The 575,806-nt window shown below is 33.2% G+C and overlaps 1 protein-coding gene across 1 annotated transcript; it reads right to left on the bottom strand.

Annotated features, from left to right (window-relative positions):
• Window positions 1-273,417: 273,417 nt before the first annotated feature.
• LOC114332900 (N-acetylgalactosamine kinase) lies at window positions 273,418-562,095 on the bottom strand. Its single transcript, XM_050661397.1, has 8 exons — window positions 561,852-562,095; window positions 542,027-542,194; window positions 528,886-529,087; window positions 473,121-473,229; window positions 377,458-377,615; window positions 317,085-317,340; window positions 279,716-279,860; window positions 273,418-275,784 (listed from the first exon to the last, which is right to left on the bottom strand). Exons 1-8 carry the CDS (start codon window positions 561,974-561,976, stop codon window positions 275,571-275,573), a joined length of 1,377 nt encoding a protein of 458 aa, XP_050517354.1. The 5' UTR covers window positions 561,977-562,095; the 3' UTR covers window positions 273,418-275,570.
• Window positions 562,096-575,806: the final 13,711 nt, after the last annotated feature.

Below are 575,806 nucleotides of genomic sequence, written 5' to 3'. Positions count from 1 at the left end.
GTTAGTTTTGTATAGAAAAATCAATGTTTTTCGATATACTCATTTAGGATTCACTCAATGTTTGCCGTAGAAAAAATTTTTTCAAACCAGGTTCTTGAGAATTAAATAGCCTACAATTTTATATTAAAACATTTTTTTCGTGTCTCTGATGCTAATCTTTCTATTCTGAAGAAAATTGAATTTTTTACCAAACTACAAAAATTCGTTATTCGCTTTTAACTCCAATTTTTTTAAAACTGATCTTTCAAAGCCAGTCAAACTTCTAGAATATATTAACAGTACATAAATAAATAAGAATGAATAAGGCCAATCACTAAAAATACCGCTAACTTACATTATTATGCTTCCAATTGGATTTCTCTTTTTTTTTTTCAAAAAAATATATTGATTTTTTAAACGTCACTTTTTATTTTTTATCTTAGAAACTTTGGTAAAAAATAATTTTGTAGGTTTTTACACGATCTTTAAGCCTATTAATAATAATTTTTTTAAATCCTCAGTCGCAAAAACCGGTGACTTTGAAAGGGTTGGTAACACATTCGCGGTCATGACTGCATATGAAGTCATTTACTCCATAAGAATACGTGTATAAAATGACAGCGCGTCCGCAAATGTGGTAAAGGTGGTTTTGAATATTATTGCAAGTTTTAATTGTCAATAGCTCACTCAATTTTTTTCGTAGAAAAAATTTTTGCAAACCGAATTGTTGAGAATGAAATAAGCTACAATTTCCTATTTAAGCATGTTTTCGTATCTCTGATGCTAATCTTGCTATTCTGAAGAAAGGGCCATTTTTTCAAAACTACAAAAAATAGTAATTCGCTTTAAACTCCATTTTTTTTAAAAACTAATTACTCTAAGCCAGTAAAACTTCTAGAACCTGTTAATAATACATAGATAAAAAGACCAAGTAAGGACTGACATTCTTTTCATTATGTCACTTAATTTTTGAGCTATAGACTCTTTTCTTATTTCTGGAGATAGATATTTTTAAGTAATTTAAATTAGTTTAAACGCGTTGTCCTTGAAAAATGTATAGTTTTCCCGTCTTTTGACTTTGAAACTACAATATATAGCATTTGACAAAGAAGAGCCAACATATAATAAAGTATAGCTCGATTACTATTGGGCTTAAAGAGAATTAAAAAAAAAAACGTTTTTGTTTATTTTTTCAAAAGGTACATTTTTGTTAGGTAAATTTTTTTGATATTTTGGAGTTATTAGCAGAAAACTTATTAAAAACATTGATTTTTTCGATATAAAACTAACTTTTTCGATAGCGAATAAATCTAAAACTATCAATTTAATCAAAAAAATGTATAGAACGTTTTTTGCTTAGAATGAACGTTTTTACCAACTTTTGCGATTAAAATATAATAAAAAATTTGCACCCCCGAGATGGGGTGGCAACCCCATTGGTAAAAGCACCTTTCGGCATGATATAGATTTTGATCCTTGGACTATCCACTACTTATTCTCAAATTTTCAAGAAAATCGATCCATTCTGTAAAAATTGCGACGTTTTGTCCTATTTTACGCTTCATTATTTGGACTATAAGCGATTTATCCTTTTTGAAATTGGGGCCAAAGAAATTGGTCTTAAGGTCAACGAAGATGAGATCAAGGACATGGTAGTTAGTAAAAATCCAAGACAAAGAGTCAGACAAAACAGTTAAATTTAATTTGCTATTAAAGCAAATTTGAGGTTTTTAAATTTTTATATTATGTGGCTGCATATTATAAAGATTTTACTTCTAAGCGATTTATCCTTTTTGAGATTGGGGCCAGAGAAATTGGCCTTAAGGTCAACGAAGATGAGACCAAGTACATGGTAGTTAGTAAAAATCCAAGACAAAGAATCAGACAAAACATTTCGAAAAATTATTACAATTTCTAAGTTGTCAAAGAATTCAAATACTTAAGGGCAGTGATAACAGCCAAAACAATGATTAAAAAAGAGTCGAAGCTAGAATCATTTCAGGAAATATTATGAAAATTACTTAAATGAAAATTACTGTAATTTGCCACCTAATAACATTTTGAAGTAAGACGTGGACCCTAAACCAGTAAAAGACAAAATTACTAATGTTAGAGCGGAAAATCCACCAGACTACCTTTGGGCCTTATAGAGATAATACAACAAAAGAGTAGAGACAAAGGCATAACCAGGAACTTCACTCTATGAAGATGAAACAATAGTACAATACATCAAAGCACATGTATTAAACGGACAGTACATAACACTGAGAGCAAATGATGAAAGACTACTAAATATAACCTTCTGGGAAAGGCTCGAAGGTATAAGGTCAGCTGGACGCCTACGAAAGAGGTGCAAGGATGCAGTAACGAAGATGTGGGTAAAACAACAATGATAAATTATTGCGCAAGACTGCCAAGAGTCACGTAGCGTTGCAGAGCTTTGAAAGAATAAGAAGTAGCATATGAAGGTCAATTTGTTGGGGTTTGTGTCTTAGAGATAACGAAGATTGCCGAGGTCTTAGCTATGTTAAAACTCTGAGAAATACCCGCAGTTACTTTATATCACATCCCAATAACAGAACATCCCAATAGATCCTACTCCTATGTCAACGTTAGTGACCTATATAGGACCTTAACTACCATTGGGGCAACCAGGGCAATGCCCAGGGGCCCCCGGCCAAGAGCGCCCCGTAGGAGCCATCTTTTGGTTGGCCGTGCATATATTGTAACGAGGTCAAATAAACTTTTTAAAGTACTTTCAGTCAAGTTCTACTTCGAGTTGTCCGATTGTAATAACTACACGGCATATTAATTCTAACTTCAATGATCGATTCTAACTTGTTTCACATGCACGATTATAAAATTTTTTTTCTCAAAATCTCTTCATGAAGTCATCTCATTTTCTTCGCTTTCAAACCACAACGCAGCTCCGTCTTTTAGATGGATTTTTATAATTTCTCTGCAGTCTTCGAAGTTCTTCATATGTTGGAATTTGTTTTTTAAGATTTTAATGAAATGTATTGGATGTCGTTTTCCAATATTCCCGCCAAATTGGATTCTGCTCTCATTAGAGCTGTATACAATTACTTCCCGACGGTCTCCTCCTTTTTTACATTTTCCTATTTCCTTCAATAATTTTTCTTCCACTTTTCCAATTTCCTGTATCTTCTCAGCAATCTGGTTTACCTCTTACTACATTTTCTCTGCATAAACCTTCATATATTCATATTTTTCCAACTCCCAGCAAACAATATCGTTCGTTGGGAGGCACTGAATTCCTCATACCAATCTGAAAGATGTTCCTCGAAAATGACTCTAAAACCTCTCAATCCAACACGCTGGGCTGGAAAATTTGATGCAGTCAATACATTGAAACACAGATTTTGAGATGTTTTGAAGTGCCTTCAAGTCTAGTTCTGATAAGTAACAAAAGAAATGAAAGAGACGAAGCAGCACAACTGAAAAAAAAAGAAACTAGAATCATTCAAATTTGTTTTGTTACTAGTTGTGCAAAATAAAATCTTTGAAATCCTCAACACAGTCTCGAAAACACTGCAATCAAAATCTTTGGACCTTTTAACAGCTTACAATTTACTTGAAGAGAACCTCTTAAAACTAACTCAAATGAGAGGACAATTTGAAGCCGTCTTTGAAGTGACTTCAAATATGTGTCAACGTTGGGGAATACCAGTAAGGTTCGCTCCAATTAGAATGCAGAAGACGAAAAAACATTTCGATGAACTGTGCGAAGATAAAAGACTTCAAGATCCTAAGTCATGGTTTAGAGTAACCATGTTTTACTCAATGATCGACACATTATGCCATCAGCTAGACACTGATGCAGGAACGAGCAACACTCATGCAGGCCTTTCAAGGAATGAAAGCAGTATTAGATACGAATTGTTCAATCTAATTTTATTTTGAATGCAAACACACAACAAGAACAAGACGTTCAAAACGAAGCAATAAACTTCGTAAAAGGTTTTCCAGATGATTCCAGATGATTCCAGATGAGAGATGGGGGGTTTACCCCCCTTCCTCTAAGGGGTAAACCCTCGAGACCACCTGGTAGGGCGACCTCAGATCACGTTTGCCCCGGGGCCCCCAACATCCTACTTACGGCCCTGGACCTGTAGCTAACGAAAGGGGGTGTTGGCGACTTTCCAGCCCCATAAAGCTAAAACAGAGCGGCTAAAGTATGATAACCCTAGCAGAAGAGTCTCTGTCCCTCCAAATTGGAACTTGAGAGCTTTTAAGTTCAATTTGTGATGTTCCTGGTTTGTCTGTTTGTGGCTGTCAGTTTGTTGGTTTTTTTTTGGCTCTTTTTTGTCCTGTTCTTGCATTAGAAGTTATTTATATTACACAAACAGTTGTTTTACAAGTAATTTAGTAATTTTATATTGGAGTTTGAAATTTTGCCATTAATTTACATACGAAAGTAACCTCTTTCACACAGTTAGGGTATGGTTTTGTTAAGTTTCCGATAAGAGAAACAAACGACGAAAAGAAAATATTTTATAAATTTTTTCTGGAATATGCCTGGATTTACTAATCACTAATGATATTAAAAGAATTTATTAAGCTACTTCAAATGTAGCCGGGATTTTGCACCAAACGTCACCATTCTTCATAACGTCAAATTTGTTAATATAATAAGTGATCGGAGAAGTAGTCAATATCTGTCACTTGGTGTTGGATGGAATAAATTTTCGACTTATTTCGTATTGGGACCGTGTAAGTTCCGCAAAGCGACACCTGGTTTCTACGCTCTGCAACATTATTCGCACTTTTAATTATATTGGCCAATTATATTAGTCCTCGTTACTGGATAAATGTCAAGTCCATAGTCCAAAAAAATAATAAGAAGAAAAAATAAGATATAATATTTAGGTTATGTTATTAAAACGTAAACAATTGTATGTAGTAAATAAGATTAGTTATTAAAATGCAGTACTATAAGCAAAATAAAATTAATTAAATTTACCTTTATACAGGGTGTCCCGAAAAGATTGGTCATAAATTATACCACAGATTCTGGGGTCAAAAATAGGTTGATTGAACCCCACTTACCTATATACAATAATGCACACAAAAAAAGTTACAGCCCTTTGAAGTTACAAAATGAAAATCGATTTTTTTTCATATATCGAAAACTCTCAGAGATTTTTTATTGGAAATGGACTTGTGGCATTTTTAAGGCAGCAACATCTTAAAAAAAAATTAGGTAAAATTTGTGCACCCCATAAAAATTTTATGGGGGTTTTGTTCCCTTAAACCCCCCCAAACTTTTGTGTTCGTTCCAATTAAATTATTATTGTGGCACCATTAGTTGAACACATTATTTTTAAAACTTTTTTGCCTCTTAGTACTTTTTCGATAAGCCAGTGTTTATGGAGATATTTTGAATATTTGTCGATTCCACCACATATGGTTAAGTACGATTATAGAGACCTGTTAATAATCTGAAAATTTATTTATAATTTACATTTTTAGTTATATTTTGAAAAAGAAGCTACATCTCGATAAAAGGTGACTTATGAAAAAAAGACTAAGAGGCAAAAGTTAAAAACACTGTGTTTAACTAACGGTACCACAATAACAGATTAATTGGAACGTACACAAACATTTGGGGGGTTTAAAGGAACAAAACCCCCATAAATTTTTTACGTAAATGTATTGAAACAGAAGCCGCATCTCAATAAAAACTGGCTTATCGAAAAAATAATAAGAGGCAAAAAAGTTTTAAAAACGTTGTGTTTAACTAATGGTACCACAATAATGAATTAATTGGAACGTACAAAAAAGTTTGGGGGGGTTTAAGGGAACAAAATCCCTATAAATTTTTTATGGGGTGGACAAATTTTACTATAATTTGGCTTTAAGATGTTCCTGCCATAAGAATGATACATGTCCATTTTCAAAAAAAAACTCTAATAGTTTTCGATATACTGAAAAAAATCGATTTTGATTTTGTAACTTCAAAGGGCTGTAACTTTTTTTATGAGCACATTTGTACTAAGGTAAGTTAGGTTCAATCGAACTATTTTTGACCCCAAAATGTGTGGTATAATTTATGACCAATCTTTTCGGGACACCCTGTATAATAATTGCATATCGTATCAATATTGTGGAGCAATATATAATTTTTCTTCTTCAATGACAGTAGGTATGAAATATACGTCAATTTGACAATTTCAATTGACAATATGAATTACTTAAGAAAGTTGCAATATTTCTCCACTATTCGCGCACGATCGTTTCTCGTATCCCCTCCAAGTACTTGCACACCGCGAATACTTTACGTGATAACGCACGGGTAAAGGCAGAAACACAGTGTAAAGAGGAAAAGTAAAACTTCTTCCATGTCGGCACTTTGATCTCAAGAAGTAATACCGGCAGTACGCAATTGGTAATTCACCAGTGGTGGATGCGGGTTTTCCCTGTTAAAATCCGTACGTTTCTATGCGACTATGTAGCAATGCGAGAGTGGGGCAAAAGCGACTGCGAACATTGCGCGGTCGCCATGCGTGACTAAAGATTTTACTTCCAATTTTTCGGAGAGTGGTTCTACTGTCTCTCTTTATACTGTGGCAGAAGCATATTTGTCTGACGTGATGCAACGCGATGCAATGCAGCGATTCTGGCATACAGTTTCACACGTAAGTGGTTATATTTACGTCGGGTTGCATCGGGTAGCATGGCATGCGGTAAATATAGTTACTTACATACATGCAAAACTGTAAGCCAGATATCCGTAGCATCGGGCTGCATTTCGTCGCCTTGCATCGGGTCAGACAAATATGTTTTTGCCTTAAAGAACCATGGATTCAACTGTAGTTACTTCCACATTTGACATGCATGAAATTGATTTAGTAACAATTATTAGATATTTTGCACAAAATATGGTATAAACAAATATTTTTAATAGATTGATGGATTCGACCGTTACTTGATGGAAGTTCATTTTATCTGACAATATAACACTGAAAACGTTTGTTTTCTATACTTCCACAAGAGTTATTTATGAAACAGTTCGTGAAGTATGCTTTTTGCAAACGCACGCGATGTTTAGAGCACGAGCGACAACGGAGCGAGTGCTACACATCGCGTAAGTTCGCAGAAAGTACTTCACGCACAGTTTCATACAATATTTTATCTACGATAAACAAATCAAAAAATTGTAACTCTTCGTCACTGGAATTCATTTCTATTCTACAATTTTTAGAACTTTGATGTTTAAAAATTCTAATTTCTTTCAAATCACAAAACTGTCAAAATTTTTGTTGTAATTTATTGCTCATTATGTCATCACCATGACAACGCGAAAGTTGAGGATATTTGATTATATGAAAGTGTGTCAAAAACAGTGCGAAAAAGTAAATCCCATTTAAAATACAGTGCTACTTCACGCACACTTTAAACCGTTCACGAACTGCTATCTATAATGACAACTTTCACAAACTAAAAAATTATACATAATAAGACATAGAGTAGATAAAATTTATTATTACTATGTGACAACAGCTGTTTCGGCAGAGTGTTTTTCTCAAGTGATTTAGTTTACTATGGGTTTGCCTTTTTAAAGTATTTAACTGAAGAGGTTGAGGAGTAAGGAGCTGTTTGTCTCGAGTTGGTCATTCAGAATTATATCTGTATTTTTTAATTTATTAATTTCCATAGATTCTAATAAAGATAGCTTAAGGCCTTTATTTTGAACATGCAGAATTTGAAACTCTTCATTAAAAGAATTATTATGATCTAGAAGGTAAAGTGCGTACTTATAAGTGTCTGTTTTTCTATTGTTGAAAGCCATGTTGTGTTCTGCTATCCGTTTGTCAAAGGATCTGCCAGTTTGACCGATGTAAGTTTTCGGACAGTCACCACAAGTTAGTTTGTAGACACCACTCTGTAGTTGTTTTCTCTTTCGGCTCTTATTGTTCTTAATATATTTGCTCAAGTTGTTGTTAGTTCTGAAAGCTGGTGTTATTCCTTTCTTTTTATGTATCTGGCCATATTTGTTGTTATCTTGCCAGTGGCCAGTATATGTGATAGAGCAGAAGGTACTGGGTTCTTTCTGCGGTGGTGGATAGACTAATTTCAGGTCTTTCTTATGGAGTTTTTTAACGAACAAACAGTTAATATAATTTTAAACCAAAACTCCATAATAAAGCTCTGAAATTAGTCTATGCACCACCACAGAAAGAACCCAGTATCTTCTGCTCTATCACATGTACTGGCAAGATAACAACAAAAATAGCCAGATACATAAAAAAGAAAGGAATAACATCAGCTTTCAGAACTAACAACAACTTAAGCAAATATATTAAGAACAATAAGTGCCGAAAGAGAAAACAACTACAGAGTGGTGTCTACAAACTAACTTGTGGTGACTGTCCGAAAACTTACATCGGTCAAACTGGCAGAACCTTTGACAAACGGATAACAGAACACAAAAGGGCTTTAAACAATAGAAAAACAGACACTTCTACATACGCACCTCACCTTTTAGATCATTAATGAAGAGTTTCAAATTCTGCATATTCAAAATAAAGGCCTTAAGCTCTCTTTATTAAAATCTATGGAAATTAATAAATTAAAAAATACAGATATAATTCTGAATGACCAACTCGAGACAAACAGCTCCCCACTTCTCAACCTCTTCAGTTAAAGACTTTAAAAAGGCATAATCAACTATTTTAAATGGGAAATAAGCCACAATTTTACCAAAAAAATGATTTTATTAACGTTTCGACGCTTAAGTCGGGTGTCGTTGTCAAAATACAAAATAATACTAAATTAAACAATAATGTTGCTTAGTAAAAAATTAATCTAATAATTTATTTAATCTGACTCATTTATATCGGCAATTCAGACATGTATTATACATTTTAAAGAAGAAGACTAAAATAATATTGCCAATATTGATGAGTTGCTTTCCTGGGACGACTTTACTAAAAGATAGTTCATTTGGTTACATGAAATCAAATGAAATTCAGAACAACTTTAAAAAGGCAAACCCATAGTAAACTAAATCACTTGAGAAAGGCACTCTGCCGAAACGGCTGTAGTCACATAGTTATAATAAATTTTGTGGAAGTATAGAAAATAAACGTTTTCAGTGTTTTACTGTCAAATATTTAATACGCGTATTATGAAGGAACTACAATCAAAAACGTTGAAATTCTGTTTGATAGGTTTTTCCTGCAATAGTTATTGCTCAAATATTTGCTTCAGAAGTGTTGAGTGATGGGATTTACGTTCAACGTGAAATATGTCCGCCGCTCATCCAATTGAAAAACGTGGGGTTAAACGCAGTTCCATTTCACTTTAGTGTTTCTCAAGTTGACAGGATATAAACGTCAACCTGCCCTATTTTTTACCAATACAGATAGAGCGCGTCGGAAAAAATTTCTCACGTCCTACTTCGTTTTAGCGGGTAATTTTATGTGACTGTTTTTCTGTACACGTAGCAGAAAGCAGGTTACAAGGGTGTGTAAAGGAATAATCGTGTTACATAGGTAGATAAAATGTTATAGCAAATCGATTTAAATACAAAAATTAATTAAGAGTAAACAGTAGCGATCAACAGGTAGCAACAAAATATAACTTTGGGAGATAGTATCATAAACTTTGGCAACAGTGGTAATCTTTAACATTATCTAAGATTAATATTTTGACAATATCATAGTCGCGCTAAATGGAAGTAATAGAAAACGATTTTATTGAAATACCTAATGAAAATACCTAATTAAACATGAAATATCTAATAATAAATCAATAATAAATAATCATTTTTTGTTGTGAAGCGAAAAAATTTCGATTTTCGCAAAAAATCCTCCTAAAACTTTATATAAGTACTCGCATTAGAATTCGAAATATTTTTACGTAAAATATTCTTACCTACCTACATATAACTAAAACTCACAATTAACAAAAATCTATTCTTTCAAAGAGGCCAAGAACTTATAAAACAACAACAAATATATAATAAATTAACTATCAATAAACAATACTTTCCTATGAAACAACAAAAAGGAATTCTTAAATTAACACACTACTGCACTGAAGAGATATCGATAAAGATGACAGAACAGATTAGAGAAAATCTGACGCAGGTTTTTCAAAATGAGAGTGATAATTTCTCTATGTTGCCTAATTAGTTATTTAGTTATAATATTATCCTCGATTTCTTGTTAGAAATAAAAAATTTTAGTAGTTCCAACATTACACAAAATCTAGGCATGGGATAAAAAAGTTTATTTGAAGAAAGTTTATTTTTTTTAATTCTTAATGGCGGTACAGGCTCCTTTTTTCAATATTTTATTTAGTTATAGAGTAATTTCCACGTACTAACATATTTCTGAAATTGGGCTCTGTACCGCCATTCTTTATTATATTACGAATATGTGTGCCAAATATCTCGACAAAATATTCAAAATTAGAGCCGCAATGTTGGAACGCGTTTGTTGCTACCTGTTGATCGCTACTGTAGCCTCTTAATTAAATTTAATTAAAGACTATTTATATTTTATTTAGATTCAGAGGCACATAATCTGCAGACAGCGCTGTTTCTGGTATAACCGTCGTCAGTATAGATGCCTTCCCACCTCTGAATCAACATAAAACCAAATTGATTTAAGGGAAAAGGAGCAAAATGCAAAATTTTGACGCCTGTCAAAATTTTCAATGCATTTGAAATGTAATTATTTTTTTAGAATTCTGAGAAAACTAATGCGTATTTTTGAAAAGTTGAAATGGAGAATGAAAGATTACTTTATTTCCGAGGGCTGAAAGACCCTTAGAATGAATAAAAAGTTTCTTTTGAATGATATATTTGAAATAAAAATCACACTACATTTTCTCTTAGATTTTCACCTCTGTAACTGATTAACATAAACATCATAGAAGTTTTCAGGGACTTTAGGCCCTCGATAATATCGTAATCTTTCATTCTGCCTTTAAATATTTTAAAAATACTTATTGGTTTTCTCAGGATTAAAAAAAAATGAATCTCATTTGAATAGCATTGAAGCCGAAAGTATGTACCGATCCCCTTAAGAGAAATTTCAAAGATAAATGGAAATCCCCTTTGGAGACACTGCAGCGACATCTAAGGAAATAGTCTGTAGCTAAGGTAAAAAGAAACGGAGTAAGCACGCATACCTGTCTGACACCAATAAGTACCTACGTCACATTGCTCACTGTTGATCCCAGTGTGTGTCACATTCCACCGCCGAAACTAAGAAGAAGTTATTCTCTTCTCAGAGAATATCGAAAAATCGAGGCTAACCATCAACTACCCATACACCATGATAAGCTTGATATCGAAATGAACAGACTGCGCTCCAGATATCCCCCATTGTTAAGGGCCACCTCCCTACATCAGGAACATTTCGACCTCACCAACACTTGGAGAAGACAATGGGAGAGCGACTCACCATAGGAATCACACCAAATGGCCTGTATCGATCAGAAACCTCCAGGCTTTGAACTGCCCGCAATACATGGACGGCGCTGAACAGAATAAGAACAGGTACCGGTAGATGTGCTGACAGCTTGCATAGATGGGGAAAGGCCCTTACTCCTGAGTGTGACTGTGGTGCGCAACGGTAGACCGTCCGCCACATTATTGAGGAATACCTCCGAAGGCGGTACCCTGGAGTTTTCGATGAGTTCCTGAATGAGACCGAAAATGTTTTACATTATATTAATACATTAGGGGCCGGTTGTTCGAACGCTAATCAACAATGATCATTATCAAATAATTAATTACTGTCAATGTCAACTTTGTTTGGGTTGTTAAAAAGTCTGTGGAGTCTATAATCAATTAATATAACAATAATTATTAACATAATTAATAATAAATCTCATAATTGTAATTAATTTTGTTTTCAGCAACCCAAACAAAGTAGACATTGACAGTTTTGGTGACAGTAATTAAATATTTGATAATGATCATTGTTGATTAGCGTTCGAACAACCGGCCCTAAATGTTCGTTTGTGATACTTCATGTAATGTTTTATATACTTTTTAAATTATGTGTTCTTATTATATCTATGCCATACGATAAATAAATAAAAATTTTGAAATGTGGAAAAACAGCAAATCAGTTAGTGACTTCAGGATTCAGTACTCAACAACGAGCTAATATTCAAGCAGTGTTGCCAACCTGAGGAAATCAAATAGCAGCAAAAAGAACTTAAAAAAAGCAGAAAACAGTAAAATATTAATTCAAAACATCAAATCTTTTTTCCGACAGAACATTGATAGAATTAATAAACAGTTTTACAATTAGTGTTAGACTTACTGCAAATTGCTTTTATTTCACTAATTTCTGGGAATTACAAAGGTAATAAAATTAAAATTAGAAAATTTTAAACAAAACTGTTTTGTTCATTTTATTGCAATGTTAAAATTATTACAACTACTTGTATTCGGTTAACATTTTCAATTTTGGGCCCTTCAACGTTTTCGGGCTCATTTTTTAAATTAAATTCGTACATGCTTTTATCAGATTTTTTCATATGCACCTCAGTTGCGTTAAATGCAAAATATTCCTCTACTTCTGCATTCGTGTACAAAGTGTTTAATAATAGTTGTAGTGGACTTTTTATTTTTTAAATTTGTTTTCATTATATTTTATGACTGAAAAAACCTTTCAACGTCAGCGCTGCTCTGGGTTTCTTGTGTTGTATTTGTGTCTTTATATGATTTAAACTTTTTTATGAATTAAAAATGAAACTAATTAACATATAAACTGCTCGTCAAAAGTTAGGGATACCTATAGAATATGGAAAATTATGCTCATTTTCATATTTGATTTTTTCGTGAACAGATTAACGGATTCCGCTAATTTTTTTTATTATTTTAGATTTTTCTTTAGTGTTTACACAGTTGGGCAAAGTTTGATTCAATTTTCTTTTTTGAACTTATACCGGGTGGAAGAAAAGATATGTTTTTCTGATGTTAATTTAAGACACCCTGTAGGGAGGACACTGGTTTACAGACATACCTGGATAAAAAAATACCATGCACAAGGACAGGCAGGCTGCGTGAAGTAGTCCAGAAAGCCACTGCGCATCCGCTAGGAAAAATATTCTAATTCGGATTTTTTGCACAGTTTCGGGATTTTGCCTTAAAGTCGCCGGTTTACGAAATAACGAATTTATTCCTTTCATTTGCACCATACTGCATACACATGCAACGGTGGAAAATAGTGTCGCGCACGCTTGAGTAGCAATTAAAAAACAAAGGAGTTTTGAAAATTGTATTGCAAAAAACTCTTCGGGATTTCATCAATCGATGTTTAAAGAATATCTACCTACCTTGACAACATTCAAATTTTCAGTTTTTCACATAGTTTTTGAAGGTTAAAAATGGCCGATTTCGCAATTTTTCAATTTTTAATCGCTTATATGTCAAAAACTATTAACTTTAGAGAAAAGTCACTAAAGACCTTTTCTGTTTGGAATGATCCAAAAAACCGAAAAAAATTTTGTTCCATGCAAAAAAAATAATTTTAGGAAAAAAACAAAAAAAAAAACGTTTAAAAAATTTTTGACCAACTTTTGGTCCTGGCAACATGCAAATTTGTTAAAAGGGGTCCTTTTGAGTAAGATTGTGCAAAAAATCCGAATTAGAATATTTTTCCTAGCGGATGCGCAGTGGCTTTCTGGACTAAAGTGTGAAGGCACAAGGGAGCCATTCCTTAATATTCGACAACTCATTGAGAAAGCACGAGAATTCAAAATACCGATGATCATCTGCTTTTTGGATTATCAGAAGGCATTTGACTGTGTAAACTGGACAGTTTTATGGAAAGTTCTACATGAGATAGGGGGTTCCTAATCATCTCTCAGCTCTGGTGAAAAGCCTATATGAGAACAGTGAAATCAGAATAAGGATAGAAAATCATAAGTCCGATCCTTTTAAAATATGTAGGGGAGTCCGACAAGGATATATTATATCTCCAAGTCTTTTTAATTTCTATGGGGAATATATAATGAGAAGAGCACTCGACAAATGGAATGGCGGAAAGAAGATCTCAAATCTCAGATATGCAGATGATACAACATTAATAAGTGCATCCGAAGAGGAAATGTCCAGCATGCTGCAGCTAGTGGAAGCCCAAAGCAATAGATGTGGTCTCAAGATCAATAAACAAAAAACAAAAATTATGATAGTAGATTATTCAAATTCACTTCAGACAACAGGAGCCTTAGACTAGTTTGAAGTGGTTAACGAGTTCAATTATCTAGGATCCTACATCAGTAATACAGGATCTTGTGAAACAGAAATACGTAGGAGAATAGGCATGGCCAAAAACGCTATGAGTCGATTATCGAAAATCTGGAAAGATCGCTCTTGGTCGAAGAACACCAAAATAAGATTAGTACGTGCCTTAATTTTTTCCATATTTAATTACGGATCCGAAACATGGACAATGAAATCAGACGACAGAAAAAGGATTGACGCCTTTGAAATGTGGTGCTGGAGAAGAATGCTTCGGATCTCATGGACGGAACACAGAACAATAATTCAATCCTCCAAGAGCTTAATATTCAGACTCGACTTTCTTCTATTTGCCTCTCCACAGTCTTAAAATTTTTCGGCCATATTGTAAGAAGAAGTGATGATAATCTTGAGAGACTTATAATTTCGGGAAACGTTGAAGGGCGCAGAAGTAGAGGTTGCTCACCTACTCGATGGACGGATCAAGTACAGAAAGCCAGTGGAAAAACATTCTCTGAATCCATGAGGGAAGCTCAGGACAGAAGCCGATGGAAAGAGATAGTTGCTCGTATTATAGGGAATCACGACACTCAGCAATGAGGAAACGACTGACGAGGAGGAGTAGGGAGGACGAGGTACACATGTGACTATATATCGGAATTATATTGTAGTCTTATGTTTTGTGAACATTATGTTTTTTGAATGTCCCTAATATCATTAGAAGCAAAGAAAATAGACAGTGTTATTCTCTAACATGTCGTGTTTTAACTAAAACAAAACTAAATTAACAATAGACAATAACAGTTAAAAACCTTTAAAAATAGAAAAGCACATAACGTTAACAATTCTGGTTGACACTTTACAGGAGTTATTTGTCGATCAAGTGAGAGGTATGCACAGCGCAGCATAAGAGAGACGAGATTGTTTAATGGAGGCTCTGTGATGTTTTGGGGTGGAATTTTCTTGAGAGGATGTACTGATTTGGTATCTACGTGGAAGCTTTTTAATTAGCGAGAGGTACTTTGCACAGATTTTCTTTATTTGAACACTTTGTTCCTTTCGCAGTATATATAGGAAATAATTTCATCTTAGTGTATGACATACCCTCCTCACGTATCGCATGTCATCAGTTAAAACACATATATTAAAGAGTAAAAACGTCTAGTTTCTTTCTTATAAATGATATGAGAGAAACTGAAAAAATAAAATGTTCACAAAACATAAGACTACAATACTATTTCGATGCATACTCACATTACATACCTTGTCCTCACCACAAAGGGTCTCAAACGTAATATAAGAAAAATATTTCTTTTCTTGCTCCCGGTATGAGTACAAAAAAGAAGTTTGAGTAAACCTTTGCTCAACAGTGTAAATACCAGAGAAAAGTCTAAAATATTAAAAAAAGCGGAAAAATTCAACTATGAAAATGAGCATAATTTTAGTTGATACGTTACGAAACCATGATGTTCTTTTGACTATCTGTCCATATATTTTGCACTGAATAATTAGATGGATGACTTCATAGAATAGAATATAATAAAAATATGCTTTATTGTCATGAAAAATTGAACAATTTTATCGACAAAGCTTATAAAAAGTCAAGAAAACAAAACAATCACAATCCAATTTACTAAAATTACGTAAATCGTCAACATTTTACAATAATAATAATAATAATGAAGTTAAACAGAAATAATCAATTCCAAAATTTAAATAAATTACAAACATAGTCTACCTAGTAATTAATAAGTTTAAAAGTAAAGCTGCTGCATGTGACACCCAAATAGACAACAAGGGTACTGCAACTTCTTAGTTATTGATTAAGAAAATCTTCTACTGAATAATATGGTCTTTCAGATAGGTAGGCTTTTGTCAGTTTAGGGAATTTGGGGAAAGATGCTGCAGATTTAAGGTGTAGAGGGAGATGGTTGTAATTTTTTTTTGCGGAATATAATATAGATTTCTTTACTAACTCAGAGGACGTAGTCGGTAAATAGACATCAAACGTAGAATTTCTCGTGAAGTAGTCATAATAATTATTAGGTCTTGGTGGAAAAACATGTAGATGTTTACGAATTATGCAAGCAGTTTCTAAGATATACAAAGATGGAAGGGTTAAACTTCCGTGTTCTTTGAAGAAACTTCTGCAATGTGTTGTTCTTCTGATGCCAAACATATATTTGAAAATAACATCGAATTGGGCAGCTGTACCAGAACCCCAAAAAGAAAGACCATAACGAAGATGTGACTCGAACAAAGAAAAATATGTTATTTTGGAAGATGCTAAATTTAGTTCATTCGAAACAGATCTTATAGCATAGCAACCTGAGGATAGTTTCTTCCTTAACAAATCGATATGGTGGGACCACTTAAGGTTGCTGTCTAAAAAAATCCCAAGAAATTTTACAGAATCAACGGTACTGATCTGGGTGTTATTAAGAGTAAGAGGTAAGTTTTGAAGAGCTCCTTTATAAGATCCTACTGTTTTATTTACGTTAAACGAGAGTAAGTTAAAGTCAGACCATGTTTTTATTGTAAGTAGATCAGAAGTTATACATAGTAGCATGAAGAGTTGCAATATTTGAGTTGCTCCAAGTGATACTGGTATCATCAGCCAAAAGAAAAATTTTTCCATCGATTTTTAAACTAGTGATGTCATTAATAAAGATATTGAAAAGTAGAGGACCCAATACTGAACCTTGAGGTACCCCACATACAATGATTTTGAGACTAGAGTCTGTATCATTTGCTCTAATCAGTTGTTTCCTATCATCCAAGTAATATTGTAACCAATCTAAAGAAATACCTCAAATTCCGTAGAAATTTAGTTTTTTATCAAAATGTTGTGATTTACACAATCAAGAGCTTTGGCGTAGTCACAAAAACGGTGGCAGTGTGAAGATTATTGTTCAGTGTTTGATAAACCTCATGTAGTACAGAAAACATGGCATCAGTGGTGCATTTATTATTAATTTCGTACCATTCTGGGTTTTGCATCACACAGGAAAATACTCCAATTTTCATATTTTTACGAGTTTCACTACTTTGGGTGGCTTTTTTAGACGTTTTACTTACGTACTTATTTATCATTCTGTTTAGGTTTACTTTCTCAATAGCTGCGTGAGTATGTTGCCACTTTCCTTTAAGTTTTCTTGTCCCTTCAATCAAGTATGTTCACTCACAAAACAATTTAGGTTTTATTTCATAATAAATATAGTTATTTTCCTAACAAGTGCAGAAAGTCATACATTTCCGCACGCGACTGCAGTTTGCCGAACGACGCGAAGCGGGAGTTGGGCAAGCAGTCGAGTGCGGAAAAGTATGACTTTCTGAAAGAGTTAGGAACAATATATACAAATACAATATATGTTTTCTATGAGTCTTTAAAAAATGACCAAATCTTAATCAATATCTAATATGAAAATACATACACAAATTAATTCTTTGACAAGGTTGTCAATACTAAACTTTCAGCATAATTGGTTAGCATGACGACGATCTTGGTTTCCATGACGACGATTCAAAACCACTGTTATTGTCTACTCATTTGACTTTCGAATATTATGTCAAAATAATCTTATTTCATCGAATTGTCGCGTAAATTTCATTAAAACATGAACATAATAAGATACATTTGAAATAAATTGGTAAATAATATCTAAATATCAAATTATTGTATTATAATTATTTTAAGGCCATATTAAAATATCTAAATGCAGTGCGGAAAAGTAATGCGGAAAAGTAAAACGCGTGCGGAAAAGAAAAACATGTGCGGAAAAGTAAAACGCGTCCGGAAAAGTAAAACGCGTGCGGAAAAGTAAAACTTTCTAAACTAAAACGCGTGCGCGAAAGTAGACATTTTTGCACGCTTGTAGAAAAAATTGATTATCGTTTATGTTTTTATATGTTTAAAATGTTTATTTAAATTGAAAACGTAGCTTCTAACATTAGGCCAGGGTAATAAGACAAAAATATACCCTGTTCGTGACAGTTCAGCAGCCAGGGTACTGAAGCGTTTTTTCGACAGGTAATACCTATAGGAACAAATTGTAACTATTTCCTGCGTAGGATCTGGCGGTCATTTTTATTTATAAACAATTAACTGTCAAAAAATGACATTTTCCCTTTTTTTTAATCAACGGAAAACAATAAAAATTTATGATTTTTTTAGTACAAATATCTTCGAGATTATGGAAAAAGCTTTAAAATGACGTTTAACAGAGTTTGATATACTCATTTATTGTTAACATAATTGCGAAAAGGTCGGAATTGCAAAAGAAATATTTTTGCAGTAACTGTTGTAAAAATTAGTCTACAGCTTTGAATTTTTTGTCAAATGAGGGTTCTTTGGTGCTTAATATGTGATAAAAATTTGAAAGCGATTCATTTAATTGTTTAAATTTTATTCAAATTGTTTATCCCAGAGAGCATTTTTTTGCAATAACATAAGTCAGAAAAAAATGACGTAATAACCATTCCACAGGTGTCAAATGAAAGATCATGAGCTACATTTTCAACATGGTTTAAAAAAGTGAATAAAAATTCATTTATTAGTAATAAATAGTTATGAAAAATATCGTCAATTTTTCTTTATAAACTTTTTGAATAACTTTTTCCAAAAAAATTAACTTTTTTACCCTGTGTTAAGTGTACAACTACCAAGTAATATTATTTATATCATAATTGATAAAAAATTGTAATAAATATATTATATAATTTCTTATATAACAAAATGAAAAGTTTTTAAGGAAAGATTTACGATACTTTTGCATAATAATTTATTACTAATAAATGCATTTTCTATTCACTTTTTTTAAACCAAGTTGAAAATATAGCTCATGCTCTTTCATTTGACACCTGTGGAATGGTTCTAACATTATTTTTTTCTGACTTATGTTATTGCAAAAAAATGCTCTCTGGGAAAAACAATTTGAATAAAATTTAAACAATTAAGTGAATCGCTTTGAAATTTTTATCACATATTAAGCACCAAAGAACCCTTATTTGACAAAAATTTTAAAGCTGTGCACTAACTTTTACAACAGTTATTGCGAAAATATTTTTTTTTGCAATTCCGACCTTTTTTCGCAATTATATTAACAATAAATAAATATATCAAAAGACTAAGTTGCGGTGGGAGATGGATATGTCGAAAATGTTTACCTGGGCCAGAGAAAAGCAGCCTATGCAGTCTCTGATGAACCTCTAAAAAGAGGTGAAATCGTCGATAAGAGTGCTGGCTGCACTCTCTGATCTGAGTAAAAATTAAGACAGTTTTGGTTTCGCACCGCAACTGAATGAATAAAAATGGTATACATTTTTATTATGAATATATCAAACTTTGTAATAAGTGATTTTAAAGATTTTTCCATAATCTCGAAGATATTTGTACCAAAAAAACCATAAGTTTCCCTGTTTTCCATTGATTTGAAAAAAAAAGTGTAAAATGTCATGTTTTGACACTTAATGGTTTATGAATAAAAATGGCCACCAGATACTACGCAGGAAATAGTTACAATTTGCTCTTATAGGTATTACCTGTCGAAAAAACGCTTCAGTACCCTGGCTGTTCAAGTGTCATGGAAATAACCTTATTTAGCCCAGGAACTGAAGCTTTTCACCTCGCAATTTTTACAGAATGGGTCGATTTGCTTGAAAATTTAAAGATAAGTAGTGGATGGTCCAAGGATCAAAATTTATATGATGACAAAAGGCGCTTTTACGATGGGGGTGGTTGCCACCCCATCTAGAGGGTGAAAAATTTTTATTACATTTTGACCGCAAAAGTTGATAAAGACGTTCATTTTAAGCAAAAAATGTTCTATACATTTTTTTGATAGAATTAATAGTTTTCGATTTATTCGCTATCGAAAGTGTTAGTTTTATATCGAAAAAATCAATGTTTTTCGATATTATACTCATTTACGATTCACTCAATTTTTGTCGTAGAAAAAAGTTTTTTAAACCAAATTTTCAAGAATTAAATAACCTATAATTTCATATTTAAACATTTTTTCGTATCTCTGATGCTAATCTTTCTATTCTGAAGAAAATGGCGTTTTTTACAAAACTACAAAAATTCGTTATTCGTTGTTAACTCCAGTTTTTTTAAAAACTAATCATTATAAGCCAGACAAACTTCTGAAATCTATTAAAAATGCATAAATAAAGAAGAATAGATAAGGCCAAGGACTAAAAACATCGCTAACTTACATTATTATGCTTCCAATTGGAATTCTCCTTTTTTTTTTTTCAAAAAAATATATTGATTTTTTAACCGTAGCTTTTTTATTTTTTACTCTAGAAAGTTTATTAAAAAAGAATTTTGTAGGTTTTTATAAGTTCTATAAGGATATTAATAATAAATCCTTTTAAAATACTCAGTCGCAAAAACAGGTGACTTTGAAAGGGTTGGTAAAGGTGGTTTTTGCATGTTATTATAAGTTTTAACTGTCAATAGCTCACTCAATTTTTACCATGAAAAATTTTTTTTACACCGTCTTCTTGAAAGTTAAATAATCTACAATTTTTTATTAAAATATTTTTTTGTATCTCTGATGATAATCTTTCTATTATGAAGAAAAAAGCATTTTTTGCCAAACTACAAAAATTCGTTATTCGCTTTTAACTCCATTTTTTTTAAAACTAATTATTATAAGCCGGTCAAACCTCTTGAACCTATTAATAATACATAAATAAAGAAGACCAAATAAGGTCAATGAGTAATTTTAATTTAGGTGGTGAGTAGGGTGAAGTTTCCGATCACTTTTTCGCTGAAAAAAATAGGGACTGACATTCTTTTTATTATAAGTCACTTAATTTTTGAGCTAGAGACTACTTTTTTATTTCAGGAGATAGATATTTCTAAATGCTTCAAATTAGTTTAAACAAGTTATCCTCGAAAAATGCATAGTTTTCTCGTTTTTTGACTTTGAAAATACAATATTTAGCATTTGACGAGGAAGAGCTAATATATAATAAAGTATAGCTCGATTACTATTGGTCTTAAAGAAAATTAAAAAAACCGTTTTGTTTATTTTTTTAAAGGTACATTTTTGTTAAGTAAAGTTCTTTTGATAAAACGAAAACTTTTTGAGTTATTAGCAGAAAACTGACTAAAAACATTGATTTTTTCGCTATAAAACTAAGACTTTCGATAGCGAATAAATCGAAAACTATTAATTTAATATAAAAAATGTATAGAACGTTTTTGGCTTAGAATTAATGTTTTTAACAACTTTGGCGGACAAAATAAAATAAAAACTTTCCACCCTCGACATGGGGTGGCAACCACCCCCACGGTTAAAGCGCCTTTCGGCCTTATATAGATTTTGATCCTTGGACTATCCACTACTTATTCTCAAATTTTCAAGCAAATCGATCCATTCTGTAAAAATTGCGAGGTTTTGTTCTATTTTAAGCTTCATTACTTGGACTAATTACCCTGGACTACATGTGTTTTCCTTAGCTGCACACAGATGCTCTTAGTATTTCCATATTCGGCGTTCATGTTAAATGTAACAGCGTATTAAGAACCTTTATCACGTTCTAAAACTGTTGATGCACTCGCGTATTTCCCAAAGGGCCTATTCTCTGTGATGTATGATGCCGTTATAGCAGTCGAGTGCATATTATTTCCGGAAAATGTTTTCCGTCAGTGTTACAATATTAAATTGATAATTCAAACGTGTTTTCGGTACTATAAAGCTATTTTAAAATAACTGTAGTAGTAAAACGAAAAGAATATACAGGCAATAATGATAGTGAGCAGTGGCGACCGGTCGGGATCGACAGGGTCGGCAGGGCCGACCCACACATTTATAGACACATTATAGTTTTTTTTAACATTTAATTTAATCAGAATTGATGATATTTGTTTCTGTGAAATAAAAAAAAAATTGTGAGATAATACAGACTAAATTTTATTCATGGGCTTTAAAAGAATTCGACCAATTCGAGCGTGAAGTGATCCCTGCGCGTAAAAAGACACTTTTCAAATGATCCCAGATCCCAGCAGCCATGCATCCGATTGCGATTGTGTGAATTCTTATTATAAGACCCGTTTCGGCAAGCCGATCCGAGATTGACGATTTACATGTTAAGAATCTACGGAATATTAGTCGATAGGCAACCAATTATACATTTCACCCGTATTCACTTGAATGGCAAGTCCCGCAAATTTCAATCTGCCGATCGGTGATGATCGGCAGACGGCAGCAGAGCAGCAAGGCACGTAAAATAGCTACAGTCCGTCTAATTTACTTACCGTTGCACGTCATTATCTACGCCAGAGATCTAAGTTAACATAGTTGACAAAGTATAAAAAAAATCCTGAATCCATTTTAAATTAAATATATCACATAAATATTGTAAACGTGGATTATACAAGAAAATAAAATTAACATTCAATGTAAATAAATAAAAACTTTAGAAATAGAGAACAAGAATTAAGTTATAATCTTACGTTAAAATAAATAATAAAAACAGTAAATATAATAAAACAAATACTTATAGTAAAGAATATAAACAAATATGAAGTGTCATCACCGCAACTGTCAAATAAATGTTACCAATTTATTCTAAAATGTGACATTCGATCGATTACAGTTACAGTGTGTTTCGAGTAAACGTGCTTCATAAAAACGCTTTATAATCCATTTATACAAATTAAATGAAACATATTATTGTGTATTTCTTTAGGTTAACATTAATAGGAATCTTCAAATATTATGTCTACGCGTAATATGTATAGTGGCTGTAATTCCAGTATACTAGACAAACAGATTCTAAAAAAGAACACACCTCCCGCCTAAATATTTCGTGTTGGTATCATGTGACATCACAAGCTATGACGCGGATGACGTGCAACGGAAGTAAATTAGACGAAGTATATGTAGGTGCCTTGCCAGTGCGCGCGGAATGAAATTATGAAAATAATAGTTTTACGTCGTTTTTGATATTGTAATTTTTTTAAGTTTTTCAAGTTGTAACAAAAATAAAAAAATAAAAATTTACTATGAGGATTGAATCCTTTTAATTAGATGTTATACCTATCTGAAGAGACAAAAAACCTTGTCGACCCTGTCTCTAAAGCCACGAGCCGCCACTGATAGTGAGTGTTTATAGTGAGTGATAAAAAAAGAGTTAAACACCTATGGTAGGTGAGCCCAAGTGGGTATTTTGCGCGTTACTCGAGCGCATCAGAAAATCACATGTGCACAAACCTTGTACTCTTTAATATACTTCTACCATATATGGATTATTAATACAGGGGCTTGATTTGAGGGCAGATTAAGACAAGGTCAGTTAATTACATGAAGAAAAATGTATATTTCAATAATCTGACGATTTGAGCAGGGGCGTAAAGAAATGGGCGAATCACAAAGTTGTATAAAGAACGTCGTCTTGAAATACTCGAGCGCGACTAATTTATTTTATTTTGAACGAAATCCTTGAAGGATTACGGAAAATATTTTACCTGACTAAACTAAAACAACATACCTGTGTAGGGTGTGCCAAAAGTACGATCGAATATTTCGATAGATTGAAAAACTGAAAAATTCGTAACAAAATAAGTTATCAATCAAGTAGCACTGAAAACGACAGTAAATATCGTACCCATACCACCAGATTGACAACAGGTCAACCTCCCGTGATTTTGAAAAATTATAAATCATAGAGGATACGGAACGAAATTAAGATGAGGGAATTTTAAATAATTCAGGTGCCATCTGCTCAGCGTGGTAAAAGTTCCAACGAGAATAATTTAATTCATACAAAATAATAAATTATACAGGATGCCGAGACGAAATTAAGATGAGGGAATTTTAAATAATTCACGTCCCATCTGCTCAGCGTGGTAAAATTTCCAACTAGAATAATTTCGTCTCGGCATCCTGTATGATTTATAATTTTTGAAAATCACGGGAGGTTATAACCAGAGAAAGTTCCACCTGTTGTCAATCTAGTGGTATGGGAGCGATATTTATTGTCGTTTTCTGTGCTACTTGATTGATAACTTATTTTGTTTCTCGATAGATGTCTCTAGTACATCCGCGGCATTTTTTTTCTTTGCAATTCGGAACGGCCCAAAGCGAAGTACCTGGTTAAATCAGAGAGAAGAGGATATGGGACTAGTGATGAGGGGAAAAAGTTCCACGAAACCGGTATAGACTCTTCCTGCACTCTCCTATTTAACTAGAGTATAATGCTGCTGCATTTTCGGATTCCAAAGAAATTGAAAATGTTTATACATTTTTGAAAAATACGTGTTCAATAATTTCATAAATCTATCGAATGACACCAGACACGACCTCCCACTCTGGAGGGTCGTATTTGGAGAGGGGTAACTTTAAAATCATAAATAGGAGCCCCCATTTTTTATTTCAGAATTGGATTCCTTACGTAAAAATAAATAATTTTATTCGAGTTATTATTTCGAATTGTGGATAGATGGCGCTATAATAGGAAAAAAGAAATTTTTGAAAATTGGTACCCGCCCCCCCCCCCTCAAAATTGGAAAACAGCTTAATTTCTTTTGGCCTTAGGACCTGAATTCCAGAGTTTCAACTACTTATAGTATACTACAAAGAATACTAAAGCAATTCGGGTTAAATTTGTTGCTTTCTACGTGGTAGTTAGTTAATATTCTGGAATTCAGAGCTTTCTAGCATTATTGCTGCAAATTGGTTTCGTTGCTTCCTTTTGCCTTTCTTTTGCTTGATCATTTTCCAAGTTTATTTTACATTTTGTAAGTTGGCTGCATCGTACTGTAGAAGACCCATAGTCGTTACAAACTGAGGATTTATTTATTGCTGTAAAATCGGTTAAGATGTAAATGAAATGATGAAATTGGTGGGATTTAAGAGGTAGTTATTGTGCATTTTTGATATACAATTTTAAGAATTTACGCACCATTGGCGCGTATACGGGTAATGTGACCCTTAGGTGCGTCAAAGCTGTATATAAAATTCTTAATTTTATGTCAAAAAATGCACAAAACTACCTCTTACAACCCACCAAATTTCATTTACATATCTCAATCAGTTTTAGAGCAATAAATAAGTCGTCAGCTTTTAAGAAATATTTCAACACCCCTATCTCGGAAACGAGCCATTTGCGGACATACATTTATAAAGCAAACTGCCATTGTTCCTGCCTGTTTAAACCAACGACGCTTGGCCGTGTAAACCAAAAAGGTAGACGGATTACTGGGTTTCAGAGGAATACTCTGGCCCTGGGCTCGAGCGAGTTCGCTCGCCCCGAACTCTACCTAGTGTTCACATACGGTTACAAGAACAAGTGCGAGTAAGGGGGCCAAACTAACTGCGAAAAAGGCTTTCAACGAGGGACCCACCAGCAGCAGGGTAAACTGCACCCATCAGGTAATTATAGTCACTGTCTTACGCCGGAAAAGCACGGAGGGGTGGACAAGCCACCTTTATCCCTGGGGTTTACCCCCCAGAACACCTTGAGGCTGAGGTGCCCTCCGATCGCTCGACTTGCATCCTCACCCATTTGTAATGCCTTCTTCTGTAAGGTCAGTCAGCTCCACCCGGTCGCTTCGTCCTCGGACGACGACCTCGACAAGCGTTGCCACCACCACCACCACCACTACAGCCACCACTACTGCCAACCAGTTCTCTTCCTTACATCAGGAAGGCACTGTACCCCCATCCAGAGGTTACAACCGGCTCACGGCGGAGCTAGACCTCGAGACGCTTAGCGCGGAGATGGAAATCGTCCGCAACAAGTATCGCGAGGCCTACCTTCGCGTCGAGCAGGACGACGCCTCCAACCCCCTTCTGCAGCGATATGCTAACGATTTTCCGCCTCTAAGAACACCAGCACAGGCTGGTCCTCAGCGACAGAGCGCTCGGAATATTCACGGTGCCATACCAAAAGTCCCAACTCAACCTTCAAAACAAGCACCCAAACAATCGAAACAACAATCTTCTCAACAGCAACCCTCCTCTCAACCACAAGCAACCATCAGCACTGAAAACAATCCTGAACCGAACGATTTCGTCTTCCAAAGAAGACAAATAAGACAAATGTCTTACGCCAATGCCGCAGCCAATCCACGCCCCAAAACCCAAGCCAGAAATCAAAACGTCATCAACGCCATAAACGATCCCACACTGTCCGAATATCTAATCAAAGATCTCCCAAAAGATCTTTGTAACAAACGTACCTTCTTTCGGCAAATAAATGCCACCACTCTTTTGTCCAACAAAATTCACTCTTGTAAAGTTCTCTCACATGGAATCGCACATCTTCGACTTTTTAATCCTATAAATGCAGGGGATATCGAGAAAGCTATCCACACAGCAACTGGCCAAACCATGGTTACGGTCCATAGCCGTAGCAGAAATGCAAACACTTCCGCTAAAGAGCCTACCTATCTCCTCTGCATTACCGGAATCGACGTAGATTACTCCGAGCAGGAGGTCACCGACTTGCTCACAGAACAGCAATTCCCGGTCGAAAGACTGTGGAGAGTCAAAGCCTATAAAACAGGCAAAGACTCTAAAGTGATCAAGGTGGTGACCAAATCCTTGGAGAGATTTACGTCAGCACTGAGCCGAGGCATAACTCTAGATGGCGAAATCTACAATGCCGAACTCCCTCATGGCTCCGACCCTACAATCCCCACCCCAAAATATTGCAGCAAATGTTGCATCAACGGACATTCCATCGACGAATGCCCTCAAAAAGCATTCGTCTGCCCCCACTGCGGCGGTAACCACAAGTCCAGCGCCTGCACCAAACAGCAGGCACCCAAATGCCCGAATTGCGGCGGTGACCACCCCGCATACTCAAACAAGTGTCCACAAAGACACACCATCCCCTCCGCCCAACACGAAATACAGCCACTTACGATCGAAAGATCATTCCCCCCTTTCGAACTCCCTACTGAAACAAAGAACATCTTGTCTATTCAGACTGCTCTGTTGCTTAACTTGTTGCCTGAACTTCGCGAGCATATCGCTGCAATCACGGCTAATCTGATTAGCCAAGTCTACGACCACTCCACAGTGGTCCACGGGTACGGGAGCAATGTCACGGTGACATTCCGCCCCAACCACTAAACACCCTCCCTTTATGGATTTCACCCTAGGCACAGTCAACTGTCAGGGTCTCTCCAAAAAGAGACCCCTCATCAAGAATATCCTGTCGAAGCATAACATCCAGATCCTCGCACTCACAGATACTCTGTCGAAAAACGATCCACACTTCGCAGGATATTCGATCATCCATCGAAGCCGCTGTCAGGTTTCACGTGGGAATGGTATTCTCGTGAAACACGGAATACCGCACAACATACACACATTCCCACAAAATTTTCGTCCACCTGATGTGGACTTCCTGGCAATTGACGTGCACATCCCCAATAACGAAACCCTCACGATAGTCTCTTACTACAAACACCCGGATCAACCACTCAACAGGCATTTGCTAGAGTACTTTTCAAGGCTCGGCAAGGCTGTGTTGATGGGCGATCTAAATTGTAGACACACACAGTTTGGTGATCATCGTCAAAACCCAGAAGGCATCCGCCTCACGGATTATCTACTAGACCTTCCTATTTCAAGAATCACCAACACTGAATTCACGTTTTTGAACGCCAATGGGGCTTCTATTGTCGACCACATCCTAGTTACTAGTAACATTCTGGATCGGTTCGGGGATAGATGCCACATAGGTGATTCGATAACGTCAGACCACGTACCTCTTCTTGTCGACACCGACATACTCATTCCAAAACAACCAAACCCTCCAAGATCTATAAGAGACTATCGTCACGCTAACTGGACTGAATTCCAAAACTTCATCACACAAAATCTCCCTATGTTAGGCGAACTCGATACTAACGACAGTATCGACACCAGTGCAACCGATATCGAGAACCTCATCACTGAGGCGATCACGCACGCAATTCCACTCAAACAAATAACTTATACATCACCGGCACTTCCACAATACATCATTGCCAAAATTCAACAAAAACGACGTCTTCTACGTCAATACAAGGCCAACAGAAACCCACTTATCAAAACAGAGTACAACCGGATCTGTGCCAGGATAAAGAGGGAGATATCTGTCCTAACGGCTCGCCGGTGGGAAGATGCTACCTCAAAACTGGACTACAGAGACGGAGGTAAATTCTGGCAAAAATTCAAAGTCCTAACAAAACAAAAATTATCTCAACCATCTCATCTGTTGGTCAACAATCACATAGTCAATTCCCCAGAAGGGAAAGCCGAAGCATTCAGAAATTCGCTTCAAAACAATTTTCAAACGCCAGATAACCCGAACTTTGATCGCATATTTAAATTCAACACAGAATACATTGTAAATGTTACTCTCAACCACTACATTCCAGTCTATGATCCTATCATGGACCCCCTCACAGACAGGGAAACGGAGAGCTTTTGCCAAATCGGCAAAAACAGCGCTCCCGGACCTGATGGCATCAATCGAAGGTGCCTCAAAAAACTTCCAGAGAGTATCATCCCTCTTCTAACTAAAATATTCAATGCATGTCTCAAAAACAGCCACTTTCCTACTCCTTGGAAAGTGGCCAACACCATCATGCTTTTGAAAAAAGGCAAACCCCCAACCGACGTGGAATCCTACAGACCAATTTCATTAATAAATACTCTGGGTAAGGTTCTTGAGCTAATCCTAAAAGAGAGGCTCAATAACTTTCTCGAAAACCACAATATCATACCAAAATTCCAATATGGATTCCAGTCAGGAAAATCTACTAAACATGCATTAATAGACTTCACCACCAAAGTCACTCAAACCATCAACGATGGTTCATTCGCCATAGCCACATTTCTGGATGTGCAGAAGGCTTTCGATCAGGTCTGGCACGACGGGCTTGTTCGGAAACTTCTGGACATCGGGCTTCCATTGCAATTTACCAAAATTGTACACTCCTACCTCCACAATCGTACTGTCAGAGTGAAAATATGCGATCAAAAGTCTACCCCCTTCACTCCACAAGCTGGAGTTCCCCAGGGTTCAGTCCTAGCGCCGCTGTTGTACATCATCTACAACAGCGATATCACTAACCAAAATATCCCAGGTACTCGGCTGTTCCTCTATGCAGACGACACGACTCTGCTCTCAACTACCTCTCGATACAACCCAAGACTCCTCTTCAGAAGAGCCCAGGCTCTGTTGGACGGCGTCGGCGAATGGTGTTGTAAGTGGAGAGTCACGCTCAACGCGAACAAAACAACAACAATTGTGTTTCGCGCCCCTTCTGTGTCAAATAGAATCATCCGCAATGAAGACGACCAATATCCTCTGAGTTTGTTGGGAGAAAGGCTTGTTGTTAGCCCGACTGTGAACTACTTGGGAGTACTGTTTACCAGGACTCTCAACTGGGACGCAGATCTAAAGGCAACTTTAGATAGGGTAAGGAACAGGGCCAGACTTCTCAACGCTCTCTCGGGAAAAATTGGCAAGACACACAAGAAGACTCTCATTCACACTTACAAGACCTTTATTCGACCCGTCATGGAGTACAAATCATGTATCTACTCTCTTTGCTCAAGACAAAAACAAGAGAGGTTGTTGAGGACAGAGCGCAGAGTCTTGCGTAGATGTAACTATGAGCACTGGCGATATCCCTCAAACGAAATCCATAACATCTCGAACATCCCCAAAATCACCGAGAGAATAAACTCTCTAAACAGGAACTTCACAATCAAAGTAATCAACGGCCCCCATTCCGACACACAAGAATCTCTCAAATGTTCCTGTTCATCTTCCGGCCACGTACTCTACCGAAAGCCCAAACGCAAAAAGATTCACGTACCGTCCGCTCTAATGCAAACATGCATTGACGAACTCCCGGTAGAGTACGAAAACATCCTTGAGGCTACCCCGTTAGCCTACCGTACCCACCTCTAACATTTCCTCTTCCTTACCCCGAACAGGGAGAAGTTGGTTTTTTGCGGTTTCCCAACTTCATTGCACAATTATACCTGTTCGTCCCAAGAAAATAGCCGCAACTATTTTCTCCACTCGAACGCTCACTGTCCACGCTGCGCTCAAAGCCACCTCCTGACCGCCCACGAGGGACGCAGGTTCGCCTGTCGTTGTACAATGGTTTCTAGGGAGACTGGTCGAGAGCAAAGCACGGACAGTACACGTAAATGTCTATGGAACCAACAACAATCCATCAAACTTTCTTCTCTGTTGACTTCTTAGCCTCTGGACACCACCGTCCGGCATAACCAAGGATCCAAGAACACCAGGACACGGCGCTTGCCCCAGTGTGCTTTTTCGGACTGTTTGCTTTTGCTGCCAACTCTAAACATTCACCACAAACCCTGAAGAGGACAAAATCCTAAACGGGGAATCACATTGTACGCATTTCTTCTTAACATTATCAAGACAAGCAAATCAAAACAATGTAGTTAGTTAGTTAGTTAGTTGTTCCTTCGTGCAGAATTAACCCTTAAAGTTTGCCATACTTATTTAAAAACACCCTGTATTGATAACATACAGGGCTAGTTGTTAAAGCACCTAACTTTTTTATTATCCAACATAAATGAATGAATTAAAAAACACAATGTTACAAAAACATGAGGCTATAGTTGGGTTTTAATTTCAGTATTTTATAAATGCCAGAATATTCTACAGGGTGACGCGAACTTTGAAAAAAAATCACGATTTGATTGGTGCACCCAGTTATACAATGACAATTTAATTTACCTGTCTACTAACAATATTGTTACAGCGATATTGTTAAAGAATAACGCCATAACATGTTAAAAAAATCACTTAAATCGGACAACAAGTTTAGGATATTTAAGACATTAAAAATGACCCATTTTTATATAGTATAGACCTGGATCCCGCGTAAGAAAAAAAGTTGATTAATAGCAAGCTGAAAATTTGTTAATAGCTTAACGGTGTCTAGTCGGACAAACATTGATGCACGGGAACACTGAAACAGGGGAAGTTTTAACGGTGGAGCATGATAAACGTGTCGTCCTGACAACTTTATGATGGTGAAAAATAGCAAGTTGTTTTTAAGTTTACTCAATAGCCAACGTTATATAATATATGAAAAAATGTTTGGCCGACAAAAAGGTTGGGCATTTTAACGAGTCCGACACGTAGAACATGTCACATCACAGGAACTATGTTGGTGATGAATAGCAGTCTGATTTTTGCATAAGAGTTTAATGAAAGGTTAAAAAAGCAATTGGAAGTTCTGTCGGACAAAATGAATGGCAAATTTTCCTAGTCGGACATTCTAAACATGTAAGATGTAGACAAAAATGTTGGTGATAAATAGCAAGCTAATTTTGATTTGTTTATGTACAAATTATATTTTGTAACGCAAAAAGTTATATGTCGGACAAAAAGTTTGGGCAAATCGAAGGAAACAAATAAAAAACATTTTTCCAGAATGACTTAGTCACATAATGATAAAGCTATTTTAGTTGTATATTATTATTTATATTCACATATTTGCATGTGCATATACATATATACATGCACACTCCAAAAACAGTGAGGTAAGTATCAATGCATGTATATATTGCAAAACAATTATTTTTTTGGGTGGAGTTTATTCTAGATATTCTCAAAATGACAATAAAAAATGTTAAAGAACATGTGAAAGCAATCTCTTAGGGTTTTCTAATTAGGCGCATCAGAAAGTACGGAAAATTTCCTACAAAAAACGTTGTATACATTTTTTTCCATACTCAAATCTTAACCCTGTAAACGACATTGAAGAATGTGAAGAGTCTAAAACTTCGGTGCTTATAAGAATAGACGTAAATATGACACATTATGCTTAGAAGTATGTATTAGAAGGCTGCATTTGTCAGTGTGACACTTTGTGCCATACAAAGTAGTATTTGAAAGTACATGGTCTCTGAGTTTCTGTTTGCCACATGTGTGTTGGAAATTAAAATTTATATTAACTATGGAGTGTTTTTGTGTCTATTTTTGAGTGTCAACAGTTTAAATTTTAAGTCGCCAAATCAAAAGTGAAACCACTCAACGGAACATTTTTTGAGTAATTTTCGAACATTTTACAAAGTTAGTAAAATACTTGGTCATCAATTCAATGAGGATCAGTTGCCAGATAATTGTGAAAGTTCTATTGAATATCATTCTTCGTGCTATAATGCTTTGCTTGATTGAAAAGGGGTACCTAAATAAATTATTACTAAAATTGTATAACGTAATTTTTCTCAACTTTCTACAAATGAAATAATAATGTAATTAATATGTCACATGGCAAGAAATAATTTGCTGCCAAAATAAATCGATTAGTTTAAATTTGAAGTTACGATTGCAATTTATTATGAATTATTGTCAAAAGTGACAGTTTTTCTTAAATGGAAATGTATTCATAGACATAAGGGTAGACAGGGAATACAGTGCAAAAAGTCGATAGGTGGTCTATCTATCTCTTTTAACCAAGCGATCCCGCGCATGTGGCAGACAAAGATAGCTAGACCACTCAATCCATAATATAATTTGCCTGATCTACTATAAATGTATTACAATGAGGTATCTAAATGATGTTCACATAAATCGAAAGATATCGATTGTAATTGATTGCAGGTACTTTTGACATAGAATAATCACCCCTTATTAAAATTTCAAAAATTATTTTTTTAAATTGTCCGACTACAAAATCTACCCCTTATTTTTTTCCGACAACAGTCATTCTTGGTAAGGAATAACTTACTTAATTAAATTTCGTCTTTGTCGGAAAGCTATTTATCACCAGCATTTTTGTCTATATCTTACCTGTTTAGAATGTCCGACTACGAAAACTTCCCATTCATTTTGTCGGACAGAACTTCCAATTGCTTTTTTAACCTTTCATTAAACTCTCATGCAAAAATCAGACTGCTATTCATCACCAACATAATTCCTGTGATGTAACATGTTCTACGTATCGGACTCGTTAAAATGCCCAACATTTTTGTCGGACAAACATTTTCGCATATATTACATAACGTTGGCTATCGAATAAACTTAAAAACAACTTGCTATTTTTCACAATCATAAACTTGTCAGGACGACACCTTTATCATGCTCCATAGTTAGAACTTCCCCTGTTCCAGTGTTCCCGTGCATCAAAGTTTGTCCGACTAGACACCGTTAAGCTATTAACAAATTTTCAGCTTGCTATTATTCAACTTTTCTTTCTTACGCGGGATCCAGGTCTAGTATCTTTATATTGTATCTGTATAATAAGGCGAAAGATTATATATCTCAGCATTTCACTTTTGTCAAGAGAAACGTTAGGCTCATCCACCTTCTAATTAATTGTGTTGAATTAAACTTCCAGCGTTATTTGAAATGTAAATTGCAGAGGCTGGAATATCTAATCACGGAAAGTCACAGTTCTTGAATACAGATTTTCGCTCAACTAAAAATCGTCAAATTTCAGCATCTTATATTTCAAGTGAAGCTAAAAATGGAAAGCAACATTTTATAAAATGGAAAGCTTTATTTAATTAAGTAAGTATGATAGAAAGCATGTTTGAAAAATAATTATATTTTAATTAAAATATGTTAATTAGAGTTTTTGGCGGGGATCTTGAATAAATATCTAATCAAACGAAAAAATATTCCAGAAGATTGGAGCTTAGCGTGTATAATAGGGTGGGTTGAAAAACAATAATGTTTCATTTTTTAATCGCTATACCGCGGAAAACTTGCCTTTGGGGTATATAAATAAAATGCAAAGTAAAATAAAGTTATATATTGAACCCCCAGCTAGCGCATCATACTTAAAATTTAGTTTTTTTTTTCAGAAATCAAGACTTTTTCAATTATTTTTACAATCTTTAGCCAATAATATTTAAACGTGCTATAGTGAAAACTGTTTAGTTAATAGTTTAAAAAATAGGAAATAAATTTGTAACAGACAATATCTTTTAATTTGCGGTAGCGCAAAATACTACAAAATTGTTAAAATTCACATATTAGCACCTTAAAAGAAGGTGTGGTCTAGTATGTTGTGTTGGCTATTATTAGCACAATCCATTTTTTGTTCTTTTACTTTACACTTCATTTAATTGGAATAGAATTATTATAGTGTGCTTAAAGTTATAAAGGATATAAATAAAACAACTTATAATTTTAATAACAGGTTTAATTGAAACAAAAAGGAAACCAAAATGTAGCCAAACAATGTCAACAAATTAAATGAACTTTTGACTTTAGGAAGAGTCTTTTACTCATTATTTCTGAGTGGGTACCTTGAAGCTGCGATTGCTGTCACTTTTGGCAAAACTTTTGCATCTAAGTTCTGGATGCTACGGCAGATCTTATGAAACCATCTCGTTCCTAACCACTAGGAGGACTAGTTAATCGCAATCTATTGAGTAAAGATGAATAGTATCTTCTAAAGATAAGTTGTGCGATGAAGTCAGGCAACTGCCCTGTGGACTTATCCTGTTCGAGAACCGGGTACACTTTCCCACTCTCGATGGTTGACTACAGCTAACAGAGTTTTGAGACTGCATGTAAGTGTGGAAACTTCTTGAGTTGAACATACATTGTTAGTATCCTCATTTTTAAATCATACATGCCTGTATGGTTCAAAATAAACTACAGCAAATACATTACAGATGGACCTGAACACGTTTTTGAGGCTATCAAATCAACCAGATTTCTACCAGAGAATTTGACTAAAATAGTTGATCCTGTAATCGAAGGAAATCTCACCCAAAAAATTTGATACTGAGTATGATAGTGGATGAAAGGAAACACATAAGATAATTAGGATTCCGAAGAATAATCAAAGCAAGGATGTTACCTACAGAAACAGAAACAATTAGGGTTTTTCGATCTCCAAAAATCACCTTTCACGCGACTGACTCTACTGAATTATTTGATTGGAACACCACTGAAATTACACCATCATCACTGTTACGGATAGTCTCTAATGATGAAGTTTGGGCTAAAATCACTGCTGGTGAAACACCCGAGGATTGGAACATTAAAAAATTTCCACGTCATACTCAAGCCGTGGAACGCTGCGTCAAGTTAGTGACTGAAGCATCTAAAAAAGTCGTCGGTGCTAAGTAATGAGATGGTTTCATAAGATCTGCCGTAGCATCCAGAGCTTCGATTCCAAAGTTTGACAGCAATCGCAGCTTCAACTTACCCACTCAGAAATAGTGAGTAAAAGACTCTTTCTAAAGTCAAAATTTCATTTAATTTGTTGACGTTGTTTGGCTATAATTTGGTTTCTTTTTTGTTTCAATTAAACATGTTATTAAAATTATAAGTTGTTTTATTTATATCCTTTATAACTTTAAACACACTATAATAATTATATTCCAAATAAATGAAGTGTAAAATAAAAGAACAAAAAATAGATTATGCTAATAACACCCAACATAACATACTAGACCACACCTTCTTTTAAGGTGCTTATATGTGAATTTTAACAATTATTTGTATTTTGCGCTACCGCAAATTAAATGATTGTGTCTGTTTCAAACTAATTTCCTATTTTTTAAACTATTAACTAAACAGTTTTCACTATAGCACGTTCAAATATTATTGGCTAAAGATTGTAAAAATTATTGAAAAATGTCTTGATTTCTGAAAAAAACTAAATTTTAAGTGTGATGCGCTAGATGGGAGTTCAATATATAACTATATTTTATTTTGCATTTTACTTATATACCCCAAAGGCAAGTTTTTCGCGGTATAGCGATTAAAAAATGAAACATTATTGTTTTTCGACCCACCCTAGTGTATAAGCTCTATAAACAAAAAAGGAGACAAAAAGAAATGTGAAAACTACAGAGATTTAGGTATTATTAGCTCATTGGGGCAGAGCCTATTTTACTTGAGATCAGGCCGGAGGCACTACACAATTTTAGGGCCCCTAAATATATAATTTAATAATAATAACTGTTTTAAATATCGATATTAAATATTTAATAGGAATATAGTTGCATAAAAAAATAAAATTTTTATTAACAATAAATAAAATTTATATTTAAACAATTAAACACTGTTTAAGTGGATAGACGCAAACTTTCGGCTTCAATGCCATTTAAATGCATTCGATTTTTTTTTCGAAGGCTGAGAAAACTAATAAGTATTTTTGAAAAATTTAAACGTCTCGTCCTGGAAATCTAAAGTGAAAAACGTGAAAAATTTACCTCTCATAAAAATCAAAAATTAAGTGGTATCAACAAATAATAAAATATTAAAAGTAAGATAAGTAGCAAAAGGAAAGTGCAGTGTAAAACACAACGCAAAAGCCTTCAGAAAAACTGTAAGTTAATGCATGCCTAGATTAATATTCATAAAATGAAAAATCCAGTACCTAATATTTAAGAGGAAACAGTAGCGATCAACAGGTAGTGAAAACGCGTTCCAAGATTGCGGCTGTAATTTTGAATATTTTTTCAAGATATTTGGCACACGTATTCGTAATATAATAAAGAATGGCGGTACAGAGCCCAATTTGAAAAATATATTAATATGTGGAAATTACTCTGTAATTAAATACAATATTAAAAAAACGACCCTGTACCGCCATTAAGAAGAACAAAAAAATACACTTCCTTCAAATAAATTTTTTTATCCGATGCCTAGATTTTGTGTCATTTTGGAACTACTAATGAAATAAAAAATTTTAGTAGTTCCAAAATGGCACAAAATCTAGGCATCGGATAAAAAAGTTTATTTGAAGAAAGTGTATTTTTTTGTTCTTCTTAATGGCGGCACAGGCTCGTTTTTTAATATTGTACTTAATTACAGAGTAATTTTCACATATTAATATATTTTTCAAATTGGGCCCTGTGCCGCCATTCTTTATTATATTACGAATACGTGTGCCAAATATCTCGAAAAATTATTCAAAATTACAGCCTTCATTCAAAATTGGAACGCGTTTTGGCTACCTGTTGATCGCTACTGTTTCCTCTTAAGGATATAAGCAAAAACTAATTAAAATAAACCACGAACAAAAAACTTGTCGAGAATAGATTAAGACCAGCCATTTAGCAAAATTAAACATAAAAGTCAGGGACGGCTTTGGAAAATTTAATCAGGCGGAAGATAAATTAAATTAAAGTTGGTAGGTAGTGTTTTATCGGAACCGTCGAGGTGGAAGGCACTGCCTGATGCCAACTTTAAATAAAATAATTTCGTCCATGATCAGGTTGAACAACAGAGGACTTAGGGAATCTCCCTGTCTTATCCCATTGCCAGCTTCAATTGGGTCAGTTAGCTCTTCATCTACTTTTACTTTTATTGTGTTGTTCTGGTAGATATTTTCGATGGTTTTAATTATTTCTAGAGGTACCTCTCTTGCGTACAATAAATGGAAAACGTCCTTTAATTTGACCCTGTCAAATGCCTTCTTAAGGTCCACGAAACATAAGTATGCCGGTTTGTTGTATTCTAACGATTTTTCTTGAATCTGCCTCATTATAAATATGGCGTCGGTGCATGATCTTCCCGACCTAAAACCTTGTTGTTCTTCTGCTAATGTTATAATTTTATTCAGTTTGTTTGTTATCACTTTGGTTGTTAATTTTAGTGTTGTATTTAATAAATTAATTCCTCTGTAATTCTCCGGGTTCGGTAATCAAATTTTAACTAGTAATATTCAATCTTAATTTCATTTAATTTATTCTTGTCTTCTGCTGCTAAGAATGGCAGACGTGGCAAATTTTGATTTTCCTTCTTGATGATTGATATGTATCTTTATCTTATAGTTTTTGGGAATAAAACCACTTTTCTCCCTCCGGAAGCTTCAAGCATCCTCAAATCGTCAGCGATACAACAAAGAGGACCATGTCATCTGAACTGCAACCACATCACCAAGACTGCAACGACCAACATCCGTAGGCCTAGTGGAATACAGCATTTAGAACCACAGCGCCAGTTGCAGAAACAGCAGTACCATTCGACATCAAGAAGTTTCCAGCAAACCAATACCACAAGTCATGCATAAGTATAATCCAGAAATTGTTAGTTTTTGGCAAAAATTTGAATATATTTTTTAATGGATTTAATAAGTCACCTTTTTATTATATTTTTATGAACAAAAAACATGATTAGTTAAAAATATTGTTTTGTTTGCTTCATTCCGAATTTTCATAGTTCATTTCTAAGATTAGGACAAGACAAACACACACCTGAGTGACTGAGCTAAGCTAAGGGTGTAGCGATGGCTATCTTGGATGATTGGTTTAATATTTTCGAATATTATTTAAATTAGCTGGGGTAGTCCAACGCCTTTTTTCGTTTCACTGGCGCCCAACGTGGGGCAGTGAAAACAGGAACGTTACAACATAAATGCAAAAAGTGCCGTTAAAATTGAGAATAAAATTTCAGACCCACTTTGTGTACAAAAAATTTGAAGCAATGATCTTTATCTTCAACTCTATTCAAAATTTCTATTGAGAAAGCATTAGGTACACTACTGGAGAAGAATAGCACAAGGATGGCAATAGAACTTGGGAACAAGTACATAACAAATCTTTTCTTCGCAGATCAAGTGATTATGGCAAACGATGGGAAGACATGGATTATGTGATTCAAAAGTTAATCCAAGCATAAAAAAATTGGGGGCTCTCGATCAACATTGACAAAACGGAATATCTTAGAATAAGGACGGAAGAAAGAGACCCACAACACTCTCTATTAGAGGACATAAAAAATACGAAGAATATAAATACTTAGGAACAGTAATAGCAGAAGAAGGAAAATTGAAACATGACATTCAGCAGCAAATATAACAGGTCCAAAATGTGGTACAAATACTTAAGTCATTGCTTTGGCGTCCTAAAATTAGTTTACGAATAATAAAAAATACAAGATCCTTTGTAAAATGTATATTTAATAAACCCCAATAAGGGTTACGTCACAAAACAAAACGTTTTCAGATTAATAGGTAATCCATCATCAGTGTTAAGCCAATAGCATACATGCGTGAGCCATACTTGTGGTGAGCCATACATGTGGTGGCTCACGCATGCATCCTATTGGCTTAACACTGGTGATGGATTACCTATTAATCCGAAAACGTTTTGTGTTGTGATATAACCCTCATTAAGGTCTTTTAAATATACGTTTTACAAAGGATCTTGTATTTTTTGTGATTTATGGTATACAGCCAGCTAAAAGAATTTTATTTTTCTCGTGGATTTTTAGTTTACGAATAAAAATGACAATAAATAAATGACAAACTGTTCAAAGATGTACAATTATAAGATAATTTAATCTAATTTCCCTGAAGCAAAGCAAAGCCTACTACTAAAAATTTCCAATACTCTCGTATAAAACCATTCCCTCATCCTATAAAAGAAAAACGTAGATAAAATCCCTTTTTCCTGCATAATGAAAAAACCGTCCTTACCAGAAATACGCCAAAATTTCAGGGTCCAATTATGACCACCCTCATAATATATCTTGCGTTCTGCTCTGCGATGACCTTCTAATCGCATAATATATGAAAAGGTCCTTCCACTCCCTTATGTTCCTGTATTGTTCGCATTGTGGACCTCTTTCTCTGCTATTCAAACCTCTCGGCTGAAAGGACTCTGTGTATTTTTGCCAAAAAGTTCCTCATTATTGTTAGTTAACGATGATATCGATGGTCTGAAGTATTTATAAATAGAGTTAACCAAATCGAGGTACTCCAAAACACTCGTGAAATATAAAAAAAGCGTGGCACTTGAGTAGTAGTACTGAAAGAAGTAAATACTTCTTGTAATTCGATTCTTTTCTATTAGATTCGATTCGTGCAAAAACATCATACCGACCGATAAGAAGTATTCACTTTAAGAAAGTTTCACTATATTTATCGGAAAAACTGAACAAGTCAAACCCTATAGGGTTAAAACCACAGTGAAGGTAGTCACTAAGTGATAATTTGGAAACTATTTTCAATTTTAGTATAAAACATGTTTTGCTCCATATTTCTTGAAACAACTGAACAAGTCAACCCTCACAGCGTTAAAGCCACAACAAATCGAGTCAATAAAATAAAATTCGGGGTCTATACTTAGTTTTATCATAAAAACATGTGTCGCACTAGATTTTTTGGAAACATTGAACATATCAACCCCTAGAGGGATGAAACTACCACACCAAGCCACTCAATAAATGAAAATTTGTAATCCATATTTAGTTTTAATATAAAATAATGTTTTGTTCTCTAGTTTAAAAAAACTGAACAAATAAACCATAAAAGTTGAAACTAGCCCGAACTCAGTCAGTAATATAAAATTCGTCAACTATATTTGTATAGTCGGTTCGCTAAACTCAGACACAAGTGGCTAGTAATTTTAGCAAGTAATTTTGCCACGTTGGTAAAATTGTCAAAAAAAAAGAATTACAAAATAGTTAATAATTACTAAATAGATAAAAAAGGGTTCAATTACTAAATAGTTAGTAATTTTGAGAATTTTGGCAAAATTGACAAAAAACAAAAAAATTACCTACTAAAATCGTTAGCCAGTTGTGTCTGAGTTTAGCGAACCGACTATACTTAACTTTACCATAAAAATATATGTCGCACTATATTTTTTTAGAAAATCTGAACAAATCAACCCCTATACTGTTAAAACCACCCCAAAGCCAGTTAAGAATAGAAAATTCGCAATCTATATTTAGTTTAGTATAAAAACATGTGTCGCACTATATTTTTTGGAAAAACTGAACAAATCAGCTAGACTTTTGAAGCTATTTCTGCAATGATTTAGCAACACCTTTACAAACTCTCATTTTAAAGGTTTTTCATTACTTTCTCACTAAAATTGTGTCACTTTTCCATATCCTTTTTCGCTCACGCGTCTGGCGCTACTTCAGTCGTGCTTAGCTTAGATCGAACTTAATATTAAACGAACCATAGTAGTACCAGGCTATCCGGAATGTTCGTTACGTTTTGGAATAGAAAAAACATCAAGTACATGAAAAAGATTTTATTATACAGGGTGTCCAGAAACTCTACCGACAAACGCAGACAGGAGATTCTTCAGATAATTTTAAGACAATTTAGCCCAATTCACCTAGTCGGAAAATGCTTCCTAAGGGAGCTAGATCTCTTTGAAAAAATTGAAAATTTTTTTTCAAAAAAATAAGGTGTATCTTACCAACATAAAACAAGAGTAACTTTTAATACTAGAATACCTCATAACTTAATAATCTAGAGTCAAAAATGTTTAAAAATTAAAGACAAGCATGTTACGCGATAAAATAACCGATGACCTACCCAAAACAGACGCATATGACCCTTAATAAAAATTCGCAATGAATGAAATCGATTCATCTCTGAAATATAAATAAACCTACGAGATTTCGGATTTCTAAATAGTTTGTTTTTAATTTTTTTTGGAAATTCAAATAAAGAAAAATTTTCAAATCGATTTTTCTAGAAAACGGTGTAACCTGTCGACTTAAAACAAGAGAACCTTTTAGTTGTAGAATACCTCACAATTTAATAGTGCAGAGTCAAAAATGCTTAAAAATTAAAGATAAAAAGTTATGCGATAAAAATAACTGTTGCCCTACCCAAAACGGACGCCTATGATCGTTACTAGAAATTCGCAATGCATGAAATCGACTTATCTCTGGAAGATAAATGTGTGTACCAATTTTTGTTTTTCTCAATAGAAGCGTTCTGGAGTTATTTAAGAAAAATTAATTACAAGACACCATCTTCAAAGAGCTCTAGCTCCCTTAAGTTGTGCTCACAACGAGGCGCTGACACTCGCTCCCTGGTATCCCTCGTACTGCTCGTATCATATTATCGATCGCCAGATGCATTATTTTAAATGCGAGCATTCACCAAAATGAAGAGTAGGAACTAAGCTCTAGGCACATTTTAAACAACTGTTGTAAAATAACGAAAACCGACAGTGATTTCACGCTAGCACTGTTGGACAACTACTGAACGGAGTAATGCCACGATGCTAAAATTGCCGCGCTAGCTCCGCCCCTAGCGGCTACATATGAGAACGTATAATACAAAATTGTAAATATATGAATAAATATTATATTAGTGAAACCAAGATAAAAATAACACCTGGTGTATATAAGGATAGCTACGTTGTACGTTTTTATAATTTCAAAGTTTAAAATTTTCAGAAGCAATTCTAATTACTTGATTTTCAGAATCCGTTAACCATTTCAGCAACGAAATTGGATTATCAACATATTCACACTAATGCAGTCACTATGTTTTACTCGTTTCCCGGGAAATGGATTTTCCAGTTAAATTTTGTGGTCGTTCGTTTCCTCTTCATGTAACCGACGATAATGAAGTGAAATAATATTTTTTTTGAAATTATTATATGTACTTTTATTCACTTGGAATATTAGACTGGCATAGGGATGGAATACCAATTAGAACACCATAAAAATAATTAAAAAGTGATGGTAGAGATGGAAAATAAAATTCACGTAAATAATTTTTAGTTATGACTGAAGATACGTCGTATGCCGTACCACCTGTATAATTGTTGCTGTACACTGTACATGACATAATTAGGACATTTGAAATAACTGCGATTGGTAAAGGGCATTATGGTATTGTTGATTATGAAGGCTTTGACTTCTTGGGATGTTGGATTGACCAGTTGGAATTCCCGAGTGTCACTTTGAGGAACTTGTTCATTTGGACAGTATAGTAATCACTGTAGTCAAAAGGTTTATCATCGTACACATGTGTTCAATGAATACTTTCATCATTTGTTTCAGTTCGAAGATATCAACTTTGGATTCGTGTGATACCTGGCTTTGAAGTTGCTGCGAATTTGTGCTAGTGGTCTAAGAGCTAGCAACGTTTTCGAGAAAGTATGCTTCCTTGAACAAAGTTATAACCAATATTCTATGAAAATCGTAATAAGTACAGCTCCCTGTATAAATAAAAATAAGCACAACAGCAATGGTTTATTGGTGCCATATTTTTTTGTTGATTGTCAAAATTTATTAAAATGGTTGATATTGCTAATTTTCTTTATATCGAATACAGGGTGAGTCAAAACGCAGGGAACATTATTTTCTCAGTAATTTTAAATAGAACACCTTAATTAATAACTTGCTCTGAAAAACGAAAATATCTCGAAAACGAACAAATTTAGATATAGAGAATATTATACAAAAATTAAAGTACGGTAATGGTCCTTTTCGATAGTGATATAAAATACAGGGTGTTCCATTTAAAATTTCTGAGAAAAGAATGTACTTGCGTTTTGACTCACCCCGTATTCGATATAAAGAAAATTAGCAATATCAAAAATTCTTCACAATCAACAAAAAATATGGCACCAATAAACCATTGCTGTTGTGCTTATTTTTATTTATACAGGGAGCTGAACTTTTTACGATTTTCATAGAAAATTGGTTATTACTTTGTAAAAGCCCCTATATATTGTAAAATACCTTTATATTTTTGTGATAGGGAAGTTAAGAGCATTTCGAATATAAAATAAAATATAGGGTGTTCCATTAAAAAAACAAAAGTTTGGTCTGCCAATTTGTTATCGAACACCCTGTAACATTCTAACTAATTTTGTAATGTGAAGCTCAAAGTTCGCTACAATTTTTGTTATTAACTTTTATTGCTATACAGGGTGGGGCAGATAAAGGGCCTATTAGAAATATCTCGAGAACTAAAGCTAAGAGAATCTTGAAAATTGGAATACAGGGGTTTTGAGGTATGAACTATTTAATGAAAATATTTTCTTCTCTTTGCTACTTCCGGTTATACCGGAAGTTGATTGTAACTTCGTTTTTTTAAATGGGACACCCTATACATTTTTACATTTTTTGATTCTCCTCGATTTCTTCTTTCTCAAAATATAAGGTTCTGTAATATTATACAGGGTAGGTTAAAAGATAATTACGTTTTTTTATTAATTTCGTAGCAACATTAACGCCCTGTAGGATTGTAGTAGATTGGTATACTACATTCGCTCTCGCGAGATTTTTTTTGAGACATTCGGAATAGGAAACGTACAACACAAAAATTCCTACCACACACTATTAACTGCTAAAATCAACTCAAATCAACTTAATCTTTCATTAAAAAAAGAAGAATTATTAGAAATAGTGGGAGTGTCTACTAATCTCATAAAATTTTGTGAAGTTTATTTCTACAAAATATTTTTATTTTGTACAATAAATAATTTTCTAATTTGCTATCAATACATTATAATGGTTTAAATAAATAAATATTGATTGGCGTAAGGTTTATGTTATTTTTATGTATGTTTACTATTAATAATATTGGATATGAGTAGGTGCGTTGGTTTTGTAGTAATTTCCAGTCACTTCTGACAACTGAATTTTTCAAAAAAGAAATTACTAACGTCAGTGTCAAAAAAAATCTCGCGAGAGCGAATGTAGTATATAATAAACTCTATTAATGTTCAAATGATTTTTAATATAGTCTACTATTGTTAAGAGTTATTGGTATAGTTAAACTTTTCAGTTTAGTATACAGGGTTGGTCGAAACTCGGAATGAGTATTTTCTGAGTTTTCTTAAATGAAACACCCTGTATTTTAGTATTGTAATGAAATGTTATTTTATAATACTTTTTAATTTCTTAAGCATTCCCTATACCTAACTTCTTCAATTTGTGAGTTATTGGTGATTAAAGCAAAACATTAATTGCAACACAAAATAGGTGAAATTGTATTAGGTTGGCTGTAAAAATATTCAGTAACAAATAATTTTTTGGAAATAAATACATATTATTCTATACTGATACTTAAAATTGCCAATAGTGGTTGAGGTATCAAAATACCATCGAAGTTAAGATTGTTGGTGCGATTAACAATTAAGCACAAACTAAAGCAGTTAGGTATAGGGAATGCTTAAGAAGTAAAAAGTACCATGAAATATCATTTCATTACAATACTAAAATATAGGGTGTTCCATTTAAGAAAACTCAGAAAATACTCATTCCGAGTTTCGACCCACCCTGTATACTAAAATTAAAAATTTAGCTACACTAATAATTAAAAAAAATACACTACACTATAATATACACTATAATATATAAATACACTACATTAGCTACACTAATAATTGTTAACAATAGTAGACTATATTAAAAATCATCTGAACATAAATAGAGTTTATTATGTCAAACTACTACAATCCTACAGGGTGGGAATATTGCTACGAAATTAATAAGAAAACATAATTATCTTTTAACCTACCCTGTATATTATTACAAAACCTTATATTTTAAGAAAGAAAAAATCGAGGAGAATCCAAAAATGTAAAAATATACAGGGTGTCCCATTTAAAAAAACGAAGTTATAAGCAACTTCCGGTATAACCGGAAGTACCAAATAGATGAAAATATTTTCATTAAATAGATCAGTTTTCAAAACCCCCGTATTCCAATTTTCATAATTCAATTGTCTTTAGTTCTCGAGATATTTCTAATAGGCCCTTTATCTGCCTCACCCTATATATTACTATAGCGGATCTACTGAACTTTATCACACTAATCAATCACCCTGTATTTTGAATTTAAAATTATTTTAAGACGAAAAATTTTTTTATCATTACATTTTAAATCACAGAAATGCCTGGCAATTATAATTCATATTTCTAATAATTTTTAAGAAGTAATGACAAAAAAATTTTTCGTCTTAAAATAATTTTAAATTCGATATATTTACCTGTACAAGCGTGCTGCGCAGTAATGAACGCAACCTGTATAGGGAACCTACGGTGTTCGAGGAAGCATAGGGAATAATATATTTTTAAAGAACCAGTTGTCTTAAAATACTTGTTTTTCCGATGTTGCTAGCTCTTGGTCCATAGGGTGTGCGTGTTGTTTGTTTGATGTTATAGTCTGAGAGCTAGTGAACCCTCCGACTAACGGTCGTCCTGTAAGGCTAGAAATTTGTCTAGTGATAATTCATAGCACACCAAGGCTAAAAACCGTGACCTGGCAGGCATCAGCCGTGCACGTGTATCTACCAGGTGAATCGAAAAGTGCAAATTTAGGGGGTAAAATAAACTTTCTCCTGTAAAGTTTAAATTTAAGTATGTGTTTGAGTAAGTCATTTAGAAGAAATGTGTACAATGACAGGCGATTCTGAAGAGCATAAGACCTTGCCAGGCGAGGGGAAAGATTATGGGTTTTTCCTAAAATTATTTTTTTTGCATGGAACAGTTTTTTTAGGTTTTTTGAATCATTCCAAACAGAAAACGTCTTTGGTGATTTTTCTCTTAAGTTAATAGTCTTTGTTATATAAGCGATTAAAAATTTTGAAAATTGCGAAATCGGCCATTTCATAGAAAAATTTCAATGTTACCAAGGTAGGTAGATATTCTTTAAACATTGATTGATGAAATCCCAAAGAGTTTTTTGCAATGGAATATCGAAAACCCCTTTGTTTTTTAATTGCTAATCAAGCGGGCGCGACACTATATATAGTATAAGTGAGGACGTTTGAGTTTGCATAAATTCATTATTTCGACAAAGGGCAAATTTAAAGAGAAATCCTCAAACAGGTCGATTTTTATTCTTAAATTAGGAATTTTTGGCATATATATAATACTAGTGACGTCATCCGTCTAGGCGTGATGACGTAATCGATGATTTTTTTAAATGAGAGTAGGGGTTGTGTGATAGCTCATTTGAAAGGTTATTTAATTTTCTATTCAGTAATATAGACATTAACATAATTATTTATACAGGGTGTACAAAAAAGAAATTTTTATTAAATTAATTTAGACAAAAAGGAGAAAAAAATTGTTTGTACATCCTGTATAAATAATTATATTAAAGTTTATATTACTGAATAGAGAATTAAATAACCTTTCAAATGAGCAATCACGCAACCCCTACTCTCGTTTAAAAAAATCATCGATTACGTCATCACGCCCAGATGGATGATGTCACTAGTAATATATATATGCCAAAAAGACCTAATTTAAAAATAAAAATCAACCTGTCTGAGGATTTCTCAGAATTTGCCCATTCTCGAGATAATGAATTTATGCAAACTCAAACGTCCTCATTTTTTATACTAGTGTCGCGCCCGCTTGATTAGCAACTAAAAAACAAAGGGGTTTTCGATATTGTATTGCAAAAAGCTCTTCGGGATTTCATCAATCAATGTTTAAAGAATATCTACCTTCCTTGGCAACATTGAAATTTTTAGTTAAATGTCCGATTTAGGGTTAAAAATGGCCGATTTCGCAATTTTCAAAATTTTTAATCGCTTATATAACAAAAACTATTAACCTAAGAGAAAAGTCACTAAAGACCTGTTCTGTTTGAAATGATTCAAAAAAGGTAATTTTAGGAAAACCCCTAATTTTTCCCCTCGCCTGGCAAGGTCTTATGCTCTTCAGAATTGTCTGTCATTGTACACATTTCTTCTAAATGACTTACTCAAACACATACTTAAATTTAAACGTTACAGGAGAAAGTTTATTTTACCCCCTAAATTTGCACTTTTCGATTCACCTGGTAGATACACGTGCACGGCTGATGCCTACCAGGTCATGGTTTTTAGCCTTGGTGTGCTATGAATTATCACTAGAAAATTTCTAGCCTTACAGGACGACCGTTAGTCGGAGGGTTCACTAGCTCTTAGACTACATAAATATGTCACGTGTGTATCATATTGTTAGAGTTTACTTGCTTTGAACAAAGCGTCGGATATTTTTTCTGATGTAATTCTCAGTGGAAAAGTGTTGAACGAATTACCTCTCAAATGCATAAAACTTATAAAGTTTATATTCAATTCCATACTAAACTTAGGTTACTTTCCCGATCAATGGAAAGTATCTCAGATAATAACAATTCTAAATCAACCTCTTGCCAATAACGACTAAAGTTTTCGAAAAATTATTAGTAAAAACTCGAACCTTGGATCACAAATCTAATTCCAGACCACAAGTTTAGATTTCTGTCTCATCACTCAACAATCCAACAAGTTCACAGAGTGGTAAAACATATAAATACTGATTTTGAGTCCAAGAGGTACTGTTCAGCGGCATTTCTTGACGTTAGGCAGGCATTTGACAAGGTGTGGCATGAAGGCCTCCTAAACAAGGTAAAAAATCATTACCGCACAGCTTTTACATTCTTTTTGAGTCATGTTTGTCAGGTAGGTGTTATTTTATTAAATATCAAGATACAACTTCCAAACTCTATTCTATCAAAGCTAGCGTGCCACAGGGTAGCGTGCTGGGACCTACCTTGTATCTCTTGTTTACCGCAGATATACCTTCATCTCTTAAGGAACCGCTAGAGGAGAGACCACCTACAGAAGAAATGATGCTAGGAACATTTGTCGACGATACTGCAATCCTAGCCTCACATACTGACCCTATTTATGCATCGCATCTACTCCAAGCGTATCTAGACAGAATACAAGATTGGTTTTTGGAATGGAAAATTAAAGTCAATGAAGGAAAATATATTCATGTTACATTTACAACACGAAGAGGAACCTGTCCTCCTTTAACTTTAAACAGTCATCAATTGCCATCAGCTAACGAGGTAAAATATCTTGGTATTCATTTGGGCAGAAGTCTCACATGGAGGAAGCATATCTGGACCAAGCGAAAGCAACTAGGTCTCCAATTCAGAAATATGTATTGGTTAATGGGTCGTTCGTCAAGACTGTCTAAGGCAATACTTATGCCAATCTGGACATACCTAAGGGTTAGAACTATGGGGAACAGAAAGTCACTCCAACATCGAAATCATTCAACGCCTTCTATCAAAAACCCTCATAACCATCACTAATGCACCTTGGTACATCAACAATATAATTATTCATTGAGACCTTAATTTGGATATGGTACAAGAACTCGTCAAAAAAGTAGCGCTGCATACATTGCCAAGTTGGGGATCATGAAAACCAGTTTGCAGTTGACCTCCTAGACAATTCCCAAGAACAACGTAGTTTAAAGAGGTTCAAACCACTGGACTTAACCATTTAGAGTAAACTTGTGAACTAATCAGTTAGTAGTTATAAAATGTAATTATTTCTTATACAACTCTATAAAAATTGTACTTTGATTTTACCAGTGGGTAAAATCTTTCTTGTCATTAGTCAATGTCATTACTTTTGTTAATTGTTGACACTCAACAGATTGCAAACAACTTTTAAAATAACTTCCTCAGTCCATAGGTCCAGCCAGCTGGACAATGTTTACTAATTTATTATACGGTGAATATTCGGGTTGGGCATCGCTGCGTCCTATATTGCAGCATATTGGACTTCCTATTTATCAGTCAAATTTACTCATTTGAAAAATTCGAAAACAGCGCCTACCTCGGTCGTTTGTTGTTACATGTGGTGAAACTTTTTAACCCTTAACTACAGACATCCCAATATTATCACGTAACTACAGACTCCCGGTATTTTTTACCGGTCATTATAAAATAGAGTCAAAATATAAAGTTAATAATAAAAAACAAAAACGTTTTGCATTATGTGTTTTTATGGAGTCTCTAGATATGGGAAAAATGGTATAATGAGTGATTTTAATAATATAATACAAGATTTTTGAAGAATAATCTATTAAACCAGAATTTTGGTAACATTTTTGGTCTATTGAAACAAACGGCCAAAAATGCTATGGACAAAAATTTAAACTTTTTTTTAACAAATAAACGTAACATAGAATCACAAAGGAAATATAAAATAGCATCCACGAAAATTTTTACATCCATGAAAAAAAATCTGCAAGTGGTAAAATTGTAATAAAATTAAATGGCAATTCCATTTTTGCAAAGTGGCCTCAAAATTTTTATCTTCAAATTTAACCTTCATTGAAGGTCCAGGATGTCTTCCACAGTCCATTTCTTTACTTTTTCCCCAAAAACACAAAAAAATAATGTAAACATTTTAGATTTACAAATATAGTACTTATATAAAAATACTCCCTTAACACAGACATCCGGTAATTTTTACCGGTTAAGATTTTTGATGTGTACCAGAAAAGAAAATATTGACAATACACAATACACGCTTTGACTAGCATTGTTATACAAACTGCCCGAGAGGTACAGAGACACATGAACTTGTAAGGTGTGAGGTTACCACGAAATCCACATTTTGGGAATGCCCGCCGGTAAAAAATACCGGATGTCTGTAGTTAAGGGTTAAGTTATGATGGTGGCTCCACAAAAATACAGTAAGTTGTAGTGCTTTTCTGTACTTTAAAGTATTGATTGTTTTTAATGTACGTTACTTGATGTTTGGACGTATTTGTGGTAAATATATATTTGAAAATAATTACAACTGAACACGCTAGCGGTCCTCTAAACTTTTTGTCCAGCATTTTGGACATTGGGACTTAGTTAGCCAAATATGTTACCATACTCACATTTTTTAAGTTTAGTTACAGATAGTAAACGGATATTGATGGAAAGTGCATTGGAGGCTATTTTGACAGATAACGATTGTTTCGTCAGTGAAGATAACGATAATGATTAAAGGAAATGGATTTACAGGAATTTAAGCTGTATGTTGGAAGGTCACTAGGTCTAGGTGGTAAGCCTGCAAGTGGGAGACAAGCTAGTGCGTCTATTTCAAGAAAACCGGAGACATCTGAAGATGAAGTGCCCGTAATTCCTGTAAAAAGATCTACAGTTTTCCAGTTACCGCCTATAGATGTAAGAAAAACCAGTTATGACCATTTGCCAATAGGCTCTGTCAGCAATAGAAATTCTTTTAGCGTTTCCTAAACCTCTTGAATGCACTAAGAAGACGAGATTCTTTTGTACAAAATGCAAAATGTATATGTGTATTTCTTCTGAACCAGAATGTTTTTTCAAATTCATACTTAAATTAAATGAAAGCTAAGTCCTGATGTCCATTATGCTGGACCTGTCATATTATTTCTGCCAAATAGTCTTTTTATAGTTTTTATAGATTTTCGTTTATTGTTTTCACAAATGAGGAGAGAAAATAGAAAATATTGTTAAAATAATAAAAACTTTTTTCTTGGGGCTGAATAGGATAAAAAAAACCAATATATTATATAAATTTTTTATTTATAACAGTTTTTAATTATGAAAATTTTAACTCGCTCTAGATTTATGGAAACTATATTTTAAAAGCCCTTTATCATGGTTGCAAACATAATTACAAAGTTTATAAATAAACAAACATTCAACTCCATGCAGGAATTTATCCCAGAGGCATAAAACGTTGTGTTTAATTAGCTGTTTTCGAATGACTATCCAGAATGCCAATAAGTTTTCAATGTTACATACGTGGTGTTTGTTTTGAAAACTTTTAATTACGCTTTAATTAGGTACTGTATCTATTATGTAAAACTACTCTCCTGGTGGGTAATGGATAGATTGAGTACAGTAGAGTATCCAAATTGTAGACACTAAATTCTGAAATATAAAAATTTAAAACAACACTGTTGCCTGGTTGGTATTTGGTTCTTGTACATCCCTTCTGAATATTTAAATGTTTCCTTACGTATCCGCGTATGTTATGCACATACTATAATTTCAAAATTCGATTAACCGATTTCCATTATCGGTTTTCTCCTCTATTCCCTCCTTTTCCGTGATTTGTTAATGTCCTATACCAGGGGTCACCAATTAGCGGACAGCGGTCCGCGTCCGGACCGTGGGCTAGTTTTGTGCGGACCGTCAATAAATTCAGAATATACCTAGTGTTTGACAATTTTGAAAATGTTTGGCCATGAAATTGTGTACTATGTTTGGCTCAACTTATGTGTGCGAAGCCGCTTTATCAAGAAGAACTTTATTAAAAATCGGTGCAGATCTCAGCTAACAGATGAATATCTCAACTCCCTAATGAGAATCAGTTGCACTAAACTGACTCCAAAGACAGGTTGTACATAAAAAAATGTCATTTTTCTCTCTGATAATTTAATTTTGTAAAAAGTTCCCTTATTGTTATAAGTACTAATCATTAATTTTGAAATTAAGTAAACTGTAATATAAAATTGTCATGTGCATTTTTTATATTCATTTCCTCTCTACTATATTTTAAGTGGGAGTACTTTTCAGATGTGCATTTAATTAAAATAATTTTCAAATTTAAGTTTGCAACAAACACTTTGCATTGACACGAATGTAGAAAAGATAACATGTTAATTAGCATTTTGTCCTATGATTATTTATTTTAAATTCCTCAGTTTCCTTTCTACAAATTTGAAGACGTCTAAAAACTTCATTAGCATTCAGAATATAAATCCGTAACTTTTAAAATATTCTCAGTAACAATTTACAATACTGTTGTTTTCAAAATATACTGACTATTTCACTCATCTTAAAATTTTCACATAATCTGACCAATCACAAACCAAAGACAGCTTGTGTTATCGCGAAAACACCAACTGTCTTTCAATTCTGATTGGTCTATCAGCTTCGTGTTTTCAACGACGTAACCATGGATACCGATCGCAAAGCAAAGTTTGACGTTTGCCAAAAAAATTATTGTAGCTGTATACGTCAAAATGAGTCGTTTCGGTGGTACTTAAAACGAAGTTATAAACCAAAACATTGAAGAAAATATACCGAGTAACACAAGAAAATCTAAATCTTATATATGGAGACAATTTATGATGTTCTGTGTGGATCGCAACTACAAATTAGATGCAGAAAATAACAACGAAAGACTAGCATTCATTCTAAAAGACTGGGCCTTCAACTATTTATTGTTATAGGTAACAAATAATTATAACAAATTATTTATAGTTATAATAAATATTTCATGATTATGACTAATTGTGAATTATTCAAAAAATGGGTATATTTGGGTTACCTAGATCAAATGTATTATTATTAAATTCCTTCCTCTCATTCTACTGAATTTTTGACCTATCACTTTGTTCGTGAAATAGTCTAATAAAATACCACTCGTGATTTAATTTATCTTATAAGTCTGTCTTTTATTTCTAAACTCAACTGAGTTGCTTAAAGAAAACACCACTCGTCCTACGGACTCGTGGTGTTTTCAAGCAACTCAGTTTTGTTTAGAAGTAAATCGACAGACTTATCGAAAAAATTGAATCACTAGTGGTATTACTATTGATAATAACATCAAAACAATGAATTTATATTTTATTTATTTTACCAGGAAAACTTACAGGAAAATATATAGTAACCAAAAAACAATCAGATATTATTAGTTTTCCTTTCCATATTAGTCCATGTGTGAGGCCACTTTCGTATAAAAAATGTTTCTGATTCGATTTCTTTGAGGATTCCTGTTCAAAAATGTCCCTTTTAAACAAATCAGAAGGGTGACACATTTTTTTAAGCAAATTCAAAATTACTTTTTTGCCTCGAAAAATGTATTTTTAGGTTTCTTGGGTAATTGTAAACAAAAAAGGTCTCTTGTCATATTTCTGAAAAGTTGATTGTTTTCGATTTATAAGCGATTTAAAATCTGAAAAATGCAAAATTATGCATTTGCGATGCTTGAAAACTCTTAAGTTTTAATAAAGTGACAGATATTTTTTGTTTAAGATGACCCAAAAATGATAAAAAACATTTTTTCGGGGACAAGAAAGGTGATGTCTTGAATTTGTTAAAAAAAATGTTATAAGTATATTCAAATGGGAAATAAGCCACAATTTTACCTAAAAATGATTTTATTAACGTTTCGACGCCCAAGTCGGGTGTCGTTGTCAAAATACAAAAAAATGACAATTTTGACAACGACACCCGACTTGGGCGTCGAAACGTTAATAAAATCATTTTTAGGTAAAATTGTGGCTTATTTCCCATTTGAATATACTTATTATAAAAATGCCACAAGAAAATAGCTTCAGAACAACAAAAAAAAATGTTAAACAATTTCTGCCCAAAAATTTCGCCCGGCACCCTTCTGATTTGTTTATAGGGGATATTTTTAACAAGAATCCGCAAAGAAGCCGAATAAGAACAGCCAGACACAGGCAGGTTTTCGAAGCGGACCCCCATGGAAACTAATTGGTGACCTCTGTCCTATACTATCATTACCAGAGAACGGCAGTTCTCGCCAGTGGCGCACACCTACACCCCCTACACGCGACACTATATATACACGAAATTTTCGATTTTCTAAATCTGACTGAATTGAAAATTGGGCCCATTTTCATCCATTTTGGTCCAAGGTTGTGGATTTTACGGCCCTTCCTATTTAGGGTGTGTTTTTCGTTCTCGTCCCCAAAACTCCCAAAAACTTCGAAAATTTAACTCCGACTTTTACGGATTCTAATAGAAGCAATCATTACCTTTCCAACGCATGTCTAAGTTTAAAAATCGGTTATACCGTGCAAAAGTTAGCGAGCTCAGAAATATGAGTCAATTTTTATTTAAAAACGGGAAAATGTTTATGGATATGTATGTAATGTGTAATGTATGTATGTGTGTGGAAAAGTTAAACCGGTCTGAATTTTTTTTCTGTGTTTAAAGAGGGGGTGAGGGCCGATTCAAAACCGGTGTAGTTTGTGAGTTTTGACTACCCATAAACCAGCTATAGGACTTGGTAAGTAGTACAAAACGGCATATTTTTGGCGGTATATTATTAGTCCAGGGTAATAAGGTTTTTTCCATGACACTCTAGCAGCCAGGGTACTGAAGCGTTTTTTCGACAGATAATACCTATAAGAGCAAATTGTAACTATTTCCTGAGTAGGATCTGGCGGCCATTTTTATTTATAAACAATTAAGTGTTAAAAAATGGCATCTTTCCCCTTTTTTTTTTCAAATCAATGGAAAACAGTGAAAGTTATGGTTGTTTTAGTACAAATATCTTTGAGATTATGGAAAAAGCTTTAAAATGACGTATTACGAAGTTTGATATACTCATTTATTGTTAATATAATTGCGAAAAAAGGTTGGAATTGCAAAAAAAAATTAATTTCGCAATATCTATTGTAACAATTAGTGTACAGCTTTGAAATTTTTGTCACGTAAGGGTTCTTAATATGTGATAAAAATTTCAAAGCGATTCATTCAATTGTTTAAATTTTATTGAAATTGTTTATTCCAGAGAGCATTTTTTTGCAATAACATAAGTCAGAAGAAAATAACGTTAGTACCAATTCACAGGTGTCAAATGAAAGAGCATGAAGCTATATTTTTAACTTGGTTTAAAAAAAGCAAATAAAAAATGCATTTATTAGTAATAAATAATTATGCAAAAGTATCGTAAATCTTTCCATATAAACTTTTTATTTTGTTATATAAGAAATTATATATATTTATTACAATTTTTTATCAATTATGATATAAATAACATTACTTGGTAGTTGTGCACTTAAAACAGGGTAAAAAAGTTAATTTTTTTGGAAAAAGTTATTCAAAAAGTTTATAAGGAAAGATTTACGATACTTTTGCACAATTATTTATTACTAATAAATGCATTTTTATTCACTTTTTTTAAACCAAGTTGAAAATATAGTTCATGCTCTTCCATTTGACACCTGTGGAATGGTTCTAACGTCATTTTTTTCTGACTTATGCTAGTGAAAAAAAAATGCTCACTGAGATAAACAATTCGAATAAAATTTAAACAATTGAATGAATCGCTTTGAAATTTTTATCACATATTAAGCACCAAAGAACCCCCATTTGACAAAACTTTTAAACCTGTACACTAATTTTTACAGCAGTTATTGCGAAAATAATTTTTTTTGCAATTCCGACCTTTTTTCGCAATTATATTAACAATAAATGAGTATATCAAACTTTGTAATATGTCATTTTAAAGCTTTTTCCATAATCTCAAAGATATTTGTACTAAAAAAATCATATATTTCACTGTTTTCCATTGATTTGAAAAAAAAAAAAGGAAAAATGCCATTTTTTGACAGTTAATTGTTTATAAATAAAAATGGCTGCCAGATCCTACGCAGGAAATAGTTACAATTTGTTCCTATAGGTATTACTTGTCGAAAAAACGCTTCAGTACCCTGACTGCTCGAGTGTCACGAACAGGGTATATTTTTGTCTTATTACCCTTGCCTATATATCTTCGGTTCAAGAAGAGGCAAAAGAACAGTAAATACACCAAATCAATAGCTTTGAGTTAACCTTTCAAATGGTGTTCAAGCTGTCAGGATCAGACATACAAACGGCTCAGTATAGCCGAAAAACCGAAAAACTTAACTTTGAAAATTTTGGTTTTTCGACAATTACTCAAAATTTCAACCTACGAATTAGGCCAATAACTGAGCTTTTCTAGAATGACTCTAGACGAATCTAACGGTGTATACCTTATATCCAGAAAAATTCTAGTTTTAAAGTTATAGGCTTTATAAATATGATCAAATCTAGTTCTTATGGGAAAACGGTTTTTCAAGCTCAATAATTCCTGTAATAGCTTCAGTTATCATACTTGGACTTAGATGCATAAGATACTACTTGTCAATACGTTTTAAACTCATGTTTAGTGAACAAAATCGGTTAATCCGTTTAGAAGTTATTAAGCTACAAAATTATAATCCAATTAACGAGTATTCCCTAAATGGTTTATGTAGTTGTAGTGGTTACAACGCTAATTTGATCTGGCAACGGGAAATCCGAGTTCAGTTACCGGCCATCCCAATATTTTTTCAATCTATTTCGAATAGAAAAGAACCTAATGTACATTCGGTGGACACTAGATCATTTGGGAGATAATGCGACAAATGCGACCATTTATAAAGCTTAACGGGTAATCGAGAAACATTGCATTCAACTTTATACATTTAATTTATAAATAACTTTGAAAAACTCCGGATACAAGAATAAAAATTCATAAACGCCGTAAAAATGAGTGGCGCATGCAATATTCCAGCTACAAAAGATCTGATATGAATATTACGTGGCGTGAAAATGTATTTTCATTTTGATGCAAAACAAAATTCTAGTTTTATTTTCAAAGATTTTTTCATAATATTTGCTAAATTTGAATTAAACGCGCCACAAAAGAGTTTCAAAATTCAAACTGTATCAAAGTTACTCTTTTGTGGCACGTTTTACTTCAAATTGGGCAAATATTATGAAAAAATCTTTTAAAATAAAAGTAGAATTTTGTTTTGCATCAAAATGAAAATATATTTTCGCGCCACGTAATATTCATATCAGATTTTTTGTAGCTGGAATATTGTATGCGTCACTCATTTTTACGGCGTTTAGCGGTTTTTTATTCTTGTTTCCTATTTTACACCACCCTGTATACACAAGTAATGAAATCACGAGCAGAAGTGTCACTTGATAACACAGTTGTATATTACAAACTTTTTTGTTTCCTTTCGTAAAACCTTTTTTGTGTTACATGTCGATTTCAATAAGAAATTCTCGAAATCCGTCTAGATAATAATATATCTCTACGAAAAATCCAGGGTCTAAGACTAAAAAAAGGAAAATATAAAAAGATATTTTTGCACAAAAGAAACTTCTGACTGATGATTCAACGGACATGTCATCCTCTTTTATTTACTTTGAAAGTGTCATATTTCTTTTCCTTTTGAGGCATGGCCCACTTAGAAGAATTAATACTCTCATATTAGTTTTATTCGTGAGGTATTTGTTTTTGTGTAGAAACGTCGTCAATACGGGTAGGACTGATAGATGAATCAAGTAGCAAGCAGTAAGATAGGAACCGTGTGAAAACACATACTTCATACATCATACTCATTAATCTTAACTTCAATAAACCAAACAAGTAGTTGGACTTCGTAAGTCCTAGGTTTTCATCCCAAGGGATCGAAAGTAGAACAAAAACAAGGGAGATATACAACAATGTACAAACTACAGAGCTATAAAACTGCTTAGCCGCACCATGAAAATATGGGAAAGAGTAATTGATAGACGGATACATGAAGAGACCGAAATTTCCGAGAATCAATTTGGCTTTGTGCAGGGTAGATCAACAACAGATGAAATTTTCATTATAAGGCAGTTGATGGAAAAATACAGGAGTAAAGAAACAAACGCTCATATGGTATTCATTGATCTTGAGAAAGCATATGATAGAGTTCCTCGAGAGATTCTGTGGTGGGCGCTCAATAAGAAAGGAGTCCCTGGTGAATATATAAAGATTGTGAGGGATATGTATGAGGGGGTAACGACTAGTGTTAGGACAGGTGTGATAGAGACTGATAAATTTCATGTGAAAGTAGGATTGCATCAAGGCTCTGTGCTTAGTCCGTATTTATTCTCATTAGTTTTGGACCAGATAACAGCGAAACTACAGCACTATTCCATGGTGCTTAATGTATGCTGATCATGTCGTGTTAGTAGGAAATAGTGAAAGAGACTTAGAACAAAAACTGGAACTGTGGAGACAAGCTCTAAAGGAAAAATATTTAAAACTTAGTAGGACAAAAACAGAGTATTTGGAATGTTTATTTAAAGATGGAGCTACTACAAATAAAATGGTATCTTTGGATGGTGAAATGATTGTGAAAAGCAATAGTTTTAAGTACGTAGGATCGGTATTACAGAGTAATGGAGAAATAGATGTAGATGAACGCAGTAGAATTAGGGCTGGATGGATGAAGTGGAAAGAAGCGACTGGTGTGTTGTGTGATAGAAAAATTCCAGTGAAGCTGAAGGGAAAATTCTATAAAACAGCCATAAGACCGGCTATGATGTACGGGACTGAATGTTGGGCAGTGAAAAAGAAAGAGGAACAACGAATGCATGTGGCGGAAATGAGAATGCTTAGATGGATGAGTGGAGTGACAAAGAAGGATAAAATTAGAAATATGTATATATATATATATATATATATATATATATATATATATATATATATATATATATGAGGAAGTCTAGGTGTGGCACCATTTGATGCCAAAATGAGAGAGCATAGGTTCAGATGGTTTGGTCATGTTCAACGTCGAGACGTTAATCACCCAATACGAAGAATAGCTGAAGTGCAGATTCCTGGAAGGAGTAGGAGAGGAAGACCAAAGAAGACGTGGGTGGAGACGATTAGGCAGGACATGTTGGTAAAAGGGATTAATATTGATATGACCCAAGATAGAATTGTGTGGAGAAATGCAATTAGGGAAGCCGACCCCGCATAGGGATAAGGCAGAGAGAATGATGATCGAAAGTAGAACCGGAAGTCGATATTTGAATTATAGGGCTTTTCATTCACAGTCATTTGTTACGAGCTTCTGTCATGACATATGAGCTCGAAACAAATGACAATCGATGAAAAGCCCTATTCGTGTAACTTTGTGTCGACTGATATACGATTTCACTAATTTTGAGTCATATTTACTAAACTTTCGGCCAGGATTATTTAAACGGAAATGGCTTCAAAACCGGAACTAAAGATTCAAACTCGACTTTTCAACACGCTTCTATTGATGTGTCACATGTACTATTTCTGCGACTATAATATGGCACTTCCGGTTAAAACATTTTAACTGGAAATTATATAAAAACCAAAAGTATACAGTTGTTCTCATCTTGCTAAGGCCCGTCGAATGATATATTTCTTATACTATTTTGGTGACTTTAAAACAGTACTTCCGGTTGCACTTCTAAAACCGGAAATTGACCTACTGACCCACTTAATTAGTGGAAGAATTAATAGTCTCTCTCGTATTAGTTTTATTCGTGAAATATAAAAACGTCGTCAACACGAATATATCTGATAGATTAAATTCAAGCAGTAAGATATAGACCATATGAAACCATATACCTACTTCATTAATCTTACGGAAACATCAGAATTGCTTGGGTAGCTTCATTACGGTATCCTGAACGGTTGAAATCCTATATCAGAAAATACTTACGACTATTGTGATTTATTTCCGCACCAAACAATGGAGACTCACCTGAAACAAATAACCTATCTTAAAAACCGATATTTATTAAAATTGTTACATATTACAAATATTTACACATTTTTCAATACATAAAAAATAATTCAACTAATTGTTAATACTTATCAATAGGAAATGTTGAAAACAATTACTGTGTTACTAGAAAATCGCATTTTCAACAATTTTAGTTTCTACAGTTTTTGTCGAAAAGTTGAAAATGGCGGAGATATTGAGCAAAAACGGTTCTCGTTTAAAATCAAGATGGCGGCTGACGAAACTGCGGAATTCAGTCGAGATTTTAAACTTACACTACTATTGACTTCCCCTAAAGATTAGAGAAATAAAATTTGGGGCAGCTCCTAATGCAAGGTTAGGCCTGTTATTCGTCTAACCCGACTGGACTATAATGTTCAGATTCGTTTCAAAATATCAGTTTCCATTTTGTTTAGCCAACTCATTTCTGTTTTCTAAACCAAATCTATTTCCCCTAAATAAATAACACATACAATACAATTTTACCACATACGCCAAATTCTTACTTTTGGAAAAACAGACCGAGCTACCAAAGATGCAGCAGGTTTATCGTTCTGTAACAATAATTATAACTTACAGTAAAACTCATTTGAAGCGTCTGGAGTTCTGATGTAATCCTCTCAAACTGAAATTCAATGATAATATATATTTGTAATGAAAAATAGATTAAATCTTAAATGAGTTACAGTAAGAAAGTAATCAAAATCTAGACACAGAAACAAGTTTTGATAAAAACTCGTTTTTACCACTAAATGAAAAAAGGGAACAAATATTTTGCGACCACTATATTCTTCGTCTTTCTAGATCTCTAATACTGTAAATTTGTGTTGATTATTAAATGTTTGTGGTACATCATCAGAGTACGTACAAGTAACAAAATTAAAAGTAAAAGATACCGAAAAATTATTCATTGAGTCTCTCTCTCCTGTCGTTTCCCCATTACTGAGGATCGTGATTTCTTCCAATATTCCTAACAATGTTTCTCCATTGATCTCTATCTTCAGCTGCTCTAAGAGCTTCGCAGAATGAGTTTCCAGCTGAATTCTTTATTTGGTCGGACCATCTAGTTGGTGATCGTCCTCTTGATCTTCTCCCGGAACGTTTCCAGAAACGATTAATCTCTCCAAACTGTCGTCACCTCTGCGAACCACGTGACCAAAGAATTGCAGAATTCGTTGCAGACATATTGTGGACAGCCTTTTTTTAATATTGAGTTGGTTTAGAATGGAAACGTTTGTCCTATGAGCTGTCCAAGTTATGCGCAGCATTCTTCTCCAGCGCCACATCTCAAAGGCATCAATTTTTTGGCGTTCGCATGCGCGAAGAGTCCAAGTCTCTGTTCCGTATAGAAATATTGAGAATACAAGGGCATTCACCAGTCTCATTTTGATATTTTGAGAGATAGATCTGTCTTTCCAAACTTTTGTTAGGCGACTCATAGCATTTTTTGCCATACCAATAAGTTACCATCGTTACTTATACTAGACCCGAGATAGACAAAGGTGTTTACTATCTGGTATTCCTCTAATATGTTAGTCAGTTGAATAGTGTCAAATCTGTCGACAACCATTATTTTTGTCTTAGCTTTATTGATTTTCAGACCAACTTTATTGCTTTCATAGTCAACTCTTCGCAGAAGATCAAACATTTCTTGCCCATTTGCTGCTATAAGTGTAGTGTCATCAGCAAATCTTAAATTGGAGATTCTCCTACCAGCTACTGTCACTCCACCGGCCCATCCTTCTAAAACCATCCTCATGACATGTTCACCATAAATGTTAAATAAGTCAGGTGACAACACGCATCCTTGTCTAACACCTCTCTCGGTCTTGAATTGGTTTGAGAACTTCTGATCTAGTCGTACTGTCGCTATATTAGACTGGTACAGATTTTTAATAAGTGTCACTAGGTGCATTGTTGCGCCCATTTCTATTAAAATTGACCACAGATTTATCCAGCTTACACAATCAAATGCCTTTTGGTAGTCAACGAAGCATAATATAATAATAGGTACTTGAAATTCTCTAGACTTTTCAATGAGTTGTCTCAGGTTCAGGATTTGTTCCCTTGTACCTTTACCCTTTACAAACCCCGCTTGTTCCTGAGGTATTTGGTAATGTAGATAGGTTTTTAATCTGTTTTTGATGATATGCCACAAGATTTTATTGGCATGTGTTATTAGTGACAGTGTGCGGTAGTTTTCACATCTGGTAGTAGTTCTTTTTTTGTGTAGTGGGATATAAATTGAGGTACACCAATCAGATGGCCATTTTCCTGAATTCCAAACAGCGACACAGATAGAATGGATGATATGTAATCCTTGGTCACCTAGTAACTGTAGTATTTCACATGGTATTGAATCAATGCCTGGGGATTTATTTCTCTTTAGTGATTTAATTGCATCTTTGACTTCAGCGAGTAAGACAGTAGGTTCTCTAGGGTAGTCAGAAGGCCACTGATTTTCTGCTGATACCTCGTTATTTTTATATAGCTCGCCACAGTAGTTTCGCCGTGTTTCCAATATTTCATCAGTATCGGTCTTTAAATTACCTTCCCTACCTATTACAGACCACGTTTGAGGTTTAAATTATCTGGTAAGGAGAAGCTCAGGTCAATAAAAATACTGGTTTTTTCTTCTTCTTCTTAGCCTTTATCGTCCTTGTTTGGACGTAGACCTCTCACAACTTCAACTTTGGACATAGACCCCTTGCATCGGTCTCTATCCTGAGCAATATATTTTCAATTTTTTCAGGCTACTCCTTTAATATCATCAACCCATCTCATTTGTGGTTTTCCTCTCGGTCGTTTACTTTCATAAGGTTTTCTGTATTGTATTGTTGCATTTCAACGCATAGTGATGTTGATTATAGTTACTTTCGAGTATTCCTTACAAATCGTTACTTTTGTATCAAGTAATTATTTAAAGTATTCGTTACTTTGATTACTTTTGTATTTGAGTACCGGTATTCATATTCAGAATCGCATTTCTCAGTACATATTTTATATTAGTATTAGTAGGATACTTTGATTACTATGATTACTATTGTATTTGAGTACGGGTAATCATATCGAGAATCGCATTTCTCAGTATTTCGTATAAGTATAAGATCCGATATAAGGACCTTGACCGATCTATTTAATGGATAGAAATTAAATGATATGTAATTGTTCTGTCATTGCTGCTCCATAATATCAGTAATCTCGAGTAATCTGTTTGCATCAATTAAGTGTCAAAAACAAACCCTTGAAACTCTAGGTGACGTACCTTAGCAGTAACCCTGCTAATACCCCGAAATAAGAAAATCTGGCCCTTAATTTATTGATTTTAACATAAAAAAAGTAAAATCCTGTATAAAAGGTATATTCAAAAAACCCTCAAAGGATTTTACTGTTTTTTGTATTACATGGTATACAGCCAACTACAGGAAAACTTTTTCCTTGTGAATTTTTGATTTTAACATTTTTGTGCATTTTTCGATGCGTTTTATACACTTTAAAATGTAATAATGCATTTCCACCTATTCTTTATTGTATACTTTTTACCAGACGCCATCCTAATCCTAAATACAATGCAAAAAGATGCAAGTCTCTATGTACCTACATACTATATTTAAAAATATATTTATTCCTGTGTTTTTAGTGTTAAATTCCCTGGTCTAATAAAAACAATGCCATACGTACATGTAAAATTAAAGTTGATGATCATAGTCTAGAAATATTATTATTTCTACACATTTTCAGGTCAATCTAAGCTATTTTTTTTCTAGGCCTGATAAGAACAGTGTGTATTTATTATGAAAATCTAATGTGTTGCATTTTTATTTTCAAAAGAACTAACATCTGTGAAATTCTGTGAATTATCTACCTCGAAAAATCGTATAGACATCTGTTTCTGGGTGCATGCTTTGTCAAATGATATACCTCCCTCTGCTTCAGCTTCTTCTCAGCGCCCTGTAATCCTATAAAACTCTTCATAGCCTTCGCCCTTCATAGATAAAATTTTATGTAACTTTTTAGGCAAGTGAGTAGATACAATATGTACTCAAAAAAATCAAAATAGGTATCTACTCACTTTGATACGTTTGGTACGAATTAACGAAGTAATCAAAGTAACGATTTACCTCTGTATAGTAATCGTTACTTTCGGTATTCGTAAGTAACGAGTAACGAGTACTTTGTAACGAATAGTTACTTTTTCAACATCACTACCAATGCAGTGCTCTTTGTCTAGCAGTGTGGCCTGCGAAGCTCCTATTTAAGTTTGGCAATTTTTGTTGTTATGTCCTCGACTTTTTTTTGAGCTTGTGATGGGTAGTTCTTATAAGACGACAGACCCAGTAAAACACAGGTTAAAACAAAATAAATATATTCGATGTAATTTTATTTCTTTAGCATTTTCACAGGTTTTTACTAAAGAATCGAATGATAGTAATCTATCTCCTATTAGGTGTAACCGTGTCGGTGCATCCTTACGGCAAGTCGAATTTACAGTGGATCATGTCAAACAACACTTAATGAAACTTCGCATATCCGCTTCACCTGGTTAGATGGTTTAACACCAAAACTATTAAAAAGATGCGCAGGCACACTTGCAATACCTTTAACGTTAATTATGCAGACTTCTTTTATCCAGAATTCTTTACCCCCTAATTGGAAATTAGTATCGGTCACTCCTATTTTTAAAAAAGGCAACAAACTCGATCCAAACAATTATCGTCCGATTAGCTTACTACCAGTATTTAGCAAAGTCATGAAAGCCATTATTTCCGAGGAGATGACTAAATTCCTTCTCCAAGAAAATGTTATTCCAACACAACAACATGGATTTGTTTCTGGTCGCTCTACTCTAACCAATCTCCTACATTGTGTTAACGACTGGACGTCATCTATTAACAGTTCACAGCCGGTCGACGTTGTTTATCTAGATTTCTCTAAAGCCTTTGACCGTGTTCCTAAGCGCAGACTTCTACATAAGCTAGAACATTTCGGAGTTCGCGGTACTTTATTATGTTGGATTTATGATTTCCTGACAGATCGACATTACAAAGTTAGAGTTGGCGAATCTTTCTCACAGGACAGGTTAGTGGAAAGTGGAGTACCGCAGGGTTCTGTCCTTGGACCTCTGCTTTTTACAGTTTATACCAGCGATGTTCCTTCCTATGTTTCAAGCAAAATATCGTTATATGCTGATGACACAAAAATATATGCCAATCCTATCACAAACCAGTTATCCCTCCAAAGAGACTTGGACTCTATTTTTACTTGGTGTTCCCAGTGGTTACTACCCTTAAACACGGAAAAATGTGTAGTGCTTAGAATTGGTAAAAACAATCCACTTGTACCGTACTTTGTTAACGGACAACCATTAGATTCAGTATTCTCGTATAACGACCTCGGTGTTATCGTAAACAGCAGCCTAACGTGGTCCGACCATATTCAGTCTATTTGTAAACGTGCGAACTCCAGACTATATCTTATTCGGAGGTGTTTTTCGAGAGCTTCAATGCAGTCATTCTGTAAACTTTACAGTATTTACATAAGACCGATTCTTGAATATGCTGGCCCAACGTGGTATCCTGATTTGGTTAGAGACAAAATTTTGTTGGAAAACGTCCAAAGAAAAGCCACTCGAATTCCATTGGGACTGAGAAGACCTTCCTATGAAGAAAGTCTCAGTATGGCCCACCTAACTTCTTTTGGACTTCGCCGACAACGTGGCGACTTAATAACCACATTTAAAATATTAAAATTTAATTTCGGAAATCTCGACGAAATTTTTACAATCAATCAAGATGAACGCCTTAGAGGTCACCAATTTAAACTGAAAAAAGAGAACTTTTGTAGGAGACCAAGACATAATTTTTTACCAAATAGAGTTTTCGATATTTGGAATAACCTGGATGATAACATTGTCTCAGCCCCCTCTAACAACACATTTAAAAACAGACTTGACAGTTTTCTGTTATAGTTGAAATATTTTTTTTATGTAAACCCAAATTGTGTCTTTCTTTTTGTTGTTGTTGTTGTTTTTTATATTGTATTTACTAGTAGGTTACTTATGTAATTTCTTTGTTTTTGGGCATAATAGGGACTTGTCCCTCTGCCCTTGTTTATGTATAATAATAATAATAATAATTATTTACAGATCAAAAGGAAATAAAAATAAAATATATTTCTGTTTGTCACCGAGTCGCAGCGAAGTCCTCCTCCGTATAGACGTCTGTAAAAGAAGAGCAAAATTAAAAATAATATGAAATATTAGAGAGTTATCAAGTAACCCTAGGAGAATACGGTAACGCTATTTTACTGTATACTTTACATGTTATTTATAACGTTACCGTATTCTCATAGAGTTACTTGATAACTCTCGATTCTCACACCTCAGCGCAGTGTAAGTTTGCAAAACAGTCACGCAATTAAAATACACACACCCAAACTTATATGGAATCATCTGATAATTCTTACTATTTCGCGCGAATTTAAAAAACGAACACACAATGTCAAACAATATTTATTTTAAAACAATTTAATAACAAATATATTATAACAACTGAATAACACAATAGAGTATTTAAGAAACCAATTGAACGTAGTTGTTTCAAAGCCGTAGTATAAAAAATTTTAATTTAAAATGAATAATGTTTAAACTGTTTTTATTTATTTTTTTTTTGTATTTTGTGGTAGTCAGTGTTATCACTTCTAGTCCTTATGCAAGCTTCAGTTTGCGTGGGCACGCTCCTAATCAAATTATCAACATTTTATTGTGGTAGGTTGCTCCATCCTTTAATAGCAGCTTGTACTAACCGTGCCGTGTTTCGTGGATTATCCCGGCGAGCTCTAATTTTTTTTAAGCATATCCCACAAATACTCTATAGGGTTAAGCTCGGGTGAGCAAGCAGGACACTCCAAACAAGGGACACCTTCTACTTCAACGATGTCTGTAGTCACTCTCATGGTATATAGAGGTCCATTATCGTGCAATAAAATTAAATTTTCTTCTGTTGCACATCTCCAGAACCTGACTACAGGTTATCAATATACCTGTGAGCAGTTAAAGTTAATTGGATGAATATTAAAAGGAGTTTTTTTACGGATCACAATTCCTCTCCAGAACATTACACTTCCCCTTGTATATTTGTAAACAGCTCTGACAGTTTTCATTCTTGCTTGTCTTTGTGGACCTCTAAGTACACGATTTCATGGGTCATCTGATTTTACACAAATCCTGACTTTTTTTTGAAAATAGCACATTTTGTCCATTCCCAATGTTCCAGTTTTGGTGATGTAGACACCAATTTAGGCCGTCAATTTTGTGCTGTCTGAATAACTCGGAAACCCATAACTGTCTCCTACTGTATACTTCTTGGTACGAACTCTTCTTTTTATCGTTTCAACTGAATCAGTTACACATGTAGCTTCCAAAAGCTGCCTTTGGAGCTGCAGGTGAGAAATGGTTGGGTATCTTTCAGCTGATTGGACAATTAAACGATCTTGCAGAGCCGTTATTACTTTTGGCGACTTTCCCTTGCTTTATTTTTTAGCTTTCCTAGTTCCTGTTACCTAGCATAGGTTTTGGACAGGACGCCCTGTATTACGCTTAGCTCTACAGCTATGTCCCTCTGAGAACATTACTTTCTCCACAAGGCCAATAATCTTTCCTCGTTGTAAGTTCTATAACCCCACATCAGGCATATTTTTGTTTTTGGACGCAAAATATAGTTTATTTATTTTCGTTCAATTTGCAATTGAAGCAAATAACCTCTACCATACCGAGCTGTATTATCCGATTGTCTTATATATTTGTTTATTTTCAATAAAAACCTTTATGTTGGCCTGTCTTAGCTTGCGAGATCACGTCACCACGGTGCCTCGGTACTCAGGTCGGCCTGCCTAGCTCACCTCGCTTGGCTGGTAGTGAAGCCCAGAGCTGTCGCTTCAAGACTGGAGAATCTCTGCTTCTGGCCTCCCTAAATATCCCTCTACCTGTGTTGTTTCGGAGAAGTGGAAATAAGTGGGTGAAATTTCTTTTGTATATTTTCTAATTTTTGTATGTTTAAATTCTTAAAAAAATAATTCTTCTTTGGATCTTCTTCTTGAGCCTGTTTGCATCCACTCCTGGCCAAAGGCCTCCCCGTCAGTTTTCCACTCTTCTCTGTTTTGTGCTATTTGGTACCAGTTTCTCCCCACTTTTACCTTTATGTCGTTTAGTCATAGTTTTTTTGGTGTTCTTCTTCTACGATTGTGTTCGCGTGGTCTCCAATATACAATGTTTCTCGTGCACTTGTCGTTGTTTTGCCGTGCATTGTGTCTTACTCAGTTCCATTTCTTTTGCGCAATTCTTCCAATTACATCTTCCATCTTCGTCCTGCTTCACACGTCCTCGTTTCGTATATGTTCTCTCAGAGATACTCCCAACATAGCTGGTTTGATCGAAACAACCTGTACGTGCCCACTGTTGGACATAGGTCTCCCTCAGCTCTTTCGATCTGTCTCGATGGTGCTAGAAAGGTCACCAATGGAGACCCTGCAAACGACAGCCAGATGGTTGGTGGAAAGCGAGTCGTTTGTTCGAAGCTAGCTTTTGGAACGTGGAATGAGGCCAATAGAATTAATAGGTAAAGATAAGGCAATTAGGGTTATAAGGGGAAAATTACGAAACCTTAGAAACGGAAACAGTTAAGGAAAGATAATTAGGTTCTAAGACCAAATACAAGAAAAGATATGAACAGTTAATTAGTAAAAATTAAATGTTTTCAACACACTACATAAAGAAATAATAAATATTCAGTGACAGTCGTCCACCTACTTACCTACAAAACTTATTCTGCGTGATATTTCTCCTGGTCGAAGATAGTACAGTGATAAGTTATGTTATAGCAAATATTTAGAGGTTATCTCTTATCAGGAAACTTATTAGGAGTAGATAAATAAAAATCGTGAAATAAACAAAAAACAATATATTGAACCGATAGTTCACCAGAAGGGTAAATCCCAAAAAACAAGTAATAAACAGGAAACTATATACACAAATCAAAACTGCACCAACAATTAATGTGTGCTTGGGTACATGTAGAAATAAACAATAAATATGATCAAAGAAATACAAGTATCATATGGTAAAATCATGCACAATTAAAAGTACAGTAAAGAGAGCCTGGTAATGCTGTTAAATGTACTAAGACGTACCCAGGAGCTGATATAGGCTCAGATCATAATCCGGTAGTTACTGTGATAGAGGTGAGACCAAAAAAGATAAGGAGACCACAAAGAAAGACACTAGATTTAGTTAAACTTAGAAACAAAAATATACAACAAGAAACAGGAGAAAAAATAAATGAAAACCTCAGTTCAGTACAACAACAAATTAACGATACAGATAACGTTAACCAAAAATTAAAGTACATAAATACAGCTATACAAACAGCAGGAAAGAGACATCTGACAAAAGCGACAACAAAGAACAAGGGGTGGATGACACAGGACATACTAGACTTGATGGAACAAAGAAGAGATATGAAGAATTACCTGGACAAATACAAAGAAATAAACAAACACATAAAAAAGAGAATAAAAGAAGCCAAAGAGGCGTGGATTAAAGAACAGTGTGAAGAAATGGAAACCTATGAGAAAAAGTACGATGCGTTCAATATGCACAAAAAAGTAAAAGAGATAACAGGAAGCATAAAGAAATGCCAAATAGGTAAACTTAAAGACAAAGATGGAAACCTTATTGTAGATCTAGAGAATAAAATAAAAAGATGGACAGAATACCTGAATGAATTATTTGAAGACGATAGAAACAACTTAACTCAGATAATCAATGCAACTGGGCCAGACATATTGAAAGAAGAAGTAGAATACGCAATAAGAAACGCTAAAAATGGAAAAGCAAACGGACCTGATGAAATCCCTACAGAACTGCTGAAGCTTTTGAATGTTCAATCCGTAACCATAATATTGCATATATTCAATACAATATACAGTACTGGTATAATACCACAAGAATGGTTGCTGTCTACGTTTGTCACCATACCGAAGAAAACTAAGGCAGTGCAATGTTCAGATCATCGAACAATCTCCTTGATGAGTCACCTGCTTAAAATATTTCTTAGAGTCATCCACAACCGAATCTATCAAAAACTAGACATCGATATTAACGATACACAGATGGGATTCAGAAAAGGATTAGGTACAAGGGATGCTCTCTTTGCCCTGAACGTTCTAACACAGAGATGCCTAGATGTTAACCAAGAGGTACACGCCTGCTTTATAGACTTTGAAAAGGCCTTTGACAAAGTACGCCACAGTAAACTCAAAGAAATCCTGGAGAGTAAGAACATTGACACCAGAGACATACAAATAATATTAAATCTGTACTGGAATCAGCGAGCTAATATAAAAATAGAAGACCAAACATCGGACGAAATAGAAATACGTAGAGGGGTACGACAGGGTTGTATATTGTCACCGCTCTTGTTTAATATCTACAGCGAACAAATATGCCAAGAAGCTCTCTCATATGCAAACGAAGGGATAATAGTCAATGGAGAAGTTATCAATAACATTCGATATGCTGACGATACTGTGATAATGGCAAGAACAGCGGAAGATCTACAACATCTAGTTGAAAGTATGAATGAGATATGTAATAACTACGGCATAAGGATGAACGTCAAAAAAACCAAATATATGACCTTCAGTAAGAATCCAATAAATGACACTAGTATCACAATAAACGGTACCCAACTTGAAAAAGTAAACGAATACAAATACTTGGGAACCCTTATCAATGAAACAGGTGACCAAAATCACGAGATAAAAAGACGTATTGAAATTGCCAGGTCTACTTTTATAAAAATGAAAAAATTATTTTGTAATCGTGATATTAGTATTCATCTACGAACTAGAATGTTAAAATGCTATATATTCAGTACTTTGCTCTACGGTGTTGCGTCATGGACTCTTAAACAGAGGAATATTAAAAATCTTGAAAGCTTTGAGATGTGGTGCTACCACCGTATACTAAGAACAAGTTGGGTGGATAAAATTACAAATGAAGAAGTAATACGCAGAATAAATAACAAGCCAGAAGTTCTACTGAATATAAAAAAGAGAAAACTTGAATACTTAGGCCACCTGATGAGGGGACAAAAGTACACATTCCTACAAAACATAATGCAAGGAAAAATCCAAGGACGAAGAAATCCAGGCCGTAGAAGAATGTCCTGGATGAGAAATTTGAGAGAGTGGTTTGGCTGTACCACTAACGAATTGTTCAAAACAGCAGTAAACAAAATTAGAATCGCCCTAATGATATCCAATCTCCGATAGGAGAGGCACTCAAAGAAGAAGGTCATTAATTAAAAAAAATTCAATCAAGCATCTATCATAAAAGATACTCTCTTTGCTGTTTTAGGGCTTATCTCGAGATAACTAATATTATAAATTTAACGATGGATAGAAAATATAAAGAATAAATATATAATAAAATTAAATGCAAACCATAGAAAGTTAACAAAAGCTTATAGTTCAAAATTTAAAAACCACACGCACTCGGTTTTTTAAAGTAAGCCATTCGCACAGCTTTTAATTAAATAGTGAATGTGTGTAATTAATGTTTGACAATGAAAAGTTCTTATTTAATGAAAAAAAAGTTCTATTAATAAAATCGCTGTCCTTTAGTGAACTAGATTACATCGGTGGTTAGCCTTAACCACAGATGAAGAAAGGTTTGAGGTAGACACTCCTTAGATTAGCTCTACTTTTGGAGATAATTGGATGTATGTTTGTATTTCACCTACCCTTTTTAAAATTTATCTGGAACAAGCACTCAAGCTGTGGAAAAGAAAATGTAATGGCATGGGAATCCCTCTCAATGACGACACAGCACTATACACTTTATGTTTCGCTGATGACCAAATTCTGATTGCTCAAGATCATGACGACTTAAGTTACATGACGCGGAAGCTAATAGAAGAATATAACAAATGGGGCCTCGAAGTCAACATTAAGAAAACTGAAGCCATGTGTATTGGAGGAACAAAGCAGTCCATTACATTAGACGATGAGGTAGAAATTAAACACTGCGATGAATACAAATAACTGGGCATGAAGATAACTCAAGATGGAACACTCGATGCTGCCATAAAAGACAGAAGCATACAGGGTAGAAAAGCCATATCCATGATGAACGGCATTCTGTGGGACCAGACAATATCTAAAGCGAACAAACAGCTCATATACAATAGCATACTTAAAACTATAATCACATATGGCAGTGAAGTTTGGCCACTAAGAGCGCAGAAAATATTACTAGTAACATAAATGGACTTTTGGAGAAGAGCAGCAGGCAAATCAAGAAGAGATCGGATACCGAACGAGAGAATACGAGAAATGATAGAAGTAACACATACAATAATTGATGACATAAAAACAAAACAACTGGTATGGTACGGCCATGTACAGAGAATGCCAGATGACAGGATCCCTAAACAGATTTTGGCATGGACACCACAAGGAAGAAGAAAAAGAAGAAGGCCGAGAAGAAGCTGGAGGGAGGGAATTGAAAAAGAACTAGAGGAAAGAGAAAGCCCTCCAGGTCTATGGTTAAACAGAGAAGAATGGCGGTTAGGAGCCGGAAGGCGTCGGAGAACGCTGTAAACCGATAGTAGTAGTAGAGTTGCCTCTTAAATTGCACTGAATCTAACTTTACTTTAACTAGTAATCAAGCACTGAAGTTACTTATATTGTATATTGGACCTAATCGGATGTTAGATCTAAATACAGAAAGGTATGAGTGAATACACACTCGATAAGATATTAGAGTGAATTATTCTCACTCACAAGATATATTGTAGATAAGATATTAGATACGAGAGACACACGTCTGCACTCGAAGATACTCAGCCACCAAGTCCTCTCCTATTCGCAATCTTTTCGATGCTTTTTCTTTAAAAAAGTGGGGATATATCCCCTCTCAAAAAAATAAAACTTTGCTTTCGCACAAACCAGGCTATTTCTCGGTAATCTAAACAATATAACGGAACATAAAAAAAATTGCCGAAAAAGCAGAAGACGGTAAGTTATTGAGTAAAAAGGTTTCCTTTGAAATCGAAAGTAAACGGAAAATAGCAATAAAACATTGCAATACACATTCCCGCTTTGAATAGAGTGGAGTACCTAACGGGATTTTAGTTGACTGGTAAAAGTTTTTAACACTATTTTGGTAAAGAGATTTTATTACTATATTTCCTAACGTTATAGAAACGGGACTAGTTTTATGATGCGAATACTCGTAGTTTAAATTTGTCTTTATGCAGAAAAATTCTAACAATACTAGTTTGTTAGGGTCTCTATTAGCGTTTGTCATAACGACAACGAAATGTGCAAGAACCGCTAGCTCCTGACCGTTATGATAACAAAATTAGCCAATGGTAGTTATTTACGGATACGGCCGTAGGCTTACCCGTAATGAGTGCTAGTGGGCTTAAAAAATTAATCCAAAAGGTATATTAATTATTTACTAATCCTATTATATAAAAAATTTGTTGCAATGCTTCAGATCGTCGGTCCATCCGGTTGGTGGACGTCCTCTGCTCCGTAGTGCTTCTTCTCGTGGCCTCCACTCAACAATACGTTTTGTCTATCGGTTGTCTTACAATCTGGCGACGTGTCCTGCCCAATTCCACTTTAGCGACGAGATTTTTTCGACAGCGTCTGCTGTTTTTGTTCTACGACGTACTTCTTCGTTTGAGATTCGGTCTCTCATGGAGTCACCCAACATCTGGCCCTCCATAGCCCTCTGACTTACACGAATCCAGTTCCCTACCTTATTTGGATATGAACTCAAAATTACTATATGTAGACAAAAATATTATTCTTCCATTAAATTACCTAGGTGGTATATTGACTGATAACAAACTTAATGCTCACCTGTTTATTAAAATAAACCTAATTATTCATTATAATTGAAAATATTATTAAATCTTTAATCTTCAATATTGTACTTTATTGTTGAATAATGCAAATAAATTGAGTATTAATTAAAACCAAATAATAAAATATTTATCCATCTGTGAACATATTATTTGACCAACTTTACTAAATATTGGTTTTGCGTATCTCTGCAGTGCATTTACAGAACCCTCTTTTTGTTGATTAAAACAATTATTGCAGTAGATTTGATGAAATTAACATTATATTATTATTACTATTTCCTGGAAGCAAAATCATTAAATCCGCAATATTAATACTGAAATACGGCACCATAATTAATTAAATCCGACAAATTTATTTTGAGAGATTTAGGAAATTAATAAAAAAGCTTTTAATGAAATCATGAACGATAATAGGCTATTGATTAGGTTCAAAAAAGAGAGCTAAAAGGAACTACAACGTTAACGGGATTTTATTGTCTCGTATGGTCAATGGACTTCTAAATTTGAAAAAACCGAGGAGTGCTACCATTTAAATGGGTGCGTTTTTGAGAAAGGGGTGAATTAGTCCCTAGGCACACGGTGAATTAGGGTGAGTTCTATGCACTTTTGGTACAAAGACGTCTACAAAAAAATTGTTCCTGGTTAAATATACTATTGAAATTTCACATTTTGAAGTCAAAAATGTTTTTAGTTACAAAAATATATTCAAAAGAAAAGCAAAAAAAAATACGAAAGAAAGCAATTTTGTTTTTTGCCCCATAACTTTTTTTCACTTCTTCAGCGAAAACTAACTTCCATTCTTCCTCTTTAAAATGAAGTTTAGTAAAAATGTCTAGGATTTATAGTTTCCGAAATAGCATTTTTCAAAATTCGCCACTCACAGCATTTTTGTGTCATTTTCCCCATTTTAGGCATAAAGCCTTTTTCCATATTTCCTCCAATTTAATTGCAACCTGTTCGGCAATACCAGAAAATTCTGGCTCTTTCTTGCTGAGTTTTTTATCCTCTTGCAACCACAAAACTTCATCGCTTGTTTGTATTTCGGTAAAACATTTTCAGGTATATTTGGTGGTTGCCCAAAAATTGGGCGGTCCACAGCATAGAAATAGAAATAGAAATAGAAATATTTATTCATCCTTTTAAGACATTTTTACAAATGTATAGGACAGGTCATATACAGTAATATAACTGTTACAAGCTAACATTGTTTAGCTACACAATTTTTTATAGGTACCTAACACCTAACACATATTATAAAATAACATATTTAGACTAACATTTTTAGACATTTTAGACTTTGTATACACAAAACAATTTATACATAAAAAATAAAATAGTGTAAAATAGTTTATAGGCTATCGTCAACGAATTCTTTAACGGACTAGTAGCATTTGGCTAATAATAAATTTTTGATTTTATTTTTGTACCTGTTAAAACTAGCAATCTCCTGCATTTCATCGGGAAGTTTATTGTACAATTTCATTCCCATAAATTTAAAACTATTTTCTAATCTTGATGTTTTAAACTGGGGTATTCGGAGCTTATTACAATTTCTTGTATGGTAATCATGTCGATGAGCATTAGTTTCAAATTGATTGAAATTTTCTTTGACAAACAGAAGAGTGTGGTAAATGTACAGACTATAGAATGACATGATTTTGTATTTTATAAACGTTGGTTTACAAGTTTCCCGAAATTTTAGCCCGAATATTTTTCGAATAATTTTTTTCTGAGTTACAAAAATTTTAGGGCTGTCAATAGAATTTCCCCATAGTAGTATGTTGTAACTCATATGACTGTAAACAAGGCCGTAATAGATATTGATCAGTGCTGATATCGGCATAGTATCTTTTATTCTAGAAATAGCATAAAACGATTTATTTAATTTTGTATTTATTGTATTGACTTGTTCAGTCCATCTCAAACGGCAATCTATATTTAAACCTAAAAATGTTTTTGTTGTAACTGACGAAATAAGTATATTGTCAAATTTAAATGATAATGAGTATACATTGCTAAGAACATTTTGGGAATGAAAATATAAAAATTGAGTTTTATCAACGTTTACTATTAATCCATTTGCTTTGGACCAATCTACAAATGACCCAAAAACACCGTTGGATAATAATATAAGTTCCTCTTTACTAGGCGCAGAGATCGCTAGTGCAGTATCATCTGCGTAAATAGTAATAACTCGAGATTTAATGTAATCAGGAAGATCATTCATAAAAAGAATAAATATAAGCGGTCCTAAAACAGATCCTTGAGGGACTCCTTTATCAATATTGAAAACTGTCGAAGCACAATTCTGATATGAAACTAACATTTTTCTATTGCTCAAATAGTCTACTATCCAGTCCAAGAAATCTCCTCTGAAACCTAGGTTGTAAAATTTATTTTTAATAAAGTTAAAATCCAGACAATCAAAGGCACGGGACAAATCAAAAAAGAGACCTGCCACATGCCTTCCCCTGTCAAGATCTGTATATATTGTTAAGATATGTAAAATTTGAATTAATATGGTTTCGATCTTAATATTTTAGAAAAGTTAAAACATATAATAAAAATATACCAAAATTCATTTCGAAGAAATGAAAGTCAATTATCTTTGGATGGCCGTAGGTAAACAAAATTTAAATAGGGATTAAGTATTTTCTTTGTACAGTTAGTATGATAAGAAAGTGGTTATGTGTTTGGACAATGAGACCGGGTTTCCCAAATGGACTTTTGCGGCGAGGGAACAATTGTATTTAGAAATTTAAATGAATGTAATCTTTGTTTAGATATTAAGAAAGGAAAAAAAAACCGATTGGCATGTAATTAGTTTTAGGAAATTTCTAATGGTAGGGAAAATTGGTGTTTGTTATCTGAAAGGTAGATGGGGATAAAATTGAGGAACTCGGATTGGTGAAGAAGGAAAAAGGAGGGGCTAGGTATGAAGAATGGGAGTTTAGCGAAATGTTAGAGGGTGGAAGAAGAGTCAGTTGTTAAATGATCGTTAAGTCGACTAGTGGTGATCTCTAAGAGTCTCCTGAAATAGTAAGGCAGATAAGTGAATAGTTGTGAGTTTGTTGAAATAAGTGTCCTGACGGAAGCTCATCACGTAAAGCATTGTAAGTTGTATTGTTCTACTTATATTCCAAGAGTCACCGTTGCATGCCGGAACGAGAAATAGATTCAGTTTATCGAGAGGAGAAAAGGCTAGCATTGTTTTTTGAAAGATACGTGCATCTGTAGGGGGTCATTAATGACAATAGGCTTGCAATAATTTGTTGTGAGATTGCTGACTACATAGGGGGCTGCTAAGAGTAAATTGTAGGCGACCAGAGACAAGAATTTGGACAACTCATCATCCGAGAGACAGTTTTATTTTTTTTGTAGAATTATTCATAACGCAAATTTCAATAAGTACTTTAGATAGTGGTAGGGTTATTTCAATAATCAGAATAGGAGATATTATTTTTAGAGGATATTTTGAGGGTGAATTTATTTCAATAGATGCTTTTATACCATATATGTGTTTTATTCCGTTAATCTTTGACCTTATTTATCATATGTAAAGCAAAGGAGATATTGAAGCACGAGAATATAAAACCCTGAGATTAGAGCATTAAATAGTGTGATTAAATCATAAGTGCATCATTAAAATTAAATTTAATTAATTAGTTAATTATCTAATCAATTGCTTTGAGCACACCGATCTTTGAATATCACATTAACTGGAGCCCAGAACGTGGTGGCTTAAAAATATCGCAGCTTTGCATTTGATGGTAGGGAAAGAGATAAGGAATAACTACAGGTGATCCAGAGATAATTTGACAATTTTTCCAGGTGTAAAAATAATTTTGATTTATGGATTGATCGTAGGTATTTGATATTTACTGCCATTGAATTATTTGATATTTTTTTACCAATCGTACATTTGATATTTATTTTGAAATTTACTGATTGCATATTTGATATTTGTGGCGAAAATTTATTAAATTTGGGGAGAAATATTTGTCGTGTTCTGCAACTTATAGAGTGTTGTAAAATTTCACATTTGGCGGGGACAAAGAAAACAGTAACGAAAAGAAACAACATGTCGACCACAAGGAGGCAAAGCAAAATGCAAGAAAACAGAGAAGAGGAAAAAATTGTTGAAGAAGGATTGGATAATGAAGGAGATACAACGATTATGGAGAGAAAAGAACAGGAATTAACAGGAATAGAGAAACTATTGCAACTGATGCAACTCCAGTCACAACAAATGGATAGAAATCAACAGGAAACAAAAAGGACAATGCAAGAAAATCAACAGGAATCAAAACGAGCCATGGAAGAAACACAAAGAGAAATATCACAGAGAATAGAACAGAAATTGGAAGAGAATGATGGCAAATTGGAAAAGCGTTTGGAAAAATATGAAAATGAAATGAAAGCCTGTTTAGAAAAAGTTAGAGAAGAAACAGAAAGGAAACTGGAGATGCAACGAGAAGAAATAGAAACTAAAATGAAGGATATTAAGAATGTGCAGAAGATGGAATTAGAACAGTTAGAAAGCAAATTTGAAAATGCAATACAAGAAGACAGGCGAGAAATAGAAGAAAAATTTAAGCAAAACGAAAAACAAATTGCGGAACTCAAGAATCAACAGAATTGTGGAGAAAGAAGGGAAATGATTATCCATGGTACAAGCGACGCGAAAATACAATTTGGCGGGGATATTAGAAAAACACACCCAGTACCATTTGTTAAAAATTTGAGAACCAAATTGCAACATATTAGATATTTTGACGACTGCAAAGAAACAATTAGAAACCATCTGAAAGAAGGAGCAGCGTTATGGTATGAAAGTAAAGAAGATGAGTTTGAAAATTGGACAGATTTCGAAAATAAATTTCTCAACTATTTCTGGGGGAAAGTTAAACAGAGGGAAATCAACCAAGAGCTACAGAATGGAAGATATCACGAGAAAATGGGAATATCGGAGGAAAGATATGCTTTGCAGATATATAACAATTCCAAATATCTAGACTACAAATACTCTACCGAACAACTGGTAGAAATGATAAGCAGACATTTCGAAAAAACGCTGGAGGACCACGTGATTTTGAGAAACTATCAAGATATTGATAGTTTGTGCCAATTCCTTCAAGTAAGGGAAGCAAAACGAAGAGAAATGCGAAACAGAAGACAACATGAACAATATAATGGACCGGCAAGAAGGTATCAATCAAATTATGACCAGAGAAACCGACATGCCCAATCAACAAACGAAGATAGGCCGAGAGAATACCAAAATTACAATAGACAACAAAATTATGATAACAGGAATCACGCAAAAAATAGAACATATGAAAATCACAACAGAAACAGAGATGCACAAAATCCTCCGACTAGGAATACGAACGAACAAAGGGACGGTAGAAACAATCAGAATTTCCAACGACAAAATAGAAGGGAGATGAATCATGTAACAATAGAAAACGAGGAAGAAGATATATGCAATGAATCCAGACAGGATTTTCAATAAAGCATCCACTGAACAAACATAAACAACTCTCCGGTATATTTTGTCATCCGAGAGAGTTTATACAATTGGCGGGAAATGAAAGACAAAGTTCTAATTCCAATTTAATATTCTTAGATGCATTTATAAAACATAAAGCGATTAAAATTTTGATTGATTCTGGATCGGAGATATCGTTAATCAATAAGAAACTAGTAAAAGAATTAAATTTGGACAGATTTGTGTATAAAATTCCTAGGGTTGCTTTAGTGGGTGCAAACAACAAAAAATTGACGACAGTAAATGAAGGTTTGGGAGTGCGGATCAGAGTGGGAGACAAATACTATATTATGCAATGTGTGGTGATCGAAGATTTAAACCATGATATGATAGCGGGAATTGATGAATTGAGTGAAAAACATATCACCATAAATTTTTCGGAGAATAAACTGGAAATCAGAGCAGAACCAGACAACATAGAAGAAGAAACGGAAATAGAGAGGAAAATAATTGTTGAAAAGATAAATGAACAGGAAAAACATAAAGAAATCAATATGACTGTAGAGGAAAAACCGAAAGTACAAGAAAAAAATCAACCAGAAAGAAAAAAGAAGGAAGAAAAAGAAGAAGAGTTCAAAAAGAAAGAAGGAAAACACGGTGGATACAAGAGAAAGACAGGAAATCGAAGATACGGAAGAATTGTCGGCAATCGACGATAAAACAGAAAGGAAGCAGGAAGAAAAGGAAGTTCTCATAAGAGAAATGAAAGCAGTAGAAACATGGTGCTCGGGATACCAAATGGAAATTGAAGATAAAAAAAACAGAAGAAGAAATAAAGGATGAGGACAGAGAAGAAATGGCAATAATGGACGAGAATCCAGAATTTTATGAAGAAATATTATGGACAGTGAACACATGCGAACAAAATGAGGATGAAAGAAAATTAAAATGTGGAGAAAACATGGAAAAGGAAGTAGAGAAGATTCTAGAAAATTATGGAGATTTGATTAATGAAGAAAGCCGAGTGGCTAAAAATTATGAACATTCTTTTAAAGTTAAAAACTTAGAAAATTTTAAATCCAAGACATATCCAATCCCGTATAAATACAGGCAAAGCGTCGGACAGGAGATTGAAAAAATGATCGAAGACAAGGTGATAGAAAGATGTGACTCTCCATATATCAACCCGATAGTATGCGTTAAAAAATCGAGTGGTGATTTGCGATTATGTTTAGATGCAAGAAACATTAATTCACACACAATCGCGCAATACGAAGCGCCTTTGAACATCGAAGCCATATTTGGACGAATCACAGGGTCACACATTTTTTCCAAAATCGATTTGAAACATAGTTTTTGGTTAATACCTTTGGCAGAGAAATGTCGAAATTATACCGCTTTTTCGATCGACGGAGTGGTATACCGATTTAGGGTGGTACCATTTGGCCTACAGAGTGCATGCGCTGCTTTGGTTCGCGCATTGAACACAATCTTAAATAGGCATGAAGAATTTGTTGTACATTACATAGATGATTTATTAATTTTCTCACCAGATATAACAAGCCATCTACGACATATTCACACTGTGCTAGAAGAACTGGATCAAGCGGGATTGAAATTAAATATTCAAAAGTGTCAGTTTTTCCAAAAGGAAATACTGTATTTAGGATTCAAATTAGACACAAAAGGGATTAGTCTTGCAGAAGATAGAATCGAAATTATAAATAACTACGCTAGGCCAACCAATTTAAAAACATTGCGGGGATTTTTGGGAATGGTAAACTATTTCAAAAAACTAATACCAGACATCAGCACAAAAGAAATACCGTTGATAGCATTACTTAAGAAAAATGTTAGGTGGAAATGGGGAACGGAACAAGAAATGGCTTTCAAAAATTTAAAAGGAGCTTTCTCCACAGCTGTAAGAGTACACCACCCAAGATATGATCAACCTTTCATTCTCCGGACCGATGCTTCCATAACAAAATTCGCAGGGGTGTTATCACAGATCCAAGACGATGTAGAGGCGCCAATCTGTTTTGTCTCCCGTGTAACCAAAACATATGAGAGAAAGTACAGCGTTACTGAATTAGAGTTCGCCAGTGTGTTATTTTGTGTAAATAAATTACGGTTTTACCTACTAGGGGCAAAATTCACCGTTGAAACAGACCATGCAGCTTTGGTACATATAATGAAAAATAGGCTGGTAAATAATAGAATTCATAGGGGCATTCTTTTACTTCAAGAGTATGATTTTGAATTTAAATATATCAAAGGAACTGACAATATCTTGGCTGAAGGACGAGAGCGTTGACGAGAGATGAACAATTCCGCAAAGAGGACCACAAAACTCTCCACGTTGGCATGAACATAATGAGAGAAGAAGCAGGCTTATTTTCTTTGGCTCAGATCAGGGAAAATCAGGAACAACTGGATGAAAGAGAAAAGCAAAGGGCCGAACAAGAAGATAACTTATATTTTAAGAGGGTCGATGGTAAAGAACTATATGTAATCACGGAACAGATGGCAAAAGAAGTTTTAGCAAAATTACACTGTGACAACGGACACATTGGAAGCAGGAAGGTGTGGCTTATGTTCAGGGAGAACTACATTTGTCGACAGGACTATACAATAGCCAAAGAGATGACTCGAAATTGCGAGACATGCCAAAAGTGTAAAAGTAAGAATTTCAAAAACGAAAACATCACAAAAAACGTCATAGCTCGGAAGAAACTGGATATTGTCGCCATTGATATGTTGAGCGATTTAATAACAACAACACAGAGGAATAAACACATATTAGTTATGGTGGATGTTTTCTCAAAGTATTTAAAACTGTACCCATGTAGAACCACAAAAGGAGCTGAAATACTTCGGAAGATAGACGATTTTATCGAAACAGTGGGAAGACCAGACAATATTTTGTTGGACAATGCGACATACTTTAGGAATGACCGTTTTAAAGGGGAATTAAGAGAGAGAGGCATAAATACAAAATTTGTAAGCATCCGACATCCACAGAGCAACCCATCAGAGCGTTTTATACAAGAAGTCACAAAATTTCTAAGAATTGCTGCGGAAGAACATCATCGACATTGGGACAGAAAAGTGTTTGAAATAGAGACGTATTTGAACTGTGCACCAAATACGGTTACCAAGGAGACGCCTTTATATGTAATGAAAGGAACAATGCCTACGAGACCGTGGGAAGACACCGCCCCCAGACAATACGAAGAAGTGATCGAGGTGGTTCAACGAAGATTGAGACGAAGTGGAGAGAAATATCTCCAAAGGCAAGAGAGGACCCGAAGAAGAAGGCCGGTTACATTCCAGAAAGGGGATAAAGTTTTAGTGAGGGCACTGAGGGTGTCCAATTTACAAAATGGTATTTGTGCTAAATTGATGCCGGTATTTGAAGGTCCATATAGGGTCAATACGGAAAATGGGGTAAATAGTTATGAATTAGCGCATATAGAGACAGGCAAGATACGGGGTATTTTTAACATTCACGACATTTATAAGTATCATGAGTAGAGTTTGGTAACATAATGGAATAATTTGATCCTAAAAAAACTTGTGTCATTTAAATAAATAACAGAGTTTTTCGGCAAATCAAATGGCGGGGAGTTGTTAAGATATGTAAAATTTGAATTAATATGGTTTCGATCTTAATATTTTAGAAAAGTTAAAACATATAATAAAAATATACCAAAATTCATTTCGAAGAAATGAAAGTCAATTATCTTTGGATGGCCGTAGGTAAACAAAATTTAAATAGGGATTAAGTATTTTCTTTGTACAGTTAGTATGATAAGAAAGTGGTTATGTGTTTGGACAATGAGACCGGGTTTCCCAAATGGACTTTTGCGGCGAGGGAACAATTGTATTTAGAAATTTAAATGAATGTAATCTTTGTTTAGATATTAAGAAAGGAAAAAAAAACCGATTGGCATGTAATTAGTTTTAGGAAATTTCTAATGGTAGGGAAAATTGGTGTTTGTTATCTGAAAGGTAGATGGGGATAAAATTGAGGAACTCGGATTGGTGAAGAAGGAAAAAGGAGGGGCTAGGTATGAAGAATGGGAGTTTAGCGAAATGTTAGAGGGTGGAAGAAGAGTCAGTTGTTAAATGATCGTTAAGTCGACTAGTGGTGATCTCTAAGAGTCTCCTGAAATAGTAAGGCAGATAAGTGAATAGTTGTGAGTTTGTTGAAATAAGTGTCCTGACGGAAGCTCATCACGTAAAGCATTGTAAGTTATATTGTTCTACTTATATTCCAAGAGTCACCGTTGCATGCCGGAACGAGAAATAGATTCAGTTTATCGAGAGGAGAAAAGGCTAGCATTGTTTTTTGAAAGATACGTGCATCTGTAGGGGGTCATTAATGACAATAGGCTTGCAATAATTTGTTGCGAGATTGCTGACTACATAGGGGGCTGCTAAGAGTAAATTGTAGGCGACCAGAGACAAGAATTTGGACAACTCATCATCCGAGAGACAGTTTTATTTTTTTTGTAGAATTATTCATAACGCAAATTTCAATAAGTACTTTAGATAGTGGTAGGGTTATTTCAATAATCAGAATAGGAGATATTATTTTTAGAGGATATTTTGAGGGTAAATTTATTTCAATAGATGCTTTTATACCATATATGTGTTTTATTCCGTTAATCTTTGACCTTATTTATCATATGTAAAGCAAAGGAGATATTGAAGCACGAGAATATAAAACCCTGAGATTAGAGCATTAAATAGTGTGATTAAATCATAAGTGCATCATTAAAATTAAATTTAATTAATTAGTTAATTATCTAATCAATTGCTTTGAGCACACCGATCTTTGAATATCACATTAATATATAATTAAAAAAATGACATGCAGCAGTCAACGTTGACTTCTTTGACCTAAACCCATGTTGATGCGGGGATATAATATCGAATTTGTCGAGAAAACAAACCATTTTATTATATACAACCTTTTCAAAAATTTTTGATAAAACGCTCAGCACTGCTACCGGTCTATAATTCGAAATCAATCCTGGATCATTTTTTTTGTGTATAGGAATAACTCTTGCGCTTTTAAGTGCGTCAGGAAATTTGCCATTAGTAACCGATAAATTAATTAAGTAGCTCAAAGGAGCAGGTAGAGAAAATATTCCCGATTTTACGACTTTTGTGGATATGTTGTCCAAACCAGTACTGGACTTGTTTTTAAGATTTATAATTGCGTCTTCAACGTCTTGATATGTAACGGGTGTAAAGAAAAAAGTTTTGTCCGAAATTTTAGAACAAGTACATTTTGTAGATCTAGACAAGCCAAAATATGATTCAAGATTATTTTCAGTTACAGTTGCAAAATATTCAGCAAAAACATTAGCGATATCCTCAGAAGATGTAATATCGCCACCGTCAGAGCTGAGAGTTATATTACATTTTTTTTGTTTTCTACCTGTTGCTTTATTTACCAAATTCCATGTTGTTTTAGATGTGTTATCTGATTGTATGATAAGCTGTTCATTAAATTGCTTTTTTGCATTTTTAATAAGTTTATTATAATTTCTTTTGGCTTCTTTATATGCCTTTTGAGAATTATTACTTTGAAGTTTTTTAGATAACCAATATACATTTTTTATATGACGACCGGCTTTCTTTACTTCTGCGGTTACCCATTTATTTTTACGGTTTTTAGTACTACTTCTCTGTGTTTTTACAGGACAATAAACATTCATGTTAAAAGAAATTATATCTACAAACTCGTTCATGGCCAAATTAATGTCATTTTGACTATACACTTCATCAAAATTAAGTAAAGACAATGCATTTTGAAACTGAAATAAGCAATGATCTGATAAATCGCGATAACAATGTATCCTTCTTTCTGTTTATGAAAATTTACATTATTGGATTCAATTGTAAGTGTAAAAATTTTATGATCGCTGAAATGACCCTCGTATACATTAGATTTACAAATATCAATATTAACATTTGTTAACATGTAGTCAATTTTAGTGGATGATGTATGTCCTAATTTATTTGTGAAAATCCTCGTAGGGTCCACAGAAGTAATTTTCAAGTTATAACTAACTATAACATCAAGTAAGATTTGTTTCTGCACAGAATTTGACAAATAATCAACATTTAAATCTCCGCATACGAAAAGGTCTTGATAAGAATTGCTACAAAATTCCAAAATATGTTGTAATTTAATAAAAAATTGATCAACGTTACCTCCTGCAGGCCTATAAATGCTTATCACACACACTTTGCGATTTGAACTCACAAAAGTTATGGCACAACACTCACAAATCATTTCTTCACTAAAACGAGATATATCTACCGGTTGATATTTAAGACCACTTTTCACATAAATACAGCTTCCTCCATGAATATAGGTTGTCCGACAATAATATGAAGCGTTTACGTAGTCATCAAGAACCATATATTGCATATTATCTTCTGAACACCAGTGTTCGGCTATACTTAAAATATTAGGTGATTCCTTCAATACCAATAGTTCCAAATTTATCATTTTGTTTGTAAGACATTGTGCATTAAGCTGCACTATCTTTAAGAAAGTTTGATTGTTATTGGAAAGAGTCTCTCGTGGATTTAAACTTCCAAAAAAGAATTAGGTTGTCCCTGTTGCACATATGTTTTGTCAATCTGATCCCCTAGAAACCGTTTACCTAATCTAAAATTAAATCGTTCAAACGAAACGTTTTTTGGCCAAAAGGCAACGTCATATATTTGTTCTTTTAGCTCTGGTTCAATTCCTATCATGAACGATTTATTGTCTTTTCTATTACTAAGTGTGGGAAGTGATTTTATTTGCGGATCAGTGGAGTTTGCATGTTTCTGAAGAAATATCTTAACGTCTTCTGTAGTTATAGAGTCAGGAATATTGGATATGTATAACCATATTTTACGGTTTTTATTTTCTTCTTTGCCATAAAACATTTCGTCCCCGTCTCCAGTACCAAATTTTCTTTTGTGCTTCCTGATAACTTTGCGGAAACCATCGCTGTCCACATTGCTGTTGCCTGGAACACCGGGAATAGATCTTAAATTATTATCTTCAGAATTTGTCGGATTTTGTCCTAAATTCTGATAGAATTCAAGCACACATTTTGTCTCGGCTTCTTCCACCGCTCGCGCTAATTTTTGATGAGAAACTGTTAAGTTCTTCCCCCCTTCCCTTGATGAGTTAGATCTCTTTGCAACATTGCTGTACGTTTCAACATTGTCGAATCGTTGGTCAGGTTTGGAAACGATATTATTATCAGTTCTAATTGTTTTGGAATTCCCTGCTTTTTGTTTGTTGTTAGTAGATACACTCATTAAATTGTGATTAGCTTCTTTCGTGTTTGTGTTTTTGTTGACCAACCTATCTTTACTTGAAAAAGATTGAATATCGGAATCCACTTTCTTCATTAATTCAATTTGTTTATTTAAAATAATAATTTTATCTCTCAGTTCATGTATTAGGCAGTCTTTTTGTTTAATTATGTAGATAAAATTTTTTGGATCAATCTTACCGCCAGCAGTCTCCTCCATTGCGTCGAAGAATACAGCTTCCGGTATATCACATTGGTCACATTTAAAATCACTGACTGGATGATTTTCGTCAACGTTAGCACATTTAAAATGGATAAATGTATTACATCCAATACATTTAATACCATTCACACATTTTCTGTTACACTTATAACATTTTAGATTCGTATTCGCTGTAAGCTCACTAAATACGTTTGAACTGCTTGCCATGCTGCCGACTACTATCTTGATTCTATTCCCCATGGTCCTGATTTATCTATTTTAAAAATCTTTAATTTATAAACAACAATAATAAGAAAGTAAGGCATCGCACCAAACATAAGTGAAAATTACACGCACGGATTCACGAAGCTGGACATTTCAAAGGGGTTGGGGAGACTGAAAAAACAAATAAAACTTTAAATACCGTTTAAGTTTTTATTTTACATTTGAAGTTTTTTTTTAAATGATCTTAAATCGAGTTAGCACATATTTTATTAAGGTCGTTGGGGGGCGGGACAGAAAATTCGCTCAGAAAAAAAATAAAAATACTATTATGCTGAAAAATAACACTAGCAACTTTTTCACGCTATTAGATATAACATTTCCAACTTTTATTTTTTCGATGTACCCTAATGCCTATACCTATATCCCAGTAGAAAAAAGTTACGGGGCAAAAAACAAAATTGTTATCTTCCGTGTTTCTTTCTTGTTTTTCTTTTGTATATATTTTTGTAAAAAAAATAATGTTTGACTTTAAAATATGATGTTTTGATAGTAAATTTAACCTGGAACTGCTTTCCTGTGGACGTGTTTGTACCAAAAGTGCATATAACTTATCCTAATTCGCCCTGTGCCTAGGGACTAATTCACCCCTTTCTCAAAAACGCACCCCTTTAAATGGTAGCACTCAGCGATTTTTTCTTATTTAGAGGTCCGTTGACTATATGAAACAATATAACCCCATTAACGTTGTAGTTCATTTCTAAAATGCATAATCAATAGCCTAAAAATGTAGAAGTAAAAAAAAATACAACGAAAACAAACTGAAAGAAATAGAAGAAAAATTAAAAAAAGAAATAAGATAATTCTACCAGGAAGCCAAAAAATATAAAGAGGATATCAGAAAAACAACCCATACCTACATGAAAAATGATAAAGGGATACTGCTAACTGAGCCAAACAAAATAATGAGAAACTGGCAAAACCATTTCATAGAACTGCTAAAGAAGAGCGAAGTACAAAGAGAAACAAACCATGAAATTTAAGATGATCAGGTAGTAATAGAAATACCCAAAGAACAAGAAATAAAGAACGAAATAAAAAGCATCAAAAATAACAAAAGCCAAGAAATAACAGAAATATCGGCCGAAATGATAAAATTAGGAGGGAAAAGACTACAAAAAGAGATATACTTACTTACTTAATCAGTAGACTTATTTGTACCTTTCGGTGTTGGGTCGTTTATAATACAATTCATTAAATTACAGTAATTTACAACCTTCTGAGCTATCCTAGCTCTTAATGAGCTCTCTCCATTTCTTCATATTGGATGCCATCTGTGTTGCTTCCTGCCAAGCCTTACCCTTACTCTGTAGTATCTGCGAGATGTCACTATTCCATTCTTTAATGGGCCGTCCTCTTCAGTTCTTCCCTATTGGTTTTGCTTCCCACACTCTTTTTATTTGTCTATTATTGTCCATCCGGGTTAGATGTCCGAACCATGCCATTTTTTTCTCCATGATTGAGTCGAGTATCAGTTTGATTTTGTGTCTTTCTCTTATTTCTTCATTTCTGATTCTATCAGTTCTTTTTACTCCGATCGTTCTTCTGAGGTATTTCATCTCTGCTGCCTGAATTCTGCTCTGCTGTGTTTTGTTTAATATCAAATTTTTTGCTCCATATGTCACCGTAGGTCTATATATTGTTTTTTAGATTGTCATCTTGGTCTTTGTTGATATTTTGTATTATTAAGGAACGTTCTATTTCAGCGTTTCCCAAATGGTGGGTCGCGACCCGGTACCGGGCCATAAAAGCAAGATGCCGGATCGCCTGGCCTTGCCGTTTCACATCTTGCTTTTTAAGTGTCAACATGAAAAACGGCTGAAGAAATATTTAATCTGATTGATAGCTACATTAATGACAATGGAATTGAATGGAATAAATGTGTGGGACTAAATAGCGATGGAGCACGGGCAATGCCAGGCGCTCGTACTGGACTTTTCTCGTACCGAAGATCAAAGCCGTAGCACCAGAATATGTTTGGGTGCATTGTAGCTTCCACAGAGAGGCATTAGCTGTCAAAAAATGCCACTGCTTTTAACCGAATCTATGCAAGAGTGTGTAAAAATAAACTTCATAAAATGTCGCCCACTGAATTCAAGAGTACATAATATCTATTCTTTGCTTTATGTAAATAAATGGAAAATGAACATGAACATCTTTTATACTGCGAAGTGCGTTGGCATGTTTTCCACGAAGATAATGTTTTAAAAGGAATTGATGCAAGAAATTTGAATATTCTTAGAAAAAGTCCACCAATGGCTAGGGATGCAATATTTCAATTAAAGGACAGTTTTCATGATGTCAATTGGTTAATCAAGGTAGCATATCTTTGTGATATTTTTAACTTCTTAACATAACAATGTAAATATGACATTACAAGGTAGCAACATAACTGTATTTAAAGTACAAGAGAAGGTGGAAGCTGCAACAAAAACACTTAATTTGTATACACACGTTGCTCGGAAGCAGAAAATTACAAAGGATTACAAACAGGACTGCAAAAAGAGTATAACGTGAATTCATTGCTGGATGAGATTTTGGCGGCTTTCAGGGAACACCTGCTAGGACTAGAGGCAAATCTGAAGGAATATTTTCCCCCCACCCACACCAACAAAGCATGGATAAGGAATCCATTTACAATGGACGTAGAATTCGAGAAGGGATTTCAGGATTTAGATATTGAGTCAGTAGTTGAACTATCGTGTGATAGGGCACTCAGACATATTTGACAAAATACCACTGCTACTGAGCAGTTTGACTACCCAGTTTTAGCAGAAAAAGCGACAAAGTTTCTAATTCCTTTTGTTACGACCTATAAGTGTGGGGCAGGGTTTTCAATACTGGTTTTCCTCAAAAATAAATATAGGTACCGTTTGGAAGTCGAAACGAGTCTGAAGATAAAATTATCATCTTTTCCTCCATACGTGAAGATTTTAATTAACCAAAAACAACTACATACTTCTCATTAATAAAGTATTTGATTTTTATTTTGTTTAATTAAATTTTTGTTTAATCTAATGATTCTTTATTAAAATATATAACACTGTAATAAATATTTAAATATGTTTTTTTGTACCCACACAACAGAGTATGCAAAAAATTTGTGGGCAACGAAGGATAAGCACAAAAATAACCGGGCCATGGAGAAATAAGTTTGGGAAAGGCTGTTCTATTTAGTTCTTGGAATAGTTTTCCTGTGTTTTCCATTCTATTGTTAAGATCGTCCTCGATGTCTCCTTTGTTGTTGATTACTGTTCCTAAGTATTTGTATGAATTTGTCTGTATTATTTTTTGTTGATCTACCATTGCTTCTATTTGATCTTCCGTCCCTTGTTCCCTTGTTCTAATATCTTCATTATCTGAGTCTTCCCTTTTTTTTACGTTTAAGTTGTATTTGCTTGCTTCTAGGTTCCATTTCTCTAAGTTGTATTTCAGTTTTTCTGCTGTTTTCGCAATTAATACTATGTAGTCTGCAAATATACACATCTCAGCGTTTATCATTTGCATTCTGTTCCAACCGATGCAGTATCTTTTGAAAGTTTTCTTACATTCTTTCACTATCTCATCTATTACATTTTTCAATAGCACTGGGCTGAGATTTTCCCCTTGTCTAACTCCTTGGCTTTACCACATGACCTGATAAAAAGATTATGGGAAGAAGAAAATATGACAGAAGAGTGGACGAAAGCAAGGATATGCCCTATACGTAAAAAAGATGATAGAATAGTTTACAAAATCTTGGCACAAAGTACATATAAGAAAAAGGCTAAATAAATATTTGGAAAAAATATTGGGAGAATACCAGGCAGGCTTTAGAAACAACAGATCAATGACGGACCAAATACTTGCATTAAAAGAAATACAGACTACCTGTTACGAGCAAAAACGAGTACGATAATATGCTTTGTTCATCCACTTTAAGCAGGCCTACGACACAGTAAACAGACAGCAGATGAACGGACTGATGAACCAATTAGGGATACCAAGTAAAATTGTGAGGATGGGAAAGATGACGATGGAAAACACAACAAACTAAATAGCATGGAAAGGCTATACATCCAAAAAGTTTAAAACCAAGGAAGGATTATGACAAGGAAACCCACTATTATCAACTGCATTTAATCTGATATTGGCAGGAATAATCAGGAAAAGCAGAATAAACATGCAAGGGAGATATTTTTAGTATTATGCCTTTCGTGGATATTTGTGCCAAAGTCGCACTTAAGGAGCCAAAGTTGCCAAAGAGCCGGCTTTGGAGCGGCACTTTGCCGACCACTATTCTATACCATCAAATGGACCAAAATTTTGTTTTGTTTTTGTCGGCCCCTGTAATTAATCATTTTACCCATACAGAAACTACTAAAATTATATCTTTGCTAATCACAAACAAGTCTACAATTGATACTAACCAGATCCGCACAATTTTAATTAGAATAATGACAGGGAGTCCAACAGAACTCAAAGCACAAAGTGCTCTTTTAATCTGATCGATTGATTAGGATAAAATACAAAATTAAGCTCTCATGTAAATGAATCGGAAAAATAAAACTATGTGCGTAATTTCAAAAGCTCATTTCCCTAATCTCACCGTTGTGCATACATAATTAGCTGAAGGGTTAATGGAAATGCTGTGTCCATATATTCAACCCTTCTTTGTTCTGACTGTTAATTTGATATTTGGTTTAGTCCAGAAAGCCACTGCGCATCCGCTAGGAAAAATATTCTAATTCGGATTTTTTGCACAATCTTACTCAAAAAGGACCCCTGTTAACAAATTTGCATGTTGCCAGGACCAAAAGTTGGTAAAAAATTTTTTAAACGTTTTTTTTTGTTTTTTTCCTAAAATTATTTTTTTTGCATGGAACAAATTTTTTTTAAGTTTTTTGGATCATTCCAAACAGAAAAGGTCTTTGGTGATTTTTCTCTAAAGTTGACAGTTTTTGACATATAAGCGATTAAAAATTGAAAAATTGCGAAATGGCCCATTTTTAACTCTCAAAAACTATGTGAAAATGTAAAAATTTGAATGTTGCCAAGGTAGGTAGATATTCTTTAAACATCGATTGATGAAATCCCGAAGAGTTTTTGCAATACAGTATCAAAAACCCCTTTGTTTTTTAATTGTCAATCAAGCGTGCGCGACACTATTTTCCACCGTTGCATGTGTATGCAGTAGGGTGCAAATGAAAGGAATAAATTCGTTATTTCGTAAACCGGCTACTTTAAGGATACCGAAATCCTGAATCCCGAAACAGGTCGATTTTTATTTTTAAGTTATGATATTGTGACATATATGGTATACTAGTGACGTCATCCACCTGGGCGTGATGACGTAATCGATGACTTTTTAAATAAGAATAGGGGTCGTGTGCTAGCTCATTTGAAAGGTTCTTCAATTCTCTATTCAGTAATATAAACATTTACATATTTATTTATACAGGGTGTCCAAAAAAATTTTATTAAATTAAATTATTTGACAAAAAAGAAGTAGAAGGAGAATTATATTGGCGTCAAACAGCGACAGCTTGCATAAATGGAAAATCAACAGAAATATGCAAAATACAAAGAGGCGTCAGGCAGGGTTGTATACTGTCCCCACTGTTGTTCAATTTGTATTCAGATAGAATATTTAAGGAAGCGCTGCATACTTTGGAATGGGGTGTGAAGGTTAATGGAATTCTGATAAATACAATCAGATATGCAGACGATACAGTTATTTTAAGTGATGATATAAATGGATTCCAACACCTTTTAAATGCCATTGACACAGTGGGAAGAGAGTTTGGCCTAAATATAAACTGTTCAAAAACAAAGTACATGGTATTTAGCCGTTTGGCCCATCAAGATTCACGGTTATATGTTGATGGTCATATGATTCAAAGAGTACCCAGTTTTAAATATCTTGGTTGCCATATTACTGAACAACTAGATCCAGATAAAGAGATAAAATGTAGAATCGAGATAGCCCGCACGACATTTTTAAAAATGAGGTCATTCTTCTGTAATGATACCTTGCAACTTCAACTTCGAAAGCGCATGATTAAATGCTACATTTGGTCAGTCCTCTTGTATGGTGTCGAAGCATGGACATTAAAAATATCCACCATTAACCGTTTGGAGGCCTTTGAAATGTGGCTGCACAGACGTATTCTAAAAATACCATGGACGGCTATGCTGACAAATGTGGCAGTCCTTAAGAGAGCAAATGCTACCCGCGAGCTGCTTGATAACATCAAATATAGAAAGATGGCCTATTTTGGACACGTAGTAAGGGGAGACCGGTATTATATTCTTCAACTTATTATGATGGGTAAAATCGAAGGACGCAGAGGAATTGGTAGAAAGCAGGCCTCTTGGTTGAAGAATATCCGGGAGTGGACAGGAATAAACAAAGCAGAACACCTATTTAGAATAGCTCGAGACAGAGACAGTTTCGCCATGTTAATCGCCAACGTCAAGGGGACTTGATAGGGCACGTTAAGAAGAAGAAGGAGACCCTGTATAAATAATTATGTACATGTTTATATTACTGAATAGAGAATTGAAGAACCTTTCAAATGAGCCAGCACACGACCCGTATTCTCATTTAAAAAAATCATCGATTACGTCATCACACCCAGATGGATGACGTCACTAGTATACTATATATTCCACAATATCATAACTTAAAAATAAAAACCGACCTGTTTTGGGATTTTTCCTTAAAGTCACCGGTTTACGAAATAACGAATTGATTCCTTTCATTTGCACCATACTGTATACACATGCAACGGTGGAAAATAGTGTCGCGCATGCTTGATTGTCAATTAAAAAACAAAGGGGTTTTTGATATTGTATTGCAAAAAACTCTTCGGGATTTTAGCAATCGATGTTTAAATGATATCTACCTACTTTGGCAACATTCAAATTTTCAGTTTTTCACATAGTTTTTGAGGGTAAAAATGGCCGATTTCGCAATTTTTCAATTTTTAATCGCTGATATGTCAAAAACTATCAACTTTAGAGAAAAGTTACTAAAGACCTTTTCTGTTTGGAATGATCCAAAAAACCTAAAAAAATTTTGTTCCATGCAAAAAAATAATTTTAGGAAAAAAACAAAAAAAAAACCTTTAAAAAACTTTTGACCAACTTTTGGTCCTGGCAACATGCAAATTTTTTAAAAGGGGTCCTTTTTGATTAATATTGTGCAAAAAATCCGAATTAGAATATTTTTCCTAGCGGATGCGCAGTGGCTTTCTGGACTAGTTAGCTTTGAGTATTTCCATAGTTTTTGCTTTCTCTATTTTTTTAATCGATGTGTGAGACAGGGCAACGCTCTGGTTACAGCCAATTGAATTTCAACTCAATCTCAATCTCAATGTGATGACCTATTTATTACCTTACAACCCACGTACCACGTGTGGGAGTCATATGTTGCCCTAAGGCCATATCCATAGGTATTATATCCATCCTATGTATTTTATAATGTATCTATTTATGTATGACATTTAGTTTATTTTTAAAAGGTTTTAACCGCTGTATTTCTGAATGGCTTTGCATGTTCTTGTAACACTGATGATGTTCTTTTTACAGAGCGAAAACATTTTGTTGTGTCATTTGTGGCCCATTTAAATGGTTTTTAAATAAATATACCTTTTACCAAGAAAAATGTTTCATTTTTACTTGAAATTAATGGTATACAGCCAGCTACAGGAAATTCATCTTTGTAGATATCTTTATATATTTTTTCCTTATTTGGTGGAATATTTATATACAGTATGGTGCAAATGTCTGGAATTAAGTCGATATTCTGTAAACCAGCGACTTTAAGGGAAACTCCCGAAACAAGTCGATTTTTATTTTTAAATTACGATATTTTGGCATATATTTCATAGGAATGACGTCATCCATATGGACGTGATGACGTAATCGATGAGTTTTTTAAATTAGACTAGTGGTCGTGTGATAGCTCATTTGAAGAAGTATGCACGTACGCTAATATTGTAGAGGGCGCCACAGTCGAGGCCTCAAAAAAAGTAGTTCCGATGGCGGACAGTTAATCTCAGGATTGGGATTTCGGAAGCAAAAAAATCGTACGGCATTTAAAAAAGGAAGGTTTCTTACGTGACAATTTACCACCTTTAGTGAAAAATTCCGCAAAAAAAAGATTTTACGACAATTTGAAAAAATTTTGTGAAAAAATCGCCCGTTTTTCTTCAGTTTTTCATGGTTAAAAAATGTTTATTTTTTATTTTTTGGTCAAATTGTGGTAAATAATCACGTAAGAAAACTCCCTCTTTCAAATGCAGTACGACTTTTTGTTTCAGATATTCCAATTCTGAGATTAACTGTCCGCCATCATTTTTCGAGGCCCCGACTTTTGCGCCCTCTACAATATTACCGTACGTGCATAAATGAAAAAAGATATACTTTCGTACTCTCTAAGAGTTATATATTAATAAGTAAAAAGTTTTATTTGATCTTTAATAAAGGTTATGAGAAAAAAATTCTTGAAAAAAATGATTATTTTTGGTCTTCTAAAGTGTACTACATAATACCTTAAATTCAATGTTCAAACCAGCTCCCGCCCACCACCTGCCTCTTGGAAGTTTGAACATTTAATTTAAGCAAAAAGCAATGTTTATTTATGAAATAAACCTTTTTCTGGTTTGTGACAGCAGAAAAATATATTTTAAATTAAATAAATTAAATACATTCTTCTTTTTTTTGTCAAATAATTTAATTAAAATATTTTGGATACCCTGTATAAACAATTATGTAACTGTTTATACTAGTGAATACATAATTGAATACCCTTTCAAATGAGCTATCACACGACCGCCAGTCTTATGTAAAAAAATCATCGATTACGTCATTACGTCCATATGAATGACGTCACTCGTTTGAAATATATGCCAAAATATCGTAATTTAAAAGTAAAAATCTACCTGTTTCGGGATTTTTCCCTTAACTCGCCGGTTTACGAAATATCGAATTTTGTTCCAGATATTTGGACCATACTGTATTTATATAACGCATAACATATCCATAAATTGAAATCATTGAATATGATGAAGATAAAATCCATCGTTACAAAGATGTCTGCGAGATGTTCGCGTTCCTTATATTTTCACAAAATTTTTTAGATTTTCTAATACCAATGTGCTGTTTTTTTTCGATTTTCTTATCACGTGATAAAACATGATATCACACCTCCCTTTAAAATATGTATATAAAGACTCCGATTTAGTTTAAAATCTAATAAATACAATAAACACTACTGACGACAAAAACTACCTTGTTAAATGTAGAGCTTTTATTTTATGTATAATTCCGGATAGTCCTGTCACCAGGGGGGGGGGTACAACGGCCTCCTTAATTCAGATGGACTTACCCAAGTTTTTTTTATGTATTTTGATCCGTAGAACACGAATTTTTTGGTTAACAGTTGATCCGGATGTCGATAAGATTGTTATAAACGAAGAACTTGAGGAATTACATAACAGCGACTTTTCGCAAAACAAAACATTTTTTTTGTATTTTTTGGATGATTCTCAGCAAAAAATTGTCTTACAAGTTTTTTCGTAGGGTGAATAGTTTTCGAGATAAATGCGGTTGAGCTTTCAAAAAATCGAAAAAGTGCAATTTTTGAACTCGAATAACTTTTGACTAAAAAATAAAATAACAATTCTGCTTACTGCATTTGAAAGTTCAAGTCAAATTCTATCGGTTTTGGTTATTTCCATTGCTAAAGATTAAGTTTGTATTTGTTAAACAAAGCCATAAACACATATGTGTTTCCCGTGCCCAATGCATGCGTTTTAATGTACGTATCTACGTAGACATTGTCTGTATGGGCGCCTACTCGTTGGATTTCAAATGAGAAATGCGTTGAAAATATCATTCAATCACTATGTGTTTATATCTTTGTTTGACAATAAAAAAAATTAATTTTTAGCAATGAAAGTAATCAAAGCCGATAGAATTTGACTTGAACTTTCAAATGCGGTAAGCAGAATTGCTATTTTATTTTTCAATCAAAAGTTGTTCGGGTTCAAAAATTGTAATTTTTCGATTTTTTGAAAGTTCAACCGCGTTTATGTCGAAAACTATGAATTCTACGAAAAAACTTGTAAAAACATTTTTTGCTTAGAATGACCCAAAAAATACAAAAAAAAATGTTTGGTTTTGCGAAAAATCGCTGTTATGTGATTCCTCAAGTTCTTTGTTTATAACAACCTTATCGACATCCGGATCAACTGTTACCCAAAAAATTCGTGTTCTACGGGTCAAAATACATAAAAAAAACTTGGGTAAGTCCATCTGAATTAAGGAGGCCGTTGTACCCCCACTGGCGACAGGGCAAAGACTTTTTATATATTAATTAAAAATATAGATATTTTATTTTTTAGTTTGTGCAAAATATTGTACAGAAAATATTTCTATATCAATTGATATTATATACATAAACGACAAGCTTTCAAGCTACATAAAATAGTTTATTTTTTATTTTTGCCATTGTTAGTTTATATGTTTTGATTAATTGATACAATGGCCTTATTGTGTTCTATGATTCGGAAATGAAATTCTGTTTGAATAACCAACATATATCAAAATTAGAATAATAATTTGTAAAGCTGTTGTTTTTAAATAACAAATAAAAAAATAATGACAGAACGAGTCTATTTACTTTTTTTATCCAGTAACTAGTACCGAATACCACAAAAGGGAACAATAAAATAACTCATATTAGACAGATACAACAAACAATGACCTTCCATCCTTAAATGCATCCCAGTTCTCAATATTACCTTTTTGTCTTTGAGTGCCAGAATCCTCGTATTATTGCGCACACCTATATTACTATAGGTTGTATACTTTCACCTATATTATTTAACTTATATTCAGAGGACATATTTAGTGAAGCCTTGGAAAATTGCGAACATGGAATACTTCTAAATGGAGAACGCCTAAACAACATCCGCTATGCAGAAGACACCGTTATTTTTGCAGAGAGTTTGAACAGTTTACAGCAACTAATAAACAAAGTCTTCTTCTTCTTCTTCCTTCTTGTATGTAGGCTTTAAAGCCTGTTTCTTCTTCAATATTATTCTCCTAAATTGTTTAGGTTATCGCACCACCTTTTTCTTGGTCTGCCAATACTTCTTCGTCCATTTGGTGACTTATCTCATGCTATTCGTACTATTCTATCCTCTGCCATTCTACTAATGTGTTCGTTCCACTCCTGTTTCCGTTTTGTCACCCATCCATTTATGTCTTCTATATTGCATGATCTTCTTATGTTTTCGCTCCTCTCCCTATCCAACAGACTTTTCCCTGATATTCGTCGGAATATTTTCATCTCTGTTGTTTCTAGTAGTCGTCTCGTTTTAGATGTGTCAGGCCTTGTCTCCGCCGTGTATGTTAATATAGGTCTAATTGCTGCTTTATAGATTCTTGGTTTTGTGTCTTGTCTTAAGTGTTTTTTCTTCCAGATTGTGTCATTAAGAGATCCCGTCGCTTTACTTTCTTCTAAGCTTTGTTGTCGTACTTCCTCTTAAACATCTCCGTAACTGGTTATATCTATTCCCAGATACCTAAACCTTGCTTCCTGCTTTATTATTTTCCCATCAATTTCGATTTTACAACGTAGTGGGTATTTAGATGTTGTCATACATTTGGATTTTTCTGCTGATATTATCATATTGTATTTCTTGGCTGTTGTATTAAAGATGTGTGTTAATCTTTGGAGATCGTCTTCTGTCTCGGCGATTAATGCGGCGTCGTCTGCATAACACAATACTTTGATTTCTTTATTCCCCATTCTGTAACCATGACCTTTACCTACTGCTTCTATTATTTCGTCCATTATTATATTAAAGAGCAGTGGGCTTAATGAGTCACCTTGTCTGACTCTACTTTGTACTGGTATAAACTGCGTTAGTTTTCCATTTATCTTTGCCTGTATTCGATTATGAAAGTAGATGTTTTCGATGGTTTGTATAATATTGATTGGTATGTTTCTTCTATACAGTAAATGTAAGACGTCTTCGACTTGGATGCGATCGAAAGCCTTTGTCAGGTCTATAAAACATAGATATGCTGGTTTATTGTACTCAATGGCCTTTTCTGTGATTTGTCTCCTTGTCTGAATCCTTGTTGTTCATCTGATAAAGTTGTTAATTTATTGATTTTGTTGGTTAGGACTTTTGTGGTTAGCTTAAGTGCGGTGTTTAGTAGATTTATACCTCTATAATTGTTGGGGTTTTCTTTGTCTCCTTTTTTGAACATTGGTATCATTATGCTGTTTCTCCATGCGTCTGGTATCTTGCAGTGCAATGTTAGTTTTTGTATAAGTTTTGTCATCTCTAGGGTTATACTTTCTTCTCCGTATTTTAGAAGCTCGTTGGTTATTCCGTCTGGTCCTGGTGACTTCCTATTTTTGAGTGAATTTATGGCTACCCCTACTTCCTGAAAACTGATTTCAATTTCGTGTCTTAATTCAGGTAGGTTATTATTTTGATTATGATTTTCCTTTCCTTTAAACAGTTCCGTCAAGTATCTTTCCCATTCGTTTGCTGATATGTTATTGTATTCCTTCAATTCTGCCATTTCTTTCCGTTGGTTTCTTATGAATCTCCATATTTGTTTTTGTGTTCCGTAGAAGTCGCTTTCCATCCTTTTTGTAAACTGTTCCCAGTGTTCATTTTTTGTTCTTCTTACCAATTGCTTTGTTTCATTTCGTATTCTTCTATAGGTGTCTCTGGATTCTGAAGTGTTCGATGTTTTATACTTCATGTAGGCGTCTCTCTTCTCTTTACATTTCTCTTTTATTTCTTTTCTGAACCATGGTGTATTGTTGCTGTTTCTTTTGTTCAGTATGACTTTGCGTTTTCCTAGAGCTTCTGTTGCTGCCTCTTCAATATTGTTTTTAATTTTCTCCCATCTCGCGTTTATATCTTCGATGTCGTCTATCTGCTTCAGCTGTATTTTCTGTGAAAATGTTTTGGTGTTAGTTTCATTCTTATTTTTGCTACGACTAATTTGCGTTCACTCTCTGCGTCTGCCGAGTTTAAAGTTCGAATATCTATAATCTGCTCTGGGTGGATTTTTCTATTAGTGACTATAAAATCAATCATAGATTTGTGCCCCCTGGAGTTTTCAAAGGTATATTTATACTGCAGCTTATGGTCGAATAATGTATTATTGATTCGCAGTTCGTTAAAAGCACAGAGATTAGCCATGAGTTCTCCATTTGAGTTGACATGGTTTTCATTGAATCTTTGTTTTACTCCTGGAACTGTTTCATTTCCGATTCGTGCATTAAAATCCCCCATAAGAATTAAGTGTTCTTCATGAGGTATGTCGTCCAGGATGGTTTGCAACTGTTCGTAGAATGCCTCTCGTTCCTTCTTAGGTTTGCAGTCCTCGGAGCTATAGATAGATAATACATTTAATTTTTGGTAGTCCATTGTGATGTTCATATGTATTATTCTTTCGGAGATGTAACGGCAGTTACTTATGTTGTCTTTAAATTTTTTATGGAGAAGTATACCTACGCCTGCTCGTGCTCGTTCTTCTTTCTTCACTCTACTATATGCTAAAATATATTGGTTATAGTCTCTTTGACCTTTACCTTTCTTCTTGGTTTCTTGGATTGCACAAATGTCTATGTTTTTGTTTATCAGTTCTTCGATTATCTCTTGGTCTTTGTTGTTGAAAGAAGTTATGTTCCATGTTGCTAGTCTGATTGTTGGCTTCTTTTTCCTTCTCGTTTTCCTTTTCTTTGCGTGGTTCGTCATCTTAGGTTCTGTCGGGTTCCGAGGCTTTATATCGGTTCTTTGAGCCTTGTTTTCTTTTATAATGGGTAGGATGCTAACCTGGCCCATCAACCCTCCTCTTTTTTCCGGGCTTGGGACCGGCTGTGAGTGTGAACGTGACTTATGAGCTACTCAATCCACTCAGTCTTCGCGCTCACAACCCCCAGGCAAAGTAAATGAAAGATTTGGACTTCAAGTAAATATATCAAAAACTAAATTTATGATCATCAGCAAAAATAAAATTAGAGACGCCCAACTACTTATCAATAATACACCAGTGGACCGAGTAAAACAGTATAACTAACTTGGAACAATAGTAAACGAACAATGGGATCACTCACAAGAAATAAAATGTAGAATAGAGGGCTAGGAGTGCATTCAATAACATGGCCAAACTCTTTAAAAGCCACAACCTTAATCTGGAGATAAAAGTAAGGCCCCTACGATGTTATATCTTCTCAATATTGTATTACGGAGTTGAATCCTGGACACTCACTGAAGCAATGCAGAAAAAACTTGAAGTCTTCGAGATGTGGCTATACAGGCGAATCCTAAGGATATCATGGACAGACAAGATAACCAACGAGACCGTATTACGAAGAGTGGTCAAAGAAAAAGAGGTAATGTATACCATTAAACGGGGAAAGTTAGAATATCTCGGACACATAATGAGAAACGGCACTAAATACAGATTACTGAAGCTAATCCTTCAAGGTAAAGTATTCGGAAAGCGAGGAATTGGGAGAAGAAGAATATCATGGTTAAATAACCTGAGGAAATGGTTCTGCACAACAACAACTAATCTATTTAAAGCATCAGTTAATAAAATAATTATAGTCAGAATGATCGCCAATATTCGAAAAATAGGCACTAAAAGAAGAAGACTGCGCACACCCATACGCATCTTTGATTTTTTAGTTAGACTATTCGTTATTCGTTATCACCATTCTGTGAGTAAATGACTCAAACAGAGGTCCATGGAAGCGGGGGAAGCACCGCTTCCCTATACTTCCATATAAGAAAATACATATATTATTAATTAGTATTTAATTATCAACAATGTTTCCCTAATCTAAGTAATCTATTATGTAACTAATAGGCATTGAAACATTATTAAAATTTGATCGCATACTAACGGTCTCAAATAAGCACACAATTCAACGATTCAGTCCGGTCCTGACGGAAGCGCATCTCAAAATCGCTGCTTGTCATGCATTTGTGCCGTTCAAAAATTGGTCAGGGTTTAATAACCTCACTTCCGATTCGAAAATGAGATGCGGAGTCTGTTACTGCTGCTATAAGGGGTAGGTATTTAGGTACAAATGGCTCGATTTCAATTTTTTGCTTAATATTTTTACTATTTTATTTGACATTTTGAGATTTTTCCTTTTACTGATATTTTATAGTACCTACGACATTTTACAGACGAAGTCAAGTGACATTGCATTTTGTATAAGACAATTTGATGACTTATGATGATTAAAAAAATGAGCTGTTTAAAAATATTTGGGATAAAGCTGAAAATATGGGCTTCGAACCTAAAAGAAAAATAATGATGATTGATATTGTCGGCGAAAGAGAGACCTATCGACGATTATACATCGAAATTTTTGATAATATTCTACAACAAATGAATTATCACTTTAAAAATTTTAAAGAACTAAAATATGTAGAATTATGTAATTTTAATATGTCTAATTATAATTCATTAAAATCTCCCACAGAGGTATGTACCTATTTAATTCAGTACGATTAAATTATGATTTTTCTTGATAATCTAACTTTGCATTCTCAGTTAGATGTCATTTATAAAACACCTGAAATTAGTGATAAAGAAATACTTAGGAATCGGTTGAATTTTTTGAATACTACTGGTTTAAATCAGTCTCTATGTGAAGTGGGCAAGTTGTGTGAGTTAAGCAGTAGGTACTAACTATCCTAGCTGCAAGTGCATCAGTTGAACGAAGTTTTTCAGTATTAAAACGCATCAAAAGTTTTACAATAAATTTTACAAGTGAAGACAGATTTTCCAAGTTAGCCCTATTATCCACTGAAAAAGAGTGCATTTATTAAACAATTATCAGAAAATCCAAAATTTTACGACGATGTAATCGACAAAAAATTTGCATTGGTTGATAAGAGAATAGGACTCAAGTATAAGTAAATAAGTGTCATATTGTTGAAAGTTGTGTGTTATGGAAGGTGATTCGAAATCGGAATATAAAAACAATTTTGAATAGAACTCTTCTTTTTAAGTTTAAAGAAACCAAGCCTGGAGCAGGGACTCGGCCCTGAGCAAGCAGTACAGATCGATGATAATTCACTAGATATACGATATACTAAGTCACTAGAGTCACTAACCTGCAATGATCGGGGTAGGATTTCGTTTGTGAGTCCTTGTATCCAGGACGTCTCACATAAGCACTTTGCTGATAGAGAGCCCATATAGAGACCCCCGATAGCGCATCAGAGTGCTATCGGAGGGGAAGTGGATAGTATGAAGCATTGGGGCGGGATGGAGTGACGCCCGCTTATAAGAGTAAATCCTCCTTGCCTCAATAAATTTGTATCACCCGAATCTCATTCTTAAGGCGTGTGCATGTCTCTCATACTGGGTTAAACACTATACCTATTTTTTGTAGTTCTTGTTTTTAGTCGATATAAGTTAACAGGTAATACATTAGGTATACACCTATTAAGTAGGTATATGTTTTGATCTCGACCCTCGTAAGAAAATATTTGTTAAACCCTTATTGAATCGCTTCCTCTTCCGAAAATGTCATCGCACGCCACTGGACTCAAAACTATAAATAAAGGGAATTTTGATACACTGCATAATAAATAGGTATATGTTTTACAGGAACCAACAGGCAACTTAACCAATTTTTAGCTTATATTAATTCATTCCATTGTCACATTGAGTTTACAATAGAAACAGAACAGAATCAATCCATAAATATTCTAGATTAAAAAATTGTCAGACTTGAAAACAAACGTGAGTTATCCGAATTTCATAAACCTACCTATAATGGCACTATACAAAATTCATAATCTCATCCTACGCAAAATAAATTGGCAGCCTACAATCATGGTACATGGATACAGAAATTTCTATGTCAAAAAATATCTTCAAAATAAAATTGAACATCATTAAGCAAACAGCAGTAAACAATAGATACAAAGAACAAATGATAAATAAAATGTTAAACCAAAAACTGCATAAGAAATCCCTGAAATTAAAAAAAAACTTAAGAAAATATATTAAGGGGATGGGTACGTATTTTCGGCTGCAATACTGTTCAAATGGGGATTCATTTTTTTCGAATCCTGAGAAAACTAATAAGTATTTTTGAAAAATTTAAACGCAGAATGAAAGATTGCGTTATTATCGATGGCCGAAAGTCCCTGAAAACTTCTATAATGTTTATTTTAATAAGTTACTAAGTTTAATAAGTTAGGGGTGAAAAACTAAGAGACAATTTAGTGCGATTTTTAATTTCAAATATCTCATTCAAAATAAACTTTTTATTTATTCTAAGGGACTTTTAAATTTTTCAAAAATATTTATTGATTTTTTTAGGATTCGAAAAAAAAATGAACACAATCCGTGGTAATATTTTCCAAGTCTATCTTTGTCTTACAACGCACTTGGTCGAATAGAATATTGTCAGTGAGACAGTGACAATCAGTGACAATTTTAAATATTTGACATGGCATCGGGAATATTTTAAGTTGTTGATTAAATAATATTGGTACCTATATAGTGTATTTGATAAAAATAATTGATTTAAGACCTGAACTTAATAAAAAGTTATTTATTGTGTATTATTTGTGGAAGATCCAAGCAGATAATACATCAGGATAATATATTCTGTGATCCAAGTATTTTGTCGTTAAAGATGTTCAAAATTGTAAGCGGTCCCTTGTAACAATATATTATTAAAAAATCACCTTTAACACTTTTCCTCTTTTCTCGATTTAGTATTAGTTTTGTTGTACATATAAATTATTACAATCAATGAATACATAGTTATTGAAAAAATTATCACATTTCATCATCATTCCCTTTGCTTCATACCTATGCGGGGTCGGCGTCCCTAATTGCATTTCTCCACACAATTCTATTTTGGGTCATACCAATGTTACTCCCCTTATTCAGTTAAATGATATGAAGTGTTCCATTGGTGGTTAACGGAAAAATTAACTTAAATTAAAATAAGTGCAAAACAACGAACAATAATATGTTTATTTATTTTTGGTTAAAAAAAGACGTGCTTATATCTCGTAAGAGGGTTTGCTATTGTTTGGGCCCAGCGAGGGTTGTATGACCGACCGATGACTGCTGGGGTTGTCTATAGACTGATGTGGTTCACCCAAAAACACATGTCTGTGGTTTTACGTTGAAGACTAATTTATCGACATAAAGAGGCTGGCCATTTTATCTGGTGTTCTAAAAGCTGAAAACACTTCTGTAGTTTTAAGAAGCGTCTTCGAATGCATTTAAAAAGTGATGTATTGACATAAGGTCTTGTGACATAAGGTAACTATTTACTGGGGAATTTGTTTCCCAGAAAAAACATTAATTTTATACAATCTGGTTTTGTAGTTTAGGAGCGAAACACATGTAAATTTTAAATGACCCATATTATTTTCGTTTAGAAAAGAAAGTTAATATTTAAAATTAGCAATTAAAAAAATAATAATCGAAGCGTGTCGCTATATGAAGTGTAGTTGCATAGTAAAATTACATCATTTAATAAAGGAACTCTGCAGAAACAGCTGTTGTGACATTATTTTGTAATAAATTTTATGGAAATACTGAAATCAATAGTTTTCAGTGTTTTTTGTTAGGTATGTAAAATTAATATATTGTTCATTTGTAATTATTATCTAAAAAAAGGCAATAAATTATTTTAAATTAAAACTGCACCGTAGAGTTTTTCCTTCTCAGACAGAAAGCAACAGCGTAACATAAAATCCCAGAGCATACGGCGAAACCTTTTTTTCTGAGCTTAGTAATATATTGTTGGCTGGACTAGACTCCATAGGGGCCCAAATTTAATAATAAAGGGATCCATATCGAGCCCTTTCTTGTAATTTATTAGTTTAATATGTAATCAACAGATTTACATATAACCGACCGTAATATGGTAAATGTTAAATTGGTTTAAGAAATTTTAAATATTTATGTATATATAAGTAATAGTAATATATCCTAAAATAAAAATGTGTGTACCATTTTTATTCGTCTTAGTAATATATCCCTTGATAGTTTGACCTAATGCGTAAATGTTTGGATCGAACACCCCAAAATACTGTTGTATAATTTTTATGGGAAAATTTTAGAAAATATAATTATATCAGAAACCACGAGATCATAGATTTTCATCGCCCTGTATATGACCAAAAATTGTAAATATTATAATTTAGTTAATAAACAGTGTTTTCGCGGAAAGTGAAATCGTTCAGGTAGTTTGTTAATGGGTCTCGGAACGGACTCAAACAATAGTGCGGGAAGATTAGAAAGTACATTTTATTTCGCGTTGGAATCGACAATAGGACATTTGTAAATGACTCGTAGAAGGAGAGACAGTAAACAAATTTATTGAGTTTAGAATATAAGGCTTTTTGTTTAGCATTTTGAAACAACGAAATATAATTTGGTAACTCCTAGAATTTAACAAAATAGAACAGTTGTATACAAAATAAATGGTTTCTTAAGAAATGAAAATATGGGTGTAGTGGGTAGAGAGGATGTTTGTGATTGGCGGAGAAAGATGGATGGAAAGGATGAGAGTGTTGAGTCTGAGTTTGAGGAGAGAAAAGATGGTCACTGTGTAATGAATATCGGAAGAGTACAGTCTAGTTTTTAAAAAGCGAGAAGTCGGTGTAAAGTGGTGAAATTGGCCTTTGCGAGCAGATCGTGGTGAAACGAAATCGTTGACCGAGTTGAGAAGTTAATTTTCCTTGTGTCCGAGAAGATTCCTGTTTTATGTCTAGAACGAGTAGCCGGTGGGTATCAATTTGCACATGATATCGAGCAGAGAGGAAACTGAATAGAGATTTCGAACGAGTCCCGTTTTTGTTTGTTGGTGAAGCAGTTTGGACGAGAAGGACCTTTCGCTACATTCTAGGAGCACGTGTGGGAGAATCGAGGACTACGCAATCCAGGAAGAAGAAGTAAAGAAGAAACCAAAGGTTAGTCAGAACTTTTGTGAAACGGAGAGAGTTTGTTTTATATCCACACCATATTTGTTTATTTTTGATTGAGCAGTTCTATAACATAATTTAGTCATTCCAAAATTTAAAGAAGAATTAAGTAATCAATTCCAAAGGAGAACAGTAAATTTTAGTATTTTTTGTAAAAATAGTCTAACGAATTATTTAAATAAAATTTTTGGTAAAACAAAGGAGATATCAGAATTAAAGCTTAATTTATTAGATGAGAAATAGTTGCAAAAGAAGTAAATTTTAGTATAATTTTTATATCTTATATTTATGGTATGTTGGATAAATAAAAAATATTTATAACATTTATATGATATCGAGTGTGTTTAATTTCCCTGTTTTCTCCCTGGATGAAGTAAACAACTAGAGATACCTAGAAGCCACAAACCGAAGGTAAGGCTTTAAAATTAAAATTGCCCTGAAAATAAAATTTATTAGAAAATTTAATTTAGTTTTAAAATCCACAAGGAAAAATGTCCTGTAGCTGACTGTAGATGGCTGTATAATTTAATTTTGGTATTGTTTTACATAAGTAATAATTAAAATAATTAGGTAATTAATCAAAATAAGAGTTGCCTGATCAATCTCATAACAAGAGAGAAATACAGATTATAACAATACGCTTAAATTTTAAATGTTTATAAGCTAAAATGCCAATCTTTCTTCAAACTGTTTTTTCATAACAAAGGATACTGCACACGTCTTATGGAAAATATAATGTCACTCAGATGAAATAAAATTTACATGAATGGATTTGTCCCGAAATATCAATCATTTGGTACCATTGCGCCAACTCTGAATTTTGCTTAATTAGGGCGGTAATTGTAATTAAAGTTTATCTAAATCGTATTTTAAAGTCCATAAATAATATTGGGAGAATGACCAATCAACAAGAAGAACTAGTAATTACAGTGGCACAAACAAGAATAGAACAAGTAAAAGAATATATATATCTAGGACAAATCACTAGATTAAATAGAGAAAATCAGACCGAAGAAATAAAGAGAAGAATAAGGTTGGCCTGGGCATCATTCGGAAAACTGTCTTATATTCTAAAGAACAGAAAATACCCGCAATACCTAAAAACAAAAGTCTTCAATCAATGTATACTCCCTGTTTTAATATATGGCTCTCAGACATGGACGTTTACAAAAGAGAATATGGAAAAAATAGCAAAGACAGAAAGAGCCATGGAAAGACAAATGCTGAACACTAAATTATCAGACAGGAAAAGAAACGAATGGATCCGTAACAAAACAAACGTGAAAGACGTCTCTACCCAAGTAGCAAAGCTTAAATGGAAGTTCGGCGGACACAGCCTACGGCAGAAGGATGAAAGATGGACTAAGATGGTAATACATTGGAGACCATGGAACCACAAACGAAAAAGGGGAAGGCCACAGATGCGATGGTCAGATGACATGAAGAAATACACTGGGTCGAAATGGATGCAAATTGCCCAAGATAGAGAGGCATGGAAGAAGGAAGAGGAGGCCTATATCCAAGGATGGATGTTTAGGGCTGATTAGAAATAATATTAGTTGTCCATAAATAATAAATAAATTTGTCATAAATAATATTAGTCTAGCGGTTATTGAACACAGTCTCTTCACCATTAGCTTAAACCGATTAGAGGCGGTACAACTGACCAAATTATACCTACTTTATTCTCAATAATAATAGGATAAGATAAGAGTAAGTCAACGTGGAATGAAGTAAACACTTCTGTTGTATGTAGGCATATGAATTTATTAAAAATCCTTAAAATTTATTCACAAGGGAGTGGAAGTACAAAACGTTTTCGGTCAAACTGACCATCATCAGTGTAAACGTCCAGTGTAAAAGTAATTGACCCTAGCCACTTCAATAGGTATAAAAACCTCTAAATTAAATTATTGTTACATTTTATATTAAAAAGCGGTCGACAAGAATCGATGTCTTAAGATTTTACAGATCACATGTGAATGTATTTCATCCTTGCTCGAAAATTGCACAAGGTAAGTACTTGTGTTCAAGTGAGAGGTTACCAACCAACTGAGTTGTAAAAAGGTAAAAGGTAAGAAATAAATTAGAACAGTAACGGATTAAGCCAACACGGGGTCTATAGCAAATGAAAGTGAATGGTTCTTGGTTTGCTTAAGAACTGGTTCGTTACAAAAAGACCTCGTTTGGCGCCAAATAGAAAGTTGTAAAATCATTTTTGCAAAAGTTATTAACAATTTATTAAATTTTTACCTTTCACTAATGTTTATTGATAAAGTAAGCTCCAATTCTTTCGTGAATCATCTCATTTTAAAGCTAACTTAATAAACTAATGGGTTCTTTTTCAGTTTTTTGCTAAAATGTGTTAACTTATAGACGTTAATTATTAAAATCGGATATTTTTCATTTAAATTGTCAATAAATAAATAAATTGGGAAAAAATTGGACAGATTTATATAAATTCTGTCATTCTATCCATATAGAAATTAAAAGAATTGTTAGATATAGTAATTACACTGAGTGTCATAAAAACCGTGTATTTTTATTAATTTCTTTGGGCTATTTCACGTAATACCGAGATATGTTTTATTTTTACATAAGTTATTAACGTTTAACTGACTTAAGTTTTATAAGAAACAAATAAGTATAACAAGATTTATAAAACCTTGTTTAAATTGTTTTATATGCACTATTATAATGTGGTTATCTTAAAATTTTGTTTTTAATGTTTTGCTTCTTACTGACAGGCAAAAAATAGCAAAAATGTGCATTTTTGACATCCAATTGTTGATAACTAATATGAGTGTTTTTTACTACTCAAAATATTAAAAAAAACTTGCCGTCGGTATAACAGCTTGTCTTGCAACCAGATGCAGAAGAGTACTCAATTACTTTTAATGGAAAATAAACCACAATTTTACCAAAAAAATGATTTTCGGGTTTCGTTGTCAAAATACAAAATACTACTTTGGGCTTCGAAACGTTAATAAAATCATTTTTTTGGTAAAATTGTGGCTTATTTCCCATTAAAAGTAATTGATTAAAAAAATACCACAAGAAAATAGCTTCAGAACAACATGCAGAACAGTACCATAAATGTTTAACACTTTTTAGCTCTTTCTTTAAGTGAAATTTAAAATTATTTACCACCAATAACTTACAACCACGTCCACTAATTACGAAATCAGTTACAAAATTTCAGCCATTTTATCAAAATTTATTTGGATTTTCTCTAGTAACTCTTTCAACAATACATAAATGATGAATACCTTTTACACCACCTTCAAAGAGTGTAATTTATATAGGTACGTACCTGGAATACCGATATTATATTACGAACATCGTAAAAACTACTTAGAAAATGAAAGTTACAAATTCACCGGTAGTTGATGGGATATCGAAAATTTATCTGAGGGCCAGAGTTGCCAGTTGGCCTGTAATTAGGATGGGGTATTAAAATAGTTACAAATTCACCGGGACCCAGTTGCGGGTTCCTGAGTTATCCAGGTAGCACAAGATTGATCGCCCAAATTAGTGTCTTTAACACCAAAACTGACAAGCAAAAATTGAAACTAGCAGATCTGATCACAGAAAGTGTCACGTTTTGGGGAGGCGTTATGCCCGGTAAAAAAACTGCTGTAATTTCTATGCAACGAACTTTAACATCTCCCAGGTATACTCATTAGGCGGTACAATCTGTAGTTATGCTCTCAAGTGGTGCAAGGGGAGAAAATTTAACTTTCATGCATGATAATGCATCTCCACATACCAGGAGAGTGACTACAGTCCTTGAAGCAGAATATATTACTGTTCTGGAGTAGCTTGCTTGCTCACCCGACCTTAATCCTTTTGAGCATTTGTGGAATATGATTAAAAGAAGAATTCAAGCTTGTCAAGATTATCTACAAAACACTGAACAGTTAGTTCAAGCTTCTCTTGAAGAATGGAAAAACCTACCACAACCAAACGTTGACAATTTGATTTAATTTTATGTATTCGCGATTAAAGTTATCATCAATATCACACAGCCAAATCTGTCCACTATCGGACATAGGTCTCCTCAAGATGTCTCTACTCTTCATAACTCCATTATTCCGAATTATGTCTCTCAAAGTTAGGCCAAGCATGGATCTTTCCATTTTGCATTGTGTTACTTTTAATTTTATTATTGATGCTTTAATCGATGTCAGTGTTTTAGCTCCATAAGTGAGCACTGGGAGTACGCACAGGTTAAATGCTTATCTTTTTAGATTTATTGGGATGTGTTACACTGCCCATCCTGAACCTATTCTTTTAGATAATTCACATGTTTGGTTGTCTCTACCTATTTGTATTTCGTGGCCCAGATAGATGTATTTGTCAATTGTCTCGATATGCCAGTTTTCTAGTTTCAATAGTCCGCTAGGTATTAAATTGTTTATCATTTTAGTTTTCCCAAAGTTTACTTCCAACCCTACCTTTTGGGAAACTCGTTGTAGTTCTTGCAGTATTTCATGGCATTTATTTAAGTCATCGGTTATTAGAACTATGTCATCTGCAAATCGTACGTGGCTCAGCCTTTCGCCATTGACATTGAAACCTTTGTTTTCCCATTCTAATAATTCTGATTATAGTGATTAAAAGGCGTTAACCTTTAACTACCCGCGCATCAAGTTATAACATAACTACACGCGTGGCGTACTTTATACGCCACAAGGAATACACTTAAAAACAGCGGATTTGTTTATTTTTTTTTTTTTTTGAAAAAATACACTAGTTGTTTGTTATAAACCTTATTCGGCATGGGTCATATAAAGTCACCGTTAATATACAAAACAGACGCTAAGAAAGACGAAACGAATGCATCCCCTGACCATATGTTTTTGGAGTGTCAGTTTAACAAACTGCAGTCCTCATAAATTAATTACCATATCAGACCATTATGTCAACAACTCACTAATGCAGTCAAGGGTATTTTCTTAAAACTGCCAAAGTATACGCCAGACCTAAATGATTTATTGTCATCTGGTCAGGGGGAAGAAACATCAGCAAATTATCGTTGTGGTTTTCTTTTTAGTCACGACACAGCGGGTGAATGAATCACACACAAATCTTTCGGCCCTTTTTCGAGAGAGACCTAAGCGCAAATACCTTTTGTTGCGAAAATAAATAAATATTTACGTTCGTTTTATTATATTCATTTCAATTAATTCCAGCAACACACCTACCGGAATAGATAGATGGCGTTATAATCGGAAAAAACCATTGTTGGAAATGGAAAATTAAATTAAAAAATGAAAAGTCCTCACTTAAATGGAAAACTTTACTAAACTTTTTTTGGTTTTAGGACCTACTCTTCACAACCCAATAGGTCCCCATAACGCTCGAGTAACTGCACATTTAGTATACTTTTCTCCCCTACTATAAATTTGGTTGAGTGTATCCTTTTTCGAACTGTAAACATTTTATTATATCACTGTAACAATAAAATATTAATGACTCTCTGCAGAACAACGACGATATAATTATATAGGTTTTTCATACCCCATAAATATATTTTTTGTGAGATTCAACGCGAAATCGGAATTAGGAATTATGTAAGCTCATCCCGTCTTCATCCAATTTATTCATGTTGCCACTCAGCAAGCTACAATCATTGAAAGAAGTAGAACCAAGAAGAATGGGGTCGGCGAATAACACATACAAATGTGACTGCATACGAGAGAAATGTCAGCTATTTGACTTTTTTCAACCGCGATGCCAAGACACGATATTAGATATCGAGGACAAAATTGGGGATTAGGAAATGCTGGCAGTGTCGTTTTTGGTTTTTATTGCAGACTTTAAGAATGGAACTTTATTGGATAGTGGATCTGATGTATGTGGCCATCGAGTGTCTCTGCAAAAAAGTACGAGGGAGTCATCGTCAGTAATGATTTCCGAGCGATTTAGGAGACGATTCTGCTCTACAGCTCATTTATATCACATACATTTTTTTTGAAAGGGGTTTTATTGTTTATTGCCCTATAATAAAATTTTCTGTTCTGATTAATATTATTCTCAAATTGTTTTTTGTTCCAGAGAAAAAAGGTACCTAATATGTATATGTATAAGGTATACTCTGAAGAACTTTTGGAGGGTGATTCATGCATGCAACATGATGTACTATTTGTACGAAGTGCAATTCAAATACGCCGTTTACTAATAAAAAATTAAAATAATATCAGTTCACAACATATTGAACGCTCTTCGTACATTTTAATGTGTAATATGCGGTCCTTTACAGCTGTGACAAACAGACATATTCAGGATCCATTTTAGTAAACTAAAATTTGGTCAGCAAAGTTTATTTATTCGTTATTACAGTGGAACCTCGATATCTCGGATTAATCGGGACCGTGGCCGATCCGGCTTATCGAAAATCCGGGTTAGCCGGAGAGTATGGTAAAAATTAATAAAATACGGTATACTTATTGATAAAGTCCGTTATTATAATTGAAATAACATGAAATATATATGCACAGTACACATCTAACTTACCTATAGTTGTATAGAGTATAGTATATAGACAGTATAGAGTATTGTTCATAGCCAACAATAGGGGTACTTTCCGCAGGGATGTTGCAATAATCATATATATTTATGAAAAGCCCTATTGATGAAGCATATGTCCATATGGGCCAAAGAGCAAAAAAATTTTTTTTTCAACCCCCCTTTTATTTATTTTTTTTTTTTTGGCAACAGGGGTTGCATCAAGAAATCGCTTTTGATGTCCATGCATGGGTAATGAGAACGTGCACAAAATAATATATGAAGCATTTTAATAAAGGGCATGGTGTGTGAAGGATTCTAAGAAAATCACTTTTTTTATTAATTCTCCTTTTTTGGAGTGGTTCAGGAAAAAAATGGGGGTACATTATAGAAATTTGTAAATAACACCAGTACATGGATAATCCGTAAAAGTTTTTTTACTCTATCATAGGCGGTTCAGTTGGTATAAAAAGGGGTTTTTTAAAACATATCACGCTGTAATTAAAAAAATTGCAATTTCCCTTAAATGAAACGTATCCCAAAAAATCAGCCACTTATTTGTGATTAATTTCTACAGAGTTTCTTCTTAATTTTCAATACAGTTAGGAAAAAATAATTTTTTTTTTAAATATCTTTTTTAAAAATTTGTCAACTTTGGGGCGCCACCCCCTCTAAATGGTGTGTGATAGACATATACTCTCGAAAAAAAAGTAGTAGGAAATATCGTCCTCTTAATTTTACTATTAAGTAAATTTTTTGTAAAACGTACAGGAAGGGCTGTTTCGCAACAACCACAAAGAGGCGCTCAGAGCAACAGTGGCCTAACTCACATCACACAATTTTACCAAAACGCTTTTACTACATTAAAGTTATGCATTAGTTAAGTATTTTCAGATGCAGATTGGCTCAAGCAACTATTAGTTGATCTACTCTGCATCTGTCTGAAAATATTTAAATAAGGGATAACTTTAATATAATTAAAGCGTTTTTGTAAAATTTTAGGTTGTGGGTTAGGCCACTTTGGCTCTGAGTGCCTCAAATTACATCCTTTAAAAGGATGAAAAGGGGGGTTTCGGGGCGAAATTTTTTAAGAAAAAGTTAGTCTCATAATAAGGACCCCTTAATATTCCAGAAAAAAAAATAAAACCAGACTTGTGTCCATTTTGCTAGGTTCAACCTCTGTTTCCTACACTATTATACCCAAGTTTATAACTAAAAATTATTATCTATGAACAACTGAAACAAATTATACCGTGTTGGGATAAAGTATGGAACCAATCAAATATCTTTGAAACGAAAAGAACAATATTTGTGAAACTTTGCATGCAAGTACAGTTACGCAAATGGCATCTGATGCCATATTATTGTTACTACTTTACTTCCGGTTTCATCGGAACTACCCTTAACTTATTTACTTTAAATGGTATACCCTGTATATTTTTGCAGGTTTTAAAAGAACTTGTTATTTTTTATTCATACATACCAAATTTGGAAGAAAATTTGTTAAAAAGTGTCTGTAGAAATTTTTTTGTATTAATTCAACGTAGTAGGAAATAAACGAGTACCATCTATACTACTGTAGACTAAATTTGTTGTTTACATGCACTGCATGACTTCTTTGAATTTAGTATAGTAGGTAATTGTCACTGAACTAATTGACATCGGTTATGGTGAATTTTAATTTTTTGGAGGTGAATTTTCCAAATCGATGGATTGGACGTAGATAATTTATATAGTGGCCTGCTCGTTCTCCGTACCTCAACCCGTTAGATTTTTTTCTTTGGGGTTATCTAACATTTGGGGTTACGTTAGGCGACCAACATGCTTGCAAGATTTGAGACACAGAATAATAATTGATGAATGTGAACTAATACGACGAGAAATCTTGCAGAGTGACTCACGAATTTATTTATAGGCTTGCACGATGTCAGGAGGTGAATGGCGGACATTTTCAACATCTGAAATAATTTTTTTTTAATTTTTATTATCATTGGTCTAACGTAAATAAATTAACCTATCTTTTAACTGTAAAGAGATTTATCTCTTGTTTTAATAGTTTTTTCTTCCAAACTTGGTAACTATGAATTAAAAATAACACGTTTTTTAAATATCCAAAAATATACAGGGGGTTCCATTTAAAGTAAAAAAGTCAAGGGTATTTCCGGTGAAACCAGAAGTGGAGTAGTAACAAAGAATATGGCATCAGATGCCTTTTACGTCACTGTACTTGCATGCAAAGTTTCATAGATATTGGACTTCTCGTTTCAAAGATATTTGCTTGGTTCCATACTTTATCCCAACTCTGTATATATGGTTGTATTATCAATCTCTTGAATATAGTCAGGTAATCCAGAAGAATGTGTAAAGTTTTCAGAAGAGATAGGTCTATGATTAATTGACCATGTTGGAAGAGTATAAGCAGAAGCATTATTTTCCGATATAGAGAAGCTTTAGATATATCTTTTGTCACCTCTAGTGGCAAGCCAGATTCAGACTCATAACAGCACCGAAAAAGGTGATATATCGGGTATACCATTACGGCAATAAGGCTTAACTGTTTCTAGGAAACTCAACTGTACAAATATTTTATCGACATATTTCTAAACTGTGCATAGAATACCAAATACCCGTAGGCTATGAAAAGGCGTTTGATAGTATCGAGATGTGGACCATAGAACAAGATATTAATAATTGGAGAGTAGATTTGGGATATATTCAACTATTTCATAAGATATATGAAAATGTATTCATGATAGTACCTACAACTAGACGAAAATATCGACGAAATCTAGAGAGGAGTGAGACAAGGAGACATAATATCGCCAAATCTTTTCAACCTAGCCCTAGAAGACGTCTTTAAAACTACAAATTGGTCAATCTATGGCACTAACGTTAACCAACTATTTTCAATGCGAAATAAGCCACAATTTTACCAAAAAAATGATTTTATTAACGTTTCGAAGCCCAAATCGGGTTTCGTTGTCAAAATAGTATTTATTATTAGACAAAGTCTAAGAAAAAGAAGAAGAAGTGCATATAAATCACATCCTTTAGCAGTTCAACTTTTATGAGCTAAATTTATGAGTTCAAAGAACATTTAATGGAATTTTCTTAACTGGATATTTTGGTCTAAATGAAAGAAAATGCTTATTAAAAACACTCTAAAGCAAAATTTGATTTATTTGCATACTCGTAGCTAACAGTGGAACATCATAGAAAGTAAGGAAATGAAACTTTGTAATCTTTTTTAAAAAGATATCCAAAACCTACAGACAACAGTAATTTTAAAATATTTACTCTCTTCGAATCTATTGTGTTTTCGTCAATATACCTTTATATTTTGAGTATCATTCAATGAAAATCCAGCACTTTAAAAGTAAAGGGAACTTCTGTGTTAAATTGATTTTCTTCTCGAGTAAATCTGGAACCGACTAAAGGATGAACCTTCGAGTATAATATATTCTTCAGTGGACACCATATTTTTACAAAGGAAAGGACAGACACCTTATCTTACAGACGACGTGGAAATTTGCTATATATAAATTAAATATAGTCTGAAAGAATCGAGTTTTTTTGTCGTCAAAATACGAATTATTTATGTGTGCTAAAAGCATGAAAATATAAGACAAGACGCCTTTTCACACATTATCCTTTTGTGGTAGTAATAAAACAGGATTTTTAGGTACATATTATATACATATTTATATTTATACAGGGCGAGCGCATCAAAACGAAAAAGAGGCATTATCAGCAACTACATTTTTGAAAAATCAACAACAGGTCAATTTTTGATTAAAGCCGCAGTGAGAATAACCCCGGTGCTATTTAGTGGCAATGGGGGTCAAATAAGATACCGTTTTAAAGAGATGTCTTATCAATTCTACTTGCATATACAGAGTGTCCCGGAAAATAGTGCGCTCCTTAAAGGCATAGGTAGAGGGCACCACGTAGAATAAACAAAACTCTTTTAATATTTTTTCTAAATGTAACCGTTTGACCAAAAAATTAAAATACATTTTGGTATGCAAATTAAAATTTGACAACTATGTGAGGTACGAAAATTTAAATGTAGATAGTCCCATGTTTAGTAAACAGATAGTTTGAAAGAATCCTGTTTAGTGTCAATGCCGAAAATGTTTTCGAATCATGAGTTCATTACCTATTATGTTATTTAGGGGAGTGCATATAGATTTTCACTTCGGAAAAAATCAAACAAGATAGAACTTTTTGTAATTTCGTTAAGGAATGTTTAATAAACAACATATCAAAAAGTTCTACTCGACAAGTGGGTGCTTCATTTTTTATTAAACAAATGAACTACGAAATTAGATGTTTTTTTAAATAACTTCAAAAATATAAATTTTAGAAAAAAAACTGACCTGACCATTGAAAAATTCAGAAAATTTTACAAAAAAAAAACTTATATAAAGAATTTTCTAAAATTAAATTTGTATCTTCTATAATTTTTTATTTATAACGCTAAACTCACCCTTCTTACAAACATTGGCGCACTGTAAACTAGCGTACGGCGAAGTGCACGGTTGAGTTATTTTAATGTAGTTCTTTAACTAATGGATCAAATGATATTTTATAAATTTAACATGAAAGAAGAATAATTAAGCTATCTTATGGTTATAATAGAAAGAAATAAAATGTATGGGTATAAGTACGGTGAGGGCGAAAATTGAGCCTTACATGAATTTTGTTTAAAAATGATGTTTCATTCAAAAAAATCTCAAAAATTTAATTCAGATGATATGACATCTTAAAAAATGTAATTTTTTAAATCTTCGTAGTTTTATAGAATTAGCATCACTTTAAAACGGTATTACTCAAGTTTAAACAGATCTATTACAGTTTTATAAGTGATTTTTTACGGCTTAGGATGTAGTCTTTAAAATGCACTAAATTACTTGAAATTGAAAATGGTTATTCATTTTTAAATTATTTTACTATAGAAATGAAATAAACTATTTCTTTTTAAGAAAATTAAGAAAGATATCAAAAATTTAATAAAAAAAACCGAAAATTACCAGCTAAAAAAATGTTTATACAAAGTGATCAAAACTTTTTTCTGTAAAAGTTACCTACAATACATTTAATAGTAAGCTTCAACAATAATAAATGTTCAGCAAATTTTTTTTTGTTTAGCTCTTATACAGTATGTCTGCGTAACTTGGAAACTATTGATAACTTTTTTATTATCAGCTTTACGAAAAAAAGTTATTCTTTATAAAATACTCTGCACCTTATAAGATAAGATGCAATCATCAAATATTAAATTTAATTAATGTTATACGAGGTATGTCAAAAAATATGAATTTCACTCAAGAGTAAAGTACCTTTACATTTCAAAATATCGAAAATTGTTATTAAGAAAAGTTGTTTGGAATTAAAAACCTTGTTTTAGTGTTCAATTATATCCTTCTAATTAAAATATTGTGAATAATAAAGGCACTTAACTCTTAAGAAAAATTCATATTTTTTACATACCTCGTATAGAATTAAAAAAGTTTGATATCTGATGGTTGTATCTTAGATTATATACCAGGAAGAGCATTTTATGAAGAATAACTTTTTTTCGTAAAAGTGATAATAAAATAGTTATCATAATTGTAATAAAATGATGATGAGTAGGTATCCGTAATTTGAGAAAAAATTGAAAAATTTTTTTTTGATTAGAATGACATAATTGTATATTTAGACATAGTTTCTAATTTCAAACAACTTTTCATAATAGTATTTTTTGATATTCTGGAATATAAAGGTACTTTACTCTTTAACGAAATTCATATTTTTGACATATCTCGTATAAAATTGATAAAATTTTATATCTGATGGTTCAGTTTTAGATTTTTGACTATCCAGAGCATTTTATTAAGAATAACTCTTTTTCGTAAAATTGATAATAAAAAAGATTTCTCTGTGGTTCCTAGCTAAGCAGACACACTTTATAAGAGCTTCTGTATAAGAATTTTCAAATTACAATGCCATATTCGGAATCAGCATAATCAAAAACAAAATAGTCACATATTTGATCAAAGTAAAATGATGAATTTAACGATATTTTTAAAATTAGTTATACAAAACAATTGTTATTGTTTAAACAATTAATAAACAATTAGCGGCCAAATCTGCGAGTAGAACTTTTTACTTTAACATGTATATAAACTAACAAAAAAAGTTTTAGAAAAATATAAGCTTGTTTGAATTTTTCCGAAACAATGCATATTTTCGTTCTAACTGCACTCCCCTAATTATGTTGATTATTTATGGCAGATCACTATACTATAATTTCTTTCAAAATGTTTTGCCAGCATTTCTCGTCGTATGAATGCATGTGTTCGTGAAAGTGGGTTACTTTGAACATTTATTAGGTATAATAATTATTTTCAAGTAAGTACAATTTAATTATTTTATTTCAGAAATAAACAAATTACTGATACATTATCTGGTGTATTTAGTTTCCACTGTAAGCTATGTAATTCAGTTAAAGCCCTCAGCATTCAACACATTTAAAGCTTACTAAATACATAATACTAGTTCAGATAAAAGATGCTAAAGGATGTACAGTTCGTTTAAACTTATGCAATAAGTATTTCAATACATTTCAAAAAAAGTAATTCTAGCAAACACGTAACCAAAAAAAAAACACAGAGTAAATATAAATACTAATAATATACATAGGTTGGATTATTTTAAATATGTACTGTAAATCAAAAACGAGTTCTTATTATCTGTTATTATTCCGTAGTGCGTACGATGTTGCTAGGTTATTTAAATTTCTAAACATTAAAATACAGGTATATGAAAAACAATGTAATATTTTTACTAAATTACAATAAATACTCAGATTCTGAGTTAATTCCTATTATTTTCTGAGTCTCTATGTTATTAATTCTATTTCTTTTTGTTACTCTGCAGCTTCTCCTTAGGAATTCTATCTCTGTTGCTCTTATTTTGTTTTTGGTTTTCTAATGTATTATCCAATTTTCACCCCCATAAGTCAGGATACTTCTTGTCATGGTGTTATAGTATTCATCTTTTTGCCTTTACACTAATGTTCTTATCGTACAGTACCGGGTTCAATTCGTATGTAGTATCTTGTTTGTCCTAGTCTATCTTTTAAATCTTCTTCAGTTGTTCTTTTTTTTGATATTATGAAACCTATATAATTGTACTTGTCTGTTTCTTTGGTTTCTTTATCTTCGTCTATCTGTTATGATATGTTAACCTAACTTCCATGTTAAGTAGTAGGCAAGTAGCAGCTGTATCTGGAATCTACCGAGCTAACGTTCAAGCCATTTTCTTCAGGTTCTTTCAGGTTCTGTACAACGTAATATGCAGATAATCTCCGTGAATCAGCTCCATTGCTTAGAGACATGCCCTGACTGGCGAGTATCCAGTAAGATCAAAGAGTAAATGAGATAATAACAATATATGTTTAACTTTTTAAAATCCGAAAATAACAACTACGAGCAGGATATAAAGCGAAAGTGCAAAGAGGATTAAAACAAATATCAAAAATTTTAATCAGTATTTACTACTATCCCAAACAATCATTATTGTTAAAACCTATTAACAATTTATCATATGATGAAGCGAACATTCGATTTTCCATGGAAAATGATTGTAAAAATGTTCTCCCATGCAAAAAATATTAAATGTAATTAAAAAATCTCTCTAAAGCTAAATTCAATAATCCAAGTAAAACAAAAGCAAAATTTTGTATATTATGTACAAAATATTGTCAAATACAATATTATCTATTTTGATTTTTGATCCAAAATATCTATCTATACTTTCCCTTTTAAATACCTTTTAAACGAGCGTTATGAAATTAAAATTCTTCTAGTATTTTTAAAGCTAAAGCTGATTATTTTTCGAAAATCTTACTTTTTATTATTATTTGTAAATTGTCAGTACTTTTGCCTGATAATCTCAAATTGCCCTTTAGATGAGGGTAGTTCTATATCTATGCAATAATCTCTACTTATTAGATTTATTAGCCCGAGCCTTTTTTAGCTATTTTTTGACCCTTAAAAATATAGCTTTTTGCTTCATAAGTAAGCCAACATACATTGTCGTTAAGGATTTTTTTCATCTGTTCATCAAACAGATCTTTCTTTGACATGAAGTCAAAACTTCTTTCACGACTTGCACAAATCCAGATATATAAGACCATAATACGACTAGCAGTCGCGTATGGAAGCGAAACATGGACGCTAACAAAAAGAGAAGTAAGTAAATTGCTGGTGTGGGAACGTAAAATACTTCGAATGATATATGGCCCTTGCAGAGACAGCGTGAAAAACGAATGGAGGCGCAGATACAATAACGAGCTAGTCTCCATTCGGAAAAGAAAATCTAGTCAGATATACAGGGTGTCCAGAAACTCTACCGACAAACGAAGACAGGAGATTCCTCAGATAATTTTAAGGCAATTTAACTCAATTCGCCTAGTCTGAAAATGCTTCCTAAGGGAGCTAGAGCTCTTTGAAGATGGCGTCATGTAATTAGTTTTTCTTAAATAGCTCCAGAACGCTTCCATTTAGAAAAACAAAAATTGGTATGCACATTTACTTTTCAGAGACGGATCGACTTCATCCATTGCGAATTTCTAGTACCGGTCATAGGCGTCCGTTTTGGGTAGGGCAACGGTTATTCTATCGCATAACTTTTTTGTCTTTAAATTTGATGCATTTTTGACACTGGATTATTAAATTGTGAGATATTCTATTAAAAAAACGTACTCTTGCTTTAAGTAGGTATGACACACCATTTTCTAGAAAAATCGATTTGAAAGTTTTTCCTTTTTGGAATTTGAAAAAAAAATTGAAAAAACTTAAAAAAAAACGATGTATTTTACCAACATAAAGTAAGAGTAACTTTTAGTACTCGAATACCTCATAATTTATTAATCTAGTGTCAAAAATGCTCAAAAATTAAAGACAAGAAATTATGTTATAAAATAACTCTTGACCTACCCAAAACGGATGCCTATGAGCAGTACTAGAAATTCGCAATTAATAAAATCGAATTATCTCTGGAATATAAATAAATGTACCAGTTTTCGTCTTTCTAAACATTTTTTTTTTAATTATTTCTTTAATTCAAAAAGCGAAAAATTTTTAAATCAATTTTTCTAGCAAACGGTGTGTCCTACCTACTTAAAGCAAGAGTACCTTTTTGTACTAGAATACCTCACAATTTAATAATCCAGTGTCAAAAATGCATAAAAGTTAAAGATAAAAAAGTTATGCGATAACATAACCGTTGCCCTACCCAAAACGGACGCCTATGATCGGTACTAGAAATTCGCAAAAGTTGGATTAGATTTATGTCTCGAAGATAGATACGCGTACCAATGTTTGTTTTTCTAAATAGAAGCGTTCTGGAGGTATTTAAGAAAAACTAATTACAAGACGCCACCTTCAAAGAGCTCTAGCTCCCTTAGGAAGCATTTTCGGACTAAGTGAATTGGGTTAAGTTGTCTTAAAATTATCTGAAGAATCTCCTGTAGTCGTTTGTCGGTAGAGTTTCTGGACACCCTGTATAAAGGCCAATAGACTCAGATGGGCAGGGCATGTGATAAGCAGTAACGGCAATCGCCTTATAAACAATGTGTTCTGGGAAAATCCAGATGGAAGAAGGTCCGTAGGGCGGCCTAGAAAAAGGTGTAAAGATGCAGTCAAAGAAGATCTGGAGAAAATGGGAGTGCGACAATGGGAATTAGTGGCACAGGACCGACAAACATGGAAGGCAATAGTAAACACAGCAAAGACTCACGAATAGTTGTAGCACCATTGATGATAATGATGCGTATGGAACAAATGAGCACCATGCTAAACTTAATACCAACAATTTTTTAAAAAATGACTTTTGATTAATTAGGTTGAGGGTGACCAAGTCGTTTGTTAATATTTGCTCAGTAGTCTCCAATTCTTCATGGCTCGTAGCAAGTGCCCAGTCATCTGTATATCCGAACTTCTTTGATGTGGTTTCAGTCATGTCTGCTATACAAAGGCTAAAGAATAGAGGGGCCAGCAACGATCCCTGCGGGAGACCATTGTTCAGTTTAGTAACATAAACTCCAGGAGACCAGGTCCACCCTGGGAACTAAGTAGCTCCAGGACCATCTTCAATATCACATTCGTGTTCAGCTATCTCGAAACCCCCTGAGTAATGACTGTCGACTGATTTGCAATAAAATTAAGATGAAATTCCAGGAGACGAGAAGAAACCAGAGACAGTAAGTGACAGTAACCAGAGAAAGTTCCACCTGTTGTCCATCAGGTGGTATGGGAACGATATTTATTGTCGTTTTCTGTAATACTTGATTGATAACTTATTTTGTTTCTCGGTAGATGTCTCTAGGATATCCGCGGCATTTCTTTCTTTGCAATTCGGAACGGCCCAAAACGAAGTACCTGGTTAAATTGGAGAGAAAAGGATATGGGACTACTGATGAGGGTAAAAAATATCCGAAACCGGTATAGCTTCTTCCTGCACTTTCCGATTTGACTAGAGTATAATGCTGCTGCATTTTTAGATTGCAAAGAAATTGAAAATGTTTATACATTTTTACCATGAATTTTGTTCAAACATTTTCCTGACACTTTCATCAATCGATTGCAAAAAGTTGCATAGCGATTCATTTTGCTGCGAAAAATTGGTAGGTTTGGTGCTTTTTAGTGCTTCCTTTCCTCGTCTAATACATACATCGTAGATTTTTATAAAAGTGGGGCGAATAAAAGAAATTATCTAATTTTTTTTACTGCTAATTTCTTGTAATAACAAAAACATTCCACAATTAAAAATATTTCCGAATCGAATAGCAGCTCTTTTGTATTGAATACAAAGTCAACAAATGAGCAAGCTCTCATAGTTCTTTTTACGAAACTTCCCGAGCTAAAAACACAGCAGGAATTATCTCAGCGGCAATTTGGATCCGTAGTAAACAGGAAAAATAAACGGAAATGTGTCGGAAAAACCTCCACTACGGACAGCTTCGAATTTATTAGACGGAAACGTATAAAAAATATATAGAAGAGAGATTTGTCCGCAAAGATCTAGTTTAGGAAAAAAACAAGATGAATGCGAACATCAACCCGTGACCTGTAAAATTGATTCAACTTTTATATATTATGTGAAAAACATGTTTTGTAGTGTTTTGTAGCAGAGCATTTTGATGGTTACTGTTTTTGTTTATTTGCAGCAAAAATAACGAGCTGTATGTGCGTGTAACGTAAAACTGACGCTGATAATGCAAAATAAATATGAATTTACTTTTTCCGTCAATGTTTTTTCTGTTCTTTTGTGACCTTTTTCTATATATTGTGTTCCTTTTTTCAGGATTTCTCTATTCTTCTTCTACGGCACTAAAGCACCAAATTGAGCCTTGGCCTCCTTTATTTTTGCCTCCACCCTTGCTTGTCTGTGACTGCTCTTTTCCATACATGGACTTCTAAAAGGGCTTGTGCGTCGCTGTTTACTGTGTCTTCCCAGCGCTTTCTTGGCTTTCCAACCGGTCTCTTTCCCTGCATTCTAGCATTCAGTGCTCTTTTTGGTAGCCTATCGTCTCCCATTCTTATCATATTGCCGGCCCATTGCAATCTTTGTATTCTAATGAAGTCTGACAGGGGTGTTTCCTTATAAAGTTGATAAAGCTCGTTGTTGTATCGACTTCTGAAGATTCCGTTTTCCCTCACAGGTCCTAGTATTCTCCTTAGTACTTTCCTTTCGAATGTGTCGAGTTTGTTTTTGGATGTTTCTTTCAGGACCCATGTTTCACTGCCATAGCATGCTATTGGTAAAAAGGATTTTTCTATTATATCGAGGGCTGAAAACCATAGAGTTCCAAGCGACATTCACAAAAATTTTCAGGAAACGAATTTTAAAGTTTGCTGTCAAATAAAACGGTTATGACAAAATTATACTTTGCTAGATATGTCATATATTATTGTTTAAGGACTTGGTAATACAGTGATTCTTAAATCAATGCTGTCATTGTGGTATAAAATGCAATTTTCATGGTTTTTTCAAAATGTTACACTTGTACTTGGAACCTTAGGGCACTGTAACCGCTGTACTTGGAACTTTGTGTCCTTAAATAAATTTGAAGTTTTAAAAATGTCATATTATGACATATTAGGACAACATTGTAGACTTTATTGACTTTGTAGCACTGAAAACAATAATAGTGTATACCATGATGTTGGAAGAATTTGTAAAAACGAAGGAAGAAGAAAATTAAGGAAGCATAGAAATTTACTAAAATTAAATATTTTAATTAACTAATTTAGTTAATTAATTAATTTATAAATTATATATAATTAACTAATTAATTAATTTATAATTAATTACTCAAATTAATTATTTTCATAATTTCTCATTGCTATTTTTTAGTAGATATTCAGAAGCGGAGCTACAATAATGCGCCCAAAATTCATTTTCGGACATAGGGGACAGGGGACATTGCAAAACAAGAAAATGGTAATTTTCACTGATAAAACTGACATTTAACTTTCACCAATACTCTCACTGTAGTACATGGAACCATATGGTTCGAACTTTAAAGCATTTCGTGCGCTTGGAACTAGATTTCACTGTTGACTGTGGCGCTATATGTTAACGAATGGCAGAACTTTTAATACCATGCGATGCAGAACTCAAAGAATAATAGATTTCTGTTAAAAAACAAGTTTTGTACAAACTGTCGCTTGGAACCCTATGGTTCTCAGCCCTTGATATTTCTATAATTTTCCCATCTGTTCACTGTATTGTATCTTTGTTCTGCTCTTTCACCTAGTAACATGTAGAGGCTCCACATAATGAGGCCATCCAAAGGTCTTGCAGCCCAACTTCTTCTTCTAGACCGTAGAAAATGCTTTCTGGTGGTCAGTATGCTTACCGGCCATTGTAACCTCCGGCGACACCTGTATCTGCTTGGATTGGCGGATGACCCACAGTGCCGTCTATGTGATGAGGAGGAGGAAACCTCCTTACGTGTCCTCTAGAAGTGCCCGACGTTGGCATATCAGAGGTCGCATATCCTGGGTTCAGCCTTGATGCAGCGGAACCAAGTGAGGGAGTCACCCTTGAAGAGACTTGTTGCTTTGTCCGAGGCCATAAGGTTACTAAACGTTTAGCCCTGATAAACTGATTCGAACATATATGGGAGTGCAGAGCAATCAGGGCCTCAGAAACGCCGAAAACCAGGTTCTTAGGGATCTAGTCCGTATGATATGAGTGATACAATGGATCCGACGTAGTAGTGATGTTGAAAAAGTAACTATTCGTTACAAAGTACTCGTTACTGACGAGTACCGAAAGTAACGATTACTATACAGAGAGGTAAATCGTTACTTTGATTACTTTGATTACTCTGACTACTTCGTTACTTCGTACCAATCGTATCAGAGCGAGTACCTATTTGAGTATTCTATCTACAATCGGTTGATATCGGAGTCGGACCGGTATTCCACGAGTGTTCGGTATCAGTACAGTTAACTAAAATTTTATCTATGAAGGGCGAACGCTATGAAGAATTTTACAGGATTACAGGGCGCTGAGAAGTAGCTGAAACAGAGGAAGGTATATCATTTAACAAAACATGCACCCAAAAACAGTCAGGTGTCTATACGATTTGTCGAAGTAGATAATTCACAGAATTTCACAGATGTTAGTTCTTTTGAAAATAAAAATGTAACACATTAGATTTTAATAATAAATACACACTATTCGTATCAGACCTAGAAAAAATAGCTTAGATTAACCGGAAAATAGGTAGAAATAATAATATTTCTAGATTATGATCATCAACTTTAATTTTACATGTAGGTATGGCATTGTTTTTATAGTCTGGGCTGATTATCTGAGAATAGGCCATTTTTGGGAAAAGTTATTTACCAGCAATTTTATTGCTGGAATCGAATCTTATGATTGTATATATTAATAATATAGATATGCAGAGTCCGCAGATCCTGTGCCACTTTTTTTATAAACAAAATGGCGCCCGAAAATCGTGTTTTTTTCAATTTTTGCTCTATATCTCCAAAGATTTTAACTTTAGACCAAAAATACCCAAATAAAAATACACCGCAATTAAATTATGCATAGAGACGTGTTTTTTCCGATTTATTTCGACGAAAACTTTCCCCGGAAAAAGCGGGTTTTTCCAACAAAATATTTCATTTTCAACTAAACTTTTAGATAAGTAGTTGTTAATCAATAATTAAATAACTTGGTAACGTAAAAGCCCTTTCTGTTTGTATTACAATCCCAGAAGCCGATGGAAATTGAATGAACACTTTAGCAACAATTGAAAAGTTAATTAAAAATTTACGGTCGCTATAATAACGACAATAATTATGATGCATAAGAAAAACTATGATTTTTTCATAAATAGACACCATATCTATCTAATATACTTTACAGAATTGAAATTAGACTATTTAAGCGGCCTCAAAAATATTTAGAATAGAATAGAATAGAATAGAATAGAAATATGCTTTATTGCCACTGAAAATTTTTACAATTTTATGGACAAAGCTTACATACAGTCAAAAGAAAAACATAATATAAATAACAAATAACAACTACAATTTACTAAAATTAGATAAATCATCAACAATGTACAGTATAAGATATAAAAGCAGGACAAAAACAATTTATTGCAAAACATATATAAATTGCAAATTGAACATACAACAAATAAAATAAAATAGGTACAACATAAGGAACTGACAAGTTTATGCTACTGCGCATGGAACCCAATTTTCTTAGTTATTCATTAAGAAATTCTTCTATTGAATAATATGGTCTTTTGGATAGATAGGCTTTTGTTATTTTTCGGAACTTAGGGAAAGATGTTGCAGATTTAAGTTGTAACGGAAGATGATTGTACAGTTTCTTTGCGGAATATAATATTGATTTCTTTACTAACTCAGTGGATGGAATCGGTAAATAAATATCAAAGATTGAATTTCTGGTGGAGTAAAGATTATTGGGCCTTGATGGAAAGACATGAAGGTGTTTACGAATTAAACAAACCGTTTCTAGAATATATAAAGATGGAAGTGTTAAAATTTCGTGATCTCTGAAGTAACTTCTGCAATGTGTAGATCTTCTGAGGCCAAACAAATATCTTATTGCTCTTTTTTGCAATCTAAAAATGACATCAAATTGAGCAGCTGTACTAGAACCCCAAAAAGGAAGACCATATCGAAGATGAGACTCGAACAACGAAAAATATGTTATTTTTGAAGATGCTAAATTGAGTTCCCTTGAGACAGATCGTATTGCATAGCAAGCTGAGGCAAGTTTCTTACTTAACGAATCGATATGAAGGGACCATTTGAGGTTGCTGTCTAAAAAAATACCAAGAAATTTTACAGAATCAACGGTACTGATCTGGCTGTTATGAAGTGGCAAAGGTTGAAGAGCCCCTTTATAGGATAATGCTACTGTTTTATTTACGTTAAAAGAGAGTAAATTAGAGTCAGACCAGGTCTTTATCGTCAGTAGATCCGAAGTTATAGTTTCATGAAGAGATGCAATAGTTGAGTTGCTCCAAGTGATACTGGTATCATCAGCAAAAAGAAAAATTTTCCCATTGATTTTTAAATTAGTAATGTCATTTATAAAGATAAGGAACAGTATAGGACCCAATACTGAACCTTGTGGTACTCCACAGACGATGTTTTTGAGACTAGAGTCAGTATCATTTGCTCTAACTAGTTGTTTCCGATTATTCAAGTAGGATTGGAACCAATTCAAAGAAATACCTCGAATTCCATAGAAATTTAGTTTTGTAATCAAGATGTCGTGATTTACACAATCAAAAGCTTTGGCATAGTCGCAGAAAACAGTGGCAGTATAAAGATTATTGTTCAGTGCTTGGTAAACCTCATGTAGTACAGAAAACATGGCATCAGTGGTACATTTATTTGTTAAAAAGCCGAACTGATTTTGTGATAAAATGTTGTTATCAACGATAAAGGACATAAGTCGAGTTTTAATGAGTCTCTCAATAATTTTGGAGAGTACCGGTAGTAAGGCAATAGGTCTATAGTTGCAGGCATCAGATTTTTCGCCACCCTTATGAAGAGGAATAATAATGGCTGTCTTTAGGCACTCTGGAAATTTACCTTTTTCGAAGGAATCATTAATTAGTGAGAGGAGGATTTCCAACACATTTTCTGTGAGATTAGAGAAAATTTTTATAGATAGTCCATCAGTACTACAGGATGATTTGCTTTTGATACAATTGATTGTTTGGATAAGTTCAGAGTTATCGACTGGTCGTAAAAAGAATGAATTCGAGACCTGTCTTGAATTAGGAAGATAGGAAATAGGATCTTGTTGCGGCAAAATTGTTGATGTTATATTTTTACTCACATTAACGAAGTAGTCGTTTAGACTTTCAGGATTTGGAAGGGAAAATGATTGAGCTGTGTGAGTTTTATTTCGAAGATCGTTTATTATAGACCAAGTCTCTTTTGCAACACTTTTAGAGCTTCCCAGACGATTTTGATAATAGGCTTTTTTAGCTGACCTGACAAGTTTTAGATATGTTGTCCTGTACTTCATGATATATTCAGTGACAGCAACATTGGTAGTAAATTTCTTGATGTATAGTAGTGAACGCATATTCTTAGCTGATATGCGAATACCTTTTGTAACCCAAGGTTTCCGATTTTAAATTATAAACAATTTTTTGGCTTATAAACAAATAGATTATCTCGGGAAATATTAAACTAAATTAAATTGTAAAAACGGTATTCGAAAAACAGCGATAGGACGCTTCTTCTAAAAGAAAAAACGTTTAATTATGACAACTGGTTCCTGAGATACAACCGGTCAAAGTTGACCGAAATTTACGGCAAAGATATAAACAATAGTATCATAATTTTTAAACCATCACCTTTTTATTTTTGTCCTCTTTCACCACACCAATTTTCATATCTTTAAAATCCTCATAACATATATTATTATAATAAAAACTATCGATAATACGTGTGAAAATTGCCAAAAATAGCAAAATTCCAATCAAAAATTAGGTTGGAGAAAATGTAACCCTTAAAGTTCAAATCGGTATACGTTAAAAAAATGCATTTTCTCGGCTTCCCATGGAGCAATTTCCTTCATTCTTTTTTTGTTCCCAAGTAACTCGAGTAGAGCCATCGAACTAATGCATTATTAAATGTCAAGCTTGCTTTTGTGTGGTTATAATAAATTAATTTATTTATTATAACACAATATTTTAATTTGTTTAAATAAAAATTGTTTAGATAATTATACAGCTTTCAAATGAGAATATTTATGTTTTTAACTTTAAAAGGTACACTTGTAGTAAGTTTATCTAAAAAAAAAGCCTACAACTGGAAAAAATATGTAATTTTCTGTTCTTATAAATAAATTAATCTATTATAACAAAACAAAAGCAAGTTTGACATTAAATAATGCGTTAGTTCGATGGCTCTACTCGAGTTATTAGGGAACAAAAAAAGAATGAAGGAAATTGCTCCATGGGAAGCCGAGAAAATGCATTTTGTTAACGTATACCGATTTTGAACTTTGAGGGTTACATTTTCTCCAACCTAATTTTTGATTGGAATTTTGCTATTTTTGGCAATTTTCACACGTATTATCGATAGTTTTTATTATAATAATATATGTTATGAGGACTCTAAAGATATGAAAATTGGTGTGGAAAAAGAGGATAAAAATAAAAAGGTGGTAGTTTGAAAATTATGATCCTATTGTTTATATCTTTGCCGTAAATTCCGGTCAACTTTCACCGGTTGTATCTCAGGAACCACTCGTCATAATTAAACGTTTTTTCTTTTAAAAGAAGCGTCCTGCCGCTGTGTTTCAAATACTTTTTTCACAATTTAATCTAGTTTAATATTTACCGAGATATTCTATTTGTTTATAAACCAAAAAATTGTTTATAATTTTAAAATATTCCTGAGGCCGCTTAAATAGTCAAATTTCAATTCTGTAAATTACGTTAGATAGGTATAGTGTCTTTTTATGAAAAATCATAGCTATTCTTACGCATCATAATTATTGTCGTTATTATAGCGACCGTAAATTTTTAATTAACATTTTAATTGTTGCTAACCTTTTCATTCAATTTCCATAGATTTCTGGAATTATAATATATACGGAAAGGGCTTTTACGTTACCAAGTTATTTAATTATTCATTAACAACTACTTATCTAAAAGTTTAGTTGAAAATTAAAGATTTTGTTGGGAAAACCCGCTTTTTCCGGGGAAAGTTTTCGTCGAAGTAATTCGGAAAAAACGTCTCTATGCAGAATTTAATTGCGGTGAATTTTTATTTGGGTATTTTTGGTCTAAAGTTAAAATATTTGGAGTTATAGAGCAAAAATTGAAAAAAGCACGATTTTCGGGCGCCATTTTAAAAAAGTAGCACACTATTTGCGGACTTTACATATCTATATTATTAATACATACAATAAGTAGATTCGATTCCAGCAATAAAATTGCTGGTAAATAACTTTTCCTTGTATTTTGCTAATTAGCCGAAAGTATTATCATATAAACACACAGGAATAAATCTATTTTTAAATATAGTAGGTACATAGAGACTTGCAACTTTTTGCATTATCTTTGCCTTAGGATGACGTCTGGAAAAAACTCTACAATACAAAAATAGGAGAAAATGCATTATTACATTTTAAAGTATATAAAACGAATCGAAAAATGCATAAACATGTTAAAATCAGTATGCTAAGGGACAGATTTTCTTATTTCGGGGTCACTGAACAGGAATTTGCAATCAGAACCGACCTCCGAAGCACCTGAGTGCCCAGGGTTACTGCTAAGGCACGTCATCTAGAGTTTCGAGGGTTTGTTTTTGGCACTTAATTTATGCAAACAGATTACTCGAGATTACTGATATTGTGGAGCGGCAATGACAGAACAATTACATATCATTTCATTTCTATACATTAAATAGAGCGGTAAAGGTCGTTATATCGGATCTTATACTTATACGAAATACTGAGAAATGCGATTCTCGATATGATTACCGGTACTCAAATACAAAAGTAACAAAAGTAATCAAAGTAACGAATACTTTAAATGACTACTTTACACAAAAGTAACGATTTGTAACGAATACTCGAAAGTAACTATAATCAACATCAGTACTGTTGTAATGTTAAGATGACATCTGGCAACAGTGTCTATGGACGGTTGTCAGCTGTCACTGGGCATGGCATCGCCCTTGGACGGGAGGGGGCATGATTGATGTTCGATGTAGAACAATAACAATGTTTATAACAATGCTTATTCAATAAAGTTCTTTATTAACAATCTGGTAATCTCTAATTACTACATGGTGTCAGGTGAAAAACATCAGAAACATAAAGAGGAAAGAATAGTGTTTTTGTGAACACAGGAAAGAAAAATAAAAACCACTTTGAGGTTAAGCTTTAAAGAAAAAAGGCCACGTGAAAAATAAAAGAACAAGAACATTTTTAGCAACTAACTAGTAGTAGTGAAAATAAGTAAGGTATTATGGCTTCTTTTAAACCACCAAATAACCTAAAATTCGATGAGGACATAGCAAAAAACTTTGAACAGTTCCATAATAGTTTCAAGTATTACATGAAGGCATCGGGATACGAAAAGAAAGATGACGAGACAAAAATAGCTATATTTTTAAACATAGCGGGAGAGGAGGCGCAGGTTGTATTTGAAACTTTCGAACTAGAGGATGATAAGAAAAAAATATATAAAGAAGTAATTCAAGCCTTTGAGAATCACTGCGCTCCTGTTAAAAATGAAACTTATGACAGATACAAGTTCTTCAACAGGCTACAAGGTGATAATGAAGACTTTGAACATTTTCTCACGGATATTAAAATTTTGGTAAAGCCGTGCAATTTTGGTACTCTTGAAAACAGCCTGTTGAAGGACAAGATTGTAATTGGAATTAAAAATAATGAGCTGCAAGAAAGACTATTAAGAACACCAAATTTGGATTTAAAAACAGCAGTAGAATATTGCAGGGCTGCAGAAATGAGTAAGAAACAGTTAAAAGCACTTAATAATGAGAAAGCAATAGATGCAGTAATGAAGAAGGACTTCAGGAGAGAAAACAAGTTAAGAAATAAAAGTCAAGCAGTAGCAGTACAGAAGAAATGTCAATTTTGTGGCAGGATGCATAAGCCCAGAGAATGCCCAGCTTATGGGAAGATATGTGTTGTGTGCAAAAAGCAAAATCATTTTGCTAATGTCTGCAAATTTAGTCAGAGGAAAGTGCATGAACTTCGGGAAGTGGAAAGTGATAGTGGTAGTGATATAGGTGACTACTTACAAATTGACTGTATAGAAGTAGATTCTGTAGAAAAACATGAAGATAAATGCTGGATAGAGATGGTAAGTGTGCATGATGTTGACATACCTTTTAAGCTAGATACCGGCAGTGAGGTTTCTATTTTGCCACATAAATATTTTTTAAAAATTGATGAAAGTAAAACCACTTTAGTAGATACTGATACTGTTCTAGTAGTGTATGATGGCAACAAAATAAGACCTCTTGGGACAGCAGTTTTGGACTGTAATGTTAAAGATAAGAAAACAGAAATTAAATTCATTATAGTTCAACAAAACAACGCTGTACCTATTTTGGGCCTAAGGGATTGTGTTAGTTTAAACTTGATAAAAAAGGTAGATACCATATTCACAAGCAAAGAAAAGCTAGAAAACCTTTTTGTTAAAGATAAAGTAGTATTTGAGGGACTAGGTAACATAGGTAGCTATAGTATAAAGTTAAAAGAAGGAACAGAGCCAGTAGTTAAGCCTCAGAGAAGAATTCCTGAGTCTATAAAACCTAAATTAAAAAAAGCTCTTGACAAATTAGAAAAGGAGAGCATTATACAAAAAGTGCAGGGACCTATTGAGTGGTGCCATAATTTAGTTATTGTGGAGAAACCTAATGGTAGTTTAAGGTTATGCCTTGATCCACAGTATCTAAATCAGGGCATCATAAGGGAGAGGTGTTTAATACCCTCTGCGGAGGAAATTTTTAGTAGATTGGCAGGAAAAAAATACTTTTCAGTCCTGGACATGAAGGATGGGTTTCTTCAAGTAGTGTTAGATGAAGATAGCAGTAAAATGTGTTGCTTTAGTACACCTCATGGTGTTTACAGATATTTACGAATGCCTTTCGGGTTGTCATCAGCCCCTGAGGTAATGCAGAATTTGAACTTTAATATTTTTGGGGACATAAATGGGATTGAAATTTATTTTGATGACCTAATAATTGCAGCAAATAGTATACAGGAACATGACATAATTTTTAAAAATGTCATTGATAGAGCTAAAAAGCATAATGTTAAATTTAATAAAAATAAATTGCAATACAGGGTAAACCAAGTAAAATTTTTAGGAGTCATAATTTCTGAATTTGGGATTAAATGTGATCCTGATCATGTAGAAAGTATATTAAAATTAGAAACACCCAAAAATATAAAAACTTTGCAATCTTTTCTGGGAATGTGCAATTATTTAAGCAAATTCATACCACATTTTACTGAAAGTACAGCTCCTCTTCGAGAGCTTATTAAAAAAGAAAATATGTGGAATTGGGGTAACAAGCAAGACAAAGCTTTTCTAGAATTAAAAAATAAATTAAGTAAAGCGCCTACTTTAAAAATATTTAACAAGGACCAGCCCATAATTTTACAAACGGACAGTTCTAAAGAAGGGGTGGGTGCTTGCCTCTTACAAGAGGGGCAACCAGTATCTTTTTATTCTAAAAGTCTTACAGATGCTCAGGTAAGATGGGCTCCTATTGAAAAGGAGTTGTATGCAGTTTGTTCTGGTGTTGAAAAATACCATCAATTCATTTATGGTTATAAAGTAACTATACAAACTGATCACAAGCCCCTAATTTCGATTGCAAAAAAGGACATAAATAAGGTAAGTTCTAGGTTGCAAAGAATGCTATTAAAATTATTAAAATATGACTTGACTTTTGAATATGTTCCGGGGCCAAAAATGTTTATGGCAGATTTTCTCTCAAGAAATTTTTTAAAAAACACAGCTTGTGAAGATAAAACCTTGTTAGAAGTAGTCCACTGTATGAGTGTTGACTCACACATTAGTGATAATCGCTTAGCTCAAATAAAGTTAGAAACAGCCAAGGACAAAAATCTTAAAACATTTCTAGACTGGTACAGTGTTGGTTTTCCTAAAAATAATACAAATATAGAGAGTCATGAACTTAAAAACCTATATAAACTAAGAGATAACATTACGGTCCAACATGGTATTCTTTATTTAGGTTTAAAAGTAATAGTCCCAAAAAGCTTAAGAAGGGAAATGCTAGACATCATACACACTGGCCATTATGGCATTAACAAATCTAAAAATAGAGCACGATCTGTACTATATTGGCCGGGCATGAGTAATGATATTGTTAAGGTGGTACAAAGTTGTTCCATTTGTGAAAAATTTAACATATCAAATTCAAAGGAACCTTTAATACCCCATCAAGTCCCAGACCTGCCCTTCAATAAAGTAGGGGTTGATTTATTTCAATTTGGCAATAAAGACTATTTAGTCCTAGTAGATTATTATAGCAGATGGCTAGAAATAAAGGAATTACTAAACAAAACTTCAGAAAGTGTAATTAGTGTTTTAAAAGAAATTTTTTCACTGTTCGGAATACCATCTGTTATGATATCTGACAATATGCCATTTAGTAGTTATAGGCTTAAGGTATTTGCTAAGGAGTGGGGGATAAATATAATAACATCAAGTCCAATGTATCCTAAATCCAATGGGTTAGCGGAAAAGGGAGTGGGTATAGCCAAGAGACTGATGAAGAAATGTGCTGAAAATAATGAAGATGTAAACTTGGCTTTACTCGCTTATCGTAACACACCTATCACGGGTATGAATTATTCACCTTCCCAAATGCTAATGTCACGTGTGTTGCGCGATAAATTACCATGTAACACAAAGCTTCTAAAGCCTAAACTTTGTACAAATGTCAGTAAGCAAATACTAGCGTCTAAAGCTAATTCTAAACTAAGTTATGATCAGACTGCAATTTCTAGAAAAAAATTTGAAACAGGCAACAATGTCTTAGTTCAAGACGGTAGATCTAAGTTGTGGTCGCCTGCCAAAATTGTTCAACCTTGTCAGGTTCCTAGGTCTTATGTAATACAAAAGTCTGATGGTCGGTTTTTGAGAAGAAACACTTTTCAGTTAAGAAAATCGCACAATGATGTTGTAGTTAATCCTAAGTGTGATGTTCCTCTTTTAGAAGGTATACCCAGGCCAAGTTTGCCTGTTAGTAACATTCACAATAATATTACTAAGACTGTTCAACCTAGCAATAATGAAACAGGATCTCCTCCTACAAATAAGTTTGGACGAACTATTAGAAAACCTGCCTATCTGAAGGACTATTGCACTTAAATTAAGTATTATATTTTTAGTTTTATAAGTTTCTATATTTTTGGAAAAAGGGAGATGTTGTAATGTTAAGATGACATCTGGCAACAGTGTCTATGGACGGTTGTCAGCTGTCACTGGGCATGGCATCGCCCTTGGACGGGAGGGGGCATGATTGATGTTCGATGTAGAACAATAACAATGTTTATAACAATGCTTATTCAATAAAGTTCTTTATTAACAATCTGGTAATCTCTAATTACTACAAGTACGGCGTAGGAGGTCTAAAGGTCTATAAAGGGCTCACAAGTGGGCCCCGCTCTGATGTATTATACAATACCATAAAATAGTAAATTGCATAAGATGCCACAAAGAAATTGCTTCAGAACAATATACCATACCATACCATCACACTTCCTGCATAGAGGTGTGTCGACTAGCCCCAATGTGTGGAGGTATTCGCTTAGTTGACAATCACCTGTTCAAAAACCCACTGTCAATCGTAAGTTTTTCCTAGTCATTCCCAAATACTTTTTTGGTGCTGACTTTACAAGGTCTACAGTGTTATCTTGAAAAGTGTATATCCTTACCCTTCTTCCCATCTTTCATGGTTTGCGTGTGGAAATGACATTGGTCGATTTCCGCGAATATTGTAGTTAACCAATCAAATAGATCAACAGGTCCTATGAATCTTAGGCCTGCCCCCTTACAAGATAGTTGGTCAACAATTCTTCTTCGTGTACTATGTTCTTACACACCGTTATGCTCGCTCTATGGTAATATATAGGGTGAGGCAGATAACTGGCCTATTAGAAATATCTCGAGAACTAAAGGCAACAGAATCATGAAAATTGGAATAAAGGGGTTTTGAAGGATGATCTATTAAATGAAAATATTTTCATCTCTTTGTAACTTCCGGTTATACCGGAAGTTGCTTATAACTTCGTTTTTTTAAATGGGACACCCCGTATATTTTTACATTTTTGGATTCTCTTCGATGTCTTCTTTCTTAAAATATAAGGTTTTGTAATATTATATAGGGTATTTTAAAAGATAATTACGTTTTTTTATTAATTTCGTAGCAATATTCACACCCTGTAGAATTGTAGTAGTTTGACATCTAAAACTCTACTTACGTTCAAATGATTTTTAATATACTCTACTATTGTTAAGAATCATTAGTATAGCTAAAATTTTAATTTTAGTATACAGGGTTGGTCGAAACTCGGAATGAGTATTTTCTGAGTTTTCTTAAATGGAACTTTTGTTCTGAGTTTTCTGAGGAACTGAGTTTTCTTGAATGGTATTTTTGTATTGTAGTGAAATGATATTTTATAGTACTTTTTTATTTCTTAAGCATTCCCTATACCTAACTGCTTTAATTTGTGAGTTATTGGTGATTCAATCTAAACATTAATTGCAAAAATAATACGTAAAATTTTATTAGGTTGGCCGTGAAAATACTCAATCCCAAATAATTTTTCAGAAATAAATACATATTAATCCAGACTGGTCCTTAAAATTACCAATAATGGTTTAGCTATCGAAATACCTACTTAGTAAAGATTGTTGGTGCGATTAACAATTAAGCACAAATTAAAGCAGTTAGGTATAGGGAATGCTTAAGAAATAAAAAAGTACCATAAAATATCATTTCATTACAATACTAAAATACAGGGTGTTCCATTTAAGAAAACTCAGAAAATACTCATTCCGAGTTTCGACCAACCCTGTATACTAAAATTAAAAATTTAGCTATACTAATGATTCTTAACAATAGTAGAGTATATTAAAAATCATTTGAACATAAGTAGAGTTTTAGATGTCAAACTACTACAATTCTACAGGGTGTTAATTTTGCTACGAAATTAATAAAAAACGTAATTATCTTTTAAAATACCCTGTATAATATTACAAAACCTCATATTTTAAGAGAGAAGACATCGAAGAGAATCCAAAAATGTAAAAATATACAGGGTGTCCCATTTAAAAAAACGAAGTTATAAGCAACTTCCGGTATGACCGGAAGTTGCAAAGAGATGAAAATATTTTCATTTAATAGATCATCCTTCAAAACCCCTTTATTCAAATTTTCATGATTCTGTTGCCTTTAGTTCTCGAGATATTTCTAATAGGCCCTTTATTTGCCTCACCCTTTATTTGTATACGTCTATTAGTCCACCTTCAGAAAGTAATTTTACAACCATATTAAGATACATAGTTCGTTTAGTCCATAACTTTAGTGGAAAGCAAGGTTACTTTTTACTATAAATACTTTATACTATTAGCAATGATCTTAAGTTGTAACTAGTGTTTTCGGTTTCGAGGTTAAGAAAAAAATAAGGGGTTTTCAAATTGGCGACTTTCTTCGAATGGAACACTCCCACTTCTTTTCATATTTCCCAGGGTTCACTTAAAGATTATAATATGCTCCATGTAGCACCAACTAGAAGTATTCGTTTAACACTAAAAAGTGGATGGATGACAAATAACACTTTTTATCAGTTACTGAAATTAATCATTAATAAGAGAAAGGAAATGGTGAAACTCTAAAAAGTTTTTTTAACACTACTCATTTCCATTTATACTGCATATAAAATTAGTCATTTATTTTCATTTTAGTACTGAAACAAAATGGGAATATTTAGTTTGCCTTAAAAACCCAGAAATATAAATATGCAAATCGCAAACTCAAGTTTAAGCCAAAGTTAAAAAGTTGAAATAACAGCCAAATCCCTTATCTAACCAGGCTAATTAATATTGTACAAGAAAAACGTACTTTAAAGCTGTATTCGAATAATAGTCCTGGATCCCGTGTACCAAATAAAAGATTATTAATAGAAAGCTGAAAATTTATTAATAGCTTAACGGTGTCTAACCGGACAAACTATGGTGTATGGGAAAACTGGAACCCAGGAACCTTTATTGTGGTACGTGATAAATGATAAACCTATCATCACGACAAGTTTATGACTGTGAAAAGGAGCAGGTTGTATTTAAGTTAATTCAATAGCCAACGTTATTAAACACCGGGTGTCCACTTATATTTTCCCCTTATTTTAAATGTCTATGTCTATAACTTCTAAACAGCTCAAGATAGAAATATGCGGTCTTCACTGAAATGTTTTATTTTTGTAAAAGTTTTGTCTGAATGGGTTGAGTTTTTTTTATATCGCTTTTAAAGACGAAAAAAATGGCGGGTTTTTGGAAAAAACTTTGTTGACTGTTTTTTAACGGAACACCCAGTATATTTTTTGGTAAATTGAAAGAACGGTTATTCACCTATGCAACGATATAAAGTTTTTTAAAATCGGTTGTCAAATGACTGAGTAATTAATTTTTAAAATGAGAGGTGCAACGTGGATATCACATAACTAAATCTATAAGCAAATTGATATTATGTTAATGTGATTTCCACATTGCATCTCTCATTTTAAAAATTAATAGTCCTGTCGCCAGGGGGGGTACAACGGCCTCCTGTATTCAGATGGACTTACCCAAGTTTTTTTTATGTATTTTGACCTGTAGAACACGAATTTTTTGGGTAACAGTTGATCCGGATGTCGATAAGATTGTTATAAACCAAGAAGTTGAGGAATCACATAACAGCGATTTCTCGCAAAACAAAACATTTTTTTGTATTTTTTGGGCCATTTTAACCAAAAAATGTTCCTACAAATTTTTTCGTAGGATGCATAGTTTTCGAGATAAACGAGGTTGAACTTTCAAAAAATCGAAAAATTGGAATTTTTGAACCCGAAAAACTTTTGATTAAAAAATAAAATAGCAATTCTGCTTACCGCATTTGAAAGTTCAAGTCAAATTATATCGGTTTTAATTATTTGTATTGCCAAAAATGTATTATTTTATTGTTAAAACAAAGCTATAAACACCTAGTGCTTGAGTGATGTTTCAATGATTTCTCATTTAAAATCGAACGAGTACGTAGAGGAGGTAAAAGTGTAAGCGGGGCTATTTCTAAGTAGCATGCAATAAAACGCATGTATTAGGCACGGGAAACAGTATGTGTTTATAGCTTTTTTTAACAATCAAAAAATAAATTTGTAGCAATACAAATACTCAAAACAGATATAATTTGACTTAAACTTTTAAAGGCGGTAAGCAGAATTGCTATTTTATTTTTTATTCAAACGTTATTCGGGTTCAAAAATTGCAATTTTTCCATTTTTTGAAAGTTCAACTGCGTTTATCTCGAAAACTATGCATCCTACGAAAAAACTTGTAGGAACATTTTTTGGTTAGAATGACCCAAAAAATACAAAAAAATGTTTTGTTTTGCGAGAAATCGCTGTTATGTAATTCCTCAACTTCTTTGTTTATAACAATCTTATCGACATCCGGATCAACTGTTACCCAAAAAATTCGTGTTCTACGGGTCAAAATTCATAAAAAAAACTTGGGTAAGTCCATCTGAATTAAGAAGGCCGTTGTACCCCCCCTGGCGACAGGACTATAATTACTCAGTCATTTGACAACCGATTTTAAAAAACTTTATATCGCTGGATAGGTAAATGACCGCTCATTCAATTTACAAAAAAAATATACTATGTGTTTCAATAAACAAAGGCAACACCGTTTTTTTCAAAAATCCCCATTTTTTATTTAAAAGCGATATAAAAAACTTTATTCATTCAGACAAAACTTTTACAAAAATAAAACATTTCAGCGAAAACGGCATATTTCTATCTTAAGCCATGTAGAAGTTATAGGCAGTTAAAATGGGGGAAAATATAAGTGGACACCCGGTATATAAAAAAATATTTGTCCGACAAAAATGATGAGCATTTTAACCAGTCCCACACGTAGAACATGTCAAATGACAGGAAATAGGTTTGTGATAAATAGTAGTCTGCTTTTTGCATGAGAGTTTAATGAAAGGGTAACAAATCAATTGGAAGTTCTGTCCGACAAAATACATGGGATGTTTTCTTCCCATAAACTTTGTATATATATCTTACAGGTTTCGTACGTCGGACTACGAAAACGTCCGATGAATTTGGTCGGACAGTACTTCCAATTGATTTTTTACCCTTTCATTAAACTCTTATGTAAAAATTTGCTATTTATCACCAACATATAGGACTAGTTAAAATGCCCTATATTTTTGTCGGACAAACATTGTTTCATATATTATATAATGGAGGCCCAGAAAACATAAAAGAGGCTGAGGACGACCACCGACTAAATGGACCGACGATATAAAAAAAATAGCGGGAAACTGGCTACAAACGGCCCAGTATAGAGTACACTGGAAAGAACTGAGGGAGGCATATGTCTAGAATGTAGACGCGATTGGCTGATTAAATAAACTTAAAAACAGCCTGCTACTTTTCACAATCATATACTTGTCAGGATGACACGTTTATCACGTTCTACAATAAAACATTCCCCTGTTCCAGTGTTATTATACATCAAAGTTGCCTATGAACAAATTTTCAGCTTGCCATTAATAATATTTTATTTGGTACGCGGGATCCAGGACTATAAATTTTATCTCGTCTTTAGGAAAGTAACGGTTATAGCACTTGGGGCTAATTTTTAAATATAAGGGAGATACTTTATGTTTATTATTACAACATAGAAAATTGTATACAAAGAGGCCAACAAAAACACATTTTAAAATATATTCGTTTAAGTAAAGGGGTAGATAGGAAAAGCCAATATCTTTAAAAATTTTCTTTAAGCCCTCAGAAGACACAGTCATGAAAATTTAAAATGGGAAATAAAAACTGTTAGACTAGTACAACTTATAGTTATAGTTATAAACTCTTATTTTGCCATCATAAAGACAAAAACGAATATTCTGATCTATAGTTAAAGTTCCAGCATCGATAAGCACCAACTGTGTAAATGTAACAATCCCCAAATTTTCAATTACAATTGTTATGGCGCCCACCTAGGCGCCATACACAATTTTGACCCTACCAATCCTCTTAGTGCAGCATGTTGTTAGGGCCCTATGCCCTAGACTCTATTCCTAGAGCCCTAACATACAACTTTATTCCTCCTCCGTATGACTTGAGTACTTGTTAAGTCTTGGTGACACTCAAAATATTGTTTTGTTTATGAAATTCTTTGATATGTCTTTTCATAAAATCTTTTAATAAAACAATAAGATTTATTGGCGCCCTATCATTCTACAGTCCTAGAATTCAGTATTCAGTATTCCTTGTTTTTTTGTGTTTATCTAATTGTTATCTGTCTGATATCTATCTGGTATTTGTATTCATTCTAACTATAGCGTCGCCGGCCCTAGCAGCCAATGTGCCGACGTGATTTGATAACAACTCCACTGGACCAAGGGTGTTGACAGAAAGCCAACCGCTTCTCCTAAAGTGTTGATCTAGAAGCAGCTCTCAAACCGGATCTTAAACCGTTGATTTAAGGGCAAACCGTCCTACTACGGCGACCAAGTATTGATTTGTCGCTTTTCCAATCCTTATCGAATCGAGTATTGATCGATCCGTCCCACCTCTAGGCTAGAAGTGCTGATTTTTCTTTCTCCTTGGCGTGTGTGTATACTGACAAATGCATCGTATTTTCGTTTCACTTTAAGGGGCTCTCCATTAATCACGTGAGACTCGAAAGGGGGGAGGGTTCCATAAAAAATCACGAAACATCACAAGGGGGAGGGGGGTCTAGTAATAATATCACGTGTATTTTTTAAGGAAAATGCCCGAAACTCAACTGAAAAGTGGTGTTATATTTATTTTTTCGTCCAATGCACACTAAAATCGAAAGTGGCATTGGTGTGACTGATAAAAAAAAATCATTTCTAATTCTAATATACCTATAAACCAACAACACATTAACTTGCTTTGGTTCCATCCAAATTTCTGTAGAGTCACGGGATACTTTACATTGTAATTATTTTAAGTGCATCTAAGAAAGGACTCTTACGAATTCTTTTGTTTTGAATGCACCACCAGATGTTTCCACTTAGGAATACTGGTCAGGACTCTGCCGTCTTCGATATGGGCTTTTAGTCTTAACATATGTATTATATCTACTATCTGATAAATTGGTAAAATAGTGGGAGTTATTCTGTTGTTTTGGCACTGAATATCTACGAATCTATGTAAGAATCGGAGGCACATTTCTTCTTGGATCTTAACAATAGAGTATTTGACATATTCAAACATATTATGTTTATTGTTACACAATTTTGTACAGGGTGATCAAAATATTATACTATTCTATTGACAAACTCAATATTTTAGCTCATGTATCAATACTTCAAAAGTATTGCCCATGCCCTACACAACTTTGTCAAGCATTATCTAGAGTCTAGAGCAATATTTATCTTCCGCGTGATACTTATGGAACCCATTTGGATGAACAAGGGAGAACAAAAGATCATGATTTGAAAAAAAAGGACTTTCAGAAGGCTAGTGGAGTTTTTATTAAAAACACACATTTATTTAAATTAAACCTGTGTTTTACTGAGTCTGGTGTTTAACAGCTATTACTCATTATATCATACCCAGTTACCACTATTCTTTTTTAGGGCCATTATACTTAAACTCATGTACAATAAAGCTCCCTGATCGTTATACATTAAATGGTTTCCATCCATGTAAACTGGTCTTCTCGTTTTAGCAGTTACACATTATAGTGCCTTTCGATCCCAAGAAATAATAATATAAAACTGAAGAATAAAATAAAACTAAAGAATTAACAATTTCAATATAAATATTCCTGAGTAAAAAATATATTTTCTAGTTTATCTCGTCCCGTAATCCCATCAGAGGCAAACATTTCAGAGATATCCGGCTCACAGCTGCTTTCTACCGTATCGTTAATTCGATCGGCAAACCCTTTACCGCATTTTTAATTTATTTTTTAATAAAAACGCCAGTAATGCTACTGGCAGCGCAAATCTGTCGCGTGGTAAAATGAATAAAAGAATATCGCAAAGCCTCGATGATTAACTGCCTACAACCATGTTTCTCGTGATTAATTTTGCAGAGCTGGTTTATTAGCTCGGTAGGTAAACAAAGTGTATAGAATAACTGCAATAAATTGCATTATACCATGTGAATCTTTTGTAATGAAACTATGGAGAATTTAAAATATTTATAATGTGATCTATATTTAGTCAATTTCAAAAATGCAATTAATATTCCTAGTCCAAATATAAAAGCTCTTAACCACTTGAATTTATAAAGTGAAGATCTTATTAGGAGGTTTAGTTATGGTAACAGTAAATACATTAGTCAATAAAAACAGACTAAACATAAACACAAAAAGACTAATTAATGAATACCGCACGTGTTTGTAAAAGCCAACTAAAGGTTAACTTTAATTCTACACGCAAAAAAAAGAAAACGTTACACAGCCCCCCACACGATTTAATCTTGGTGGAACACCAGTGTTTACAATAGGAGTCTGCCCTAAAACACCATAAACAAAAGACTGACCGTCAGTCAGTATCTTGACACAGTTGATAATCGTCTGAACTCACTAAAAATTGTTTTGGTTTTCAAAATATTTAAACAGAAGTGACTAAGTCAAAAAGCAAAAAGCAACAAAGACTTTTAAGTACCAAACCACAAACGGGGATATAATATAAATGCAAATAAAACAAAAAAAATTTAGAACTATATGTGCAAGGACTATTCTAATTACTATTAACCACTAAGAAAGCAAGCACTTAAATGCCTAAAGCACTAGAGTATAACATAAAAACCTATACATTCGACTTGAAAGTCGACTCGAAGATTATTAACTTGGTAATGGAACTTAAACAAAAAAAAACGCACTGCCTGGTCTAACAAATTCTTATCATACGACTTAAACGCCATCATTAAACTGGATGTAACGATTACCTTAATTAATAAGTATGTGCAAAGCTTTTCACAAATCTCTTTGGTGACATTAAAGGGCCGAAATAAAATCGTTTGCGACATTCTCGCCATATCCCCGCCAATGACATGACACGTTAAGACCGCTTATATCCCATATCCTTTAGAGTTGTGAACTGATGAAGGGTAGGTATTTGCGGTTTCCGAATTTTTACACGCATGAATAAATCATCGGTCTGTGTCTATTGGGCTTTTAGCCTTGTGTCTTCAGGGATTTAAAAGGTCCGTCGGTGTACGTTACGCACGTTGGAAAACGACGAGTATTTACTCATTTATACATGAGATATATAGGAAAAGGGCTAAGTAAAAGAACATGTTGGTGGCTACTCAATTTCGGAATTTGTTATGGTTTGATGTTTGAAATCGATGGAGGGCGAAGTCTTGAATTAATATTTGTTGTTTAGGGAATTAAAATATGTATGCCTAATATAAATTACATTATTGTGGCGTTCTTGTATAATAAAGCTCATAGAGACAATATAAAAAACCTAGAAATACGAGATATCGCCTTGTGAAAACAATAGTGACAACTTCAAAATGAACATTTAGAGATAATCGTATTTGAAGTTTTGATGAAACTGCTAAACAGTATAACTGACTTATAGGTAATCATTTTGCAAAATTTTTCTAATAATGTGCTTTCTAGATATGTAAACCAATTAGTAGAAGTAATTTTATTTGAAGAAAAGATGGATATTGTATTTATTTTTGATATTTTTTCTGCGTTACGCCATTATTGCATTATCGAAGGTGTTTAATTTGATGTTTCGCCACTATACTTTAATACTACTATACTACAACAGTTTAGTTTCTGTTTTAAATAATTAAAAAATTTACTTTTAAAAATAAATTAAACGCATCAAATAAAATATTTTATTGTACACACCAGTTATGCGCAAAATGAAACTAAAGTACAATAGAAAAATAACAAAATAAGATCTTAAGTAATAATTATGAAAACGATAAACATGATAAAAGTTAAAAAGTAAGCAAAAGAACTATGAATAGTAAAATTAAATTCATCATTTCACTTACGTATGTTTCGTATTTCAAACTACTAAAAAAATGATTGTGGGTAGGAGTTGATTTATTTTGTAAGACTTCTTTTTAGAAATGAATATTGGTCCTCGATAGTGTGGAATTAATCAATACTGATCCAAAGTGGATAGACGCTTTCTTGATTTGCTATTTCTAAGTACCTAAGAACGATTGAAACTGAGTTTCTCTGTCAGAAGTTTTTTAAAAAGAACACAAAAGCAAAAACGACCACACAGACAAAAGTGCTCATTCGCCACTATTGCACATTGTACTTTAATAAAATACCTAATATTTCAAATACATGTAGGCACGGCGTAATTACAGATTCGCCAGTATTGATATAAAGTTTGGTGTGCTTTCGTCGTTATTGCATCAAAATATTTGACAAATTCACAATACCATAAAGACTTGTAGGCGCCCTCTAGTAATAAGGAAATTAAATAATTGTTAGCCGATATTGCACATAAAAGAGGGCCTATTTAGATGTCGATTGATGGACTTAACTCAAAAACGTTAATTTTCGAGTTTCGCCACTATTGTTCTCACTAGGCGATATTAACAATATTTCCAGTCTCTTTTACGGTCAAAGCGCTCCAATACACAAATATGGAAACAAACTCGACAATATAGAACTTTTTGAAGTTATACTTCTTTAGGCACAAGGGAGAATTTTTACATTCCCTGGCGCATGCGCACACCGACAGTATGTTGTTAGTTGCTAAATCATCCAATGTATGTATGTATCAGCGCAACTAAGGTTTGAAAATAATATATATTTGTGTTTTTAGTAAATAAATTTATTATAATTTTTGTGTCTTTCAACTTGTCTTCCTTGGGAGTAAGATAATAAGTATTTTAAATATTTTTATATTTAATGTTGTTCTGAAGCTATTTTCTTGTGGCATTTTTACAATTTTAACTATTTATAATGGGCAATAAGCCAGAATTATTAAAAAATGATTTTTATTAACGTTTCGATTTTTATATTTAATACTTCACCTGATCTATTTGTCACCGTCGTTTGTAATTACGTCCCAGAAGCCGTAAAAACAAAACCCTGATGGGTTATTGGTAGAGCATTCGACTACATAACGCGAAGGTCCCGGGTTCAAATCCAGACACGGACGATTGTTATCCTTTTTTTTATTTTTTTTTGGTGTTGTTTTAATAAAAAAACAGAATATGTGTACTTTGTACGCACATAAGAAGTTATATTTCTATTATATGATTTCTTAAAAATAAATATACTTTAAACAGTTTGTTTTAATTTTTTAACACCAAACTAATTTTGTGCTTACCGCTTTCAAAAAAATAAAAAAAAAGTATAGGATTGCTCCGGATTCGAACTCAAGACCTCTCGATTTCTGGCCGAATGCTATACCAAATACGCTACGAGGACTGTGCCTGTATCGGTTCGGACGTACCTAATGACAATTCACGGTAACAAACAGACAAGTATAATAAATATACAATAAAATGTTTTAATAATACTCATCTTACTCCTGAGGAAGACAAATTCAACGACACAAAAATTATAATAAATATATTTACTGAAAACAATAATATATTCTTTTCACACCTTTTCTCGCACTGATATTCTTCTTCTTCTTCTACGGCACTACAGCCCAAATTGAGCCTTGGCCTCCTTTATTTTTTGCCTCCACCCTTGCCTGTCTGTGGCTGCTCTTCTCCATACACGGACTCCTAAAAGGGCTTGTGCGTCGCTGTTTACTGTGTCTTCCCAGCGCTTTCGTGGCTTCCTAACCGGTATCTTTCCTTGCATTCTAGCATTCAGTGCTCGTTTTGGTAGCCTATCCTCTCCCATTCTTATCACATGTCCGGCCCATTGCAATCTTTGTAATCTAATGAAGTCTGACAGGGGCGTTTCCTTATAAAGTTGATAAAGCTCGTTGTTGTATCGACTTCTGAAGATTCCGTTTTCCCTCACAGGTCCTAGTATTCTCCTAAGTACTTTCCTTTCGAATGTGTCGAGTTTGTTTTTGGATGTTTCTTTCAGCACCCAGACTTCACTGCCATAGCATGTTATTGGTCGAATTAAGGTTTTATAGATTCTCATCTTTGTATTTCGGTGGAAACTTTTTGACCGAAATATATGGAAGAGGGCAAAATAAGCTCTGTTTGCCTGCGTTATTCTCTTCCTTATTTCTCCATCTTTTGATCCGTCGGCATATATTTCTACTCCCAGGTATGTAAACTTTTCAACCGTTTCAATGTCATCTTCATGTATAATGTTTTCTGGGACTATATTTCTTCTCGTCTGAGTCATTATTTTTGTTTTTTCTGTGTTAATTTCCAGACCTAGCATTTTTGTTTGTGTTTTTAACTCTGAATATGTTTCCTGTGCTCCTGTTGATGTTCTACTCATAATATTAATATCATCAGCATAAGCGGCCAGTTGAACCGTTCGGTTGGTCAGTAGATTTCCTCGTCCAGTTTGCATTTGCCTAACCGCATACTCCAGTGCCAGGTTAAACAATGTTGGGGCCAGCCCATCTCCCTGTTTTAGTCCCTGCGAATTTTTAAAAAGTCTGTCCGGTGGTTTTGTATTCGTACACATGCCTGAGTTTCATCCATTGTGGCTTTAATGAGTCTTATTAACTTGTATGGTATTGCCAATTCAGCCAATATATAGTATAGTTTGTTCCTTTTGACTGAGTCGTATGCCTGTTTGAAGTCTACAAACACGTTGTGAACATCAATATCGTGTTCCCATGCTTTGCTCAAGATCTGTTTTACTGTGAATATTTGATTCAGTGTCGATCTTCCCCGTCGGAAGCCCGTCTGATACTCTCCAATAATATTTTCTGCTAGTGGTTGGAGCCGCTGGTTTATAATATACGTGAGGACTTTATATGCTGTACATAGTAGAGAGATTCCACGGTAGTTTTTGCACTGGAGTTTGTCTCCTTTTTTATAGATCGGGCATACTATACTTTTCTTCCAGTCGTCGGGTATTTTCTCTTCATGCCATACGTCTCTGATGAGCGCGTGGATGTGACTTGCTAGGTGGTCGCCACCTACCTTATATAGTTCTGCTGGTATTTCATCAACTCCCGGAGCTTTATTGTTTTTCTGGGCCTTAATGGATTCGAAAACTTCCTCTATGGTTGGAGCTTCTACTCCATTCTCTTCTACGTAGATCATACCCATTTCATCTTCCATGTCTACTTGAGTTCCAAGTAGTGTCTGATAATAATGCTTCCAGGTTTCTGTGACTTTCTGTTGGTCACTGATTATTTGCCCACTTTCATCTTTACATAGACTTGTTTGAGGTTTATACCCACTTTTTATCTTTTTTAGGTATTCGTAAGCCCCTCTAATTTCGTTGTTTTTGAAATGTTCTTCCATTTTTTCTATTTGTCCATTTTCATAGGCTCTCTTTTTATTTCTACATGTCTTGTCTGCTTTCCGTCTTGCGACTTCAAATAATGTTCGTCTTTTCCGTGTTCTTCTTGTTATGTACATTTTGTGTGCTTCATTTCTTTCCTCGATTGCTTGTCTGCACTCGTCATCAAACCATGCTGCTCTTCTCTCCTTTTTCTTGTTTCCCAGGGTGGACGCTGCTGCTGTCAGTACTGCTGTTTTGATATTAGTCCATTTGCCCTCTATGGAGGGGAATTCTAGCGTCCTTAACTCATTTGCAACTTCTTGTTCGAACTTCTCTTTACATTCCTGAATCTTCAGTTTTTCCAGGTCCAGTTTGTTTGTTCTTTGTTGTCTTTCGTTTCTTTTGCTGTTAACTCTGCATCTAAATTTGATTTGTACTAAAAGATGGTCTGATCCACAGCATGCTCCTCGTTGTGTTCTCACATCGGAGATACTACTGGCTGCCCTTTTGTCTATCAGCACATGGTCAATTTGATTGGTTGTGGTTCCATCTGGTGAAATCCATGTCATTTTGTGTATGCCTTTATGTGGGAAGCATGTGGAACTTATAACCATGTTTTTACTGGTGGCAAAATTTATCAAAAACTCCCCATTCTCGCTTGTTTCATTGTGCAGAGAGTGTTTTCCTATTGTGCCATAGAACTGCGGTTCCTTGCCTATTTTAGCATTCATATCACCCATTATAATCTTGATGTCATTTTTGGCGCATTATCATATACTATCTCCAGCTGTTGGTAAAAGCTTTCCTTTGTATGTTGCTCTTGATCTTCTGTTGGACAGTGAATGTTTATCATTGTTAGGTTGAAGAAGTGGGTGCGAATTCTCAACTTACATATCCTTTCACTGACTGACTGGAAGTCGATGATTTTTGACTTAAAATCATTATCCACCACAAATGCGGCTCCACATTCTTTGCTTCCTTGTTCCTTCCCACTATATAGAATTGTGTGCGTTTTAGTGTCCCTGACACCTTTCCCCAGCCATCTTGTCTCGTGAAGAGCAGTAATCATGATCTTATATCTTTTTAGTTCTTGCAGAAGTGCGGTTTGAGCTCCTGGTCTATTTAGCGTCCTCACATTCCAGTTTCCAAATGCATAGTCCATGTTTCGTAGCTTGAGTCGTTTCCGAAAGTTCCGTCCTGTATTCCGAGGAAAATGTTCAGGTTTCGTAACAGTGTGTTTTTTCCGGGAGTGGGTTGTCAGCCCACTGCCCAACCTTCCTCCTTCATCCGGGCTTAGGACCGGCAATGGTGACTCCTGATCTATTTCTCGCACTGATATATTTATACATAACTTGAAAGATTCAGCAACTAAACGCTATACCGTCTGTGTGCGCATGCGCGCAGTATTATGAAATTTTACTCTCAATCGCGCCTAAAGAAGTATAACTTCAAAAATTTTGAAAGCGGTAATATCAAAATTAGTTAATTAATTAAATAAAATACAAATAAACTTTTAAGTATATTTATTTCGTTGAAATCATATAATAGAAGTGTAAGTTCTTACGTGCGTACAAAGTACACACACATCCTTTTGTATTAACATCCAAGTTTTTTTACGGTCACTGTGATACTTTTCATTGGCAAGAGAAGTAATGCAGAGTTAACCTAGTACTGAAGAACATAGTGATTATTCTGTAGCAATTATGGGTTAGTTCTTGAAAGGACTTGTCCTCGTTAGGTTGTATCTCATTCTTTATTATTTGTTTTACTTCTTTAATATAACCTTAGAGTTAACCTCAGAGTTAACGTGCGGACTATGAGTCCGCTTGTCGAATTATTGGTCGATTTCTGACGATTAATTACGGTCTCGGTCGTGGTGCTCGATAGCTTCAAGCAAGGGGACCCTTTATTCAGGGGGATGTGAGAGTTGTCTAGTGGATTTAGTTCTGAATGGTTATATTGACTTGCGGAGTATGAGTCCGCACGTTATACAAGTTGTGACAAATCTTCAGGTAAGATCTAATTATAAAATGTTTTATTTTTAGGGTAAATAAAAATATTTAGATGATTTATAATTATGATTAATATACTGATTATACAGTACGCAAATCGTTTAGCTAGACATAGGGAACATACACTGTATATAGGGTGAGGCAGATAACTGGCCTATTAGAAATATTTAGAGAACTAAAGGCAACAGAATCATGAAAATTGGAATGAACGGGTTTTGAAGGGATATTTAAGGAAAATATTTTCATCAATTTGCCACTTCCGGTTATACCGGAAGTTGCTTAAAACTTCGTTTTTTTAAATGGGACACCCTGTATATTTTTACATTTTTAGATTCTACTCGATGTCTTCTTTCTTAAAACATGCGGTTTTGTAATGTTATACAGGGTAGTTTAAAAGCTAATTACGTTTTTTTATTAATTTCGTAGCAATTTTCACACCCTGTAGAATTGTAGTAGTTGGATATCAAAAACTCTATTTATGTTAAAATGATTTTAAATATAGTCAACTATTATTAAAAATTATTAGTATAGCTAAATGTTAAATTTTAGTATACAGGGTTGGTCGAAACTCGGAATGAGGATTTTCTGAATTTTCTTAAATGGAACACCCTGTATTTTAGTATTGCAATGAAAAGACATTTTATGGTACTTTTTTATTTCTTAAGCATTCCCTATACCTAAATGCTTTAATTTGTGCTTAATTGTTAATCGCGCCAAGAACTACGTAGGTATTTTGATAGCTCAACCATTATTGGCAATTTTAAAGATCAGTCAAGATTAATATGTATTTATTTCCGAAAAATTATTTGTGATTGAATATTTTCACGGTCAACCTAATAAAATTTCACGTAGTTTTTGTTGAAATGAATGTTTGGCTTGAATCACCAATAACTCACACATTAAAGCAGTTAGGTATAGGGAATGCTTAAGAAATAAAAAAGTAGCATAAAATATCATTTCATTACGATAATAAAATATAGGGTGTTCCATTTAAGAAAACTCAGAAAATACTCTTTCCGAGTTTCGACCAACCCTGTATAGTACAATTCAACATTTAGCTATACTAACAATTTTTAACAATAGTAGACTATATTAAAAATCATTTGTACATAAATCGAGTTTTTGATGTCAAACTACTACAATTCTACAGGGTGTGAATATTGCTAGGAAATTAAGAAAAGAAACGTAATTATCTTTTAAATTACCCTGTATAACATTACAAAACCTCATATTTTAAGAAAGAAGACATCCAGGAGAATTCAAAAATGTAAAAATATACAGGATGTTCCATTTAAAAAAACGAAGTTATAAGCCACTTCCGGTATAACCGGAAGTAGCAAATCGATGAAAATATTTTCATTAAAGAGATCACTCTTTAAAACCCCTTCATTCCAATTTTCATGATTCTGGTTCCTTTAGTTGTCGAGATATGTCTAATAGGACTTTTATCTGCCTCACCCTGTATATTTAGATACATAAATACATACATTGTATTATATTGAGATAATTGTGGCAACTGAGCTCTCTCGATGATAATATGGTTGTTAGCATTAAGGGGCATTAACTTCAAAATTGAAAACTCATTTCGACTGACACAAATAAATGTCAAAATATGCCAATGTAGTAGCTAAATATTCTGGCCCAAGGGAATGGGAAAACTGTTTAGTTTTGATATTAGTTTTTAAATGAAAAATATTTCAAAAATTAAAGTAAAATTATTACAGTCTTGCTTCAAAACTGTTCAAAACTCACTCATTCTATTCGTTCTAACACCTCTGTTGCACCAAAAACTCGTACTCGAACAGAAGCTTCAACTAACACAGGTTAGCGCAGTTGCCACAATTCTCTCAATGTACAGGGTGTTTCATTAATAATTGTCCATATAGTAACTGGAGAAACCTTAGCACAAAATACGAAGATTTAACCTAAAATACTTAAATAAAATGTGGTTATTTACTGAGTTACAGGGTGTTTTATCTAAAAATTTAAAAAATATTTTTGCTCACCATTTTAAAACTATACTACGTATCCCTTTCATACTTGGCAGAAAGTACGACTACTATACACCCTACTAAATTATGATAGACAAACGTTTCTAGCTACTACGAGAGGCGTACGACGGGGGATAGTGTCTGGTTGACCCTTCTCAAATTCTACATCACTGGAGGAATTATTAATCTAGTGCCATTTTTAGATTCTACAATACTTTCTACGTAAATAATATACTCTTCATCGGTAACGATAAAGTTATTAGTTTTCGAGATATTTGAAGTTAAATATGAAACGGCACAGTTATTTTGATTAATTTATGATATGATTCGTATGATTAAAATTTAAAAAATATTTGTACCCAGTACTTTAAAACTATTTGGCGTATTCTTATTATTCCTTGCAGAAAGTGTAGGTACTGTACACCCTACTAAATGAAGATAAATAAACGTTTCTAGCTACTACCAGAGGCGTACGACAGGGGATAGTGGCTGGTTAACCCTTCCCAAATTCTACGCCACTGACGAAATTGCTATTTTAGTGTAATTTTTTGATTTTTCAATACTTTTTATGTAAATAATCTACTCTTTATTCGTAACGATAAAATGATTAGTTTTCGAGATATTTGAAATTAAAAATGAAGCGCCACAATACATTAATCAAAATAACCATGTCGTTTCATTTTTAACTTCAAAGATCTCGAAAACTAATGACTTTATCGTTACGAATGAAGAGTATATTATTTTCACAGAAAGTATTGGAGAATCCAAAAATTAAACTAAAATAGCAATTCCGCCAGTGGCGTAGAATTTGGAAACGATCAACCATTCACTTTTCCCCGTCGTACGCCTCTGGTAATAGCCAGAACCGTTTTTTAACATAATTTAGTAGTTTGTACAGTACCTATATTACCTGCCAAATATGAAAAGGATACGTCGAATAGTTTTAAAATGCTGAGCAAAAATAATTTTTAAATTTTTAGATAAAACACCCTGTAACTCAGTAAGGAACCACATTTTATTTAAGTGTTTTAGGTTAAATCTTCGTATTTTCTGCTAAGGTTTCTCCAGTTACTATATGGACAATTATTAATGAAACACCCTGTATATTCCCTATGTCCAGCTGAACGATTTTAACTACGGTATGTTACTTACGTATATATTATGAATGATATTATAAACTTATTCTTTTACAGATTATTTTAATATGAGTTTTGAAAAGCCACAAGCATATCTTGTAAAGTTTCATGAGGAATTTCTCTGTGATTCTGAGCCAGTTGGAACCTGGCTCAGAAGTTGAACCTTGTCCACGAAGATGCTAGTTTGGAAGGAGATTTTGAAGAGATACAGGACCACGAAGCCGACATGGAAAAGAAGTTAAGAAGCCAATCTCTGAAGTCTTGGATATTCCACAAAGAGTGTCACATTTAATTATACGTATAGGTATCTACTATGCTGCTCAAACATTTGTTTTTTATTAAGTCTGTGTTCAATTTCTTATAAATAGTTGTTGTGTATTTGTATAATTTGGGTTTTTGTGTTGTTTAGTACCCAAAATGTGAAAATCTGTTAACTTTTATTTTTAAAGCAGAAGTTTATATACAAATGATACTAAATTTTTGTGCAACTGTTTTTTTGTTCATTTTAAATATATGACAAGTTCTCAGACCGTTTCTCAGAATATATTATTTGTTTTTTGGACCTTTTTTGGATTTGCGGACTGTGAGTCCGACTTTACCTTTTATGTACCATCATGCCACGTTATCTCTGAAAGGTTAAACTAGATGATTGGTAGTTACACGTGAGAAGGAGCGTCAAGAAAGAACGAAATAGTTCTTTTTCTAGAGACACCACTATATTATGGAAAATATGTCTGCTAATGTTTCGCATTTCTCTACCTGTTCTTGCCTATTTACCTTTTACTTTTGTTGTCGCCTTGTATAATCTGAGATATGCAGATGACACAATACTGATAGCCAAATCACTTTTAGACCTACAGGCGCTTGTTAATGTAATAATTGTGAAAACCTACGGTAAAAAATTGTTACCTACGGTCTTTCACCAAACACGAAAAAAAAACAAAATGTATGCTTGTCAAATTACTGTTAAACAATGTCTTATGTACTGGAACTTTTAATACAAGATTATAACCAAGATATCAGGATGTATTTTTTATTTATAAAAAAATTGTATAAGATCTAAAAAACTTGGTACGATTTACTTCAATATCTCTGTTTCAAGTATTTGCAAATAATTGTAATCTCTTTGAAAATATAAGCCGGAAATCGACGCTCTGGCATCGTTTGTTATATTTTTAAAAATACTCACAATTCTTTTGCAATTTTTAGAATTCATAATCTCCTGCATCGACTTGCTCAACTATGTTAACGTCAAAAGCTCTTTCATCTTTTCCGAAGGCTTTTATAAAAAATGTGAACTTCGTTTGAACAATGTAAGGTTTTCAGTATGCCATAGACTTGAGCTATTTTCCTTTGTGGTAAATAGTTCGGCGACAGTTTCAACTTCAAAAACAAATTAATTTATGTAATAACAATTTCAAAGTTCCCCAGTTGAAGGGTGTTTGAAATGTATTTACTATTTTCTAGGGAATATCAATTTTATATACTGTGTGTATGTAGGTATACGAGTGTATAAATATATTGTTATGCTCTGTATTTCTCTCTTTTTATGAGATTGATCATCAAATTCTTATTTTGATTAATTCTTAATTATTTTTATAATTATAATATAAGATTTAAAATTATACTAAAATTTAATTATGTTGCAACTTTCTCTCATCTAATAAATTACGCTTTAATTCTGATATCTCCTTTGTTTTAAGAAAAATTTTATTTAAATAATTCGTTAGACTATTCTTAAAAAAATCCTAAAATTTACTTTTCTCCTTTTCGATTGATTGCTTATCTCTTCTTTAAATTTTGGAATGACTAAATAATGCTATAGGACTGCCCAATACAAAAATAAACAAATATGGCATGGATATAAAACAAACTCTCTACGTTTCACAAAAAGTGTGACTAACCTTTGTGTTTCTTCTTTACTTCTTCTTCCTGGATTTCGCAGCCTTCGATTGTCTCACACTTGCTCCTAGGATGTAGAGAAAGGTCCTTCTCGTCCAAACTGCTTCACCAACAAACAAACTATGGGACTCGTTCGAAATCTCTATACAGTTTCCTCTCTGCTCGATATCTTGTGCAAATTGATACCCAACGGCTACTCGTTCTAGACAGAACACAGGAATCTCGTCGGATACAAGGAAAATTAACTTTTCAACTTGGTCAACGATTTTGTTTCAACCACGATCTGCTCACAAAGGCCAATTTTACCACTTTACACCGACTTTTCACTTTTTTAATAACTGGACTGTCTTCTCCAGATATTCATTACACAGTGACCATTTTTTATCTCCTCAAAATCAGACTCAACACTCTCATGCCTTCCATCCATCTTTCTCCGCCAATCACACAAATCCTCTCTACCCACTACATACCATATTGTCATTTCTTAAGAACCAATTTAGTTTGTATACAACTTTCCATTATGTTAAATTCTAGGAGACACTACATAAATTACTTTCGTTGTTTCCAAATGCTAAACAAAAGGTCTTATATTCTAAACTCAATAAATTTGTTTATTGTCTATCCTTCTTCGAATTTTTTATAAAACGTCTTATTGTCCATTGCAAAGCGAATTAAACGGTATTGTCTAATCTGAACGCACCATTGTTTAAGTCTGTTCAAAAACCCATTAAGAAAACCACCTTCTTAACGATTTCACTTTTCCGCGAAAACACTGATTACCAACTAAATTATCCTATTACAATTTTTGGTCATATACAGGGCGATGAAAATCTATATAAATGGTCTCTGATATAAATTTATTTACTAAATTTTCCCAAAAAAAATTATACAACAATACAGTCCGTCCATAAAGTAACGCATAGATTCATTATTTCGTAAACCGGCGACTTTAAAGAAAAATCCCGAAACAGGTCGATTTTTTATTTTTAATTTCCGATTTTTTGGCATATACATCATACTAGTGACCTCATCCATCTGGGCGTGATGACGTAATAGTTGATTTTTTTAAATGAGAATAGGGGTCATGTGATAGCTTATTTGAAAGGGTATTCAATTCTCTATTCCCTAATATAAACATTAACATAATTATTTATACAACGTGTTCAAAAAAACATTTTTTCAATTAAAATAATTGAAACAAAAAGAAGAATTTATGAAATTTATCTAATTCAAAATACGTTTTAATGTTGTCAGAAAACAGGAAAAAAATGTTTATTTGACAAATAAATATTGTTTTTCGCTTAAATTCAGTGTTAAAGCTGCCACCCACTACTTCTTGCCAGTTTGAACATTCCGTTCAAGCGAAAATCAATGTTTATTTGTCAAACATTTTTTTTCTGTTAGTACAGTCTACTGATAGTAGGAAAACGCATTTTTAATTAAATAAATTACATACATTCTTCTTTTTGTCTCAATTATTTTAATTTAAAAAATATTTTTTTGAACACCCTGTATAAATAATTATGTTAATGTTTACATTAGTGAATAGAGAATTGAATACCCTTTCAAATGAGCTATCACATGACCCCTATTCTCATTTAAAAAAATCATCGATTACGTCATCACGCCCAGATGGATGACGTCACTACTATGATATATATGCCAAAAAATCGGAAATTAAAAATAAAAATCGACCTGTTTTAAGATTTTTCTTTAAAGTTGCCGGTTTACAAAATAATGAATTTATGCCTTACTTTATGGACGCACTGTATATACGAATGTATATGTATACTACACAAAAGCGTGGTAAATTTGCAAGTGTTGGTGATGGTGACTCAAGTCAAGTTTATTTGGTAGTATGTATTTTTATTTTTGCTAATTTAAATATAGACGTAATTAATTCATTATCATAATTAGTATTCAACTTCCATCTTCACATACATCTGCATTGCACATACATCTGAATCACACGTTGCAACTTATTTGTTCTTTGGCTATTACTACTAGGCTTTTTGTTTTTTTTTGGGCCGATATTTTTATATTAATTTCTTTTGCGTTAATGTTGAACTCATGCAGTAATCTTTGTAGATCGTCTTCGCACTCTTCTACTAACACGGTGTCATCAGCGTAACAGAGTAGTTTTATCTCTCTATCGCCCATTTTGTACCCTCTTTTTTTCTTCACTTGTTTTATTATTGCATCCTACATTATGTTAAACAGTAGAAGACTTAGTGAATCTCCGTGACCGATTCCCGTGTTCGCTTCTACGGGTTCTGTCTAATTATATTTTTTAAATCTTGTAAATTTTAGTCGATTGTCGTAATTTGGATTTTAAGTAACATCATAAAAAAAATCAAGTAGTGTAAGATCTGGAGATCTCAGGGGACGGAATAACTATCTGCATTTTTTCCAACTTACTGTTCTATGCAAACATAAGGTTGCTTCATCAGAAAAAAGAATTTGGTGAATGAAGCGTGGATGAAATCTTTTTAGTACACTTAAAACAGATCTTTCAGAGATGGTTTTATCACCTGCTATTTTTCTTAATTAATTTGAGGATTCTCTACCACAGTTAATAACCATGTATTTTGCTTTTTTCATGTTTCTAATATACAGACTACACTAATTATGCTGTATTATCTATTTCAGTATGTTTTTGTAAACAAACCCGTCTAAACCAGTAATACAATTCCTTGCTAGCTTCAAAGTTTTATTAATTAATAATCAGATTTTGTTGTTCATTTCCTGTCCCCGTGTCAGAATGTTAATGTTGTTTTCGTTAATCTGCAACCCCATTGTTTCTGATCGTGTTGTTAAATCCTCGTGCAATTATGTTGCTTTTATTTTTGTTGTAGATGGAGTGCATATTCGTCTTATATTAAAATCTCAAATTATGTTGATGCACCCTTGTTTACCTGAGTTATGTTTAAAATTTTCAGTATGTAGAAAATGTAGACGCATATTAAATTCCTCGGTTATATTTTCCAATTTTTGAGTAAAGTTTATATTATAAAATACGGGGAGGCCATACTTTATGTAAGTGCAGGAGAGAACAATTTTTATGTCAGACGATTCCAATGGTTTTTATAAGGACCGTTCGAAGCAAAACAATAATAAATAAGTAATATCCAGATCATTTAATAAATTAATACTACTCAGACACCCAAATTATCCAGACTTTATTTCTAGGATGAAAATTAAATGTGCTCCAGTGTGAAAGGCATAACACTAGATCATCGGTGTCTTATTTGGGTGTCGATGTATCAAAGACGCTGCTCAACTGAAAAATAGATATAGAAACACCCTTACCCTGATTAACCTAGATTATCTTCCCTTTAACATTTTCCCTTTACTTGTGTTAGTACTACTACTTCCTAAGAAACTCAAGGAATTCACAGACACGATATACTCTCAAAAACCAAATGATTTAACCAACGCAGAAGATATACTGATTTCAAGCCCAGAAGGACAAATCAATATGTGGGAAAGATTATGTAAAGGAACTCATCTATGACATCAGAGAACCTCCTACATTAAATACAGAAAACGACGAAGGTCCTCCAATACTAAAGCCCGAACTAGAATAGGCTCAACCTCCACTAAAAATCAACCAATCTGCAGTAAAAGACAAAATACTAGCTGAGCTATTGGGTTAGCTCAGTTTAGCTATTAAGTTAATCGACGAGTAAAACTTAGACCTTCTCCTTGGCCCATTTAATAATATTTACAATTTAGGAGCGATCTTTAAAAGATGGCTAGAATTTATCTTAATACCACTACCAAAACAGAAGAATGACAAATCATGCCACGACTTCCGCCTTATAGATCTACAAATTACATTCTAGAGCTTTTCTTACAAATCACATAGAACATAATGTATAGAAGATGTGAAGAGGTCACCGGTCAAGAACAATTTGGCTGGCTTCAGGAAAAGCATGGGGACACCAGAAGTACTATTCTGTTTTCAAACTCTGACACAAAGGTGCAAAGATCAACAAAAGTAGACCTATTTGACTTTTTATAGATTTTCAAAAAGGTATTCGCTGGGTGCAGCACTCAACCTTTATAGAAATATTGAAGGACATAGAAATCGATCAAATGAGATCAAATTATAGTAGCTATTTCTTGGAATCAGACAGCAATCATAAAGGCTAATGGTAATACGTCCAGGCCAATTGAAATACAACGAGGTTTCAGACAGGGTTATGTGCTATCATCGACACTGTTTAACTTCTACTCAGAAGTTTTATTTGCGAACGATTTATCGCACTGTTCAGAAGGTATCGGGATAAACGGATAAAGAGTAAATAACATCCGCTATGCAGATGACACTGTTTTAATGACTTATTTGGACCATGGTTTCCATACATTGTTAAATATGGTCACTGAGAGCTGTAGAAAAATGGGAATGAAGATCAATCCTGCGAAAACCAAAGTTATGAAAGTATTAAAGAACAAAAATTTACCCTCTCCGCTGCAAAGATGTGAGCCACCAACAGATACATAGGCCAATACATACAAATATCTTGGGTGCTGGTTCAACAATCAACTCGATTATAAACAAGAAGTAAGAGCGAGAATAGGGATAGCTTGACAAGACTTTATAAAAACGAAAAGTCAGTCTTGGATATCATTTTCTGCATTGCCATGTTTGGTCAATACTATTCTATGGAACTGGGGTCTGCACGCTCAACATAACGCTCATGAACAAGTTAAAAGCATTTGAACTCTGGCTTTATCGATGGATCTTGAAAATACCTTGGACAACCCACACCACACTGAACCAAAGGAGTACGTAAATATAATAAAAAAACATTGATTCAAAAACGGGGAGCATTAATTTTCGTCCAAAGATCAGTATCATTGGTCCAATGTAAGTAGATACATTAACTAATGCTCAAAAACATTAATTCTTATGAATTAGTACGTTCATTCAATGTACTTGCTAATTAAAAATCAATGTATCGGTACATTGAATCCAATGTATCGGTAGATTGAATCAATGGATCGGTAAATTGAATCAATGTATCGGTACATTAATTCTTAACTAGAAAGTACATTGAATGAACGCACTAATTCATAGAAGTTAATGCTTTTGAGCATTAGTTAATGTATCTACTTACATTCGACCAACGATACTGATCTTTGGACGAAAATTAATGCTCGCATTTGTGAATCAATTATTTTTTTCATTATATTTACGTACTTTTTTGGTTCAGTGAATGTCATCTTCATGTATATTTGTATATAACATACAAATAGTTAATAAGTAAACAAAATGACGACTTAATATGTATCTACATAAATATTACAAATATAGGTCGAAGCAACGATTTTTTGCCGATTCTCAACCTAATGTTGTATCTATAAATTTAAAGAAAAAAAAACATATTTATTTTTAATTATCACAAACAACTTTTTATAATGTATTTTGGAAAAAACTGAATAACTAAATATAACAGAAATTGATTCTTCTTATACCTGATATCGTGAAAATAAATACATCTACAATAACATCTCCATAAATACAACATCTCTCTGGGATTAATTATCACCACCCATACAAAAAACAAATTATTGAATGGCATTTTTCTTTGATTTCAAAAATCTAATATGATCTTCGACTTCTTGCTGGGTCTTCCCGATGTAAGAATGATTACTGGAAATCTCTGTATATTTTATTATATATTTCGTTGTCCATTAAGATCTTTTTTTAACCATTTTATTAGTTCGTACAAAATATCGATGTAGAACCCAAAGAAGAACTGCATGTTAGCCATCTACAATTTATATTAATAATTAGTATAAAAAAATAAATCTAAATAATGAACATAGTTGTATTTTTGAGTATCACTTTTTTTATAGAAATATTTTAATTTATCCTGAAAAAAATTGCTAGATGTTTAGATGTTTATTTTTACTTTGATAGATACTACCGACTGCAAGAGTTAATAATATTTTTTAATTATTTACGGTTTAATCAACTAAAGATTTAATTTACTAATCTTTTATAAGATTATACCATTTAGAAATATTTTCAAATGGTTCCTATTTTCTTTTACCTATGTGTCGAATTAGCTTTTGAAAATAATTACAGAGAACAAAAATTAATTAATACTAGATATGCAGGATTGAATAATGAAATAGGTACTTACATTTCGTAATGACTTCTTGGGTAATCTTTTCAAATAAAAATTTATTTGTTTTATCCTTGATATGACTTTCACACCGAAGAAAGGAGATAATTCTTTCGAAATTGCTGTCCCATCCATCAATAAGTCCATTTCCATTTCTAAATGCCACTCCAAGGTCCATATCAATCTGCAAAAGTGGAAATAGAAGTACAACCTTTTTTTATAGAAATCCAACAAAATAATTTATAAATAGTTAAAAATATATGTAAATACATACCTTATCAACCAAATCACTAGTGCCAAACACCGCTCCTCAGAGTCTGCAGGGTGACTGTCTGCTAGGAGGCTGCAAATGTTGCCACGTGATTTTTTTACACCAATAAAAACCCTTATAGAGTTTTAAGAAATGTATCGGTTTATGTACAAGATTATTGCTACAATGTATTGATCATTGATTCAGGTATATTACATTAATACAATGATTGAGTTACATCAAAACAATGTATTGAGTTATTAATCAAAGTCGAAAACATTAATTTAATATTACGAAAATTACATTAGTGCAACGTTTTATATTCATTAATTTAACCGCATATTCCTGATGTATAGTTTTATATATATAATGAACAAATTATTAGTATTATGAAAAAAGTCATTGGATAGATAAAACGATTCATTGGATTAATGATTCTATTCATTATTTTTTAATGAATAGAATTACATTGTAATAATGAATATGGTCATTACTTAATGACTACCTGTTTATAGTATTAACGAAATTTTCATTGAATCAATGTAAAAAAAGTCCATGATTGGCGTTCATTGGTACTATGTATAATATTTTTTTCAGTGCACCATCGTAAATGTCCTGCGGAGAATAGGTAAAGACAGGGAGCTACTAAAGATTATTAAAGTTAGAAAAGTTAGCTACCTGGGATACATAATGCGAAATGAAAAGTATAGCCTGGCGCAACTGATCATCCAGAGGGAGATTGAAGGAAAACGAGGTCCCGGTAGGTGCCAGATTTTAAGTGTTAAAAATATCAGAGACTACTCCAACACATTTTTTTAGAGCTGAATGCGGAGACAGATTTGCCAGTGTACTCGCTAACCTCCACTAAAGGAGACAGCACCACAAGAAGAAGTACTATCAGGTCTATGTTTTGTTAATCAGTTTCTTTTAATGATTCTTCCATTTCACCTCTTATTCCCCAAATGTTTCACGTGCCAAAAATCATTGTCCAATTTCGTTACTGTTGTCATCTAATGTTTTCATTCCTCTTCCAAGGCCGATTAGAATATTATAAATAGATACTAAATTAACAAAAATAGACACTGCGTCTAAAGAAGGAAACTGTATCTTTTTTAAATCAATCTTCATTAAATTCGGGGCAAGTTTTATTAAAAAGTAATTTAGAGGATTCTCATTTCCAAAGTGTATTTAAGTTTTTATCGTTGTTTAAAACTTTTCAAACTTTCCCCATTTCCTTAAAACGCTCGATACATACCGACCTTTTGATCAGTTCGCGAACTATAAAAACAAACTTCACTCAGAAATGTAAACAGAATCTCTTAAAGTCATGATTTTTATATTCTTTAGACAATATCCTTATCTCGGGGAGTTTTATGGCTTCTTTATAGAGTTTCCTAACGTACTCACCATGGAGGCGGTGGAGCATTCAATTTAATGTAATGTAATTTAAAAGAAGTTGGGAATGTTGACATTGTGACAAGTGACATTTATCTATGATAACTTTTTGTAATTATGTGCTTCATAAACTTCACATGTTTGATATTTTTCTCAAATAGGTATATTATTCTGATTTATGTTATTTTTATTCAATATTTGTTGTTAACTTAAGTTATTCTAAATGTCTATTATTTGTTTATTCTAAAAACAGTTGGCGCACAACACATAATATACAGGGTGTCCAGAAACTCTACCGACAAATGAATACAGGAGATTCCTCAGATAATTTTAAGACAATTTAACCCAATTCACCTAGTCCAAAAATGCTTTCTAAGGGAGCTAGAGCTTTTTGAAGATGGCGTCTTGTAATTAGTTTTTCTTAAATACCTCCAGAACGCTTCTAGTTAGAAAAACGAAAATTAGCAAGCATATTAATGTTCCAGAGGTATATCAACTCAATCGATTGCGAATTTCTAGTACCGGACATAGGCGTCCGTTTTGGGTAGGGCAACGGTTATTTTATCGCATAACTTTTTTGTCTTTAACTTTTAAGCATTTTTGACTCTGGATTATTAAAGTATAAGGTATTTTAGTACTAAAAGTTACTCTTGCTTAAAGTCGGTAGAATACAGCGTTTTCTAGAAAAATCGATTTAAAAATTTTTCTTTTTGGAAAAAAAAAATTTAAAAAATTAAACAAAACGGTGTATTTTACCAACTTAAAGCAAGAGTAACTTTTACTACTAGAATACCTCATAATTTAATAATATAGTGTCAAAAAGGCTTAAAAATTAAAGACAAAAAATTATGCGATATAATAACCCAAACCGGGCGCATATGACCGGTACAAGAAATTCGCAATTAATGAAATATATTCAACGTGCCAGTTTTCGTTTTTCTAAATAGTTTTTATTTTTTTTTTAATTCAAAAAACGAAAAATATTCAAATCTTTTTTTCTAGAAAACGGTGTATCCTGTCGACTTGAAGCAATAGTACCTTTTAGTACTAGACTACCTCACACTTTAATAATCTGTAGTCAAAAATGCTTAAAAATTAAAGACAAAAAAGTTATGCGACAAAAGAACTGTTGCCCTACCCAAAACTGACGCCTATGACCGGTACTAAAAATTCAGGATGGATGGAATCCATGAAATTTTCGTTCTTAGAAGCGTTCTGGAAAAATTTAAGAATAACTAATTACAAGACGCCATCTTCAAAGAGCTCTACAGTCGGAAAAATGAAAGAATACCCATGAACGAACATATAAAACACGCTGTATTTTCCTGTCACCGTGTCACAAAGAAAATGGCCCAGCGCAAGAACATGTAATAATAATTATTATTAGCGTATATAAATTACGTAAGGCGTATATAAATTAATGAAAATTTCCAATGGGGTAAAAACCCCATATGTCAAATGAATAAATGTCCTTCATAAAAAAACCGAAGGAAAAAATAATATTATTTATATTGTAAGCTGTGTGTATTCATCAAAATAATGTTCTTTCTTGATGTCGTCTTACCGTTCATTAGAAGATGATGGGCTATCTGATCGGGTGTGACTTCTGTCATGTTGACTGCCGGAGCAGCGGGATCGTTGCCAAGATTTCGAATCAGCTTCCAGGCACGTCTGCTGTTTTGTTTCATGTCTAGACAAGCTGGTCACGAGTCTGGACATGAAACAAAACAGCAGACGTGCCTGCAAGCTGATTCGGAATCTTGGCAACGATCCCGCTGCTCCGGCAGTCAACATGACAGAAGTCACACCCGATCAGATAGCCCATCATCTTCTAATGAACGGTAAGACGACATCAAGAAAGAACAAGGTGAAAGCTCAACGGAATATCGACGAAGAAAGAGATGTTCTAGGTACCTCTTTTTGTCTAGAGGAGATGAGAGGCGCGATCCATCAAATGAAAGATAATAAAGCGGCTGGCCTGGACGACATACGAACAGAGCAAATAAAGAACTTTGGACTAAAAACCGTAGAGTGGCTCGTAAAAATGATGAATTGCTGCATCCGTACATTACAAATCCCCAAAATCTGGAGAAAAGCTAGAGTGGTAGCCCTCTTAAAACCAGGGAAGGATCCGGCGGATACAAAGAGTTTTAGACCTGTATCTCTCTTGTGCCACCTTTTCAGAGCCTTTGAAAGAATGATACTGAACCGGATCGCAGAATATGTGGAGACTAAAATTATTCCAGAACAAGCAGGATTCAGGCCCGGAAAGTGCTGCTGCAGTCAAATTCTTAATCTCACCCAACATATTGAAGATGGTTTTGAACGGAAGGAAATAACAAGAGTAGCGTTCATAGACCTAACTGCCGCCTATGATACAGTTAACCATCAACGGCTACTCGCAAAACTCTACGAAACTACAAAGGATTTCCGACTAACAAGGTTAGTGAAATGTCTCCTCCAGAATAGACGCTTCTACGTAACGCTCCAGTCCAAGAACAGTCGGTGGAGGGACCAAAAAAATGGGCTACCACAGGGAAGTGTCCTCGCGCCGATTCTATACAACATATACACCAACGACCAACCCATACACCAACAAACAAGGCAATTTATTTACGCTGATGATACAGCGGTGGCAGCTCAGGGAAGAACCTTCAATGAAGTCGAAGTGAAACTGACAGATGCCCTGGGAGACTTAGCTCTATACTATGATAAAAACCATCTGAAACCAAATCCCACAAAAACCCAGGTATGTGCTTTCCACTTGAGAAACAAGCATGCCCGAAGGTCGCTGGAGGTGGAATGGCGTGGTCAGATGCTGGAACACAACAAGACGCCAAAATACCTTGGCGTCCGTCTGGATAGAACTCTGTCTTACCGATATCACTGTCAAGATGTCAAGAAGAAAGTAAGTGCCAGAAATAATATCATCCGCAAGCTAACTAATACAAAATGGGGAGCACAACCACACACTCTCCGCACTTCTGCCTTGGCATTATGTTTTTCGGCCGTGGAGTTTGGAGCACCAGTATGGGCAAACTCTGCTCACGCAAAGAACGTCGACGTGGCTCTAAATGAAACGGTCCGTATAATATCGGGTTGCCTGAAACCGACACCTATCGAAGAGGTATACCCCATTGCTGGAATTGCTCCACCACCTATCAGTAGGAAGGTTAAGTCAGAGGTAGAACGGAAAAAGCAGGAGACGGACCGAAGACACCCCTTATATGACCACCAAACTCAGCCAAGCAGACTAAGATTTTGGAAAAGCTTCCTGAAAACATCAAGATCCATCCCCGAAGCGCCAGAGACGCGCCGAATACACCTATGGCAAGCGTCAGCTACCGCGACACATTTTCCTCCCTCGGAGGAAATGGCTGCTGGACACAATTTACCGTATCCGACTTGGAAAGCGCTAAACAGACTAAGAACCGGCGTTTCACGTTGTGCTAGTAACCTGAAAAAATGGGGATACCAGGAGGACGATACCTGCGACTGTGGCGCGGTTCAGACCAGCCGGCATCTACTATCATGCACAGAGATGAGAGAGACCTGCACAGAACAAGACTTAATTATAGCAAATGACAGGGCCATCTATGTGGCCAACCATTGGAAATACAGAATTTAAAGTTGTTGGTGTTCCGGACACGGAAAGTAAAAGTATCAAAATAATAAATCACTAATTTGAGAATTTTTGTAAACTTAATACGGTTCAATTAAATATCTTTTTTTTTTAAATATCTTCAATGTTGTAAATAATGACAAATGGAGTTTTTACAAAGAACGCCCCAATTGTAAATATTATTATCAAACCATCCTGCAAAATTAACTTCAAAGGTATACATTTTATGACCACCGCCCCACCGCTAGGGGCGCACGTATGGAGTTATAAACGATGATGTTTTTGCAGGATTGTTTGATAAAAATACTTACAATTTACTGGTAACATTGTTCGACAATTTTTTAAGGGTACTCCAGTTGTCGAAGCCACAAAAGTTTAGAAACCTCTATATTTATGAAACGTCTCCTCCCAATAATTTTCCAAAATAGAAAAGTTGTCCAACTCGTCATGAATTACTGATTAAAAATAAGTACTACGAGGGAGGTAATAATTTTTTTTTAGTGTGGGCCCAAGGTCAATTATAGCTAGTGACTTAACTTCTATACGTTGGTTTTATTGTGATATTGTTACACAAATGGCTCCCAACGTTAGTTGAAGTTGAGAGAATATTTTTGGAAAATATGGAAAACCACTTCTATATTTCTCAAGACGTTGAACAATTATTCACCGAAAATCCATTTACAATTATTTGTATCTGTATGCATTAATGCAGTGTTCGTAATTATTTTCCAATAGTTGCTTTAATCTACATAGGTGCATTGAATCAACAGCTGATTTTGCTTACCTGCCTTCATTTGGGTAACCGCTCATTATATTTGTTATATTTATGCTCTTGAAGGCTTTCACTCAAAGTAGATTGTTAAATTAATCCAGCTCATTTCAATAAAGTGCATTGTTCTATTCGTCACCAATTTAATTACAATTAGAAACAGCATTTGAGATAATAAAAGGTCTTGTCATACACCTCATTCTACAGATATTTTTTGGATTAATTTTGTTTTGTGTTTGATACTTGCAATATACCTACAGCAAGTTTGTAGTTTTTTTGATAGTAATTTTATACGCTAAATCGATTGTCACTAGTCGTGATAGCTTAACCTACGTTCCGACTTTGTTATTATTAAACTATTGCAAAAATAACGGTTTATAGTACGTTCACTCACGGTTTTTGCTCTAAATTAAAAAAAAACCACTTGGATTGACATAAAATTTGGCATCTACGTAGCTAACATGTCAACTAGCATGTAAAACAAGCGATATTGTGCCGATAACTGCTTTTACCCTGGGGGTGAGTTTCACCCTTATTGGGGGGTGAAAAAAGAAACAACCTATAAAATAAGTCTGGAAGTGGATAAACTGATTAATTCTAAGCAACTTTTGTTCTATACAATGTTTTCACTAAGTCAATATTTTCGAATTATTTGCGAGTGAATAAATGTTCATTTTTCAAAAAAGAAACCAAATAACTCGAAAAGTATTGACTTAGTGAAAACACTGTATAGAACAAAAGTTGCTTAAAATTAACCAGTTTATCCACTTCCAGACTTATTTTAAAAGGTTTTTTTTTCCACCCACGAAAAGGGGTGAAACTCACCCCCAGGGTAAAAGCAGACATCGGCACAATAGCACTTCTTTTGATTGACATGTTAGCTACGAGTATGCCAAATTTCATGTCAATCCAAGTAGTTTTTTAAAATTTAGAGCAACAACCATGAGTGAACGTACTATAAACAGTTATTTTTGCAATGATTTATTAATGACAAAGTCCAAACGTGGTTTAAGCTATCATGACTAGTGGCAATCGATTTAGCGTATAAAAATACTATGAGAAAGACTATAAACACTATCAATTTATTTACAGGGCTTCTAATAATTCCTGGAAAACACCTAATTTTACCATATTTACTACATTTTACTATATTTACACCAGCAATTTATTAATAACAATTAAACGCACCACATTTAGGCTTCCAGACCACTTCCATTGGATTCAGCGACCCAAAAAACCTGTAATATCATCATTAAATCGCGGCGAACTAAAAGTGCCCGTGGGACCCACTATGTTGCGACTGGACTAAAATGATCGACTATTCGATTGTACATATACATGAGTCGACAAATAATTATAAGTGTTCATTAATAGATAATAAGCGTAAAATAAATTTCAAATAACGTTTTTCGATCGAAATAATAATGCGAGCAAGCAACTCGATAATCAATAAAAGGCCGTTGTCTATTATAATAAATGAAATACAATTGATTTTAAAGCCGTCCGCACATGGGTCGATCGAAGACACGTCTCGAAGTTCGCGCGTCTTGCTCGTCTTGTACGAACCTTGCGTCACAAGCGATTGTTCTCCGCGCACTAGCACTAGTTGATTCAGTTTGCTCATATCTTCCAACCAGAAAGAAGGCATTTTTTATATATCAACCAAAGCGACTATTTAGATCTGTGAAAAGTGCGGTATTCTTACATTTTTAGTATAATTGGACCGCGTTATGTAATAACGGATTAACCGCCAAAAGTCCAAAATCGAGATAATAGTGCCAGCTTGCAGCTAGGGTGCAAATCTATGTATAAAAATATGTTTTTTGTAAAATAAATTAAAAAAAAGCTGTTTTTAAATGCCTGTATTAAGCGACATTTTTTATTTTATTAAAAAAATCTCACACTAGGATTTGTAATATCGAACTAAACGGCAATAATGGTACATAATCCATTGTCATAAACAAAAATCCGCATCTTTGTAAGTGTAATAACGAATCAAGCGCCATGAATAGTCGGTTAATTCTTTATTACAAAACATAACAGATTTACTAACGTTTAAGATATCGAGTTAAAAGACATCCTTTGTCACAGTGGCGTAGCGTAGTGGGGCCGGCAGGGGCGGCCCGCCCCGGGCGGCACTTGTTAGGGGGCGGCAAAATTTACCAATAAATAATAAAAATATTTTGTAAATATTTAAACCATTTTATATTTTTATCGCAACTACAAATTCGGACCGATTGAAAGGAGCACGGAATTTTTCATTACTTAGTTTGTGACGAATTCGGGAAATTCCTTTGCTTTGAATGATATTTTGTAGCGACTGGCAACGTCTATATGACTTGTGGGAATTCCTCGTTTGTGACTAACAATCATCACAACTTTTTTCGGCACTTTAGAACGTTGCTATTCTTTTTTTCCCTCATCGACACATCGTTGGGAAGTTCTGATAGCAGCTACAGGCAAAAGAAGGATTCCAGACACGCAGTGGAGTGCAAGAGGCGATGCCGTAAATGTGACATGGCATCATTACAAAGATATTTTCGCCACTTTGGAAAAACTGACAGAGGCAGGTGAAAGCTTAAATACTAGGACAGATGCAGGTGCTTTACTAGTTTCGATGCAGTCATTTTCCTTTCTTTGTTTTTTGGGTCTGTGGCAACTGATGCTACATGAAGTGAATGATGCACAAAAATATTTACAAACAAGGGGACTTGACATATAAGATTGTGCGCTTATAAGATATTGACAAAGAAAAGAGAGGAATGGGCAAATGGCGCTCTAGGTTATGCAAAAATATGTGTAAAGAACTTGGAATTTCCATAAATCCTCGAAGGCGCATAACAAGAAAGCATATTTTTGATGCCGGAACTAAAGGTGCTAACTTTTCTTATGTAAATGAGTTGAGACGAAAGCTGTTTTCTTCGTTAGAAAGAGTTGTTGTAGTAAGTTTGTTTATCTAACGTCATCTATATTATTAGATCCAGACAACACTGAATGTAGAAATGTAGAATGTAGACTACGCATCTGACGAAATTGACGAGCAGGGTTTCAAGCTATAAAAACTAACGACTGAATTTGAATTATTTAAATTTATTGTTAAATCCAAGCTGGAAGATACTCTGCCCAATATTTTAATAATATTCTGAATATTGTTCACAGTTGCTATAAGCAATGCTAGCTGTAAGAGGAGTTTTTCAAAATTGCAATTGATTAAAAAATATTTAACATTGACAATGAGTACTCTAAGACTAACTAATTTGGCTATTTTGTCTATTGAGAAAGAGGTGTGTGATGCGATAGAGATTGACGGTGCAATAAAAGACTTTGCTCTTAAAAAAAGTAGACGTATAAATTTTTAATTGAAGACGGAAGTTTTGTTTTTAATTCTAACAAATACTCATATTACTTTTCAATTAAGTTAAAAATATAACATTATATAGTATCGTTTCTAGTTCTAATTAAAAATTGATTTTATTTAGTTTTGTCGATTGTCAAGGTGTATCTATTATAGGTACTAAGCTATATCAATGTATCTAACTGGTTAAAGTAAAAGAATTTTTGTAAATAAACGTGATTGTAACACTTAGATACACTTTTTTTATTTAAAATCCAACCAGTATAATGCAAAATAATGATGACTTTTCTCACCGAAAAGTTCTCTATAATTAATGCATGTAATGTATAGTATACAATAAATTGAAATACCTAAATAAGAGGCCGGCAACATTGTCTTCCGCCCCGGGCGGTCGACACTCACGCTACGCCACTGCTTTGTCAGGAAACATCAGATTAAGCGCCAAATATGTCTCTTAATCCGGTATTCGGATCTTAACTCATGCATATCTTAAAAAATCAATAACGAATTAAGCGACATTTGGTCGAATAACTTTTAAAATATAAATTATTTTAAAAAAAATTTAAACACATGTAAAAGTCTATTTACATTTGCATTAATATATTAAATATGAAACATGTCAGTACTATATTTTAGAAATAGTACCAAAAACAAATTTAAAATCTTTAAACCGATTTATCTCAAAACTACATTTTGGCGCTTAATCCGCTATTACATAACGCGGTCCAATTTGTATAAAATGAGCATTATACAATTTAGGGTAATTTTCTACTTCCCCAACGAATTTTATAATAAACACCTAGAAACAGAAGTTCGATGTTTTCAGAATTTTATATTATAAGCAATATATTTATACAAAGCTAATAGTATTACAATCAACAAACATAATATTCACCGATCTTTAGCGCAAAAATCAACAAAAAACGAAGGAAACAACTACCGATTGCAAGGGACGAGAGTCGTACAAGACGAGGAGATTTGCAATCCTAAGGCCGTCCGCACCTGGGTCGATCGAAAACACGTCTCGAAGTTCGCGCGTCTTGCTCGTCTTGTATGAACCCTGCGGCACAATCGATTGCTCTCCGCATACTAGTCGATTCAGTTTGCTCACATCTTCCAACCAGGAAGAATGTATTTTTTATATATCAACCAAAACGACTATTTCGATCTGTGAAAAGTGCGGTATAGTTACACTTTTAGTATAGTTTGTATACAATTAGCATTATGAAATTAAGGGTATTTCTCTACTTTCCCAACGAATTTTATAATAAACACCTAGAAACACAAATTCAATATTTTCAGAATTTTATATTACAAACAATATATTTCCACAAAGCTACTAGTACTACAATTTACAAATATAACATTCACCGATCTTTAAAAAAACTGAAATTTAATTTAGCGCAAAAATCAACAAAAAACGAAGGAAACAAATAAAATAAACTTGGAAACGTGCATTTCACTTTCTCAACTCAACTTTCTCGTACGCTACCGATCGCAAGGGGCGAGAGTCGTACAAGACGACGAGATTTGCAATCCTAAACGCCCTGTCTACGGAGCTCAATGCCACAATGAAGGAACTTAAGTGGCGGGAACCCAACCTACGCCGCGAACATGCATTGGTTAAAGAATATAACAAAATAATGTAGAAAATAATGGACAGTCGCCAGCGTCTAGTCCACAAAGACATCCCCGATATTCTTGGAAACCGTCTTCGATCCAGGTTACACCCTCTACAATCTGCTCAAGCGCTGCAGCAATCCAACTTTGACTTAAATACCCGATGGAGAGAAGAATGGGAAGGTAGGACAGATCCGCATTACCATAGTCTACCGGACATCATAGGGAAACCTGGCGAATTTGAACGTCCCCGTAAGATTTGGGCAGCCCTTAATCGAATTCGAACAAACTGTGGAAGATGCGCCGACTCCCTCTACAGATGGGGTAAACTCCCCTCGCCTTCTTGTGACTGCGGCACTGCAACACAGACGATCAGTCACATTGCTCAGGACTGCCCACGCAGAGCATACACAGGCGACCCTATAGACTTTGTATTTGTAATGGCAACCGAAGGGTCAATCAAATATATAAAAAAATTGGACATCTGTTTGTGATGCATTGTATAATGCATAAGTCTAAATGTATTCTGTGGTGTACTTAAGCCATACGCTAAAAAAAAAAGTGGCGGGGAGAGATCTACGCGATTGGAATTGAGTCAATTACTTCGAGCGTCGCTCCATGTGCGCACGGCCTAACACCCCGTCTACGGAGCTGAATGCTACAACTTTAGTGGCGGGGAGAGATCTACGCCACTGGAATCGAGTCGATCACTTCGAGCGCCCACTCATGTGCGGACGGCCTTGTCTTCTTTGTCATTTTCTTACGTAAAATTAAACTTGCGTAAATATTTACTAATGAATTATCAAACTTCATACTGTCGTTTTTATAAAAATTCACTGTCAAAGAATTTTTTCCAATCCCGCCTAAAGAAGTATAACTTCAAAAATATAACCAGATATTTAGTTTACATTAAAGGAATATTATCTTTGGTAACATGCATAGTCAGACATTTAACTTTCTTTCAGGAAATATTAGCTTTGCCGACACACTTTACACTGCCAACAAGTTTAAAAATGTGATTCAGCAAAATTGGAGTTTCTTGGCCCTGTTTTTAAAAAGACGAGTGGAACTCCAGCCAGCAAGGGTGTCAGACCTATTTAATTTAAAACGCCTAACTTTCTTCCACTTTAGTAAATTCGTGAATTTTGGTTCTTTCTATTTAAGTTTTTAACGCGTTAATAAAGTTTTTTTGCGAAATACCTAAAGTGTGTATGAGAATTAACAAAATGAAAGTACATTAAGTCAGAATTTATACTAAAATCACAATAAAGATGCACTAGAAATAAACAAACCAAGACACGTTGAATGTTACAGTCAACGAAAAAGGTACGTAATATCAATAAAAATGTTAATTCAGACAACAAACGCAATACTTAAAATTTGTCCAATTCTTGGTTTTATTGGAACAACATAGCGATGTTCATCAATTCATCATTTTCGTTAGTTGGGCCAATGTATTACGTTTATTGAATGGATGAACATTCATTATGTATACCATAATATCACTATTCCTATTGATATTACGAACTCTGTTTATTGAGTCAACTAACACTATTCATTGAAACAACAACGTCGTTAATTGACAGACGAAGACTATTCGTTGTATCAATAACAGGGTTATTTCTCCTAACGTATTTAGTTTATTTCTACAATTATTTCCGTTTATTCTTTTTATAATTAATTCCGTTCATTCCCACAATAAATACGGTTATTCTTACAAGCAATTCTATTCATTCTTACAATCAGTTTCGTTCATTCCTACTATGAACGTATTTTATATTAATAATTATTGAATGCATTAGCACAATGTATGATATTGATTAACAATAATTTTTTAAATCCCCCTTTTTTGTCCTAAACCTAATGGACTTTACACTGTGTGATTTCTCATAACACGAGAAATCATATCATGATTTCATTTATACAGTGCGCTGGAATAAGTGTCACACTCCCCCACCCCCTTATTAACTTATTTATTTTTAGCACATAAGCAAAACGCTCGGACAGGTCGATTTTTAAAGTAATCAAAGTATATTATAACATCAATGTTTCGAAGTTTACACGATCCCACTTCAGGTGACAGGCATAACTTTGATTTTTTTAAATGGGAAATTACATCATTTGACAGCTCATTTAAAAGCGTTTGAAATAGTGATTCCAAAAATGTATTACACTTTAATCCTTTTTGAGAGAGCAGGTGCAAAATATTAATCGAATTCTTTTTAAACGCATTCATTTCTTTTGGAATCCTGAGAAAACTAAATAATAAGTATTTTTGAAAAATTTAAACTCAGAATAAAATATTACATTATTACCGAGGGCTGAAAGTCCCTTAGAATAAACAAAAAGTTTCTTTTGAATGGTATATTTGAAATTAAAAATCATACTAAATTTTCTTTTTCACCCCTGTGACTTATTAAAGTAAGCATTATAGAAGTTCTCAGAGACTTCAGACCATCGATAATACTTCTATTCTGCGTTTAAATTTTCAAAAATACTAATTAGTTTTCTCAGGATTCGAAAAAAATTTAAAAAGAATTCGACCGAAATTTCACTATAATCGACACACAAAAACTTCCTTCTACCACGGACTACACTTGGAAACGAAATGAAATTATTATTCGGCACTTCGGCAGAGGTAACAGCATTGTTTAACAAAGAATTCTTTTTTAAACAATGGTAACACAGAGAAGCTAGGGGTATCACGGTAAGGAAAAGCCGTTACATTTCAAATGGTCAAGCAAAACATTTATTGTCTCAACAACTATGTTTATCGTCACCATGAACGCATTGATTGTGGTTATTAAACGCAGTAGTAGATTAATTAATGCATTCGTTGTCACAACAATCAGTTTACATCTATACAATAATCATATATTACTCTATATTAACATTATTTGTATATTGTTTTAATGAAATCTGTACGTTGTCACTATAAACCAAGGTAATTGCTTGTCATCTACGAAATCAAGAAAGTGAGTTGCTGTCAGAATTAACATTATTTGTTAAATATACGAAACAAGTTATTGGCTGAATAAATTGAGTGTTATTAATTAATGTACTCTAGTTATTTTCACAATTATAATTCAATCATTGTGACAATAGCCAAATACATTCGTCAGTGTCTAAAAGTTCGTTGAAACAAAAAATTAAATTGTTACAACGAAATACTATTCAATAATCACTGTTAATCAATATTACGAACTAAATTTTTTTGAGTGTACGAGGAGCACTACCGAATCATGATTTACACTGTACAAACTTTGTAAATCATGATTTGGAATTTGCAATGAATACACATTGTAAATTATGATTTCAAAGTGCTCCTAACATTCAACGTGTCTTGGTTTGTTTATTTCTAGTTCATCTTTATTGTGATTGTAGTATAGTTCTGCTGTTGGCATATATCATGCTATTACTAAAAAAACAGAAGTGAAATGGTTATAGTCTAGTGTGACACCTCCAATTATCAATATTGATCTTCTGTTTGACACATTTTTAGCCAATCAATGTAATTCTTTAGCAGTGAATCTTTTACATCCAATCTCTAGTAAAATTATTATCCCAATCAAAGAACAATGTAACCCAAAAAAAAAAAAATAAAGGAAGGATGAAAATTTGGAACAAGTAGTTGAAATTGTCTATTATTATATAAGAAAATGTTTAAAATTCTACATCCCCTCCATTTTTCAAAAATGGAGGGGAATACCTCCCTCTCGAAGGTGAAAAATATACATTCAAAATAAGGATATAAAATTGGATAAAATGACTAATCGGATAAAATTACTAATTCTAAGCAACTTTTGTTCTATAGAGTTGAAAAGTCAATACTTTTCGAGTTATTTGCAAGTGAATTGTTCATTTTTAACAGAAAAAAATATATTTTTGAACGGTTTTTCGGAGATAACTCAAAAAGTAAGTGTTTCAGCGAAAAAATATTTTTACCAAAAATATAGCCTATAAAAAACTGAAAAAAAATGATGTATGCTTGAGGTCTGTAGACTGTAGACCCAGTAGAAGCAGAGTTGTAGCTAATGAAAAGTAGGTTCTTCTTCATCAAATTCTAAATCGAATATTTTAATGTGAAATAACCAATAAACGGAGCACTTTTCGGGGACAATTCATTTTAACTTTTTTAAAGTATTTAAAAAAAGGTTTATTTATGTTTTTTAAATAACTTGTAACATGAAAAGTAAGTGAGTTACGCTCAAAATATTGTTGCTCCCTTTTATTTTTTGGTAAAAAAATCGCGAAAATCACCCCCTAATTAGCATCACAAATAAATTTTATCATTACCACTTCATAAGTTACTTTGCGTATGTATTATTTATATGATCTGTAAGTTTCATCGGTTCAAAGTGATTATTTTTGAAAAAGCTGTAGTTAAAATGGCTTGAACGAGTAACTAATCACGAGTTTAGGCAAATTTTGAACAGCCATAGCATAACCAATTTTTTTCTAACAAGAAACCAAAAAAGAAAAAATATTCAGAAAAGCAAAACGTACATTTTATTACTCTTTAAGATTTTTGGTATTACTAATAATCTTTAAGTTAATTCCATGAAAAATTTCATTTTTTTTTTTTCAAAATTAAAAGAATGTTTTATTTTAAACCCAATTTTTTTCAAAAATGAGCACTTTGAACCAATGAAACTTATAAATAATATAAATAGTACATAAGTAAAGTAACTTGTGAAGCGGTAACGATTAATTTTATTTGGGAAGCTAATTAGGGGGTGATTTTCTCAATTTTTGTACCAAAAAATAACAGGGACCAACAATATTTTGAGAGTAACTCACTTATTTTTAATGTTAGAAGTTTTTTTAAAAAAGAAAAATAAACCTTTTTTTAAACCCTTTAAAAAAGTTAAAACGAATTTTCCCCGAAAAGGCTCTGTTTTTTGGTTATTTCACATTGAAATATTCGATTTGGAATTTGACGAAGAAGAACCTACTTTTAATTAGCTACAACTCTGCCTCTACTGGGTCTGTAAACCTCACGCTTACACCATTTTTTTCAATTTTTTTTTAAGCTATATTTTCACTAAGAATATTTTTTCGCTAGAATACTTACTTTTTGAGTTATCTGCGAAAAACCGCATAAAAACATGTTTTTTTTTAGTTAAAAATGAACATATTCACTCGCAAATAACTCGAAAAGTATTGACTAGTGAAAAAACTCTATAGAACAAAAGTTGCTTAGAATTAGCCATTTTATCCAATTCCGGGCCTATTTTGAACGGATATTTTTTTACTCCCGAGAAAATATTTTTCACCCCGTATTTCCCATTTTTTGTAAAATGGAGGGGATGTAGAATTGTAAACTTTTTCTTATATAATAATAGACAGTTTCAACTACTTATTCCCAAATTTTCATCCTTCCTTTATTTTTTTGGAGGTTTTCGTAATAGTCCAGGGCGGATCTGTTTTGAGATGGACGTTGAGAGGTGACTCAAATTTTTTTGCAGAAATTGCTTGAAAATAGCTCAAATAATAATGTTTAAGTTATCCTCCCACTCAAAATGGTCCGGAACATTGTTTAAATAATCAAAATGTCAAAATATGAAAGGAAAAATTCGATTTTTTTATTGGTTTTTTTGATTATAACTTTAAAATTGTTTATTTCTGAGAAAGTTTGTACTGACATAAAAGTTGCGTAATTAAATTTCCTACAATGTAGAATTGGTTGAAAATTTAAAAAATAGTCACCCTTGTTGCAAAATAGCAATAATTGCGAAAAAAAACATACAACAACAAGTATTCGCATTTTACGTTTTTCAACCATTTATGCTACACTTAGGACCTTCATATTTTACCCAGAAAAACTTTATAATATAGTAAAATAGCACTGTAAATTTCATTAAGATCGGTTTAATAGATTTTGCAAAATAAATTTTGCAATCCAGCTTTCGCAAAAAAAATTCATTTTTTTTTAAATGTTGCAGGACTGAAAATAAAGCAGATAGCAAGTTGAATTTTTTTTGCTTATAGAAGTGTACTGTACCGTTCCTTTGCAATTTGCAAAATTAAAATCGATTAATTACCACGGCGTCAGGAATTTTTTTAAATAAACTTTAATTTTTGTTGCTACGCGCAGGACAGCGGTGTAGAATTCACACAAGTTGATTTCCACCAAAATTTCTTCCAATCTTTATCTAATATATTATTTTCTTACTCTATATTTTGTTGTATTTTAATATTTTAATTCCACAAAAATCAAACTAATTTTGTTATTGTTTGTGAAATATTGTATAAACAATTGCATATGTTTAAAAATAATAAACTTTTAGATAAAATATATCAACAAAGAAAGTTTTTGCTAAAAAAAGTGTTATTTCAAAGGATAGAGTATGTGTTTTTATTTTGAAATAAACAAATTTATTTATTTATATCGAAATATAATAAAAATTAAAATGTATCAATCATTTTCAAAGAACATTTGAATGCCCAATCGGAGCAAACTTTGTTTATATACAATTAAATACAATTGGACGCCGTGGTAGTTAATCGATTTTAGTTTTTGCAAATTGCAAATGAAAGGTACAGTACACTTCTATAAGCAAAAAAAATTTTGACTTGCTATCTGCTTTATTTTCAGTCCTGTAACATTTTGAAAAAATGAATTTTTTTGCGAAAGCTGGATTGCAAAATTTATTTTGCAAAATCTATTCAACCAATCTTAATTAAATTTACAGTATTGTTTTACTGTATCATAAAGTTTCTGTGAATCAAATATGAAGGTCCTAAGTGTAGTATAAATGGTTGAAAAACGTAAAATGCGAATACTTGTTTTTGTATGGTTTTTTCGCAATAATTGCTATTTTGCAACAAGGGTAACTATTTTTTAAATTTTTAACCAATTCTATATTGTTGGAAATTTAATTACACAACTTTTATGTCAGTACAAGTTTTCTCGGAAATGAATACTTTTAAAGTTATAATCAAAAAACCAAGAAAAAAATCGAAATTTTCCTTCATTTTTTGACATTTTGATTATTTAAACAATGTTCCGGACCTTTTTGAGAGGGAGGATAACTCAAATATTATTATTTGAGTTATTTTCAAGCAATTTCTGCAAAAAAATTTGAGTCACCTCTCAGCGTCCAAATGTACTAATATTTTTACAGATGCGCCCTGGTCTATAAAATTTAGTGTTCCCTTGAGTTCCCTGTAGCTTACTCTAAGCACAGGAGAAATTAATTATATGGGAAATTGGAAAACGGCGTACTTTGAGGGCAGTTAATCGAAAAATAAAACATATCACTAGAAGTAGGTGTTTTTTAATCTAGTTCTTATGTAAATACGGAATTCTGATTTATGTGATGGAATTGTATGTATTTTCACCATGCAGTTTGCTTCTAGCCATTTAGTAGGTACATATAATTTGTATAATATGTTTTTATGCAAAGTGTACACTCCATTTTATCCCCGGACCTTACTTTGCATCCCGTCGTAATAAAAAACAAGACATTCATCCAAATTTAGTAAGGTCAAGTGTATTGTTGTTTCTTAAAAACACCCTGTTGACATTAATGTCCGTATATACAACCCACCAGGTCCATGTTTTCTAATACTAATCCTATTAGGAGCAGCAAGAGGAAAGTCAGTAAATTTCACAGAACCCTGGCTGAAGGAACAAAAGGTTGGAGTCTGGTCTCCGGAAACGCTTTATTTACTGGGGTTTCACGTGGCTGAGTTTAATAATAAAAAATGTGTTGCTATATAAAAGAACATTTTATACTGAAGAAGGTATTATCCAGTATATTTACTTTTTATACCCCTTGAATTTATATTTTTTGGGACAGGCCTTTGAATACAATGGATATAAATGTTTTTTAGGGAGTTTATTTCGATGTTAAACAAGTTTTTTTTGGACGAGGGATGCTATAAATCGGATGAATAACACAGTAGCTGTATCAAGCAAATTTTTGTAATTTATAACAGGCTGTCCAGAAACTCTCCCGACAAACGAAGACCGGAGATTCTTCAGATAATTTTAAGACAATTTATTCCAATTCACCTAGTTCACAAATAGTAAGTATTAAGTAGTAACTATATATAGTTAAATACTATTACCATTAGACTAATTTTTTAATGAATTTGCCGAGATTTCCAGAAAACGCGGTAAACAGTAGTTACCCTGGGTATCAGGTACTCCGTAGACCACTTCCGATGTCATATTAGTCGTCAGCGACCCAAAAACCTCCAAGCAATGATTTTTGGCTCATTTTTTAATGGATTTGCCGAAAACTCCAGAAGAAGTAGGTACCCTGAGCACCAGGTATTCCGGAGATCACTTCTGATATCATATTCCTCGTCAGCGATCCCAAAAACCCCAAAGTAATTATTTTTGACTAATTTTTTAATAATATTTTTGCCGAAAACTCCACAAGACAAGCTAAACAGTAGGTACCCTGGACACCAGGTACTCCGGAAATCACTTCCGATATCATATTCGTCGTTAGCGACCCCAAAAACTGACGAAATTTTTTAATAAATTGGCCGAAAACCCCACAAGACGAGGTAAACAGTAGGTACCCTGGGCATCAGGTACTCCGGAAATCACTTTCGACGTCATATTCGTTTTTAGCGACCCAAAAAACCCATCGAGTTACAAAATTGAACTCATTTACGCCGATAATTGACGAGTTCTGAATTTTTTTTATTGTCTGTTTGAACTGCAATTTAAGAATGCCTTTTTGTATGCAGTTTTTCAATATTATATCATGGCTCGGGGTCACAAAGTCTCCTGGCGCATTCACGAATCGAATGCAAAAAGAATTATTAAGACCCGTCTTGTCGTTTTTTTTTTTCGGAGGCTCTATTAATAATAAAATATTAAAAATAAAATCGGGTTCTAAAGTGTACACTGTTTAAAAAAATAAATATAAAATAACAATAAGTTCTTTAGTTTACAATAATAAATGATGGAGAGAGATAAATTAGAATGGAGTTAAAAAATACATCAGCAGGAGGTGTAGGTTGTATAATATACGCCAACAAAAGAAAATTCTTACGAAAATGGGAAGCTAAGTATTGTTATATTTCTATTTGATATGAAAATTAAATTTTGATAATTATAAACAAAATTCAATTTAATATAAAATATTTTCAATTTTCTCAACCACGGGCATATAAATTTAGAACAACCTGTATACAACAAATTGTTATATTTAATTTTAAGAAGTGATTAAACGAAACTCGGGACAATGCGCTTAGAACAAACAAAGTGAATGGCGCGTACCATTATCGTTGTTCGCGGAAGGTTCGATCATTAGCCTATGCTAAATAAAACTCAAGTGAAATCGATAATAGGTCATTATCGTTGTTCGCGGAAGGTTCGATCATTAGCTTATGCTAAATAAGACTCAGTTGAAGTAGATAATAGATCATTAAATTTTGTAATTAGTAGAAAGTAATTTTAGAATGGGAATTAACTATTTTTCTTTTGAAATCCATTAAGCATATTTAGAAAGATTAAAAATTGGTTTTGAGGAATACTGCGAATGAGAGTTGGTGGTGGAAGTTTGATTTGTGAATCTGGAAGGGATATTTAGAAAGTGGGGGAATGAATGACAAATAGAGATCAGAATGTTTTGAGCTGTCGAGAAGTGAAGTCCAGTAGTAGACGGTAGTGTACGGAGAGTGAGAAAGCCGGTGTAGTTCCGTGAGTGTGGAGTATCTATCGTGGAACGAGAGGTAGGCCAGGTTGAGAGTAAAAGAACCTCCTTGAGCCAAGAGTTCCCGGTACCTGATTGCAGTTTCGAAAAAGGTAGAACACAGCATCACGACAGAAGCAGGAAACGAGAGCTATAGGAGCTAGTTTCAAAGGAGAACATTACTGGAAGCCAGGACGAGGTTTTGATCGCAGCCAAGGATAGCAGGAAACGGGTCTTGTGTGAAGACATTCTCAGTTCACCAGAAAAAGGTCAGTCTCATTTGTTTGGACATGAATGTATGGGTTTTTCGTATTAAATACCACATTTAAAATTGAAGAAACATAATAAATAATATCAGAAAAGCTTCATCAAACTTAAATAGAATTGTTGCTAATAAATCATAATAGTTAAATGTTAATAAAAACTTTCAATTGGAAACCAAAAGGAAATAAGATTCCCATGTGTAAATGTTATGTTTAAGAATAATAAGATATAGCAAATATTAAGCAGTGGTTGCCATTTAAATAAAATAAACAATATTTTGATTACAATTGTAACCCATATATGTGTATTATTTTACTCTTTTCTTTCCTATCCCGATTAGGAACCATTGAGAAATACTTAGAAGCCACGTAAGTAAGTAATTAATTTTATAAAAAGCCCTGAGATTGAAAACATATTGATATGTGATCTGGTAAATTAATTAGATTATTATTAATGCATTGATTAAATTAAATGACATATAAGAATATTATCTCATATCAATAATCAAGATCACATCAACTGTCGTCCAACTTGGAAAGCATTGTAAAGTATTTCTAGTGGAAAATTTGAAGGATAGAAAGAGTAAAGCCGGTATTTGAAAATTTATATGCCTGTGGTAAAAAGTGAGATACTTACATTTGATAACATAAAATTTTAGATCTCTTTAGGTACAAATTTTACATAACTGATTTAATATTTTATTTTTACGATATTTACATTTGATATATTTATTGACAATTTATAATATTTGGGTGAGAAAAAGTCGTCTTGGTAACATACTAGTAAAATTTCATATTTGGCGGGGACAGTACTTCTTGAAAACAAATGTCTGTGACAAGAAGCCAAAGCAAAGACAACAAAAAACAAAAAGAATATTCAGACCAAGAAGATATCTTAGACACAACAATCATGGAAACAGTAATAGATAAACTATTACAACTGATGCAACTCCAGTCACAAAAACTGGATGACAATCAAAGAGAAACAAAACAAGCAATGGATGAAGCAAAAAGGACAATGGACAAAAATCAGGAGGAAACAAAACTAGCAATGGATGAAGCATCAAAGAAAATGGATAAAGTGGATCAAAAAATGGATGAAACACAACAAAAAATGGATGAAACACAACAACAATTGGATCAAAAAATGGATGAAACACAACAAAAAATGAAACAAGCAATAGAAGAGAACAACAGGAAAATGGAGGAACGCATAGGAAAGTATGAAAAGGAAGTAAAAGGATGTTTGACAATGATCAAGAACGATATGGGACAACAAGAGACAGAGATTAAAGAAATCAAAAGCAAAATAAAGGAAATAACGAATTGCCAGAAAAAGGAAATAGAAAATTTGGAAAATAAGTTGGAAAATGCTCTTCAAGTAGACAGAGAAGAAGTGGAAAAAAGAATCACAGAAATAGAAAAACAAGTCACCGAAAACCGGACGCAACAAAATGTAGGAGAAAGAAGAGAAATGGTTATACATAGCACAGATGACGTGAAGATAAGGTTTGGCGGGGATGTAAGAAGATTACACCCAGTGCCGTTCATAAATAGCCTGGAAAAGAAAATACAGCACATCGGAAATTTCGAAACAGCAAAAGAAACTATCAGAAACCATCTAAAATATGAAGCAAGCCTATGGTTCGATTGCAAAGAAGAAGAATTTGACAGTTGGCAACAATTTGAACAAAAATTTTTGAATTATTTCTGGGGAAAAGTCCAACAATTGGAAATTAACAAGGAATTGCAAAATGGGAAATACAATGATAGGATGGGTATATCAGAAAGGACATATGCATTACAAATTTACTATAACGCAAAACATTTACAATATAATTACTCATCGGAACAATTAGTCGAAATGATTGCAAGACATTTCGAGGAAACGCTGGAAGACCATATCACATTGCAAAATTACAAAGACATAGATAGTTTATGCCAATTCCTACAAATAAGAGAATCACGTATAAGAGAAAGAAAATCAAGAAGGTCGCGAGAAGATTACAGGCCCCGAGAAACACAAGATTACAGAGATAGAAATCAAAATAGGAGGGACTATACAAGACGAGATTTTAATCCCAGAAGGGAAAACGAAAATAGAGACAACGGAAGAGGAAATTATGAACAAAGAAATAGGCAATGGAATGAGGACAGAAATCGAGAATACCAGAATAGAAACACCACACGCTCAAATCAAGAAAACAGAAATAATGGTAGACAAAATGAACAGGGATATCGAGAAAACCGAAACAGATCCGACAGACCAAGAGAAAATAGAAGAGAAGTAAATAATACCCAGACAGATGAATATGACGGAGAGAGACATTATGACGAAAATATAAACAACGATGAGCAACCGGCGTCTTTTCACGACGGCGCTCACTAAAAACCAAAAATCAAACAGGAATCTTTTGTAACCCCAAGGAGTTTATTAAATTGGCAAGAAACAACGAAAAGAAAAATGGAGTTAATTTAAAATTTGTGGATGGATTTATCAACGAGAAACCAATTAAAATTATGATAGACACTGGATCTGAAATAACATTGGTCAACAGAAAACTAATAGAAGAAGTTAACTTAACAAATTTAATTTACAAAATACCTAGGGTAAATTTAGTGGGCGCAAACAAACGAACATTGGAAACTATAAATGAAGGCATACGAGTAATGGTACGACTGGGTAAGAAGATGTATGCACTACAATGTGTAATAATGCCAAACATGTCACATGACATGATAGTAGGAGTTGACGAATTGGCAGAAAAACATGTAGTGATAGATTTTAAAAATAATACGATGAATATAACAGAAGAAAAAGAAGAAGAACAGGACAAGGAACAGGAGAAACAAAATACGGACGAATCAGGTAAAGAACAAACAGTGGAAATGAATTTGGCAACGAAGCAAGGACAAAGAAGAAAAGGGAGAAAAAGTCAGAAAAAGACAAAAGAAAATGAAACCTGTGGCTCCTCAAAAGAAGAGTTGAGCCCAGAAGAAGAAAAATTGAGAGTATCAAAAGCAAAAGAAAACTGGGATTCCTCAAAAAAAGAGATGAGCTCAGGAGAAGAAGAAATAAAGCTAACAAATGAAAGCGAAAAAGATATGATCGAAACAGTGGCATTTGAAGAGGAGGCATATGAAAACGAGGATGCAGAATACACGGTAAAAGTATGTGAAAAATCTGAGGAAAAAGACAGAAGATTGATATGGGAAAAAGGGAAAAACAACATAATAGCCGACACTCTAACACAGGATGAGGACACTGAAAATAAGGAAACAATTACTCTACAGGTGGGACTAATTAGAGTAATACAAGAAGAAGGGGTATAAGACGTAGATTAAAGTAAGGAAATATACAGGGAGTTGATTTTGCCTCGAGAAAATTTATTTAAAAAATGCAGATAAATTTTATCGAATACAAGGCGGGGATTTGTTATATTTCTATTTGATATGAAAATTAAATTTTGATAATTATAAACAAAATTCAATTTAATATAAAATATTTTCAATTTTCTCAACCACGGGCATATAAATTTAGAACAACCTGTATACAACAAATTGTTATATTTAATTTTAAGAAGTGATTAAACGAAACTCGGGACAATGCGCTTAGAACAAACAAAGTGAATGGCGCGTACCATTATCGTTGTTCGCGGAAGGTTCGATCATTAGCCTATGCTAAATAAAACTCAAGTGAAATCGATAATAGGTCATTATCGTTGTTCGCGGAAGGTTCGATCATTAGCATATGCTAAATAAGACTCAGTTGAAGTAGATAATAGATCATTAAATTTTGTAATTAGTAGAAAGTAATTTTAGAATGGGAATTAACTATTTTTCTTTTGAAATCCATTAAGCATATTTAGAAAGATTAAAAATTGGTTTTGAGGAATACTGCGAATGAGAGTTGGTGGTGGAAGTTTGATTTGTGAATCTGGAAGGGATACTTAGAAAGTAGGGGAATGAATGACAAATAGAGATCAGAATGTTTTGAGCTGTCGAGAAGTGAAGTCCAGTAGTAGACGGTAGTGTACGGAGAGTGAGAAAGCCGGTGTAGTTCCGTGAGTGTGGAGTATCTATCGTGGAACGAGAGGTAGGCCAGGTTGAGAGTAAAAGAACCTCCTTGAGCCAAGAGTTCCCGGTAGCTGATTGCAGTTTCGAAAAAGGTAGAACACAGCATCACGACAGAAGCAGGAAACGAGAGCTATACGAGCTAGTTTCAAAGGAGAACATTACTGGAAGCCAGGACGAGGTTTTGATCGCAGCCAAGGATAGCAGGAAACGGGTCTTGTGTGAAGACATTCTCAGTTCACCAGAAAAAGGTCAGTCTCATTTGTTTGGACATGAATGTATGGGTTTTTCGTATTAAATACCACATTTAAAATTGAAGAAACATAATCAATAATATCAGAAAAGCTTCATCAAACTTAAATAGAATTGTTGCTAATAAATCATAATAGTTAAATGTTAATAAAAACTTTCAATTGGAAACCAAAAGGAAATAAGATTCCCATGTGTAAATGTTATGTTTAAGAATAATAAGATATAGCAAATATTAAGCAGTGGTTGCCATTTAAATAAAATAAACAATATTTTGATTACAATTGTAACCCGTATGTGTGTATTATTTTACTCTTTTCTTTCCTATCCCGATTAGGAACCATTGAGAAATACTTAGAAGCCACGTAAGTAAGTAATTAATTTTATAAAAAGCCCTGAGATTGAAAACATATTGATATGTGATCTGGTAAATTAATTAGATTATTATTAATGCATTGATTAAATTAAATGACATATAAGAATATTATCTCATATCAATAATCAAGATCACATCAATATGTAAGAAAAAATACTTAAAGATAGTCGAAATTAAATTATATTAAACCGGTTTTGACCGGATGCTAACAGCACAAAACAGAAACGCATGGAAAAGACTGAGGGAGACCTATATCCAGCAGTGGATAGATCCGGGTTGAATGATGATGATGATGATGATGATGATGATAAAACCGGTTTTATAACATTATACGTCTTTCCCTTCGTAATTACCACACTCTTCTATCTCACGTGTCTGTACCATACTAGAGGTTGTCTTTTGATGGCATCTGTGATTGTACTTTTTATTCGCATTTGTTGTCTAATGTCGTAGTTTCTTAGGTGTTCTAGTCTAGATCTTCTTGCTGACCTGCTCCAAAAATCCATCTCAGTGGCTAGTAATTTATCGTTGAAATTTTTAGTTAATTGTTAGACTTCAGCTTCGTAGGTTAATACTGGTTTTAATATTGTGTTGTAAATTCGTTTTTTATTTTCTCTCCTTATATTTTTGCCACAGTACCCAATTCAGGGCTCCTATCACGTGTTTGTCTTTTACTATCCTTTATTTAATGTGTTTTTGCACGATTGATCATTTTTGACTGTTTACCGTGACAGATTTTACGTCAGTAGGTGACATTTACTAGCAACTCGACGGTAAGTAATCCAACTCGACGGTAAGTACTCCAACTCGACGGTAAGTAATTCACTTACCGTCGAGTTAAAAAATCTCTTAATTTTAATTTATTTTTTGAAAGAATAAAGAAAACTAACGAATTATTTATTATTATTGAAACTTCTTAGGCATATAGCCAACATTTTTTCTCTTAAAATACGTGATCAAAGTTGAAAACTTGGAAATATCAATGCCATCATAAAGAAAAACGGTGGATTTAATCATTGAATATTCTGCCCAGAGGCTTCCAGGAGCTTTCAACTGCATATGTCTTTGAACGAAATATGCCAATAGAGTCTTTTCTTCGATTCTTAAATTCTTGCCTTCGCACCATTTTTTAAAACTTTGGTAGGTATTTTGATAACGGATTTTGGATTTTTCGGGAATAACTGCGGAACACCCTTCTTCCCAAGCCCGTTCAATTTCTTCAAATTCACTTTCGCTTATATTTTAATTTATAATAATCAAAATTGTACTTAAAATTATTGACAACTAAATAAAAACTCAATTCTCCATTGTTGTTATGCACCCTAGTTACTACCTAACAACCAAAGTATCTATCTTGATAAAATGAATGAAACTAGTCAATATGACGAAAATGTTTAATTTGATAATTTATAATGGTATCAATCGTGCAAAAAACGTTATAATCATGTCGAACGTTAAGGGTAACCGATCTCAGACAATAATTGGAGTCGTCGCTTCGCTCCTCCTCCAAACAATTGTCTTCGATCGGTATAAAACCCTTACCGTTCTTCATACTTAATATACTATTACGTTTCTTCCTGTACTCGTTAATTTTATTCCCAGATATACGTAGTGTCTCCTGTTCCAGGTTCAGTTTTTCCATTTATGAAAGGTAATACAATGAGCAAACCAAGAGCTTATTCATCACTACTTATTGACCGCACGAGGATGAAAATGCAGAATAAAAGAATGATTCAGGAAGGAATTATCACAAGTAACTTAAGCTAGCAAGGAACATAAGCATGTTGTAGGAGATCTTAAAAAGGCACAGTAGAGAAAAGAGATCTCCAGCATACATCTTTTTCTTCGGCACTACATCCCAAATTTAGGCCTCCTTTATTTTTTTGCCTCCACCCTTGTTTGTCTGTGGTTGCTTTTCTCCATGCACGGACTCCTAAAAGGGCTTGTGCGTCGCTGTTTACTGTGTCTTCCCAACGCTTTCTTGGCTTTCCAACCCGTCTCTTTTTCGGCAATCTAGCGTTCAATGCTTTTTTGGTAGCCTATTCTCTCTTATTCTTATCACATGTCCGGCCCATTGCCATCTTTTTATTCCAATGAAGTCTGACAGGGGTGTTTCCTTATCAAATTGATAAAGCTCGTTGTTGTATCGACTTCTGATTACCAGAATACATCAGTAATAGGAAATACGATGAGTCAACAAGAAATAACAATGGTAGAAGCCTGCTCGATAGACGGTTTGATTAATCTATATATTAGAAAATGTTTGAAAAATATTGGAAGTATAATTAAGACTTACATAAGATCTTTATAGATTTCAAACAGGCTTATGATTCAATAAAATTAATCGTCCAACAGTTTGGAATGCAATGGCTGGGCTGGGCAGTCCCAAGAAACTAGCTGCAGTAACGGAAATGTATGTAAGTAACTCCTTTGCACAAGTTAGAATAGGGGAAAACAACAATTCGGCTTAAATTCTAAACTAAGAGAGGGTGATATGTTGTCCCCATTGTTGTTTAACCTGACCTTAGAATATTTCGTGTGAAAAATATATCCAAAAATCCAACGAGTCATAACTGCTCAGGTAACAGAGATGGTACTTGCCTTTGCCGACGACACAGATGCAGTAGCACAATCAACATTAGAAGTATATTTTCTCGAGCTTTGAAGAAGCTGCATTAAAAATGCTACATTTTTTTGGGTCGAGACAACAAAGACCAAACAAATAATGAGAACAACAGAGATGAAAACTTTAAGATCCATAAGAGGTATTACACTCAGAGATAGAATACGAAACTATGACACATTGAGAACGCTAGGTGTTCAAGACGTTGTGGTATGGACAAGAGCACGACAACGCATTTGGAGAGACCACGTAGATCGGATGGACCCTGAACGTATGGCGAAATGGGCGAAAACACAGAAGTCCAACACCAAGCGACCCATAGGAAGACCCAAAAAAAAACGATGGTACGAGAGCTGGAGCTCGGGATCGCAGCAAATACTGTAACAGAAGAAACAGGACATAGTCCCATTAAAAGAAGAAGAAGACATTTTTTTGGAAATCATTTCACGACTCCTCAGTTGATTAGATTGACGCCCAGGGCTCATATTTTGGGAACCACTCTTTTATCGTATATAAAACATTTAAATTATAAAAGTTAATCATTTTAATATAAATCCTATTTTAGAATTCACATTTTTAAACAATTTATATTTTTGTTTACCTATTGAAAATCCATTAACTAAAACAAATTTAATATCATACAACCAAACTAATATAACTGTTTAATAAATATATTTTTGAATATAATTGTATTAAGTTTCATCTAAAATTACAAATATTAAATTAAATCAAAACAGTAAAATGCTATTTTAATTTACCATTTTATATAAAACGTTTTTAAATGAGTAAAAATAAATATAGCTGCAATATTTCAAAAAGTAATATATAATAAAAAAAAATAATAAAATTACATGAAATTTAATATACAGGGTGTCCCGAAAAGACTGGTCATAAATTATACCACAGATTCTGGGGTCAAAAATAGATTGATTGAACCTCACTTACCTATATACAATAGTGCACACAAAAAAAGTTACAGCCCTTTGAAGTTACAAAATGAAAATCGATTTTTTTTCATATATCGAAAACTTTCAGAGATTTTTTATTGAAAATGGACATGTGGCATTTTTATGGCAGCCACATCTTAAAAAAAATTAAAGTGAAATTTGTGCACCCCATAAAAATTGTATGGGGTTTTGTTCCCTTGATCCCCCCAAACTTTTGTGTACGTTTCAATTGAATTATTATTGTGACACCATCAGTTAAACAAAATGTTTTTCAAACTTTTTTGCCTCCTAGTACTTTTTCGATAAGTCAGTGTTTTTCGAGATATTTTGAATATTTGTCGAATCCACCACATATTTGTATATGGTTAAGTACGGTTATAGAGACCTGTTAAGAGGAAACAGTAGCGATCAACAGGTAGCGAAAACGCGTTCCAAGATTGCGGCTATAATTTTGAATATTTTTTCGAGGTATTTGGCACACGTATTCGTAATATAATAAAGAATGGCGGTACAGAGCCCAATTTGAAAAATATATTAATATGTGGAAATTACTCTGTAATTAAATACAATATTGAAAAAACGAGCCTGTACCGCCATTAAGAAAAACAAAAAAATACACTTTCTTCAAATAAACTTTTTTATTCGATGCATAGATTTTGTGTCATTTTGGAACTACTAATGAAATAAAAAATTTTAATAGTTCCAAAATGACACAAAATCTAGGCATCGGATAAAAAAGTTTATTTGAAGAAAGTGTATTTTTTGCTCTTCTTAATGGCGGTACAAGCTCGTTTTTTTAATATTGTATTTAATTACAGAGTAGTTTCCACATATTAATATATTTTTCAAATTGGGCTCTGTACCGCCATTCTTTATTATATTACGAATACGTGTGCCAAATATCTCGAAAAAATATTCAAAATTACAGCCGCAATCTTGGAACGCGTTTTTGCTACCTGTTGATCGCTACTGTATCACCTTAATAATCTGAAAATTTATTTATAATTTACATTTTTAGGTATATTTTGAAAAAGAAGCTACATCTCGATAAAAGGTGACTTATCAAAAAAGATTAAGAGGCAAAAGTCTTAAAAACACTGTGTTTAACTAATGGTACCACAATAATAGTTTAATTGGAACGTACACAAACATTTGGGGGGTTTAAAGGAACAAAACCCCCATAAAATTTTTACGTGAATATATTGAAAAAGAAGCCGCATTTCGATAAAAACTGGCTCATCGAAAAAATACAAAGCGGCAAAAAAGTTTTAAAAACGTTGTGTTTAACTAATGGTACCACAATAATGAATTAATTGGAACGTACACAAAAGTTTGGGGGGGTTTAAGGGAACAAAATCCCCATAAATTTTTTATGGGGTGAACAAATTTCACTAGAATTTTTTTTTAAGATGTTTCTGCCATAAGAATGATACATGTCAATTTTCAATGAAAAATCTCTAATAGTTTTCGATATATTGAAAACAATCGATTTTCATTTTGTAACTTCAAACTTTTTTTATGAGCACATTTGTACTAAGGTAAGTTAGGTTCATCGAACTATTTTTGACCCCAGAATGTGTAGTATAATTTATGACCAATCTTTTCGGGACACCCTGAATCGTATTTAACCATGCACAAATAATATGTGGTGGATTCGATAAATATTCAAAATATCTCGATAAACACTGGCTTATCAAAAAAGTCCTAAGAGGCAAAAATGTTTTAAAAACAGTGTGTTTAACTAATGGTGCCACAATAATAATTAAATTGGAACGTACACAAAAGTTTGGGGGGTTTAAGGGAACAAAACCCCCATAAATTTTTTATGGAGTACACAAATTTCACTTTAATTTTTATTTAAGATTCTGCTGCCATAAGAATGCCACATGTCCATTTTTAATGAAAAATCTCTATGAGTTTTCGATATATGAAAAAAAATTGATTTTCATTTTGTAACTTCAAAGGGCTGTAACTCTTTTTGTGTGCACTATTGTATATAGGTAAGTGAGTTTCAATCAACCTATTTTTGACCACAGAATCTGTGGTATAATTTATGACCAATCTTTTCGGGACACCCTGTATACCAGAGTTTCCCTAACTCTAAATTTGTCATTGATTTTCCAAGCTATGATGCTTTTTATTTTAGATTTGACGATTCGACGTCTTAGCGTAACATTTTTATGATCAAATATAAAAATAAACTCAAAGAAAAGAGTCAAGGGGTTTGTGAGTACAAGGAGTTTTTTAAAAGTATTGTGGTGTAATACCATTGATAAAATATTATGTTCATGCGGAGTTAAGCCACATTTTTAACCAATTAATGTTTGCCGTTTCGACTTTCTGCATATTGTCGTATGCCTTTTTCAGATCAATATAATATTGGAAATGAATCTCTTGGTCGACCACTATGTTCTTTCCCATGATCTTTGTGATTGCATTTAGATGATCAATTGTAGATCTTCCGGATGTAAATCCTGTTTGTTCCTCTGCCTTCATTTCCATTTCGTCTTTTATTCGGTTTTTTAGTAGCATCTTTCCGTATAGACCAGGACTAATCTGTAAAAAACTTGTATTTTTGGATGTGAGAGGTGGCATTCGGATTTTTGCAGATAAAGTTAGGTGACAATTTCAATAATAATAATTGACTTATGCTCCTTCTCTAATATGCCCGGAACATTAATAAAAAAATTAAAAAAAAAAGACTAAGTTTTTCAACCTAATAAAAATATTTGTAAATTAAATATTTTTAAAAGATTTTTAATTGAAAAACTTTATTGGCCCATTTCCTGGTGACAACCTACAAGGCTTCTACAATATGCAAGCACATGGATGCTGCAGTGAAGACTAAGCGGAAGGAATTCTACACTATGCAATTCACAACCCCCGTCTGCAGCGTGGTAAAGTTCCAGCGGAAAATGGACCTAGTTACTCTATAGGAGTAATACTAATAAAAATAAAAATGTATACCATTTTTATTTATTCAGTTGCGGTGCGAAAACAAAACTGTCTTAATTTTTACTCAGATCAGAGAGTGCAGCCAGCACTCTTATCGACGATTTCACCTCTTTTTAGAGGTTCATCAGAGACTGCATAGGCTGCTTTTCTCTGGCCCAGGTAAAAATCTTCGACATATCCATCTCCCACCGCAACTGACGAGATGGTAGTAGGTGCCTAGCGGCATCTGCTAAATAAAAGACTAAGTTTTTCAACCTAATAAAAATATTTGTAGATTAAATATTTTTAAAAGATTTTTAATTGAAAAACTTTATTGGCCCATTTCCTGGTGACAACCTACAAGGCTTCTACAATATACAAGCACATGGATGCTGCAGTGAAGACTAAGGGGAAGGAATTTTACACTATGCAATTCACAACCCCCGTCTGCAGCGTGGTAAAGTTCCAGCGGAAAATGGACCTAGGTACTCTATAGGAGTAATACTAATAAAAATAAAAATGTATACCATTTTTATCATTCAGTTGCGGTGCGAAACCAAAACTGTCTTAATTTTTACTCAGATCAGAGAGTGCAGCCAGCACTCTTATCGACTGGAACTTTACCACGCTGCAGACGGGGGTTGTGAATTGCATAGTGTAGAATTCCTTCCCCTTAGTCTTCACTGCAGCATCCATGTGCTTGCATATTGTAGAAGCCTTGGAGGTTGTCACCAGGAAATGGGCCAATAAAGTTTTTCAATTAAAAATCTTTTAAAAATATTTAATTTACAAATATTTTTATTAGGTTGAAAAACTTAGTCTTTTATTTAGCAGATGCCGCTAGGCACCTACTACCATCTCGTCAGTTGCGGTGGGAGATGGATATGTCGAAGATTTTTACCTGGGCCAGAGAAAAGCAGCCTATGCAGTCTCTGATGAACCTCTAAAAAGAGGTGAAATCGTCGATAAGAGTGCTGGCTGCACTCTCTGATCTGAGTAAAAATTAAGACAGTTTTGGTTTCGCACCGCAACTGAATGAATAAAAATGGTATACATTTTTATTTTTAAGAAAATTAAAATATTTAAAAATTTCGAAAAAATCGATTTTTTTCTGCATTCATTGCTTATAACTTTAAAACAGTTCGTTTTGGAACAAAGTCGTAAAGAAATGAAATAAAGATAATTAAATTTTGTATCATATACGACTGGTCAAAAATGTCTTAAGGTATTATTTTTTCTGCAATATAGCAATAAATACAAAATAAGGTAGCAAAATACGCCTGTTATTATTCAATATTTCTTAACCACTTTGGTTGCACTTAGAACCTTAGTAATTTGCTTAGAAAATTCTTATAACTTACTTAAATGGTCCAACAAATTCAAATAAAATCGACCCAATATATTTTGTATAATAAATTTGCAATATAAATGTTTTTAAAAAAGTTCAAATTTTTTAAAATCTTTCTGAACAAAAAGTAGACCATTTAGAAGTTGGCTAATTTTTTTACATATAAAGAGGTGCTCTACCTATCTAATACACTCTACAGAATTAAAATCGGATTATTTAAGGGGACTCAGCAATGTTTTAAAATTATAAACAATTTTTTGGCTTATAAACAAATAGCTTTGTTTAATAATAAAAAAATTAATTTTAAGCAATGCAAATACTTAAAACTGGTATAATTTCACTTAAAATTTCAAATGCTGTCAGCAGAATTGCTATTTTATTTTTTAATCAAAAGTTATTCTCGTTCAAAAATTGCAATTTTCCGATTTTTGAATGTTCCACCGCGTTTATTTCGAAAACTATGCATCGTACGAAAAAACTTAAAACATTTTTTGCTTATAGTGCGGCAGATTCGTGCAAATATTATAAGAATTGCAAATTTTATGATACAAGCATATAATTTGGTACACGTATACAATATATTTAAACGTTTAAATTTAGATATGAGGCCATCTCAGATTTTACCTTTTACAAAAATGGCGGGCATTCAAAATTACGACCATACATATGTGACCAATAGCACGATAACTTTTGAACTAAAAGTCCCACGTTAACCAAATTTACCATATAGGTTCTTTTTTTGATGTATAAGATCTAGATATGGAACCGGAAGAATCGGTTTACCAGAAGTTGTATTTTTCCTGATTTTTTATGTAATAATATGTTGTTTTTTTCAATTCTTTCACCCTGTATATATTATTTTTCCAAAAAGGTAATACCGGCATTGAAAAGAGCGTAAAAATGTTTTTTAGGAAATATTTTGAACTTTTTAATTATGTTAATTGCCATTAAATAAATGCATAACATATCTTCACATGTACTTATGTGCGACAGATTCGTGCAAATATTATAAGAATTATTGTGCATTTAATGGTAAAAGCATATAATTTGGACCACATATACTGCACATACAAAGGTTCAAATTTAGATATGAGGCTATCTCAGATTTTACCTTTTACAAAAATGGCAGGCATTCAAAGTGGCGACTATACATATGTGACTAATAGCACGATAACTGTTGAACGAAAAGTCCGATTTCAACCAAATTTGGTAAAGAGGTAATTTTTTTGATGTGTAAGATCGAGGTCTTGAACCGGAAGAATCGGTTTACCAGAAGTTGTGTTTTTCCTGAATTTTTATGTAAAAATATGTTGTTTTTTCAATTTTTTCACCCTTTATATATTAATTTTTCCAAAGGTTAATACCGGCGTTGAAAAAAAGCGTAAAAATATTTTTTAAGAATATTTTGAACTCTTTAGTTATGTTAATTACCAATTAATAAATGCATAACCTACCTTCACATGTACCTATGAACCTATGTGCGGCAGATTCGTGCAAATAATATAAGAATTATTGTGCATTTAATGGTAGAAGCTTATAATTTGGACCACACACAGTACACATACAAAGATTCAATTTATATATGAGGCCATCTCAGATTTTGTCTTTTACAAAAATAGCGGGCATTCAAAATTAAGCTGTCGCATATAGGTACATGTGATGATACGTTATGCATTTATTAAATGGTAATTAACATAACTAAAAAGTTTAAAATATTTCCTAAAAAATATTTTTACACTCTTTTTAATGGCGGTATTTCCTTTTTGAAAAATAATATATACAGGGTGAAAGAATTGAAAAAATAACAACATGTTTTTACAAAAAAAAAAACAGTAAAAATACAACTTTTGGTAAACCGATTTTATCGGTTCAAGACCCTGATCTTACTCATCAAAAAAAGAACCTTGATGCCAAATTTGGCTAAAATCGGACTTTTCGTTCAAAAGTTATCGTGCTATAAGTCATATATGCATAGTCGTCATTTTGCATGCCCGCCATTTTTGTAAAAGGCAAAATCTGAGATGGCCTTATATCTAAATTTGAACCTTTATAATGTGTAGTATATTATCTACCATTAAATGCACAATAATTCTTATAATATTTGCACGACTCTGCCGCACATAGGTACATGTGAAGATACGGTATGCATTTATTAAATGGTAATTAACATACCTAACTAAAAAGTTCAAAATATTTCCTGAAGAACATTTTTACGCTCTTTTCAATAGCGGTATTAACTTTTTGAAAAATTAATATATACATTGTGAAAGAATTGAAAAAAAAACAACATATTTTTACATAAAAACCAGGAAAAATACAACTTTTGGTAAAGAGATTCTTCCGGTTCAAGACCTCGATCTTATACATCAGAAAAAGAACCTCTATACCAAATTTGGTTGAAATCGGACATCTTGTTCAAAAGATATCGTGCTATTAGTCACATATGTATAGTCGCCATTTTGAATGCCCTCCATTTTTGTAAAAGGCAAAATATGAGATGGCCTCATATCTAAATTTTAACCTTTATATTTGTAGTATATGTGGTTCAAATTATCTGCTTGTATCATTAAACGTTTAATTGTTTCACATATCGGCCGCACTCTTAGAATTACCCAAGAAATACAAAAAAGAAAGTGTTATTTTGCGAAAAATCGATGTTATGTAATTCCTCAAGTTCTTTGTTTATAACAATCTTATCGACATCCGGATCAACTGTTACCTAAAAAATTCGTGTTCTAGGGGTCAAAATAGATAAAAAAAACTTGGGTAAGTCCATCTAAATAAAGGAGCCCGTAGCACCCCTCTTGGACACAGCACTAATTTGTTTATAAGCCAAAAAATTGTTTATAAATTTAAAACATTGCTGAGGCTGCCTAAATAATCAGATTTCAGTTCTGTAAAGTGCATTAGATAGGTGGAGTGCTTCTTTATACGTAAAAAATGGACAAATATTTGTATGTTCTAGTTTTTGTTGTACAAGATTTTAAAAAATTAAATTTTTTAAAAAAAGTTTAGATTGCAAAATTATTATGCAAAATCTAGTAGGTTAATTTTAATGAGATTTTGTGGACGGTTTTAGTATATTACAAAAATTTTCTAAGCAGATTAGGAAGGTTCCAAGTGTAACATAAGTGATGGAAAAACATTGAATAAAGACAGGCTTGTTTTGACCTCTTATTTTATATTTATTGCCATTTTGCAGCAAGGGTGTTAAATTAAGACATTTTTAACCAATCGTATCTGATAGAAAATTTAATTATCTTTGTTTTATTCCCATACGACTTTGTTCCAAAATGAATCGTTTTAAAGTTATAAGCAAAGAAATTAGAAGAAAAAAAAACGAAATTTTTTGAAACTTTCAAATATTTAATTTTTTTTATTAATGTTCCGGGCATATTTGAGAAGGAGCATAAGTAAATTATTATTAACGAAGTTATCACCTAACTTTATCCGCAAAAATCTGAATGCCATCTCTCACATCCACCTAAAAACAGATCCTTCCTAGTCTAATATATTTTGCTGACTGTTGGTGTAGCGGAAATACCTCTGTAGTTGTCATATTGTTTTAGATCTCCTTTTTTTATATTGCTGATATGTGCGATAATGTTCATTCTTGTGGGACTTCTTTGTTTTTTCTTGTGGGACAACAAAGAAGTCCCACATATTATATTATAAATATAACATAAAATATGCAACATATACAAAAGATCAATTCGAGATAAGGTAACTAAATTGATATCCGGTAGATGAAAAATTTCCATAAGACAAATGAATTCAAAGTGCGTCTCGAAGAGATGGAAAATGAAAAATTTATTACCCAGGAAATAGTAATGGAAATGAGTTCAATTTTTATACTCGCGTGTTTTGGGCGTCGTTAAATACGAATTTCATCTCGGCGATGGTACCAAGGTACCTTGTGCCCAGTGCAATGGTTTTCAAATTACCTGGTGCCCAGGGTGAAATTCGTCGCCTGGAGCTTTATGGTATAATAATTCAAAATCAGTCAATATCCATTATTATAGTCCAGGGTAATAAGGTTTTTCCCATGACACTCGAGCAGCCAGGGTACTGAAGCGTTTTTTCGACAGGTAATACCTACAAGAGCAAATTGTAACTATTTCCTGCGTAGGATCTTGCGGCGATTTTCATTTATAAACAAGTAAGTGTCAAAAAAATGACATTTTTCCCTTTTTTTCAAATCAATGGAAAACAGTGAAACTTATGGTTCTTTTAGTACAAATATCTTTGAGATTATGGAAAAAGCTTTAAAATGACGTACCTATTACAAAGTTTGATATACGCATTTATTGTTCATATAATTGCGAAAAAAGGTAGGAATTGCAAAAAAATTAATTTCGCAATATTTATTGTAAAAATTAGTGTACAGCTTTTAAATTTTTGTCGTATAAGGGTTCTTTAGTGCTTAATATGTGATAAAAATTTCAAAGCGGTTTATTCAATTGTTTAAATTTTATTCAAATTGTTTTTACCAGAGAGCATTTTTTTTTTGCAATAACATAAGTCAGAAAAAATGACGTTAGAACCATTCCACAGGTGTCAAATGAAAGAGCATGAGCTATATTTTCAACTTGGTTTATAAAAAGCGGATAAAAAATGCATTTATTAGTAATAAATAATTATGCAAAAGTATCGTAAATATTTCCTTATAAACTTTTTATTTTGTTATATAAGAAATTATATATATTTATTACAATTTTTTATCAATTATGATATAAATAACATTACTTGGTAGTTGTGCACTTAAAACTTAGTGCACTTGTGCACTTTGTTGTGGGTAAAAAAGTTAATTTTTTTGGAAAAAGTTATCCAAAAAGTTTATAATGAAAGATTTACGATACTTTTGCATAATTATTTATTAATAATAAATGCATTTTTTATTCGCTTTTTTTAAACCAAGTTGAAAATATCGCTCATGCTCTTCCATATGACACCTATGGAATGGTTCTAACGTCATTTTTTTCTGACTTATATATATATATATAATCGGTTTATAACGTTCTACGACGTCTTCCGATTCCCAATCGCCATTGCTCTCGATCGTAGCACATGTCTTCGTTCAAGCCTCTTTCTCCGATTTCCCTATGGATTCCTTCTATCCAGCTTTTCCTAGGTCTTCCTCTCTTCCGCCGTCCTTTTGGTGCCCATCGTAGCACTTGCTTGGGTAATCTGTCTTCTTCCATACGTTGTACGTGGCCAAACCATCTTAGTTGCTTTGTTTTTATATCGTCCATTATTGTATGCTTTACATCCATTATCTCCAATATTCTTGTATTTCTGATTTTTTGTATTCTTGATATACCAGCAGATCTTCTCCAGAAGTCCATTTCAGTTGTTCTGAGCATATTTTCGGATTTTTCTTTAAGTGGCCAAACTTCGCTGCTGTATGTTATAATGCTCTTAACAATGCTGTTATAGATGTTACGTTTATTTTCTTTGGAGATACTTTGGTCCCATAGGATTTTGTTCAATAATGCGATAGCTTTCCTTCCTTGTGTGCACCTTTCTTGGATATTCTTGTCCAACGTTCCATCTTGTGTAATTGTAAGACTTTTTCTGACTTATATTATTGCAAAAAAATGCTCTCTGAGATAATCAATTCGAATAAAATTTAAACAATTAAATTAATCGCTTTTAAATTTTTATTCAATAATAAGCACCAAAGAACCCTCATTTGACAAAAATTTCAAACCTGTAAACTAATTTTTACAATATTTATTGCGAAAATATTTTTTTTGCAATTCCGAACTTTTATTGCAATTATATTAACAATATATGAGTATATCAAAAATATGTCATTTTAAAGCTTTTTCCATAATCACAAAGATATTTGTACTAAAAAAAATTTTACTGTTTTCCATTGATTTGAAAAAAGGGAAAAATACCATTTTTTGACAGTTAATTGTTTATAAATAAAAATGGCCGCCAGATCCTACGCAGGAAATAATTACAATTTGTTCCTATAGGTATTAATTGTCGAAAAAACGCTTCAGTACCCTGGCTGCTGAAGTGTCACGAACAGGGTATATTTTGGTCTTATTACCCTGACCTATTACTCAGAATTTTTAGGGGCCGCTGAGGACGAATTTCATGTCGGCAATTGTCTTCCAAGGTACCTGGTATCCAGGGTGAAACCCGTCGCCTCTAGTTTAATGTTATAATTATTAAAAATCAGTCAATAACCATTACTCGGGAGTTTTGGGGATCGCTGAATTTGAATTTTTTATTAGTGAACCATCTACCTCGGAGACCATCGCCGTCATAAAATTAGTGCTCAGCGACCACCAAAACCCACCGAGTAATGGTTATTGGCAGATTTTGAATGATTCCAACATAAAACTCTAGGTCCTAGGTGACGAGTTCCACCATGGGCACCAAGTACCTCGGAGACCATCGCTGTCATGAACTTCGTGCTCAGCGACCACCAAAACTCCGAGTAATAGTTATTGATTGATTTTGATTAGAACATAAAACTCCACGCGACAAGTTCCATCCTGGGTACCAGGTACCTTGGGGTCCACCACCGATATGAAATTCGTGTACAACGACCTCCAAATTCCCCGAGTATAAAAATTGAACTCATTTCCGTCAGTATATCCTGAGTTATACATTTTTTATTTTCCATCTCTTCAAGATGCACTTTAAATACATTTTTTTTATGAAAATCTTTATCTGCCGGAGATAAGTTTAGTTCACAGACTTTCCCGACACTCTCCTGAATCGAATGCAAAAAGTTGCATAACGATTCATCTTATTGTACAAAATTCCTAGATTTTTGGTTTTTTAGTGCTTCGTTGCTTCACCTACTTTTTTTTTTTAATAAATGTTCATGTGTTGCAGCCGTGTTTCTTAATCGGAGACGTGATATTAGTACATCAAGTTGTCGCTTTGAAGACCGGAAGTTCCAGGAAAGGATGGAATATATTATTTCTATCCATAATTTAGTGTTGTCTCTATTCCATTCGTTTTCCAAAAATCAGGCAATTTTGCTTTTAAGTAAGGACTTAAATCTAAATGCACCGCTTTATTTTTCACGGATGAGGCTGTACTGGTTACTGCGGACCTGGCTAGACTATCTGCCTTTCCGTTACCATGTATTCCAACGTGTGACGGTACCCAGAGGAACTCTACTGCCAAATTGTTTTAGTATATTATGTAATATAAGTCGACTGTACGGAAGAATTCTAAAAGACCTAATATGTGAAGAGTACTATCCATACGAATCAGAGGAACAAAGCAGCTTTAGGGCAGGTAGATCTAAAATAGACAACATTTTCTGTATAACTCAAGTAATAGAACAAGGCTGTCAAGAGCCCAAGAGTTGTATTTACTCATGGTAGATCTAACGAAGGCATATGACACGGTCCTCATTCATAGATTATGGGAAGTACTAGAAAAGACCAGCATAAATGTATCTATTATAGAGGCACTAAAAGAACTATATATTAAACTCGACATCCAAAATTAAAAGCGGAAATAAAATATCAAAAGGTTTCCTGGCCACTAAAGGGCTAAGGCAAGGATGCTGTATATCGCCAGTATTATTCAATATATTATATATTGATAAAGCCCTTAGACAATGAAAAAAGAAGTGCAATGGAATCGGACTACCTATTGGAGATTCGATAGGTACTCTACACGCTACACTATGCAGATGGCCAAAATTGTAATTGTACAGGACAAGGAAGATCTTGAATATATGGTAAGGAAACTAATAGAGGAATAAAGAAAATGGGGTGTGGAGGTAAATACCAAAAAACACAATATCTATGCGTAGGAAGGGAAGAAACGGAGAACCTGAACCTGGAACAAGAGATAATTACAAGCTGCAATGAATACATATATCTGGGAATAAAACTAACTAGTACAGAACGAAACGAAGAAAATATTAAGGAAAGCATAGTAAAGGGAAAACAGGTGACAGGAGCCCTGACTTCGGTACCGTGGCAACAAAATATAAGAACAGAAAAATAAAAAACGAATTTACAACACAATATTAAAACCAGTGTTAACCTATGGAGCTAAAGCCTGGCAATTAACCAACAAGTACAAAGATAAATTATTAGCCACTGAGATGGATTTTTGGAGAAGGTCAGAAGATGACATCGAACGACAACAGCTAGTATAGTACGGACACGTAAGATGAATGGAGGAAAGGAGAATCCCCAAAAAAAGTGTTAAAATGGACCCCCGCAGCAAAAATGCAAACGAGGAAGACCAGCAATTACATGGATAAAGGGCATCTCCAAGGCGATGTGGGAAAGAAACTTAAGATAAGAAGACTGCCATAATAGAAAGGAGTGGCGATTAGAAACGGAAAGGCGTAGAACGCTATAAAACCGATATAGTATATATTTAAATATGTTATAAAATTAACTTAATCTGCTGTAATATTAGATGAGAGGGATAAACCTGAGAAATTGATGTCGGACATCCAAGTGGATGAGATATTATAAGAAATTTGGAAAGTTTTTTTTCTATAATAAAGGTTAGGGCCTTACTCGTGCCAAATAGTTTTGCTCTAAAAATTTTTGTCTCAGGAGGCAACTTATAGGTGGAATGTTCATGTGATGTCAAAAAGCATGCACCCTCCATTTATATCCTTCAGCGTATATTTATACAGGGTGTAACAAAAATACAGGTCATAAATTGTACCACATATTCTGGGACCAAAAATAGTTTGATTGAACCTAACTTACCTTAGTACAAATGTGCACATAAAAAAGTTACAGATTTTTGAAGTTACAAAATGAAAATCGATTTTTTCCAATATATCGTAAACTATTCGAGATTTTTTATTGAAAATGAACATGTGGTATTCTTATGGCAGGAAATTCTTTAAAAAAATTATAGTGAAATTTGTGCACGTACACCCCATAACAATTTTATGGGATTTTTTTTTTCTTCAAACCCCCCCAAACTTTTGCGTACCTTTCAATTAAATTAATATTGTGATCTTCTTCTTCAAGTGCCGTCTCCTAATCGGAGGTTGGATATCATCATCACTATCTTTACTCTATCCACCGCTGCTCTAAAGAGTTCTATAGAACTGCATCTAAACCAGTCCCTTAAATTCTTTAACCATGACACTCTCCTTCTTCCTATACTCCTTCCGCCTCTTATCTTTCCCTGTATTATCAGTCTTAGCATTTCATATCGCGGTCCCCTCATTACGTGTCCCAGATATTGTAACTTTCTTATTTTTATTGTGTTTATTATTTCGCATTCTTTACCCATTTCTCGCAGTACTTCCGTGTTCGCTTTCCTCTGTGTCCATGCTATTCTAAGCATTCTTATGTAACACCACATTTCAAATGACTGTAGCTTATTTATGTGTTCTTGCTTTAATGTCCAGCTTTCAAGTCCATATTGTAGTATCGAGAACACGTAGCATCTCAAAGCTCTTGCTCTCAGTTCTAAGATAAGGTTTTTGTTGCAGAGAACTGTTTTCATTTTTACAAACGCATTTCACAATATTGTGATACCATTAGTTAAACACAATGTTTTTAAAACTTTTTTGCCTCTTAGTACTTTTTCGTAAAGCCAGATTTTATCGAGATATTTTGAATAATTGTCAAATCCACCACATTTTTTATATGGTTACGTATGACTATAGAGACCTGGTAATAACATGAAAATTTACATTTATCTACTCTATGTCATATAATGTATAAATTTTTAAAAAGACTAAGTTTTCACTCTAATGGCATATAAAACAACATAATGCTATTCTACATCCCACCAGAATGAAAACAATGGGAACCTTATCTGGTTACACCTCCGAGGCTTCCACAATTTGCAAGCCATACGGCTTTTTTTTTTATAAATTTTTAGTTTGTGAAAACTGTCATTAGTCATTATAGATAGCAGTGCGTGAAGTGTTTAAAGTGTGCGTGAAGTAACAATGTATTTTAAATGGGACTTACTTTTTCGCACTGTTTTTGACACACTTTCATATTAATCAAATATCCTTAACTTTCGCGTTGTAATGGTGATGACATAATGAGCAATAAATTACGACAAAAGTTTTGACAGTTTTGTAGTTTGAAAGAAGTTAGAATTTTTAAATGCCAAATTTCTAAAAATTGTAGAATAGAAATAAATTCCAGTGACGAAGAGTTAATGTTTTTTTATTTGTTCATCATAGATAAAATATTGTATGAAACTGTGCGTGAAGTACTTTTTGCGAACTTACGCGATGTATACCACTCGCTCCGCTGTCGCTCGTGCTGTAAACATCGCGTGCGTTCGCAAAAAGCATACTTCACGAACTGTTTCATAAATAACTATTTTAGGTTTGTTTTGAACCAATTTAAAAAAGAAGTCACATCTCGATAAAATATGCCCTATCGAAAAAATAGTAAGAGGTAAAAATTTTTAAAAACACTGTGTTTAACTAATGGTACCACAAAAATAGTTTAATTAGAATGTATACAAATATTTGGGGTGTTTAAAGGAACAAAACTCCCATAGAATTTATATGTAAACATATTAAAAAAGAAGCCGCATCTCGATAAAAACTAGATTATCCAAAAAAAACTAGGAGGCAAAAAAGTTTTAAAAATATTGTGTTTAACTAATTGTACCACAATAGCAAAAGTTTGGGGGGTTTAAGGGAACAAAACCCCCATAAAATTTTTATGGGGTGCACAAATTTCACTATAATTTTTTTTTAAATTTTCCTGCCATAAGAATGCCACCTGTCCATTTTCAATAAAAAATCTCTAAGAGTTTTCGATATATGGAAAAAACCGATTTTAATTCTGTAACTTCAAAGGGCTGTAACTTTTCTTATGTGCACATTTGTACTAAGGTAAATTAGGTTAAATCTATCTATTTTTAGTCCCAGAATATGTGATTTAATTTATGACCTGCATTTTTCTTAAACCCTGTATTACGGTAATTTTTGTATTGTATGAGAATATTATGGAGACAGTGAGTTTCATCCAAAATTTGTTTAATACTGATATGGTGATAAACTAAATAAATCCCTTATTCTAGTAAGAATATTCATTCAATAAGTAATGTTTTCAGCTTTGCATAATGGAAGAAAGCTTGAAATATTAGTTTAGAAATGCATTTAACAGTTTTCCGTAGATAAATCTATTTTATCGCTAGGTAATAAAATTTTAGAGAATAATGCCATTATCAGACTTATTTGCACTTGAGAAGAGATTTAAAGGCAACTGCATCTGACAAGAACACAGGCGCACTAAAAACATTATTTGGAGATCTTAAAACGAACGGTACAAAAAAAACTATAGTTTATATTCAGAGATTTTAATATGGCGATTTTAAGATTAACGCTATAAGAAAGACTGTGGATTATGTTAAGTTGTTTTTATGACAAAGTAATCCACTGGAAATATATTGCAGAACGAAATCTTATATATAAAAATCAATTGCTGTTCGTTAGTCTCGCTAAAATTCGAGAGGATGGACTGATTTGGCTAATTTTAAAGTTGAATTATTTGTGGAAGTTCAGGGAAGGTACATACGGTTTTATATAGTCATTTTAGTAGCCACCAAAAATTTTACATCTATATATATAAAATGTTCTTTTTACAGTGTTTGTTGCCATACTCCTCCGAAACGACTTTACCGATTTTTATGAAATTTGGCAGGTATATTCAACCGGACTGGGAGTAGGTTGTTATCTATATTTCATACCCGTAGGTCATAAGGCGGTTACCCATGACTCCATAACTCTCACAATAATGACGTGAAAAATACAAAATTAAGTAGGTAGACTCCTTGCTTAATGACCAGCAGAACCGTTCTAAATTTTTTTCTCTAGCGTAATCGGTGTCCGAAATACAATATCTTAAGCCGTAGAAATATTCTGAGGACAGAAGAAGAACGAGCAACAAATTTTACTGAAGAAAAGTGCAACTGTTTAATTTTTGGACTTAAATTGGCAAAATATGAATTTTTTAAATTTTCGAAATTTTCAAAAAATATCTCTAAACCGAACTTTTCTGACGAACGACAAGCAGGAGAAAAGTTCTGAGCACACGAAAAGAACAAGCAGCAAATTATAAAATTATATTTACTTTAACTAATTTTGTTTAATTTTATTTAATTTTATTTAATTTAAGTACCTATTTGATTTATTTTAGTTTATTTTATTTTATTTCATTTTTTAAGTCCGTTTATGCTTTTTATTTTATTTCATTTTATTTAATTTTATTTCTGTTAATTTATTTTATTTTGATTAATCAACACCTATATAGTGGGACAACCCCAAACCCAATTAAAAATACAGGGTTGTTTTAAATATAGATAAAATAAAGCTGTTATATTCATTATAAGATAATCAAATTTAAGATCGTAACTGGTGTACTACAAACTTTATCTTGTTACTTCTAACTAAACTTAATTACTTCAAACATCATGTATAATTAATTAAAAATAATAATAAAACCTCATTCACATCGAGCATTTTTTGTTAATTAATTACGAATTCCTTTTGTTTATTTTAAGTTTATTGTATACAAAAGTTTGTTTTTATCTATTGAGGCAGTACGAAGTCTGCCAGGTCAGCTAGTTACTAAATAAATTAAACACATTTTTATAATATACCTACCTACGTACCACATTTTACTTGTATTAGTAAAGGGTGATTCATTTAGAGGTACTTTTTTTGGTGAGGATTTGTTGGGAGATCGTGCATGAATGGTATCACCTAAAGCTGCTTTCTTATTCAGTATTGTTTGGCATTTCATCCTAGAAAGACTTAACTCGGCACAACGTCTAGAAATTATTTAGCTGTATTACGAAAATAGACGTTCAATGAGGAAACCGCTTCGTGCGTTTTTGGCTTAATGAGGACGTGAATAAACAAAATGCTCGCATTTGGGTTCATGAGCAACCCAAAGAGGTTCAAGAGTTGCCAATACATTCAGAAAAAAATCACTGTTTGGTGTGGTTTATGGGCCGGTGTCATCGTCGGTCCATGTCTTGGACCGGCCAGAATGTTAATGTGAATGGAGACCATTATCACGCCTTGATAACGGACTATTTGGTACCAGAAATTGAAGTTTGTAGTTCAAGTGACATTTGGTTCCAAAATTATGGCGTCAACTGCCATATATCCCGTGAAAGCATGGCTTTATTTAGAAAACGGTTCGGTGAGCAATTTATTTCACGCTTCGGACCAGTGACTTGGCCGCCTATATCCTGTGACATCACACGTCAAGTCGTTTTCCTCTGGGGCTACCTCAAGTTAAAAGTCTACATGAATAAACCGGCTATGATTGAGGCATCGGAGGCCAGTAACTCGAGTCACTGATCAAGTGCCAATCGAAAAGCTCGAACGCGTCATCGAGAATTAGACCTTCAGAATAGACCGTCTTAACCGCAGTCATGGGCCCTGATTCTAAATCAAATTTCGACCAAAAACAAGTCGCTTTCAATATGGCGACTGTCGAAATTATTTGACACGGAGATGAATGAATGGCCAAAAGCGAGGTTAGGTTTAGTTTAGATGTGTTTTGTTTATTTCTTGCAAGGAAAACTAAATCAAAAGGTATTATAATATAGCTGGGTTTAATTGAAATTTGCTTGTTTTGAGGAATTAAATAGAATAGTATTAAATTAGAAATATAATAATTGAGAATGTCCACAACATGAATCATCAACTCAATGAAAGATGTGAGGTAATAATCTGGGAAAATTAGTAAAAAACAAGGAAAATTAATTACCAGCTATTTTATTGCTGGACATGCTGAAATCAAATCTTAAGATTTCCTATATTAGTAATATAGCTGTGCAAAGTCCACAGAAAGTGTGCTATTTTGTTTATAAACAAATTAGCGCTCCGAAATCTTTTTTTTATTATTGCTCTATAACTCCGAAAATTTTAACTTTAAACCAAAACACTCACATAAAAATTGACAGTAATTTAATTCTGCACATTGATAATTTATTCCAATTTCCTTCGACGGAAATTTTCTTCGGAAAATTCGGGTTTTCCAAACAAAATCTTTAATTTTCAACTAAAATTTGAGGGAAGTAATTATTTATCAATAATTAAATAATTTGGTGACAGTGACATAAATCTTTTTTGTTATGAGTGTCTTGAAGATATGAAAATTTGTATGTACAAAGAGGACCGGAATTAAAAGGTATCTAATGGTTCAAAGATTAAAATCCTGTTGTTTATAACTCTGTCGCAAATGCCGGTCAAATTTGACCGGTTATACCTGGAATCACTCCTCGCAATTCAATTTGTTTTTCTTCGAAAAGGACACAGAAGCCGTGCTCTTTTCAACAGCGTTAACTTAATTTAATTTAATCTAATATTTTCTGAGGGGTTCTATTTGTTTATAAGCCAAAAAATTGTTTCTTTATAACATTCCTGAGACCGATCAAATGGTCCAATTTCAATCCTGTAAGGTACGTTGAATAGGTATAGTGCTTTTTTATATGAAAATCATAGTTATTCTGGTGTATCATAATCTTTCTGGTTATTATTTCGACCGAAATTTTTTAATTAATATTTTAATTATTGCTAAACTATTGGTTAGATTGTCGCCGGTCTCCTGATATACAGAGAGGGGCTAAATTATGGAATAAATTCATTTTCTCTAAAATGGACGATTTTAGAGAAAAATCCCGAAACAGGTCGATTTTTATTTTTAAATTAAATTTCTTGGCATATATTTCAAACTAGTGACGTCATCCATCCGAGCGTGATGACGTACTTATTTTTTTAAATAGGAATATGGGTTCGTGTTGTAGCTCATTTACAAAGGCGTTCAATTCTCTATTCAGTATTATAAACATTAATATCAATATTTATACAGGGAGGCCAAAAAAAATTTTGAATTAAATTAATTGACGCAAGAAGAAGAATGCATGTAATTTATTTAACTCAAAATACATTCTATTGCTGTCAGAAAATAGAAAAAAATGTTTATTTTGCAAATAAACATTGCTTTTAGCTTAAATTAAAAGTTCAAACTGCCAATAGGTAGGAGGGAGGCTGTTTGTGATTTAATTTAAGCGAAAAGAAATGTTTATTTGTGAAATAATACATACATTCTTCTTTTTGCGCCAATTAATTTAATTCAAAATTTTTTTTTGGCAACCCTGTATAAACACCTAATGATATTAATGTTTATATTACTGAATAGAGAATTAAACGCCCTTTCAAATGACCTACCACACGACCCCTATTCCCATTAACAAAATTATCGATTACGTCATCACGCTCAGATGGATGACGTCACTAGTATGAAATATATGCCAAAAAATTGTAATTTAAAAATAAAAATCGACCTGTTTCGGGATTTTGCTCCAAAATCGTCCGTTTTAAAGAAATGAATTTATTCCATAATTTAGCCCCTCTGTATAATCTACTATAATAAATCTTTCATGTCTTCAATTATTTAATTATTGATAAATAATTAGGTACTTCCCTAAAATTTTAATTGAAAATGGCAGATTTTTTGGGAAAACTCGGATTTTCTGAGTAAAATTTTTGTTGAAGGAAATCGGAAAAAAAATAACTTTGTGCAGAACTAAATTACGGTGAATTTTTATTTGAGTGTTTTTGGCTCAAAGGAAAAATTATAGGAGTTACAGACCACTAATTGAAAAAAAAAAGAAGATTTAGGAGTGCTAATTTGTTTATAAATAAAATAACACACTTTCTGCGGACTTGTCATACCCCATATTACTAATATATGCAATCTTAAGATTCGATTTTAGCAATAAAATAGCTGGTAAATAATTTTTCCCAAAAATGGTATTATTTCAATAATTTTTCCCAAAAATGGTATTATTTCGATAATTTTCCCAGACTATCAACAAAATCCAAGAAACCGAAGCGCCAACCCAAATTCTGAGCAGTCTCAACATGATAAGGTTAATATCCCCAGTTGCTGTCATGGCGGTGTCGAAATGAAATTGCGACTGTCGAAATGAATTAGAATCAGGCCCATGGTCAACATTTTAAAGAAATTATCTTTAAGAAGTAATTGTAAGGAATGGTTATTTTTTACGACAATGAAGATTTTCAAATGAAATTCATTTTGTTATTGTTTTTTCTTTTTTAAAAAAGTGCCTCTAAATGAATCACCCTTTATAAAAATACGTTAGGGAATGTCCTAGTGTCATACAGGGTGTTACAAAAAGATTAGTACGATTGTTAGTGATGAAAATTCGAAAAGTCGATTTTGCCTAACTTTCCTATACGTAAAAGTGCACCCAGAGAAAGTTATGGGGTGTTAAATTTGCAATTACTTTGACGAATCAGAACATACTTTTCATTAGATACAACTTTGCTTGTATTTTGCTTTTAGAGACTTCGTGTGTACACCATTTTTTCACTTTTTTCTAAGCTATATTTTCGCTAGGAATATTTTTTTTTCGATAAAATACTTACTTTTTGAGATATCTGGGAAAACCCGTTAAAAAACATGTTTTATTTTGTTAAAAATGAAAATATTCACTCACACAAATAACTCGAAAATATTGACTTAGTGAAAAAACACTATAGAACAAAAGTTGCTTAGAATTAGTCATTTTATCGAATTCCGGACTTATTTTAAATGTATATATTTTCACCTCCGACAAGGGGGTTCACTCCCAATTTTTGTAAAGGGGATGTAGAATTGTAAACTTTTTTGAATAATAATAGGCAATTTTTCATCTACGTATTCCCAAATTTTTATTCTTGTTTTATTTAATTTTATCTATGTTTTATTTAATTTTATAAGAAAAAGGTTACAAATCTCTCTTTTAGCTGTATAATTGTCAATAATAAATCGTTTATAAAGTAAAATTTCCTCAGGAAAAAAATTAAATCACTAAAAGCCTTTTTATCTAAGCTGTTTTATTTAAGCTTTTAGTCGAAACAGCAATACATTTTCATGATTATCGACCGTCTTCTTTGTCTTGCTTGTACTACCTGAATTTGAATGTAAAAAATCCTTTGGTAGCATACAAGGTTTTTCAAAATATATTTATATGAGTATAATGAGAAAGCTTCTAGCAATAAAAGAGGAAAACGTTGATTGCTTTCCATGTACCTAAAGTGGTTGAAATTTTATGATTTTTCATTCGGATAACGTTACAGAAACGTCTAATAGTACGGGATCCGAATATAGGTCGATCTGTACCCATCTGCTTGCCGAATGAAACATTGTTTTTATTAAATTTCATACATAAACAAATATTTCTAGCATGGGTTGCCTATAAAAATCATGTTAGAACATAGCTATCCTTAAGTGGAGGAGGCGTAGGGGTTGAAATCAATATTGCAAGAACATTTTTTTTGAAAGTATGGTAGAATTATTTTATTTTTAAATTAAATAGGCATCTTCAGTACAATTCGTAGATTATTCAAGAAATAATTCAATGAAAAATATTGAAAAATAAACCAATAGTGGCAAAAATTTAAAGACAACTCAAAAAACAATGAATTTTGCAGTTGACATCAGAACTCGTCATTGGATTATGATAAACAAAAAATTCAAAAAGATTTTATTATCTTATGAGCTTTTCGAGGTAACGCTGACGTGTTTTTTTTAGTTTTATCGACTTTTGACTTTTTAATATCACTCGGAAATCAAAACAACGAATTTTTTTTGCAAAAAAGGCTGAAAATCAATATATTTATTATAACTAAAAAAAATAAGCATAAAACAAAAAATATCTCGACAGTGTTAGCTCAAGGAATGTCTAAAGAAAATATTTACAAAATTTCAGGTGGGTCGGTCAAGTAGTTTTTGAGTTACAATGTCTATAGCCTTTGAAAAAATCATTTTTGAGTAAAAAACGGTTAATGTATTGTCAACTTTAATTTTCAATTTCATTTTTGTCTGTCAAATCGTAAAATGATGAACACCGGAATATCTTTTTGAATCGCGGAGTAATTTACAAAAGAAAATGAGAACAGCTGTTGACCGTTATTCACTACGTTCAAGCGTGCTGGCGCGAACCTGCTGCAAAGCGAGCCAAAGGTAGGGAGGTAGGGAGGTAGTGTTGAATATCCCTACCTTCGACTCGCTTTGTAGTAGATTCGCGCCAGCATGCTTGAACGTAGTGAACAGCGGTCAATAGCTGTTCTCATTTTCTTTTGTAAATTACTCCGCGATTCAAAAAGATATTTCGGTGTGCATCACTTTACGATTTGACAGACATACATGAAATTGAAAATAAAAGTTGATAATACATTAAACGCTTTTTCCTCGAAAATGATTTTTCAAAGGCTGTAGACATTGTAATTTAAAAACTACTTGACCGACCCACCTGGAATTTTCTTTTATATTTTTTTAGAAATTCCTTGAGGTAACGCTGTCGAGATACTTTTTGTTTTATGCTTATTTTTTGTTTAACAATAATAAATATGTTGATTTTCACCCTTTTTTGCAAAAAAATGCGTTGTTTTGATTTCCGAGTGATATTAAAAAGTCAAGAGTCGATAAAACTAAAAAACACGACAGTGTTATCTTGAAAAACTCATAAGCTAATAAAATTTTTTGAATTTTTTGTTTATCGTGATCCAATGATGAGTTCTGATATCAACCGCAAAATTCATTGTTTTTTGAGATGTCTTTAAAAATTTGCCACCGTTGCCTTATTTTTCAATATGTTTCCTTGAATTATGTCTGGAATAATCTATGAATTGTATTAAATATGCCTATTTAATTTAAAAATAAAATATTTCTACAATACTTTAAAAAAAAATGTGCTTGCAATATTGATTTCAACCCCTACGGCCGCGGTCCCCTTAAGAATAGCTGTAACACGATTTGAGAGGCAACTCATGCTAGAAATATTTGTTTATGTATGAAATTTAATAAAAACAATATTTCATCCGGCAAGGAGATGGGTACAGATTGACCTATATTCGGATCTTAAACTATAAGTTATACTATAGAACCATCGAAAAAAGTCGGGTAGGTTCTGCAATAAAATTTTTGGACTTAGGATTTTAGTGGTTTATTCAAAACAATAGTGACGACAAACACACATAACCCAATTTGTTGTTTACATATAAATATATTTCTCTTTAAAACATAAATGTGCAAAAAATATGAAACACGATAAAGAATATGAATATACTCAGACTCACTCAACACGCGATGGAAAGAGCAATGCTAGGCATATCACTTAAGGACAGGAAAACAAATACATGGATAAGATGGAAAACCAAAGTCAACGATGAGTTCATTAAAATTGAAATGGGAATACTCTGGGACAAGTAGCTACAAGCGATCTAAACAAATAGCACCAAACAATTCTAACCTGGAGACCATACCAACACAAAAGACCCAGAGGCAGACCTCCTATGAGATGGACAGATGATCTGAAACGGCAATGGAATGGAGAATGGAAAGGAAGACTTGAAGAGGCTTATGTTCAGATGTGGACGTGAATGGCTAGACAAAGAAGAAGAAGAAGATTTTGTACAATATTTATTTCGTAGGGGAACAAGGGGCTTGTTGTAACAGGGGTAAGTAGTAACACGGATTTTTCATAGGTTATTTGACCGTTTTTAACTAATTTAGCTGACTCAATTTTATTCTCTTATCGCCCTGCAAATGACACCGTCTAGCCAGCTATCCTCCGATAGTTGCAAATAGTAGTTTTGTAATTTAAAATTTGACTCTCATAAAATTTTGGTTATCGCTATTGTTTTAAACGGAAATGAAACTTTCGGTGTTCATTTCTTTTCTAAATTTATTTATACTTTGGTGTTGCTTAACGATTTTACGATTAGCAAGATATGTTGACAGTTATTTTAATAAATATACAAAAGTGTGCTACGGGGTATGTTGTAACAAAACGTTGGGGCCTGTTGTAACATGTTACAAATTGCGCCGAATCTTACTAAATTTATGATCTACAATATAAAAACGTACTTATTATTTAGTTTAGTAATAGTCCAAAATGAGACAACATAGAAGAAAATCAGAAAGGGCAACTCAAAGCCAGGAAGTGAAGTCTACGAGTTAGGTTCAGCGGAAATTTTAGATAATCAATGTAGCATAAAGCAAGCAAGTAAAACAGCACGGACTGTGTCATGTATCTTTATAACGATATAGAAAAAAAGAAAAACATTAAGAGTCTACAAGTGGGCTGTACTAAACCAGGGATAGTTTTTACAACCGAAGAAGAAGAAAGTAAAATGGCTTCGTATATTCTGAAGTGCACCGAAATATATTTTAGACTAATTCCCATGAAGATGCGAAAACTGCCTTACCAATGTGCTGTGAAACCAATGTGCTTGGTATCAAAATTATAGAGTTGGTCCAGATTGGGTCCAAAATTTTATGCGTAGAAATCTACATTTATATTTAATAACACCGGAAGTCACGTTATTTAGTCGAGCAACATCTTTCAACAGGACCAACGTTGGTATTTTTTTCGAAATATTCCAAAAAATTCGAATTTTCGTAATGTTACAACCTGCCCCAATAGATGTTACAACTAGCCCCAAGCGCGGGGTAAGTTGTAACAATGCACCTTTTTTGGTAAAATGCTAGTTGAATAAAAAATAACAGTCTTCTTAACTTTTCTTCAGTTCAATTTTATTCAGAAAGAGTTAAACTAGCGTTTAGTGTTTAATCGGTGATAATTGGGAAAATAGCTATCAAGATATATTTGATTAATTATTTATATGGGAAATAAGCCACAATTAAAATGAAAAAAATAATTTTATTAACGTTTCGACGCCCAAATCGGGTGCCGTTGTCAAAATACAAAATATTACTAAAATAAACTAAAGTGTTGTTGCTAAGCAAAAAAAAATTCTTCTAATAATTTATTTAATCTCACTCATTTATATTGGCAATTCAGACATATATTATACATTTTAAAGTAGAAGACTTTAAAATGATATTGCCAATATTTATGAGTTGCGTTCCTGGGACGACTTACTGAAAGATAGTTCATTCGATTACATGAAATTAACCCCAACTCAAGAATATCCGTCATAAAAAATTATAGCATGTGATATGTCTTTAAAAAGACAACCAAATGCAACGACAGTAAAATTCTCGCGTTAGAGACTTCATAGTAAATCACAAGGGAAAACCAGGAAAAACCCTGTGATACTATCCCGACATCGTAAGTATTTGGTCTTACATTAATTTACTCTCAAAAAATAATACCAAATTCTGACTTGTAACATGTTTAAATTATAAATATTATTAATAATACTAGATATATAAGTAATACTAAAATATAAAATATGTACTAGCTCGATATTATTGACTTACTAATCTTGGTATTTTCTTTCTATTGACTTCCTCTTTCAGTATGGGTAACCACATCCTACTGCATTCTACCGAGGAATTTGAAATAGAAAATACCAAGAAAAATAGAAAGAAAATACCAAGATTAGTAAGTCAATAATATCGAGCTAGTACATATTTTATATTTTAGTATTACTTATATATCTAGTATTATTAATAATATTTATAATTTAAACATGTTACAAGTCAGAATTTGGTATTATTTTTTGAGAGTAAATTAATGTAAGACCAAATACTTACGATGTCGGGATAGTATCACAGGGTTTTTCCTGGTTTTCCCTTGTGATTTACTATGAAGTCTCTAACGCGAGAATTTTACTGTCGTTGCATTTGGTTGTCTTTTTAAAGACATATCACATGCTATAATTTTTTATGACGGATATTCTTGAGTTGGGGTTAATTTCATGTAATCGAATGAACTATCTTTCAGTAAGTCGTCCCAGGAACGCAACTCATAAATATTGGCAATATCATTTTAAAGTCTTCTACTTTAAAATGTATAATATATGTCTGAATTGCCAATATAAATGAGTGAGATTAAATAAATTATTAGAAGAATTTTTTTTGCTTAGCAACAACACTTTAGTTTATTTTAGTAATATTTTGTATTTTGACAACGGCACCCGATTTGGGCGTCGAAACGTTAATAAAATTATTTTTTTCATTTTAATTGTGGCTTATTTCCCATATAAATAATTAATCATAAAAATGCCACAAGGAAATAGCTTCAGAACAACATTAAGATATATTTGATTTTATGAAAATTGTTACAACTAGCCCCCTGCTCCCCTAATGGTACGTGACTTATCATTACGACGTTTGACTTAAAATTAATTATTTATGTTTTTAGCCTCTTAAACGTTTCTACAAGTGCGAAGATACACGATGCATATCGCGTTGTACATTGTACATTGTACATCTCATTACAATATACGGAGATGATTGCAGAATTTTGATAACAGGAGGAGGCGCTGGGAGACACTGGCAGGCGCCTCCGTCAGTTTAATTTGAGAAGTAAACAATTTATCAGACATCCGACGTTAATGATTAAGCTCAAAATTTGAAAGACGAAACTGGACATGGCAAGACTTAGATACACTTTGAATCTTGACATAATTAATACCTGTAAAGTTAGGATAAGGGGCTTTTAGATATGCCCAATTAATTTAAATTACACTGCTCAACAATAATTTAAGTGGATATATTTTAATTCTTCGTAATTTTGTCTTAGAAAATATTCCAATTTAATTTTAATGAATACGGCCCTGAACAAAATTAATAGAAAATTATTTTTACATGCTACTTTTTCTTTCTTTTTTTTATTTTTCAGTAAATAAAAACCTGATAAGGAGCCTGCTAATATACTTGTAAATGAGCTTAAATGAGAATCTGAGAAAATCGGTTTAAAAATTTACATAAAAAAAAACAAAATTGATGAAAAACCAAAATATAACAATCGACTTAGATGGAAGTGAAATCGAAAGTATCGAAGAATATACCTCTATATTATATACCTAGGTCACACTGTCAAACTAGGCAAACAGACAAACAGAATCAAACGTCAGAAGGATCAGAATGACTTGGACAGCAGTAGAAAGACTCAGTGATGTGTTGAAAAACAAAGAGATACCAATAAATCTAAAGAAAGGGTATACGACTGTTGTATTCTACCAGTTTTGACTTGAGACCGTGAGACTTGCAGAGATGTCAGCCAATAGATTAAGAACAACACAGAAGGCCATCGAACGGGCTATGTTGAGAGCATTTCTGAGAGAATATATACGAAACGAGGACATGCGAAGATGTAATTGGAAGTATTGCGCAAATAAAATGGAACTGGTAGGACACGTGACACGGCAAAATAACGACGGGTGAACGAGAAACATTGTACACCGAGAGAACAATTTCTTTTCTCCTAAAACACTGATTTCTTTGAGATATCTTTCTTAAAAGTTACCTTCTTCTTCTTTAGGTCATCATCATCATTGGCTCGACAGCCCTTTCTGGGTCTTGGCCTGTTCCAGGATTCTTCTCCACTCTGATCTGTTTCGTGCTTTTTTTCTCCAGTTTTTTATTTTTAAGGTTTTTATATCATTTTCTATTTGTTCTAAATATCTCAGCTTCGGTCTTCCTCTTGTTATTTTCCTACTGGCATCTGTTTGAATATTTTGTTTGGTATTTCGCCTTCTTCCATTCTTTCTACATGTCCCATCCAACGCAGCCGTCCTATTTTAATGAATGTTATGATATCTGGATCCTGGTATATTTCGTATAGTTCAAAGTTGTACCTTCTTCGCCAAATTCCATTTTCTTTTGTGCCCTTATATATGTGTCGCAAGATTTTTCTTTCAAAGGTGGCTAACAATGTTTCCTCTCTTTTAGTGAGTGTCCAGGTTTCTGAGCCATATGTGAGTACCGGTCTTATTAGGGTTTTGTATATTTGGCATTTTGTTTTCCTTGCGACGTTGTCTGATCTTAGTTGCCGAATTAAACCATGATAACTTTTATTGGCAATAAATATTCGCCTCTTCACTTCCTCTGCTCCGTTATTATCAGATGTGACTAGGGATCCCAAGTATGTAAAGTTTTTTACCCCCTCAATGTTGTATTCTCCTATTGTTATATTTTGTGTCTGCCTTATTTCTTTGTTTTTACTCACCTGCATATATTTTGTTTTGTTCTGGTTGATTTTCAGGCCACTATTTTGTGCAGCTCGTTCTATTTGATTGAATGCCTCTATCATTTCTCTTCTTGATCTTGCGATTATGTCAACATCATCTGCAAATGTTAGTATTTGCACGCTTTTATTAATTATTGTTCCTCGAGTATTGACTGTTGTGTCCCTCATTATTTTCTCGAGTACAATGTTGAACAAGATGCATGATAGAGCGTCTCCCTGGCGTATTCCCTTTTTCACATCTATTGTTTCCGTTAGTTCGTTTTGTATCCGGATTTTACTTTCTACTTTTAGAGATTCTTTTATCAGTTCTATTAGTTGTGTTGGTATATTAAATTCTTTCATTGCTTTTATTAAGAATTCTCGGTTTATATTGTCATATGCGCTTTCGAAGTCTATGAAGAGATGATGTGTGTCGATGTTATGTTCACTGGTTTTTTCAAGGATCTGTCGCAGAACAAATATCTGGTCTATTGTTGACTTCTGTCTACAGAAGCCACTTTGATACCTGCCAACTATTTTTTCAGCGTGTGGTCTAAGTCTTTCATAAATGACGTTGGACATTATTTTGTATGCTGCATTCAGCAGCGTGATTCCACGGTAGTTTCCACATTCTAACTGATTCCCTTTTTTATGTAATGGTACAATAATACCACTATTCCGCTCCGCTGGTAGCTGTTTATTTGACCATATCTTTGTTATCAATACATGTATTGTTTTCTGTAGTGCGTCTCCTCATTCCCTCAGTAATTCCGATGCTACTTGATTCGATCCCGGTGATTTATTGTTCTTTAATTTGTCTACTGCTGTTCTAATCTCGGCTATTGTTGGTGGACTCTTTTCTCTGTTGTCTGCTTGGTCTAATGGTATATCAGGGTTCGTCTCACTCCCATCTCCTTCAAGCTTTTCCGTAAAATGTTCTGTCCATCTTCTTAGTATCTCTTGCTGTTCTGTCAATATATTACCTTCCTTATCTCTACACATCGTCGTTCTCGGTTTGAAGTCTTTTCTGCTTTTGTTCAGTTTCTGATAAAATTTTCTTGTCTCTGTCGATCTACTTAGTTCTTGCAGTTCCTGAAGTTCTTTGTTCATATATTCTCTCTTTTTTCCTCGGTGAGTTTTCTTTTCTTCTCTGCGTAGTTGTTTATATTCTTCCTCTGCTTGTCGGGTTCTGTGCCCCTGTTGCATCAGTAAATATGCTCTGTTTTTTCTGTCTGTTATAATCTGACATTCTTCGTCAAACCAGTCATTCGTTCTTGTTCTTCTTTCTTTACCTTCTATGCCTAACACTTCTTTAGCTATCTCTTTTATGATTTCTCTGCACTCTTCCCACTCCTTATTTGGGTTTTCATGTTTTGGTCTGTTTTCTAGTTTGATGCTTATCTTTTCTTTATACTCTTTATTTTTGTTTGTTTCTTTGAGTCCTTCTACCTTGTATCGTTCATGTTTAGAGCCTCTTTCCTTTTTGATGTTTGAAATTCTAGCCCTTACTCTACTTTCGACCAGGTAGTGATCTTCTTCTTCTTCTTATGCAATCCACTAATGGATGTTCGCGATCACGTTTGACCATTTTTCTCTATCCCTTGCAGTATGTATTAGGTCTCCTATGTTTTTTAGTCCTGTCCATTGTTTGACATTACGGAGCCATGACATTTTATTCCTGCCCACTCCCCTTCTTCCTTCGATCTTTCCTTCAATTAAGGTTTGCAGAAACTGATATCTTTCATTTCTAATCTAAGGTAGTGATCAGAATCCGCATTTGCCCCTCTTCTGGTGCGGACGTTTCTTCTTTAGGTGCCGTGTCTGTATTCAGACGTTGGCCGTCATCATGTTTACAATTTCCTGAAATCTCTCTCTATCGGCTGCTACGCGAAATAATTCTTCTACTGTGCAGCCACACCATTGTCTAATATTACGCAGCCATGAAAGTTTCTTTCGACCAATCCATCTCTTTCCTTCCACTTTTCCTTGTATTATAAGGCGAAGCAGATGGTATTTAGGTCCTCTAATTATATGGCCGAAGTATTCTGTTTTTCTCCTCTTTATGATGCTTATGAGCAGACGTTCCGAATTCATCATTTGAAGAACATCTTCATTGGAAGTGTGCGAAACCCACGATATCTTTAGGATTCGTCGATAGCACCACAATTCGAATGCTTCTATTTTGTTTAGCATTGTGGTTTTTAACGTCCACGTCTCACAACCATACAATAGGATAGACCACACATAACATTTCAGCACCTTCTTTTGAATATTCATCGACAGGTTTCTATTACATGAAACTGGTTTCCAGGTCATAAAATCCTTCCGTGATATTTTGATCCTAGTTATTATCTCTTCATCAGAGTCACAATTTACATTTAACCAGCTGCCAAGGTACTTGAAATGATTTACCCGTTCTAACTCCTCTCCATCAAGAGAAAGCTGACCTTGATATATATTAATCTTTTCAACTGCCATAAACTGCCATAAAAGTTACCATATCATATTAACTTAAACATACCGCTTCACATATAAAGAAACTAGTTTTCTAAACACAACTCAATAATTTCTTACAGATAATTTCTTCAATACTAAGAAATGCATTAATGGTTACATTTTAATTTTCTTATCCTAAAGTTTTTGTTTCTTAAATTGAAAACTACACATATTTTGCAGTATAAGAAATATATGTTAAGTTAATCCATATTTATATTTGTGAACAAGAAATTTTCTTGCAATCAAATAAATATTTTAGACCACAAGAAATAATTCTTCAGAAATACCCTCTTTATTAACTGTGGTTATTAAATAAAAACTTTATCATTAATGCCGAAATGCTACTTGCAAAGAGATTTTCTTCCACAAAAGAATTGCACAGTGACCATTATTCACTATATATTTGTGATTTAATCTCAGTGTTTGGCAAGATAAGATGGCGTGCATGGCATTAGTTCATTTTAATAGATGGATTTTGGATTTGTTATTTGTTGGTTTTCTTTAAAATCTAAAGGATAGTTTGAAGGTACGTACATAGGTATATAAAAGTAAATTGATTACCTAATTTAAGATGTAATAATAATTATAAATATTGTTGCACATCCGAATATGTAGTTCTAAAGGAAACATAATAGTATCTTTATATGCATTTTAGATATCTATAATGATGGACAACTCTGAAAGAAAGAACCTTATTCTAACTGGGAAATAAGCCACAATTTAACTTAAAAAATGGCTTTTATTGACGTTTCGACTTCCACCTCGGAGAGAATAATAGAATATCTATAATATAAAGCTTCAGAACAATATTGAAACGAGCTATTAACCAACTAGGGGCTTCCATAAAAGGTAGAACTGTATACAGGTAAGTTCCTTTATAAAAATATGTATACTTATGTATAAACTATGTTTCTTGAATGTATCGTCTTCTATATACAATCCCACAATTCAAGGTTATATCAAATATGGCGTGTGCTATATTTGTCATAAAGAAATATTAGTTAGTCTAAAAGAAACACCTTAACGGTTAAGAACTTTTATTGCCGAAAACCGCGAATTAGTTAATATGTATTAAATGACTTAAGATGTAACCTAATAATACTTTCCCGTAATAAAATTTCTTAATGATTAGGTTTGCTGTATCTTTTGGATTATATAAATAAATAAAATTACAATATATGTCTGCTTCAATGTTTTACATTGGTTGTATTTTCTTCTTGTTTTAGCTAAACAATGTCTATTGTGTGTCATTGTGTGACACAATGTCTATTGTGTGACGTGAAAAGAAAAAAATTAACAAAGATGGTAGGATAAATAAAGCCATGTTTGGACTAAATATGATTGATTATTATTTGTTGAAATGCAAAGAAATGTTTTTGGATTGTAGACTGTTTTACTGATACCTACCATTCTTATACCAAAAAATTAATAGTTTTTATGTGGGCCCGTGTGTTTGTTCTTTTTTTGTATTTCCTTTTGTCAAAATAAGTATGTACTTACATATATCCTCATAAATTTTTTTTTATTAAAATAAGTTTACCGTTTCGACATAACGGTTTTGTTTTAGGTAATTGCTGATATACAAAGTGCTATTAACAAAAAGAAGGAAGAATTAAGGAAGTTGGATTTGCCTCTCCATCCTTATATTATTGTATAGAAGCCAGTGGTTTAAGAGTGGAGAAATTATTTGTCTGTATTAATATCTAACGTTTTATATCCTGTTTTTATTATCTAATAAAGAATAATTATTTTACCTTAACAGAACGATTTATTTCGCCGTATGTAATATCACTTTATTTTTAAGAAATGTAACTTAATTCTATAAATATACAATTTTTCTGCGAAATATATTTCTTAACATTAAAGACATTAATTAATAATGGTAAGATAACAATATTCCTTATTAAGAATTATTATTTCTCAGAAAGAAGAGTTTTGTAATGCCAAGAAAATATATTCTTATGACAAGTATAATTTCTTTCTGACAAATGGGTTTGCAGTTTGCAAGAAAGTGATAGTTTAATCATGTTTAAGATATATTTCTTTGGGTTAATTGAAATTTATTTGAAATATTTGAAAATTCTATCTTATATACAAAGTTATATTTCTTAGGCAATATGCCAAGTCGGTCTTTCTTAAATATTAATAAAGTTTCTTTATGTCAAAAATTTTTTTCTCTCGGTGTACATTGGAGACCACGCGAGCACAATCGTGGTAGAAGAAGACTACAAAAACGATGGCTAGACGACATCAAAGCAAAATTAGGGAGAAACTGGCACCAAGTAGTACAAAACAGTGAAGAGTGGAGAACTCATTGGGAGCCCTTTGTCCAGTAGTGGATGCTAACAGGCCGAAGAAGAAAAAGAAGAAGAAGAAGAAGAACTAGTGTGTCATCAACAAATATGTAACAAATGAGTATTATGTGTATACTAACTCTCCGCACCGGCTCATACGGCAGAATGCCAACCCCAGTCCAGTTTAATCCGCCGTTCCACCATATGGCGATCCTGCCAGAATAAAATGGCAATGGTATAATATAACAAGAGTAATTTTTTTCGACTGCAATGACAGAAAGTCGTAAAATTTTATAGGTACATAATATCTTTCCATGTTAGAGATAAAATAAATGTGTCTCGCTGACTAAGGCATTTTCAAGCTAAGGAGCTGTACTTTGCAATATGTGTAGATTCAACCCTGTCGCGCAATTCAGCATGAAATTAAATAGTCAATGTTCCTAGAATTTTTTTTTTCGGGAATGAATATCGGCAAGGCTCATGAAATGAAGTTTTGAAACATGTTAACATAACATCAGAATATTAATCAGGAGATAACTTACCGCTGTATAAATTCCACAAGCAAAACTCCCTTTCCTGACGGACCTCCAACAGCAACAAGAATGCAAGATCGTCATTTTTGCTGGATGATCCCTTTGCACTAAAAATACTCCACCGAAAACACTTGAAACTACACTCTAAACAACTTCTTAAGTCGAATTTTCGGAAAACGATTGTACTTCCTTTTTTAGGACCCTCGTATTCTTACATAATTGTTCGTAAAACGACATTTAAGATGATGTTTGGATAAAACAACACAATTCTCCGGGTTTTCCTTCGAAATTTTGAGTTAATTGGCTGTGTACACAAGTTAGAGTATACTTTCCACCGTTGGCATGGAGACAAATTCCCAGTAGGTGTATCTGGAACAAAATTATTTTTATTTTATATGAGAAATCAATCTGCAGGAAATATTTTGTGCCATATCATTGAGTAATCAAAAGGTTCAAAAATATTTTGATTCGTAGAAAATTAATCTAATTACATAATTTATAAAATTAATATTACATGCACTCTATTATGTGTTTGGGATCATTGATCACAAACACAGGGTCACTACAGGAAGAAATAAATAAAACGTAGATGTGATCAAGCAAAAGTCACTGTAGGAAAGATTGCCAAAATATAGAAGGATTCTCAAATTTCACGAACCCTAAAAACGAGGTTAATCAACTGCTCAATACTCCCAATATTGACATACGGATGTGAATCTTGAACCCTAAGACAAGCGGAGAGAAGAAAGACAGATGCCACTAAAATGTTGTGTTGGAGATGGAGAAGAATGTCCCGAATTCAGTGGACTGACCACATGACAAATAACTTAATTTTAAGCGTTTAGCTAATTTAGGTCAGCAAATGGTTCTCCAGAAAGGTCCATCTCAAACAATTAAAACACTTTGAACATTTTATGCGAGCAGGCATAGAAAACATGAAAAGACTTATTATTCAAGAAACGATATAAGGCCGAAAATCACGAGAAAGATCCCCAACAATATGGAAATTCTAGAAATTTGCAAAAGGTCTATGCATGAGTTATAGTGCAGTCATTGAAGCTTTTTAGCTCAGAAATTTTTTACTACGAACCGATTTACATGAAATTTTGGAATTAGGCTTATCCTACCCTTAACTTCTAAAGTGATATTGACTCGAACTCCGTTTTCACCCTGGGGGTGGTTGCCACCCCTCTTCGGTGGTGAATTTTTTTTTTCAAAATAATCTCAAATACAGGGTGTCCCGGAAAATAGTGCGTTCCTTAAAGGTATAGGTAGAAGGCACCATGTAGAACAAAAAACTCTTATAACATTTTTTTCTAAATGCAACCGTTTGACCAAAAATTATAATGTATTTTGGTAGGCAAATTTAAATCTGACAACTATGTGCGGTATGCAAATTTAAGCATAGACAGTCCCATGTAAATAAATAGATAGAAGATAGATAGTAAACAGATAGTTTTAAAGAATCCTGTTTAGTGTCAATGCCGAAAATGTTTTCGAATAATGAGTGTATTATGTTATTACCTATGAATGGTGTTTGTGAAAGGTTACTTGAAACATCTATTCGGTATAATAATTATTTTCAAGTAAGTACAACTTAGTTATTTCAGTTCACAAGTAAACAAATTACTGAGACATTATCTGGTGTATTTAAGTTCCACTGTAAACTATTAAAACTATGTAATTCAGTTAAAGCCCTGAGCAATACTCAGCATTCAACCAATTTAAACCTTACTAAATACATAATACTAGTATACTAGTTCAGTTAAAAGATGTGTTTTTATGTTAAAAGATGTGTCATTCGTTTAAAATTATGCAATAGGTATTTCAATACATTTCAAAAGAAAATAATTTTAGTAAACAGATAGTAAATACATAAGTATTACCTACTATTAGGTTGGATTATTTTAAATACTGTTAATCACAATCACAAACGAGTTCTAATGTTATTATTCCGTAGTGCGTACGATGTTGCCAGTTTATTAAAATTTCCAAACATTAAAATACAGGTATATGGAAAACAATGTTAACTTTTTTTTGGAGACGGTTAACTTTAGAAAAAAATGGTATAGGACTTTTTTGCTCCAAATTGTATATTCTCTCCATACCTTAAAGGAACGCACTATTTTCCGGGACACCCTGTATAGATAGAAGACCTAATTTTAAGCAACAAATGCTGTATAAAGTTTTATCAAAAACCAAATACTTTTCAAGTCCTTGGCAATTGAAAATTCGGAATTTTCTCACGATTTTCAACAGTGTTTTGCAAATATCTCCAAAAATATGCATTTTAACGATAATATTATAATGAACAAGATTGTAGCAGATAAAAAAATGAACAAATTGGTTTTTTAAAGAGTGGTGTAAGTGCAACATTAAGCAAGATATTGAAGATCAAATCCGTTTTTTATTTTGTGTGAAATTTAACCGATGTATTCAATGCCATCTAGCGGAGAGCGAATATATTTTATGCATTCTAATGAGAATGGATTTTATAGTGCGTAAAATAAGCTTTGAAATGAACACTGTTAAAAGTATTTTGTACGTAAAATGTGTTAGCTGTAATAAAAAAAAAAGAGGAACATCTAATGTTTTTTTAATCAATGGATTTCATAAGTGCCATTTCCACCAAAATTAAAATTAATGGTATTTCGTCTATAATCAACTTTAATATAAAGAGTTTGATGGATTCAAAGAGTTAAGCTGTTTGGGACACATATTTTTTTGAAAAAATCACGATTTAAAGAAAAATTTTTTTTCGAATTCTTAAAAAACCACTTTTTTTCATAATATCTCAAAATAATGAAAGGTACGTAAAAAAGTGTAAAAATAAAAAAATAGGTTTTTTTGACAAAAATTTTGGTTTGTCTGTTTTTCCTCTCACATAAAAATTGACAAAGATATGATTGATTAAAGAGAGCGCGGTAGCGCAACCACAGTCTCTCTCGAGCCATTTAACCCTTCACCGTTTCAAAATAAAAGGTTTTCCACTACATATTATACAGAAAAAAGTTGTAGCTCTTTTAATTACCTTCAAAATGGTTTTTAATAAGTTGTGATAGCTTCAAAATTGAAGTAGTTATGGCCCAAATACTAAATCATACATGTTTTAATATAACATATTCTAACATATTCAATGTTTAAGAACTTGAGCATACGATTTTCCAGCATAGCTGTTTCGAGAACGTGGAACGATATTTAAATCCTTTTTAGTTGATCCAGAGACATTTTTTATACAATTTTTAATCGAGGGGTTGATTTTAAGGGTTGAAAGGGGTTAACAATTAAATAATTACGATAGAGAACGTAAAATATTATTTACTCTATATTTAAGTCTTCTTGTCAAACAAAATTGATTTTTTGTAAATTTTTTCAATTTAAGGGTTGTTTTTAAGGGTTGAAATGGGGCTAACAATATGATAATTAAGATAGAGAACGTAAAATATCATTTTTACTCTATATTTAAATCTTTTTATGTCATACTAAATTAATTTTTTGTAAATTTTTTCAATTTAGGGGTTGCTTGCAAGGGTTGTACGGTTTTCAAGGGGATGAAAATGAGTTTAACATGAGGTTATTGTGTAGGCTATTGATTATATTCAAAATAAGATAGCTAAAAGGAACTACAACGTTAACGGGGTTTATTATTTGATATGGTCAATGGACATTTATATATGAAAAAACCGCGGAGTGCTACCTTTTAAAGGGGAGTTTTTGAGAAATGGGTGAATTAGTCCCTGGGCACAGGTTACATTAGGGTGAGTTCTATGCACTTTTGATACAAATACGTCTACATAAAAATTGTTCCTGGTTAAATTTCCTATCTAAATATAACTTTTTAAAGTCAAAGATACTTTTTTTACAAAAATATATTCAAAAGAAAAAGCACAAAGAAACCCAAAAGAAAGAAATTTTGTTTTTTGTCCCATAACTTTTGTCCACGGGGATATAGGTATAGACATTGCTTCACAGAAAAAAAAACTTACATATTTTCTCTCTAAAATGATGTTTGGTAGAGGTCATTAGGATTTACAGTTTTCGAAATATGATTTTTCAAAGTTCGCCACTCACATCAATTTTGGGCAATTTTCCTTGTTATTTCGCAAATATTGTTCTGTAACTTGTTTCTACGTAACTTTAGGTATATGCAATGGTACACGTAATAGGAATAGAAATCAATTACCTTTAAAATGGTCTACTGTATAACGTTGTACGACTTTTTATAAAGAGATTGTGGTTTTTCAAGGTTTTATACTTTTAACGATTTTTTTATAATATAACATAAAAATAAAACAAAATTATTTTATAATATATTATATAATACCTAATATAAAAAAAATATTATTTTTTACATTTTTACGATTATTTTTGAAATTTCTCATTATAACTTTTTTTCTTGTACATGAATATACTATCTATATATTGCGCAACAAAGAGGGCTAACTTTCTGTTCTTTAAAATGGTGTATCATCTACATTTAAATACATAATGGAAACCGAGTGATTCTTTGATATTTTTTTACCTGTATTATTTAAAATATTTCTTTTACAAAAATTACAAAAACATTAGTCTTAAAAAACATTACTTTAGTTAAAATTATTTAAATGTTGACATTTAAAAAAATTTCAAAATCAAAGTCCATCTCTTCGTTAGCATTAGCTTCAATATCTTCCTCTGACACCTCAGTTATCTTAGAGTTCCCACAATTAGTACCCATGCACATGCACCCTTTGCAGAATATTGAACAACTAATTCCTATCTTCCTACAACCGCAGTTTTTTGTACATCCTTTGGTACATTTACATGCTATTTTTTCAAGCAAAACTTGTGGTGCAGGAGCTTTGACAGTAAATATTAGAATTAATCCATATTTTCAAGTTTGTCCGGCCGAGTCAAGTGGATCAAAAGTATTACCTATAAAAAATAGGATTCAATCATAACACACAATCACATAAAAAAGTTATAATGGGGAATTTAAAAAATAATCCTAAAATCAAAAATCCTTGCAAGTACTTATTACAATTTGAAAAAGCATATCTTATTCAAAAATATACCTAGAATTTTTTATAATACACCATTTTAAAGTAAACAGAATAAGCTTTCTTTTTTATTATATAATATATACCATATAGAAAAAAAAGTTATAATGGAAAATTTAAAATAATCTTAAAAATATAAAAACTCGTTAAAAGTCTTGAAAAAGATAACCTCTTTAAAAGAAGTCGTACAACATTATACAGTAGACCATTTTAAAGGTAATTGATTTCTATTCTTCTTACATGTACCATTGCATATACCTAAAGTTACGTAGAAAAAAGTTACAGAACAATATTTGCGAAATAAGGAAAATTGCCCAAAATTGCTGTGAGTGGCGAACTTTGAAAAATCATATTTCGAAAACTGTAAATCCTAATGACCTTTACCAAACATCATTTTAAAGAGAAAATATGTAAGTTTTTTTTTGTGTGAAGCAATGTCTATACCTATATCCCCGTGGACAAAAGCTATGGGACAAAAAACAAAATTTCTTTCTTTTGCGTTTCTTTGTGCTTTTTCTTTTGAATATATTTTTGTAAAAAAAAGTATCTTTGACTTTAAAAAGTTATATTTAGATAGGAAATTTAACCAGGAACAATTTTTATGTAGATGTGTTTGTACGAAAAGTGCATAGAACTCACCCTAATGTAACCTGTGCCCAGGGACTAATTCACCGATTTCTCAAAAACGCACCCCTTTAAATGGTAGCACTTCACGGTTTATTCATATAGAGAGATTCATTGACCATATGAAATAATAAAACCCCGTTAACGTTGTAGTTCCTTTCTATAACTTTCAGTTTAGAGCTGAAGATAAGGTGGGGGATTATCTAGCATTCCTTGGCATAAGAATTTTCAGAAATATAAATAATGTGTTGAAAATCATATTTTAAACCAAAAGATTAGCTCTTACTCACATCATCCTAACAGCATGAAAATGAAACTTACTCATAATTGGATTAAAAGACCGTGTTATAAGGCTCTCTCAATTAGACTACCTACAGAAAGATCTTCAATTATTGAAAACCATTTTAATGGAGAACTCTTATCCACCACATAAGCTACACAGGATGCTTTTCTCTAATACGGTTAATGTAAAAATGTGACATATTTTTTGTGGGATTTTAGAACATTGCTTTTAACAATCAGAATATAATATATATTATATTAATATATATTAATATATATTATATTATTTTATAATATATAATATATTATATTATCATTTTCTGCCCTACATATCATCAATAACACCATCAAGTGCATACAAATACTAAAGATTTCGCGAATGTAAAAATAGCATCTGTACTCAATGTGAGGCTGTGTATATTGGTAAAACTGGGAGGATTCTGTCAAATCGTGTTATTTCCCACAAAAGTTACCGTAGAATAAAGAAACCATCTTATCGTTTGGCGGAGCATGTGCAATAAGGTAGCAAATTAAATAAGACCTTTTAAAAAGTAGTGGTATGTATAGGCAAAAGTGATAGATAATAATTTGAAAAAAAAAATTCAGAATATAGATAAAAATTATAACTACATTGGATTTGAAAATATTTTCGGATTATGTAAACCATTGTCAAACACCGAAACAAGACAAATTAAAATTAACGAAAGCAAAGATAGGTACGTGGAATGTCAAAAGCATGTATCAGCCGGGTAAAATGTATAACATCCTTCAAGAAATGAGAAGACTGAATATAAATATACTAGGAGTAAGCGAAGCATGGTGGTCTAACTCAGGATGCCTTTCGACCAAAACCGGTATCTTATATTACTCGGGAAACTCTGAAAACCAACATAGATTTGGAGTAGCCATTATTGTCGATACAGAAGTCAACAGGTCAATAGAGGGTTTTGTCCCAATCTCAGAAAGAGTGATGGTGCTACAAATAAGGATATCCGCCCCGAAACTAAATTTGATCCAAGTATATGCACCAACGACGGATGCAACAGAAGATGAAGTAGAAACATTCTACCAACAAATTGAAGATGCACTGAAAATGACAAAGAGCAGGGAAATCCCGGTAGTTATGGGCGATTTTAATGCAAAAGTCGGCACGGGAAGTGCTGGAACAATAATGGGAGATCAAGGACTAGGGGAACGTAACGATAGAGGTGATCGTCTAATACAATTGTGCCAAGAACAAAATCTAATAATCACAAACACGTTCTTTAAATTACCTTTGAGACGGTTATATACATGGCTCACCAGCAGATAAACCACATAAAGTGGTAAGAAACCAAATCGATTATATACTGATTAAAGAGAGATATCGTAACACCATCAAATCCGTTAAAACATATTCAGAAGCAGATGTCACATCAGATCATAACCCACTAATCGCTAATGTCACGCTTAAGCTTAAACGAATTAGAGAACCTCAAAGAACTCCAAATATAGATGTTAGACAACTGAAAGAAGTTGGTATAAAAAACAAAATTCAACAGAAAATATACGAAAACTTTGATAAATTAGATACTAACACCTACGAGATAAACCATCAATGGGAAACACTAGAAAACTGCCTACTTGTTTCATGCAAGGAGATATTAAAAAAACCGATAAGAAAGAGAGACAACTGGATGACCGACGAGATACTCGGCATAATGGACCAACGAAGACAAGCCAAGAACAAAGACAATCACAATTACAAAATAATTAACAATGAAATCAGAAAACAGATAAGAGAGACAAAACAAACTCACTATGAGGAAAAATGTAAAGAGATAGAAGATCTTCAGAAAAAATACGATCTATTCAACCTGCATAAAAAGGTTAAAGAAATGGCAGGGCTGCAAAAAAAAACCACATCACAACTCTTTTAGACAAAAATGGAAACACTATTATAACGACTGACGAAAAGCTAAAACGATGGAAATAATATATGGAAGAACTTTTCGACGACGAAAGAGGAAACCTACAAGACATATCTTTCGAAAACAGAGAAACAAGTGTAGAAATTACAAAGGAGGAAATATTGTATGCATTAAAAAACACCAGTAACGGAAGAAGTCCGGGGCCAGATCAACTGCCTATTCATATTCTTAAAATAATAGAAAATGAGTATATAGATGTCCTCTTAAAGCTCTTTAATGAAATCTATCAGTCGGGTAACATACCCAATAAATGGTTGACGCATAAACGCATTTACATTTGCACTTGATATGGATATTGAAGAAACCCAATTTGGATTCCGTAGAGGCGTAGGTACCCGTCAAGCTCTCTTTGCATTACGTTGAGTACTAATCCAGAGATTCTTGGACGTGAACCAGGATATGTACAGCTGGTTCCTAAAAAAACTGATACGACTCTTAGTAAGATTTGATCATTTTGAGCAGTGTATGATTGGTCTGACATTATATTATATTTATTGTGACAGGCAAATAATAAAATAAACAAACAAACAAGCATTTTTTGAGGTTGAAGTTAACAGACAAATTTTAAGATTTGGCAGTGACAGTGACAGTATGTAAATAATAAGTATTTTTCCTTCAAAATATAATAAATTAAATATAATTAAACTCACATTCATTATATCACACCTCATCAAAAGCTTTTTACAAGAACATAGTCAGCGATTTTGATATGGCTTAGAGCCAGACTACATCAAGATCGCCTATAAATCGTGCTGGTAATTGCCTTGCAGCGAGACCAAAAACAAATTTTCTACAAAATACGCTTTAAGAGTCGTATCAGTTTTTTTTGGAACCAACTGTACGTCTGTTTCAAAGATTACAACAGGGCTTTCGATAAAGTCAGCCACAAACAGCTAATGGACGTCCTCAAATCAAAACAATTAAAATACAATGACCTTCGAATTAACGAACACACATCAGAAGAGTTCGAAATTAAAAGAGGAGTGCGACATGGGTGTGTATTGTCACCACTACTATTCAATGCATACCCTGAAGAAATTAAGACAAGAGCTCTTGAGGGAGAAACAGCAGGAATAAAGGTAAATGGAACGCCAATTAACAATATTAGATATGCGGACGATACTATCATAATAGCAGACAATCTTAAAAACCTTTTAAAGCTAATGAACAAGATAGTTCAGTATGGAGAAGAATATGGATTATCAACAACCATCAAGAAAACTAAATTTATGAGGATATTAAAAACCCAAAGTAATGATGAAAGCCTGACAATTAAAAGTAAAACTTTAGAACAAGTAGAAAACTACAACTATCTTGGCACAATAATTAATCACACAAACGATTACTCCAAAGAAATCAAAGTTCGAATAGAGAAAGCAAGAAAAAACTTCAATAAAATGAGAAAGGTACTTTGTGCAAGAGAACTGAAATTAGACTTGAGAGTTAGGCTGGCAATGTGCTATATTTTCTCGACTCTGCTTTACGGGATAGAAGCATGGACACTTAACGCATCGATTACTAAAAAGTTGGAAGCATTTGAACTGTGGGTGTATAGAAGAATCCTGAAGATATCATGGACCGAGCATATAACAAACAACGAAGTCATGAGAAGAGTCAACAAAAGACTGGAAATATTATAAACCATCAAGACACGAAAGTTGCAGTACCTGGGGCATGTTATGCATAATGAGCGATACTAAATACTTTAGTTGATTATACAGGGGAAAATCCAGGGCAAGAGAAGTGTAGGAAGGAGACGAATCTCGTGGGTGCGTAACTTGAGGGAATGGTACGGATGCACATCAACCGAACTATTCAGAGCAGCAGCATCTAAGAACAGAATAGCCATGATGATTGTCAACCTCCGTCGCGGAGATGGCACGTGAAGAAGAAGAAACCATTTATAAATTTTCATGTTGGCAATATACATAGTTCTCGAAACTGAATTACACTACCAGCTACTTTTCGCTCAAGGCTTCCGTGACATCAATGAGTTTATTCTACTCGCTTTTACCCTGATTCTGGACAAAATTCGAATCTTTCATACCGTTATTTTACAAAAGTAAAACATTCGTTTTAGTCAAGCAAAGTCGTTATATTCAAGCAAACATTCGTTTTCCTACAGCAGGGTTTGTCGTTGTTTTAACATAAAAACTTAATGTTAGTCAATTTAGTTATAGTTAGGGTTACCATACGTCCGGATTTCGTCCGGGCAGTCCGAATTTGAAAGACATGTCCGGATTGGCGTCCGGATATGAGAAATGTCCGGATTTTTTTCTTTACTAAAAAAATGGAATACACTTGGTCCAACGGTGGGAAATTTCATTCTGAGCAGCACCTAGTTAAGTTCTAGGTCTAAAGTATGTCAAAACATAGGTGTATAATATGTATTTTAAACTGGCAAAGATTTTCGGTGTTGATTGCATATTGTAGCGAAACAGCTGTACATATGCATTTCGCATATACAGTCTGTTCCAAAGAAAATTTGACCACCTCAGAAACTCAGAAACCAAGAGCTTCTTCAAATTTAAAAAAATACGTCAATTTATAATGGGAGGGGGACGAATTTTCATGCAAAATTCATGCCCTCAAATGTAACCCTCCACTGCCCCGCATCAACCCCCACTTTTTTTTTAAATAGCAAGTGTGATCGAGTGGCACATCATTTGAAAGGTAATTTTCTTTTCTACACAACACTCTATTTTGTTTTTAATTTACAAAACAAGCTTGAAGATAATTTTGCACTTAACAAAAGTATTATAAATTAGTTAAATCCAAAACTGTCTTTAAAGTTATTTCGCAAATTAAAAAAATAGAGGGTCGTGTAGAAAACAAAACTACCTTTCAAATGATGTGCAACTCGACTACACTTGCTAATTAAAAAAACACTGGGGGCCAGTAGGGGGTTACATTTGAGAGTATGAATTTTGCATGAAAATTCGTCCCCCTTCCAATATAAATTGACGTGTTTTTGTGAAGAAACTCTTAGTTTCCGAGTTTGTCGGGGGGGTCAAATTTTCGTTGGAACACACTGTATGCACAATGTAGAGGTAGCAACACAGTCACATTCACATTTTACATTTTATACAACCCCTGTCCGGATTTGACCTTAATAAATTATGGTAACCCTAGTTATAGTCCGTTCTTTAACGGTAAAATATTGCAAAACCTCTAAATTTTAAAGAACCGCTTGGATTGACATGAAATTTGGCATACACATAGCTAACAAGTTAAAGAAAAAAAGTGATATTGTGCCGATATTTGCTTTTGCCTGGGGGTGATTTCACCCCCTCTTGGTGGTGAAAAAATATTCGTCCAAAGTAAGTCAGGAAATGGATAAACTGGTTAATTTTAAGTAACTTTTGTTCTATAGAGTTTTTTCACTAAGTCAATACTTTTCGAGTTATTTGGCAGTGAATATGTTTATTTTTTCAACAAAATAACCACGCTTTTAGACGGTTTTTCGCAAATAACTCAAATAGTAACTATTTTGTCGAAAAATATTCATAGCAAAAATATAGCCTGTAAAAAATTTAAAAAATGGTGTATATATCACGTCTCTATACCTAGTAAAAGCAGAGTTATAACTAATGACAAATAGGCTCATATTCGTCAAATTCCAAATGGAATACTTTAACGTGAAATAACCAAAAATGAAGCACATTTCGGGAAAACTCATTAAAACTTATTTAAAGTGTTTAAAAAAAGCTTCATTTTTGTTTTATAAAACAAATTTCTAGCATCAAAAGTAAACAAGTTACGCTCAAAATAAAGTTAGTCCCTTTTTGTTTTGGTAAAAAAATCGAGAAAATCACCCCCTAATTAGTATCTTAAATGAACTTAATCGTTACGACTTCACAAGTTTCGGGACTTGTGTATGTATTGTTTATATGATCTGTAAGTTTAATCGGTTCAAAGTCCTTATTATTGAAAGGGCTGTAGTTAAAACGGGTTGAACGAGTCACTGATCACGAATGTATGCAAATTTAGAAACACCAAATCTAGAAAAACAAAAAAATACATGATATTCAGAAAAGCAATGCTGTTTTTTTTGTATTTCGAAATTTTTGGTATCTCTAACAATTTTTAAATTATTTTGAAAAAAAACATATTTTTCAAAATTAAACTTTTTAAAAATTTTACTTTGAAACCAAATTTTTTCAAAAATAAGCACTTTGAATCGATGAAACTTACAGATCATATAAACACAATATAAATAAAATAATTTGTGGAGCGGTAACGATTAATTTTATTTAAGTTTCTAATTAGGTGTTGGTCTTCCCGATTTTTTTCTTGCCAAAACAAAAGGGACCAACTTTATTTTGAGCGTAGCTTGCTTAAATTTAATGCTAGAAACTTTTTGTAAAAACAGAAAGACAGATTTTTTTAAACACTTTAAAAAAGTTATTACGGGTTTTCCCCAAAAAGTGCTTAATTTTTTTGATATTTCACGTCGAATTATTCTATTTGAAATTTGGTGAATATGAATCTGTTTTTCATTGCCTATAACTCTGGTTCTACGAGATCAAGAGACCTAACGTGTACACCAGTGTTTTTACTTTTTTATATTCAATATTTTTGCTAAGAACGTATTTTTCGACAAAATACTTACTTTTTGAGTTATTTGCGCAAGACCGTCAAAAAATGTGGTTATTTAGCTGAAAAATTAACATATTCACTCGCAAATAACTCGAAAAGTGTTGACTTGGCGAAAAAGCTCTATAGAACAAAAGTTACTTAAAATTAGTCAGTTTACCGATTTCCGGACTTATTTTGGACATATATTTTTTCACCCACAAGAGGGGGTGAAAGTCACCCCAGGGCAAAAGCACACATCGGCACAATATCACTTTTTTTCTTTGACATGTAAGCTATACGTGTGCCAAATTTCATGTCAATCCAAGCGGTTCTTTAAAATTTAGAGCAAAAACCGTGAAAGAATGTACTATTAACGCAGCAGTTTCAGTCAACCAATCTAGATTTACCTGGCAAGTTACTTTTCCGTAATTTTAATTTATTCTTCCACTGTATCGGATACTTTTTCTTGTAGTTCTTGAAAATGAATGTAAACACATTTGAAAGCTCGTGCAATAATAGTATATTGTGCAACAAGTGCAGAAAGGTACTAATTTCTCACGAGTTTGAAAAGTTGCGGTACGAGCGCAAGCGAGTGCCGCAATTCAAACGAGTGAGAAATTATCTTTCTGCACGTGTTTCACACTATACTTTTTCTACAAGCACAGTTTTTCCTAAAAATAAAAATCACAATTTCCAAACGACGATTAATTATAATAGGTACCTATGTGATAAATTTTAAACTGTATTTAATTAATACCTACTAATCAATTTAAATTCCTTATACCTAAATAAATTGCACAGAAATCAGTTAAAAAATTAATGCACTGCCTTAATTTGTTTAAATTTAAACAATTGTTACACATTTTGACATTATATTTATGCAGTCACCGATTTACACAAAACCTACTTCATTCGACGTCTCTTGCACAGGTTGCTAAATCCTTATTGGTTATTTGATAATTATAAAATGTTTAATAAGAATAAAATTGTAAAATAAAACAGTTGTAACATCCATAATTTAGTTTCTATGCTATAGTTAAATATAATAATTGTCTTATAGGTTATATATTTGTCTAAAGTTTAACCACGGATGTAAACAGAATGTAACGTTACTCAGAATGCGGTAGTCCACGGATGTAAACAGAATATAACGTTATTCAGAATGAGGTAGTCAACTGTGCAGAAAAGAACTTTGCGGCACAGAAACGTCACTTTGCGACACAGAAACGTCACTTTTCTGCACACTAATGTCAAATATCTTATACTGTGAGAAAATATCAAGTTTGCTAACATAAAACCGTGCAGAAAAGTGCACTTTGAATAGTGGTTGTAGAAAAAAAATATTCTTCTATAATTAATGTACCAAACTAGTGTATTTTCGGTTTAATAACGTTGAGTATGTGGTGCAGTTATGGCGATCACGATGTATAATTCACGTCAAAAAATATTATGTTTGTGGTTTTTATATTGTTATATTCTATAATATTCAAATTTATATTTATATATCAGAGTATTTCAATGATTTATTAATATTAATTTGGTTAACAAAATTGTCAACCACTATATAAATATGCCTTACAACGAAAACCTTACAACAAATCCATCAGTATCTTCCTGTATATAAATATACAGGGTGCGCCCAAACTCTGGTTTTCTTTGATTACGGCTAAACTAACACTAAAATGCGTCCATAAAGTAACGCATAAATTCATTATTTCGTAAACCGGAGATTTTGAGGAAAAATCCCGAAACAGGTCGATTTTTATTTTTAAATTACGATTTTTTGGCATACATATCATACTAGTGACGTCATCCATCTGGGCGTAATGACGTAATCGATAATTTTTTTAAATGAGAATAGGGGTCATGTAATAGCTCATTTGAAAGGGTATGTAATTCTCTATTCAATAATATAAACATTATTATAATTATTTGTACAGGGTGTCCAAAAAACGTTTTTTTAAATTAAATTAATTGGTACAAAAAGATGAATGTATGTAATTTGTTTAATTCTAAATATATTTTATTGGTGCCAGAAAACATAAAAATGTTTTATTTAAAAAATAAACATTGATTTTCGCTTAAGCGTAATGTTAAACTTCCAAGAGGCAGGTGGGTCGCATTGAATTTAAGCGAAAAGCAATATTTATTATTTGTCAAATAAACATGTATTCCTGTTTTCTGACAAAAGTAAAACGAATTTGAATTAAATAAGTTACATACATTCTTCTTTTTGTCTCAATTAATTTAATTAAAAAATTATTTTTGGACACCCTGTATAAATAATTATGTTATTGTTTGTAGAAGACTCTCATTCACACTTACAAGACCTTTATTCGACCCGTCATGGAGTACAAGTCATGTATCTACTCTCTTTGCTCTAGACAAAAACAAGAGAGGTTGCTGAGGACAGAGCGCAGAGTCTTGCGTAGATGTAACTATGAGCACTGGCGATATCCCTCAAATGAAATCCATAACATCTCGAACACCCCCAAAATCACCGAGAGAATAAACTCTCTGAACAGGAACTTCACAATCAAAGTAATCAACGGCCCCCCTTCCGACACCCAAGAATCTCTCAAATGTTCCTGTTCATCTTCCGGCCACGTACTCCACCGAAAGCCCAAACGCAAAAAGATTCATGTACCGTCCGCTCTAATGCAAACATGCATTGACGAACTCCCGGTGGAGTACGAAAACATCCTCGAGGCTACCCCGTTAGCCTACCGTACCCACCTCTAACACTTCCTCTTCCCTACCCCGAACAGGGAGAAGTTGGTTTTTTGCGGTTTCCCAACTTCATTGCACAATTATACCTGTTCGTCCCAAGAAAATAGCCGCAACTATTTTCTCCACTCGAACGCTCACTGTCCACGCTGCGCTCAAAGCCACCTCCTGACCGCCGACGAGGGACGCAGGTTCGCCTGTCGTTGTACAATGGTTTCTAGGGAGATTGGTCGAGAGCAAAGCACGGACAGTACACGTAAATGTCTATGGAACCAACAACAATCCTCAAACTTTCTTCTCTGTTGACTTCTTAGCCTTCTGGACACCACCGTCCGGCACAACCAAGGATCCAAGAACACCAGGACACGGTGCTTGCCCCAGCGTGTTTTTCGGACTGTTTGCTTTTGCTGCCAACACTAAACATTCACCACAAACCCTGAAGAGGACAAAATCCTAAACGGGGAATCACATTGTATGCATTTCTTCTTAACATTATCAAGACAAGCAAATCAAAACAATGTAGTAGTAGTTTGTATTACTAAATAGAGAATTAAATACCCTTTCAAATCAGCTATCACATGACCCCTATTCTCATTTAAAAAAATCATCGATTACGTTATCAAGCCCAGATGGATGGCGTCACTAGTATGATATATATGCCAAAAAATTGTAATTTAAAAATAAAAATCGACCTGTTTCGGAATTTTTCTTTAAAGTCGCCGGTTTACGAAATAATGAATTTATGCGTTACTTTGTGGACGCACTGTATATTAGAATAACTTTGACATGACATTATTTTAGGAATTATTAACTTTAGGCCTTTACAATCTTATAAAACTCTTCATAATTTAAAAAAATATATATTAAAAAATGGATCAAAATCTACAGGGTGTTATATTAAAACAAACTTTGGTCCAATCTATTGTTACGACTGACCCTGTATAATCGAGAATAACTTTAAATAAATTATAGAAGTCTATAGGCCTGGATCTTGCGTATTAAAAAAAGTTGATCAATAGCAAGCTGAAAATTTGTTAATAGCTTAAGGGTGTCTAGTCGGACAAACTTTGATATATGGGAACACTGGAACAGGGGAAGTTTTCATTGTGGAACAGGTTAAAAACTTGAAACGGTCAGACCACGAAAACGTCACATGTATTTTGTCCGACAGAACTTCCAATTGATTTGTTACCCTTTCATTAAACTCTCATGCAAAAATCAGACTGCTATTTATCACCTGTCATAATTCCTGTCATTTGACATATTCTACGTGTTCCACTCATTATAGTTCCCATTTGGTGATAAATATCAGCCTGATTTTTGCATGAGAGTTTAATGAAAGGGTAACAAATCAATTGAAAGTTCTGTCGGACAAAATACATGTGACGTTTTCGTGGTCTGACCGTTCCAAATTTTTAACCTGTTCCACCACTAAAAGTTCCCCTGTTCCAGTGTTCCCATATATCAAAGTTTGTCCGACTAGACACCCTTAAGCTATTAACAAATTTTCAACTTGTTATTAATCAACTTTTTTTCATACGCGGGATCCAGACCTAATACATTAGTTGTGTAATTTAGTTGCTCTATAGTTTAGCTGTAATCGAATAAAACAAGAGGTATGCCGCAACCAAAGAAAAAAAATTGGAAGTAGTAGAAATGGATCATCTAAAAAGATCGTGTGGGATATTAGGATCTCATCCCAAATCAAGAAATAAGACGAAGAACAGCAAGGATTTACAATACCGTAGATAAAATAAAATCCAAACAACTTTTATGGTACGGGCCTGCAATACGAACGAAAAACGAACGATGACCAAAACAGGCTACTATGTCCCATGGAATAGAAGAAGGAGAGGAAGACCAGCATTAGAAAAGAGAGAACGAGTCTGAGGAATAATGAGAGGTAGAGCCACAAATAAGGAGGAATGTACCAACCGAAAAAGGTGAAGATCGAAATGCAGGATGCGGCAGAGAATATAGGGTCAAGAAAAGAGACTTTGTATCTAGGCCGTTAACCAGAAATGATAAATATAAGCTGATACGAATAATAATTAAATGGAAGATAGAAGACTAAAAAGGATTAGGCAGAAGAAAAATGCCGTAGCTGCGCAATATCAAAGCTTGGACGGGAATGACCATTCGCAACTATTAATAAGAGCAACGCAGAATAGACAAGATTTCAATGTGCTGATTGCAAACGTCTAGTAATAAAGAGTACCAGAAGAAGAAAACTTAATTACAACCATCGACAAAAATCACATACCTGAGATTCAATCTAAATAAATTTGAGGAACATGTGTTGGAGAATATAATATATATATATATATATACTTATGACAAAAAGTAATACTAAATAGGGAAATTCAAACGGAAGAAATAAAAAGAAAAAGAAAGTTAGCATGGGCAGCATTCGGCAAACTGGACTATATACTCATAAATCAGCAAATTCAACTATATCTTAGATCTAAAGTTTTTGATGCATGCATTATTCCGATATTAACATATGGTGCACAAACATGGACAATCACAAAAAAGAATATGAACATACTCAAAGTCACTTAACACGCGATGGAAAGAGCAATGCTTGGCATATCACTTAAGAGAAGAATAAAAAACACATGGATAAGACAGAAAACCAAAGTCACCGATGTGGTACAAAAATCATTAAAATTGAAATGTGAATACGCTGGACATGTAGCTAGGAGCGATCTAAACAAATGACACAGAACAATTCTAACCTGAAGACCATACCAACACAAAAGACCCAGAGGCAGACCTCCTATTAGTGTTGCCCAAAATCGGTCTTGGTCTTGCAGTCTTGGTCTTGTTCTTGCGTTTTAGCAAGACCAAGACCAAGACCAAGACCGCCTTATTTTAGCAAGACCAAGACCAAGACTGACCGTGCAAGACTTGAGCAAGAACAAGACTAAGCCTGCGAGACTCTTGCGTCTTGCAGTTAGGACTGAGTGTTGTTTTATGGAATAATACAGGGTGTAACAAAAATACAGGTCATAAATTTAATCACATATTCTGGGACCAAAAATAGTTCCACTGAACCTAACTTACCTTAGTACAAATGTGCACATAAAAAAAGTTACAGCCCTTTGAAGTTACAAAATGAAACTCGATTTTTTCCAATATATCGAAAACTACTGGAGATTTTTTATTGAAAATGAACATGTGGTATTCTTATGGCAGTAGTATCTTAAAAAAAATTATAGTAAAATTTAGACACCCCATAAAAATTTTATGGGGGTTTTGTTCCTTTAAACCCCCCCCCAAACTTTTGTGTACGTTCCAATTTAATTATTATTGTAGTATTACTGGTTTAACACAATGCTTTAAAAAGTTCTTTGCCTCTTAGTACTTTTTCGAAAAATCAGTATTTATCGAGATATTTTGCATATTTGTCAAATCCACCACATATTTGTATATGGCTAAGTACGATTATGGAGACTTGATAATAATAGGAAAATTTATTTATGATTTACATTTTTAGGTATATTTTGAACCATATTAAAAAAGAAGCCACATCTCGATAAAAGGTGCCTTATCGAAAAAATACAATGAAGCAAAAAAGTTTTAAAAACACTGTGTTTAACTAATGGTATCGCAGTAATAGTTTAATTGGAACGTATACAACCATTTGGGAGGTTTAAAGGAACAAAACCCCCATAAAATCTCTATGTAAACATATTAGAAAAGAAGCCGCAACTCGATAAAAACTGCCTTGTCGAAAAAATACTAAGAACCAAAAAAGTTTTAAAAATATTGAATTTAACTAATAGTATCACAATAATAATTTAATTGGAACGTACACAAAAGTTTGGGTGGGTTTAAGGGAACAAAACCCCCATAACATTTTTATGGGTTGCACAAATTTCACTATAATTTTTCTTTAAGATATTCCTCCCATAAAAATGCCACATGTCCATTTTCAATAAAAAATCTCTAATAGTTTTCGATATACATATTGGAAAAAATCGATTTTTATTTTGTAACTTCAAAGGGCTGTAACTTTTTTTATGTGCATATTTGTACTAAGGTGTTAGGTTCATTCGAACTGTTTTTGGTCCCAGGATAGGTGATTTAATTTATGACCTGTATTTTTGTTACACCCTGTATATTAGTTAGGGTATACGCTTAGAGACTATGAGATACAAAAAAATATGTAACAAAAATTTGGAAAATTGGATTTATCCGCATTATGAACAATATGATAAACATACATACCGAATTAAAATATTCATATAACAACACTCTTATTTATTGGATACGTACTCAGAGGTGATAATAAATTATTATACATTAGTGATGTAACGAATATTCGTATTCGCATTCGCATTCGCGAATATTCGCATATTTTTGCATATTCGCATTCGTATTCGCATTCGTAAAATTTGTGCGAATGTTTTGCGAATATGAATATCAGAAAAAGAAATAATTTGAAGATAATATTACATTAATAAAATCAAAATCTATTCTCGTCTCATCTTTTTTTTATCAAGAAAAGGTAACTTAACCTCGTATAATCACATTATCAGCCTTCACTTTATTTTATTATTTGGTATTATGAAATAACGCTTAAGATTCAGATTGATTTTCACTACATATCAACTAATTTCTCATTATAAATTTATAAAAGATGACAAAAATAGAAACTAATTCAAAAAAACGGAATATTCGCATTCGCATCCGCATTCGCGAATGTCGTTAGCAGATATTCGCATTCGCATTCGTATTCGCGAATGTTCAAAAAATGACATTCGTTACATCACTATTATACATACAATGTAAAAATAAAATATTTCATTCTTTCCTAATATCAGACGACGCCTTCGCTCCGAAATTAATTACAATTGAGTATTGTCTAAATTTTTAGAATAGCTAACCTTTCATAAAATAATCTTCTTGTGTTGTGTTACGCCGACACGGCAGTATAATAATATGGCATTGAAACTTTTAAAGAAGTATGTCGCCTAACAAAGGTAATAAAAATATAATACGAATAGCATATCAAGTGTTACAGACAACCACTCAATTGTTTTTCCTTATCCCTATCGTAAAGACTAAACGTCCTACTTATAAACTGTTTGCCGGGTGTGCAATTAGATATTAGATCAATCGGCCAAACAAAATTTTTTGCTGAAAAGGCACTAGATAAGATAATGCTTGGCTAACCTGTATGTGTGGCTACGCACGGTAAAATGTTACAAAACCTTAAAATTTCAAACAAAGAGATATTATTATATAAAAAGAGATATTGGCCGATGTGTGATTTTGCCCTGGGGATGAGTTTCACCCCTTCTTGGGGGGTTAAAAACAAAGGTTCAAAATAAGTCTAGGTTGAATAAGCTGACTAATTCTAAGCAACTTTTGTTCTATTTTATTCATCTACAAATAAACCAAGTCAATACTTTTCGAGCTATTTGCGACTGAATATGTTCATTTTTTAAGAAAGAAAAAACACGTTTTTCGACGGTTTTTGCGCAAATGACTCAAAAAGTAAGTATTCTATTGAAAAAAATATTCTAAGCAAAAATATATCTTATAAAAAATTGAAATAAAATGATGTATTTAATGGTAGGGGAGCCCAAGCGGAGGTTTTTGCAGTTACTGGAGCGCGTCAGATCACATGGGGAGAAACCTTGTACCCTGTAAATGTACCTCTACCATAAATTGGCTTTTAATACAGGGGATTCGTTAAGGGAGGCCCGAAAAAAATACATATTCTTAGAAAAACTCAAAATCGTCAAATTAAGATAAGGTAAGTTAAGTATGTACATGCAAAACAGTGTATATTTAAAAAATCTGACGATTTGTGCGGGGCGTAAGGAAATGAACGAGTCACAAAAAAGCGAATATTTCGCGAAATGAATGTCAGATCGAAAAATTTAAAAATCCGTTCAATATTTTTCAAAAATCTATCGAATGATTTAAACACGACCACCCACGGAGAGGGGTGGGGAGTAAATTTTAAATTGTAAATGCGAACAACCTCGCGATATTTCGCGAAATTAATATCATATCGGAAAACTGTAAATTACACGTATTCAATATTTTTGAAAAATCTATCGAATGACAAATGACACCAAACGCGGTCCCTGTGGAGGTGGGGTGGGGGGTACTTTAAATTTTAAATAGTATCCCCCATTTTTATTGCAGATTTGGATTCCTTACGTAAAAATAAATTGGAACGCAAAAATTGGAAATGGAAAATGAATTTAAAAAAGTGGATCAAAAAGAAATTTTTTCAAAAGAGGATTCAAATTTACCGTACAGTAATGCTAGTTTGTAACTGGTCCAACATCCGCCAAGTTTACTCCTCTGTTATGAAATTTTGACAATACTGGCATTTCATAGGTTAATTAAGTTATATCGGCGATTTTTGTGTTGTCTGTGCTATTTTTAATTTTTAGATTTTTAGTCTACTTTTATATAAAAAACAGTACTTAGTTGTTTTTGGGACCCTTTAGCGACGTATTAGTATAATATAATTTGTATGGATTACGGTCGAAGGCCGATATGGTCAACCAAAAAAGAAGATGTACAGACTGACTCCCGTGGGACATGGTAGATAGCCCAGTTAGTTAGAGTATAGGCAGGGATAGTTTAGATCGTGGGTACAAACCCACCTAATGTGAGTTGCTTATTAATTAATATCAATATGCTAGTGGGTAACTGCGAGACTTGCAAGACTCTTGCTGCAAGACCAAGACCAAGACCAAGACTGGGAGTGCAATACCAAGACCAAGACCAAGACCAGGTGTACTGGTGCAAGACCAAGACCAAGACTGTCCAAGTCTCGTCTTGGTCTTGCATTTGGGCAACACTACCTCCTATAAGATGGACAGATGATCTGAAACGAACTGCTGGGAAAAATTGGCTACAAGTAGCGTACAACAAAAAACAATGGAAAGGAAGACTTGAAGAGGCTTATGTTCATATGTGGACGTGAATGGCTAGACGAAGAAGAAGTTTGGAAAAAAGCACTGCTTATGAAAGCAAGATCTATGGTATGCAAGATCTGTCAAGATATACGTTTTGAGGCATGCACAATGATAGAAACGTTGGAAAAGATTATAAAAATACATGGACCAATCTAATAGAGAAAAATTGAATGTTTTGAAGGTTAAGAAAACCAGGATATTGACAAATTTTTTGGGTATACGACAGTGGAACGACAAAATATCTATTGGTTATTTAAATCAGCAGCAAACGAGATAAAATAAAATAATATAATTACAACATTCCCATGAAACAAATAGATCAGGAAAATTAACGACAAACAATATTAATGTCTAAAAGGATAACTGATTTAAACACATTTGTATTGTTTTCTAAAAACATTATAAATTTATCTTGAATCGTAAACATACATTTTTAGTGTTAAAATACACCAAAGCTTACATATTTTCAAAGTTATCCTCCTGTGGGCATAAACAATTCTCAATAAGAAAACGCCGGTGGACAAACTCGCGTATCGAGAGCAACCACGCGCCTTGGACGGCTTTCACCGCAACGGTTGTTGGAAAAGTTTTCAGCCGTCCATCAGATAACAGACTGAAACCTGCGAAAATTCGGAAAAGCTTCTTGTAACGTTTCAGATGGAGGATGCGCGCTGGCGCGCAGAGCGCACGCGCGCGCTTCAGGTGGTTTGCTAATGTGTAATACGCCGGCTATTTCCGTCGGCTCCGCTCGACGACAGCGGCGGTGCGTTGCATAAAGAGACAAATTACCGATTCTCTGATTTTCTGTTATGCCAAGACTAATTGACATTACACATGCAGAGCATGTTTAAGATGAGGATAAAGGAGGAAAAGTCGTTGGAATTTATGTAGGAAGTTGAAAAATAAGAAAAATTAGCAAAGAATGGAATATTATTTGAGATAATTTTATTTACACAGGGTGGCAGTTTAAAAACTGCCCTCCATTTATATTTTTATTCCGGAAAAACAATGAAAAATCACAGAAGTAGATAATTTTTTTTTCTAGAAGAATAAATTTCAACAATATTTCTAGCGTCAACGTTCAATCGTCTTGCTAAGGTAAATGTTACTGTTAATATTTTAAAGAGAAAGGGGATTCAAGGGGCATGTTATTTTCTCTCTCTCTCTCTCTCTCTCTCTCTCTCTGCTGTTGCCTTCCCTTCTTATGAAGTATTAGGCCAAAAGTGAAAGGTGGCCGATTGGCTGGATCAGCGCATCCTCCTCTGTTTATCCCTGCGAAATTTCCTTTATAAGTCTTGTCATCTCAGGCCAATTCTTATCATCTCAGGTCAATTCTTTAATATTCTGTTGGTAAAGTTCTTCGCCAGCTATTATCACGCCTTTGTCTTCTTTCTTCTGTTTGGTTGGTATTCATGTTCGGGTCTGGTTACATTATCTTGGTCTTTCCTTATTGCTATATCCGGTTAGGAGACAAATGTCTTCTTCGAACTCCTAGAACTCCTCTTCTGCTGATGATGTAAAAGAACATTTTCGTTCTACTCTAATATTCTTAACTCTCCCTCCATTTTATCTTCTATTAGTTTTAATGTTTTAGTATTTCTAGGATTTCTATTGAATTCTTCTTGATTGTTGATGCTTTCTAACAGTATAGGTAGCATATTTGATACCGAACTTGGGTCATTCCCTATTACTTGTTTTGGTTCGTGATAGGATATTTGCAAATATTTTTGGATTTGGTCAACCTCTTTTGGATGGTGTTGTATATAATTACCTATACATGTATGCTGCCTTGTTTTGTGGTGTCGTTGAAGGTTTATATTGGTTACGTAACTTTTCAAGAGCTGTAGCAGTTGTGCATTGTGCAACCTCTGTAATTAGCTGGGTGGGCACCACCATACCATTTATGTTCTTTATTTCGTGGATTTTCTCAATCCTTTGTTAAATGTTTCATTAGGCATTTTACGCATCTCGGTTCTCTTCTTAAATAATTTTGAGTATGTCCTTACTCTTGACATAATGTGCATTGTAGAGTCACTAACTGGGCAACTGGAGGAGGCAGTTCTCGAGTTATTTGAGGACTCATATGAAGCAAATACTCCGAAATGTGCCAACATATTAAATGTAAACAACTTAACTATATTTTGAACTGCACCTGTTTCCAATCAAAAGTATATGCGCTCTATTACCGAGAAAATTTTTTGCTCAATTAGAAATCCAATGAAATCAATTAATTTGTGGTCATCTGATTGAATACAACCAATAAAACCAACATTATACTGAAAAGAGATCCCATGGGCTGTTTTCACTCAATCATGTAGCTATGGATACCTACATTTCGTTTCATTTCGATTTTGACATTTCAAATATTCAATATTTCAAAATGTCACGAATAACCAGCAAAAAATTTTCTATCCGAATAACCCTCGAACATTGATAAATGCTCAAAAATGTTTTAACAACTTTCTCAAGCTTGTTGCTTACAGGCAACAGACCTCCGCCTACGGCGTCGGTCTGTTTCCAAGCAACAAGCTTTCGAAATCTGTTATAAAATTTTTTCGAACAATTATCAATGTCCTTGGGTTATTACTACTGAGAATTTTTCCGCTCCTATCTTTCTGCCAATGAATTTTTTATTTTTCTCTTAAATTCAGAATTTTGAAATGGCGTTTTGTTTATTGACGAGGCTACTTTAGATGATATTTTACACGAAATTTTCATAAAAATCACTTATAGGATAAAGAAAATCTGTATGGAATCCTTGAAGCTTATTTTCAGCATAAATTTTGAGTAAATATATGACGTGGGTTGACTAGTGATCACTTAATCGGTCCATTTTTTCTTCCACAACAACTAACAGGTGAATCTTACCTTCGTTTACTACAGAAAGACTTAATTATTTTGACAAAATTCCTCTGCAGCTGAGACAACAATAATGGCTCATGCTAGATGATGCACTAATATATTTTAGCATTAATGTAAGTAATCACTTACATTCACTATATCCAAATCGTTGGATAGATAGGGGTGGTACAGTAAAGTGGCCTGATAAATCGCCCGATTTAAATCCTCTAGACTTTTTTTATTTGTGGGTTTCCTAAGTCCTTAATCGTGACGGTTGTTGGAAAAGTTTTCAGCCGTCCATCAGATAACAGACTGAAACTTGCGAAAATTCGGAAAAGCTCCTTGTAACGTTTCAGATAGAGGATAAGCGATGGAGCACAGAGCGCACGCGCGCGCTTGAGGTGGTTTGCTAATGTGTATCTAATACGCCGGCTATTTCCGTCGGCTCCGCTCGACGACAGCGGCGGTGCGTTGCATAAAGAGACAAATTACCGATTCTCTGATTTTCTGTTATGTCAAGACTAATTGACGTTACACATGCAGGGCTTGTTTAAGATGGGGATAAAGGAGGAAAAGCCTTTCTAATTTATGTAGGAAGTTGAAAAATAAGAAAAATGAGCAATGATTGGACTATTATTATTTGAGATAATTTTATTTACACAGGGTGGCAGTTTAAAAACTTTCCTCCAATAATATTTTTATTCCGGAAAAACAATGAAAAATCAGAGAAGTAGGTAATTTTTTTTCTAGAGGGATAAATTTCAACAATATTTTTAGTGTCAATGTTCAATCGTCTAGCAAAGGTAAATGTTATTGTTAATATTTTAAAGAGAAAGGAGATTCAAGGGGCATGCTATTTTCTCTCTCTCTATCTCTCTGCTGTTGTCTTCCCTTCTTATGAAGTATTGGGCCAAAAGTGAAAGGTGGCCGATTGGCTGGATCAGCGCATCCTCCTCTGTTTATTCCTTCGAAAGTTCCTTTATAAGTCTTGTCATCTCAAACCAATTCTTATTATCTCAGGTCAATTCTTTAATATTCTGTTGGTAAAGTTCTTCGTCAGCTATTATCACGTCTTTGTCTTCTTTCTTCTGTTTGGTTGGTATTTATGTTCGGGTCTGGTTATATTATTTTGGTCTTTCCTTATTGCTATATCCGGTTAAGGGACAAATGTCGTCTTCGAACTCCTAGAACTCCTCTTCTGCTGATGTCGTAAAAGAAAATTTTCGTTTTAGACTAAGTTTTCACTCTAATGGCATATAAAACAACATAATGCTATTCTACACCCCACCAGAATGAAAACAATGGGAACCTTCTCTGGTTACACCTCCGAGGCTTCTACAATATGCAAGCCATACGGATGCTGAGACTAAGGAAGATGAGGGAATTCTACAATTTACAATTCACGTCCCATCTGCTCAGCACGGTAAAGCTCCAACGAGAGTGGTTACCTTGATACTCTAATCAGAGTAAATGTAAATTAAAAATGAATAACCATTTTCAATTTCGTTGCAAAACGAAAATACAGCCGAACCATATTCTAGTCCAATCAGAGAGTGCAGCAAGCACCTCTACCGGTTTCGAAGCTCATTTTCAGCATAAATTTTGAGTAAATATATGACGTGGGTTGACTAGTGATCACTTAATCGGTCCATTTTTCCTTCCACAATAACTAACAGGCGAATCTTACTCGTTTACTACAGGAAGAATTAATTATTTTGACAAAATTCCTCTGCAGCTAAGACAACAATAACGGCTCATGCTAGATGATGCACTAATACATTTTAGCATTAATGTAAGTAATCACTTAAATTCACTATATCCAAATCGTTGGATAGATAGAGGAGGTACAGTAAAGTGGCCTGATAAATCGCCGGATTTAAATCCTCTAGACTTTTTTTATTTGGGGGTTTCCTAAGTCCTTAATCGTGACGGTTGTTGGAAAAGTTTTAAAGCGTCCATCAGATAACAGACTGAAACCTGCGAAAATTCGGAAAAGCTTCTTGTAACATTTCAAATGGAGGATGCGCGCTGGCGCGCAGACGACAATCTTGAGTCGATTTGGCATCACGAAAACAAAAATTGTTTATATGAAAAGACATTGAATTTTTTTAGAAAATTATTTATTCATATCATTAGAACTTTTTTTTCCAATATTTTAGATAAATTAGATAGAAAAGATATAGGAATATAATTTTTAACTTCCAGTAGATTACCATTTTTATACAGGGTGCCCAGAAACTCTACCGACAAGCGAATACAGGAGATACCTCAGATAATTTTAAGACAATTTAATCCAATTTACCTAGTCCTAAAATGCTTTCTAAGGGAGCTAGAGCTCTTTGAAGATGGCGTCTTGTAATTAGTTTTTCTTAAATACCTCCAGTTAGAAAAACGAAAATTAGCAAGCATATTTATTTCCCAGAGGTAAATCGACTCCATCTATTGCGAATTTTTAGTACCGGTCATAAGCGTCCGTTCTGGGTAGGACAACGGTTATTTTATCGCATAACTTTTTTGTCTAACTTTTAAGCATTTTTTACTCTGGATTATTAAATTATAAGGTATTTTAGTACCAAAAGATACTCTTGCTTTAAATCGGTAGGATACACCGCTTGCTAGAAAAATCGATATGAAAATTTTTCGTTCTGGAAATTTGAAAAAAAATTGAAAAAAACTTTTAAAAAAATCGGTGTATCTTACCAAGATACACCGATTCCACCGATACCAAAAACCAACTTAAAGCAAGAATAACTTTTAGTACTAGAATACCTCATAATTTATTAATATCGTGTCAAAAATGCTTAAAAATTAAACACAAAAAAGTTATGCGATTAAATAACCTTTCACCTACCTAAAACGGGCGCATATGACCGGTACAAGAAATTCGCAATTATTGAAATCAATTCATCTCTGGAATATAAATATACGTGCCAGTTTTCGTTTTTATAAATATTTTTTTTTATTTTTTTTTAAATTCATAAAACGAAAAATATTCAGATTGATTTTTAGATTTTACTAGACTACCTCACACTTTAATAATCCATAGTCAAAAAGGCTTAAAAATTAAAGACAAAAAAGTTATGCGACAAAATTACCGTTGCCCTACCCAAAACGGACGCCTATGATCGGTACCAGAAATTGACAATAGACGGAATCGATTTATCTCTAGAAGATAAATACGCGTACCAATTTTCGTTTTTCTAAATCGAAGCGTTCTAGAGGTATTTAAGAAAACTAATTACAAAATGCCATCTTCAAAGAGCTCTAGCTCCCTTAGGAAACAATTTCGGACTAAGTGAATTGGATTAAATTGTCTTAAAATTATCTGAGGAATCTCCTGTCTTCGTTTGTCGGTAGAGTTTCTGGACACCCTGTATATAGGAGAAATTAGTCCTTTTAAATTGAATGAAGTTTCTAATATTTCTTTATGAAACATATTTTTCACAGTAGATTTTTCATAAAATAATTTTATTTTTTCTTTTGTTTGCTGTTTCAAAAATAATGACTGAAAAGTATCCGTTGGAAATTAAATTGTATGTTAAAAATAAATCCCCCTAATAGCCATTGGCGAGCACTAGAGTCATATTCATACAATTTTATGTCGACATTGATCGTAGAAGATTGAAACTTAAGCACTGTTCAACAAAAGCTTGCAGCAAAGTTGGATATCCACGCAAATTAATTGTGTTTGGAGTAACGGAGCTGCTTATTTTGTATTCAATTTGTAAATACCCAAGTTTTCTTTACTATAGTTTAATCCGTTTTCAATTTGCAATTATCGATTAGCTGTTAAATTTTATCTGGTCACGATTGTGCAGATTTGACTAATCGTACAAATTATACCGACCCTGGCAACAAAGCTTAAAAGCAAACACAACACGTTTAAACATCATTATTATTAGAAACAGTTGAAATTATAATTCTCTAAATTATACAGCAATAAAGTGTATTGAATATAAAGATAATTAGGTCTGGATCCCGCGTATGAAAAAAAAATTGATTAATAGCAAGCTGAAAATTTGTTAATAGCTTAAGGGTGTCTAGTCGGACAAACTTTGATATATAGGAACACTGGAACAGGGGAAGTTTTAATTGTGGAACAGGTTAAAAATTTGGAACGGTCAGACCACGAAAACGTCACATGTATTTTTTCCGACAGGACTTCCAATTGATTTGTTACCCTTTCATTAAACTCTCATGCAAAAATCAGGCTGCTATTTATCACCAAATGGGAATTATAATGAGTGGAACACGTAGGATATGTCAAATAACAGGAATTATGACAGGTGATAAATAGCAGTCTGATTTTTGCATGAGAGTTTATTGAAAGGGTAACAAATCAATTGGAAGTTCTGTCGGACAAAATAAATTTGACGTTTTCGTGGTCTGACCGTTCCAAATTTTTAACCTGTTCCACAATTAAAACTTCCCTTTGCAACCAAAGTTTTTCCGACCAGACACTCTTAAGCTATGAACAAATTTTCAGCTTGCTATTAATCAACTTTTTTTTCATACGCGGGATCCAGACCTAAATAGTCTGGGCACATTATCGTAGAATAGGCTATTTTGGGGAAAATTATTTACCAGCAATTATATCGTTGGAATCGAATCTTTTAATTGTATACAGTCCATCTAATATACTTACCGTTGCACGACATTATCTACAGTTGAGTCCGCGAGTCTTTACCCGTGCGTCATTAATACCTGGTGAGATAAAACACATACCTTTTATTTGACATCATTCTCTAGCACGCATGAAATTATTGACAAACCAGCTGCCGCCTGTTATTTAAGTAAAAACACATGTTATTTTTATGAACGATTAAGACTCAGTGTATTGAAAAGAGATAGGTACAAAGAAAGACGATTGGGGATGTCTTCACATATTTTAAGTACAATTTCTGACGTTTTGGTTTGTTTACTTTTGTGGCTGTCAGTTTGTTGAATTTTTTGCTGTTATTTTGTCGAGTTTTTGCATTTTGAAGTTTTTTATAGTATACAAACAGTTGTTTTCACAACTAATTTTATATTGGAGTTAGAAATTTTGTGATAAGTTTTATGTTATTTTAAGATAAATTTTGACGACGTACAAAGCTAACCTCATTGTTGACACAGTTGAATGCTTGTGTTTAAGGTTCCGCCAAAGTGAATAAAATAACAAAAAGAAAATATGTTATTGAATTTTTTTATAAATTGTTTATTTATTTATTAATCAATGATAATAAAATAATTTATTAAGCTACTTCAAATGTAGCTGTAATGATGCACCAAAATTTTAAAGCAAAGCTTAAATTTGACATTATATTTATTTGATAACGTCAAATTCTATAATAACCCGTGATCGGAATAAGATCCATTTGCCGTTGCCTTCAGTAAATTTCCGACTTATTTCGTATGCTTTAAATGATGACGCACGGGTAAAGACTCGCGGACTCAACTGTACGTTAGAGATATAAGTTGAGATTTTTGCCCAATAGGGCTTTTCATCGATTGTCATTTGTTTCGAGCTTCTGTCAAGTGCCACATAATATTAATATATCTATGCCATACGTCTTTGGTTTGTATCATTGGTATATATCAATAACATATGACGTAGATATATTAATATTATGTGACACATGACAGAAGCTCGAAACAAATGACTGTGAATGAAAAGCCCTATTACAAAAAATTCTTGAATTCATTTTAAATCCAATATATCACAAAATTTTTGCGGCAGTGGATTATACAACAAAACAAATTAACAGTCAATGTTAATAAATAAAAACTTTGGAAATAGAAAAGAAGAATTAAGTTATAATCTTACGTTAAAATAAATAATAAAAACAATAAATATAATAAAACAAATACTTATAGTAAACAATAAAACCAAATATGAAGTGTCATCACCGCAACTGTCAAATAACTCTTAGGTACCAATTTATGCCAAAGTATCACCTTCGTGCGATTACAGTTACAGTGTGTTACGAACAAATGTGCTTCACAAAAACGCTTTATAATCCATTTATACAAATTAAATGAAATATTTTGTGTATTTCTTTAAGTTAACATTAATAGAAATCTACTGTAATTCCAGTGTACCTACTCGGCAAAATTATTCTAAAAAAAGAACACACCTACCGCCTAAATATTTCGTGTTGGTATCATGTGACGTCACGGGATATGACGCGGATGACGTGCAACGGAAAGTATATTAGACAAAGTATTAATAATATAGGGGAAAAATGCCAAACTCACAAAACTGCAATAAGTTCCGTCTGATAAGCCTTATGAGTCATGCAGTAAAAGTCGTATTAAAAGTCGTACATAATCGTATCTATAGAAAGTGCAAAACAATCATCGGAGACGATCAGTTTGGATTCAGATCCGGCATGGGAACGAGAGAAGCCCTCTTCAATTTACTAGTTCTCGCCCAAAAATGCTACGACCAACAGAAAGATAAATATATTTATATGCTTTATATACTTCGAAAAAGCATTTGATAGAGTAAGACATGACCTACCATTTGAACGTTTGCAAAAGTCGGTTTAGATGGAAAATACATCAAATCACTAAAAAACTTGTACTGGAACCAACACGCTAGAGTTAGGATCGAAGGTTCCACATCCCCAGAAGTAGAAATTAGGAGAGGAGTTAGACAGTGATGTGTTCTGTCGCCTCTGCTGTTTAATCTTTACTCCGAGTTTCTATTTAAAGAGGTACTGGAGGATTCCACGGATGGAGTCAAGGTGAATGGCGTAAATATCAATAGCATCAGATACGCCGATGATACGGTCTTGATTGCGGATTCCGATTTGGGTCTACAACGACTCTAGACCAACTCGACCTGTGAGCAATTTGGTATGAAAATAAACATTAAAAAAACCAAAGTGATGTCAATCCAAAAAAACCAAAACGTACATCAACCTTGCAAAATATATATATATATATATATATATATATATATATATATATATATATATATATATATATATATATATATATATATATATATAAGGGTTGTCTACAGCTTATGCCGTTTCCCTTCCGTCAGCCAGGACTTCCATTTTTTTCGATCTTCCCAGTCTCCGTCTTCCAATCCTTTCTTAGACATGGCTTCGTCGACTTCATTTTTCCAAGATCTTCTAGGTCGTCCTCTTCTTCTCGTTCCTCTTTGGCTCCATTCTGCAACCTTGTTTATCCAAGTGTTTTCTGCTCTGCGTACGTGGCCGTACCATTTCAGTCTTCTCTCGTCTATATATTGCAGGGCATCTTTTTCCACTTGCATTCTTCTCCTTATCTCCTCATTTGTTATTCTGTCTCTTCTGGTGAGACCACAGCATCTTCTCCAGTATTTCATTTCGGTTGCCAGAATGCTTTTTTGGGTTTTTTTGTTTATGACCCAAATTTCTGCGGCATATGTCATGATGCTTCTTACTATTGTTTGGTATATCATTCTTTTTGTTTTTCTCTTGATGTTTTTATTCCAGATTACATTATGGAGTTGTCTGATGCAAGATCTTGTTTGTCCCAATCTACTTTTTATTTCTGCTTCTGTTGTTCCGCTTTTCGACATTATAAAGCCCAAATATTTAAAATTCTTCGTTCCTTTTATTTCAACTTGTTCTTCTACTTCTAAGTTTTTTACGTCTTCTTCCGATATTACTAAGTATTCCGTTTTCTTCATATTTATTTCCAGGCCCACCTTTTTTATTCCTCTTTTAGTTTTCTCACCATGTAACTGATATCCTCTTCATCTTGAGCCATCACCACCTGATCGTTTGCGAAACACAATGTGTAGAGATAATCGTCCCTTATCGGTATTCCCATACCCCTACACTTTGTCTTCCAAGTTGTTAGTGCGTGTTCTAAAAATATTTTAAATAGAGTCGGTGACGTTGGGCATCCCTGTAGTAATCCTTTTGTTGTTTTGAAGTTAGCAACTACCTTGTTTCCGATTTTTATATTTACTTCATTTCCACTGTACATGTTTTTGATTGCTTGTGTTAGGTTAGGTGGTATCCCTATTTTAGTCATTGCTTTGTACAGTTCTTTCCTTGGCACGGTGTCGTATGCCTTCCTAAGGTCTATAAACGCCATGTGTACATCTTTGTTCTTAGCTCTTTTTTCTCTATTGTCTGTTGTATTGTATGGATATGATCTAGACATGATTTTCCTGCTGTTAAAACCTGCTTGTTCTTCTCCGATTTTACCTTCTATATTTTTCTCTATTTTGTTCCTGAGGATCCTGTCATACAGTCTTCCCATTGTAGCGATGACGCTTATCCCCCTGTAATTTTCGCAATCTTTTCTGTTACCTTTTTTGTATATCGATGTTATGTAGGCTTCCTGCCATTGTTTAGGGATGTCCTCTCCATTTATTGCTCTTTCCATGATTCGGCATATCATTCTTCTTAATTTCTGTGTTTCGTATTTGATTAGTTCCGCCACAATTCCTCCTGGTCCTCCAGCTTTATTGTTCTTCATGGAATTTATTGCTTCTTTCATCTCTTTGTCTGTTATGACTATTTTTTCTTCCTCTGTGGTCATTATTTTTTGTTCGTCTCCATCGATGCTGAATTCTGGTCTTTGCTCTATTAGTAGATTTTTATAGTGGTTCTCCCACTCGTCGTCTGGTATGTATTGTATAAAAGTTTTCTCTTTCCTGTTAGTTCGTAATGATTTCACAATTTTCCAGGCTTCTGAACTTCTTGTTCCTCCCATATTCTGTTTTATACTTCTACATGATCTTTCCCATTGTTCATTTTTTTCTTTCGTTGTAATAGCCCTAACTTCTCTGTTCTTATCCCTATATTTACAGAGGTCTTGTGGATCTTTTGTGCTTAGGTATTTATGGTATAGTTCTTTTTTTTCTTTTATTTTCTCTAAGGTGTCTTCGTGGAATTCCCATTTGTAAAACTTGCAAAATAAATGGACACATTTTAGAATAGGTCAATAGATTTAAGTACTTGGGATGTTGGATCTATAGCAGCCTAGATCCTGATCTAGAAATAAGATCGAGAATAGAACAGGCAAGAAAATCTTTCGAACAAATAAAAAAACTGCTTTGTGATTCTTGAATAAAACTCGAAATTCTACTACGTTTTTCCAAATGCTACGTCTGGTCAACTCTTCTCTATGCAGTTGAGACATGGACCCTTTAAACATCAACCGTAAATAAATTGAAGGCCTTTGAAATGTGGATCTACCGGATAATCCTCAAAATTTCATGGATATCGCATACCTCAAACGAAGAAGTGCTGCATAGAATAGGCAAGGCAAGAGAACTTTTCAACACAGTGAAAGTTAGAAAAACATCATACCTAGGCCACATACTGAGAAATTATAAGTACTTACCAATATGCTCAAGTTATAGTGAAAGGAAAGATCGAGGGAAAGAGAGGACTAGGAAGGAAAAGACTATCGTGGCTCAGAAACATCCGACAATGGACAGGGTTAAATTTTGAACAGCTAATGAGAACAGCTGAAGACAGAGAAGAGTTTGCAATTATAGTAGCCAACCTCCATTGAGGAGACGGCACTTTAAGAAGAATAATATAGGCATGCAAAGTCCACAGATAATATTCTGCTATTTTTTTATGAAATTACAATTCAGCGCTCCGAAATCTTTCCAATTATTGCTCTGCCAATCCGAAGATTTTAACTGTAAAAAGTGCCTTTGTATACGAAGTATACTATAAATACCTATCTAACTTTGTACTTTGTACTTCACAATAAAAATTGGACTATTTAAAGGGCTTCAAAAATGTTTTAAAATTACATACAATTTTTTGGCTTATAAACAAATAGAATATCTCGGCAAAGATTAACTTAAATTAAATAGAGAATACGGTATTCGAATGGACGTGGCGAAATGCTTGTTTTAAAAGAAAAAAAGTTTAATTGTGATAACTGGTTCCTGAGATACAACCAGTCAAAGTTAACGACGAAGTTATAAGCAACAGCATGGTAATTTTCAAACCATTACCTTTTTATTTCGATCCTCTTTCTACATATAAATTTTTCATATCAAAAATGTACGATAGTACGCGTAAAAAAAAAAATGTATTTTGTCGGCTTCCCATGAAGCAATTTTCTTCATTTTTTATTTCCAAGTAACTCGAGTGGAGCCAAATAACTAAAGCATTACTAAATGCCAAAAATGCTTTACTTTTCTTTTAATAAATTATTTTATTTATTTCAACAAAAATTTTTAATTTGTCTAATAGTCTGGGCTGATTATCGGAGAATAGGCCATTTTTGGGAAAAGTTATTTGCCAGCAATTTTATTGCTGGAATCGAATTATAAGATCCTATTTATTAATAATATAGGTATGCAAAGTCCTCAGATAGTGTGCTACTTTTTTTATAAACAAAATGGCGCCCGAAAATCGTGTCTTTTTCAATTATTGCTCTATAACTCCAAAGATTTTAACTTTACAACAAAAGCACCCAAATAAAAATTCACCATGATTAAATTCTGCATAGATACGTATCTTTCTCGATCTGCTCCGACAAAAATTTTCCTCGGAAAATGCGGGTTTTCCCAACAAAACCTTTAACTTTCAAATAAAGTTTTAGATAAGTAATTATTTACCAATAATTAAATAATTTGGTGACTTAAAAGCCTTCTTGGTTTAGATTATAGTTCCAGAAGCTGGTGAAAATTAAACGAACATTTTAGAAACAATTCAATTGTTAATTAATAATTTACAGTCGCAATAATAACCAAAATAATTATGATACACTGATTAAACTTTGAAATCTTATAAAGATGAGATGCCTATTTAACATTTTGTCGACAAAATATAAATTTTTTATTTTTTTGCATAATCCTTAAATGTTGTAAAAAAAATAGTTATAAACAAATTAACGTTTCTCAGAAAGTTTTTATTATATTATAATTTTAAGAAATAGCTAAAATGCGCATTTCAAATATCTTGAAAATGAATGCCTTAAAACGTTTTTGCAACCATTTGCAAAAAAGTTATGAAACAGCAAAATAAACATACGATTACTACGGTATTTATAATTTTTCTTAATTCTTTCAAAGCGTAGAAGTGAGTTTAAAGTACAAGCTAATTATTTATAAAAAAATATCGATTATCAGTTTAATGGTTATATTTTAATTAAAGATTATAAATATATTTTTTTGTAATTTACACGCGCGAAAGTAGAATAATACAGTACCGTAGCTACCCGCCCACATACACAACTCGCGCGAGTTTAAGCGTGTCAGTCGCTTCGAGTGAACATTTTATCTCCGGCTCTGTATCAAGCCTACTTTCGCGCTAAAAATTACAAAAAAAATTATTTTTAATCTTTGATTAAAATATAACCATTGCACTAATTTTTGACATTCTTTGTGAGTAATTAGATTGTACCATAGACTCACTTTTAAGCTTTAAAACAATTAAAACAAATTATAAACAACGGAGAATTCGTATATTTACTTTGCTGTTTCATAACTTTTTTGCAAATGGTTGGAAATTTTTTTTAAAGCATTCACTTTCAAGACATATGAAATACGCAGTTTAAGTATTTTTTAAAATTAGAATATAATAAACAATTTCCGAGAAATGTTAATTTGTTTATAACAATTTTTTTAAACATTTAAAGATTATGCAAAAAAAATGAAAAATTTATATTTTGTCGACACAATATTAAATAGGCATCACACCTTTATACTCTTTCTAAGTTTGATCAATGTCTCATGATTATTTTGGTTGTTATTGCGACTGAAAATTGTTAATTTACAATTGAATTGTTGCTAAAATATTCGTTTCATTTTCACCGGCTTCTGAATTTATAATCTATAACAAGAAAGCTTTTATTTCACCAAGCTATATAATTATTGATAAATAATTACTGGCCCAAAAAATTTATTTGAAAATTCGATATTTTGTTGGGAAAACCCACATTTTCCGAGGAAAACTTTCGTCGGAGCAAATCGGGAAAAACATGTCTCTATGCAGAATTAAATTGGAGTGAATTTTTATTTGAGTGTTTTTTGTGTAAAGTTAAAATCTTCGGAGTTATAGAGCAATAATTGAAAAAAATACGATTTGTCAGCGCCATTTTGTTTATAAAAAAGTAGCACACTATATGCGGACTTTGCATACCTATATTAATAATATATAGGATCTTATAATTCGATTCCAGCAATAAAATTGCTGGTAAATAACCTTTCTTTGTACTTTACTAATTAGACCAGCGTATTATAACTACTTTTTTTTTCAAAATTTAAAGATTATGCAAAAAAAAAAGAAAAATTTATATTTTGTCGATAAAATATTAAATCTAAACGGGAACTGGTGTATGTTTTCAAAAGACTGATAGTGTGTAATAAATTTATTAAATCAGCTAAGTACTTTCAGCATATTAATGCCAAAAGAAGAGAAAACTTCGAACAAACACATTCTATAGTTTAAAATAAACCCAGGGATATAACCACCGGTTAGGGTAAAAACCCTTAAATGTTTAAAAAATCACATTTAATGTGTTTTTATAAAATGGCTACCATTCTTACAAACAGCTGTTACTGACAATTGTCAGGTTTTACCCTAACCAGTGGTTATATCCCTGGGTTTATTTTAAACTATAGAATGTGTTTGTTCGAAGTTTTCTCTTCTTTTGAGGTTTTTACACCTATAAGACGATAGCTCTGATGATGGCATTAATATGCTGAAAGTACTTAGCTGATTTAATAAATTTATTTACACACTATCAGTCTTTTGAAAACATACACCAGTTCCCGTTTAGATTTATACAGAAGTGTGTACAAGTTAAACAGTCTTTTTCTATTGATGAAATATTAAATAAGCATCTCATCTTTATAATCTTTATAAGTTTGATCAATGTATCATGATTATTTTGGTTATTATTGCGATCGTAATTTGTTAATTAACAATTGAATTGTTGTTAAAATATTCGTTTAATTTTCACCGGCTTCTGCAATCACAATCTATACGAAGAAAGCTTTGATGTCACTAAGTTATTTAATTATTGATTAATAATTACTTGCCTAAAACTTTATTTGAAAATTAGAGTTTTTGTTAGGAAAACCCGCATTTTCCGAGTAAAATTTTCGAGAAAAACATATCTCTATGCAGAATTTAATTGCGGTGAATTTTTATTAAGGTGTTTTTGTTGTAAAGTTAAAATCTTCGGAGTTATAGAGCAATAATTGAAAAAAATACGATTTGTCGGCGCCATTTTGTTTATAAAAAAAGTAGCACACTATCTGCGGACTTTGCATACCTATATTATTAATATATAGGATCTTATAATTCGATTCCAGCAATAAAATTGCTGGTAAATAACTTTTCCATGAATTTTGCTAATTAGCCCAGAGTATAAACAAAGTTTGATTAAATAATTGTACAGCTTCCAAATGAAAATATTTGTATTTTGGACATTAAAAGGTACACGTGTGGTAAGTTTTATATAACTTACACTTAGTGTATAGACACTTTCAAACGACCGAAATTGATTCATGGAAGGACAGAGTCAGAAATGAGGAAGTACTGAGAAGAGCGGGCCTCCAGGATAGGGAATCCTGGCAAACTACTTTGGATGCAGTTAAAATCTTAGTTAACAAATGCCTCTTTGAGGGTGCTATTCCAGCCTCTTGGCAAAATGCGCAGGTACTTTTACTACACAAGAAAGGGCACAAACACAAACTTGAAAGATACAGACCAATAACCTGTTAATACCACACAAGTACAAAGTACCCATTTCTAAAAATCATCCACAACCGAGTTTATCAAAAGTTGGAGTCAGATATTAGTAATACACAGATGGGGTTCAGAGAAGGACTAGGTACTCGAGAAGCTCTCTTCGGTTTGAATGTTCTTACACAAAGATGCCTAGACGTTAATCAAGAAGTACATGCATGTTTTATCGATTTTGAAAAAGCGTTTGACAGAGTACGCCACGATAGGCTAAGAGACATTCTTGAAAGGAAAGACATAGATAATAAAGATCTGCGAATAATTCTCAACTTATATTGGAATCAGAAAGCTAACATCAAAATAGAAAACGAGATATCAAAAGCAATAGAAATACTTAGAGGAGTAAGACAGGGATGCATTTTGTCACCACTGCTATTTAATGTGTATAGTAAAAGCATCTGTCAGGAAGCCCTTTTGCAAGCAAATGAAGGAATCGTAATTAATGGAGAGGTTGTAAATAATATTCGATACGCAGACGACACTGTACTAGTTGCAAGAACAGTAGAAGAGTTACAACGATTACTTACAAACATAAATATTGCTTGCAACAATTATGGTATAAACATTAATATCAAAAAAACCAAGTATATATGGTCTTCAGTAAAATCATGACACAACCAGCACATATTAGTATAAAATAACAGAGATATGAGCATCCCTCTACGATTAAGAATGCTAAGAGGCTACGTATTTAACACGCTATTATACGGTGTAGAGGCCTGGACTCTCAAACAGAACAACATAAAAAATATTGAAAGTTTCGAGATGTGGTGCTACCGTCGAATGCTGAAGATAAGTTGGGTTGAAAGAATCACAAATCTTGAAGTAATACGAAGGATAGGAAGAGACCCAGAAATTTTGTTAACGATAAAACGAAGAAAACTCGAGTATTTGGGTCACCTGGTGAGAGGTCATAAATACGCATTACTTCAAAATATAATGCAAGGAAAAATAGAAGGAAACCGGAATCCAGGCCGTAGAAGAATGTCGTGCATGCGGAATTTGAGAGAGTGGTTTGGCTGCACCACTAATGAACTTTTTAGGTCAGCTGTAAACAAAGTAAGGGTAGCCTTGATAATTTCCAATCTCCGATAGGAGTGGCACAAGAAGAAGAAGAAGACAAAGTGCTTATCAAAATAATTATCAGAAAGACAACGAAATATGGATGAGAAACATTGTACATTGGACACCACGCGAACACTACTCCAGAGTAATAAGCTAGAAATAGACCATATTTGGGACACTTAAAGATCCAGGTAGCTGAATTACTTTTTTAGTTATTGTAGACCTATAGGAAGAAAACCTACCTGTTTCCTACCTAGATTTCGCGTCCGTTTTTTAATTATTAACAATTTAGTGCAAAAATCGCGATTTTTTCGATTTTTTGCACCCCATTCAAAAGCTAAATAGTTGACAAAAAATTACAAAATTCAGTTTTTTAGAACATTAAAAAACCTTCAAAATGCCGATTTTTGAAAGTTAAAAAGTTAATTTGTTTCTACGCAAACTAAAAAATGAGTGAAAATGGTTATTGGTTAATAACTTTTACTAAAACTACCTTAGAACTTTAGTGTTTCACCCAAAGTTGGGAATTGGGGTACTTAACAAACCCTGAAAATTTGAGACCGATCCATTAATTAGTTTAAAAGTTATTCCAATTGTTTATCCCAGAGACCTTTATTTTGCAATAGCATAAGACAGAAAATAATGAAGATAGGGCAATTCTGAGTATGCCAAATGACAGTAGAAAACTGATGCTATCAAAATGCACTAAAAAAGATAAAAAAATTATCTAATATTGTCAAAAATCCTAATGCCAAATGTGTGATATTTTGTAGTTTATAAACATTCAGAATAACTTTAAAAATATTGCTGGTATTTTACACGAATTTTTAAAAATATATTTCAATTGGTGACTAGTCGTGGTAAGTGCAGGGGGAGCTGGGAGCCGACAAATTCACGAGTTCAGAAACTAAAAAAGGGAACTTAAAACTACTATCATTCTATATATCTCGGGATCTACTGAATATATATTTTGATCGTTCTTTTTTAATTTGTATGTAATTTTTCTGTACATTACAAATATGCAATTTGTCTAGACATTCATTAATTAATAAACAGTCTAATTTGTTTAAACAATTTTTGAAAAAATAATTTTTTCCCAAAAATTCATGATTTTAATCATACTATCGTTATTAGCATACATAAGGTTATACATAAGGTTAACATGATGAACAAATTAGAAGCCTTTGAGATATTCAACGCATTTCAAACAGAGAAGTCTTAAACAGAGTAGGTCAAGGCGAAGGTGACTTAATGAAGATGATAAAAAAGAGAAAACTTGAATATCTGGGGCATATAATGAGAGGTAGCAGATACAGGATGCTGCAGTTAATACTCAATGGAAAGATCGACGGAAAAAGGGGAATTGGTCGAAAGAAATATTCATGGCTCCGAAACCTTCGTCAATGGACTGGCTTATCAGCAGATCAATTGTTACATGCCGCACAAGATCGAGAACGATATCGGCAAATTGTTATGGAAGCTACCCACGCCTAAAAATTTGGGCACGGTACTTAAAGAAGAAGAAGAAGATCGTTATTAATCATAGAAAAAGTTAAGGTATACTTTAATAAATAAATTATCTTCAATAAATAATTATCTAATAAAAATCATTTATTTATTAAAATGTACTTTAACTTTTTCTATGATAATTAATAATACTATGATTAAAAATTAGATTTTTGTAAAAAAAATATTTTTTCAAAAATTGCTTAAACAAATTAGACTGTTTATTAATTAATAAATTTATAAACAAATTACATATTTGTAATGTATGTAGAAATTACACACAAATTAAAAAAAGAAAGATCAAAATCCATTGAGTTGATCCGGAGATTCAGAAAATTATATTCGTTTGAAATTGCTTTTTCGGTATTTTAACTCGGTGGATTTGTAGGTTCCCCCTAGTAATCGTTTGAACTACATTTTTGAAAAATCGTAGAGGGGGCTGTGAAGGTACAATGTTTGTGCAAATTTGTTAAGAAAAAACACAAATCCCATTCTTTAAAATGGCATTAATGAGATTCCTTAATTATTATAAACAAATTAGCTGTAAATAAAAAAACATATGGCTAACTTTGTCCCAAATGAACCCAGACTAAATTTTAAATTTGAAAATTCGTGTTAAAATAGGCTTTTCGAATTAGGGCAGTCAATGAGGGTATTTGGATCCGAATTCCATCCAGCTACATCTATTTACTTGATATTTTCACAGCAAGTACGGAATAGCTTAATAAACAAAGTCTACCCTATGCGGATGTGCGCTTTTATCTTGGGGTGGCTCCCACACCTTCTCGGGGGTGAAAAATGTTTTGGTTAAAATAGCCACGGAAAAGGCTAGAGAACCTAATTTTAAGCAAAAACTGCTCTATGATTATTTTTTGAAAACTCAATACTTTTTGAGTTATTCGTGGTTGAAAATTAGTAGTTTTCATTGAAAAATGACACTTTTCAGACGGATATTTGCGAATACCTTAAAAATATGCATCTAACAAAAAACCTATATAAGATATTTCTGTAGGTTATAAAATAACAAAGAGATTTGTTCCTTCATAAATCTTCTAGTTAAAATACAAAGAGGGATATGGTAGGTAAGAAGAGTTTGTTTTTTTGCTGCCTGCTCAAATCGGTGCATTCAACTTGAAATAACAGAGAAACTGTCGATTTAAGGTGTATAATGATACTAATGACTTTTGTAGTGCTTGAAAAGACCTTTAAAATGAGCAATACTAATTGTCGATTACATGCAAACTAAGCGAGATATTCTGCAAAAAGTTTAATGATTAATGTATTTTAAGAAGAAATGAGAAGTAGGTACGTATATTTAACCCCTAATCCACCAGAATAATTTAAATACATCGTTTTCCTTCTACACTACTTTTTACTATAGTGTTATTTCTATGTTCACAAAGTTGGGCTGGATTAAAATGACTAGTTTTAGAAAAAAAAAAGATCAAATTATAGAGCGCATTTTTAAATTTTCTTAAAATCTTCCTTTTCCTCCATTTAACTCGAAAAAGATAAGAGATACGAAAAAAGATACCACACAAAAATGTAGGGTTTTTTCAGATAAAAATTTCCTTTTTATTGTCCATTACTTTTTATTGTTCCAAGTTACATGGAGAAAAAGGAAGATTTTTAAGAAAATTAAATTGGATCTTTTTTTTCAAAATCCATTTATTTTAAACCCGTTCAACTTTTTGAACATAGAAAGTACACTATAATAAAAGGTATTGTAAAAGGAAAACCATGCATTTACATTTTGGTGGATGGGGGTTAAAATTACTTCTCTTTCTTTCTTAAAATACATTAGTTATCAATTTTGTTTGCAGCATATATCGCTTAGTTTTAATGTAATGGACCTGTAATATAGCTGATTTTAAAAGTCTTTTTAAGCACTACAAAAAGTATTAGTAGCATTATACACCTACAATCGACCGTTTCTCTGTTATTTCAAGTTGAAGACACCAATTTGAGAATGTACCAAAAAACAAACTATTTTCACCTACTTTCTCTTTTTGTATTATAACTACCAGATTTATGAAGGCAAGTGTCTTTTTGTTATTTTAAAACCTACAAAAATGTTTAATGTAGTTTTTTTAGTTAGAAGTATGGTTTTTAAGGTATTCGCAAAAAACCGTTCGAAAACGTATTATGTTTCAATGAAAATGGCCAATTTTCAACCACGAATATCTCAAAAAGTATAGTTTTCAAAAAAAAATTATAAATCAGTTTTTGCTTAGAATTAGGTTCTCTAGCGAATTCCATCGTAATTTTAACCAAAAAATTTTCCACCCCTAAGAAGGGTTGGGAACCACCCCCTAAGATAAAATCACACATCGGCATAGGGTAGACTTTGTATTAGGAGATAAGTAGAGGCTAGGCCCAAAATTTCATTAAAATCCATGCAGTAGGATAGAATTCGGAGGTAATATCCTCTTCTTGCTCCCTTTGACTGGCGTAAACATATAAAAAGATTGTTTCTACGGACAACATTTTTAAAGTTATTCTAAATGTTTATAAACTACAAAATATCAAAAATTTGGCATTAGGATTTTTGACTATATTAATTATTTTTTTTTATCTTGTTTTAATACATTTTGATACGATCACTCTTCTTCTTTTATTTGGCATACTCAGAATTGCCTTATCTTCTTTATTTTCTGTCTTATCTTATTGCAAAATAAAGGTCTCTGGGATAAACAAATAGAATAACTCTTAAACTAATTAATGGATTGGTCTCAAATTTTTAACTTTTGTTAAGTACACCAATACTCAATTTTGGGTGAAAACTAAAGTTCTAAGGTAGTTTTAGTAAAAGCGTAAAAGTTATTAACAAATAACGATTTTCACTTATTTTGCAGTTGGCGTAGCAACAAATTAACTTTTTAACTTTCAAAAATCGGCATTTTTAAGGTTTTTCAATGTTCTAAAAAACTGAATTTTGTAGTTCTATGTCAACTGTTTAGATTTTGAATGGAGTGCAAAAATCGAAAAAATCGCGATTTTTGCACTAAATTGTTAAAAATTAAAAAACGGACGCGAACTCTAGGCAGGAATCAGGTAGGTTTTCTTCCTATAGGTCTACAATAACTAAAAAAGTAGTCAGCTACCTGGATCTTTGAGTGCCCCGAGAAAATCCTTATTACTCTGGACTACACAACCATAGTAGAGGAAGGCCACAAGAATGAGGTTAAACGACATTAAATCAAAAATGACGGGAAACTGGCGCCCAATAACAAAAAACAGAGAAAAGATGAGAACCCATAGGGAGGCCTTTGTCCAGGAGTCGACAGGTCGCAAACAGTCTAAACAAGAAGAAGAAGTAGAAGAATTCATGCCTATTATTTACTGTAATTTATTTTAAATTGTAATATTTATTTGAATGAAATTCTTCCAATGTCGATAATCTCTGTAGACGAGAGACAATAATAAATAATGATCGTAAATAGAAAAAATATTTAAAATATTTTGTAAAAGTTAAATGTAAGAAACGAAATAATTCCAACAAAATATACATGCTAAGTACTTACACTAATACCAACGTTTCATCAACTAAGTATCAAATTTATAATAGTTCATGTACTTTTGTTTCATCAAAGAGTTCACGTATCTTTGTTTTAAACCCGAAACCGACAACTTGTTACAAAAAACGACAACAAAACCGTTTTACACTGTATAACGTGCAGCGCCTACTTCTATTACCATTATTAACACATTTTGCAACATTCCATAGACTAAAATTTAGGTGAAGTAAGAAGTCACAAGAAACCGATCTCAAAAAAGTAAAAATAAAAATCCGCATGCGATCAATTTTAATTAAGGTTGACTGACTAATTGTCTTGTTTTACAATGATTAGACGAGGTAATAACATAACAAGAAGTCCTATAGGTGGTGAGTAACCGCTTTCAACACTGATACCTATAAGTATTTCGCACAAAAAAATGTATGTGGCAGTAAACATGAGCATAGGCGTTCAAGATATTTTAGTTGGGTTATAAATTAAAGAGATCTATAAAATAGAACATTATTTTTTTAGCATTAAATTACACTCACGGACAAAAATATTGCATATTTTGAAATTAAGGTGTGAAATAAAATGTTTGTGCTGCCCCCAGTGTCACATAAATAGGATTTCTTTTCCGAATACGATGTTTTATTGTATCATATAAATGGTATAATTGGATTTAAATCTAATATGGGCTCATCAAAGTAAGTATTCACTATTCTTTCGATATGAAGACCCGGGGCGACTGCTCCCGGGTTAAGGTGGATAGTTTTATCTGAAGAGCACTGTATATTCTATTATCTCTTTTTCTGAGTTTTTAATTCCTACCAATTTTTCACTATTTCCCATTTCACGTAGTACCTTATATTTTTCTTTCTGTTTTACTTTGTCAACAGTTGTTTTTCGTAGCTTTCCGCTTGAATATAAGAAAATTACTTATTTAGTCTTGAAACGTAATCGGTAATTGTAGCTTGTTTCTTTATTACATAAAATACTAGTCACTTGTTGCTCTAAATTATAAAAATTAGAAAAATTTGTATTGGTTTGGCCATTCAGAAAACGTCTTATCTTCTAACATTACAAGCGATTAGGTTGGGCAAACTGTTTCTTAAAAATTTTACAGGCAAGTGGGTGGCAATATGTATAGTTTGTACACAAAGGAAATTATTTTATGACCTGAAAACGTGAATTTGTCGGCTACCGATTGACTTGGTACTCATAACAAACTAATAAAATATTTATTTCCTGACAACCCTAATATAAAACAGCCACAGCACTACAGGCCGTCGAGGCCCTTGGAGAGAAACCATAATAAAAGACATAATTTAAATTTTTAGGAGATTGTAGGTAAAAATCTATACGTCGACCTGAAAAATATTCTAATAAGCGGTATTATTTCATTAATATGTATTCCAATAAACGGATAAATTTATTAAGGCGTAAATGGAAACGTGACCTCGAATTTATATTCCATAAACTGGGATAGTCTTATAACCGGTACTCTAATAAGCGGTTTCTGCTGTATATCTTGTCTTCTGTATGTACTATAAGTACTTTATTTGCAATATTTAGTAGCTCTATTCCCCTGTAATTATGGCATAAGCTTTTGTCGCATTTTTTGTGAATTGGGTACAGTGTGGCTTCAATCCATTCTTCCCTCCCGTATATGTGTTTATCTTACTACTTTTATTTCAATAACTTTCCCAAATGCTTAATAGTTATGGTTAATTAGTACTGGTTCTCCATATGTGAACATTTCAGCTCTAACTTCATTCTTTCTTGGGCTCTTATTTTTCTTCAGTTTCTTTATTATTTCTTTTTCGTTGCGACATCTTTCCTCTGTTCAGTCGTGACCGGCATTTTCCTTCAGTTTTTCTTCTTCTTCATATTCTGTTATGGGTATTTCATTTAAAAATATTTTTCCGTTGGTCACTATTTCCTTGTTATTTGCGTACAGGTTTTCTTTTGTATCAACCCTTTTTCTTATTTTTTACCCATTGGTATAAGTTTCTCAGAAAAGAGATGAGTATATTAACAACTTCGGCAGTTTTTAATAATTTACTACCCTTCAGTAAACTCCTATGTCCGAACCATACATAGATAATTATTGGCTTTAAATAAACAAATAAATAAAAAACTAAATCAAATAAAAAAATATTTAAAAGACTAAGTGGCCTCGAATTTATAAAATATTTATTTATAATAAAATGATTTACAAAATTTAGCTATTAATACATTTATAATTACAACTTTTAATGCCCACAAAATATACCTTCACCGAAAATTAGTAATCATTGATTGAATTGCCATTCATATAGGTAGTTTATAATTTAGTTTACTTAGCTATACAGTATGCGACAAAATAAACAGTACTGAAATGGATATTGAAATGTTTATGATTATTTATACGGTGCTAGTCAAAAGTTCGTACTCACCCTCGTATCTTTTGAACGGTTATACCTATAATAGTGAAATTAGGAGGGAGGAAATAAACGGATGTAAGCTTTTTAACTAGTCATGACAGGTGACGTAATTATGACAGATGACTTTATGTACAGCGCCACTGTAACAGATCATTTTAAACGGGACCTTATGGCAAGTGATACCTCGTTTGGAAGATATTGAAAATACCTATTCAGTGATACTAATTTTGTCTGAGTTTAAGCTAATTTTGATGAATACATGAAATAAATATAAAAGTGTAGTTTCGCATTTAATTAATTAATAAAAATTCAAAATTCCGCATATGATTACTTGACAAAAAGGTTGACGTAGAGAATTGAAAAACGTCAACTTTTTCGACAAAAACACCATAGGCGGACATTTGAATTTTTATTAATTAAATGCGAAACTACAATACATATTATATTTATTTAATTTATTCACCAAAATCAAAATCAACTAAAACCCAAAAAAATTAGTATGACTCAATAAGTATTTTGAATACCTTTCAAACGAGGTATCACTTGCCATAAGATCTCATTTAAAATTATCGGTCACAGTGGCTCTGTAACGTCATATGTCACGATTATGTCACCTGTCATGACTAGTTAAGAAGCTTACGTCCGTTTATTTCCTCCCTCTAAATTTCACTATTATAGGTATAACCGTTCAAAAGATACGAGGGGAGGGGTACGGACTTTTGACTAGCACTGTATATAATTTAGTATACCTGATAATATAGCCTTGCAAACATTATTTACGACAACGTTCTCGATGAGCCAGATGTTTAAAATGCCTTCCGGCACGAAGAAAATCTTGAGTCCGCGATTCCGTAATGTCAGACGGTGGATCGGTATGCTTACGCATCAGGTGCGTTAGGTCTGGTGAGTGGCGGTCTCCCAAAAATGATCGAGCTGTATTCGAAGAGACTCCCAGGCCATGTAGCATGTGCCTCGTCTTGTTGAAACCGTTGTTAATTTTAAGATTGGACAGCTATCGCGACCTTTTCTGTATGCACGTGAGTAGATATAAGTACTCCACGATAAATAATTTTTCTGCAAAACTGAGAAGCATTCTGAAGCCTCTAACATTAACACAACATTCACATACGATATAACGGCCTTCGGAAACCGCTGACGATGTTTCTAAGCATGACACAAAGTTGAGGCATGCGCATTTCAGTACTGTTTATTTTGCAGCATATCGTGTTTATATAATTTATTCATTTATATAATTTAATAACAAAAAACTGAAACCAAGCATGTGCCTTGAGTTGCCCTGTTATAAGATACCCGACTTCTTCATCCTAGAAGTAAAGGCCCCACAAAATCTCGTATTGGTCCTAGATTTCCTCCACAGTCCACAGGTGCGACTTCCCCTTATATCATCACCCATACTGTATATAGTACTACTGTATGAGACTAAAACTTCTACTACAGGGAGAGCAAAATTCTCCTAAAACTCGACAGAAGCCTTAAAATTTTAACATTCTATAAAATTATCAGCCACCGTGTAATATCAATTTAATAATATTTAAAGGGTTTTCACTTCACTTATGTATTTAGTGGCTTTACAGCTTTACATTTACATATGTAGTATAATTACTAGTAGCAGTACTGAAAATACATACATTATTTATTCCGAAAACAATATTTATTCCAGATTTTTTTAATCAAAAATTTTATTTATAATACTGTTTTAATGTTTAATCTCAAGATAACATTTCATATACCTATGCCAAATTTCATAGACTTCTCCCAAAGAAAATTCTCCAAAAAGTCTCTAAAAATAAGACCGTCCATTTCTAGTGACAGTCGATTGAACGAGGTATTAAAACACAGTATATTTTCTTTCGAAATGACAATTCAATCAATAACAAAAACATTCTCAAACATAAATACACGCTCCTCCCATGGGAGCAGTAGCAAAGAGGATTGATTGAAAGCCTTCGGTAACTCCCAACTCCTTATAATAGTTTTCTTTCAGGAACTCCGTGTACTTCTCGACGTTTTCTGGGGACAAGAGGGAAACGGCACACCCGCCCCATCCGGCTCCTGTCAATCTTGTGCCTAAAGTGTACTCTTTGGATATCTCCACTAACCTAATAAAATAAAAGAAAACTTGGTTATTTGGATCCACATATAATACGATAAAGACTTTTGGAGGTTTCGTAAGTTTATAAAAATTATAAAGTTGGATCAGCAACAGGATAAATTTGTTAAATAATTTTCAGTAATAAATTTCAGTAGCTCTGACAACATTCATATTTCATTTAAAGTACATAACACTCTTGGTAAAACCTTAACCAACACCAAAGACCCCATCCACTATGAATCGCAGTGGTGTTTATAAATTGTCATGTTCCGATTATGATGCCACTTATGTTGGCAGAACTTTTAGGTCTCTTACAGTTCGAACTTCTGAACACTCTAAACGTGACAATACTTCTGCTTTTTCCCACCATCTTAAAGTAAACAAACATCATCTTAATGTTCCAGAAGAGGTGTCTTTGATCCAAAACATTCAAGATAAAAATACACTCCGATTAGATTTGTATGAAGATTTGGAGATTGTCAAGGATATACGTACCAGCCCCAATTGTGTTAATCGTCAAACTTCGTTAAATCGTGACTTCACTCCAATTCACCGTCAATTATTTCCTTAGTCTATAATCTATCTTTTTATCTCACATCAATTCATAATTTGTTCTCTCTACTTTCTTTTCTTCTTCACATTCTAGGGGAGTGCAATTAGAAGGAAAACATGCATCGTTTCGGAAAAATTCAAACAAGCTTATATTTTTATAAAACTTTTTTTGTTAGTTTATATACATGTTAAACTAAAAAGTTCTACTCGCGGATTTGGCCGCTAATTGTTTATTAATTGTTTAAACAATAACAATTGTTTTGTATTAATAATTTTAAAAATATCGTTAAATTCATCATTTTACTTTGATCAAATATGTTTCTATTTTGTTTTTGATTATACTGAATCTGAATATGGCATTGCAATTTGACAATTCTTATACGGAAGCTCTTATACAGTATGTCTGCGTAGCTAGGAACCACATGGAAAACTTTTTTATTATCAATTTTACGAAAAAAAGTTATTCTTCATAAAATGCTTTGGATAGTCAAGAATCTAAAACTCAACCATCAGATATCAAATTTTATACGAGTTATGTCAAAAATATGAATTTCGTTAAAGAGTAAAGTACATTTATATTTCAGAATATCAAAAAATGCTATTGTGAAAAGTTGTTTGAAATTAAAAGCTATGTTTTTTAAATATACAATTACATTATTCTAATCGAAAATTTTTTTTTAAATTTTTTCTCAAATTACGGATACTCATCATCATTTTATTACAATTATGATAACTATTTTATTATCACTTTTACGAAAAAAAGTTATTTTCATAAAATGCGCTCCCTGGTCTAAAATCTAAGATCAGATATTAAACTTTTTAATTTTATACGATGTATGTCAAAAATATGAATTTTCCTTAAGAGTTAAGTGCCTTTATTATTAACAATATTTTAATTAGAAGGATGTAATTGAACACTAAAACAAATTTTTTATTTCCAAACAACTTTTCTTAATAACAATTTTCGATATTGTGTTTAACGATACTTTACTCTTGAGTGAAATTCATATTTTTTGACATACCTCGTATAAAATTCATTAAATTTGATATTTGATGATTGCACCTTAGATTATATACGATGCAGAGTATTTTATAAAGAATAATTTTTTTTCGTAAAACTGATAATAAAAAAGTTATCAATAGGTTCCAAGTTACGAAGACATACTGTATAAGAGCTAAAAAAATTTTTTATTCTGAACATTTTTTATGATTGTTGAAGTTTATTATTAAATGTATTTTAGTTTTGATCACTATATATAAACATTCTTTAGCTGGTAATTTTCGGTTTTTGTATTACATTTTTGTTATCTTTCTTAATTTTTATAAAAAGAAATAGTCTATTTCATCTCTAAAGTAAAATAATTCAGTTAATTTTAAAGATTACATCCTAAGCTTTAAAAAAGCACTTATAAAACTGTAATAGATCTGTTAAAACTTGAGTAATACCGTCTAAAAGTGGTGGTAATTCTATAAAACTACGAAGATTTCAAAAATTACATTTTTTAAGACGACTAATCATTTGAATTAAATTTTTGAGATTTTTTTTGAACGAAACATCATTTAGTACCATGCTTGAAAGGTAAGTTGTGCAAAATTGAGGGTTTTATAAGAAAAATTGTATTAGTTACACATTTTTAAATCATTTTTAAACAGAATTCATGTAAGGCTCATTTTCCGCCCCCACCGTACTTATGCCCATACATTTTATTTATTTTTGTTATAACCTGTAACGTTACAAACGTCACATCTTTGATATTTTATTTTTAAATAATTATTTTACCTTATTTCCTTTAATATTTCATTAATAATTATATTTAAAAATTTAGTACTCCTAAAAAAAATTAATTAACTAATTAGAAAAATTAATCCTTAAAAAGGCATGTAATTCGAAAAAATAAATCATTTCTATTTCAACAAATCATCTTGCTCTTGGGGTGAGCTACATATAGTTTTTTTAATAATTTCTTACAGTAATTATATTTCTCCATCTAACAGTTTTTCTAATTTTTTTATCTAACCTTCAAATGTTCAACCATGTGTTTGATTTCTATATTTCTTTTCATCTATTAATATGCACGTTTGTTAATCAGAATTTTAACTATTCTCATCTAAATTCTATGTAATGTACCCTTGCCAATTACTATTTCTGAATACTGTTTGGCAAAGGTATATTTTGGTTTTTCTTCTTGATGATTGATATGTGTCTCTGTTTTATAGTTTTTGGGAATAAAGATCACAGTCCTCCCTCCGGGAGCTTCAAGCCATCCACACCGGTGATGGAACTAGGGCTATACCACAACAATGGACCATGAAATCTAGGCTGCAACACTGAACATCTTTTGCTGCACTGACCTAGGGCCTCAACATCTGCCCAGGTCAAGAGAAGTCCACAGCAGTACCATACGACATCAAGAAGATACCATCAGCTACCAAAAGCCATAAGTATAATCCAGAATTGTTAGTTTTTGGCAAGAATTTGAATACATTTGTTAATGCAATTTACTAAGTCATTTTATTTATTATATCTTTATGAACAATAAACATGATTGGTTAAAATTATTGTTTTGTTTGCTTCCATTCCAATTTTCAGAGTTCATTCTAAGGTTAGGACAAGACGAACACACACCTGAGTGACTGAGCTAAGCTAAGGGTGTAACGATGGCTATCTTGGTTAGTTGAGGTAATATTTTCGAATATTGTTTCAATTAGCTGGGGTAGTCCATCGCTTTTTCGTTTCAAACCATAAGATAGCTTAATTATTCTTCTTTTAGGTTCAATTTGTAAAATTTCATTTGATCGAGTAGTTAAAGAACTACATTAAAATAACTCAACAGTGCACTTCGCCGTACGCTAGTTTACAGTGAGCCAATGTTTGTGAGAAGGGCGACTTTAGTGTTATAAATAAAAAATTATAGAAGTGACAGATTTAATTTTAGAAAATTCTTTATATAATGTTTTTTTTGTAAAATTTTCTGAATTTTTCAATGGTCAAGTCAGTTTTGTTCTAAATTTTATATTTTCGGAGTTATTTAAAAAAACATCAAACTTCGTAGTTCATTTGTTTAATAAAAAATGAAGCACCCACTTCTCGAGTAGTACTTATTAATATGTTGTTTATTAAACATTTCTTAATGAAATTACAAAAAGTTCTATCTTGTTTGATTTTTTCCGAAGTGAAAATCTATATGCACTCTTCTAATTCATATCATTAAACGGTACATTGACGATTGTGATATTTTCGATAGCTCTACAGTTTAGTATAAGTTTTATCTATTTTCCAAGTATTTTCTAAACATTTATATAACAGTAACTTAATTCTAAACAAAACATCTTCCCCAAAAAGACCCTAAACCCTAACCCCTTGTTGGTAGGTAATACTCACTGACCTGTCTAATTGTGGATGACTACACTCATAAAGATCCCTTAGGCTTTCGTGACTCTCTGACATAAGACGACCTAATACTGGCAAAACATCGCCTCCACCGGAGTGCTGCTTGCACGTCTCTATGAACGTTTTCACCCTGAGCGCTTCTGCAAATAAAAAATAAAACAACTTCAAATGGGGATATTAATTATTACAGAGGGTATAAATAACAGGGCTAAACAGGACTGACGTGATGGATGTTCCAAAGTTACTCCTTTCCTTTGTCAATATTCTAAAATATACATACAAATGAAGACAAGATGTTATTGTAGAATATGTTAACCCATTTAACGCCGAAACTTTTATTCTTTTATATTGATGAGATATTTAATTTTTAGGCTTATTAAGGATGACAGAAATAAAGTATGGAAGAAATTTTGCAAAAAATACGATAGGTTTTTCAAAAAAGGGTGTCCTTTTAAAAGGACGGTGGCATAATCAATGATTGCGAATAACAAAATAATTAATAGTACCAAAATTTTAAAACGAAAGTTTTTTATTCTAATTATTTCAACAAATTAACATACAAAAATCTTAAATATCTAGTTTGTATGATATTTATAAAAGCATTGTTTTGGATGTAGTGCTACATTACATTTATTGCAGCAAAAATTACATTTTTTGTGGCAAGCAGCACAACGAGTTTGAGTATACTTATAGACAATAAGGTGGTTCATCCGATCGTATCTTGAGTGACTATGCAAATTGGCTGAAGGTTTGCTAGGCCCTCTTTTTGTTGTCTTTTTAAAATATTCAAGAATGCCTACTGTAATTGTGCGACAATGCTGTAAATGATCCATTTTACCGCCACTAATTCTATGAAGTTGCCAGGCATTTTGTTCTGCTAGATCCACTATGTGGCTTATTATGGGAAAATACCATTTCTTGCCACGGATGGCTTCTCTGTAGTAACTGATATTTTCATCTGCCCGATCGACGCCACCCATGTTTTCATTATACTGTTTTATAATATTAGGTTGATCAACAAGCACCTTCTTTTTTTCTTTTTGAGAATACCGTTGTACTTGCTTTGTTGGGTATATTTGATTATGATTGGATATTACTGAAACAACATTATTGTCATTCCATTTGCAAACTACTATTTCACTTTCTTCTGCCATGCAGTAGTCAAACGAACCCCTTTCTTTCTTTTTCAGTGTGTCTGAACCCTCAATATCACAATCTTTACCTAGGCGATTTTCTCTTATTGTACCTGTTCCTTTACATCCCCTTGATGTAAGTTCTTCCAAAAGGAGCAGCGTGGTAAAATAGTTGTCAAAATATATATCATAGGGTAATTTGGAAGCCTTGACTTCTAGGGCATCAACAAATTGTAAGACAATACTCGGTCCCAAACCAAGAAGTTTATATTTATCTTGAATAGTGGATGAAGATCCCTGATATGGATCAAACCACTCCACATAACCTAGCCTAGTAGTCCCCATCCAAAACTTATATCCCCATCTGATAGGTTTACCACGGATAAACTGCTTGGATCCATGTTTTCCATAATACGGAACCATTGATTCATCCAAGTTGTGGTGTTCTTCTTGTGGTGCTAAATCAAGAAATTTTTGATTCATTACATCAATTAGTGGTAGAACCTTTGAAAATTTGTCCTGTGTATCTAATTTTGCATTGTCGCAGCAATGAACATTCTGCATAATCAATCTGAAACGGTTTCTAGACATTGCATTAGCTACAAGGTCGTGAGTAGAATCAGGAGATTTTTCCCAGTACATATCTCGCCTAGGAACACTCATATATCCACTATATAATAAAATTCCAATAAAGCATTTAATTTCGTTTGTTGTAATATCGCCTTCACGGTTATGTAAATTGGCGTACATATTTGAAAATTCAACAAGCATCTGAATAACTGTATCATCAAAAAATAAGAAAAAAGTATCTACCGGGGAAATGATGTTTTTTGTACCTTCTATTATACTCCAACTTGAAATCTTGCTATCTATATCTCTCTTGGTCCATCGATAGTTTTTGCGGCGTTTGCTCTTCTGTTCTTTCACATTTACTGTAGGAGCTGCTTGTTTTTTAGACTTTGAAGTATTCTTTTTAGAGTGCGGCAAAGGAATGTCGTCTTCATCTTCTTTTATATCGGATTTGGTATGGGTTTTTGGATCATTTATGACTATCTCTGCCTCCCCTCGTAGTTGATTTCCTGGCAAGTTACTTATTTCCACAGCATCTTCATCACCGCTGTCCTCGTCAGTCTCTTCCCCATCTTTGGGTGGAAAAATAATTATGTCATCAGGAAGTTCATTATCTGACAGATTTTCTATCTCGTCCATTAACTCACTTAAAGTCAAAGGTTTTGTCCAGTACCTAAAACAATATTCATACTTAGTATAGCGAAAAACGCCACCGTTCTTTATAAAGAACACCAAACTTTGATAACCAATATACAAAAATAATACTAATTTTTCTATTATATAACTTTTTATATATAATAATAAAGGCATTTTAAATACATACATAAAATATCTTTGAAATTAAGGGATATAAACAATATATTTTACTCACCTTCTATCAGTCATGTTTGGAAACTGTAAACAGTCTTTCAGGTAACCTCAAAAATTATGCAGAAAACACCAGGGCCCGGATTACGTACACTCGATACGCATCGTATCCGCCATGTTTTACTGTAGCGCCTTATCGGAAAACATGGCGGATACGATGCGTATCGAGTGTACGTAATCCAGGGCCCGGATTACGTACACTCGATACGCATCGTATCCGCCATGTTTTCCCATAGCGTCTTACGGGAAAACATGGCGGATACGATGTGTATCGAGTGTACGTAATCCCTATGCAGATTTATACAATAATTGTTAATTTTATTTAATAAAATGGCTTCTTATTACACGAAACAGCACGCCATCTCTTAATAACTAGCAAAATAATTAAGTTACAGGCATCTTTGTAGCGAGGTCTTTTAAAAGGACGGTGGCCTTAAATGGGTTAAAACACTTACCCACACGTAAACTGATACACTTAAGTTGTGCTCACTACGGAGAGCAATGGATTGTATCCTCGCTCCGACCCTTGGTCCCTGGTATTTATATTCGTGAATTCTCGCATTTAAAATAATGTATTTATTTTACATAGCAATCGATAATATAGTTTCGTGTAAAATAAATATGTAAAATAAATACATTATTTTAAATGCAAGAATTCACGAATATAAATACCAGGGAGCGAGGATACAATCCATTGCTCTCCGTAGTGAGCAAACCCTAACAGTACTGGACATATTACAGAATAAAATTTGAAATCTCTTATCTCATTGCTTACTTTGGTGATATAGTAATTATGTTTACAGTGGCGTATCTTTTATATTGTTGTAAAAGGTTGCAAAGTGGACATTTGTGACGACTTTCAAGAGGTTTTTTGTGGTGTTATATTTATTATTTAAATGAGATTAAAATATATTTTAATAAAGTTGTTAGTATATTTTTGTGTTGATTGCATTAGTGTTTCTTTTTATTTCAATCGATTCGTATAACTTTCTTTTTTTTAGTTTTCGAAGTCAAAGTTATACTTCTTCTCATTCTCATGCTTTGTGAGCACCGTGGTGTTGTTCTTATCGTATTTGTGTTGATAAGAACAACACCACTGCGCTGTTGGATATGACCTACAGTCGCTGTTGTGAGATGTAATTCGGCCTTTAAATAGTCTACTAGTTTCGCCAATCTGTAATCCTGTAGATCACATCTGATTTTGATAGCTGAAGCCTTTTGTCTCTTTGTTTGCTATAGAAGTTCTTTTGTGACTCTGATGAAGAGATAATAACTAGGACCGAAATATCACGGAAGACTTTTATGACCTGGAAACCAGTTTTATATAACAGAAACCTGTCGATGAATATTCGAAAGAAGAACTGAAATGTTAAATTTGGTCTATCCTATTGTATGGTTGTGAGACATGGACGTTTGAAAACACAATGCTAAACAAATTAGAAGCATTCGAATTGTGGTGTTATCGATGAATCCTAAAGACACCGTGTGTTTCGCACACTTCCATTGAAGATGTTCTTCAAATGATGAATTCAGAACGTCTGCTCATAAGCATCATAAAGAAGAGAAAAGCAGAATACTTCGGCCATATAATTCGAGGACCTAAATACCATCTGCTTCGCCTTATATGTAATACAAGGAAAAGTGGAGGCAAACAGATGAAAGAAACTTTCATGGCTGCGTAATAATAGACAATGGTGTGGCTGTACAGAAGTAGAATTATTTCGCGCAGCAGCCAATAGAGAGAGGTTTCAAAAAATTGTAAACATGATGATGGCCAACCTCTAAATACAGACACGGCATCTAAAGAAGAAGAAGAAGATTAGGTGCTAACAACTCGTGTTGTGTATTAATTGTTTTAATTTCTATTTTTTTTTCAAAGTATCCGGCAAACTAAGCCCATCTCTAAGTGAGATAAATTGTCCTTTCCGTATATGAACATTTTTTCGATGAAATATTATTCCCTGTAACTGTAACTGCTTGTGGTCGTAACAAACGACTCACTTATACACGTGCTCGTATAAATCAAACCTAAAACTTTGGAACATCCATCACGTCAGTCCTGTTTAGCTGTCCGAGAAATAATTAGTCCTGCTATTTATAGCCTCTGTAATAATTAATATCTCCATTCGAAGTTGTTTTATTTTTTATTTGCAGAAGCACTCAGGGTGTTTTTTCACCTTCTTGGACCTTCACAGTTCATCTTTATCAGTTTATGACATTTTGGAAAAAATCTAAATTCAGTTTTTTAAAAGAATTTTACTTTTACCTTTGAACACAACAGAATACGTTGTTGATTAGGCACTGCCCGTGTTAAAACGGTATACTGTATCTTCTTGTGGTGTTGTCTCCTTTATTGGAGTTTAACAACTACAATAGTAAATCTGTATCTGTCCAATAGGGTTCTAAAAAAATATATTAAATCAATAGTCCATTGAAATGTTACATTTATTGTTGCATTTCTTAGAGGAGTCAATTTTATTTTTTTAATGTGTAGGGGGGTGAGCTTAAGTTCAAGTTTTTTGGGTCGCCGCCCTTATCCCCCGGTCGCCATCTTGGAAAAAGGGGTGCAAAGGGCTTTCGCGCTGTATCTACTAAACTAGCAACCATACGGAAAATTTAGTTACATATAAAATGCAGCAATTTGAATTTTCTACAATTTTATATCTATTAATTTTTATCGTCAAGTGACCAACAAAAAAGTTATAAACAAAAATAAGAGAAAATTTTGTAGGAAAGTTTCCTTTTGGGGGTTATAACTTTTTTCCGTTCATTTTACAATAAAATAATATCATAGCCATTTTATAGAGGATTTTTCAACGAACAGTTTCCACTATAAAGTTGTTTAATTTTATTTATCGCCAACCGTCACTAAAATCATTCATTATTGTACTCATTTGCCCTCATTTGCGGCTGTAAAGTCACACTTTATTGTACTAAAAGAAGAATTTTACTTTACCTGCCGCGATTAATCGAGATTGAATGTAAGTTGTCGATGGAAGTACTCGATTATTTATATGAGTTAACTTACAATTTATTTACTTTAATTATTAAAAATATTGTATAAACTTTACGACATTGTTAATTAAATTTATGTCACAAAGCGAAATTCTGTAGTATTTTGTAATCATATTCATATAAAATAAATCAAAACTTTACCGATTTAGTAATTATTCAATGTTGATAACTATCGATTACAGATCGAAAACGGCCATCATGCAAAAGTCATCTGTCATCACTGTCATGAAATTTTTATTACGTCAAAAATTTAAAACGTTCTTAAATTGTAAATTGTAAATAAGTGTTAAAACCAATATCAAATTATGTTGGCGATAAAATTTTGTATGCACCACGTCAGTAAAGACTCTTTATCGAACTCGCCTGTTATTCGCCTCGCTCGCTAGACTCGCTCTGCTCATAATATCAGACTCGCTCGATAAAGAGTAACTTTACTGACTTGGTACATAAATAACTATTATTTATCTAGATTTTACAGCGCTCCAAACTTGACCAGATTCTCGAATTCTCACAGGAATACAATAAAAACAAAACCTTGAGCTTACTTTTCTATCTATACCTATATTTATTTATTATGATGGTTACATTCCTATGCTATTATTAAGCTATTTTTGACCCTTTTCCCGGCCAACTATGAGGTAGAGTCTGGAGGCGCGTTTTTTTTTTGTGGTACCCCCAATAGGCCTAATCTACGGACAATTTCTAGACAAAATAATATTATTTATTATTATATGTTGAAAAAGATCTATCATAGTTATTATTTTTTCATTTTTTTGATGGTCCAGGCTGCGAGCCAAGATCTGAATCAGTATCCGAGGTGGATTTTTGTGGTGTAATGAGAGTTAGAGTCGGCGTCATTGTCGGTAATTCATCTACCAATTCATTTTCTTCCATAATTAATGTTGATAAATGTCCACGATGTTGCTGCAACTTTCACCACCACGATTAGAGGCAGACTGCTGAACATTTGAGGTCTGCTTTTCGGCAACCGCATGCACTTCGAGTTTCCATTGCATCTGCTTAAGATGAATTTCATAAGCTCGGGGGTACTGGAGGCTTGGAAGTTTGGATTGGTATCCAAAATTTTCCATGCTTTTTCCAGCTCCAATTTTCTGAATCACAATGTTTACCGAGCCATGACTGAATCTGGTGATACACTCGGAGTCTGTGGAAATGGGCTGCATCTTGTGTTGGAGGAAGTGAGAAGAGATTAAATGCATTTTTTGTTACTGTTTCGGAGAATCGTGTGTATCTCAGGGTATCCAGACAATCGTCTTTATTTCCGCCATATAAAGAGACGAAAAACGTTCGCCGACAAGAGTGAGTAAAGATGGTTCGGCTTTCCCACTGACAAAGAATTTTCCCTAGACTAGAGGTTTCTTACAAATTAAATAGCCACCAGTCATGATGCGTTCTTACAAAAAACACACAATGCTTATCTAATCACAACAATATAAATTTTACCCACAAGACTCTCAATCTATAAAACTCAAAATACTTTTCACAACTTTTAATACGACTGCATGTGGCCAAAGAGGTAGCACAACTGTAAGAATAAGTTAAGTAGAGGGGGACCGACTGCTGTGCCACCTAGGATAAATTATAATAATAAAAGTAATAGCAGGCAGATATTCAGTTCGGTTAGGAAGAAAAATGACGTACTGCAAAATTTGTCAATTCCTGTTTATTGCGCAAATAACTTCTAAAATACTATGTAAAGATGATACAAGACCGCACTGTAAAAATGTGCTGAGCCACTATAGGGTAGGGTATTGCGTCGTTGCTGAAATACGCGCTATGTTAGACCTTGTTTCAGATGCACAATAACGCAACTGCAGATAGGGTTGAAAATGGGGCGATTAAATTAAGATAATGAAATTCGAACCAATATCGATGAAAATAAAAGCCATTGTTGTTAAAAAACAAACGCCATACCGATGCCCCTGAAAGATTTCTCTCCATTTAATCCCTATTTTAAATATTTAAAAATCCCTCTTCTGAAGAATTTTGCATTTTGCGGTTGCGTCATTCTTCTTCTGGATCGGCGAATTTGTCCTCAAACAACTTCTTGGGCCTTTTCTATATATGCTTAGGGTTCTAAGTTTTATAGTGGGGAGAAAGTTCAAAAATAGATTCATCATAGCATAGGAATGTTAAAATCATAATAAATTGTATGAATAAAAAAATATTAAGATAAAAAAGTAAGCCTAACGTTATGTTTTTATTGTATCCCTATGAGCATTCGAGAATCTGGTCAAGTTTGGAGAGCTGTAAAACCTGGATAAATAAATAGAATTAAACACCTTTTTAGTAGAAATTGTTCGCTGAAAAAAATTTTTACTTATTTTTGTTTATATCTTTTTGGTTAGTCACTTGACGATAAAAAGTAATAGAAACAAAATTGTAGTAAATTTAATTTGCTACATTTCATATTGTATTAGATTTTCCGTAGGGTTGGCAGTTTACGAGATATAGCGCGAAACCCCTTTGCACCCCTTTTCCAAGATGGCGGCCGGGGGACAAGGGTGACGACCCCAAAAAGTTTAACTTAGCTTAACTGATCCCCCTATACAATAAAAACATAAAATTGACTCATCTAACAAATGCAAGGTATGGCCTAAAAAATGTAACATTTCAATGGACTACAAGACCGCTACAGTCTCTGATATATTTTAAGCCGAGGAATCTAGCGCCTACCGTGACTCCGTTTTTCTTCAATCTTCAATCAAGAAGAGAATAGTACGCCACTGTGATATTTTTACAAATTTCAATTAAAAATCATTTTTGAATTCCTTGTTCTATTTTCGGCAAAAAATCTATCTTCCTTTTTTTTTCATACGAAGCACCGTTTTTATGCAAAAATTAGAATATCTTAACGTCAACAAAGTATTCGATATACATACAGTGAGGACGTTTGAATTGGAATAAATTAATTGTCATAGTTCAGCAGCGAAAATAAATGGTGAAATTCATTGTTCGGTGTTACATATGCAGCACCACTACATGTTCTACATTTGGATGCATCCACGGTAGACAGAGACCGGTATGCTCGTAAATAAATCAACATGTGTACCCCGACGCCTACGATGTCACCTACGAAGCAATAATACAGGTTCCAAATGTAGGAACCACCCGTGTCCGGGTTGATCTATTTGTGTATCGTACGGTAGATGAACTGTTTTTACAAAGCCTCTCGTGTCGATCTTTTTCTATTATTTAAGTATGTTTTGTTCAGTTTTTATGTATTAACAAAGACATGCGGGGTTGTGCCGTAGCTAATTGTAAGAATTATAATCGAGTGACGAAAGGATCAGACATAAAATACTTTCGATTTCCTCAAAATGAAGAGTTTGTAAAGCAATGGGTGGTTGCAAGTCGGCGCCAAGATGACAACATAAATGACTTATTCCATTTCAAAAGGGGATATTGCTTACCAATAGATCTCTGAAAGAGTAACTTCCTCACCTACAAGCAAAATACAACGTTGACTATATTTTCACATCGAATCTGAATCAGGTTGTGCTAGTGAACTTTTTTCTTATATTCGAGGAATGGGTGGTGCAAACGATCATCCTTCGCCAATAGATTTTAAATTTAGATTAAGGTGGTATATTTTAGGAAAAAACTCAGCGGCGATCTTTATAGAATGTCGCAATACTATTGAAACTACTAAATCTTGCGTAAGTAACAGCTCAATAGAAAGTCCTCAATTGCCAAGCGATATTTCGGCATCGGAAGATATTTGCTTAACACAAAAAGTGCTGTCTAATATGAGAGAAAAAACTGAAGGTTCGAAAAAATATCAGTCTGAAGAGGACAAAATACTTCAAAATAAATATATAGAAGCTCGCTGCTTGGAGGATCATATAACTGACGATGACATTTTGAAAGTCGCAGAAAATTATGAGGTGAAAGAAAAAATTCATCGGGACTCGTTTGAAGTATGTTGCTGGTTTTGTGGCATACAAATTCAAGCATAAATATAGTTTAGGAAACCTATTGGTGATAGGAAATGAATAGGAAATGATATTGGAAATAGCAAACGAAGAATTGTGGGAAGCTGTACTAAAAATGGAATCACTGTTTTGTACAATCCATGGAAGCTCTGTGTCAAAAAAAACTAAAATCTTTCAAGAGCTGGCACAGAAAACCTTGGCTCAACTTGTGAATATCACGATCCCATTTGAGGTATGTACCCTCGGAGATTTTTCAACCAAATAATGTTTCAAATATGATGTGCAAAATAATTTTTAATTGTGTTCTGCTAATGGGCTTGCTTTTTTGTCATTAAAGTAAAAAAAACTAAATTTTACTCTTTAAATCAATGTTATCCGGTTATCGTCTTAATTATTTTAACTGTACTAATATCCGTTGAGTAATTCTGAATGATGAATAGGTCGTTAAAACATTTTATCTGTAGCGGCTTCTGGAATATCTTAAAAATATCGAATTTCATTGATAAAATGCGCATATTCCACCGATCTTCGCTTCGACTTTACTTTTATGCCTCAGTAGGATACGTATATTATATATAAGATTAAGAGAAATGAACAGAAAGATTAGTTTGAGTAACTATCAAAGAAAACTCGACAAAAAAATATCAAAGTTTGTTAACTCTAAGGAATAAATTTTAATAAGTAATGTATAAAAATAGGTATTCAATAAATGTGCAATAAATCTTCACTATAAATTGTAGGCTGGATTCATTATTGGCATAGGCGTAACCAGGGAGGGATTTGGTGGTTATAACACTCTCATTTGAATGTACTTTAAGCTCTATACACTTAACACCATTACTATTCCATATCCCCAGAGAGAGACCATCAAGTAGTTGTAACCCTTAGGATCATCCTGGTTACACCTCTGATTATTGGAACATTGTAAAGTAAGCTAATGTTGGAAAATGCAAATGACAGTTTGAAGATATTATGTAACCTCTATAGTTTATTTTTTAACCGGGAGGAGTAAACTAAAGAGACAGATTCACACCCAAGAAAGTCACTAGAATAATAACCAAATACATCTTCTTTTTTGGTTGATCTAGTCGGCCCTCAACGGTAATCCATAAATATTATATCAAATTAATACGTCGCTAAAGAGTTCCAAAAACAACTGCTTTTTATATAAAAGCAGACTAACAATCTAAAAATTAAAGAATAACACAGAAAACTCAAAACTCGCCGATATAACTTAATTAACCTATGAAATGACACTAGTGTCAAAATTTGATAAATGTCATTAGTGTCAAAATTTTATAACAGTGGAGTAAACTTGCCTGCTGTTGGACCAATCACAAACAAGCAATACAGCGCGGTAAATTTGAATCACTCCTCTTGGTTAAAAAACAAACCATAATTATTGTAAACGTTAGTTTAAGTAATTCGTAAAGTGTTTTTAATATTTAACCATTCTACCTACTTTGTTCAAAATACACGATTTTCGAAATATTCCAGTAATGAATCCGACTATCGAAATATGTATAAAATAGAATTCCTTTACATGCTTACTAATTGAAAAAACAATATTATATTCCTACATTAATATGAATATACACACTTTATGTAGCGGCGAAATGTCGAAAATACTTGTTTTATTTTTCATTAATCAGAAAACCTATACCCAAAAAAATGTTAAAAATTGTAAACTACACACCATATAAAATAAAGTACCAAATGTTCATGCTTATATTTAATATTAACCGACTAACAGGGCAAGCGTTACTGTTCTAATAGAAACTTTGCTTCGCACGTGACGTCACTCCTTAGCTAGCTTGCGTATAGGCATACCGGTCTCTGTCTACCGTGGATGCATCTGTATAATATATTCAGTGACAAACTTTATTTTCTTAACAAAACATCGTTAACCTATATACGCTTTTGTCACTTGATGAAATGCCACTATCTTCCACCAACTTCTGACAGTTACTCTCGTAATAAAGATAACGGAAATAATAAAATATACTGCAATTTTAATATTAGATATGGGGGCGTGTTACATACAGCAGCTGTTTTAATAAGATCTAAACTATCTGAGATACGATTTTCATTTTGTAGAATTTACTGTTTCTTTATTGTTCAATAAAACCTATTCGACTGTAAATATCGCACTTCAAGTCATACTAGCCGCACAGCCATTGTCATCAGTTATAGTGTCCGCGTCCTCCATACACCGAGAGAAAAAAGTTCTTGACATAACGAAACTTTATTTGTATATACAGTACAACCTGTCATATCCGGACCTCTCCCGGAAATTTACTGAGAAAGGCAGTCCTGCTGTTGGACAACTCACCCTCTCATCCCGATCCAAAAGAACTAAAAGATGGCGAAATCATGTATTATAGAATCTATAAAACGTGTCTATCGACGAAAGTTATGGACACTGTTGATTACTGGAATGTATGAAAAAGAAAACATATCTTCTTCTTCATGTACCATGTAATTTCAGAACGTTGGTCACCATCCTAGCTATCTTAATTTTATTCACTGCCACCCTAAATAGCATGCTTGTATCAACACCATACCAATCTCGCAAGTTCTTCAACCATGAGGTTCTTCTTCGTCCTGGACTGCGTTTGCCTGCTATTTTTCTTGCATGATATTTTGTAGCAACCTATATTTGGGACCTCTCATTACATATCCGATATACTCCAGCTTTCTCTGCTTGATGCTTTTTATGATCTCAGTAGTCTTGCTGAGACGTTCCAGTATTGTGGAATTTCGAATTTTCTCCACCCAGGAAACTTTTAAAATTCTTCTATAGCACCACATTTCGAAAGCCTCAGGGCGATTTAGATCGATTTTATTCACAGTCCAGGACTCGACACCATAAAGTAAGACCGAGAACACGTAGCAGCGAAGTAGGCGGATCCTCAATGCCAATTTTAGGTCTCTGTTACATAACACCTTGGACATCCTTCTAAAAGCGGCTCTAGCCTGGTCTATCCTAGACATAATTTCGCCGTGACTTTCTGCGTTACAATTTAATTGCTGTCTAAGGTAAATGATTTTATCAACTTGCTCAAGTTTGGTATTATTTACATAGACGGTTTTATATGCTGTTGTTTACTCATTACGAGTATTTTGATTTTCCTTATGTTCAGAAAACGTATCAGAGACTATAAAAGAAGTGGTTTTGATATCCGGATTTTTTCATATCCGGATCGGTCTGTCGCCACACTGATCCGGATATGAGAGGTTTTACTGTAAAAAAAATCGAAAGACAGGTATTCATCATCATCAGGTAGTGCTACAACCCTAAGCGGGTCTTGGCTGACTGTATAACTTTTTTCCAATTTGTTCTGTCTTCCATCAACCAAGGGTCGAATGGAATGTTAATTTTCCGGAAATCTGCTTGGACATTCTCTCTCCATCGCATTTTGGGAGGTCCCAGTGATCTTTTGCCTGTAGGAATCTCCTCCCATTCCAATCTTACAAGTCTCTCGTTATGAAGTCTATGCACCTGTCCATCTTAGTCGCTGTGATTTATTTTCTTGGACAATATCGGTGTCATAGTAGAGTGGTTTTAATGCGATATGGTTCTGATCCTATACTGGTATGTGGTGATGTTGTGGTGAGGTCAGAAAACTTTTAAAAGTATTTTTCGTTCAAAACGCTTTTCTTCGTTTGCTTTGTTCATGGTCCACGTTTCGCATCCATATGTTAGTACAGGTTTGACGATAGATTTATAGATTTTGATCTTTGAACTTCTTGTAATATTTTTTGATTTTATAAGCTTGTCCAGTGCGAATAGACAGCGATTTGCTGATTGGAATCTGTCTTTTATTTCTTCAGTAACATCGTTGTTAGCTGAGATTACGGTCCCCAGATACTTAAAACGTGAATTCTTTCGAAATTGAAGGTGTTGACCGTCACGTTTTGTCCTATCCTGTCTCTTCGTGTTGTTCTATTTATACACATATATTTCGTCTTCTCTTCATTAATCTTCAGCCTTAATTCACTTGTTGCTACTTCCACCTTGTTGAAAGTGTCTTTTATGAACAAGAATATTCGGAATGTGCAAACCTATACTGGGGCCAAAAAGCAAGAGCAAAAATTGGCAATGAAGTTACTGAAAGTGTGGACATCAAAAGAGGTATCCGGCAGGAACGTATCTTATCCCCACTCCCATTAATATTAATTTGTTCCGAGGAAATATTTAAAAAAATGTATAGAAAATGTAAATGATGGCATAGAAATAAATGATAAGTTAACGAACAATATAAAATTTGCCGATGACACCGCGATCCTTGCCAGTAGCATAGATGAATAATTACAATAGTCTTAGTGAAACACCAATGCAAGTAGATAATTTATTGAAGTAAACTGACACTAGGTTTTCTGGGAGACGTTACTTTATTGAAACGCTTCGTATGAAATTTAAACTGAGACTTCTATGATAATGCTACATGTTGACTCGGTGAAGTTAATCGAAGGAATCTAATTAAAGGCACGTCTTGCCTCGTTCAGTTGACTCTAGTGAATAAATCTAATGTATGCTCTTTCTTAGCTGCAGGATAAATTGGGTCATAGCCCACACGACTTTCAAGCAAAGGTTTTTATTTAGTCAGCAAAATTAGTCTCCATTGCCAAAAATATTGTTTATGATTTGCAACAATTAAACAAAATTAGTAACCCGCACATGTGTGAATATAATAACAAATAGGTTCATGTGATATACGGGGTGATAAATATATATTGTTTAATATCGGATATGAATGATGAATATTTCAGATTAAACACCACCCTTAAACATATCGGAGTCAAACTGTCACAGAACCTGTCACAGTGGCAGCTGTCAGACTCCTCCAATATGTCTTAAAGTGGGAAACTATCAATGTAATGTAAATTTATATGTTTGTATTAATAAATTCCCACCTCTACTAGTTCATCTCGTTTTATGTCACAACATATCAGATTTTCCATCTTTTATTTTGCCCGTTATTAACGCACTTATCACATTTATTACACTGCAAAATATTACGTGTAGTTTTCAATCAATTTCAGTTTTCAATTCAATTTCAAGGACAAGAAAATGAAAATGTAACCATTATTGCATTTCTTTTGAAGAAACTATCTGTAAGAAATTATTGAGTAATGTTTAAAATAATTAGTTTAAAAAAATTCGTTAAAAGCTGCACAGTGACAAGAATAGATCGCATTAGAAACGAGGAGATAAACAGAGAATCACAGTAGAACAAGACATACTCAGCTATATCGAAGAAAAACAAGGTAGATATCAATGATTTCGGATTAGAGCCCAATAGGAAAGGGAAAAAGGGACACCCCGAAAATTATGAAGGGATGAAGTGCTCGAGACCTTAGAGATAGAGAATGGCAGAACAGAAAGGACTTAAGACGTTGGCTGAAAGAAGGAAGATGGCGACAGCTGTAAAAATCTTTAAATAGATAAATAAGAAAAAAGAAATTAAAACAAAGTAAGTTATCAATCGAAGTAGCATGCACAGTAAACGACAATATATATCGTTCCCATACCACCAGATTGACAACAGGTGGAATACTTTCTTTGGTTACAACCTCCCGAGATTTTCAAAAATGATAAATCATACAGGATGCCGAGGAAATTAAGATGAGAGGATTGTAAAAATTTTTAAAAATTAAAAAAAAATTTCTCATCTTAATTTCCTCGGCATCCTGTATGATTTATAATTTTTGAAAATCTCGGGAGGTTGTAACCAAAGAAAGTATTTCCTGTTTGTTGATTTTGTTGGTGGATATGAGGTAAACCCTATTGTTGGTTTTCTTGTTAATTAAATCTCGGTACACAGAACAGCCCTTAAAATTGGCTGGATGGCCTCCATTACATAAAGCACATGTGGCGGGAGTGTCACGTGGCTTCTGGCAGGTTTTTGAGTCATGTCCACGCCCACATCTTACACAGCTGAATGGTTTTGTACAGTATGTTTTTGAATGTCCGTACCTCTGGCATCTCATACACTGAATTATTCCATTCTTCGGTCTAGGAGGCTCACCCGTTATCTTGTGTGGTGTAAATATTGTATATAAAATATTTCCTTATTATTAGTTTGAGGCTTCAAGTCTACAGAGAATAAGGGCAGAGGTGCTTTACTTACTCTGTGTGTGACGTTGACAATATTTCTAACTTTGTGTCCCTTGGACTGTAATTCATGTTGTATATCATTAACTTTTACAGAATGATGGAGTCCTCTAATAACTACTCGGTAGGCACGTTCCTCTTTTAGTTGATAGGTGTGGTGAACTACTCCTTCTTCTCGCAAATATTTTACTAGTTTCCTGTAGATGTCTACTGTTTTGGGATATATTTTGACAGTATTTTCGGATAATGTTCGAGTATGGCATTCTTCTTCCGGTAAAACGTTTGACAAATTGGTTAACATAGCTGCATAATCAGTAACACCGTAGATGTATATAGGAGGAGGTCTGGATTGTATTGCTGTATTATTATTTTCAGATATACTTTTGCTTGTTTCCTCATTTGTGTCATCAAGGCTATCTATGTAAAGCATCAAATTTGTTTGAAGTAAGTGTATTTTGTTTATCAGTATGTGTGCTAGCTTTTTTATACCTTTTTCGCTTTTGTTTAATAACATCTTGCCAGGGATGTTTGTCTGTTTCTGGGTTTGGATTTTGTGTTTCATCATCGCTGCTACTCATTGAATAATCGGAGTAATGACTGCAGTCCAAATCATCCATGTGGTGCGTTGACGCTGAAGGTCCTGGTGGAACGTCAGGTGCTATCGGATTTAGCATGCTAGTGTTAGGTTGCAATGATTGGTTTTGAGGAATATAAAAAATTTGCTGACCATGTGTGTTAAAGTTTGGTATCATATTATAATTGTTAGGCATAGTATTAGTTATAAACATGCTTGGTTGACCCTGTATATTTGTATTGCATTGTGTATTAGGATAAAATTGTACATTACCAGATGTAGGTACGTTTTGATGACCCTGTATATTATTGGGATGGCTATACATACTGCAAAGATGTTTTTGTTACTCCTTGGATGTAATTTTAATCATCCATTTTTTGAAATTCACACACATTCACATTTAAATATTAAAATTATAATATTTACAATATTAACAACAAGCAGGATTCCGAGCAGGAAGATCCTGTATCGACCACATCTTCACGCTCAACCAACTCAATGGAAAAAAAGTAGCCAGAGACAGAGAAATACATCTACTATTCGTTGATCTAACTAAGGCATATGATACCGTACCACTTTGTAAATTATGACAAGTCCTGGAAAAATCCCCTATTAATATAACTTTAATAAAAGCAGTGCAACAATTCTATAACAATATCCAAGCAAACATAAAAATCAACAGCAGATTATCCAATAGCTTCATGGTGAATAAGGGACTACGACAGGGATGCAGCTTATCGCCAACACTGTTTAAAATCTATATAAATGAGGTCTTGCATAAGTGGCGCAAATCGTGTTCTGGAATGGGGATACAGCTAAACGACGACTCAACATTATACACACTGCATTTTGCTGACGATCAGGTGGTGATTTCCCAGGATAAAGATGATCTAATATTTATGACAAACCGGCTGTTTCGAGAATACAAAAAATGGGGCCTATACGTTAATATGAAGAAAACCAAATATATGTGTATAGGAGGACAGAAAAGTGAGTTACATCTAGAGGATGATATGGTTATCGAGCCAAGCTCTGATTATGTATACCTTGGAACGAGAATCCAACAAAGTGAAAGGACAGAATTCGAAATAGAGGAAAGAATTATGAAAGGAAAGAAGGTAATAGGAGCTTTGAACTCGCTACTTTAGTCAAAAACCATATCAAAAGAAAAGAAAACACAGCTTTATAATAGCATATTTAAAAGCGTGGTACTGTATGGATGTGAAACCTGGCAACTGAATAAGCGAACAGAACAGAAGTTGCTTGCACTGGAAATGGACTTCTGGCGAAGATCGGCCTGCATCTCCAGAGTCTCACATATAACGAATGAACGGGTACGAGATGTTATGAATAGAAAAACAAACATAATTGAAGAAGTCCAACAAAAACAACTTTGTTGGTATGGCCATGTACAAAGAATGGAGGAACATCGACTCCCAAAGCTAATAATGGAATGGCAACCCCCGGAAAGAAGGAAAAGGGGCAGACCGAAAACAACCTGGATAAGTGGAATCCAGAAAGCCATGTCTGAGAGAGATCTCCGACCAGGAGATTGGACAGATCGACGCGGCTGGAGAATAGGAACCGGAAGGCGCAGGACGCTATAAACCGGTGTATATATATATATATATATATATATATATATATATATATATATATATATATATATATATATATTATATATATTATATCAATATTATATATATATATATATATATAATATATAATATATTATATATATTATATTAATATTATATATATATATATATATATATATATATATATATATATATATATATATATATATATATATATATATATATATATATATATATATATAACAAGGAGAGGTTAGCGCGAGTTAATAAATATCGGCATGGCTCGCAATAAGTATGAAAAACAAAATATGCACAAGATGGAATGCAATCATAGACACGTGTTTCTGACTTATTAGTCGTCATCAGTATGATATAGCTAAACAGGAGCAATGCAACCAATTTGTGGCTATAATGTTAGAAGACCCTCAGGATTCGAGAGCAACAACTAACAAATCCACGGAGGAAGCTACAGCTACCTGAGGCAAGGAATGCCAAACGTTTAGAACGTTTTAAACAATCAAACAAGGAGAGGTTAGCGCGAGTTAATAAATATCGGCATGGCTCGCAATAAGTATGAAAAACAAAATATGCACAAGATGGAATGCAATCATAGACACGTGTTTCTGACTTATTAGTCGTCATCAGTATGATATAGCTAAACAGGAGCAATGCAACCAATTTGTGGCTATAATGTTAGAAGACCCTCAGGATTCGAGAGCAACAACTAACAAATCCACGGAGGAAGCTACAGCTACCTGAGGCAAGGAATGCCAAACGTTTAGAACGTTTTAAACAATCAAACAAGGAGAGGTTAGCGCGAGTTAATAAATATCGGCATGGCTCGCAATAAGTATGAAAAACAAAATATGCACAAGATGGAATGCAATCATAGACACGTGTTTCTGACTTATTAGTCGTCATCAGTATGATATAGCTAAACAGGAGCAATGCAACCAATTTGTGGCTATAATGTTAGAAGACCCTCAGGATTCGAGAGCAACAACTAACAAATCCACGGAGGAAGCTACAGCTACCTGAGGCAAGGAATGCCAAACGTTTAGAACGTTTTAAACAATCAAACAAGGAGAGGTTAGCGCGAGTTAATAAATATCGGCATGGCTCGCAATAAGTATGAAAAACAAAATATGCACAAGATGGAATGCAATCATAGACACGTGTTTCTGACTTATTAGTCGTCCTGCATGCTTAGTTGCATTGCTCCTGTTTAGCTATATCATACTGATGACGACTAATAAGTCAGAAACACGTGTCTATGATTGCATTCCATCTTGTGCATATTTTGTTTTTCATACTTATTGCGAGCCATGCCGATATTTATTAACTCGCGCTAACCTCTCCTTGTTTGATTGTTTAAAACGTTCTAAACGTTTGGCATTCCTTGCCTCAGGTAGCTGTAGCTTCCTCCGTGGATTTGTTAGTTGTTGCTCTCGAATCCTGAGGGTCTTCTAACATTATAGCCACAAATTGGTTGCATTGCTCCTGTTTAGCTATATCATACTGATGACGACTAATAAGTCAGAAACACGTGTCTATGATTGCATTCCATCTTGTGCATATTTTGTTTTTCATACTTATTGCGAGCCATGCCGATATTTATTAACTCGCGCTAACCTCTCCTTGTTTGATTGTTTAAAACGTTCTAAACGTTTGGCATTCCTTGCCTCAGGTAGCTGTAGCTTCCTCCGTGGATTTGTTAGTTGTTGCTCTCGAATCCTGAGGGTCTTCTAACATTATAGCCACAAATTGGTTGCATTGCTCCTGTTTAGCTATATCATACTGATGACGACTAATAAGTCAGAAACACGTGTCTATGATTGCATTCCATCTTGTGCATATTTTGTTTTTCATACTTATTGCGAGCCATGCCGATATTTATTAACTCGCGCTAACCTCTCCTTGTTTGATTGTTTAAAACGTTCTAAACGTTTGGCATTCCTTGCCTCAGGTAGCTGTAGCTTCCTCCGTGGATTTGTTAGTTGTTGCTCTCGAATCCTGAGGGTCTTCTAACATTATAGCCACAAATTGGTTGCATTGCTCCTGTTTAGCTATATCATACTGATGACGACTAATAAGTCAGAAACACGTGTCTATGATTGCATTCCATCTTGTGCATATTTTGTTTTTTATATATATATATATATATATATATATATATATATATATATATATATATATATAATATTTACACTTCAAATTGTTAATAGGTTTGGTTTTTGTATCGCAAGTTAATAATTACACGCTGATAATAAACTCGAAATAGATATCCTGTATAACGTATAATTTTTGAAAATCTCAGGAGGTTGTAACCAAAGAAAGTATTCCACCTGTTGTCAATATTGTGGTATGGGAACGATATTTATTGCCGTTTTATGTGCTACTTCGATTGATAACTTATTTTGTCAAAAAAGAAATTGTTTTCTCGGTGTAGTGTCCGCGCTCTCCATTAACTCCATACCCACTCCTTGTCCTTTTTTGTATTTTATATCCCAAATGTTACTCTATACAATTTAAAGTGACCCTTTCGCTAAATTTATTTGCAACAAATGAGATTAATTGCTATCGCCCGCAATTCCAGTCTTTTTTGGGTTCACTGCGTTTTTGTTTCGGATTTAATCACCACCGAATTGATTTTTAGTTTGTGCGTTTATAATGCTATCTGTTATTAGTCCAGGGCGGATCTGTTTTGAGATGGACGTTGAGAGGTGACTCAAATTTTTTTGCAGAAATTGCTTGAAAATAAATCAAATAATAATATTTGAGTTATCCTCCCTCTCAAAAAGCTCCGGAACATTGTTTAAATAATCAAAATGTCAAAAATTGAAGGAAAAATTCGATTTTTTTCTTTGTTTTTTGATTATAACTTTAAAAGTATTCATTTCCGAGAAAAGTTGTACTGACATAAAAGTTGCGTATTTAAATTTCCTACAATATAAAATTGGTTAAAAATTTAAAAAATAGTCATCCTAGTTGCAAAATAGCAATAATTGCGAAAAAACCATACAAAAACAAGTATTCGAATTTTACGTTTTTCAACCATTTATGATACACTTAGGACCTTCATATTTCACCCAGAAAAACTTAATAATACAGTAAAACAATACTGTAAATTTCTTTAAGATCGGTTTAACAGATTTTGCAAAATAAATTTTGCAATCCAGCTTTCGTAAAAAAAATTAATTTTTTCAAAATGTTACAGGACTGAAAATAAAGCAGGTAGCAAGTTAAAATATTTTTTTTGCTTATAGAAGTGTACTGTACCTTTCATTTGCAATTTTCAAAATTAAAATCGATTAATTACCACGGCGTCAGAAAATTTTTGAAATAAACAATAATTTTTGGTGCTACGCGCAGGACAGCGGTGTTCGATTCACACAAGTTGATTTCCACCAAAATGTCTTCCAATCTTTATCTAATATATTGTTTTCTTACTCTATATTTTGTTGTATTTTAATATTTTAATTCCACAAAAATCAAACTAATTTTATTATTGTTTGTGAAATATTGTTTAAACAATTGCATATGTTTAAAAATAATAAACTTTTATTATTTAAGTTAAAATATATGAACAAAGAAAGTTTTTGCTAATAAAATTGTTATATCAAAGATAGAGTATGTGTTTTTATTTTGCAATAAACAAATTTATTTATTTATATCGAAATGTAATAAAAATTAAAATGTATCAATAATTATCAAAGGTCATTGGAATGCCCATTCAGAGCAAACTATCCGCTGTCCTGCGCGTAGCACCAATAAATTAATGTTTATTTAAAAAAATTCCTGACGCCGTGGTGTTAATCGATTTTAATTTTGTAAAATTGCGAATGAAAGGTACAGTACACTTCTATATGCAAAAAAATTTTCAACTTGCTATCTGCTTTATTTTCAGTCCTGTAACATTTTGAAAAAATGAATTTTTTTTACGAAAGCTGGATTGCAAAATTTATTTTGCAAAATCTATTGAACCGATCTTAATGAAATTTACAGTATTGTTTTATTGTATCATAAAGTTTTTCAGGGTGAAATATGAAGGTCCTAAGTGTAGCATAAATGGTTGAAAAACGTAAAATACGAATACTTGTTTTTGTATGTTTTTTTCACAATAATTGCTATTTTGCAACAAGGGTGACTATTTTTTAAATTTTTAACCCATTCTATATTGTAGGAAATTTAATTACGCAACTTTTATGTTAGTACAACTTTTCTCGGAAATGAATACTTTTAAAGTTATAATTAAAAAACCAAGAAAAAAATCGAATTTTTCCTTAATTTTTTGACATTTTGATTATTTAAACAATGTTCCGGACCTTTTTGAGAGGGAGGATAACTCAAATATTATTATTTGATTTATTTTCAAGCAATTTCTGCAAAAAAATTTGAGTCACCTCTCAACGTCCAAATGTACTAATATTTTTACAGATGCGCCCTGGTCTATATAACATATAACAATAGGCACATTTTATCTATCAATTAGTGACATGAAGAGATTGTAACTGGTGCCACTCATTCCTACAGGATTGATACTAAATGACAGCATGTACAGATAAAAGCGACTACACACCTGTACAGGGTGTTTCATTAATAATTGTCCATATAATAACTGGAGAAACTTTAGCACAAAATACGAAGATTTAACCTAAAACACTTAAATAAAATGTGGTTCCTTACTGAGTTACAGGGTGTTTTATCTAAAAATTTAAAAATTATTTTTGTTCAGCATTTTAAAACTATTCGACGTATACTTTTCATACTTGGCAGGTAGTATAGATACTGTACAAACTACTAAATTATGTTAAACAAACGTTTCTGGCTATTACCAGAGGCGTACGACGGGGGAAAGTGAATGGTTGACCCTTTCCAAATTCTACGCCACTGGTAAAATTGCTATTTTAGTTCAATTTTTGTATTCTCCAATACTTTCTATGCAAATAATATACTCTTCATTCCTAACGATTATGTCATTAGTTTTCGAGATTTTTGAAGTTAAAAATGAAACGACACGGTTATTTTGATTAATGTATTTTGTCGCTTCATTTTTAATTTCAGATATCTCGAAAACTAATCATTTTATCGTTACGAATGAAGAGTACATTATTTTCATAAAAAGTATTGCAAAATAAAAAAATTACACTAAAATAGCAATTTCGTCAGTGGCGTAGAATTTGGGAAGGGTCAACCAGCCACTATCCCTTGTCGTACGCCTCTGGTAGTAGCTAGAAACGGTAATTTATCTTAATTTAGTACGATTCACAGTACCTGTACTTTCTGCCAAGTATGATAAAGATACGCCAAATAGTTTTAAAGTACTGGGTACAAATAATTTTTATATTTTAATCGTATGAATCATATCATAAAATAATCAAAATAACTGTGTTGTTTCATATTTAACTTCAAATATCTCGAAAACTAATGACTTTATCGTTACCACTGAAGAGTATATTATTTACGTAGAAAGTATTGGAGAATCTAAAAATGGCATTAAAATAGTAATTCCTCCAGTGGCGTACAATTTGAGAAGGGTCAACCATTCACCATCCCCTGTCGTACGCCTCTGGTAGTAGCTAGAAAAGTTTGTTTATCATAATTTAGTAGGGTGTCTAGCAGTCGCACTTTATGCCAAGTATGGTAGTGATACGTCGAATAGTTTCAAAATGCTGAGCAAAAATAGTGTTTAAATTTTTAGATAAAACACCCTGTAACTCGGTAAGGAACCACATTTTATTTAAGTTATTTAGGTTAAATCTTCGTATTTTGTGCTAAGGTTTCTCCAGTTACTATATGGACAATTATTAATGAAACACCCTGTATAGGGTGAGGCAGATAACTGGCCTATTAGAAATATCTCGAGAACTAAAGGCAACAGAATCATGAAAATTGGAATAAAGGGGTTTTGAGGGATGATCTATTAAATGAAAATATTTTCATCTCTTTGCAACTACCGGTTATACCGGAAGTTGCTTACACCTTAGTTTTTTTAAATGGGACACCCTGTATATTTTTACATTTTTGGATTCTCCTCAATATCTTCTTTCTTAAAATATAAGATTTTGAAATATTATACAGGGTATTTTAAAAGATATTTACGTTTATTTATTAATTTCCTTGCAACATTCACACCCTGTAGAATTGTAATAGTTTGCCATTAAAAACTCTGCTTACGTTCAAGTGATTTTTAATATAGTCTATTATTGTTAAGAATCATTAGTATAGCTAATTTTGAAATTTTAGTATACAGGGTTGGTCGAAACTCAAAATGAATATTTTCTGAGTTTTCTTAAATAGAACACCCTGTATTTTAGTATTGTAATGAAATGATATTTCATAGTACTTTTTTATTTTATAAGTATTCCCTATACCTAGCTGCTTTAATTTGTGAGTTATTGGTGATTCAAGCTAAACATTAATTGCAACAAAAAATACGTAAAATTTTATTAGGTTGGCCGTGAAAATATTCAATTACAAATAATTTTTCAGAAATAAATACATATTAATCCAGACTGATCCTTAAAATTACCAATAATGGTTTAGCTATCAAAATACCTACCTAGTTAAGATTGTTGGTGCGACTAACAATTAAGCACAAATTAAAGCAGTTAGTTATAGGGAATGCTTAAGAAATAAAAAAGTACCATAAAATATCATTTCATTACAATACTAAAATATAGGGTGTTCCATTTAAGAAAACTCAGAAAATACTAATTCCGAGTTTCGACCAACCCTGTATACTAAAATTAAAAATTTAGCTATACTAATGATTCTTAGCAATAGTAGACTATATTAAAAATCATTTGAACGTAAGTAGAGTTTCAGTTGTCAAACTACTACAATTCTGCAGGGTGTGAATATTGCTACGAAATTAGTAAAAAAACGTAATTATCTTTTAAAATACCCTGTATAAGATTACAAATCCTCATATTTTAAGAAAGAAGACATCGAAGAGAATGCAAAAATGTAAAAATATAGAGGGTGTCCCATTTAAAAAAACGAAGTTATAAGCAACTTCCGGTATAACCGGAAGTTGCAAAGAGATGAAAATATTTTCATTTAATAGATCATCCTTCAAAACCCTTGTATTCCAATTTTCATGATTCTGTTGCCTTTAGTTCTCGAGATATTTCTAATAGGCCAGTTATCTGCCTCACCCTGTATACGAGACCTATCTACGACAATCTTATCTCCTGACACGACAAAATTCCCCGACCATTTTTGTCGGGGTCGACTCTACACACCTGACAAAACGTAAAATTATTATTTTACTTACATTTTGTCTAAACCTGATGTGTATAAACCGTATTTTTTAATTTCCTACGTCATAATTGGAAGTCAAAATTTGCAACGTTTTAAAATAAACAGCTTCAAGTAGTAAATTCTCCAATTTTAGCTCTTAATATATGCGCTATTATTTTAGTATATACTTTAAATGCTATTTGCTCTAGACTGTCTAGACTAACACTTTATAGTTCTACCAGATGGTTCTGGGATAACAATTCTTGTCTTCAACACACACACAGTTCTTTCTTCCTTGATATACATAGGTAGAATAAAATTATTTTCCCAATATTTTGTTTTATGTAGGTAGCTTCAATGTTGCATTCATTATTATACATAATCCAGAAATGGTCTATTCTTCCTCGCCCATTCATTTCATCATTTCTGTCTTTCCCCTCCAACTTTTGTGTTTTTAATTCTTTTTGTTGCTTCTATAATGTATTTTTCTCTATTCTTCATGTACTGTTCTTTTTTTCTTCAAGACTTTAAGAAAATTATAAGAAATACCTACTCTAAAAAGTTCAATTCCTTTTTAAACTTTCTGAAGTACGCTTATGTAGCTCAGTTCAATAAAAAAATATTTGTACAACCGGCGCTTTTTTCTTTTGCCATTTTAGTTAATTAACATACATGTATGTGAATCTATTCTCAAATAAAGATTTTAAAGTAATTTATTTTTATGACTGCACTGTCCAACTTGTTCATTAAAAACTAGCAGAGAAGTTTGTTTTTCTTTCTTGCAATGACCAGAGGGCGGATAAATTTTTAAATTATTAGAATACATTTCCAAGTTAAATTAGTCTTATATATGGAAATAATCGCAAAATATTCCGTCGATGCTTCGCAGACTTTGGCGTCCGAATAGAGTTGAATAATTAGTTTCACTGCGTTTTGTGATTCGGGAAAAACAAAGCTTGTGTTGTATTGGAGATGTTTTCAAAAAAGATTTGGTAAATGTAGTTCACACCTAACGTCACCCAAATTAATGTCATATTTATTCAATGACATATACTCTGGGCTAATTAGCAAAATACAAGAAAAACTTATTTACGAGCAATTTTATTGCTGGAATCGAATCTTATGATTGTATATATTAATAATATAGGTATGCAAAGTCCGCAGATAGTGTGCTACTTTTTTTATAAACAAAATGGTGCCCGAAAATCGTGTTTTTTTCAATTTTTGCTCTACAACTCCAAACATTTTAACTTTACACCAAAAACGCTCAAATAAATTTCACCGTAATTAAATTCTGCATAGAGACGTGTTTTTCCCGATTTACTTCGACGAAAATTTTCCCCGGAAAATGTCGGTTTTTCCAACAAAATCTTTAATTTTCAACTAAAATTTAAGATAAGTAATTGCTTATCAATAATGAAATAACTTGGCAGTGTCAAAGCTCTTTTTGTATAGATTATAATTCCAGAAGCCAATGAAAATTAAATGAACAGTTTAGCAACAATTGAATTGTTAATTAAAAATGTACGGTCGCTATAATAACCACAATAATTATGATATATAAGAATATCTACGATTTCTGTATAAAAAGACACTGTACCTATCGAATGTACTTTACAGAATTGAAATTGGACAGTTTAGGTGGCCTCAGGAATATTTTAAAATTATAAACAATTTTTTGGCTTGTAAACAAATAGAATATCTCGTGAAATATTAAATTAAATTAAATCATAAAAAGAGTACAGGAAAAAAAAGCGGTAGGACGCTTCTTTTAAAAGAAAAAGCGTTTAATTGTGATAAGTGATTCCTGAGATACAACCGGTTAAAGTTGACCAGCATTTACGGCAATGATATAAACAATAGGATCATAATTTTCGAACCATCATCTTTTTATATTTATTCTCTTTCTTCGCCCCAATTTTCATATCTTTAAAATAATCACAACATATATTATTATAATAAAAACTATCGGTATTACGAGTCAAATTGCCAAAAATAGCAAAATTCCAATCAATTATCAGGTTGGAGAAAATGTAATCTCAAAGTTCAAAATCGGTATACGTTAAAAAAATGCATTTTCTCGGCTTCCCATGGAGCAATTTTCTTCATTCTTTTTTTGTTCCCAAGTAACTCGAGTAGAGCCATTTAACTAACGCATTATTAAATGTCAAACTTGCTTTTGTTTTGTTATCATAGATTAATTTATGTATACCAAAAGAAAACTACATTTTTTTCCAGTTGTTGACTTTTTTTAGAGAACCTTACTCGCAGTGTACCTTTTAACGCTAAAAACACAAATATTCTCATTTGAAAGCTGTATAATTATATAAACAATCTTTATTTAAACAAATTAAAAATTTTGTTATAATAAATAAATTAATTTATTATAACAAAACAAAAGCAAATTTGACATTTAATAATGCGTTAGTAAGATGGCTATACTCGAGATACTTGGGAACAAAAAACGAATGAACAAAATTGCTCCATGGGAAGCCGAGAAAATGCTTTTTTTTAACGTATACCCATTTTGAACTTTGAGATGACATTTTCTCCAACCTAATTTTTGATTGGAATTTTGCTATTTTTGGCAATTTTCACTCGTAATATCGATAGTTTTTATTATAATAATATATGTTATCATTATTTTAAAGATGAAAATTGGTGTGAAGAAAGAGGATAATGGTTCAAAAATTATGATCCTATTGCTTATATCTTTGCCATAAATGCCGGTCAACTTTGACCAGTTGTATCTCAGGAACCACTCATCACAATTAAACGTTTTTTGTAGTAAAGAAAAGAGAGACGTTCTCACAAACAATTTATTGTACAACGGACGACCGGTTTCGCTGTCTACAATATTCACAGCATCTTCAGGTCACGGTAAAAGTAAAATTAAATGCTACAAATAACAAAAAACCAGAGTTAGGTAAGTGGTCTGGTTGAAATCAAAGGGTAATGATCAAGCCAATATTAAAGTATATATATTTATGCATACAAATAAATACTCACATGCACGCAAATATGGTGTATAACCCTCACACTCACATACATGCACGCATTAATATGTAGTGGCAATAAAAGTATGTCAAGTATAAGTATAAGATATACACTTACTTTCCGGTATAAGGGAAGAATATATTAGTATTCAATATCATACTTTTTCTCTATACTATGCTACAGGGAGAGTTGGTAGAGGGAGACAGGGTGTTTTTAAATAGGTAATGCAAACTTCAAGGGGTAATTCTACATGAAAAAATAATGACAGTTTGCTTTATAGACCTATGTCCGCAAACGCTTCGTTTCTGAGATAGAGGGTGTTAAAATTTTTCTTACAAACTGACGATTTATTTATTGCTTTAAAACCGGTTGAGATATGCAAATGAAAGGTGAGTTTTAAGACGTAGTTATTGTACATTTTTTCACATACAAGAATTTAATATTTACCATTGGCGCGCATACGGGTAATATGATCCGTCATATTACCAGTATGCGCGCCAATGGAGAATAATAAATTTTTACTTGTATGTGAAAAAATGTACAATAACTACGCCTTAAAACGCAGCAAATTGCATTTGAATATCTCAACCGGTTTTAAAGCAATAAATAAATCGTAATTTTGTAAGAACAATTTCAACAGCCCCTATCTCGGAAACGAAGCATTTGCGGACATACCGTTTATAAAGCAAACTGTCATTACTTTTTCATGCAGAATTACCCCTTAAAGTTTGTTATACCTATTTAAAAACACCCTGTATTGATGAAAAACATGGCTAGCTGTTAAAGTACCTAACTTTTTTATTATCCAACATAAGCGAATAAATCAAAAAACAAAATGTTGAGAAAACATGAGGCTATAGTTGAATTTTAATTTCAGTATTTTATAAATGCTATAATATTCCACAGGGTGATGCGAGTTTTGAGAAAAAAACAAAGTTTGATTGGTACACCCAGTATACATTGAAAATTTAACTGTTTAGCAACAATACTATTACAGCGATATTGTTAAAGAATAAGGCTATAATATATTAAAAAAATCACTTAAATCGGACAGGTTCAGGAAATTTGAGACATCAAAAATAACCCATTTTTAAGGTGTACGGTTAATTTTGCACCCCAGTGTAGTTTCTAAAAAATCCACAAGGAAAAGAAAAAAAAAATTTTACTGTAGTTGGCTGTATACCATCAATCACAAAAATTTAAAAAAAAATCCTTTGAAAAAGGTATAAATTTTTTTTCAGAAACATCACTTAATTTGCATCAGTTGCCATTAAATGTAATCAACTAAATTTACATCCCACGTGTTGGAAAGGTCCATACCTTAGCTAAGGGCATTATTCTGTTTCATCTTTATGCATCCTATAGAGTTTTAATTAAGTATGCACCTTTAATGCAACTATATAATATTTAAAGAGTTTTTACCCTAATATTTCTTTCGTGGCTCAGCTGGCATCCGACTTGTAAGTATAACCAACCTGTTTTAACTTTTTTAAATAAATTTTAATAGTCAAAATTTAAATATCAAATTTGCATTCATTAATTGCATTACTTTTATATTTTAACACTGATGATGATTTTTAATAAAATCGAAAACGTTCTGTGATGTAGCCCTTAAAGGGATTTAAAAAACAATTGTATACCTTTTACAAAGGATTTTTTTATACTTCTTTAGGCGCGATGGGAGTGAAATTTAATATGCGCGAATTCATCAAAAACCCTGCTCCCGGCGCAGACGCATTGTTGCAATATTGTTCAATATGGAGGTTATTAGTCCAGAAAGCCACTGCGCATCCGCTAGGAAAAATATTCTAATTCGGATTTTTTGCACAATCTTACTCAAAAAGGACTCGTTTTAACAAATTTGCATGTTGCCAGGACCAAAATGTGGTCAAAAATTTTTTAATGTTTTTTTTTTTTGTTTTTTTTTCCTAAAACTATTTTTTTGCATGGAAAAAAGTTTTTTTTAGGTTTTTTGGATCATTCCAAACCGAAAAGGTCTTTAGTGACTTTTCTCTAAAAATGATAGCTTTTGACATATAAGCGATTAAAAATTGAAAAATTGCGAAATCGGCCATTTTTAACCCTCAAAAACTATATGAAAAACTGAAAATTTGAATGTTGCCAAGAAAGGTAGATATTCTTTAAACATCGGTTGATGAAATCCCGAAGAGTTTTTTGCAAAAGAGTATTCAAAACTCCTTTGTTTTTTAATTACTAATCAAGCGTGCCCGACACTATTTTCCACCGACGCGACAGTATGGTGCAAATGAAAGGAATAAATTCGTTATTTCGTAAACCGGCGACTTTAAGGAAAAATCGCGAAACAGGTCGATTTTTATTTTTAAGTTGTGATATTGTGGCATATATTGTATACTAGTGACGTCATCCATCTGGACGTGATGACGTAATCGATGATTTTTTTAAATGAGAATAGGGGTCGTGTGCTAGCTCATTTGAAAGGTTTTTTAATTCTCTATTCAGTAATATAAACAATTATATAATTATTTATACAGGGTGTCCAAAATTTTTTATTAAATTAAAGTATTTGACAAAAAAAGAAGTAGAAGGACACCCTGTATAAATAATTATGTAAATGTTTACATTACTGAATAGAGAATTGAAGAATCTTTCAAATGAGCTACCACACGACCCCTATTCTCATTTAAAAAAATCATCGATTACGTCATCACGCCCAGACGGATGACGTCACTAGTATACCATATATGCCACAATATCACAAATTAAAAATAAAAATCGACCCGTTTCGGGATTTTTTCTTAAAGTCGCCGGTTTACGAAATAACGAATTTATTCCTTTCATTTGCACCATACTGTCGGTGGAAAATAGTTTCGCGCACGCTTGATTAGCAATTAAAAAACAAAGGAGTTTTGAATATTGTATTGCAAAAAGCTCTTCAAGATTTTATCAACCGATGTTTAAAGAATATCTACCTATCTTGGCAATATTCAAATTTTCAGTTTTTCACATAGTTTTTGAGGGTTAAAAATGGCCGATTTCGCAATTTTTCAATTTTTAATCGCTTATATGTCAAAAACTATCATTTTTAGAGAAAATTCACTAAAGACCTTTTCTGTTTGGAATGATCCAAAAAACCTAAAAAAACTTTTTCCATGCAAAAAAAAATAGTTTTAGGAAAAAAACAAAAAAAAACGTTTAAAAAATTTTTGACCACCTTTTGGTCCTGGCAACATGCAAATTTGTTAAAAGGAGTCCTTTTTGAGTAAGATTGTGCAAAAAATCCGAATTAGAATATTTTTCCTAGCGGATGCGCAGTGGCTTTCTGGACTATATGATAAACAAATATTGTATATTAGTTTTTATTGTTGTGAGGACACAGACAAAAACAAGTTTATAATTGTAGTAACTTTTTAAATAGTTTTTAAAAGCAACAGGTACGTACTTAATTGTAAATGTTTCAGTATTGTAATAAAAAATTACATAGGTACTTACCTATTTGGAAAATGTATGTACCTACTAGTAGGTAATGTTTTGATTTACATAATTTGACTATCAAGAAAATTTCTACCACTGTTCATATAATATACCTATTGTTTTCTTACTCTATGTTTTGTTGTATTTTAATACCCTTTGTGAACACACACACACACACAAAAATCAAACTAATTTGATTAAATTCAGAACTGTCAAACAGTAAAACGTTCAGTTGACCTATCTTCGCACATGACAGGTACGTGTAAGTGGTCAAGTCGGGTGACGGGTGTGCGTAAGTGGATTTCAAGTCTAAGCACGCGGGTTCGAATTCCAATGCAAGTTTTTATTTTTTTATTTTTTTTCATACATTTTATGACTGTGAATATATTTGTTATATAATTTTTTTCAGAGAATGCGTCATAATGCCTTATATAATTTTTTTCAGATTTTTTTCAAAAATTTTAGTTAAAATTTTTGACAACAAATATTGTTCAGAAATCATTTCTTTGGTGCATTTTTCAATATGTTTGTGTGTGTTTTATTCTTTTATTTTTTTAATTTTTGGTATTGTTTTAATAAAAATGTTTGGAAAGTAGTAAGTATTAAAATTAGTTTAATATTTAAATAAAACATAAATAAACTGTTTAAAGTGCATATATTAATTTCGTTGGAATCATATCATATAAGTATAACTTCTTACGTGCGTACACAGTACACACGCATTCTTTTTTTTTCCAAAGTAGTTTCTATTATATTTGTAAGATTTCCCACATACTTATGTAAACAAAGTTTGTATTGAAAATTCTTTGTTACTTGTAATATTTTCCAGCGGAGCATAAATGGAAGTCTGTTGTGCATTCTGTTTTCATATTTTTCCACCCTCAATGCCGAGGACAGTTTTAAATTACAAAATATGATGCTCGTATATATGAATTTCAATCTGGGACATTTCCATATTAGCAGTGACAGAAAATAGCTGTTTTTATTCGATGATACATGAGTATAGCTGGTTTTTGTATTGAGTTAAAAGTACGAGAAACCAGTAAATAGGTACTTATACAAAAAAAAATAGGTCAATAAAATCTAGGTAACAAAGGAAATAGTACAATATCCTACCGTTATTTTTGTGAATATCCTCGTGTTTTTTACGATACAATGGAGTGCCGAAGGTTTCGGTAAAGCAAAATTTCGGCTCCAATGCTTTTTAAATGCATTCATTTTTTTTAGAATTCTGTGAAAACTAATAAATATCTTTAAAACATTTTAAATAAAAGATTACTTTATTACCGAGTGCTGAGAGTCCCTGAAAACTTCTATAATGTTTATTTTAATAAGTTATAGGGGTGAACCTATGATGTTGAGGGGTGTAAACTTACCCTGGCGCCTATGTCCCATCAGACCATGTCCTTCTCTTAGCAGCAATAAAAATAAAAATCACTAATATGAGGAGACGCAAACCAGAACCAACAATAGACTATGCTAAACTTAAAGATGAGAATACCATAAGAGATTAAGTATGAAATTAAACAAAGAACTACCAAAGAATACAAAAGTGGAACTAGAAAGAGAAGTTAATTTGGATAACACATGGAGAGCCATAGAGGAAACAATGACGGATACAGTTTAAAAAGAATTAGGTTATAAACAAAAATACAAAAGAAAAGTTGGATAACTGAAGCAATCCTGGCAATGTTCGAAGAAAGAAGAAAACAAAAAGCAAGGGAACCGAGACAAATATCGAGAACAACAACAACGCATAAGAAGAGAGATAAGAACGGCAAAAAATAAGTGGCTAAAGAAACAGTGTGAGGAAATGGAACAGTTACAAAAACAACATGATGACCACAAACTACATAAGAAACTAAAGGAGGTAGCTGGAATATACAGAAAAAAGAAGTTTTCTAACTTAGAAAATGAACAAGGAAAAATGGCACAAGATGATAGAAAGATAAAACTCATATGGGAAAAATACATCAAAAATCTCTTTGCAGACGAGAGGCCTTCGATAGAAGTCGTTCAGGAACAAGTGATAGATATTAACAACGTAGCTGGTCCCGAGATCACAATTGAAGAAGTTACTAAAGCAATAAATACCTCGAAAGACGGGAGGGCAGTTGGACCTGATCAAATTCCTGTTGAGTTACTCAGATTGTTAGATGAAGAGGGAATTACGATACTCCAAAGATTTTTCAACCAAATCTATAAAAAAGGAAAATTCCCTGTCCAATGGCTTGTATCTACCTTTATCCCTTTGCCAAAAAAGAACAACGCAACAAAGTGTCAAGACCACCGACTGATAAGTCTGATGAGCCATTCTTTAAAAATATTCCTCAAAGTTCTTCACTACAGAATCTCCACAAAATGCGATAAGGTTATTGGTTGCTCACAATTTGGATTTCAAAAAGGCCTGGGTACCAGGGAAGCACTAGTTGCAACCCAAGTGCTAGCTCAGAACTGCTACGATCAAAGGAAAGATGTAATGATGTGCTTTATAGATTATGAAAAAGCCTTCGATCGAGTACAACATCATAAACTCGTACATATACTAAAACAACTCGACATAGATCAAAAAGACATTCGTTGCATAGAAGCCCTTTACTGGAATCAAACAGCTGTCGTCAAGGTGGATAATGAAACAACGCAAGCTCAAAAAATTCTCAGAGGTGTAAGACAGAGATGCATTCTCTCCCCACTACTGTTCAACTTATATTTAGAAAGTATCTTCCAGGAAGCTCTTGAGGAATGCGAAAGCGGCATCAAAGTAAATGGTACCTGGGTCAATAATATACGATATGCGGATGACTCGGTCTTAATAGCAGACAATATTGAAGACCTCCAAAACCTTCTTACTAAAATTGGAGAGCATAGCGAGAACATGGGACTTAGCATCAACATAAAAAAGATGAAGTTCTTATAATCAGCCGTCAATTATGTCAACATCAAAATGCAAGACTAGCATATAACGACCGAGATGTAGAGCGCGTAAGAAAGTTTAAGTACCTGGGAACCTTGCTATGTGTAGACTGGATGTCGGATATGGAAATTAAATGTCGGATAGAAAGGGCCAGAAGGGAATTCATGAAATTCAGAAACGTCTTTACGAACTCTGACTTTGACCTAAACCTAAGACTAAGATTCACAAAATGCTAGATATGGTCGGTGCTCCTATATGGCATGGAAGATGAACTTTAAAAATAAACACAATGAATAAGCTAGAGGCATTTGAGATGTGGATCTATCGACGAATCCTTAAAGCTCCCGGGAAGAGCTTTACAAAGCACAAATGAAGAAATCCTGAAAAGAACAAATGAAGAAATCCTGAGAAGAATTGGTACAGAACGACAACTGCTATGCACAATTAAACTTTCATTCTGCGTTTAAATTTTTTAAAAATATTTCTTAATTTTCTCAGGATTAAAAAGAACTGAATGCATTTAAAAAGCATTGGGTCGAAATTGTTCGCCCCAATTTTCGAAAACCTATTTATTTTAATGTTCAAAATACTAGCAGTTTACACGTATGTGCATATAATGCAATTTGATGAAATAAGAAAAGTGTTTTTGAAAATCTTCTACTTTTTGAGCCCAATTTCGACACACCGTATATACCAAGAAACTGTACACTGAGTTTCCGGATATTTTTTCCATCGTCAGTATCTTATCTTATCATCGTAAGTAGCAAGGTACGTTCGTGGACCAAGATCAATATATGCAGTACGTTTTTACACTGAGTTTTTCTTTAAAGGTTTATTGCACATATAGATAAACAGACAGAAACTAACACGATATCAAAAAGGACTTATCATGTGCTCAAAACATAATGTAAACAAATTTCATAAGCCATCAAACTTTTATTTTTCACTCAGGTCTTGGACCCATTGTTCTTGTACTATCAGTCATTGTAGTGAGGTTTAGAAAGGTTAATAGCTATTCGAGGTTGCCACCTGGCCTCCATTTTAGACGCCATATCTGCTTGATGAATCTGGAAAGTCTCTCAAGCTTGATCTCCATCACTACAGGTTTCAAGCTTGTTTGGATAAAGTAGAATCATGCTGCTTCACGGTACCAATTTCTGGGAAGTCATCCACAAAGTGATCAGCTGTCTCTTTCCTCTCCTCACACCTCGGATACACTGCTGATTGGCTGAGCCCACAGATGTTTTGTTGTCTTGCGTGGTTATCGTCACCTGTGAGTACCTGTACTGTCTCTCAATTCCACCTTTACTCAAAGCTACTGATTGGTTTCCTAACCAATATTAATGTTTCCAGACTGAACCAACGGCCACCTTAGTCTGACAACAATTAGTCCTCCTATGCCGTCTTAGTAGGTGCTGATCTAGGTATCACTTCCGTATATCAGTTTTACATTTTTTCTAATACGAGGCTAAGTAAAAGGGTTCAGGTTTGAAACACACCTTCTGCACCTTCCTTAGCTGCTTCATTAGCGCCCTCATTTTCCCCAATACTAGGCACCTATCCAAACCTATAACACATTATGTCTCTTCCAGCACTTGAGAAGTCGTTTCTAGTTCAGTAAGAACGATTAAAAAACCCAACAAAGAGACTACAAGATATCAAAATGCTCTCCAAATACAATTCAACAGAACCAGAGAGGAAGATACTGCAGAGGAGGAATGGTGACAATTAAAAACACTAATATCGGAATCTGTAGAAGATATTCATATATATGTATCATGATGAGTGTAGAACTACAGAAGAGAAAAATAAGCAAGCTAGACTTAACCTACATCCATGAAACAGAAGAAAGACAACTATTAGCTGGTGGATACCTCAGGTAGAAAGACAACGTAAACTGACTCGGGGTCTCTTCAATAGGGCCAAGAGGACTGGTCAGCCTGCCCACTATGGACTGTCTTAAGGAGACTCAAAGGGAATATAAGTCTCTCATTAAGAAGTCAAAGAGGAGTTGTCGAGAGCTTACTGGGATAGCTTGAAACACATTTCCGCTGCAGTTGGGCTCCATCGTGCCCTCTCCAAAGATGCGACCCCTGGAGTGGGTCAGGTGCCTAGAAGAAGGCTCATTTTAACTGACGAGGAGGCCCTCAGGACTTTTTTGGATGCTCACTTCCCGGAGAGTAAGCACGATGATACTGCCCAAGCTACGATTAGGCTCCCGCATATGAGGGATTTCCGGATGGCGAAGGAGGTAGTATTGTATACGAATGTGTCTTGGGCTGTTAGGGGTTTCGCTCCCTTCAAGTTACTAGGTGAGGACGGAATTATACCGGCTCTGCTTCAGCAGGGATTGGACCTTATTGCTCTCACACTGGTCAAAAAGTAATTGTTGTATTTTACAAATATAAATGCATGAAACTAAATAAGTAAATATAACACTCAAATGTCTTTCTCTTGTGTTTGAAACAAGGCTATATTGCTTAAGGGATCGTTATTCATATCGTATTTTCATAGTTTCACAATAACATTTTTTGGATTTGTTTTTACCCCTCCCTCTAATCCTGCCAATGACTTTATTACAGCTTATTTTATGCTCAGTGGCACTTTACGTTTATTTCAGGTTTGCAAAAGAAAAAGTAAAGCACCCAAAGTTTGCGCCATAATTCCCGAGTTTGATTTTCTAATAAGCAGTTCCCACTGTACACTGTACGTGTTTTAATGAAGATTCATATAAATACATCACGTCTGTATTCTAATCCCCGTTTTATTTAAGTTTATACGAAACCACCATCGCACACAAGACGTATGATCTCTCAAAGTTCCCTATCCACTTAAGCCAGCGTGTCTGGATGAAATTCGTATCCACTTAAGCCAGTTGTTCCGGACGAAATAGTTTACAAACAAAAGATTCAACGCATACTCACCATGAAACACATGCAGCGCTCTTTGGCGCAGTTTAAAACTTTTGATGTGTTTCGTGTTCGGGGTTAGAGATGTCTCTTCGAGCACTTGAGGAGTCGTTTGTAGTTCAGTCACGATTTCTTCCTTCGTGTAGGGATGTTCGTGTAAACTCGATTCGACGATGGAAATCATCTTGGAGAGATCGGCGGAAAGAGCTTGCTGGAGTTCCGATAATCGCTTCATTTTCATCCATTCCAGTCCTTGTTTTTTCGCAATTATCTGGAAATAAACGGGGTTAACTTAGAAGTTTCATTGGCTATTACACAAAGATTCTGTAGATTTTAATAATAAAACGCTTGGTAGAAAGACACATAAAGCATTTTTAATACATAAATGAATTATATATGTTTTAGGAATCTTGAGCTTTAATGATTTAATGCAGCAGTTACAGGGTGAATTTGGCCGTATCCCTAGAAAAACGCTTAGAAACGGAATATTATTTTTACATTTCTAATTAACAAACCTTTTTTACTCGATTTTTGTTTTCATTTTTCAAATGGGCTTGTAACAATATGGAATGCTTAGTCCGAAGGGGGTTGATGGCTAAAACTGAACTACTAGGAGCGACGGGGGCTGAAGTTGTACTACTAGTCGATGGGATGGAAGCACTGTCGGATGTCTCTTCTTTTTCCAAGACATCTCCCTTTAACATTAACAAATCCAATTTGTAATCCTCGATAACTGTTTATGCATCCTCTTCAACAGCTTCCATAGGAAACTTTTCTAATATGTAGTCTACATTAAACCTTGTCTCGAATCTAGCAAAAATACCTTTTCTTCTTCGTCTTCTTCTTCGCGCGACTAGGATTACTCCTGTTTGTCTGCCTCTTATTCTGTTTCAGTTGTTTTTGACTGTGCATTGTCTTTCCACCTTTTCGGCGGCCTTCCAACGGGTCTTCTGCTATACGGCTTGTTGTTTCTACAGAAGTTCGCTAATATATCTGGTTCCATTCGGTTTACATATTCGTTCCAGTTTTGTTTTTGTTTTTATCCACCTGTTAATATTTTGAATTTTGCATCATTCTCGTATACTTCTGTTGCTTTGTCTGTCTCTTAATGATATGCCCGCTATTGATCGTAATACTTTCATTTCGATATTGTTGATTTGTTGTTTCGTCTTTCTTGTATCGGTCCTTGTCTCCGCTGCATATGTTAGGATAGGTTTTACTGTTGTCTTCTATACTTTTATTTTGCTTTCCGTGGTCAGATATTTGTTTCTCCATAAATATGGTTTCTCGGAGGCAACCACTTACTCTTGCCGTTTTTGTTGCTTGTGTTGTGGTCTCTGTTCTTATATTCCTGTCACTAGTGATCTCTACTCCTAGGCAATTGAATTTCATTACTTGTTCTACAATTTGGCCGTCTATTTCTAACTTGCATACGCTTTACTTATCACTTACATTTAGTTTTTTCTACTGATATTCTCATATTAAGTTCATTTGCTGTGATATTGAAAGTGTGGAGCTGCCTTTGTAGGCCATCCTCGTTATCAGCAATTAGTACTGCATCATCGGCATAGCACAGTATCGTGATTTTATGCACTCCCATGTGGTATCCATGTCGTTTTCTTACTTCGTGAATTATTTGATTCATCACCATATTGAATAACAATGGGCTGAGCGAGTCTCCTTGGCGGATTCCTCCTTTTAGTTCTATGGTTCTGTTTCTCCTGTTGACATTTTAACTCTGGTCTTGTTGTTCTTGTTAATTTCATTAATTAGCCTTATTATAATAATAATAATATAATTAATAATAATATAATATGTAATAATATATAATAATAATATAATATGTAATAATAATATGTTTTATTTGCAGAATGATATGTAACAATACATTATAATACTTACATATTAAATTCAATAATACATTTCTGCAAAAAAGAGATGACAAACAGCTAGGCTGATACAATGAAGTGTCATCCCTTTATTACTATAAACAAAAACAAATGATATATGACATTAAAAAAAAATACAAAGAAAAAGAATTGCTATTTACTTTCTTGTAAAATACTTTTGTACTTAGTCTTAAACGTACTTATTGGTAGATATTTTAGATGTTGGGGTACTTGGTTATATATTTTAAAAATCATATATGTGAATGATCCTTGAAATTTAGTAGTTCGGTGAGCAGGTGGTGATATTTGGCCTCTGAAACGAGTATGTATGTTGTGCACATCACTGCGAAACGTAATTTTATTGTATAAATATGGTGGAGACTTATATAATATTATTCTATGATACAATGTGGTCAAATGTAACTCTCTTCTACTCTTCATATTTAACCATTTAGCTTCAATCAGTTTATGGCTAATTCTTTCGAATTTTCTGATACCGTAGATGTACCGGAGACAAGAGTTTTGAGCCCTTTGAATACGTGTTGTTTCTATGTTGTCAAGGCACGGACCATATACTGTATCACAATAATTAAAGTGACTGAGAACCATTGTATCACACAATAAAATTTTTGTCTTTTGATCTAAAATGTGACGATGCGGAAAAAGCATTTTTAGATTGGTATAAGCCCGTTTAATGCACTTATTCACATGACTGCCAAATTTGAGATCTGTATCTAATTCTAAACCTAAATTTCGTGCCACATTAACAGATAATACATCAACACCATCAATTGAGACTGATAGTTGCTCTGAAATGACGTCTTTGTTTTTTCCGAACACTAACATTTGAGTTTTAGTGGGATTTATGATTAACTGATGCCTTTTTGAAAAGTTTACAAGTTTTGACAATTCTGTATTAATACGTTCATTTGTGATAATACTATCGAACTCGGTTATACTAATTTTTATCTGAGTATCATCTGCATAAATGTAAGCTTTACAATTTTCTAAAACAGTAGATACGTTACTTGCATATAGACAAAATAAAACCGGTCCCAAAACTGAACCTTGGGGCACACCACAAAATATATTTTTTTTATTAGATATTCCCGAACTTGTTTCCACAAACTGAGATCTGTTAGTTAGATAGTGTTTAATAAATTTAATAGCATTTGGAGAGAACCCTACATAATGCAAAATATTGAATAATAACTGATGATTCATTGTATCAAAAGCTTTTGTATAATCCACAAGTATTAGTATACTAGAATTTCCCTTATCTATGTCTCGAAGTATGTCATCGGTAACTTCCAATAGCGCTGTTGCACAGCTGTAGCCCCGCCGAAAGCCTGACTGACTAGTTGGTAAAATATCATATTGACTTGTATGTTGTTCAATTTGATTTTTTATTATTTTTTCTAAAACTTTCGACAACACAGATAAAATGGAAATAGGTCTGAGTTCACTCATACTAGTTATGTTGGATTTCTTAGGCAAAGGAAAAACTTTTGATATTTTCCATTCATCGGGAAAAACTGATAATTCAATACAGGTATTAACAATATTAGTTATGAATGGTGAAATGTATGGGCAACATAGCAAAAGCATGTCAATTTGTAATTCGTCGACTCCCACTGCTTTAGTTTTAATTTCTAGTAAATATTTATACACAGTATTTGTATTAACTGTGATGAAATTCAATAATTAATTAAAATTTGTCTTTAAATTATTATTATAGAAAAGTTATAAGTTCTGATCTGGCTCAGTCATATTACCAGTTACTAAAAGAAAATGATTATTTATATTATTAGGATTATCTAAATTTTGCGGTATTTCTCTATTTGCCGGTTCCGAACGAATATCCAACTTTCTGATTTGTTGCCACATTTGTTTACTATTTCTACCATAAGTATTCAAACAAAAATGAAAATACCCCCTTTTTTCGTTTCTTATTGCAACAGTAGTGAAATTTTTCAAATCTTTGTAATACTGGTAATGAGCTGGACGTTTTGTTGTTCGGTATTTAGAAAGAGCTTTATCTCTCAGATTTATCAATAGTTTTATGTTATCTGTAAGCCATGGAGGATTTATTTTTTTGTTTTTTCTTTTTCTAATAGGAGCTAATGTATCAAAAATATTTACCATTAACTGATTAAAAAGTGAAACTTTATCATTAATATTTTCTAACCGAAATATTTCTTCGAAAGGAGACGAATATAAAAAATCTTCCAATAAATTTTTATCTATGTTAGTTATAGTCCAGAGAAATAAGGTTTTTCTCGTGACACATCCCCCTCCAGGCCGAAACCAAATTTTTTGAGTAATATGGTCATCTATGATAATAACCTATATGTTTCCTGCAGCCGATTTTGATGATATACATAGTTATAAACAAATGAAGATCGAAAAACGGTAAATTATCGCTTTTTTCGTCTATTACCAAAAAGTTAAGCACTTTAAACAAATTTGAGAGTAAGAAACTCATAAATCGTATAAAAAACTTCAATATGACATTCGCTGAATATGTCCAACCTTATTGGTTGCTTAGAAAATTGCAAAATAAATCATAAATATTGAGTTTTTATAAATATTCGTAACTTAGGTAAAAATTAACTTAGAATCTTCTTATTACACGGAATGCCGAGACTTCTTGTACTTAAATTATATTTTAAATTTCATAGCAATTGGTCAAATAGTTTAAAAGTTATTTAATTTATTTTTCCCAAATTCATTTTTTTTGCAACACTATAAGTCAGAAAATTATGAGGTTACAATAATACTTCTGACAGTTTATGAAAGAAGAACATTTATACTATTACCTTAATTAAAAATAAATGACAAAAAATAATTTTAAACAGTGTAAAATTATTTTGCAAAAACATGTCCATTCTTTGCTTACTTATAAACAATTAGAATAACTTTTTAACCGTTACCCGTAGAAAAATTATTTTTTCATATTTAGAAAGACTGAATTTTTATACACACTTAGAAAGAAAAACAACTGTTCTAGGACATTTAGGGACAAAGTTAGCCCCCCCATTTTTTTAATTCACATGTTTTTGCAAAATTATTTTGCAATATCTATAATTATTTTTTGTCATTTTTTTTAAATTAAATTAATACTGTAAATTTTCTTCTTTCATAAACTATCCAAAATATTACTGTAACTTCATCATTTTCTGACTTACAGTGTTGCAAAAAAAATAAATTTTGGATAAACAAATTAAATAACTTTTAAACTATTTGACCAATTGCTTTGGAATTTAGGGTATAATTTAAGCACCATAAGTCTCAGCATTCCATGTAATAAGAAGGTTCTAAGTTAATTTTTACATAAGTTATGAATATTTATAAAAACTCAAAATTTATTATTTATTTGGCAATTGTCTAAGTAACCAATAAGGATAGACATATTCAGCGAACGCCATATTGAAGTTTTTTATACGGTTTATGAGCTTATTACTCTTAAATTTGTTTAAAATACTTAACTTTTTGGTTATAGACGAAAAAAGCGAAAATTTACCGTTTTTTGATCTTCATTTGTTTATAACTATGTATATCATCAAAATCGGCTGCAGGAAACATATAGGTTATTATCATAGATGACCATATTACTCGAAAAATTTGGTTTCAGCCTGGAGGGGGATGTGTCACCAACATGATATTTTTTTTCCTTATTTCTCTGAACTATTAAATTTCTTGTATATATAACATTTTCTTTATTACTGATATCAAAATTAAATGCACAAAATACTAACTGATGATCAGAAGTAATAAATAGTTCTTTATTACCATGAATGTAAGAATTGTTTTGATTTGAAATTAAAATGACATCAATAAGTGATTCACCAGTAGCTGTGATTCGAGTAGGTTCATTAATTATTTGTTGTAGATTAAATATTTCTGTAATGTTAATAAACTTTGTTACGTTATTGCAGGACGGCCCCTTTAACATGTCAATATTTATGTCCCCTCCACAAATTATTTCATCAAACTGTGTGAAAATTTCAGCTAAATTTTCTTCAAAGTCGCATAAAAAATCATTTATATTTTTATCCGGGGGTCTATATATATTTCCAAATACGTATTTTGTATTATGTAATTTGAAACTAATCCACAATTGTTCAACTTTATCTGGTGGTCTATTTGTTCAGCTTGTAATCAATTTAAGATATCATTTCGCCTCACCCTGTCAAAAGCACTTTTTAAATTTACAAAGCACATGTATGCTGGTTTTCCATATTCAATAGACTTTTCTACTATTTGCCTGGTAATAAAAATTGCATCGATTAATTGTGCTGCGGTTCTTCCGGAAGCCTTGTTGCTCATCAGCTTTTCTGTTTGTGCATTTATTGATTCAGCAGTACTCTGTAAATCTGCAAGGATTGACTGGACTCGGGTTATTCCTCATTAGTATTCACTACATTTTTAGTCAAATCGATTAAACTTGTAGACGAAGTGGCCCCTTTTTTAAAATGGGATCTCAACAACTTACGTTTCTCTTTAACTTTTTATTATTCGGGATATTAAAGCCTCTTATGAAAATTATATAAGATAACTCTCCTGTTTTCAAATCATTAACTTGGGTAGACTTCATTTTTTAAAACTGGGATAAAAGCAATACACAAAAGAAAGACCAAAAAATAGTAGAAACTATGACAGTTGCAACAAACAACCGTTTATATTTATCAAGCGAAAATCTCACTTGTGCCCAATAGAATCCCAGATCATCTGGGATTCTACAGCGTTCATCATAATTGTTGCAACTTCTGCTCTTGACCTAAATTCAGTTTGTAAACAAAACTGGGGTCACAACCTATTTGTCAAGAAATTTCTGAAAAGGCGATCTAAAAAATATTATCAGAAATCTTTCTTTTTTCCAAAAGTTTAAGGACATCTGTAAGCATCTTTATTTCAGTAGTTAGTACTCCTATTCTATAATTCCCTAAACGTCCCACGACCTTAGAGCTCTCCAATCAAAAATACGAGTAGCCGTCTCGCACCAAGTACGAATGGGTGCTTGCTTTTCTCCCAAGCTCATATCGACCGCCTTTTCTAAGGTAAATGTTCGTTTGTTTCCTTGTTAAAATTAGCCCCCAACCCTTTCTCAGAGTAAGCGTTACATATTGTTACAACTGGAAACCAACGTGCAGCGGACTTAAGATGGGCTGATGATTGTGATGATTTTCCAGTGACTTTACAGGACGGCACAGGAAGTTTGAGAAATGTTTATTATCTGCTTGTTTATATTTGACATCGAATTGAATCCGGCGATGTTTGCCTATTACTATATAATACCTTAGACTTATACTTTAATGATTAAAGTTAATGCCCTATCCCAGAGAACGGCAGTTCTCGCCAGTGGCGCACAACCCCCGTACATGCGACACTATATATACACGAAATTTTCGATTGTTTAAATCTGACTGAATTGAAAATTGTGCAAACTGCCATCTTAAAGTATAGGAAAAGACTCGCCCATCCATATGTCAACCATCTATTTTGGTCCAAGGGTGTGGATTTTACGGCCCTTCCCATTTAGGGTGTGTTTTTCGTTCTTGTCCCCAAAACTCCCAAAAATTTCGAAAATTTATGTTCGACCTTTGCGCCTTCTGATAGTACCTACTGATTATTATCTTTCCAACGCATGTTTAATTTTCAAAATCGGTTATACTATACCATTCAAAAGTTACCGAGCTAAGAAATTTTATTCAATTTCTATTTAAAAAGGGAAAAATGTTTGTATGTGGGTATGTGTGTATGTTTGTGGAAAAGTTACACCGATCTGAATTTTTTTTGTGTTTCAAGAGAGAGTCAGGGCCGATTCAGAACCGGTGTAGTTTGTGATTTTCGACCATCCATAAGCCAGCTATAGGACTGGGTAGGTACAAAACGACATATTTTTTTGGGGGCATAATATATATCTTATGTTCAAGGAAAGGCAGGAAAATAGCAAATACACCAAATTAATAGGGTTAAGCTTTCAAATGGTGCCTAAACGGTTACGATCAGACATACACACGGCTCAGAATAGCCTAAAAACTGAAAAACTAAACTTTGAAAATGTTGGTTTTTGTAGGAGCGTTTGTAGGAGGACTCTAGACGCGTCTAACGGTGTATACCTTATATCAGGGAAAATTTGAATTTTTAAGTTACAGGCTTTATAAGTGTGTGATCAAATCTATTTCCTATGGGAAAAACGATTTTTCAAGCTCCATGATTACTGTAATACCTTCAGTTATCATACTTGACCTTGAATGCATCAGATACTACACTTGTCAATACCTTTCAAACTCATGATTAGTGATCAAAATCGGTTAAGCCGTTTCGAAGTTATCAAGCTCTAAAGTATAATCCATTTGACCATTATCGCCGAAATGGTTTATGTAGTTGTAGTGGCTACGACGCTAAATTTGATTTGAAGGCAATCCGAGTTCATTTACCGGCCATCCCAATATTTTTTTTTCAATTTATTTCGAATAGAAAAAAAATCTAGTGTACATTTGATTGACACTAGATAAATTGAGAGATAATGCTAGAAAGGCGACCATTTATAACGCTCAACGTGGAATACAGAAACATTACATTCAACTTCATACATTTAATTTATAAATAACTTTGAAAAACTACTGTTACAAGAATAAAAACCGCTAAACGCCGTAAAAATGTGTGACGCATACAATATTCCAGCTACAAAAGAGCTGATATGAATATTACGTGGCGCGACAATGTATTTTCATTTTGATGGAAAATAAAATTCTAGTTTTATTTTAAAAGGTCTTTCTATAACAGTTGCTAAATTTGAAGTAAAACGCCACAAAAGAGCTTCAAAATACAAACTGTTAGTCCAGGGCGCATCTGTTTTGAGATGGACGTTGAGAGGTGACTCAAATTTTTTTGCAGAAATTGCTTGAAAATAAATCAAGTAATAATATTTGAGTTATCTTCCCTCTCAAAAAGGTCCGGAACATTGTTTAAATAATCAAAATGTCAAAAATTGAAGGAAAAATTCGATTTTTTTTTTGGTTTTTTGATTATAACTTTAAAAGTATTCATTTCCGAGAAAAGTTGTACTGACATAAAAGTTGCGTAATTAAATTTCCTACAATATAGAATTGGTTATGAATTTAAAAAATAGTCACCCTAGTTGCAAAATAGCAATAATTGCGAAAAAGTCATACAAAAACAAGTATTCGCATTTTACGTTTTTCAACCATTTATGCTACACTTAGGACCTTCATATTTCACCCAGAAAAACTTTATGATACAGTAAAACAATACTGTAAATTTCATTAAGCTCGGTTCAATAGATTTTGCAAAATAAATTTTGCAATCCAACTTTCGCAAAAAATTCATTTTTTCAAAATGTTACAGGACTGAAAATAAAGCAGATAGCAAGTTGAATTTTTTTTTTGCTTATAGAAGTGTACTGTACCTTTTATTTGAAATTTTCAAAATTAAAATCGATTAATTACCACGGCGTCAGAAAATTTTTGAAATAAACAATAATTTTTGGTGCTACGCGCAGGACAGCGGTGTTCGATTCACACAAGTTGATTTTCACCAAAATTTCTTTCAATCTTCATCTAATATATTATTTTCTTACTCTATATTTTCTTGTATTTTAATATTTTAATTCCACAAAAATCAAACTAGTTTTATTACTGTTTGTGAAATATTGTTTAAACAATTGCATATGTTTAAAAATAATAAACTTTTATTATTTAAGTTAAAATATATTAACAATAGTACATTGTTTACCGGGTAGGAAAAGCTTAACATTCCTGGACGACTGTGAAGATTGCTAAGTCGAGGCGCAAGCCGAGACTTAGCAACACAGAGTCCAGGAATGTGGCTTTTCCTACGAGGTAAACATACTATTTTTCCGCAAATCGTTTAAAATTCGACAGATATTGATTGATTTAAAAAAAACGCGATAATTTCATTCCCAAATAAATGGTGCTTTGAAATTCCTAATAAAATTACTTGGGTTACTATGGAAACGTATTGAGGTTGAATTGTCAAACTTGACAATGTTTTCTATCATTTATGTAGAACACTAACAACTGTACGGAAATATCATTTCCTTACAGTAAGGAAATGACATTTCCTTACAGTAAGGAAGTCCTGACTTTTTCTTCAAGTAATTTTGACAGGAATGTCAAAATTTCCTGGCGATTTGCGGAAAAGAAAGTTTTTGCTAATAAAAGTGTTATTTCAAAGGATAGAGTATGTGTTTTTATTTTGCAATAAACAATTTATTTATTTATATCGAAATGTAATAAAAATTAAAATGTATCAATCATTATCAAAGGTCATTGGAATGCCCAATCAAAACAAACTATCCGCTGTCCTGCGCGTAGCACCAATAATTAATGTTTATTTAAAAACATTCCTGACGCCGTGGTAATTAATCAACTTTAATTTTGAAAATTTCAAATGAAAGGTACAGTACACTTCTATAAAAAAAAATATTTTCAACTTGCTATCCGCTTTATTTTCACTCCTGTAACATTTTGAAAAAATGATTTTTTTTACGAAAGCTGGATTGCAAAATTTATTTTGCAAAATCTATTGAACCGATCTTAATGAAATATGCAGTATTGTTTTACTGTATCATATAGTTTTTCAGGGTAAAATATGAAGGTCCTAAGTGTAGCATAAATGGTTGAAAAACGTATAATGCGAATACTTGTTTTTTTAAGTTTTTTTTCACAATTATTGCTATTTTGCAACAAGGGTGACTATTTCTTAAATTTTTAACCAATTCTATATTGTAGGAAATTTAATTACGCAACTTTTATGTAAGTACAACTTTTCTCGAAAATAAATACTTTTAAAGTTATAATCAAAAAACCAAGAAAAAAATCGAATTTTTCCTTAATTTTTTGACATTTTGAATATTTAAACAATGTTCTGGACCTTTTTGAGAGGGAGGATAACTCAAATATTATTATTTGATTTATTTTCAAGCAATTTCTGCAAAAAAATTTGAGTCACCTCTCAACGTCCAAATGTACTAATATTTTTACAGATGCGGCCTGGTCTATGTATCAAAGTTACTCTTTTGTGGTGCTTTTTACTTCAAATTTAGCAAATATTATGAAAACATCTTTTAAAATAAAACTAGAATTTTTTTTTTCCATCAAAATGAAAGGACCCCTTTTAACAAATTTGCATGTTGCCAGGACCAAAAGTGGGTCAAAAATTTTTTTTTTGTTTTTTCCTAAAATTAGTTTTTTTTTTAATGGAACAAAGTTTTTTTTAGGTTTTTTGGATCATTCCAAACAGAAAAGGTCTTCAGTGACTTTTCTCTAAAGTTGATAGTTTTTGACATATTATAAGCGATTAAAAATTGAAAAATTGCGAAATAGGCCATTTTTAACCTTCAAACGCTATATGAAAAACTTAAAATTTGAATGTTGCCAAGGTAGATAGATATTCTTTAAACATCGATTGATGAAATCCCGAAGAGTTTTTTGCAATACAGTATTCAAAACTCCTTTGTTTTTTAATTTCTTATCACGCGTGCGTGGCACTATTTTCCACCGACAGTATGGTGCAAATGAAAGGAATAAATTCGTTATTTCGTAAACCGGCGACTTTAAGAAAAAAACCCGAAACAGGACGAAGTTATGATATTGTGGCATATATGGTATACTAGTGACGTCATCCGGCTGGGCGTGATGACGTAATCGATGATTTTTTTAAATGAGAATAGGGGTCGTGTGGTAGCTCATTTGAAAGGTTCTTCAATTCTCTATTCAGTAATGTAAACATTTACATAATTATTTATACAGGGTGTCCAAAAAATTTTTATTAAATTAAATTATTTGACAAAAAAAGAAGTAGAAGGACACCCTGTACAAATAATTATATAAATGTTTATATTACTGAATAGAGAATTGAATAACCTTTCAAATGAGCTAGCACACGACCCCTATTCTCATTTAAAAAAATCATCGATAACGTCATCACGCCCAGACGGATGACGTCACTAGTATACCATATATGCCACAATATCATAACTTAAAAATAAAAATCGAACTGTTTCGGGATTTTTCCTTAAAGCCGGTTTACGAAATAACGAATTTATTCCTTTCATTTGCATCATACTGTCGATGTCGGTGGAAAATAGTGTCGCGCACGCTTGATTAGCAATTAAAAAACAAAGGAGTTTTGAATAGTGTATTGCAAAAAACTCTTCGGGATTTCATCAATCGATGTTTAAAGAATATCTACCTACCTTGGCAACATTCAAATTTTCAGTATTTCACATAGTTATTGAGGGTTAAAAATAGTCAATTTCGCAATTATTCAATTTTTAATCGCTTATATGTCAAAAACTATCAACTTTAGAGAAATGTCAATAAAAATCTTTTCTGTTTGGAATGATCAAAAAACCTAAAAAAACTTTGTTCCATGCAAAAAAAAAAATAATTTTAGGAAAAAAACAAAAAATAAAACACGTTAAAAAATTTTTGACCCACTTTTGGTCCTGGCAACATGCAAATTTGTTAAAAGGGGTCCTTTTGAGTAAGATTGTGCAAAAAATCAGAATCGGAATATTTTCCTAGCGGATGCGCAGTGGCTTTCTGGACTAAAATACATTTTCGCGCCACGTAATATTCATATCAGCTCTTTTGTAGCTGGAATATTATATGCGCCACTCATTTTTACGGCGTTTAGCGGTTTTTTATTCTTGAATATATTAAAAGGATACTCCACACATAATTACTATTCTACATATTTCCATTATCTTTTGTATATGTTACTTGTGCCCATTTTATTCCTGACTATCCCCAAACTGTAGACAAATAGAAGGAAAACAAAGGTCTCTATCTCATGCAAACAGCCATTTTCCTGCCTTTAACCTTTTCACCTCGGTATCAACTTCAAAAACAACATTCACCGAAGGAAGCTCGAATTTTATGATATTTATGAAAATATAAGCGAAAGATCATATACCGCCATACGCTATTTATGGAAATGTTTAGTAAAACTTTACTACAATGCTGAATTTAATATTAGTGACGGTAGAAGTGGCTTTAAGAGCTGCTGCAATAAAATATTTCAGATTGATATAAAATATTATGCAGTGATAAAGTCAACTTTATGGTGTATTACAGTTGAATATATAGGGGGACCTCCAATGTTATATGTTGCTATCAGTTGTTATGAAATGCAAATGTGAACGTAAAGAAATGTATTATTTTAGTCTGCATCTACATCTATTAAAGATGAGTAACAAAAGTCAATACTCTGGAAAAATAAATGCTGGTTAAATGGACGGTAAGGGTAAGTTAAACAACGAATAATATGACAATAGTAGATTCATAAATTAGTAGTAGATTTAATTATAGAAGATATTATCTTTAATCCACAGTCCAAGTATTTATAAACATTAAGAGCTGAAATTTTTAGAGTTTGCCAATGAAGTTTCAGTTTTTCAATTAAGTAAAAATCAGACGTACTTGCAATCATTTATTGTTTTACTCCGATGACCGGTTTTGCTCTCTAAAATTTGCAGAGCATTATCAGGTTAACGGTTACAAGTAAACTAAATGCTACAAATAAAAACCAGAGTTAGAACATTGTCTGGTTGTTAGCAAATATAATATCAAACCAATATTTAAAAAAGTATATAAATTACAACCACAGACAAATACCTATGTACGCACACATACAAGTAATCACTCATATGTCAGCAAACACGTAAAAATATATGTAGTCTATGATTGTGCAATGTAAAAGTGTTGTATTTACATGCTGTTACAAGGAGTGATTTATAAAGTCTTCAATAACATGATTTTTTGGTCAAATTATGCTAATAGGGACCCTACATCACTATGTGGTAACAGTTTTTTTTGAAAATATATATATATTATGCTAATAGGAAACTGATTGGATAGACCGAAAATGCTGCATAGGTTAACAAGTATATGGACAAGTTCTTAAGGGAGAGACATATAAAGTGCTCTTCAGATAAAACTATCCACCATCCACCTTAAATAACTTTTAAACCACTGATTTAAAAAAAAAACGCAAAAACACGTCAAATAATATATGAAGGGGGAGACATTATGCCATATTTAAGCTTGACGGGAAAGGCACCCTCTCACCCCTCGTATCATCCCTTAATTTTGTTTTAAATAACTTCCACCTTTTTTTATTTTATATTTGGATTCTCCTCTTTGTACTGATTTCAAAAATGTATAACACATGATACTTAAGTGATTAGTTTATGAGAAAAGTAAATACAAAAGCAAGAAAACTGGATTGAATTTTTTTTTAAATACAAACATTTTGAATGAGCATTTCACTACCAAAAATGTTAACAATAATTATTCAAAATGACTTTTGAAAGTTTGAATAATTATTTTTTAAATTTTTGAATACTTTTGCTAAAATTTTTGGTAGTGAAATGGGTAGTTCATTCTAAATGTTATAAAATTGTTAAGAAAATAATTTTGATTCAATCAAATTTTCTTGCTATTGTATTTATTTTTTTTATAAACTAATCACTTTAAACATCAAGTATTATACATTTTTGAAATCAGTACAAAAATGAGAATCCAAATATCAAATCAGAAATTTGAAAGTAATTTAAAAAAAATTAAAGGATGATACGGGGGGTGAGAGACGGCCTTTCCCGGGAAGCTTAAATATGACATAATGTCTTCCCTTCAAGTATTATTTGACATGTTTTTGCGTTTTTTCTAAACTTTTTCGAAACTCTAGGGCCAAAATTTATAGCAGGTGGAGATTACAACTGTAAACATACGCTATGGGGTTCACGTCTAACAACCACTAAAGGCAGAGAGCTGGCAAAAGTTATCCAGGATAAAAGCTACTCATTCCTATCGACGGGATCACCCACATATTGGCCAACCGATCCAAATAAAACACCAGCCCTATTGGATTTCTTTATTACAAACGGAATATCTCAATCATATACAGATGTAGTACCAAGTTTTGATTTATCATCAGATCATAGTCCCATAATTGCCACAATTAGCACAACGGTGATAATAAAAAAACCAACACATCGACTGCATAGCTTCAAAACAAACTGAGACACATACCGGCTAATCATAGAACAGGAAGTAAATCTACTAGTGAGATTGAAAACTCCCGAACAAATAGAATCAGAAACTAGTAACTCCTCAACCTGGACAAAAAAAAATTCAAACAACATTCCTCTTGAAATAAAAAGACTACTAGCAGAAAAACGAAAAGCCAGATCAATTTGGCAAAGAACTCACAGACCAGACGACAGGACAATTCATAATAACAAATCTAGAAACTTAAAAACAGCTCTAGAACAGATGAGAAACAACTCATTTGAAAACTATATATCAAACCTTTCGCGTCAAGATAACTCTATCTGGAAACCAATCAAAAACAAAAATAAGCCAATAAATACTTCACCTCCAATTCGGAAAAACTCATTACCACTAGGACCATGGGCAAAAAGCAACAAAGAAAAAGCTGATTTATTTGCTGAACATCTAACTGAAGTCTTCAAGCCACAAGACAATGACCAAGTACAAGAAGTAGAGCAGGAACTAGCCTTACCAATTAATCAGCGAGAGCGAATAACTTTAATTACACCGAAGGAGATCAAAGATGAAATTAATCATTTGAATGAAAAGAAGGCACCAGGCACTGATCTCATAACAGCATTAATGCTAAAAAAACTTCCTAAAAAAGGTATAATGAAGTTATTGTACATATTAAATGCAATCTTAAGACTTAATTATTGGCCTAAATCACTAAAAATTGCCCAAGTAATTATGATACCGAAACCTGGTAAAGCTTTAACGGATGTTTCATCATACCGTCCAATAAGTCTACTGCCAATAATGTCAAAACTTCTTGAAAAGCTGTTACTTAAAAGAATTATGAGCGACCTAGAATTCCAAAACTGGATCCCAGAACACCAATTTGAATTCCGACAAGCTCAGTCTACAGTGCCACAATGCCATCGCATATCAAATGTAATTAATAGAGCTTTGGACAATAAACAGTATTGCACAGCAGCCTTTCTGGACATCAGCCAAGCATTTGATAAGGTATGGCACCCAGGATTACTTTATAAAATCAAAAAATCTCTACCCAACAAATACTTTGACTTATTAAAATCATATCTAAATCACAGAGAATTTGAAACTAAAGTGGAGGATGAACTATCAAACCGTAACAAAATTCAATCAGGAGTCCCACAAGGTAGTATATTGGGTCCACTTCTTTATGTACTGTACACATCCGATTTACCAACCTCCCCACAAACCACCATTGGAACTTTCGCTGATGACACAGCAATATTTGCAACTGAAGAGGATCCAACAGCTGCAGTATTAAAACTTCAAGAACACCTAGACCAAATTGGACAGTGGTTAAAGAAATGGAAGATAAAAGCTAATGAAAGTAAGTCAACACATATAACTTTCACACTAAGGAAAGACCAATGCCCAAATATTAACCTTAATCAAGTCAACATACCACAACAGAATATCGTCAAATACCTGGGGCTTCATCTTGATTCTAAATTAAACTGGAAACAACACATTTTAAAGAAGAAGAAACAAATTGAGTTGAGAGTGAAAGAAATTAATTGGCTTAAAGGTCGAAAATCTCGACTCTCAATTGAGAACAAACTGCTGATTTATAAAACAGTCATCAAACCTATATGGACGTACGGTATAGAACTATGGAGTTGTGCCAGCAAATCAAATACAAAAATTATCCAAAGAACTCAATAAAAAATTCTACGCACCATCGCAAATGCCCCGTGGTACATTTCCAACCAAACCCTTCATAGAGACCTAAACATCCCGTTAGTCAGCACAGTAATACAAGAAAGAGCCAACAGACACCACGAGAAATTGGAAGACCACCCCAACCAATTAATATTACCACTACTGCAGCCACTAAACAACAGAAAATTGCGAAGATTATGGCCCACATAGATCTTCGCAGAAACTGAGGTGAAACTGCTGGGTGATGTACCTCATAATGCCATTTCAGTGTACAATACTATAGTTGAAATAAGTTATTGTACTTGTTATCAAATTAACTCATAGAATATGTAATTCTGATTGTTAATAAATACTTACAAAAAAAAAAGTGCTTTAGACAAAAAATACCGACATATCTTTACACTGAAAACAACGTTTTAAATAGCTACAGAGAGCATATATAAAAGTTGTACAAAAACGGAAATTAAAACGAAAACTCAACCTTTATGGAAACAAAGGCACTACTAAAGAAGCACACAATCATCATTATCCAGCAGTATATGGACGACAAAGAGCGAAACTCACCAAAAACTTTTTAATCACAAATTTTAAAACAAAACCTCGAGTTTGTAGAAGTGTACGGCATCAAGATAAACTTTCTGGATTTGCAAATGCAAATTAAATTTGAAACAATATCGTAAATTATGGAACTGGAATATAAAGTATAAACGTTAAATATACAGTGTCTGTCAAAACTCCGGCCCCCCTCGTATCTTTTGAACGATTAATCGAAATAAACGGACGTAGGCTTCACAACTAGTAATAACAAGTGACGTAATAGTGACAGATGACGTTACAGCAGCATTATGACCGATAATTTTAAATGAGACCTTATAACAAGTGATATCTCGTTTGAAAGATATTGAAAATACCTTTCAAACTTTAAATTTTCTTTGTTCCATTCTTCTTTCTTATCAAAATCTATCTCTCGACCAATCACACCACTCAAAACTAACATATCTTATGACTTATTCTGTCCTTATTTTACCAAACAAACCCTCACGATTACCTGATAAGCAGGCCTGCCGAGAGGGGGGTACAGCCGGTACATTTTACCGGGGCCCGGCGATGTGAGGTGCCCGGCGTCGACCAGACCAAAGACGTAATTTTTTCAGTTTTTTTTTGCTCCTCACTTAATGTGCATAATGTGTTTAGTTAATAGAGAGATTTTGCACCTCTTAAAATAACCGCTGATTTTGGCTCCGCTATGGTTAACTTTATTAAGCATAACGATTACGGCAACGTTAAAAAGCAGAGTTTTTGCAGCCTGTCAAGTAGGTTTTTCGTGTCATCGTTATCTTTATTTAAACATAACCTCACTTCACAACGTTATTGTAATTTTAAGCATATACTTGAACAGTTTTTGATATTTTAATTTATAGGTCATCAAAATTAGAATCTATGTAAATGTAATTTTACTGATTTTTTTACATTCTGGCAACAAAGCAATTTAACCATTACTATAACGATAACGATAAGCACTACTTTAAACCTGCGTAAATTACGGAATCCCTTATGTTTAATAAAGATAACGGATCATATATTCGCTACTGCGCAGACGTAGTATAACAATAACCATAACGGAATTGCAAAATAAGAGGTGCAAAATCTCTCTATTACTCAGCTATATTTAATATTACCTTTACCTCTATTTTGAAATATAGGGCCTAGTATTGAGACGCTTGATAATTTTGAGCCCGACGCAATATTTCGCTGTGAAATATTTAATATTGTCATAGATTGTATAATAAGCGACTTAACCAGAAGTCTTAACCATACGGTAATTGAAATTAATTCGCTATTTATCATTTTATGGACATTCTGAGATGCCAATATTTGTGAATCTGTATTTGTGCGATTGTGTGATGTACAAGGAGAATATTTGTGAATCTTAACTTTCTCCAATAGATTTAGTTAATAAAATTAGACATCCCAGATTGGAATCATTAACTTCTTAACGTCGTTGTAGTCGCAAAAGGGAAAAGATCCTTTAAGCTGGGCATTTACGGTCAATCCATTTGGAGCCACGCCAAATGGCTTCAGTCAAATGGATTGACGCCAAAATCATAGCCCATTCATGACCACTCCAAATTGGTTATCATTTCGTATTTGACGTGGTTCGGTGAAGACGCACAATGTCAGATTCCGAAGAAGAACTCAGCGTAGAATGAAAGAAAAATGGACGTGGCTTTGGACATTGACGGGAGGGTGGCGCGATGGCGTGACGCGGTGTATCGCCACTCACGAGCAGACGGCATGATGGCTTGGCGTCAAGCAACGGCATGACGCGATAGATGAAGCGAATGGAAATCCGGATTTTGGCATCACGCCAGAAAACAAGCATGATTCAACAGTCAAGATCAAAATTTGACTGTATATCACGACATTCGACGCGATGGCATAACCGTTAATGTCCACCTTTAGTTTTTTTTCTCGCATAAACAATGCTATGAGATCTACAATGAAACAGGATCGGGTAACTAGCCTAGCAACTTTGTGCATTGAGAATGATTTGGTAAAAACATACGATTTTTCGCGAAAATTATCTTTGCCAATCTTTATATTATGACATCTTTGCCAATCGAAAAGCACCGGTAATGTAAATATTTTGACTATTATAAAAATATAATAAAAATTAATAAAAGGTATATTTGAAATGTTTGTTATTATTTATTATTGATAATTTTATTTTTAGAAAAATTAAACAATTTTTTTCGCTCTTCACTTTTTGCCGGGGGCCCGCTCTTCACTTCTTACCGGGGCCTACTCGTGTTATGGCGAGCACGCCACTGTGTGCGTTTTATTCCCATATCTAGTCTACATCGGAGATGAGAAACACCCAAGCTGATAATTTCGAGGTGTCAATGATATGTGCCAGGACTATGAAAGTTTTTAGGAAATAGGTTGTATTTATTAAATCAATATCGTTTTGTATCTCTAACTGTTAAGATCTCAATAAACTTGTGCATTTCCTTCAGTAGTTTCGTTACTTAATTCTTTAACGAACACACCTCATTTTATACAGAATAAAAGTAGCGCAGAGTGTAGAATTTCCAAATAAAAAAAGTAAAGCCTTTTTTAATCGATTTTAATCGTTAATTGGGAAATTGGAGAATTAGTAACTTAGTAGTTGAGTTCCGAGTGTAAGGCCACGAGGAAGGAAAACTGAAGGAACCCGTAAGCAACTTTGAAGAATTCCAAGTGTAAGGCCACTTGTTGTGTGAAGCCACAAAGTAATTCGGAAGTTCTGGGCAAGCGCAACTAGCAACTTCGCGAAATCTTCTCAACCACCAGCTTCAGTGAAAAGCCACTCGACCCTGGAAACGGTGAAGCATTTCCACAGAAGAAGCAACAACATCCCGGCTACCATACCGGCTACATACAGTTTAGAATTTCGACCAGTTCCAGTGTAAGGCCACTTGATCTGGAAGGTACAAAACGTACTCACACCCGTTCTCTACCCGTTCCAGTGTAAATCCACCTGATCTGAGACGCTGTAACGTTTTCGACCGGTTCCGGTGTAAAGCCACGTTCTCACGGAAGTACTTGAGGTTAGTCGAATTATATTCATTTTGTATTTGATTTCATTTTTGTTATTTACTCTGTTTCGCTATTTTCAAACTTTCAAGATATCATATCTAGTATTTGCATTTTTTTTATTTTTTTTTTGTTTTGTTTTTGTTTGGTTTATTTTTGATCAATACAATGGCAAAAAGTAACGTAACTTGTCTTTCACAAAATAAAAAAAATCCAAAACGCTAATTTAATAATTAAATTACCACCTTAAATATGTAGAATACAATAATTACCTACTGTATAAATACACAATTAGTGTCTACAGAAGTGTTATATAGTTATTGTTTATGTTTACATAATTTCGTTTGGCATCTATTTCTGTTTATATGTATTTAGATACCTAAATTTTATTTTATGACTGTAAAACCACTTGACTTTATACCCACTCCCGACTCTAATGTCTTTATCATGAATAAGCTGTAATTCGATCCCTTTAGATAACATAAGTTAATGCATTTTTGTTTTTTTGGACAGATTGTGTTAATATTCTTTATGGCTGATGAAAGATTGCTTGCATGTTGCTGGCTAATGTGATTTACGTATTTTCAGTTTCAGTAGGTATTTTAGTTTCAGGGCATTCAATGATAAACTTTTAAGGGTAACACATGTAGTATTTTTGAGACGGAACTTATAATATTTTGTCTTGAAAAAATAAAATAAGGAGCAAGTCTTTAATTACATTAATACATTAATAATTAAAACAAGATATTAATAATAAAAATATTTTATATCTTTATAATGAGAATAACAGAAATTATTTTGAAATAAACGATATTTCTCCTAAGTAGTCCTATTGCTGACTCAGATTTTGAAAAATAGGTAAAATCAAACAACATCAGTGCCTGGAAAATTTTAATATTTACACCTTGTCCTTTTTGATAAATAAAAAAAATCTCACTGTTATAAGCTTTATTTTAACTGACAAAATTCTAAATACACCAAAATCAGTATTAAACACAGGACCGTATGTTATTCATTCTTGAAGTTAATGAAACCAATAAAAGTCTAACATTTAAGTTGGATAACGAGATTATTCTCAAATTTCATTTTAATGGAAAACGATTTTATGATGCGATTACCTAAACGAAGTTGAAGTGTAACACGCAAGTAGTAGATATGAGCTTTCAGTATACATATTATAAAGAGATTTTAATCAATAACTACAACATATAATTCGAATACCTTGTGGTACACTTCATCTACGGCCTTCTCATAACAACAAAAATAGAATGAGTTATTGCCGGTTGGTTTCTTTGTTTCATGAGGCCCTACCTGCCCTGTTCGAAGCATATCCAGAGAGGCTCTAGACTACAAGCCCAAAACTTCGAAGCTGCAAAAGAAGACCTTCTTGGACACCCCAGCTTCGGTCTTCAGAAGGGAGGTGTTATGGCGAGCACGCCACTGTGTGCGTTTTATTCCCATATCTAGTCTACATCGGAGATGAAAAACACCCAAGCTGATAATTTCGAGGTGTCAATGATATGTGCCAGGACTGTGAAAGATTTTATTAAATAGTTTGTATTTATTAAATCAGTATCGTTTTTTATCTCTAACTGTTAAGATCTCAATAAACTTGTGCATTTCCTTCAGTAGTTTCGTTACTTAATTCTCCAACGAACAGACCTCATTTTATACAGAATAAAAGTCTCGTCCCTCTCGGCGGCCCTGCTCATAAGACTACCTCTGAGTCATCGTAGAAAGTTTTGAAAAAATAACTAACGACCTTTCATTGTTTTATACTTGAATAGAAAGAGCTTATCTTACTCTATTCAAGTTAAGAAACCATTGCGGCAAAAATGCTTATTTTTATATTATGCAAATATTTATTCGTAATTTCTAATCCTTACTAAAATATCTACAGTTAATCAGATATGCAAATAAATATTGGTCTTCTTCAAGTGCCATCTCCGCGAGGGAGCTCGTCAATCATCATAGCTATTCGGACCTTAGAGACGGCTGCTCTGAAAAGTTCATTTGACGTACACCCGTACCATTCTTTCAGGTTGCGCAGCCACGATATTCTGTGTCTCCCTATGCTGCGCCTTCCTTGAATCTTTCCCTGCATAATTAATTTTAGGAGTTCATCTGTCACCACGTGTTATATCACCCAAGTATTGAAGTTTTCTTATTTTGATGGAATCCAGTATCTCCCTGCTATTCTGTATTCTGTAATATGTCCGAAATATTTTAATTTTCTTGTTTTGATAGTATTTAGGATTTCCATTTCTTTATTTATTTATCTCAGATCCTCTTTGTTTGTGACTTGTTATGTCCACGATATTTTCAGAATTCTTTAGTACACCCTCAGCTTGAATGATTCTAGTTTTTTCATTGACGCCGCATTCAAGGTCCAAGCTTCCATACCATAAAACAAAGTCGAGAAAACGGAGCACCTAGCCAACCTAACTCTTATCTCCAACTTTAAATCTCTTGTGCAGAGTACTTTTCTCATTTTGTTAAAATTTGCTCTAGCCATTTATATTCTGATTTTGATTTCCTGGAAGTAATCACCTGTGAAGTTAATCATTGTTCCAAGATATGCATACTGGCCTACTTGTTCGACATTGTTTCCGTTTATGAAGAGATTCTCATTATTTCTCTGAGCGTTCGATATTCTTATAAATTTTGTCTTCTTGACGTTCATTATTAGACCATATTTTTATCCATACCTCGCTGTTCTGGTCACCAGCCTCTGAAGATACCCAATATTTTCTGCCAAGATGACAGTGTCATCCGCATATCTAATGTTGTTAATGGGAACTCTATCTTTATTCCAACTGTTTCACCCTCAAGAGCTTTTTTCAAGATCTCTTCCGAGTATTCATTAAAAAGAATTGGCAATAACACACATCCCTGTCTCACCCCACGCCTGATTGCAATTTCTTCTGACAGCTGTTCGGTAACACGTATACCTGCATACTCAAATTTAATTTTCTTTACATTTTACATCTGGAGACTCATAAAAATATATTGAGATGTTAAAAAAAAAGAAAAATAGTAAAAAATGTAAAACATTGATATAAATATATCCGAAAACTAAGGCTATGTTCTTTTTGTGATAATTTTTGTCTCGTAAGCATTCATATCATGCTTCGGCCTAGTTGAAAGCTGAGAAAATACCGTCCGGCAACGGTAGAGCAACTTCTTAAAATTGTATTATCTTTTCTTTCTATAGACTTCCGACTCAACAACGGCAAGGCAGTGCTTGAATAGATTTTATCAAGTTTGCTAAGATGTCCCTCTTCAAGTCGTTACTACCAAATTGCAAAATTCCCTGCAGGATATGAGCTGGCGAAACAGATTTATTAAAACGACAATGTCTGTTCAAGATGCTGGAAGAGATTTTTGAATGAGAAATGTAATTGTCGATTGTCGGTGACTGTTGCTCTTTATTATTACTCGGCTTAACCGAGTATTATATTGATGACCTGAATTCCCTTTTAAAAATGCCTTTAATAGCAGAATTATATAAATTCCTGCTTTCAGGGAGGGGGACGAAAAATTTTCTATACTTTACAAAAATATCTATTTAAAATAAGCGATAACCACTTCCTTACCGATTCGTGTTACAAAACGCATAAGCCGCAAATTAGTCTGTTGAAAGTTACGTTTAGGGTTGCATTTTTACGAGGACGCAATTTTTTTCCCAATTGCAATTTTCACTTTTAATGCAAAAACAGTTTTAAATTTGTTCTCTAAAATTAAAACACCCTTGACCCCTCTGAAACAAGTGAATGTTATTTATCGCAGGCAGTGCTGAATGTAACTCATGCTATATAGGTCAGGCTTGACGTTCACTTAAAGGTCGACTAATCTCCCATCGAAGTGACATAAATTTGTCTAAGCACTCTTGTGCCCTTACTCTTATCAATATCCATACATACTTGTTGCTACTTGGAATCTAATATTTCGTCCCGAAGAGAAAAGGACTCTTTCGTCATCACCTTGCTTCCAACATGGTCCAACAACTATAAATCGACATCTTTTTCGTCCTACTGTGACTTGGGTCTTCCTCGTCTTCCTGGTCTTCCTAGTCTAAAATATAGGCAAGTCTACTTACTTCTTAAATAAAATGTTTATTTAAATTTTTGTCTTATGCTTTGATCTCCTTGGTGTTCGTTCTTGCTACCATTATTTTTGTCTTAGGGATTAGCCGAACTACCCCTGAGAAGAGCTAGCAAGAATAGAGATCTCTATGATTGTCTTTATGGTGGTGAAGAGGAGACACTTTAGCTAAGGTTGACCTCTTCACGATCCTAAGTAATATCCATAACGCACGTGGTTAGAACCTTACAGCTTTTAAGATTTTAATTAAATGTTTGAATATATTAGTAGTGTTTAATTTTGCGAATTACAATCCTAAATTATAAATATCCTCCAGTGCAGATTGAATGTTTTTCAGCATGTTGAATCGATTGAAAGCCTCCGGTTCAAACAATGTTTTATGCAAACACAATTTTACACCACAAATTTGGCTAATATGTTTGCCTATTGTTGACTGTTCAAAAATACAAACAAATGACTCGCATATTATATAGTTACGTCGATCAATAAAATGCAATCAATTGTCAGAAGAAAAACATAATTGCATTTTGGTTAAAACAAATTTGATTGTCAATTTCATTTCGTACGCCACAATCAATTTCAATGGGAAAACAGATGACATCAAAAATAATTTTATAATTTCAAACCATAAAATTCATTCATTCATTCATTTCATGAAAATATTATTACAACAGTTCGCTAACATTTATTCCATATAGAAAAAGTCCCTTGACAAAAAAGAATAATTATTCAAAATATAGAACGTTCTAGATGTTATCGAAATATTCTGAAACGTCTCATAAACAAGAAATTAGCAGTTCAATGCTTGGTTGCACCAACAGATCTTAGGCTTGACACGTGCGTTAGGCCCGGCGCAAATTGAACCTAAGCGAGACACAACCTGCGCCGGCGGGACGAGTGACCCGTGAATTTATTTTTCTAGCGCGCCGCATATTGAACACAACCCAACCCAACCGTTGGCTATCGACGTGGCGAATAGAGACGGGCAAAATCGGTGCGGACATGTAACGGATACTTTTGATACCGGTTCTCAGTGGTACTGAGTACAAATACTGATTACAAAATACTGATGTATCTGATTCTTGTACTGAATTGAGTAGGCAACTTAAAATCGGTATTTCCGTACTTGTAACTAGTAACGTTTTAAAAATATCTTACACGTCCCTAGTAGTCGTAGCGGTTTGACTTTCGAAAACATCAAATTTGATCATAAGCGGGTGCATAAAAAGATATCTTACACTGAGTATTTTATTTCTGCACATAATACCTACATATTTAAAATAATCTCTCCCCTACTGCTCGGTCAGAACTCATATTCCTCAATTTACTGCTCGGATCACAATAATTTACAATTACTGCAGGATCGCAATCATTTACAATTACTGCAGGTCATAATTCATAACCCCTACTACTACTGATCGGTCATAAAAAATAACACTATCTGCATATTTCGTTTTTAATTTTTAAGAATAAACAAAAATGTAATATGTAATAAACAAAAATGTAATATGCCGACAAGTTGAATTTGAGGGCATTACGATATTTTGATCGATCACGGTTTTAAGTAACATGAATATTTTCTAATAAATGTGTTTTTGTAAAGGCATAACTTTGATTATTAATTTAGTATCGCCGCTTATTTAGTCTACCAAAAGTTATCATAATTTAATGATAAAGACAACGCAGTTTTCACTCGGGTTGTTGACTATGCTAATATTTTTATTTATCATAATAAATTGTACTTAGGTACCATCCGTATTCATTTCAGATACTTCCATCTCGCAAACAAAACAAGTAAAATTAAACATCTGGTGGTGATTCACGCGTCCCACGGCCCAAGAAAACTGTATGCCGATGACAAACGTTCCCAAGCGAGACCTGCGAACGAATACACCGATAGTAGGATGCTCAGAACTGTCTACGCAGTTCGCCGGAGCAGGTTGTGTCTCGCTTAGGTTCAATTTGCGCCGGGCCTTAGGCCCGTATTCATAGTCGGTACTCAAGTCTGAATCGATGCTCAAGTCCGACCTTGAACAAATTCTTATACAAATTTGTATACAAATTTTTTCAAGGTCGACCTTAAGCATCGACTCAGACTTACGCAATATACGCGTTGCACCATTGAGTCTTAGATCAATTTTCAGCTTACCAAAATGGACTGCCACATCTTATGCTTCGTCTTAGTTAAGAAGTGCTTAGATACGAACCGAAATTATGGTGTAACGTAAGTGAGACTTAAAGGGGCGCTATCTATGTATAAGCTGAGTTGGGCTAAGCTGGAGCTTAACATTTGTTGGTGCAACCAGGCATAAATTCTTAAATAGTTCTGTCATTCAATTCGAGTTGTAAACAATTGTAATATTTTTTTGGTTTTGATAAAACTGCTTTTAAAGAAGTACAAAACTGGTGACAGCGGTGGGATAAAAGAGATATTAACTAATTATGTATATATTGGTAAAAACAAGATCTACTGAATTTGATAAATAATTCGACGATTTGAAGTCAGGACCTACGGCATGGTTTTTAAAAATGGAAGAGAGAAAGGAGAAGTGGCGACTAGAAGAGAAAAAGCGTACATAAAAAGAGAAAGAGAGGCGTAGTCAAGAAGAGAAATGAGTGAAGGAGGAACGCAGAGACAAAGAGAGAAAAGGGGGAGGAAACGAAGAGAGGCATAAAAAAGTAGAGAAAGGAATCATGAACAGTTTATCTCAAAGTAATGATCTAAACAACTTTTATTTTTTTTAAGTCCATTCGGTTCAAAACTCAATAACTTAAGGCGATCCTGTATATCATAAAAAATCAGTAAAGTTCCTATTAAGCATAAAGGTTTTGCATTTTATTACAATTGCGAACAAAAAGACATACTATGACTTTTTTTATTCAGTCTTAACTGCATCGAATATTCTTCACTATAACTGCGTCTTCTTGCAGATTTCCTGGCGAAGGATTTCCTGGCTGAAAAATCTACGTACGTGGTCAACACAATAAACCAATATAAGTATACCAAGTATACAAGAACTACAAATCTTTTTAGAGCAGCAGTGTGCAAAGTACAGATTGCCATAATGGTCGCAAAGATCTGAAACGGATAGGCACTACAAGAAGAAGATAAATGCGTCTAGATGTCGATTGGATAAACAAAATTGAACTATTTGTTTGCATTAAAAGTACTTGTAAGCATTTGGCAGATTGCTCTGCTAGATGCCTCTAAATTCAACCAATCGCTAGCTAGTTAACACTCATGAGAGCTGGCTTCGGTCTGAGACTCAATGTTGTGTGAATTAGATCGAGAAAACGAATTTTTCGGATTTCGTTTCCCGAATTAGACCTATTAGGCTATTGATTACGTACTATAGAAAGGAACTACAACGTTAACGGGGTATTATTATTTAATATGGTTAATGAATCTCTATATATGAAAAAACCCCCATTTAGAGGGGTGCGTTTTTGAGAAATGGGTGAATTAGTCCCTGGGCACAGGTTACATTAGGGTGAGTTATATGCACTTTTGGTTCACACACGTCTACATAAAAATTGTTCCTGGTTAAATTTCCTATCTAAATATAACTTTTTAAAGTCAAAGATACTTTTTTTTTACAAAAATATATTCAAAAGAAAAAGCAGAAAGAAACCCAAAAGAAAGAAATTTTGTTTTTTGTCCCATAACTTTTGTCCACGGGGATATAGGTATAGACATTGCTTCACAGAAAAAAAAACTTACAACATATTTTGTCTTTAAAATGATGTTTGGTAGAGGTCATTAGGATTTACAGTTTTGGAAATATGATTTTTCAAATTTCGCCACTCACAGCAATTTTAGGCAATTTTCCTTGTTATTTCGCAAATATTGTTCTGTAACTTTTTTCTACGTAACTTTAGGCATATGCAATGGTACATGTAAGAGGAATAGAAATCAATTACCTTTAAAATGTTCTACTGTATAATGTTGTACGGCTTCTTTTAAAGAGCTTATCTTTTTCAAGACTTTATACTTTTAACGAGTTTTTATATTTTTTACGACTATTTTTTAAATTTCCCATTATAACTTTTTTTTCTACATTTAGGTATATATTATATAATAAAAAAGAAAGCTTATTCTGTTTACTTTAAAATGGTGTATTTTAAAAAATTCTAGGATTATTTTTGCATAAGATATGCTTTTTCAAAAATGTGCTAAGTACTTGCAACGATTTTTGATTTTAGGATTATTTTTTAAATTCCTCATTATAACTTTTTTATGTGATTGTGTGTTATGATTGAATCTTATATTTTATAGGTAATACTTTGGATCCACTTGACTCCACTACTAATTCCAATATTTACTGTCAAAGCTCCTGCACCACAAGCTTTGCTTGAAAAAATATCATGTAAATGTATCAAAGGATGTACAAAAAACTGCGGTTGTAGGAAGATAGGAATTAGTTGTTCAATATTCTGCAAAGGGTGCATGTGCATGGGTACTAATTATGGGAACTCTAAGATAACTGAGGTGTCAGAGGAAGATATTAAAGCTAATGCTAACGAAGAGATGGACTTTGATTTTGAAAATTTTTTAAATGTCAACCTTTAAATAATTTTAACTAAAGTGATGTTTTCTAAGACTAATGTTAATGTAATTTTTGTAAAAGAAATAATTTTAAATAATACAGGTAAAAAATATCAAAGAATCACTCGGTTTTCATTACATATTTAAATATAGATGATACACCATTTTAAAGAACAGAAAGTAAGCCCTCTTTATTGAGCAATATATAGCATATTCATGTACAAGAAAAAAAAAGTTATAATGAGAAATGTCAAAAATAATCAAAAAAATGTAAAAGATAATATATTTTTTTTAAATTTGGTATTATATAATATATGATATATATTATATTATATATACTATATATAATATAATATTATATAATACAGTGATGAGCGCGCTAATAACCGGCAAAATAGCTCAAAAGATGGAAAATGTATTAAGTTGTAAGATAAAAAGAAATGAAACTACTGGAGGTGGGATTTTACCGGTATTAACTTATAATTTACATTACCATTATGGATAGTTTCCACCTTTATACCTTTAAACGTCAGCTAGTTAACTTCGGTCATAATTCTACATAGTATGACGTTCTTTCAAACCTAGTTTCAATAGGTTATGTACGTCTTCTTCTTCTTTGGTTTATTGGCCTCTACCTGCATGAGTATTTGGCTAGTCCATCGTTTTGGCATAAAGAAAAAATCCCTTATTCACCTACAATTTAGAGTTGGTATCGGACAAATACAACAAAGGTAAAAACTTTTATCGTTCAGGGATAGCTGTCGACCATTACACAATCTGCCTCTACTTCTTCTTCTCGTTCTTTAGTTAATTGGCAATTTTGAATTATAATGGGACAAATACAACAAAGGCAAAAATCTTTCTAGCTCAGGGGCAACTGCCGATCATTACAAGATTCCGTAATGTGGCCTCGGTTTCCTTATCCTTTTTCATCTTTCTGATGACCTCAACATTTGTTATTCTATCTACCCAACTTATTTTTAATATTCTTCGCCAGGTCCACATCTCGAATGCTTTAGTCGATCGCTTATGTCTTTCTTTAAGGTCCAGGCCTCCACCCATACAGCAATACTGAATTATCTAGTCGTACGTAATTTTTGACATATTGTTCAAATTATTTATTATTTTATCAATTTCATTTCCAATATTTTGCTTTCCTCATAACTACGTTTGACGTTAATACGACATTTTTTTTTTCGCATAAAGCAAAAATCAATTGAAGACAATAGGGCTTTTCATTCACAGTCATTTGTTTCTAGCTGTCATATGTCGTATAATCTCTGTATATTAATATTATACACAGATTATACAAAAGCTCGAAACAAATGACAATCGATGAAAAGCCCTATAAAGCAAATGTAAATAAAAACAGTTTAATTCATAGTAATTTTTTTATTCTAAAATTAACTTAATTTCTATTTACCATGATTTTAGACGTCTCGCATTCACTCCTGTCACTTCAGAATTGTCGAAGGTTGTTTCAAATCCCACATTTATGACTTTATTGCAATAATTAAATATTAAAATTTGAAATTATGCAGATATTGTTTGCTTTGAATTACTTAACATTTGTGTTAGTCTTTATTAGAAATGTTTAAAGTCTTCTTCTTCATTTTATGTAGACATGACTCTGTCTGTTTTTCAATGTGCCTACCGAAGTTGTCGTTCCATCTTTTTCGTGGTCTTCCCACTGATCGTCTTCCTATTGGGGAACCGTCTCTCGCTGTCCTGACTACTCTATTTGTTGTCATTCGGCTTATGTGGTCGTTCCATTATATTCTTCTGTTTTTCACCCAGTTATTAATGTTGTCCACCTTACATCTCCGTTGTATATCTGCAGCACTGAAGTAGTTTAAAGTAAAACATGAAACGCTTACTGAAAAAACAATGTCATACTTTCGAAAATAAAAAATTCTACAAAAATAAAAAAAAAGTCCTAAATGAATCTGTTTACAAAAAATGTTCAAATAAGCCACCATAAGCAGCGGAACAATAACCCAGCCTATTGTAAAAATTCCGTCTAACATTAGATAATGTTTCTGGACTAATACCTCTCATTGTATCAGAGATCTTTTCCCGTAATTCTTGGAGAGTATTAGGCCTATCGTCCTCAATTCCATATAGTTTGGACTTGATATACCCCCACATAAAAAAATCACAAGGTGAAAGATCAGGTGATCTTGCAGGCCAGAAAATATCTCCGTGGCCACTAATCAATCTATTAGGAAAAGTAGCACTGAGATATTCCCTGACGATGCGAGAATTATGTGCAGGGCAACCATCTTGTTGAAACCATATGGAATCGAAAGGTATTGGTAAATTACGAAGGGCCGGGACAATTTGATTTTGCAGAAGTTCCAAGTATTTCCGCCCAGTCAACATACCGTCTATAAAAAATGGACCTATGACATGATTCCCTATTATGCCTCCCCAAACATTTACTTTTCGAGGACGCTGAGTACGAGCGACATAAATCTGACGAGGATTTCTTCGAAACCAATACCGAGTGTTCATTGAATTGTGACGTCCATGCAGTGAAAACGTACATTCATCGGTAAACAAAACATTCTGTAAAAAATGTTCATCTTGATGTGACATTTCCATTGCATTTTGACAGAATTCTAAACGTCGATATTGATCTCCAGGGAATTGTTCGTTGGATTTATGTAACTTGTAGGGACGGTATCCATGCTTTTTCAAAATTTTACCTACTGTAAATCTTGAAAGTCCAAACTGTTCTCCGAGAAAAGATGTTGATTGAGTAGGATTTTGTTCAATACTTGCACAAATCAAAGTGTCCCTTAGTTCTAAATCTGGGTTTACCTCTCGTCGTCTACGAATTCCTCTTGGAGTAAACACGGATCCATAATTTAAAAAATTACGTACAATAGACTGAATTGTCGATCGTGTTGGTGTTGGCCTATTTGGGTACATATCTCTAAATTGTTGTCTGATCATGTTCTCTGGTAATCCATTAGCTTGCCAGACAACAATTTGCACTTTTTCTTCTACCGTTAAAACCATGATTTCCACGAATTGTTTTTTCAGCAAAAAGTTTCTGTTTACCGTAGAAAACCACTTCTCGAACTCGAAGTGTTATAGTTTAATTTAACGTTCACTAGAGCCCACTTCAGTAGTTGTATGGAGGAGAATCAGATTAGAAGTTCGGGAAATGCTTCTAAGAATCAGTGCAGCATTTTCATGTGGCAGTTTATGGAATTTAATATTATTTATTTTATACTTAGTTAATTGGCACTCAGTCAAATGGTTTCGTTATAGGTATTTGTGAATTTGGAAATGTTTAGTTTTAGGACCTGATGCTTCTTGTGTGTTTTATTATTTTAGTTTGGAATAATCGACAGTTTTAGTTTGAAATTAAATTTCGGTTTGACGTCTATTTGTGTCAGATGAAAGTTTTTACCTCTGTTTTATTTGTGCCATAACAACCTAAAATTGCCAATTAATCAAAGAAGGTGAAGAAGAAGTAGAAGCAGATTATGTAATAGTCGGTAGTTATTCCTGAGCGAGAAAAGTTTTTAACTTTGTTGTATTTGTCCGATATTAACTATAAATGTAGATGTAGATTATTAAGGGATTTTTTCTTTATTCTGAGAGAATGAGCTGGCCAAAATACCCATGCAGGTAGAGGCCAATAAACCAAAAAGAAGAAGAGGTACATAACCTGATAAATCTGAGTTTGAAGAAACGTCATACGTAGAATTAGAATTATGACCGAGGTAAACTAGCTGACGTTTAAAGGTATAAAGGTGGAAACTATCCATAATGGTAATGTAAATTATAAGTTAATACCGATAAAATCCCACCTCCAGTAGTTTCATTTCTTTTTATCTTACAACTTAATACATTTTCCATCTTTTGAGCTATTTTGCCGGTTATCAGCGCGCTCATCACTGTATATTTATTATATAGGGTGTCCCAAAAGTAGTGGAACGGTCGAATATTTCGCGAACTAAACATCGGATCGAAAAACTGAAAAATGCGTGTTCAATCATTTTCAAAAATCTATCCAATGACACCAAATACCAACCCCCACTACACCCCCTGGAGGTGGGGTGGGGGGTAACTTTAAAATCTCAAATGGAAACCCCTAGATTTTCTTGCAGATTTGGATTCGTTACGTAAAAGTAAGCAACTTTTATTCAAGACATTTTTTCGAACTGTGGATAGATGGCGCTATAATTGGGAAAAACCATTTATCCTGATACCATGGGTAAATTATAGAAACGGTCTAATATCTCGAGAAATACACTTCCAAATGAGAAACCAAAAAAACACGTTTTTAATATTTTTCGAAAACCTATCGATAAACACCAAAAATTACCCTCCAACCCACCCCCTGGAGACGGGGTGGGGGTAAATTTAAAATCTTAAATAGCAACCCCCACTTTTTATTGCAGATTCGAATTCGTCATGAAAAATTAAGCTACATTTATTCGAAACATTTTTTAAAATTGCTGATAGATGGCGCTAATAAATCGTATTTTCCAATTAAAGCGCCATCTATCAACAATTATAAAAAATGTTTCGAATAAATGTTGCTTAGTTTTTCATGACGAATCCGAATCTGTAATAAAAAGTGGGGGTTGCTATTTAAGATTTTAATGTTACCCTACACCCCACCTCCAGGGGGTGGGTTAGAGGGTCATTTTTAGCGTTATTCGATAGGTTTTCGAAAAGTATTACAAACCTTTTTTTGGTTTCTCATTTGGAAGTGTATTTCTCGAGATATTAGACCGTTTCTATAATTTACCCATGGTATCAGGATAAATGGTTTTTCCCAATTATAGCGCCATCTATCCACAGTTCGAAAAAATGTCTTGAATAAAAGTTGCTTACTTTTACGTAACGAATCCAAATCTGCAAGAAAATCTAGGGGTTTCCATTTGAGATTTTAAAGTTACCCCCCACCCCACCTCCAGGGGGTGTAGTGGGGGTTGGTATTTGGTGTCATTGAATAGATTTTTGAAAATGATTGAACACGCATTTTTCAGTTTTTCGATCCGATGTTTAGTTCGCGAGATATTCGACCGTTCCACTACTTTTGGGACACTCTGTATAATAATATTATTTTATTTTTATATTATATTATAAAAAATAATTAAAAGTATAAAACCTTGAAAAGCCATAATCTCTTTAAAAAAGTCGTACAAAGTTATACAGTAGACCATTTTCAAGGTAATTGATTTCTATTCCTATTACGTGTACCATTGCATATTCCTAAAGTTACGTAAAAAAAAGTTACAGAACAATATTCGCGAAATAACAAGGAAAATTGCCCAAAATTGCTGTGAGTGGCGAACTTTGAAAAATCATATTTCGAAAACTATAAATCCTAATTACCTCTACTAAACAACATTTTAAAGAAGAAATATGTAGGTTTTTTTCTGTAAAGCAATGTCTATACCTGTATCCCCGTGGACAAAAGTCATGGGACAAAAATCAAAATTTCTTTCTTTTGGGTTTCTTTGTGCTTTTTCTTTTGAATATATTTTTGTAAAAAAAGTATCATTGACTTTAAAAAGTGATATTTAGATAGGAAATTTAACCAGGAACAATTTTTATGTAGATATGTTTGTACCACAAGTGCATAGAACTCACCCCAATGTAACCTGTGCCCAGGGACTTATTCACCCATTTCTCAAAAACGCACCCCTTTAAATGGTAGCACTGCGCGGTTTTTTCATGTATAGATGTCCATTAACCATATGAAATAATAAAACCCCGTTAACGTTGTAGTTCCCTTTAGCTATCTTATTTTGAATATAATCAATAGCCTATATTGGTGGTTAGTCAAATTGAAGAATATATGCCATACCGGCTTATTTTCCGGTATAAGCGAGTGTTTGAAAACACCTTTCTGCTTGGAAATTAAAAGTATCTTTGGCAGTAGCGTTGTATGGTGATCGTACGAAGTCAGTGACATAATACTAGTTAATCAAATATCTGGCAAATTATTCTTCAGAGATCTAGTTGCAGTATGCCGGTAAAAAGTGTTTTTGAAGTTTTTGAGACTTTGAGGATTCCAGATTTTGTTGGGAAAACCCACATTTTCCGAGGAAAATTTTCGTCGGATCAAATCGGAAAAAACATGCTTCTATGTAGAATTAAATTGGGGTGGATTTTTATTTGAGTGTTTTTGGTGTAAAGTTAAAATCTTCGGAGTTATAGAGCAATAATTGAAAAAAATACGATTTGTCGGCGCCATTTTGTTTATAAAAAAAGTAGCACACTATCTGCGGACTTTGTATACCTATATTAATAATACATAGGATCTTATAATTCGATTCCAGCAATAAAATTGCTGGTAAATAACCTTTCTTTGTACTTTACTAATTAGACCAGCGTATTATAACTTTTTTTTTCAAAATTTAAAGATTATGCAAAAAAAAAGAAAAATTTATATTTTGTCGATAAAATATTAAATAAGCATTCCATCTTTATAATCTTTATAAGTTTGATCAGCGTATCATGATTATTTTGGTTATTATTGCGATCGTAAATTGTTAATTAACAATTGAATTGTTGCTAAAATATTCGTTTAATTTTCACCAGCTTCTGGAATTACAATCTATACCAAGAAAGCTTTGATGTCACTAAGTTATTTAATTATTGATTAATAATTACTTACCGAAAACTTTATTTGAAAATTAGAGTTTTTGTTAGGAAAACCCGCATTTTCCGAGGAAAATTTTCGTCAGAGCAAATCGTGAAAAACCTATCTCTATGCAGAATTTAATTGCGGTGAATTTTTATTTGGGTGTTTTTGTTGTAAAGTTAAAATCTTCGGAGTTATAGAGCAATAATTGAAAAAAATACGAATTGCCAAGGTTATAAGTGCCACCAAAGTGGTTAAGAAACATTGAATAACAACAGGCGTATTTTGCCCCCTTATTTTGTATTTATTGCTATATTGCAGAAAAGGTAATACCTTACGACATTTTTGACCAGTCGTGTATCATACAAAATTCAATTATCTTTATTTTATTTCTTTACGACTTTGTTCCAAAACGAATCGTTTTAAAGTTATAAGCAAAGAAAGCAGAAAAAAATCGACGTTTTCCGAATTTTTTAAATATTTTAATTTTTTATTAATGTTGCGGGCATATTTGAGAAAGAGCATAAGTCAATTATTATTACTGAAGGTGTCACCTAACTTTCTCTGCAAAAATCCTAATGCCACCTCTCACATCCAAAAATCCACGTTTTTTTACAGATTAGTCCTGGTCTAGGTATAAAACTTTATATTTTATATCGAAACGAGACTTTTAGCGAAGTTAAATAAAATTGTTATATCTCATATTTTTTAGTGTTCAACACGTTTCCAAGTACCTTTTACCACAGCAATCATAAACAGCCTCATTTTATAATTTACCTCATTTCCCTTGTTTTTCACTCCAGCTGGTATAAAAATGCCCACAAAGAGCTTAATTATTATCAAAGCAACAAGAGTATCCTTAGATATAGGGTACAAATTTTAAAAGGCGCAAGTTATTATGTTTCCCCTTTGCAAAAATGGTGGATTATTTTTAATATTTACTTAATTAATGGCATCCACTCAGGGGAACAATTAAAAAGAGTTTTTATATAAGAAGTGAAAGATATAGCTTTCAGCCTTTATTTTTGTATTAATATTGCGGTCTAAAGTTATTAATTAGTACAGTAAGGTAGAGCTCCAAAAATCCAATTCAAATCAATAATCCTTGTTCTTGATTATATAGGGTGTCCCAAAAGTAGTGGAACGGTCGAATATTTCGCGAACTAAACATCGGATCGAAAAACTGAAAAATACGTGTTCAATCATTTTCAAAAATCTACCCAATGACATCAAACACCAACCCCCACTATACCCCCTGAAGGTGGGGTGGGGGGTAACTTTTAAATCTCAAATAGAAACCCCTAGTTTTTCTTGCAGATTTGGATTTGTTACGTAAAAGTAAGCAACTTTTATTCAAGACATTTTTTTGAACTGTGGATAGATGGCGCTATAATTGGGAAAAACGATTTATTCTGATACCATCGGTAAATTATAGAAACGGTCTAATATCTCGAGAAATACACTTACAAATGAGAAACCAAAAATCAGGTTTTTAATATTTTTCGAAAACCTATCGATAAACACCAAAAATGACCCTCCAACCCACCCCCTGGAGACGGGGTGGGGGGTAAATTTAAAATCTGAAATAGCAACCCCCACTTTTTATTGCAGATTCGAATTCGTCATGAAAAATAAAGCAATATTTATTCGAAACATTTTTTAAAATTGCTGATAGATGGCGCTAATAAATCGTATTTTTCCAATTAAAGCGCCATCTATCAACAATTCTAAAAAATGTTTCGAATAAATGTTGCTTAATTTTTCATGACGAATCCGAATCTGTAATAAAAAGTGGGGGTTGCTATTTAAGATTTTAAAGTTACCCCCCACCCCACCCCCAGGGGGTGGGTTGGAGAGTCATGTTTAGTGTTATTCGATAGGTTTTCGAAAATTATTAAAAACCTTTTTTCTTTGGTTTCTCATTTGGAAGTGTATTTCTCGAGATATTAGACCGTTTCTATAATTTACCTATGGTATTAGGATAAATCGTTTTTCTCAATTATAGCGCCATCTATCCACAGTTCGAAAAAATGTCTTGAATAAAAGTTACTTACTTTTACGTAACGAATCCAAATCTGCAAGAAAAACTAGGGGTTTCCATTTGAGATTTTAAAGTTACCCTCCACCCCACCTCCAGGGGGTGTAGTGGGGGTTAGTGTTTGGTGTCATTGGATAGATTTTTGAAAATGATTGAACACGTATTTTTCAGTTTTTCAATCCGATGTTTAGTTCGCGAAATATTCGACTGTTCCACTACTTTTGGGACACCCTGTATATGATAAAATAGGAAGAGTGCTAAGAAAACAGAATAAAAACGATATTTAATAATTCTATATAAATTCCATGTGGGGACTGTAACTAATCGAACATCGGACAGGCCGATCAAAGAATATAATATGTTGGAAAAGAAGAACATCGAAATAACGTCGAAAAGAGAGAAAAACTCACCTCCTTCCACTTCCGACTTCAGATCGCCCATAAATTATTTTTCCTTTCGCTTTTTTATATTTTTTTCTTTTACAATAGGTTTCATTCTGTTACCTTTTTTTCACTTTTTACCATTTTCAAAGGGCCTATATCCTGTTCTATATCGTACAGAAATTATTATTTAGAGAATTCTTTTATTTATGTAGTGCCACATTATTATGCATAGCCAGCTGTTTAAATGTAAACATCTGTCAAGTAGAGAAACTATTTCCCAGGAAATATCGCATATTAAAAAGCAGTTAAACTTTAATTCAAAAGGTTTTATCGAAGTGCACTACATTATTTTGCGCTTTTTACTTGAATCCGCTAAAATGTAGGTTAAGAGGAAAGATCAATTTGCAAAATTAAATCCACTGTACCTGGAAATACACCAGTAGCCCAGTAAATGAACGGGAAATTCGGCGATACCGTGTAATTTTCAGGGGCAACTCCGAATTGGATGAAAATTTAAATTTAGGTTCTACTTACCCTCCACTTCAAAGTTGAAATTGTACCGTTGGTTGCTTTTACTTGGGGGGTGACAGTCACCACTTCTCGGGGGTGAAAAACATACGTTCAAGGTAAGAGCGGAAATGGATAAATTGACTGATTTTAAGTAACTTTTGTTCCATAGAGTTAAAATGTTGATTTTTCGACAAAAAAACTACGTTTTCAGGCGGTTTTTTGCAAATAACTCAAAAAGTAAATATTTTATCGAAAAACATATCCTTAGTAAAATTGTAGCTTATAAAAACCCAAAAAAATGGTGTATCAGTAAAGTCTATCAATCACATAAAAACAAAGTTGTAGCTCATGAAAAATACGTTCTTATTCGTCTAATTCCAAATCGAATATTTCAAGGTGAAATCACCGAAAAATTAAGCACTTTTCGGGAAAAACTCATTTAAACTTTTTTAAAGTGTTTATAAAAAGCTTTGATTTGATTGTTAATAAAAGTTTTAGCATTAAAAATAAGCGAGTTACGCTCAAAATAAAGTTGGCCCTCTTTTTTTTGTAAAAAATCATGAAAATCTCGCCGTGTTTAGCTCCCCAAATGAAATTAATCGCTACAACTTTACAAACAATTTACTTATCTATCTATTTTTAATGATATCTCAGTCTCACCGGTTTAAAGTGTTTATTTTTGAAAGGGTTATAATTGAGAAAGCTTGAATGGGTCACTAATCACGAGTGTATGCAAATTTTGAACAGCCATATCTTTACCAATTTTTGTCTTATGGAGAAAAAAAATAAATTAGCATATTTATAATAGCAAAACCTACATTTTTTTACTCTTTAAGATTTTTCTTATCACTAATACTTTTAAAGTTATTTTGAAAAAATTAAATTTAAAAAAAAATTTAGAATTTTTTTTTTACTATAAAACCAAATGCTTTTAAAAATAAGCACTTCAAACCAATCAAACTTACAGATCATATAAACAATACACATACAGTTAAAATAGATGGTAAAGCCAAACGATTAATTTCATTTAGGGTGCTAAATAGAGGGAGGTTTTCACGATTTTTTTTACCAAAAAAAGGGGCCAACTTTTTTTTTCAGTGTAACTTGTTTATTTTTGATGCTATAAACTTGTGTAACAAAACAAATATTAAGCTTTCTTTCGATACTTTAAAAATGTTAATAAGGTTTTCCCGAAAAACGCTTCTTTCTTCGGTGATTTCTCGTTGAATTATTCGATTTGGAATTAGACGAATAAGAACGTATTTTTCATGAGCTACAACTTTGCTTCTACTCAATTTGTAGGCTTCACTGGTACACCATTTTTTTCGTTTCTTATATGCTACACTTTTGCTAAAAATATTTTATTTGATAAAATATTGACTTTTTGAGTTATTTGGGAAAAACGGTCTGAAAACGTAGTTTTTTTGTCGAAAAATCAACATTTTAAATCGCGAATAACTCGAAAAGTATTGACTTACGTAAAAAACTTTATAGAACAAAAGGTGCTTAAAATAAGTCGATTTATCCATTTCCGGCCTTATTTTAAACACGCGTTTTTCACCCCCCGAGAAGGCGTAGGTAAATGTCACCCCCCAAGTAAAAGCAACCAACGGCACAAATTCAACTTTGAAGTGGAGGGTAAGTAGAACCTAAATCCAAATTTTCATGCAATTCGGAGTTGCCCCTGGAAATTACACTCCAAAACGGTCATTTATTGGGCTACAGTCTATTTGTGAAAAAATAAATGATTTTACGTAAAAATCTTACGTATATTGCAGCTTCTAATGGTACCTACATGAGGGGTAGCTGATGAAAAATTCGAGAAGACCTATAAAAGTGATTTTACTTTATTTGTTTTTAATTATTAAAAAGTGAAATAGCTATTTGTATAAAAAAGTGCTACTTTTCCTCCCGAGAATGAACGGAGGGCACTAGTCATTCAAGGGAGGAAAAGGCGCTTTACTCCCATGTTATACATATAATTATTCGACCTTCCTCAAATAACAAGTTATTTTTTCATTTTTAAATATGTAATTTAGTTATGTAACTAACTGACAAAATTTATTAGAGAACTAAAAGTATGTAACAAGTAGGTACATTATAACTGTCAACTGTCAAGTATAAGTCAAATTATTAATGTAAACATTTTTAAATCAAAATAACAATTTACTGTTTTTTACCATTCTACAAAATACAAGGTGTTCTATAAATAAACGTTAAAGTGTATAGATGCTTACGTAATAGATAATAGAATATTGTACAGGGCGTCAATAAGTTATTTCATCAATGACATTCCATGAAGTCACTTTCACTTTTCATCTATAGGGAGGAAAAGTACTTTTACTCCCTAGGGATGAAAAGTACGACTTTGCTCCCTACAATCAGGTCAGGAAAAGTATACTTTCGGTAGAGGTACGCGGAAAAATATATTTTTTGCCTATAAAACGTTTTTTATATACTTTCATACTTTCTACAATTTTCATTTAAAGCATTTGTTTTCTAAAGTTTTTTAATTTCGAGTTTCCAGATTAAAATACATAAACAATTGATCGAGATAATTGCAAAAAAAACCTTACTTTTGCAGTAATTTATCAATGTTGATAACTTTGTTATTTGCACAACAACATGTAATACAGATATTCAAAATTGATACAATTAATGAGTTATTAAAGTGTGCTAGATTTAAAAATCGACTAAATAGCTTATAAGTTATTCAATTTGTTTTTCACTAAGAGCGATTATTTAAACAACTGTACTTGCCTAAACAGTCGCTCTTCATTAATAATAAAATATGTAACTTAGATATTTTTTACGCCATAATATGCTTTTAAGTAGGCTCAATAAAAATCTGGTAAAACCCACCCTTAAAAAAAGAGAAGCTTCTATGACTCATACCAAAGAATACATACCTACCAGTGGTAGGTATGTATTCTTTGCTAATACCAAGAAACAAGTCGAGAGATTGCAGCGGACAGTTCTCTCCCCCCTCCCCTGAAAATTGGAGTGATGGGGTTTTAAAAAGTGATCTATTTAATGAAAATATTTTCATCTATTTTCTACTTCCGGTTATACGGGAAGTTGCTTATAACTTCGTTGTTCTAAATAGGCTACCCTGTAAATTTTTACATTTTTAGATCTTCCTCGATGTCTTCTTTCTTAAAATATGAGGTTTTGTAATATTATACAGGGTAGTTTAAAAAATAATTAATTTCTAAATTTCCTAGCAACATTCACACCCTGTAGAATTGTAGTAGTATGACATCAAAAACTTTATTTATGTTCAAACGATTTTCAATATAGTTTACTATTGTTAGGAATTAACAGGGTAGTTTAAAAGATAATTAATTTCTTAATTTCCTAGCAACATTCACACCCTGTAGAATTATAGTAGTTTGACATCAAAAACTTTATTTATGTTCAAATGATTTTCAATATAGTTTACTATTGTTAAGAATTATTGGTAAAGCTAGGTATTCAATTTTAGTATACAGGATCGGTCAACACTCGGAAAGAATATTTTATGAGTTTTCTTAAATAGAACCCTATATTTTAATATTGTAATGAAATGATATTTTGTGGTACTTTTTTATTTCTTAAGCATTCCCTATATCTAACTGCTTTAATTTGTGAGTTATTGGCCATGGCTAAACACTAATTGCAACATAAAACACATTAAATTTTATAAGGTTGGCCGTGAAAATATTCAATCACAAATAATTTTTCGGAAATAAATACATATTAATCTCGACTGATCTTTAAAATTACCAATAATGGTTGAGCTATCAAAATACATATTTACGTAGTTAACATTATTGGTGCGATTAACAATTAAGCACAATTTAAAGCAGTTAGGTATAGGGAATGCTTGATAAATAAAAAATAGCATAAAATATCATTTCAATAAAATACTAAAATACAGGGCGTTCCATTTAAGAAAACAAAAAATACTCATTCCGAGTTTCAACCAACCCTTTATACTAAAATTCAACATTTAGCTATACTAATAAGTTTTTACAATATTAGACTATATTAAAAATCATTTAAACATAAACAGAGTTTTTGATGTCAAACTACTATAATTCTACAGGGTATGAAATTTGCTACGAAATTAATAAAAAAACGTAATTATCTTTTAACCTACCCTGTATAACATTACAAAACATCATATTTTAAGAAAGAAGATATCGAGGAGAATCCAGAAATGTAAAAATATATAGGTTGTCCCATTAAAAAAAACGAAGTTATAAGCAAAAATAGATAAAAATATTTTCATTAAACAGGTCACTCTTCAAAACCCCTTCTTTTAAATTTTCATGATTTTGTTGCCTTTGGTTCTCGAGATATTTCTAATAGGCCATTTATCTGCCTCACCCTATGTAATATTCGTGATCAGAGACCTCAAAAATCCTCGATTAATGACTTTACACACTGATTTTGTATTAAATTTTCAGAAAGCTTCAGGAAACGAGGCCCGTCCTGGTCACCATGTGCGTCTGAGAGCATCGCAGTCATGATATTCGTGACTATCATCCCCAAAAAACCTCCGAGTAATGAGTTTGTTTTGAATTTGTATCCAATCTCCGTAAAACTCCACGAGAAGAGCCCCATATCCCAGGCATTAAGTGCCTAGGATATCATCGCCGTCATGATATTCGTGTTAAAAAACTTCGGAGTAATAATATTGAACTCATTTTCTTCAATTATTTCCGAATTAAAAATTTATCATTTTTTATCATTTCGAAATGATTTTGGAAAGCGAATTTTCCTTGTTGAATAATGCAATTTTCATTTCGTTATCATCATTGTTGTTCACAAAGTTTCCGAAGGCTCTTGCAAATCAAATGTAAAAAGTCGTGACTGAAGCTTTAGATTCCCTTGTCGACTAATTCGTCACTATTTTTTGCTTTATATTTACATCTTAAAAGGCATCAGAGGACAATAATCCGAATTTTTAGTTTTCCGCCTCTTTTAACTTTACATTCATGGATGGTGCCAGTAATAGCTATTTGTATAACAAGGGAGGAAAGTGCTACTTTTCCTCCCGAGAATGAAGTTTACTGCCCGACGCGTAGCGGAGGGCAGTAATCATTCAAGGGAGGAAAAGGCACTTTACTCCCATGTTATACATATGGTTTTTCCACCTTCCTCAAATAACAAGTCATTTTTTCATTTTTACTTAATTTATTTATGTAACTAACCAACAAAATTTATTAGAACTAAAACTAACAAGTACGTACAATATAACTGTCAACTGTCAAATATAAGCCAAATTAATAATGTAAACATTGTTAAATCAAAATACCAATTTACTGTTTTTTACCATTCTGCAAAATACAGAGTGTTTTATAAATAAACGTTAAAATGTATAGAAACTTACGTAACAGAAAATAGATATTGTACAGGGCGTCAATAAGTTACATTTCATAAATGAAATACCATGACGTCACTTTTACTTTTCCTCCCTAGGGAGGAAAAATATTTTCCTCCCTAGGGAGGAAAAGTACAACTTTGCTCCCTACAATCAGGTCCGGAAAAGTATACTTTCGGTAGAGGTAGGTGGAAAAAATATTATAATAATATGCTATTATTTTTATAATTACCCTGAAGGGACGAAAACGATCTGACTTCAGTTCAGTGTTTCCACAGAGGTGCTCTGATAAGAATTATTAAGTTCGAAATACGTATCTGTAATCATATCTGAATCCTCTTTACTTTCAGTTTATTGTTCTTATCTTAAATTTTAGATTCCCTTATCGACTAATTCATCACTCTGTTTCGCTTTATATTTGCATCTTAAAAGGCATCAGAGGACAATAATTCCAATTTTCAGTTTTCAGCCTCGTTGAACTTTACAAATATGTAAAAAGTTTCCTTGAAAGTACCCCGCACAAACCTTATGGAAATTAGGTCCCAGTGGATTTAGTTCAGACATTGGAAAAATACTCTGTGAAGCATCCTGATAAAAAGTTCTGATGGGCACATCTCGATCGTATGGAGGATTTTCAAGATATAGAGGTACACTGAGTTCTGGTTATCTGGCAACATGTAGAAGTTTGGAGTAAATAAAAGTATTAGTAGTCTAGGATTTTCTCCTGGCTATCCAATGGCGGCCTTTACTTTGACCTTGACCTTCAACGGACGTTATCTTCTAGGGTTTCGAGGGTTATCAGTACTAAATTGATATAACCAGATTACTCATGGGTTTTTGGGATCGCTAAATACCAAAATGACATCAGAATTGACCTCCGTAGGACGTGGTGGCCAGGGCCACTGCAATGGACGTCATCTTCTAGAGTTTTGATGGTTTTCGGCATTTAATTGATGCAAATGAATTAGTGGAGGATTTTTTGAGGTCGCTAAGGCTCCTGGAGTTTCAAGGATCTTCGGTACTACATTGATTCAAACGCACTATTCATAGGTTTTTGGAGTTGCTGAACACGAATACCCCATCAGAGAAGACATCGGAGTACCTGTTGCCTAAGGAACGTCATGCTTTGGAGATTCGAGAGCTTTCGGTACTAAATTAATATAAACTGATTTTTGGGACTGCTAAACGTGAACTCGCCATCAGATCCGACCCACGGAGCACCTGGTGCCTAAGGTAGGTCTTCTTCTGGAGTTTCGACAGGTTTTGGCATAAAATTGACGCAGATGGTTATTACTCATTGGTTTGTGGGGCTGCTGAACACAAATACGCCATCAGAACAGACTCCGGGGTACCTGGTGCCTAAGGCACGTCATCTTCTGGGGTTTCGAGAGTTTTCGGTACTAAGTTGATGCAAGAGGATTACTTTTGTGTTTTTGGGGTTGCTGAACACGAATATGACTTCGACAAAAGACTCTGGAGTATCTAGTGACCACGATGAATAACACTATCAAAATAGAATATAGTAAATCTATCTTAAATAAATGAAGGAAAATATTGTCAGATATAAATTGAGTTTATATTTACCTATAAATAATTAAAACAATTGAATAGGACAACATAGTTGTTATTTTAACAAAAATCTATAAAATGGCAAAAAAAAGTTTCACCAATTTGTACGCTTTCTTTGAAAAGCAACTCAGAAAACCTCCGAGTACTCTGTGTGTACCAATCCGTTTACATCAATTTAGTACCGAAAACTCTCGAAACTCCAGAAGATGACGTGCCTTAGACGGTAAGTACTCCGGTGTCTGTTCTGATGACGTATTACCGTTCAGCGACCCCAAAAAGCCATGAGTAATCCATTTTTATCAATTTAATGCCGAAAACCCTCGAAACTCTAGAAGATGACGTCCGTTGAAGGTCAAGGTCAAAGTAAAGGTCGCTATTGGATAGTCAGGAAAAAATCCTAGACTACTAGTACTTTTCTTTGATCCAAACTTCTACATGTTGCCAGATAACCAGATACCAGATAACTCAGGGAATTGGAATACCCAGTAAATCTTATAATTTTCCTCTATATCTTGAAAAGTTTGTGCCTCTATATCTTGAAAATCCTCCATACGATCGAGTTGTGCCCATGAGAACTTTTCATCACAATGCTTTAAAGAGTATTTTTCCAATGTCTGAACTAAATCCACTGGGAGCTAATTTCCATATGGTTTGTGCGGGGTACTTTATCGAACTTGAAAATTTTAGTAGGTTTCTTAGTTTTTTGTAATTATCTCGGTCAAATGTTTATGTATTTTAATTTGGTAATTTTTAACATTGTTTGAAAAACAACAAAGCAAAATCAGTACGTCTTTACGGATTTTTCATCAGATACCCCATATACCTTTTAATGGGATTTATCTCAGTATTAAGATCTTTTAAAAATCCTTAAATTAACTAAAGTATTCGTCAGATATTTATTTACAAACCAATAAACATCACGCATATTTTTCATAATAATTGCAAAGTAGAACACCTTAGCTAAAGTCCACGTTTTGCTTAGATCAACAAGGTCGATTATTCATTTTGACACACTAACGAGAATATATACAAACATAGTTACAAAACGAAGTATTTGATAAAAATATGGGAACACGATCAAATTTGAGTCATTAGTGGGTCAGTAGAGTTAGTTAGTTAGGTTCGGGAGTTTGCTGCCGTTAGAGCAGAATAATGTAATCACCTATCAACTGAATACATTTATACGGTATTAGTTTAACCAAATAAAGGAGTCATGAGAATATAGTGTATTCCTGATATCAACCCCATCACCAGAGCAGTTTAAATCACCACTTACCACCATAACCTTTTATAACCTTAAAATATCTGTATAAGATTTTTACGTGAAATCAATGACTCTTTCACAGATAGACTAGTGTAATTATTTTACGCTTTTCACTTGCATCCGCTAAAATTTAGGTTAAGAGGAAAGATCGATTTACAAAATTAAATCCACTGCACCTGAAAAGAGCGGAAAGATTTCAGGAAAGCTTGTTACCTCATCCAATTTCTCTGTCTCGTGCAACAAAAAAATCAAAAGCTATTAAATTGCAGTGTTTTTGCCTCTACACGAAGAAATAATCTTGCCAAATGAAATTTCACTGTTATAGCCCGTTTAACTTTTCAAACAACTTTGTGCTGAATATTCAATGAGTTGTAAACTGAAAACAGCGAACTTTAACAATACCATTACCCTTTGAGCACCCCAATAAAATCGCTTCTTCAAGTAGAAAAGCTCTAAAATATTTTTAAAGACTATAGTTGCTTGTATAGTACAGTGCTACAGTGTTGGAAGGTAAAAATCAACTATTGCCTCCTAGTCCTGGATCCCGCGTGCCAAGTAAAATATTATTATTAATATCAAGGTGAAAATTTGTTCATAGCTTAACGGTGTCTAGTCGGACAAACTTTGATGTATGGGAACACTGGAACAGCGAAATTTTTAATTGTGGAACATGATAAACGTGTCATCCTGACAAATTTATGATTGTAAAAAATAGTAGGCTGTTTTTAAGTTTATTCAATAGTGAACGTTATATAATATCCGAAAAAATGTTTGTCCGACAAAAATATTGGGCATTTTAACCAGTCCGAGACGAAAAACATGTTAAATGACAGGAATTATATTGGTGATAAGTAGCAGTCTGATTTTTACATGAGAGTTTAACAAAAGGGTAAAAAATCAATTTATATAATTAATCAAATTATGTGGAGTGGCCCATTTCTTCGAATGCCTCCCATGAGTTCCTGGACGGTAGTCAGACCAATTTCTGTCAGTTTTCCGTAAACTTGCCTGAATTTTTCTTCATTTTGGGCTTCCCAGCCTCTGTGATAAACTTTCTGACAGTAAAGACCAAAAACCCTGTATTGGGCGAGCCTGTGTAGTACATTCTTTCACGGTTTTTGCGGTAAATTTTTAAGAACCGCTTGGATTGAGATGAAATTGGGCATACGCATAGCTAACATGCCAGAGAAAAAAAAGTGATATTGTGCCGATGTATGCTTTTGCCCTGGGGGTGACTTTCACCCCCTGTTGGGGGTGAAAAAATATATGTCAAAAATAAGTCCGGAAATAGATAAATTGACTAATTTTAAGTAACTTTTGTTCTATAGAGTTTTTTCGCCAAGTCAACATTCGAGCTATTTGCGAGTGAATATGCTCATTTTTCAACAAAATAACCATGTTTTTAGACGGTTTTTTCGCAAATAACTCAAAAAGTAAAAATATAAGCAAAAAAATAAAAAAATGGTGTACTCTTGAGGTCTCTGGACCTCGTAGAACCAGAGTTATAGCCAATGAAAAATAGGTTCATATTCCTGAAAACAATATGGTCAATAGCCCTGTATTGGCTTCCTTTAAATAATTGATGGATTCGACCGTTACTTGATGGAAGTTCATTTTATCTCACAATAAAACACTGAAAAACGTTTGTTTTTCTATACTTCCACAAAATTTATTACAACTATGTTATTACTACAGCTGTTTCGGCAAAGTGCCTTTCTCAAGTGATATATTTTACAATGTGTTTGCCTTTTTAAGCCTTTAACTGAAGAGGTTGAGGAGTGGGGAGCTGTTTGTCTCGAGTTTCTCATTCTTTCAATGAAGAGTTTCAAATTCTACATATTCAAAATAAAGGCCTTAAGCTATCACTTTTAGAATCAATGGAAATTAATAAATTGAAAAATACAGATATAATTCTGAATGACCAACTCGAGAAAAACAGCTCCCCACTCCTCAACCTCTTCAGTTAAAGACTTAAAAAGGCAAACACATTGTAAAATATATCACTTGAGAAAGGTACTTTGCCGAAACAGCTGTAGTAATAACATAGTTGTAATAAATTTTGTGGAAGTATAGAAAAACAAACGTTTTTCAGTGTTTTATTGTGAGGTTCATATTCGCCAAATTTCAAATAGGCTATTTCAACGTGAAATATCCAAAAAATAAAGCACTTTTTGGGGAAAACCTATTATAACTTTTTAAAATTGTTTAAAAAAAGCTTTATTTCTGTTTTTATAAAAAGTTTCTAGCATCAAATTTAAGCAAGTTACGCTCAAAATAAAGTTGCTCCCTTTTGTTTTGGCAAAAAAAATCGGGAAGATCACCCCCTAATTGGCAACCTAACTGAAATTAATCTTTACCGCTACACAAATTATTTAATTTAAGTTGTGTTTATATGATATGTAAGTTTAATTGACTCAAAGTGCTTATTTTTAAAAAAATTTGGTTTTAAAATAAAATTTTTTAAATTTTTAATTTTGAAAAATATGCTTTTTTCAATATAACTTAAAAATTGTTAGAGATACCAAAGATCTCAAAAAACAAAAAAGTCAGTATTACTTTTCTGAATATCTTTTATTTTTTGTTTTTCTGTAAGACAAAAATTGATTAAGATTTGGTGTTTCTAAATTTGCATACACTCGTGATCAGGGACTCGTTCAAGCCCTTTTAACTACAGCTCTTGCAAAAATAAGGACTTTAAACCGATGAAACTTACAGATCATATAAACAATACATACACGATTAAAGAAACTTGTGAAGTGGTAACGATTAATTTCATCTGAGATACTAATTAGGAGGTGTTTTTCGCGATTTTTTACCATAAAAAAAGGGAACAACTTTATTTTGAGCGTAACTTGTTTACTTTTGATGCTAGAAATTTTTTTATAAAACAAAAATGAAACCTTTTTTAAATACTTTAAATAATTTGTAATGAGTTTTCCCCAAAAACTGCTTCATTTTTTGGTTATTTCAGGTTAAAGTATTCCATTTCGAATTGAACGAATATGAATCTATTTTTCACTAGCTATAACTCTGCGTTTACCAGGTATAGAGACATAAAATATACACATTTTTTTTCAACTTTTTGCGAGCTATATTTTTGCTAAGAATGTTTTGTTCAACAAAATACTTACTTTTTGAGCTATTTGCGAAAAACCGTCTAAAAGCGCGGTTATTTTGTTGAAAAATGAACATATTCACTCGCAAATAACTCGAAAATTATTGACTTAATGAAAAAACTCTATAAAACAAAAGTTACTTAAAATTAGTCAATTTGTCCATTTCCGGACTTACTTTGGACGTATATTTTTTCACCCTCCAGAAGGGGTGAAAGCCACCCCCATGGCAAAAGCACACATCGGCACAATATCACTTTTTTTCTTTGACTTGTTAGCTATGTGTATGCCAAATTTCATGTCATTCTAAGCGGCTTTTTAAATTTTAGAGGTTTTGCAATATTTTACCGTTAAAGAACGTACTAGAACAAAGGGTATGTGGTGTTGTCAAAGCCAGTTTTGGGGATCTCTTAAGTAATGGCATGAATGGCAGCATCTTGCTTTACTAAATAGTTGCGCTTGAGAGTATTTGGGGCACTTATGTCTCTTTTGATATTTAAGACGATTCCTCCTCAATTACAACGATGTTGTAATATTAGATCGGTATTGACTAGCCAATATCCTAGTTGACATTCAAACCTGGTTGTTTGTTAGCTCTTCTAAGAAATCTTTATGAACCCTGTACAGTAAATGCACGTGGCCTTCCACTTTTTGGTAGATTCCGACATGGTAATACCTGTTCGCACTCCGTTATTGTTATATAAATGGTTCTGCGTGAAATGTATTCATTCTAGAATATTAGACAGATTTCAACTTTTGGTATCCGCCCAACTAAATTGTAGACTATGTGAAAATAATTTTAATGTAAGTATTTAATGTCTGTTGTCTGCTTAATAGTTTTTTTAATAAAACAAATGTATTTGGAATAAAAAATATATAACTTTTGGTATATTTTGGTAGATGTATATTACAGATTGAATGATAGACCGTGACCGGTCTCAACTTGCGTAGAGAAGGGGCTTTGAATTGAGTAGGGGCCCTTCAGTACTTTGCGTAAGACAGACTGGGCGGGGAAGTCCTCAACCTCGACACGGCGCGACCCAATGGCTGATAGTGAAAGTTCCTGCAGATATGCAGGACAGGTACGAATAAGGCATTGCCAAATAAGTACCCGCGGATCAACTGCGGATATGACATTAGGCAGCAGTAATGTCATTACTGGATTAAGGCTGTGGGAAAGTAAAAAAAATCCTGTAGGCTTAATTCTAGATACTCACAGGCGCCACTCGCATTATGAGTTAATCGGCTGTGACACTGCGATGGGGAAGGCAACGGTAAACCACCCCATAAATAATCCCTAGTTCATTCATCATGGTTAATGTAAACCAATTTGGAGAAGATACTGATCATGGACTTCGGATACCAAGATCCGGCAGGGAAAGAAGAACACGAATATGTAAGGCTTCCCAGGTTGTCAACCCACGAAATCCTTACCAATATTTAAACACTAATAGAGAAAAAATGTGCACGTGGAACGTTCAAAAAATCTGTACTTGGAATGCTCGAAGTCTGTTTGAAGGGGGAAAGATACACAACACCATTCAAGAACTGAAAAGACTAGATATCGACGTGATGGGAATCAGCGAAATGAGATGGCCAGGCTCGGGACAGTGCTGTGTAGATGAGCATATAGTATATTATGCGGGAAACGATGAACCACATCACTGAAATGGCGTAGGCGTAATTCCGAGCAAAAAGATTGCTGGGGCTGTGATCGGCGTGCTACCTCTTTCTGACAGAGTCATTCTCATGAAGCTGCAAAGCAGGCCAGTTAATACCAACATCATTCAAATTTACGCTCCAGCATCAGAAAAGCCAGAGGAGAACATCGAGGAGTTCTACGCACTAAGAATGGATGACTGATAACATTCTGCAGATGATGGATCAAAGGAGATTAATGAAGAACAGGGACGCGAAGAAATACCAAGAAATCAACCAAACAATTAAAAAATAAATACGAAGAGCCAAGGAGACATAGATGCAAGAAAAATGTAAATTAATGGAGGAGCTCCAAGTGAAACACGATCATAAAAATATTCACCGAAAGATTCGAGAAGCCACTGGTCAATACAAGAGGAGAAATACACACCTCCTCATAAACAAAGACGGGAACCTGGCGACGACAGTTAAGGAGAAGCTGGTGCCCTGGAAAATGTACATCGAAGAACTCTTCTGGGACTACCGAGGCAACCTTCCAGAAATAAATTGCATGACAGGGCCGTCAATACTAGAAAGCGAGGTGAAAGCGGCTTTAAAGCAGTCTAAGTATGGTAAAGCCACAGGTCCGGACGAAATACCCGTCGAACTTATTAAGGTGATGAGTGAAGTAAGCACAAAGGAGTTAACTGAACTTTTCAAGGATCGGTACCACAGTTCAAGGAACCATATACGATTCAGGTAATATTCCAGAGGAATGGCTATTGTCAACGTTTGTAACAATACCAAAAAAACGATCTGCGAAAACGTGCGAAGATTTCCGGACTATCAGCCTTATGAGTCATGCACTTAAGATTTTTCTTAAAATCATACATGCCAGAATTTACAAGAATAGCGAGGAAAATGTAGGTGAAATGCAATTTGGATTCCGCGATTCCATGGGTACACGTAAGGCACTTTTCACCTTACAAGTTCTACTTCAGAGATGCCGCGATGTTGGTTGTGATGTACCTATATGGTTGTTTTATTGACTACGCCAAGGCATTTGACCGTTGCCAGCACCAAAAGATAGTCACCGCCCTACAAAGAGTAGGATTAGGTGAGAAGGACATTCGGATCATCATAAATTTATACTGGAACCAGCGTGCTGAAGTCAAGGTCGAAGACCAGTTGACCGACCAAGTGAAGATCATGCGAGGAGTAAGGCAGGGCTGTGTGCTCTCGCCGACTCTTTTCAATATATACTCTGAGGAAATTTTTACTGAAGCCCTCACAAATCTATAGATGGGAATCCGAGTGAACGGTGAATACATCAATATTATCCGCTACTCCGATGACACTGTATTACTAGCAACCAGCCTAAATGATCTACAGGCCTTACTAGACCGTGTGAGAACTGTGTGCGTAACATACGGACTGAACCTTAATATTAAGAAAACTAAATTCATGGCTGTCAGCCGTGTAAATTTAGATCCCGGGGCACTAATGGCAGATAGCAAAGAGATCCAGAGAGTCGACAGATTCACTTACCTCCGAACTACCCTCAACTCACAATGGGACCACGCTCAAGAGATTAGATCCAGAATTGAAATGGCACGGTCTACATTTATCAAGCTGAGATCCTTGCTGTGCTGCAGTGATCTCAGTTTGGGAACAAAGATGCGGATAGTGAGGTGCTACGTTCTTCCGGTGCTACTGTATGGAGCTGAAGCCTGGACACTGACGCAAGCCACTGAAAAGCGGATTGAAGCCTTCGAGGTGTGGATCTACAAGAGGATACTAAAAATATCTTATGTGGACCATGTCACCAACATTGAGGTCCTACAGCGCATGACAAAAGAAAAAGAAGTGCTTAATTTAGTAAAACAACGTAAGCTTGAGTCCCTTGGCCACGTGATGCGGAACGAAGAAAAATATCGAGTTCTTCAAGTCGTCATGCAGGCAAAGTATTTGGCAGGAGAGGACCGGGACGCCGTCGTATCTCGTGGTTGAAAAACATCCGACAATGGTTTGGGATAACCTCCGCGGAGATGTTTCACAGAGCAGTCAACAAAACAATGATAGCCTTGATGATCGCCAACATCCGGAGCGGATAAAGCACTGAAGAAGAAGAAGAATGATATTTACCTTTATATATCACATTTTGCTTATAATTTGCCCCTCTATCGATTGATGAGAATATTTTTAATAAAATAATTTTCGCCCACGAGAGGTTTCCTATCCATAGAGTAAAAGATCAAGTTTCCACTCTCCAATTTTTTGAAAATCGTTGGATGTTCAACGAAATCAGAGGTGAAAACCTTCAGCGACTGTACTATATAGTTGCTTGTACATTTTATCTGGTTTTTGTTTGGACACAATGCAACGAAGAAAACAATGGGGAATACTTAAATAGGGGTTTAATTTACTTGTAAAGGTTTATTTTCCGTGAAGCTATAAACACTTAATTTAGGAAGTAATAACCACAGTCGGGTGAATTAATTGATTAGGAAATTGTAATAGTTAAGGGAAAATTCAATGCAAGGGAAATTGTTACACGGCGGAAATTGAGATATAACTGGAGGTATTTGTTAAAGTTTAACTACAGTCTGTACAATATAGATAACGTTGCACGTCATTATGTAAAGCTCGGATTTATAGGCAACAAAAATTGAAGAAAAAGGCGCCTATATAGGCAAAGATTTTTATTAAAAAATGCAGGAATATTAACATTTAGGCAAAATATAGGCAATAAAGGAATATAACTTATTATTTATTGTACAAAGTGAATTAATGTAATATTAATTTAAGGCAGGTATATTTACACATCATAATCATAACATTAGTATAAATAAACTAGTAACTAAATAACTGTTAATTAATAATTAAACATTGTAACCACTTAAAATTTTATCATTAATAGAAACAACTAAATGTTTTTCAATATTTTCGGTCTTAAAACTATGTCTTCGATCACTTAAAATTAATTTGTACATTGAAAACGAACGTTCGACATCGACAGATGTAATTGGAGCATATTTCAGAGCGGATAATAAATCTGGCATAATTTGTAATTCCTCGAAAAATGTCCCATTCAAAACTTTAGCAACATTAGATAAAAACGAAAAACCTTCATTCTTGTCGAAAACATATTTAATTTTTTTTTTAAATAATTGACCGTTACTTCCAGGTGCCGATTTAATTTTCGTCTTTAAATTATCTATTAATTTTACTGACTCACATAAATTTATCTCTTGTTTTTCTATAAAAGGTAATTGTTGTAACTATTAATTTATAATTGTCATTGATATAAGCGAGTTCCTGTTTCAATTTGGGATTTTTTAATATTTTTTTTGCTTCTCGAATGGCTTCGGAAATATCATCATCAAATTCCGACATAACTAATTCTATTTCATTGCAGTGTTCAAAGTAAAAAAACTGCTTCGAGCCAGGTTCCCCACCTTGTAATTACTGGTTTAGGTGGCAAAGGGACACCGGGAAATCTTTCTTTATATATTTGCACCCTCAACGGAGCCTTTACAAAAATTCTTTTCATAAAATTTATAAAATTATTTATCAACGGAAACAGATTTCTTATTTCTTCAGCAATTCTATTTACCCCGTGGGCTACACAAGTGCAATTAATTAAATTAGGATAAAAAATCTTTAAATTAACAGCAGCTTTTAACATATATGCCGCAGCATCTGAAAGCATTAAAACTATTTTATTCACTGGTATAGGGTTGGGTAAAAAGAGGTTTGTTAAACTATCTTGTATAAATCGACTTACTGTTAAATTGTTTGTTTTTTCCAATTCTTTAACGGCAACTAAATAAGGTGTTCTCGCAAAGTTTTTGTTCAAAATTCCAATCATTAAATTAGCTATATACCTGCCGCATACATCTGTCGTTTCATCCACGATAATATACAAAAAATTGCCCTCTAACTCCCACTAAATTTTTGAAATTCATTCCACATAACATTTTTTCACAGTATGTTTTCTCAATGTACTCTCGTCCGGTAAGGATTTATTAAGATATTTTTCGAAAAAGCATTTAAAACTAGGGTTATTAACTTTATATAGAGGAATGTTGGATGCAATCATCATCTGGCATAAATCAAATTTAAATGCGTCTTTCTCCTTTTTTTTTGAACTGCTTAAACTATCCCGCAGATATATTTGGGCTAATTTAGAGGAATTTAATTTTTCCAAATTACGTTTATGAAGTGGGGTTCCACAATGCTGGTCAATAAAGTACTTTTTTCTACTTGAAATCTGAGAATTTAAAAAAATAATTAGAATTCTAAAACCGCTTTAGAATTTAGTTATGTTGTAAGACGAGAAAAAAAGAGAAAAAATAAAACTTACCGATTTGCCGCATGGTTTACAAAATGCTCCATCTCCTTCTAGAGAAAGTTCCGAATAAGGTGCAATCCATAGCCTTAATTTAGATGTCATCTTTTCACACAAATGTCTAAAACGTTTTAAAACGTGTTCTTTGCTTTTCGGTATACGCAACAAAACTAAACTAGGATATAGCAATTTGTGACTAAACTCTGATACAGTAACCGACTGTACAACTGATAATAAACTAATAAAGTTTAGGGATTTCCAAATAGTTAACCCTCAAGTCTCGATCAGGTGGTACATTTTCCTAGAAATCTGTTATTTAAACAAACCATTGATATTTTATTATTGACCCAAAATTTTATTATAGAATGGTTTAGTAATAGAATAATATCATGGGTAGTACCATGAAATTTTAAAAAAGGGATAAATAGGCGGAATTTTCCGTATAGCAGATATACGGCAGCCGTAGACTGCTTAAAAGGCAATTGCGAAATATTTGGATCTATGTTTTCAGCGAGATATTAACCATCTATCCTTGTAGAAATTCTTACTTGTACTTGAAGGTCTAAAGATTATAAAGCTTTTTGTTAAATTACAATGTATTCAGCAATTTTTGAAAAAAAAATGCCAAAAAGTAAGCATTTTTTAAAAAAACACCAAGAGACAAAAAGTACTTATTTTGATGAAATACACATAAAAAATTGTCTTGGAAGCGATTCAGGAAATTGTCATTTATTAATATGTAACAATTTCCGACCACTAGGAAAACTTAACAAAAATAAAATATTACTGTGAAAAATACATAGAATCGAATGAAACATTTTTTTTGGAGCGGCTTTTTGGGAGTAAGCCGGTCGCTTAGAGTAATATTGACGAATATAATTAAAACGATATTAAAAAACGTAACCCCTAACTATTATTCATGAAAAGTTTCACATGAAGGATACATTGACCAAGAAAATATTTCTTAATTAGAATTCATATTATTCATTCATAATTAACAATAATATTATTTTACCGGAGTAGCCAGTCAACATTCAACCACCCGGCAGTTGAAATCTGCAGTGGCCGCTTTATTCATGCTCGTTAGGCTGTGGGCTATAGAAGCCCACATAATACAGGTTTAGGCCTAATAAACAAACAAATGAAACATAAACACTTTTAGAGGGACGGGTTTCTCTGAAATCAAGAAGAGACAGAAGTGCCATTGAAGCTTTTTGGAATAAGTAGCTGCATGAATCTTCGAAATTTACACTAGCTTCTAGGAAAGGTATTTTATCGAGCTTGCTCTAAAATTGTACGTAATTTTCATTTGAAAGCAAGTGCAAGCCATTTTCAATGCATGTTTCAGTAAAAAAAAAACGTGTAACTAAGCTTTGGCTTTTTGTTTCAGATATCTTCTGACAAAAAAATTTTAATAGATCAGCATGCAAACAGACCTTCTCACCATAAAAATTTACTCACATCGCAATTCAAAATGGCAATTGTCAATTGCTTAACAAAAAACCGAGTAGTAACTTTTTAGCTTGGGATGTTTTAAGATTTTAAGTATAATTTTTAACGTTTCTGCTTTGTTTGTTTGTAGCTGTCAGTTTGTTGGAATTTTTGCTGTTTTTTTTTTGTCCTGTTATTGCATTTAGAAGTTATTTATATTACACAAACAATTGTTTTCATAACTAATTTTACATTGGATTTTGAAACTTCATGGAACATAAGTGTATTTTATTTTTCCATTGATTTACATACAAAGGTAACATCGTTAACACAGTTAAGGAATGGTTTTGGTTAAGTTTTCGCAAAAGAGAAAGAAATGAGAAGAAGCAAATATTTTATTGATTTTTTTTTACATTATTATTAACCATTAATAATATTAAAAGAATATATTAGGCACCAGTAACTATTTACATTTTATATAGGTATTTGATGATATCAAATTTTATAATATAATCCGTGATTGGAGCAGTAGCCACTTTCTCTCACTTTCTTTTGCGTTGAATAGGTTTCCGACTTGTTTCGTATGCTTTAAATGAAGGCGCACGGGTAAAGAACAATAGACTCAATTGTAGCTCACGGGCTCAACCTTGTCGCAGATGAAATAGGACGAAATTTTTATTTATGAAAAGTTTGACATAAAAGACACATAGAGGATGAAAATAATGTTTGCAAATTTCTTTTACAAATAAAAATTACGGAATATAAACCGGTCTATATAGACATTTGAAATAACAAAAATTTCCGGAGAGCCAAATTTTGGTGGAGAGCTAGGGTATACCATAACAAATAAAGTATTAAAAATCCCCATCCATCCCATGTGTGCAACAAAAGTTACTCGGGGTCAAAGGTTAAAATTTGAGATTTTTTGGATTTTTTTCGAAAACGGTAAGTTTTATCAAAAAAGAACCTTAAACCAAAGTTGTAGATCTTAAAATTCTCTACAAAAACAGTCCTTACTATTTTTTTCCTAAAATTTGCCATTCCTGAGATATCGCGATTCTAAGAGTACATTATACATGATATGCACACGTTTCCACACCACCTGTGAGGTAGTGTACTCGGCGAGGTTTTTTTTACTTTGGTTTCCCCTGTAGGCCTACTCCACTAACTGTTTTGACAATTTTAGGATAATTAAGGGAACAATACCAGTTAAGTTCTAGATATTACCTTATTATTGATATTGATTATTGATATTGCTATTATTAGGTTAACTATTGTTTTGATTTCTTTAGATATTTTAAACAGATTCATATTCTTGAAAGTCTTCTTCGATTTCATCTTCTTCCTCTTCCTCTTGCTGGATGTTCAAAAATTGTTCAAATGTGACTGAGTCATTGGTCTCTTCATTAAAATCACAGGAATCTTCCTCTATTGTACTAAACTGGACATTTGAAGAAGACTGACCTTGACAGTTGGTACACGCTAGAGAACACAGCAAGCCGACTTTTTTACATCCACATTTGGCACAACAACCTTTTTTGCAATTGCAAAAAATAGTGTAAAGGAGTTTTTCTGGAGCAGGTGGGAGTAAGGTTTTAATCGGTTTCAGAGTATTATCTATTAATTTCAAACCCCAGTCTTCTGGATTCAGTTCATTGCCTAGCCATGTTTGAACTTGATAATATACTCGATACAAATGTTGAAAAGCAGATCCTGATGTTAAGGGAAGACATGATAGTTGTACTTGTTTCTTGTTTCGCGTATTTTTTACAAAAGTTAAGTATCGGTATTTATCAAGACAACTAATTTTTTTTGAGCTCCGTAAACCGCAAGAAGAAAGCGAATTCCTTCCGTAATTATTGTTTGCGGTGTGGAATCAAGTTCTGTAAAAACTTTACAGCAGTCAGTCAAACCTTTTTTTTTTCGAATAATTTAAGTACTGACGTTTTGCCCCTTCTGTACATTGCTGACGTAGTGTCGCAGCCGGTTATCGCATGTAAAAATAAAATGTACTTTTGGCATTTGGGATAAGCCGATAAAGTTTTCGAAGAATATATCTCTGTTCGCTGTTGAGCCCTTCCAAGTTTCAGAAAATAAATAACTTTATCTACTGGAGTCCTTGCAGTAAGCAGTAGTAACAAATCAACATCTTCAGCAACTACAAAACAAGCTAAAAATGACGCAGATGTCCTTATAATTGAGACAGCAATTGAAAAATGTAAGGCAACACACCACACAACAATTATTGTCATTTCTAGCTTGTTTTACTTCAATGTTCGCAGCTGTTAATTTGTCAGTTAACATGGAAATGAAACGAGATTTCTTATTAACGTTGACGAAAAATTGTTGATTCGCTGGAACTGTTATATTTTCATCAAAGATAATCTCGGAACCCGATGATGTTTTTGTAGTTCGACGACGTTGTTCTGCAGCTTTAATATTCTTTGTCGAGTCACTGTAGCCGTCAAATACCACTGTCACTGTAAGCCCGTAATGTCTGCTAAATGGTAGACGGTTGTAATCAGCACTTATATTCACTTAAACTGAACCTTTAGCACTAAAAGAAACAGATAGTATGAACAAGACCTACGGACAATACTGTAGCCATTGTTTACAATAGACAATCTGTTCTTTTTTAAACAATGGTATAGCCAAATGTTTTTCAAGACCACGTGGATAGAGGAAATGCAGTTTGGGACTGATTATTTTTGAAGAAATATTTTCAGAATAGTATAATATATTATATAAAAGAGACACAAATAGGCATTTATACCTTAAGTGCCACATTATGCATATACGTGGCTTATATGTGCATATAATGTATAAAGTAACTTAAAAGCGCGATATCTCAGGAATGGTAACTCTTAGCAGAAAAATTGTAAGGACTGTTTCTGTAGAGAATGTTAAGGTCTACAACTTTGGTTTGATGCTTTTTTTTGATAAATCGAGAAATCGTTTTCGAGAAAAATCCAAAAAATCTCAAATTTTGACCTTTGACCCCGAATAACTTTTGTGGCACACATGGGATCGATGGGGACTTTTAAAACTTTACTTGTTATGGTAAACTCCAGTTTTCCAACAAAATTTGGCTCTTCGGCAATTTTTGTTATTTGCCAACTATTTTGATGTCTAAGTTGACCGGATTAATAAGAGCGTAGCGGTTATAAAATTACTCAGCAGTGAATTTCGAGAAAACGTAACATTCATAATTAACAATAATATTATTTTACCTGAGTAGCCAGTCTACATTCAACCACCCGGCAGTTGAAATCTGCAGTGGCCGCTTTATTCATGCTCGTTAGGCTGTGGGCTATTACAAAAATCGCTTTCGATGGCAAGGTTACATCCTGGGATCTCAACGGTGAAAACTCGATATGTTTCGCACAACCTGAAAATAAAAGGAATACCGTTAAAAGCGAGTGCCCATTATGTTCATTCTTTTTACAAAACTAAAATGTATAAACCTCGAATTATCCCTGTACATATATGTTATAGTCAAAGCCCGAATTTCAGGCACTCCTAGGTTTGACTAGGCAATCCTCAGGTCTGACTGAAGGTCTTAGTCAAAGCCCCAAATAAATTACAGTTTCGGTCTTTGACTAGTCAAACCTAGGAGAGACTAAGTTGGTCAGGCAAAGGTCGAAATTTAATTTCGGGGTTTGACTAGTCAAACCCCGATCGGCTATTAAAATGTCGTAATTTGTTAGATTAGATTTAATAAAACGTCATTTTTTAATTTTAATGTTTATTATTTTTATATTGTCGTAATTCAAATAAAAAAATTTGTGTTTATTCTCACATGTTGAGGCATTATGGCATTTAGAGTTAATAGAGGCACGATACGTTAGACCTTTTACACTTACGTAATTTGAAAGAGCATTTCTGCCGTACTAAGCGCAAAGGGGGTATCTGACGGAGGTATATTGAGATTTTGATGTCTCGTAAATTCTTGGATCTTCCTCTATACGTTACTAAAGCCCTTTAGCCATAAATATGTATAGTTTATTTCTAAATAGCATATTTTGTTTGACGTGTCTACAGATTTAACCTATTTTGCTAAGCATAATTGGATGTAACCGACATATACTAAGGTATAAAAGTAGTATCTTCACAGATACGGCTGTTTACCTTTAGTTTTTGTTAGATACTCCTATATTGCCTTAGTACTCAGTATACTTAGTACTTAATATTTACCACTTTTGCCTCTAGTATGTTGGTAGGAACTACAAATTGTAAATAGATGTTACCTGTTTTTTGATCCAATTTTTGTTCTTGTGGAGTGTCAAAAACATTCAAGACAACAAACACATTGAGATCTATTTTATCTAAAACCAGGGTTGGAACGTCTAAACCAACATGCTTAAAACCTTGGTTTAAACCATGGTTTAAATCAACTGGTTTTTTAAGAAAAAAACCTGATTTTTTTATTGAACCTCCAAACTGGTGTTTTTATTTAAAGTTTTTTATACAGCTGCCGCAAATGAAGAAAATTAAGATAAATAAATTCTATTTTTTACTTTCGAACTTAGCTATTTTGAATATGTTTTGATACGTTTTAAGATGTTTTTTTATTTTAATTTTTTGTGTGTGTAAATAAAAATAAAAGTTGTCTTAATCATTTTTTTCCTTGCTTATTACTATTATTTTATAAAATAATTTATTCATGTTTAAAGTATTTAGACTTATGATACTTTGTATCAAATAAACCTGGTTTAAACCAAATAAACCTGGTTTAAACAAACAATCCTGGTTATTTGGGTTTTTTTTGAAAACATCTTGGTATTTGCCTACCCTGTCTAAAACTAAACCTAACAATGAACAAGAAAGAACAAAGAATTATATTTATAAAATGCCTTGTGAATGCGTACAATTTTACTTAGGTGAAACATCAAGACCATTAACGGTTAGAATAAGTGAACAACAGTATTATATTAAAAATAGAGAATTTGATAGATCTCAAATATATCAACACACATGGGACAGTGAACATAGAGTTCAGTGGACAGATTTAAGTATAGTCCTGAAAGAATCAGATACTAAAAAGAGAAAAATCATAGAAGCGGCTCTAATTATGCTGAATGAAACCAACTGTGTCGCAAATTCCTCGATAGAATTCAGTAGGATGAAGTTACCTATACTAAAAGAGGAAGTCAATAGAAAGAAAATACCACGATTATAAGTCAATAACAAATTGAGAATAGTAAATATTTTATATTTTAATATTATTTCTATATCTATATATTATTAATAATATTTATAATTTAAAATAACATACATGTAAAATCAAAATTTTGGTGTTAGTTTTGAGAGTAAACTGAAAGTAAGACCAAATACTTACAACGTCGGGATAGTATCATGAGGTTTTTCCCGGTTTTTCCTCGTGATCCACTATGGAATCACTAACGTTAGAATTTTACTGTCACCATTGCCTGTGGTTGTCTTTTAAAGACAAATCGCATGCTATGATTTTTTTGTGACGAATATTCTTGAGTTAAAGTTGATTTCATGTAATCGAATGAACTATTTTTCAATATAGTCGTCCCAGGAATGCAACTCATAAATGTTGGCAATATCATTTTAAAGTCTTCTACTTTCAAATGTATAATAATATTATATATTATATGTCTGAATTACCGATATGAATGAGTCAGATTAAATTAAATTATTAAAAGAATTTTTTACTAAGCAACAACATTTTTGTTTAATTTAGTAATATTTTGTATTCTGAAAACGACATCCGATGTGTGACGAAACGTCAATCAAATCATTTTTTTAGTTAAATTGTGGGTTAGTTCCTATTTAGAATAATAAATTACATAAATGCCACACAGAAATAGCTTTAGAACAATATTGGGAATACATAAACGAAATTAAAAAAAATCATCAGAACTTTGAGCTGATCAAATTTAAATATCTATTATTAGATATATTACTAAGTGTTAATGGTCGTAGAAGTGTCTTTTACTTCAGCATTTCAGCATAACTACTTTAAATACCTTTTATTAATCATTGGAAGTTTCAGTTAATAAATTTATATCCTAGTAAGCTCTACTTTATATTATTTTATCATTGGTAGTATCCAGTGTAAATACTAAACTTTTTTTAGTGGTATCTGCTTTTACATAAGAACTTTGGACGTAACTACGCAGATACCACTAATTTGGCGTAGTACATTGCAGTTACAACTAAAACATCAGCATTGTTAGTATTTTTCGTTGTATATTTGGCAGTATCTGGTATGATTAATGTAAAATAGTATATTTTACTATTAAAACAATACATTCAGCTAAAGAAAAAAATAAGAAACTCAATAAAAAGGTTTGAAGGTTTTATCTAATAAAAAAAAACAAAATAAATGAGATTTGAACTTTAAACGTCGTTTTATCAGTTTGAGGTCTAATGTAGATACCCCCTTTGCGCTTAGTAGGGCAGATTTCTTATTGCAGTAGCATTTTATAAATCCTTGTCCTCCAAATTTAGAAACGTTTGTATTTACTAATTTCTCTTAGAGGCAGAGACGGCTTAAAGTCTGGAACATCTTCGAAATTAGGAAATTTCTCTTTGCATTCTCTTATTTGATTTCTTGAAAAAGTGTGTTTATTGTTCCGTATTTCGTACCAACTCTATATAAACCGTCAATTGTTTTATCTTGTATGCTACTCAAAATATTTCGAGCATTCTCTTTGGCTCTATCAAAGCTGGGGATAGGTATTGTTACAGTTTTTCCGATCGAAATTGGAGGACATTTTTTTTCGCTTAATTGTTTCATAGCATTAGCCTGGGCATGAAGACCTTAAATCGCATTTCCTTTATTTATTTTAGTCTTTTCTGCCTGTGTACAACGCATGCTCGAATGCGTGCCAAGGAGATGCTCGACATATTTTGGGTATCATACAAGATAAAACAATAATAATTGACGGTTTATATAGAGTTGGTACGAAATACGGAACAATAAACACACTTTTTTCAAGAAATCAAATAAGAGAATGCAAAGAGAATTTTCCTAATTTCGAAGATGTTCCAGACGTTAAGCCGTCTCTATCTCTAAGAGAAATTAGTACAAAAGATTCTAAATTTGGAGGACAAGGATTTATAAAATACCACTGCAATAAGAAGTGCTCTTCAATACCATGTAAGTGTAAAAGGTCTGACCTATTGTGCAACTCTAAATGCCATAATGCCTCAACATGCGAGAATAAACACTAAGTTTTTTATTTTAATTACGACAATATAAAAATAATAAACATTACAATAAAAAAATGACCTTCTATTAAACCTAATCTAACAAATTACGACATTTTAATAGCTGATCGGGGTTTGACTAGTGATAGAATGGGTCACTATATTTACTACACCCACACCAGATTAAGAAGGCTAAGGGACTAAGGGCAGTCAACCAACAGCAGCCTAACCGAAAACACCAACAACGATCTTCAACAAGAGTCGATCTACGGACACCGCGTGTAGCAGCAGTTCGTTTTTAGGAGCTCTGCGTGTGTCCTGAAAAGTCTGTCATTTAAGGCGGGTTGACATTACTAGTGAATAACGAATGTGGCTGACGGTTACGTATTTTGCCCGTGCTATTGTTAGATATTTTATTATCTATTTTCAAACTCGAGCAGTGCATTTGTATCTATGCATTGCATAAATACAAATGTACTGCTCGCGTTTGAAAATAGATAATAAAATAACTGACAATAGCACGGGCAAAATAGGTAAGCGTGAGCCACGTTCGTTATTCACTAGTAATGTCAACCCGCCTTTAAACAGAGCACTCAGCTCAGATACGAACCGAGAACCTGACCTATGAATAGCTCTCCCTGCTATTAGGTTGAGAGTTGACATGACTAGGTGTCGCCGTTGTCTCCATATAGGTATGTATGATCGTGCCTGTAATATGAGAGATTGACAGAGAGATTGATAATTGCTCTGTAACTGTCCCGTCAGACAAAATCTAATAGATATATCCAAAAAAATTGGACAAATTAATAATCCCCAACCACAAATTTACAATCAACCTTTACCATCTACGACACAGGCTAATATCGCACAACACAATCCAACATCAACCGTAAAACCAATTTCAAAACAAGAAACTAGAAAGCCTAAATCCAACCGTACACCACTCAAACCCAAGTGAAAGTTTAAAAGAAGTTCAGAGAATCCCCTCTTCCACTCCCATGGTTATCCACAAATGATTAGCAAAGAATTACTCCCATAGTGACATTAGAACTGCCCTAGAAAACCTTCGCATTTTCTATAAGTTAAGCTATAGAGAATCATTTCATGCTCTTACCAGCTACCCACGTTCAAAAGTCGTCACGTCCAGAGAACTTACATTTACTGATATGCTGAGAATAAGTGTTTACCTTAATGGTTTCCATCTCCGAAACTGAACGTCCCCTAAATGCTAGTCTCACATCTAGTTCCCCAAGTACTTTCGAAAGTGCCACTACTAAAGACACACTATCTCGGAGTATCTAGAAAGGCAGTTCAAATACCCAACTTGTAGAGAAATCCTCCACTTGTCCAACTCAATAACTACCTTCTTCTTCTTTTTGTATAGACATGACTTTGTCTGTTTTTTCAATGTGCCTCTAGTAAGTTGTCGTTCCATCGTTTTCGTGGTCTTCCCACTGATCGTCTTCCTATTGGGGAACCGTCTCTCGCTGTCCTATTTGTTGTCATTCGGCTTATGTGGTCATTCCATTCTATTCTTCTGTTTCTTACCCAGTTATTAATGTTATCCACCTTGCATCTCCGTCGTATATTAGTACTTCTAGCTCTGTTTGTGATCTGTGATGTTGGCAGGATATTGTTTTTGTTTTTCGTTCGTCTGCCGCCAAATTTTTGCTAGTTCATTTAGCGTTACCCAGGGTGCACCACATGGAGGCGAACTAGCATTACACCCCTGGCGAATTTGAACGTCCCCGTAAGATTTGGGCAGCCCTTAATCGAATTCGAACAAACTGTGGAAGATGCGCCGACTCCCTCCACAGATGGGGTAAACTCCCCTCGCCTTCTTGTGACTGCGGCGCTGCAAGATAGACGATCAGTCACATTGTTCAGGACTGCCCACGCAGAGCATACACAGGCGACCCTATAGACTTTGTAATGGCAACCGAAGGGTCAATCGAATATATAAAAAAATTGGACATCTGTTTGTGATGCATTGTATAATGCATAAATCTAAATATATTCTGTGATATACTTAAGCCATACGCTAAATAAATAAATAAAACTTCTAGCTCTGTCACATAGAGTCTTACCATCGATTTTTCGAAGGGTTTTCATCTCCGCTGTTTCGAGCAATCTTTTTGTCCTCTCTGTGTCGGGTCGTGTTTCTGCCGCGTATGTCATTATTGGTCTGATGACTGTTTTGTAAATTCTGCCTTTCACTTCTTTTCCGATATTTTTATTTCTCCATATGGTGTCATTCAGGCAACCTGCGGCTCTTTTTGCTCTATTCACTTGATCTTCCACTTCTGTTTCGAGCCTTCCGTAGCTAGATAGTGTGATGCCTAGGTATTTAAAGTCCATCACGTGTTCTATTATCAGACCTTCCAGCTCTAATTTACATCTTATAAGTTGTAAATCATTTTCACTTTGAGAGATTAGTATTGCATCGTTCGCATAGCAGATTATTTTAAGTTGTTTTTCTCCCATTTGGTATCCTTTTTTAGTTCTTACTTTTTTTATTATTTCGTCCATGATCAGGTTAAACAATAAAGGACTCAAGGAATACCCCTGTCTTATCCCATTGCCGGCTTCAATTGTGTCAGTTCGTTCATCTTCCACTTTTACTTTTATTGTGTTGTTCTGGTAGATGTTTTCGATCGTTTTAATTGTTCCTAGAGGTACCTCTCTAATAACTACCTAAATACCCTAATTACAACTGTAAATATCCAAACTTACCTAAATCTAGCACTGTGCAACAAAAACCAACGAATCTTCACCTAGAATCTGAATACAAACTCTTATCTGACTTAGGGGTGTATTCTGTAACATTTCCGTTAAATTTAAGAGGCCTCTAAAATTTAACTTTTAACGGTCCTCTAAAACTTTTCGGTTAGATTGTCATTCTGTAAACACATATTATAGAGGACCGCTAAAATAATATTATTTTAGAGGAATCCTCTAAAAGGTTTTGGAACAAATACGGCAACGTCGCACGTTGATCGTTTTGAACTACTTTTAACCTAGAAATTGACCGAAAACTGACTGTTAGAGGCCAAAAACCTTAAGAAGAAGAAGAAATTGACAGTTTCCTGAAAAATAATATTTATTATATTTAATTATTTTTTAGTAAAACTCATATTTTCCAATTAAACATTTTTATTTATAAAGTTATACATTAAAATATTGCTGAAAAATTGCATATCTCATTTCTTCTCCCCTTCGACACTAATTTTGGTCAAATGGTCTATTTTCAATAACATTAAGGTCATCTTATTAATCTGCATCTGGTTATAAACCTTCTGAAACTTTACCTTTGTAATCATTTGGTACGTTTTGTAATGTTCCACAATAACTTTAAATAATTTTACCTGCATTAATACGATTTAATTGCTTTGGCAAACATCTTTGACTTCCAACACTTTTTCAATAACATTTCTAGGTACTTTTGGGTAGGTACCTACTTCCTTTGAAATGGTAATTGTAGTTATTTACTTTCAGGTCAATTATTTACTTTGTGTTTATGTTGTAATCTGAAATCAGCTCTACAAAAAGAAACAAACATTTGAATTTTGTTACTTATAGGTGTAGTGTGTCAATTGTAAAGTAAAAATGAGACTTACCTTTCATTATTATTTATTAAGTACTTCTTCACCAAATACATTATAAAAAGCCATTTTCCATTTTTAAATATTTATCTCCAGTATAATACAAGAATAACAAACTACTATTCATACAAACATAACCCAACAAAAATAATCAAACCACATTTAACCGACTGCTAAAAATTTAGCGGGTACATTTTGACATCCTCTAAAATAATTTTATTTAGAGGGAGTTTTAACGGTTTAGGTTATGATTTTAACGGATGTAAGATTTACAGAATACCAAAATATTTTTAGCGGGCGCTAAAATTTTAGAGGCCTCTAAAAGTTAACGGAAGTGTTACAGAATACACCCCTTAATCTGACATCTTCACAGAAGAAAAACGCGTTTTTCTCCATTTTAAGCGCCAGTAACCCATTAAGCGAAATTTTAAATTTAACTTAAGACAAAGAAATATCCCATTTTGCTTCACAATACGTCATCTACAGCACATATAAATAATAATTTTACAAACTTTTTTAAACTTTCATCAAATACCCCGTACCCACCTGACTATTTTACTGGATATGAACTTGTTAGTTTTGTTAAAATTTTATAACACCAGTTTAGAGTGTTTTTTTAAGTCAGAGGCTTTTAAGTTGAAGTAGTAAAACATTCAACTAGCAGTTCCATTAAATTGTACTACGATTATAATACTTATCAAGTTATAAGCATAAGCATAGTAGCGTAGAAATTATGCTCCAGAGGTGCAGAATAATTCATTATAATAAATTATTTATAATTAACAATAGCAGACCAAAGTTCATTAATTTGGCAAATGGTTTTTGCTCGTTGGCACTGTACAAACTTTGCGGGAATAAACTGGTCACGTTAGTACCTAAATATAATAAGCTAATTGATCATAATAGTCCAGGAGCCAGGGGTGTTAAGGATGCACTTTCATGTGCCCTCGGTACCTTGACGTTTTTTAAATGGATTTTGATGCGTATATGATAGTGCAGTCGCTGAAGGTTTTCACCTCCGATTTCGTTGAACCTCCATCGATTTTCATGAAAGTTGGTGAGCAGTTATAGGATACCTCAAGGAACAAATGTGACATGATGCCAACTTGCGCTTTTACCCTGGGGGTGGATGCCACCCCTTTTCTGGGGTGATAATTATTTTATTAAAAATAATACCATAAGTCGATAGAGGGACAAATTCTAAGCAAAATTTGTTATATTAAGCTATTTTATTTATATTAAGCTATTTATATTAAGCATTTTATAAAATATACCTGCTAAACACTTATCAAAGTACTTCAGGATACCTAACAAATAAGCTCCAGAAGAAGTTAATAGCATCAAAATTAAGCAAGTTATGATGAAACTAAGAGAAACCTTTCGAATTTTTTAGGAAAAAGTGAAAAATAAAACATATGCCATTTCCACAAAAATTAAAATTTATAGTAATCCTTACAAAAATTTCTTTGTATTAGCATAAGTAATGATTTTAACAATTTTCGCCGGTTTAGAATGCATTTTGAAAAAAAGATATCATTTAAAAAATCAGAATTTTTAAAATTATCGTCATTTTCATTTTGTTTTGGTAATAACTATAAAAATACTCAATATACATACGCAAAAAAATGGTAAATAATAATTAAAAGGTTTTTTAGTAAGGAGTTTATTTAATTTTTTATTAGTTTCTTCAATCTTGGTAATAAAAACTTTTTCATAAAAACTTACAGTTTTTGAGTTATCTTTGAAAAATCGGTTAAAAACATGCATTTTTCTTACGAAAAATTAAAGTTTTTGAATAACTCAAAAATTTTTGATTTAATAACTTTATATAACAAATTTTATTTAGAATTTGTCCCCCTATCTAATTATGGGGTTATTTTTAATAAAATAATTTTCACTCCGAGAAGGGGTGGCATCCACCCCCAGAGTAAAAGCGCAAGTTGGCACCATGTAAATTTTGTTTCTTGAGATATCCTCTAACCACTCACCAATTTTCATGCAAATCGATGGAGGTTGAACGAAATCGGAGGTAATAGCTCATATCCACCTTCAGTGACTCCACTATTAGATTTTTCGAGGGTTCTAAGCTGAAAACCTGTCAGATAATTTGGTATTAACAAATTAATTGTTTAAATGACTATATATCCTAAACTATTGGAGATATTTAATTTCACCAACATGAAAATTGTTACTTTTGTAAAAATTAACAAAATAGCATTTGGTAAACTTTGATCCGATTGTTAGAACAGGAGTTATAACAAATTTCGTGAAAAAAAATTGCAAAAGGGAGCATTTGATAGGAGCTTATCAAAGTGTAACTCAGCTCTTGTGTGGTACATCTTATGCTGCACAGTAGAGGGTATTATTGGCCGTCGATTTTCTAGCGATAGTCCAAAATAGTCACAAATTCTTGAAATATACGTTATACATCTTCTTTTTCTTCTTTTATATAGCAATTACTGCCTGTTTTTCTTGGTGCCTTTTATTCTGCCCCTAAATAATTGTCGTTTAATCTTTTCCTTGTGCGTCCTATATTTGCCTAATGGTGACTTGTTCCTGGCTATTCTTACTATCTTTGATACAGACATCCTGCTTATGTGTTGACTCCACTCTTTTTTCTGTTCTTTACCCAGTTATTTATATTGTCTAGCCCACACATGCGTCTGATTTCCTCACTTCTTACCCTGTCTTGTAGCCTTTTCCCAGCAATCCTTCTTAAGATCTTCATTTCGTTGATCTCCAGATGTCTTTGTGTTTTGCTTGTGTCTGGTCTTGTTTCGGCAGTGTAGGTAAGTCATAACTGCCCTAGTAACTAACTTATACAGGGTGTTTCATTAATAATTGTCCATATAGTAAGATTTAACCTAAAATACTTAAATAAGATGTGGTTCCTTACTGAGTTACAGGGTGTTTTATCTAGAAATTTAAAAACTATTTTTGCTCAGCATTTTAAAAACTATTCGACGTATCCTTTTCTTTCTTGGCAGAAAGTGCGACTACTAGACACCCTACTAAATTATGACAAACAAACGTTTCTAGCCACTACCAGAGGCGTACGACAGGGGATGGTGAATGGTTGACCCTCCTCAAATTCTACGCCACTGTAGGAATTACTATTTTAGTGTCATTTTTAGATTCTCCAATACGTTATACGTAAATAATATACTCTTCATTGGTAACGATAAAGTCATTAGTTTTTGAGATATTTGAAGTTAAATATGAAACGGCACAGTTATTTTGATTAATTTATATGATTCATATGATTAAAATTTAAAAATTATTTGTACCCAGTACTTTAAAACTATTTGGCGTATCCTTATCATACTTGGCAGAAAGTGTAGGTACTGTGCACCCTACTAAATTAAGATAAATAAACGTTTCTAGCTACTACCAGAGGCGTACGACAGGGGATAGTGGCTGGTTGACCCTTCTCAAATTCTACACCACTGACGAAATTGCCATTTTAGTGTAATTTTTTTATTTTGCAATACTTTTTATGTAAATAATATACTCTTTATTCGTAACGATAAAATGATTAGTTTGATATTTGATATTAAAAATGAAGCGACACAATACATTAATCAAAATAACCGTGTCATTTCATTTTTAACTTCAAAGATCTCGAAAACTAATGCCTTTATCGTTACCAATGAAAAATATATTATTTTCATAGAAAGTATTAAATAATCCAAAAATTGAACTAAAATAGCAATATCGCCAGTGGCGTAGAATTTCGAAAGGGTCAACCATTCACTTTTCCCCATCGTACGTCTCTGGTAATAGCCAGAAACGTTTGTTTAACATAATTTAGTAGTTTGTACAGTACCTATGCCTATGCTACCTGCCAAGTATGAAAAGGATACGTCGAATAGTCAGAAAATGCTGAGCAGAAATAGTTTTTAAATTTTTAGATAAAACACCCTGTAACTCAGTAAGGAACCACATTTTATTTAAGTGTTTTAGGTTAAATCTTCGTATTTTGGGCTAAGGTTTCTCCAGTTAATATATGGATAATTATTAATGAAACACCCTGTATATTCAGGCTTTTGTTTCCACTGTTAGGTTTTTATTTTTGCAAATTATGTCGTTTAGACATCCGGTCGTTCCACTGGCCTTAATTATTTGGTCTTTTACCTGTTCTTAGATATTGTTGTCGGCTGATAGATTATTTCCCAGGTATTTGAAAGTCATTACTTGTTGTATAATTTGCCAGTCTAATTACAATTTGCATCTTATTGGTTCTTTGGATATTACTAAGCTTTTTGTGTCTTAGTCTGATATGTTCATCCACTTTATACATGAATACTTCAATATCTCCATTTAATGATCCATATAGAAAAATATGTTAAATACTAAATTTTAAATAACATAAAATTCTCTATCACCGGAAAAGCCCCATCACTTTAACAGAAAAATTCTGCTATTGTTTCACCATTTAGTTTATTACTCCACATATAGGCACCCAGGACGAAAACACATTTTATATGATAATGTAATTCACGTTAAAGTTATTTTACGAGAACTATAAAATCGGTCATAAACTCACCGATAAATACCTTTCCTATTTTACAGAGCTCTGACAAACTGATCAATACCGACACATTACATCCCTAGCAATGTTTTACTGCAGCTAACCTACTGCTCTTATTCTGTTTTTATTTCCACGCGCGACCCCATTATGTTCATATCAAAACAGTATGTGAGTATGTTTTAGACTTGGATCCCGCGTACCAAAAAAAGTTGATTAATAGCAAGCTGAAAATTTGTTAATAACTTAACGGTGTCTAGTCGGACAAACTTTGATGTATGGGAACACTGGCACAGATCCACACAAATCCACACTGGCTCTAACCAGTTGTTGCCTATTATCCAAGTAAGATTGAAACCAGTTCGAAGAAATACCTCGAAATCCATAGAAATCTAGTTTTTTTTTATCAAAATGTCGTGATTTACACAGGCAGTGTGTAGATTTATTGTTTAATGCTTGATAAACCTTATATAATGCCATGTTTTCTGTTCTACATGAGATTTATCAAGCATTAAACAATAATCTGCACACTGCCACTGTTTTTTGTGATTATGCCAAAGCTTTTGATTGTGTAAATCACGACATTTTGATAAAAAAAACTAGATTTCTATAGAATTCAACTATTTAGGTATTTATTCGAACTGGTTTCAATCTTACTCGGATAATAGGACACAACTGGTTAGAGCAAATGATACAGACTCTAGTCTCAAAAATGTTGTATGTAGGGTACCACAATGTTCAGTATTGGGTCCTCTACATTTCCTTATCCTTATTAATGACATCACTAGCTTAAAAATCGAGGGAAAAGTTTTTCTTTTTGCTGATGATACCAGTATCACTTGGAGCAACTCAAATATCGCAACTCTTCATGCTACTATAACTTCTGATCTACTCACATTAAAATCCTGGTCCGATTCAAATTTACTCTCTTTTAACATAGATAAAACAGTAGCATTATCCTATAAAGGAGATCTTCAACCCTTACCTCTTCATAACAGGCAGATCAGTATCGTTGATTCTGTAAAGTTTCTTGGTATTTTTTTTTTAGATAGCAACCTTAAATGGTCCCTTCGTATTGATGTCTTAAGCAAAAAACTATCCTCAGTTTGCTTTGCAACAAGATCTGTTTCGAAGGAAATGAATTTAGCCTCTTCCAAAATAACATATTTTTCTTTATTCGAGTCCTATCTTTGATATGGTCTCCCTTTTTGGGGTTCTGGTACGGCTGCCCAATCCGATGTTATTTTAAATTACAAAAAAGAGCAACAAGATAACTGTTTGGCCTCAGAAGAACAACACCTTGCAGAAGCTACTTCAAACATCACAGGATTATAACACTACCTCCTTTATATATTTTAGAAACTGTTTGCTTGATTCGTAAACATCTACCTGTCTTTCCAGCAAGACCTAGACATGACTATTCCACCAGAAATTCTACCTTTGACATATATTTACCGATCCCGTCCAGTGAGTTAGTAAAGCAATATATAGGTATCATATTCTGCAAAAAAACTGTACAACCAACTCCCTCTACAACTTAAATCTGCAACATCTTTCCCCAAGTTCCGTAAAATGACTAAAGCCTATTTATCTGAAAGACCATATTACTCAACAGCAGAGTTTCTTAACCAATAACTAAGAAAGTACAGTATTCTTATTTATAAATAGAATCTTAATCTACATATTGTTGTGATCTACTTTGATTAATTAACCAATTAATTATCTCACTAATCAAACAAATCAAACATAACTAAATTGTAAATCTCAGGGCTAAATTATGCTATCAATACTTACTTTCGTGGCTTCAAAATATTTCTTAGTGGCTTCCTAATAGGGATAGATAAAAGAGAATAAAATAATACACATATGAATTTCAATTAGAAATTATAAAAGTCGTTTATTTTATCAAACGGAAATAAATGTTTACTATTGCAAATTTTATTTATTCTTCTATCTTTATTTTATCTAACAATTATGAAAATAGGAATCTTATTTCTTTTTGTCTCCAGATGTGTTTTTTTTTAATAATTAACTATGAATCTCTCTACCTCTGCTATACAGGATGTTCTACCTGTTCAAATTTTTTTGATATAAAAAAATTTTATTTTATCAATATTATTGTATATAAGAAAATCAACTATAATGATTTATAAGTAACAAAATTGATTGAGGTTTGATGATTTTATAATAGAGAAATGTGTAGTTTAATATGCACTGTGGTAGTTAATACGCAAAACCATACATTAATGTCTCAACAAAAAATAAAACTGACCTTTGGTGATGATTCGACAATGTCTTCACACAAAACACGTTTCCTTCTTTGCTGGTGTTGCGATCCAAAGAAACTCGTCCACGTTTTCCAATAATGTCCCTGCTCCTCTGCAAAATCGTTCTCCCTTTCCTCACTATGCCTCGTACAGTACTCGTTCCGGCTTTCTCCTGATGCAGTATTACAACTTTTTGAAACACTTAAACAAACCCTGGATACTTTAGATTCAAGGAACTATATCATCTCTCGACTTGGCCTGTTACTAGTTCCACGATATGATGCTTGTCACTTTTCCAAAAACCAACCGGCGTTTTACTTTTTTTGTACACTATCCTCAAAACTGGACTCTTCCTTTCGATCCAACAAAACACACTGACTCTCCTCATTCATTCTCATCCTTCCAAATCGTTCCCCTCCAGAATTAATTTTCCAACCAATCAAAACAACTTTCAATCATGACGTATTTACCAAAAAACTCTTTCCTTTTTCTAAACATGTCTTTATGGATTTTAAAGAAAAAATAAAATTCCCACTATTTTAATTCTATTTTCTACACTAATCATTTTTTTATCTATGTTTATGAATCTTAATACACAGGTATATTTTAACTATCCGTGTACCGTGTATTATGTACCGTGCGGCTAATGAATTACTTACCCGCATTTCTTAAAAAACTTAATGACCTATTATTTTGTTTAATAAAATATATTGTCTGTGGTTTTGACAAACAGTTCAAAGAACACTTTCTTAAACCAGCACCCTAATTGCTTACTTAAAATGCATTGTTCATGGGGCTAGTAAATAATTCTGCGAAAACACTTTCTTAAAAACTAGCTATAACTATTTTTACAAAATTTGTCTTATACAGGGTGTTCAAAATTTATATGCTCGTAGTTGAGAAAGATGAATATTTTTATTTTAATTTGAATTTTAAATATAAATATAGTCTTTTATTTCTCATGACAAATAGGAATATAACAATATATTTGAGTGTCATATGCAGCAGCTTAACTTAACTTATTAAATTCCTAAGGTAGATTATGCAATTTGCAAATTTTTTAAATTTTGCAATATATTGTTACTGTTTTTTGTTTCACTTCATTATATTTTATTTACGATATATATTGACGATTTAAGTATATCATTTTGGTAAATTGTATTTGTTATTTGTTATTGTTCTTATTTATGATTCTTGTAAGCTTTGTATATAAAATTGTTTCATGACAGTTCATATTTCTATTCTATTCTAAAAATGACAGGAATCATGTTGGTTAGTAATAGCGGTCTGATTTTTCCATGAGAGTTTAATGAAAGTAACAAATCAATTGGATGTTCTGTTTGACAAAATACATGGGACGTTTTCGTAATCTGACGTTCCAAATTGTTTAACTGTTCCACAATTAAAACTTCCTATGTTCCAGTGTTCCCGTACATCAAAGTTTGTCCGACTAGACACCGTTAAGCTATTAACAAATTTTCAGCTTGCTATTAATCAAATTTTTTTGGTACGCGGGACCCAGGCCTATTTACTATAAACATTTTATGATAATTACTACGTCGGCTAAACAGGATTTAAAAAATATGTGCAGATTGTTAAATTTATTAGTGCCAGCTGTGCTCTAATAATCTTGTTATTACGGTATGTATGGTTATGACCAAACCATGTTTATTTTACACCTCTATCAATACCTTTTAAAGTTATTAATTAACAATAGATTTATGTTTTGTAATAAAACACTACGAAATGGCATCCAGGAAGACTCATAAAAACATTCAATACAATAAACTGGAATCCAACGTGCTAAATTTCCAATACGTTAAATCTTGTCCAAACTTCTCATCTTTGTTGGCAGTGTCAATAAAAATCCCCATTATAGGTTACTTCCCAGAGTGATCTTTGCCTAAAATATTCAGTTTATGATTGTATTGAGAATCCTCTGTACAGAAACAACCGTATTTTATTGTTCTTTGAAAGCACCTTTGTAGTTCTTTGTGTGGTTGTTTCCTAAACACTGCAAACTCAGTCCAACTACTCTTTTGTTTGCAAATGTAAAAGATGATCCCCCAAAAATAATTGCGAAAAATATCCCGTTAAGGATCATACTTATAATTCCATCTATTTTGGACCTCACAGACACAAAGTAATGCTATTTGCTTCTTTAAACATTTTTTTCTATAAAATGGCAGACCTTTTGAATTTAAATTCATTTTACACCAAGTCGTAGTATGTAGAAAAATCTTGCCCTTGACTTGTGTCGCCAAAGTCCCTTGAGAAAGGGTAAGATATTGTTTGATACCTCTCGTAGTTCTTTATATATTTATTTTGTGTTTTTTCGCCTTTTTGTCATTGTTATTTTCTCATTTAATTAGGGTCCAGGGTTTAGTTCTTGAAAAGAAATAAAAGGCAGAATCCAGAAACCATAAACGAGAAATGGAAACCCAAAACAGCGGAGATGAAAACCTTGCGAAAAATCGATGGTAAGACACTGGGACGGAGCAGGAAGTATAAATATACGACGGAGATGCAAGGTGGAGAACATTAATAACTGGGTAAGAAACAGAAGAGGAGAATGGAATGACCACATAAGCCAAATGACAACAAATAGTAGTAAGGACGGCGAGATACGGTTCTCCAATAGAAAGATGATCTGTGAGTAAACCACGAAAACGATGGGAGTTAGAATGGACAACTTACAGGATAGTGGAGTCAATGAAGGTTTTCACCTCCGATTTCGTTGAACCTCCATCGATTTTCATGAAAATTGGTAAATATGTAGAGGCTACCTCAAGAATCAAAGGTGACATGGTGCCAACTTGCACTTTTACCCTGGGGGGAGATGCCACCCCTTCTCGGTGGTGGAAATTATTTTATTAAAAATAATACCACTAATCGATAGAAGGACAAATTATAAGTAAAATTTGTTATATAAAGTTATTCCAATAAATCAATAGTTTTTGAGTTATTAAAGATCAAAAGTTTTAATTTTTCCTGAAAAAAATCCATGTTTTAAAGCAGTTTTTCATAAATAACTCAAAAACCATAAGTTTCTTTAAAAAAGTTGGTATTACCAAAATCGAAGATAATATAAAAATAAATAAGCTCCTTATTCGAAAAATCCTTTATTACATATAAAACGTGAGTTATATGCAACTGAATGTATATTTTTTTTCCGCGAGTACTCAAATCTTAGTATTCAAGCTTAAATAACAGGAAAACGATGAACTTTGTTAAATATAGATACTAAACATTTTAATAAAGTACTTAAAGGTAACTATCAAAAAGCTATATAAGAAGTTGATAGCATCAAAATTAAGCAAGTTATGATGGAAATAAGAGGACCCTTTCAGATTTTTTAGGGAAGAATGAAAAATGAAACATACGTCATTTCCACAAAAACTAAAATTTATAGTAACCCACTTAAAACTTTATTTATTTTAACATGAGTAATAACTTCAACAATTTTGACCGGTTTAGAATGCATATTTTTGAAAAAAAAAATACGATTAAAAAAAATTAGAATTTTTCAAATTTTCGTGAATTTCATTTTCTTTTGATAATAACTCCAAAAATACTCGATATACTTAAAAAATGGTAGAGAACAAAATTTTAGTTTTAACTTTATTTAAGCATTTTCTTTTTTTAATATTTTTTTACGACAAAAAATAACGGAGATAGAAACATTTAAAACCTAAATTTTACTGCGAGAACCATGTAAACGGGGCCCTTTCACCTTGTATTAAAAAAAAATAAAGGATTTAGAAAATTATGTTTAATACAGTGTTATTGACCTTTTACTTAGCTCTGTAATGGTTTTTGGATAAATCTCATATTTCAAAAATTAACTGAGTAATTTTAAAAAAACCAATAACATTTTCTTTGAAAAAATTTTATAGCGGAGATTTTGTATATATACAGGTTGTGGGAAGTCCAATTAGTCGTTTGTTGTAGGAGATACGAAAAAAGTTTATTTAGGTGAGATTGGGGCATAGATAATATCAGAATTTAAATACATTTCCAAATATACAGGGCCACCCATATTGACAGGGTGAAACAAAATTATCTTTTGTTTAATGGAACACCCTGTATATTTTTACATTTTTGGATTCTCCTCTATGTTTTATTTCTTAAAATATCAGGTTTTGTGATGTTATACGAAGTAGTTTAAAAGATAATTACGTTTTTTTTTCAAATTTCATAGCAATATTCACCGCCTGTATAATTGTAGTGATTTGACATCAGAAAATCAATTTATGTTCAAGTGATTTTTAATATAGTCTATTATTGTTAAAAATTATTAATCTAGCAAAACGTTTAATTTTAGCTAATACAGGGTTGGTCGAAACTGAATGAGTGTTTTCTCAAAGTTTAAGAGTATGAGTTTTCTCAAACGGGGCAGCCTGTAATGCCTGTAATGAGCATTATAATGAAATGCTATTGTATGGCACTTTATTATTTCCCACCCTGCCAGTGAGAACTGAATTTATTTTTGAAATCCCTAACTTTATGTCTTTAATTATTTTAAATATTGTAAACGATTAAAAAACAATCAAATTAAATTGAAATGAATAACCAGTGTATATCTTCCACATTTACTTCATATTTAACGTAGCCTGTACCATAACATTGCACAGATTATTATCCCTGTATAGCAACGATATACCATGAATGTGAATTCATACTTGAGAAATGTCCTATATCCAGTCGCACAAAAAAAGGGATTCTTCAAACATAATATATATGCAGACAAAATCAGCCAAAGTGATTTGCGATATCTAATTAAAGGCCGTACCAAGTTGGTTTTGTTGAATATCGCATGAAAGCACGACGATACTTTAGTGATAAGCGTATTTTTCGTAGTAGCTATAGTATGTTGTTTTATATTATGTATTACCTATATTAAATTAGTTTTAGTATGTTTCGTTTATCTAAAAAAATGTAAAACAAACAATAATTCTGTTTTTCTTGTAGTTGTTGTTTCGTATAGATATTGTTTTATATTGTAGTAAATTGAATTTAGTTTTAGTATGTTCCGTTTGTTTGTAGAATTATATTTAATTAGATTTGCTTTAATTACTAAAATAAATAAATTTTCAATTATATTTTATGTATTTGTGGAAAAGGAAACCTAGCATTAGCGGCCACATTTCTATAACAGCCAATTGCTTTCTATTTTTAGTGGCCGTTATTGGCAGGTTTTACTGTACCAATAATATTTTATTAAATTATGAAATATTTAAATAAAAAATTTATAAACTTGATAAAAGAAAGTTTGCTTAGAATTTACTCCTCTATCTAATTATGGGGTTATTTTTAATAAAATAGTGTTCACCCATGAGAAGGGGTAACATCCACCCCCAGGATAAAAGCGCAAGTTGGTATCACATCATTTTTGTTTCTTGAGATATCCTCTAACTACTTACCAATTTTCATGAAAATTGATGGAGGTTCAAAGAAATCAGGGGTGAAAATCTTTAGTGACTGCCTTTTTGGAAATATAAAAGAATAATTTTTTTCGTGATTGTCGATTTGCTAATTTTCTGATTTTTGGTTGCTATAAGGTTTGAAAAATTAATAAAAATTATAAATCATGCACATAAATGTAAAAAAATATTTATTTTCCTTAATTAAACGAGATTTCTTGAGCCAGAATGCTGAAATCTGCATTTTTATCATTAAAAAAAAGGTGGATTTCACCCCTAAAATGCAGAAAGCGCAACTTGGTGCCATATCACTTTTGTTTTTGAGGTATCCTCTAACTAATCAACAATTTTCATGAAAATCGATGAAGGTTCAAAGAAATCGTGGGTGAAAACATTCAGTGACTACACTTTCAGAAATATAGAAGAATAAGGTTTTCGTTATTTTCGACATGTTAATTTTCGGATTTTTGGTTACTATAAGGTTTGAAAAATAAAAAAAAATGTAATTCATGCACATAAATATAAAACAAATATTTATTTTTCTTAATTAAAGATTACTTGCGCCATAATGCGGAAATCTGCATTTTTTACAATTTAAAAAGTAGGGGTGTATTGCACCCCTAAAATGCAAAAGCGCAAGTTGATGCTATATAACTTTTATTGATTGAGGAATCCTCTAACTACTTACCGATTTTCATGAAAATAGATGAAGGTTCAACGAAATAAGAAGTGAAAACTTACAGTGACTGCACTTTCAGAAATCTAAAAAATAATTAAAAAAAAAGGGGTGTATTTCACCCCTAAAATGCAAAAAGCGCAAGTTGGCACTATGTCACCTTTATTCCTTGAGGTATCCTTTAACCACTCACCAATTTTTATGAAAATCGATGGAGGTTCAACGAAATCTGAGGTAATAACTCATATCCACCTTCATTGACTCCACTAGGAGGCACATTGAAAAAACAGTCGTGTCTATACAAAAACAAGAAGAAGATGTTTAGTCTAATTTCCGCCACTATCTTAAGGGAGGTATGGTTTAAAATATTTTTTTATTATTTCAAATAAAAGTGCATACTTTCAAGAACACTCTCTGAAAATTTCAGATTGATCGGAGTAAAATTACCAGAGATACAGCTTGTTGAATACAACGAACTGACAACACTGATGGAATCGCCATGAAGCGAATTTAGTGCCTTCAGGATGAGATAGAAGATAATCAGGTAAAGGAGGGAAGATAATCGTCATATTTCGTAAACAAACAAATTGACAGTGCTAGTCAGGTACGTCAGGGTTGCCAAATTGGGGTATTTTCCCACAATTTTGGGGTAATTTGAAAGCGTATAGGGGAACTTCTCTAAGCAGAAATGGTTGGGAGATTTTTTGGGGTCAAAATTATGGAAGATTTTAAGGGGTCATGGGAAATGAAATTTGCGAATGTATACATAGAACTGTATATTATACTCTCATATTATAATCGAAGAAGACAGGACCTATGAATTATTTCCAGGGCCCTCTGTTGATAAGTAGTATAATTTTTGTTTACTCTTCTCTACATTTGACTAATAATTTATTAAAATGCGGTAAAAATTTAAATTTGGGTAATTTGAGATTCAATTTCACAGAATTTCAGTTTCTAAGTGGGGGATTTATTAAATCACATCTGGCAACTTTGGTAGCAAATTTTACCTGAAAAATTCTGTCTCTCTAGGACCTCTCTCTTGTATGTTGCAGGTAATCTCGCTTCACTGTTTGAATGGGACGGGGCCATCCCATCAGTGTTGACAGTTCGTTGGTTGAATATATTATACCTACCTTCGACTTGCTTTGCCGCGGCTTTGCGCCAGCACGCTTAAGCGTAGTGAGAAACGGTCAACACCTGTTCCCCTTCTCTTTTGTAGATTACTCCGGGATTCAAAAAACATACTCCAATGTTCATCGCTCTACGACTTGAAAGACAAATAAGAAAATGAAAATGCAGTTGTAAAAACTTAAAACGCATTTTTCTCAAAACGTTCTTTTTCAAATGCGGTGGACATTGTAACTGAAAAACTACTTACCGATCTATCTAAAATTTGGTATAGATTATCTTTAGACATTTCATGAGGTAACAACGTCGAGATATTTTTCGATTTGTGCTTATTTTTTGTTTAACAATATTAATTCTGTTGATTTTCTCAAACATGTTACCAAAAATTTCGTATTTTTGATTTCTGAGTGAAAAATAAAAAAACTCGACGTTGTTACCTCGTGAAACTTGTAACCTAATTAAATATTTTTTGCACGATTGATCATTTTTGACTGTTTACCGTGACAGATTTTACGTCAGTAGGTGACATTTACTAGCAACTCGACGGTAAGTAATCCAACTCGACGGTAAGTACTCCAACTCGACGGTAAGTAATTCACTTACCGTCGAGTTAAAAAATCTCTTAATTTTAATTTATTTTTTGAAAGAATAAAGAAAACTAACGAATTATTTATTAATATTGAAACTTATGGTACAATTTGTTAAATTATTTAATGAAATCCCACTTGTTTGGGCATTAGTAGTATTACTACTATTGCACAATATTTTTTCGGCAAAATCTATTTTATCAAAATTGTACTTAAAATTATTGACAACTAAATAAAAACTCAATTCTCCATTGTTGTTATGCACCCTAGTTACTACCTAACAACCAAAGTATCTATCTTGATAAAATGAATGAAACTAGTCAATATGACGAAAATGTTTAATTTTATAATTTATAATGGTATCAATCGTGCAAAAAAACGTTATAAGCATGTCGAACGTTAAGGGTAACCGATCTCAGACAACAATTGTCTTCGATCGGTATAAAACCCTTACCGTTCTCCATACTTAATATACTATTTTGCACGATTGATCATTTTTGACTGTTTACCGTGACAGATTTTACGTCAGTAGGTGACATTTACTAGCAACTCGACGGTAAGTAATCCAACTCGACGGTAAGTACTCCAACTCGACGGTAAGTAATTCACTTACCGTCGAGTTAAAAAATCTCTTAATTTTAATTTATTTTTTGAAAGAATAAAGAAAACTAACGAATTATTTATTAATATTGAAACTTTTGGTACAATTTGTTAAATTATTTAATATCCCACTTGTTTGGGCTGTGGTTTCACTTCTAACAGAAACTCCTGCAGAATCGCATAGATTAGTAGGTAGTATACAACATTTTTTCTCTTCAAATACGCGATCAAAGTTGAAAACTTGGAAATATCAATGCCATCATAAAGAAAAACGGTGGATTTAATCATTGAATATTCTGCCCAGAGGCTTCCAGGAGCTTTCAACTGCATATGTCTTTGAACGAAATATGCCAATAGAGTCTTTTCTTCGATTCTTAAATTCTTGCCTTCGCACCATTTTTTAAAACTTTGGTAGGTATTTTGATAACGGATTTTGGATTTTCCGGGAATAATTGCGGAACACCCTTCTTCCCAAGCCCGTTCAATTTCTTCAAATTCACTTTCGCTCATATTTTAATTTATAATAATCAAAATTGTACTTAAAATTATTGACAACTAAATAAAAACTCAATTCTCCATTGTTGTTATTCACCCTAGTTACTACCTAACAACCAAAGTATCTATCTTGATAAAATGAATGAAACTACTCAATATGACGAAAATGTTTAATTTTATAATTTATAATGGTATCAATCGTGCAAAAAACGTTATAAGCACGTCGAACGTTAAGGGTAACCGATCTCAGACAATAATTGGAGTCATCGCTCCGCTCCTCCTCCAAAAAATTGTCTTCCATCGGTACAAAACCCTTACCGTTCTCCATAATTAAAATACTATTTGAATTTTTTATTTCGTATGATCAAGTGATGAGTTCTGATGTCCACCGCAAAATCCATTTTTTTAGCTTCTTGCCAAAATTTGTCACCAATGGCTTATTTTTCAATATTTTGGATTTAAGTTTTTCTTAAGTATTCTTTAAATTGTACTTAATTTGTTTATTTAATTAAAAAATAAAATAATTCTACCATAGCTGCGAAAAAAATTCACAAAAATGTGCTTGATCTGTTGATGTCAAACCAAACGAGATTTTTGCAGTTACCTGCAATAAAATCTGTCCTTATTCATCACAACCCTTAATCTTTCACCCTTCATCATTCATCCTTTCTCTTCACAACCCAATAGGTCCCCATAACGCCCGAGTAACTGCAAATTTAGCATACTTGCCTTCCCTACTATTAGTATTTCTGAATAAAAACTTAAAATTGTTTAATCTTTCATCAAAATAACCAACATCAAATAAACTAAAATATTTTCGCCAAAAGAGACAAACTTTCTAAGTTAAATCCAAATAATCGATAAACAAAAACTTTAACTGCTTCTTTGGGAACAACTTCTTCTTTGGGACCCAGAACTGAAAGAGAATCATCTCGAAATTCCAAAGAAGTTAAAGTGTTAAGTTGCGAACCGGGGTTTAATTTTCAATTAGCTTCGATAAAGTTTGTTACGAGACTAAATTTTAATAAACAAAGATCGACAGAAATAATTCTAAATATTAGGATCAACATTCTATAGGATTTCCGCAATTTTGTGACATTTTTTGACAATTTTTTTTTTTTTTTTTTTTTTTATTGAAACTTTACCGCATCCACCAAGAGGTGATTAGCGGGAATACATTGTAGGAGTACAGTTCCAATAACTTACAATCTATAATATAATTCTATGAGTTTTAAATAATTATCGATATTATTATCTATAATTACAGTATGTATCTTAAATTCAGAATACAGTGTAGGCATAACTTCCAGTAATTTAGATTCTATAATATAGCCCTATACATTTTAAATAGTTTGCGATATTGTCATAGTAGCCATCTGTGCCTAAAAGTTTGTTGATGTTGTTAGGAATATTGAATCTAATTCGTTCATTTGCAAAAAGTGGACAGTCAATTAAAAAATGTTTTACCTTATTTATTTCGTCACAAATTTCACATTTAGGGGGATCGTCTCTTGTAAACAGGTGAGAGTGCGTGTATCTTGTGTGACCTATACGCAAACGTGTGATAACAGTTTGAAGTTTTCGGGCTCGTATTCTCGATAGCCGCGGGTAAACATTATCCTTGATTGTTCTTAAAGATGTCTGTGAATATTTCCATTCTTGGTTCCATTTACACGTGATTAGATTTCTAAAGTACGATTTTATGTCACTCGCGAGATTTCGACACTCCGTTACCTCTGTTTCGACACTTTCCGACACTTTACGGGCGCACTGATCTGCTGCTTCGTTTCCATCGATACCAATATGAGATGGGATCCATATGAAGGTAATGCGTCTGGAATTTTCTTGAGCCTCTTCTAGTTCAGATTTAAGATTTTAAGATTCAGATTTAAGATTTTATTCTAGTTCAGACTAAGGTTAGTTTCTTGTAGGCAAATTATTTCTGGACAGTATTCTGATTGGATGATTTGAAGCATGGGTAAACGATGGAGCAGTCCATCAATATTCCACTGTAATATAGAGTTGAAAATTAGGCATCGGAGGAAGATAATTCACTGTCAGTGATATCTTTACCTAGATAGTGATTCAATTTATTTTTAAGTCGGGTGAAGCGATGTTTCGTAGTTTTGTCTGATAGGTATGGGTAAGATATGGTTAATAGGTTTATTAAACCGGGGAGATCGGTTGTGTATTCCTGGATAATTTCTATAGGTGAATTGTTACCTTGGGTATTTTCAATTAGCATTATTAGCTGATCATAGTTTAATGGGAGTGTTGTGGAATTTTTATTCATGAAAAATTTAAGTGCGTCAGGAGTAGGTGCTGTGCGTTTAGGTTTTTTGGGCTTTTGGATGTTGGTTTGACGTGGTGTTTGAGGGAGAGCAAACGTTGGATTATTAGTATTCAGATTTTCGATGGGAGGGGATAACGTTTCGTCAATACTTCTTTTCACAGATGTACTGGATGATTCTCCTATGATTCCGAGTGAAGCTTGTTGATCCATTACTTCAGAGGTTTTTTCACATGGATTTTTAGTGGGAATGTTCTCTTCGGTGGGAATTATTTTGCTCGCTTCAGAAGTTGGCAGTAGGGTTTGAGGAGTAGAAGAAATTGAAGAAGGTTTTTGAATATTTATGTTGTTTGGATCACCGTCTTCAGCTTGATGTGATTCAGTATGGGAGAAAAGTTGTGTGTTCTGTTGCTGTGGCGTAGATTCGGTGGTGGTGGTTAGGTCATATGAGATAGTAGAGTTTTGAGATAACACATTGTCTGTCACAAGTTGTGTAAGCTGTTGCTGTGGCGTTGATTCGGTAGTGGGAGTTGGGTCATGAGAAAGAGTAGAATTTTGTGATAGCACATTGTCAGATGAAGTATTGGGGCAATTTGACGCAACGTGTCCAGCCTGTTTGCATACGAAACATTCCATCTTGTCCGTTGAAAGAAAAATTCTATTATCATTGCCTTCAAATGAAATTAATAAGGAGGTGTGAAGCTCGAAATTATCAGAGGGTGAAAAGACATACACTTGGCGGCGGAAACTGAGGATGTGGGAATATTCATCACCTGGAATTCCTGCTCTAAGGAAAGACACTGGGGAGGCTATTTGAAGACCAAGACTCTTGATTGCATTTTCTGCAAGTTGGTGGGGAATATAAGGAGAGATATTCGAGATTAATATTCTTTTTGTCGGGGAGACAAGTTTCCTAATACTTAAAATTAGGGATCCGATTTGGATAGTTGGGTGGGACTTCAGAAGTTGATCAACGAGATTTGGGTTGGCTAGATATATGCAGATTCTATTATTTGAGATTCTGGAAGCAAAGGAAATATTTTTTGGTCCGATGACATCACCAATAGCTTTAACGTAATCTAGAAGTTTAAGGTTTTCTTCTGCGTGAAGGACTATGGCTTGCTCTTTTTTGGGTAGGGATGGTGGTTTCGGCGAAGATTTTGCAGCGTTTACGTACGAAATTGATGTAGTAGCTTGATTATTTGTAGCACTTTGAAGGGCCATGGTTGAGGTAGAAACTGTAGGATTACTGTGTATGTTTGTACTTGTCATGCAGATACAGACAATAGCTTCGTGTTATATTTTTTCTTTAAATGGTTCTGGTATCAGAATTGCATTCAAAGCCATTATGCTGGATGGTCAGCAAGAACCAGCAAACTGGTGAAACCAGCCGCTGGTATGCACTTTTTATAAATTAAATACAATTTATAATGGTTTAATAATATAAAGAAAGCAATACGTACAAATTTTGTCCAGAAATCACTTTTTAAAATACACTATTAAATCGAAATCAAATACACTAATTACTACTGATAAGGTAAACTAGATTTTAATTATACTTGGCACAGGTCTTACTCGTATGAATGCTAGAACAAGACTCCTTGACAATTTTTGATTTCAATGATAAAATGGTTAATCTCAATATTAGTCCAAGTAATAAAGCTTAAAATAGGACAAAGACTCGCAATTTTTACAGAATGGATCAATTTGCTTGAAAACTTAAGAATAAGTAGTGGATAGTCCAAGGATCAAAATCTATATGATGCCGAAAGGATCTTTTACCATGGGGGTAGTTACCACCCCATCAGGGGTGGAAATTTTTTATTATATTTTGACCGCAAAGTTGGTAAAAACATTCATTCTAAGCAAAAAACGTTCTATAAATTTTTTTGATAAAATTAATATTTTTCGATTTATTCGCTATCGAAAATGTTAGTTTTATATGGAAAAATCAATGTTTTTAATAAGTTTTCTGCTAATAACCCCAAAAGTTTTCGTTTTATCAAAAAATCTTTACTTAACACAAATGTACCTTTTGAAAAAATAAACAAAACCGTTTTTTTTTTAAATTCTCTTTAAGACCAATGTTAATAATGAATTAAATAACGATATTGTAAGATTTATTAAAAGTCAGAGACTGCATAGCTTCGACATGTCCAGAGACAAGTACACAATCAACAAACAAAATATTACAATGAAAGCCAATAGGAAGAGGAAAAAAAGGAATAAAAACTATTAATGTAGGACAATGTAGGAGGAGAAGGGCACAAGAGAGATACAACGACCCTTCCAGGGCTAGGATGCCAAAAGATGAAGAAGAAGAAGCAGTTTTTTTTATTTGACTACACTATTATGTTTTATTAGTTTAATAAATTTCCAAAATTTCCATAACTTCAATCAACAACTCTCGTCCTAAAATATATGCAAGTATCCCCCGTAACAATAAACTATATTCAACGGACCTTTGAACTTTGAGCTCTCCAACTTGTCAGCATTCATAATGGCTCTTAAATTCCTGACTGGATATTTCCATCTCTAAGAACGATGTCTGAGAAACAAATAGGTATTAATAATAAATGGAGCTCTAGAAGTTACATTACTAAGATATATTCTCCTGTCAGACTTTGGGACTAATTCTTGGTAACAACCAAAAGGGCAAATCGAGTTCTGAAAATCGTGTTACTGCAATGATAATGAAATAAGAAGGGAAGTTGAAATAGTAGCTAGAAATGAAGGTTATTATTTCATAGGTTATATTTTAATGATTTTTACTTCCAATCGTGTAGTAAGATTATTCATCACGTGTTTAAATCGGTCCAATCAGATTATTATTATACCGGGAATTTTCTAGCTAGATTATTATACTGGAAATATTTTAGGTAGATTGTTTCTGTTTATTTACAACGAGTTTTCTAGTAATTCTTGGTAACAACCAAAAGGGCAAATCGAGTTCTGAAAATCATGTTACTGCAATGATAATGAAATAAGAAGGGAAGTTGAAATAGTAGCTAGAAATGAAGGTTATTATTTCATAGGTTACATTTTAATGATTTTTACTTCCAATCGTGTAGTAAGATTATTCATCACGTGTTTAAATCTGTCCAATCAGATTATTATTATACCGGGAATTTTCTACCTAGATTATTATACTGGAAATATTTTAGGTAGATTGTTTCTGTTTATTTACGAGTTTTCTAGTTTTGACAACTGTCACATTTAAGAAAATGAACCATAATAATAAACTTTTAGTTCTGCGTCTAATGTCAAATTGTAAGGATGATAACACAAATCGGCAATTTTTAGCGCTCGAGTGTGCTTCGGTAAGATGACTTTATGAATAAAACTGTATTTATAAATAATTTTAACTAATATTTTATTGATAACTTCGTCTGAATATTTGTTAAAGTGTGCTGTTCACTTTGACAAGCTGAAAAATGTGTGTCACATTAATTGAGATCAATGTCACTGAATGTTTTTATACAAAGACTTGACTTTTGTATGTAAGTATTAAAAAATAATCTGTCGAATATCACACGATAGTAAGAATAAAACAATGCTCCAATTTTTTCTCAATTTTTTTTCCATTCGGCAATTTTCACTCGAGTCCTCCGGGCTCTCGTGTCAATAGGGATTTTCATCGATTGTCATTTGTTTCGAGCGTCTGTTATATGTTGTATAATCTGTGTATAATATTAATATACACGGATTATACGACATATGATAGAACCTCGAAACAACTGACTCTGAATGAAAAGCCCTATTGCCAAGCAACAAGTTTTCGAAAAATTGTCACATTGTTATTACAATTTTTTATTCTAACTCTCTTGTGATATTATTGTTGGTTATTATATAAATTAGTTGACCAACGTATACAAAAATTGTGTGCATTGCACTCATATTTTTTATAAATAGAAAGGGAGTGAAAAACTGGATGTGGCTTTCTTAAGAGAATAGTATCTTTAAAATAAAAAATAATCAAACTAGTACCAGCCTGTACTAATTTGCTGTGGAATTATTAGTTTACATAATAATTTTGAAATCTGTTGAACCTTAGTACTTTTCTAAAAGCCAGTAGCCAGGAGCTAGTAAGTGGTAACTGTGATAAGACTAGGTCCTACTAGAAATGATGCTAGTATAAATTAAGTAATAGCCAGGAGGGTATTTGGCTCCGAATTCCATCCTACTACATCCATTTTCTTGATATTTTCACAGTAAGTAGCGAATAGCCCAAGAAACAAAGTCTACCCTATATACTATGGCGCATTTATCTTGGGGGCGGCTCCCACTCCTTCACAGGGGTGGAAAATTTTTTGGTCAAAATAACCACGGAAGTGGCTAGAGAACCTAATTCTAAGCAAACCTGTTCTATATATTTTTTTTAAACTCAATACTTTTTGAGTTATTCGTGGTTAAAAATTGGCAATTTTCATTGAAAAATGACACCTTTTCGGAAGGTTTTTTGCGAATACATTAAAAACGATGCTTCTAAGTAAAAAAGGCTATATAAAACATTTTTGTAGCTGATAAAAAAACAAAGAGATTCGTTCCTTCACAAATCTTCTAGTTATAATATAAATAGAGATAATATAGGTGAAAAAGTTTTTTTTTTTTGGTGCATGCTCACCAAATCGGTGCATTCAACTTGAAATAACAGAGAAATGGTCGATTTTAGAAGTATAATGCTACCAATACCTTTTGTAGTGCTTGAAAAGACCCTTAAAATGAGCAATATTAAATGTCAATTACCTTAAAACTAACCCGGGAGAAGTCGCGCTCACTTCTGTGACGTGAACAGTCGCGTGTTAGATTTTATCTCACAATACGAATTTAAATACGAATTTACAACAATTTTTTATTTTATAGTATTTTTATTTATTTGCTATGTTAGAAATATTATTTCTAACAATTATTAAACCTAATTGGCTCTCCCCAAAGCCATAAATTCCACAAATAGAAGAAGAAGAAGAAGGAGAAAAAAACCTACGCATTACTACACCCTTGCTCGAGGCACTTACGAGTGGAAAGTTATGTTGCAAAATTTTTCATCAAGTTATCGCGCAAAGGGATAAAATGTTTTTTATGATTTTTTGATTTTTTCTAAGGCGCGACTGCTCGCAGGCTAAGCGAGATATGCTGCAAAAAATATTGATGAGTAGTGTATTCTAAGAAAAAATGAGAAGTATGTTTAACCCCTCATCCACCAGAATTTAAATGCATCGTTTTCCTCCTTCAGACCTTTCATTATAGTATTATTTCTATGTTCAAAAAGTTGGACGGGTTTAAAATGAATGGTTTTTGAAAAAAAAAATAAGATCAAATTATAGAGCGCATTTTTAAATTTTCTTAAAAATCTTCCTTTTTTACCATGTAACTCGAAAATGATAAGAGATACGAAAAAAGATACCATACAAAAATATAGGGTTTTTTAGATAAAAATTTTGTTTTTGTATTTTATTACTGTATCTCTAATAATTTTTAATTTATATGGAAAAAAAGGAAGATTTTTAAGAAAATTTAAAAACGCGCTCTATAATTTGATCTTACTTTTTTCAAAAAACATTCATTTTAAACCCGTACAACTTTTTGAACATGGAAATAACACTATAGTAAAAGGTATTGTAGAAGTAAAACGATGCATTTTAATTCTGGCGGATAAAGGGTTAAATGTACTATTCATTTCTTCTTAAAATACATTAGTTATCAATTTTTTTGCAGCATATCTCGCTTAGTTTGAATGTAATTGACATTTAATGTTGCTCATTTTAAAGGTCTTTTCAAGCACTAAAAAAGGTATTGGTGGCATTATACACCTAAAATCGACCGTTTCTGTGTTATTTCAAGTTGAGTACACCGATTTGAGCATGCACCAAATAAAAACAACCTCTTTTCACCTACCATATCTCTTTTTGTATTATAATTAGATCTATGAAGTAACCAATCTCTTTATTTTTTATAAGCTACAAAAATGTTTTATATAGTTTTTTTAATTAGGTGCATATTTTTTAGGGTATTTACAAAAAACCGTTCGGAAAGGTGTTATGTTTCAATCAAAATGGCCAATTTTCAACCACGAATAACTCAAAAAGTATTGAGTTTTCAAAAAAAATTATAGGATAGTTTTTGCTTGGAATTCCGTTCTCTAGCCACTTCCGCGGTTATTTTAACCAAAAAATTTTCCACTCCCGAGAAGGGGTGGGAACCGCCCCCAAGATAAAAGCGCCACAGTATATAGGGTAGACTTTTAATTAGGAGATAAGTAGAGGATTTTCCCAAAATTTGATTAAAATCCATCCAGTAGGATAGAATTCGGAGGTAATATCCTGTTCTTGCTCTCATTGACTGGCGTATAATGGAAATACCGAACAATAACAAGGTCTGGTTTATCAATGCCCTTATTTTTCCCATTGCTGCATACGCAGCTGAAACATGGACTCTCAAAAAAACCGATACAAGTAACATTGAAGCCTTCGAAATGTGGTTATAGGGGAAGTAAAAATTCTGAGAAGAAGAATTCTCCGCATGTATTCTGTATTCTGAACAGAACACAGAACCAACCTGTCATCTTCTGGAACAGCTTCGCACAAAAGCGATGTGATTAAAAAAAAACAATCAATTCCTTCGGCCACAAAGCGAGAAGAACGTGGACTATGAAACTATTGATAGTGGAAAGAAACCTATAATATTGAAGAACAAGAGAAAGATCTCCAATACCCCGGGCAGACCAAATGATGACTCTGGTGGGAAAATGGGAAAATCCCTAAATTAAGCACCACACCTGGGACAGGATTGCAGCCAATTCAGATAAAAAGCTAATAATAATTAGAGCTTGACTGATGCCAAGGCGGTGGCGGCAGTAGCTCAGCTCAACTAACTAGATCGACGTCAAAATGGGAATCTGATGGTATGCCAGTACCACTTGAGTGGCAGAGGTCAGACCCAGATTCTTTAAGATCTTACCAAGAAACAATTTGAAAAAAAATGTCACAATGAGAATCTGATGGTACGCCAGTACCACTTGAGTGGCAGAGGTCAGACCCACATTCTTTAAGATCTTACCAAGGAACAATTTATCACACATTTATCACAATGAGAATCTGATGGTACGCCAGTACCACTTGAGTGGCAGAGGTCAGACCCAGATTATTCAAGATCTTACCAAGGAACAATTTGAAAACATTTGTCGCTGCAATGCTTTCTTAATATTGGACTTCAAGTCCCACCCTGCTCTCATAATTTCCACCTAGCGGGCTATTGGAACTGCTTAGAAGCATCTTACAGAGGAATTTGTCAATGTAAGCAGCAGTTATTATGTATTTATATTCGAAGAGACACAGTTTCTCTCCGAAGTTTAACAAGCAAAATTTACGCCAGCAGTCGCAGTAAAATGAAGCGTGATAAACAAAACCAATAGCGATAATACTGGGCGGCTCCACGGAGTTGGAAGTTGTCGCTCAAGATCGGGAAAAGAGGCGTCGTCAAGGTCATGTCGCAGACGGATAGGTCCAGGGGTTAAATCTACCAGTTTATACCTAAATTTTATATAGGGATGGTCACTTCTAAAAGTTCCTTTTGTTGTAAAATGAACACGTGCGGTGCATGCACGCTGTATGCGTCGCTCTCATGGAGCCATGATTTTACAGCTGTGCTGCCGCCGTAATTTTACTGCCACTGCTAGCGTCAATTTGTCGCTCGTGGAACCGTTCGCTTATACAGGGTGGAAAATAAAAGATTCTACAAAGAGGAGAAAATAAATGAGTAAATATTGGGCCTTTATTCACGGTTGTACACGGTATAACAAACGCTTTTTTGCCCAGTTTGTAAATACTTTACATCCTTTAACGCAACGCACAAAAGAGATTGAGATTGCGTGCAGCTAACCCGTTGTATTTCGAGTCACGTCGTTTTCCAGTATTAGCCTTCTTTTATAATTGCCGTGGAAAAAAGTAAGTTTATTCTTTTAATCTTTCCAGATTATTCAGGTAAAGGGTGCGCTGAATGCAGAATAGCTAATTACCTATAAGAATTATTTCCTACGATTAATTTTTCAAAATGTCGGACCCGTGTTACGAATAATAACAGATAAATCTCACTTGCGCAATTAACATGTAATTGAGATGTGTACAAAATTAGTTTTCCTCGAAGAAAATCTAGTTTATGGGTAACGGTTTATGACTAAGACGTGGTTAGAGATTTTAAAAGGAGTAGTTTTAAAACAGCAATGGAAAATTCTGCAATTGGGATACGAGGTTTTTTAGTGCAGATCTTAATTTTGATTAGCTAAATTTTAAAGTACTCTACATGTTGTACGTTTAAGGGACCGTTACTATTTTTTATACAATAAACAACTTAAGTAGATTACAAATTAGATTACACATTAGAATCACTAGTTACAGATACAACGGGTCTTTAATTTTCATTAAATTAATACGAACAGATTGTACAAAATTAACAATATAAGCCGTTAACAATTCGAAACAACACGTTAAACTAAACGTTAACAAATTCGACTTCACTAATAAAACGGTTTCACCTTAAGCCCAGAAACAGACGAACCGCTCTGCAGCGCTACTCTGTGGCGCCACAAAGTAGCTTCCGATGATTAGCCGTAAATTCTTATGTAAATTAAACGTGCCATTCAGTGGCCAGCCACTGTTGCCAATCCTCGCTGCTAGTGATGTCCACTACAAAATCGTTGGCGCTACAAAATCGCCTGTCTAGGCCACTTTGTGACGCCACAGAGTAGCGCTGCAAAGTGGCTCGTCTGTTTCTGGGCTAACCGCCTACCATAATATACCGAAATCACAATAAAATGCACTATAAATAAACAAACTAGGACACGTTGAATATTACATGTCGAATGTTATTGGGATTTACAGGGTATAGTCTGTTCACTAAACTCAGACGCAACTTTCTAGATGTTTTAGTCGGTAATTTTGCCAATTTTAGTAAAATTGGCAAAAAATAATTACTAAATAGTTAATAATCACTAAATAGTTAGTAATTTTGCAATTTTTGCAAAATTGGCAAAAAACAAAAAAATTATCGACTAAAATATCTAGCCAGTTGCGTCTGAGTTTAGCGAACCGACTATATATACTGTTAAATAATTTTTATGGGGAGAACTTAGAGAATTAATTTTATGTCAAAGACCACGAGATCGTAAATTTTCATCGCCCTGTATATAGCTAAAATTTGTAAATCATATGATTTAGCCGTAAGCAGTGATTCGTGGAAAGAGAAAAACGTTGGTGATAAAGATTCTACGTACGGATATATGCAATTCAAACCATGAACTAAATTACGGTCGGTTTTAGAAACTTAAGGTGATACAGTAGCGATCAACAGGTAGCAAAAACGCGTTCCAAGTCTGCGGCTGTAATTTTAAATATTTTTTCGAGATATTTGGCACACATATTCGTAATATAATAAAGAATGGCGGTACAGAGCCCCATTTGAAAAATATGTTAATATGTGGAAATTACTCTGTAATTAAATACAATATTAAAAACACGAGCCTGTACCGCCATTAAGAAGAACAAAAAAATACACTTTCTTTAAATAAACTTTTTTATCCGATGCCTAGATTTTGTGTCATTTTGGAACTACTAAATTTTTTTATTTCATTAGTAGTTCCAAAATGACACAAAATCTAGGCATCGGATAAAAAAGTTTATTTGAAGAAAGTGTATTTTTTTGTTCTTCTTAATGGCGGTACAGGCTCGTTTTTTTAATATTGTATTTAATTACAGAGTAATTTCCTCATATTAATATATTTTTCAAATTGGGCTCTGTACCGCCATTCTTTATTATATTACGAATACGTGTGCCAAATATCTCGAAAAATTATTCAAAATTACAGCCGCAATCTTAGAACGCGTTTTCGCTACTTGTTGATCGCTACTGTTTTCTCTTAAGGTGATACAGTAGCGATCAACAGGTAGCCAAAACGCGTTCCAAGATTGCGGCTGTAATTTTGAATATTTTTTCGAGATATTTGGCACCCGTATTCGTAATATAATGAAATAAAAAATTTTAGTAGTTCCAAAATGACACAAAATCTAGGCATCGGATAAAAAATTTTATTTGAAGAAAGTGTATTTTTTTGTTCTTCTTAATGGCGGTACAGGCTCGTTTTTTTAATATTGTATTTAATTACAGAGTAATTTCCACATATTAATATATTTTTCAAATTGGGCTCTATACCGCCATTTTTTATTATATTACGAATATATGTGCCAAATATCTCGAAAAAATATTCAAAATTACAGCCGCAATCTTGGAACGCGTTTTCGCTACCTGTTGATCGCTACTGTTTCCTCTTAATGTTCAGCATTGGAATAGACAATATAATGTTTCTAAATGGTTTCCTAGAAAGAAAACGACGGTAATCAATTTTGTTTAGTTTTAGAATATAGGGTTTTTCTCGGATATAAGAAAAAATTTAATTTTAATATCTCCTGGAAATTTGACAAGAAAAAATTTTTATACAACAGTATTTGTTCTTAAGAAATGAAAGTAGGGATGTAATGTGTAGAAAGAATGCTTCTGATTGGCGAGGAGATTGATAGAGGGAGAATAGAGTGGTTGAGTCTCAGATTGATGAGGAAAAAAGTTTTCACGGTGTAATTAAGATCGGAAGGGAGCAGTTCAGTTTGAAAAATAGTAATTTTGTGTAAAGTGGTGAATTTGGTGGCCGTGTAAGCAGATTCCTGTTGAGACAAAATCGTGATCGAATCGAGAAGTAATGCTCCTGAAACGAGTAGCCGGTTTGTATCAATTTTGCACAAGATATCGAGCTGAGAGAAAAAATCTTGGAATTATAAAGATTGATATTGTTTGTATCTAGTCGGAGACAAAATAGAGAAGACCATAGCAGCATCCGAGGAGCACGTGTGGGAGAACCGAGGACAACACAATCCATGAGAAGAAGGAAAGAAGATAAAAAAGGTTAGTCAGATTATTTGTGAAAAGGAGAGAGTTGTTGTATATTACATACCATATTTGTTTTTTGTCAATTTAACAGTTTTACAGCATAATTTATTCATTCATAAATTCATAGAATCAATCTATTTAAAAGGTGAAAATTAAATATTGTTTGTTTATAATAATAAGAACAGTCTACCGAATCATTTAAATGAAATTCTGTTAAAAGAAAAGGGAGATAGTAGAATTAAAGACTATTTTTATTAGATAAGAAATTTTTACAACTGGATAAAGATAAAGGATAAGTATAGTATATAAATAAATAATACTTATAAAATTTATATGATTTTGAGTATGTTTATTTTCCCTGTTTCGCCCTGGATAAAGTAAGCAACGTCAAATACTAGAAGCCACAAACTAAAGGTGAGACATTAAAATCAACTAGCCCTGAGAATATTTTTTATTGGAAAGTTTTATTAAATTTTGGTTTTGTTTCCATGAGTAGCAATTAAAATAATTAATTAATTAATTGAAGTGATAAGATTCTGATCAATTTCATAACAGAGAGAAAATACAGAGCATAACAATACATTGTAATATTCATTGCGGCACTATTCAGAAGTGCCGTGAGCAAAATCAGAATTGCTATGTTAATAGCCTACGTTTGCAACGGACAGTGCACTTGAAGAAGAAGAAGAATACATTTTAAATCGTGATTTGGGAGTGCTCCTCTTAACATTCAACGTGCCTTGGTTTGTTTATTTCTAGTGCATTGTTATTCTCATTTTAGTAAAGACCAGATGAACACCAAATAAAAAGCCTTTTTCGTGACAATCTTTGATTCAGGTATCTAACAAGTGCTTTGAATAAGTTTAGTGTTATATACAGTAGGTATATAATAACCAAAATACGCAAAAGATTAAACGTTACCTGCATACCTTATGTTGTCATCTGCATATCCTATGTTGTTAAGTGAGTGCGCAGACTGCAGACTTTTTAGTCGGCCGATAGTTTAGTCGGCTTCTTAATCAGTACAGAGAGATATACATCGGTGAATCGGTGTAGTGTGCGCATCTGCATACCTCTCTGTACTGATTAAGAAGCCGACTAAACTATCGGCCGACTAAAAAGTGTGCAGTCTGCGCGGGCTCTTATAGTTCTTCCGTGAATTATTATTAATCTCTCACTTTCAGACAGTAATGCTTCTTAAAAAATGGATTCACTAGATACACTGAAAATCAATAGAGACATATTACATCCTTGTCTAACTGCTCTCCTGATTTCAGTTTCTAAACAGAGTTTGTCATCTATTACAATTTATACTCTTTGATTCCATTAAAGGTTTGTTATTATTAAGTCCCTTTTGTCTGTTCTGCGTTTTACGAATTTGACTTTTTCAAAATCAACGTAACAAATATGCAGATCCACATTCATATTCAAGTACATCTTTGAGATATTACATTAAACGCAAATCAAGCCTCTGTTTCGTAGTCCGTTTCTGAATTCATACTGACTATCATCTTTTCTTCTTCCAGTTTTTTATTTATACGACTGCGAGAATACATTATTGAAGAAGTGAATACTATTTTTCCCTCTGCATCATTTTTGTACAAACTTTAAAATCTGATTAAAATTTCATAAAGCAAGCTTATTTCAATACAAAAGCAAACTTTTACTCAAAACTTATATCCTGTACATCCTGGATATTATATACATCCTGGAAAATTAAACACCTCCGTAATATTATCCCTCCGTGCAGTATGTTCTCTAAATAATGTTAGGCCAGTATATGACCGTTTTAGAGTATAATTTTCCTTTTCACGATGGATTTGCTTTTGAACATCTGTATTTATGTAGGTTCCTCTTACACACTACTAAATTTTTGGACTTGATCCCAGGATTGCTTTTACTTGGGGGATGAAAGCTACCCCTTCTCGGGGGTGAAAGAATATAGGGGAGACCGGGGGCAAAACGGGATACTTAAGAAAAAAAATCATAGAAAGAAAACTAAACTGTGTATTCAAAAATAACAAAGTCAGACTGGATCACCTGCTATTAAACTTCATATAATTTATTTTGTTTATAATCCAAGTTGCTTATTTATTTCGTTATAAAGAACTTAACTTATCAGTCCGAAATTCCCATTTTGCCCCAGTTGCGGAGCAAAACGGGAAATGCTACGGGGCAAAATGGGAATGTATTTTAGTCAGGCAGGCATAGTTCACAAATATGCGCACCTGCGCCTTCATCCTTAACACCTGCGCAGGAATTATGAGCCCACCCATGGCAGATACTACACACGTACACACTACCCATCCTTCAGTTGACTGCAAATATAAGTATCCAAGGTAGATGCAACCAAAATCTTCATCATCTTCTGATGAGTCAGTGTCCCTCTCGTTTTCTTCTTTAGTTTTTTTTTGATATTTTTGAAGTGAAAACTTCTTTAGGGACGTGTGCGATTTTTGGATAGGGGAAAAAGCAGTGAATTCGCGAACATCATTGCGACCGTCATCGTGACCGTCATCACGACCGTCATTGCGACCGTCATCGCTTATGCTATACATATATTATTTGTATGTATATCTAAATTGTATAGAAGTATTTAGTGCCGGCGCAAATTGAACCTAAGCGAGCACAACCTGGCTTCGGCGGGACGGGTGACCTGTGTAGTTATTTTTCTAGCGCACCGCATATTGTTCACAACAAAACCCAACCGTTGGCTGTCTCTGCAACGAATAGAGGGACGGGCAAAATCAGTGCGGACGTGTAACGGTTACTTTTGATACCGGGTCTCAGTGGTAGATACTGAGTACAAAATACTGATTACAAAATACTGATGTATCTGTATCTGATGTGTTTCATAGATTATAACAAGGCCTTTGATAAAGTGCGGCATGATCATCTAATCAGACTCCTGGCAGAAAAGAATTTAGATAAACGAGATATCCGACTAATAGCAAATATGTACTATAATCAGAAAGCAGTAGTGAGAGTAGAGAATAATACCACTGAAGAAATTGAAATAAAGCGAGGTGTGAGACAAGGGTGTATACTGTCACCAACCCTGTTTAATCTCTATTTCGAAGACGTAATGAATAGAACACTCTCTGAGGAATCCATAGGTATTAAAATAAATGGTGTTAGATTAAACAATCTGAGATTTGCCGACGACACCGTTCTGATAGAAACACTTGAAGAGCTACAGACATTGGTGAATAAGATAGCAGCGACTGCAGCGAAGAATATGGACTATCTTTGAACATAAAGAAAACTAAATTTATGGTAATATCGAAATCAACACGAAATGTCCAAAATTTATATTTACACAATGAAATTATCGATCGAGTTAGCAAATACAAATATTTAGGCACTTTTATAAATGAAGACAACGATAGCTCAGCAGAAATCAAAACAAGAATAGAAAAAGCAAGATCCATATTCACTAAAATGAAGAGAGTGTTCTGTGGAAGATTTGAGCCTTGAAATGAAACTTCGCCTGATGAGATGTTAAGTACTTTCTGTGCTGTTCTACGGAATGGAGTCAAGGACGCTAAAAAAGATTGATACCTAAAAATTAGAGGCATTTGAACTGTGGATGTATCGCAGAATCTTGAGAATATCATGGACGGAGAGAGTCACAAACGTCGAGGTCTTGAGAAGAATGAATAAAGAAAAGGAAGCTTTGAGGTGATGTTTAAGAAAAATTCTAATCCTAAAATCCTAATAACTAGGACTGTGGACAATAGATTTCTACTTCCTCTTGTAATTTGCATCTCATTTGTACCTTTTAAAACTTTAAATGCCTACGTTTTCTCAACAATTAACAAATTTGCTTTTATGTACGTCAGTGTCCCGAAAGGTGCGAACTTTGCTAAAAACTAATTATTTTATCAGCCGATGCCGATACTATTATTATAAACAACACTGATTGTGATTTGATTGTCGTTGCAAAAACTGCTTACCTATTACATATATTTATATCTCGTCTACATATTTTGTTTTTAAGCATGAACAAGCCCGGTATGATGACACATTTTATTTGAGGATATGCGATATTCACAGATGTGCTTAACTGTTTTTAGTAATGAATCATTTTTAATGATAATGTTGTGTAGATTTAAGAAACGACTGATATTTACAACATTTTTATACCTACAGAAAAGGGATTACGCCATCATTTGTGACATTGTATTTCTAGGCCTGGATCCCGCGTACCAACAAAAAGTTGATTAATAGCAAGCTGAAAATTTGTTAATAGCTTAACGGTGTCTCGTCAGACAAACTTTGATGTACGGGAACACTGAAACAGGGGAAGTTTTAATTGTGGAACAGGTTAAAAATTTGGAACGTCATACTACGAAAACGTCCCATGTATTTTGTCGGACAGAACTTCCAATTGATTTGTTACCCTTTCATTAAGCTCTCATGCAAAAATCAGACTGGTAATTCAGAACGAGTTCTATTAGCTTCTCTACGTCCATCTCGAAACCAAAACCACATCTGAGAATTGAGTCACGCGTCCCACGACACCAGAAAACTGTGTTTCGATGACAAACGTTCGCATGTGTAGACCTGGCACTGTATTCACTGATATAGGATGCGCAGAACTCTCTACGCACCCCGCCAGTGCCAGGTTGTGCTCGCTTAGGATCAATTTGCGCCGGCACTTAAATCTAAAATAAATGTAAAACCTATTTTAAGATGGGAAAAAAGGATTTATTTCGCGACCGTCATCGCGACCGTCATCGCGACCGTCATCTCTTCGGCGAAATAAATTTTGTAGGTATCTATATTATGTGTATCTATACATAAATTGTATAGAAATATTTAAATTTAAAATAAATGTAAAACCCATTTTTGAATGGGGAAAAAGTATTTATTTCGCGACCGTCATCTTTTCAGCGAAATAAATTTTGTACGTACCTATATGTATTGAATAGGTCTGGATCCCGCGTATGAAAAAAAAGTTGATTAGTAGCAAGCTGAAAATTTGTTAATAGCTTAAGGGTGTCTAGTCGGACAAACTTTGATATATGGGAACACTGGAACAGGGGAAGTTTTAATTGTGGACCAGGTTAAAAATTTGGAACGGTCAGACCACGAAAACGACACATGTATTTTGTCCGACAGAACAGACTTAAACTCTCCGAACAGAGATTAACACGTTGACGGACAAAACGTCTATAGACGTCTAATTTCCATTAATGTCATGTGACACAACGTCTATAGACGTTGTACTTTTCCATATTCTACTTTGCAAAATACATATAGTGTCACAACACTTGCTTATACATTTGACGCACTGTCCGTCAACGTGTTAAACTCTCATGCAAAAATCAGACTGCTATTTATCACCAAATGGGCGTTTTAATGAGTGGAACATGTAGAATATGTCAAATGACAGGAATTGTGACAGGTGATAAATAGCAGTCTGATTTTTGCATGAGAGTTTAATCTCTGTTCGGAGAGTTTAAGTCTATTCTGTCGGACAATATAAATGTGCCGTTTTCGTGGTCTGACCGTTCCAAATTTTTAACCTGTTCCACAATTAAAACTGCCCCTGTTCCAGTGTTCCCATATATCAAAGTTTATCCGACTAGACACCCTTAAGCTATTAACAAATTTTCAGCTTGCTATTAATCAACTTTTTTTTCATACGCGGGATCCAGACCTAGAAGTGAAAACTTCTTTAGGGACGTTGTGCACTTTTTGAATGGGAAAAAGTATTAAATTGGCGACCGTCATCGCGACCTCATCGCTTCGGCGAAATAAATTTTTGAAGTGAAAACTTCTTGAGGGTTGTTGTGCACTTTTTGGATGGGGAAAAAGTATTAAATTAGCGATCGTCATCGCGACCGTCATTGCGACCATCATCGCTTCGACGAAATAAATTTTTGAAGTGAAAATTTCTTTAGGGACATTGTGCACTTTTTAGATGGGGAAAAAGTATTGAATTAGCGACCGTCACCGCTTCGACGAAATAAATATTTGATGTGAAAACTTCTTGAGGGGCGTTGTGCACTTTTTGGATGGGGAAAAATATTAAATTAGCGACTGTCATCGCTTCGACGAAATCAGTTTTTGAAGTGAAAATTTCTTTATGGACGTTATGCACTTTTTGGATGGGGGAAAAGTTGAATTAGGAACCGTCATCGCGACCGTCATCGCTTCGACGAAATAAATTTTTAAAGTGAAAACTTCTTTAGGGACGTTGTGCACTTTTTGAATGGGAAAAAGTATTAAATTGGCGACCGTCATCGCGACCTCATCGCTTCGGCGAAATAAATTTTTGAAGTGAAAACTTCTTGAGGGTTGTTGTGCACTTTTTGGATGGGGAAAAAGTATTAAATTAGCGATCGTCATCGCGACCGTCATTGCGACCATCATCGCTTCGACGAAATAAATTTTTGAAGTGAAAATTTCTTTAGGGACATTGTGCACTTTTTAGATGGGGAAAAAGTATTGAATTAGCGACCGTCACCGCTTCGACGAAATAAATATTTGATGTGAAAACTTCTTGAGGGGCGTTGTGCACTTTTTGGATGGGGAAAAATATTAAATTAGCGACTGTCATCGCTTCGACGAAATCAGTTTTTGAAGTGAAAATTTCTTTATGGACGTTATGCACTTTTTGGATGGGGGAAAAGTTGAATTAGGAACCGTCATCGCGACCGTCATCGCTTCGACGAAATAAATTTTTAAAGTGAAAACTTCTTTAGGGACGTTGTGCACTTTTTGGATGTGAAAAAGTATTAAACTAGCGACCGTCATCGCGACCATCATCGCTTCGACGAAATAAATATTTGAAGTGAAAACTTCTTGAAGGACGTTGTTCACTTTTTGGATGGGGAAAAATATTAAATTAGCGACTGTCGTCGCTTCGACGAAATCAATTTTTGAAGTGAAAATTTCTTTATGGACGTTGTGCACTTCTTGGATGGGGAAAAAATATTGAATTTGCGACCGTCATCACTTCGCTGAAATAAATTTTGTACGTATATTAATTATGTGTATGTATACATAAATAGCATAGGGCATACGCTTCGTGTATATGATATAGGTATAGCACTTCTTTTTGGATGGGGAAAAAGGATTGAGCTTGTAATTTATATACTATAAGAAGTTTTCACTTCTGTCGGCACTCCCACGAGTGCCTTCAATTTTTTTATTAGTTTCAGTTTTAGTCTTAAAGTTTAGATTCTTCTTACAAAGTTTAAATGCTGTAAAGTAGTGGCAATTTAGGGGAGCGGGGCAATATGGGATAATATCCCGTCTTGCCCCGACCGCTTTGCCCCAATAGACATCATTTCAAATAAAATTATTGTTTGTTTTTTAACCAAGAGGAGTGATTCAAATTTACCGCGCCGTAATGCTTGTTTCTAATTGGTCCAACCGCAGGCAAGTTTACTCCATTGTTATTAAATTTTGACACTAATGACATTTATCAAATTTTGGCACCTCTGTCATTTTATAGGTTAATTAAGTATTTCGGCGATTTTTTGTGTTTTCTGCATTATTCCTTTAATTTTTAGATTTTTAGTCTACTTTTATAAACAAACAGTTGTTTTTAGAACACTTTAGCGATGTGTTAGTAATATATAATATGTATGGATTATCATCGAAAGCTGATATGATCAACGAAAAAAGAAGATGAATTTGGTGACTTTTCTAGTAACTTTCTTGGGTGTGAATCTGTCTTTTTAGTTTACTCCTCTTGGTTAAAAAATCAACTATAGTAATTTCTAACGTAAAAGATATAAAAAACAGTTCACAGCACGCAATATTAAAATTCAGTAACATATGTATCATATTTGAATGAAAAACGTGATCAAACTTGCTTACTGACCTTATAGCACTTCTATAAACATCACCAAAATATTTAACAAAACAAAAGAAAACGGATTTTATGTCTGTAAAGAAGCAAACTACGTAATTAAAAGTTTCTTTCTAATGACTGAAGTGAGTCAACCCACGTTCGTTCGAATGGCGCTATTGCCGATATTATGACGACTATACTATAAGTTAAGCACACCGATGCATTTCCCGTTTTGCCCCGAGCTTCGTTTTGCCCCTCTCTCCCCTACATTCAAAATAAGTCCGGAAATGAATAAACGGACTAATTCTAAGCACCTTTTATTGAATATAGTTTTTTCACGAAACCAATACTTTTCGAGTTATTTGAGAGTTTAAAATTTTCAGTTTTCAACAAAACACGGACAATAATTCAAAAAGTAAGTACTTTACCGAATAAAATATTCTTAGAAAAAATGTAGCTTCTAGTAAAAGGTCCCAAATATTAATGGGGACTTAATATATGGTTCACTGATGGTATACCAAACAGAACCCGTACAAAGATTCCAGTATCTTGGCTGCTGGATAACAAACGATCTTGACCACGAGGTCGAAATACGACCTGTGTTGAGCTGCCCCCCCTCACTTGCAAAAATCAAAAAACAAATAGCCCTGATTTATGAGCTATTTATGAGCTTTCATATTCCGCAAACTAAAAATTTTGAGCTCGTTCCACTGAGCAGGAATTTAATACTTTAGTGGAGTCAGCCCCACCCCACTACTTAAAAATCGGAATATTGAATCGGTTTTTGCGGCAGAATTACGAGCTATTTATAAGCTCTTGAAATTATATAGTTTCGATTTTTTAGCTCATCCCCTTCACCTCCAAACAACCCTTTAATTGATTTAACTTAACAGAAAAATGCTGAGAAAACTTAAAATATATCGTATTGCGGATATAATTCCTATAGCTTATAAACTCTAAGAATAAACTACTAAATCACGTGCATTTCGACTATTGAGCTACAACCCCTTCGCAAGAAAACCACCCTATCTTCCCGGCTTAAAAGAAAGTTGTACTTAAATGCATTAAATTAATTATTTGGCGACTACATATTATTTAATAATTTATAAGCTTCCAAATTACGCGCACTTATATCAGTAGATTGCAATTTATATAGTGCAGTCACTGAAGGTAAAAATCAACGATTACCTTCTATTTCGGTGAACCTTCGTCGATTTTCACGAAAATTGGTCAGTGGTTAGAGGATACCTCAAGAAACAAAGGTGACATTGTACCGCCTTGCTCCTTTACCCTGAGGGTGGATACCGCCCCTTCTCGGGGGTGAAAATTATTTTATAAAAAATAACTGCACAAATCAATAAAAGAACAAATTAAAAGCAAAATTTATTATAAAGTTATTAAAATAAGTTAATACTTTTTAAGTTATTAAAGATCAAAAATTTTAATTATTCGTGAAAAAAATGCATGTTTTGAAGCGGTTTTTCGTAAATCACTGAAAAACTGTAAGTTTTTACAAAAAAGTTAATATAGTCCTGTCGCCAGGGGGGGTACAACGGCCTCGTTAATTCAGATGGACTTACCCAAGTTTTTTTTATGTATTTTGACCCGTAGAACACGAATTTTTTGGGTAACAGTTGATCCGGATGTCGATAAGATTGTTATAGACCAAGAACTTGAGGAATCAAATAACAGCGATTTTTGGCAAAACAAAACAATATTTTGTATTTTTTGGGTCATTTTAAGCAAAAAATATTTCTACAAGTTTTTTAGTAGGATGCACAGTTTTCGAGATAAACGCGGTTGAACTTTCAAAAAATCGAAAAACTGCAATTTTTAAACCCGAATAACTTTTGATTAAAAAATAAAATAGCAATTCTGCTTAGCGCCTTTGAAAGTTCAAGTCAAATTATGTCGGTTTTGATTATTTGCATTGCTAAAAATTTATTGTGTTATTGTTAAACAAAGCTACAAACAACTAGTGCGTGAGTGATGTTTCTATGATTTCTCATTTAAAATCGAACGAGTAGGTAGAATAGGTACTAGTGCAATCAAGACTATTTCTACGTTACATGCGTTAAAACACATGTAAAAGCACGGGAAACCCTACGTGTTTATAGCTTTGTTAAACAATAAAAAAATAAATTTTTACCAATGGAAATAATCAAAACCGATATAATTTGACTTAAACTTTTAAATGCGGTAAGCAGACTTGCTATTTTATTTTTTAATCAAAAGTTATTCGGGTTCAAAAATTGCAATTTTTCGATTTTTTTAAAGTTCAACCGCGTTTATCTCGAAAACTGTGCATCCTACGAAAAAACTTGTAGAAATATTTTTTACTTAAAATGGCCCAAAAAATACAAAATAGTGTTTTGTTTTGCCAAAAATCGCTGTTATTTGATTCCTCAAGTTCTTGGTCTATAACAATCTTATCGACATCCGGATCAACTGTTACCCAAAAAATTCGTGTTCTACGGGTCAAAATACATAAAAAAAACTTGAGTAAGTCCATCTGAATTAACGAGGCCGTTGTACCCCCCCTGGCGACAGGACTAATAGTAGTTTAATTCGTATATCTTATATTCTAACAATAAACTCTTAAATCACGCGCCTTTCGATTATTGAGCTACAACCCCTTCGCAAGAAAACCATCCTATATTCCTGGCTTAAGAGAGAGTTGTACTTAAAATAATTTAAATTAATTATTTGGCGACTAGATATCGTTTAATAATTTATGAGCTCGCAAAATATACGCATCTCAATTATTGAATTGCCAGTTTCTTTCTATAGTGCAGTCACTGAAGGTAAAAATCAACTATGACCTTCAATTTCGGTAAATCGCCATTCATTTTCACGAAAATTGGTGAGCGGATTTTGATGCTATCAACTTTTTCTGGAGCTCATTTTTGATAGGTATTTCTAAATACTTTGACAAGTATTTAGTACCTAAGTGTTATGAAATGCATCTCTTTCCCGTTATGTAAGCTTGAATGCTTAGATTTGAACAGTCGCAGAAAAAAATATACATTTAATTACCAATAGCTTACTTTAAATTAACATTAAAGGGTTTTTCAAGTAAGCAATTTAATATATTTTTTATTAGCTTCAATTTTAGTGATGAAAACTTTTTTGTAAAATCTTACAGTTTTTGAGTTATTTATGAAAAATCGCTTTAAAGCATGCATTTTCTTTCACAAAAATTAAAATATTTGATCTTTAATAACTCAAAAAGTATTGATTTATTAATAACATTATATAACAAATTTTGCTTACAATTTGTCCCTCTCTCGATTTGTGGGGTTATTTTTAATAAAGTAATTTTCACCCCCGAGAAGGGGTGACATATACCCCAGGCTAAAGCCGCAAGGTGTTATTGTCAATTCGTGAAAATGAATGGAGATTTACCGAAATCGAAGGTCATAGTTGATTTTTACCTTACCACTATAGAAAGAAAATGGCAATTCAATAATTGAAATGCGTATATTTTGCGAGCTCATAAATAATTAAACGATATTTAGTCGCCAAATAATTAATTTAAATTATTTTAAGTACAACTCCCTCTTAAGCCGGGAATATGGAATGGTTTTCTTGCGAAGGGGTTGTAGCTCTATAATCGAAAGGCGCGTGATTTAAGAGTTTATTCTTAGAATATAAGCTATACGAATTAAACTACTATTAACCTTTTTGTTAAAACTTACAGTTTTTCAGTGATTTACGAAAAACCGCTTCAAAACACGCATTTTTTTTCACGAATAATTAAAATCGTTGATCTTTAATAACTTAAAAAGTATTGACTTATTTTAATAACTTTATATAATAAATTTTGCTTTTAATTTGTTCTTTTATTGATTTGTGCAGTTATTTTTTATAAAATAATTTTCACCCCCGAGAAGGGGCGGTATCCACCCTCAGGGTAAAGGCGCAAGGTGGTGCTATGTCACCTTTGTTTCTTGACGTATCCTCTAACCACTGACCAATTTTCGTAAAAATCGATGAAGGTTCACCGAAATTGAAGGTAATCGTTGATTTTTACATTCAGTGACTGCACTATACAAAATAAATTGCAATTTACTGATCTAAGTGCGCGTAATTTGGAAGCTTATAAATTATTAAATAATATGTAGTCGCCAAATAATTAATTTAATGCATTTTAAGTACAACTTTCTCTTAAGCCGGGAAGATAGGGTGGTTTTCTTGCGAAGGGGTTGTAGCTCAATAGTCGAAATGCACGTGATTTAGTAGTTTATTCTTAGAGTATATAAGCTATAGGAATTATATCCGCAATACGATATATTTTAAGTTTTCTCAGCATTTTTCTCTTAAGTTAAATCAATTAAAGGGTTGTTTGGGGGTGAAGGGGATGAGCTCAAAAATCGAAACTATATAATTTCAAGAGCTCATAAATAGCTCGTAATTCTGCCGCAAAAACCGATTCAATATTCCTATTTTTAAGTAGTGGGGGGCCCCTCAGCCCCCCCCCCCCACTAAAGTATTAAATTCCTGCTCAGTGGAACGAGCTCAAAATTTTTAGTTTGCGGAGTATGAAAGCTCATAAATAGCTCATAAATCAGGGCTATTTGTTTTTTAATTTTTGCAAGTGGGGGGGGGGGGGGGCAGCTCAACACGGGTCGAAATACGTGCTAGTATAGAAAATGTGAGGTCCGCTTTTCAAAGAATGAAAGAATTACTAATAAAATCTACCTTATCGTTGGATATCCGATACCAATTTGTAAACATTCATTTATTCCATATTGCTATACGTAGTGGCAACATGAACTCTTGGAATTACAAGTGTGAGGAGTATAGAGACCTTTGAGATGTGGGTTTTTCGAAGGATGATGAAGATGTCTTGGACAGAGCAGGTGACCAACAACGAGGTGCTGAGAAGAATGGGAACTGAGAGGGAACTCATCATCATAGTCATTAACATCTTAGTAGATGTGTTGTGGTTCATAATTGGGCTTCAGCAGCTCGGACAGTTTGATTGATAATATTTCTCCACTGGTCGCGGTCATCAGTTACATGTATTTCCTCAGTATACTGTTTGTTGAGAAGCTTTTTAGTAATGTCCGCCCATCGCTGTGGAGATCTTCCGCGTTGGCGTTGAGTCTGAGGCCTTCCTTTAACCACCAACCGCTCCATTTTGTGATCACTCCGATGGATATGACCAAAGAACTTTAAAATTCTAGAGTAAACGGTACTGGAGAGACGCTGATCCGGTTTAATTTTATCCAGAACCGAGACATTTGTACGGCGAGCCGTCCATGGAATTCGAAGCAGGCGTCTCCATGTCCACATTTCAAAGGCGTCTATACGTCGTCTATCTGATTCTTTGACTGTCCTGTCTCGCATGCATAGTAAAATATGGAAAAGACCAGAGTTGAAACGAGTCTCTTTTTGTTTGTCATAGTAATGTGACGATCACGCCAGACCCCGTTTAGTTCACTCATTGCTGCTCTTGCTAGTTGAATGCGTCTTCTAATTTCGGGTTCACAACTGCCTGTGTTGTTAACTAGAGCTCCAAGATATATCATAGATGAGACTACCTCGCATCCCGCAATAGTTTGGGTTTCAGGAAACTGTTGTTGGCGATCAATAACCATGATTTTGGTTTTGTTGTAGTTAACCATGAGTCCAAATTTAGCACTTTCTTCCTCGAGTTTTTTTAATAATTCAATAATTTCTTCTGGAGTAGAGGCTAGAAGTGTAGTGTCGTCTGCGAAACGCAAGTTAGATATCTTAACACCACCTAGGTTTACTCCTCCCTCCCAACCATCCAAGACTCTGTGCATTATGAACTCCGAATAGATGTTAAATAATAAGGGAAATAAAACGCATCCTTCGCGTACTCCCTTCTCCAAAGTGCATTTGTCAGACAGGTATCCGTCCATTCGAATATATGCCAGGTTATCTTGGTACAGTTTGCTAATAAGGTGAGTCAAGTGTTTAGGTACACCCATTGTCGTCAATATGTTCCATAGTTTGTCCCATCTAACATTATCAAAGGCCTTTGTATAATCGACGAAACATATAAATATCGGGATCTGGTATTCTCTGGCTTTTTCTATGATGTTTCTTACATTAAGGATTTGTTCTCTAGTACCTCTGCCCTTTACAAATCCAGCCTGCTCAGGTGCTATTTGCCAACTTATGAAGTTTTCTAGACGCCGTTGCCGTATGTAGAGGATCACCTTACTGGCGTGTGATATTAGAGCTAATAGCCTGTAGTTGTTACAATTATTTGTTGAACCTTTCTTATGAAGAGGTATGATTATGGTCTTTCTCCAATCCTCAGGCCAAACGCATGTGTGCCATATTTCATTACACAATCGATGTAATATTTTCACTCCACATTCCGGAAGATGCTTCAAGACGTCTGCAGTAATGAGATCATATCCTGCTGCTTTGTTTAACTTAAGTCTTTTTAAAGCGAATTCCACCTCGGAAAAAAGTATGTCAGGTTCAGATTCAAAACTAGTGTGGTGTGTCTCTGTTGAAGGAGAATGGAAAGTGGAGTTCTGGCAGTCAGGTACAAACGGGGTGTCCGCCGGCATCTGGTCCGTATTGGCGTATAAAGACTTACAATACGCCCTCCAAACATCAATAACCTTGTCCAAATCCGTCTGTACATTACCTTCATCATCTTTGATAGACCAAGATTTCTGTTTGAATTTACGTGTGAGTAGTCTGACTTTATCAAAGAGTTCTTTGGTGTTATTTGTGTCGGCATGTAGTTGAATTTCTCTGCAGATTTTCTCTATATGCTTGTTTTTGTCTCGTCTACAAGCAGCCTGAATAGCTCTAGATAGCTGTCGGTACTGGGAATTCCTGAGAGGGTTCTCGATTCCAGCAATTTTAAGTTTTCTACGTTCTTCAACGAGGTCAAAAGTATCTGCAGACATCCACACTTTTTTTGGTCCGGTTGAGACGGCATTAGACTGTGCCTCGCAGTCAGCCAAGGTCTGTGTCAAGGTATTTTTAAAAGATAACCAAATCTTTTCGGAATCATGAGTGGCGATAGTTGGTAAAATATTTTCGAGAGGGAACTAATTATTGTAAAAAACAGAAAAATGAGTTATCTAGTACATATTTACAGAGGACAAAGATCCAAATTTTTACGACCCACGATAGAAGAAAGAAGGGGTCCAGGAAGAAACAGATACTCCTGGCTAAAGAACGTAAGAGACTGGACAGGCATGGACACACATTCGATACTAAGAACCTTCAGAAATAGAGAGCAATTTTCTGTAGCTATAGCCAACCTTTAGTAAGTAAAGTAAAAGTAAGGTATGCTTTATTGTCATAAAATTTTACCAATTTGTGGACAAAGCTTATACAAAATAAAAAAATACAATAAAAAACAAACATGAATGTGTGTGTACTTTGTACGCACGTAAGAAGTTATACTTCTACTACATATTATGTGATTTTTAAGACTATACCAAAAATTTAAAAAAATAAAAGAATAAAACGCACAAAAACACATTGAAAAATGCCACAAAGAAAAAATGATTTCTGGACGATAATAATTGTTGGCAAAAATTTTAAATACGCATTTGCTGAAAAAAAAATTATATAACAAATATACTTACAATCATAATATGCATAAAAAAATAAAAAAATAAAACTTGCATCGGGAATTGAACCCTTGAATTTCGTGCCGCTTTGACTCGTAATCGAAGCGTAGACTCACTCGTCCAATCCCACATTATTTATCATGTGGAAAAATACGGTAACTGAACGTTTTACTGTTTGACAATTGTTTTGAAAATTATGTAGTTTAAATTTTGTGGAAGAAAATATAAAAATATAACAAAACAGTAAGAACAAAATATATTAGATGAAGATTGGTAGAACTTTTGTTGGTAATCAAATTAAGTATGTAAATCAAAGCATTACATACCTACTAGATAAATAAATCTACGCCAAAAAATCATAATTTAAAAATAAAAATCGAACCTAATTTGGGATTTCTCTCTAAAATCCGCATTCTTGAGAAAATAAATGTATGTATTTCAACCTAATCCAAATGTATAATTACAATATGATTATAATAAAAACTAGATACTTACCAAATTAGAATGAGTTTTCCTTGTCCAAAATAGTCCAAAAGTCCAAAAATATAGGTATATGAAAACTATTTAAAAAGGCAGTATAACTATTAACTAACTTTTGTTTGTTGTTTCTTTTCACACAAATTTTAAAACGCAACAACCATAAATAATCTAACTACAGCTGTGCCACAGCCACCATATTAAATAATTTTTGACATGTCATTTGAACATCCAATCAGAACAAAGTTATAATGCGCATGCGCCCGGTCGCTAGGTTTTCCCATATAAAAATTTACCCTCTATCGCCGGTAAACAAGTATAACTTCAAAAATAATAAAAAACTACAGACAAAACAAAAACAGAAACAGACACCAAGTAAATGGCTTGAGTTATACTACTTAATATAATTTTAAATAAGCCCTTTGAACCGATGTTATTTACAGATCATATAAATAATATATGAGCAAAGTAACTTGTGAAGCGATAATGATTAATTTGATTTAAGATGCTAATTGGGAGTTGACTTTCGAGTTTTTTGACCAAAAAAAAAGAGGTCAACTTTATTTTCATAGTAACTTGCTTACTTTTGATGCTATAAACATTTTTTGAAAACAGATATACATATTTTTTTAAATATTTTTGAAAATGATTTTTCTCCCAAAAAGTGCATGACTTTTTGATTATTTCACGTTGAAATAATTCACTTTGAAATTTGACGGATATGAACCTATTTTTCATTAGCTACAACTTTGTTTATACTGCGTCTAGAGATTTCATGCATACATAATTTTTTTTAATTTTTAATTTGCTATATTTTTGTTAAAACCCATTTTTTCAATCAAACACTTATTTTTTGAGTTATTTGTCAAAAACCGCCTAAAAACGTGTTTTTTGTTGTTGAAAAATTAAGGTATTTATTCGAAAATAACTCGAAAGGTATTAACTTGGGGAAAATTCTATAGAACGAAAAGTGCTTAGAATTAGACGTTTTATCCATTTCCGAACTTATTTTGAACATATATTTTTTCACCCCTCATAAGGGGTGAAACTCACTTCCAGGACAAAAGCACACAGAGGCCCAATATAATTTTTATTCTTTAACATGTTATCTATGTGTTTGCCAAATTTCATGTCAATCCAAGCGGTGCTTTAAAATTTAAAGCAAAAACCGTGATACAATGTATTATAAGTTGCTAGCCGTTGCTAAGGGCAACCGACACAATAAATCATAGTCGTAACGAAAAATAAATCTCAGTTTTAATAAAACTCAGTTTTATTAAAACTAAAACTAAAATAAAAATCAGTTTTAATAATTAAATGTAATTTTCGGTTAAAATAATTTTTATTTTAAGATAATATAAGTCTTTCTTTAGTCAATGACTGTGAAATAATTTCTTAATTGTTATAAATAAAGTCACTACGATTTAAGAAAACAAAAACAATTATCTCGGCTTCAGTTAGTCGTAGAAAATTTTTATTTAGTTTTGAATCTTTATTTTGTCTTCAGCAACAATAACCTGTAAGTTATAAACTCATAGGATGTACAGGGGCGGCTTCAGTTCTAAATGTTTATAACGAAATTTGCCCCCTTATTTTCAAACCCGAAATAATAGGTTGAAAAATGTTATACGCATTTATTTACATCAGAATATGAAAACATAAGTCTTTAGAAGGAGAGTGGATCTTGGATTAACTCTGTACGATTTTTTTTCAAAAAGTTCACCAATCGGGCACTACAATTTTTTTTTTATGTTAAGTATTAAAAGATCTTCATTTTAGAGCCTTAAAAAATACATGAAAGTTATTTTTATAATAAATAAGGCAATTGTAAAAAACGGCCATTTTGGACTTTTCGCAGGCTGTTATGCAATAACGTATTAACGAAATTAAACTTACCACAGCTAAAATTGTAGGTTTTTTAATTTACTATAATTTTATATTTAAAAGTTTTTCTCTAAAATGAATATCCTAAGTTGCAAAATTAAAAATCTTTAAAAATTGTAAATTTAACAAATGAAAATCGTCATAAATAAAAAACCACACAAAATTTTTGGTTACATTTTAGTATAAGTTATTTCTGGCATCGTCCTTTACAACACCTGATAGGTTTCAAAAATTCCTGAATTATATCACGTTTTTTCACCCACAGCCTGGGGTATTAGCTTTTAAATTTACTTACATCTTGAGAACATAATTATAAAGTATGCTTTGAAACAAATGAATGTTAAATGTATTAGCCAAATTGTTTATTAATATAAATAGCATTAACTGGTGTCACAAAAGCTGGTAATATTTTGTAGTTGAAATTTTTGTAACAATTTTTTCTATTATAAATTTTAATTTTTCATCCGAACAATTATTGGATATGTTAGCAGCTTTTATGACACGACTACATAGATACTATTTACTTCATAATATACTTCTATAACGTTCATTTGTTTCAAAGAATACTTTATACGTCGTTCTCAAGGTGTAGGTAAATTAAAAAGTTATTAACTGATCTTACTAGGGTAGAAAAATTCTTAGGGTAGATTTTAAAATTGGTTGTTTAATTTAATAATTAATTTATCCATATTAATTACTTATTACTATGGTAAAAAATTAGTAAGTAAGTAAGTAAGGTATGCTTTATTGTCATAAAATTTTACCAATTTGTGGACAAAGCTTATACAAAATAAAAAAATAAAATAAAAAACAAAAAATAATAAAAAACTAGAGACAAAACAAAAACAGAAACAGACACCAAGTAAATGGCGTGAGTTATACTACTTAATATAATTTTACAGTTATTAAGTACACATTAAAAAATGAAAAATTTTGCAAACAATATGTATACAACGTCAGAGCAAAAAGAAGGCGAACAAGGAAAAGGGAAAGGAAAGTAAATCAAAAGTTCTATGCCGCTGCAAATATGTACAAAAGTACTCGAAAGTAATAATCCTGCAAGTCAATTTGCTGAATTCAAATCGTTTATAAAAAAATCATTCACTGTATAAAAAGCTCTCTCTAGCAAATAAGCTTTCAAGGCCTTGCGAAAAGCGGGAAATGCTGTAATAGATTTGATGTTAGATGGCAGGTGATTGTGCATTTTTCTCGAATTGTATAGTATAGAGCACTTAACCAGCTCAGACCGTGGGGTTGGTAGATAAAGATTATGCTCCACGTTTCTAAGGGGATAGTTGTGAGTGGGTCTCTCTGGACCTTCTGATGCATGTTTGCGGATTAAACAAACGGATTCAAAAACAAACAAAGAAGGAAGAGTTAATATTTTAAATTTTTTAAAGAATTCTTGGCAATGAACTCTGCTATTGAGTCTCAGGAAGTAACGAAGAGCTCTCTTTTGTAGTTTAAAAATACGCTAAAAACTGAGTCGCACAACACGTACCCCAGAATGGAAGGGCGTACCGAGGACGAGACTCAAAAAGGGCATAATAAACAGTCCTAGATGTTGACAAATTCATTTCCGTAGCAACTGATCTTAGCGCAAAACAAGCCGAACTTAATTTTTTGTGTAAGGCATCAATGTGCAAGTTCCATTTTAGAGACTTATCCACAATAAGCCCTAAGAACTTCACCGATTCAACTACCTCTAGACTGTTGTTATTAAGTACTAAAGGTTGCATCATACTGTTGTAAGGTAGGACTTTGGTTTTAGAAACGTTAAATAACAGGAGATTCGAATCGCACCACGATTTAATGGTGACTAGGTCTGTAGCTATGGTATTGCGAAGATCCATAATATCCGTGTTACTCCAAGTAATACTAGTATCATCTGCAAAGCGACATATTTTACCTTTAATGTTCAGACTAGAGATATCATTTATGTATATCAGAAACAATATAGGGCCTAGAACTGAACCCTGAGGTACCCCACATTCTAATGGCATGCAAGAAGACGTCTTCGTGTCAACCCTTACAAACTGACTTCTTTTATTAAGATATGATTTAAGCCATTTAAGAGCCTTTCCCCTAAATCCATAGTGCTGTAATTTGTCAGTCAAGATGTTATGGTTTACACAATCGAATGCTTTAGAGAAATCACAGAAAATTGTTGCTGTAGAGTGATGGTTGTTTAGACTGGAGTAAACATGATCGAAAAGGAAGAACATAGCATCATTCGTGCATTTGTCACTCAGGAATCCAAATTGATGTGGAGTAAGCAATTTGTATTTCATATATGATAGTGATAGAGAAGGCACCTTAAGAAGAAGAAGATGAATATAAAACTGCCAATTGTACTCGATCAGGACTCTATGGGAAAACATGCAACTATAATGAATCCTACAGTATAGGTCAATATACAACCGTGTTCCAGGCTGAAGTTTTTTCTCTGGTAGCCTGCATTGATGAAATTGTCACGGTCCCAGGCCGGCCCTGTCAATCCTTGAAGCTTCTGACGACGTACTTTCTGAGACCCTTTCTGTGGGCAAGATAAACTTGTTTACAATCGGCGTATCTAGAAGAACATCGATAAACCTTTTTTTATTGCTCTGTAAATAATATTTACATTTCGATGTTTCTGGAAATCAGTAGACTAATTATTGTACCTATAGTCCAGGACGCATCTGTTTTGAGATGGACGTTGAGAGGTGACTCAAATTTTTTTGCAGAAATTTGCTTGAAAATATATCAAATAATAATATTTAAGTTATCCTCCCTCTCAAAAAGGTCCGGAACATTGTTTAAATAATCAAAATGTCAAAAAATAAAGGAAAAATTCGATTTTTTTCTTCGTTTTTTGATTATAACTTTAAAAGTATTCATTTTCGAGAAAAGTTGTACTGACATAAAAGTTGCGTAATTAAATTTGCTACAATATAGAATTAGTTAAAAATTTAAAAAATGGTCACCCTAGCTGCCAACTAGCAATAATTGCGAAAAAACCATACAAAAACAAGTATTCGCATTTTACGTTTTTCAACCAGTTATGCTACACGTAGGAACTTGATATTTCACCCAGAAAAACTTTATGATACAGTAAGACAATACTGTAAATTTCATTAAGATCGGTTTAATAGATTTTGCAAAATAAATTTTGCAATCCAGCTTTCGCAAAAAAAATTAATTTTTTCAAAATGTTACAGGACTGAAAATAAAGCAGATAGCAAGTTGAATTTTTTTTACTTATAGAAGTGTACTGTACCTTTTATTTGCAATTTGCAAAATTAAAATCGATTAATTAGCACGGCGGCGTCAGGAAATTTTTTAAATAAACATTAATTTTTGGTGCTACGCGCAGGACAGCGGTGTTCGATTCACACAAGTTGATTTCCACCAAAATTTCTTCCAATCTTTATCTAAGATATTATTTTCTTACTCTATATTTTGTTGTATTTTAATATTTTAATTTTACAAAAATCAAACTAATTTTACTATTGTTTGTGAAATATTGTTTAAACAATTGCATATGTTTAAAAATAATAAACTATTATTCTCTAAATTAAAATATATGAACAAAGAAACTTTTTGCTAATAAAAGTGTTATTTCAAAGGATAGCGTGTGTGTTTTTATTTTGAAATAAACAAGTTTATTTATTTATATCGAAATGTAATAAAAATTAAAATGTATCAATCATTATGAAAGGTCATTGGAATGCCCAATCAGAGCAAACTATCCGCTGTCCTGCGCGTAGCACCAATAATTAATGTTTATTTAAAAAAATTCCTGACGCCGTGGTGTTACTCGATTTTAATTTTGCAAAATTGTATATGAAAGGTACAGTACACTTCTATAGGCAAAAAAAATTAAACTTGCTATCTGCTTTATTTTCAGTCCTGTAACATTTTGAAAAAATGAATTGTTTTTGCGAAAGCTGGATTTCAAAATTTATTTTGCAAAATCTATTGAACCGATCTTAATGAAATTTACAGTATTGTTTTACTGTATCATATAGTTTTTATGGGTGAAATATGAAGGTCCTAAGTGTAGCATAAAAGGTTGAAAAACGTAAAATGCGAATACGTGTTTTTGTATGGTTTTTTCGCAATTATTGCTATTTTGCAACAAGGGTGACCATTTTTAAAATTCATAGCCAATTCTATATTGTAGGAAATTTAATGATGCAACTTTTATGTTAGTACAATTTTTCTCGGAAATAAATCCTTTTAAGTTATAATCAAAAAACGAAGAAAAAAATCGAATTTTTCATTAATTTTTTGACATTTTGATTATTTAAACAATGTTCCGGCCCTTTTTCAGAGGGAGGATAACTCAAATATTATTATTTGATTTATTTTCAAGCAATTTCTGCAAAAAAATTTTAGTCACCCCTCAACGTCCAAATGTACTAATATTTTTACAGATGCGCCCTGGTCTACTAACTATATAAATAGACATTTTTGGAATTAGAGTTTAGTTGTGAATTTGAATACGTCGGCGTACTTACTTGATATGTATTGGGCGCGATATTTTTCAACTTGTAATTAGGTAAATAAATCATTAGATTTAGTGTAATACATAAATTAGATATCGTAGTTTATCAAATAAAAGATATACATTCAGTGTCTTTCATTTGTTTAGAAGTAAGTTATTAAAAAATAAATAAAGTCAACTAAAATTAAACTTAGTGCCTAAAAACATAAATAAAACAATAGTAAAGTCAACCGCGTAAAGTCAGTTTTGTAACAAAATCATAGATGGAGACTCTATAACTAAAATAATCAACATTTACACAGATTTCCACAGCAAAGTGGCTATTCTAGCAGTAAATAACCCACTCACGAAATCAAAACTGGTGAGGAACTGCAAAGATCTCCTCAGCAACCTGGCAAAACACAATAAAGTGTCTTTAATATGGGTGCCAGTTTATGAAGGGGTTAATGGAAAAGAACGAGCAGATATGCTAGCGAAACAAGGGCTGAGAAAAACCTTTGAAGGCCCAGAACCACAGCCTCCTACATTTACGTAAATGTAGGAGGCTGTGCCCAGAACCTCTGTGGCATCATTAACCTTTGTCGAGCGGCATAATTTTACACCGGTAATAGACGGCATAGGTACAATTGTACCTGTAACATATTTTCTTAAAAATTACTTAATCTAAAGGTAATATTTGTTAGTTTTAAGATAATATTATTTATTGCTAGCATAACTGGTAAAAAAATGTTTAATATTGCAATAAATAAATAATAATATTGGGTAATTTGTTCTTGTATGGATTTACAAACAAAGATTGGAAGCCACTTTTAAGTGATCCCTGTTATGTATCGTAAATTATTAAAAATACTGCAACAATAAACTTTTGGAAATAGTGGTCGTAAACAAATTCTAGAAAGAGTAGCATTGTATTGTATTTCAACTGGAAACATAGATTTCATCCACTATTAGTTGTTTGGTGTTTGTCAATATATGTATACCTGAAAATTATCATTAGTATTAATGATTATACATCTAATTTACCAAAATGCCGACAAAAGAGGTATAAATAGAATCAACGAAGAAAACTTGTGTGAGATGGGGAATATAGAGTCTTTGTCACTCATACGTGCAGCTATTTCTCGTGATCATCTCAAGACTGCTAATATTTATAAGATTTGACAACGAAAATACCTGTCAATAACGCAAAAAAGCTGATAAGGCTGCACTCATACGAGATATCTGGACAATGCTGAATAAAAATGTGAAACAAGACTACAAACCATCCCAATGCATAACCATAGATGAACAATTGTTTCTTGTTTCCGTTTAGAGGCCATACCTACAAAATGTACACAAATATCGTCCAAACACACTAAACATGGTATTTTGGGTTTGTAATGCATCAATCACCTTATCCCATACAAATTCATCTGTATATTTGAAAAACAGAATATGGTTCCCGACAAGTTAACGTTGGCAAACGAACAGTTTTGTATCTGGTCACTTCTTATAAAGGTTTGGGCGAAAGGTTACCACAGATAACTTTTTACCAGTTTTGAACTCACTAAAGTCTAGAATTCGTGTCACATGAAGTTCATGAGCTCATTTAGAAAAAAAATGAGATTTTTGCTCACCAATATAAAAAAGCAAGCAAGGAAAGAGCTGTTTTTTCACAAATCTGGCATGCAATCATGATGCTACCGTATGTTCTTATTTGCTGCTAAAGAAAAACAAAGCAGTAGTGTTACTCTTATCCATGCATATGACAGGGCAAGTACCCTGAAATTATTAAGAATTAGAGTAAAACTAAACGGAGGTTAATACGATGGATAATATGCTGGCTCAATGTACGCTCAAGCGTCGAACATTGAGTTGGTACTTGACCTATTTTTATAATATGATTGACGTCACTGGCTTAGCATCCTACATTATATCGAGACCACAATCCATTACAAAAAAAGGACCAACGCAAGAAGTTTTTGAAGGATCTTTCTAAAGATCTTTGTCTTGCTGTAGATACTCCTCCTCAAGTATCTCACATCATTCGTGGATCTACTTCAGTAACCGGAGATTACATGTTTGTCGAAAAAACCGAAAAGTCAGCCTAAAACGAGAAAAAGTTGTGTAGCATGTTTTCTAATTGTGTGTGGCGAACATTCTTTGTCTAAAGCGACATGTATGTTGCGAAAATCCACACTAACGTTCATTTTTGAATTTTGGTTCAAATAAACTATCATTTAAATACAAAATGTATTGATTTTTTATAACATTTATTAAAAAAAATACAAGGTACAAATGTACCTATGCCGTCGTTTATGGTGGTAGGAAAAATTTAAGCCCCTGCTGGGAACTGAATGAAGATTTCTTTGTTATATTCGGCTCACATAATGTACTGGATAAATGTAGAGATGTCACAAAAGTTCGAGTCTCTATCTCTTTAACAAAAAATGTTATCACAATTTAAAAACTCAAAAGTTACAATTGTACCTATGCCGCTCTAAGAAGGTTAAACATGCTACGAAAAACGGAGTTCAGGAATGGCTGGCAAGCAATCATCAAAATAAATGGATAGTAGGCAAACACATTGTAAACTATATCACTTGAGAAAGGCACTCTGCCGAAACAGCTGTAGTCACTTAGTTATAATAAATTCTGTGGAAGTATAGAAAACAAACGTTTTCAGTGTTTTATTATTAGATAAAATGAACTTCCATCAAGTAACGGTCAAATCCATCAATTATAAATGGATAGCCATTCAAGGGCAAATCTAGACTAAAAATATAATCAAGAATATTGATAAAAAACTCTTGAACCGTTTAATGAACCTCAATAAACGAGAGATCAAAACGGTGACTGTACTGATGACTGAAAATTGCCGTTTAAGAAGCCACTTACACAATCTACAGATTGCCATACACATACTGTGCCACTGCAATGTGCTAAGTGATGTAAGAGAGGAATTCACTGGTCAACTGAGGTTTGAACCAGAAGAGATCCTAAAACTACCAATAAGTAAACTGTTGGCCTTCGCTGAGGCCATAGAACTTATTAGAGTTTAAGGAAAAGAACAAGGTATGGTAAAAATGCCTTACTATCAAGTGTCAGACTCTAACGAGCCTCGCCTGATTAAAGAATATGAAGAGTATAATATTAAATAAAGGTGGATTAACCTTGGTAAAGAGTTGGTTATAAGGAATACACTTAGTTACCCATATCTACTTTATTCGGTGACTAAATACAATAAAAAGTGTACTCAGCTGATGAATGATATCTGACTAGCTTGATTAGATTTAATAATTATTAATTAATTATCTAGTGTTATTTTGTAACCATTTAGTCAATCTATGTTTGTTTATATATATTTTACTTTCAATATCATAGTTTGTAACTACTAAATCAAAATATGCTTTCTGCTGAATTGGCAGGATTTCACTGTGTCACCTAACAATGCGTGACCCAGATCTCCTTTTTTTTTAGAAGTTTTTGAATACTGCGTTATACCCGGTTGTCATCATCAATCATCATCAACTAGCCTATATTTGTCCACTGCTGAACGTAGGCCTCCCGTAAAAATTTCCACCTATTTCTATCTTGAGCTTCTTGCATCCAATTTGTGGTGATGCGCTTGATATCATCCGTCCATCTAGTCGGTGGTCGTCCTCTGCTTCGATATGCCTCCTGCCTTTGGTCGCCATTCCAGAATCTTTTTGGTCTATCTGTCATCCGTCAGTCTGGCAACATGTCCTGCCCAAGCCCATTTAGCCATGGCTATTCTTTCAACTGCCTCCGTGACTCCTGTTCTTCTTCTTATTTCTAGGTTCGGTACTTTATCTCTGATGGTAATACCTAACATTGATCTTTCCATAGCACGTTGTGTAACTCTTATTTTATTTATTGTTCTTTTTGTCAGAGTTAGTGTTTCTGCACCATATGTAAGAACCGGCAAAACACAATGGTCAAAAACCTTTCTTTTTAAACAAACTGGAATATTAGACTTGAAAATGTTATTTAATCTACCGAAGGCAGCCCATGTGAGACCTATCCTTCTTTGTATTTCAGTTGTCTGGTTATCTCGGCCTAAGCGAATCTCATGCCCTAGATATTTGTAAGCTATTACTTGGTCGATGCTATGACTCTCAATCTGAACTTTATCGCTGACTACAAGGTTGGTCATAAATTTTGTCTTTGAGGTGTTAATTTTAAGACCAATTGTTTTTGACACTTTATAGAGCATGTGCAGCATTTTTGTAGCTTTATCAACTCTATCAGATATTAAAACGATGTCATCGGCAAATCTTAGGTGGTTCAGATCCTCCCCGTTTATATTGATTCCCATATTATCCTCTCCTTCCATTTGCTTGAACATATATTCAAGAACAGCTGTAAACAATTTCGGGGAGATAGTATCACCCTGTCTAATTCCACGTTCTATTCTAAATTTCTTGGTATCTTCATGAAGTCGAACACAAGCTGTACCAGTTTCGTAGATACTTTTAATCAAGGCGATATATCGGTAGTCAATGCGGCAGTCCGCCAATGCTCGAAGCATTTTATGATGATCTATAATATCGAACGCCTTTTCATAATCCACGAATATGAGAAAGATAGGCTTGTTATGCTCTGTGCACTTTTCTATTAGCGCTTTTATAACTTGTAGATGATCGTTTGTTCCGTATCTGGAGCGGAACCCAGCCTGTTCACAAGGTTGGTAACTATCCAGTTTGTTCACAAGCCGTTTTGTTATTATCTTCATGAATAGTTTGTATGTATGGGAGAGAGAAATGTCACCTTTTTTATGCATTATGGTTATTATTGCATTATGCCACTGAGAGGGGGTTACGCCTCTTGTCAAACAAACATTGAACATCTTTCTCAACACATTTATTAACGTTTCTCCTCCTTCTTTGATGTGTTCAATGACTATCCCATCTTCTCCAGGTGATTTATTGTTTTTCATCTCCGAGAGAGCTGATTTTATTTCCTCTGTTGTGATATCTGGGATGTCTTCTGAGCCTACATTTTGAACTTTTGGTATTTGACTTTGATCAGGATCTGGAAGTTCTTCTCGCTTATACAATTCTGAGTAAAAATCTTGAGCAATTTTTAAAATATCTTCCTTATTTGTTGTTATTTCTCCTTTTTTATTTACAAGTTTACAAATATTTTTCGATCCTTCAGTCATTTGTCGGCGCAGTACCTTTAAACTCTTATTTTTATCAATGGCTTGAGTTATGTGTTCAGTGTTGTAATTTCTGACATCTTTTCGAATGGATTTTGTGATATCTTTGTTTAACTGTCTAAGTGCTGCAAAATTATCTGTGGATTTGTTTTTCAATTCTCTTCTTTTGTTTATAAGGTCTTTAGTATATGTGGATCCTTTGACCCCACCAAGAGTTAGATTGACCAATAACTCGAATAGTCGATATCTTTTAGCCAGATTAAGGGAACCGGATATCTTGAAGGCCATTAAAATTCATCTTGCTTTTCTACACGACCAACCTGCATCAGTATTTTATGATGGGTATACCAACACAAGTGTTAAACTCTTTCTGGCTTCCGAAGGACTTCCGACTAAGAATGAAGATCTAAGAAAAATTCTTCTAGAATTCAACGATGCTTATGGAATCGGTGCAGATGAAGTAGACGCTGATCTTGCTGCTTTTAGGTCTTTTCTCACTTCGGAAAGAATTATTCACTTGCAAAAATCAAGGGAATGTCACCGAAATTATTATTCCACTAGCTCTCCAAGACGAAATTTTTAAATAATACGACGTGTTCTGAGGAACTAGAAACCTCGAATAATTTTAGTGATGACAACTTTAGTATGGTTCTGATTAATATTCGTTCTATAAGAAATAAAACTGACGAATTGTTTTTGTTTCTAGAGGAATTAGGATTTCCCCAGATAGTTGCTGTTACAGAACACTGGCTTGCAGTCAACGAGCCTTTTTTTGTAGAGAATTATACCACAATTGCTAGGTATGATCGTCCAAACTCAGCTCATGGAGGCACCCTAATTCTTTCTGCAAACAATGATTTTTCTCTGATAACAAAATATGACTTTTTGTTGAATGAAGCCTTCTTTGAATTTTCCTTAGTTTTTAATAAAAATCTTAATCTTTACATTATTTGCATCTATAGATCACCTGACTCTTCCGTGGAACTATTTTTTCAGAACCTGCTAAATTTGTTAGATGACTTGCCTCACAAAAGCAGAAAAATTATATGCGGAGACTTCAACATAAATTATGCTGCTGCTTGTGCTACCCAAATGTTCTTGGTCAACATATTTGAATCATATGGTCTCTCCATGCACGTTAATTCTCCTACAAGGATTACAAAAACTACATCTACCATAATTGATTATATTGTCTCCGATTTCTCACCCCTTGATGTTTGCTCTACAGTTATTAATGCGGAACTATCGGATCATGAAGCAGTATATACGAAATTTAACATCTTCAGCAAACCCTCCTCGAAAACCCGACGTTTAGGTAGGATTTTTTCCGCTCGGAATTTTCATAAATTTCAAAATTTATGTTTAACTTCTGACTGGCATTTTCCTTCTACGGACGTGGACTATAATTTCAGTGATTTTTTGGAGAAGCTTGTCTGTATCTTCAATAAGGCATTTCCTTTAATTACGATTAAGCCAAAACGTCGCAAACCCTGGACTACCAAAGGTATCCGCATATCAGCAAAAAATATGCGTTCACTACTTTATATCAAGAAATTTACTACCAACGTCTCTGTCACTCAATATATCACCAATTACAGAGTCACATACTTAAAACTCATCAAATCAGCTAAAAAAGCCTACTATCAAAATCGTCTGGGAAGCTCCAAAAGTGTTGCAAAAGAAACTTGGTCCATAATAAACGATCTTCGAAACAAAACCCACGCAGCTCAAACATTTGCCCTTCCAAACCCTGAAAATCTAAACGAATACTTCATTAACGTGAGTAAAAATATAACATCCACTATTCAGTCTCAACAAGATCCCATTTCCTATCTCCCTAATTCAGAAATTGTCTCGAATTCATTCTTTATAAGACCAATCTATAAATCTGAATTGATCCAAACGATCAATAGTATCAAAAGCAAATCATCTTGTAGTACTGATGGACTATCTATAAAAATCTTCTCAAATCTCACAGATAATGTGTTAGAACTCCTCGTGTCACTAATTAATGATTCCTTTGAAAACGGTAAATTTCCAGAGTGCCTAAAGACAGCCATTATTATTCCTCTTCATAAAGGTGGCGAAAAATCTAATGCCTGCAACTATAGACCTATTGCCCTACTACCGGTACTCTCCAAAATTATTGAGAGGCTCATAAAAACCCGACTTATGTCCTTTCTCTTTGATAACAATATTTTATCACAAAATCAGTTCGGCTTCTTAACTAATAAATGTACAACTGATGCCATGTTTTCTGTACTTCACGAGGTTTACCAAGCACTAAACAATAATCTTTATACTGCCACTGTTTTCTGTGACTATTCCAAAGCTTTTGATTGTGTAAATCACAACATTTTGATTAAAAAACTTAATTACTATGGAATTCGAGGTATTTCTTTGAATTGGTTTAAATCTTACTTAGATAATAGGAAACAATTGGTTAGAGCAAATGATACTGACTCTAGTCTCAAAAACATTATATGTGGAGTACCACAAGGTTCAGTATTGGGTCCTCTACTTTTCCTGATCTTTATAAATGACATCACTAATTTAAAAATCGATGGAAAAATTTTTCTTTTTGCTGATGATACCAGTATCACTTGGAGCAACTCAACTATTGCAACTCTTCATGCAACTATAACTTCTGATCTTCTTACGATAAAAACCTGGTCTGACTCTAATTTACTCTCCTTTAACGTGGATAAAACGGTAGCATTATCATATAAAGGTGCTCTTCAACCCCTGCTTGTGAATAGCAGCCAGATCTCTACCGTTGATTCTGTAAAATTTCTTGGTATTCTTTTAGACAGCAACCTCAAATGGTCCCTTCATATCGATTTGTTAAGTAAGAAACTCGCCTCGGCCTGCTATGCCATAAGATCTGTTTCGAAGGAACTCAATTTAGTATCTTCTAAAATAACATATTTTTCTTTATTCGAGTCTCATCTTCGATATGGTCTTCCTTTTTGGGGGTCTAGTACAGCTGCTCAATTTGATGTTATTTTCAAATTACAAAAAAGAGCAATAAGATATCTGTTTGGCCTCAGAAGAACAACCCATTGCAGAAGTTACTTTAAAGATCACGAAATTTTAACCCTTCCATCTTTGTATATTTTAGAAACTGTTTGCTTAATTCGTAAACACATGCATGTCTTTCCAGCAAGGCCTCATCATGACTACTCCACCAGAAATTCAACTTTTGATGTCTATTTACCGATCCCGTCTTCTGAGTTAGTAAAGAAATCTATACTATATTCCGCAAAAAAACTATACAACCATCTCCCTTTACAACTTAAATCTGCAACATCCTTTCTCAAGTTCCGTAAAATGACAAAAGCTCATTTATCTAAAAGACCATATTATTCAGTAGAAGAGTTTCTTAATGACTAACTAAGAAATCACAGTAATGTACAAGTAACTAAAGTGTATTTATCTATATTTGGGTGTCACATACAGCAGCTTAAACTTATTAGTTCCTTTGTTTGTATTTTATTATATTATGTTGTAGGTTCAATTTTGCAATTTATAGTAATTTTGCAATATATTGGTTTTTGTTTTTTACTTCACTTTTTTTTTTAACTTGTTTATATATTTTTTTATTGACGATTTATCTAATTTTATAAAATTGTATTTGTTATTGTTATTGTTATGTATATCTTTTTCGTGAATCTATGTTAAGCTTTGTCCATAAAATTGTATAATTTTCAGTGACAATAAAGCATATTTCTATTCTATTCTAGTAGCTTGAGTAAGTTTATCTATCTTGTTTTTTCTTTTTTCCTTATATTTGCTATGAGCGTTTCGAATATCACTGTTTATTCGCATGTTTGTCACCTCTATATCTAATGCATTTTCATTTAGATGTTCTACTTCTTTCAGTTCTGAAGTTATGAGATTCTGATACCCGGTTGTAAGAGCATCTAAATCCAAATTTTCATGCAATTCGGTGGTGACACGGAAAAATACACGGTATCGTCGTATTTCACATTCATTTACTGACCTACTGTTCTCTAAGCATACGCCGAAGCCCAGGCGACCTGCTAATGAAAATCTTTCTGAGCCTTTAATCTATTCTGTTTTGTAATGACGTTAATTCGATGAGTTTAAAACCCTTTATTTTCGCATTTTCAATTCGAAGCCATTCTATTTGCTCTGCATACAGAAATTTTATTAAACTGGCTTAACGGGACAATAATTACGAAAAAATACGGATTGAGCCTCTATTATCTACTTCCATTGTTTTAAAAGCGGATCTCGTATTTGGTGGATATTCTTTTAGTGAATAATTTAAATAATTGGAAAAAATTAAAATACTTGAAGAAAATACAAACAAAAAAGCTTTTTTAAACAAGAAAATGGAAATGAATACCAGTTTGTAATGGGTAGTTCTTCTAAGACGACAGAATCTAAAACACATTCTTCTAAAACACAGGTTAAAAAATAAAGTAAATATATTTAAGATAATTTACAGTTTAAAATGAATAAAATATAGTATATTAAGTATGAGAGGGGGTTACGCCTCTTGTCAAACAAACATTGAACATCTTTCTCAACACATTTATTAACGTTTCTCCTCCTTCTTTGATGTGTTCAATGACTATCCCATCTTCTCCAGGTGATTTATTGTTTTTCATCTCCGAGAGAGCTGATTTTATTTCCTCTGTTGTGATATCTGGGATGTCTTCTGAGCCTACATTTTGAACTTTTGGTATTTGACTTTGATCAGGATCTGGAAGTTCTTCTCGCTTATACAATTCTGAGTAAAAATCTTGAGCAATTTTTAAAATATCTTCCTTATTTTTTGTTATTTCTCCTTTTTTATTTACAAGTTTACAAATATTTTTCGATCCTTCAGTCATTTGTCGGCGCAGTACCTTTAAACTCTTATTTTTTTTAAGGGTTTTATACCGATCGAAGACAATTGTTTGGAGGAGGAGCGGAGCGACGACTCCAATTATTGTCTGAGATCGGTTACCCTTAACGTTCGACATGCTTATAACGTTTTTTGCACGATTGATACCATTATAAATTATAAAATTAAACATTTTCGTCATATTGAGTAGTTTCATTCATTTTATCAAGATAGATACTTTGGTTGTTAGGTAGTAACTAGGGTGAATAACAACAATGGAGAATTGAGTTTTTATTTAGTTGTCAATAATTTTAAGTACAATTTTGATTATTATAAATTAAAATATGAGCGAAAGTGAATTTTGAACGGGCTTGGGAAGAAGGGTGTTCCGCAATTATTCCCGGAAAATCCAAAATCCGTTATCAAAATACCTACCAAAGTTTTAAAAAATGGTGCGAAGGCAAGAATTTAAGAATCGAAGAAAAGACTCTATTGGCATATTTCGTTCAAAGACATATGCAGTTGAAAGCTCCTGGAAGCCTCTGGGCAGAATATTCAATGATTAAATCCACCGTTTTTCTTTATGATGGCATTGATATTTCCAAGTTTTCAACTTTGATCGCGTATTTGAAGAGGAAAAATGTTGGATACTACTAATGTATGCGATTCTGCAGGAGTTTCTGTTAGAAGTGAAACCACAGCCCAAACAAGTGGGATTTCATTAAATAATTTAACAAATTGTACCATAAGTTTCAATATTAATAAATAATTCGTTAGTTTTCTTTATTCTTTCAAAAAATAAACTAAAATTAAGAAATTTTTTAACTCGACGGTAAGTGAATTACTTACCGTCGAGTTGGAGTACTTACCGTCGAGTTGGATTACTTACCGTCGAGTTGCTAGTAAATGTCACCTACTGACGTAAAATCTGTCACGGTAAACAGTCAAAAATGATCAATCGTGCAAAAAAATATATTTATTATAGCCCCAATTGCGTTAACCGCCAAACTACTTTAAATCGACCTTTTACTCCTATCCACCGACAATTATTTCCCTAACAAAAATTTGATCTATTTTATAATTCCCCATTCCTTTCTTTCTTTTTCTTTTAATCATTTTCTTTACTGTGTTTCCTCTTTCTTTCACCCCACTAGCATCTAACATTAATTATTTCCTTACTTATCACCCATTAACACTTTTTCAATATGACCTTGGTTTATTTTCTTTCTCTTCCCCATTTTAACTATCCCTTCCTTAACACAGTCTACCTTTTTTCATTTCCAATTTTTCTTCATACATTTTCCCAAACACAAAGTTATATTGCCATCCCTAACACAGTTTATCTTCTTTCTTTTCCAACCTCCTTCACTAAAATTTTTACCAACCACAAAGTTATATTGCCATGCCTCGTGTCTCTGGCTTTTTCGGTTCCCCTTGCACTTCTTGCTCTAGTTATTCTTTTCTTTTTCAACACTATTCATTAATTTCCCTCGACAATATTTCAATCTGTTACTCCGTTACTAACTATACAATTTCAAATTTTCAGTTTACCAATTCAGTGAATCAGTTTATCTAGATTTTTGCTTCATATCGACAATAATCCCAACTTTCAACCTGGATTACATAACTATCATTCCAATGTACACTCATACGCTAACGATTTTGTTTGGTTGCCTCCTATGTTATAACTCATTAACTTCATCTATTCCGTTTCAAAATTACAATTATTTGACACATAATTTACTTTACATTTCTGATATTAACAATCATGTTATTCCCTCTTTATTTAGATTATTGTTAATCATAATTTTAGTTTATCTGACATTCTAACATCTTTTAGGTCATTATCATTAAATAGGTACATACTTTTCTTTCAGTAATTTAATTAAAATTATATTTTTCAAACTATCATATCAGACAACCAACTTTTCTTGTTTTTAATCTGCTTTTGCCAATCACTCTGCTCTCGTTAAATCTTTTACAGTATTATATATTTCATCCATTTCAATCTGTTTACTCCATTACCTTCTATAGATTTCAAATTATCAGTTCGCTAATTCAGACAATAAATTAAATTAAAATATTTTTTCAATTTGTTAACAACCATTACAACCACAATAATAGGCAACCAACAATACTCTTTCTATTTTTACATCATTACTCTTTTATTTTTACAACAATACTATGTACCTTACCTTTATAGGTCTTTAAGTTGTTCACATTGAATTAATTTTCTTTCACTTTTTATATCAAACTAAATTAAACTTTCGCCTTCTTTCAAAACTGTCATCAGTGACGTCACAGACTCTACTATGAGTAATATTTTTATCAATTTAACATTAACAACAGTTCTTTCTGTAACAGAGAGTAGCCTTTTCGACTTTTTCATTAAAATCTAATTTATTATAATTTAAATTTCACTTTAATACAGTTATTAATCTACATTCAGTTTAACTAATAATCTAAATTCTAAACAACATTATTTTAAATTTATAACCAAAAATTGACTACCTGTCTTGTCATGTCGCTTCTGTGTAATAATTGGATTGTCATCTCCTTCACCTTTGTTGGTCTGTGTCCATTGAACTGGCAAGAACCACGATTTTTTATCGAGCAGGGAACCATGTTGCCCTTTGAGCACTCCTAACACATTCAATCTTTTAACATCGACTTGGAGTCGCTATAAATATTATATAGTTATCATGTAAACCATATTTCTCGATGTTACCAATTTCATAAGGTTGATAGTTCCATGTACTAGGCAGAACGTAAGTATTACCACATTTTTTCTTCAACTAGTCACAATTTTAACCTTTTGCATTCATTCTAACGTGGAAATACTTCGTTCTAGGCACTGAAGATGATCTGATCTGACTTTTAATAGTTTTTAATAAACTTTTTTATACCATTGTACAAACGAAGTTTTTACTTCTGTATGATTTTTTAAAATATATTTCTATCTTCTGCAAATGAAAAGCAATATTATACTTCTTACTGCCAACCGAAGATAATGGTAATATTAAAATGATACGATAAACAGTACAATATATACAATAACAATCTCGCTACGTTAAACCAACATATCCATATATCCCGACTCGGAGATACCGCATTTCGCTTCAATGCGGCACGGTTGAACAGCGACACGCAGTCACTCGTTCCTCGCTACTACCGCCTACTGCGGTAACGGTTACAGTGAACGCCACGTCACTACGGTGGCGTCCGCCTAGGCACAGTTCCACCTGAAATACGGTGCATCTTTGCCAATCGAGCTATTGCTAATTCAAGACGTTAGCAACAACTCATTTTCTCATTCTCCTGGCTCGTCTTAAATATGCTCTCGATGCCACTTCTCCTTCAGTTTCCCACAGCGGTGTTACGAAGAAGGAATGCGCCAACATGGACACTCCTACGGTCGTTTCTGGAAGACCAGCTCATCGCATGCCGTGGTATCATATCGTTACAAGTTTATAATAATTAGGTATACAGTATTGGCCCCGGGTTTCTTTGAATATACACGCAGTGTTGCAATTTAGTAACTTTACATAAGTATGTATTGTTGAAAAAGCAACATCCTTTTTGCTAGTTTTATTTCCCCTCGTATTATAGTTAGCCAATGTTTCGCTCTACAAACAAGTCATTATCGACCAATGGAATGGTTGTTGATACAATGTTGCGAGTAATGGACAATAGTGTAACAAGTGTTAGTTACACATCACGCGTGTTCTTTAGCATCACCAAAAAATAAAAATCAAAAGGAGTTAGGTCAAGTGATCGAGGGGGCCATTTTATTGTAATTTGTGTACTAATCACACGTTCATGAAAAATTAAATCTGAATGGTGTCTGACGGCATGTGCAGTATGTGAAGGCCAGTCGTCTTATTCAAACCAAATTTCGTTTAAGTTGATTGGACGATATTTAAGTGCAGGTATAATATGATTTTGTAGTCATTTAAGATAGTTTACTACATTAGGCAGTTATCTGAGAGAACGCGCACCTAAAAATAAAAATCGATGGATATCAGAATCTTTCTTTAAAGTTGTCGGTTTTCGAAATAATGAATGTTTTCCTTTAACTTGCTCCATACTGTACATATTTTTAGTAACAAACTGGAGCTCCAACCAATATAATGCGACAACACTCAATTAACTGCTTAAAAAGACTTTCAAATTCGCCTGCAAGCCCCACGAGAAGTCACATTTAAATTATAGTTATCTAACATTCGAACTTTGTGAGATTCTAATAAATTGAGTATTCAGAAAGTCAAATAGCGAACACGTATTTCTAATTTCCACTCCTGCTCTAGGATTAAAGTGTCAATACACTCGTGAATAACTACGGTTTACGTAAATCAAAGTGTACAGTCGTCTAATGTAATGAAAACACCACGCAAATATGACGTTACCTCGTTACGATTTCTTGATAGCTTTTACCTTAATCATTTGTAACTGCAGACATTGAAACGAGTTTAATATTAATAAACGAGGCAACGAAGCATTAAACCTAGAAATTTTGTGCAGTAAGATGAATCGTCATGCAACTTTTTGCATTCGATTCGTGACAGTGTTAGGCAATTTTGTGAACTAAATGTGCAAAAATTTTTGTGTATGAGAAAAAGCATCTTTAAAGTGCATCTCGAAGAGATGGAAAATAAAAAATTTAGGAAATATTGACGGAAATGAGTTCAATTTTTATACTTGGGTGTTTATAAGGTCACTGAACACGAATTTCATGACGGCGATGGTCTCCGAGGTACCCGGTGCCCAGGGTGGAATTCGTCGCCTGGGACGACCGAATAATTCGCGGGACGATCGAATAATTCGCGAAATGAAGATTGGATCGAAAAACTGAAAAATACGTGTTCAATATTTTTCAAAAATCTATCGAATGACACTAAACACGACCACCCCTGGAGGTGGGGTGGGGGTAACTTTCAAATCTTAAATAGAAACCCCATATGTTATTGCAGATTTGGATTGCTTACATAAGTCTCGGCGCATATTGAACCTAAGCGAGTCACAACCTGCGCCGGTAGGACGGGACAGGTGACCTGTGCAGTTATTTTTCTAGCGTGCCGCATATTTAACACAAGCTAACCCGACCATCGGCTGTCGCCGTAACGAATAGAGACGGGCAAAATAAGTGCAAACGTGTAACGGTTACTATTGATACCGGTTCTCAGTGGTACTGAGTACAAATACTGATTACAAAATACTGATGTATCTGATCCTTGTACTGAATTGAGTAGGCAACTAAAAACGGTAGTTCCGTACATGTAACTAGTAACGTTTTAAAAATATCCTACACGTCCCTAGTAGTCGTAGCGGTATGACTTTCGAAAACATCGAATTTGATCATAAGCGGGGTGCATAAAAAGATATCTTACACTGAGTATGTTATAATATGATGTTATATATTTCCTATACTGTTGTACGGAGTTGAGTCGTGGACTCTCACAGACGCCACCTGCAAGAAAATTGAGGCTTTTGAGATGTGGCTTTATCGTCGAATCCTGAAGATATCTTATACCGACCACATTACTAATGAGGGTGTTTTGCTGAGAATGAAAAAAGAAAAAGAGCTGTTAATCAAAATAAAAACAGCCAAAATCGAATACCTCGGTCACATCATGAGGAACAGTGAGAGATATGGACCGTTGCAACTGGTCTTGCAGGGAAAAGTAGAGGGAAAGCGAGGACCGGGAAGGCGAAGAATTTCCTGGCTGAGAAATCTACGAACGTGGTTCAACACAACCACTACAAATCTTTTCAGAGCAGCAGTGTGCAAAGTGCAGATTGCCATGATGGTCGCCAACATCCGAAACGGATAGGCACTACAAGAAGAAGAACACTGAGTATTCTATTTCTACATACCTTTATAATAACAAGCATAAGTTAAACACTGCATTGATTGTGATTACAAAAACGGTTCGCATGTTTTAAATAAGATTTTTGCTGATTATGTTTTTGCTAAAATATTAAATAACACAAAAAATACAATTCACAACCATCATTTAATTTTTAACGATAAACAAAAGTCTAATAAATATATGATGACAAGTTTAAAATTGATCGACTTTGTCGATAACAGTGTTATTAATAGATATTTTTTACCATGAATCATTTTCCAATGATTGTATGGATTTAGAAATATATACTAAACAATTTTTTGATCTGTATAAAGCAGATTATAATTATGACACATTATGGTACTCCTTATTTTTCAAATAATATGCTCTTGTAAACGCATAACTTTGATTTATTGGCAAAAGCCACACTAACTACAGAGCCGTACGGTACATCTTTTCAATATGATGCAAGTCTTCGAAATGCCGCCTCTTAAGTATTACAGAAACTTAACTTTTATTTTTATTAAATGAACCTACACAAAATGAAGGACACCTTTTATTTTAAAAGCAAAACATACTTTATAGACCTGGATCCGGCAAACTGAAAATTTGTTAGTAGCTTAACGGTGTCTATTGGGACAAACTTTGATGTACAGGAACACTGGAACAGGGGAAGGTTTAATAGTGGAACAGTTTAAAAATTTGGAACGTCACATTACGAAAACGTCCCATGTATTTTGTCGGACAGAACAACCAATCGATTTGTTACCCTATCATTAAACTCTCATTCAAAAATCAGACTGCTATTACTAACCAACATGATTCCTGTTATTTGACATGTTCTTCCTGTTTCACTCATTAAAATGCCCAGTTAGTGATAAACACCAGTCTTTTTCCATGAGAGTTTAATGAAATGGTAGCAAATCAATTGGAAGTTTTGTCCGACAAAATATATGGAAAGTTTTTGTAGTCTGACGTTCCAAATTTTTAACCTGTTCCACAATTAAAACTTCCCCTGTTTCAGTGTTCCCGTACATCAAAGTTTGTCTGACGAGACATCGTTAAGCTATTAACAAATTTTCAGCTTGCTATTAATCAACTTTTTGTTGGTACGCGGGATCCAGGCCTAGAAATACAATGTCACAAATGATGGCGTAATCCCTTTTCTATAGGTATAAAAATTTTGTAAATATCATTCATTTCTTAAATCTACACAACATTATCATTAAAAACCGTTAAGCATATCTGTGAATATCGCACAACCCTCAAATAAAATGTGTCATCATACCGGGCTTGTTCATGCTTAAAAATAAAATATGTAGACAAGATATAAATATATGTAATAGGTAAGCAGTTTTTGCAACGACAATCCAATCACAATCAGTGTTGTTTATAATAATAGTAATTCCGAACGAGTTCTATTAGCTTTTCTACGTCCATCTCGAAAACAAAACCGCAACTGAGAATTGAGTCACGCGTCCCACGATACCAGAAAACTGTACGCCGATGACAAACGTTCGCATGCTAGACCTGGCACTGTATTCACTGATATTAGGATGCGCAGAACTCTCTACGCATCTCGCCGGTGCCAGGTTGTGTTCGCTTAGGATCAATTTGCGCCGGCACTAAAAGTGAGCAACTCTTATTCGAGACATTTTTAGAATTGTGGATAGATAGCACTATAATCGGAAAAAACGATTTTTTCGTGATACCATAGGTAAATTATAAAAACGGTCTAATATCTCGAGAAATACACTTCCAAATAAAAAAACCAAAAAATACGTCTTTTATATTTTTTAAGAACCTATCGAATAACATAAAACACGACCCTCCACTCCACCCCCTGGAGGTGGGGTGGGGTGTAACTTAAAAATAGTCTCCCGTTTTATACCGCTCACGTGGCTTTGGGAGTATAGCAGGGTAGTCTGCTATATCTAGGGCCTACGGCATACAAGGACAGTGCTACGACAGTGCTAACAGGACCAGTGCTACGCTTCAACCGCCTATTATTACCCCTGGTTTTACCCAAGGTACTCATTTTATTAAGGCTGAGTCGACCTGGGGCCTATAAACATTTTAAAAATGTCTAGTTGTTCTTATCGCCGGTATGATTTGAACTCCGGACCACCGGCACGCGAGTCAAGCACACTATCGCTTAGCTACGCCGACCCTTTACTTGTAAAAGTAACTTTACGGTGTAATTTTAAAATCTTAAATAGGAGCTCCCATTTTTTATTGCAGATTTGGATTCCTTACGTAAAAATAAGTAACTTTTATTGCAGATATTTTTTCGAATTATGGATAGATGGCGCTATAATCGGAAAAGCACTATTTATTAGCGCCATCTATTAACAATTCTAAAAAAGTTTCAAATAAATATTACTTATTTTATGAGGAATCCAAATCTGCAATCAAACATGGGGATTCTCATTTATGATTTTAAAGTTAACCCCCACCCCACCTCCAGGTGGTGGAGTGGAGAGTCGTGTTTGATGTTATTCGATAGGTTCTTGCTGAAAATATCGAAGATCTTCAATTCCTTATAGATCGAGTCACTAGAGAATGCTCCAATAACGGACTTAACATAAATGCAACAAAGACAAAGTTACTTGTGGTTAGTAAACAAGACGTCGGCCTTATGCAACTAATTGTCAATGATGAATCAATAACAAAAGTTAACCATTTTAAATACCTAGGATGTTGGATAAACGAGACACTAAATCCGGATGAAGAAATTAAAACTCGTATAGAAATGCAAGAGGAGCATTTATGAAACTTAGATCTATTCTGAGCAACTCTCAGCTGAACTTACAACTAAGAATCAAGTTCCTAAAATGTTATGTGTATCCTGTATTACTATATGGATGTGAAACCTGGATCATGAAGGTTAACATGATGAACAAATTAGAAGCCTTTGAGATGTGGTCGTATCGTAGAATGCTCAGAATATCTTGGGTTCAACGCATTTCAAACAGAGAAGTCTTAAACAGAGTAGGTCAAGGCGAAGGTGACTTAATGAAGATGATAAAAAAAGAGAAAACTTGAATATCTGGGGCATATAATGAGAGGTAGCAGATACAGGATGCTGCAGTTAATGCTCAATGGAAGGATCGACGGAAAAAGGGGAGTTGGTCGAAAGAAATATTCATGGCTCCGAAACCTTCGTGAATGGACTGGCTTATCAGCAGATCAATTGTTACATGCCGCACAAGATCGAGAACGATATCGGCAAATTGTTATGGAAGCTACCCATGCCTAAAAATTTGGGCACGGTACTTAAAGAAGAAGAAGATAGGTTCTTGAAAAATATTAAATATGTATTTTTTGGTCTTTTATTTGGAAGTGTATTTCTCGAGATATTAGACCGTTTCTATAATTTACCTATGGTATCAAGATAAATCGTTTTTTCCGATTATAGCGCCATCTATCCACAATTCGAAAAATTTTCTCGAATAAAAGTTACTTATTTTTACGTAAGCAATCCAAATCTGTAATAACAAATGGGCGTTTCCGTTTAAGATTACAAAGTTACCACCACTCCACCTCCAGGGGATGGAGTGGGGAGTCGTCTTTAGTGTCACTCGATAGATTTTTGAAAAATATTAAACGCGTATTTTTCAGTTTTTGGATCAAATCTTCATTTCGCGAATTATTCGATTGTCCCAGGCGACGAGCACCACCCTGGGCACCATGTACCTCGCAGACCATCGCCGTCATGAAATTTGTATTCACTGACATCCAAAACCCCCAAATATAAAAATTGAACTCATTTCCATCAATATTTCCTGAGTTCTAAATTTTGCATTTTCCATCTCTTCGAGATGCACTTTGAAAATACATTTTCTCATGCACAAATGCCAATTTTTGCCGGAGATCAATTTAGTTCACAAAATTGTCTGACACTCTCTCGAATTGAATGCAAAAAGTTGCATGACCATTCATGTTACTGCACAAAATTCCCAGGTTTTGGGCTTTTTAGTGCTTCGTTGCTTCGTCTATATTCACAAATTTCAAATTAAATACGCATTTCACTGCTCTCTTAATTTGTTGTCCTTTTTCTTTTACACTGACTGGTACAGTAGTTACCCTATTTGATTATAATAGCATTATCTACAAGGGAAAGAAAGAATTTTTCTCCAGGTTTGCACCCTGATATTTCCTTGGTGGTTCAGCTAGCATTCAACCTATTTATTATAACACTGATGATGATTTTGTAAGAAAATCGAAAACGTTCTGTTGTGATGTAACCCTTAAAGGGATATTAATAAAAGTTTTTATAGCTTTTACAAAGGATTTTTTCAAAGGATTTTTTCCAATAATTTTTTTTATAATATCATTGTTTAAAAAAGAATAGTTGGTCAACGCAATGAATTTGTTTGATTCTAATTGAAACAATCACTAGATGTCACCACTGTTTCTGTCAGGGTCGCAACGTCACGCGTAACTACGATAAATCTAAAAGGCATAGGTACCAAGTTGCATACGATCCTATTCATAACCTACCAACTCGCATACATATTAACAAAAATAAAAATTATGAAAGAATATAATATTTAGAAATTTAATTAATGATGTCATGCTATTATATGTGTAAGGTAAAGTGCCAAAAATCCGTCCCCTGTCCTAAATTCGTCACCCACTGTAACTTCTATTGACAGTACTGCAACCTTGCGAGAGAGTAAGGAAACTCTTCAAAACGATTCAGTTTACTAGTGGCAGTGGCGTAGATTATTTGATGTGTTCATTTACTCTTTAATTTTTCATACATAGTCTTTGTAGTATGGTCCTTTTCATGAGCATTTTTCAGTGCGTCACAAATAATAGAAAAAAAGGTAAGTCCGTGATAATACACATTTATAACATTTATTCTAACATGACATTTTGTGTTTATTTTGTGTTTAAAACAAATCAATTGTGTTTATTGCATTTATAAAATGGTATTTTCTTTGATTTCTATAGTCTTATAAATTGTACAGATTATATTCGTAGATATATTATATAATTCGTAAATAATTTTTTTTGATTATAGCGCCATCTATCGACAACTAGAATAAATGTTATAAATGTCTGTAATCACCGACGTGCCTTTTTTCTGTCACATACAATTTAATGCGTTAGAAAGAAATCGAAAAACTGTGACGCACTGAAAGATGCTCATGAGAAAAAGAATAGCTTGCTACAGTGTGTGCAGAATGAAAGACTAAATTATTACCGAGGGCCGAAAGTTCCTTAGAATAAATAAAAAGTTTATTTTGTATAAGATATTCGAAATTAAAAATTACACTAAATTTTCTCTTAGTTTTTCACCCTCGTAACCAGTACCGGAGCTAGGGTATAAGGCGCCTGCCTGCAACACTAGCATAGGCTCTCTTTAGTTTTTCTTTAATAAGTATTTTGAATAGCACCAGCAGAAAAAAAAAGCTCAGTTTGGCGCCACCAAACAGGGGCGCCCGCCTGCAGTGCATTCCTTGAAGGCCCGTTAACGCCGGCCCTGCCAGTAACTTATTAAAATAAACATTATAGAAGTTCTCAGGGACTTTCGGCCCTCGCTAATAACGTAATCTTTTAATCGTAATCTAAGTTTTTGTTTTAAAAATGCAAGTGCTCCGTTTTTCGTGCCTGTAAGTGTATATTAATCTAAAAATTGGTGCCTTAGGCCAGCGGTTCTCAAACTTTTTTAGTCGCGGCACCCTTGTAGGGCTAAAAATATTTCGAGGCACCCCAACCCTTGAAGCGATTTGGGAAACGACAAAAGATGAAAAAAATACAATTTTGAGGCTCATTTGATTTCAATATAAACTTTATTTCAGATCAATAAAATACAGTGCATTTGATATTCAAATATCCTTGCACCACACAGTGGCGCAGCAGCCGGTTCTTCGACTTCTCTTAAATGTTCCACGTCACCCTTGGAATATGCTTGAAGCACCCCAGGGTGCCGCGTCACCCAGTTTGAGAACCTCTGCCTTAGGCCACTGTTGCTCTAAATGCCTCAATTTCACGTTTTGCATTAGATCGTAAACAAACAAACATCGCATACAAGTATGTATCAATTAAAGTTTATATGTAGATGTAGGTATATAAAGTGCTTGTTGAGAATGGCACAACTAGCCGAAACGTTTAAGCAATGACGTGTTTATCTTTATAATAGACCCACAAACAAAGAAATTTACGGATATCCGTATGAGTAAAATCTCGAGTTATATATGAAGCGCTATAAATAACAAAAAGGAGCAGAAAAAATGATATTAAGAGCCCACTGATAGAGTAAATGAAGAAGTATAGTATAGGGAAATTAAACTAAGGGTCTAATTTTTATCTGCCTCACAGCTCTTGGGCAATTTATTAACGAAGTAGAAAAATAAACGAGATATAAGGTTGGTAAAGAAATTCATGCCGCGTCGTGAACTTTAATGTCAGAAAATGTTTTATTGTAGAGGTTTTCATTTCTTTTGGATAATTTATACTTTATCTGTATGAAATATACAGTAGGGTGGTGCGAAAAAAGTCAAGTTGATAATCCCGTATCGTTATAGTGCGGAAAAGTTGCGATTGGTAATTACAAGAAAAACAAAACAAAAATTATTAAAATCGGACTTTATCTTCCGATCCCGTAACGGGCCTAAAGATTATGAAAAAAACGAAATTTTACCTTTTCTTCGGAAATTTTTATTTATCCTACATGTACGTTTTGTTTATCGCTATAGTAAAATTTATTTACAGTTTGCATGGTTAAGTAATAAAACAACAGTTTTACGCATCTAACGAATATCTTCCGATCCAGCAAGGTCAATCAAAATCTATAAATATTTGAAATTTTCGATGATTTTGATAAATTAAAAAACATTTAGTTATCTCATTTTTCTTCTACATTGTGAAGTTTTTCGCTTGTTTATATATTGTATGACAATACTTAAACAACCCAGAACTCACAACGAGGAGGTGGTTGCACTTCTAGCTCCACACACACCCTTCTCTCCAACCAACCAATGAGTGTGATTTTTACATTATTTACATAGTAAATTTCTTTTTCATGCTTGTATCCAGCTTTTAAACGTCAACTTTGTATTGTGATTTGGTGGTAGAATCTGGCAGCATGGACCTTGATTTAAGTGTTGCCCTTATGAATCCATCTCTTGATTGGGGCCCACATACATTAGACCAGGGTTGACCAGCTTAATCGGGCTCGAGATCTACTGTCTGTCTTTCTAATTCTCTGGGATCTACTGACTAGGAATTTTTGTAATATTTAGGACGGGAATACATAGGTAGGTAGATAATTTTCTCTTGCCATCGACGACAGACCTATAGGTCGCGATCGACGGGTTGGTCTCCCCTGCATTAGACGATGCTTCCGTGACCAACTTTAGGCACCTCTCATCAGCTTGCGTATGTCAGGGATAGTTTTGTACATTCTAGTCTGGTATGTCGCCCGATGTAATGCAAGAACTTATATCTTCATTTGACACTTCGAAGAAGTGGTGGAGAAGATAGTTTTGCAACAGTCTGCAATAGTTTTGCAACATTATATTCCAGTCTATTATTTCAGTTTAGTCTCGTGCTTCAAAATTTCAAGTAGAAGGGAGAAAGGAAACACATTAGAGAGCTAGGGCTAAGGATAGTGTTAAATGCCGGATAGACTAAAGCCAAGGACAAACGTATTAGAAATTTCATCCCTCCTACTTTAAATTTTAAAGCACAGGAATACACTGAAATATTAGATTGGAATGTTGCAAAACTATCTTCTCCACCAGTTCTTCAAAGCGTTTCAAATGAAAATATAAGTTTCTGCATTATATCAGGCAACACGCCAGACTGGAATGTACAAAACCATCCCTGTCATACGCAAGCTGTCTAGCGGTACGTAGAGTTGGTCACGCAAGTATCGTCTAATGTATGTGGGACCCAATTAAGAGATGGATTCATCAAGGCAACACTTAAAAATCAAGGTCCATGCTGCCAGATTTTACCACCAAATCAAAATTCAAAGTTGACGTTTAAAAGCTGGATACAAACAAATGAAAAAGAAATGTACTATGTAAATAATGTAAACACCACACACTCATTGGTTGTATGGAGAGAAGGGTGTGGATGGAGTAAAAAGTGCAAGCACCTCCTTGTTGTGAGTTCTGGGTCGTTTAAGTATTATTATACAATATATAAACAAGCGAAGAGCTTCACAATATAACAGAAAAATGAGATAACTAAATGTTTTTTAATTTATCAAAATCATCAACAATTTCAAATTTTTATAGATTTTGATTGACCTTGCGGGATCGGAAGATATTCGTTAAGTGCATAAAACTATTGTTTTTATTACTCAACCATGCAAACTGTAAATAAATTTTACTATAGCGATAAACAAAATGTACATGGAGAATAAATAAAAATTTCCGAAAAAAAGGTAAAATTTCATTTTTTCATAATCTTTAGGCCCGTTGCGGGATCGGAAGATAAATTCCGTTTTGAATAATTTTTGTTTTAAAAATAATAAATGATGGTTTTGCTTGTTTTCGATTCAGAGGGTTGCACACCAGCTAGACAGGCTCTTTTTCTACCATTTCAGGCGTCCTCAGTAGCTTTCGTTAGTGTGCCTACCTCTGGACCGAAAAACAGCTCTACCATCACTTTAAAGGGAATCTGAAAAATAATTCAAATTTCCCATCAGACGCGATACAGCGACATCTACTAACAAATTGAAGAATCTCAGATGCAGAATCCACCAATTTAATAAGAATTAAAATGGTAAATAGTATTTTAAAAATGAGATTTTTCGTATTGAAAGTTCTTACTGGTACATCCTTAATCTGCGACTTTTTCAATTAATAAGACAGCAGACGACGAATATAGAAAATGAAAGGGAAACGATCACATTCCGCTTTCATTCGTCTAGGAAAAACGGACAGCAGAGGAACTTTCAGTACTCAAATCCGAGTAAAGGAAATAAAAATAATAAATGGTGGTTTGGCTTGTTTTCGATTCAGAGGGTTGCACACCAGCTAGACAGGCTCTGTTTCTACCATTTCAGGCGTCCTCAGTAGCTTTCGTTAGTGTGCCTACCTCTGGACCGAAAAACAGCTCTACCATCATTTTAAAGGGAATCTGAAAAATAATTCAAATTTCCCATCAGACGCGATACAGTGACATCTACTAACAAATTGAAGAATCTCAGATGCAGAATCCACCAATTTAATAAGAATTAAAATGGTAAATAGTATTTTAAAACTGAGATTTTTCGTGTTGAAAGTTCTTACCGGTACATCCTTAATCTGCGACTTTTTCAATTAATAAGACAGCAGAAAGCGGAATGTGATCGTTTCCCTTTCGTTTTCTATATTCGTCGTCTGCTGTCTTATTAATTGAAAAAGTCGCAGATTAAGGATGTACCAGTAAGAACTTTCAACACGAAAAATCTCAGTTTTAAAATACTATTTACCATTTTAATTCTTATTAAATTGGTGGATTCTTCATCTGAGATTCTTCAATTTGTTAATTTTTGTTTTGTTTTTCTTGTAATTACCAATCGCAACTTTTCCGCCCTATAGCGATACTGGATTATCAACTTGACTTTTTTCGCACCACCCTAATATACAGTTTGCTGGAATAAGTGTTACCCCCCCCCCCCCCCACAAAATAATCAAAGTAGATGTTTCGAACTTCGAAAGCAATGTTTCGAACTTTACGCGATTCTTCTTCAGGATTCTACGCGAATGACAGTCATAACTTTTATTTTTTTTTAATGGGAAAGTACATCCAGTGACCCCTCGTTTACAAGCTTTTGAAATACTGATTAAAAAATTGTATAATAATTGCGGCAAAATTTTTTGAATCCTGAGAAATCTAATAAGAATTTTTGAAAAATTTAAACGCAGAATGAAAGATTACATCATTACTGAGGGTCGAAAGTCCCCAAGAACTTCTATAATATTTATTTTAATAAGTTCCAGGGGCGAGAACGAAGAGAAAATTGAGTACGATTTTTAGTTTCAAATATATCATTCAGTAGAAACTTTTTGTTCATTCTAAGCGACTTTCGGCCCTTGTTATTAATGTAATATTTCATTCTGCGTTTAAATTTTTCAAAAATACTCACTTATTTTTTCAGGATTCGAAAAAAAATATTGCATTTAAAAAGCATTTAAATGAAATTTTGACCAAGTATTATACATTTTTGTAATCAGTATTTTAAATGCTTTTAAATGAGGTGTCACATAATAGACTTTCCCATTTAAAAAAAAATCGAAGTTATGACTGTGACTTGAAGAGGGATCCCGTAAAGTTCGAAACATTGATGCTTTACTATGACTATTTTAAAAATCGACCTGTCCCAGCGTTTCGAATACGTGCTAAAAATAAATGAGTTAATATGGGGGGTAACACTTATTCCAGCGCACTGTATGAAATGTTTACCGTTAGAAAAAAACGTAATAATTACATAACCTTTACAAAATTAAAACAAATTCTATTAGTATCTAAAAAGTCGATAAATATATATTTTTTATATATTACTTCGTAGTTTAGTAGTTAAGTTTTAGACCAGGGCCCAAGTCTTTGGGTCAGGATGAGTACCATTGTAAAAAAAAATTTAAATACATATTGCGGGCGGTCTGTGGTCGGAAACTTGAAGGTAAGTTGGATCGCGTTATGTAATAACGGATTAAGCGCCAAAAATTCAAAATCCAGATAATAGTGCCATCTTGCAGCTAGGGTGCAAACCTATGTATAAAAATATGTTTTTTGTAAAAAAAAATACAAAATAAAGTGGTTTTTAAACACCTGTATTAAGCGACATTATTTGTTGTTTTATTAAAAAAAATCTCATATTAAGATTTGTAATATCGAATTAAAAGTCAAGTTAATTTTAAAGAATTTAAAACTCTTACAACAAAAATTGGAATATCAAGTCAAGCGCCAATGATAGTGATTTTCAAAAACACGTGATTTTCAAAAACAAAAATCCGCATCTTTTAAGTGTAATAACGAATCAAGCGCCATAAATAGTCGGTTAATTCTATATTACAAAACACAACATATTTTCTAACATTTAAGATATCGAGTTAAGCGACATCGTTTGTCGGATAATTGGTTATTTTAAAACAAAGTTCTAGTGAATCGAGCTCTAATGAATCATTTTGCCATTGTACCTCAGTCGTCAATCAAAAAGCTATCAGAGTGGTGTCTTTTTTATCAGGTTAACGGCTTAAAAAGGGCATATGCAATAAATACGATAACTTTGCAGTTAAAATCCAAAGCTCTACATCTAATGAAGAGAAAAAATAGTTTGAGAGACTGAGAGATACTCATAAAGATGAAGCAAAAGCGGCGAAAAATCTCATGAATTCAGATGTCCACAAAGCTAAAATGAAGAAAATCTGGAGGTACTGACTTTTGATTTGGAAAAACCCTCCGTCTACCTCTTCCACGCAATCCAACGAACATTGTGTTTTACAAAAGGCAGCTGTGGTTTATAACTGCGGTATTCAGGACAAACTGGGCGAGGCCATTGCTATGTTTGGGTCCAAGGCACAGCAGAAAAAGGAGCACAAGAAGAAGGTTCTGACAGCTGCGAAGGACAAAACCGCAATATTGAAATTGTAATGCTTTTAAAATCTGCTCATACCTTCTTTAAAAAAATAACGATACGCTTTATAGTATCAGGACACATAGGTCTGGATCCCGCGTATGAAAAAAAAGTTGATTAATAGCAAGTTGAAAATTTGTTAATAGCTTAAGGGTGTCTAGTCGAATAAACTTTGATATATGGGGACACTGAAACAGGAGCAGTTTTAATTGTGGAACAGGTCTAAAATTTGCAACGGTCACAGCACGAAAACGGCACATTTATTTTGTCCGACAGAACAGACTTAAACTCTCCGAACAGAGATTAAACTCTCATGAAAAAATCCGACTGCTATTTATTACCTGTCATAATTCCTGTCATTTGACATATTCTACATGTTCCACTCATTAAAACGCCCATTTGGTGATAAATAGCAGTCTGATTTTTGCATGAGAGTTTAATCTCTGTTCGAAGAGTTTAAGTCTGTTCTGTCGGACAAAATAAATATGCCGTTTTCGTGCTGTGACCGTTCCAAATTTTTAACCTGTTTCACAATTAAAACTGCCTCTGTTCCAGTGTTCACACATATCAAAGTTTATTCGACTAGACACCCTTAATCTATTAACAAATTTTCAGCTTGCTATTAATCAACTTTTTTTTCATACGCGGGATCCAGACCTAACAGTTTATGCCCAAGGACACCGAATTTGGGAACATAAAGTCAGCACTACAGCTCCAAAACCTGTGTTATACTCCAGACGATTATATAAACTTTATCAAAAATTGCAGAAAACAAAACAAATTAACGATTCAAATGGTACAAAAAGAAGAGTTTAAACGAGTTATTTTAAGGCGATATATTAAAAAATATTGTAAATAGAAAGATTGATATAAATGGGAAGTCGATAAACTGGCTTCAAACTAAAGAAATACTGCTCTTGAAAGAAAATCATTTTAAATTATATTTTAGCAAAAATCACAATGGAAATTTTCAAGAAGTAGACATAAGTAAACGAGTCAGAAGAAATGCAGCCAAAACTACAGAATTTTTGTATTCCTCCAAACTGCCAATTTTGTGGCCTAATGGAAAACTTGTGTCTATTCCACAACTTAATGACATAATGTCGTTATTGGAATTTATTCCATTGGATGCTAAAAAATTATATGAAAATATCGTAGCGAATGAAGGCATTCAAGATGACATTGACGGATTTAATCGATCATTGGATTTCGATATTGAAGACCTGTCTTAGTGGTTTGTTTTGGTGTATTTTAGATGTAAACGATATAACTTTTTATACGTATTGAAGCGAAAAATTTAATAACACATTATTATAACACGTATTTTATATTTTGAAACATCAGATTAAGCGCCAAATATGTCTTTTAATCCGGTATTTGGAGCTTAAGTCATGCATATCTTAAAAAATCATTAACGAATTAAGCGACATTTGATCGAATAACTCTTAAACTGTAAATTAATTTTTAAAAATTTGAAAAGCAAGTAAGAGTTTTTTTATATTTGAATTAATCTATGAAATATGAAACATGTCAGTACTACATTTTAGAAGTAGTACGAAAAACAAATTTAAAATCTTTAAACGCATTAATCTCAAAACTACGTTTTGGCACTTAATCCGCTATTACATAACGCGGTCCAGTTATAAGGGCAAGAAGCGGTTTATCTTGATTTTCTGCAAAACTACAAGTCCAATGGAACAAAGTTAAATAGCAAAGTTGTAGGTAATTAAAAGATCTATAATTTTTGTATATATACATTTTTCACAGAACCTCAAAATGTATGTGAAAAATTCAAATAACCGAGTTTTTGGTTTTTATTTTTATCTTCCCAAAAAAATTATAGTCTAGAAGTCAGGGGAGTTGAGTATGCACTTTTTTGTCCCGTCGGTACCATGAAGTTTTTTAATACGTTGGCGGACAGAACGTCTATAGACGTCTAATTGGTGTAATGTGACACGACGTCTATAGACGACATTTTTAAAATAACGACCTGTGACAAAAAATGTCACATTACATCTACAGATGCATATTATATATTACACGATGCCATGGTCATCGTCCGCATGTTTACAAAAATGTCAAAACTCATTGTTTTCATAAACCATAAGCGCTAAAAGAAATTCAGCAATTTTCCTATTCTACTTTGCAAAATACATATAGTGTCACAACACTTGCTTATAAATACATTTGACGCACTGTCCGTCAACGTGTTTTAACGTGATTAAAACATTTTTATTGCACATAAATTTTTAATTGTAACTTTGTTATTAACACAGAGAAAGTAATTTTTCAAAAATTTTTCACGAAATATGTTATAACTCCGGTTCTAACAATTAGTCCAGAAAACTACTGCGCATCTGCTAGGAAAAATATTCTGATTCGGATTTTTTGCACAAGATTACTCAAAAAGGACTCCTTTTAACAAATTTGCATGTTGCCAGGACCAAAAATTTGTCAAAAATTTTTTAAACGTTTTTTTTTGTTTTCTTCCCAAAAATTATTTTTTTTGCATGGAAAAAAGTTTTTTTAGGTTTTTTGAATCATTCCAAACAGAAAAGGTCTTTAGTGACTTTTCTCTAAAAATGATAGTTTTTGACATATAAGCGATTAAAAATTGAAAAATTGCGAAATCGGCCATTTTTAACCCTCAAAAACTATATGAAAAACTGAAAATTTGAATGTTGCCAAGGTAGGTAGATTTTCTTTAAACATCGATTGATGAAATCCCGAAGAGCTTTTTGCAATACAGTATTCAAAACTCCTTTGTTTTTTAATTGTTAATTAAGCGTGCGCGACACTATTTTCCACCGACATGGTGCAAATGAAAGGAATAGATTCGTTATTTCGTAAACCGGCGACTTTAAGGAAAAATCCCGAAACAGGTCGATTTTTATTTTTAAGTTATGATATTGTGGCATATATGGTATACTAGTGACCTCATCCGTCTGGGCGTGATGACGTAATCGATTATTTTTTTAAACGAGAATAGGGGTCGTGTGGTAGCTCATTTGAAGGGTTCTTCAATTATCTATTCAGTAATGTAAACATTTACATAATTATTTATACAGGGTGTCCTTCTACTTATTTTTTTGTCAAATAATTTAATTTAATAAAAATTTTTTGGACACCCTGTATAAATAATTATGTAAATGTTTATATTACTGAATAGAGAATTGAAGAACCTTTCAAATGAGCTACCACACGACCCCTATTCTCATTTAAAAAAATCATCGATTACGTCATCACGCCCAGACGGATGAGGTCACTAGTATACCATATATGCCACAATATCATATCTTAAAAATAAAAATCGACCTGTTTCGGGATTTTTCCTTAAAGTCGCCGGTTTACGAAATAACGAATTTATTCCTTTCATTTGCACCATACTGTCGGTGGAAAATAGTGTCGCGCACGCTTGATTAACAATTAAAAAACAAAGGAGTTTTGAATATTATATTGCAAAAAACTCTTCGGGATGTCATCAATCGATGATTAAAGAATATCTGCCTACCTTGGCAACATTCAAATTTTCAGTTTTTCACATAGTTTTTGAGGGTTAAAAATGGCCGATTTCGCAATTTTTCAATTTTTAATCGCTTATGTCAAAAACTATCATTTTTAGAGAACAGTCACTAAAGACCTTTTCTGTTTGGAATGATCCAAAAAATCTAAAAAAAACTTTTTCCATGCAAAAAAAAATAATTTTAGAAAAAAAAACAAAAAAAAAACGTTTAAAAAATTTTTGACCACCTTTTGGTCCTGGCAACATGCAAATTTGTTAAAAGGAGTCCTTTTTGAGTAAGATTGTGCAAAAAATCCGAATCAGTATATTTTTCCTAGCGGATGCGCATTGGCTTTCTGGACTAAATAGGATCAAAGTTTATCAAACGCCACTTTGTTCACGTTTACAAAAGGAACAATTTTCATTTTGAAAAAATTTAATGTCTGTAATAGTTTAGGAGATACAATAATTTAAGCAATTAAATTGTTAATAAATAACAAATTATCTGACGGGTTTTCAGTCTGGTAACCACGAAAAGTCGAATATACGCAACAAAAATATTTAAAAAAATGTAAATGTACCAAGGGGACATAAAAGAGTATATTCAACTCATCCCTAGGGATGGCGGTTGTTGACAAAAGACCGGTATTCGTTTATACCGGTTTTTTCACCTACGGTTTAACCTGGCGGTTATAACCGGTCAAAAAACCGGTTATTTCAAAAACCGGTTTTCGGTTTTTTAGTCAATAGCCAATAACCAATAGGTTACATTTATATTGAGCTTTAGTTTGCGATACTCCATTCTAATCGTTGTCAATCCATATCAGTATAGAAATCAGTCATCAATGTTGTCAAATCGGTTTCGGTCAGCTTAAAACTTCTCATTCGTGCGTGTGGAAGTAAAAATTTTCCAATTTGTTTTTTCTGAGTTCATTATTTTTTCCATTTATTCGATTTTTCACCGGTTATTACTTTAAAATGAGAAAACCGGTTATAGCCGGGACAAAAAAACAACCGGTAAAACCGATTATTGCGTAGTAAAAAAATCGGTTTTAGGTTATAAGCGGTAGGTTTTTCCCATTCCTACTCCCCCCTGACTTGTACTAATTCGGCGTCTCTGAAACAATACATACTTTCGGTTGCAACTTCCGAATCGATGATTGAGGTTAAATTTCTCACCTTCAATACCATCTTCCTTTTTAAGTACTGTGCCCAAATTTTAGGCGTGGGTAGCTTTCAAGACAATTTGCCGATGTCGTTCTCGATCTTGCGCGGCATGTAATAATTCATCTGCCGATAAACCAGTCCATTGACGAAGCTTTCGGAGCCATAAATATTTTTTCCTACCAATTACTCTTTTTTCGTCGATCTTTCCGTAGAATATTAACTGCAGTATTCTGTATCTGCTACCTCTCATTATATGCCCAGGTAGTGATGAGCGAGACTGGTCTTGGTCTTGCGATCTTGGTCTTGGTCTTGCAGCAAGACCAAGACCAAGACCGCCTTTTGGTTGCAAGACCAAGACCAAGACCAAGCTTGCAAGAAAAAGACCAAGACCAAGACCGAACCTTGCAAGACCACGCAAGACCAAGACCAACCTGCAAGACTCTTGCACTTTTTTGAGAAAAATTGGTTTTTATTATTTAACTTTATTTTTTTAGTTCAATAATATATACTGACATTGTAAGAAACCTTAAACAATATCGAATTTTTAAAATACATAATATTTTGGTTATATTTTTAAGTCATTTTGATTAAGTCAAACGGTTTGCATTTTCTCAACCATCAAAGTGTCCAGAAGGCAAGTTTTCAAACGGCGACAGTTCAAGGACAATTGAAATTACTTGTAAGACAAAAAAATGTAATTATAAATAGGGTAATCCATTAAAAAAAATGCAATTAAAAACGGTTTTTATGTACCAGTAGTTTTCGCTTTTTTGTCTAATAAAAATACTGACACTTATTTCAATTCTTTTCGCATAATCGAGGAAAAATGTAGGTCGTTAAATTTAAAATTAATACAAAAAATATCATAATAGGTTTTGAAAAGGGATTCACAATGCTGTGAAAGCATTGTGGCCTGAATAAAAAATAACTGGTTGTCGATTGTAATGTGTCAAGCTTGGTATCGCAAAATTCGCAAAATCCAAAGCTTAGATTCAGTTTCTGAATATAATGACAAAAATTCCGATACCTACTGGGAAATTTTTAAAATTATTTTTTGGATTAATTGTTTACAATCAACGAAAGTTGGAAGTTGAATTATTTGTGAAAATCCCGGATGACAAACGCGTAAAGAATTTTACTGATTTCATAGTTGAAAACTATTTGGAAGAATCTAGGTTTTCCCCAAAAAGAGCCAGTACTACAAATAGTATGTGCCGCACTTGAAATGCATGCGAATCATTTCAGTGTGTTTTAAATTCTAGATGTGCAAATAAAAAGTGCGAATAACTCGTGTTACGAGAGCAATGTAGTTTAAATAAGATTAAAGAACTGCAGGATAAAAAATTACAGAATTAAGCGTTTATAATTCCCCATTCGGTTTAGTTATTATGTTATAGTATTAGGTCTATAAATAGGTATGGTAAATATGTAAGTATTTACTAAAAAGTATGTTTTAGTTAGTTTATAAAAAAAGTTAATTATATTAAATAATGATTAAATAGATTAAAAAATATTTGATTTTTGTGTTCTCTTAAAAAAAAATTTAATTTATGTTCTTAAATTTGACCCTCGTAGGATAAATACTACAGTGTTCGAGTGAAAGGAGCAGATCATTATCTGTTCACAACTATAAACCGTTTATCCCTTTTCGTAAAATCCGTAAATTGAAGGTCCCCGACCATTTGTGGCACCTTTAGGAAGCTCTTTTTCTTTAACATTTTATTAAAATACAGGGGCAATAAATAGTAATACAGACTCAAGACGTGGTCTGACGGCAGGCGGCAGGTATCGACAGCATGCAAAACACAACGTGACACAACCGAAGGCCGGCAATTGCAACAAGGGTTGTAAATGCAGGTTTTTCCTACTGATAAACATTACCATTATAAAAATATACTCTAATCTCTTTATGTAGAGAGAAATAATTAGGTCATTAGGTGAATGTATAATGTTAAAATTTTTATCCGTTTGAAACTACATTCTACATTCTGTTAAAATTTTAAAGCAAAAAATATAGTTTCAGTCTTCACATCTTTATTTATTTCAATGTACATTTTATTCGAAATTGTTTGGTTCAAATTATTACTATAAAAAAAGCAAGACCAGCAAGAGTCTTGCAGCAAGACCAAGACCAAGAACAAGACCGGCTAGTGCAAGACCAAGACCAAGACCAAGACTGCCTTTTAGCTGCAAGACCAAGACCAAGACCAAGCTTGCAAGAACAAGACCAAGACCAAGACTAGCCTGGTCTTGGGCTTGTTCTTGTTTTGCTCATCACTAGCCCCAGGTTGGGAGTAAATTTGTATGTGCGCAAATTCATCATAAGTCTTGGTCCTGGGTGCAGCTGAAACGTTAAACGTGCTCTGATTGGGTAATTACAATGACCTGTCAATAATTGTTCAATATGTCGGTTATGGGTAAACAAATGTTGTGTATATTAGTTTTATTGTTGTGGGGACAGAGAAAAAAGCAAGATTATAATTGTAGTGATTTTAAATAGTTTTTGAAAGCAACAGGTAAGTACGTAATTGTAAATGTTTCAGTATCGTAACATAGGTAGCTACCTATTTGGAAAATGTAAAATAAACCTACCTAGTATGTAATGCTTTGATTTACATAATTTGATTACCAACAAAATTTCTACCAATATTCATCTAATATTGTTTTCTTACTCATTGTTTTGTTGTATTTTAATATTTCAATTCCACAAAAATCAAACTAATTTGGTTAAATTCAGAACTGTCAAAAGTTTAAAACGTTCAGTTGGTCTATCTTCCAACATGATGCATAAGTCTCCGTAGCCAAACTCTAAAGATGCAATCCACAATACAAACTTTTATTTTTTTTATTTTTTTTTATACATTTTATGATTGTAAGTATATTATTGTATATTTTTTTTTCAGAAAATACGTATTTATTTTTCCAACAATTATTGTTCAGAAATAATTTTTGTGGCATTTTTCAATGTGTTTGTGTGTGTTTTGTTCTTTTATTTTTTTTTTAATTTTTGGTATTGTTTTAATAAAAATTTTTAAAAAGTAGTAAGTATTAAAATTAGTTTAATATTTTTAAATAAAATATAAATAAACTGTTTAAAGTATATTAATTTCGTTGAAATCATAATAATAGAAGTATACCTTCTTACGTGCGACGTGCGTACAAAGTACACACACACATTCTTTTTATTATCTTCACTAAGGCACCTTCGCCTTGACCTACTCTTTTTAAGACTTCTCAGTTTGAAATGCATCTAACCTAACCCAAGATATTCTGAGTATTCTACATATGACCACATCATTAACAACTTTAATAGCATCTTTGGGTTATAAGCTCTAATTCGACACCTCATTTGTTGTTCTAGCTGTTCTAATAACGGAAGAGCTGTGTTATCGACAGACGGACCGATAGACTTGTTTAATTAAAGGTTAACATAACAGTAATTAGTAGAGAGCGGAATATATGCAACACAACATTACCAAAATATGCGCATATATATGCATTACTTTTACTACAAATATGCAGGTATTTTTTCTAAATTTGTCTAAATATGCAAATGCATATTAAAAATACTCAAAAATAAAACAATAATATATTAAGTCGCAAGATCTTCAGAAAAGTTGCCTTCAAAAATACGTACAACTTTCCTCAAACAATCGAAGCCCTCATTTTTTTCTAAAACATTTTTTAATTTATGTCTAATTGTAATCCCTGTATTTCCGGGAATTTTTTGACAATGAGCAGATAAAGTGTTAACAAGATTAACCGAATCACTTAATTGTAAATTCCTTTGTTCTAATGACTTTATTAGATCTGGTAAAAAACTAAAATTAACTTTTATGACAATAAGTTCTTTAGCAATTTGTACGTTACTTAAAGAACAAAGTACGTTACTTAAGCTGAAGAACAAAAGCGGAATTGTCTACAATTTGATGGATTTTTGTATTTTGATGCTTCTCTCTATGTCCGTCTTTATAGAAGTAAAAGCGAATTTGTCGAATAAAAACACTCTTTCCAGAAAAATTTCTTTTGTGGGACATTATGGTTTTGTTTGCCAGTTCCTCATTTAAAAAATGAAATGTGAAAATGAATGTCACTTACGATTTTGGAACAGGCCTTGCAAAATACTTTGTCTCCACTTAGCTTTAACTCGGGAAAACACTTTATCCAAGCACTTTTTTGAATGGTAGACATATTTAAATTTAATATATACCAATCACTTCAAAAACACTAAATACGATACAACGTTTACTTTAAAAAAATGTTGGCCGGAAACTGACAAAATAATTATTAGACCCTTAAAAGCAGGTAGGTACTTATGACTTGCTACGCTAATAAAATAATATTTTTCTGGGAACACCCATAATTGTTAAATTCAGGTAGTAATGGGAAAGTTTAGATGAGCGATAGATAGATAAATAACGAGCTCGTTCATATCGAAGTTATAAAATTCCAACTAAGAGAGGAACATTTTAAACTTTTATATAATTTATTTTTAAAATATGCAAAATAAATCGTGTTTAGCTTAAATATGCAATGTTGTGTTTGTTGTCTGAAAATATGCAATATATGCATCTATATGCACTTTGCATATATTCCGCTCTTTAGTAATTAGATAAGAAATGTGTCAGTTATCTTTGTGATAAAAAAAGTCAATGTATTTTATTGATCATGTAAAAAACTTCAATAAAAGTAAAAATGTAAATGTAAAGGAAAGAAAATGTAACAGATTTACATCTCGCATTTAAATCTCCTTCACAACTCGCAAAAGAAATACTTGTTATTTTCCAGAACTTTTTTATGTGAGAGTAATAAAACATTTTTGAAATACCTTCAGTTGCCAAAAATGCAATAGCTTGGTCCATCCCTCCTCCCTGTGTTCCGATGTAACGCTCGCACTCTGCACAAAGGGTCGCCAGCTTTTCCTTGGAGATTTGGAACTGAAACAAAACATTAAATGATGCGTGACTTGGCTCATTTTTACGATTCGACTGTAAAAATTTAATTTAGAGAAAGAAAATGAGAAAGATATTGTTTATGTTTTGAATTTTATTCAAGAAAATTTAGAGGTGGTATCATGGTATTATTAAGACATTGTAGTCAGGGCCGTTTCGACCCGGGGGTGCAAGGAGTGCGAGGTACCATGGCGGTAAGTAACGAGAGCGGTGTGAGTCGGCCTGAAAATAAAAGTGAAAAACTAATTATAAAAATTACTAATAATAATATCTAAGAATTACGAGCCTAGTAAACCCATGGCTTTTTCATTCCCTTTTGTCAGTTGCTTTTCTTTCCCACTTCGTTACGTTAAGTCTTCTTATATGCTCTTTAACTTAAGTGCTTCATCTTGACCTCGGTCTTCCTCTTCGTCCTGTACCTGCCAATGCAATAGATATTTTATTTATTTATTTAGGTATGGACTTTCACAGTACGATAAATACACAAATATAATATACAGGGTGAGTCATGAGGAACTGTACATACTCCTACCTCGTATAGAGGCCCCTATGGGGAATAACAAATGACCATTAAAAAGTGTCTGCTCCCATTGTTTAATAATATACAGGGCGAGTTTCGCATTTTGACAGAAATTTGTATTCGTCATAATTTTTGAACAGTCAGATCGATGTGTCTCTTATTTTGGTCAATCGTTACACTATTACCACTTCATCAACTGATTTATTCAAACTAGTAAAAAAACAGGTCCGGCTTCAAAAAATTAGTTCGTTTGGGTCTTAGAAAAAATTTCACCCTGTATAGGCTTCTTGAAAACTATAATATGGATTTTACAAATTAGACAAATATGCAATTAAAATGACATATTTATTTTTTCCCCACACGATTACTTAATTTTTTATAAAAAAATCAAATTTGACTGTGAATTAAAAGTTTGGTAAAGTGAACCATAGATTAAAAAAAAATAACTTTTATTACAAAAATTAATTTTTTTTAACAAATATTTATTTTATGGTACCACCCAATCAACTGATTTATACAAACTAGAAAAAATCAGGGCCGGATTTAAAAAATTAGTTCGTTTTAGTCTTAGAAAAAATTTCACCCTGTATACGCTTTTTGAAAACTCTAATAAGAATTTTACAAATTAGACAAATAGGCAATTAAAATGGCATATTTATTTTTTCCCCACACGATTACTTAATTTTTTATAAAAAAATCAAATTTGACTATGAATTAAAAGTTTGGTAAAGTGAACCATAGATTTAAAAGAAAAATAACTTTTATTACAAAAATTAATTTTTTTTAACAAATATTTATTTTATGGTACCACCCAATCAACTGATTTATACAAACTAGAAAAAAATCAGGGCCGGATTTAAAAAATTAGTTCGTTTTAGTCTTAGAAAAAATTTCACCCTGTATACGCTTTTTGAAAACTCTAATAAGAATTTTACAAATTAGACAAATAAGCAATTAAAATGGCATATTTATTTTTTCCCCACACGATTACTTAATTTTTTATAAAAAAATCAAATTTGACTATGAATTAAAAGTTTGGTAAAGTGAACCATAGATTAAAAAAAAATAACTTTTATTACAAAAATTAATTTTTTTTAACAAATATTTATTTTATGGTACCACCCAATCAACTGATTTATACAAACTAGAAAAAAATCAGGGCCGGATTTAAAAAATTAGTTCGTTTTAGTCTTAGAAAAAATTTCACCCTGTATACGCTTTTTGAAAACTCTAATAAGAATTTTACAAATTAGACAAATAGGCAATTAAAATGGCTTATTTATTTTTTCCCCACACGATTACTTAATTTTTTATAAAAAAATCAAATTTGACTATGAATTAAAAGTTTGGTAAAGTGAACCATAGATTTAAAAAAAAATAACTTTTATTACAAAAATTAATTTTTTTTAACAAATATTTATTTTATGATACCACCCAATCAACTGATTTATACAAACTAGAAAAAAATCAGGGCCGGATTTAAAAAATTAGTTCGTTTTAGTCTTAAAAAAAATTTCACCCTGTATACGCTTTTTGAAAACTCTAATAAGAATTTTACAAATTAGACAAATAGGCAATTATAATGGCATATTTATTTTTTCCCCACACGGTTACTTAATTTTTTATAAAAAATCAAATTTGACTATGAATTAAAAGTTTGGTAAAGTGAACCATAGATTTAAAAAAAAATAACTTTTATTACAAAAATTAATTTTTTTTAACAAATATTTATTTTATGGTACCACCCAATCAACTGATTTATACAAACTAGAAAAAAATCAGGGCCGGATTTAAAAAATTAGTTCGTTTTAGTCTTAGAAAAAATTTCACCCTGTATACGCTTTTTGAAAACTCTAATAAGAATTTTACAAATTAGACAAATAGGCAATTAAAATGGCATATTTATTTTTTCCCCACACGTACACTTCATTTTTTATAAAAAAAATCAAATTTGTCAAAATCGGAATTTTACCATAAAAATAAAAAAATTAAACAACGTTTTTCTTAAAATTAAAAGCTTCACCATTTTTTTTTTCTATACCACGTCTAGATCTAAAACCCATAACACTTCTCTTTGGACTCTATAGTTTAACATAGATGTGATCAAATAGATAAATTTTAAATTTTTTCACTTAATTTTTGCGATTTAACTTTGCAATTCACGAATCTGCACCTTTTATTTTTAAAAATTCATAACTTTTATGAGAAGAAGACTGAAAGTCTACAACAATTCTCATAGTCTTCACAATGGTAAGAGGTATGCTGTAAAAATTTCAGAAAAAAAAATTAAAATGGAACAGAGTTGTAGCGAGTTAAACCGTGAGTTCATTTTTTTTTTCATTTTTAGGTTAAAATTCCGATTTTGACAAATTTGATTTTTTAATAAAAAATTAAGTAATCGTATGGGGAAAAAATAAATATGCCATTTTAACTGCCTATTTGTCTAATTTTTAAAACTCATATTAGACATTTCAGAAAGCATATACAGGGTGAAATTTTTTCTAAGACCAAAACGAACTAATTTTTTAATCCGGGCCTGATTTTTTTCTAGTTTGAATAAACCAGTTGATTGGGTGGTAACATAAATTAAATATTTGTTCAAAAAAAATTAATTTTTGTAATAAAAGTTATTTTTTTAATCTGGTTTCTAGCAAATGGTTCACTTTACCAAACTTTTAATTATTATTCATAGTCAAATTTGATTTTTTTATAAAAAAATTAAGTAATCGTGTGGGGAAAAAGATAAATATGCCATTTTAATTGACTATTTGTCTAATTTGTAAAATTTATATTATAGTTTTCAAAAAGCGTATACGGGGTGAAATTTTTTCTAAGATTAAAACGAACTAATTTTTTAAATCCGGGAATGATTTTTTCCTAGTTTGTATAAATCAATTGATTGGGTGGTAACATAAATTAAATATTTGTTAAAAAAAAAAATTAATTTTTGTAATAAAAGTTATTTTTTTTAATCTATGGTTCACTTTAACAAACTTTTAATTCATAGTCAAATTGATTTTTATATAAAAAATTAAGTAATCGTGTGGGGAAAAAAATAAATATGTCATTTTAATTGCTTATTTGTCTAATTTGTAAAATTCATATTATAGTTTTCAAAAAGCTTATACAGGGTGAAATTTTTTCTAAGACCCAAACGAACTAATTTTTTTGAAGCCGGACCTGATTTTTTCTAGTTTGAATAAATCAGTTGATTAGGTGGTAATAGTGTAACGATTGACCAAAATAAGAGACACATCGATCTGATCGTTCAAAAATTATGACGAATACAAATTTCTGACAAAATGCGAAACTCGCCCTGTATATTATTAAACAATGGGAGCCGACACTTTTTAATGGTCATTTGTTATTCCCCATAGGAGCCTCTATACGAGGTAGGAGTATGTACAGTTCCTCATGACTCACCCTGTATATTATTCAAACGCTAAAATATAATGAATTAATCTAAATATTAATGTCCAATTTATATAGCCATTCAATTGCTTCTGGGGAGCATTCCACAAAGTCCTGGAGGTTTCCACGGTAGGCACGATTTAGGCAACTTGAAACACAATGACTTATGGTCTATATAGGTGATCCACAATCGCACTGTGGACTTTCTGTACGACCCCATTTGAACAGAGAATCAGCACATTTACCATGTCCGGTATGTATGCGATTAAGCCTCGCCCAGGTGGACCGGGGTAGACCCGATCCGATGAAACTCTGGGTTGGGGTGGATATCTGAATATAGTCTGCTGCTATTGTTGGCATCCATCTTGTGGACCATTGCCTTTGTATATCATAGGAACCACCAATTGTTCGGGCAGACCTGATTGGAGGATTTCTAGACCTCAGTCGCTGGTGCTCTTCTGAGATGTCTGGTATGTCTTGATGGATTGGTAATTGTATGTTGGCTACAATTTTCTGGTACTCTCTCACTAATGCTGCTGGACAGTGTAGATATGGTGGAGCAATATTGCTCAAAGTAGGCAGCCATCTCACTGGGGTTGATTTTATTGTTCCAGTGATTATTCTCCTGGTTTGATTAAGTTGGACATCGATTTTGTTTGTATGTGCACTATTTAACCATACTGGTGCACAATATTCTGATACTGAAAAAATCAAAGCTAGAGCAGAGGTCCGAAGAGTATCTGCAGAAGCACCCAAGTTCTTTCAGCAAGTTTTGTTATTATATTGTTTCTTGTTCTCAGTTTACCGGCTGCGTTTGTAAGATGGCTTTTGAAGGTGAGTGTTCTATCAAGTGTGACGCCTAGATATTTAGGGTTGTTGTTATGTTTCATAGCTGCATCATTCAGAGTTACATTGAGAGTATCGTCCGAAAGTTGATTCGACAGGTGAAAGAGACAGGTTTCAGTTTTGCTTGTGTTAGGACTTAAGCGCCAGTTCTTAAAGTAGTTACTTAGTCTAGTTAGGTCCTCGTTTAGAGCACGTTCTCCAGCTTCCTTACTATTATCTTGGAAGCCAATGGCCAGGTCGTCTACATAAGCGAATTTTTTCGATTTTGTTTCAGGTATATCTGCCGTATAAAGGTTAAAAAATAAAGGAGCTATCACTGAGCCTTGAGGTAAGCCGTTGTTAAGTTTTCTAACGTTACTTCGTGCATCATTTATATATACCTAAAACAGTCTGTTAGTTAGTAGATTGTTTATCAGCTGACAAGTTTTGAGACAGGTTATGATTTTCACCAACTTACAAATAAGGCTCTCCACACAGTGTCACAGGCAGCCGTAAGGTCTATAAATGTTATGGCAGATTTTTCAAGTCTTTCAAAGCCAGCTTCGATGAATGTAGTTAAGGACAGCACTTGGTCACAGCAGCTTCGTTCTTTTCTAAATTCTCCATAATTTTTTTGGAAAAAAGTATATCTAAGTGCACAGCGATGAGTGAAAAATATGTTTTTTCTACGAGCGTGCAAAAATGTCTACTTTCGCGCACGCGTTTTAGTTTAGAAATTTTACTTTTCTGCACGCGTTTTACTTTTCCGCACGCGTTTTACTTTTCCGCACTGCATTATAGTTATTTTCCTAACAAGTGCAGAAAGTCATACTTTTCCGCACGCGACTGCAGTTTGCCGACTACCGGCAAGCAGTCGAGTGCGGAAAAGAGTACGAGGCTTTAAAAATTGCCAAAATCTTAATCAATTTAATTAATATGAAAATACATACACAAATTGATTTTTTGACAAGGTTGTCAAAACCAAACTTTCAGCATAATTGGTTAGCATGACGACGATCTTGGTTTCCATGACGACGATTCAAAACCACTGTTATTGTCTACTGATTTGACTTTAGAATATTATGTCAAAATAATTTTATTTCATCGAATTGTCGCGTTAATTTCATTAAAACAGGCACACAATAAGATACATTTGAAATAAAATAGTAAATAATATCTAAATATTAGTTTATTGCATGTATTATAATTATTTTAAGGCCATATTAAAATATCTAAATGCAGTGCGGAAAAGTAGTGCGGAAAAGTAAAACGCGTGCGGAAAAATAAAACGAATGCGAAAAAGTAAAACTTTCTAAACTAGAACGCGTGTGCGAAAGTAGACAATATTTAGATATTATTTACTATTTTATTTCTAATGTATCTTATTGTGTTCCTGTTTTAATGAAATTAATGCGACAATTCGATGAAATAAAATTATTTTGACATATCCGAAAGTCAAATCAGTAGACAATAGCAGTGGTTTTGAATCGTCGTCATGGAAACCAAGATCGTCGTCATGCTAACCAATTATGCTGAAAGTTTGGTTTTGACAACCTTGTCAAAGAATTCATTTGTGTATGTAGTTTCATATTAATTAAATTAATTGATTAAGATTTGGTCATTTTTTAAAAACTCGTAGAAAAAATATTGTTCCTAACTCTTGCAGAAAATCTCTTTTCCGCATTCTGTGATCTTTTATGATATTATTGTCTTTTTTTATCTTTGAGTAGTTACATTTTTCTGAAGATGTTTGTTATTTCTTCGAGTCTTTATGGAATTTCAAAAGAGTCATCTTTTGTAAGTAGTAGTGTAGCAGATGGATTTCTACTACAATATTTTATAAAAAATATCCATTAATTTTAATCCTATCCCAAGAAAAATATCAATTTTTCTAATTTATTTTGTCAGTTTAAATATCTTTAAAATTTCCTAAGCCGCTCCTGTTCGAAATATTTCAGAATATTTTCGCAACAAAGTAAAATCATAGGAAAGTTCCTATTTATTTGAGTAGCATTTACCAACTACGTAGATAGTTATTGTGAAATCATTCATTATTCGAGAATGAATCCTCTAAAAGGTTTGGTGTTTTTCCTTTAAGTTTTGAGCGATAAAAATCCCATGTTATTATTGGTCTGCATTTTGAAAGATCCTTGAGTTGTAGTTGACGATTGGTCAATAGTTTTGGCCGAACGATCGAGAAGAAATGCATCGTTTGGACGCGAGAGAGACGTGACGATGTAAAGTTAGTTCTAAAAGTACATCAGCTCTGTAAGCATCTTTTTGTTAGAACTCAACTAACAGACTCTCAGAAAGTCGCACTTTGCCGGCCAAAATGGTTTTCTTCTTATAGTAAAAGAACTAATGGATTTCTAACATGTCAAGGAATATAATGACAATAGTTTCACGGCATTTTAATGGATATATTATTGTGAAACAGTTCTATTGTTATGCAGTTTGATTTGCCGGTAAAAGAAGTGCGTGGTTTCCTGGTTCCTGTCCTTTATGTAGCTGTTGCTATTTTTATGATGTTTTGATTTGTTCATGTTCCAGTAAGAAATGCCCAGATGATATTATTTGGTATCGATTTTATCCAGTTTTGTAATGATTTGAATATCTTCCCCTCCCAGCCCCGTCTGAATGGAAAATTTTGAAGTTCCAAGTGTTGTGACATGGATTTTTGTTTTAACAAGGTATGATAATGTTTATTTTAAATAATTCACAAGTGGATATTATTGGTAAAGGTTTTACATAATTAAAAATGTTTGTTTTCAACATGGAAAATATATTATGTAAAGTAAATATTAGATGGCAGTGACATTTGACAGCCATGTCAAATTTTTGTTTTGGTACACTGCTAAAAATAAGGTTAAAAATTGTAAAATCATGTATTTTGTTATTATTATTCATTTCTGGTTTGAGAATGTGTCTATTCTCAATAAAAATAAAAAGGTATTAAGGTTTAAATAAACATTATAAAATGTACACATCTTTATTTCTGTAACCTCTTTATTTAAGAAAATTATTAACAGATATCTAATACAAGTGAATAAGTTTTAGAACAGAAGAAAATATAATGGCATAGAAGCCAAATGATGATAATTTGTAGCCCACTATAACCCCAATGAGGAATCTACAATGAATGTCCCCCAGTTGCTTTCCAGTAAGTACTCGATATGAGAATTTGAGGATTTTTCAAACGGCGTCCCAATTTGTTTAAATAGTAGGAAAGTCCTCAAGTCTGTGTAAGTATCCTTTGCTTATTTGGTTATGTAGTTTAGTCTTCTTTAAACCCTCCTACCCCTCCCAACGAATCTACGACCCGCCACCGCACAAAAAAAATGAGCTGCCGTTCGCATGAAGGTTTGCGTGTCTGTTCCTTCTACTAGCCCCATTTCTACCCCACAGTATCTCTATAGATAGTCTTTCCTTGTTCCCATATGAGCAGACATGTAAAACGCAACAAATGGCGCCCAACGTGGGGCTCGATCCATTTTTAGCCCCCCTGATCCCATTAGCATGTGCCCACTACCATATCCCTTTAGCCTCCTTTCGGTCTCATTTGTACTACAACTGTTAGGCAGTGCCCGTCTTGGGTAGCCGATCTCAGTTTGTGGTGCAAGTGTTTCCGATAACATGGAAGCTCGACTCGTGTCATGTTTTGTATGCCCATTGTTACAAGTCTAGCTTGTAGACATGTTCAACTAGTAGTTAGCCTATCTACTAGTCCCCAATGTCTTTAGCCACCCCCCACTTAGTGTTACATTTGTAACATACACCCTGAAGTTTGACCCGAGTAAATATCGCCCCAGTCTTTCCAAGTAGTTTAGCCCAGATTCCTCTTGTCTTGTCCCTAGAAACTGTTTCAAGTCTTTTAGTGCCCCCGAAACTGTTTCAGTCTTTTAGTTCCCACAAAAGAGCCCATTTTTATAAATTTTGTTTACGAATGTTAATAATTTTTCCAAAGAGGTGTAAGTATGTACACATTTTGTTGTGGTGTTGATTTGGTCATGCTGCTGATTGTATAGGCATGTACCATTTCATACATCATAGTGTATTTAACTTATAACCCCATATTATGTAAACCGTAGTATACTGGTATTGTATTGTATGTATCGTACAAGAGAATAGTATGTTTAATATAGTAGCGTACTTACTATATTGTATTGATATTGTACCCATGATGAAAGCATTGGTTAAATTTTTTGGAAAATATTGATGAATTATATAGACATAGACAAACAGATGAGTAAAAAATAAAGTATAAAATTTTTTTTAGAAAATTTTGGTAAAAAAAGTAACGTTAAAAATTTTTTTTAAAATTTTGCTAAAAGTTACAATTAAAATGTTTAGAATATTGAATCCACTTATAGAGTATAACAATATGTTATATTTTTTTGCATGTATTCTTGTAGATCATCAGTTTTTTACAGAATAAACGTTTTTTGTGATTATTGATTTGGTCGTTTGAGTAGATGTGTGATAATAGTTGGTATGGTCCGTGTATGAGCTAATTCGGTATGGTCTGTGTGTGTATGTCCCGTGATTTTCCAGCGAAGCCTATCTATATTGGGTATATAATTGCCACAGGTTAGTTGGAGAAGTCATCCTTGAAGAAGTAACCCCATGAAGAAGTGAAGAGGGAAACCGTGGCGAGGCCCCTCCACTTATTAATGAAGAAGTAGACCCCTTGTTTTTTCAAGCAGCCAGGAGAAAAGCTATCACTTTTTGATTTGAAGATAGCGTACTCTGTCGACACTGTTTTGAAAATAACCCTTGATATATGGATTTGTTCATGTTAGAAGTGAAGAAAAAGTAACCCCATGAAGAAGTGAAGAGGGAAACCGTGGCGAGGCCCCTCCACTTGTTCATAAAGAAGTGAAGAGGGAAACCGTGGCGAGGCCCCTCCACTTGTTAATAAAATGATGTATGTTTTCTTGTATCTGGCATATCACAAGTGTAATACTCGTGATGAGGAAGTGTTGTTCAGTTGTCTGGGAACACTCCCATTAGTAGTCAGAGCAAGAACAATTTTATTTGTGTAAGCTCATATAAGAACCAAGTTTCAATATTTGTTTGTGTTTGTAAGCCCATGTATATGGAGTACATATAAGAACCAAGTTTCAATATTTGTTTGTGTTTGTAAGCCCATGTATATGGAGTATATATAAGAACCAAGTTTCAATATTATTTGTGTTTGTAAGCCCATGTATATGAAGAATGTCTAAATGTCTTATGAATCTGTTTGTTCCCTGCTTGTTTGTCTATCCCTGTTTTGTCTGGAAATTTTAGAGTCTGTTATCCCGTAATGTCTGTTAGCCCATGTCCGTGATGGAGTTTGATTTTTTTTGGCGAATAGTTCGTTGACCTCTCTTGTGTTTGTTCATTGAAAGTAGGCTAAGAGCAGAAGCTGTGACAAGGTTGGTGAGCTTAGGATCTGGCCGCGTTGAGTACAGGTGAAGCTTGCTTTCGGTGGATAAATGGAAGTGGTCGTTCGTCGGAACTGTCATTCTTCCCAATGTCCCTTAGGTCTTCCCCTTGTGTTTGCTTTCATCCCTGTTTTGAAAAAGTAGTCTAACCCCAGTTTGGAAGAGTGAAGTCTACTCATGTTTTGGAAAAATAAAGTCTACCCATTGTTTTGGAAAAGTAAGGTCTACTTATGTTTTAGAAAAGTAAGATCAAATCCCCTGTTTTGAAAAGTACAAGTTTATCCCAGCTAGTGATTTGAAAATGTGAAAGTTGTCTTGTGAACTTTCATGAAAGGCTTTTATGTCCTAAATAGGACTTTTGATTGAAAACGTAATGATGTAGTATTTCCTATGTCATGTGTTACGTTTATTTTTTTTTTTGGTCTTGATTAAATGGTTTGATATCCCGTTTGAATCCAGTATACTAGTTTTTTTTGGTCTTTTATGTTGTCACACGCATTCCCCCCTTTGTTGGTTTTGTTTGAATGAGTTGTTGAGATAAGTTATTTGTGACATTTTATCTCAACGAGGTATTTAGACTGGATTGTCTAAATCCTCCTTTTGCCGAACCGTTGCCGATAAAAATTCCGTGAAACTCGCTAGGTGTTTAGAGTTTAAGCAGATGCCTATCTGCTGAGCCAAGAGCTCAGAAAGATTTTTTAGTTTTTGAAAACCAATCCTGGTTAGGCAACGAGGTGATGAGGCTGTGTCTGCCCTGCTATATGGTATATATTATATGGTATATATAGTATATATGTCACTTGTGTTACTGCAGTGGATGTCGGCGAGGTCCACACAGGGCACAAGATTATTTCTTTCCCAAGGCACAGAAACTCTTGTCACCTACAGTTCTTTGTAGAGTCAAGAAACATTTAAGTCTACTCGACTTTAAAGAGTCTGGCGATTGATGGCACGCTAGCCCACTCCCTAACAATGATGTTTTGTTTTTGTTTAATCCCCATTAGCCATTATTTAAATATTTTGGTATTGTTGTCCTGTCACACCCAAGAAGTCAATGTTGGATTTTTGTAGTTATCGAAAACTGAATTGGTAATCCAGTTTCCTCTCTTCCGAGGAGGCTATTGTAGCAGATGGATTTCTACTACAATATTTTATAAAAAATATCCATTAATTTTAATCCTATCCCAAGAAAAATATCAATTTTTCTAATTTATTTTGTCAGTTTAAATATCTTTAAAATTTCCTAAGCCGCTCCTGTTCGAAATATTTCAGAATATTTTCGCAACAAAGTAAAATCATAGGAAAGTTCCTATTTATTTGAGTAGCATTTACCAACTACGTAGATAGTTATTGTGAAATCATTCATTATTCGAGAATGAATCCTCTAAAAGGTTTGGTGTTTTTCCTTTAAGTTTTGAGCGATAAAAATCCCATGTTATTATTGGTCTGCATTTTGAAAGATCCTTGAGTTGTAGTTGACGATTGGTCAATAGTTTTGGCCGAACGATCGAGAAGAAATGCATCGTTTGGACGCGAGAGAGACGTGACGATGTAAAGTTAGTTCTAAAAGTACATCAGCTCTGTAAGCATCTTTTTGTTAGAACTCAAAAAGTCGCACTTTGCCGGCCAAAATGGTTTTCTTCTTATAGTAAAAGAACTAATGGATTTCTAACATGTCAAGGAATATAATGACAATAGTTTCACGGCATTTTAATGGATATATTATTGTGAAACAGTTCTATTGTTATGCAGTTTGATTTGCCGGTAAAAGAAGTGCGTGGTTTCCTGGTTCCTGTCCTTTATGTAGCTGTTGCTATTTTTATGATGTTTTGATTTGTTCATGTTCCAGTAAGAAATGCCCAGATGATATTATTTGGTATCGATTTTATCCAGTTTTGTAATGATTTGAATATCTTCCCCTCCCAGCCCCGTCTGAATGGAAAATTTTGAAGTTCCAAGTGTTGTGACATGGATTTTTGTTTTAACAAGGTATGATAATGTTTATTTTAAATAATTCACAAGTGGATATTATTGGTAAAGGTTTTACATAATTAAAAATGTTTGTTTTCAACATGGAAAATATATTATGTAAAGTAAATATTAGATGGCAGTGACATTTGACAGCCATGTCAAATTTTTGTTTTGGTACACTGCTAAAAATAAGGTTAAAAATTGTAAAATCATGTATTTTGTTATTATTATTCATTTCTGGTTTGAGAATGTGTCTATTCTCAATAAAAATAAAAAGGTATTAAGGTTTAAATAAACATTATAAAATGTACACATCTTTATTTCTGTAACCTCTTTATTTAAGAAAATTATTAACAGATATCTAATACAAGTGAATAAGTTTTAGAACAGAAGAAAATATAATGGCATAGAAGCCAAATGATGATAATTTGTAGCCCACTATAACCCCAATGAGGAATCTACGATGAATGTCCCCCAGTTGCTTTCCAGTAAGTACTCGATATGAGAATTTGAGGATTTTTCAAACGGCGTCCCAATTTGTTTAAATAGTAGGAAAGTCCTCAAGTCTGTGTAAGTATCCTTTGCTTATTTGGTTATGTAGTTTAGTCTTCTTTAAACCCTCCTACCCCTCCCAACGAATCTACGACCTGCCACCGCACAAAAAATGAGCTGCCGTTCGCATGAAGGTTTGCGTGTCTGTTCCTTCTGCTAGCCCCATTTCGACTCCCCAGTATCTCTATAGATAGTCTTTCCTTGATCCCATTAGAGCAGACAGGTAAAACGCTTCAGTAGTTCTGCTTCCTCGTAATTTTTAATTATCCATTTAGTCTTAATCTCTCTTATTTTTGATTCGTATATTTATTTCTGTTTATTCTCTATCATTATTCTCTGAGTTTCTTCTTTTTTCTATCACGTCCAGATTATCCTCTGGCATCCAAGTTTTCTTTGCTTGTATTATTTGTAACCCAGAACATTTTGTGAAGCTTTGTGTATAGTATTTTTGACATTTTCTCATTTTTCTTGCACGGTTTCTTCTTGATTGTTGCTGATATTGAGTATTCATTGCCTATTTATTTTTGTAACTTTTCTCTAGTTGTTTTATTTTTTTTTTAACTTCAATATTATATCCAACGTGCTTTGTAAGCAGAGAGATAATTTTTACCTTTGAACCTAATAGTCCTGTCGCCAGGGGTGGTACAACGGCCTCCTTAATTCAGATGGACTTACCCAAGATTTTTTTATCTCTTTTGATCCGTAGAACACGAATTTTTTGGGTAACAGTTGATCCGGATGTCGATAAGATTGTTGTAAACAGAGAATTTGAGGAATTACATAACAGCGATTTTTCGCAAAACAAAACATTTTTTTTGTACTTATTGGGCGATTCTCAGCAAAAAATGGTCTTGCAAGTTTTTTCGTAGGATGCATAGTTTTCGAGATAGACGCGGTTGAACTTTCAAAAAATCGAAAAAGTGCAATTTTTGAACTCGAATAACTTTTGATTAAAAAATAAAATAGCAATTCGGCTTACTGCATTTGAAAGCTCAAGTCAAATTCTATCGGTTTTGATTATTTTCATTGCTAAAAATTAGGTTGTTATTTGTTAAACAAAGCAATAAACACATAGTGTTTCCCGTGCCCAATGCATGCGTTTTAATGTACGTAATCTACGTAGAAATTGTATATATGCGCGCCTACCCGTTCGATTTCAAATGAGAGATGCATTGAAAACATCATTCAATCACTATGTGTTTATAGCTTTGTTTAACAAAAAAAAAAAAAATTTTTAGCAATGAAAGTAATCAAAACCGATAGAATTTGACTTAAACTTTTAAATGCAGTAAGCAGAATTGCTATTTTATTTTTCAATCAAAAGTTATTCGGGTTCAAAAATTGCAGTCTTTCGATTTTTTGAAAGTTCAACCACGTTTATGTCGAAAACTATGCATCCTACGAAAAAACTTGTAAAAACAATTTTTGCTTAGAATGACCTAAAAAATACAAAAAATGTTTTGTTTTGCTAAAAATCGCTGTTATGTGGTTCCTCAAGTTCTTTGTTTATAACAATCTTATCGACATCCGGATCGACTGTTACCCAAAAAATTCGTGTTCTACGGGTCAAAATACATAATAAAAACTTGGGTAAGTCCATCTAAATTAAGGAGACCGTTATACCCCACTGGCGACAGGACTATAAAGTTACTAAATTATTGGATTAAAGTTAGAGCCAATATCTACGCCAGGGTAAACAGTTACTTTTTTAATTCTATTTTGGTATCGTTTATTTATTAGTACATACTCTATTTGGTTTCTAATTTTGTAGATTTCCATGTATATAATCGTCTGGGTGATCATAGTGGGTATTTTTAATTACCAGTTCTTTTTCCTGACAGAATTGTACTAACCTATCTCCTTTTTTATTATTTTGTCCCAAAACCAAAAGGTCTCATGACTTCATCTACTGCTCCTTTTCCTATCTTAGTGTTAAATCACCAATAATAATTTTTATTTCATCAGATCTAATTGATTCTATGGCATTCTGTGGTTGTTTATACAACTGTTTCTCAACAATACGAGATCAGACATTAAAAATGTATAGAAATTTGGGAACATCATTTTTCACACAATAAATTATGTCCCATACACATTAAGAGACTTTATGTTTTCTCATACTGTGTAAAACTTCTCTCCATTCAATTCTAGACCAACTACTAAAAGACATACCTATGTTCGCTCATAAAAACTGAACAATGTAGTACATAATTAAATGTGATCTAATCCCTAAGACCAACTCATACTCCTATTAATCTTGCAAACATCGCATAACCGTAAATTTATATGAATTTTATTGTCATGCTCTTCATTATATTAAACACATAAAGCTGAAATTTAGAGCGTCCCTAAAACACCCTTCAAGCAAAACAATAGATCTGGAAGTGACAATCAGACTATTAATCTTCAAGTAGAATTAGTATTGAGTATCGGAAGGGTGGTTATAGACGAGGAACTTTGCATAAAATATTTTAGAAAGTTTAAAATCAGTTGCTACAGCATACTAGAGGTATATGGCTAGTAGTATCTAGGGATGGCGGTTTTTGACAAAACACCGGTTTTCGGTTACACCGGTTTTTTTTATTACAGTTTAACCTGGCGGTTATAACCGGTCAAAAAGAAACGGTTTTTGGAAAAACCGGTTTTGGGTTTTTTTAATCCAATAGGTTACAAAGTTACATTTACAATACACTTTAGTTTGCGATACTCCATTCGACTCGATATCAATATGATCAAAATTAGTACTATCGAAAGAACATGTATTACTTTTAACACGTTTGTATATTTGTAGAATAGGTACATTTTAACTCATTTAATACTTCCTGTATGAGTGTATCGTTTTGAAAACGTAGCGAAATTCTTGGAGATTCGTATTAGTAATCAGTAATTCGATATTCATAGTCAGAGCATTATTTTTGGTAATAAGAAAAAGTCATTCACCCACTTTCAATGTCAAGAGTTAAGTGTGAAAAATAGATGATGTTTGCATCTAATTCAACCAGACACTTCTTATGTAAATATTATGATTACAAATACCTTTTCAAGGAAATATTATAATAAAACTTAATAATTGCTTCTGGGTGATGTGAGATTGCACTTTCAGTTTGCTTCTGTATTTTATAAAATAAAATAAAATTTGAATTATGGTTTTGTTTAGAATAATTACTTGAGAATAATAATTATGATTGGGATCCGAAATAATACCTAACCTAATCCTAATCACCGTAAAAATCTAACAACCGGTTTTTACTTAAAAAAACCGGTTATAACCGGGACAAAAAACAACTGGTAAAACCGGTTATTGCGAAGTCAAAAAACCGGTTTTAGGTTTAAACCGGTAGGTTTTTCCCATCCCTAGTAGTATCATCATCATCAGGGCTTTTCATTCCGGGTGGAATGTTTGCCGCTCTTACTAAGAGCTCATTGAGTCGCTTATCGCGGTGAATCACTCCGCATTCCACTTGTATGTTGTCAGAGTTTGTTTTATGACTTGGCTTTCGTTACAATTTTCTTCCACTCATTGCGATATGTGTATAGTTCCCTCCAGTTTCTCACTTCCAGAATTTTGATATCTCTCATGACCTGGTCCTCCCATCTCTCTCTGTGTCTTCCCTTTGGTCTGTCAGTTTCTGGTTTCCATCTGGTGATCTTCTTAATCAGTAAATCGTTTTTCCTTCTTTCTATGTGTCCCAGCCATCTCCACCTCTGTGCTTTAATAAATGTAACTATATCTTCTCCCTTCATTATGTCTCTTAGTTCATGGTTCATTCTTCTTCTCAATTCTTCGTTGTCCATTCTTATCGGGCCCATAATCCGTCTGATTATAAGCCGTTTATTTTTCTGGAAATCAACACCATATGCATCGAAACGGAGTAGCAATAATTATGAAACAGCATATTAGTAAATATGTGACTAACTTCATCCCAATGTCAGACAGAGTAATTTTAATACAGCTGAATGCTAAACCTGTAAATATAAATATCATCCAAGTTTATGCTCCCACTACAGATGCAGATGACCAGAAAATGGAAGAATTCTACCATCAAATAGAAGAAGTGCTAAAAACAACAAAGAAACACGAAACAACAATAATTATGGGAGACTTTAACGCTAAAGTTGGACAAAAGATGACACAAAACATCACCGGAAAGTTCGGCTTGGGAGAGAGAAATCAAAGAGATGAGCTTCTAATAGAATTCTGCCAAGAAAATGACTTCGTCATTACAAATACCTGGTTTCAACTTCCAGAAAGGCGTCTCTACACGTGGAAATCCCCTCAAGATGGACATCAAGGTAAAATAGTACGGAATCAAATAGACCACATCCTAATAAACCATCGATTTCGGAACAATATTAAAGATGTAAGAACTTACACCGGCGCCGACATAAACTCAAATCATAATTTACTCTGCTCCAAAATACAAATTAAATTAAAGAAACTAACAAAGCCAACTAAGCCTAGTAAGATATATCTCGACCCCCTTAAAAACACCCAAACGCGCGAACACATAGCACAGCAGATAAATAGTAAAATGCACAGAATATCAAATATACCAAACGAAAACAGAACTATTAACGAATGTTGGTACGATATTCAAAACTCGATTTTAGAGGACGTAAGGGAATCTTTAAAAACACCTACAATGTTGGCAAAAAATTAATGGATGAACCAAGAAATTCTAGACTTGATGGAAGTTCGACGAAAATACAAAAATATAAATATTATCAAATACCGTAAAATTAACAAACTCATAAAAAGAAAAATTAAACAGGCCAAAGAATCCTGGCTCGAGAATTCATGTAAAGAAATAGAAGACCTCCAAAAAAAAAGCATGACAGTTTCAACCTCCACAAGAAACTTAAATATACCTCCGGAATTAGAAAACAGAAAAATGCTCACGTACTTAAAACCGCAGACGGAAAAATTTGTGATCACGAACAACAGTGCAAAGAATGGGAGAGACACATCAGTGACCTTTTTGACGATGTTTCTCGAGAAAATGCTCCAAATACTAACTGTGACAACCAATTAGACAGAGGTCCCAGTATACTGAAGTCAGAAGTCATAAAAGCAATACAACAAGCCAAAAACAATAAAGCACCTGGACCAGATCAAATCCCTGTTGAGCTACTTAAACTTTTGGATGAGGAAAACATTACCTACTTGACTACTTTCTTTAACAAAATTTACAACGAAGGAAAAATACCAGATGATTGGTTGGAGTCACTGTTTATAACATTACCAAAGAAAAGCAGGCCCACCAAATGCAGCGATTTTAGACTAATCAGTTTGATGTGTCACACACTTAAGATACTTTTACGTATTATACAAAACCGAGTATTCCTTCTGTGCGAAACTAGAATGGGTAATAAGGAATTTGGATTTAGAAATGGTCTAGGAACTAGAGAAGCACTATTTTGTATGCGCGTTCTATTACAAAAAATTTGTGAATTCCGAAAGAACGTTTATGTTTCTTTCATCGACTTCGAGAAGGCATTCGACCGAGTACAACATAATACACTTTTCGATTGCCGGCAGGCAGCAGGACTTGACCACTACGATATAAGGCTGCTGAAATACTTATATTACAATCAAGTAGCCTCTATCCAAATTTGAGACAGTCGTACTGAAAAACTGCCGATAAAACGTGGAGTACGACAAGGTTGTGTTTTATCACCCACCCTTTTTAATCTGTACTCTGAAGAAATCTTTAGGGAGGCTTTGGATGACAGGCAAGAGGGAGTAAGGCTAGGCGGAGAAGTAATCAACAATATTAGATTCGCTGACGATACAGCCATTCTTGCTGAAAATTTACAAGATCTTCAGACACTACTAAATCTAGTCAGTGAAGCAAGCTATCGGAGAGGCCTTAAAATCAACATTTCAAAAACAAAGTGGATGGCAGTTGGAAAGATTAATATAGATCAAGGTCAGCTTTCTCTTGATGGAGAGGAGTTAGAACGGGTAAATCATTTCAAGTACCTTGGCATCTGGTTAAATGTAAATTGTGACTCTGATAAAGAGATAATAACTAGGATCGAAATATCACGGAAGGCTTTTATGACCTGGAAACCAGTTTTATGTAATAGAAACCTGTCGATGAATATTCGAAAGAAGGTGCTGAAATGTTATGTGTGGTCTATCCTATTGTATGGTTGTGAGACATGGACGTTAAAAACCACAATGCTAAACAAAATAGAAGCATTCGAATTGTGGTGCTATCGACGAATCCTAAAGATATCGTGGGTTTCGCACACTTCCAATGAAGATGTTCTTCAAATGATGAATTCGGAACGTCTGCTCATAAGCATCATAATAAAGAGGAGAAAAACAGAATACTTCGGCCATATAATTAGAGGATCTAAATACCATCTGCTTCGCCTTATAATACAAGAAAAAGTGGAGGGAAAGAGATGGATTGGTCGAAAGAAACTTTCATGGCTGCGTAATATTAGACAATGGTGTGGCTGCACAGTAGAAGAATTATTTCGCGCAGGAAGAGAGATTTCAGGAAATTTTAAACATGATGACGGCCAACGTCTGAATACAGACACGGCACCTAAAGAAGAAGAAGAATCCGTCTGAGGATTTTCTTTTCAAATATTCTCAATTTTTCTTTATTTTTTTCCGTGAGGCACATTGTCTCAGCTGCGTACGTAACTACTGGTCTGATTGCAACTCACTACTACCAGTTTTGTATTTCTGGATAAGTTCTTGTCCTTCAGAAGCCTATGATATCTCCAGTATGTTTTGTTGCCTGCTAGTATTCGTTCCGTTACTTCGTCACTTCTCCTGTTTTGGCCATTCACTATTACTCCCAAATATTTAAATTGTTGGACTCTTTTAAAAGTGTAGTTTTCTATTTTGATTTCTCTCGTCCCCTTATCTTCTCTTCTAGAGCAGAGTAGATATTTTCTTTTTCCTTCGATAATTTCTAGACCTTTTTTCCGTGCTTCTTTTGCCAGGATTGTTACTGATTCTTTTAATCTTCCCATAAGAACTAAATCATCTGCATATGCAACTATTTGTGTTGAGGAGTGGGCTACAGTTCCTTTAATTTTGCTGTTCCTTCTACTGCTATGTTGAATAATGTGGTTGACAGGAAATTGCCTTGTCGCACTCCTGTTTTTTTGCAATTGTTTTTGTGCTACCCTCTTCTGTTATTACTTTAGCTCGAGATCCATCCAGGGTCATTTTTGTTAATGTGATTAATTTTGCTGGTATATCTTGATTTTTCATTTCAATCAATAATTTATTTCTTCCAAGACAGTCAAAGGCTTGTCTGAAGTCTACGAAGAGGATGTGGGTTCGATGTTGTATTCGTGGCATTTTTCGATTGTTTGTGTAACTATGTCGAACGCATCTGTAGTGGATCTGCCTTCTCTGAATCCTTGCTGGTAGTGCCCAATTTTTTTCTCTGTGAATTGAGTGAGTTTTTGTTTGATGAGGGCTGTTAGAATTTTAAATGTTGTACTCAGTAGAGATATTCCTCTATAGTTGTTACAGTTTGTTACCTCTCCTTTCTTAAATATTGGTATAATTCTGCCTTCTTTCCAATCATCGGGAATTTCTTCTGCTTCCCATATTCTAACTATTAGGTTAGTAGTATATCAACTTAAAACTTTTCTTCTTTAAACAAACGTTTGTTATAGAAATAGACAACAAATACAAAATAAGTGATTGATGTGATCGTTCATGGGTATTCTTTCATTTTTCCGACTGTATCTAACTTGGGTAAGTCCATCTGAATAAAGGAGACCGTTGTACCCCCCCCCTGGCGACAGGACTATGAAGATAGATGATATAAATAAATATCTAGTAATCGAACGGAATATGGTAAACTGATTCTGTTGAAAAAACGTTACGTTCATCAAAAATAGGTAGCACTTCTTCTTATGGTTCAGTGCATCTATAATGCGTTGGTGAATTATCTTAGGGTCAAACATCTGTCTTTTGCGGCATGCAAAAGTTCACCAGTGTTTTTTATTCCTGTAAAGTACTTTATATTTCGCAGCCACGACATTTGTTCGCGACCTACTCCACTCTTGTCCTCAATATTTCCTTGGACCATTAGTTGAGGGGTTGAGTATTTTTCCTCTCTCAGGATATGGCCCAGGTAACCAATTTTATTATTATTATTATGTATTAAATTTGAGCAGGGGTCGCAAGACCCATATGCCCATTACACTACAAGGTAATACATAGTATGCATGGAATGTTAAATGGTTACATTACAATAGTTTCATATTAAACAAACTAACTAACTAAATAAATATAAATAAGTATATAAAAACATAAGTAGCAAGTGTACAAGGTACAAATAAAATGTTCAATTATGAAACAAGTGGTCATCCAGTTTCTTTTTAAAAATATTGACTAATGGAGCATCTATAACCTCAGCCGGAAGGGGACCTTTGGCGGCAATGGCCGCCGAAGGATGTTTTATGTAGAATGAAAAATTTATTTAAAGTTATCTAAATAATCCCCAAAGAAAAGTTAATTTTTAGTTATAATTCGTGAAAGTGAAGTAGCTTAGTGTTGTCTGTTATAGTTATTGTAGTAAAATTATGGCAATTTATCTTTATTAAGGAAGAATTATTTTCGAGCATGGTTGCTAATGTTTTTGTTCTTAGTTAAATGAAATAATGGATGTTTGAAGAAAAGTTATATATATTATTATTTGTAAGGATAAAAACGTAGGTTGTGCATTGCTTCGAGCAAGACTCGCATAACCTACATGAAATGTGCTGGCAGATGCACTTGTATGCAAGCCAAAAAACGAAGAAGAAGAAGAAGAACCTCAGCCGGAAGGCTATTCCATATCGAGAACACTCGATTACAGAGAAAAAATAATTGTCTAGTTGTTTTTAAAAAAGTTTCCTTTTTAACCTTAAGTTTGTGGCCACGAAGACGATTGTCATTGTCTAGTATAAACTTAACCCTCATATTTCCGAAGTTGTATTTTACTATTCGAAACGTAATAATTAAATCGCCTCGAAGTCGACGTTGTTCAAATGTAGTAAGATTGGCCATATTCAGTCTTTCTGTATACGTAGGTCTTGAGCGACCAAAAGACATCCTAGTGCACTGCCGCTGTACGTTTTCGAGAATATTACGATCGCGCACTAATACCGGACACCAAACAGTTCCGCAATATTCCAGAACTGGACGAATGTACAATTTATACAGATGAACTGAGCTCATAGATGCCACTTTTACGAACGTTTTATTTAGTAGACATAATTTACTGTTTAGTCCAGAAAGCCACTGCGCATCCGCTAGGAAAAATATTCTAATTCGGATTTTTTGCACAATCTTACTCAAATAGGACTCCTTTTAACAAATTTGCATGTTGCCAGGACCAAAAGGTAAAAAGTTTTTTTTAGATTTTTTGGATCATTCCAAACAGAAAAGGTTTTTAGTGACTTTTCTCTAAAAATGATAGTTTTTGACATATAAGCGATTAAAAATTGAAAAATTGCGAAACCGGCCATTTTTAACCCTCAAAAACTATGTGAAAAACTGAAAATTTGAATGTCGCCAAGGTAGGTAGATATTCTTTAAACATCGATTGATGAAATCCTGAAGAGTTTTTTCCAATACAATTTTCAAAACTCCTTTTTTTTTAATTGCTAATCAAGCGTGCGCGACACTTTTTTCCATCGACACTGACCGACAGTATGGTGCAAATGAAAGGAATAAATTCGTTATTTCGTAAACCGGCGACTTTAAGGAAAAATCCCGAAACAGGTCGATTTTTATTTTTAAGTTATGATATTGTGGCATATATGGTATACTAGCGACGTCATCCGTCTGGGCGTGATGACGTAATCAATGATTTTTTTAAATGAGAATAGGGGTCGTGTGGTAGCTCATTTGAAATGTTCTTTAATTCTCAATTCACTAATGTAAACATTTACATAATTATTTATACAGGGTGTCCTTCTACTTCTTTTTTTGTCAAATAATTTAATTTAATAAAAAAAATTTGGACACCATGTATAAACAATTATGTAAATGTTTATATTACTGAATAGAGAATTAAAGACCATTTCAAATGAGCTACCACACGACGCCTATTCTTATTTAAAAAAATCATCGATTACGTCATCACGCCCAGACGGATGACGTCACTAGTATACCATATATGCCACAAAATCATAACTTAAAAATAAAAATCGACCGGTTTCGAGACTTTTCCTTATAGTAGCCGGTTTACGAAATAACGAATTTATTCCTTTCATTTGTACCATACTGTCGGTGGAAAATAGTGTCGCGCACGCTTGATTAGCAATTAAAAAACAAAGGAGTTTTGAAAATTGTATTGCAAAAAACTCTTCGGGATTTCATCAATCGATGTTTAAAGAATATCTACCTACCTTGGCAACATTCAAATTTTCAGTTTTTCACATAGTTTTTGAGGGTTAAAAATGGCCGATTTAGCAATTTTTCAATTTTTAATCGCTTATATGTATGTCAAAAACTATCATTTTTAGAGAAAAGTCACTAAAGACCTTTTCTGTTTGGAATGATCCAAAAAACCTAAAAAAAACTTTTTTCCATGCAAAAAAAATTATTTTAGGAAAAAAAACAAAAAAAAACTTTAAAAAAATTTTGGACCACCTTTTGGTCCTGGCAACATGCAAATTTGTTAAAAGGAGTCCTTTTTGAGTAAGATTGTGCAAAAAATCCGAATTAGAATATTTTTCCTAGCGGATACGCAGTGGCTTTCTGGACTAGTTAGTGAAATATGCAAAATATGTTTCGACCAACTTAGTGTTATTAATGATAACACCTAGATCATTATGTGATTTCACTGTTTTTAACACGCGCCGATTAATAGAGTAAGGAAGACACGGATTATTTATACCCATGTGAAGAACTACACATTTGTCCACATTAAGAGGCAGCATCCAAGTAGAGCACCATTCCGATATGCAATCAAGGTCATCTTGTAGTAACGGGAAATTTACGGAGGGTTCGGAAAATAGCTTCGTGTCATCTGCATAGAAAGATTTGTTGCATTTAATGTGGAATTGTAGATCACTGGAGTATGCTATGAATAAAAGTGGGCCCAAAACTGGTCCTTGCGGTACCCCACTCAAAACCGTTCTCTCGACTGAGAAAGAGTCCCCAACTCGTAACATAAAACTTTTGATGCGTAAAGAGCATCATTACAGTTGCTTTCCTGATGAGAACAAAAGAGTTCGAAATGGTCCATAAAAAGATGGTAATGATCTCTGAATCGAAATTAAATATAATGCCTTTTATCTACCCACGGTTTTACTCACGTATCGAGTACTAGGAAGCAGATTTGTTGATATTTACCTCGGTGAATTGATATGTTGTGGAGTGCAACTATGTAGACTCCCCATGTCTCTACATTCATCACCCTTTTCCTTGCAATTTTTAGAAGGATGGGAATAGGTATAAGAGAGAATCTGTTTCCGAACTAAGAAATCCAAAGATTTTATTATTTTTAAACATTTATTTGTTTGAAAATGGAGTCTCTTGGGTTTCGACATTTTGTTTATAAAACTTTCTATCTGTTAAATACGCGTCGATCCATTTTGGTAATAATTGACCACGGATACCATTTGTCGTGACTTGATCAAGTTGAATAATTCTCTCTCAGTAGAGTAACAAGTAAAAAGTAAAATCGCTAAACTGCGCAGTGTAGATCAGGATTTTGTAATAAACCTAAAGATATTCCACAATTTCCGTGTGATATAATGTCTCATATAGACCCATTAGTCTCTTACCAATATTATCTAAGCTATTTGAAAAAATGTTTCTACGTCGATTAGAACCAATAATAGAAGAAACAAGACTAATTCCAAAACACCAATTTGGTTTTCGTAGCAAACATGGAACAATAGAGCAAACACATCGTATAGTCAAACAAATCAGCAATGATCTAGAAAACAAGAGGTACTGTAGTGCAGCTTTTCTAGATATCAGCCAAGCATTCGACAAAGTGTGGCATATAGGACTCCTCCATAAGCTGAAGAAAAATCTTCCGTATCAATATTATTTAATTATAAAATCGTATCTGACAGATCGCTTTTCATTAGTAAAACAACAAGATGCTCGCTCAGAACTATTTAAAATAAAATCCGGCGTCACACAAGGTAGTGTACTTGGTCCCTTACTATACCTGTTATTTACTGCTGACCTACCTACAACTAGATTGACAACAGTCGCAACATTAGCGGATGACACAGGTATTATCGCATCTCACACAGACCCCCAAAGAGCTTCGCATAACTTACAAGTCCACTTAAATAAAATAGAAAAATGGTTAAAAAAATGGAAACTAAGAGCTAATGAAACAAAATCGACCCACATGACATTTACCATGCGAAGAGAGAGCTGTCCACCAGTATACATAAACAACAAACAATTATTACAAGTAGATACAACCAAATACCTGGGCATACATCTAGATAAAAAACTAACATGGAGAAAACACATATTCACCAAAAGAAAGCAACTTGGACTCAAACTTCAACAAATGTACTGGATTCTGGGTAGACATTCAAGACTGTCAATTGAAAATAAATTAGTGGTATACAAAGCCATACTTAAACCCATATGGACCTATGGCATACAGCTATGGGGCTCAGCCAGTAACTCTAACTTGGAAATTATACAACGTTTTCAAAATAAGGCATTAAGAACCATAGTAAACGCTCCATGGTACGTCCCCAACGCAATAATAGAGAGAGACCTGAAAGTTCCCAGCATCAAAGAAGAAATCAGCAAATACAGTGAAAAGTATGAAGAAAGACTTAGTGCGCATCCAAATGATTTCGCGAGTGAATTATTAAACACGGAGGGTGAAGTTCGCAGACTTAAGCGTTATAAACCAACTGACTTACCAAATAGATTTTAGATAAATTAGAACCATTTTAAGTTTTACTTTATTTTACTAGTAGTGCTATCTATACATTTGTTGATAATTTAGAAAGGAAAGTTTTCATTGGAATTCTTACCTACATGTCATAGCCTAAGAAAGTCATAACTTTAACTGATTGTTCCTAACGGAACAGATTGTTAAATAAATTGGAGTAATAAAAAAAAAATATAATGTCTAGAAGTTTCGCATCCCACAAAATGCCTAGACTATGGTTTGATGCAAAATAGATAATAATTACATTATGCCAAGAACAGATCATGCCATTCCCTTTCCCTACACGAATGTATGCTTCGATAAATGTAGAGTTATTATGCAGTATTTAATAACATTCCTATTGGATTAGTGGGATTTATCGAATAACGTCGATACAATCAACACAATTGAACCATGTTGGTGTATGTAGGCGTATTGTACAAAAACTTAAAAACTTCACAAATATATTCATAGGTCCAGGAACCGAAGCTTTTCACCTCGCAATTTTTACAGAATGGATCGATTTGCTTGAAAATTTGAGAATAAGTACTGGATAGTCCAATGATCAAAATCTATATGATTCCGAAAGGCGCTTTTACCATGGGGGTGGTTGCCACCCCATCTCGGGGGTGAAAATTTTTTATTATATTTTGACCGCAAAAGTTGATGAAAACGTTCATCCTAAACAAAAAATATTCTATACATTTTATTTAAAAATTAACAGTTTTCGATTTATTCGCTGTCGAAAGTGTTTTATATCGAAAAAATCAATGTTTTTCTATACTAGGACCGTGCAAGTTCGGAAAAGCGACACCTCGTTTCATAGCTCGGCAAGTTTTTTCGCACTTTTAATTATATTGACCAATCATAGTGGTCCTGGTTGCTGGATAATTGTCAAGGCCGTAGCCCAAAAAAATTATAAGAAGGAAAAGTAAGATTTAGGTTATGTTATTAAAAGGTAAACAATTGTATGTAGTAAATAAAATTAGTAAATTAAAATGCAGTTCTGCAAGCAAAATACAATTAATTAAATATACTTTTATATAATAAATGCATATCACATCAATATTGTGAGAAATATATAATTTTTCTTCTTCAATGACAGTAGGTATGAAATATACGTCAATTTGACAATTTTAATTGACAATATGAATTATGTAAGAAAGCTGCAAGATTTCTCCGCTATTCGCGCACGATCGTTTCTCGTATCCACTCCAAGTACTTGCACACCGCCAATCTCATTTACGATTCACTCAATTTTTGCCGTAGAAAAAATTTTTTCAACCCAAATTTTGTGGGAATTAAATAACCTACAATTTCATTAACACATTTTTTTGTATCTGTGATGCTAATCTTTCTCCTCTGAAGAAAATGGCTTTTTTACCAAACTACAAAAATTCCTTATTCGCTTTTAACTCCAGTTTTTTAAAAACTAATCATTCTAAGCCAGTCAAACTTCTAGAATCTATTAATAATACATAAATAAAGAAAAATGAATAAGGCCAATGACTAAAAATACCGCTAACTTACATTACTATGCTCCCAATTGGATTTCTCCTTTCTTTTCAAAAAAAAAAATATATTGATTTTTTAACCGTAAATTTTTTATTTTTTATCTTAGAAAGCTTTGTAAAAATGATTTTGTAGGTTTTTACAAGATCTATAAGCCTATTATTATTAAATCTTTTTAAAATCCTCAGTCGCAAAAAGAGGTAACTTTGAAAGGGTTGGTAAAGGTGGTATTTGCATGTTATTACAAGTTTTAATTGTCAATAGGTCACTCAATTTCTGCCGTAGAAAAAATTTTTGCAAAGCAGGTTCTTGGAAATTAAATAAGCTACAATTTCGTATTGGAACATTTTTTCGTATTGCTGACGCTAATCTTTCTATTCTGAAGAAAAGGCCATTTTTTCCAAACTACAAAAATTCGTTATTCGCTTTTAACTCCATTTTTTTTAAACTAATCACTCTAAGCCCGTCAAACTTCTAGAACCTTTTTTTTTGGAATGAGGTGGAAAGATTCGTAAATCGACTAGGGAAGGTGTCCCTAGTACTGTTGGATTCAACCAAACCAGAGACATACGCCGACGGCACGGTGTCAAAACTAAGTGACAGAGGGCCCCCTTCGGACATCCCTGCCAGGTCACCTACCAACTAAAACCACCCCCTCTTCGACCCGAGGTATCCCTGGACGAGTTCATTAGCGAACGAAACATGGGGATACCCCGCGCAGACCGGATTAAAGGTGCCCTTAGAGCTATTTATTATATCTACAACACTTACCTAATAGCGGTGAGCGTGTAGGGAAAAGATCTAGTTCCCAAGCGAAGGAACTTGGAAACATTGAGAAAAAAAAGAGAAGGTAACTCGATACATTTTTATACAATAAAGAAGAAAGAAGGAAATAAAGTTTTTTTTATTTTTTTATTTTTTTTACAGTTGACCGCTATGAAGGAGGTAGACTCCCTCACCCAGCTTGTTCTACTCTTTCCATTATAGACTTTCTTTTCATGATGCTTGTTATATGGTCGATTATACACTCGAAATTCTCTTTGCTGATCATTGCAATCTGCATGATGTTGTTGGGCGAGATAGCGCCAAACCTATTCTGCAGCCTTTGTTGTTCTACGACGAAAACATTGCACCGGAAAATGCAATGTTCCGCATCGTCCCTCTCGTGACACGTGGTGCATATATCATCGTTGGTTTTTTTGATGCCATATGTGTAAGACCTAAAAGATCCATGACCCGTCAGCAACTGAGTAAAGTAGTAATTTACCCGTTTAAATTTACAGTTGTACCAAGCTACAACATCGGGGATCAGTGTTTTGGTCCAGCGAGCCTTCGTGGTCTGTACCTCCCATTCCCTTTGCCATTCCATTAGCATGTTTACTCGTATGGTCCTTCTCACCTGTTGTAAGTGGCCATCGTGTGCTTCATACAGCATTTGTCTCTCTTTGGCTAACAGGTGAATAGGAAGAGTGCCCGCTACCACCTGTAAGGCCAACGTAGAAGTGGTTCGGTACGCGCTCACCACTTTTAAAAGAGGCTTTCTTTGGGCTCTTGTTATGTGTATAACTTCTAGAACCTAGTAATAGTACATAAATAAAGAGTACCTACCAAATAAGGTCAATGACTAATTTTAATTAGGATGGTGATTAGGGGGTTGCTTCCGATCACTTTTTCGCTGAAAAAATAGGGACTGGCATTCTTTCCATTATAAGTCACTTAATTTTTGAGCTAGATACTTTTTTTTATTTCTGGAGATAGATATTTTAAAATACTTTAAATTAGTTTGAAAAAGTTATCCTAGAAAAATGCATAGTTTTCCCATCTTTTGACTTTGAAACTACAAAGAAAACAACGCAAACATAATGGGTGGTGGTCGGAAAAATTAATATCGAAAACTCAGTACTAAAATTAAATAAAAAATCCTGAAAAGGGTAGAACACTGTAGATATCTGGGTAGCTGGATTGACTGCAGGGTTGAAAGTGATGAGGAAACTTCGACCCGAATAGAACTTGCATTTATTAGCTGGCGTTCTGTTTTGTGCAGTAGAAGTCTGTCATTGACCACACGCACACGTCTAAGAGTATTGAAGTGCTACGTTTGGTCCGTTTTGTTCTATGGATGTGAAACTTGGACAACAAAAATGAATAATCTTAACAAATAAGAAGCGTTCGAATTGTGGTGTTACCGTCGCATCCTCAGAATCCCGTGGACAGCACACATATCCAACGAACGTGTGCTGATGACCATGCACAAAGAGAGAGAATTGATCAACATCATAAAAATGAGAAAGGTTTGTTCAGTGGTGTTCACGGAAACACATAAATAAAATAATATTAATAAAACGCAAACAACTGTCAATAATATATTTATTTATTTTTGGTAAAAAAAGGCGTGCTTTGTTTATATCTCATAAGGGTTTGTTATTCTTTTGCCCTGCGAGGGTTTATGACCGACCGACGCCTGCTGGGTTGTGTGAACCGGCTGGAGGCTGTGTATCGACTGAACTAGACCACAAACACTAATCTGTCATTATCTGGATCTACCATATGGCCAGACAGGCGACAATTTATTAAACTGAACTAACTGGCGTTTTAAAAACTGAAAACATATCTGTGGTTTTTAAGAAGTTGACATAAAGAGGGTGGCTCATCTGGTACTGTAATCTATTATGGAATTTGTGTTTCCCATGAAAAATCCATTAATTTTATACATTCTGGTTTTGTATATTAGGAGCGAAACACATGTGAATTTTAAATGACCCATATTATTTCGTTTAGAAAGGAAAGTTAATATTTAAAATTAGCAATAAAAAAAATAGTAAAATAGTAATTAAAGCGTGTCGCCACAGGTTCAGTACTTCGGTCATATAATGAGAGGACCTAAATATTGCTTACTCTGGTTGATCATTCAGGGCAAAATCGAAGGAAAACGCTGGGTTGGAAGAAAACAACTGTTCTGGCTGCGTAGCATAGACAATGGACAGGTCGAACGGTCGAGGAATTGTTTCATATAGCTGCCGACCGAGAAACATTTCGTCAACTTGTTAATACGACGATAGCCAACGCAACAACCACACAAAGAAAAAGTACAGTGGAACCTCGATAACTCGGATTAATCGGGACCGCAGCCGGTCCGGGTTATCGAAAATCCGGGTTAGACAGAGAATATGGTAAAAATTAATAAAATACGGTATACTTACAGATAAACTCCGTTATAATTGAAAGAGTATTGTTCATTTCTTGGTAAAAAACTCATGCGTAGACAAAAAAATACGCAAACACAAACCTATCTGAAGCACGATTACAGAACGGAAGCGAAAAATACGACTATACTACACACAATACGGTCACAATCGGAACAATGTTATGTTATTTAAGAACATTGGAGACTAAGACCGTTGTTTAAAAAATAATTTTTGAAGTTATACTTCTTTAGGCGCGATTTCATTGAGGGTGAAATTTTATTAATCTGCGCGCATGCGCACACAGGCAGTATGGAGTTAGTTAGTAAATGTTTTAATTTATGTACGTATCAGTCCAGAAAAGGTGTGGAAAGAATATATTAGTGTTTTTAAATATATTTTTCTACAAACATGTTAAAAATGCAATTTATAGCACTCCATAGGAGCGCTAAAAATGCTACTTTAAAGCACCAGTGCTTTAAAAATTTTAAGGCACTGCAGTTAAAAGTGAATTGTCAAATTGTGAAACGTCAAAATATTTATATTTCATTTATTAACATTAATATTAATAATACTTGCGCGATTTGAAAAAGGTGGTTTAAAAGGTTTTTTAAAATTTAATTTAAACTGTATTATTGCATTTTTAACACGTTTGTAGAAAAAACTATTAAAATTTGTTAGAATATACAAAAATAAAAGTAGATGTTATTCTGATTTACGTATTGACAATATAGGCAGTTTTGATGTAATGTCAAGAAAAATATAAAAATGGAATGTCAGTCAAGTTCAAGTAAAAGATTTTGTAGGTATTGTCCTGTAATTGAGAATGAATAAATTATAATTGTTGATATATAAGACGTTTGTAGAAAAAATATTGTATGATATAGGTACGTGTTAAAAAGTATATTTTTAAGGCACTTATGTGAATTGCAGAATGAGCGAAGCGAATCTTTCACACGAAACTTTCACATACGTGCCTTAAAATTGTACTTTTAACATTTATATCATAAAAAGGTAACTATTATTATAATTTTTGTGTATTTAGACTTGTTTACCTCGGGAATAAGATAATAAATAATAATATTTAAAGTATTTTATAATTCACTTCGTCTGTTTGTCACTATGTCTGAAAAATCTTGTAGCCCGCTTGAACAAAAGGGTATAGCTCAGTGGTAGAGCGTTGGACTGGAGATCAAGAGGACCCCGGTGCGAATCCTGGTGTTGTCTATTTTTTTTTTAATTTTTGGTATTGTTTTAATACAAATTTTTGGAAAGTAGTAAGTAAAAATTAATTTAATCTTTAAATAAAATACAAATAAACTGTCCGAAAGTATATTTATTTCATTGAAATCATATTTAGAAGTATAACTTCTTACGTGCGTACAAAGTACACACACATTCTTTTTTTAAATAGTCTTTTCTCTTTTTTTAACAATCCTAAGACAGTTTGAAATAAATAAAGGTATACAGGTGCCTGTTGTTTCCGATAATCCGAGCGAATGAACGTCGCTCTGCCGTCGTGTGCCATGAGTCACTTTTACTATCGTAATTACACAAATACACATTATCTCTCGAATATTATATTACATACATTTTTATTGTTGAAATGTTTGGCTGATGAAAATCGGTCCGGGTTAGCCGGACTTCCGGATTATTGGGAGCCGACTTATCGGGGTTTAACTGTATTTATAACATTAATTATTTATTTTCATTTTACTAAATCAACAGCTTCTTTCTAACGAATATTATGTTTTCTCCAGCTAAGAGCAAAATTTCTACTGCTGTGTATTGTTTATTTAGTTATTCACTGCTTCAGATAGAACGTAGTTTTAACTAAACAAATCCTTCTAACAGAAGTACGGAGTGCTAAAGGCTGAAATTATATCAGATTTCAATCAAAGGCACTCAACGTGTCTCGGATTTCAAAGGGTGTTTTTACCTAAATAATGCCTTCTTGACTACAACTTCATTAAGATTTATTTGACTTTAAACAGGCAAGGTACTCATTAAAGCAGGAATTTTATTTTAAAAGAAGAGGGCGACTTTGTTTAATTATTCATTACCTTTCTTTTTGTTACATAAATTACTATTGTTATTACATTTTTTTTATTTGAAAACTTGCAAATTTACAATCTACTCTGTACAAAAGAGTATTAAGTAAAACTGATAATTATGTAATGTTTTGTAGGTGTTGCCGGCCAGTGCCGGTTCACCTTATTCACCACTGTATTCACTAACACAAATGTCACTCACACAAGTCTTCTGGCCACTGTCTCTTGAGTCTCCTAACTGGTAATGGACGATTGGAAAGCGTGGAAATCAGCTCGTTGTTGTGATTGATACTTCTTTTTCTATGTTTGGTCGCATGCAGTCATATTACATCCTTTATGAATGGTATTTTTAAGTCCTCATGTAATGTTTGGTTTGAAATATACCAGGGTGCATTTGCAATGATTCTTAAAGTTTTTGATTGGTATGTCTGCAGAATTTTGGTGTTTGATGGTTTCGTACATCCCCATAGTTCAATCCCGTAGGTCCATATAAGTTTTAGTATTATTTTGTATATTGCCAGTTTGTTGTCTATGGATAATTGTGATCTTCTACCAAGAAGCCAATTCATTTGTCTGGTTTTTATTTGGAGTTGTTGTTTTTTAGCTTTAATGTGCGCTTTCCATGTTAGTTTCTGATCAAGGTGAATACCTAAATATTTGACTTCAGCCTTCACTGGGATAAATTGGTGGTTTATTGTAACATGTGGACAATTTACATGTCTGTTCGTAAATGTTATGTGAGCCGATTTTTCGTGGTTGACTTTGATTTTCCATTTTTGGAGCCAGTTTTGTAATCGATCTAAATGTGTTTGTAGCTTGTTAGAGGCCACTACTCGATCATGGTCAAACGCAATTATTGCTGTATCATCGGCAAACGTGGCGATAGTTGTTTCGTTGGTAGTTGGTATATCAGCGGTGTATAATAAGTACAAAGATGGTCCCAAAACACTGCCTTGGGGTACTCCTGCCCTTATGAGTTGGTAGCTTCTGTTATCTTTTTCCATTTTGACATCGAAATGTCTGTCGGAAAGGTATGATTTTAGAAGTAAGTAAATCTGACTCGGCATGTTTGTTTTTAATTTGTATAACAGCCCTTGGTGCCAAACCTTATCAAAGGCTTGCTGAATATCTAGAAATGCTGCAGTGCAAATGTTCTTGTTTTCTAAACCGTCTCTGATTAAATTTACTATCCTATGGCATTGCTGAGTTGTGGTGTGTTTTTCCCTAAAGCCAAATTGATGATTGGGTATTAAATTATTTATGGAGGTTATACTATTTATTCTACTTTGCAGTAGTCGCTCAAATATTTTAGAGAGTATAGGCAGCAGGCTTATAGGTCTGTAAGAGGCAGCTTCTGTTGGTGGCTTTCCAGGTTTGGCGATCATGATAATTTCAGCAAATTTCCATTGCGTTGGATAGTAGGAAAGATGAAGAATTCGGTTGTATAAAGTAGTGAGAAACACGATAGCTCTTCTTGGTAAATGTTTGAGAATTTCTCCCACTATTAGATCATAACCTGGGGCTTTATGGGAGTTGATTTTCTTTATCTCTTCCATAATTTCTGATGGAGTAATTGATCTAGCAGGTGGTGATGGTTGACAGGGAGCATCTAAATAGCTATTTATTTCTTCATCTTCGAATAAATCTACTGGTGCAAACACTTTTTCAAGGTGTTCTACAAAACTCTTGCTTTTTCCTCATTTGATCTAGCCCATGCATTATCGTTTTGTCTTAATGGAGAAGCTGTTACGACAGGTCTTTTTATTTTTTGGGTCGCTCTCCACAATGAGTGATCACTGGGAGTCAGGTTTTTGATGAAATATTCAAAAGATGTATTTCTGGATTCTTGAAGTGCTGAATGTAGTCTGTGAGTCAGTCTATTGAGATTGGTTTTGTCCGCTGGGTTTCTTGTGTGCTGCCAGATTCTGCGTGCCCTACGTTTCTCGGTTACCAACTCCTTAATATATCTGGGAACATCATCTGTCTTTCTCTTATGATGTACAGGTGTTGCTTTCCAGGCCGCGTTTTGCATCAGATTTGTGAAATCGTGAACTGCTGTCTCAATTTCTTCTTCTGTTTTTAGCCTTACGTTGAGACTTAGGTTAGTGTTTACGATTTCTTGAAATTCTAGCCAGTCAGTTCGTTTAGAACACAGTCTAGGAGGGAAAACTTTTTGAAAAATTTCGCTACTCACATTGATGATGGTAGGACTATGATCGCAGCTAAGGGCAAAGTTTGATTTAATATCACATCGATCGATTTGTATACTTTTGATTATAGCAAAATCTAATAGGTCTGGAATTTTATTTCTATCAGTGGGCCAATAAGTTGGTTCGCCAGTTGATAAATAGTTAAGATTTTTTTTGTTGACATTACATTTTTAGAAATATGAACTTCATTTTTAAATTTAACTAGGGTTGTTCTGTAAAAATTTTTAGTGGTAGTTATTAGTCCTGTCGCCAGCGGGGGTACAAGCCTCCTTTATTCAGATGGACTTAACCAAAGTTTTTTATGTATTTTGACCCGTAAAACACAATTTTTTTGGGTAACAGTTGATCCGGATGTCGATAAGATTGTTATAAACAAAAAACTTGAGGAATTACATAACAGCGATTTTTCATAAAACAATTTTTTGTATTTTTTGGATTATTCTAAGCAAAAAATGTTACCAGTTTTTTCGTAGGATGCATAGTTTTCGAGATAAAAGCGGTTGAACTTTCAAAATATCGAAAAATTGCAATTTTTGGGCCCGAATAACTTTTGATTAAAAAATAAAGAATGGTATAACTAGACTTAAATCCAGACATCCAAAGTGAAAGGTTCCACCTCAATAAAGGTATCGACGGTAAGCCCTTGAGACTGCAGACTGCGTCATAAGGAGGCGACAGTCGACAGTACTCTGACTACATCTCTCTCGTAATTATGAAATTACCTGGACAGCCTTCACTGGTGAAGTATCCACTGGTCAACGTTTGAAAAGTAACTGAGACGACCACCAGCAAATTCATAGAGGTGGTCAAAATTGCGTAGAACATGCCCGTTACAATTTTTGCTGCATTCTCTACCCGTGTTGAGCTGCCCCCCCCCCCCACTTGCAAAATTTAAAAAACAAATATCCCTGATTTATGAGCTATTTATGAGCTTTCATATTCCGCAAACTAAATAGGAATTTAATACTTTAGTAGGGGGGCTGAGTCATTCCCCCCCACTACTTAAAAATAGGAACATTGAATCGGTTTTTGAGGCAGAATTACGAGCTATTTATGAGCTCTTGAAATTATATAGTTTCGATTTTTGAGCTCATCCCCTTCACCCCCTAACAACCCTTAAATTGATTTAACTTAAGAGAAAAATGCTGAGAAAACTTAAAATATATCGTATTGCGGATATAATGCCTATAGCGTATATACTCTAAGAATAAACTATTAAATCACGTGCATTTCGATTATTGAGCTACAACCCCTTCGCAAGAAAACCACCCTATCTTCCCGGCTTAAGATAAAGTTGTACTTAAAATGCATTAAATTAACTATTTGGCGACTACATATCATTTAATAATTTATAAGGTTCCAAATTACGCGCATTTAAATCAGTAAATTGCAATTTATTTTGTATAGTGCAGTCACTGAAAGTAAAAATCAACGGTTACCATCAATTTCGGTGAACCTTCATCGATTTTCACGAAAATTAGTCAGTGGTTAGAGGATACCTCAAGAAACAAAGGTGACATGGTACCACCTTGCGCCTTTACCCTGAGGGTGGATACCGCCCCTTCTCGGGGGTGGAAATTATTTTATAAAAAATAACTGCACAAATCTATAAAAGAACAAATTATTAGCAAAATTTATTATATAAAGTTATTAAAATAAGTCAATACTTTTTAAGTTATTAAAGATCAAAAATTTTAATTATTCGTGAAAAAAATGCATATTTTGAAGCGGTTTTTCGTAAATCACTGAAAAACTGTAAGTTTTTACAAAAAAGTTAATAGTACTTTTATTCGTATAGCTTATATTCTAAGAATAAACTCTTAAATCACGCGCCTTTCGATTATTGAGCTTCAACCCCTTCGCAAGAAAACCATCCCATATTCCCGGCTTAAGAGAGAGTTGTACTTAAAATAATTTAAATAAATTATTTGGCGACTAGATATCGTTGAATAATTTATGAGCTCGCAAAATATACGCATCTCAATAATTGAATTGCCATTTTTTTTTCTATAGTGCAGTCACTGAAGGTTAAAATCAACTATGACCTTCGATTTCGGTAAATCTCCATTCATTTTCACGAAAATTGGTGAGAGGATTTTGATGCTATCAACTTTTTCTAGAGATCATTTTTGATAGGTATTTCTAAGTACTTTGACAAGTATTTAATACCTAAGTGTTATAAAATGCATATCTTTCCCGTTATTTAAGCTTGAATCCTTAGATTTGAATAGTCGCAGAAAAAATATACATTTAATTACCAATAACTTACTTTAAATTAACATTAAGGGGTTTTTCAAGTAAGCAATTTATTATATTTTTTATTAGCTTCAATTTTAGTGATGAACGCTTTTTTGTAAAAACTTACAGTTTTTGGGTTATCTATGAAAAATCGCTTTAAAGCATGCATTTTCTTTTACAAAAATTAAAATATTTGATCTTTAATAACTCAAAAAGTATTGATTTATTTTAATCACATTATATAACAAATTTTGCTTAGAATTTGTCCCTCTCTCGATCTGTGGGGTTATTTTTAATAAAGTAATTTTCACCCCCGAGAAGGGGTGATATCTACGCCAGGTTAAAACCCCAAGTTGTTATTGTTAATTCGTGAAAATGAATGGAGATTTACCGAAATCGAAGGTCATAGTTGATTTTTACCTTCAGTGACTGCACTATAGAAAGAAAATGGCAATTCAATAATTGAGATGCGTATATTTTGCAAGCTCATAAATTATTAAACGATATGTAGTCGCTAAATAATTAATTTAAATTATTTTAAGTACAACTCTCTCTTAAGCCGGGAATATGGGATGGTTTTCTTACGAAGGGGTTGTAGCTCTATAATCGAAAGGCGCGCGATTTAAGAGTTTATTCTTAGAATATAAGCTATACGAATTAAACTACTATTAACTTTTTTGTAAAAACTTACAGTTTTTCAGTGATTTACCAAAAACCGCTTCATAACATGCATCTTTTTCACGAATAATTAAAATCTTTGATCTTTAATAACTTAAAAAGTATTGACTTATTTTATTAACTTTATATAATAAATTTTGCTTTTAATTTATTCTTTTATTGATTTGTGCAGTTATTTTTAATAAAATAATTTTCACCCCCGAGAAGGGGCGGTATCGACCCTCAGGGTACAGGCGCAAGGTGGTACCATGTCACCTTTGTTTCTTGACCTATCCTTTAACCACTGACCAATTTTCGTGAAAATCGATGAAGGTTCACCGAAATTGAAGCTAATCGTTGATTTTTACCTTCAGTGACTGCACTATACAAAATAAATTGCAGTTTACTGATCTAAATACGCGTAATTTGGAAGCTTATAAATTATTCAATGATATGTAGTCGCCAAATAATAGTTTAATGCATTTTAATTACAACTTTCTCTTAAGCCGGGAAGATAAGGTGGTTTTCTTGCGAAGGGGTTGTAGCTCAATAATCGAAATGCACGTGATTTAATAGTTTATTCTTAGAGTATATAAGCTATAGGAATTATATCCGCAATACGATATATTTTAAGTTTTCTCAGCATTTTTCTCTTAAGTTAAATCAATTAAAGGGTTGTTTGGGGGTGAAGGGGATGAGCTCAAAAATCGAAACTATATAATTTCAAGAGCTCATAAATAGCTCGTAATTCTGCGGCAAAAGCCGATTCAATATTCCTATTTTTAAGTAGTGGGGGGGCGCTGACTCAGCCCCCCCCCCTACAGTATCAAATTCCTGCTCAGTGGAACGAGCTCAAAATTTTTAGTTTGCGGAATATGAGAGCTCATAAATAGCTCATAAATCAGGGCTATTTGTTTTTTGATTTTTGCAAGTGGGGGGGGGGCAGCTCAACACGGGTGCATTCTCTATGCCATACAGAAGAAAATTTTACAACACGTTGCCAATTTGCACAAAACAATTATTATTTTGAAGCTCTATAAAAGATAATATTATTTTGAAAAAATAAAAACCTTAGGGCTATATCACAGCAAAAGGGCTATATCACAACAAAACGTTTTCGGATTCAATATTCCATCATCAGTGTTATCACAGGTTTACATGCTTTCAGCCACCAAAATATACGGATAAGTACCCTTGAGTTGCTATTAAACAGTTAAGGTTACATTATATTATCCGATTTTAAAGGATGTTAAAAATATTTCCAGATTAACCCCTGGCATCACATGACATCAACCATATTGGTTGGAAATTTGTAGGTAGGACCTTACATGGCAGAGTTGTGCAGTGACAACAAATCCTTTAAAATCGGATGATATGTATAATGTAACCTCAACTGTTTAATAACAACTCAAGGGTACTTACCCGTATATTTTGGTGGCTCAAAGCATGTAAACCTGTGATAACACTGATGATGGAATATTGATTCCGAAAACGTTTTGTTATGATATAACCCTTTTTAGGGATTTTAAATACACCTTTTACAAGATAAGGTTTTTATTTTTTGTGATTTATAGTATACAGCCAGTTACAGGAATTTTCCCTCGTGATATTTTTAATATTTTTTTGCACTAGTTTTAATACAAAGAACACAACATGAAATTACTAAGCATAAACTACAGTTCATTGAGTAAGTCGATTTTTTTGCTCTCGAGTGTATATCAAGGTGCTGTTAATTTATAGGCACAATTTAATCAGTTGTTATCACAAAGCGATACCCGCAAAGCTGAAATTTTCAATTATATTGGTTTGATTAAGTCTAGCACTACATTGAAGTAGTAAAACGCTTTTGATATTCGCCCACGTTTGTTCCGCATCGCTATATCGTTTATATGCGATGAGTATTTTAGCTCAAATGTCACACTATGTGCATTGATTGCTTTGTTGATTTCAGCTTCCTTTCTTTTCGCAAAACGAGAGTATGGAAGCTCAAGTAATGCACTACACTTAGCCATGAATGGCTCATAATGAAAACCATGGTGCACTTTTAGATAAAAGGCTGTCTTTGTATATAGAAATGGAAATAGAGCTTTTAGAGTCGACCGAAAAGGAAAATGGCGTTTTATATGCAATTATTATTAAATTTCGTAACCTCAAAACATGGAGGATGTGTTTTGTGTTAATGGATATCGGTCAGAATTTCAGTAATTATTCAGCTTTTACCCGGAAATTCCACCATGGTGAATGCTGCGCATATTTTATCGAAACTCCAGGGAATTCTATGAATTGGTGAAAGTTAAACAAGAACTCAAATGTTGTGGAAATTAATACTCAAGTAGTAACATGTTTTAGTTGGTAGACACATTTATAACTCAAACGAGACGCCAGGGACGCATTTAACAATTTATATAATACATAATAAACAAAAACATCATATAATTCAAAGAGTACCCAGTTTTAAATATCTTGGTTGCCATATTACTGAACAACTAAATCCAGATAAAGAGATAAAACTGTACAATCGAGATAGCCCGCACGACATTTTTAAAAATGAGGTCATTCTTCTGTAATGATAACTTGCAACTTCAACTTCGAAAGCGTATGATCAAATACTACATTTGGTCAGTCCTCTTGTATGGTGTCGAAGCATGGACATGAAAAATATCCACCATTAATCGTTTGGAGGCCTTTGAAATGTGGCTGCACGGTAGCCACAAATGTGGCTGGCGGCAAGATGGCTATGCTGACAAATGTGGCAGTCCTTAGGGTAAGCACAGAACAAGTAAGTCGCGGTGGAGGTGTAGGTCGCGGTAGATGCTACTAGTAGTTAAGTCGCGGTCGATGTCGACAGCACATAGCAAGGAGGTCACCTGCGCTGTCAGTCGAGCTAGAACCACTATCAAGTGAAGTAGTATAATGAAATTTGAATGACAAAAAGACTGTGCTTTTGCGATATTGTGTCAGTCAAGTGATGATAGTGATGAAATGTAAGCTGTAAATAATTAGATCCTTCTTCATATTTTAAAAATTTACTGAATTTAATTACTTTCGAAATTCAAAAATAAACTGAATAGGTACAAAAAAGGGATTATATAAAAAGTATCAACTCAGATAGCGCAAGTAATGACAACTTGGCTTCGAACGGATCAATCAGAGGAAAGCATACTTGTAGGCCGCGCAGTAGACATCCATGTAAAACAAACTCATTTTATTTTCAAATGCAGCGATGTAAACCTCCTGGATGGCATCGCGCTAAACCTCCACCGCGACTTACCTGCTCTGTTCCATGTGTTTCAAATTCGTTCGGTTCTGCGCATGACGTCAATACGTGACTAGTTAGCGGCGCCAATTTGAAATAACCTATGGATAACATGAAGAATGGAAGCATTCTGGTAACAAAATTACGGATTATTTATGTTAAATTTCCTTTTACGAAACGTAGTGATAAAGTAATGGATATAAACTTTTGTGAATTATGGATTTATTAAAGATAAAATAGGCAAATGTGCACTTAAAATAGTGATGTTTTCATTAAAATTATTAACACTAACATTCACTGAATACAATGAGAAAAACCATATTAATACCTACAAGTTTCAACACTTGCCGTTATTAAAAAGGTTTTTCGCATCTACATCAGTCCCGTCTTTGGGAGGATGTGGAATCTTATTTTCGTTAGAGGTTTGGTCATCACAACTGTAACTTGTTCTGCAGGGGAAATTTGTGTGAAGGCTTTTTAGTTTGATCACAATTTATTAGGTTATATCTTCCTGTTTCCATATCTACCGATTCTTTTATGGTCATCTTCACCATTCTGTGAGATTATTTCATTATCTATCTCATTTTGTTCTAATTGAGAAATAGCTATATAATCATGGTCATTTTTAGAATTATTTTCTATAAGGAGGTATTGTAGAGGCAATTGAACCCGTTTCTGACAACTAGTTTTTCCAAATGTTTAACATCTCTTGTCAATGTGACCTTATTCTCATCCTCAACAAAAATTCTGTATCTTCTTCGTCTAAACCAATCAAATAACGTTTGATTGCCTTTTTGTCAATTTTCTTTCTTGTTTGAACTGGAAGTTGTGCATAACAGGTTGTAGCTATGATTCTTAGATGATTTATTCTATGTCTCTTACCTATTATCCAGAGCTCTTGTTAATACTAAATTTCAACATAAACTTAATACTTCCTTTTCAAGCTTTAATAGGTTTTTGGGTTAAATAAAAAATAGAATACATTTACCAAAACACTTTTTATTAACTTTAATAAACAAAAATGTGTTAATTATGTTGTATTTGCAAACCCGATGACACATAAATACTAATAACAATCGTTGAAAGCTTACAACCTGTATAGTGTATATATAAATAGCAGAAACAAACCATGGAAACAAACAACAACAAATGAAAAAATGTCGGAATCGTCACGTATTGACGTCACCAGGAGCTGCGTGGTGTCATATCTTCGGTTTCATTATATCATGCTCTGTTCGGTTTCATTCATTACAATGTGTTTGTGTTACATGGACGTCGACATCGACCGCGACCGACACTTACACCTCTACCGCGACCCACTTGTTATGTTCCTTTCCTTAAGGTAATAGTACACTTTAGAAGACCAAAAATAAGCATTTTTTCAAGATTTTTTTTCTCAGAAGCTTTATTAGAAATGAACATAAAACTTTTTACATGTTAATATCTGAATCAGCATTATATCATATATGAGCAGACTGTATGGAAAGACTATAAAGAAAAAAATATAAATAGATATAAAGGAGAAAATCGGAGAACATCAGTCAGGATTCACAGCACAGATCCTCCCATCTGGCTTTAGTAGATCTTAAGAAGGCCTATAACTCGATATCTAGAACCAAGCTATGGGAAGCAATGGAAGGCATCGAAGTTCCACGAATATTAATAAAAGCAATAAAAGCACTCTACAAGAAAAACGAAGTAGCTATCAAAACGGGCAATAGAAAATGCAATCCATTTGAGATCACCAAGGGACTGCCACACATCCCTCACCATGTTCACAATATTCCTTTATTTTATTTTATTTTTATTTTATTTTATTTTATTTGGGATACAGACAGGACAAACCCATAAAAGTATCCACTACAGAATTTCAGATACATTTATAATTTTACAAACTGATATATAACTACAAACTAAAAGTAAAAATAATCATTGAAGTAAGAACATAAATACAGAAAATGATATAATATGTATGAACAAAAGAGAAGAAAAAAAAATGAGAAAATAAGCGATAACAAGACTGAATACACCAAAAGACTAAGTTTCAAGAAAGTGATTCTTCAATAGTTTTTTAATCATATCCGCTTTATGAAAGAAGATATCAATATCCACAACGCTAGACAATTTATTATAAGTATTTGTCATTCTATGAGCAGGTGAATTTAAAAAGTAATTTGTGCATGCTTGGTTCGTAACAAAAGTATAATTATTTCTAGTAGTGCGGCTTGGAGTACGAATTTTCAGGAAATTTATAAGGTCAATACAATCTACATTATTATTTAGGACCTTGTGAACAAATAAGACATCCACAATTTGTCTACTATGCTCAAGAGAAATTATTTTTAAATTAGAGCGAATGCGTTGTCTATCACTATCAGGATAAAATTTCCTTTTACAATAGGAAATAAACTTATTTTGAATGGATTCTACTTTAGAGATGTATACCGAATAACGAGGATTCCAAATAATAGAACCAAACATTAAAATACTATTGACATATGCCATATATAACGTTCTAATGGTAAAAGGGCTTTGTAACTCAAAACAAGTTCTATATATGAAGCGCAACTGCTTACTGGCTTTTCTAGTAATATTAGAGATGTTGATCAAAGAGTAGCTTACGATCCAAAAGTATACCAAGATCCTTAACGCTTTCTACTGCATGCAATACACAGTTAGAAATTTCATATGTGTTATAGTTTAAGTCAGGGCTGCTGCGAGAAAAATGTATATAATTACATTTTGAAACATTTAAAAACAGGTTATTTCTTACACAATAGTCAGATAAATTGTTTATTTAAGTCTTCTTGAAATTGAATTATATCATTAGGACATGAAATACAGTGATATATCTTTAAATCGTCGGCATACATAATAAATTTAGCAAATTTAAAACAGGCAGAAATATCATTAACATATAAATTAAAAAGTAAAGGACCTAAATGGGACCCCTGAGGCACTCCTGACGTAGTGATCACAGCGTTGGATTTAAAAGCTCCTAAAGTTACTTGTTGTGATCTATTTCTGACGTATGAGTCAAACCATCTTAAAAAATTACCATGTATACCGATTTCAGATAGTTTCAAAACAAGAATCGAATGATCGATTTTATCGAAAGCTTTACTGAAATCAGTATAAACTGAATCAACGCTTTTTCTCTCATTTAGACTTTGAAGTATGTATTCAATGTATAAGAATAAGTTTGTATCGACTGAACGTTTTTTCATAAAGCCATGTTGTTCAATATTAAGTAGGTTTTTTACGTCATAATAAAGAAAATCAGAAATTATACTTTCAAATACCTTACTAAAAATATTTAACTTAGAAATAGGTCTGTAATTTTCAACTTTGCTTTTATTTCCGGATTTATGAATTGGAATAATAAAAGCATTCTTCCATTTATCAGGAAATTGACCGGCATTAAGTGATTTATTAAACAACAGAAATAAAGGTTCTGTTAGAGATTGCTTACAGTTTTTAATAAAATCAGTAGGTAGCTCATCTGGTCCAGGCCCTTTATGAGGTAAATTTTCAAGTTTATTTTCAATAATTTCGCGAGTAATAGTATATTTACAGATATTTAAAGGCGTGTTAGTGTAAATATTACCAAAATTGCTAACATTACTAGGTACAAAAACAGAAGCAAAGTAATCAGAAAATACGTTACAAATTTTCTGTACGTCAGTAGTAGAGCCCTGAGCAGTAAGCAAACTGTTTGGAAAACTATTGGAATTTCTCTTATTTCTTACAAATTGCCAGAAGTATTTAGGATTTTCAGTAATATTGGTTTCAACGTTAGTTAAATATTTTTTATAATCTTCATTTATTAAGAATTTAGATCTGCCCCGTAAAATTTTGAAGGTTAAATAATCTAAATTATTGTTGTATTTTTTCCATCGACTATGAAATTGAAGCTTTTCTTTAATAACTTTTATTGTAGAAGTAGAGAACCAAAGAGGGTATATTTTATAGTAATTAGGATATGTAGGTACATGCAAATCAATGATTTTATCAATAATATTATAAAACAAATTTACAGCTTCATTTATATCATTTAACTTAAATTTAGTTTTCCAATCAACTGCATATAAAAGACGGTTAATTTCATTAAAATTCGTGAGTTTAAAATTTCTTCGAGATTGGTTTAAAACCCTAGTGCAAATATTAAAAGGAATATCTACATCAAACTCTAAAGTATTGTGATATTTATCCTCGGGAACTAGTGGATTCGTAGACAAACATACATCTTTTATCAAAAAACTATTGTTAAATATAAGGTCTAAAGTATTACCTGATTTATTGACATTTGGGTTGCACTGAACCATACCAACCAAAGACATGGTGTCAACTAATAAGCTTGATCTAGGATCATTATAATTACTTGGTTTGCAGTGGTCATTCCCATATAGTAACCATTTCATTTCAGGGTGATTAAAGTCTCCACAAATGACAAAAATATCATTAATATTATTTAGGTAGATATCAACAAGCTTATTACAAAAAAAATTTAATGCAGCCATGTCTCTGGGAGGTATGTAAACACAACATATGTGTACTTTTTGTTTATTCCGAGGAGTGATGGTGACCCAAACATCTTCTGCTTCAGAACACCAAGACTCCTCGGAATAGCTAGTAAGTTCCTCGGACACAGCTATAAGAACACCTCCTCCCGTAAGTTTGCTAGAAGAACTTGTCTCCCTATCCCGTCTATACATTTTATAACAAGAAAAAATTTCTTCACTTAAAATTGATGTATTCAGCCACGTTTCCGTTAAACAAATTATGTTTTGTTCACAATTAAGAATATTGCGAAATACAATGCTAACTTTTGAATTTAATCCTCTAACATTTTGATACAAAAAAGACAGATTAGAAACACCAGCCATATCCATAAAAAAAAATACAAAAAACAATGTCAAAAAAATAAATATTTAGTTTAATCCAACTTCTCGATATCCACATCGCATGAAATTTTTATAATTCGGGATCTATCATCCTTTCGCACAAATATGACGCAATTTCTTGTCCAAATATATTTGTATTGTTTTGATTTCGCAGCTAGTTTCGTATCTCGTAGAAGTTTTTTATTTTTAGGGGTCAAGTGTTCATTAACATATAATTGGTCAGATATATTTGCTATTTTCAATCCCCTAAAACTACCATTTTGACGACGATTTGCTGTTTCGGCAGCCAGAAATGCATCCTTTTTAATTTTTTTAGAAAATTTTACAATAATAGGCTTAGGTAGATCTGTACGAAAAGTTGAGGAACGGTAAAAAGAGTCAACATCACCTTCGGTTATAGGGAGATCGATAGCCGAACCAATTTCGGAAACTATTTTTAAAACATTCTCGTTATCTTTAAAAGAAACTCCGCATATCTCAACATCATTGGCTCTTAACTGTTGCTCAAGTGTATCCACTCGAGAATTTAAAAACTTGACCTCATCCCTTAAATTTAGATTTTCTTTTGTCAACTTTTCAATTTCCTTAATCTTGTTAGTAAGAGTAGAAATAGTATTTTCAAAAGTTGTAATTGAATCGCTGCAAAAATTAACAGACTGCAACAAATCTCCGTATTTAATGTTCATTGATGCCATATCCTTCTGAATACTTACTATGCAAAACTTTCAACGTTTGTGACGAGGAGGTTTCTTCTAAAGGAAAGTCATCAGAATCTTCATCAGCAACAATGACCGAACGCCTCTTATCAACTGTCCGCAATTATGTCGAAAGCTTTTTCCATATCTATGAAACACACATGTATTTAAACAAACTGGAACATGAAGTAAAACCACTTCTATGTAAAAGGTATATTTACTAAAATTTTTAAAAATCCCAATGGATTGAATAAAATGTGTTCATCAGAACGTTTTCGAACCTATCGGTCCATCATCAGTGAATCTAAAATCAAATAAGCAATCCCACTATTAAAACTAGGAACTACCCCTTTTAGTTTATACATGTATTTCTTGTTCTGTTTTAAGAGCTTTTTCTATTATTTGTCTTATTATGAAAATCTGATCGTTCGTCCCTCTTTCTTTTCTGAAACCACTCTGGCTCTCCTCAAAGGTGTTTTCCAGTTTTTCTCTTAGCCTGTTTTCTAGTATACTAGCATAAAGTTTTCCTACTGTGCTTCCAAGTGTTATTCCTCTATAGTTTGAGCATTCTTTGCTATCTCCTTTTTTATACAATGGTGTTATAATGCCTATCTGCCAGTCTAGGGGTACTTTCTTTTCATTTTTAGCTTGGTTCATGATGTTTAGTAATTCTTGTTGTCTTTCTTCATTCATGTATTTCACCATTTCTGCAGTTATATCGTCATGTCCCGGTGCTTTTCCCATCTTGATTTTGTTGATTACATTTGTTAATTCTTTTTGTGTTATATTTCCTATCTGTTCCTGTTGCTCTTGTGGAGTGTGTTGATTTTTGTTTTGTTCTATCTTATCTCCTTCTACTTGTTCCACTTCCAAGAGTTCGTCAAAGTATTCTCTCCATAATCTCATCCACTTCTGTAAGTATGGTTCCAAACCATTCCATGCATTCAATGTTCGATGTTGTGCAGATACTCACTTTGCTTTTCACGAACAGTGAACAGACAAACTGTTTCAACATTTTATGACTTTTACCATGAAGAGGTATCAGAAGCAGACCTCCTGATAGAAATACCAAGGCTCAGAAGACATTTACAAGCGGCCAATATTAATAAAGCGGCCTCTAAATAGTTAGCTGTAGACTTTTTAAAATTCATTGTGAAATGGGATTTCATGGATTTCCTTCCAAACTTAATGGTCGCATTAAAATTGTTTATGATCATTTATGTATCGAACTATCGATTTTAACCATCTTTATTTTTAGGATTTGGGGTGACACCATTCGATTACCGCCCCGTGTGCCACCCATGCTAGCTACGCCACTGTGTATGGCCGCAAAAGCAAAGAGTCCGAAAGAACACTGGGGTAAGGTGTGGTGCTCCTGGGTTATGCCGGACGGTGGTGGTTCAGGTGACTATCAGAGATCAGAGAAGAAAGTTTGATGGAATTGGTGTTGGTTCCAAGAGTCCGAAAGAACACTGGGGTAAGGTGTGGTGCTCCTGGGTTATGCCAGACGGTGGTGGTTCAGGTGACTATCAGACATCAGAGAAGAAAGTTTGATGGAATTGGTGTTGGTTCCATCGACATATGTGTGTACTGTCCGTGCTTTGCCCTCGACCAAGCTCCCTAGAAACCATTGTACAACGACAGGCAAGCCTCTGCGTCCCTCGTCGGCGGTCAGGAGGTGGTTTTTGGGCGCAGCGTGGACAGTGAGCGTTCGAGTGTAGAAAATAGTTGCGGCTATTTTCTTGGAGCGAACAGGTATAATTGTGCAATGAAGTTGGAAAACCGCAAAAAACCAACTTTTCCCTGTTCGGGGTAGGGAAGAGGAGTTAAAAGAGGTGGGTACGGTAGGCTAGTGGGGTAGCCTCAAGGATTTCTTCGTATTCTACCGGGAGTTCGTCAGTGCATGTTTGCATTAGAGCGGACGGTGGGTGGATATTTTTCCGTTTGGGCTTTCGGTAGTAGAATACGTGGCCTGAAGAAGAACAGGAACATTTTAGAGATTGTTGTGTGTCAGAGAGAGGACCGTTGATTACTTTAGATGTGAAGTTCCTGTTCAGACAGTTGATTCTCTCGATAATTGTGGGGATATTAGAAAGGATATGGATTTCATTTGATGGGTATCTCCAGTGCTCGTAGTTAGCTCTACGCAAGATTCTTCGTTCCACTCGCAACAACCTCTCTTTCTGTATTCTACTAAAAAGACAGTAGAGACCTGCTTTGTACTCAATGACGGGTCGAATATAGGTCTTGTAAGTGTGGATGAGAGTTTTCTTGTGTGTCTTGCCGATTCTTCCTGAGAGAGGATTGAGAAGTCTGGCTCTGTTTCTCACCCTGTCTAAAGTTGCCTTTAGATCTGCGTCACAGTTGAGAGTCCTGGTGAACAGTACTCCCAAATAGGTCAGAGTCGGGCTAAGTACGAGCCTTTCTCCCATCAGTCTCAGTGGGTATCGGTCGTCTTCATTAATACAGTTGGAAATAGACGAAGGTAACCAAATCATAGGAACAGACAAGTACAAGTCTGTATTTATATTTTATAACATCAAACAAAGAAACAACTGAAGAAAATCTAAAAAATAGACTAGAACAAACAAGAGACTGCATACGAAAATTGAACTCCGTATTTGGATAACAATATCAGTATAAAAACAAAGAGAAGGATGTATAACACCCTGGCAAGAAGTATCCTGACTTGTGGGTGTGAAAATTGGATAAAAAATAAGAGAACCAAAAACAAAATAACAGCAACAGAGATTGAACTCCTAAGGAGAAGCTAATAAGAAGATAGAGAACAGATAACATAGAGATTAAGAAAATAATGGGAAAGAACTCAGATATAGTAGACTACATAGAAGAGAAGAGATTACCTGGTACGGACATAAAGAAGAGCAGAAAAAACGTTTGATAAAAAGAATAACCGAGTGGAGTCCGATTAAAAGAAGGAAGAGAGGCAAAAACCGAAGATCTTTCAGATATGAAGTGGACGAAGCAATGGAAAGAATAAATCTGCAGGGAGGGAACTGATGAAACAAAAACAAATGGAGAAAAGGGTTAAGGGAAAGAATACAGTGAGAACTGTAGAAATCCATATGTGGATGATACATTTTTCAGAGAACTTTTCTGGAAATTTGATTTGTAACCAATATGCCAGAAAATTTGATAAATGTAAAATATCAATCGTAACACAATTGCAATTTCACTGTTAGAATATCGCGTAGAGTTTTTTTATAGCTGCCATTATTTCTATTGAGTTTAAATGGAGCACGATACAATTTTATTGTGTTTAGGTCTAGTTCGGTAAAAGCAATGACTACTTTTTGCTACCTCTGTGGCCACCGAAAGTCCCCGTAGTTAGAGGCTTTCACCACTGAGTAATCTAATATATTTTTGGATTGTGTTGATATATACGTGACCTTTTTTCTGAAGTGTAAAAACGTGTCCTAATAAAACAGCCCAGACGATGTAAAAGATGACCTGTAGTTAGACGAAAAAAGCAGCTAATTTTTTCTTATAAAATCTTAGGAGCAGATCTGCGCTGACGTTAAAAAAAACATAAACTCGTGGAAAAATTTATGCACCAATTTATTACTCTTAACCAATAGGCCAGTAAAGAAAAAAAAACACAGCTGAAAAAATTGTAAAATAGAGGCATGTACATATGTGAAAGTATTATTATAATCAACTATTTATAATGAGAAATAAGCCACAATTTTACCAAAAAAAGATTTTATTAACGTTTCGACGCCCAAATCGGGTTTCGTTGTCAAAATACAAAATACTACTAAAATAAACGAAAATGTTGTTGCTAAGTAAAAAAATTCTTCTAATAATTTATTTAATCTGACTCATTTATATTGGCAATTCAGACGTATATTATACATTTTAAACTAGAAGAGTTTACAATGATATCGTCAATATTTATGAGTTGCATTCCTGGGACGACTTTACTAAAAGATAGTTCATTCGATTACATGAAATCAATCCCAACTCAAGAATATCCGTCACAAAAATATCATAGCATGTGATCTGTCTTTAAAAAGACAAACAAATGTAACGATGACAGTAAAATTCTCGCGTTAGAGATTCCATAGTAAATCACGAGGGAAACCAGAAAAAACCTCGTGATACTATCCCGACATCGTAAGTATTCCTTCTTACATTTAATTTACTTTCAAAAAACTAATACCAAATTCGGACTTTAATATGTTTAAATTATAAATAATATTAATAATACATAGATATACAATAAGTAATACTAAAATATAAAATGTGTACTTGATATGTTATTGACTTACTAATCGTGGTATTTTCTTTCTATTGACTTCCTCTTTCAGTATGGGTAACCACATCCTACTGCATTCTACCGAGAAATTTGCAACAAAATTGGTTTCATTTAGCATAATTAGAGCAATCTCAAATATGTCAACACGCATGGCATAATGAACATGGAGTTCAATGGAGATATTCAAGTATAGTCCTGAAAGAATCAGATAGTAAAAAGAGAAAAATCAAAGAAGCGGCTCTAATTATGCTAAATAAAACCAATTGTGTCGCAAATTCCTCGGTAGAATGCAGTAGGATGTGGTTACCCCTACTGAAAGAGGAAGTCAATAGAAAGAAAATGCCACGGTTAGTATGTCAATAACATATCGAGTTAGTACAAATTTTATATTTTAGTATTACTTATTGTATATCTATGTATTATTAATATTATTTATAATTTAAACATATTAAAGTCAGAATTTGGTATTAGGTTTTTGAAAGTAAATTAAATGTAAGACCAAATACTTCCGATGTAAGGATAGTATCACGAGATTTTTTCCTGGTTTTCCCTCGTGATTTACTATGGAATCTCTAACGCGAGAATTTTACTGTCATCGTTGCATTTGGTTGTCTTTTTAAAGACAGATCACATGCTATGATATTTTTTTGTGACGGATATTCTTGAGTTGGGATTGATTTCATGTAATCGAATGAACTATCTTTTAGTAAAGTCGTCCCAGGAACGCAACTCATAAATATTGACGATATCATTTTAAAGTCTTCTACTTTAAAATGAATAATATACGTCTGAATTGCCAATATAAATGAGTCAGATTAAATAAATTATTAGAAGATTTTTTTTTACTTAGCAACAACATTTTTGTTTATTTTAGTAGTATAGTTGAATATAAAAATGCCACAAGGAAATATCTTCAGAACAACAGTATTATTATAATTTCAGAGGTGTGTGGACTGTATTAGTTTATAAAAAGTCTTTCCAAAGTAACTGTTTACTCGCAAAATTATCAACGTCGCATATGCCGGTTTCACATGCGGTTGCTCGGGTTGCTTCTCTTACGAAGTTTAATTGTTTTCAGCGGATTAGCGGTTTGCCTATACCGGCTTAGCGTCCTATACTATTGCACCGAGAGAAAAAGCATTTGTTCAGCGATAGTTGAAGAGAGATGTGTTGTAAACAGTTATGAAAAGGATGTAGCAGCTAGAATCGTGTGAGGAAATAGAGCGTATTAGTCCTTAGCGACGTTAATTAAATCAAAAAAAAAAATTGTTCTCCAAGTACCTACCTAAAACAAAGGAATCATCATCATCATATTCATTCAGATTATACTTGTCCACTGCTGAACGTAGGCCCGTAGTTCACCCCACATATTCCTGTCCTGAGCCGCTTGCATCCAATCTTTGCATATCTGGTTCAGGTCATCTTGTTGGTGGTCGTCCTCTGCTTCGAAAGGCGTGCTGTCTGGATCTCCACTCGAGAATACGTTTCGTCCATCTACCGTTCTTCATTCCCGGGATATGACCTGCCCAGTTCCATTTCCAGTTGGTTATTCGGTCTCTTAGGGTTAATCCCAATATGGATCGTTCCATTGCCTTCTGCGTTGTTCGAATGTTGTTTGCGGACATCTTAGTGAGCGTTAGCGTTTCCGCACCATAGGTTAGAACCGGCAGCACACATTGATCAAAGACCTTTCTCTTTAAGTAGATGGGAAGAGCTGATTTTAAAACGCCTCTTAGCTTTCCATAAACCGCCCAAGTCAACCCTATTCTACGTATTAATTCATTGGATTGGTTGTCTCTACTTAAACGAATTTCGTGATCCAGATATTTGTATGCTGATGTTTGTTCTATACTTTTTCCAGCTATGTTGATGTTCTCACTCAGAACGAGGTTTGTCATCACTTGTGTTTCTGAGTGGTTGATCTTTAAACCCACTCGTGTAGAGCCATGGTAGAGCCTTTCGCACATTTCGATGGCATGATCAATGCGATCTGTTATTAGGACTATGTCATCCGCGAACCTGAGGTGACTAAGTTGCTCTCCATTTATGTTTATGCCCTTTTCATCTAGGTTTGCACGCTTACACATATATTCCAATAATGTTGTGAACAATTTTGGCGAAATGGTGTCACCCTGGTAAACTCCACCATGAATGTTGAACTAGTGTGTATCTTCATGAAGTTTGACGTATGGCGTGGCATTATCGTACATATTTTTGATGACAGTGGTGTAGCAGTGATCTATTGGGCATTCTTTTAAAGCCTTTAACATTTTCTGATGGTTGACTGGGTCAAATGCTTTCTCATAATCCACAAATATTAGGACGAGTGGTTTGTTGTACTCTATACATTTTCCGATGAGGCTTTTAATAACTTGTAGATGGTCATTTGTATTGGAGGATTTGTAGATTGGATGACCGATAAAATACTAGACCTTATTCAACAAAGAAGAAATTGGAAAAACAAAGACGAGATTCGGTATAGAGAGATATATCTACAAATAAGATACGAGGTTAAGCGAGCAAAAGAGGACTGGATGGAACAAAGATGTCGTGAAATGGAAGAACTACAAAGAAAACATGACGAGTTTAATATACATAAAAAGCTTAAAGAAATTACCTACACTCAGAGAAAAAGAACTCCTCACTTTATGAGAAACTCCAAAGGTAAAATAATTCTCGACTTGGATGAAAAAAAGGAAGAATGGACTAACTATATAAAAGAGCTCTTCCTGGATACGAGGCCACCACTTAACACCACAAAGTATGCGAATACTGGTCCTAGTATTTTAAAAGCGGAAGTAGAGAAAGCCATCAAACAGAGCAAAAATGGGAAATCTCCAGGCCCTGACCAAATACCATCAGACTGGCTCAAACTTCTGGATGACGACAATGTCTCACAACTAACAAACATTTATAACCATATATACGAGACTGGCATGATGCCACAGATATGGTTAGAGTCTACATTTATTCCACTCCCAAAAAAGCCTAATACATCATCATGTAAAGACTTTAGACTAATTAGTCTCATGAGCCACTCTCTCAAGCTACTTCTTAAGATAATTCTTAATAGAATCAAGCAGAAATGTGAAGAGACAATGGGAAACAAACAATTCGGTTTCAGAGAAGGATTGGGAACAAGGGAAGCTCTGTTCTCAATGTTAACATTACTTCAACGATCATGGGAAGTACAGAAACCAATTTACGTCTGCTTTATAGATTTTGAGAAGGCGTTTGATAGAGTTCAACATAATAGGTTGTTTGAATATCTAGAAATGATTGGAATAGACGATAAAGATCTGAGACTTTTTCAACATCTATATTGGTATCAAGAAGCTTCTATTCTGGTAGACGGCAAAGAAACAGACAAAATTTGCATTCAAAGAGGTGTCAGACAGGGTTGTGTGTTATCCCCAACTTTGTTTAATGTATACTCAGAAATAATTTTTAATGAAGCCTTGGAAGGACAATGTGGAGTTCGAATCGGGGGAGAAACTATTAACAACATCAGATATGCAGACGACACCGCGATCATGGCTGAAAATATCGAAGATCTTCAATTCCTTATAGATCGAGTCACTAGGGAATGCTCCAATAACGGACTTAACATAAATGCAACAAAGACAAAGTTACTTGTGGTTAGTAAACAAGACGTCGGCCCTATGCAACTAATTGTCAATGATGAATCAATAACAAAAGTTAACCATTTTAAATTCCTAGGATGTTGGATAAACGAGACACTAAATCCGGATGAAGAAATTAAAACTCGTATAGAAATTGCAAGAGGAGCATTTATGAAACTTAGATCTATTCTGAGCAACTCTCAGCTGAACTTACAACTAAGAATCAAGTTCCTAAAATGTTATGTGTATCCTGTATTACTATATGGATGTGAAACCTGGATCATGAAGGTTAACATGATGAACAGATTAGAAGCCTTTGAGATGTGGTCGTATCGTAGAATGCTCAGAATATCTTGGGTTCAACGCATTTCAAACAGAGAAGTCTTAAACAGAGTAGGTCAAGGCGAAGGTGACTTAATGAAGATGATAAAAAAGAGAAAACTTGAATATCTGGGGCATATAATGAGAGGTAGCAGATACACGATGCTGCAGTTAATACTCAATGGAAAGATCGACGAAAAAAGAGGAATTGGTCGAAAGAAATATTCATGGCTCCGAAACCTTCGTCAATGGACTGGCTTATCAGCAGACCAATTGTTACATGCCGCACAAGATCGAGAACGATATCGGCAAATTGTTATGGAAGCTACCCACGCCTAAAAATTTGGGCACGGTACTTAAAGAAGAAGAAGATGGTCATTTGTGCTGAAGCCTGACCTGAATCCTGCCTGCCAACATGATTGGCAATCCAATAAGTCCATTTTGTTCGAAATTCTGTTGGTTATGACTCTTGGAAAAAGCTAATATGTGTGTGACACGAGGCTGATTAGTCTATAGTTTACGAGATTTGTTAAATCTCATTTCTTAAACATTAGAATAAACACTGAATTTTGCCATTGGGATGGTGATGCATCAGTTTCTCGCCTCCTAATTTTATGGCTTCAGCAACGACCCCATCATCGCCAGGTGACTTATTGTTTTTCATTTGTAGGAGAGATTTTTTAATTTCCTCTACATTCGCCCCATACTAAAGTATAAAAGTGAGACGTGGACACTGAACCAGAGTGAATCAACAAAACTGTGTCTTAGAACGGACGATCCTCCGGAAGATCTTTGGGCCTAGTAGAGACGAGTTAACAGGAGAGTTGAGACGAAGATATAACCAGGAACTACAAGAACTACGTGGAGAAGAAAATATAGTGCGGTATATCAAGGCACATCGTACAAGACGGAAGAATAAGAATATAGGCTGAAAGCTAAAATAACCAAAGAAAGGGAAATAATAACTAAGGTAAATAAATATTATAAAAATATGAATATACTGTTCAGAAAATATTTGGTTTAATGTTTTTATGCTTTTCTAATGAAGAAACTGGTACATTTATATAATTACATAAAACATTGATTGTTTAAATTAAGTAGGGAATTAAACTTACCCCATGAGAATGTGCGGTTGCTAAAGCTGCTGCACTAACCAAGGCACTACTGCTCGAAAGACCAGCTCTTAGCGGAACGTTGCCACTTACAACTAGTTTCAAGCCTTTTGTTTCAATCTCATTTGGTAAAGTGTCAAGAATTCCTTTGACACCACACAGGAAATACTTATACCACTGCGGGGCTCCTTCCCCCAAGGAAATCCTAAAAATGTGAAAGTAAGCAACAAATTTACAAACATATTTAGAATATTATATAAAAATGTAAAATAAAATTCTTACTAGAGAGAGTTTCAGAATACAACAAGCCATTGATATTAATATTTGGAGACTTTGAGAAAGCATTTGACTCAGTTTAGCGTAGCTCCATGTTGAGAGCTCTTACAAAGTGCAGTATTGATCATAGGTACACAAATCTTTAGATATTCCCATGTGCTTGAAAAATTACACTGACCGGCACAAAAAACGGCCACGCCACAAAATGGGTCTTTTTGAGGTATCGAATTTCTTAAACCTGTTGTCCGATTTAAGTGCTTGTTATAATATATTATAGCCTTATTCTTTAACAATATCGCCGTAATAATATTTTTGCCAGACAGGTAAATTATCATTGTATACCAGGTATACTAATCCAACTGTGTTTTTTTTCTCAAAGTTCACCACACCCTGTGGAATATTCTAGCATTTATAAAATACTGAAATTAAAACCCCACTATAGCCTCAGGTTTTCTTAACATTCTGTTTTTTTATTCATTCGCTTTTGTTGGATAATAAAAAAGCTAGGTGCTTTAACAAGTAGCCATGTTCTTCATCAATACAGGGTGTTTCTAAATAAGTGCGACAAACTTTAAGGGGCAATTCTGCATGAAAAAATATTGACCGTTTGCTTTATAAACATACGTCAGCAAATGCTTCGTTTCCGAGATACGGGATGTTGAATTTTTTCTTACAAACTGACGATTTATTTATTGCTCTAAAAACCGGTTAAGATATTATGCAAATAAAATTTGGTAGGTTTTAAGAGGTTGCTATTGCGCATTTTTTGACATACAATTAAGAACTTTATATTCACCATTGGCGTGCATGCGGGTAATCCGTATGCGCGACAATGGAGAATATAAAATTCTAAATTGCATGTCAAAAAATTGATTCAGTGAATTTTTACTCTACGAGCCCTCTAGTGGGAAAGTTTTGGGTAGTTCTGATTTCTTTCATTATATATGGATTTTGGGCTGCTGAATCCGAATATGAGGTTTGCGGGCAAAATTTCTTGCCGGAACATTGAAAAAATCGCGAAAAAAGCGAAAAATTTCAGCTTTTTTCCTCTTTTTTGCTCAAATCTCGAAAACTATTAACTTTTAGTAAATGGTATGTTAACAAAAATTAAAGTACTTACCATTATCTACAAATATCACTAATTACTTTTTTTTAGACGAACCGTTCGGTCTAAAGTGCAAGTTGAAAATTGCCAATTTTTAACGGTCTCGGCAAAACCCACTTTTTACATTCCAAAACTTTAGTTTTTATTAGAATATTGTCATTTGATAAATTTCTCCTACTTTTCTGTACAACTAATAAATGTTAGTTCATAATATGAATATGGTATGTCTCTTCTTACAGCTTCTATGGATCCATTCCATCCTAAAATACCGAGAATGTCTCTGCTGTTCCCTTACCTTAGAGCCCAGAAGATCAGGCACAGATGGAGTCACAGTTTCAGTTGGTGTGGACATTCACTTCGGATCTTGATTTCTGATAAAGCTTGAGGTTTTGTCCTTTCAAAATGTATTAGTTGAACAGCTCTCTGACTTCCATAAATCTCAGGTGCGGGTTTAGTTTTTAGCCGAGGAATGGATTGATTAGGAGCTATTGCATGTTTTGGTGCAATACAAGAAATGCCACCCATGACGTAAAAAGTGTATTATTTGTCGATTGTATGTACGTTAACCCTTTCTGTCCCAACGCTGCATATATATGTTTCTGAAAAAGTGGGTCTGTATTCCCAGCCGCCGTATATATACATTCAAGGTGTTATGGTCTCAATTTACCAAAGCCGAAAATATGCGTTGCTTATAAAATTTTAGACTCATTGGTGTCCCAATGCGGTAGAAATATGTCCGAAAATGTTAGATTATTGTTCCCAAAGCCTCAAAATGTTGGCACCTAAGACAGGTCATGCGGACCCATGAAGGTGAAGCGTTTGTAGCCACAGAAAAACAAAAAAAAAAGAAGTCAATCGAGATAAATGTGTGCAAGATGCGGAGTGGGTCTTTGGGTAGTGTCATGTTTTGAGGAGTACCACACAAAAGAAAACTTTTAATGTTAATTTACATTACATTATTTTTTTAAGTTAGTTACATTTTTTCAAGTTGGTTTTGCTCTCTGATGAGTACTTTTGACAAGAAAACGTTTAAGTTGGTTAAAAAAACTCATTAAAAACATGTTTTGGTCATTTATTTGTTTATTTATATGCGACGTATATACAAGGCAATGGGACTCTAAGCATGAAAAAACCTTTGGGATTAAGGGACCAACTTGCAAGTTAAGGCCTGGCATAGAAAGGGTTAAAATCAGCGTTTTCGTACACCTGTTGTGTAAAGCACGGCTGGTCAATTTTCTGCGGATCGCCTGCGATTGCTGACACTTCCAGATAAGCAACGCGCTTGCTCAAAGTCTTGTAGCGGCAGTAAGGCCCAGATAGTTAATAGTTGGTATCACCATTCCTTGCAGGGTTGACCGTTTTCTCTAAAAAAATTACGGCTGAAGAAAATAGGTTGATGTAGTTTCCTCTTTGGGGTTTTGTTCATCCTATACAGAAGCTGTTCGCATGGAAGTGTCAGTATTCTCAAGCGATCCGCAGAAAATTTACCTGTCGTGATTTACACAGCAGGTGTACGATAACGCTGATTTTAACGTACATACAATTGACGAATACCACGAATACTGTTCACGTCATATGCGGCATTTATTGTATTGCACCAAAACATGCAGTAGCTCCTAAGCAATCCATTCCTCGGATAAAAAAGAAACCCGCGCCTGAGGTTTATGGAAGTCAGGAAACTTTTCAACTAATTCATTTTAAAAGGACAAAACCTCAAGGTTTATCAGAAATCAAGATAACAGATCCGAAGGAAACATTCACACCAACTGAAACTGTGACTCCATCTGTGCCTGATCTTCTGCGGCTCTAAGGGAAAAGCAGAGACATTCGCGGCCTCTTAGGACGGAATGGACTCATGGAAGCTGTCCGAAAGGAACATACCATACCTATGAACTAACATTTATTATTTGTACAGAAAACTAGGAGAAATTTATCAAATGACAGCATTCTAATAAAAAATAAAGTTTTGGAATGTAAAAAGTGGCTTTTGCCAAGACCGTTAAAAATTGGCAATTTTCAACTTGTACTTTAGACCGAACGGTTCGTCTGAAAAAAAAAGTAATTAGTGATATTTGTAGATAATTTTAAGTACTTTAATTTCTGTTAACAAACCATTTACTAAATGTTAATAGTTTTCGAGATTTGAGCAAAAAAGCGGAAAAAAGCTGAAATTTTTCGCTTTTTTCGCGATTTTTTCAATGTTCCGGCAAGACATTTTGTCCGCACACATCATATTCGGATTCAGCAGCCCAAAATCCATATATAATGAAAGAAATACCCCAAAACGTTCCCAGTCAAAACACAATTTTATTGAATCAAATGCGCAATAACTGTCTGTCAAAACCTATCAAATTTAATTTGAATATCTAAACCAGTTTTAAAACAATAAATAAATCGTCAATTTGTAAGAAAGAATTCAACATCCCGTATCTCGTAAACGAAGCATTTGAGGACATATGTTTATAAATCAACCGGTCATTATTTTTTCCTGCAGAATTACCTCTTAAAGTTTGTCGCACTTATTTAGAAACATCCTGTATTGATGAAGAACATTTCTAGTTGTTAAAGTACCTAACTTTTTTATGGTCCAACATAAGCGAACAAATCAAAAAACAGAATATTAAGAAAACCTGAGGCTATAGTTGGGTTTTAATTTCAGTATTTTATAAACGCTAGAATATTCCACAGGGTGTGGTGAACTTTGAGAAAAAAACACGGTTTGATTGGTACACCCGGTATACAATGATAATTTACCTATCTAGCAACAATATTATTACAGTGATATTGTTAAAGAATAAGGCTATAATATATTAAAAAAATCACTTAAATCGGTAAACAGGTTTAGGGAATTCGAGACATCAAAAATGACCCATTTTGTGGGGTGGCCGTTTTTTGTGCCGGACAGTGTAGTTAGGCGAAAAACTGATGCCACGTTCGCAGTTAATAGAATTAGGTACTTTTGTCTTGGAGGTGTTACAACAGTTTTTGCTTAGAATTAGGTTCTCTAGTCACTTCCGTGGTTATTTTGACCAAAAAATTTATACCACCCCCAAGATAAGAGCGCCATAAGATATATTAACGGAAGAAAGCAGCAACATTTATATCACAGAAAGTGGCGGAGCCGAAGAAAGCTAGGCAAAAATTAAGTCTAATATCTTAGCCTCAGCCAAGGAAGTTCTCGGTGAAAGAAACAATAAAAATAAATCGCTTCCAAGACGACGAACTCCATGGTTTTGTACAGAAGTGAAGGAAAAATGTAAATAGAAGAAAAAAGCTAAACTAAAATACATGTCAACTAAAACTAAAACACAAGAGGCATACGATAATTATAAGACTATTAGAAACGAAACACATAGAAACAAATGGAACATAATTGTTATGGTCTCCAAAAGGAAATATGGCGCTGTATAAGAGGTCAAAGAACGGAGGTAAAGGAACTAGTAGAACCAAAACACATAGAAAAGGATACATGGATTGACTATCTAAAAAAAATCTCTATGCAGAGGAAGAACAAAAATAATGCTAGAGAGGAAACACCAGAAATTACCACAAATGAAGATGTTAATATAAGTGCACAGGAAGTACGAAAAACACTCCAAAAGCTGAAGAACAGAAAAGCTGCAGGTAAGGATGGAATACCAAACGAATTACTGAAATATTGTGAAGCAGCAATTACAGAACAATAAATAACAACAATAATTAACAAAATCATAAAAAACAAGCTGAAAATGCGAGCATTGTCATAACGAAAACTTTGTATATTTACGTATTTTAATTCATAATATGGAAAATTTGTATTATGAAAAGTAGTTTAGAATTAATAATTATGTTTTAATGTGCCATTATATCATTCTAATTTAAATTTTATGAACTATAAAGGTAGTTTACTTTTGATCGAAATTCATATTTATTATATACCTCGTATAAAATTAATAAAATTTTATACAAGGTGTCCCAAAAGTAGTGGAACGGTCGAATATTTCGCTAACTAAACATTGGATCGAAAAACTGAAAAATACTTGTTCAATCATTTTCAAAAATCTATCCAATGACACCAAACACCAACCTCCACTACACCCCCTGGAGGTGGGGTGGGGGGTAACTTTAAAATCGCAAATCTAAACCCCTAGATTTTCTTGCAGATTTGGATTCGTTACGTAAAAGTAAGCAACTTTTATTCAAGACATTTTTTCGAACTGTGGATAGATGGCGCTATAATTGGGAAAAACGATTTATCCTGATACCATGGGTAAATTATAGAAACGGTCTAATATCTCGAGAAATACACTTCCAAATAAGAAACCAAACAAATTTTTTTAATACTTTTCGAAAACCTATCGAATAACACTAAACATGACCCTCCAACCCACCCCCTCGAGGTGGGGTGGGGAGTAACTTTAAAATATTAAATAGCAACCCCACTTTTTATTACAGATTCGGATTTGTCATGAAAAATTAATGGTTGCTATTTAAGATTTTAAAGTTACCCCCCACCCCACCTCCAGGGGGTGGGTTGGAGGGTCATGTTTAGTGTTTATCGATAGGTTTTCGAAAAATATTAAAAACCTGTTTTTTGGTTTCTTATTTGGAAGTGTATTTCTCGAGATATTAGACCGTTTCTATAATTTACCTATGGTATCAGGATAAATCGTTTTTCCCAATTATAGCGCCATCTATCCACAGTTCGAAAAAATGTCTTGGATAAAAGTTGCTTACTTTTACGTAACGAATCCAAATCTGCAAGAAAAACTAGGGGTTTCCATTTAAGATTTTAAAGTTACCCCCCACCCCACCTCCAGGGTGTGTAGTGGGAGTTGGTGTTTGGTGTCATTGGATAGATTTTTGAAAATGATTGAAACACGTATTTTTCAGTTTTTCCATCCGATGTTTAGTTCGCGAAATATTCGACCGTTCCACTACTTTTGGGACACCCTATATATTATGATGGTTGCATCATAAATCTTAGAACATGAAGAGATTTTTATGAAGAATAACTTTTATTTGTCAAATTCAGAGGCGTGCGGTCCATGGAAGCGGGGGAAGCGGTGCTTCCCTGTACTTCCATATAAGAAAATACATATATTATTAATTAGTATTTAATTATCAACAACGTTTCCCTAATCTAAGTAATCTATTATGTAACTAATAGGCATTGAAACATTATTAAAATTTGATCGCATACGAACGGTCTCAAATAAGCACACAATTCAACGATTCAGTCCGGTCCTGACGGAAGCGCATCTCAAAATCGCTGCTTGTCATGCATTTGTCCCGTTCAAAAATTGGTCAGGGTTTAATAACCTCACTCGCTAGTCATGTTCCTTTCACGCGAATTTTGATACGCCTGGAAGCGCTCGTCCGACCGCTTCCGATTCGAAAACGAGATGCGGAGTCTGTTACTGCTGCTATAAGGGGTAGGTATTTAGGTACAAATGGCTCGATTTCAATTTTTTGCTTAATATTTTTATTAATATTTTATTTGACATTTTGAGATTTTTCCTTTTACTGATATTTTATAGTACCTACGACATTTTACAGACGAAGTCAAGTGACATTGCATTTTGTATAAGACAATTTGATGACTTATGATGATTAAAAAAATGAGCTGTTTAAAAATATTTGGGATAAAGCTGAAAATATGGGCTTCGAACCTAACAGAAAAATAATGATGATTGATATTGTCGGCGAAAGAGAGACCTATCGACGATTATACATCGAAATTTTTGATAATATTCTACAACAAATGAATTATCACTTTGAAAATTTTAAAGAAATAAAAATATGTAGAATTATGTAATTTTAATATGTCTAATTATAATTCATTAAAATCTCCCACAGAGGTATGTATCTATTTAATTCAGTACCTACGATTAAATTATGATTTTTTTTTTGATAATCTAGCTTTGCATCCTCAGTTAAATGTCATTTATAAAACACCTGAAATTAGTGATAAAGAAATACTTAGGAATCGGTTGAATTTTTTGAATACTACTGGTTTAAATCAGTCTCTGTGTGAAGTGGGCAAGTTGTGTGAATTAAGTAGTAGGTACTAACTATCTCAGCTACAAGTGCATCAGTTGAACGAAGTTTTTCAGTATTAAAACGCATCAAAAGTTTTACAATAAATTTTACAAGTGAAGACAGACTTTCCAAGTTAGCCCTATTATCCATTGAAAAAGAGTGCATTTATTAAACAATTATCAGAAAATCCAAAATTTTACGACGATGTTATCGACAAAAAATTTGCATTGGTTGATAAGAGAATAGGACTCAAGTATAAGTAAATAAGTGTCATATTGTTGAAAGTTGTGTGTTATGGAAGGAGATTCGAAATCGGAATATAAAAACAATTTTAAATAGAACTCTTCTTTTTAAGTTTAAAGAAACCAAGCCTGGAGCAGGGACTCGACCCTGAGCAAGCAGTACAGATCGATGATAAGTCACTAGATATACGATATACTAAGTCACTAGAGTCACTAACCTGCATTGATCGGGGTAGGATTTCGTTTGTGAGTCCTTGTATCCAGGACTCCCACATAATAAGTACTTTGCTGATAGAGAGCCCATATAGCGCATCAGAGTGCTATCGGAGGGGAAGTGGATAGTATGAAGCATTGGGGCGGGATGGAGTGACGCTCGCTTATAAGAGTAAATCCTCCTTGCCTCAATGAATTTGTATCACCCGAATCTCATTTTCAAGGCGTGTGCATGTCTCTCAGACTGGGTTAAACACTATACCTAATTTTTTGTAGTTCTTGTTTTTAGTCGATATCAGTTAACAGGTAATACATTAGGTATACACCTATTAAGTAGGTATATGTTTTGATCTCGACCCTCGTGAGAAAATATTTGTTAAACCCTTATTGAATCGCTTGCCAATTTCGGCAAAATTCTCAAAAAACAAAAAAATTACCTTCTACAATCACTAGCCAGTTGTGTCGAGTTTAACGAATGACTAGAAATGGAACAGTCCATTTATCATAAAGGGGAGGCCGTATTTATACTGGTATAAACCTTTTTAAAACTGTTAATAAATTATTGCTTTTAAAATATTTATACTCAAATTGTATTTTTGAACATCTTATTTATTTTATATAATAATTAAATTCACTATCAAATGTCATTGATGTTTTATTAATGATAATTTAAAATTTAGTTTGACATTCACGAAGTGTCAAACTCAAATGTGAATAACCTATGCTTGGCAAATCGAGATTTTAAAAAAAGTAGCCTACTTCCTAATCAACCATTTGAGCTGACATTTAGTGCGTCTGTAGGAGATAACCGGATTGTGACGTCACATTTTAGACTTTGAGGTCGATTATCTCGAAGACGGTTAGAGATATCGAAATGCCGTTTTCAGATTTGGATTTAGAAGACAAAACTACATAAGAATCCATCGATGCACCTGCTCTAAGTATTGCAGGAGCGGCAACGCAATAACACACAGACTTTTGCAAATTTATAAACGAAAAGTTTTCGTTGAAAATAAAATACCGGAGGAATGGAGAACGAGCGAACTAATTCTACTATTCAAAAAAGGAGATAAAGCAGCCAGAAAACTACAGAGGTATCAACTTGTTAAAATACTACCCTAAAACTTACAACTAAAATTTTACAAGACCTAATGAATCAGAGGATAAGTTTAGCAGATGAACAACAGGGTTTTCGTACTGGAAGATCGTGTACAGATGCAATATTCGTCATAAAGCAAATTACTGAGAAATCACTAGAGTCTAGAGTATAATAGACCAGCATGTCTATGTCTGATGGACTTGAAGAAAGCATTTGATAGAGTTCAAAGATGTAATCCATCTTTTGTATAATAGAGAAGTCCCTCCAGATATCATAAAAACTATTGAAAACATCTACCAAAACAACAAAATGAAAGTTAGAATAGACGGACAACTTACAGAACCTATAGATATAGGAGCGGAATAAGACAGGGAGACTCATTGAGTCCTATGTTTTTCAATTTAATCATGGATGAAATCATCAAAAACGTCAACAAAGGACGAGGATATAGAATGGCAAACAAAGAACTAAAAATACTCTGCTACGCAGATGACGCAACATTGATAGCCCAAGATGAAGATAGTCTGCAAAGATTAGTCCACAGATTTAACATAAGAGCAAAAGAATTCAATATGACAATTTCATCTCAGAAAACCAAAACAATAGTAAAGAACCAATCAGATGTAAAATAGAAATTGATTGTATCAGTATTGAACAAGTAATGGAAATACAATAACTTGGAATTACATTGTCAAGTTACGGAGACCTGGAAAAAGAAGTGAGAAATCAAGTACAAAGAGCAAATATACAGGCAGGATACATTAATAACACTATATGGCGAAACCGACATATTAACACTGAGATGAAGTCAAGAATTTATAAAGCCAGTGTAAGACCAATAATGACATATGCATCAGAAACAAGACCCGATATAGCCACAACACAATGACTACTGGAAACGGCAGAGATGAGAGTACTGAGAAGAATTACAGGAAATACACTGCGAGATCGAAAGAGGAGTGAAGATATCAGAAGACAATGTAACGTACAGTGTAAAAACGAATGGACACTAGAAAAAGAGAATGGAACAACCACATAACCAGAATGGGGGAGACACGTGTGGTCAAAATAGCAAGAGATAAGTCACCAATAGGTAGAAGAAGTATCGGCCGACCGCGCAAAAGATGGAGTGACAAGCAAAATTGCTTATAAAGAGAAAGAAGAAGAAGATATAGGGTAGACTTTGTTTCTTGAGCTATTCCCTACACACAGCGAAAATATCTGGAAAATTGATGCAGTAGGACTGAGTAGTAGGGTGGTGCGAAAAAAGTCAAGTTGATTATTCAGTATCGCTATAGTGCGGAAAAGTTGCGATTGGTAATTACAAGAAAAACAAAAAAAAAGAATTATTCAAATCGGACTTTATCTTCCGATCCCGCAACGGGCCTAAAGATTATGAGAAAAATGAAATTTGACCTTTTTTTTCAAAAATTTTTATTTATCCTCCATGTAGGTTTTATTTATCGCTATAGTAAAATTTATTTACAGTCTGTATGGTTGAGTAATAAAAAAATAGTTTTACGCATTTAAGGAATATCTTCCGATTCCGCAAGGTCAATCAAAATCTATAAAAATTTGAAATTTTTGATGATTTTGATAAATTGTTTTTTACCATAATCATCACTACGATGATGATTATTACAATTACAATCTGGCCATACTTGACCAATGAGCAATTTTAATCTAACCTAAATTATTACTGCTCCTTAAAATTAAGAGCTTACCCCATAGCGTCTCTTATCTAACCTAACAAGATAGTGCACTATTCTAGCATACACACTAACGCGCACAAGCACTATGCTCTGCTTTTCACTATCACCTATCACTTAACTAGTTCATAAGGTTTTGTCCTCTTCAGTTTTCTAACTTGCCCTGTAGTATCGAGGAGCTGGATTGCCTCAATATTCTTGTGCGTGTGAAGTCGTTGCTCGTGACTTCCTGCCATCTTCTTGATGATTATATCCACAGTTTCCATTCCTAGGTCCTTATGGATATCACTGTTTGTAACATACCAAGGAGCATCTACAATATTTCTTAGTATTTTGTTCTGGAATCTTTGTATTACTGTTATATTACTTGGTCTAGTACACCCCCATAGTGGGCATCCATAAGTCCATACAGGTCTCAATATTTGTTTGTAAATTAGCAACTTATTATGCATAGACATTTTGATAAATTAAAAATATTTAAAAATGAATAACCATTTTCAATTTCGTTGCAAAACGAAAATACAGCCGAACCATATTCCAGTCCAATCAGAGAGTGCTGCAAGCACCTCTACCGGTTTCGAAACTTATTAGTCTCTCATCAGGAGGCACACATGCTGCTCTCCCTGATCCAACCAAAACAAACCCCAGCGTGCAGTCCCGAATTGCAACGAACGAAATGACATAGATGCCCTAGCGGCAACTGCTAGCAAAAGACTCAGTTTTCACTCTAATGGCATATAACATATCCCACCAGAATGAAAACCAGAGAAGGTTCCCATTGTTTTCATTCTGGTGGGATATGTTATATGCCATTAGAGTGAAAACTTAGTCTTTTAAAAATATTTAGTTATCTCATTTTTCTGTTACATTGTGAAACTCTTCGCTTGTTTAGATATTGTATGACAACATTTAAATAACCCAGAACTCAGAACGAGGTAGTGGTTGCACTTCTAGGTCCACTCACACCCTTCTCTCCAGCCAACCAATAAGTGTGTGTTTTTTTACATTATTTACAAATGTACATTTCCTTTTGATCTGTTTGTGTCCAGCTTTTAAATGCAAACTTTGTATTGTGATTTGGTGGTAAAATCTGGCAGCATTTACCTTGATCTAAGTGTTGCCCTGATGAATCCATCTCTTCATTGGGATCCACGACCCACATACATATAGACGATGCGACCAACGTGACCAACTTTCTGCACCGCTCGACAGCTTGCCGCAGGTGGCATGGATGGTTTTGTACATTCCAGTCTGGCATGATGTAATACAGGAACTTATATCTTCATTTGAAACTCTGCGAAGAACTGGTGGATAAGATAGTTTCACTACATTCCAGTCTATTATTTCAGTGTATTTCTGTGCTTCAAAATTTAAAGTAGGAGGAATGAAATGTCTAATACTTTAGCACTTTAGCCCTTGGCTTTAGTCTGTCCGGCGTTTAACGCTCTCTTTAGGACTAACTCTCTAACGTGTGTCCTTTCTCCCTACTACTTGAAATTTTGAAGCACAGGAATACACTGAAATAATAGACTGGAATGTAGTGAAACTATCTTATCCACCAGTTCTTCGCAGAGTTTCAAATGAAGATATAAGTTATTGGATTACATCGGGCGACATGCCAGACTGGAATGTACAAAACTCTCCCTGCTACACGCAAGCTGACGAGCGGTGCGTAAAGTTGGTCACGGAAGCATCGTCTAATGTCTAATGAATGTATGTGGACCCCAATCACGAGATCAATTCATCAGGGCAACACTTAAATCAAGGTCCATGCTGCTAGATTTTGCCACCAAATCACAATACAAAGTTGGCGTTTAAAAGCAGGACACAAACAGATAAAAAAATGTACATATCATGTAAATAATGCAAAAACACACACTCATTGGTTGGTGGGAGAGAAGGGTGTGAGTGGACCTACAAGTGCAACCACCACCTCGTTGTGAGTTCTGGGTTGTTTAAATATTGTTATACAATATCTAAACAAGCGAAGAGCTTCACAATGTAACAGAAAAATGTGATAACTATATTATGGTTTTTTAATTTATCAAAATCATCAAAAATTTCATTTTTTTATTGATTTTGATTGACCTTGCGGGATCGGAAGATATTCGTTAAATGCGTAAAACTATTTTTTTTTAATTACCCAACCATGCAAACTGTAAATAAATTTTACTATAGCGATAAATAAAACGTACATGGAGTTTATATAAAAATTTTTGAAAAAAAGGTAACATTTCATTTTTTTCTTAATCTTTAGGCCCGTTGCGGGTCCGATTTGAATAATGATATTTTTGTTTTTCTTGTAATTACCAATCGCAACTTTTCCGCACTATAGCGACACGGAATTATCCACTTGACTTTTTTCGCACCACCCTTCTGAGTAGGATGTAATTCGGAGCCAAATACCCTCATTGACTGCACTATTACGCGAGGCCTATGTTATGGCTCATGATGATAGAAAAATGAACTTTATACTTACTCAAAAGTATCAATCTCACATTCAAAGTCTTCAAATTTAGGATCGGTGTTGTGTAGCTGTAATTTCTTGTCATTTTGGACAGAGACAGCCACTAAAATATCTTGATCTAGTGCCATGGGACATACTGAATATCCACAATAGTCGATATGCTCGCCAATTAAATTTACTCTGAAACAATATGGTAAGATTATGGTAAATGGCAATGTATACTATGTCGATATTGTTCATTCTCTATTCACAGGATTATATTTACAGGATGCGAACTCAAAACTTATAGCCCTCTTCTACACCTGGATAGATTGGATAAGCTATCTATTATATTTATTTTAAATTGTTAAGAAAAAAAAAGGTTCAATAATGTTTATAAACTTCTATAATGTTTATTTTAATAAGTTACAGGGGGCGAAAAAAAAAAGGAAATTTAGTGTGACTTTTAGTTTCAAATATTTCATCCAAAAGAAGTTTTTTTTGTTTATTCTAAGGGACTTTCGACCCTCGGTAATAATGTAATCTTTCATTCTGCATTTAAATTTTTCAGAAATATTTATTCGTTTTCTAAGGACAGGATTCGAAAAAAATGAATGTATTTAAATAGCATTTGACCAAGATTTTGCGCCTACCATCAAGGAGTTTGCCTCCTTTATACTTTAAATTATCACGGCCATTTTACTCGTTTAGCACTCCTTATTTTTTCACGATGGATAGTTGAAAAAACCGTTGAAAGAAATGGACAGGTATCTATGGGATTTATCGCCCTCGAAAGTGCTTTTGGTCGAGTCACAAGGCAAATCATTTGGAATTCCTTAATCAGGAAAAATGTCCCGGATAATCTAACTAATGCAGTTTCTATGCCGAAAATGCGAAGGTACACGTAAGACAAGGAAATAAGATCTCGGAAGCTTTCAGGACAAGAGTTGGAGTACGTCAAGGAGGCATATTAAGCCCATTGTTGTTTATAGCTGTCACGGATGAAATAATGAAAGCATGCAAACAAATAACAAAAGGCTATCACGTAGGATACAGACTCATGCAAACAGTATCAATACACGCAATGACATACGCGGAAGACCTCGTTATTATGGCACCTACAGCAAAATAACTGCAAGAAAATTTGCCTATATTCAGAGACAGAGGACTAATAATAAATGCCAGGAAAACCCAAGTAATGAGTATACCGCATCAACAACATTTCCAAATCACAATAGACGATGAAACAATTGAACAAGTGTCATGGTTCAAACACTTAGGAGGGTTCATTAACGAAAATGGAAATATTGAAACAGAAGTTGACAGCAGAATAAGAAACACCGAAAGACTTTTTCATGCTTTAGGGAAGGCTCTGCTCAATAAGAAGAAAATCACGAGACAGACGAAGTTGAAGGTCTTTAATTCCATCTACGTGCCGACACTAACTTATAGCAGCGAATCACGGATAATAAACCAACGTAATGCTTCGAGAATACAGGCTGTGGAGATGAAATACCTAAGGAGAGTACTTAAATTCTCCAGGAGGGATCCTATCGGAAACGAGGATATCAGAAAGCGCTTGCAAACAAAAGCAGTTCTGGATAGAGTTGAAGAAAATTAGCTGCGATGGTTTGGTCACCTGAATCGAATGCCAAATGAGAGACTTCCCAAATAGTCTGGGAGTGTAAGGCGCAAGGCAAAAGAAAAAGAGGCAGACCTCAGCTAACATAGAACAACGCCATTGAGAAGGCTTTAACGAAAAGAAATATAGACTTCAGGCATGTAAAAACTTTGATAAACAACAGAAGAGAATGGAGAAGAACTCCAGCGCCACGATAAAAGAGTCATAATTTATTTTTAGATTTTAATTAAGCTGTAGGTATGTAGTTATTATATTATAAGTTTATATTTATGTATTTTTGAAATGTAAAATTTGATTTTCGACACTGGCGTCAGCCGGTAAAAGAAATAAAGATTATGTATGTATGTATTAGTCCATTCTTTGACGGTTTTTGCGGTAAATTTTAAAGAACCGCTTGGCTTGGATTGACTTGAAATTTGGCATACTTATAGATAATATGTCAAAGAACAAAAGTGATATTGTGCCGATGTGTGCTTTTGATCTGGGGGTGGGTACCACCCCTTCTCGGAGGTGGAAATATTTAACCTCAAAATAACCTCGGTAGTTGATAGATATTTCAATTCTGATTAAAAAATCTTATATACGACTTTTTCGGTAAATTGATATTTAGCAAGTTATTCACGATGGAAATTGATGATTTCCTACATTAAAAATGCATGTTTTTGAGTGGATTTTCAAAAATATCTCTAAAATTATGCATTTTTACGAAAAAGTCATTATAACCAAAAAGAAACCTATTAAATTAGTGAATGGGGTGGTGTTCTTTAAGGCTATGGGTACATAATTCGCAAATATTTTACGTGTATCATCCCTACTTTTTCTGTCTTTACACGGCAAATTACGTGTAGTAAAATTCACACTGGTGTGGATATGTAAACATTACTAGAATGTCATTCTACTTGAAAATGTCATAATTAATTTAAAGAGATGGCTTTTGAATGTTCTTGGATAACTGTTATTTTTATAATTGCAAATTATTAATTCAGTTAATAAATGTGATAATTTTTTCACTAACTATGTTTTCAGTGATTGTAATAATTTATTTGTACAACAAAAACTAATAATCAATCGAGAAAAGAGGAAAAGTGTTAAAGTGATTTTTTAATAATATGTTGTTATTCTGGAACGCTTACAATTTTGAGCATCTCTAACAACAAAATACTTGGATCACAGGATATATCTGATGTATTCTCTGCTTGGATCTTCTACAAATAATACACAATAAATAACTTTTTATTAAGTTCACGTCTTAAATCAATTATTTATCAAATACACTATATATCAATAATATTTAATCAATTTCTCAAAATATTCCCGATGCAATGTCAAATATTTAAAATTGTCACTGATTGTCAGTGTCTGACTGACAATATATGCTGACAATATTATATTCGGTTGAGTGCGTTGTAAGACAAAGACAGATTTGGAAAATATTACCACGGCATTGTGTTCATTTTTTTCAAATCCTGAAAAAACCAATAAATATTTTTGAAAAATTTAAACGCAGAATGAAAGACTAAATTATTACCGAGGGCCGAAAGTCCCTTAGAATAAATAAACATTTTATTTTGAATGAGATATTTGAAATTAAAAATCACACTAAATTTTCTCTTAGTTTTTTCACCCCTGTAACTTATTAAAATAAACATTATAGAAGTTCTCAGGGACTTTCGGCCCTCGCTAATAACGTAATCTTTCATTCTGCGTTTAAATTTTTCAAAAATACTTATTAGTTTTCTCAGGATTCGAAAAAAATGAATCCCCATTTGAATAGCATTGCAGCCGAAAATACGTACCGATCCTCTTAAATTATTATAGCAATAACACAATGTAAGTTACAGCATACTTAAAATCGGGGTTTTTTCGAATTAACCTTGAACCAAACATTTTATCATTAAATAACGCAAGAAATAGAGATTTTTAGAAAAAAATTATGGAGACATCTTTTAAATATTTTACTGATACCTTTAAAATGTGCTATGATAAAAGTGATTTGGATAAAAAATGGATGAGGTACTACAAAAACAAAACGATTTTGTCGTTGAAAAATCAAAATTATAATTACTTAAATTGGTGAATTTTCCACAAAAATAAAAATTGACATTATTCCATATACAATTAGGTTTATTTATAGCGATCTGAGATTTTAACAAGTTTAAAGTGCTTAGGTTTGAAAAAAGTTTCAAATTAGTATTAAATTATTTTTTGATATTTTCTAAATGTTTTCCATTTTTCCAAAATTACTTGAAAATTAAAAGAAATCTGAAAAATATATATCAATACTAAAATGTAGTATTTTTTATACTAAAACTTATTCAGTTTTTTCAATGTCTCTATGGTAAACACTGAGTGAGATATTTATATTTTAAGTTTGCACGTAAGTGTGAGAAGCAGTTTTCTAAGCTCTTTGAATCGCATGCTTTAAAAATCAAAGACCTCCAGAAAGTCCAGCTTCTGAACACTTTTAGCACTTAGAATTCCTCATAAAAGCTTTGGCACAATAAAATATCTTGAAAATTACAGAAGCTATCGTTAAAAAACCATATTGAAACTTATGTCGAATACTTTTTAAGCGTTGATATAAGTATTTTATTTTTTTTTTTCATGAAAAAGGCGCATCGTATGAAAAAAAGGGAAGATATATTTTCTGTCATAAATTAAATAAGTATCTCAAAAATGCTTTTTAATTTGAAATACCTCAGTGGCGTACTATTTTTTTTTAATTCAGACTACTTAGTACCCTTATGCACGCCAATGGTGAATATAAAATTCTTAATAGTAAGTCAATAAATGCGTATAACTACCTCTTAAAACTCACCAAATTTCATTTGCATATCTCAACCGGTTTTAGAGCAATCAATAAATCTTCACTTTGTAAGAGAAATCTCAACACCCCGTATCTTGGAATTTCATTAGCTACGACTCTGGTTCTACTAGGTCTCAAAACTTCATACATACACAGATTTTTTCAGTTTTTCATAATCTACATTTCTGCTCGGAATATTTTTTCGACAAAATACTTACTTTTTGAGTTATTTGCGAAAAACCGTCTAACAACGTGATCTTTTGTTGAAAAATGAACATATTCACTCGCAAATAACTCGAAAAGTATTGACTTAGTGAAAAAACTTTATAGAACAAAAGTTGCTTAGAATTAGTCAGTTTATCTATTTCCAGACTTATTTTGGACCTATATTTTTTCACCCCCGAGAAGGGGTGAAACTCACCCCCAAGGCAAAAGTACAGATTGGTACTACATCACTTTTTTCCTTAACTTATTAGATATGTGAATGCCAAATTTCATGTCAACCCAAGCGGTTGTTTAAAAGTCACAGGTTTTGCAATATTTTACCGTGAGTGAATGATCTAATAAATCTATTTGTAGGGGTAATTTATAAGGGTTGAAAATATTAAATACTTAATAAACTAAACTTCAAACATAAAATAAAGTTTAGATTACTACAAAATACATCATTACCTAATTTAAACTTACAAAATATTTTTTATACAAATTCTTATTTAGAGGGTAGTTTTTAAGGGTTTAAAAATAGTTATAAACTATAAAATACATTTCAATATGAGAAACAATCAAACTCAAAATATATAACATAATATTTAACGTACCGACACATAATTTAGATTTAAATAACGCTTATATCGGCTGTTTTTAATTTTTGGTAAAAAAGGGTAGTTTTCACCCCTTAAAAATAAAAAGCACACATTGTAGTCATATCACTTTTGAAGAGAAGGATAAGATGAGCTTATCTGCAAAATTTCTTCTAAATCGGAGCGGTTCTTTAGAATTTAGAGGTCTTGCAATATTTTACCGTTAACGAACGTACTATTCTAATATTAGTACATTGTTTACCGGGTAGGAAAAGCTTAACATTCCTGAACGACTGTGAAGATTGCTAAGTCGAGGCGCAAGCCGAGACTTAGCAACACAGAGTCCAGGAATGTGGCTTTTCCTACGAGGTAAACATACTATTTTTCCGCAAATCGTTTAAAATTCGACAGATATTGATTGATTTAAAAAAAACGCGATAATTTTATTCCCAAATAAATGGTGCTTTGAAATTCCTAATAAAATTACTTGGGTTACTATGGAAACGTATTGAGGTTGAATTGTCAAACTTGACGCTTATAAATTTAATTGCTGGTGTTCTCGAAAGTAAAATGATAAGTGATGATGAAATTTCCATTCCTGGGACTAGTGTCTAATATTAATACTAACTGTCAAATTACTGTAAATATAACAAATTGATCTTAAAAATGTATTCAGCAATGACTTGATGTTTTCAAAATATAAATTAATTCCTTATAAGCAATGTGTTTTCTATCATTTATGTAGAACACTAACAACTATACGGAAATATCATTTCCTTACAGTAAGGAAATGACATTTCCTTACAGTAAGGAAGTCCTGACTTTTTCTTCAAGAAATTTTGACAGGAATGTCAAAATTTCCTGGCGATTTGCGGAAAAATGTATTTTTTCAGGATACGCGCCTGTTTGCAATGCGCGTATTTTAATACAACAGGCGCTATCTATCAGCAAAGGGCAAAATTAATTAATCAGTCCGGATATGTATAGTACGTTATTGTAGAAAATTACTATTTATAGGTTAGAGTCTAAAACAGTGAGGTAGTATTGGGAAATATGTATTGCATTTACTATTTTCTTTAGGAATTTACCACAATTTCAGTTTAAAATACGTTTATTTTGACCTTTCGATTTGCACTTCGGACTGAATATTAATTTTTATGAAAAAGTACTTATAGAGCCGCCAGAAAAAATATTTAGGGTAGAAATATAACAATAATTATTATGTGCAAATAATTTAAGCTATATTTTTAGAAATATAATGTATTATAATCAACCTTATAACAAAATAGATAAACAGGGTACTCAGTCGATCGTAATGTGTACATAAGATGATAAGATAATTTTAAAATCAGACAAATGGGTACTAATAAAAACAACAAATTAATATTGCTTATAGTCTGTTCTTTAACGGTAAAATATTGCAAAACCTCTAAATTTTAAAGAACCGCTTGGATTGACATGAAATTTGACATATGCATAGCTAACAAGTCAAAGAAAAAAAGTGATATTGTGCCGATATATGCTTTTGCCCTGGGGGTGGTTTTCATTCGTCCAAAGAAAGTCAGGAAATGGATAAACTGACTAATTTTAAGTAACTTTTGTTCTATAGAGTTTTTTCACTAAGTCAATACTTTTCGAGTTATTTGGCAGTGAATATGTTCATTTTTTCAACAAAATAACCACGCTTTTAGACGGTTTTTCGCAAATAACTCAAATAGTAAGAATTTTGTCGAAAAAACATTCCTAGCAAAAATATAGCCTGTAAAAAATTTAAAAAATGGTGTATATATCACCTCTCTACACCTAGTAGAAGCAGAGTTATAGCTAATGAAAAATAGGTTCATATTCGTCAAATTCCAAATGGAACAATTTAACGTGAAATAACCAAAAATGAAGCACATTTCGGGGAAAACTCATTACAGCTTATTTAAAATGTTTAAAAAAAGCTTCATTTTTGTTTTATAAAAAAAAATTCTAGCATCAAAAGTAAACAAGTTACGTTCAAAATAAAGTTAGTCCCTTTTTTTTTGGTAAAAAAATCGAGAAAATCACCCCTAATTAGTATCTTAAATGAACTTAATCGTTACGACTTCACAAGTTTCTTGACTCGTGTATATATTGTTTATATGATCTGTGAGTTTCATCGGTTCAAAGTCCTTATTATTGAAAGGGCTGTAGTTAAAAGGGGTTGAACGAGTCACTGATCACGAATGTATGCAAATTTAGAAACACCAAATCTTAATCAATTTTAGTTTAACAGAAAAACAAAAAAATACATGATATTCAGAAAGGCAAATCTGACTTTTTTTGTTTTTCGAGATTTTTGGTATCTCTAACATTTTTTAAGTTATTTTGAAAAAAAATCATATTTTTCAAAATTTAGATTTTTAAAAATTTTACTTTGAAACCAAATTTTTTCAAAAATAAACACTTTGAATCGATGAAACTTACAGATCATATAAACACAACACAAGTAAAATAATTTGTGGAGCGGTAACGATTAATTTCATTTAAGAAGCTAATTAGGGGGTGGTCTTCCCGGTTTTTTTTGCAAAAACAAAAGGGACCAACTTTATTTTGAGTGTAACTTGCGTAAATTTAATGCTAGAAACTTTTTGTAAAAACAAAATAAAGCTTTTTTTAAACACTTTAAAAAAGTTATAATAGGTTCTCCCCAAAAAGTGCTTAATTTTTTGGATATTTCACGTCGAAATATTCTATTTGAAATTTGGTGAATATGAATCTATTTTTCATTGGCTATAACTCTGGTTCTACGAGATTCAGAGACCTAACGCGAACACCATTTTTTTTTACTTTTTTATATGCTATATTTCTGCTAAGAACGTTTTTTCGACAAAATACTTACTTTTCGAGTTATTTGCAAAAAACCATCTAAAAATGTGGTTATTTTGTTGAAAAATGAACATATTCACTCGCAAATAACACGAAAAGTGTTGACTTGGCGAAAAAGCTCTATAGAACAAAAGTTACTTAAAATTAGTCATTTTACCCATTTCCGGACTTATTTTGGACATATATTTTTTCACCCCCAATAGGGGGTGAAAGTCACCCCCAGGGCAAAAGCACACATCGGCACAATATAACTTTTTTTCTTTGACATGTAAGCTATGCGTATGCCAAATTTCATGTCAATCCAAGCGGTTCTTTAAAATTTAGAGCAAAAACCGTGAAAGAATGGACTATTATATTTTTGAAGTAAACGAATTTTAAAACCGCAGCAGATGAGCAGATAATTTGGATCTTTTATCATCGATTTCATAAATCAGTATTAGAAGGTACTACGACGAAGAAGAACTGTCAAAAGTACATCATAACGACGAAGCAGGAAGCCCTAAATACTAAAAGATGCCGTCAAGAAATTTTAGCTCCATTTATAAATTAATTGATGGATGATCAATTAAGGAGGAATGTTCAGCAAAAGGGGGCTCGAATTCATATGACGGCGACGACGGTGCAAAATTTGAATTTTATTATGGATTTCTTCGAAAATAGGGTCATAAGTTGAAATACTCCTATTATATCCCCCTCGATTCGGCGCTACGATTTCATTCTGTGGATCATTTAAGAACGATTGTTAAAACTCCATTAGCGGATTTGGAAGATCTTAGACAAAGAATAGAAAATGATATTGAACTTAGAATTATATTGACAAAGAATTAAATAATAAAGTCAAAGTTTTAAAACTTTCAACCTAATAAAAATATTAAAAATATTGAACAACGTTAAAAATATTCCTAAAATATTGTTATGATCTGCTTCTTATTAATTTTATATTAATTATTATTTATTTGATTAATTATTTAATTGTCGCAAATCATACATAAAAATGAATAAAAAATCTCAGGGTGCCTTTTTATACTATTAAAAAAAATCTAAATTATCTCACGTTATACTTATCTTCTCTCGTGGGTTCAGTATATCTTAGTTGATCCTAATCGGGATAAAATAGGGAAAAGAAATAAAGCAAAATATTAAAATAAACATACAGAATTGTCTTTTATTTATCAAAATCAATACTCTAAAATCTATCAAATCTAAAACCTGTGGACACAGATGTCCGAATGAAAATTTTGCCACTTAAATTTATTATAGTTAAAAAAAAACAATTTATCGGTTTGTTCCCGATGACTTTGGTAAAACAAACTAAACAAAACAAATTTATGTATTCGCAAGATAAGCTATACTTCCTATTTACTTTTAGAAATATTGGTATTTTAATTCATATGCTTTTTACTCAAAATTTTAGTTTCCGAACATAAAAATATCTTTCACATAAGTTGACTGACCTTTTTCTTCACTCACTCTGATGTCTTCTCGTGACCCAAAAACAGCTCTCCCTCGTTGACTATGTTAAAGGCTACTCATCAAAGCCCTCTCCGTTCTCCAGCTTCAAAACTATCAGCATACCAGCACCAATTATCCAACGAGCCAAAGCCTCTTTTGACCAGTACTCGATTCACACAAACTCCAAAAATTCTCTGCTCTCCTTCTAGCCCGATCAAGGAACACAAAACTTTACAAAAACCTCAAAAAAATTAAAGGAAGGATGAAAATTTGGGAATAGGTAGTTGAAATTGTCTATTATTATATAAGAAAAAGTTTACAATTCTAAACCGTCTCCATTTTACAAAAATAGGGAAATAAGGGTTGGTTTTTCATTAAAAGTGCTGTATTTTAAAAATAATAAAATAATAAAATAAAATGTAACAGTGAAAAATAAAATAGTCATCAGAGTGATTTAACCTTAAAGATTGGTCTTTAAATTTTTTTTTAGATCTCGATTATTTTATGAGATATAGCCTATTTTTAATAAGGGTTGGAAACCAAAAATTTTTAAAACGGTCTTATTCGGTTAGTTTTGTATCAATGAATCTGAAAATTGGTGAACACACTATTTACAGATCTATTAAGGGCTTGAAGTTAACATTTTCCAAAAATTTTCAAAAAAAATTTACGGCCAGTGGAAAAATTTTGGAAATTTTTTTTTGAATTTTTGGAAAAAGAACTGAAAACTTTGGTTTTTCTTGTAAGTATGTACTTACCTGAACGAATTACATGCGCGTGCACGTATCCTATATTATTTTGTTTTTGAATTAAGTTAATAATTTGAAAAACTATAATTTTAAAGTACATACTTGTATTTTTAAGTTAATTATTTCAATATAAACCTATAAAATGAAAATATATCAAAATTTCTCAAAAAAATATTTCTTTTACTAAATATTTATTAGGTTTTCTAAAGTTCATTTAAAAATTAAATTAACTTAATTAAAAATAAATGTACTCTATTAAGAGGCTACATCAGCGCGTCAATATTTTTTTTCGATAGTTCTCCGAACTTTCAACAGTGCGGCAACAGTGTGTCGGCAGTACTACAGTGTCAGTGACACTATACACTATACTATCAGAAACAAAGGCACATAATTGTGATAACAATAATTATTATACTCATAGGCGGGCTAAATGTTGCCATGTCAGTCAAGGTCGATTTCTTGTTATAGATAATCGTTTTTTAGTAATTTCATTGTGACACAAAATCTAGACATGGGATAAAAAAGTTTATTTGAAAAAACTGTATTTTTTTGTTCTTCTTAAAGCGGTACAGACTCGTTTTTTATATTTAATTTAATTTTAGAGTAATTTCTACATACTAACATGTTTCTTAAATTGGGCTCAGTACCACAATTCTTTACTATATTGCGAAAATATGTGCCAGATATCTCTACAGAATATTCAAAATTAAAGTTGCAATCTTGGAACGCGTTTTTCGCGCGCTGATGTTGCCTCCTAAGTTATAAAGGATCAAATGAGTATGAAGTACTAAAAGGATAAAAGGTGCAATGAAAAATCGTTTATTGTATATCGAACTGGATCGTCACTGTTTACATTTAATTAATTAGTCTAAATTATTCAAAGATCATTTTCATCTTCGTCTAATCTTCATCTTCGTAAAATTTGTGTCTGAATCAACTTCATTTATAATAGAATCAACTGTAAAATCATAATTTTGGGTCTCTTGGCAGCTACCATCTAAACTATTATTACCAGTTTGACAACTTCCGCATGCAGCATAAAAACGTTTCTCCTTTTTTTTAATACATATTTTTGTCTATTTATATTCTAATTTCATCACAGTCCAAAAGCATTTTGTGTCTATCATCTTTTCTTTCTTAACTTACACTTTTTAATGTTTTAATTCCACTTTGACAATTACAATTTATTCGTTATCACATTCTAAATGTTTTTCACAAATAAAACAAGAATTATTATTATTTGTTTCACTGTTCGCACTCATTGTAAATATTTACACAATTATTTTATAACAAACAGATCACTTTTATTGATAATAAGTTATAAATTCAAAAGACAGCCGAAAACGATAACAAAACATTGCAGCGTGAATATTGCTCCAATTTTTTAGGTTATGTTCGTCTACTCAGTCTACTGTGTTTAGGAAGCGCGCCGTTTTCTCTTGTAAGCAATTTTTTCACCTGTGTTTACGTGCCCCATATATTTTTATCTTTGCAATGGGCCTATTGTAAATATATGTAATATGTTATTCAAGCCTTTTTTAATATGTTCCCATATTTTCATTTAAAAAAAGGCTTTCAGAAAAGAGTGGCATCGATTTTATTAAAACATGACATTTTTTTGTAGTTGTTTATAATAAGTGAGCCTTATTTAAAAAGTATTCTATGCATAAGAAAAATGGATATCGCTTTCGAAAGAGTACATTTTCAAGTACCTACAAGCATATTTTTAAAGTTTATTATGAATTTTCAACAAAGATATTATTGATTGAAATCTTGAAAATTGACTTAAAATAAAAATCAAAAAAATATCCATTTTTTATCGCCATAAAAATTTTTATCCTTTAAAGTAACGTTGTGCAATTTTAAATCCAAATGTTAATTAGCCATCTTAAAACGTAAGTCTAAAAGGAATTTTAATTTAAATGATTATGTAAATTTTTGTGACAAAAAATATATGTTGCTCTCAAAACTTGTATTAGTATATTTTAAAACATATTTTTCTAAATTAAATAATTTGTAATTCACAATGAAAATATATTCACGTTAAAATTGTAATTTTTCTAAAGGTATTGTGTTTTTTTCGTACATTTTATTGTTTGATAAATGCCCCAAATTATCGATTTAAAAGTTAGTTAATTTTAAAATCTGACATTTTTGTTGCGCGCAATTCAAATAAGCGCCCCTGTTAAGTACTTTAAAAAGGGCTATAGGTTAGAAACGAATCAAGATGCAAACAAAGTTTTTAGTCAAAATGTTAGGATAAAAGTACCTTGATGATTTTTAAATAAAATTTTTTGTTATTATTGCCTTATTTTCCGAAATACAGCACTTTTAATGAAAAACCAACCCTTATTTCCCTATTTTTGTAAAATGGAGGGGGTGTAGAATTGTAAACTTTTTTTTATAAAATAATAGACAATTTCAACTACCTGTTCCCAAATTTTCATCCTTCCTTTATTTTTTTTGAGGTCAGATTGTTCTTTGACCGTGCTATTCTCACAATAATACAGAACCAAAGAGGTATTTCGTCTCAATTTGATCTGTCTCTCGTTCCACTTTTCAGCACTATTCTCCGCTATCTAACAACCACCGGTACTTGCTAACTATCTATCCACGAAAACGTCGAATTGCTCCTCAGCGATGCCAAAAACATAATAACTTCTTTTTCAAACTCACTCAACATTCAAACCACTTTTCCCCTTCCAACTTGCCAAGAATCATAAACATTTCTCTTTTCCATTCGACAAACAAACAGTCATTTTCAAAATTATTCCGACCATCCTAATTACTTTCGGGGAACCCTACAATATTTACTCGGGTTGAAACAAAGATATTAAAATTCCAAACTTTCTTTTAAACCATTTTTTTAGAAAATGATAATTACCTCTACCTGTGGATTCTATAGTTCCCGTAATAAACAATCTTTTTCCATTTTAAATCTAAATACATCGTCCTTTTCACTTTAATTATTCACAAAAGTCTTTAATGGTTCATCGGAAAGCTCATTAAAAAAGAAATCCACTTACATCCAAACTAAATTCTAATAAATATTTACAGATCAATATACAGGGTGTATTAAATTTATGTGCCCTCGTTATTAAAAAAAAATTTAATTTAATTTTCATTTTGCCTTTGATTGATAAATTGAAAACACAATAATACATTTAATTGAAAACTTATTGGACCATTTTCCTGGTAACACCTCCATTGCTTCTAAAAATTGCAAGCCAGATGGATGTTGAAGCGAAGAAGACAAGAGGGGATTCAAAAACTTACAACTCACGACCCCGTCTGTTCAGCAGGTAAATTCCAACGGAAAATGGACCTAGCTACTCAAAGGAGTAAAAACTAATATAAAATGAAATAAAAATGTATACCATTTTTATTCAGTTAAAATGCGAACGCAAAACTGTCTTATTTTTCACTTAGAACAAAGAACGCAAAACAGCACACTAAATCAACGATTTTCGACTCTATTTGGAGTCATCATCAGAGAGGCGTAGGTTTGTTGCTCTCTCTTTTAGAAGCCATGGAGGTGTTACCAGGAAAATGGTCTAATAAGTTTTCAATTAAGTATCTTTTAGGAATATATTTAATATTTTTCAATATATTTAATATTTCTATTAGGTTGAAAGCTTTAAAACTTTTATTTTCAGTTGCCAGATGTCGTTAGACACCTACTCCACAAACGTCAGTTGCAATGCGGGGATAAGCTCTCGGAGTTTCGTCACTTGGTGCAGAGAATAGCAAACCTACGCCTCTCTGATGATGACTCCAAATAGAGTCGAAAATCGACGAAATCATCGAATAAAAATGGTATGGTACATTCCATGTCAAATCACTCAGGCAAAAAATTTTGGATCTCCGATTTGTCTGAAAATTGGTATATAGCTTCTGCGGGACGTAAAAATAAGATATTTAAGGTCAAAAACTCTTCTTCTTCTTTTTTCTCAAAATGTTATTTTATGCGATTTTACAGTGATTTGGTGTTTATTTAAACAAATTTGCATTTTCTGTCGTAAAGTATCAATGAAAAACATAATATTTTAATAGAAAGGACTCAAAAATGTCATTATATGGCATTATAACAAGTTACTTTGATTCAAAACAAGCTTTTGATCAAATTTTATAGTGTAGAAAACGTTAAAATACCGTTTTTACATTTTTCTCCATTCCCAAAATACATCATATTCGATTTGGCTGAAAATTTGCCCACATATAGACAAAATATAGGACTTGTAAGTGGTGAGAAGGATTTGAATTATATTACAATACCAAAAAAGTTACATGCAAGATTATAGTCAAAAATATAGGCGTCTACTGTAAGTACAATTAACTCGAAAATATCGACCTCACGACAAAAATTGTTAAAAAGGAATTGTAATAATTGTAAATACGATTTATTTGGAACAATTTCCGTTCCTACCATTTTTGTCGAAAAGTTATAAATGGCGGAGATATTGAGCAAAACAAGTTCTCCTTTAAAATCAAGATGGCGGCTAACGTAACGGAGGAATTCATTCGTGATTTTAAATTTAGGCTACTACTGACTCCCCTAAAGATCAGAAAAATAAAATTTTGGGCAGCTCGGCATTCAAGGTCAAATGCTATGCCTACTGGACTAATACAGTCGAACCCGCTTATTGGAATAGCCTTCGTGCCAAGCAAAAGTATTCCTATAACGGGGATATTCTAATAACCAATCATTGGTGCCTAGTAGAAACGTTTCGGAACCTCAAAATTCTATTCCTTAAAGCGGGATATTCCTTTAACAGGTATTCTTATAAGCGGGTTCGACTGTATATTATACTTTTGAGTCTGATATTACTGCATGTAACTTTTTTGGTATTGTAATATAATTCAAATCCTTCTAACCACTTAAGTCCTATCTTTGGAGGAAAATGTAAAAAACGGTATTTTAACGTTTTTACACTATAAAATTTGATCAAAAACTTGTTTTGATTCAAAATAACTTCTCACAATAAAACACTGAAAAACGTTTGTTTTTCTATAATTCTACAAAATTTATTACAACTATGTTATTACTACAGCTGTTTCGGCAAAGTGCCTTTCTCAAGTGATATATTTAACAATGTTTTGCCTAAAAAGGCAAACACATTGTTAAATATATCACTTGAGAAAGGCACTTTGCCGAAACCGCTGTAGTAATAACATAGTTGTAATAAATTTTGTGGAAGTATAGAAAAACAAACGTTTTTCAGTGTTTTATTGTGAGATAAAATGAACTTCCATCAAGTAACGGTCGAATCCATCAATTATTCAAAATAACTTGTTATAATGCCATATAATGACATTTTTGAGTCCTTTCTATTAAAATATTATGTTTTTCATTGATACTTTACGGCAGAAAATGCAAATTTGTTTAAATAAACACCAAATCACTGTAAAATCGCATAAAATAACATTTTGAGAAAAAAAGAAAAAGAAGATTTTTTGACCTTAAATATCTTATTTTTACGTCCCGCAGAAGCTATATACTAATTTTCAGACAAATCGGAGATCCAAAATTTTTTGCCTGGGTGATTTGACATGGAATGTACCATATTATACATTTTTATTTCAAGTAAATAATACTCCGTGGGTCCTAAACAATATTGTTGACTCAATGAGAAGAAGAGTTACGTTATGTAGAGATGTTGGTGGTGGACATGCAGAATCTTCTTTGATTTTATTTATTATGTTACTTTTAATTTGATGTATGACAACCTCTAAGTACCCACTACGATGTAAAATCGAAATTGATGAGAGAATAATAAAGCCGAAAACAAGGTTTAGATATCTGGGAATAGATATAAGCAGTTACGGAGATGTTGAAGAAGTACGACAATAAAGTCTTAATACTTAAAAGAAAGTAAAGCGAGGGGATCTCTTAATAACACAATTTGAAAGAACAAACCCTTAAGACAAGACACAAAAGCAAGAATCTATAAAGCAGCAATTAGACCTATATTATTGACATACAGGCGGAGACAAGACCTGACACATCTAAGATGAGACGACTACTAGAAACAACAGAGATGGAAATACTTGACGAATATTAGGGAAAAGTCTGTTGGATAGGGAAAGAAGCTAAAACATAAGCAGAGCATGCCATGTAGAAGACATAAATAGATGGGTGACAAAAGGGAAACAGGACTGGAACGAACACATTAGTAGAATGGCAGAGGATAGGATAGTACGAATAGCACAAGATATGTCACCAAAGGGACGAAAAAGTATTGTCAGACTAAGATAAAGATGGTGCGATAATTTAAACAATTTAGGAGTCCAATATTGAAGCAAAAACAGGCTTTAAAGCCTACATACAAGAAGAAAGAAGAAGAAGACTTTTAATTTTGCTAATTTTTTTATTTTTGATTTAAGTTTTGTGTTTAAGGTTTTGGCTGATTTTTTATGTTGTTTTCACCCAATTTTGAGAAAATGTGAAAACATTGAATTATTCACGTCCGTCTGTCCGCCCGTGAACACGACTCCTCCGTCACTATACCAGATAGAATGACCAAATGAGGTGTCGAATGAAAACTCATAACCCAAGGATGGTACTAAAGGTGAGAAATTTTACCTACGACTTCCGGTTTTAGAAATACAACCGGACGTACAGTTTTAAAGTCGATGGAATGATGCAAGCGATATATTATTCGACGCGCCTTAACAAGACAAGAACAAATATATACTTCCGGTTTCATGACTGTCTGTCTGTCTGTCCGTCCGCGAATATAACTCCACTGTTATTAATACAGATAGAAGATGAGAAGTTTGACGGTTTGGTGGACTGCCGGTTTTAGAGTTGCAACGGGAAGTACTGTTTTAAAGTCACCGAAATAGTATAAGCGATATATTATTCGACTTTTCTTAGCAAGACGAGAACAAATGTACACTTTGGTTTTTATATCATTTCCGGTTGAAATATTCTGACCAGAAGTACCATATTATGGTCACAGAAATAGTATATGTGATATATCAATCGAAGCGTATTGTAAAATTGAATTTAGTTCCGGTTTTGAAGTCATTTCCTTTTAAACAATTACGACCGAAAGTTTAGTACCGACTTCCCGTTGTACTTTCGATCACTTTGGGTGAAAATGAAATCCTAGGACTTATGAAGTCCAATTACTTGTTTTACTATTAGTCCAGTCGGGTTAGACGAATAACAGGCCTAACCTTGCATTAGGAGCTGCCCCAAATTTAATTTTTATAATCTGTAGGGGGGGGGGGTCAGTAGTAGTGTAAATTTAAAATCTCGACTGAATTCCGCCATTGCGTTAGCCGCCATCTTGATTTTAAACGAGAACCGTTTTTGCTCAATATCTCCGCCATTTTCAACTTTTCGACAAAACGTATTACAACCAAAATTGTTGAAAATGTAATTTTCTATCATTTCTATTTTTACAATTTTTTCGGGCCTTCGATATTTTCCGAGTTATATCGGAAAATAGTGACAGTTATAAATAGAGCATAATTATTGAATTATCTCGTTTACGCCCGGTTTCGTAATCAACTTAAAGTGAACATTAACTAAAGTTCACTTTAACGTTGACATTTACCCATATGAATTGCATTGATAAAGGTACCAACTTAAAATTTAAAGTCCACATTAACTGATTATGAAACCGAGCGTTATTGTTAGTTTTACGACAAAAATGTCTCTATACAAAAATAGAGAGAATTGAATTCTACACAATTTTAGTGTCTTCCATTTTTTTGCTAAAGTTAATATTTAAGGTAGTATGTATGCGATAATGGCGAGAACGTAAGACCTGATTTATTTTGTAGCAATTGTTTTTGTTCAATATCTACGCCATTTTCAACTTAAATTGTTCCAAATATGATTTCCTACAATTTCTTTTTAACAATTTTTTTCATGCGGTTGATATTTTCCGAGTTAAGTGGGAAAATAATAAAAAGTGGTGGGGGAGCATAATTACTGAATTGAATCTTTTTTCCGAGCTAGCCCAAATTTTATAATTCTATCCTTTAGGGGAGATCAATAGTAGTGTAAATTTAAAATCTCGACTGAATTCCGCGGTTGTATTAGCCGCCATATTGATTTTAAAGGAGAACTGTTGTTGCTTAATATCTCCGCCATTTTCGACTTTTCGACAAAAATGGTAGGAACTAAAATTGTTGGAAACGCAATTTCCTACAATTTCTTTTCCACAATTTTTTATGCGATCAATATTCTCCGAGTTAAGGAGGAAAATAGTGGAAGCGGAGAGTAAGCATAATTATTGAATTGTCTCATTTATTATTAACTTAACGACATAATTGTGCATAAACAAAAACAAAGAGAATTATATTTTATACAATTTTTGAAACTTCCAATGAAACAACAACCAAACTAAGTACATATAAAAGACATACTTAAAAATAATAACTTATATGCATAAGTTCACCACTTAATTTTATTAACTAGAGGGTTTTATTGGTTGAATTTGTCTGTCGATAATTAAGTTTCATGTCAGTTAACATATTGGACCCCGTTGGGGGAATTTTCCCATTCCCCCCTCTTAGACCCGCCATTGGTTCTCTCGAAAAATAGTAAATTGTAATTGCAACAATTTCAGTCCTTACACTTTTTGTCGAAAAGTTGAAAATGGGGAAGATATTGAACAAAAACAATTGCTTTAAAATCAATCGGGTGTTACGCTCGCGCCTTTACCGCATACGTACTACCTTAAATATTGATTTTATCAAAAAAATTAAAGAGATCAGAATTGTTCAAAATTTAATTCTCTTCATTTTTGTATAGGTTAAAATTTGTTGTAAAAGTAATAATAAACGAGATAATTCAATAAATCAATATTTATGCTTTAACTGTCACTGTTTTTCCCCATAACTCCGAAAATATTGACCGCACGTAAAAATTTTAATAAAGAAATTATAGAAAATCGCATTTTCAACAATTTCAGTTTATATATTTTTTGTCGAAAAGTTAAAAATGGCGGAGATATTGAGCAAAAACGGTTCTCGTTTAAAATCAAGATGGCGCCTAACGCAACGGTCAAATTCAGTCGAGATTTTAAATTTATACTACTATCGACCCCCCCCCCCTAAAGATTAGAAAAATAAAATTTGGGGCAGCTCCTAATGCAAGGTCAAATGCTATCCCGACTGGGCTATATGTTAATCAAAATTAATTTATAAAGTAAATGAAAGGTACAAATTCAGATTAAGACAAGACATACGTAATTTTTTGCTCGGATAGCGTTGATGAAAAATTTAATAATTATTATTATAAACCCACTCAAAGTCAGTTTAACTACGCTACTGGTCTAGGATGCTGCATTTTAATAAAAAAATATCATCAAATTATTCGAATTAAAAAACGGGTTTCCTATAGATACAAATGTAAAAAAAGTAAATAAACGAGAAGCTAGAGGAGTTTTATATTTTATCATAAGTACAAAAAAAATAGTGTGGATTTATTTAAAAAATATATAAAAAAATATTATTGATTTATATAAAAAAGCGACTAATGATCTACATTGATAAGAAATTTTCACCTGTCAATAAATTAAAAAATTATTATATTTACCTTCCAGGCACCCGAACACAAAAACTGGGTTTGTTTTTGTAAATATTGGTAAAAACATTAATTAACTCCTTACACCGACTAGAGTCCGGTAATTCGCGAACAGGAACAACGTCAAATCCCGTCATTTTTAATAAAATTCACTGATTTATCACTCACGAATAAAAGTAAAAATTTTAATGAATTTTATCGGCTATTGTAAATATTTACCACGTCCACAGAATTTTGTAAAATTAGGGTTATATATTTATCAAAATATTTTTGGCGATGTATGGGGTGCCATCGTCCAAAATATTGCGGAACTGCGTTACAGAGAACTACGCCGCGCGTGGCTTACTGTTGAGTAGGACAAATAGGTGTCGCTGCAAAAATCTGCTAAAAATATTTAATGAAAAAATAAATATTTTTTGTAGCATATTATTTATACGTAGGGTTTTTTTTGACTTGTTTCTTAATTATTATACACAAAATTATAGAAAAATTATTAGAGACTGAAAAAAATTAGATGTAGAACTGGGAGAAAATAAGTAAAGCCCATTTTTTACGGTTTAGTGCGCGTGTTGTCCGCTAGGTGGAAAAATAGGAGGCAAAATGTAATTAATGTTTGAAATTCAGTTTTCGTGGTCATATTTTACATACAATTTTGTGAGAGTGATTTTCGAAAGTTTAAATTAAGATAATCTGGCCGAAAAATAATAATTTTTTACTTACTCGAATGTATTTTTGAATCATAATTCCTAAATAATTTTGTGCCAAGAAATATTATGTCCAAAATCATTTTTTAACCCGGGAGTAGTCGCGCTCACTTCTGTAACGTCGATAGTCGCGTGTGAGATTCTATCTCAAAATACGAATTTAAAACAAATTTTTATTTTGTACTATTTTTATCTACTTTTTATATTGAAAATATATATAAAATTCTAACAATTTTATTAAAAAAACCTGTGTTAATGGCCACCTGCCAACATCGGCCACCTGTCCTAACGGCCAGTTTAAAAATTTCCCAAACCAATTATATGTAGACTACAAAAACTGGCAATACCGTCCACCTTTCTATATCGACCAATAGTTGTTTCATTTTTAGTGGCCGTTACTGACAAATTTTACTGTACACTAAAACCTGGGTTAACGGCCACCTGCCAACATCGGCCACCTGTCATAACGGCCAGTTTAAAAATTTCCCAAATCTATTATACGTAGACCACAAAAACTGGAAATAGCGGCCACCTTTCTATATCGGCCAATAGTTCTTTCATTTTTAGTGGCCGTTACTGACAGGTTTTACTGTATTACGAAAAAGGATAAAATGTGAGATTCTATCTAACGGCGCGACTACTCGCGGGTTAAAACTAATTGGCTCTCCCCAAAGCCATAAATTCCACAAAAAGAAGAAGAAAAAAAAATTCTCTACTACTTTCCAAAAATTTTTATTAAAACAATACCAAAAATTAAAAAAATAAAAGAATAAAACACACACAAACACATTGAAAAATGCCACAAATGATTTCTGAACAATAATTGTTGCCAAAAATTTTAATTAAATACGTATTTTCTGAAAAAAATTATATAATAATATACTTACAATCATAAAATCTATAAAAAAAAATAAAAAATGATATAACTTGCATTGGGCTTGAACCTACTTCCCGTGTATCCCGCCGTACGAGAGTCGAAGCGATTTCAAACTGCACCACCTTCGCGTATACGTCATGTGGGAATATACACAAACTGAACAACTTTTTGACATTTTGTTTATATGAATTTTTATTAGTTTGATTTTTGTCGAATTAAAATACAACAATATACAGGGTGTAACGAAAATACAGGTCATAAATTAAGTCACATATTCTGAGACCAAAAATAGTTCGAATGAACCTAATTTACCTTAGTACAAATATGCACATAAAATAAGTTACAGCCCTTTGAAGTTACAAAATGAAAATCGATTTTTTCGAATATATCGAAAAATATTAGAGATTTTTTATTGAAAGTGGACATGTAGCATTCTTATGGCAGGATTATCTTAAAAAAGAATTATAGTGAAATTTGTGTACCCCATAAAAATTTTATGGCGGTTTTGTTCCCTTAAACCCCCCCAAACTTTTGTGTACGTTCCAATTAAATTATTATTGTGGTACCATTAGTTAAATTCAATATTTCTAAAACTTTTTTGCCTGTTAGTATTTTTTCGATTAGGCAGTTTTTATCGAGTTGTGGCTTCTTTTTTAATATGTTTACATAAAAATTTTATGGGGGTCTTGTTCCTTTAAACCTCCCAAATATTTGTGTATGTTCCAATTAAACTTTTACTGCGGTACCATTAGTTAAACACAGTGTTTTTAAAACTTTTTTGCCTCTTTGTATTTTTTCGAGAAGGCACTTTTTATCGAGATATTACTTCTTTTTTAATATGGTTCAAAATATACCTAAAAATGTAAATCATAAATAAATTTTCATATTACATATTAGTACCAAGTCTCCATAATCGTACTTAGCCATATACAAATATGTGGTGGATTTGACAAATATTCAAAATATCTCGATAAAAACTGACTTTTCGAAAAAGTACTAAGAGGCAAAAAAGTTTTTAAAATATCGTGTTTAACTAATGGTACTACAATAATAATTAAATTGGAACGTACACAAAAGTTTGAGGGGATTTAAAAGAACGAAACCCCCATAAAATTTTATGGGGTGTCCAAATTTCACTATAATTTTTTTTTAAGATACTACTACCATAAGAATGCCACATGTCTATTTTTAATGAAAGATCTCTAATAGTTTTCGATATATTGGAAAAAATCGATTTTCATTTTGTAACTTCAAAGGGCTGTACCTTTTTTTATGTGCACATTTGCACTAAGGTAAGTTAGGTTCAATAGAACTATTTTTGGTCCCAGAATATGTGATTAAATTTATGACCTGTATTTTTGTTACACCCTGTATAGAGTAAGAAAACAATACATTAGATGAAAATTTGTAGAAAGTTTGTTCGTAATCAGATTATGTAAATTAAAGCATTGTCTACTAGGGGTATAGCATAGCAAGTACTAGGTAAGTACATTATTTTTTTTACATTTTCCAAATAGGTATGAAGATAATTTTTTATTGAAATACAACTGAAACATTTAGAATTACGTACCTGTGGCTTTTCAAAACTATTTAAAAAGTCACTATAATTATAAATTTGGTTTTATTTCTGTCCTCACAACAATAAAAACTAATATATTATACAACATTTTTGTTTACCGATAACCTCCATATTGAACAATTATTGACAGATTATTTCAACACCCAATCAGAGCCCGTATAAAGACTAATACCAAACTGTCGGTGTGCACATGCGCGCAGATCAATATAAATTCACCCTCAATCTCAATCGCGCCTAAAGAAGTATAACTTCAAAAATACATTCAAAATAAGACCAGAGTTGGATAAAATGACTAATTCTAAAGAACTTTTGTTCTATAGAATTTTTTCATTAAGTCAATAGTTCTCGAGTTATTTGCGAGTGAACATGTTCATGTTTAACAAAATAAAACATGTTTTTGGACGGTTTTTCGGAGATAACTCAAAAAGTAAGTATTTTAGCGAAAAAAATATTCTTAACAAAAATATAGCTAATAAAAAAATAAAAAAAAAATTGTATATAGACGAGGTCTGTAGACCCAGTAGAACCAGAGTTGCAGCTAATAAAAAGTAGGTTCTTGTTCGTCAAATTCCAAATCGAATATTGCAATTAGAAATAACCCAGAAACGGAGCACTTTTCGGAGAAAATTTATTTTAACTTTTGTAAAGTGTTTAAAAAAAGGTTTAATTTTGTTTTCTAAAAAACTTATAACATTAAAAGTAAGTGAGTTACGCTCAAAATATTGTTAGTTCCTTTTATTTTTTGCTAAAAAAATCTCGAAAATCGGCCCCTAATTAGCATCACAAATAAATTTTATCATTACCACTTCACAAGTTTCTTTGTCTATGTATTATTTATATGATCTGTAAGTTTCATCGGTTCAAAGTGCTTCTTTTTGAAACAGCTGATTTTTTACCAAAAAATAAAAGGGACCAAAAATATGTTGAGCGTAACTCACTTACTTTTAATGTTAGAAGTTTTTTCTAAAAAACAAAAATAAACATTTTTTTAAACACTTTAAAAAAGTTGTAATGAATTTTCCCCGAAAAGTGGTCCGTTTTGGTCCGTCCATACACCTTTTTTTTTTAATTTTTTGTAAGCTATATGTTTACTACAAATATTTTTTTCGATAAAATACTTACTTTTTGAGTTATCTCCGAAAAACCGTCCAAAAACAAGTTTTTTTTGTTAAAAATGAACATATTCACTCGCTAATAACTCGAAAAGTATTGACTTAGTAAAAAAACTCTATAGAACAAAAGTTGCTTAGAATTAGTTATTTTATCCAATTCCCGACTTATTTTGAACGTAAATTTTTTCACCCCCGAGAAAATATTTTTCACCCCGTATTTTTCAATTTTTGTAAAATGGAGGGGATGTAGAATTGTAAACTTTTTCTTATTTAATAATAGACAATTTCCACTACCTATTTCCAAATTTTCATCCTTCCTTTATTTTTTTGGAGGTTTTCGTAAAATTTTGTGTTCCCTGATCGGGCTAATATTTTCTATCGCACTTCTTCAGTTTTCTGAGTAAGTACTTTTTCGGAGGTTTTCTGAAGACTTAAATACGATGCATCTATTTTTAACCACGAAATCATAATGCAACACGCAATTAGAATGAATAAAATGAGTCTCTCTTCTTTAAATAATAGATATTTTCATTCACTTGACCGTTGAATTAATGCACTTAACGTAAACCGGGTACCTGAATTTAAGAACTTCAGAAGGCTGTAGCTCGAGAATAACAGTTTTTCAGACCCAGGTGCCATGGACTTTTTTAATCTACACATCGAGAAGTATTATTGACCAAAGTTTCGTTAAATTTGACCGGGACCACTATTCCATAAGAAGTGTTGCGGGGTCCTTTATCAAAAGCAGTTGTTGTTGTTAGATACCTGTATCCAGGGCCGCGTTTAGGTCAATTGACGTTCTAGACCAGCGGTTCTCAAACTTTTTTAGTTGCAGCACCCTTGTAGGGCTAAAAATATTTCGAGGCACACCAACCCTTGAAGCGATTTGGGAAACGACAAAAAATGAAAAAAAAAATACAATTCTGAGGCTCATTTGATTTCAATATAAACTTTATTTCAGATCAATAAAATACAGTACATTTGATACTCAAATATTCTTACTTAATGTAATAAATGAAACTATTTCGATGATGTTTTCATTATATCCTTTATAATTATGGGAATCTTTGTAAGTTTGACCCTCAAATCCCTTGATGCTTGTAGTTTGCTTTTGTATTTGTTTTTAATGTAAGCATATGCAGAGAAAGAAGACTCACAGAGATAAGTCGATGTGAAGCACACAAGCTTTTTTACTGCAACCTTACCAACAACATTATTTTCCACCGGTGGGACCGCAGACGTTCGGATACAATTAGCGTCTCTTTGCAAAGACAATGACGACGACTTTGCAAACTAACGAGACGCTTGCTCAACACACACTACACATGACACTAGGTACCTAACTGCAAAAATTCACTGTACCTACCATGCAGGGGCGTCATTTGATAGGGTCAGGGGGGCATTTTCCCCCCTGGCCCTGAAAATGACTGAAATTTACAAAAAATACATCAATTTTCATCATTACATCATATATAATGTACTGTATATATAATGCTTGCCCTCCCCCCCCCCCCAAAAAAATTTCAAATGACGCTCCTGCTACCATGCCAATGACCATTAGTTGTCGAGGCATTAGCTAAATAAAAAAAACATTATTTTCTGAATATACTTGCATCCAGAACTCTTCTTGGCTTCCTTCACGGTAATTGAGTACACAGCTATATAAGTCATCTGAGTCAATGTCAGGAAAATAGTTTACAATACTTTCTTCCAAACCTTGCAAATGAGCAATAACAATTTCAAAGAAGTTAGTTTGAAGATTGATTTCATTTTTTATAACAAATTCCTGTAATCGAGAGAAATTTTTGAGGTTCCTCTTTTCAACACATGCTTTGAAAAATGTAACTTTTTTAGACAAGGCTTTGATTTTATCTAATTGTGCTCCTCCTTTGCCTTGAAGCGAAGTGGTGGGTTTATTTATTATTTCGAGGATATATGAATGGTATCCCAATTTTAGCAGCCAATTGACAGCAGCAATAGATTGAAGTGATCCATACCCATATCTTCAGCGGTGATCTTTAAAAGGCGTGCTTGAAGCATACGGCTCTTCACATGGTTAACTATTTTCACAGAACCATCCAATACGTCTTTCAAGCCTTGCGGCATCTTTTTAGTTGCCAAAGAATGGCGGTGTAAGATACAATGACTGCTGGAGGCATTTTCTGCCACTACGTTTATTCTAGACACCGCCCCTCTAATTTTACCAACCATTGCAGCCGCTCCATCACTGCAAATATCCACACATTTACTTCACTCTATACCATTGTTTTCTTATATACTCGTGGATAGGCTTGAACATTTTTCACCAGTGGCATAACTTTTAAGCTCTTTACACATTAGGAGTTCTTCTTCTATTTTCATCCCGAATGAAAACCGCACAAACACAAGCAGAACAGCAAGTCCAGCAACGTCGGTACTTTCATCAAGCTGTAAACTGAAGAATTCACAAGTTTTTAATCTATTTATAAGCTCTCTCTCTCTACAAAGTCTGAAATAGTGTGAATTCTCTTGCTTGTAGTGCTGTTTGACATCTGCACATTATCAGTCTTCTTGGTCATATCTGGATCTAACATGCATTGTACGTCGTCACTTTTCTTCTGCAGTTATATCTAAAACTTCAAGTTTTAAATCTAACTGTACTCACTTATCGGCTGCAAGAATTAAACTGTGGAATAGTAATAGCGTTGATTGAGGTATTGGACGGTATATTAATATTAATATTATTATTAATATTTCAATCAACGGTAATAGTGTGGAATAAATGCAGGTAGCAGTCGCGTCGGTCGAATTCGGATATTTGTTTCTCGGTCGCCATCGAGAATAGGGCTTTTTATTCACAGTCATTTGTTTCGAGCTTCTGTCATATGTCGTATAATCTGTGTATATTAAAATTATACCGTTGATTGAAATATTGATATGGGAAGATCTCTCATGCTTCACTAAAAATTGAGGCATTCTATCACCGACATTCACCGAGTATCTCTATCCTTCTTTCAAAAACGCGAATACGATCTTCTGTCTCTTACAAACTGGAAAATTATTGAAAAATAGATTCTTCGATAGCTACTGCCCCAGTGAATTCATCGCAAACTATACTGTTGGCCTGTAGTTTCCTGTTTTATTTCGTTTACCGTTACACTCTAGATAAGGAAAGAGACTCGGCCAGCCTTTTTACACACCAGCTCTGTTGCCACATCTAAGAAATTTCTTGTTAGTCATAAAATTTAAATGCTTCTTTCTTTGTAAATATATTATAGGTCTGAAATATAATATTTCAATGGACGGTGGTATTTACATTGTTTGAAACAACTTTTTTGTAGTTTGATATAATGTAACTGTCATTTGATTTTTTTCAATATGTATTGTATTACATGAATTGATAGGATTCCAGTTTGTGTTTGTTTTATTTAAGAGTATATTCTTTTAAATCCTTGATTGAAATAGAATACATATTGTATAAATAAATATTTCTTGTAATTCTTAACGAATTTCGAAACATAATATGCCCACAATAATTTATTATTAGTTGCTTTGCATTACACTTATAGAAGGCTTTTCTTGTTATATGTCGTCATATCTACCTTTATTTATAGGCATATTTAATATAAGGCTTTGACAATAAAGACGGTTGGGACACCGTTTCTACTTAACATATTATGTATCTGTTAATTAATTTAGTTCAGTTTTTTTAACAATAGAAACAAAATACGCATAAAAAAACATGAACATTGGACAAACACCTGTTTCCGATACATTCACAGTTAGGTCTGGATCCCGCGTATGAAAAAAACGTTGATTAATAGCAAGCTGAAAATTTGTTAAAAGCTTAAGGGTGTCTAGTCGGATAATCTTTGTTATATGGAAACACTGTAACAGGGGCAGTTTTAATTGTAGAACAGGTTAAAAATTTGGAACGGTCAGATCACGAAAACGGCACATGTATTTTGTCCGACAGAACAGACTTAAACTCTCCGAACAGAGATTAAACTCTCATGCAAAAATCAGACTGCTATTTGTCACCTGTCATAATTCCTGTCATTTGACGTATTCTACATGTTCCACTCATTAAAACGCCCATATTGGTGATAAATAGCAGTCTGATTTTTGCATGAGAGTTTAATCTCTGTTCGGAGAGTTTAAGTCTGTTCTGTGGGACAAAATACATGTGCCGTTTTCGTGGTATGACCGTTCCAAATTTTTAACCTGTTTCACAATTAAAACTTCCTCTGTTCCAGTGTTCCCATATATCAAAGTTTGTCCGACTAGACACCCTTAAGCTATTAACAAATTTTCAGCTTGCTATTAATCAACTTTTTTTTCATACGCGGGATCCAGACCTAAGTGATATTATTGTAAAGCTTTTAGAAGAATATATTAAACTTTATTGCCATTAAACTTTAGTCCAATTTACTGTACCTGGATAATTAGTGTGCATTTTAAATAAAATGTTTTTAGGTGCCATCCTTGATTGAAATATAATATTATACAAAGGAGTTTAAAAGGAGTAAAAAATAAAAGTACTGTACGTGGTTTACATTTAATAAATTTATACCTACGTATTGGATATTGACGTTGATTGAAATAACAACGGCATTTAGTCTAGTCGCAACATAGGGGGTTCCGTGGCACTTTTAGTTCGCCGCGATTTGATGGTGGTATTATAGTTTTTTTGGGTCGCTGAATCCAGTAGTCTGGAAGCCCAAATGTGGTGCGTTTTATTGTTATTAACAAATTATGGTAAAATTAGGTGTTTTTCAGGAATTATTAGAAGCCCTGTAAATAAATTGATAGTGTTAAGGTCTTTTCCGGTGTATTTTTGGTCGCTGAATCGAATGTGACTAGTCGCGATTACTCAAAACGTGTTCTTATTTTGTTAATAACAAAATAATTGTTTATTCGCCTAAAAACTCGAAATGCGTTATCTACAGCAAGTTTGTAGTCTTCTTCATAGTATTTTTATTGATTCAGTGAATTTGTACTCTACGAGCCCTCTAGTGGGAAAGTTTTGGGGTAGTTCTGATTTCTTTCATTATATATGGATTTTGGGCTGCTGAATCCGAATATGAGGTTTGCGGACAAAATTTTTTGCCGGAACATTGAAAAAATAGCGAAAAATTTCAGCTTTTTTCCGCTTTTTTGCTCAAATCTCGAAATCTATTAACTTTTAGTAAATGGTCTGTTAACAGAAATTAAAGTACTTAAAATTATCTACAAATATCACTAATTACTTTTTTTTTCAGACGAACCGTTCGGTCTAAAGTGCAAGTTGAAAATTGCCAATTTTTAACGGTCTCGGCAAAACCCACTTTTACTTTAGTTTTTATTAGAATATTTTCATTTGATAAATTTCTCCTAGTTTTCTGTACAAATAATAAATGTTAGTTCATAATATGACTATGGTATATCTCTTCTCATAGCTTCCATGAATCCATTCCATCTCTGAGAATATCTCTGCTTTTCCCTTGCCTTAGAGCCCAGAAGATCAGGCACAGATGGAGTCACAGTTTCAGTTGGTGTGGAAATTCACTTCGGATCTTGATTTCTGATAAAGCTTGAGGTTTTGTACTTTCAAAATTTATTAGTTGAACAGCTCTCTGACTTCCATAAATCTCAGGTGCGGGTTTAGTTTTTAGCCGAGGAATGGATTGGTTAGGAGCTATTGCATGTTTTGGTGCAATACAAGAAATGCCAACCATGACGTAAAAAGTGTGGTATCCGTCGATTGTATGTACGTTAACCCTTTCTGTCCCAACGCTGCATATATATGTTTTTGAAAAAGTGGGTCTGTATTCCCAGCAGCCCTATATATACATTCAAGGTGTTATGGTCTCAATTTACCAAAGCCGAAAATATGCGTTGCTTATAAAATTTTAGACTCATTGGTGTCCCAATGCGGTAGAAATATGTCCGAAAATGTTAGATTATTGTTCCCAAAGCCTCAAAATGTTGGCACTTAAGACAGGTCATGCGGGCTCATTGCCGCTGATATTTGTTCACATATTTTGGATATATGCTTTATTGTAGCACTGGTGGCAACGCTTACAAGTAGCTGCTGTAAGTCTGTCTGTTTGTAGCCACAGAAAAGACCAGTAAAAAGAAGTGAATCGAGATACATGTGTGCAAGATGCGGAGTCGGTCTTTGCGTAGTGTCATGTTTTGAGGAGTACCACACAAAAGAAAACTTTTAATGTTAATTTACATTACATTATTTTTTTTAAGTTAGTTACATTTTTTTAAGTTGGTTTTGCTCTCTGATGAGTACTTTTGAAAAGAAAACGTTTAAGTTGGTTAAAAAAACTCATTAAAAAACATGTTTTGGTCATTTATTTGTTTATTTATATGCGACGTTCATATAAGGCAATGGGACTCTAAGCATGAAAAAACCTTTGGGATTAAGGCACCAATTTGCAAGTTAAGGCCTGGCATAGAATGGGTTAAAATCAGCGTTTTCGTACACCTGCTGTGTAAAGCACGGCTGGTCAATTTTCTGCGGATCGCCTGCGATTGCTGACACTTCCAGATAAGCAACGCGCTTGCTCAAAGTCTTGGAGCGGCAATACTGCCGTCCTTAGGACAAACGCCGTATCTGCAGAGAGATCACATTTGAGTAAAATCGGTTTTTGTTTAAATGTCTAGTCGTTGAAATATATTTAGAATTTATTTTTGTTTTCTACTTTATATACATAATAAATATCATAGAATTCATATTTATACATAAGATTGGCAAAATATATTTTATTTACTCTAAAAACTTATGTTACTCCGTTCTTTCTAAGTATACTACATAAATTAACTTCTTCCTCCTTAGGAAGAATGCAGTACTGCGTTTGCGCTAATCATTTTCTTATTTTATAATACAGTAGACTCTCTCTATAACGAACACGGTTATTACGAGGTTTCGCTTATAACGAGGTACACTAGATGTCACATGAAATTCCTATTCAACTGAATACCTCTATAACGAGGAAAAATGAAATCGTAAAATATGTATCTTTATTATTCTTTATCTATTTTTAGCGCTGCAATGGCTATAAGTAAATACCCCAACTACCTACCTGTACACATAAATTCCCAACATCTGTACAGTTATCGAGGGTGGTGCTTTAATAAAAATCCACCGCCTACCTATAATAAACTTCTTCCTGTTCTGTTTATCTATTGGCCGGTACCTACTGAATATTGTAAAAAAAATTATAATTTATGATGGCGAATCCTTATTGTCGAGGAAACAATATTTAGCATCTTATGACTTTATCTATAGACAACTATATATATATATATATATATATATATATATATATATATATATATATATATATATATATATATATATATATATATATATAGTTTGAATATGATTCTTGAACCTTAATATATTTTTTAATTTGGGTTTCTTGGGCTTAGGTTCACAAAGAAAAAGAGATGGCTATGATGTTATGTCATATCATTTAATCGACGTTTCGACAGGAATATCCTTGCCTTTTTCAAGATCATTACGTGACTAAAAAACATTTCGTCAAAGATACAATACCAAAATTTAAGAAAACATTTTGACTTACCCTGCATGTAAAGTTGGCAGTGAACAATAACAATAATAGACGTCACAAAATAAAACAATGTTAAAAACATAGGGACAGACCCACTAGTAGATACATTTAAAATTTAGGTACTGTGTCGAATTATTGTGATGTTATATCGATGTTTCAAATATCAATCAATTAAATACCTAGTTGCTTCCGCATCATAGGCGTGCTGAAATTTCTTTTGTATTATATTTTAAATTAGATTATAATATAATTTGTTCAGATGTTTGATGTCCCTTTTGTCATTAATAGCATGGTTGTTCTTTTTTATTTCTATAGACTCTAGGAGCTCCCTCTTTTTCTTGTTGTGTTCAGTGTCTCTTATCAGAGTGTCGATTATAATATAGAATGTGTGGATCCTCATCTCATCACTAGCTGAAAAGATTGGTTCATCATCGGCCCCCTCGTCAAATTGAATTTTTCTTTTTCTCTTTCTTATTTCTGTATATGATTTAGTTGGGCACAATTTTTTTTGCTTCTTTACGGTAAAGCAATTTGAAAGAGCTTTATACTCTTTATTGACAGAACCCAGATCCATAATTTTTATATAAAAATATTTTTTTGTACAGTATTTTTGCCGCCCTCTAATATTGTGCCGCCCTAGGCAACTGCCTATATTGCCTAATGGATAAAGCAGCCCTGCCTGTATCAAAGAGTCCTGTATAAAGATATCCTGTACAAAGATTTCCTGTATCACGACAAAGTCCTTTTTTTTGGTAATTTCACTGGTCTGTGATTGGAATGAAACAGGAATGAAAGGACTGCAGTCATGTCTACAGCAAATGTGTATTTACAGCAAAACAACTTGGTTTATTTAAGTCTTAAGTGGATATGTTTTGACTTAATCAAACTGAGTGCTTTTGAAATAGTCGCTTCAATATGTTCTACAAATAAAAACGCAAATAAAAACGCTGTCTCATAAACTTTAAATAAAAGTAGGATTCGAATAAAGTAGGAAAAATGATACATATAAAAATACTGTGTTGTTTAAAGAAAAATATTTTTAATAAAGCGGATAGGGCTTGTTTTTATTTGTACATAAATTTTTTAACGAAAAGTCCCAATTTAATAAATATATTACATTACTGATGTCATAATATACACTCTGGGCCAAAATTAACCGACCACCTTAAAAATGGGTCATTTTTGATGTCATATCTCCTAAACCTGTTGTCCGATTTAAGTGATTTTTTAATATGTTATAGCCTTATTCTTTGACAATATCGTTATAATAATATTGTTGCTAAACAGGTAAATTTTCATTGTACACCGGGTGTACGAATCAAACTGTCTTTTTATTAAAGTTTGCACCACCCTGTGGAATATTCTAGCATTATTTGTAGAATACTGAAATTAAAACCTAACTATAGCCTCATACTTTCTAAACATTTTGTTTTTTAATTCATTCGCTTATGTTGGATAATAAAAAAGTTAGGTGATCTAATAACTAGACATGTTTTTTATCAATACATGATGTTTTTAAAAAATTTTTTGCAAAGTTTAAGTGGTAATTCTGCATGAGAAAATAATAACAGTTTGCTTTATAAACTTATGTCCACAAATGTTTTGTTTCCGAGATAGGGGGTGTTAAAATTTTTCAAATTGGCGGGGACAAACTGACGATTTATTTATTGCTTTAAAACCGGTTGAGATAATATGCAAATGCAATTTGGTGGGTTTTAAGACGTAGTTATTGCACATTTTTTGGCATACAATTAATCATTTAATATTGACCATTGGCGCGCATACGGGTAATATGATGGCTCATAGAAATGGCTCGTAGAAATTTAGTTTTTTTTATCAAAATGTCGTAATTTACACAATCAAAAGCTTTGGCGTAGTCACAAAAAACGGTGGCAGTGTGAAGATTATTGTTCAGTGCTTGGTGAACGTCATGTACTAAAGAAAATATGGCATCATACATTTATTATTTAAAAAGCAGAACTGATTTTGTGATAAAATGTTGTTTTCAAGGAGAAAGGACATAAGTCGGGCTTTTATTATTTTTATTTATTTATTTATTAACGGGATAACACAAAATTTCATCTATATACAAAATATTATAATTATCTAGTGATACAATAAATATAGAGATATAGTAAATATGTATGA

This window comes from Diabrotica virgifera, chromosome 9 (genome assembly GCF_917563875.1).
Source record: "Diabrotica virgifera virgifera chromosome 9, PGI_DIABVI_V3a".
NCBI classification, from domain to species: domain Eukaryota; kingdom Metazoa; phylum Arthropoda; class Insecta; order Coleoptera; family Chrysomelidae; genus Diabrotica; species Diabrotica virgifera.
Note: the sequence above shows the minus strand (reverse complement) of the source record. Positions and strands in the feature narration are given on the sequence as shown.

Coding starts and splice junctions, on each gene's coding strand:
- LOC114332900 (XM_050661397.1), bottom strand. CDS start 561,976: ATGACGGGATTTGACGTTGTTCCTGTTCGCGAATTACCGGACTCTAGT. Junction 529,088..542,026: donor TGTGAGATTGATACTTTTGA/GTAAGTATAAAG, acceptor TCACATTTTTAG/GATTTCCTTGGGGGAAGGAG. Junction 317,341..377,457: donor AATGTAGACTGGCTACTCAG/GTAAAATAATAT, acceptor GTTTATTTCCAG/ATAATTGCGAAAAAACAAGG.